This window comes from Amphiura filiformis, chromosome 12 (genome assembly GCF_039555335.1).
Source record: "Amphiura filiformis chromosome 12, Afil_fr2py, whole genome shotgun sequence".
In the NCBI taxonomy this organism is placed as follows: Eukaryota; Metazoa; Echinodermata; class Ophiuroidea; order Amphilepidida; family Amphiuridae; genus Amphiura; species Amphiura filiformis.
The window spans coordinates 1,393,108-1,837,387 of NC_092639.1; the positions used below are offsets into that span (position 1 = coordinate 1,393,108).

Below are 444,280 nucleotides of genomic sequence, written 5' to 3' on the forward strand. Positions count from 1 at the left end.
GTTGAATTGTATTGTGTTGTAAACTTTCATAATTCTTTTGTCTACGTGTAACACGGGTGATGGAATGCAGTTTAAAGCCATATTATAACATTTGCTGAGGAAGACGCCCTCACTGAATTTTTAAAATTCCTTTTTTACACGATTAAATTGTACTTTATTAAACCAAAATACCAAAAAAAAATCAAGACTCTAAGTGCTGTAGTTTTGTCAAAATCCGAGATTTTGAATAAAACGCTGGAACCGGTGCTTTATTATTACGATGGAATTATTACTCGAACGCATACACGATGTTCATAACACACAGTACGTCACGGCGTGCGCGACGGTGATATACAAAACAAAGGGTCGTACCACAACATGACCGAAGGAGTGGTACGTATTGGCGACATGTGCGCTGGTAGTAAATTCCAATTTTCTTTGCTTTGCCGTAGTTGTTAGGATAAAAAAAAAAAAGGGATATATCTGACAGTAAAAGCTAACATTTTATGGTAAAGAAATGCTAATCTATTTTGTTTGAAAATGTTATAATATTGCTTTAATAACCCCGCCAAGGCCACATCATTTCACATTTTAGGTGGGATAGACCGAAGGGGGACCCAGTTATGGCTGTCATTGAGGTGTAGAAATGCGTGAAATTGGATTCGTCTATAGGCTATTATCGTTACGAGAACCCCCCTTGGCATTTGGATTTTGACGTTTAGGAATAAGGAGAGTCAAAAACGTTTTTCATAATAGAGGCTGTAACATATGTATGTGGTATTTACTTTTACTTTTAATCTTTTTTTTACTTAACACAAATTATACTAAACTGGCCTCAAAAAGAAAATTGCACACAGGATTACTTCAATACTCGACTCTAAACACTGGTCAATAACCAAACAGTTGTCCAACTGACACAACAGTAAAATGCACTGACATGCAACACCTTCCTGGACCACATTCACAGCGCAACAGATTTCTTTCAATTATTCGCATGTGAATGTGATCCCGGAAGCTGTTCCGTGTCAGTGCATTTTACTGTTGTGTCAGTTGGACAACTGCTTGGTTGATGACATGTGTTTAGAGGAATAGCTCCCGGGATGTTCATGTACAGGCGAATAATTGGAACCCAGCCAAAGAAATCTGTTGCGCTGTGAATGTGGTCCGGGAAGGTGTTGCATGTTTCGAGTACTGTTAAATATCAAAATATCAATTTTAATGATTTGCCATAAAATGTGTATTACATTGCGAATTTCAAAAAATCAAAATTATTTGATATCAGAAGGCCATTCTTCGTATTCAGAATGTAATTCGATATGTCTGATGTGCTCTAATGTCCCACAATAAATACTGTCCAAACGTTCATACCCCTTCCCTTAATTGGAAGCGAAATATTAATTAAGTCATGATTATAATCGGCTGCTTTATTTTAATATCGCTTTTCAAGCGTGGGCCTAGCGACTGGTACTGAATTAACATTTTGCTAGATACATTAGCAACAAATGTTTCACATTTGTTATCGTTTTTATGATATTTTGTTCACTTTTTTTTCAAAAACAATTAAATATTTAATATGTCATGTGGTATGCATTTCTCGCGTATACACCAATCCGAGAAGCGTTTACTGTATTTGGCCCTCTATTGACGGCAACACAGATGTACCAGAGCGGGAGATTTAATTCGTAATTCAATACTCATGATTGTGTATTGAATATCACTGTTGTGTACAATTCCCGGGTACAATTCTGTATAGCACACAATAAATAATGGATGGAACCCCGACCTCAGGACACCGCAGTTTTACATCGGGGACACCGCAGTAATGGCGAAGTCGGATAGGTGTATAACGGTATAATATTTGCTTCATGACTTTGAACAATAATCAAGGCATTACGATTATAAAACAATTCACGCTAAGGAACTTGTCAAACGTAACCAGGGACATTTTGTGAATGTTTGTAGTCATAACGAGACAGGTATATACTGAGGTCCCGGGTTCAAGCCCCGGCGCGGCCCAAGGACTCATGTGCACTTGGTTTATCCAGATTCCATGCTCGCTCTCGCAGGTTTTCTCCGGGATCTCCGGTTTCCTCCTGTATCGCAAAAATCGGTGATTAGTTGTTTGGTTATCAAAAACTTCCTTCACCCAATGGAATTTGGGGAGCTGCACAGATAATTGGTGGATGTTACAATCTAAATGCGGATAGGTGTGCGCCGTTCGGCAGCAACCTAGTTGATGCGATCTGATTGTGATGATTCACCATTGCAGCGAAATTACAGCGCTTTGAGTCCTCTAAGATCTGGAGAAAGGCGCTTTATAAATCCAAATTTAATTTAATATAAGTTTATGCTTGTAGGCACTGGGACTGAATGATGAGGTAACAGAGACGGCCAATAAATTGTAATTTTAGTGATATTGTGGCGTTTGTTGGCACACTTTCATTTATGATTTTGGAAGGAATTCCATCCGGGACACTTGATTTGTGAAAAGCGCTCTATACACACCTCATGGATAAACACACGGGTGGGTTTCACACCAAAGCAAAACGATTGGAAGCTCGGAATGATCCAACTGATTAACAAACTTATTAAAATAGCCATTGCATTGTAATTATCCCTATCTACTCCTGGGATGCGCATGTAAAGATCAGAATTGCTGGAATTAAGCATACACTTGATTTATTGATACCATTTATGATTTGGAAGGAATTCCATCTCATGGATAAGCAAACGGGTTGGTTTCACACCAAGCAAAACGATTGGAAGCTCGGAATGATCCAACGGATTAACAAACTAATTGAGCCATTGCCTTGTTATTACCCCTATTCATTCCTGGGATGTGCATGTCAAGATCAGAATTGCTGGAATTAAGCATACACTTGATTTGTTGATACCATTTACGTGGTTCAGTCTTTCTCACTTTTTTAAACAATTAAAAATACCCAGGCGTATCAGGTCTGTGATCTGCTTGCTGGATTGTTTAATGAATGAATGAATGAATGAATGAATGAATGAATGAATGAATGAATGAATGAATTAATTAATTAATTAATTAATTAATTAATTAATTAATTAATTAATTAATTAATTAAATAAATAAATAAATAAATTAATTAATTAATTAATTAATTAATTAATTAATTAATTCATTCATTAATTCATTAATAAATTAATTAATTAATAAATTTATTAATTAATTAATTAATTTATTTATTTATTTATTTATTTATTTATTTATTTATTTATTTATTTATTTATTTATTTATTTATTTATTTATTTATTTATTTATTTATTTATTTATTTATTTATTTATTTATTTATTTATTTATTTATTTGATACCTTGGGTTCATTAAAGTAGCGTTCTCCGAAAAGTTTTTCGATAAATTCATTAATTTCTCAAAAAGTAAAAATCTCAGTTTAATAAATAACGGTTAAAATGAAAGCCATTATTGGGGGCCTAATTATCGTATCATTATAATAGGTCTGGCACCAATGCAAGCATTTGTTTCGGTGTCCCAAATTCATAGTAAAATATGCTGACGCTATTTTTGCAGCAGTGCTGCATTAATTCTGAATTGGCTGGGTGTTACTATACTGAAATTTTCGAATGTGAAAGGCATTTTGTACCACTGAAGTTTTTCGTACACATCGATAGCTTTATTAATATAAAGATTGACTTTTGTAGAATTTTGGTTGTGTATCCATTGATTTTATATGTGATTTCATTGAAAGAAGTGTTTTTTAATGCAATGATTTTCAACAACACACTCAACCTGGGCTCCTTGCATGAGGAATATTAGCTACAAGCATTAGCTGAGCATGCGTCCTGTCAATTTCTACTCTCACACCCCTGATTTAGCATAGGGATTGGGCTCGTTTGCATATGCATGAGTTCGTTGAGTTGGTCGTAGCGTCCTTGGAGATAGTACATTTCTAGTAAAATGGTATAGATGAGTTTATAGTCAAAATGCGTGATGTATTTTAGCAGTTAAACGTAGGCCTATGTTTTTGTAAATGTGCATAATTTCCAATCACGTCGCAGATGGCAACTATCACAGCACAAGTAATAATTTATCCTAGTGTATTGCCCCGTACCGGTAGAATACCTTGCATATGCCATAGACAAATTTTGATAACTTGGTTGGTAGACAGAGATGACGTCAGTGGTACTGATTTTGGTTTAGATCTGAAACCATATTATACCTCAGGTTTAGATTGAGAAAGTATAGGCCTACATATCAAGTAATTATCTGGTGGGAATTGTTTTATTGTTGTATTAATTGTGGTATACTGAACCCGACAACCACATTTGAAGAAAATAATTATAACTATGATTAATTTTATCATGGGCTATATTTTTGCCGGCGGAGGAATATGGATTTAGCCTGGGGAGTTAGCTTTCAAAAACTGTATCACGTGTCATTACATGTGGATGGGATGGGTGAAGTTTCGTGTTACCAAAGTATGGTGTGTTACCATTACAACAACAACTTACTTATTTACATAGTAATTCCAATCACAGCGTGCTGATCTGTCTAAAGTAATAAACAAAGGTTGTTCAGTCGCACAGTAACAGTGCATGCACGTCATTAGAGGCGCTGTAGTTTAATATGGATATGCAAACGAGATGGCCGGTGACCGTGACTCAACTGTAAATGATTATTCTTCGGGACACCTTGACGGATTTTCCCGCAATTGACACACCGTGCTGTAAGCATGGTAAAGTGAACCTGTAAAATGTACCAAATGCAGTTTTGATATTGCGGTACATGTCAGCTATTTTATGCAATTTTCGGCCGTTGTTTCGGCCTACAGTTTGTTTAGGACTTCTTTGTTGTGGACCATACTATTTTGTTTTTACGAAAGTGATAATTTCTCCATCATTTTGTTTCAAGTTGCTTTATTTATTACTAAATAGCCTATTCGGTCTGGGTATTAAATTGATAGGCCTAATGGCGCAGTGTAAAGGACCATGCGGTTATAAGTTGAGACTCCCAAAAGACTGACGGCGTGACATTTTTCTTGAACAAATGAAATGATAATGATATTTTCAAAATGAATACTTACACCCCTCATAGGGGTCTATGTAAAACAGTCAATTATCAGAATTGCAAGTGTAGTCTAAAAGTGACAAAGAGATATTGTATTCTCTGGTTTGGAATGAGTATTTATGACTGAAAGCAGTTTAAGCAGCTAATTAGCACTAATTAAACCTTTTGAATAAATAATTAGGTCTGTTAATGAAGTAAATTTTGATCACCCTGTATACATAGAAGCAAACATCGCACCCAAAATAAAGTATATTTCTGGTTGGCTTTTTCAATTCAAGCTCTGTTTGATTTTGTGGTCCTCAGATTGAGAAAATATTCCTGAAAAGAAAAATATACCACATATTCCTTAAAAGTTCATTTTTACACACTGTATATCGTCTAGTACACCCTGAATATTGATTTCGAATTTTGGTCAGTTTAATCTCTGTTCTTAATGCTTTCCAGAAATAGGCCTACCTGTAATTGGTTCATAAAATGATATAACTATTCATCGCAAAATTGAAAACAATGGCCATACCCGATGTCAGTCAATGGTATATCCAAACCACAATATGAACCTGAAGACTCGTCATCATCAGACTTAGACACTATCCATGCTATCAATGAGGAATTGCTATTACCCCATACCACAGTATTATGTTTATAATCATTCCTAGGCCTTATTAATAATAATAATAATAATAAAACACTTTTATAAAGCGCATTACATACAAGAACATATCCCAATGCGCTGAACAGTAAAATATCTTAAGTACACTACAACAATATATACAAAATGAATTAATGTTTAAAAGATATAAAAAGGTCTTACACTACAACATACTTAAATTACACATGGCGAAAAGACAATGGTTCAGGACGCCCGTGATAATCAGAACCGGCATGGCGTGATGACATTAAAGGCTCAAATGCATACAACTTTTTAACTCATTTATGTTAAGTACAAACTTGAGAATAATTATGTTCTTCATTTTAAGTAAATGTCATCATATGTTATTAAGTATACCAAGAAATGAACTAAGTACTCAGCATATAAATTAATTTGTGCCCTCATTGTGGGTTTTTAAGACAAAATAAAATAAAGGAAACAAACATCATTCTCCTTTTTACAGTGTTGTTTCTAAAAGCTCATTTTTAAGCCAAAGGTCCTCTCAGTGAATGTGAAATCCAACATTTTTTCTTCATTCACTGCGCCGTCTTTTTTAAAGACATTTCTTGTTTACAAATCGCCTGGAATTGCATATTTAGGTTTCAGCGATTGCTGAAAAAAAGTGGGGTATGCTTATGGAAAGCGTTTCCGCTTGGAATGTAGATAGTTATTGTTGCTATTACTGTTCGCGATTTTAATTTATGCACTCTTTAGCCGACAATTTTCAATGCATTTTACACACTCAAAATGTCGCTCGCGTAAATACTGATATTTTAAACAGTATCCGTTTTTAAACAAAACAGCTGTCCACATTAGTTCCCAAGACTTTGATGATAACATAGATACCAAATCAGACTGCATGTGACGAACAGATTTTAAACTAGAATTGACAGAACCAGCGTAGGCCCTATGAAAATGCTGTTTCGTAATAAATCGCGTTGTGATAAAAAGAGGGAATTTTGGACATCCTTTTGGCTGTTTTATATACCAAGGAAATGCGTGACCTACACCAAACTTCTCATGTAGCCTTGACTTAATGTCCGTGGCTGTTTGATATTATTGAATTTAGACGATTTTAACTATTTACTTACATTTAACCCGATGTTTGGCCAGAGAATGTTGTATTATATTCCAAAGATGGCGACAGCTACAGACTCACTTTAAACCAGTAAAAGGACACGTTTCTGCTCAGATGTTTCAGAGTTTGAGACCCTATATTCACGGTTTTCCTACTAGCATTCAAACCTATGACAAATTTGGCTGGTTTGCGATATGCGATTTTTCATCCTGATGTGGTAGTGATGTCAGTACAGTGAGCATTTAATTGGGCACAGCCAAATAATTACTAGCGTTCGGTCAAAGCGCTGCAGCGCGCTGGTGTACACATGCACACGCTTACGACGCCACATAGATGCGCGAGCGAAACAGCTGCTTCAACGCGCTGACGTTGACTGCCATAAGCATAGATATACCACTTGTTTGTCTGGGGCCATTAGGGTGAAAAATGGTAGGCCTACATGTATGACTATAAAACCTCAAACTCGCCCCTCGATAAAGGTTGGCAAATCAAGGAGGCGGCAGTTTAGCGAATATGCGAGTGCAAGCGCCGCCCTAACCGTGGAAGGTTTCCGCATACCGAATATAGGTTTATATCATGGCCTCTAGGCCTCATGGTTTATTTTTCGAAAAGAAAGCATAATCAATTGAGAAGGGAATGGATATTGCCATAATAATATCAAAGTTAATACTTGTCGTCCATAACAAGAAGGAATGCATCACGATTGTATAATATCCAGCTTTGGTATTTCATTTGATTACACTAAACATGAAGCTTTATCTTACTAGATTTATGAAATGAACGTTTGCAGACCAGGCCTTCTACATGTAGTGAGCATCACATTAGATTGTGTTTAAAAGAAATATTTATAAAATAAATAAATAACATTAATCCATATAAGATTTATATAGCGCACCAGAGGATACAAAGCGCTGTAATTTTGCTGCTACTAGTGAATTATCAGAATCAGATATCATCAACTATGCCGATTGTATATTAGATTGTAACATCCATGATGCAGTCATGTCTACAGTAGAATTCATCTCGACCTTTGCAGGACTTAACCCCATTAAAAGCTATTAAACCAAGATAACACTCATTGAAACAGCTCAACTGATTAAATCGGATCTTCTCTGGTTGTGCACAAGTGACTGTTTTCATGTGCGATATCGCAATAAAGATGGTATTCATAGCTTCAGTTGGGTAACCGATTATAAAGGAAACGAAAGGAAACAATGTTATGTGTGGCTTTGTTCACGAAATCAGACAATGTCGTGCTTTTTGTAAACCAGCATTCTTGAAAATGAGCAACATAATGATTTTTGACTTAACACGGTTTAGAAATAATTTCTTCATATTTTTGGTGTTATCTGTCGTTTACATATCCTTCCTAAAACACCAAAGTACGAGTATTTCCAAACATCTAAATTTGCTAAAAATTTAGGACATGTTACAAAACTATATTGTCTAGAATTTTAGAAGAGTACTTTTAATATTGGCCGGTTATTTTTCACACAGCGACGTTAACTAGGCAATGTACTATTACCTATAACATTAACTAAAACACCAAAGTACGAATATTTCCAAACATCTAAATTAGCTAAAAATTTAGGACATGTTAAAAAACTATATTTTCTAGAACTTTAGAAGAGTACTTTTAATATTGGCCGGTTATTTTTCACACAGCGACGTTAACTAGTCATATCCCCATACTGTTAACGTAGGGCTATTTGTAAAGGTCACGCGTCAATGGGAAAGAGCACTGTGTATTGTGTATAGGAAAACGGACAGTAACTGCAGTATGCCACTTATTATCTCAGCAGTTCTCCAAAGTCCATTGGATGAAGAAAGATGTGAGCGTTATGAATTAATAAGTGTCGCCTCCTAGAAATATCGTAGATAACCAGCTTGGATGATAAAATATTATCTAGAACCACGCATCTGTTTTTCAAGGTCTCCCTTTCATCTTTCTGACCTCAAAGAAATGATTAAAATTATTGAATAGAGTCCATGACCTGATGCAACGCATTATTAATGAGTAGCTATTAGGGACAGTCATGCTGTTATGGTTGAGCGAGCAACGTATGACCACTACACAGGTCAATGGCCTGATTGCGATCTGGCGGGTTTTTTAAAAGCACGGTCCCTGAACTACGGTGTACCATGAGGGACATGCAAACTTAAAATAATTATTCACAAACTCAAATATTTTTTTACAAACTGAAATGATTTTCTACAACTCAAATAGTTTTTTTACAAACTCTAATAATTTGTTTACAATCTCAAATAACTTTCTACAAACTCAAATAATTTTTTACAAACTTGAAATATATTTTGCAAACTTTCGACTTTCACGAGAGAGCAAGACTCCCAGCGAGACTCAGGCTATCGAGATTGAGTCTATGCGCGATGCGATAATATGATTTTTTTTTTTTAAAAGAAGGGTCTTAGACCGCTCGGCCACACGACTTGTTGGTATCCATCTTGAATTTTTTTGTTCATATAATCGCAACCTCAACATAGGCTTACCACGTGGCAAGCAAAGACAGAACACGTACCATATTTTGGAATTTTATTTGCTTAAAAACATTAATGTGTATTAATAGCGCTCAATTGTTGTTAAGAGGCGCACCATTTGATTTCCAGGGGCATGGGAGTTTTTGAAGAAAAAAACTTCGCCCACTAGTGAGACGAAAAAACAACTTCGCTCACTAGTGAGATGGAAAATAAATCCTCCCTTTGGAGGCGATAAAAAATACAAAATTCGCCGCCAAAAAAAAAAAAATTCTGCCTGACCCAAACTCCCATGCACCCCTGAGAATCTAATGGTGCGTCCCCTGCGTGATCTAAATACAGAAATCCGACAATAAATGGGCCTCTACATGCACAATACATTATATTAAAGGTTGCCAAAAAAATAGTTTGTAATATTTATTTGAGTTTGTAAAAAATCATTTGAGTTTGTAAAAAATTATCAAAGTTTGCAAAAATTATTTTAAGTTAGCATGTTCCTCATGGTACACCGTACTGAACATAACATATCCGTGGGCATATGACCGAAATTGCCTGGCAATTGACGTCTCATGTCAACACAGTCTATAGTGTGATTAGAACATTATTGTCTGGTGATCATTATAGTATGATCAGTACGAAAATCCAGATTTTCAAAAATTAAAAGAACCACTTTTTAGCGGGAATTTTCGTAAGTTACACAGCTGAAGTTATGAAAGGGTTGAAAGACTACAATATTATGGCATAAACAAGAATATGTTCGATTGGTCTTTATTCCTATAGTCTGTACCCTTAATTTGAAGCTATAGAACGGATGATTTTCAGGGCAAATCATGCCCATTCCGGACCACGAGCATCCAGCCATGGGCTATTCTGTACATTTAGTACATTAGGGACGCACCATTAGATATTATCGGGGGGCTAGGGAGTTTTTGAAAAAAAAGTTTTGCCTCACTGATGAGTAAAAAAAAAAATTTTGCCTCACTGATGAGTAAAAAAAAAATTTTTGCCTCATTGATGAGCAAAAAAAAAAATTTTCCCCTACCCAGCTCTGTATAAAGGTATACATTAAAATTGGAAAAATACAACTTCGCCGCCAAAGGCGGCGAAAAAAAAAATTTTGTCTCTAAAGCCAGCAGAAAAAAAAAAATTTGCCGCCTTTGGCGGCCAAAAAAAAAAATTTCTGCCTGACCCAAACTCCCTAGCCCCCCGATAATATCTAATGGTGCGTCCCTTACAAGCTGTATCAAAATAATTGGTGTCCATCAGTTTGGTATCCCTCAGTTCCATCAGTTATGACACTTGACATTCCACTGTAATTTCATTTAATTGTTTTTACCCAACAGATGGCCATCAAATACACGTTCTATTTCATCTTGATACTAGCATCCACTGCTATGTCTTATTCATATTTCGAATACGAGCACCTTCGGATAATCATGTACCACGGATGAGGGAGATACTTTCCGCAGGGATTCAGGTAAGCAAGAATATTCTGGCTTCGACGGTATGTAGATGATTCTTACATTCACATTCTCTTTTTTGGTGTAGTGTCTGTATCATTCATCTTGATTTTTGTCATGTTTGTATTCTTCTTCTAATTGTTTTACTCCCTGTTAACTGGTGTGGATGGGATGTGAGTGGGGTGTTTTAAAGGTGTGTGGGTGTGTATGTCAAGTTAGCTCAATCGATAAGGCGTTCGACTATGGTGTGAGAGGTTGCGGGTTCGAACCCGCGTGGTGCCTACGCTCTTGTGGGGAAATTGAGTTAGTTTGAAACTCCATTGGATAAGGAACTTACTGCTAATTGTCTCGTTGTAACCCGTACGAAACTCGGGGAGTTGATCCTGGTTACGAAGGTTATTTGTGGAATGCGTGCGCTATGAAGCAGCTCTTGAAGTCCCTGATTTGTTGCTAATGGTTTATGGAATGATGTGGGGCCGTAGTGGTCAGCGAAAACCTGTAAAGTGTGCTGAGGCTTGTGGATCAAAGTCTAGGCATTGTACCTGTACGTAGCGCATTATAAATCACTGCGCTTTATGTTGTCCGATTCAACTTTTGATACTTTAGATATTATTTTACAATCTTCACATTTGTCCTCTTTAGGAGCATGGGACTACATACCAATTCAATAATACTGACAGACATTGTAGAAAGGGATATTTTCAAGTCAATAATGATGGCGTTTGTCTACCTGTAAGGATATTCAATACAACGTCGCATCAATTATTTTTAAAAATCGGTTCGGGAAGCTTCAAGAAAGTAAGTTGATGCTTCTTATAATTATTTTTCAAGCATATTTTGAGGGAGTCAAAGTAAAATTGAGATTGTCTCATAATAATTTGTCTTTTATTGCCATATTGTTTGAGAAAAAAACCATAGTCTTGTGCAATCAAATAACCCACGGTTGTTTGAAGTGAACATTTATTATGTTTTCTAACAAAACATAAAATGTTCAATTCTAGACTTGCACAGTACCAACAACTATCACACTAATATACACATAATTTTTTTTAGCGATTTTAAACATAGATTTTCGTTTCGTTTCTAATTATTCACTCTTTTCGGCTTTTTTGTGGTAATTTTTTTTCAAAAAACTGTACATTTGTGCTCAAATTGAGGGCGCTATTTACATATGTTTAAATTTAAATAAATAAATAAATAAATAAATAAATGAATAAATAATAAATAAATAAATAGATAAATAAATAAATAAATAAATAAATAAATAAATAAATAAATAAATAAATAAATAAATAAATAAATAAATAAATAAATAAATAAATAAATTAATTAATTAATTAATTAATTAATTAATTAATTAATTAAAATTTAGTTATTTAAAGGATGGAATTAATTAATTAACATTAATTTGAAGGATGGAACGGATGGGTTTCTGACAATTCCCTTGCCATTTTGTTAGTCTCATTGTGATGTTTTAATACAATAAGCCCAATCGCCATTCTAACTTCCGGTTTTTGAGAGCAGTTTTGGGACACTTTGACCTCTGACATATCGGGAAAATTTACGTAATTATTAATAATTTTCTTATTATTGTCACAATTTTGATCATTAAAAATACCAAATAATTAATTTATAAAACATTAATATTTTTTTATTTGTTTTAAATATTGTAAAACATTTTTAATTATATTTTGAACGTACAAAAACCCAATATTTCTGAATTTTCTGAAAGGTCAAAGGACAAAGTGTCCTAAAACTGCAAAAACTGTCCTACAATGCATTGCAAACTTCCAATGCCGATTGGGCTTATTGTCTACCCCTTGTAAAGATGTAAACAAGATTTAAGATAAATAGTGTCATCATTGTTCAACTTATCTTGAAAATTCCAACAAACAACCGTGGACCTGGTGACTCAACATTTTAAAATTCTCGGTTGACGTATTTTTGTATTGATCGAGGGGTGAAACTTGATCAATCAAGGATTAAGAAACCAGGAATCGTGGAGGATAATCCAAGATTGAGTCAATAATCTCAACGGGATTTTCGATCAAGAAACCAGGTTTTCCGCTTTGGGAGACCGCGCATAGAGCGGCGGGCATCCAACTAGTAGTGGATAAGTTCACAAATCCACTTCTAATTTCCAGTGGCGGCGCCAGGGATTTTTTTCGGGGGAATTGGGGGGGCAAAGTGAATTTCAGGGGGGTGGCAAAATGGGAAATTTTGCGCAAAATTGCCACAAAAAGTGGAAATTTACGTGATTTGGGTTTTCCCCTCAAAAGTGGGGGGGGGGGGGGCAAGAAAAATATTTGGGATTTGCCCCCTGCTAAAACAAAGAACGAAGACTTTCACAAATGCAAAAAAACAGGCGTTCTTCGTTCTTCGTTAATTTTTGCAGCGTCCCACGTATGTATTTCATTATGTTTTAATTGAAAATAACATTGTTCTTCATTTTGTGACCAGGTTTATCTTGCCAGATGGAAGGAATACAACGTAAGCCTATTGCGTTTGCAGCATATGGATTGGAATTCATAGACTCTTTTCGTCGCTGGCAAACAATATGCAACAGTTTCAACCAAGTCCTTTTGTGACCCAATTTCTTGGGTTTTGTCCATTAATTCCGGCCTTAGACACTGAGTATCACAGATTTGGATCGTTAGACAAAATCAACAAAATCTTAACAAATCACTGCAAAAATTGTGTCTTACCTGAGGACACTATTTTAAAACGCGACTTTGAAGCCACTTTTTAGCCATGTCCTTATGCAAGTCATGTCTTGCATGTAGACATGGCTTATGGAAAGACAGGACTCTGTCGGAGCTATGTCCGTATCCAAGACATGACTAGCTACAAGACAAAGTATGTCTTAACTATAGGAGCAGAATGGGACATGTCTTCATGTCCTAATTAAAGGCACATTATTGAATAAGTGACTTCTAACAAGTCACCAATGCTTCGAGTCGTGTCTTATCGCAATTTCATATGTCTCTAAACTAGACATGACTCATATGCATAAAGTAATGACTAACCACAAGACATATGGTTATGATATGTGACTTGCACAAAGACACTAAATTAAGACATGTCTACTGAAGACATGTCTCCATGCTAGACACAATTTTTGCAGTGAAGATAAAGATAATGTGGTTACCAGATTCGGAATTTCTCTTGATTATGTTAAAATGATAAATTTTCTTCATTCCAGTCCAACTGGTACTCATGTCATGTGCGATAGTAACTTAAATAAAACACTTTCACAATTTTTGGTGACGTCTGATCTCCATATTATTGTTAACGATTTAGATTTCCTTCCAGTGGCCGACTCGTCAAAGAGAATGGTAACAAATTGTGGATCTTGGGGAATAAACGCTGGGGAAGTTGGACAATTTGCGGCTCCCAAACAATTATTGTGGTCTTCCCTAAAACATAAAGGAAATAGATTTAGGCCTATAGACATAGACTAATTTATTTTAGGTTTTGACGAGAAGTCAGATATCTGGAAGATTCCAGCTGTAGTGGAATATTTGATGGGAGAGACCTTCTATGCAAAACATGTTATGTTTATGTTGTCTAAACTTCACCAAAAATGTCGCAGTATAGAACCAAAACTACTGCGAGTGCAGCTGAAGTTTTAAAAGTATACTTATATGTACAGCAAAGATTGGAGCTTATATTGTCCAATAATGTCTAAAAGACCAGGTTTTGTGAACAAAACCGGAGTTTTCACTCACAAAATCCTTTACGTTACGAAACCCAGGGTTTTGATCTGAGACGTAACTCTCGGTTTCAGTTTAAAACTCTTGTAAACTTTTCTGTCCAAAATATTTCAAACCTGGAATCCATTTGTTGCTTGCACAAAACTCTTAGTTTTATCCAATAAATCACAAAACACATGATTTTGTAAAAAAAATAAAAACGCGCGCAAACTCAGGGATTTCGTACAAAACTGAAAACGGTGTTTTGTACACAAAAAGGTGCTATATAAATCCGAAATTTATTATTTATTTATTTAATAAAATATAGTGTTATTTTTCCCATGCAAATATTACTTTTTTAGGTCAAAAATGGCCAGAATAGCACAAAAATATGATTTTTGCCATTTTTTATATAGGCCTATATTTAAGGGTTGTGATGTGACATGTTTATTCACCAGTGTTGGAAATCCATGTGACATGTAACCAGGCCCGTACGCAGGGGGTGCAGGTGGTGCAGTCCCCCCCAAATGTGCAAAAGTATATAGGCCTACCAAAATATGACAATCAGGGTTTTTACAAAATCGCCTCCCCAGGTCCACTTTTTCTAAATCAGCACCCCCCCCAAAAAAAATTAAATCCTGCGTACGGGCCTGCATGTAACATCTACAATAAAAATGACATTTCTACTCAATTTATTTTTAAAGTTCGGGGTGTGAGAGTTCATATTAAAACCTGAATTCAGATTTTTTGATCTTGATTTTTATCTCTTTTTCTGCACTTCCTCTGTACAAAAGTATAGAAGCTTTCCAAATTTCAGACTTTTTCAGATTTTTTATCTGTGGCCACTCACACCCCTGAAAGTTACATCTATTTTAATATTTGACATTTTTGGGCAAAAATGGAAAAAAAATCACGAAAAACCTTAAATAACTCCTAAATGTGCAAAGTAAAACGTGGGAACTTTTTGGATATTAATTCAGACATATCTTTACTCTTGATTTGTTATGTTTTCATGTTCTGCCCAAGAGAGGGGACTACGGAAGTGAAAGATAAATGCGCATGTCTCATATAAGGCCGTATAAAATTAATGTTTTGGTTCTCGTCCAGAGGATTTTCATGAATTGATGAGGAGGGAGGTGTTTTTTTTTTTTTTTTTTTTCAATGTAAAATTAGCATTGTCAGTAGTTTTCGGTCTTCTCCAACAGTGCTCGAGGAAACGATGAGGCCTTTTTTTTTTTTTTTCAAATGTGAGATTCTGAGGGATAAACCCCCTAGAGTACCACAAAAAGACTTGGATGTGATGCTTGTTCTCTAATAAACTTATTTATATGTATGAAGATTTCATAAATCATTCCAAAGTCTAAAAAAATGGAAAAATCTAAAAAAAAAAAAAATCTGACAAATCCCAGAAATTGAGGAGGGAGGGACGAGAACCAAAATATTAATTTTACACGGCCTAATCTAAGATACATGCGTTTTACGTGTTTAATTTTTATGCGAAGTGAGGCATAATAAAAATCCCTTTAAAAGGGAATACCCAGGCCGTGGAGGTCACATGACTGCACAACCCCCCGGACTGCCCCACCTTAGCTCCACATAGCTGCAAAGAGGTAGGCAGTGTATGCAGTAAGCCTATATAAAACACAGGTCTTCTGATCAGTCAAGAAGGTGGTGATTCAACCAAAGAACTAACTAGTACTCCACAACTGAGCTATATAATTGCTGAATAGGCCTAAGTATATGAACTACCTGTATGCTACTAGCCATACTGGTACTACATGTTGCCCTCTGACTGCAGTCAGAGAACATCAGTCCCCATTATGCCAATATGTTTGTATATAAATGTATAGGCCTATATATGAATGCATGTAGTGTTACTATGCTATAGAACATTTGGCTCAGAGGTTACAGCTAGGATATCAATTTAAAGTAAATGATTTGGTACATGAAGATCAATCAAAACTAATTATGAACTTGTGACGGCCAGATTTAGTGACCTTCTCTGTCAAACATTGCACAGATTCTCATGTTGAGTATCTGTGATTTTTGTGAGTGAGAATGTTTCACTGGCAAATGCTTAATCAATACTTAATTATTTTGATAAAAGTAGGCCTATATCAAACAGTCTAAGTGGAATAACTTGCATGATGGGAGCAGGAGGATTTTTACAATTAATTTAGTGTCCGATTATAATAGGTTCCTTCTAATGGTTCCTTCTAATTCAGTCTGTGATGAGAACAACAATGCAATTCAAATCACAGATGTTTAAGAAGTGTGACCTCAGACCAGCCAGCCAGCTAGCCAAGTTCATGAATTAGTGGCCATGGCCATTCACCGGTCAACTTTCATATTGCAACATCATCCCTATAATGTCAAAAAATAACTTCATAGGCTACAGAACAGCTGTAGGAATAATTGTCATGGGGACTTGAATGAGGTTAATATTCCACCCATTCCCTGGGTAAAGTCAAGCTCTACTGAATATAGTTTTATGAATTTTGTCATGGGGAGTGAGGTTAGTTTTTTAGTAGCCTGCAGATCCATTAGATACTCTGCATTATCCTGTAAAATAATTTTAATGAGGACGAAGCAAATGCATTTGGCTACTTCGTTTCAAAATAGCCAATTTGGGTTCAAAGGACAAGGTCTAAACTGAATGTAATATCACCCAGGGCTGAAGCCTGGGTGAAAAAAGTTAAAACCGCTTTACATGTGGATTTGGTGGTATGCACCCTTAAAGTCCAGAGAATTAATTTATCGTATCCAAATAAGCTTACGCGTCAATCTTTGTGTTTCTAAAGCATTTTTGATAATTACATTTAAATTAAAAAATCTTTCATGTAAATTTATCCAGAAATGTCGTGATCGATCAGTAATTATGTTAGTTAGTTTTAAAGTGATTGATTCATGTAGTGTAATATTTTTATTATGTTTCTAATATACAAATTTGTCAAATAAAAATGTCAAATATTTTTAAAAAGCTAAGAACACCGGGGTCAATGAACTATTCGTGATTGTAAACAAAACGAATCTCGTGCAGCACCACCTCCGTCATTCCGTACACGGAATGATGTGAATCCGTTTCAAGAAATCGGTAAGCTTACATATAATACATACATTGTAATGATTGTATAATTTTGTCAGCCGGAGGGTCGTCATAACTTGATTATTCTGTGGTTATTCCTCAACCTCCCTGTGTGTGACACTGGAGCGAAAGATTGCTGTAAAAATCAGTTGCGTATTGCCCCAGTTCACTACGCAAACTGAAGTTGTATGGCTCAAATTCGTAAGTTTCTTGTACTACTGTCTGTTCAATTAGCTTAGATTCTTGAATTTTTAAGATATTTGAAAAAATAAAAACTTGTGGCCAAAGTCATCAAAGAAAAGTGTTAGCACAGCATTAGACCTAACGTGATTTATACTTTTCAAATTCCCAAGTTCAATTTAAAACCCCATTTCTTTTCAATTTTGCCTCATTTTGGGCAGTTATTTGGGTCCACCGAAAGGGTTCGCGACCTTTTTACAAATCGAGTGGGACGTTCCATTCTCAACTTAGGGCATAGACCCTATCCAATTTAGTAAAACAACATTATTATGAGCATTATTTTTCCTTGAACAAGGACATTAAAATTATGGATTTCATTCTCATTTCAACTGGTTTACAATGTAAATTGAGTTTTGTTTAATAGTAATACCACCATTCCTTCCCAAGAATATCAGCATTCGCTTGACATTTTCAGATACAGTAACTTTACAAGAAATGTTTTATGTAACCTGATTGTTTTAAATAATATTTTCTTGTATAAAAGTTCTTTTGTTTCACAGTTTTTTCAGTTTGTATTCAACAAACAAAACGAAATAACAAATTGAAAATAAATGTGTAGTTTTATAATAGGCCTACACCTTCTCAGACCCATTCTCAGACCCATTCGCACAATAAATAAATAAAACCAAAATTGAAAAGAAATGGGGTTTTAAATTGAACTTTAGAATTTGAAAAGTATAAATCACGTTAGGTCTAAGGCTGTGCTAACACTTTAATTTCTTTGATGACTTTGACCACAATTTTTATTTTTTCAAATATCTTAAAAATTCAAGAATCTAAGCTAATTGAACAGACAGTAGTATTGCCCGGCGTATTGGGGCGGAGCCGGCACCGACCTTGATCTGGGGGGGCAGTCGTAGTAAACTACAAATTCCGAACGTTTGAGGACTTAAGCATTAGGTATGCTAGGTGAATTCAAATTTGCCATCAAACTCAGTGGCGTACCGTGGCCGCCCCAACCCCGGGGCTGAAGAAGAAACAATTTTGGCGCCCCTTCCTTAACACTATAACAGCCCGAAAAGGTTGACCCAATTTTTTTCACGGTCGTTTGAAAAAGTGAAGAGCAAAAAAAAAAAAAAAAAAAAAAAAAAAAAAAAGGATTTTAGGTGCTAGCGCCTACATGGATCGAATCCATGGGTTCCTACAGTCACCATGGAAAACAGGGTACTGAAAACCAATACACAATGTTCATATGGGCCATGAGTTAGTTTGTTTACATTGCAGTAATTCCTTCAGAATATCCAATACAGATTCCAAACAGATAAAACTTACCTCACATCAGTTTTAGTTGCCCTTAATAACTCCAAATTGACATGACATTGAATTCTATTTGCTCAAGTTCATACCAAAATCAAGGAAAACATGGTTTTGTTATTGCAAAATAACATGGAAATCATGCAGGGTTATATCTGGTCACTCCACTAGGCCACTTGAAGTAATCAATATTGGCACTTGAATGGCTTGGCTCAGTAACTTTCTGTCCATTGTAAGACTGATGTGTTGTAAACTTGATTGCATAACATTAAGATTGCCAATTGATGTCCTTTGTATTTGAGTTTTCAATTATGGGAGTACTTCTGTCATTGATGTAAACATTGACAAAAATTTCAACAAAACATGCTACTGCACAACTCTATGCCTGTGTGTGTGTGTCTGAGGGCCGATCTGAGGGCTGATGACACACATTCGATGGGTGTAGCTAGCGCCCAAAAATCAACATTTTTTCAAAATTTGTGATGCTTTTTCAATTTTTTGCGCACTTTTTTCTTTGCTAATTCCTTTTGCCGCCCTCTTCGCTTTTTGCCGCCCCTGTTTTTGCCGCTTCTTCTTCTTCCGCCGCCTTCGCTTTTGCCGCCCCTCTACTTTGACCCTGGGGCTGGCGCCTCAAAGCCCCCCCAAAATACGTGCATGAAACTGCATCATTTTACATATCAAATTAAAGCCCTTGAGTAAAGAAAGCCAAAACTGAAAACAATTTTGTCTTCCCTAACAAAGTTACATCTTGTCGAAGATTGACTTTCATCAAAAAGATTCTGCTAGCAAAATTCCCCAAAACAGCATTACGGGGGTGTTTCTAGATCTTAATCTCATGGCGATAGCAGCTTTTTTTAATGGAACTGCTATCAAAATCCCTCTAAAATTCCATGTGCGACTAGATCATCACCATAAAAAATCATATATTTGGGTCAAGTGAAGTATAGAAAACATATTTATGTAGGTTTCCTTCACCGACCTGTTCTCGAAAAAAATTCAAAATTCTATGTAAATATCACAGAATTAGAGAAGGAGAACCGGGACTCCCTATACCGCCACGTACAATCGCGCCGTCAGCTATGGGGAGAAAATTGGGGTATTCGGTCCTTGCCGACGAAAAGCGCGGAGACGAACGAAAACAATTCTGCGCCTCATCTGAAGCGCCTTGGTACTCAAGTGCAGGTCGATCAAGGCGTCTCTCAAATGCGCCCATCATCCCATGTCGCTTGCACGACAACGAATGCCTCGAGCGCATTCCGAGGGAAACCGAATACCCCCAATTTTTGCTCCATGCCTGTATCAAGATGGCGGTCGAGTCCTGGTTCTCTGGTTTTAATTCTGTGGTAAATATGCATTGTGTTTGGGCCCCGGTCTAGGCGAATTTCGCTGACTAGCAAATGTGTTAACTAAGGTTTGCCTGGGATACCTAAAGCATTGTCAAGTTATAGCATTAGCTAGTTCGCAACGCAAACTTAGAAAAACGGGCAACAAATGACATTTTCGTTATTGGTGACGCCCTATCTAAATTTGCACTGAAGTGCCATCTCAGTTTTGGTGCGCCGACTTGGATCATGTGCTAATGAATTTTATTTATTCTGGATAAAATAATGGAGTATTTATTACAATTTCAAGCATAGAAGTTTAGGTAAAAAGTACAAGAAGCTGTGTAATTAATATTATGACAAACATGCAACTATTTACGCTACAGGAGCCTTGTATTTTTTAATGCAAACTCTAATTGAAACCATGCAATTGCGTTGCACTAGCTTTTTGTATACACTTCGTCCCATACCGTTGTGCAGAGCTACTACGGTATGGGTTCCTCGTACTAAGCATTAGCAGATGCCATAGGGTAGGTATGCCAGGTGAATTTAAATTTGCCATCAAACTGCATCATTTTATATATCAAATTAAAGCCCTTGAGTAAAGAAAGCCAAAACTGAAAACCTTTTTGTCATAGCACTTTCCGTGGCAAAGTTACATCTTTTCAAAGATCAACTTTCATCAAAAAGATGCTGCTAGCAAAATTCCCCAAAACAGCATTACGGGGGTGTTTCTAGATCTTAGTCTCATGATGATAGCAGCTTTTTTTAATGGAACTGCTATCAAAATCCCTCAAAAATTCCATGTGTGAGTGCAGTCTCATCACCATAAAAAATCATATATTTGATTCAAGTGAAGTATATAGAAAACATATTTATGTAGGTTTCCTTGACCGACCTAGCTGTTCTTGAAAAAAATTGAAATTTCTATTTAAATATGTATTGTGTTTGGTCCCTAGCTAGTTCACCACGTAAACTTGTATGGCTCAAAATTCAGACCGCTCGCCATTAAGTTTACTGCTGTCTGTGTTTTGAAATTTGTTGACGTTTTAATGATCCCCGATTTCCGGTCGATTATTTTAGCTGTGTCACATCACATGCATGACGCTAGTGGGTACCAGCCAAACTTCAGAAAAAAAAATCACGATCGCCGATAACGATGTGATATGGGACTTACATAGGATTACACAGAGATATTTCTTGCCAAAATTTGACCATTTCTAGGTAGCTTGGCCCTACTTTGTCTGCGTATATGAAAAAGGACAGTCTTAAAGTAAGTAAATGTGCAACGCTTTTGATGTTTTGGGAGACTGGGAGGGATCAGAAAAAAAAAATGATGGAGCCTATTCTTGACAGTGTATATTCCTTCACCACACTGCCGTACGGCAATAACCTTATACGATGGACAGATAGTATCAGTTTGTGAATGAGGACATCGTATTTAGTTCCTTGTACTATTTGGTCCCCGGTCTAGGCGAATTTCGCTGACAAGCAAAAATGTTTGCCTGGCATACCTACATAGGGTGTTAATTGTTTTCATTATAAATCCATGAATCTGAGGGCCGATGACACACATTCGATGGGTGTAATCTGAGTCTGATGACTCTTGTCAATAATTGTCATGCAAGGGGAGCTTAAATACGGCCAAGTATCAAAAGTCCAACAGGCTACAAATGTACATGGACATAAAAACAAAAAGCCCAACAGAAAATTTAATAGCCATGGTTATCGGACTATCACTTATTTTGATACATTCCAATGCAAAGTTTCACTCCAGATCCATTATAGAGAGGGAAAAGCCTGGATATCTGACCGACAGAATAGAAGACCTCAAGGTTGCAAATATTATTTACTTAATATTTTTTTTGTGAATTGTCTTTTTCTTGTTTTTTACCCATTAGATTTTAACCGTAGAGAAGCAATTAACACAGCACTTGTCATGTCATGGAGGAGACATTCATGGACAATTGTGTGGTGCATGTAAATAAGCCAACAAATACTAACTACAGCGCCAGTTCCAGACACACTACTAATGCTAAATCAACTGCCAACGAGCCAATAGACTTAAGTTGTAGCGGTGTCCTAATTCACCCCTCCAAAGGTCTTGTTCTAACAAGTGGCATTGTGTTCACAGAATTTGTGAAACACAGACCCAGAATCTACAGTCAATTTGCTACTAAGCCATATCGTCATCATTGGTTTGAACCTGGGGGAACCACTCCTAAGAATATTAGGTACTATTCACCAAAAGATCTTGATTTCTTCAAAGTAGAAATTGGTGTTGCAAAAAGAAATCATGCAAAGACAAGGAATAGCAGCAAGACTTTCACTGTATTTGATGCAGAGTTGATTGTACTATGGAAATGCGAGGATTTAGCGGAGGAGATTCAGAGGTTGTTTCCAGCAAATGATAACTGGCGTTTTGCAGAGGAAGTACCAGGGCATGATGGGAAGCCTTCTCAGCGAGGGAAGACTACAAAGACTTGGGATGATGATAAACACTTGGTTGAACCCGTCGGGATGAGTTCTTTGACCAAAGATGATACAGTAGAGAACTTTGTTAGCTGGATGGCTATGTTGAAGATTAAGAATATGGATGATTGGGTTACAAAAATCAGGTATGGTACATGTACTGTAACAATATGGTGTGTCAATATGGTGCTTTTTAGCTCATCATAGTCTGATTTAATTGTTTTGGATTTCTGATTTCTGATACATGTACTGCATTACATGATCAAGATCTACCTTAAACACAATTTCAGATGCACACTATTATATAATACAGGAAGTATTCCTGTTACAAAAATCTGAAATTAAAATGAATTGGTCTTATATGGGATTGAAATTTATTCCAAAGCAGGTAAAGTGTTATTATTCTCTCAAGCGGGTTAGGCACCACGTCAAATTTGGTTCTATATTGCGCTATCGGAGTATCGGTGCCCAGTTGGGTACCTTATGGCTCTTTCTATCGTACCCTGGTGATGTAATAAATTGTATCGAGCATATTAACATTTCATATAGTGTTAATATTTTTCATTTTTATGAAGCACTGTGCAATGTTGTGGGTACAATAAAAAGACCCATTAGTACATGTATCTATTGGGGCACCAGTAGTGCTACATATGACCAAATTAGGCATGGTGCCTTAGCTTCAATTATACATGCCCCTTCATCTCAAAATGTATATTCAAAAAGTAATTACAAACTCACTCTGAAAGAGACAACTCTAATAATTACCAACATGCAACATGTACTCAGAAGTACAAAGTAAATCTGTGGCATCAGGGGTCACACATATAGAGTGTGGTGTGCGCAGTAGTAGGCGCGCCAAAGAAGCACGTACACACGCATTGCACTGTAATATAAATTATTCTCATACCTCCAATTTCCGAGGTCTATTTACTTTGTACTTCTGAGTTGATGGACTATACCTTTTTCAGAGCAACCAAAAGCTCAGTGACTTGCTAATCAGATGACTCGCACCAGAGTCCACCTGATCTTTGCAATAAAATGTTGCCATCTCTTAAAATCACAAAATCATTCACATCATTGCTATCAAATCAAATCATTTTTTAACTTTTTACATCTAGGAAACCATTGCTTCACTCAAGCAGCAGCTTACACCAGGGTGATCCCCTGTATCTGTGTGGTACTCCATTTGGTTCCATGTGTCCATCGGTGTTCCTTAACAGTGTTAGTAAAGGCATCGTAACAAATACCTCAGGCCCTGGCAATGCAATGATCATCACAGATGCTCGCTGCATGCCTGGATCAGAGGGTGGAGGAGTCTATATCATCCCCAGGAATGAGTCGCCAAGAAAAAGGTACAGATAAGTTTGTCGAATTGCGTATTTTATATGTGACCCATCACATCAACAGATGACAGTTTATGTCTCCAATATGAACATCCAGTTTAGTTTAAAGAGCTGCGTTTATACCTTAATGTTACCCTTCACCCTTTGATGTCAGCTAAAAAATATGACCTGCTTGAAAGTCCTTAAATTTGCACAAGGTCCTTGAAAGTCCTTGAAAATTGGAATTTTACCTAAAGTATAATTTTGACAAAATTTGGGAAGTGGAGAGGAGCTGTTACTTTTGTTAATATGTGCGACATAATGAGCCGCATCGTGATTTTTGTGTTGGCAAGTCCTTGAAAATCATGATTTTTGTGTTGTGGCAAGTCCTTGAAAATCATGCTTTTGGACCTTGAAAGTCCTTGAAAATTCCTTGAATTTGAAAGCCTTCAAGGTGCAGGAACCCTGAATTGAAGAAAGTATTTTGTATTGCTGCATTTGTCATTATTAACAGGAGACTTGTAGGCATGATTGTCGCTCCTCTATGCTGGAAAGCCAATGAATGGATTGGTCTGTCACTGGCCTGTTCTATTCAGTCTGTATTGGACTCATTGAGGGCGCTTGTTCATTGGGATGGCAACAGTGAACCGATAGTGTATGAAGATACTATCGTGAGAGGTAAGGTGTGTCCATTGTAAACAGTGGCATAGCACAGAGTCACAGGACCCCAATCAAAGTGAAAGATTTTAAAAATCTCATTGAAATTGCCAAAAACTGGCTGTGACCCCTCAATCAAGCTTGGTACACACCAATAAAATGACTCTCACACTACGCCAGGTTCTGTGAACATATAACTTTACATGGGATATTTTAAGTAATTCAAAGCAATACTGCATGGTTTATGCAGTTCGAAAGAGTACAGAAATGTTGAAAAAATACAATAGAATATTGATTACAGCTGCTGATTTTATATTCTCAAGTGTAAGCAATTTAAAGCAAATACCCCTTAGGGGCTGTGCAATAATTATGGGCCCCCCCCCCCCTCTCGGCCCGCCAAAAAATATTTGCCCCCCCCCCTAACTAAACATGCCAATTTTTGGGATCCCAATTTGCAAACTTTAAATGGTTTAGATGTATGTTGCGAGCGCATCGAGCAGGAAAATTTGCATATTAAAGCGTTTCTGTACTGTTTTCTGAAGCCTTGTTAGAGCGTTTAATTAAAAACGCGCCCCATGAATGTGTGCCAAAAATCGCTTCCCCCCTCTTGGCTTGCCAAAAATTGCTTGTCCCCCCTTTGGCTCGCCAAAATTTCTTCCCCCATTTTACCCTCCCCAGGGCTCATAATTATTGCACAACCCCTTACAATTATCCTCAGAAATGTTGTAAAAAATGCATCAGAATATCAATATGTGACTTTGTTTTTTTAATTCTTGTTCACCATAATATTATTTTTCACAGGTTCCCACATGAGCAATATTGAACAGAGCATGCACGGTGTAGTCCTTGTGAGAGTGGGTGCAGTCTGGGGGTCAGGGGTTATTCTAGAGAGGTCAGAGGGCATCATTGTCACATGTTATCATGTCATCAAAAATGCCAAGAAAAATAAAGGTTTGTGTACAGAACATTTATTTGCCATTATTTGTGATCATAAAGCTAGAGTCACTTTGTAATTGCTGCTTTATTGATTTGCACTAGGATCCACAACAACAACATGCTCAACTATCAGGGTCACCGTTCTTTAACCCCAATACATTGATATATTCAGTGAATGACCTTTGAAAATTTGGGTACTAAAACTCATACTCTGCAACTTTGAGGTCAAATTTTGCACTATGATTGTTTAATTGAGGTTATTGAACTATGACATTGGGATGAGGCCGTTGTGGTCAATAGTGTTTGGTAATGGTAAGTAGTATCATCACTAAGCAGAAAAATTTGGGTATTAAAACTCATACTCTGCAACTTTGAGGTCAAATTTTGCACTATGATTGTTTAATTGAGGTTATTGAACTATGACATTGGGATGAGGCCGTTGTGGTCCATAGTGTTGGGTAATGGTAAGTAGTATCATCACTAAGCAGGAATCCTTATGTAAATTTTCACTGTTACTCATTTGGCAAAACAGAGAACAGTACAAAATGTCAAATTTGAAAGCATTTTCTTAAAATATCAAGAGCTATCTCAAGAACCACTGAACCAATACTAGGCTTGTTTGTACTCATTTTAATGCATTTTTCATGCTGATTCCAAATATGGTCATATAAAGTTACAATTTTGAAATTTTTGAATTTTTACAAAAGAAAATTAAAACTTGTCGTCTGCAGTCGCCACCCGCGTGGAGAGAGTTAACTAATAAAAAACAACATCTTTGAACAGTTAGACAGTTTTTGTGTCCCTTGCAAAATGATGATACCTTCAAATTTGACATTTTGTTCTGTTCCCTATTTTGCCAAATGAGTAACAGTGAAAATTTAGGAAGTTTTTCCTGCCCAGCAGCGGTATATAGTTTACCTTTTGTCATTGCGGGTCATCTGAGGTCTAAGGATAATTAATTGTTTTTATGAAACTCTCTGGAAATGAAAACATTATGACTGTAGTAACATTAAGGGATCCAAAATGAGCGTTTATTGCGTTTCGACAGTATTTTTTGTTCGACATGAGAGCACCTCAGACCTATCGAATTGCATTCTGAATACGAAGCATGTCTTTCTGATATCAAATAATTTTCATTTTTTTTAAATCACAATATAATACAAATTTTATGACAAATTATAAAAATTTGATATTTTTCAAATTTTTGATATATAACAGTCCTCGTAGTAAATTATATAAATCTTGTGATATATTTTAAAGTGTATGTAGCAGGGAGGAAAAGCCGTGACGGTCAATTGAAAATTTTGACCTTTCATATTGAAGATATGGATTTTTTCCCAAAAGACCTAATTTTTTTGGTGTTTTGGGGAAAAATCCATATCTTCAATACGAAAGGTCAAAATTTTCAATTGATCGTCGGTTTTTCATCCCACCTACATACACTTTAAGTATAAATCATCAGATTTATAAAGTTTACTTCAAGTACTGTTAAATATCAAAAATATCAATTTTAATGATTTGCCATAAAATGTGTATTAAATTGTAATTTCAAAAATCAAAATTATTTGATATCAGAATGACATTCTTCAGATTCAGAATGCAATTCGATATGTCTGATGTGCTCTAATGTCCCAAAATAAATACTGTCCAAACGTTCATACCCCAGCCCTTAACAAGGTCGTTTTAAGATTATAATATAATGGATCATGCTGGAATCAATTGGCCTCAGAGATTTTTCAGCTGAATTCAGCATGTTTAATTTTTTTAAATCTATTTTCAATCTAATTTTGGGTCGTTTATGCCATTTCACACCGTTTTGTCAAGTAAATCCAATCCCATGCCTTCTCAATGTGCTCTTTTCGTATTGGTGTATAAAACTTACCTAAGGCAATTGCCATTTCACACCGTTTTGTCAAGTAAATCCAATCCCACGCCTTCTCAATGTGCTCTTTTCGTATTGGTGTATAAAACTTACCTAAGGCAATTGCAAAAGCAGGGCAGAGTTGTGGTTTAAAACATCCTTTTTGTTCAAACAAACATGTAGATCTTATGTTAATGATAATGCTGAACTTTTTAAATGCAAAATAATGGACTAAAAACACAGTATTTTCTGGCATAGATTCACAGAAGTTTTTAACTGGCAAACCTAAAGCCATGATTTTTCCGTGTTACAAAATTTAAATTCTGTGTTACAAATTGGATGATTCTGTGATTTTCTGTTTTACATTATAAAGCACTGAAAAGTGAATACATTCATGTTTTTAAAAGTGTAATTTGTCTTATATAATTATATGTACCTTTTTACTGCAGTCTCCCCTCAACACATCCCCATTAGCATCATCAATTGTCTTGTGTGTACTTCCGATAGCTGTATCGGCCAGAATCTTGCATCGTAGGCCTAGAATAAATGCTAGAATGGATTGTTTAATGGTCATGTGGTTGATTACTGCTAAATTATCACTTTTCTTTGTTTTCCTTTGCAAATCAACACAAAAGTTAGACATTTTACACAGTTTTTTACTATTTCAAATTTCCGTGTGCAAACCCGAATTCGTGAATTTTTCTGTTTTCTCTTCACTTTTTCAAAATTGTAACTTTTTTATCACTTCTTACGCATGGGCTAATAATAAATATAACTAGCATTATTCCATTTTTATGTTGTTCCAGTTCAAGTCCGTGTTGATCACCCACATCAACAATGGCTGAGTGCGGAAGTAATATTTGCTGCAGGTCCACATTCAACCTATGACCTTGCCTTCCTGAAGCTGCAGAATTCCGAGAACAAAACAGTACTACATGGTTTACCCAGTGCTTGTATGCAACATTACCGGAAAGGTAAACTTAATTGATTGTTGGCCTGTATCTCAAATTTTAAAAAATTGAGATACTGCTTTTTGCATCGTAACTCTTCACTTCGATCTCGCTATACAGATAATAGAATTAAAAGAACATGTTTATCTCAATTGACATAGGGACTAACCACCATGAAGTAAATTACTCTTAATGAATATTGTAAGTAATACAATATAATATGGCATTTTCAAAATCATGTTGTTTTGACATAACATTTGAGGATCATCATGCTGCAGGCCTGTAATTTGTTAGTACGGTACTGAATTCACCCGGAAATACCTTTTCTGAGGTACCTGTCTACCATCTTCCCACCCCATGGTTAGACATAGATAATGAAATGAAGACCTGTTCTTGATCAGTCACATTGTATGTTATTTTGGCATATGAATTATGAACCCTTGAATCCCAAACCGGGATCCCAAACTACCTTGTAATACATGTAGTCATACATTGTTCTTTGTACTGTAGCATCACCATGCCCTCTTTTATGTACATGTAACTTTTAATTTTAATTTTAACCAATTGTACAGGAGCCCCAGTATATGTAGTAGGACATGCTTTGATTGGACCAAGCACTACCATGTTGCCATCGGTAACATCAGGAGTGATGTCAAAGGTCATTACTATAGGTCATCAGCCTGTTATGTTGCAAGTAAGTCCACTGATAATAATAATTGTTCAGCAAATTGAAAATACTCTGGGTGGGCGCTTATTGGGGCATGGGTGCTTATTGGAACGAATATGGTACATATCTTTTTACATTTTTACATTTTGTAAAATATTTTTTGACTTATTTTAAAATGTATTAGGGGGAACTTATAAGTTAGTGAAATCCCATTTTTGCCAAAGATTTAGCATAAAATGCCACTTTCAATGACAAATGCATCTCCATTGTGCTTTCTCAAATCTTTGATGAAAACCACAAGGAAGATATGACCATTATCTTCTGCATAGGGAGTGTGAATTTCAAATGGATTACCTACATATGTGACACCATTTAAAATCTACACCGGGAGTACACCCCCTGTAAGGGAGATCATGTGGGTGTGTATGGGAGATCCATAGGGGGTGTATGGATTTCAACTGGAATAGCCCAATGCCATTTCTAACAATACATCAAAAATGTTTTTACATCATTTTCAGTCCACCTGTGCCGTCCATTCCGGAGCTAGTGGAGGTGCATTAGTGTGTGCTAATACAGGGGCTTTACTAGGTATTATATCCAGCAACTCCAGGTAAGTGAATTGTGTTTGTATGAAGTTTAATTGTTTGTAATTACCTTTGAACAGGTACATTTGTATGATACTTTACTTTCTATCTTGGGATCACCCAGGAACGAGGGACCATTATTGTATTTTAAATGTGCTGCATGTGTAATGTGCTGCAAATAACCTTAACCCTAACCTAACCCATGGTTTTTTGCTATCAGAAGGGAAACAAAAAGCAAAAAAGGAGAAAAGATGTACAGGTCACCTTGGTACCCCCGGGATTCGAACCTCGGACCCTAGCATGCCACACAGAAGATCAAAGACCTGTAGCCACAGGAGTTACGCTGGCCCAGCCAGCGATTCCTGGGTATATATGACTTAGGCTGATTACGTCATCGCATTACATGGAATTCATGCACATGCAGTGGTTTTAATAGTGAGCTTTAGTGAGGGTCGGTTGGGTTAGGGTTAAAATGCATTTGAGAGGGTGTCCGCTATCAGTAATAAAAAAATCATTCCCCAGTTGATCCCCATTCAGAAGCGATTGTAAGTAGGTGTAGTGTGTATCTGTAAGCACCGTAATTGATGACATTTAAATGATACTTTATTCATAACCAGGGGCTTAATAGAGGGACTTCTGTATGAGTGTCTGCTTTGAAAGCAATGCTTGTTTTACCCTGAATAAAGAAATATCTCACAACATACATGTGTAAGTATGTGTGTTGAAATAAATTAAGCACAATGTCTTCACCTTTTTCACACAAAATGACAATGTATACACAAAGACACAAAACTTGATATAAAGGTTTATACAACAAATTTCTTTGTGGCGCTTGGAGTCAGTCGAAGTGGCGCACGAAGTGGCGCATGGTAATTTTAATAATTTTTTCACATAAATCTTGAACCAAAAAGGGGTGAAAAATACCCAATCTGGGCCTTTAAAAAACCTTAAAATCCATGAGCTTCCAGGGGCGCTGCCCCTGGATCCCCGCACAGCATACGCGCTACATGTACCTCGCAGAGTCCTCCCTTGACATGTTGGCACTTCATGATCACTAAAATTTTCCAGTTGGCACTTCGAATAAACTAGTTGAGAAGGCCTGTTATAGACTTTATTGATGACAATACTTAATAATAATTAACTACTCAACAATATATTGTTTTCATCTGCCATCTAATTCATACTCTTGTTTGTTCCTTCCTCCTCTTTCAGAGATACCGATACAGGAGCCTCCTTTCCACATGTTAATTTCAGCATTTCTATGACTGTTATACAGCCAGTTTTACAACAGTATCTCAGTAATAAAGGTAAGCTATTGTATATACACATTAAAGTTTCACTTGCATTGATATCATTTGACAAGACCACCAACTCTGGGGTAGCGCTAGACTGCATTTTGGGGTCCCGGACTCACCAAAATACAGTTCAGACCCCCTATTTTTAAATTTTCTGTATGTTCAGGGTCCCAGCAGACCCCAATCCAGCGCTACCGCAGACATACAATTTATGCTGCATTTGTGAACTCTGACTCACCAAACTCTACTGGGGACCCCCTACTTTTTAATTTTCTGCAAGTTCGGGGGTCCCTGCGGACTCTGGAATGTTTTCTTCTAGCGCTACCCCTGCACCAACTGTGAGAGAAGCTTACTAGCCTTGGCAAAACAAAAGGTTGCATTGCCCTCCAAAAGGTAAAATGGAGGAGGTCAGAGAGTCTGATTTTTCCCTGAACAATCGCACCATTCCGAAAACCTGCAGAAAAAATATTATTATTGGTATATTATATAACTGTTAATATTAGGGCTCATATTGAAATTCCCTTAGACAGGAAGGTGTGCGCCATCCTGCAGCTTTCCTGTGCTAGCCGCCTTTTGTTAAAATCCTGGGCAGGGTGTATCACTGATGCATATAATCCATCTGTTTTATGACCGAGCTTTCCTGAGGCGCGCGCTTAGTGAGGGGAATCCTGCCTTCTATCTGTGCGGAAACGTGGTTGGGTATTTCAATATGAGCCCTTACAGAAATTCCAATAGAGGCCGTCAGCGTGACGTCATATGCCGCCATCTTGTGGGTACACGCTGTGATGGTCGTTCGATCTCCATGCGTGAACAGCAAAATCAACGCGTTGATGCGTGATAACAGCTGCGTGGCAAGCTGCGCCCTGCGCGTAGTGTCCGACGCATGAACATGCAGATCATTTGTACCCACAAGATGGCGAAAGGCTGACGGCCTCTATACTTGTTTAGAATTTGCATGTTTGCATTTGACTTACATGACAAGTGAAAGAAAACTTTTCCCTGTTAATCCACAATATTAGATTCATTTTATTTATACAGTAAAAACTTTATATACATATTTTCAATATTTTGTAGTGGGCATTAACGGGCAACACAACATTTCTTCTTCCCTTATTTGATTCTATATACAGGGTATTTAAAAAAAACCAAGGCAAGCAATATATTCTCTGCCTTTGTTTGAACTGAGATTAAAAGTGATCCACTCTGTCCCTTGGAGAGGATGTTAACCCGGCGGTGATCCACAACTTTACACCTCTCGTCCCTGTGAACATGGTTAGAAATATTTGTGACTTTTCAAAATTTCTTTCTGTGTATGATAAAGGAATAAATTATTGTAATAATAAATGTATAAAAATGTTAAAAGTAACTTCACATTAACTTACAGATATTGACAGATGTGGATTTAAACTATTTCTAATATATATCTATATATATCTTTGCCTTTGGTGCATGAGGTTCCCGGGTTCAATTCCCGGCAGTGGAGACTTGCTGGGATATCGACTTGGGGGGAAAAAGTCTGAAATTAATTGGCAACATCTCAAAATTTAAATTCAGACTTGCCCTCCTGCCAATTGTTCATTTAGAATTGGGTAAATGAATCATAAAAGTACTCCGTCCTTTGGAGGGGATGTTAAGCTGACGGTCCCATGTACAGAGAGCCATACTTGAACATGTATCTGGCATTCAGTTTTGAGAAGAATATGGTGTAAATCCCTGACTGTTCCCAACCTACCTGTTCTAGTGTTCTAATGGACTCAAAATAAAAGAAATAAGCTTCATAAAAAGAGGCTTTCTTGGGTTATCCAGGGTTGTCAAATCCAATTAAATCAAATAAAAAATAAATCATTTTAAGACACCCTGTATATGGGAATAATTGAAATCCTAAAAAGAAATTGAAGACACAGAAAATAAGTTTAATCAAAAATAATCACAGTGCCAGCAACTCATTACCATCATTTTTGTATTTTTTACCATTCTGCAGATAGCAGCGTCTTCCATGAGTTGTCAAGACATGATTCAGAGGTGAAAGCACTTTGGAGACTGGAGGAGACCAGTAACACAAGGAGAGCAGAAGAGGATAAAAGCAAATTATAGAACAGGACTTTCACACCGGTGCCTTGGCATTTCACTTTTATGCTCAGACCGATCAAGACCTCAGGCATGGGTTAAGTGAATTTTGACTTTGTCTATAATCCATTTGGCTTTCCCGAGACAGTAGCGCCTGTGTGTGATTCATGCATGATCAAAGACATTGCATCTGTAGTGCACTATGCCGCATGTAGTGACTGCGTCTTACATGTACACTACCTGAGATTGCACCATGTATCACTAGCCCGAAACATCATGGCCTAGTTGTTCCTTCCTCACCATAGGGCCATGGAAGCTGTGCGTGTGTAGAAACGGGGCACCCTGAACTCACATCGCAGTGATGACGTCACACTGACGGCCTCTATTTATAGGAAGAATTCAAAACACAGCGACGATAACGGTCTTTTAAATAAATCTGGTCTTTTTATTTTTACATCCTCAAATGTGCACAAAATTTACAAATATGCACCAATTATGTTTTGTATAAGTCTCATCTTCGCGTGTGGAACGGTAGGAAGTGTGTGTATTTATGTGAAAAGGTAGTATTTTGTGTGTACCCTGGATAGGTCTAAGGTAGACATCTCAGACCTGCGTGCGGAGAATTCAGTGGAAATTGTGGTGATGGAGGTGTGAGTACCTCAGGCCAATGTATCACACACAGACACTACTATCAGGAGGGAGCCAAATGGACTATAGGAACTTACACCAAGTATTCCTACGACTACTATTCCTATCAAAGCCATAATATGCAATCTTTTTAAATGAACATAGTTAATTTTGTTCAAATCTGATTTTTTTTTTTGGCATATTGTAATACCTACACATGTCAAAGCTTACATCTTAATTTCAATCAGCTAAATTTGAAGAAATGTCTTTATAGAAAGACATTAAATACCCATACAGCTCCATAGTTAAGCAGCCAAGATAGTAAGTGGGTTTTCTTTCATGGTACCTCATTATTTCCACTTAAAATAACCAGAAAACCTTCCTGACAGTTGTTACTAATATTATTTCATAACTTTTGGCAACAAATAAAAAATAATTATACATTGTGGCTTAAATGTACATTTACATATATATTAATATATGGCCTTGGTGCAAGTCCTTAAGAGAGATAATTTATGCAATTGATTATCGATTTGTGTAACTCGGTGAAATTTTAGGCCTGAAATATGTTCCCTTGATGGCGTACTGCTCTAACTGTTCTTTGGGCCATATGTTATGCTTCTAATATCCCAGTCACTAGAGCAATTTAACTCAAAACTTGGAATCAGATTTCTTGGTAGATGTCTCATTTAAGACAGACCATCACGATATGTGACACGATCAAGGGGAATGAGTCGGATGTCGCTATATTGATTGTGAGATATTGGCAAAGAAAGTGCTAAAATTCTTTTGTTTTGCATTGTTTTCAGCAATTGATAAATTGACATAACTTTGCAAAGAAAAGTTGTATCAACATGGGATTTTCAGTTTCTGAAAGCTCTAAATGTCCCTTTTAGAAACATGTGTAAAACTCATTTTTGACCAGGGTCGACATGTGACTCCTTCCCCTTGATCATGTCACATATGTTAATTAATTTAAGACAGACCATCACAATATGTTAATTAGGGTTAGCGTTTAACCTCTCACCCTAATTAACATATTGTGATGGTCTGTCTTAAATGAGGCATCTACCGATTGCTTAGTGATATGGGTTGGGATCAAGTTGGGAACAGTCAGGGGTTAACACCATAATAATTTTGTAATGTGATCAAGCTGAATGAGTCGTCTATAATTGATTTTGAAATAAAGCAGATAATATTCAGCTTCTTTTGTATTTTATTGTTCTAAGCAACACTAAAATGGACATATCTCTGAAAGCATATGTCCAATTGTGATGAAGGTTTCATCAAAATAAAGTTCTGCAAATGACACATAAAATTAAATTGAAAACTGCATTTTGATTTTGCTCCCCTTCTGCCCGACAAATGACTTATATTGCTTGATCGTATCACATATGATAACATCAAACCACCCACCTTAAGGATGCACACAGGATCACTGAAGTGTTACATGGCCAAAATTGAGTTTTCATCATTAATGTCATCTTCAAACCGTATTTTATCTTGTCATTAATAGATTTTAAAGAAATCTTAAAATTTGAACCATAAGAAAAGCTATTTTAAAGACACCTTTTTCATTAAAAATTCGTCAAAATGCAAAAGCAAATAAATCATTGTTTTCCCGCAATATATCGCGTTCTCAAACGGCGTGCTGTGGCGTATAGCTAGCAAAGACACGCACACATGATAAACTGGATGGGCGAGGTGATTGCTGATTGAGGCGCTGGAGTCGCCAATCGCGATAACTACCGTATTTTATCGTATTGATCTCTTCCAAGGTAGGTAAAGCTTGCACCATTACATTGCGAAACTGCGGGCCGACAGACCACCACCGTCCCCATCCTAGAATCAGTAGGCCTACTCGATAAATTTCGCCAAAAAAGTGCTGATATAGTGGTATAAATTATAGGTTTTTTATATGAACATAATTTAGTGAATTTTTTGTTTGTTTTTATTTTGTTTTCAAGTTTCATTCTGAACTTGAAAAGATGAAATTTATCTGTAAGAAGTATAGTTACCCGTGAAGAAGCCCTGTAATGATGCGCTTAATCTGGCAGATACGATAGAAAACGTAGGCCCTAAATATTTTGCTAGTAGGCTAGACTTAGCCCGTACATCATTAGGCTTATTGTTTTATGTTTAAAAATGTGTCTTATTTCATTCATTCATTCATTCATTCATTCATTTCATTGTTATTATTTGATTTACCAAGTTGGTGTAGTTGGACAAGAATATAGGCCTATTATATTAGCTTATAATTATGCAGTCCCAGCCTTGGTTCGGGGGCCTCATGGTCGTTCAGTCTCGACTCTCGCCTTAATTTTGAAGACCATAACAATAGGCAAGCAGTTACTACCGGTAGGCCTATATTAGATACATATATAGATAAGGCCCTGAATAATATTGTTTCAAAGTGTTATTAAAACACGGATTTAAGATTCGCGTTTTCAAACGCTCTCTCCTGATTGATTATGATTGCGATAAAAGCTTTTGGTTTTACAACACTTTTTGCGAATGTTTTGGCCGAATGCCTTTTTATTTGCAATGTTTGCCTGGTTTTCAACTTTCACGTTTATAATGTTTTCTGCATACTTTAAAAGGTAAACTGCTTTAAAGCATTTTTCGTGAATGTTTTCATGCAGTGTTTTAAAACGCTCTTTACAGCATGATGCCTACTGCATAAACCACAATCTAATTTAAAGCCACAAGTGTTCCGTTTTCTACTTTTGAAATTCGGTTTTGTTAGGCTATGTCAATTTCCGTGTTTTTCAGTTTTCTTGTGACCTCTCCGTGTTTTGCCCGTTTAACATAATATATAGGCCTACTTTTTGTCCGTTTTACAAGAAGTTTATTCAAGACATATTACAACTTTTACCCCAATTTTTACACGTTTATTTGATTGAAAACAACAACAGACACACTTTTTTTATATTTTTGTTGTTGTATTTTATTCACTTTTTATGCGGTACAAAATATTTTACAACTTTATTGTAGCTTTAGGCCTATAATAGGCCTATGACCTTTGTATGTGTTTGATATTCCGTAAAAAGTTAAAAATAAAATATGATAACTACAAACAATTACAATAACAAAAACGGAATATTGAGTAATGCGACACATCAGAATCTTTTCAAATTTTACTTGGGATTCCTGTGGTGTAGGCCTAGCTATAACGGGCGTTAAAATCTCATTGGCGCGGACGGGCCGTGGTGGTGCCTCTCAAGCACTAACTAAAAGGAAAAAGCAACGAGTAGTAACAACATCATGTTTGCGGTTCAGAAAAGGACAATGAACATGAAATGCAATATTTGTCAACACCAAAAAAAAAAAGGAAAGAAAATAACCAAAACGATAAATTAAAAACATTGCATTTTTAAAGCAAAATTAAGAAAATTAGGACAAAACAGAAATCACAATTATAATATGTCTCAATTTATTCTTCATTTCATAAAACTTACTGATTATCTGCTAAAATAATTGCTTGTCAGTTATTCTATGCTACTTTTAATGTTCTGATGTCCGCAAATTTTAATACAGAGCATGATCTTTTTTTGTACGGAACAGGACAAAATTGTGCTTAAATAATCATGCTTTCGTCGCGGCAACACTACCATGCACTGTGCAACTTATTCGCGTAACCTGTCTGTCTGTCCGCCGCCTGTCGCTCCTCAAACGCTGATGACGCGATGCCGCTGATGGCGCTTGCCAAGCCTTGCTTGCCGGAAGCTCTGCTGCACCATGGAAACAAGACTGCAGTAAATAAAATGATTACACCATGTGGATAAATATCTGCCGAATGTGCACGGATAATTTAGTAAAATTGTATATTTTACCTTCTAAATCACCAAAAAATGCCAATCTGCTGCAGTTGGACGCCCTTCTCATTTTCTAACTTGACCAAACGTCACAAGTCACCGGATTATATATTTATGGAATAATCTTCAAAATGGACCTAAAATCCGCTGTATTTTTCTAAATCGCGATTTTCGCAAGTTCACTTTTTGACCACTTTTAACCATTTTGGTCCGCCATAGCGTCTAAATGAAGCATCACTGAGGTAAGTTTTTAAGTCAAACGTTTAGATATGACCAAAATCTAGATAGTGTTTTTCATTTTTTAAATTAGGGCCTAGAACTTTTTTATCACCCATGATTCAAAAATTTGAACACGGGTCGCACGGTTTTACTGATTTTTTTTTTTTTTTTTAAAAACTAAGCAAAATTTCGAAAAAATAAAAAAACACTTTCTAGATTTATTTGTCTAAATGAATAAAATTCACGTTTTACAGTTTTTGATTTTCAAATAATTTTTTATGGCGGACCAAAATGTTTGGTCAAAAAAGCCGTTTTTGGGATTTTCTCGAAAATTGTACTTTTTGACCCAAAACTGACATTTTAAATGGATTTATGAGCTCATTTCCGTTCAAAAAATGTATACTTTTATATACTTTACATGAATAGTTTTCGAGTTATGAGGTGAATAATAATGGATAATTAGTGATCCTGTGTGCCTCCTTAAAATGAATGCATGATCACATTTAAATGGAGTAATGGATAAAATTGGATTTCTTCAAATGCGGCTTGGTCATGCTTGCCAATAAAGATTAACTGACTTCCTTTTTTTTCAAAGTTTTTTCTTAGTAAAATTCCAATAAAAAACTCACATCTTCCAGACAGTTTCGGCAATTCAGTCTGATGCCTTTGACGCCCTCTGAATCAATTGGTCATAAATGTGCCTCAGTTGGTAGACCAATTGATTCAGAGGGCGTCCTCATCTTCCGATGACATCATACCATCCATGTGAGTTTTTTTATTGGAATTTTACTAAGAAAAAACTTTGAAATCCGAATATCGTATTCCTGATAAATCTCTTCAAACACTTACTTCCCTGTTTCACAGGAAGTATCAGGGACAAGAAATACGTAAATGTTTAGCTTTATTCATAGAATTGAATACCTGAGTGGAAGAAGGGCCCAACTCCAATTTTTTACAAAAATGAGTTAGACCCACCATTTTATTGCCAGCAGACTGTTCTTCCTTGTGTGTGAAAGATGAGCCAAAATCCACTCTCTAAATAGTCTTCCATGTACACTTAATCATGGTTTTCATGGAAGAAAGGCCCAACTCCACAAATATTGGGTTAAAGAGGAATTTTGTTCATCCATGAAATCTGTTTTTCACTACAATAAACTTTCTTGCTAACATATTACATGCTTCTACTTGTGCAATTAATGGATAATTACCAAATTTCTATAGCTATTTATAACACATCGGCTTACTGAACTAGCACTTGCAGTATATTAGTGGAAGAAGGGCCCAACTCCAGCTCATATTAAGACCTGTACCGTTGCCATGGAAACATCATATATAATTACGAATGTATGTAATATTGTATGTTCATGTATTAAAGGTCCCCTGAAGATGAAAATATTCTGTCTATAAAACTTTTCCAAATATTAAGTTTTTTCTTAATATCTCAAAAACAGTTTTGATGGAGTTGGTCAGTTGGGCCCTTCTTCCACTCAGGTATTCAATTTTGTTTCAAATATGCTCAACAATGCATGCAATGCCAGTCCATAATGTGAGCCCCGTGTTGGTAATTGTATTCTGATTTATGGGAACAAATGGGCTGTTCCAGTTAAAATCCACACTACCCCTGCAGGAGATTTTGGAAATATCTTCCACAGGGGAGTATGTTTTTCAAATGTAATTGGTCAGGGTTAGTCATTTTGAAACCCATACTCGCTCTGTATGATGATCTTACCTATATCTTCCACAACTGGAGTAAGTATTGCAAATAGAAGTTACCCAACTTTCTATTCTATTCAAAACTCATACTTCCTCTGTAGAAGACTAGCTAAATCTTCCACAGGTGTGGACTTTGAATGGAATAGCCCAATATGTGACAAAATTTGTCAGTTTAATAATAATGCTGTAAGATGATCTTTAAAGTCAATCCTGGCGGAAATGTTGCCAGACCAAAGCGTAAATTGGGCAGCATCATTTCCCGCTACCATAAGTCAATGTTGATATGGACAACATCATCACCATTTCTACATTATAGTCCCTCAATATTGAAAAGTGTGGAAGGGAGAGTGTAGCTGAATGTGCATTTTCAACTCTTGTACAAAGATTATGCGGAAGTATAACATATGTAGCTCTGGCAAGTTCAAGCTTTTAACAACAATGCTGGTGTGGCAACACGTTCTGCCAGAATTGTAATTTATCAGAGATATAATTTAGTTTCCTAAAATTTTAAGAGATTACTTGAAAAAACCAGAACCCAGGAAACACAGAAATGTTTTTAAAACATTCTAAATGATTATAAACATGTTTTGGTTTTGGTCTAAACATTTTAATTACATTTAAATGCCAAGTTATGTCATGTATACATTAATAAAAACGTTTTATATGAAAAAAACACTACAATAACACAATTTTGCAAAATATTTTGTCAACATTTAAGTAACATTATGTTAGAATGTTTGGCAGCAAGCTTTCAAAAATGATTTTGAATGTTATTCAAAAGTTTTTAACGTAAATAAAGATGTTTTATATGGAAAAAAACATTACAACATTCTTTTTAAATGTTGTCAAAATGTTTTTGTAAAAAATGTTTTGGGGCACACAGTTTCCCAAAATATTTTGTCAACACTTAAATATTATTATGTTAGAATATTTTGCAGCAAAACGTTTGATTCCCTTTATACCGGTTATATATCCCAATTCCCAATATTTAAACATTTTATGTAAAACGTTTCAAATATGTTTGCTAGGCTTGTAGTTCAATGTTTTAAATGCATTTTGCTATTTACGACAAACATAACAAACAATTTGACACATAGTTTTTTGATGCCAAACAAAAAAACACAATAAAGACAGCATCTGTTGCAACGGTATAAAAAAACACAGAGAAAAAATTGGATTATATATACTGGCATGTTGTATATAACAGGATGCAACACAATTAAGGTACGGTACCTGTTATTTTTTAATCCTGTAGGCCTATATCCTAAACAGACATATGTGACCCCTAGGCACAACTGAGCCCTGTAGTCGCCAATCATCATTTTGAGATATTCAACCAAAATATTCTGCTTGAAATTAGCTTTAAAATGATGTATATCATGTCTATAGTACTTGACATTTAAGTAGTGAAAAATCAATAAAACAGTCAATACCTCCTTTGTTTCCTATTGTTATTGTTAAGTTCGATGGAGCATATCTCAATAGTGGCACTGGCGACATCCGGGCTCAGTTGTGCCGAGGGGTCACATATGTCATAATTAGAACCAGCATCTTTCATATCGGATTTAAGACCTCGTTCGTTAAAATCTTTCAAGAAATAAAGACACAATGATCCAAAAACCCAACTTAAATGGTGCAGTTTGCTCCATTGCATGCCCTATTGATTTGTACACAAAGCATTCTCGAATAAGAGAACTAGCACCGTGCATTTCATTGATTAGCACATTAAAACTAGCACCGTGCTTTCCATTGATTAGAACATAAAAGTGCAGATTTTAAAATCGGTAGACATCCAGCGATTTGCCTGTAAAATCGCAAGCTTTGGTTTAATTTGAGGCAGTTGACGACTGCTTGGATTAGAGCTTTATCTGAGGAAGCCGACTGCCTGATTTAGATATTCATTTTAGGTAGTTGACTGCCTTAATTAGAACATCATTTAAGGCAGTCGACTGCCTAAATTAGAGCTTCATTTGCGGCAGTCGACTGCCTAAATTAGAGTTTCATTTTAAACAGTCGACTGCCTAAATTTATAGTGCTTCTTTGAGGTCGACAACTGCCTAAATTAGAGCTTCATTTGAGGTGGACTGCCTTAATTAGAACTTCATTTGAGGCAGTCGACTGCCTAAATTAGAGCTTCATTTTAAACAGTCGACTGCCTAAATTAGAGCTTCATTTTAAACAGTCGACTGCCTAAATTAGTGCTTCTTTGAGGTCGACAACTGCCTAAACTAGAGCTTCATTTGAGGTGGACTGCCTAAATTAGAGCTTCATTTGAGGCAGTCGACTGCCAAAATTAGAGCTTCATTTGAGGCAGTCGACTGCCTAAATTAGTGCTTCTTTGAGTTAAGTTCAATGACTGCCTAAATTAGAGTTTCAGGTGAAGGTCTACGAACTGCCTATAGTGTTTCATTTTCACCATTTTACGTGTCTAGAAACTGCCTATAGTGCTTCCAGGTCTGCCTGTCTTAACTGCCTAGAATGAAGGCTTTCATTTCGGTAGGGGTAGCTTTCCGGTTTTAAAATGGTTGTGAACTATCAATCTTTAATTCTGGTTCAGTTTCTTTGTGTTCAACGTATACAGCAGATTGTTCCATAATTATTCTAGTGCATTTCGTACAATTTGACTGTCTTTCTGTCAGCAACAGCAAGCAGTCCGTCATGTGTGATGGTCATTCCTAATAAAGGACCAAACAATCCGTGGGCAAGAACAGCCACTAATTTACCCGTCATGCTGCAGTATTGTTCTATCATTACACCATCTTTCTCTGTGGCTCTTCCTACCAGCATACAGTCAGACTCATCATCGTAACAAATACCAAATGGATTGGGGATGTCAAAGTTTAGAGTTTCCTTCCCTGACTGCAAGTCATACACACAAACTTTGTCTTGATTCCCACCACTCACAGCTACGTGCGTCCCGCGTATATCGGCAATGCGTCCTGGTAAGATACTTATGGGTATTGTCTTGAGGAGATTTCCTACTGTATCATGTTCTGTGATAAAGAATTTGTGAGGGTTTCCCCCTTCACCTTGAATTGCCGACCCTGCCAGAATCCTCCCATCTCTGGTATTGGTAATAGATAAAGTTACCTGTCCCTGCTTTGAGTTTTGTGTTACATTTACCGTCTTCTGAAGCTTTCCATCGGAGGAGTAAACATCGAACCCTGGGATAGGCCTAAAACCTGTTGCTGCAGCTGGTACTAGTAACTTTGCTATTAGGTATTGCTCATCACCAAATACTGCTATGTCTAGGATACTTTGGCCATCAGAGTTTTCAACCTGGAATTGGCATTGTTTCTTATACTCGTCATTTTCCTTTTGAAACACAGTCACCTGTTCAGGATCTGATTCAGAATCACACACAGCAATCATGCCATTTGGTTTTGACGCTATGCCAGTTGCCGTTTTGAATTCACCGAATTCGTGAACCAGCTCCAGTCTTTGTGGTTTTATTATTCTACCCAGCTGTACCTTGTGTGCTACAAATGTACCAAAACTGTGGTCGCTCTTTCCCTGGACTGAATCATTGATCTTAAGTTTTTCAATTTGATTGATAAGACCATCCGTTTGAGTGTAGAACTCATCATCATCCATTGCCTTTAATCTGGCCTGTGATTGTTCTATGTTCTTCAATTGTTGCTTGAGTTGTGTGATATTTTGTTCAGATTCAGACAGTTTTGGTTGTCCCAAATCCCTAATCTGACGGATTAGCTCTTGCGCTTGCGTCATCACAGATTCAACAGATTTCTCTACCTCTCTTGCTTCGTGTTCAATTGTTTCTTGAATTTGCCTTCTGGTTGCCTCCTCTTCTTTCAACTTTTCAGTTTTTTGTTTCTTTTGTTGATCAAAATCGAGTTGTATTTGTTCTTTGCGCTGCTTGATACCTTCTGGATGTTTTTCTGCCAAGTTTCTTACAGTCAAACTTGTTATCAACCCATCTACTCCTTCGTCTGGCAGGTTGGATACCTTATTGCACTGTGGACACTTGACAGTTTTCAATCCTCCTTCAGTCATCTTCTTCAAACAAAGAGAGCAGCACATATGTGAGCATTTTGGTAGATTCTTAGGTTCGTGTGGTTTGACGTAGAACTGAAAACATATCGGACAAGCAAGGTCGTCGACGGCAGCAGAAGTGAAAGAGGGGTATTTGGCAGCCATTTTATTCAGTGCCGTTTGTCCTGACTGTTATACTAAAATTAATATTACAGTTATGAAAAGACAGGTTTGATAATACTATAGTTCCAGCAGAAGCAAAAGAGGGGTATTTTGTTGCCATCTTTCACCAATCTTGTTGCTAAATAAACTGCTGCAATCGTAACAACTTCCTTGTGTGAAAGCAGGTTGGAGTTCTAATCAAAACCAAAGTTAGATCACTATAGCTGCGACATTATGCATTACATTTACGTGCCTATACATGTGAAGGCTTTACAATTTGACGTACAAGCCAAACTTTCTAAATTAATAAATTATTACTCATAATACCCCGTCACCTTTACGTAAAATCTTTTCCTATAAATGAAACTAAGTTACAGCATTACTTTAAGGACAGTTTCATATAGTTCTGGGTATTTCTAGAAACATATTGAGACAGTGGTGATCAGTAGTGATTTATAAAGGTAAAATACTTTTGTGTAATCATTTTTAGTCTGCAATGGAGGAAGTGAAAGAATGATGCGTCATCGGAAATCATTTCACTAGTCATGTTCAAATGTCGGAATATATATCTGGCAACAACGTTGAACATGTTTAAACGTTTATGGTTAATTGGCTCAATTTTGTTTAAAATGTCAAAACCTGATATATAATTTGTTTAACGGAATGTGTTGAGATGACACGGTCCTTTTTGAACATAAAAGTTTCATTTGGTCAATATAAAAGATGCGAGCGATTCCCGCTGTTGTCAGTCAGTCGTAGTAAATACACCCAGTCGGGGGGGGTAACGTTTGCATGGATTATAACCGTGCCGTATACTGGGAAACTGCCTAAGGGCCGCGCCGTGGTCATGGGAAGGATATTCCGAGGTCCAAAGCAAAATGTTTAGATTTTTTACAATGCCCGAAATATTACCGATGCAAAGTTATTAACCTCAATTAGTGGGTTTTAGCGGGTTCGCCGTCGGACAAGTTTAGAACTGTCAAGCTTTCGTCAGGAGTAGCTCTGACTTCTTCAGGACAAAGTACCTAATAATGAGACATGTAGACCGCCCCTTGTCTACTGATGACTCTGAAAAGAGTCGTTCACTGAAGACTGCCCCTTGTCAACAGAGAACAAGCAGATCTCGCCTATCTGCTAATATAAAGGTTTTGGTGGCTCTGAAAAGAGCCGTTTGCTGAAGACTGCCCCTTGTCTACAGAAACAAGCAGATCTCCCCTATCTGCTGAATTTGTAAGTTTTGGTGGCTCTGAAAAGAGCCGTTCACTGAAGACTGTCCCTTGTCAACAGAAAACAAGCAGACCTCGCCTATCTGCTAAATTAGTCATCAGTAGACAAGGGGCGGTCAACATGTCTCATTCTTAGGTACTTTGTCCTGAAGAAGTCAGAGCTACTCCTGACGAAAGCTTGACAGTTCTAAACTTGTCCGACGGCGAACCCGCTAAAAACCCACTAATTGTTATGAATTCCCGTCGTAAAAGCCTATCCGACAAGTTATTAACCTCATTTATAACCGTCACTTTGATCTCTTCACTTTACAAAATAACACAAAAATTTGCTCAAAAGTTTGTAAAAATTGATTTTTACATCTTCCCTTTCCAAAAATCGCCCGGGGTAAAACAGGACGACCAATAACAAAAGTGCGTATCACACTCTGTTCAAATATGGTAGCGCACAATCCAAATACAACAACCAGCGGAGGTTACAAATATTTACTTTCGAACAATTACGCATTTTGCGATCAATTGTGAGATATTTTGACCTCGATTTGCGTTCGCGTTAAATGTGATTGGATCGCACGCATCGCGTTTTTAATGAGGTTATGAATTATGATGATACCGCTGATTCATAACCTCATTAATATACGTGATACATGCGATCCAATCATTTTTATTTATTTGCCAAAACGCAAACGCTGAACGCGGTTACTAATATTCAACAGTGGACCTCCGCGCCATCGGCTTAAATATTAGTAACCTCCGCTGGATGGCGTATTTGGATTGGGCGCTACCATATTTGCACAGATTGTGATTCGCACTTCTGTTATTGGTCGTCCAGAGCTGTCCAGTTTTAGCCTGATCGATTTTTGGAAAGGTAAACCGTAAAAATTGTTTATTTTTGAGGAAAATTGTGTGTTATTTTGTAAAGTGAATAGATGAAAGTGACAGTATTATGTATGAGGCTAATAACTTTGCATCAGTAATATGTCGGGCATGATGCGCCCCTCGGGATATTCCTCGGTTCCAAAGGCAAAATGTTTAGATTTTTCACAATGCCCTCCAAATAACCGAAGCAAACTCTGAGTCTGAAGAGGTAACTTGTATTGTATATAAATCATATTAATTATACCTGGCGAAATTGTAGTTAGCCTACTCAAATATGCCAATTAATATGCCAACAAGCTGTCTCTAATAATCAATTTTATTTTGCTGCAGACAGCTTGTATCCTAAACTTTGCATAATTTTAATAAATTTGCATAATTAATTAACATAACATTTATGAAACAAATCGCAATGATAAAAAATATAATGTTAGAGCAAATTTCACCCTACATATGAAGCTAATAATGATAATGATTAATAATGGTAATAATAATATGGATATTTCATATGCGCCATTTTGAATTAAAACCACCAACATGTGCCCGATAAAGCTGGCTTTAAATTGATACCATACTTTAAAAATTATAGGTAAAAATATGATCAAAAAGTATCTCATTATTTTCTTCTTATTTTTTTTTTTATAAACCTTCATATCTTAACAGTAAATCAGATGACAATATCGATTACAACTGCGGTTTAAAAGATGTGTCCTGAAAGACAATGTTTTTATATCCTGCATCACAATTTGTACAACAGCAACAAATTTCTTGATGTTATTTGCTTTTCAATTTCATCCTATTTGAGCTTGAAAGCAGTTGGATATGGAGTTCAGCGACGTATTGTAGGTGCCCAACATTGTAGGACTTATCTTAACAATTGCACCAATACAATTGAATTGATTTCCATACTTGTATTAAGGGATCTGGAATGAGCGTTTCGATAATATTTTTTGTGGGACATGAGAGCACATCAGACATATCGAATTGCATTCTGAATATCAAAAATATAAATTTGTAATCATTTGCCATAAAATGTGTATTACATAGCGAATTTCAAAAATTTAAAATTATTTGATATCAGAAGGACATTCTTCGTATTCAGAATGCAATTCGATATGTCTGATGTGCTCTAATGCCCCACAATAAATACTGTCCAAATGTTCATACCCCATCCCTTAAGCATGTCGGACCTATTAAGTCTAGTGATATGAACAGATTTGTCTTTCATGATTTTTCAAAACATGATTGCATCATGTACATTTTCAAAATTAATAAACATTTAATGCGCAATAAAGCGTCAAATGTATAATAATTTTTGGCGCGTGAATTTCTGATGATGAAAGCATTTTACAGCGTAGAAGGTAACACACAGGTGATACTTCAAAGATTAAAGCATAATGAAATATACATAAACTAATTACTGTTAAACTTTACATAGCAAATAACACCAAGGCGAATTTACATGCAATAGATGAAAGAAAAACAAAGAAAACAATATTTTTCAGAACATATTAGGTAAATAAGTCCCGGAGATAGGTGTACAACTTTTAAAATGGTTGGGACTAACTATCAATCTTTGATTCTGGTTTGGTTTCTATTATGTTCAACATAATAGCAGTCCATATTCTTCTAGCCCATTTTGTACAGTTTGACTGTCTTTTTGTCAGCAACAGCAAGCATTCCGTCATGTGTGATGGTCATTCCTGTAGTACATTCCAATCCGTGTGCAAGAACAGCCACTAGTTTACCCGTCATGCTGCAGTATTGCTCTATGACAAAGGAACCATCTACTGGATTCCCATCATCTTTCTCTGTGACTCTTCCTATCAGCATACAGTCAGACTCATCATCATAACAAATGCCAAATGGATCGGGGATGTCAAAGTTTAGAGTTTCCTTCCCTGACTGCAAATCATACACACAAACTTTGTGTTCGTCAACACCAATCACAGCTACGTGCATCCAGCGTATATCGGCAATACGTCCTGGTAGGATACTTGTGGGTATTGTCTTGAGGATATTTCCTGCTGTATCATGTTCTGTGATAACGAATGTGACAGGGTTATCCCCTTCAGCTTCAATTCCCGACCCTGCTAGGATCCTGCCATCTCTAGTATTGGCAAGAGAACAAGTTGCCTGCCCTTGTTTTGAGTCTTGTGTTACATTTACTGTCTTCTGAAGCTTTCCATCGGAGGAGTAAACATCGAACCCTGGGATAGGTCTTAAGCCTGTTGCTGCAGCTGTTAATGGTAACTTTGCTATTAGGTATTGCTCATCACCAGAGACTGCTATATCTAGGAGACTTTGATCATCAGATTTTTCAACCTGGAATTGGCATTGCTTCTTATATTCGTCATTTTCCTTTTGAAACACGGTCACTTGTTTAGGATCTGAATTAGAATCACAGACAGCAATCATGCCATTTGGTTTTGACGCTATACCGGATGCAGCTTCAAATTCACCGAATTCATGAACCAGTTCCAGCCTTCGTGGTTTTATTATTCTACCCAGCTGTACCTCGTGTGCTACAAATGTACCAACACTGTAGTCGCTCTTTCCCTGGGCTGATTCATTTATTTCAAGTTTTTCAATTTGGTTGAGAAGAGAATCCGTTTGAGTGTAGAACTCATCATCAGCCATTTCCTTTAATTTGACCTGTGATTGTTTTATGTTCTTCAATTGTTGCTTGAGTTTTGTGATATTTTGTTCAGTTCGAGACAGTTGTGGTTGACCCAAATCCCTAATCTGGCGGATTAGCTCTTGCGCTTGCGTCATCACAGATTCAACAGATTTCTCAACCTCTCTTGCTTCATGTTCAATTCCTTCTTGAATTCGCCGTTTGATTTCCTCCTCTTCTTTCAACTTTTCAATTTTTTGTTTCTTCTGACCATCAAAGTCAATTTGTATTTGTTCTTTGCGCTGCTTGATACCATCTGGGTGTTTTTCTGCTAGATTTCTTACAGTCAAACTTGTTATCAACCCATCTACTCCTTCGTCTGGTAGGTTGGATACCTTAATACACAGTGGACACTTGATTGTTTTCAATCCTCCTTCAGTCATTTTCTTCAAACATAATGAACAACACATATGTGAGCATTTTGGTAGATTCTTGGGTTCGTGTGGTGCAACATAGAACTGTAAACATATCGGACAAGTAAGGTCCGACTCATCAATGGCAGCAGAAGAAGCAATAGAGGGGTATCTTGTTGTCATCTTTCACCAATCTTGCTGCTAATTAAACTGCTGTAATCGTAACAACGTCCTTGTGTAAACGCAGGTTGGAGTTCTAATCAATCAAAACCAAAGTTAGATCACTATAGCTGCAACATACGCATTACATTTACATGCCTATACATGTGAAGGCTTTCCAATTTGCCGTACAAGCCAAACTTTCTAAATTGACCAAAGTTAGATCACTATAGCTGCAACATACGCATTCCATTTACGTGCCTATACATGTGAAGGCTTTCCAATTTGCCGTACAAGCCAAACTTTCTAAATTGACCAAAGTTAGATCACTATAGCTGCAACATACGCATTCCATTTACGTGCCTATACATGTGAAGGCTTTCCAATTTGCCGTACAAGCCAAACTTTCTAAATTGACCAAAGTTAGATCACTATAGCTGCAACATACGCATTCCATTTACGTGCCTATACATGTGAAGGCTTTCCAATTTGACGTACAAGCCAAACTTTCTAAATTGACAAATTATTACTCATAATATTCCGTCACCTTTACGTAAAATCATTTTCTGATCAAACGAAACTAAGTTACAGCGTTACTTTAACTCTCTTCACGCGGGTGTCGACTGCAGACGACATGTTTCAATTTTTTTTTAATTCAAAATTTCAGTAAATCAGATGACAATATCGATTACAACTGCGGTTTAAAAGATGTGTCCTGAAAGACAATGTTTTTACATCCTGCATCACAATTTGTACAACAGCAACAAATTTCTTGATGTTATTTGCTTTTCAATTTCATCCTATTTGAGCTTGAAAGCAGTTGGATATGGAGTTCAGCGACGTATTGTAGGTGCCCAACATTGTAGGACTTATCTTAACAATTGCACCAATACAATTGAATTGATTTCCATACTTGTATTAAGGGATCTGGAATGAGCGTTTCGATAATATTTTTTGTGGGACATGAGAGCACATCAGACATATCGAATTGCATTCTGAATATCAAAATATAAATTTGTAATCATTTGCCATAAAATGTGTATTACATAGCGAATTTCAAACATTTAAAATTATTTGATATCAGAAGGACATTCTTCGTATTCAGAATGCAATTCGATATGTCTGATGTGCTCTAATGCCCCACAATAAATACTGTCCAAATGTTCATACCCCATCCCTTAAGCATGTCGGACCTATTAAGTCTAGTGATATGAACAGATTTGTCTTTCATGATTTTTCAAAACATGATTGCATCATGTACATTTTCAAAATTAATAAACATTTAATGCGCAATAAAGCGTCAAATGTATAATAATTTTTGGCGCGTGAATTTCTGATGATGAAAGCATTTTATAGCGTAGAATGTACACACAGGTGATACTTCAAAGATTAAAGCATAATGAAATATACATAAACTAATTACTGTTAAACTTTACATAGCAAATAACACCAAGTCGAATTTACATGCAATAGATGAAAGAAAAACAAAGAAAACAATATTTTTCAGAACATATTAGGTAAATAAGTCCCGGAGATAGGTGTACAACTTTTAAAATGGTTGGGACTAACTATCAATCTTTGATTCTGGTTTGGTTTCTATTATGTTCAACATAATAGCAGTCCATATTCTTCTAGCCCATTTTGTACAGTTTGACTGTCTTTTGTCAGCAACAGCAAGCATTCCGTCATGTGTGATGGTCATTCCTGTAGTACATTCCAATCCGTGTGCAAGAACAGCCACTAGTTTACCCGTCATGCTGCAGTATTGCTCTATGACAAAGGAACCATCTACTGGATTCCCATCATCTTTCTCTGTGACTCTTCCTATCAGCATACAGTCAGACTCATCATCATAACAAATGCCAAATGGATCGGGGATGTCAAAGTTTAGAGTTTCCTTCCCTGACTGCAAATCATACACACAAACTTTGTGTTCGTCAACACCAATCACAGCTACGTGCATCCAGCGTATATCGGCAATACGTCCTGGTGGGATACTTGTGGGTATTGTCTTGAGGATATTTCCTGCTGTATCATGTTCTGTGATAACGAATGTGACAGGGTTATCCCCTTCAGCTTCAATTCCCGACCCTGCTAGGATCCTGCCATCTCTAGTATTGGCAAGAGAACAAGTTGCCTGCCCTTGTTTTGAGTCTTGTGTTACATTTACTGTCTTCTGAAGCTTTCCATCGGAGGAGTAAACATCGAACCCTGGGATAGGTCTTAAGCCTGTTGCTGCAGCTGTTAATGGTAACTTTGCTATTAGGTATTGCTCATCACCAGAGACTGCTATATATCTAGGAGACTTTGATCATCAGATTTTTCAACCTGGAATTGGCATTGCTTCTTATATTCGTCATTTTCCTTTTGAAACACGGTCACTTGTTTAGGATCTGAATTAGAATCACAGACAGCAATCATGCCATTTGGTTTTGACGCTATACCGGATGCAGCTTCAAATTCACCGAATTCATGAACCAGTTCCAGCCTTCGTGGTTTTATTATTCTACCCAGCTGTACCTCGTGTGCTACAAATGTACCAACACTGTAGTCGCTCTTTCCCTGGGCTGATTCATTTATTTCAAGTTTTTCAATTTGGTTGAGAAGAGAATCCGTTTGAGTGTAGAACTCATCATCAGCCATTTCCTTTAATTTGACCTGTGATTGTTTTATGTTCTTCAATTGTTGCTTGAGTTTTGTGATATTTTGTTCAGTTCGAGACAGTTGTGGTTGACCCAAATCCCTAATCTGGCGGATTAGCTCTTGCGCTTGCGTCATCACAGATTCAACAGATTTCTCAACCTCTCTTGCTTCATGTTCAATTCCTTCTTGAATTCGCCGTTTGATTTCCTCCTCTTCTTTCAACTTTTCAATTTTTTGTTTCTTCTTACCATCAAAGTCAATTTGTATTTGTTCTTTGCGCTGCTTGATACCATCTGGGTGTTTTTCTGCTAGATTTCTTACAGTCAAACTTGTTATCAACCCATCTACTCCTTCGTCTGGTAGGTTGGATACCTTAATACACAGTGGACACTTGATTGTTTTCAATCCTCCTTCAGTCATTTTCTTCAAACATAATGAACAACACATATGTGAGCATTTTGGTAGATTCTTGGGTTCGTGTGGTGCAACATAGAACTGTAAACATATCGGACAAGTAAGGTCCGACTCATCAATGGCAGCAGAAGAAGCAATAGAGGGGTATCTTGTTGTCATCTTTCACCAATCTTGCTGCTAATTAAACTGCTGTAATCGTAACAACGTCCTTGTGTAAACGCAGGTTGGAGTTCTAATCAATCAAAACCAAAGTTAGATCACTATAGCTGCAACATACGCATTACATTTACATGCCTATACATGTGAAGGCTTTCCAATTTGCCGTACAAGCCAAACTTTCTAAATTGACCAAAGTTAGATCACTATAGCTGCAACATACGCATTCCATTTACGTGCCTATACATGTGAAGGCTTTCCAATTTGCCGTACAAGCCAAACTTTCTAAATTGACCAAAGTTAGATCACTATAGCTGCAACATACGCATTCCATTTACGTGCCTATACATGTGAAGGCTTTCCAATTTGCCGTACAAGCCAAACTTTCTAAATTGACCAAAGTTAGATCACTATAGCTGCAACATACGCATTCCATTTACGTGCCTATACATGTGAAGGCTTTCCAATTTGACGTACAAGCCAAACTTTCTAAATTGACAAATTATTACTCATAATATTCCGTCACCTTTACGTAAAATCATTTTCTGATCAAACGAAACTAAGTTACAGCGTTACTTTAACTCTCTTCACGCGGGTGTCGACTGCAGACGACATGTTTCAATTTTTTTTTTTAATTCAAAAATTTCAGTAAATCAGATGACAATATCGATTACAACTGCGGTTTAAAAGATGTGTCCTGAAAGACAATGTTTTTACATCCTGCATCACAATTTGTACAACAGCAACAAATTTCTTGATGTTATTTGCTTTTCAATTTCATCCTATTTGAGCTTGAAAGCAGTTGGATATGGAGTTCAGCGACGTATTGTAGGTGCCCAACATTGTAGGACTTATCTTAACAATTGCACCAATACAATTGAATTGATTTCCATACTTGTATTAAGGGATCTGGAATGAGCGTTTCGATAATATTTTTTGTGGGACATGAGAGCACATCAGACATATCGAATTGCATTCTGAATATCAAAAATATAAATTTGTAATCATTTGCCATAAAATGTGTATTACATAGCGAATTTCAAACATTTAAAATTATTTGATATCAGAAGGACATTCTTCGTATTCAGAATGCAATTCGATATGTCTGATGTGCTCTAATGCCCACAATAAATACTGTCCAAATGTTCATACCCCATCCCTTAAGCATGTCGGACCTATTAAGTCTAGTGATATGAACAGATTTGTCTTTCATGATTTTTCAAAACATGATTGCATCATGTACATTTTCAAAATTAATAAACATTTAATGCGCAATAAAGCGTCAAATGTATAATAATTTTTGGCGCGTGAATTTCTGATGATGAAAGCATTTTATAGCGTAGAATGTACAAACAGGTGATACTTCAAAGATTAAAGCATAATGAAATATACATAAACTAATTACTGTTAAACTTTACATAGCAAATAACACCAAGTCGAATTTACATGCAATAGATGAAAGAAAAACAAAGAAAACAATATTTTTCAGAACATATTAGGTAAATAAGTCCCGGAGATAGGTGTACAACTTTTAAAATGGTTGGGACTAACTATCAATCTTTGATTCTGGTTTGGTTTCTATTATGTTCAACATAATAGCAGTCCATATTCTTCAGGCTAGCGCATTTTGTACAGTTTAACTGTCTCTACGTCAGCAACAGCAAGCATTCCGTCATGAGTGATGGTCATTCCTGCAGGACATTCCAATCCGTGTGCAAGAACAGCCACTAGTTTACCCGTCATGCTGCAGTATTGCTCTATTACATAGGAACCATCTACTGGATTCCCATCATCATCTATCTCTGTGGCTCTTCCTATCAGCATACAGTCAGACTCATCATCGTAACAAATACCACATGGATTGGGGATGTCAATGTTAAGAGTTTCCTTCACTGACTGCAAATCATACACACAAACTTTGCCTTCTTTGTCTTTGTCATAACCACTCACAGCTACGTGCATCCCACGTATATCGGCAATGCGTGCTGGTAGGATACTTGTGGGTATTGTCTTGAGGATATTTCCTGCTGTATCATGTTCTGTGATAACGAATTTGTCAAGGTTATCCCCTTCAGCTTCAATTGCCGACCCTGCCAGAACCCTCCCATCTCTGGTATTGGCAAGAGAACAGGTTACCTGATCCTGCTTTGAGTCTTGTGTTATATTTACTGTCTTCTGAAACTTTCCATCGGAGGAGTAAACATCGAACCCTGGGATAGGTCTTAAGCCTGTTGCTGCAGCTGTTAATGGTAACTTTGCTATTACGTATTGCTCATCACCAGAGACTGCTATATCTAGGAAACTTCGACCATCAGGTTTTTTAACCTGGAATTGGCATTGTTTCTTATACGCGTCATTTTCTTTTTGAAACACAGTCACCTGTTTAGGTTTTGAATCAGAATCACAGACAGCAAGATTGCCATTCGGTTTTGACGCTATACCGGTTGCAGCTTCAAAAACGCCGAATTCATGTGCCAGCTCCAGACTTCGTGGTTTTATTATTTTACCCAGCTGCATGTTGTGTGCTACGAATGTACCAAAACTGTGATCGCTCTTTCCCTGGGCTGATTCATTTATTTTAAGTTTTTCAATTTGATTGACAAGAGAATCCGTTTGAGTGTAGAATTCATCATCAGCCATTTCCTTTAATTTCGCCTGTGATTGTTCTATGTCCTTCAATTGTTGCTTGAGTTGTGTGATATTTTGTTCAGTTTGAGACAGATTTGGTTGACCCAAATCCCTAATCTGACGGATTAGCTCTTGTGCTTGCGTCATCACAGATTCAACAGATTTCTCTACCTCTCTTGCTTCGTGTTCAATTGCTTCTTGAATTTGCCTTTTGGATTCCTCCTCTTCTTTCAACTTTTCAGTTTTTTGTTTCATTTGTTGATCAAAATCGAGTTGTATTTGTTCTTTACGCTGTTTGATACCGTCTGGATGTTTTTCTGCTAGATTTCTTACAGTCAAACTTGTTATCAATCCATCTACTCCTTCGTCTGGCAGCTTGGATACCTTATTGCACTGTGGACACTTGACAGTTTTCAATCCTCCTTCAGTCATCTTCTCTAAACAAAGAGAACAGCACATATGTGAGCATTTTGGTAGATTCTTAGGTTCGTGTGGTTTGACGTAGAACTGAAAACATATCGGACAAGCAAGGTCGTCAACGGCAGCAGAAGTGAAAGAAGGATATTTGGCAGCCATTTTATTCAGTGCCTTTTGTCCTGACTGTTATACTAAAATTAATATTACAGTTATGAAAGACAGGTTAGATAACACTATGCTTTATTTTTCTTAAGTAAACACTGAAACCCAATAAACAATTTGCGAAGCATCATATTCGTATGATTACAAATCACGTTATCTGGTTGTGTTAAGTTCAAACTTACACTGTCTGTATAAATGGTTCATAGATCAAAGTTTTCTAGTGATAAGCATGTATAGCATAAGGGATGAAATCAAAACTCCACCGGTGGTTGACCACCGGTTCCGTCTGGTTTCTATTGTTCAAAACAATGGGATCCTGGCGGAACCGGCGGTCAACCGCCGGTCGAGTTTTGATTTCATCCATCCCTAACAAAGTCTTGCCATTATGCAATTTAAACCAAATATGAAATATACCTACAAATAAGTTTGGTAGGAAGGGCACTTCAGTGCGTAAGATTTTTTTAACCTCTATGGGAACTATATACCGTAAAACCCCGTCTACAAGCATATAGTGTGCTTCTGATTAAAGCTACATTAATCCAGTCGCCATTATAGAGTTTGAGCAAATAAATTACGGAACCAAGCATATATAAACAAGTACTATTTTAAGACCGATCTATTGTATTGGTATATTAACGCTTGCTTCGAATTAATTAAGCTTTTATAAAAACCACTATATATGCTTGTAGACGGGGTTTTACGGTAATCTGACTATGATTATTTCACACATTTTCTTCGAGCCCCTCCTTAAAATGGCTATTTGTAACTTTGTTAGTATAATACATTTTAATGTTTTAAACCGGCGAAAAAACCCTGTTCTACGGGCGGGCGGATCGTTCAAGTAGGATCGGTCGGTTGGTATTTTGGGAGGTTTTTTTTTGGGGGGGGTTGTATTTGTTTCAGTTTTTGTTTTTGTTTTTGTTTTATATGGCAAATGACTCTAAAAATCACTAAAGTGTGTAAAGTAAATCCGCCCGTTTATTTTACCCAAAATAGCTGATATAACATGCATACAGCATTTGTGTCTTAAAGAACATGTTGTTTGTTTGTTTTTTTGCCTTTGCCTAATCGCCTTTAAAATCTACGAGTTTAAGTTCATGCAACTTAAAAGTAGTCAAGACAAAATATCTAATGACAGTATTTCCATGTTGGTGATGAATAAATTAATTTAGAAGAGACAGCCTAACCAATTCTCGCTATTCACAATAAGGGCGCCGCCAGCGGTTTGCGATGTAATCGTGATGTATCATGGGAAAAGGTCGACATCCAAGTCCGCGCAATGCGAATATTACCATGCTATTACATAGGAACACGTGACAATATTTTTTAGTTTGTCAAAATAAAGGTGTTACACGCGAATCGATACTCAATAATACTTAATAATGTGATTTGAAATGTGCACAATTAATTTTTCTCTATCGATTTGCGTGTAATACCGTTATATTGACAAACTAAAAATATTGTCACGTGTTCCTATGTAAGCATGGTAATATTCGTATTGTGCAGACTTGATCATGGATGTCGACCTTTTCCCATGATACATTACGATTACATCGCAAACCGCTGGCGGCGCCCTTATTGTGAATAGCGAGAATTAGGGACCAGCTTTATAGCGTGCTTAAAATGTAAATAAATTATCACAGTGTACACATCAACACCGGAACAATAATGGGTCTAATTTTGGTTAACAAACAAATTGGGCAATATTAATATTGGCATATAAATGATATCATTTATAATCAGCACTTTAATCTGTCATAACCTCACAGACAGGTAGGTCTCAGTGTTACTTAATTTGTAACCTTTGAACATTACCAAATACGATTGAAAAACATAAAAGTTTTAAGGATGGAATCAAAAATTTTAGAGGGTCCTGAGCAAGTTTAAGGGGTCTGAATTTTTGCTTGAACTATGGGGGAACTATGGTGTTAATTATAATTGGAAAAAGGTTGGGAAAAGGGGGGCATCCGAATATTGTGCACTCACCCTTGCGTAAGCATATTGAACTGTTAATTCACTCTCAAATCAATTTAAAAACATTATTGTAAGGTCGTTTGAAACTGCTGAAAAAGGTTTTGTTGTTGATGTTTTTGTTTGCTTGAACATGTTTGTTTGTTTTGTTTCTTTGATTGTTTTTATTACACTAAATTGCAACGGAACATCGCAACTCGTGACCTCAGAAATCAGAATTAATACGATGTTGTATGTGTCTGCGTCAGATGTTTGTACCAGTGCCAAACAAGATAAAACGATGGACTTTAGGCTGTAAACTATTTTATTTATAATCTATATAACAGTATAGCCTGCTTTAATGCCCTCATTGACCCCTCTCTTGATAAAGCCACTTACAACAATTAGTAAATCATGATTTGTCAAGTTTCGGAGGAACACCGAAATCGCTAGGGGAAAACATTTCGTGAGATTTGACTACAGACAAATATAGTAGGAGAGCAAATTCCCCTGAGCAAAGTGCAGAAGACATGTAGGGGTGTGTGTGGGTGTGGGGGTGGGTTCGCCGCAAAACGAGGGCATATTGTGGTAACGCACCTGACACCTCCAACTGTGGACACACACTTAAATGTGGACTGTCCATGATCTGCCGATAGGTGCAGGTTGACGGAAATGAAAACGCTATTAGAGCACGTCCTCGCTTGGCGGTAGTGGGTGTACCCCTTAGATAGGACCATTTCATAGTGTGTATAGCCTACAGTATGTCCAAGGTATGTCGATTCACTGCAGGAATGTATGTCCTCGGTTGGATATCGTTTCAAGTCTACAGGATAATTCAGTCAAATGTAGCGTACCCCTCCCCGACCTCGGAATGAGGAAACTTCAAATCCTGTTAAATTAATACGGTGGGGTGACACGTTACTTGGAATTTTAAGGCCCCCTTTTGTAGTATCACTATAAATCATCCAATTATCTAGTCATCTGTGAGCGTTTTGTGCCACCCAATTATGTTATCATCCAATGCCCTATAATCAGGTCCAAAAGTCCATCTCTCGCCCAAAGCCCATATGTTGGCATTTTTCTCTCACCGCATGGCCCTTACTTCATGTACTTTGAAAGTATTAACCTTAAATAAGTATCATTTTCATATTGAAGTACCCACAACCTCAAGAAATACACTCTCCACAATGCATGACCAAAAACACTCTAGGGTTGCTTCTTTCTTCAACATTTTTGTCAATCGGAATTAGAGAAGGATAGGCTTACATTTTCTGGCTAAAAAACCTGCTGCAGCAGTTATCTTTTGTGTGGATATGTTCAAAAGATTGCCCAAGGCTACTTTTACTTGCAGGGTAAAACTTGTTTAGGGGTGCTGTTTAAAAAAATTGGTCAGGTGTGTGTACGGTACATTATCAAACTTGAGTGATCCTCCCAGAACCAAATAGTAGAAACATTCACAATTCACTTGAGAAATGAACAATGCTCACAGACACATCACAGGAAAATGTGATAATTTTATTGCAACATTCAATTTTTTGTTCAAAGGGAAATAAACTTTTGCTTTATAGCAAATACAATTATCAAATAGGAAGTTGTTAGTGTAAAATCCTACGAAAATTAAACCAAATACACTTTTTTCCAAAAAGCTAGAGGGCCCCAATTCATCATAACTTCTCCATGGTATCTTCCACAGGTAAGTATTGCACTTTTATCGCTAACCTAGGGGATTAAACAGGCGCATAAATATTCATCAAGGGATGTTGAATTATTATTTTCTTTATAGTAATTATAGTTCTTAACCTAAAGCACGTCATATGTGCACGTAATCAATCAACCAAAGATGCGCACCAAATGTGAACCTCGATGTAAAACTTGAACTGTAAATGTCCTAAAAACGGAATCTGGAGTCAGTTTTTATTTTAGGTTACTTTTTAAAGTCATATGTTTTGGTTATCAACGTGACCTAATTATGAAATAGCTGACTACTTATATTGGTATTGATGAAGTAGCTACTGCTGATATGTGTATTGACGAAATATCTGTCTTCTGCTTATATGGGTGTTGCTGAAGTAACCATCTACTGCTGATATTCGTATTGATGAAGTAGCTACTGCTGATATGTATATTGACGAAATAACTATTGTTTATATGGGTGTTGATGAAGTAACCATCTACTGCTGATATTGGTTTTGATGGAGTAGCTACTGCTGATATGTATATTGACGAAATAACTGTTGTTTATATGGGTGTTGATGAAGTAACCATCTACTGCTGATATTGGTATTGATGAAGTAGCTACTGCTGATATGTGATGCGATCAAGCAAAATCAGTCGGAACTCGGCCATAATAAATTTTCAGTTTCATATAGGATAGTAAAAAGCATTTACAAAGCTGGCTTTTGCAGAAAACCCCATTGAAATTGAACAACCAGTTCCAAAGATATGAGCAATTTAAGAGTTTCCAAAACAAGAGGAAACAAAAGGAAAAACTTTCTTTGTTTGGCTATATCTCAAAATCAATATTTCCGAGTTCCGACTGATTTGGCTTGATCGCATCACATATGTGTATTGACGAAATATTTATCTTCTGCTTATATGGGTGTTGCTGAAGTAACCATCTACTGCTGATATTGGTATTGATGAAGTAGCTACTGCTGATATGTATATTGACGAAATAACTGCTGTTTATATGGGTGTTGATGAAGTAACCATCCCAGCAAACACAAAACGTTTTCGACATCATTCGCAAAAGGCTATAAAAGGTTGTCAGAAAACGTTTAAATGTCGGGTTATATAAAGGGTATATTAAGAGTATAAAACGTTTTCATAACATTAAAAAACATTTTTAAAAATCTACTGACCAGCAAACACAAAATGTTTTACAGAAAACGTTTAAATGTCGGGTTATATAAAGGGTATAAAAATGTATTAATAACATTCCAAAAACATTTTTGAAAACTTGATACAAAACATTCTAAACAGAATGTTATTTTGGGGTTGAAAAAATATTTTGCGAAAAATGTTTGCCCAAAATATTTGCAATAACGTTTTAAATACATTTTCATGACCTTTATATAACCCGACATTTAAATGTTATAAAAACGTTTTGAAAACAACATTTTAAGAACATTTCTGTGTTTGCTGGGTGCAAATATTTTAACATAATGTTATTTAAGTGTTGACAAAATATTTGGCAAAAATGTTTGCAAAAATAGTGTACAATTAGCATTTTGAAAACATTTTGAAAATATTGTTGTAGTGTGTTTTCATACAAAACGTTTTAACACGTTTTCATGACCTTTATATAACCCGACATTTTAATGTTATTAAAACGTTTTTACCTAAACCAAAAGCCAAAATATAACTTATTAAAAACGTTTTTAAAACGTTTTTGTGTTTGCTGGGGCATCTACTGCTGATATTCGTATTGATGAAGTAGCTACTGCTGATATGTGTATTGACGAAATAACTATTGTTTATATGGGTGTTGATGAAGTAACAATCTACTGCTGATATTGGTATTGATGAAGTAGCTACTGCTGATATGTGTATTGACGAAATAACTATTGTTTATATGGGTGTTGATGAAGTAACCATCTACTGCTGATATTGGTATTGATGAAGTAGCTACTGCTGATAATGTATATTGACGAAATAACTATTGTTTATATGGGTGTTGATGAAGTAACAATCTACTGCTGATATTGGTATTGATGAAGTAGCTACTGCTGATATGTGTATTGACGAAATATCTATCTTCTGCTTATATGGGTGTTGATGAAGTAACCATCTACTGCTGATATTGGTATTGATGAAGTAGCTACTGCTGATATGTGTATTGACGAAATATCTATCTCCTGCTTATATGGGTGTTGCTGAAGTAACCATCTACTGCTGATATTGGTTTTGATGAAGTAGCTACTGCTGATATGTATATTGACGAAATAACTGCTGTTGATATGGGTGTTGATGAAGTAATCATCTACTTTTGATATTGGTAATGATGAAGTAGCTACTGCTGATATGTATATTGACGAAATAACTGCTGTTGATATGGGTGTTGATGAAGTAATCATCTACTTTTGATATTGGTATTGATGAAGTAGCTACTGCTGATATTTATATTGACGAAATATCTATCTTCTGCTTATATGGGTGTTGATGAAGTAACCATCTACTGCTGATATTGGTATTGATGAAGTAGCTACTGCTGATATGTATATTGACGAAATAACTGCTGTTGATACGGGTGTTGATGAAGTAATCATCTACTTTTGATATTGGTATTGATGAAGTAGCTACTGCTGATATGTAAATTGACGAAATATCTATCTTCTGCTTATATGGGTGTTGATGAAGTAACCATTTACTACTGATATTGGTATTGATGGAGTAGCTACAGCTAATATGTATATTGATGAAATAACTGCTGTTGATGAAGTAACCATCAACTGATGGTATTGGTATTGGTGAAGTAGCTATCTATTGCTGATATTGGTGCTAATGAAGTAGCTATCTACTGCTGATATTGGTAATGTTGAAGTAGCTATCTACTGCTGATATTGATATTGATGAAGTAGCTATCTTCTGCTGATATTGGGATTAATGAAGTAGCTATATCTAATGCTGATATTGGTATTGATGAACTAGCTATCTACAGATGATATTGGGATTGATGAAGTAGCTATCTACTGCTGATATTGATGTTAATGAAGTAGCTATCTACTGCTGATATTGATGTTGATGAAGTAGCGATCTACTACTGATATTGGTATTGATGAAGTAGCTATCTACTGCTGATATTGGTATTGATGAAGTAGCTATCTACTGCTGATATTGATATTGATGAAGTAACTATCTGCTGCTGATATTGGTATTGGGGAAGTAGCTATCTACTGCTGATATTGGGATTGATGAAGTAGCTATCTACTGCTGATATTGGTATTGATGAAGTAACTATCTACTGTTGATATTGGTATTGATGAAGTATCTATCTACTGCTGATATTGGTATTGATGAAGTAACTATCTACTGCTGATATTGGTATTGATGGAGTATCTATCTACTGCTGATATTGGAGCTACTTAAGTAGCTATCAACTGCTGATATTGGTGTTGTTGAAGTAGCTATCTACTGTTGATATTGGTGTTGATTAAGTAGCGATCTACTACTGATATTGGTATTGATGAAGTAACTATCTACTGCTGATATTGGTATTGATAAAGTAGCTATCTACTGCTGATATTGATGTTAATGAAGTAGCTATCTACTGCTGATATTGATGTTGCTGAAGTAGCGATCTACTACTGATATTGGTATTGATGAAGTGGCTATCTACTGCTGATATTGGTGTTGTTGACGTAGCTATCTACTGCTCATACTGCAGTTACTGTCCGTTTTCCTATACACAATACACAGTGCTCTTTCCCATTGACGCGTGACCTCTACAAATAGCCCTACGTTAAAAGTATGGGGATATGACTAGTTAACGTCGCTGTGTGAAAAATAACCGGCCAATATTAAAAGTACTCTTCTAAAGTTCTAGAAAATATAGTTTTTAACATGTCCTAAATTTTAGCTAATTTAGATGTTTGGAAATATTCGTACTTTGGTGTTTTAGTTAATGTTATAGGTAATAGTACATTGCCTAGTTAACGTCGCTGTGTGAAAAATAACCGGCCAATATTAAAAGTACTCTTCTAAAATTCTAGACAATATAGTTTTGTAACATGTCCTAAATTTTAAGCTAATTTAGATGTTTGGAAATATTCGTACTTTGGTGTTTTAGGAAGGATATGTAAACGACAGATAACACCAAAAATATGAAGAAATTATTTCCAAACCGTGTTAAGGATCTAAAATGAGCGTTTATTGCGTTTCGACAGTATTTTTGTGGGACATGAGAGCACCTCAGACCTATCGAATTGCATTCTGAATACGAAGCATGTCTTTCTGATATCAAATAATTTTCATTTTTGAAAATCACAATATAATACAAATTTTATGACAAATTATAAAAATTTGATATTTTTCAAATTTTGATATATAACAGTCCTCGAAGTAAATTATATAAATCTAATGATATATTCTTAAAGTGTATGTAGCAGGGAGGAAAAGCCGACGGTCAATTGAAAATTTTGACCTTTCATATTGAAGATATGGATTTTTTCCAAAAAAGACCTAATTTTTTTTTTAATGTTTTGGGAAAAAAATCCATATCTTCAATACGAAAGGTCAAAATTTTCAATTGATCGTCGGCTTTTCATCCCACCTACATACATTTTAAGTATAAATCATCAGATTTATAAATTTTACTTCAAGTACTGTTAAATATCAAAAATATCAATTTTAATGATTTGCCATAAAATGTGTATTAAATTGCGAATTTCAAAAATCAAAATTATTTGATATCAGAATGACATTCTTCGTATTCAGAATGCAATTCGATACGTCTGATGTGCTCTAATGTCCCAAAATAAATACTGTCCAAACGTTCATACCCCAGCCCTTAAGTCAACAATCATTATGTTGCTCATTTTCAAGAATGCTGGTTTACAAAAAGCAGGCAATTGTCTCATTTCGTGAACAAAGCTACACATACCATTGTTTCCTTTCGTTTCCTTTATAATCGGTTACCCAACTGAAGCTATAATACCAGCTTTATTGCGATATCGCACATGAAAACAGACACTTGTGCACAACCAGAGAAGATCCGATTTAATCAGTTGAGCTGTTTCAATGAGTGTTATCTTGGTTTAATAGCTTTTAATGGGGTTAAGTCCTGCAAAGGTCGAGATGAATTCTACTGTAGACATGACTGCATCATGTGATATTGGTATTGATGAAATAGTTATCTACTGCTGATATTGGTGCTAATGAAGTAGCTATCTACTGCTGATATGTATCTACTGCTGATATTGGTACTGATGAAGTAGCTATCTACTGCTGATATTGGTATTGATGAAGTAGCTATCTACTGCTGATATTGGTATTGATGAAATAGTCAAGTACTGCTGACAATAGGTATCAATCATGTTGAATTGATGAAGTAGCTATTAATACCTATTGCTGATATGGTTATTGATGAAGTAGCAATCTACTGCTAATACATGTATTGATGAAATAGCTATTTATCTACTGCTGATATTGGTATCGATGAAATAGCTACCCAGCAAACCCAAAAACGTTTTAAAAACGTTTTAAATAAGTTATATTTTGGCTTTTGGTTTAGGTAAAAACGTTTTAATAACATTAAAATGTCGGGTTATATAAAGGTCATGATAACGTTTTAAAACGTTTTGTATGAAAAACACTACAACAATATATTTTAAATGTTTTCAAAAAATGTTATTGTAAACTATTTTTGCAAACATTTTTGCCAAATATTGTGTCAATACTTAAATAACATTGTGTTAAAATATTTGAACCCAGCAAACACAGAAATGTTCTTAAAATGTTTTTTTCAAAACCTTTTAATAACATTTAAATGTCGGGTTATATAATGGTCATGAAAACGTTTTTAAAACGTTATGGAAAATATTTTGGGCAAACATTTTTCGCAAAATATTTTTTCAACCCCAAAATAACATTCTGTTCAGAATGTTTGTATCAAGTTTTCAAGAATATTTTTGGAATGTTATTAAAACGTTTTTATACCCTTTATATAACCCAACATTTAAACGTTTTCTGTAAAACATTTTTGTTTGCTGAGCAGTAGATTATCAAAAATGTTTTTAAGGTTATGAAAACGTTTTATATTCTTAATATACCCTTTATATAACCCGACATTTAAACGTTTTCTGACAACCTTTTATAACCTTTTGCGAATGATGTCGAAAACGTTTTGTGTTTGCTGGGTAAGTACTGCTGATGAGGGGTGTCAATAATATTGACGAAGTAGCTATACCTATAATTGCTGATATGGTTGTTGATGAAGTAGCATGATCTGTTGTCTACAATTGAAATGCGAGCATATAGGTTTCATCGATGATTTCATCGGTACATTTGTTTTATTTGTTCAAAGAGAAAAATTAGATGAGAAAGAAGATGAACAAATGAGGTGGAAATTAGGACCAAAGAAACTAACCACCGGGTGGTTCATACCCCGTTAACTTGTATTAAAGATTACGAATGTTTCACATCCCTTAGGTCAAAACGGTAAAGTCAGTAAGTATTAACGCTCTCGTATGCTGGACATGACGGTCCAGTACAAATGAATTAGGAAGAGAAGATAGATTATACCGACAAATCGGCAGTTACTATCTCTACCACATAGCAACAACGGTAATACTGCCACCTAGCATTTAAACACAGTCAATATCCGCGATGTGTATAGAGGGTGATTGGTGTTGATGAAGTAGCCATCTACTGCTGATATTGGTGTTGATGAAGTAGCTATCTACTGCTGATATTGGTATTGATGAAGTAGCTATCTACTGCTGATATTGATGTTAATGAAGTAGCTATCTACTGCTGATATTGATGTTGATGAAGTAGCGATCTACTACTGATATTGGTATTGATGAAGTAGCTATCTACTGCTGATATTGGTATTGATGAAGTAACTATCTACTGCTGATATTGGTATTGATGAAGTAACTATCTACTGCTGATATTGGTATTAATAAAGTAACTATCTACTGCTGATATTGGTATTGATGAAGTAGCTATCTATTGCTGACATTGATGTTGATGAAGTTGCTATCTACTGCTCATATTGGGATTGATGAAGTTAATATCTTCTGCTGATATTGATGTTGATGAAGTAGCTTTCTACTGCTGATATTGGTATTGATGATGTAACTATCTACTGCTAATATTGGTATTGTTGTTGAAGTAGCTATCTATTGTTGATATTGATGTTGATGAAGTAGCTATCTACTGCTGATATTGGTGTTGATGAAGTAGCTATCTACTGCTGATATTGGTGTTGATGAAGTAGCTATCTATTGCTGATATTGATGTTGATGAAGTAGCTATCTACTGCTGATATTGGTGTTGATGAAGTAGCTATCTACTGCTGATATTGGTGTTGATGAAGTAGCCATCTACTGCTGATATTGGTGTTGATGAAGTAGCTATCTACTGCTGATATTGGTGTTGATGAAGTAGCTATCTATTGCTGATATTGATGTTGATGAAGTAACTATATACTGCTGATATAGGTATTGATGAAATAATCAAGTACTGCTGACAATAGGTATCATTTACTATCAATCATGTTGAAGAAGTAGCTATACCTATTGTTGATATGGTAGATAGCAATCTACTGCTGATACATGTATTGATGAAATAGCTATTTATCTACTGCTGATATAGGTATCGATGAGATAGCTAAGTACTGCTGATGTGGGGTATCAATAATATTGACGAAGTAGCTATACCTACTGCTGATATGGTTATTGATGATGTAGCATGATCTGTTGTCTACAATTGAAATGCGAGTATATAGGTTTCATCGATGATTTCATCGGTACATTTGTTTTATTTGTTCAAAGAGAATGATTAGACGAGAAAGAAGATGAACAAATGAGGTGGAAATTAGGACCAAAGAAACTAACCACCGGGTGGTTCATACCCCGTTAACTTGTATTAAAGATTACGAATTTGTCACATCCCTTAGGTCAAAATGGTAAAGTCAGTAAGTAAGTAACGCTCTTGTATGCTGGACATGACGCGACGGTCCATGCAGTACAAATGAATTAGGAAGAGAAGATAGATAATAACCGACAAATCGGCAGTTACTATCTCTACCACATAGCAACAACGGTAATGCTGCCACCATGCATTTAAAACGCGATGTGCATAGAGGGTGGTTTTTAATGAGCTGTACCCAGCTTAACAATATTTTTTCTGGCATCTTGAAACACCCTGAATAATACGTACCCCGTATTTAATGCAGTGGTTTTGGGGGTGTGTGGGGGTGTGTCGGGGTGTGTGGGTGTGTTTTTATCTTTAATTATAGACATTTTAAATTTTACCAATTGGTAATTTCAATCAGATGATATAAAATGTTAAATAAATAAATGTTGGTATTTATACAGCGCCTTTCACATGTGAACATGTACCAAAGCGCTTTACATTTATTCCGCCGTCGTTAGAATATGTCAGCTGCCATACAATGCCCAAGGCATGCTCATACCTTTGGGCGGCGCTCAATGGACAGTATTCATAACAGCTCCCCATTTTACACCTGGGTGGAGAGGAGTAATCGAGATAAAGTGCCTTACTCAAGGGCACAACACGATGGCGTCGCCGGGGCTCGAACCCGCAACCTTCCGATTATGAGTCCTAGCCCGTTCCGCTCGGCCACCGTGCTCCCTTATGGCAAATTTAAGATAACTACCCATTACATGGAATAATAATTGTTGTGTAATTCTCTATGTCTAGAAATACAAGAAGTGTCAAGCAGCTTCATTTGCAATAATCAAATAGATATATGATTGGTTGAGTTTATAATGATGTACATGCTGTCTAAAAACAGTTACATGTAGAAAATGAATCGCATTTTGCGATGGTACAACAAAATGGTGTCATTTTTTCAGATTCATTCACCATTTCTGTAAGTGTCTGCTAAGTTTTAACTCCGTATTATAACGCCAGACGTAGGGGTGCACGACTGGGTTATGGGTTGTTACATATTAGGGGCTATCATTTTCTTCGGAAGGGGTCCCAACTATACTGGGGTCATACATTTTGGAAAGAAAAATAAAGGGGTCATCAAATTTTTGATGACCAAAATGTAAGGAGTCACAAGATGACCACAGATAGTGTGTATATTTTGTTCAAAAAGACTGATTTCAATACAATTATAGTCTGTTTAGGGGGTAAGGTGTATCGGTGGTGGGGGTTATAAGATTCTTGTTGCCATACAAAAACACACGCAAGTATTTTCTGTTAGTTCGCCAATCTTCTTCTTTTAATAGGTAACTCGACACGCAGGCCTATTTTGGTACGTTCCTCTTATTTCATATTCTTATATCCAAACCTGAATATCACGAATCGGTACGACCACCTCTCGGTCGAATTAAGAAAGAGCTGTTATCTCTGTTGAGACCAACTGACTTCTTCTGAGTTTTGAAACCATTACATAATTTTGGTGGGTGCATGGCAGTCAGCAGAAATATTTGTTACGAAACTTGTCAGCAGAAATTATTGTTATGAAATTTGATGACGTGGAGCACATAAATTAATCACTTCCAAAACAACATTTTCACAATTAACAGTAATAGGCTATGTTTACCAAATCATGAATATTCGTCCATCAAAACAAGTTGTATAAATCACAATGCATACACCGATTCCTGGTATAGATTATAAATGAGTGTCACTGTTGTAAAAGTCAAGTTCCAAATAAATTATCATAATCTATCATACCATAATCCAGCCATTACTCTCCAATTGCCCATTTGGTTCAAGTGTTTATTCACCAATTATCGTCCCTATCTTCTCCTTGATTATTAAGGTATTATTGTGATACATCCTAATGGGAATAAATAAATATTAGTAGGCGCAATTTGGCCCTGGGACCAAGCCCTGATTGGTGGAAAGTCGATCAGGAGTGTCTTACTAGCAGTACCAAACTATGAGGGAAAATATTAAATCGCCCACCCAGTAAAATATCTTTTTTTACCTCTTGACAAACAGAGCCGGACTAGATTGACTAAATTTTGACATCGTCATTGGTCAACACGTAAACACGAAATTTGCACAAATGATTATAAATATGTTATGAAACAATATTTATTTCTCCATTCTAAAACCATGGCTAAGTGTTTTAGTATAAAAGCCGATGCTTACTAGTTTCCAATCTGCTTATCATAGGTTTAACACATGAAAGAAGTATTACCGGTATTTTATTTTCAAAAGGCACTATTAAATAAGGACAGATTTTTAACCAAATCGTTTGAATTCAGTCACAAAAGATGATCTTAATAAGTTTTTCGGTATGATCAATTTTAGTGCATTTCTTTATTATGCCAAAATACAAGTCTCTGAGATTACGAACATGATGTAAAATCTCTTTCGTGAACAGCTGTTCTAGTAAATCAGAAAAACGTTTGAAACATGCATTTTACGCAAAATATACTCCTTAAATTATGGTAGTTTTGTCACAGGGGCACACCTATAGGTTTCAAAGGTATTTGTTATGAACGAAAATTTCAAAAATGATAGCCTCGTCCACATGGTGGTCACCACATATACCGATCTATTGACCTATTGATCTATTGTGAAACACATTTTGCTTCAAAACTGTTAGTGTAATTTAACTCCAAATTTGAGAATCGGAATATTTTGGTACAGACCTAAATGTAAGGTACAAAACCATATAAGACTAAGTACAATATTACAAAATCTGACCATGCCCCTTTAAACCATGTTTAATGTCTATATCTTTATTATATCTACTTGTCATGATGAATTGCATTTCTTTTCACGAAGTTTGTCCTCTTTTACGTTATTTTTATGGCTATAGTCCTTAAGTAGTCTTTCAGCTCTCTCCAGTAGAAGCTAATTCTCCATTGAGCCTTGGTTCAAGAGCTCGTAATAGCTAGCCAGTGCTCCCCCGGGGAACCACTACAAAAAGGTGTGCAGAGATGCGACTTTCTCTTATTTTTATCTTTTCCTGGCTTTTTCTTAAATCACGTTGCGTGATAAATGAAGAAAGGCCTTGACTCGTGAATGTAATAGAACCTATGGTTTAAGCAAATTACTTAGTGAAACGGTATATGCTGATCTAATTGTACGCATAATACGAAAGCGCTCTCTATCTTTAGCAGGTACCCTAAGCATTATGTAAATGAAATTCAGGATTATTAAGTGTACGGAAAAATGATCAAGGGTATAACTAGAATAATCGATATGATGTCAGATTATCTTAAGAAAAACAAAACAAATAAAGGATAAATAAGTACAAAACTTGAAAATTACATCTCTTTCATGCAGAGCGTTTGAAACAAATAGTGTTATTTGATTGTTTGCGTTCCATGCACACTACTATTCATTTCTTCAGCATACTAGTATTTAGATGACCCGACTAGGTCATATATCGAGGTACCGTAAGGCAAAAGAAACTAAGCGAGTGAGCGCGGAGCCAGCGTATGCAGCGAGCGAGGGATGAGTGGAAAGAGGTTTTTTCACATCTCGTCTCCCTCACATCACTCACATCAGCGGCGTATGAAGCAGAGAGCAGTACAGTACGTACGGAAGGCACATAGATTAAATTGATGATCAAACACTATAGGCAGGATGGATTGAATGTCATCTAGCTGAAAATTGCTTGCAATGTTTGTTGTGCGAACATTTGTAAGATGTGTGAATGAGTTTGGTTTAAAAAATCCGTGAATTCACGCTTTATGTGTTTGACTCAATCCGAGGGTTGAATTTATTGCGAAAACGTCATGAGCGACTTCCATACACTGTGCATCTGAGCGTGTGTGAAAGAGAGAGAGAAAAAAAAGTGTTCCGTGATTATGAACAAAATTGCTCGACTCACACATTGCAATGCTTGTTAAAACCTGCAAATTTTTGAGCGTTAAAATTCCGCGTTCAACACGGTAATTTCTAACGCGTTAACAAAATTGGTACTACTTATCTACAACAGCAAGGTGTGTGTGAACACGTGATCTGTCCAGCAGTTTAGCGTGTACAGTTGGATGTTGTGTCCAGGAGAATCTTCGTCGCTGTTGTTACGAGATAAGTCAACTTGGCTTCATTTGTCTGCTTCGTGACATCACAAAGATCCAATGTGAAGACGGAAGCACCTATGACAACATGTTACGAACATCTTTAGATGACGACATGTATGTTATCTAAACTATTTAAATTCTTTGATGAGAGTGTAGTGAGTAAACACACACTCAACTGGAGAATCGACGGTCATCTTGCAAAGAGCAAAGATGGCGGTCACAGAGGGAACAGGGACAGAGTCGGTGACGTTGGCCATGGAGGTCGAGGAAGGAGAAGAGCCACCTGCAACTGAAACAACACAACTACGTACTGTAGTCGGCTATAGAGCCCCAACTGCATTTTACTTATCACCAAATACCAAACGAATGAGACTTTGGGAATCATTCGTTGTAATTACAGATTGTTTGTACTCTATGTTTGGAGATCTTCATGCCTGCGTTTGATTCCAGAATAGAAGTCCTCTGGGTACTGGCCTATTTCTTTGACATAGTCTTTCTCATAGACATCTGCCTTTGTTTCTTCCTGGGATACATGATCGATGGCATCTTGATCACGGACCTGGGAAAAATATGGAGGCATTATGTGAGAACAACATTTTTGTGGATTTTTTACTGTTTTACCCTGGATTTACTGGTATTTGCATCGCCAGGTATAGGTGGTCCTGGAATTATGAAGCGACTAGCACAGTACCGGTGTATCAATCGTATATTCAGAGGGCATCGCATATACTCTTATTTTGGTAAGTACCTTTTTTACTTTACTTTAAATAATAATGTATAATTTTAAGTATTTCCGTGAAAACAAACTTAAGAGCAAATCGTATTAAAGAAAGAATAAAAAGCAAAACAGCGAGGAAAAAAAGGAGAATGAAGCAAGAAACAAAGAAAGAAAGAAAGAAAGAAGGAAGGAAGGAAGGAAGGAAGGAAGGAAGGAAGGAAGGAAGGAAGGAAGGAAGGAAGGAAGGAAGGAAGGAAGGAAGGAAGGAAAGAAAGAAAGAAAGAAAGAAAGAAAGAAAGAAAGAAAGAAAGAAAGAAAGGAAGGAAGGAAAGGAGGAAAGGAGGAAAGGAGGAAAGAAGGAAAGAAGGAAAGAAAGAAGGAAAGAAAGAAGGAAAGAAAGAAGGAAAGAAAGAAGGAAAGAAAGAAGGAAAGAAAGAAGGAAAGAAAGAAGGAAAGAAAGAAGGAAGGAAAGAAGGAAGGAAAGAAGGAAGGAAAGAAGGAAGGAAAGAAGGAAGGAAAGAAGAAAGAAAGAAAACAAAAGAAAGACAGAGAAAAAGAAAAGGGACAAAAAATCGAAATCATGTAAACAACAAGAAGCAAATAAACATCAATCACACACCATAAGTTATACTATGGTTTTAATTTTAATTTAAAGAAATATACATTATTTCTATATTTCTATAATTATAATGAAAGTTCTTGCTATCATAGGAGAAATCATTACATTTCTCTTGGTATAGCTCTACAACGTCACACTGTGAAATCAAGCAAATAACAGAAACACTAGCTCCGATATAATGGTGACGTCACATGACTCATAACGATCATTTTGATAATTATTGTTACGATATTTTATTTTTAATTTTATTATTAGAACATACGCTTTTATATCAGCGGCACACGTCTACCCGACGGTGCGTTCACAAAATTACAAAGTAAAACAAGAAAACACAATAAATCAAAAGCATTAAAGATAGGTTGTCTGAGGCAATAAAAAAAATAATCATTATCTGATCGCCTGATCGATAAGTATGAATTTGAGAATTAATATTAATCAATAAGATGTAATGTAATCATGGGCTTCATCAGCTCATCGGGCGGGTCAGCAAATCAATAAGACGATAGCGCCATTTGCAATGGACATTTGACACTCATTGTATTGAACATGAATTTTTAATGTTTTATATGCACATGTTTCTTAAAGGAGTGTTTCGTGATCCTCGCATCCTCTTTTTATGACATTTTTCAGTACAAATCCACGAAAAAAGCCTATTCCCAAAATTTCAGTTGATTCGGCCGATTTTGCGTTTGCGAGTTATGCATGATTATGTGTATTACACTGCTCCATAGACAATGCGTTGTAATTTCGTTCTGGTGCACCAGAACGAAATTCAAATTTCACGATATCTTTGCTAAACGAATTAATCTGCAAGAAATATTTTGTACATAAACATTATGTAACCAGAGGTTTCCAGTGAAATAAAATCTCAACTTTTTTTTGAGAAAAGTGGGGGATGAGGCTGTGGATCACGAAATGCCCTTTAATATATTTGTAGCCAATAAAATTTGCAGATAAGATGTGAATTGTGATGAACTCATGTGCCTCACCCCACTGGGGTCATATTAAAACAACAATCAATAAGATTATATAACATTTGCTAAATAGACATTTGACACTCATTGTATAGTACATGCATTTTTAATATTTTATTTGCACGTGTTTCTTAATATATTTGTAGCCATTAAACGTTTCAGCCTCGGTGTAGCGTAATGGCGACCGTATCCTCTGTCCTACGGGCTCGACCAACCCAAATTTTGCGTTTGGGGGATTATGTAAATGCTGTTGTATCAGTCGTTTTGGGCAAAAATAGTTTGATTTTGACTGAAAATCTGCGAGTGAAGAATTTTTGCAAATTTTACAGGTTTTGGCAATTTTTGCGGTCAATTCAGGTTTTTGAAAAAAAAACCCGACCGACCCTACTTGAAAGGACTGTCTACCCGTAGAACCATGTTTTTCTTGGGGTGGGTTTTTTTTTTCTTGGTTGTTTTAATTTTGTTTTGTTGTTGTTGTTGTTTTTGTTTGTTGTTGTTGTTGTTGATGTTTTGTTTTTGGGGGTTTTTGTCGCCTCATTCGGCAATTTATATTTTATTTGCAGTTCTCTAGCAAAATACACAAACAAATCCAACATATATTATAAACAAATCTAACAGAATTGCTCAAAGCATTATTTTGCTGATTCATATTTCCAAAACACTATAGCTGCTAGAGGGTTCAGAACCAGAAAGCCTTAAGGGATCTGGAATGAGTGTTTTGCCCGGGTGTTTTGAGCGTTTCGACAGTATTTTTGTGGGACATGAGAGCACATCAAACATATCGAATTGCATTCCGAATACGAAGAATGTCTTTCTGATATCAAATAATTTTCATTTTTTAAAATTCACGATATAATACAAATTTTATGACAAATTGTTAAAATTGGATATTTTTCACATTTTTGGTATATATAACAGTCCTCGAAGTAAATTTTATAAATTTAATGACATATTCTTAAAGTGTATGTAGTTCTTTTTGGTGTTTTGGGGAAAAAAATCCATATCTTCAATACGAAAGGTCAAAATTTTCAATTTCAATCAATGATCTGCTCTCACAAAATTGAGCATCAAGTTGACAAAATAACTTTCTGAGATATTCCAAAGTTGAAATCCTTATTTTAAACCCTTAAAAATTTTTAAACCCTTTAAACCTTATTTTAAACCCTGTAAAATTGTATTAAATTATTAAGCATCTGATAGAAATGCTATTGACTTGATCATGTGATCACAGACCGATATTTTATAGTAATTATTTAATATTACAACATAATTCTCAGATGAAACAAACATATACGGTCGACTCGGCTATTTAATACTATCAACACGATACATGAAGTAAAGCTGGTTGCATGGATTGTGGTATATAAGAGTCAACCATAATTGATAATGCCCTGGTGACGTGCAGTGCCAAAGAGCTAATGATATTACAGTTGTATGAAATATAGCCAATATTGGTTGAAAATGATGAAGAATTAATGTAACGATATAAATGTGAATGCAATCATTGGTGCACCCGTTCTTTGTAATTTTGTATTGACATGATTGAGGAGTCCAATGCTTTAATAACGTCTTATAAATTATTGAAATCGTATTACCACAAACTATAGCGCAGTCATTTTTCTTCATACTGTTTTTAATTTCAAACATGTTTTCTTTCTATGCTTGTAAAAATATATAATGAACACAGTCATTAGTGGTTTGAATACGCCTGTCTCTGAAATTGATCGATTGTAATAATCGATTTTATGCACAGAACATTTTTCCACAAATGTTGACTTTATTAATGTTTTACTTTCTCAAAGGCAACTACTTTTTTAGTACATTTGTTTATTTCGTTAATTAATTTCGATTATAATACTAAGCCCCTACTGTTGAATTCTTTTGCTGTACATATTTTTACTTGAGAATATTGCATTTCTGAACTCGACAGACCAAATGACTGTATTAAAACCCACGGTCTACCTATACTTGTAATAAAAATACATTAAACATGGCCGCCATATATACCAACTAGGCTATTTATAATACGTTGATATTTTTAGCCCATGCACTTGTATTAGGAAAATGAAAATTTAAGCTAAAGTGTGATTTAAAAAAATCCTCTTTTTAAAAATATTTGTTAACTAAAATGTTCCGGGTTGTTAATTTGACGATTTAAAAAATGTAGAACAGAGGGAAGTAAACATATTATTTATGGTAATACTTATTCGTGCATAAAATATAAGGTGATTTTTAATATAGCTAAATCGCATGGCTGAACGTACGATAAATAAACGTTGGATGCTTTACTGTGCGAATTTGATGGCAACGCATAAAGCTATATATTTATAGCTTGGTATGTTGATGCGATGGAAGAGATGGAGGCCGATGGAGGTACATTAATATTAAACACAATACTGTTATACAAATGTACTCTGTATTTGTGGCAACATTTTAGTTTGCTTGATTTACTACGCTATTAATTTTAGGGAAAAATATATCAGAAGGTGTACTTTTCCCTTGTACTTAGACGTGGGTGGGGATGGTGTGCCATCTGCAACCAGGTGGTGTATGACGTGCAGTCCCTAAATTCAGTAAATTTTCATCGTCAACCGTGTAATTGAATGGGATTATTTTGAAATTTTAAAACGCTTGAAATATCACAAACAAATAGGCCTATGTTGATAAATAATATAAATACAAGCTAAAACCGTTGGGGTTCGATAATGAACCCCACAAAACTAACCGAGTATATGGAAAATGCCATACGGCCGGGCGGTTTCACGGGTTCCCGGCTCGATCATGTCATCCGCCGCCTGATCTGCCACTATACACGCAATGTAATTGTCATTAAATAAATTATATTCGTTAATGTTAAATTCTTGCATAACTGTTCCTTGACACTCATCTAAATAACTTCAAAGATCAGAAACTGTATCAGGATTTATGAACACAGTAGCTAAGCAGACTACTCCCAATTCAACGAAAATACAGCACTAGTCCTACTTCAAAAAGCGTGTTTAGAAATTAAACAATTAATAAAAATTTAATTAAAATAATTTAGCTATGTTTTATTTTCCACAACAGGGTAATATTTTTTAATCAAAAAATAAATGAATAAATAAATAAACTGTATTTTTATGAAATCGGAAAGTCACTCAAATGCATAAACAATTATTTCATGAACATAATCCGAAGTTACACATTGTTGCTGTTAAAGCAAAAATACTATAAATATGATCAAAAGATAACCAAGGATTTATGACCATGGTACCATGTCTTGTCAAGCAACGTAAAAATGCAATTGTAATCACATTGCGAACAGGAGGACTGCTATTACCATTACATGCACCTGAAACCATTTTCTCAATGCAAACTAAACAAAAGACTCTTCAAATACCTGCGTCTCGTTTCATTAAAATATGTGTAGCAGAAAATCTTTTGGATACACAAATTGCACACTCAAGTATAGGCCTACAGAGTAAATAATGTTAAAGTTAGCACATGGATGGTTATCATATGTAATTCAGAGAAAAATAAATTTGCCAAATAATATGCATAAAACTATGTTTAATCAACACATCATCCCCCGGCACATCACAAGAAGCCATAGCCTTAATCTCCCTGCATACAGGGGGTGTAGATTTCAAATTAAAGGGGCATTTCGTGATCCACAGCCTCATCCCCCTCTTTTCTCAAAAAAAGTTGAGATTTTTATATCACTGGAAACCTCCGGCTACATAATGTTTATGTACAAAATATTTCTTGCAGATTAATTCGTTTTGCAAAGATATCGTGAAATTTGAATTTCGTTCTGGTGCACCAGAACGAAATTACAAACGCATTGTCTATGGAGCAGTGTAATACACATAATCATGCATAACTCGCAAACACAAAATCGGAATCAACTGACATTTTAGGAATAGGCTTTTTTCGTGGATATGTACTGAAAAATGTCATAAAAAGAGGATGCTAGGATCACGAAACACTCCTTTAAGTCACCCGTTTATAGTAACCGTATTTAAATGAACCACGCACTTTCTGTCATGTCTTCCATAGGGGGGTGGATTTTAAATGGAATGGCTCAAGGGGGGCTGACGTTGCGAAAGTCTTATCTAACTTTTTATGATTATTTTGGATCTTTTTAGAGGTGATAAAATATACACGGTAAAATCCATGAAAACAGTGTCTGGAGATTGAACACTTTTTGTCCTTTGTAAACACGTATCTAAACACCATTGTTAAATTTCACAACACCATGTGTTTAATAATAATATTGTTATGGGAAGTTATAATCATAATACAAATTAGGCTAACAAAATTTAAGTTATTTCTCACGTAAATAGATGTTTACTCTGTACCCTTTCTGATCAAAAACACCTTACAATAGGTACATACTTCCACCGAACTTCCGTGTATTATAGGCCTTCTGATATTATTAGAGTATGACAAAGACTATTGTTAGGCCGTATAAAATTAATGTTTTGGTTCTCGTCCAGAGGATTTTCATGAATTGATGAGGGAGGGAGGTGTTTTTTTTTTTTTTTTTTTTTTTTTCAATGTAAAATTAGCATTGTCCGTAGTTTTCGGTCTTCTCCAACAGTGCTCGAGGAAACGATGAGGCCTTTTTTTTTTCAAATGTGAGATTCTGAGGATAAACCCCTAGAGTACCACAAAAGACTTGGAAGTGATGCTTGTTCTCTAATAAACTTATTTATATGTATGAAGATTTCATAAATCATTCTAAAGTTTTAAAAAATTGAAAAATCTAAAAAAAAAAAAAAAAAAATCTGACAAATCCCAGAAATTGAAGAGGGAGGGGACGAGAACCAAAATATTAATTTTACACGGCCTTATAGTAACCCGATTGAAATAATTCAAACGAGATAAGCCATGTTAGTTCGTGTTAAGATTACTAATTATGATTATGGTTTATACAGATTAATAAGATAATCCATGCAATATCAGGATTTGGTCTATTCGTAAATTTATTGTTGTGAAGGACGACTATTCACAATTTGGTAAATAAGTTGCCCTTGGCAGTAGATGACACGTTAATGTTAATTCTAAAAATGTATTCAATTGTTTTGAACGTACTTAAACTAAAAATACTTTTGTATTTTGGGTTGGTTATTGTATACCTTTGCAATTAATTTCTTCGTAACCCAGTTGTGAGCCCCCACGACCGGCGTTATAATATCTAAACACCGAGGCATCAAATTCCTAAGCATGTTTAGCATTTAAACATACTTACAAATCGAGAACAAGGTGCCGGTGGTGCCTTGAATAGTGTTTAATCTCTAGACACTGTTTTTGCTGTGTATAGTTATGTTTGTTAAGGTTATTAATTATTTTAAACTGTTGTGATTTGGTAGTTCACAGCATCTTACGAATGGTAGTGAGCCTTGGCAAAAACTGATTGCTCAATTCATAGCGAGTGTGTAGAAGAATTAAAATATCACAGATATACTTTTATAGGTGCTGCGGTTCTTGAGTTACGTTGTAAAGAGGGCTGAAACGACAACACTTTTGTAAAACGTACAAAACTCATTAACAACAACAAATTAAGCAAGTTTGCAAAGTATACGATTTGTAGAATGAACTTTTGCAAAACATCAAGGTGTTATTTTTCAATAATATATTGATCTAGATAATGAAAATCGATTTTTAGGTTGCTTCGACCAACAATACCTCGTCTACCCTTAATGTATTTATAGGGACCTGACGTTGCGGAAGTCTTATAGATCCAGCTTTTTGGTAGTTATTCTATATACTATTTAATGATAAATGTATTAAAAGCAGTTAAATTAAAGCTAGTTTTTTTTTCATTTTATATATATGGTGTCCTGGCGTTGTGAAGTCTTACAAATAGCAAAAATCTAGCTTTTTATTAGTTACTGGGTTAGCAGACAAGTAATCAATTAAATATAATGTGAATATATAAAAACATGTAAACACGATATAAAAACTGGTATTTATTTTTAAGGTTTCGATTTTTAAAAATGTGCCTCATTGGAGCCTAAGAAATATAAAAATAACAATCAGTGTTTTAATGATCGATTTGTTGCTTTAGATATGTTCTTATTCAAGGACAAATAAAATGGTAACATTAAAGTAGTCAATAAATATTGACATAATTTTGAATGTTTGTACGAGCAATCGAACAGGTTTTTTCCAGGAACATATACCCAAATTGTCTTAAGACCTTGAATGAGGCAAATGATTTGATAAATTGTTTTGGACTCAATGGGGGGTCTATATGACAATAAAATTAAATTTTCATATTTCACACTCAGGGACAGAAGAAGATAAATAAAAGTTATACCAATCATTGATTAACAATCAATAAAATAGAAATATATTATTTCAAAATGAACCGAGTTATTTTGGTATATTTGCACATGTGTGGGTTAATCTGGCAATACTCTAGCAATACATAGCGCCTTTGGTTTGGACCTCTAAAATGTCACCATTGGTCACCTGTAGTTTTAAGTGATCAGATATGCAATGGACCACTCTATTTGGAATCTACCTTACCCTTGTGGAAGATTTTAGAAATTTAAGTCTTCCACAGAGGGAGTATGTTTTTCAAATGGAATTATTATTATTATTATTTAGATTAAAATATTTAGATTAAAATATAATAATAATTAATTTTTAGGGCGTTTTCGTATGTTGTGACAATCAAGCACATTAAGACTAATTCAAAGATATTCATTCTAATTTTGTGGAAAACACATTTTCTAATCTTTTCATGACAAATTGGTAAAAAGAACAGAAAATATAAGTATGCGCTAACTCTTAGCCTGTACCATGTGTAGGCCTACTGAAGATTTTGAATGCTTAGACTTCTGCCAAGTCTTAGAACTTCGTGACTACAATACGAAAACATGCAAAAATTGCATGTTTTTGGCCCAATTGCAAAAATATTAAAATTTGACTTTCATTACCAGTTATAGAACTAACTCAAGGATTTAGGATTTAGCTCTTTCATTTCAAAACAAGATAATAAAAAAAATTGTATTCCAAAAAATTAGTGCAATATTTTTTTTAATCAAGTAGACTAACTATGATAACAATAAAGAATTTTTAACAGACGGGCTGTTTACTAAACACTATTTTGGACTGTCTGTGAGAAAGCGTTTTGAAACTCGCAAGGTGAATTTATTAACCTATATCATTCTCTTGTCATTGTTTATCATTGGCATCAATTGGCGGCACCACGGGGGAGGCAAGATGGAATTCCCTCCAATATTTTCTTGCCCCCTCCAGTTGCCCCCCCCCACACACACACCCCCACCCCCACTTTGAAGGCAAAAACCCCAAAATTTGTGCAAAATTTGTCGATTCCCCTGAAATTCACTTTTCCCTATGCCCCCCCCAAATATAATAAATCCTGGCGTCGCCACTCTCATCAACATCCCGTTGACCCCTCAATCGCTTATAAACTTCTCGCTTTAAGAATTAGAATAGGGCCTAATTATTTTTTGTACATTTATAAATATTTAAAACATTCACGAAATCAGATACAACAGTGCAAATGTATGAATCCGTCAAATTAACTATAGTTTGCAGCCGTCATCTTGCATTAGATTTTAATATCAGCTATACGATGCATACTTGCATGCATGTATACGTATTGAGCATACATGCATGTATAATTACATCTAGGCACAGAAGATACACTTAAAATTATAAGCAAGGACCACTATATATTATGTATAGTTGATTTAATGTGTTATTTTATGAAGATGTATATACTAGTATACTATTGTTTTTTACTGAAATCTGACATTTCTGGAAGAAAATATAACCAAATGTCATTGAATAAAATGATTTCCTGTCATGTATGTATTCTCAAGCATTGCAGATGGCGTGTATTTTACCAGGTGCGTCTAATGCAATCCTATTTTCATGTCAAATTCAGTAAGGATTATTTTCCAACAATTCCAGTACAGTATTAAACTACAAGATTCACTCAAATACATAGCAATCACAAAACTTTATATTATATATAGTTATGCCTATTTTATTATCTCATAATGCCACTGTATTTAACACAAGTGAACATACACACAGACAAACAAATAAACAAACACCCACACACCCCACACCCACATACGCACCCCCACACGCTTAGAAATATTTTTTTACATTATATGCGCATGCTGTACTTGTTTGTATGTTAATGCTTGGTCATCCGTCAACTGGAAAATGCACACTAATTTTGGACTGTGAGAAAGCGTTTTGAGATTCGCGTAGTGAATTTATTAAGCTATAAATAACAAAATATAGGAATGTATATACACACGCACCCCTACCCCTTCCCCACCACCACCACACACCAACCCCACTCCACGAACCCCACCCCCACACAAATCCCCACATCTACACCCGCAAACGCTTATTACGTGCACACCGTTTAGTCATACCTTGATATTTTGGATTTTGCGCAAGACTTTGAGATTGAAATAAATCTTTGTTAAACGAACAAATTAATATAAAACAAAATCATTCACAAATAAAAACAAAGAAACAACAATGAAAATTAAAAGAACCCGTAAATTTAACCTAAAAGAAACCTAATTTAATCCATTCCCGGAAACAATATTGAATAATTAAAAACAAATATTGTATAAGAAAATAATTACCTTTATTAAATTATCATTAACCTTGCATTAAATAAGAACACAATTCTTGCAAGATTAGCCACGTTACGTGATACTGTAGGTAATTGCGGCAATTACCATTACTATTAACTGAATACATACAGTGTGCACTAGTCGCCAACTGTCTCTATAAATATAGCAATCCCTCGCGAATTAACCGTTTCCATTTAAGACTACTAGTATACCGTACTAAATCACCGACAATTGCATATAATGTAGAGTTTTCTGGGAATTTAAGGGAAAATTGTAGACAATATTTCATTGCAATGCATATACATGTCGGTAAGAAGAAATATCAAAACATCACCTCATTCTCAGATGATATGGTTTTAACATTAGGTCTAGGTTAACCCAAACTTAACCCTAACCCTATAATATCAGTCCTGAGGCGATGTTCTGTATGAGTATTTCTACGTCTGCATATCTATATATACATCTATATATCTTTATATACCACATATCTACTCACAGTGTGTGTTAAATTTGGTTAATTCGCCGCTGATAGTATACGTGCTGAGAAGGAAATGCTTGGTTGTCTGGTATCCCTCCCAACCACAATCCTAAAGCTATAAAACTAGTTCTCATTTTACCACCGTTTCAGGGCAATGCTACTGCTAGTAGCAGAAAGTACATATTAATCACACTGGGCCATTCCATTAAAAATCCACACTCCCCCTGTGGAAGATTTTAGAAATATCTTCCACAGAGGGAGTATGAATTTCAAATGGAATGAACACAATAGCAGCTCCATTTGAAACTCACCCTCACTCTGTGGAAGATTCAGGTTGAATCTTTCTCAGGGGGTGTATGAAATTCAAATGGAGCTACCCAATGTGTTCATTCCATTTGAAATTCATACTCCCCCTGCGGCAGATATTTCCAAAATCTTCCACATGGGGAGAGTGGATTTTAAATGGAATGGCCCATTGTCTACAAATATCAAATGATCAAAATGGTTAGTACATTACCGATCCACTTTATTCATAACCCTTAAAGTTATACTAAATATTGTCACCAACTTGGGATCTTTATGTATCAATTTCATCAATGTCTCCTTTCTAATGATTTACGGGACAATAAATTTTGTGAACTCAAATAAAGATTTTCATAACTATAACATGCGTAAAAGGCTGCCATCATGCGTATTTATCATATTAACACCGACATGGCCTTTAAATAGAGGATCATCACAATTTCCATTGTTTTCTTTGCCTGACAGTGTGCGCGCGCATCATATTTTGTTCAGGGCTCGTGTTTTTAAAACTCCCGCCACATCACAATAAGGCTACTGAACAGTGTAGTGGTTGTATGCGGTTCACTCAAGCATATCGATATACCTGTCCCTTGCCTTTGTTGATAAACACTGAGGTCAACTCATCTATACCATCAGAGTTCAATGCGCATTTATTTGGAACAACTTACCATCTTCTTAAAAAACGCACCTAGCTTCGATCAATATATGAAGAGCTTATTTCCAACCCGGGTTAAGTCCACAAACACATTATTCTGATTTACCTGTGCGATATTACAATGGGTTGTGATGCTATAGGTATTATAATTTCATTTGAATGCACCATTACAAAGCAAACAGTGGATGGATGCACAGTACCAATACTGTGTGTAATTCCCAAATGAGAACAATAGTCTGCATATTGTTTTGCAGCATTGTTATGGTAAATAATGGCTTGTTGATGGTACAACTCATTATTGCTAATGTCAAACTTGTCAAAGTAATTGTGATTGTATCACACAAGTGAATGAGAAACATGTGGTTGTGGACTTAACACGGTTTGGAAATAAACTCTTCATATTGTAAAACCTCGTCTACATGAAAGCTTAATTTACATGAAACAATCGTGAATATGCCAATACAATAGATTGGTCTTACAATAATACTGTTTGTATATATTTGGATGTGTAATTTATTTGCTCAAACTCCATAGTGGCGCCTGGATTAATTTAGATTTCATCAGAAGCACTCTATATGCTTGTAGACGAGGTTTTACGGTATTCAAAAAGTTGAGAAAGATGATTCTTGTACCACCTAAATCTGTCCACCTTATTTAAAAATGCAAGGTGATAACCCAAGTTTGGTTATTCTATTCGAGGGTATAAATTTGTTTTAACGGACTTATTATCGGCACCCTTTATTGATGGCACCTGTATACCTATAATTGAAGACCGAATTAAAAAGACTAGTTTGCGGATGACGTCCTGTCAACCAGACCAAAAATGCTGTACTGTGCATGTCAGCAGCCAATCACGTCTCATGTATACTTTAAACCACGTATAAACTAGTACCTTACATACCGTAAAACCTCGTCTACAAGCATATAGTGTTTTTGATGAAAGCTAAATCAAATCGAAACAAGCGTAAATATGCCAATACAATAGATTGGTCTTACAATTTAGTACTTGTTTGCATATATACTTGTATCGGTAATTTATTTGCTCAAAATCCATGTTCAAATTGTGTCGATGGATGGCGCCTGGGTTCATTTAGCTCTCATCAAAAGCACTCTATATGCTTGTAGACGAGGTTTTACGGTATCTATTAATTATTACATATCAGTAGGTGTGTGTGTGTTTGTTTGTTTGTTTTGTTTTGTTTTGTGATGATTTTTATGATGATTGGATAAAATAAAGCTAAAATTGAACTGAGCTTAACTGATAATACTCCCAGGTACAACAATGGACTAATAATTATGAATACCCGTATATTTTCTCCACCTGACTTTTCATAATTTCATTACATTTAGAAAATCTTAGTTGTACGATTATACTATGTGGATTGTATAAGCTTACTGCATTGCAACAATAAAGAACATTTAAAAACATCAAAGATGCCAGTAAAAACAATTGGCTGGCTTAATAGTAATTAACGTTTTAATAGAAAAATAACAATAGTGATAATATTAAAATTTTGTAGAGATATTGTGTAAGTTGTGTTTTGTTTGTTTCATTTCTTCTTTAACCTTGGACTTCTCCGTATCATTTGGTCATTGTGCATAATCTGGTTATTGCATTTAAGCTTAAGGTGGTACTACACCCCTCGATAAATTTGTGTCTATTTTTGCATTTTTCTCAAAAACTAATAACACAGTGGTAACAAAGGTTATGTATATTGTAGGGGCAAGGAATCCAATTACTACATTGGAATTTCAGTGACCCAAGACAAGCGGTTTGTTATTTATGATCAGAAATAAGGTACTGCTAGTATGTACCTCGTTTCCTATCATATATACTGAATCGCTTGTCTTGAGTCACTGAAATTTCAGTGTAGTAATTGGATACCTTGCCCCAATAATATACATAACTTTTGTTACCAGTGTGTAATTATTTTTTGAGAAAAATGCAAAAATAGTCACAAATTTACTACATGGGTGTAGTACCCCCTTAAAACTCTGATTTCATTAATTTGTGCACAATTGATAGATTTTCACATCTGATCTTTTCAGTCACCGTACTTCCTCTGTTTGTTAGCTTCAACTCGGGCTTTTGCGATTAATAAACTGGTAGATTCTAAATGAATCAGAATTGTTCAGTATTGAAGTGCCATTATATGCCATCATGATATGTTGCATTACGTATACTTTACTTTACTTTACTGTCACTAATATAATTATATAAACTTTTTCATAACCATTTTATACTAGCATTTGATGTAATAAATATCAGCATAATTTCGAGTTCAACTGAATGCGTTCATCATGATTAATAACATGTTTTTATTTATCAAAAATCGACTATGGCATAGTCTGCTTTAACCTGGGACGCTAAATCAGTTGAAAATACAATTAATCATCTGTTCTTCCTTCATTATTCATTCCTTTCTGTCGAATATCGATGATGTATTTGATAGTGACGATGATGATGCTGATCAGGAGGAAAAAGAGGAGTATATGTTTTTATCGTTTCACAAGTCTGCTATACTATAATAGTCAATATGCTATTTTTTTATTTATGTTACAAAGGCTATAGTAGAGTACACTTTCCAGATGGCGGTGCCTCTCGAACAATATCATTGCCACTTCAAACCAGCAGTGTGACTACCATCATTTCATATATTCCAAGGCTCCATTTCATTTTATCAAAATTAAAGTATGTTATGATCTGGGTAAAAAAAATCCATGTACATGACGTATAGCGAGGAAGATTTACGGAATGCGCCTCAGCCGCCGCCACACCGCTGCTATATATGTTGTGACCTTTCCATCGAATATAACAAGATTAGGGCAGAATTCGTAAACATCTCAACGCTTTCTGTGGCCTTAAATTGCACTCCTTTTATATGTTACCGTCAAGAATTGCTCAAATAAAAGCCAGTAACAGATTTTCTTTTGTATTATTTTATTTCAAACCCATTTATTCCCATCCGTTACTTATTACTTAAAATTGACAGAGCCAATATATGAGATTCAACATCGAACATCACGCGCGTCGATTTGAAAAAGGGTTTTTTCTTCTCCTTTTTTTTTATAGTTTAATGTAAGTAATAATCTTTTTGACATTTCTGTTCTAATTTGAGCCCCGATTTCGCTCAAACTGCCCCAGGAAAATGTAAATAAATTAGGTCAAAGAAATTGTCGGGCGGGCAGTACTAGCAAAGACAGCCATGTTTAACTTGGTATATCGCTTATTGCATATGACGGCATACGAAGACGTGCCTTAATAATTAATGCTGGTACAGACCCTACATTTCTGTGCAGTATTTATATACAGACTCGTTATAAGCCATGATCATAAATATTATGCCTCTTTGAATAGAATTATGTCGCGAATGCCTCAAGAATGTTCTGGATGTATTTGTTTCCTTCAAAATGAGGCTGGTATTTTTGAAACAAAGTGCCTGTTTTTTATTTAATATTATGAATTAAAAAAAATATATTATAATTTTTAAAAAAACATACGTCACAGTTACAGGTGCAATTCATCTCCTAATTATATTTACATAACATAATAGCACACGGCATGGCTGATTACTTATTTGTATACGTTAAATTAATTTTTCGAACTCTAATTCAGGTTGTAAGAATCTCCCTACTGCAATGGGCTATTCCATTTAAAATCCACACTACCCCTGTGGAAGATTTTGGAAATATCTTCCACAGGGGGAGTATGAATTTCAGACGGAATGAACACTTTAGACGGCTCCATTTGAAACTGTCCCTCCCTCTGTGGAATTTCGATCAGATTCAGGTTGAATCTTTCTCAGAGGGTGTATGAAATTCAAATGGAGCTGCCTAATGTGTTCATTCCATCTGAAATTCATACTCCCCCTGTGGAAGATATTTCCAAAATCTTCCAATGGGGCTAGTGTGGATTTTAAATGAAATAGCCCTATAGGTTAAAGACCACTAATAGGCCTGGGCGATACATTGAAATACGACGAGGAACTATTTGTTTTCATGGCAAAAAGACTGCATTAAAATCGCTGAAATTGATCAAGTTATATAGCCAACAAAGTACTTTTTAGAGTTTGATGCTTCAAAATGGTACATTTTCTCTCATTATATGACATTTTTGTTGTAATAGTACCAAAATTCATACGCACGGCTTCGGTTTTTAGTAAACATTCGCCCTATCATATTGTAACTATCAGCTTCGAGGGCGCACTGTCATTTTAAGGTGTTTACGGTTCAGTGCGTTAAAACAAGAAAAGTCTCAGGTCAACCTATGTTGAATTTTTGATCATTTGGCATCTAAATCATATAGTTTCACCTGATATTAGTGGCATTGAACTGTGAGAGTTCTGAATATGAGAAAATTCCACCCGAAATTAGGCATTTTCCCATTGAAACCCGTGTAATACATAATTAGTGGTCTTTAACCTATAACTGCATACATCGAAATGTATACAATCAACGCAAGGAATTTAACAAAAGGAGCAAGTTGGTAAATATAGATTTGAAAATTTTCCTCGAATATGTTTTCTACCTGTGCATTACATTTGATTACAAAGGTATCCATTAGTCATTGCCGGAACATTGTTTTCAGAATTGTTTTTCACATGTAAGCACCACTTCCTAGAACAGTTTGGAAAGCTTTTTACCCTACCTAGTAATTTCTAGAACTGTTTTAAAATAGTACATTTAACCACCAAACTTCCTGCCTTTTCTTAGTAATTAATTTCTAGAATTGTATCAAAAGAACACTTTCTGTGAAACGTTGTGTGTTTGCTGGGACCCGGCTTCTTTGTACACGTGTCTTAACATCCCCTTCGAAGGACGGAACACTCAAATGACCCATTTATCCAATTCCAATTGAAGAGAGCAAGATTCCATTTAACATGTTTAAAGTACATCACTTTCTCCCACATAAAGGTTTACTCTAAATATCCTAATATATACCCGGTAAAATATTACAGCACGTTTAATGTTGCCTCCCTATCCTACACAATGGTTTGATTTAATTTAAGTAATTTAAGTAAATACGTTAAGGTTTATATTGTCTAGACGTACTATTACAACATGATGAATATAAATCCTATAGGGTTGTAGAAACAGGTATTTCCGCTGTGAGTGCATGTTTCCGATTGGGTCATAAAAAGAGTTAACCAATAAGAGCGATAAAAATTATACCAATTGGGTCAATCTCCGTCAGTTAGAAATGTGGGACAAATGTTTAGTTATATTCGTCTCAGTTAGAAATTGTACGACGTATGATCCTACATGAAATGATTTCCCGCCTTATTGATTACTTAGATCACTGAATGTCGTCTTACCAGTTTCCGGTTATCCTTATATTATTATGCTCTGCGCGCTAGCCAAAGGCTTCAACATATTAAGGTTCAAATTTTGAGATATTTTCTCAAAAGAGATATATTAAGAACCACTCAACCAATACTAGGCTTGTTTGTACTCAATTTAAACCATTTTTCATGCTGATTCCAAATATGGTTATGAAAATTTACAATTTTGAAATTGTTTGGAACTATCGTCTGCTCGTGTGCAATCGACATCCGCGTGGAGAGCGTTAAATATTAACATTATTGGAACCAAACATATGTCAACAGTAGCGCCAGTACTGCTTTTGTAAATTGTATAAAAATATGTTACTTCCTGTCTTTCAAACATTTATTGTGAATTATTAAATTATTGAATATAAAATCATGATTTATGGATTCCGTCTGACTATATTTAAACATATTGAACTATCTAATATATTTATACTTGTTTTTGGTAGTTTTGGTAGAGGCCTATATGCAGCATAATTCGTGGAAGGATTATTATTATTAACTCAATGTGTAATGTTGATTTACATGTGCATACAATATGACAATCGAATTTATAAAACAAGCCAATGTGTACTTCGCAGGTGATGGCTTTTTTTAAATACGTTGCATGTTAGTATAGATATGGGCGACACAAAGTCATAAATATTATGATAGATGTGGTTTAATTTGGTTTGGGTAACACGCTTTTTAAAAATACGTAACACCTTTATAAACACATAATGCACTTAAAAGTTAACGATTAACACTTTATTAACACTTTAAAACTATAATTTTAACATAAAAATGTTACATTATTACGCTCATATTGCACTTACACTATTTTAAAATTATTAAATGTTTAAATGTTAATAGAATTATGAGTTAAATAAAGGTCAAAAGGGTTGCTCAAATAATGTTAATATATTAACACTTGTTTATAGAGTGTATGGATAACGCAGATCTAAATGGATTTGAACCAATCTGGATTCAGAGTATTGCTTGCACTGACCAAGGAACCTAACGTTCATTCTAGTGGCACACTAAACTCTACTACGATATATGTCCATAATAATTTTTCTCAAAATGTACAAAGTGCAATTCTATTCTATTTTTATCCGGTTTGTTCAGAAATTAACAAAAGAAGAGGTTTTTAACTATTTCGCGAATGCTTGACCCATAATCTAACATATAGTATCAGTTTATGGACGCTATACTATCGTGTATATCTTAACGCATGTGCCTGTGTTCACGGGGGATGAGACACGTCGCTGGCTCGTACACAACAACAACAACAATGGCGTCAGTGAAGAGTTTCGCTCGACACGTTTTACCTGGCGAAAAAATATGGAATATAAAAGTTACATGCATTACAGATGACACAAACTGACACAAATCTACGCGGATCTGGACCAATCCAGATCAAAACTGTCCTCTGAATAGGACCTTGTTGTTAATTAGATGTGTATTTTAATCAAATATTTTGATAACCGTCAACACATGTTGTGTTGATATCTATTAATTTATGATGTTTTGTGAATAGTACAATTACTATCGTCTGTCGCTTCAATAATAAAATAATTTTATGAAGCATAACAATAATATTTTATATGAATCGTTGACGTATAGCAATGTCATATAGCATGACGATACTGATAATAAATCTGACCCCGAGATATTTTTAAAAACACGTTTCTTCTCGGATTTGTTTATAAATTTCACACAAATATTCAGGTGATTTAGATTTATATCATAACATTTGAGGTTTATTAGACATGAAACGTAAGAATAACTCCTTTCAAAAGCAAAACTGAAGGTCAAGTGGGAAAGATTTGTGTCTGCTCCACACGCGCAGAGTTTTAAAAATATCGTATTTTTTGTTTAATGTTTGCAAAATATTTCAAGTTATTTTTGTTTATTTGTCAGGAAAAATATATAGTTGTCCAAACAATACAATAGAAAGAAATGACACATTTAGTATTATACCCCTTTGTTGATCATGATTAAAAAAGGAGAAGAAACAAAATAACTAAGACAATTTTTGTTTATTTTTTTGGTTTAACCTGAATAATCCTGGTATTTATAAATGAAACAATAATGGGCTATTCCACTTAAAATCCACACTCCCCCATGGAAGATTTTGGAGATCTCTTCCACAGGGGGAGTATGAATTTTTAATTGAATGAACACATCAGGCAGCTCCATTTGATTTTCATACACCCGCTGAGAAAGATTCATCCTGCATCTTCCACAGAGGGAGGATGAGTTTCAAATAGAGTTGGTTAATGAGCTAATTACATTTGAAATTCATGTTCCCCCCCCCCCTCAGTGGAAGATATTTTCAAAAATCTAGTGTGGATTTTAAATGGAATGGCCCAATTTGGTTTGCGGTTTTAGCAATCGGCAAATTTTTTCACGCACATAAGTATAAAAATGTCTATAGATCCAAGCAGGTGTTTCTAAAATCATTTGAATACTAAACGAACAAGGATTCTTACACTGTTTTGCATGTTTCAATCACATTGTGAGAAAGATATTGGTTGGTTTGATAAATGGTTTGGCCATGATAAAGCGGCGTATTTAGTGCGCTATCTTTCCATCTCGTTTTGTGCAGCTGATGGCGATTTGTTTACAGTCTACAGTAGATAGCAATTGTCAATTTGCTTTTAACTCTTTCTGCAAGGAGCATCAAATCGTCTGTTCAAAAACTTGTCAATCAAATAATCCAGTGATTTGATTGGATTTAGTGAATAGCTTATAGATGGTTGAGAAAGCCTGTCTTGTGTTTCTTTGTTGTACATTCAGTCGAGACGTAAAACCAGGAAGATAACATGCTTGCAGGAAGCACTAACAGGTTGCCATGTGCATTTTTATAGTTTGATCAGCACGTAATCGGCTGGAATTGTTAGGCTTTTACCACGACGCCGAAAAGTAGACCCACGTTAAGAGTGATATAGTTGACATTTCTGATCCATATTGTGCGTGTTAAATAAAGTAGACATATTATAATGAATATAGGTCTTGAATTAATAATTCGTGATACTTCTGGCGAGATACCACAAGACAATTCTCGAAATAAAATATATTGATATTAATCCGCGATGTTATAAGTCCCGCCGATTACGAGCTGATCAAACTATATGCATCGTTATCCAATAGCTACTATAGAATAATCTTTGAATAAAACATTTGATAGTTTACAGATTGATGTAGCATAACATCGTTTATTTCTACCATTTTAAACCATTGAATATTTGTGAATTGTCTCGAGACATCAGGAAAACACAACACCAAAGCAATGATTCGACTCCGCATTGCCCTCCCGATCATGAGGACCATTTATTAAGCTATTTATGACCATTCAACAATTTTATATTCATATATACATAAATATAATTGAGATAAATAATGATAAATAATGATAGATTTCATAATATAATAATAATATAATAATCATAGCACTTTCATAGCAGTTAAGACATAATATAAATAGTTATTTATCTTCCAATAAATATTATTAATAACACAATACAAGAATTATTGGAAAAATGTGTACAACAAGCCAACCATATAGGCTGGACATGCAAGAATTGACTTCTGTATCACATTTAACCAAATTTCATCTTAAGCAAATACAGATACCTCTTTGGATCAAACAGAGGATTGAATTGGAAAACAATATTTATAACGCAATTATTAAATAAACAGAAATCTCCAAAAGAAGAAACAATGCCAACTCTATCAATGAATTAAATCTTTAAATCCCTATATAAGCTGGTAATTATTGAAAAGTGAGCCAAAATTTACTATAAAATAATATTAATAAATGAAATAATCCACTGACAAAAACAATCAAGCCAAAAAGATACTTCAAATAAGCATAAATTACTCTTACATAAAGCGTAGTAGAAAGTGGAGACAATCTACTGATGAGATTCTTCAGGATTTGAAGAAACTCCAGACAAAGCAGCATAGTAGAAAGTGGAGACAATCTACTGACGAGATTCCTCAGGATTTGAAGAAACTCCAGACAACGCAGCGTAGTAGAAAGTGGAGACAATCTACTGACGAGATTCCTCAGGATTTGAAGAAACTCCAGACAAAGCAGCATAGTAGAAAGTGGAGACAATCTACTGACGAGATTCTTCAGGATTTGAAGAAACTCCATACAAAGCATTTATTAAGCCAGCACAAAGCGTAGTAGAAAGTGGAAACAATCTACAGACGAGATTCTTCAGGATCTGAAGAACTCCATACAAAGCATTCATTAAGCCAGCACAAAGCGTAGTAGAAAGTGGAGACAATCTACAGACGAGATTCTTCAGGATTTGAAGAACTCCATACAAAGCATTCATTAAGCCAGCACAAAGCGTAGTAGAAAGTGGAGACAATCTACAGACGAGATTCTTCAGGATTTGAAGAACTCCATACAAAGCATTCATTAAGCCAGCACAAAGCGTAGTAGAAAGTGGAGACAATCTACAGACGAGATTCTTCAGGATTTGAAGAACTCCATACAAAGCATTCATTAAGCCAGCACAAAGCGTAGTAGAAAGTGGAGACAATCTACAGACGAGATTCTTCAGGATTTGAAGAACTCCATACAAAGCATTCATTAAGCCAGCACAAAGCGTAGTAGAAAGTGGAGACAATCTACAGACGAGATTCTTCAGGATTTGAAGAACTCCATACAAAGCATTCATTAAGCCAGCACAAAGCGTAGTAGAAAGTGGAGACAATCTACAGACGAGATTCCTCAGGATTTGAAGAAACTCCAGACAAAGCAGCGTAGTAGAAAGTGGAGACAATCTACTGACGAGATTCCTCAGGATTTGAAGAAACTCCAGACAAAGCAGCATAGTAGAAAGTGGAGACAATCTACTGACGAGATTCCTCAGGATTTGAAGAAACTCCCAACAACGCAGCGTAGTAGAAAGTGGAGACAATCTACTGACGAGATTCCTCAGGATTTGAAGAAACTCCAGACAAAGCAGCATAGTAGAAAGTGGAGACAATCTACTGACGAGATTCCTCAGGATTTGAAGAAACTCCAGACAACGCAGCGTAGTAGAAAGTGGAGACAATCTACTGACGAGATTCTTCAGGATTTGAAGAAACTCCAGACAAAGCGGAGAGTAGCATAATTTGACATACTTTTATTGAAGTATCTTTGACAAATGAGATAACTGATTTACCCTTCCAGCTACTGGGAGGGTGGGTGGGATTTTTTGGTCCAGCATGATCGGAGGAGCAAATGCAAGTGGCTTACTAAGAAAGGTGTGAACACAACAAAAGAAATGGAATTAAAGCAGAGACCTGATTGGCTGCACCCACTAAAGTGCCATCTGAATGGCCAAGAATCTGTGATTGTTGCTATAACAACACAACAACTCCTACATCATTCCAATACCATGACCCAAATCAATAGCATAAACTTTCAAGAGGACTTGATATGGCTCAAGTGGAACTGATAGGATAATTGTCCAGACTTGGCTGCACATGAATGCCCAAGTTTCCCTGATGCTGAGACAATCTGGTTTTTAAAAGATTTTCAACTTTGAAAAACGTCATTGTGTTGTATAAACAGCCAAGCAACGGTAAAACATACAAAAACCGTTTACTCGCGGCGATTCGGAGTAAAATGGCTATTTCTATTAAATTTTAAGTACACCTCCAGCGCAGCAAAATTAAGTTGATGAAAACAACTACGACAGCTATACAAAGTCGTCGACGAATGCCAATGATGATTTTTTAATGATAGAAAGAACATGACGAATGAGGAAGAAAAATAGATGCAGAGGAAGTGTAAGAGGACAAGAAGAAAAAGAAGAAGAACAAGAAGATGAAGAAGAAGAAGAAGAAGGAGGAGGAGGAGGAGGAGAAGAAGAAGAAGAAGAAGAAGTAGAAGAAGAAGAAGAAGAAGAAGAAAAAGAAGAAGAAGAGGAAGAAGAAGAAGAAGAAGAAGAAGAAGGAGAAGAAGAAGAAGAAGATGAAGAAGAAGAAGAAGAAGGAGAAGGAAAAGAAGAAGAAGAAGAGAAGTAAAGAAGATGATGGAGGAGGAAGAGGAGAAGAGAAAGTAGAAGATGATAGCATATATTACGATGATTATGATCATGTTTGTCAGCAAGTATATCGTAAGCTTTCCATGTTGTTTCACCGTACACTTGTATTTGATCACATTTGTGGTCAAATATGTACATTGTACAACACCGTGTAGTGAAATGTAATAAAATCTGTGTTTATATTTTTACATTGTACAACATATTGAAGAAGAAGGAGGAGGATGTGGCGAGGAGGAGGGGGGGGGGAAGAAATAGAGGATGAGGAGAAGGATGTGAAGGAGTAAGAGTAGGAAGAGTAGGGGAGGAGAAGTATGCTGATATTTATGACACTGGTGATGATTATATTTATGATAAACACAAGTAAAGCAGTAGCGTAGGCTTTCCATGTTCTGCTTCATCACTGCGCACTTGTATTAGACCAAACTTGCGGTAAAACTTCCCAGCAAACACAAAACGTTTTCGACATCATTCGCAAAAGGTTATAAAAGGTTGTCAGAAAACGTTTAAATGTCGGGTTATATAAAGAGTACATTAATGGTATAAAACGTTTTCATAACATTAAATAACATTTGTTGGTAATCTACTGCACAGCAAACACAAATGTTTGACAGAAAACATTTAAATGTCGGGTTATATAAATAGTATAAAAACGTTTTAATAACATTCCAAAAACATTTTTGAAAACTTGGTACAAATCATTCTAAACAGAATGCTATTTTGGGGTTGAAAAAATATTTTGCAAAAAATGTTGGCCCAAAATATTTACAATAACGTTTTTAAAATGTTTTCACGACCTTTATATAACCCGACATGTTATTAAAACGTTTTGTAAAAAACATTTTAAGAACATTTCTGTGTTTGCTGGGTGCAAATATTTTAACATAATGTTATTTAAGTGTTGACAAAATATTTGGCCAAAAATGTTTGCAAAAATAGTTTACAATGACATTTCGAAAACATTTAAAAAAAATTGTTGTAGTGTGTTTTCAAACAAAACGTTTTATATAACCCGACATTTTAATGTTATTAAAACGTTTTTACCTAAACCAAAACCCAAAATATAACTTATTTAAAACGTTGTACAACAAATTGACGATGCTAATTATTATGTTAGGGATAAACACAAGATAGGCAGTAACGTAGTATGTTCTGGTTCACTGCATTGGATTTGATCAAACTTACGGTAAAATAATTATGTACAGTTTGTGTAACAAATTGAAGACGTAGTAGAAGGAGGAGGAGGAGAAGAAGAGGATGAGGAGGAGGAGGAGGGAGAAGTAAAACAAATATAATATTTATGACGCTAATGCTGATTATCATGTTTGGGATAAACACAGGTCATGCAGTAGTGTAAGCTTTCCATGTTCTGGTTCACCACGCGCTTGTGGTAAAACTTGTACAACGTACAACAAATTGACGATGAAGAAGGGGAGGAGGAGGAGGAGGAGGAGGAGAAGAAAGAGCAAATAGAAGGAGGAGCTGATGATATTTATATTACGCTGATGGTAATATAAATATGTACACTGTACAACAAATAGAAGAAGGATGATTATGACGCTGATGATTATAATGTTTGGGATATACACAAGTCAGACAGTAGCGTAGGTTTTCCATATTCTGCTTTACCGAGCACTTGTATTTTGATCATGAAATTAACGTACAACGTGTATACTGTATATGTACAGTATATAAACCTGATTGATGTCATTGTCAATATACTTGACTTGATATTATTATAACATCTCTCATGATAAGTGAAATACAAAATGGCAATGCCATATCTAAGAATTATTGGCCTGATCTCGTTCTATTAGGATAATAGAGAAGCACAGCGTGCATGTGCTAATTTTGACTTTTGACGCTTTCATAAACGTGTCCTTCCGTTAGCATCTACCGTTAGGTAAACAAAACGTGGACATGGCCGGGGGACATGTATTTGAGACAACTGGCATCTCATAGTCAAATATCAAATATGTATCTCTCACTACGGTCTGATTAACACATAATGTTTTGATTACCCGAAAACATACCAATATTGATAAACATGAACATGCTCTAGCTACGTGATGAAATGTGTGTTATATTCTGATACTAGATGATAATTACCACTATTATGGGAGTATATATCTGATATGGTAATGGTAGCTTATCATCGTCTTGTTAGATAGGCAATGACGATTTAACGGGTCACTTAACCGAGTCACAGGCAAGATATGTAACATATAATTCAATTATTGACAGAACGGCCTCGTTTACTATTGCGTTATATATTACCGTGGTATAGAATTATACACTATAGAATGTATATAAGATCCATAGGTCCAAGTTACATGAGGACTATTGAATTAAAATTATAGGCCTATGTCATCAAAACAAATGCAATTGTGGCTTTTTGTTTGATTTCATACTGATCAAAAAGTGTTGTTCAATAAGGGTATTTTGGCCTCCATGAAATGAAATATTGTTACGCAAAAAAATCATATAATTTAATATGTGATATCATTATTGTCAAAATATTTTATTTTTTAAAATTATAATGTGATATTGCGATTTCCGTTTTGTGTCTGATAATTTTTCAATGAACTGAACGCGTAAATAAATAAATAAATAAATAAATAAATAAATAAATAAATAAATAAATAAATAAATAAATAAATAAATAAATAAATAAATGCGCATACAAAATGAGACAAAATACCTCTCGGTGTTATTAACATGAAATATTCTGAGTTAAACTAAAATAAATGACATTTTATTTTTCATAAGAATTTTGATTATAATAAGCTATTTCGTATCGACAGAGGCGAACAAATAAATGATCCTACATAAGGCGTGATGAAACTATAATATGTGATGTGAAATAACACTCTGTGTGTCGCTAATATGTTTCTGATTTGATATGTTGTTAAAAATGGTGAGAAATAGCAATCAAAAATGTCGTCACGAGGTGCTAAGATACCTCGGAGGAATTCACATTTAGTGTAAAATTATAGCGATATAGGCAAAACAAGCATTAGATATTTATGTTAGACTGAAACACAGGCAGATCTTCGCTGCGTATAAACTGTGATCTAATTTGGAAATCCAATATTTGTGCCGCTTTGCATAATTTTATATTGGCTTTTGAATTTGAGGCAAGCAGGGGATACGATGCACCTTTTTAAAAATCGTGACAAATTATAAAAACACGACCAACCGGAGGTATTTTGAAATATGTAATGTTATTATATTTCGTGCCAGGTGGGACTCTGATTTATTTAAAATTCTTCTATACCAAATCTTTAAAAGAATAAAACGAATTGTATGACAAATGATAAATATGTGAGACGAAAACGTAATTTTACATGAGAATTTAGTTCGGAAGGCATTTGATTTTGATATATGAATAAGTTTTAGCGAATAAGTACAAAGTTATAACATATTTATGCTTTAATAAGCAAAGTACAATGTTATAGCATATTTATGCTTTAACCCCATGAGAACTACCTGCCGATTGGCCAAAAAGCAGTCTTCATTATCAATTGGCCCAATCAGCAACATTGTTAGAATAATTTCACCCCGCAAAAAATTGGCGTGAATTATTTGCAAAGCTCCATTCTGATTGGTGATTAAAATGAAGATATCATGTAATTGACCAATCATAGGCAATGTTAGATCGGCAGGTAGTGCTCAGGGGGTTAATAAACAAAGTACAATGTTGCAACATATTTATGTATACTCTAATAAAACGGTATCCGATAGAACGCTGACATGGAATTTAAATTTTATGATTCTTTATAATGATATTGATACGTGTATGCGAAGAATAAAATTCACACAATGCAATTATTGGCTTTATACTTGAATGACTTTATATAATGTTCAATAATGCCGATTTTGCCACAAAAAACAACTACCTCTGAGAGGTTCCCTCTCATGTCATGACCCTTAGAAACGTAAGAAAATTCAAGAACTTTAAGTGTAAAACAAAAAGGTACCGGGATCTTTCAAACAAATAAATTTATATTTTGAGTGCAATTTTATTATTCTACGGTTACCAATATTTTGCTTCCAGGTGTGTTTGTTTGTTTATTTGTTTTTTCATTTCAATATCTTTGTGTTATTTGTTTGTTCCCATCTGTCATGTTTTTTATCCGCAAATTGTTTTAGCAGCTGGTATGTTCAGAGCAATTTCTTCCATATTAGCATTTTTCATTTATTATTTTAAACATTTTGATTTTGGATAATTTGATCAAAGATGTGAATTCGCCCCCATGTTAGCATACCTCATCCCTGATGTTAGCATTTATTTTCTGTCATTTTGATTTTGCAAACAGCTGGCGTTATTTGATGTTGTATATTAATTCAAATTGTAAAAATCATGTAATTCAGCCATTTGGCTGAAATTTGTTTTTGAATATACTATATATTTGTTTATCTTAATCCTATAAATAAAAAATAAGTAAAAATTGTAAAACAACACAATTATTTATGGAACCTATATAAATATAGCTCAGTATTGAACTAAAAGGTTTTTAATATTGAAATTAATCAGGCTTACGGAGAAAGAAAAAAAGCTATAGCATAAAATATTGTGGTATCCTATGGTGCTATCTCTATATTTTATACTGGTTGGAAAGCCATATCCACACGAGTCGTTATACGTATCGCCTTGGCCTTGTTAACATAATATATTGATAATGTATTTCATCTTAACGACAAGATAGTCTTGGTATATATTTTTCTTCACTAAACCCCAAAAATATATAAAAACCCAAAGAAGAAGGAATTATATAAATTCTAGTTCAGTGGTTATTTTTAATGTACATGTGCCTTAGTATGAGGATTAAACGCATGCATACACGCCAGCCAGCCTGCTGTATTATAATCGTGTCAAACCTCCATGTCCTTGCTATTATACGAGTAGTATGCATGCATCTACCTTCATGTGCGCGCTAAATGCCAAGGGTCACAACAGCCAATCCTAATGATACAAGCAGACTGGCACTACTGTACAGCAGATACGATGCTACATCCATGGGTTGAAGTAATTTTATTATTGCCTATTAGAAACTGTGATGAAAACTAACTATATATATTCAGAATATAAATATGACAGGAATTGAAGTTCATGCGGATGTCATGGATGATCAGGAATAAAATCGGGATGGTTGAAATAAAATCAGATGTATATATCCGATGTCTTAATATACGGTTACAATGGTTGATTGCTTCTATTGTTTTAGCCATCTAATTTTTTTTGTACCCTGTTCAATTCATCTTGCTTGAATGTAACATACGTCGTCTTTGCACCGGGCTTTGCACCCTTCATTTCCCTTATGTGATTGTCAACATCAACAGTTGACAATGTACTTTCACATAAATACTAGACTAGAAAAATACAAATCTTACTGTTTTAGATAAATTATAATTTAGTGCCGTGTAAAAAAACCAACAATCATAAGCCTAATGAATACAATGCGATATTTAATTCATGGAAATGGTTTTGCGCGGAGAACCAGTCACTGGAAAGTCTACGCTACCACGGACTTTGCTCATTGTGTGAATGAATGATACGCATTCTCCTAAACTAAACAATCATACTTCCTGTCACATTCCAAATTTAAATCACACACTCATTCATCTATCCACCAACCTACCCACCCTCTACACACCCTCTACACACACACTCGCCAATGGCATGTACACACACCCTACTTGCATAGGACTATAGTGATGAATGTGGTGAACTGGTAATTGGAAAGTATATGTTACCTTCGTTGTTGGTGAATAAATTATAAGCTATTTTCTTCCATTTCTTGCTTTGTTTATCAAAGCTATCTAGGCCAGCATGCATATATTAGCCTACACTGGCTATCCAGGCTTGTGCATTTGTATGAGCTTGGAACGGTCCATGGTTTTCCATGGATTAGCATGTGTTCCTCACGGACCAACCTGGGTAAACAAACAAACAAACAAACAAACAAAAGAAATAACTGTAACGGATATTTTATTCTATAAAACTGTCAGCAAATAATCTTAAGCTCCGATATGTATGTATATTATGGTCTCTGGCAACCCCAACAGTAGCCCCATAGCTGCAAACATCATGCGCACACACCTACAACACACCTACACTGCAAATAAGTAGCCTAGGCCTATTACTCAACTTTTGAGTAAAAAGGGATGAGTGAATTGAACTCAACGTTGACTAAACGTATACTCATATTGAGTAATCAATATTGAGTTATATTTGACTCATTTCGTTGCTCTGTTCCCTTTTTACTACACACTGACAACAGTGAGTAATTAGGCCTACTTGTGCAAAAAAATCTTAATGAATGGAGCGAATTGGTGACTGGAAAGTCTACATTACTGATACTGATAGGCTAAACTCTTCAGCATTATTACCAAGCATCGATATACAGTCTGCCGCCTGGACAACCAATTCTTTAGAAATGCTTAGTCGCGCTAAAAGTCGATCGATACATGTAAAAATCAGCACAATTCAGAGATACACCTTTTTGCTATGAAATTAATTTTCTCGGTCAAATATAAAGCAATATTTTTTTTTTTCTTCAGTAATGTCAGTTAAAAACTTGGTGCTTGGATATACATTTTTTTAAATCCTGGTGTTAAAATTAAGCATCAAATTGTGTCTTTTAGTGTGATATTTTTGATTTTTATAGGCCTTGAATTCGCCTGCGAGCTTTTTACGGAATTCATGTTTTAGTGTCTCAAACTAACATAGTTTGCTAAAGAAAGATATTTCCCACCTCTGTAAAGCACATCGTGTGGGTCTATATGTTATAGTTTTGTCAGAATTTCCGTTTTTGTTTTACCCTTTTTCCATTCAGTCTCCGAAAATGTCAAACTAAGTAAAAGTAGGCAATGAAGAGTACTTTTATCTCGAGAGCAACCAGCTGAAATAGTCGATATTTCCATTGTTGTTATCCAGGTCAATTTTTCATTGAAAGCCAATTGCCCGACCAGCGATTAAATCCCCAATTGGGTGTTCTGGTTAAACATGATCAGTAGGAGCGCTATAGGTCTGGGAATTTCTTTGCTATATTGAAGTTCTGGCAACACTATAGCCATGCCGGTATTCCTATTAAACCCAGGGATATCGATCCACAATGCTAGTACTAGCCTTTAGATTTCACGTGTTGATTTAGAAATTTTATCAGCCGACAGTGAAAGATGGTGAAATCAAAACGGAAATTCTGACAAAACTATGATATATAGCTCACGGTGATGTGCTTTAGAAAGTTGGGGAAAATCCTTCATTAGCGAACTATATTACTTTGAAAAGCTAAAAGGTTGATCCAAGAAAAAGCTCGCGGGCCGAGCTGAAGCCTATAAAAATCGAATATCTTACACTAAATGACTGAATTTCAGGCCTAAGTTTAACACCAGGATTGAAAAAAAAAATCAGTATCAAGCATTATAGTTTTTCCAGCCATTTACTGAAAAAATGAAAATTATTGCTTTTCATTTGGCTGAGAAAAAAAATTTTACACTGAAAAGGTGTAACTCAAAATTTTGCTCATTTCAACACCAATTTCGATCGTTTGTATTGCCTCATTAAATGACTGAGTGAGCCTTGCAGAACAAAAGAATCCGTTGTGCAGGTAGCTGACTGTATAAACACATCCAACTCACACCCCCATCCTCCACCCAAACGCGGATAGCATATGTGGTGTGATCAAGCAAATTCAGTCTGAAGTCGGACATAATCAATTTTCAGTTTCTTACAAGATTGTAAACAGTAATCACAAAGCTACATTTTGCCGAAACCCCCATTGAATTTGGACAACCAGTTCAAAAGATATGAGCAGTTGAAAAGTTTCCAAAGCAATAGGAAACAAAAGGAAATACTTCATTTGTTTGGCTATATCGCTAAATCAATATATTCGACTTCCGACTGATTTTGCTTGATCACATCACATATACCTATACACAGCACGCTTGTACCTCATTGCATTCAATAAAACCCAGAGAACTGTTTTCCTTTGAAATCCAGATTGGTAAGATAGGAGACGGGCGGACTATAAATACTCTGCTGAGTGAGCAGGTGTTCCTTGGTTGTACTATAGCTTTCTTGTCATGGCGGAAATGATTACATTATGCAGTGACTCTGTCAAATGACGGAAATATAGGAAAGCTACATTTATCAAAAGAAACTTGTATGACAGCAACAACATCGTCAACAACACAGTAATTATAATGAACTTCATCACTCAAATTATATGCAAATTTACATATCAAAGGCAAACAACAATCAGGAAATCTGATGACCTTGTAACTTTTATGCTTGTCAGATTAAGATGTGTAAAGGTGTTTTAGAAACTGACAATTAAGGCGGTTGTTACGTGGTTAAATTTTATAAGGTAGATTCAGGGAGGATAAATATTTTGATAGGGTGGGTGGGGGTGCTCCATACAATCACCCCCACCCCCATGTTGACGTCTGTACGTGGGTCTGACCAATTACACTCATCATATTTGGCCATTGTGTCTTTGAATAATAGTGTTATGATTTTTGTTTTTAAAAAGTGCCAATTTTTGCGCTCTTTGCGTTAATTTGTTTCACTTTTATACCATACTTCATTATTTTTTTAGCTTTAATATGGCGATTTTTTTCCGCGGTTCGCGCACATTTGTACTATAAGCTTATTCTGTCGCCATACGGTGATGGATTCACTATACTTAATTACAGAAAAATTAAAAAAGAAATCTACGCCACAACGTTAACAATTTTGGAGAAATACGATTTGTCGAATTTGTTGACAAGGCAAGTTTAATACATAAAACACGCATCAAATTTCCAAACACATTTCACGTCGATATTTTTTTACAAAATAGTATCTAGAAAGCTCCGCAACGCTTTACTCAGATGCAGTATGGTTAACTCTCATCAATATGCATCCCCATCTTATTTTGCGCAAGTAAAATTGTAATTTTAATTCCGTCCTTCTCTCTCTTCCTGCCTGTCATGTCGTGTTGATTTTAATTACCCTGCCTAATCGAAGGCTTGCTGATTTTACAGGTTGGCAAAGCTCTTATTCTTTCTGTAAACACTATTGTCGTTATCTGCCCACTTAATTAATGTCTAACAAGCCAGGGTTTTACTTACAGCTAGTTTAACCCCATGAGAACTACCTTCCGATTGGCCAAAAAGAAGTTTTCATTATCAATTGGACCAATCAGCAACATTGTTAGAATAATTTCACCACCCAAAAAAATTGGGGTGAATTATTTGTAAAGCTCCATTCTGATTGGTGATTAAAGTAAATACATCATGTAATTGACCAATCAGAGGCAATGATAGATCGGCAGGTAGTGCTCATCATCACTTTATACATGTCTGGAGGAACCTTTTGTTTACAACTGAATGACTGGGCATGTTTGTACAGGTACATCTTTCTTGTAGATGCAAAATTTGATTTAATTATACGAAATGATCATCTTCTGTCTTTTTCGGCTTCATCTGTTTAGATTAATAATGGCTTAAATACTACATGATTGTTACATGGCAGGCTTCACGCTCAGTTTTAATTGATATTTACAGTTGAAACCTGTCTTTCAACAATGAGTGTATCCCTTAGGCAAATGAAACGTTAATTTGCTGGTCATTTCCATGATATTAGCAGTTAGCTTCAAACTGGAGTGGCCATTTTGACAATCCTACTTGATGTTCTGGATATTACAATTTTATTAAGTTTTATGTACTCTACGTATAAACTATACATACACTGTCAGATTCCAATTGCTGCCGCCCGAGGTACCCTGCTGCCCAGCTACATTGGTACTGTAGAGTACCTGTGTGGGTACTCTATCGAGTACATGGCATCACACATACGAGTACACACATTGGTACTGGATTGGTACTGCTCTGGTAGCCACAAAGTAGCTGGGCACCAGTGTATATCTGGGGTCGGCAGAAATAGGAATCTGGTGGTGTATTTTTAGTACATGTTCCTGTTTCTAGTCAGTTTGCCAGTGAGGATTTCAAATTTCAAATTGTAGACAATAAAACAACACGCACACTTGCATTTTGCATCCAAATACAAATACGGCATGCCGTTGCGCTTGGTAGACTACAGTCATAATAAACGCCTTAGTTGTCGGAAATTGTGCAAATCAGTAGAAATTTTGTAATTGTAACACGAATGGTCTTCAAAAAGTAGTTCCATTTCTCACAGTCTAGTATATTTAAAGTGTAGCGAATGCCACATGGCGTAATGATTTAGTTATTTAGTCGGAGGAAAATGTTGTTAATGTTGGGAATCTCATCATTGCTATTTAGCAGAAATTTTGCCATTGTAGCACTAGACAAAAAGTAGTCCATAGCATATCAAAGTCTAACGAATTTGGTTATTTAGTCGGAGATAAATGTTTGACTGACCTTGTCATGACTGTTAGTATCTAAGTTGACTTCTGAGGTCAATGCCTGGCAGTATGCGCACGCATCATCACAATTTCCATTGTTTTATGCCTGACAGTATGCGCGCAAATCATATTTTGTTCAGGCCTCGTGTTTTTAAAACTACCGCCACACCACAATAAGGATATTGAACAGTGTAGTGGTTACACGGGGTTCACTCAAGCATATCGATATACCAGTTCTTTGCCTTTGTTGATAAACACTGAGGTCAACTCATCTATTCTAAACAGTGCTAAAACGGAAGTCATTATAACAATGGCAGTATACAGATGGAATGACGTATATTATTGTTTGTAGCAAAGAAGTACAATATGGTTTGAAATCTCAGTGGATGGCACCACCTGTAACAACCAGCCTCAAGTATCCAGTTGCTTGTAATCCATTCCAACGGTAGACTGGACTTGTTTGTTTGTTTGTTTGTTTTATTTCTTCTTTAACCTGGGACACTCAATCAGTTGAAAACACAATTAATCATCTGTTCTTCTTTGATGCCCAGGGATAGAACTTGTATAGTACGGGTGTCGTTGGATATTTGCAGCTTTTTTGAAGCGCCATCTTTGGCAATTAGACAATACTGTTGTGACACGATGCTTACATCAACGTCAAGGGATCAGTCATAGCTTTCAAATACCATTTGTTTCATTCATTTTAGTTTCGGCAATCCAGAGATCTGCTTCACTGAACGCAAATGTATGAAAACCCTTTTGTGCCACTTTTTAGAAGAATGTTATCATGGTTATATCCAAATACAGTCAATAAAAGAACATTCATTTGTAGCCTATAGAAATGATTATGTAACAAGATTGCTCAGTAAAATTATTATGTATATTAGTATTATGTTTTCATATTATCATCTTATTGGCAGAATGATGTTGCTACAAGGTTGCTTGGTAGTCATGGTAGTTGGTCATTAATTGGAATGCTGGCCTTTGTCTTCGGGCCTGAAGTAGGTGGCCTCTGATGCTTCAACATTCTTCATTCCAGTGACGCTATAGCGGGCTGCTCTAGCTCTATTTTAAATGTCTTCAAGTCGTTGATTGGCATGAGAAATAATAACTGAATAATGTGCTTCCATACTTTCCATGCATGTATAGATCACAACATTGTATTGGAATAAGCTGCAGAAGACTTCTGGTTGCGGACAACGAATAACATTTGGGCCTCAAGAAGCCGTATTAAACCATGGTAGGGATGTGTATGCCGGTGTGTATGCTTCTAAGCTGTCTGGCCATGTGGTCCATGTGGCATCTTAAAAGGTGGCTTGAACTTGATACTGTAACTCCGTAGCACTTTGCGTTGCGCAAGCATTGGATTTCAGTTAGCCGCAGACTGTGGTATAATTATTTAATAGGAAACCCTCTGGCATTCAATGGACATGACTGTGTCAGGTGTTTGAATGCTTTGAATATGAGAACAAACAGTTTCTGTAGTCTTTGATCATGTTGATTGCATTATCACAAGCCAGAAGTTGGGTCGAAGGTCATTTTTATAACGCAGCAACCACGCAACGTTAAATGCCTAGCAATAGAATTGTGAAATACCTTGATTGATCACATGGACTAGCCATGACATACATATCCTACACGAAGCGGTAGCCATAGAATAGTTGGAGAGAAAACATGGGCCACAATGGCCACATCCATAACTTCAATTAAACAATCATAGAGGAAAATTTGGCCTCAGGTTGCGGAGTATGAGTTTGTGTACCCAAATTTCCAAAGGTCGTTCAATAAGTTGTGCAACTGTTTTGGGGGTTAAAGAAATGTGCTTTGATAGATGAGCATGTTGTGGATCCTAAAAGTTTCCTTTACCATTATCTCAATATCCGACCTAAAAAGCCCCAATTGATTTAATATAATTCAGATTCAGATGAATGCAATTGATTCATTTTCCATCCCGAATCAAGTTAGCAGCTAAACTTAGCACCCCTATATCAGTTATGTTTCCATGTCAACCACTCCCTTTTGTTACTTCCAAACATCAACATATAGAATAATACTTACCAATATTATTGGCGGATACATGCCGCGAAAAATATGACGGACTATGCAGCCGACATATTTGTCACTTTGAGCAGACGACAGTAGCAGACGATCCAGTGGTTATGTAGCATTCATAGTGTTAATTTCGCGCCGGCGCAAATTAAATTACGCTCGTTACTTATTATAGGCACTTTTGTTAATTTACATTCAACACAATTGTCTTTTCGATCTGACGCTGTATTGGTTTGACCTTTAGCGACCATTTATCTCTGGTTGAACAGAACTTAGCTGATATTTTCGAGTATTTTAAAGTTCAATTGATTCCTTTTTCATCAAAATTGTAAGTAACAAGAACCCTTGTAATCTTAGCAAGATCTGAGATGTAGATTATAATTGGCATTGAAAAGTGACCGTCGCAATTAGAAATATATTTATATTATATTTTAAACTGTTACATGGTCCAGATATTAGTGATAATTAAGTATAAATTCTGCAGATCGAGACACATGCATTGCAGAGATAGCTCTTGTAATTAATAGAAAATATTAGTGTTCCTAAATAATGTTGGTACATTTATCTTTTAAAATGAGATAAAAAGTCTGATTTTCTGGTTTTCTCTCGCTTTAGTAGTAAAATAAAAGAGCAGTCACTAGGATCCACAACATGCTCATCTATCAGGGCACAGTCCTTTAACCCCAATACATTTGCACATTCATTGAATGACCTCTGAAAATCTGGGTACAAAAACTCATACTCTCCAACTTGAGGTCAAATTTTGCACCATGGTTGTTTAATTGAGGTTATTAAACTATGCCATTGGGTTGAGGCCATTGTGGTCCATAGTGAGTGATCTTTCTATTTGTTCTCTACAAGTTTATAGTCTTGGAAAGGAATGGCATTTAGCCAAAGGTCGATGTTAGGAAAGGTACGCTTTAGCATTTCACTCATTAACTCAAGAGGCAAAGCAGACCAAGAGAGTATGATATCTCCTTAAGCAGACATCAAGTCAGGGAAAAAACTCCCAAGGGTAACATGGAGTCTTCATACGTGCTCTTAATCATGGGATAAGTACATAATCGCACTTTTAATCCGGATTAACTCGAATTAATGTACTTGTCTCATTCATTTATACATTTGTATTGCCGTTGAGGGCGGATACGATTCTGAGTTAGCCACGGTGCGTATAGTATGTGCCAAACGCGTGGAGACAACAATTTACGCGTCAAATATAATATACTTTGTTTCATCTCGAGTTTGATAACAAGGTAGCTGCGTATTTCGCTTATGGTCGCCGCATTGAATCGAATGCGTTATCTTAATTAAACAAGGGTATAAGGGTGTTTTGTCGACACGCTTGCGGCGCAACCGCGCAAAGGCGCTCTTGTATTAACGTTACTGGCAAATTCGAGGTGAACAGAAGTATATTGATTTGGATCTCAACCAAATTAATCTGAATTAATCAAGAATCATGTAAGCACCCCTTTATAAAGCTTACCTAGTAGTACCATGTTGAAGAGGCTTGCTTCAAATCGGAGACTTGAAAACGTCTTTTGCAATCGAGGTTCGCGGAGTTTAAATCGAAAAGACTCATTTCAAGTGACCACTGAATAGAATGGAGACTGATTAAGTCACCAGGATTAAATATAACTGATTTAGAAGTGCTTTCATGTTACTTAAATCTGAATCATATGCACCAACGTTTCATAGGGTAGTATGCTCTGTTTAATATTGGACATCATGTCAGCCAGATTATGTGAAATAATCACCAGACCTATCACTATGGACCACAAGAGCCTCATCCCAATGGCATAGTCCAATAACCTCAATCACATAATCATAGTGCAAAATATGACCTCACGTTGCAGAGTATGAGTTTTTGTACCCAAATCTTCAAAGGTCATTCAATGAATGTACAAATGTATTGGGTTTATGAACGGTTCCCCTGATAGATGAGCATGTTGTGGACCCTAATTCTTTAATCTTATGCTCATATAAGCACATCACAAACTAAGAGGAGAGTTAAGCTTGCTTCGATTCGTATTCCCGTAACCTTTTATTCTGGAAATAAATCGAAGAGAATGTGAGTTTATTGACGACATGTTGATAAGATGTCGACATGTTGACAAGATGTCGATGTTGGGTTCCATTATCGTTGGCAAGGTTATCGCAGGGTCTTCGTCGTGCCTTCTCCAAGCGAACATCGAGTACGCACATGACAGGATAGAACGGGTTTTTTTTTCATAACTTGCAGAAATGGCACAACATTCAATTGTATTGATCATATTTTGCATTCAACATGAAATATGCTATACAATGAGTACAAACATGCCTAGTATATGGTATTGGGCTATTCCATTTAAATTGGAATTAACACATTAGACAGCTCCATTTGAATTTCATACAACTTCTGAGAAAGATTTGACCTGAATCCTCCTCAGAGGGAGGATGAGTTTCAAATGGAGCCGTTAATGTGATCATTCTATTTGAAATTCACAATCCCCCTGTGGAAGATATTTCCAAAATCTTCCACAGGGAGAGTGTGAATTTTAAATCGAATAGCCCATTGGTTGTTTTGATGAGTTGAGTTGGCAATTTTTGATTTGGTAAATCTATGCATAGTACATAGCATGCAAGCAATTATGTCGTTATCGGTGATTCCCCTTATAGGCTCGTTCAAGGTATCCTATCGGTTATTTTTATCATATTTATTACATGTAAAGACTATTCATTAGTAGGTTGACCTTGAACCTGACTCACACCGGAGATTAATATCCAAGACAAGACTAATTTTTAAAAAAACACACAATGATACAAAACAACTTTGAATATGTTTTATAGTGGCGACCCAACTCGTGCGACTACGATTCATTAAAGTCGTTTGGAGATATTAGCTATGGAGTTTAGCTGTTCAATTTGATGGTATAAAACAACATCAAGTTAAAAGTTGTTGTTGTTGTTGTTGTTGTTGTTTGTAGGGTCTGACACATCCTTTTACACATGTGAAATCATTGTGTAATTATATGAGCACACTAACTCTATAACACTGGCGTGCGTCATAGTGTAGTACAAATTTCAGTAGCTTCATGATGATGTGGTTCATTTTCTGTTAACAGAATCCTGCACAATGCCTTAGTCACATGCATTATTCTCTGTATTTCTAATTATTCTACTATATATATCTTTAGATAGCACGATATAATTATGGTTTACAAAACCATATTTTATTATGCAAAAAGGGCATTCATTAAATAACAAATGTGATTTAATTCTGCAAATGATTCCTTTTAAGTTTAGTCGATATTATATTCACCGATCCCATCAGAAAGAATAGCTGAATACTAAATATGCATAGCTTAATGCTCTGCGTGCTAGCCATGCGCTCAACGGAAAAAGTTGAAGTTTTGAAATATTTTCTCAAAATATCAAGAGCTATCTTCAGAACTACTGAACCAATACTAAGCTTGTTTGTACTCATTTTAATGCATTTTTCATGCTGATTCCAAATATGATCATGAAAATTTACATTTCTGAAATGTTTGAATCAAAAAAAAAATTAAACATGTCGTCTGCAGTCGACACCCGCGTGAAGAGAATTAAGCTTCATACAGTTCTAAGGCACGATTCGCTAGTGTTACAATCAAAACTACAGAAATCAAATGCGAGATTTTTATTTCCAAAATGCACATAATCAAGAAACTAGATATTATTACGTGAGTTTACACAGGAGATATAACGCGCGCAAAGCCGATGAAATGGCAAAAGTCAACATTTGTAAGTTAGAAGTAGCAAGCGGCAATATTTAGCCCTCTTCGCGCCAAAACTAATGCAAAAGACATGCTGATTTTTTGTTTAATTTTCCCAAAAAAATGTATAATTGCTTAAGCTACTTGTAAGAATCATCATGCACAATGTGTTTAGATAAGTACCAGCATACTAGTTTATTGGTCTAGCGGTTCTTGCTACTAATTTGAGAAAAAATACATGATCTTGGCGTGAATCGCGCGTGTGCATGCAGCTAACTTTTGCAAAAGCTAACTACTTGTTTTGCCCGATGATGAAAAAAAGCTCTATGCAAGAGATGATGTAAAATTCATTATGCGAGGTGCAAGTGGTTGGGGAAAAATGGAGATCAGTGATTTTGAAATAGTATATGTTATACGGTACTACAAAAATATATCATGGATTTGTATTCTAAATACACAGAGAATAGATTTTCTGAATACATTATGAAGCACAGAGCACCAGATTTACATGACATTATTCATGTAGGCTAGGCTCAGAGAAGACATGTTACTACATCCCAGAATCCTTTGCAACATGATACATCACTTCATTTCATCAAATGACACCCCCATTACTCTGTACGAGTTCCTTTTGCTTTAATTTTGAGAATAAACTGGTTAAACATAGGTCGCTAGTCAAGAAATAAAACATACTTTGTCAGATATGTATAGGATATGTTCATTGGGGTACTATCAACCCATGTTGCACTAGATAGACAGAAAATTGAAATGGAAGAAATGCATTATGGGAAGTGCAAGATATCTTCTTTGGGCTATACTTATAATATCTTAATTCTGATGTTATTTTGGGTGCACTGTAATTATGCACACCTGCACGCAAGCTTTGCGAATAGAATGTTAAAACAATCTAACTTACGAGCCCCTCTTTTAGAAAAAGAAAAAAAACATGCATGGTAGTTTTCTGAGGCTTAAACTGGCCTTTGTGGTTCGTAAAAGGACATGGTTTGTGTGTGGGTTTGAAACTTTGATGGTTGGTAGAAGATTACATGAAGTCCTTAAAAATAATAAAACCAATAATAATTAATAATAATTAATAATTAATAATAATTAATAATAATAATAATTAATGCCTTTAAACAATGTTGAGTGAGCGACTGAGTAAGTACGTGCTCTATATTGTTCTCTTTCAATTACCCAATACGCAAAGAATATTTAAAAAAAAGGGTTTTACCCTTTTTAAATAATTATTATTAAAATACGGTAATCATACGCACAGACTGCGAAAATATGCAAAATTTGATTTTCCCCAAACTCTGGCAACTTGGTTGAATGTTTATTTCTAAACCGTGTGTTTTATGAAGATGTAACTTGCAAATATTTCTGTTACTTACTTTCATTTTGAAATTATTTTGTGTTATTCTCGTAGTTTTTTTCTACAAAATTATGTTTTCTTGCTTGCCAGGACCCTTTTAAGACCCACTTTCTCTTAATTAAGAATAATTATCAGACTCTACTCTAAGGTATGATTATAATCAAAATAAGCACCAAACAACTGTACTGACGAGGACAATTTTTATTTAATTCCAAAATTAGATTAGGTGCTTTTTAGGTTTACAAATAAATATATTTTAGAGCTTTTAGTTCTCTAAAAGAAATATGCACTTATGCTATTATTTTTTCTCACCAAGGATTTGTTAAAGAAATCACGACCGTCTTTGTTGCCTCAGCTTGAATTCATTTTTTTGATTTCTAAAAGCATTATCTTATGTGTTCAAACAGTCAATAAATTGAATATTATATTTTAGGTCAAATATTATATATCAAATACGTTCGTTTTTAAGAGGTTAAATTTAATAGGGTTAACATTGTGCAAACGCGAGTCCCTGCATACATGTGCAATTTTAATAAAGTAGGTTTCTGGATTAATAGCAATAGATTAAAGTGTTGAATTTATATTTCTAAAAAACAATTGACATAATTGACCTTTTCGGTAAATCCCATAAGCCTTTGCAAGTAGACCTGCGATGTCGTCATTTGACGTCACGCCGATAGGCACATCATTACTGCACACTTTACGCCTTTGAAATACGCAGTGGCGATATTCACTAAACGATGTGCGGATAGATATGACGTCAAATGATGACATCTCAGGTCTACTTGCAAAGGCTTATGGGATTTACCAAAAAGGTCAATTCAAAGCTGGGAAAATATAACATGTGCCAAAACAGCAGTGTCTGGTTCTATCTTTTATCTTTGGATACAATTGTTTATGTTGATAATGTTGTTTATTGTTATAGTGTACTAGTACGTACATTTTATTTTATCAAGATATAACGTCAAACATCCTAGTGAAGTGTATCATATCATAATGCTATCTTCCGTAGATAGCATTATGATGTTGTACCGTTGATATTAATCACATTCTTTGAATACTGTCTTTTATAAGCTATGTCTTGCAACGACGCAGTGCCCTACGCCTATTTTTCATGTCATGCTCCTGTGATGGTCATATTCACTATACATGCATGAAATGAGCAGAAATGTCAAGTAGGCCTAAACAAAATAGTATTCTCTTTTATTTGCCTTGTTTGGTATACATCTTAAAAATGGTGTGATGCTATAATTGAAGACCGAAATAAAAAAAACTAGTTTGCGTATGACGTCCTGTCAACCAGACCAAAAATGTTGTTCTGCGCAGGTCAGCAACCAATCATGTCGCGCCTTTGCTCTGACGCCAGACGCAAACTAGTCTTTTTAATTCGGTGTTCAATTATTCGACTGAGTGAGTATTGTGGTCTTAGAATGATGGGTCAAAATTGAAGAAGTTATCTTGCCCTACAATTAAATAGCTACTAATTGCCTTATTGTGCGAAATATATCACAATTTACACTTTCAGAGCGGATTATTTGCATATTTATGTAATATTATGATCAAATCAGCCTACCGTATATATAACTGGTGATCACCTGATGGTCGAGTCAGACAAAATATTTTGTTCAAAAAAACCCCAAAAGTCTATCGATATGGGCAGCCACGTTGGTGCCTTATATGAAAACAATATGAATATATTTCTGAAATCTCATGTCAAATTGACCACAAAGCCTGGTAATGGAATATTAATATATGAATCAACTCCACTGAATTGTATAATATACTAAAATATCATATTGAATATATTATGTGATGACTGATTATTTTGTATTAAAGCATGTGAATAATATCACAAAAACGCAATATCGTTATAATAATCTCCATGACAGCAGTCCATATATATGTGCATAGCATGCATGCACAGACAAGTCATGTACGTGTATATGCATTATATTTATAAAGCTTGCCCGTCCATTGATCATTAATATTTGAGCATAGTTTTAATAAAAGCTTTGGTAGCGTTAATCTTGGGTTACAGAATCCGCTCTTTAGTTATATATCGTCTCTAGCAGTATTATCATGATGTCCGTGGGTTTACATAATTTGTTTACATAATAAAACATCAAGCATGTAGGCCCTACAGTGTGATAAAATTTAAATGTGATATCTCCATAGTCTCATCATAAAACACCCATGGTGAATATTGCTTACACGTCAATGTCGATGTTTAATGCATTACAATATTACCATTTAAAGCTTATCATTAAGCTTTTAAAAGTCCGCTTTATGTAAATGTTATATATGCGTGCCATCAATGCATGCACATATGTATATAATATTAATATCAAGATAGCATTGGAAATATTATAGAATTTTGTCAAAAATTTGAATTTATCAGGGCTCCAATTTGCCTTTGACAATAGAAAGATTTTGTAAGATTTTGTTTTCTATGATATTTTTGACTATTTCTAGGTGAACTATTTTAGTAATGCAAAAGGCACTATGGACCACAATGGCCTCATCCCAATGGCATAGTTCATTAACCTCAATTAAACTAACATAGTTCATAGTTTGACCTCAAGTTGCAGAGAATGAGTTTTAGTACCCAAATTTTCAAAGGTCATTTAATGAAAGTACAACATGTATTGGGGTTAAAGAACTTTGCCCCTGATAGATGTGCATGTTGTGGATCCTAGTGAGGAGACGCAGTCAATTGTCATTCAGGAGTCACTGCATTATATATATACAAAAGAGAGGAATTGTATCTTCAATTTCAGCAATTACTTCGTGTCAAAATAGCCCAAAAATTGGGACAAATTCCAAGAAACACCAAAAAACAGGTCATTATTGAGGCAACATCATTTTCTTTCTTCTCCCTCTTTTGTTACAATGCATAGAATTAGTTAGTGATTTAGTGATGACATGCAATGCAAGGCTTCTTCTGACCCAATTCGTTGGGTTGCTATCTGTGACGCACATACAAAACCTGCCGGAGATCTACAAACTTAATAGGATCGTGTATGCGTTTACTACCTGTACCCAATGGGACCCTATTGCGCATGTGCTATGGCGTCAAGATGGTTGCCCAGGATTTCAGACTATGGTAAAAACGATCTCAATTATGAGCTGGCTGGTAATTCTCGTGCTATTCGCTCAATAGGACAGACTTTAGGTATACTTGTGAAGGTCCGTTGTGAATCAAGAGTCATCTTTTACTTTTTAATTGATTTACAGAATTCGAGTAAGCATTATTGATTTGAAAGATTGTTACAACGATAATGCGAATAGCTATTAATGTAGGATGTTACAGCATTTGGGATATTCCAGTTGATATCCACACTACCACCGAGGAAGATTTTAGAAATATCTTCCACAGGGGGAGTATGTTTTTCAAATGTAATTGACCAGGGTTAATAATTTTGGAACCTCTGTATTATGGCTTTATCTATATCTTCCACAACTGGAGTGAGTATTACAAAATGGAAGTTACCCGATTTGTCTATTCTAATCAAAACTCATACTCCCTCTGTGGAAGACTTCAGATAAATCTTCCACAGGGGTAGAGGGAATATCCCATTTATATACGTCATTCTTATATGCTCATGATCTTATGTTCTGATGTAGCATTAGCGTTTGTGTATATGAAACTCCCGATGTTTTACAAAATAAATTTTACGTATTGGAATTTCTTTTTCAAAAATACTGCCCAGTTAATAATGAATCAATCAGTTTAAATGAAGCAAGTCGTTAAGCTATACTGAAAAACGTTTCACATAACCCACTGTTTTGTCAACAGATCGCTGAATGTAAGATTAACATGATAACATGCTGTGTTTTCTAGGAAATAAAACATGGAGAAGCTGTTCAATTATTTGATGTTATCTACTGAAGATGACACCAGTAAAAGCATCGTAATTAGTGGTAATATACATGTAATTATTGATGTCTACTCAAGATAAGCTCGGGCTTTGTGGATATTTAAAAGTTGCTATCTTCTGAAGATAGCACATATTATTGAATTATAAATCACATCATGTTATCTACCGAAGATATGAAACATATGTGTTATCTATACTTAAGACATCTCAAGAACCACAAATCTCCACGCTACACTACCCATGTACCCCAAAATTTCACATATTCTCCCACCCACACCCCACGCTTAAACTGAATTATTACCAGCCGTACTTTTATTTTGACCACAGCACTCTTCGACTTATTTGAAAACATATACCTATTTTAAAAATTCTTTCTAAAATAGTCATGGCACGTCTAAAAAAACATAGGTATACCACACTCTCGTGAATATAGTAAAATATGTTATGTATTTTCCATATTCTTTAACGCATCATTTATTCTTTTCGTCGAATTAATCGCTGCGGATACACACACGATGGTATACATACAATAATTTGTACATGCAATACCCGTATTTTTTCTAGTTTAGCCGGCAGTCTGTTTCGTGCTTTCTCTCTAAATAATTTAAACAAAATTAAATTGGTAATCTTACATGGCAACTGTAGCCGGTCGTTGGCCATGAAAGTATAATATGTTGGTCGGGTAGTATAAGCGAGTAAGCTAACCAGTCTCGCTAAACAACTATATATTAAAATGAATGACATGATATCGGTAGGTCTGTGGATTAGGTAACAGTAACACTATATATTAGTTTACTTTGGATACATGAAGTGATAAACTGTTGTCATGGTTATAATGTTGCTTTAGATCAACTGTTGGAAACACTATCTCTTTATTGCATTTTATGGCTACTCTTAGTTTGCAAACTGAAAATGTCCAATTGCATACATGTATTCGTCACCAGGATATAAGGCGACGTGGTTGAAAGCTAATTCATAGTTCAATGGCTAGTGGTGAGCGATAACTGCAATGATATGAATCTTGGACCGCAACAAATACGAAGGCTTCATTGTAAATAAAATATCGCACCTATTTAGTGACCAAACTGTACATTTTGTTGATAACGTAACACATGAGTACAAACCTTATGAATCGCTTTCAGAATAATTGAACTTTACTTCTTCAATTCTTCAAACATGCAAATAGGCATGGTCTACGTCTCGGATTGGTTAGAATGAGTCATGTGATTCCGAAAGGAGCTTGTGCTCCGGGCTTAACCAATTCGGCATTCAATTCGTTATGCAATGTGGACAGTTTTGGTAATACAGCTGAACTCTGACCTATCAGGGAAATTGTTTTAATTAGTTATCACTCATTTATTTATTATTGTAAAGTGTTATCATTCAAATGTCTGAAATAATTAATTGGTGAGATAATGACATTCTCTAGTAAAACAAACATTTTACAATATTTTGTAACCACTATAGGTCAATTAAGTTCTACTGTATCATTATTTGGCAAAACCGTCCCACAATGCAATATTAAGTTGCATTTCCAATATGGCTTATTCTCGCACCTGTTGAATGGCTGCAAAGGTTAAAGTATTATTTTAGATTGTGAAGGTCGAAAACGCCATAGTTGTTGAGATCACAACAATATTATTTTGCTGTTGATATAAAAACGCTCCTTCCACCTTGTAGATTTCAGCAGACTTAATGCTATCTCTAATGACAATATAGGGGCCTAGGGTATACATATGTCAAATCAGATCGACGTCAGTCTTGTCTGTCTGGTTTATAACCGACAATGTCTCAGAGTTTAATGATTATATTCTAAAACAGGAAGCGATTTGATAAATAGCTTTCATGTAGGATGTTCCGAATACATTAGCCTTTACCTAATACGATTGTCTCACTGTAATAGAATCACTGAATAGATTCATCAGGTTTGTAGATATACAGATTAAATAAATTTCGTTTGCACGAAACCAGAAATTTACTCACGATTGACGGTTTCGTCTATCATGGGCGATAGACATCTTCAGAATGATGATGGTAGATGTGTGACCCCAACTCAAGACACATAAAAGAATCCATCTGGATCAGAAAAAGGGGAGCCAGCGTCATGAATAGGGACGAGGGCGCCCACTTCTTAAGTCACGTCTATGATCCTCTCCTGGCTGATACACCATCTACGGTCGGGATCCGGCAAACCGGAAGTGGTGAGGATCTACCATCATCATTCTGAAGATGTCTATCGCCCATGATAGACGAAACCGTCAATCGTGAGTAAATTTCTGGTTTTGTGCAAACGAAATTTATTTAATCGGTAATAGAATCCTATATGAAGACTATTCCAGAGATTGATGGTTCCTAAAATGTTCAAATCTATAGAGTGTCACTCACAAGTTGACGGGTCTGTCGGGGTTAAGGAACCACGCCTTAAGGTGGCGATTGTAGTAATTAAAAATCTAGGTTAACCAATGTGAACGTGACGATTTCTTTGGTGACCTTGAAAACTAATATGCAACCTGCGAGGTACCTTAACAAATCCAATAAGAATATCTTCGTTATCCCACTTGTGTTCAGGAGGGGAGGATGTTCTTTACTTACACATAGTTTGTATCATTGGGCTATTCCATTTAAAATCCACACTAACCCTGTGGAAGATTTAGGAAATATCTGCCACAGGGGGAGTATGTTTTTCAAATGTAATTGGTCAGGGTAAATTATTTTAAAACTTACACTCCCGCTGTATTATTGCTTTATACCTATAATATCTTCCACAACTGGAATGAGTATATGAAAAGGTCGTTACCCAATTGTCTATTGTATTAAAAACTCATACTCCCTCTGTGGAAGACTATCGCTAAATCTTCCACAGGGGTAGTGCGGATGTTAGATGGAATAGACCATTGAATGTTTGGTTCAAGTCATATTTAACTATTTTGCCATTTTGAGCTATTTTGTCATTACATGTAGGCCCTATGTTGCAGATTAGTGCCTATATCCTATCAACCGAAGGTGGATTTTTGAGAGAGATGGGGAGAGAGAGAGAGAGAGAGAGAGCTATAGAGCATTTGTAGAGAGAGAAAGAAATTTCGTAGAAATTACAGATGTCGTGAGAAAGGTGTCACTAAATTCCATATTTAGTATGCAAAACATAACCGCGAGAATTAGCAAGGACCTCACAATTCCCAGATCATATTTTGTGAATGTACCTGCATTCCAGTGCGCACGTACATTCGAGCAAGCGACAGTTATAGGGATAGCGCTTTCCATGCTGAAATGAGACTATGCATAGTGAGTTTGTGTGCAAAAAAACAAGACCATGAATAGTCTAAAAATAGTCTAAAATTGGCTTTTCATGATGGATAGGACCTAGTTTACACTTTTGAATCAAAACGAATAATATAATCGTGAACCGGAGGAAATTCGATTTCGAAGTCGGTAATCAAAATTTGTAAGATGTGTAGGTGTTTCTAATGGTTGCACTCTGTTTGTAAGTAAAGGTCATTATCATTACACAAGTAGAAAACACTTCAAAATGGCGGGTTATCAATCAGGAAAAAACTATCAGTCATCGCTAGATGCGTTCATTACCTCATTAGATCTCAAATTAACGCAGACGACACCTAATTTAGGTCAAGTTTCTTGTAAAATTATTGTGTTTAAATCACCTGCGAAATATCATGTTTCTAATTCAGGAAATGTAAAATAAGTAGAAACATAAGTTACAGTAGCAGTTAATTTATACTAGAGATAGAGACTGAGTTGGATATCGAGTGAGCTGTTTTTAAAACAATGTATGGTGATAGGGGCAGACAATCAGTCAGTGGTGCGCTCATTAAGTACATCAACTGCTCGTTCATTTGATCGAATTCGACCGGTTATCAATCACTAACAATCATTCACGTCGATGTGAGAGATATCCGTCTTCTACAGTATGTCTCAGGAAAAAAAATCAAACATCTACAGCGGCGTGTCTATGTGAGATACGATGTCCTCTACAGTGTGTCTCAGAGAAAACTATATAGCGTGTCATAGGGGAGGACGATCTAATAAAAACAAATAATTGATATATGGCTTCATCTGGAGTGTTACAGAAAATGCATTCTTTATTTAAGATAAGTCAACAATTTTCGACTTTGAAAAATAATTCGATAGATATTTCTGCACATCTACAACAACACTAACTAATCGTTATGTTGTCCAATCTTAACATTATTCTCTTGGTCGGGCTGACGTCACAAAGGGGAAATAGCCATGTAAAACCAGCGTGCGCATGTGCAGTTCCCCTTTCTCGAGGTGGTTGCTATGCGAGCGTTTGTGCAAAGGGGACGAAGGGGACAATGTTCCCGGATATCTGACCGAGTGAATCTTCTTCTTTTAAGAAGCAATTGACCTTTTCGGTAAATCCCATAACCCTTTGCGAGTACACCTGAGAATTCGTCATTTTACGTCACGCCGACTTGCAATGCGCAGTAACGATGTTCGATAAACGATGTGCGCATCGACGCAGAACGGCGTGACGTAAAATGACGAGTTCTCAGGTGTACTCGCAAAGGGTTATGGGATTTACCGAAAAGGTGAATTGACATATGAACGTAGAGTAACATTGACATGTGTTTACGACTTTCTCAACAAAGCACATACTAATGATGAGGATGATGATAGATTTGGTGGCGTGTATACATAACCGGACACCTCATCGATGGCTCACTATTATTATGTTCTTACGAGGTACCTATGATGTACCTCTTGGGTAACAATTGACTCGTGTACTGCAACCTCGTAACAAAATGTCTCACGGTTGTTTGATGTGATCATTTGTTAAAGGTGGGTAACCTGATTGATAATCTCATCCCCCACTTTACCTCATCAAAATGCTGATTTTGGTATCAGATGAAAGCTCATATTTTTCTCATAAACATATTGAAATTTGGCGTTCCAAATCGGTATACCGTATTTCCGAAGAAATCATCAAAAAACTGCCGAATTAGTCACAAATATGGTATACCATATTAATTGTTTGATACTTCAGCTGTTTTTTGATGATATCTTCGGTAATACACCGACTTGGAACTCCAAATTTCAGTATGTTTATGAGAAAAATAGGCCCTTTCACTTGAAATCTATTACATGATCATCATGATTATCATTAATAAAAACACTGTAGACTACCAATATCACGCTGTATAAATGTCGGTAATTCCATTAGGAATTAGTCACATTTACAAAAAACATTTACATGTTCTTTTTGCATGAGTGCTTGAAAGGGATGACGTTTTATATTATACGTAAGTTTTAAAGAATTTGATTTTCCAAATATATCAGGTCACCTTCCTTTAATGTTTACACAACGTGACATAATTTACAATTCTAGAACTGATGATACAAACAGTTACCACACCAATATACACATATTATTTTAGCTATTTTTAACTTATATTTTATTTTCTTTATCAATTTATTTATCGTTTTTGCCTTTTTGTGGTAATTTGTTTATAAACTGTATTGAGGGCGCTATTTAAATACATTTTTAATTTAATTTAGCCCAATAATAAGAGTTATTCCTTTCATTTCATGATAAAAAGTAGTTCGAAAATTTCCTTGCTATATTTTACACATTTTATTGTGTTTTAATGCCATTATTATATGTTTCTACCGGTTGTAAAGATGCAAACAAGATTTAAGATAAATAGCGCCATCCGTGTTCAACTTTGTTTAAAAATAAATACAGTTCTGCATGCCATCTAACAACCGTGAATTAATTCTAACAATCATTCCAAAATCCAATTTCTCTTTTTCTTTTCCAAAATAGTTTGATAACGTTATCATCACATGTGAGTGTGTTATGTTTTGATGTTTTGTCATGACGGTAACGAGGAAAACATATGAACTGTCACAGTATCTTTACCTTAAAGCGAATCACCATATTGCCAGTCTGGCCAATTAGATGAAACTAACTCTTTCCTTGTAAAACTCTACGGAATAAACAGCCCGGGTAATGTTTCAAAACATGGAATAGATTGGAATTCTGTTGTTCGTTGTACTTATAACAACTTAAAAGCAAGAGAAATGAAACTGATGCCTTCAAGTGATTCCTGTCGTGTTGAGTAAATAAGTAGTTGGGATATCCATTTATTTGTAGAAGAAGATACCAGAAATTGTATTCAAGTGTATGCACCGCGGGCAAAACATAGAATGGTCACGTGATTAAATTCCCCGTCTGCCTCCATGGCTCTCTAATCAATTACATAACTACGGAATGACTCCATAAACTGATTTATTATAAACATGTTGGTGGATCGTACGTGCATGGTACCGTTCATTATGTGGGTCATACGGTAAGAAATCAATTCCATAGGTACGGCAAAAATATGACTGTTATTGACATTATACCAGGCAAAACATGACAACCATAGGCCAAGTGTGAACATGCATATTACGTTAAAAATGACTGCAAATTTTGACGTGCGGAAAGGGATATAGCAAAAAGGGGGAGAGAAGAAGAGGCCCGGGAGGAGAGATGGGGAGAGAATAGCCAGAGAGGGTCAGAGGGGAGATGTAGAGAGAAGAGAGAAACGAAGAGGCCGGAGGTGGAGAGAGAGAAATGGAGAGAGGGAGACAGATGATAGGAGAGAAGGATACAGAAGGGAGAGACAAACGTAGAACGAGGGCGGAAAGACAGACATAGTTAGAGATGTACCAAGTAAATTGATAGATAATCATACTAGAGTCGTATAAGCAATGGGATAGTCAGTCAGAAGACGAGCTGTCTTTAGTAGATAACATCTACGTCTTAGTATATGGTATCATATTTTCATCAACCCATGCATATCTAAACTTAGAAATGAATTGGATTGAATTGAACGTAACCATGTATATTCATTTTGAGGAAGACCTCATTTAGAAAATTGATGGACTACTTGGCCAGCCAGCAGACTGTAAAATAAGGTGTTATAAATGCAATCGTCTTAGTCAGTACAGGTCAACCTCTGCTTATTGCCTGTAGATCCGCGTACTTGCTGCATGGGGTATTTTTACCGACCAACCACTTCTCGATCCACTCATACATATTTCATCAATGCTAACTTGTTTATTGCATGCAGTCCTTTGGATAACTACCAAGTCCAATTTTTGTACATAACGGACAGAATTTTATCAAGAACCACTGAACCAAGACTATGCATATTTGCACTTATTTAACATTTGTTATCAAAATGAAACAGTTATTGCGAAAATATGGTACTGGAAAGTTGTAAAAATGCCAAATTCTTTGCATATCTTTTAGTTCGCGGTTTGTGTATGGTGACAGTAATCCGACAGTTTTGAAAGAGTCTAACATTAGAAAACGTATGGGGGCAAAGGAAGGCGATGTACCCCGGTATATGTCTGGAATAGAGACTAATGTACAGGTTTTAAATGCCAGTGCAAATTTGATAATAATTTCTACCTTGACATAAGCCTATAACATGTGCTGAAAATTGAATAAGAAAGCAAAGTGGTGTGGTTTTTATTTGGGAAAGATTGTGAAAGGACTGTTTGAGCGGCTGATATAAACAAGCTGGTCATGTGGATAACATTAATTGGACTGGTATAAAATTATCACGATTCGAGTTTTATTCAATGCAAGTAAATCGATTACTGATTTCAGTAAAACATATAAATAATAACTTGTTGTTTTAAATTCAAATTTTAGGTTATTTGTATTGGGTTTAAAAAAGCAAAGAAGAAAATCAACCAAAACTCCATTACCATGTTTACAGCTAAAGAGACCATGATTGACATCCCCTGTTTTTCATTATCAAAATTGAGATTTTTTTTTTATAGCAGAAGAAAGTTCAAATTTTTCTTATTATCCCAGTAACATTTAATGTACGAGATAAGCTTTGTTTTGATTGCTTACTTGCTTATGTCGACTGTCTAGTCGGACTCCGCTGATGGCTCTCCACACAACTCTGTTCTGCATGCAGTTCCTAATGTCTTGTTTCTCTAGTCCAGTATCCTCGATTAGTTAGTCCTTCCGTGGTTGTCCTCTTGATCTTTTACCATGCGTAGGCTGCCACAGCAAAACTCTGGAAGCTGCCTCTGTTTCACTTCTGGCACAGTGTCCATCAAATCTCAGCCTTTTTGTTTTCAGCCTTTCGGAGATTGGGGAGCGATTGCTGTACAGCTCCTTATTGGTGGTGTGCGACTGCCAGGTAACATTAAGTGCTTTTCTCAGTAGTCTTGTGTAACAACCATCAAGCGCCTTCCTAAACTTTGATGTAATTGTCCAGGTTTCTGCACCATACATCAGAACTGATTCGACTGTGGTGGTGAAAAGCTTGGTTTTAAGATTTCTAGGCAGGCTGCTCTTCCATATCTTGTTCATGCTGTTGCAGGCCCTCCATGCCTGGGCTTTCCTGATGTTAAAATCCTTTTCACTGCTGCCAATCCAAGCCCCAAGGTATTTGAAATCTTCAACTACTTCAAGCTGGCTTCCATCAAGTGTTCGGATTGGGTATGCAGCCATATTGCAAACCATTGCCTTGATGGTTTTGATGGTATGAACTAAAACCGTGCGGCCCTAATTTGGTAAAACGACCTAACTCGATATAGACTTTTATGCCTAATTAGGACTGTACTGAAAAAAGTTTAAAAGCCTTCATGCCATTTCTTTTTTTCAAGTGTCCAACTTATTATTGTGTTCCTAAAATTCAGGGTTTTCACCAAACCAGGTCTTAATATTTTTCAGCAGAGCCTTAATTAGGTAAAACTTCTATCTTCGAGTTAGGTTGTTTTACCAAATTAGGGCCGCGTGGTAAAATGGTAACCGAAGTATACATGTACTATCCTTATGGGGCATTGTTATACACGTTTTTGCTCCTCATATCAAAATCGCTGGAGCAATATAACTCAAAATTTGGAAAGAGATTGTATTAAAAGTAGGCCTCAATGTGTAATAGAAAACAGAATATGAGAAAATCTGCCCGCACACCTTTAACAATCCAATTATCTTTTGTTGTTTTAAAATACTTTCATATCACTAAATGTCAAATTCGGTGCGCATAAGCGTACACATACACTATAAATATTCATCTGTCTTTCCAGGAATGATTTATACTCGTGAAATGAATTGATGCCACTTATTTAAATTTAGTGACCCCAACTTTGTCCTGGAGTCAAACGTTCTAATCTTCATACAGCTTGTGTGAGGAGAAGTATTAAAATAGGAAGAACGAATGCAATAATATACGCGATCGAGTCCAAGTGGCGTGTACGGAAGTCGGTAGGTGACAGGACATCTTATGATCCCTGATTTTCCCTTAAGACTCGCAGGTTCTATACAAGCAGTCATATCGTATGAATATAGGCAAATCATTGAAAAACTACAAGCCTTGTTATATGATACTGATTTAAGCAGCCAGGTAGGCAAAGCACTAAGGCTGCTGAGTACGGTCGGCTAGCTGAGCGATTTACATGTCTAGATGCTAAGGCAAAATAAGTACGAGTTGTTGACGTAAAAACATATGTGACTCCTCGCCACAACTGAGCCCGGATGTCGCCAGTGCCACTATTGAGATATGCTCCATCGAACTTAACAATAAACAATAGGAAAGAAAGGATTTATTGACTGTTTAATTGATTTTTCACTACTTAAATGTCAAGTACTATAGACATGATATACATCATTTTAAAGCTAATTTCAAGCAGAATATTTTGGTTGAATATCTCAAAAATGATGATTGGCGACATCCGGGCTCAGTTGTGGCGAGGAGTCACATATGTAGATGATGGTGATGCCCTTAACGATGGTGATGATGTTAATGATGACGATGATGATAATGATGATGATGATGATGATGATGATGTTGATGATGATGATAATGATGATGTTGATGATGATGGCGATTATGATGATGACTTTGATGATGACGATGGTGATGATATGCTGATATATACTGTAGCTACTGCTCATGATGATGGTTATGACGATGACAATACTGCTGATTCTGTTGCTGCAGTTGCTACTGCTGCTGCTGCTGTTGATGATGGTGATGATGATGATGATGATGCTTTTGATGATGACGATGGTGATGTTATGCTGATATATATACTGTAGCTGCTGATGATTATGACGATGACACTACTGCTTAATCTGCTGCTGCTGCTGATGATGATGATGATTATGACGATGACAATACTGCTGCTGCTGCTGCTGATGATGATGATGATGATGATGATGATGATGATGATGATGATGATGATGATGATGATGATGATGAAAGTACGTTTACACAGATTTACCACGAACGGAAGTGAGCGGATATCCGTTATCCGGAAAGTCTACATTACTAACAACATTGCTGTTAACACTCGTCATGTTTATGATCAGAGTGTTACATGTCTACCCAACCAAATAAGACCTTTTGCAAAACAAATCGTCAAAATCTCATCATCAATTGCTTGGAACTAAACCTTTTCTGAGTGGTTTTTTTTTTACTTTACTTTTCATATTCACTAAATCACCGATTTCATATCTGTCAATGACATGACAAGCAGCAGCCCCCATTGCCGTCAATAGTCTGTAAGTTGAATTCATACTCAGTCGCAAGTAGGGCGATAATTTGTGGCTTATGAGCTAATTCGTTTCTTTCCACAATAAAAAAACAACACAAAAAACCCAATAGATATCCATCTTATTGCGGGTCTATTGGTCAGATCTCAGTTGTTCGTCATCATTGTCTGAAGTATGAAAAGTGAATACATTGTAGGATGTTTAAAATATAGCTAGCGATTCGCACATTTTCTCTTATACTTCACCTGAATGTGCTTGTATGTAAATTGGCTGTATTGCCTTAATATGAATAAACATTGAAAATCTTGTAATAATAAGACTTCATGTACTTCAAGTGACCGATTTAAATCTATAAACTTTATATAAACATACGGCCCTAATCACGCAATCGAATAAGTGATTTGTATGATAATAACCTTTCCAACATCGCCTTAATCGTTAACAGGTGTTTTAAATTATGCAAAAATATTCTGTAAATTTCATTTCATTAATTCTTTCATTGCATAAATCAGTTATATGGTAAGAAAAGTACTGTTGCATAAATTGTTGTAGTTTTGTTAGATTTTTATGGGGAAATCGTGGTCACAAATATAGATTTACTAACGTTTTATGTCAGCAAATGACAGCTGTCGTAAACATAAGCACCGGTTGCGTCGCAGTTAAAATTGCAGGATAATAATTGTACAATTACTAAAAGTTTCAGCACAAAAATCCAACCTTAAATTTTTTTATCTATGCTACACATCTTCATTAGAAGAAGTCCTATGATATTGTGATTCAATTAAGGTTAGTTGAATTTATGTGCTGAAAGTCAGTTTAAACTTTTAGAAATTGTTTATCACTAGCACGTATGAACTTACATTCGAATAATTGTGCAGTTATTTATATCATGATTATCAGGTATCAGGAAGTTAAAAGACTTGAGAAGGCCTATAATTATATTTAATTGTTAAATATGCGCACTGCAATGTATTTCTCTATTCCATTTCATGTACAGGTAACGCAATGTACTCGACATAGTTATACCTTATATATCTTTCATAAAAGACTTGACAAAGTCTACCATGTAACACGTGTGATTGTTTAATATTTCAAACTAACCCGCCGGATGTAGGTCAGTGATATCATCATCTTTGATGGATATTCCAAGGCTCCCACAGATTCAATTAAATAGAGATATTATGCCTCATGTATTTGTAGCCACGAAATGATCGCAGTGAAAGGTTTTAAGTATCCATTAGGAAACGAATTTGGAGAAAACCTTCTGTTAATAAAATACTATGCTGAGCCACCAACCTGGGTGGCTCACGCTCCAGTAATTTTATATGATTGAGCTCAGTAATACATCAAAGAATGTCTTCCAATTCATGAAAACAAATAGATAATCAGCTTATCGGATTAAAAGCTTAGAGGGGAGGTCTTGCTGGTCACGAGTGTTTGTAATTATCAGAAGGTTTTCTCCAAATTCATTCTCTAATGCATTCAGGCGTCCATGAAGTTACCTGATTTTGTTTTTCAACCACCGTCTGTGGTAATTGGTAATATGAATAGTATTTAGATATTTGAGTGGCTTTTGAAATGTTTGGAAATATAGAAATACATAAACAGACGAACATGTAAGTTATTGTACTTTGTTCTGTTGATGGTTCTTGGTGAGTGTCAACACTTTTTTCTTCATAATTTGACATTATACTTACAGGACCACAAAACCCGTCAGTTAAGATACTGGTGCTTTATTAAATCTTGTAGTCTCAACAATAGATCCTTATAATTATCCGTTTCATGGCTTTTCATAACATTAGGCTGCTCTGCATCAAAGTTATAAAGAATCACATTAAAACGGGTGGCTCATAAAAGTCTACCTAAATAGCTTGTCCCCTCCTTTGAACTTGCTAAAACCTACCTGCCCATAGTATACACCTGCCCCCTGTAATATTATACCTTACTGACCCCGGGAACACACACATAATTATTACACCAAACTAAACACCCATCACATTTATACACACATTGTTTTTGCAATACACTGATTTGACCTTGTAAACAATTTACACGCTTGTCATTAGACTTTAATTCACATTCCGTTATCTATCAAAAAAAACTTTATCACTATTCTTCTTAAAATGATATTTGTATCAACTATTGCACGCAGACGATCGACAATCGTCTGCTTACATTTCTGTACCTGTCAAATACACCCACACGCACGACGGCCGCCATCTTGGATGCCTGCCTGCCTGCCATCGTCAGCTTAGTGGATCGTTACGTTCGCCAGCCACCTTCTGGTTCTTGTTATTTTTTGACGATACCTTTCCCCCCTCATGTCACACTGTAGTGTGAGCTGATCAAATTGCATTTTAGTATCCCGCCTATCAAGTTTCCTGCTATTATGTTCTGCTTGTTCTACTTGGTAGCGTTATTGGATACCGCTCTCTATCTCTCCCTCCCCTTCATATTACATTGTTATACCTGTTTGCTATTTCGTGTCTAATGTCTATCATAATGCATTGGTGCCTATAAAATGACACCTGGGTATACATTCTAGTCGCCTCCATTACACAACATATTAGGTACGTTGTGGTTGTTTTGTATGAGTGTTTGATATTATAAACATTTGTATATAGGATGTGTATATTATAGCGAATTCATATATAAATAAGTATAGCACATGCAACTAACACACAAATACACGGGCACAAATACCCCCGGGCAAACACCCCGCATATCCACCCCCACCCCCATCTTTCCATCCCCATCAGTCTGTCTTATTGTACAGCTTTTATATAATTACGAAATTGCTTGCAATCTAAGTCACTATGAAACAACGTGATATCATTTTCGTAGCTCAATATTCCCATCCCCATTTAAAAACATTATCTCAAAATTTGAGCACAAGTATGAGAAGAAACGAGTATTTGTACCGTATTTAAAGGGCATTTTATGAATGTGATATCAGAACCATGTCATGACAGATGAAAGTTTTTGACATTTTAGCGTCAATAAAGACCCGCAATCAGGAAAGTGCACATTACATTTGTTGTTGCTGTTTCAAGGACAAACCAATAAATGCTGCTTTGGCTATCCACAAAGCGTGAAAACATCCCACCTACATATTTATTTCTTGTAATCATAGTTATCCACTGATTGCCAAAATAAATAAACGAGATAAATAACCAACACCAAAAAAACCAAAAAACTTAATTTATATTCCATTTGCGAGATATTTAAATTTGACCAATAAGGTGAGTTAGGTTAATTGGTCAGATTAATTGATCATTGTTGTATGGGTGATTCAGAGCGATCCACAATATTGATCAAAATCAATAATTCGTCGCTCTTAAAACGACTACAGTATGAATTGAGCGTGAGTGATGCTTTCAAATAAATCGTTGTAGTTGACTATGTGCATTCATCACACAGCTCCTGCCTGACATCGATAGAATCATTTATCATATTTCTAGTTAGTAAAATATTCATATGAGAATGCAATGCGTTACCTGTGCATGTTTTCTAACGAGGGGCCACTATAGTTCCACATGTCACCTGTCTGCTGACGGGGATAAGACGAGAAAGAAAGAATAATTCATAGGCACAAGCTAATTTGAAATCAGATTGAAGTATTCCAGTTAAAATCCATACACCCCCTTATGGGAAAACATACCTGAATGGGTGACTCCATTCGAAATATACACCCCTCTGTGGGAGATTAAGGTCATGCCTTCCATAGGGGGTGTATGCATTTCAACTGGAATAACCCATTTTGAAGCAGACGACACTGAATGGGTGACTCCATTTGAAATTCACGCCCCCTCTGTGGGAGATTAAGGTCATGTCTTCCATAGGGGTGTATGAATTTCAACTGGAATAGCCCATTTTGAAGCAGACGACACTGAATGGGTGACTCTATTTGAAATTCACACCCCTTGTGTGGGAGAGATTAAGGTCATGTCTTCCATAGGGGTGTATGGATTTCAACTGGAATAACCTATTTTGGAGCAGACGACACTGAATGGGTGACTCCATTTGAAATTCACACCCCTTGTGTGGGAGATTAAGGTCATGTCTTCCATAGGGGTGTATGAATTTCAACTGGAATAACCCATTTTGGAGCAGACGACACTGAATGGGTGACTCCATTTGAAATTAACACCCCTCTGTGGGAGATTAATGTCATGTCTTTCATAGGGGTGTATGAATTTCAACTGGAATAGCCCATTTTGGAGCAGACGACACTGAATGGGTGACTTCATTTGAAATTCACACCCCTTTGAGATTAAGGTCATGTCTTGCACAGAGGGTGTAATAATTTCAACTGGAATAGCATATTAGAATTGATAACGATGAACGGTTTACTAGCAGGATGCGTGGTAAATGCATTTACTGATGTGTCTCCTAATAGTTTTCTTTATTTCTATTACATGTTTGAATACTATATAGGGTGACGCAAACAGAATGCGTCTGCTGTGAACAAGCTTTACCGTTTCAATCTTTTTACTTCTTCATGTTAGAGATCCTCTGATGCTTGGATTTTTGGAAAACATGTTTGGGTGTAAATGTTTAAAACTATGATTGAAACCCGAATTAAAAAGACTAGTTTGCGTCTGACGTCAGGGCAAAGGCGCGGCGTGATTGGTTGCTGACCTGCGCAGTATATACGGTATTTTTGGTCTGATTGACTGATTTAATTCGGTCTTCAATTATATGAGAGGCGGTGAATACCACTAAATTTCCTTTCTTTCCGCCATTTTGATCGTCACGATATGAGCCCAATTTCAGTGGAGTCATAATTCCATGTAGAGTTATAACTATACAAGCGAATCAATTTGGAAGATTAGACCTGGATATATGTTTTTGTTTTGTTTATATAGAAAGAGTTTTTAAAAGGAGAATAAATGCATTTTTAAATAAGTAAGCAATACCGTAGTTACCTGCATGTCAAATAAAAAGCAATACCCAGAAAACATAAGAAAATCTCACCAAGAACAAAACAACATTTGGTATCATGGCAGGGTTGCTATTTTTGGTGTCTCCGTGCCAAATACGTGTTAATAATTATATTACGACTTTGGCTAACATCTGTGTCGATTTCGAGATGACTTAATTGAGTTCTGCATATGGGAAGTATATTTGGTAACGTGTGTGAATGTGGTGGTAGCGAATTTTAACCCCCTGAGCACTAACTGCCGATCTAACATTGCCTCTGATTGGTCAATTACATGATATTTTCACTTTAATCACCAATCAGAATGGAGCTTTGCAAATAATTCACCCCAATTTTTTTGCGTGGTGAAATTATTCTAACAATGTTGCTGATTGGGCCAATTGATAATGAAAACTTCTTTTTGGCCAATCGGCAGGTAGTTCTCATGGGGTTAAATGCTTTATCACGGTTGTTTGATGAGATCATTTTTTTAATTTTTCTAACAGAAATGGTAATTTGTATTCTAGAAACTGTACATTTGTGGCTAACTGAGGGCGCTATTTACATATATTTTAAATTCAAATTAGCCAAATAATTATTCCTTACATTTCATGATAAAAAAATTCATTGCCTTTTGTTGGTCTTTTTCTGACCAAGGGGGATGAATGTATTAATTAAGTAAGTTTCTACCCTTATACTGGGAAATATTGCTAACAATATAAATCATTTTTGTTACCTGTGCAATACCAAAAATACAACGATTTGAGTATCATTGTGTTGTTTCATTTGTTAAAAACCACACCCCCATTGTGGATGATTTTTGAATTCCAACCAATTTAAACAGTGCAATTTATTCTATAGCCATTCTCATCCATGCAAAGTGGAAGTGGAAGATTTTGGAATTCCAAACTAAATAGTTTAATTTGAGGCCAAACTGTGCCAAATTCAACTGGATTTGACAAATTTCCACAATTTTCAGCTGAAATTTCACATAAAACTTGTCAATATTTCCAGTTGGACTGAACATAAGGTGCAACTGGGATTGAGATGACAGTAACATCTTCCACAGGGATTATAAGTGGAATTGCTAACTTACGTATGTCTTATATTAATTTCAAATTTCCTTACAATTGTGGGAATATTTTTCTGTGTATAATATAATCTAATATAATCTAATATAATCTAATATATTAAATCTAATCTAATATAATATAATATAATATATAATTCAATATTAAATAATATAATATTAAATAATATATATATAATATAATATAATATAATATATATATAATATAATATAATATAATATAATATAATATAATATAATATAATATAATATAATATAATATAATATAATATAATAAGAATCTGGGTCTTATATCGCCTATTGACAAACACAAATTTGATTGAAATGAAGTATGATATGGCCGTCTCAAGGTGGTCCTAGAGACGTAACATAACGCCTATTGCATAGTGTTGGGTTTCTTCCCGTCGGCATAATTTTCCTTCATGGATTTCAGACCTGCCCAAACCCGTGGTTTCTGATGTTGCCACCATCACACAAACACCGACTTCGGCACAATATCTATGTGGCCATCTTATTTATATTGTACTCTTATTTTATCCGGCAATATCCTTAATGCAAATTAATTCAAATGTTAGAAAGATTTGTAAATAGTAATTTTATTTAGGTGTAAACGAAAACGAACATTACGCGTAATTTAACAATGCTTAGATTTCTAATCCTATGGTGAATTATTTTGCTCAAATTTATAATTTCATGTGAATCTGTTCTGGCAATATATGATATATTATCGTTATCACAAATCAGTGAAATCACATCTACTGGCTCTGGGAGAATGCATCGGCATCATATTGATTACACGGATCCAACACCCTCATAACATAAGCACCTCACACGCCCACACCGCCTCCGCACACCCATCAGATTTTATTATTGTCTGTACCATAGGTACGTAACATTACACCGAGACAGTCCAGCTTCGCTTTTTATTCTAAGCACTTGCTTTGAAGGGGAATATAATTTTTAAATATACCAACCCACCACACAAAAACGCATTAAACATAATAAAATATACCCCTGTTTATGAACGATAGATACCCTATATGGAAACGTTGTTTGTTCATCATAAAATGTTTTCACCATATCAATCTCGATTCAAAATAAAAGCAGCAAAATGTGTTAATAACATTAAACTACAAGTCAAATTTGAATGTAAAGGTTATTCACCTCTCCGTTTCACTAAATAACGTGGCAAAGCGAGAGGCCTTTTGGTGATGGAAACCTCTTTCACAGCACTGCAAACATAGTAACCCATGTTCACACGTGTACTATAACTAGGAGATTTCCCAAAGTTGGTGTGATGGCGACCGAGAATGTGCCATGTGAGATCAAATGTGTGGACATTAGCGTGGAACAGAGATTGAAGTCATTACCTCATGTGCAAGAGGTTCCGTGATGAACCCTTGTGAAAAATCGATATGCGCTCTCTCTCTATACCATTCTGTGGTTAAGATGTTGTGGGCCCAGCCTGTGCGTTATAACTTACTGACTTAGCAGTCACATCGACCAGGAGCTACCTGGGTTACACTTGGCTGTTCTTTAATTATCATAGGAGAACAGTGCCATGAGCACAGGAAGTCTAACAACACAGCTTAAATAAGATAGAATAAACAGTTGGCAAAAACGGGGGAAAATGATAAAGAGATGAATAGCGAGGCTACATTACCATTTATATTTGGAGTGATTCAAGTGTTTCTTTACGATCTCAAATCGATCTCCCGGTGTTGAGCAACCTCTGAACACGCCTTCGAGGTACCTCTGTTGGAATATGTGGTGTAATCTCAGTATCTTACCATTCCAAGTGCATCCTAACGCTTCGTGTATCAAGGAGATAATCTTAAGATACTTTCCATCGTGTGGCCACACGTAGTAGTGTAGTGATAACCAACACACGGCATAAAAGTAACATAAGATAGGGAGCACTATGCAAAAGTATACAAAAACCTGCCGCAAAAAACTCCGGAAGCTTGCATTGATCCTGTGTTACTACTATTTTTCTTGTTGCATTACATTACTTTGATGCATATTCACGTATGCCCTAGGGGCTTGCGAAGTTAGTCGATCGTCATAATTATGAATTAGGTCCTACCGAAGGTTGGCTAATGTAGTTATTGAACAATAGTGAAACGAAATCAGAGACCTGCCATTTCTCAATGCAGCATGTATTGCAAGGACCGTTCCTTGTACAATAAGTAGCAAATGTGTTCCAATTTCATTCTGAAGATGTTGTCAATTTGAGACTTTGGAGAGTTTATGAGACAGATGCATCTAGTAGTACAAGATTCTAGCTTTTGTATTGTAAAAATTACAGATGACAAGTTTGGATGATGTAGACACGCTATTTACAATTCCGCGCCATATTGGATGATCGCTCCCTGCGTAATCGGTATTCAGTACTTTTTCACAATTTTGTCCCGATTCCAGAAAAAAAAATTTGTTTTTAATGATACAAACATGCTATTATACTGATAAAACATTAAACCAGTCCTTCGTGTAAACCCAAAACGCAATATCTAATCACTTTTTAGAGAATATGATCTTTTACAAAATATAATGCTGTACAAGAAGTATTGAATTATCACGGTTTGATTGGTGTACATTAATAATTATTATTATTTCAATAGTTTTGATTACAATTCAAGGATCAAACCAAAGAGAAAAACCTACTTGTTGCTAACCACAATATGTGTGCTAATGCGTTACCATGGTTAGTAACGCAACCAATCAAAACCAAATGACTTGGTGTATTCATGGTGTAATAGTAGTACCATCCTGCGTTCACTGTAGCCAAACCCCGGAGCTAAACCCAATGAATGTACCGATATACTCTGGTACCAAATATTGATTTAGATTAGTTTATTTATTCTTTATTCTGCAAAGTTACATGCATACGTACTGTTCTCCCAAGAGGTCTAGACCAGGCCAGTCTGGATCAGATAACATTTAACATTATTCCAAAAGTGCAAAGTATTTACATGAGTGAACAAGCAGACAACGATACAAAATGAGGATAGAAATATAATAATAATGCGACGACTAACAGAAATGTTAGAATCGCCACATATTTTGCAAAAATATGTCAGCACAACTGGGGTTAATCCTCCAGGACCCTGGACCCTACCCTGGAACCTTGAGAGTTACGGAAAAATATTTTATCTTGAAATACAAAGACTAACATGTTGACGACATTGTCCATACATATCAGTACCTGATATAATATTCTAATTCAAAACAAGATGCAGGCTTAATACCTGCACAATTCATCATGACAACAAAACAGCAAACCGTTTTGATACTCATCATTCATTATGTCTAACCAAACGCAATATGCATGGCCGCTACCAACTTATATAAACGATCCAAACTTGATTCAATGTCGTCCCGTCATGCTTTGCGGGAAAATCGTATTCAATGCAAAATACAGAGAACATAACATTTACCAGGCTGTTTGAGTTTAGAGTTAGGGGACTCATCTTCCTTGTGGTTACACTAGAGGTTTCCTGTCCTTTATCTACTTGCCCTAGAAGTACATTATGTAAGGAGACAAGCAGAACAGAGTGTACGATTTGACCATACGGGTTACGTTTTATGTTACATGACTGTGTTTTACGGCTCAGGCTTGTGCCTAATTTCTCTATTGAAATCAAAATCAGATATTACGATGTATAATGTGTATTGGCACATCGCTATGCCTAAAAGTGTTTGGCACGTCTTTGGCCTGTTATTGTCTGTTGCCAATACGTCAGGTCGCCCGTCACCTGTGTGTGTGTTTGTTTGTTCATCTGTGCCCTTTCATGTCCTTTTGCGGGATACTTTTGTTGCCATTTTGTGTGTAAGTGAATTTCAACCTGAACGTCTGATTTATCGGAAAACACCAATTGCAAAAACAAAACAAAACATTGAAACATGTTAGAATCAGTTTTATAAAATTTTGTCAAAATTTGACAATAATTTTAGTGTTGAATTTCGTAAAATATATAATATGTAAAGGTACACGAGATCAATACGGAATATCAACTAAATTACTTTTCTTCTGGTTAATCACTTATCAATGTGTTTTCTTCTCCCAAATATTATGATGCATTGTGGGATTAGACCGGATGCTCTCTGATAGGCACCACTTAGGGTTATTCATCTTGTATAGAAGCAATATTTAGTGGTGATGGTGTAGAGTTATGTCATATTTCACACCTGGTCTATTAATTGACCTGTCTTATCTACTTATTTCATTGCATTAATATGCTGGTTTATACAAGGTGTTCCAGAAACAATTGACCTGTCTTACTTACTTATTTCCAGAAATAAAACGTGATTTATGACGGAATTAAAATATAACTTTGAAGGCGTTATTTGCGATTAAATCAATTTGATCCATCACACATGCCAGCTCATATGCGCACACATACCCCACCCGGTCCATAACCACACCAGTCTACCCTATCACACACCCCACCCCTAAGACCCACATAAACACAAAAAACACTCAAAATGTCTTTTTATCAAGAAATTTCTTCGATTTTTCTTTTTCTGAAAAACCATACATGCATAACCCTGATCCAAGTTATATCTGACGTAAAATATTTGTTTGAGTCAATTTTGTTTTATCTGATTATTCATAATTATTTACAATTAACATTGGTAAAGTGGATATATTAATTCAACAAATGTGTTGATATTCAATTATATTTAAAATAATTTTGACGAATGTCTTCTCACATATGTCAGCCTGATATGGCAATGTCCACTTTGTTTTTAATTTCATCTCCCGATGAAACATGTTTCCATATCTGGCAATGAAGGACACGTCTACGAACTATCTCCTAATACCAGCTGAGAATACACACGTTTTAAAAATTGCCAATTTGCAAAATAAAGTCATATTAAATTACCCATATCTGTCCAGCTATTCAAGGTTGAATATAAAACAACTGACTGTGCACAAATGTAGTGAATGTTATTTGCCACGACCAAGTCAATAGTGAAAAGCACGTTTTCAAGGTTGTTCTATTCAAGTAATAATGTTCTATTCTCTTCCTGATTTGCTGCTTTTGAACTCAGTACAGGAGCAATCAAGTAACGCAGTCTATAACACACGGTGATTATCTAACTGCTTGCCTTTACCGTGGGTGGTGTCTTCGTTCCGGAACTGCAACGGTGTTCTTATGGGTGTAATCATTAGATAGCTGGTCACGATAACAAAAACATAGTGAGGAATAGGGCCCTCGATACACCCATGGGATCTTCTTGAAGCCTTACCAAGTGGCCATGCTTCTTAAACCTCTTATCACGAAATCCCCCTAGCAAAGATAAATTCCTTATTTCACACCAGTTATAATGTAGATTTTCCGGAATACATGTTCCCCATTTTGGGGTTATTACATAACTATCAAAATGATAAACAAAATGGTTGTTGTAAAAAGGATCAAGCGATTAAAATAATCCGGCATTTACAGTGAGATGTGTTTATGAAATTACAACTAAGTAATGCCGATTATTGGCAATATTATTATTATGATGAACAAGATTATCAGCTGAAATAGAGATTCATAGTATTATAGCATTAAAAAATACAGAAGCTGAAAATGTTTAACTTGGCACCCTTTAAGGCTACAAGACGTATTATTGGTTAAGCAGCCAAAAAAATAAATCGATTTTCATTATTTAAATCAATGTATTATTGAAAAATAATACTTTGATGTTTTGCAAAAGTTCATTCTACAAATCATATACTTTGAAAACGTGCTTGATTTATTGTTGTTAATGAGTTATGTACGTTTTACAAAAGAGTTGTTGTTTCAGCCTTCTTTACAACATAACTCAAGAACCACCAATATTTGAATTTTTCTTTACGCTCGCTATGAAATGATCAATACAATTTTGGCAAAGCTCACTACCTTTCGCAAGATACTGTGAACTACCAAATCAAAACAGTTTAAAATAGTTGCTAATCTTAAAGATAGTATTGACATTGTAATAAACGTGAGATGACGGTTATTCTGTCCACGTGAGTACAGCAACACATGTTAACAAGGTTGTGTATTTTGAATACAGGAGTAATCACATGTTTCTAAAGATGGAATACTGTACAAAATGTGCATGTACCGTACTACATGTACTTCAAACTATAATGCCGTCTTGTCAGTTTCATTGCAACTACATGTTGATCTTACTGAGAAGTCACATTCAGTTTCAAATTGCGTAAGAAACCAATGTATGCTGGATAGAGTTCACAACTTTGTCCTAGATCTGTAGCGATATCTTGTAAGTCTGTACATAACATGAGACACCAAAACAACAAATGACATCAATGAAAGTAAATTTTATCTTTCATGAAATGTTGACAGACATGACATGTCTCAACAGTTTAGAAAGCAGTATTTTTCTACGAATGAAAAGTTTGTTTTTTAGATCAAAATCATACTCATTAGCTTAAATATCAGATTATGTTCTGATATTTAATTTAATCATATCAGTCCTGATGAACTTATTCAAAGAGCATACTCATTAGCTTTGTTAATTAACCATTGGGTTTTGTAAATCAGAGCACTAAATTATATTCATCTTTTTGTGACGAAAAGTTTTTATTTTCTTTTAATGATGTGAAATCCTAAATGTTGTCAAATAACAGCTATTGTTTTTTTCAATATTATCTACTGAAAAATGTCATAAAAAGAGGAGGCTAGGATCACGAAATACTTCTTTAATATAAAGTTTGGGACTCGGGATGTATAGATTTCGTCAGGTTGCACAAACACCGATACAATTCACACAAAATACCGAAGCAGATACATTTTATATAACTCATGGTTTGAGTTGAAGGTATCCCTAATAATTAACGTGTCTGACAGTAACAATGGCTGCAGGAGACATTCGCGACAGGTTGGCGATGGCCTCACCTGTACATATCTTGGCCTACTAAATTGCGATTCATTGCGCGACATTTTAGGTTAATATGTGCTGCGAGTATGCAACTGTTTTAGAAGGTTAGCCATTGCGGGCATTCCGTGGCCTATCGCACCAATAACAGATAGTTGAAGTGTTTAAACTCATTCTAAGTGCCCTCTTACTCACACTGAATACTGATTGCATGCTTGGTCTAATTTAAAACTTAAACATACAGTGGATTGATATTGGATGACCAGCAACAGACACTTGTATTAGATGCAACAATTCATTGTACAAAAAGGCTCATATAGTGGACCTTAATAGTTAGGGGCTTATGGGATGTAGCAGTTGAAAATCTATTTTATTTGTTTTTATTTTACCAACATTAAACTTCATTATTTCAGTGCATACTTTTGGTTGTTTAGAATCATTTTGACACCCATATTATTTTATGTGTTTTCGGAAACACCAACCACAAAGCAATTGAAAACAAAATTAAGATTTACAATATTATTTGTGAAGGATAAAAGAAAGAAATATTGTATGATAAATAGGTGCTGAAGATGTGAGTAAGGAAATTTATTTCACATTGTTATTAATCGATTAAAATAACGCACGTGATATATATAGACGCAATGGAAATATGATATTATAAGGAAAGAAGTTTCGAAGGAAAAACACTCGTTCTGACTGTGTTGTGTCTCATTACATTGCTACCCTGATGGCCCCTCGTCAAAGCCAGTCTTCATTATTCACGTAACAGGAGCTTCAAACACAGTGATACATGTATGCTGCACTCTTAAAATCACTCGACTACAATGATATTTTACCAACAATGCGACAAGACTCACAGTGCCAATTCTAGGCATGTTTGTACACATACACATTCAAATGAATTCACTGTCTGAATATCAAATTTGGTCATGCAAATGTAAAATACAGATATTTGTGAAGGTTTGACGACAGATTTTGGACATTTGCTATACAAATGTATAGGATTGCAGGAGGCTCTGTGTACGGTGTAAAATGCCTGGTTAAAGCATGTAACTGCTAGGGTAAAAACCCTACTGGCGTATTGACAACATTTATACATCAACTGTACATGTACATGGCGTATTATATGGTATTATATATTATAGCAAGAACTATTATCATTTGATTTAAGCATGTGATCTTTGTAGTAATGTGATTTCTGTAGTGGAGATAGAGCTACTCAATTAAGATATCCTCCAATACGAGATGTGCTATCTACAGCTATTGTACATGGCGGATGTGTCATACTGTATAATTATGTGCGTACTCTCCGTACCAAAGTGATTTATATGATAGACAAAGAAGGTTACCTTTGATTAATTTTCCCTCAGAAAATGTAACTATTCGATGCTATGTAGCAAACAAAACCCTGGAAATCAATGCAACACGATCTTAATTAAGGTATGAATTTACAAGTTGATGTTAGTGTCACACTGATTTATGGCCACGGATGTGAAAATATGGAATACATTAGAGTTGATTTCTAAAGAGGAAGAGTGGAAACATCGTAGATGTATTAGAGTTATTTATTTTTCATTTTGTTTCACCTGGATACATATAACGAACTTTTTCAAATTGAACTCGTTGTTTTCCCGTAGGGTGTAAATATGATCAAGGCAAAGAAATCAATATTTAATCCAATTTGCTAGAATTCACCCGAATCTTTTTTTTTCATTCTATCACCATTGATAAACTTTAAGTTCAATCTCTAGTCACCTTATAGCTAAATTTATACTTTATTCGCCAGCGACTAACAATTTACATTGGTCCTGTTTTTAACACTTTTAAAGAAAACGCTTGCGCTGTCGACTGGACTATAAAGTTTAACTTAAGCAGGTAAAATTCCTGCGTTAAGGAGTACATTGAAAGAACCTTATCCGTCCTCATATCGCCTTGGGGTGAGCATCTAACTCATTGTGAAGTCAACCAGCAAATATGTCCATAACATGGTGATTTCTGTATGTACTTGGGTCTAATTTACACGCATGCATGGAGTCTATCGTATGACGCCATCGGCTCACATGTTCAGACCTACCATCTATCTCTCCTCCGCTGTTTTTTTGCACGATTCGGCTTCCTTTTGGTTTATTTCCGTTATTTCGACATTATTACACAATTTCTTTGCTCGGTATTTAATTTCTAATTTGGGTTATTATGGATTTTCCTACAAGAAATCCAACGAAGCATAGATTGTTCTTGACATTTGACATTTTGTAAATAGATCTCGCCGAAGAAGCAAGCAATAAGCCACTACACTGCTGGCTAAGCGTGTATATGAGGCTATGACTGGTTTACGGACACGTCACTTTGGTTGAGAATATTGTAGAGTACCTCAGGCTTACGTCTGCTCACATCGTGTGGCTAGTAAAATAATCTAAATCAAAAAGAAATATCCCACAATACATCATACATCCGGTGTTACATGATGAGGTTATGTACCAGTAAAGCTATAAGATTTTACGTAGATTATCTCTCGTCTAATTCGTAATTCAACATTTTCAAACTAATGTGGTACTTAGTGGTTGAATTCCTCAGCAGAACAGGAACAAGGAACAAATTATTATAACAAGATTCAGTCGGTGTATTTTATCAAACATAGCCCAACATACAGACGGTCCGCAATATTCATAAGCTCCTTTGGTTTTATTATTCTATATCTGGATACAACGTTCGCCAATTATAGACAAAGTTATCACTAGCGTGCGTTTTCCCGGTTACGGTTTTCCTCGAACAAATATATTAAAGCTATATCTTTCGGCTTATGACAAGATTGATTGATTGATTGATTGATTGATTGATTGATTGATTGATTGATTGATTGATTGATTGATTGATTGATTGATTGATATGTTGATTGATTGATATGTTGATTGATTGAAAGCATCACAAAAATAAAGCTCACTTATTAGTTCAGTAGTTAAATACCTTAGTAGTTTAGTGTTTGACTAAGATGAATCAATGTAAATTTAGAATAAAGTTCCAGGTGCCTCTTCTCAGCGCTATACATTGCCTCTCTCGTAACTCAGAGTAATGTTGACATGATTCAGGATACATCTCCATAATATTATCAACGCTATTTGACTCCCAAACTTCTAATATAAGGCATGCTGCATGCTGGGATACATAACTCATATCATCGACTAATAGCGGTCGCAACTTTAAGATTCCAAAGTGACGCGAAGGTTGTCACCGAGACGAGCAAATATGTCTTGTGACTATTTACAGCTCGTGTTATGCTATGTACGCGTCATTTGGCACTGGATATGTCAAATATTACGCTAGGCATATTTCTTGTCACATTGCATTGCATGTCACACTGGTTATATCTTCAAGCAGGTTAATTAAAGGATGGTTGAAGGCTATTAATAATTTAATTACTTTAACACATTAGTAATTAAAATAATAAACTAAGCCATATGAACAGAGCACATTGTTTATATATTAAATTGTGGTACAGTGGAAAAAGTAATGTTTTAAAACGTGAAATATTTGCATGAATCGAATAAGAGGCAATATATGTATTGATTCTCAATCAATTTTGTTAAATTTTGCGTTCATAATATAGACATGAGATCAAATTTGCCTATATGTCATTATTGATCCCTTGGTGGTACAAGTAAACAAAATATTTTAAACAGAAAATCTCATAAATTCCTTTAAATAAGGGTGATGATGAGGGCGAGGATTGAAAACAGAGTTCAAAATAAATGTGAGATATCTGGAGAACGCACAAATGATTCACAGTGTCCTATCATATCCAAGGTTCAATTTCACGACAGACTGTAATACGGTATGTGATTTCACTCACTTGAAGATGGACATAAACATACCGCCAATCATATTATGTACACGACCTTTCATAAAGTTCATATCACATAAAGACATTAAACAAGGTTGACTTGTCATATCATCATGTACTCGAGGCATGTAGTGATGGACATAAAAATCTGCTATTAATTATTGAGTTTTAGTACGTTATATTGAACATACATATGCTAAGTATGCGCATGTTTATGGTTCAACATAATTTTTACTTACATACCAATAAACGTATGGATACAAATTACTTCTAGATGTAAAATGGAGGTCTATATATATATGCAACGTGGAATACTTCCAGCTTATATACAAATATGTGTATCTCATACAACACAATTTTAAAGAAACAGAAACAGACACACAATCAAATGATTGTACTCTTGATTCTATGTAAACCTGTAGCTTAATCTTAATATAAAAGCTGTGACAAACTTTTTAGTTCTAAGCATCCCATTATTTCGGGGCAATTCTTCATTATTTAAAAAAAATGTATATTACATGTGAATTATATACTTATGACATTCTCCAGACTGGGTCCGATGATTATTAATTGATCCACATGTAATTTAACATATTGTTCTATGTTAGTCTTAACCCTTACCGCCCTACGTACTATAAAATACTTCCTCCCTCCACCTTTGCCAAAAATCAGAAAAGAGCTAAGTATATGAACACATTAACATGTAATTGCACAGTGTTTACATTATGAACGTAACGAACTAAACCGCATATTCTTTCTCTTTTTATTTTCATGTGCATCACTTCATCGTGGCCTTTCATTTTGCGTTTGGTTTCGTCAACAGGTAAGTTAAGATAAATTATATGATCATTATGATGATATCCTTTATGCCACCCAAGGAAAACGGGTAGCACTCAAATCACTAAAATAAACAAAAGCAGCACCAACAACAATTCATAAAAACACACAAATTCTGAACATTTTTGTTAGTGTAAAAAGTGAAAAACGTATCTCAAAATTAATCTGTCTTTCACTTACTTCCACTAGACTAAGGGAAATCTCAAAATGTAATATTCAATCACTTTTTCAGAATATCTATTTTTGAATTTGTTTATCCTGCTACCTTCTTTCATTTTATAAGTATAAAAACTTGATGCTGTATATGCATCACCATGTTGAGATTGGTTTTATATTTAGCAAAATATTTTGTGACAATACCATACTTTACAAACCTTTAGCCAACAATCAATTAGCAGCATATGTGTCATGTACCTGTTTAGATTTTCGCATATAATATAAACGGAACAGTAACACCATTTTATGGGAGTGGGTTTTTTTGGGTGGGGGGTATATAGATAGCTATTGTAATATCAGTTGATAGGAGACACCCATATAGCTATATCCTGGTACCAAATATCTATTTAGATTAGTTTATTTATTCTTTATTCTGCAAAGTTACATGCATACGTACTGTTCTCCCAAGAGGTCTAGATCAGGTCAGACCAGGTCAGTCTGGACCATCCTGCGTTCACTGTAGCTAAGCCCCGGAGCTAAACCCAAATGAATGTACCTATCACTTAGTACCGATATACTCTGGTACCAAATATTTATTTAGATTAGTTTATTTATTCTTTATTCTGCAAAGTTACATGCATACGTACTGTTCTCCCAAGAGGTCTAGACCAGGCCAGTCTGGATCAGATAACATTTAACATGATTCCAAAAGTGCAAAGTATTTACATGAGTGAACAAGCAGACAACGATACAAAATGAGGATAGAAATATAATAATAATGCGACGACTAACAGAAATGCAGTACACCTAGATATAAACAAGAATATGATAGAATCGCCAAATATTTTGCAACAATATGTCAGCACAACTGGGGTTAATCCTCCAGGACCCTGGACCCTGGAACCTTGAGGGTTACGGAAAAATATTTTATCTTGAAATACAAAGACTAACATGTTGACGATATTGTCCATACATATCAGTACCTGATATAATATTCTAATTCAAAACAAGATGCAGGCTTAATACCTGCACAATTCATCATGACAACAAAACAGCAAACCGTTTTGATACTCATCATTCATTATGTCTAACCAAACGCAATATGCATGGCCGCTACCAAGTTATATAAACGATCCAAACTTATTCAATGTCGTCCCGTCATGCTTTGCGGGAAAACCGTATTCAAAGCAAAATACAGAGAACATAAGATTTTACCAGGCTGTTTGAGTTTAGAGTTAGGAGACTCATCTTCCTTGTGGTTACACTCGAGGTTTCCTGTCCTTTATCTACTTGCCCTAGAAGTAAATATGTAAGGAGAGAAGCAGAACAGAGTGTACGATTTGCCCATACGGGTTACGTTAATACATTACTGTGTTTTACGGCTCAGGCTTGCGCCTAGTTTCTCTTTTGAAATCAAAATCAGATATTACGATACATAATGTGTATTGGCACATCGCTATGCCTACAAGTGTTTGACATGTCTTTGGCCTGTTATTGTCTGTTGCCAATACGTCAGGTCACCTGTCACCTCTGTGTGTGTTTGTGTGTTTATTCATCTGTGCCCTTTTCATGTCCTTTTGCGGGATACTTTTGTTGCCATTTTGTGTGTAAGTGAATTTCAACCTGAACGTCTGATTTATCGGAAAACACCAATTGCAAAAACAAAACAAAAACAAAACAAAACATTGAAACATGTTAGATTCAGTTTTATAAAATTGTGTCAAAATTTGACAATAATTTTAGTGTTGAATTTCGTAAAATATATAATATGTAAAGGTACACGAGATCAATACGGAATATCAACTAAATTACTTTTATTCTGGTTAATCACTTATCAATGTGTTTCTTCTCCCAAATATTATGATGCATTGTGGGATTAGACCGGATGCTCTCTGATAGGCACCGCTTAGGGTAATTCATCTTGTATAGAAGCAATATTTAGTGGTGATGGTGTAGAGTTATGTCATATTTCACACCTGGTCTATTAATTGACCTGTCTTATCTACTTATTTCATTTCATTAATATGCTGGTTTATACAAGGTGTTCCAGAAACAATAGACCTGTCTTATCTACTTATTTCATTGCATTAATATGCTGGCTTATACAAGGTGTTCCAGAAACAATTGATTTGTCTTATCTACTTATTTCATTGCATTAATATGCTGGCTTATACAAGGTGTTCCAGAAACAATTGACCTGTCTTATCTACTTATTTCATTGCATTAATATGCTGCCTTATACAAGGTGTTCCAGAAACAATTGATTTGTCTTATCTACTTATTTCATTGCATTAATATGCTGCCTTATACAAGGTGTTCCAGAAACAATAGACCTGTCTTATCTACTTATTTCATTGCATTAATATGCTGCCTTATACAAGGTGTTCCAGAAACAATTGATTTGTCTTATCTACTTATTTCATTGCATTAATATGCTGGCTTATACAAGGTGTTCCAGAAACAATTGACCTGTCTTATCTACTTATTTCATTGCATTAATATGCTGCCTTATACAAGGTGTTCCAGAAACAATTGATTTGTCTTATCTACTTATTTCATTGCATTAATATGCTGCCTTATACAAGGTGTTCCAGAAACAATTGATCTGTCTTATCTACTTATTTCATTGCATTAATATGCTGGCTTATACAAGGTGTTCCAGAAACAATTGACCTGTCTTATCTACTTATTTCATTGCATTAATATGCTGGCTTATACAAGGTGTTCCAGAAACAATTGATCTGTCTTATCTACTTATTTCATTGCATTAATATGCTGCCTTATACAAGGTGTTCCAGAAACAATTGACCTGTCTTATCTACTTATTTCATTGCATTAATATGCTGGCTTATACAAGGTGTTCCAGAAACAATTGATCTGTCTTATCTACTTATTTCATTGCATTAATATGCTGGCTTATACAAGGTGTTCCAGAAACAATTGACCTGTCTTATCTACTTATTTCATTGCATTAATATGATGCCTTATACAAGGTGTTCCAGAAACAATTGATTTGTCTTATCTACTTATTTCATTGCATTAATATGCTGCCTTATACAAGGTGTTCCAGAAACAATTGATTTGTCTTATCTACTTATTTCATTGCATTAATATGCTGGCTTATACAAGGTGTTCCAGAAACAATTGATCTGTCTTATCTACTTATTTCATTGCATTAATATGCTGCCTTATACAAGGTGTTCCAGAAACAATTGACCTGTCTTATCTACTTATTTCATTGCATTAATATGCTGGCTTATACAAGGTGTTCCAGAAACAATTGATCTGTCTTATCTACTTATTTCATTGCATTAATATGCTGGCTTATACAAGGTGTTCCAGAAACAATTGACCTGTCTTATCTACTTATTTCATTGCATTAATATGATGCCTTATACAAGGTGTTCCAGAAACAATTGATTTGTCTTATCTACTTATTTCATTGCATTAATATGCTGGCTTATACAAGGTGTTCCAGAAACAATTGATTTGTCTTATCTACTTATTTCATTGCATTAATATGCTGCCTTATACAAGGTGTTCCAGAAACAATAGACCTGTCTTATCTACTTATTTCATTGCATTAATATGCTGGCTTATACAAGGTGTTCCAGAAACAATTGATTTGTCTTATCTACTTATTTCATTGCATTAATATGCTGGCTTATACAAGGTGTTCCAGAAACAATAGACCTGTCTTATCTACTTATTTCATTGCATTAATATGCTGCCTTATACAAGGTGTTCCAGAAACAAAACGTGATTTTGATTTATGGCGGAATTAAAATATAACTTTGAAGGCGTTATTTGCGATTAAATCAATTTGATCCATCGCACATGCAAGCTCATATGCGCACACACACCACACCCAGTCCATAACCACACCACTCTAGCCTATCACACACCCCACCCCTAAGACCCACATACACACAAAAAACACTTAAAATGTCTTTTTATCATGGAATTTCTTTGAATTTTGTTTTTCTGAAAAACCATAACCCTGAATGATCCAAGTAATATCTGACGTAAAATGTTTGTTTGAGTCAATTTTGTTTTATCTGATTATTCATAATTATTTACAATTAGCATTGGTAAAGTGGATATATTAATTCATCAAATTGTGTTGATATTCAATTATATTCAAAGTAATTCTGACGAATGTTTTCTTACATATATATGTCAGCCTGATATCTCCCGATGAATGTTTCCATGTCTGATTATGAAGGACAAGTCTCCCTATTATTACCAGCTGAGAATACACACGTTTTAAAAATTGCCAATTTGCAAAATAAAGTCATAATAAATTACCCATATCTGTCCAGCTATTCAAGGTTGAATATAAAACAACTGACTGTGCACAAATGTAGTGAATGTTATTTGCCACGACCAAGTCAATAGTGAAAAGCACGTTTTCAAGGTTGTTCTATTCAAGTAATAATGTTATATTCTCTTCCTGATTTGCTGCTTTTGAACTCAGTACAGGAGCAATCAAGTAAGGCACTCTATAACACACGGTGATTATCTAACTACTTGCCCGGGCTGCTTGCCTTTTTCGTGGGCGGTGTCTTCGTTCCGGAACTGCAACGGTGTTCTTATGGGAGTAATCCGTAGATAGCTGGTCACAACAACAAAAACATAGTGAGAAATGGGGCCCTCGATACACCCTTGGGATCCTCTCGAAGCCTTACCAAGTGGCAATGCTTCTTACACATATAAACCTCTTATCACGAAATCCCTCTAGCAAAGATAAATTCCTTATTTCACACCGGGTTATAATGTAGATTTTCCGGAATATATGTTACCTATTTTGGGGTTATTACATTACTATCAAAATGATAAACAAAATGGTTGTTGTAAAAAGGATCAAGTGATTTAAGTAATCCGGCATTTACATTAGTGAGATGTGTTTATGAAATGACAACTAAGTTAATGCCGATTATTGGCAATATTATTATTATCATGAACAAGATTATAGAGATTCATAGTATTAAAGTATAAAAAATACAGAAGTTAAACAGATTGAACTTGGCACCTTTAAAGGTAGTATTGACATTGTAATAAACGTGAGATGACGGTTAATCTGTCCACGTGAGTACAGCAACACATGTTAACAAGGTTGTGTATTCTGAATTCAGGAGTAATCACATATTTCTAAAGATGGAATACTGTACAAAATGCATGCACCGTACTACTTCAAAACTAGAATGGTGCCTCGTCAGTTTGATTGTAACTACATGTTGATCTTACTGAGAAGTCACATTCAGTTTCAAATTGCGTAAGAAACCAATTTATGCTGGATAGAGTTCACAACTTTGTCCTAAATCTGTAGCGATATCTTGTAAGTCTGTACATAACATCAGACACCAAAATACACATGACATCAATCAAAGTAAATTTTATCTTTCATTAAATATTGACAGCAGATGATTTCAAAAGCATACATGTCTTAACAGTTTAGAAAGCAGTATTTATCTACGAATGAAAAGTTTGTTTTTTTAGATCAAAATCATACTCATTAGCTTTGTTAATTAAACATTGGATTGGTACACCGAAGAACTAAATTTTATTCATCTTTTCGTGACGAAAAGTTTTTACTTTATTTTATTTTAATGATGTGAAATCCTAAATGTTGTCAAATAACAGCTATTGACCACCACCTTTATTATATTTAAGTTATTAAGTTAATATAAAGTTTTGGACTCGGGATGTATAGATTTCTTCAGGTAGCACCGATACAAATGTAGATTCACACAAAATACCGAAGCAGATACATTTTATATAACTTAAGTTTTGAGTTGAAGGTGTCCCTAACAATTAACGTGTCTGACAGTAACAATTGCTGCAGGACACATTCGCGACAGGTTGGCAATGGCCTCACCTGTACATATCTTGGCCTACTAAATTGCGATTCATTGCGCGACATTTTAGGTTAATATGTGCTACGAGTATGCAACTGTTTTAGAAGGTTAGCCATTGCGGGCATTCCGTGGCCTATCGCACCAATAACAGATAGTTGAAGTGTTTAAACTCATTCTAAGTGCCCTCTTACTCACACTGAATACTGATTACATGCTTGGTCTAATTTAAAACTTAAAACATACAGTGGATTGATATTGGATGACCAGCAACAGACACTTGTATTAGATGCAACAATTCATTGTACAAAAAGACTAATATAGTGGACCTTAAAATTTAGAGGCTTATGGGATGTAGCAGTTGAAAATCGAATTAATTTTTATTTTATTTTACCAAAATTAAGCTTCACTATTTCAGTACATACTTTTGGATGTATATAATCAATTTGACACCCATATTTATGTGTTTTTGGAAAAACCGACCACAAAGCAATTGAAAACAAAATTAAGATTTACAATATTATTTGAAAACATGGTGAAGGATATAAAAGATATAAATATTGTATGATAAACAGGTGCTAAAGATGTGAGTAAGGAAATTTATTTCACATTGTTATTAATCGATTAAAATAACGCACGTGATATAGAAGCAATGGAAATATGATATTATAAGGAAAGAAGTTTCGGAGGAAAAACACTCGTTCTGACTGTGTTGTGTCTCATTACATTGCTACCCTGATGGCCCCTCGTCAAAGCCAGTCTTCATTATTCACGTAACAGGAGCTTCAAACACAGTGATATGCTGTACTCTTAAAATCACTCGACTACAATGATATTTTACCCAAACCACAATTCGACAAGACTCACAGTGCCAATGCTAGGCATGTTTGTTCTCATTCAAATCAATTAACTGTCTGAATATCAAATATGGTCATGCAAATGTAAAATGCCGATATTTGTGAAGGTTTGATGACAGATTTTGGACATTTGCTATAAATGTATACGGTTGCAGGAGGCTCTGTGTACGGTGTATTATGCCTGGTTAAAGCATGTAACTGCTAGGGTAAAAACCTACTGACGTATTGACAACATTTATACATCAACTGTACATGTACATGGCGTATTTTATATTATAGCAAGAACTATTATCATTTGATTTAAGCATGTGATCTTTGTAGTAATGTGATTTCTGTAGTGAAGATAGAGCTACTCAATTAAGATATCCTCCAATACGAGGTGTGTTATCTAAAATTATTGTGCATGGCGGATGTGCCATACTGTATAATTATGTGCGTACTCTCCGTACCAAAGTAATTCCCATGAAAGACAAAGAAGGTTACCTTTGATTAATTTTCCCTCAGAAACTGTAACTATTCGATGCTATGTAGGAAACAAAACCCTGCAAATCAATGCAACACGATCTTAATTAAGGTATGAATTTACAAGTTGATGTTAGTGTCACACTGATTTATGGCCACGGATGTGAAAATATAGAATACACTTGAGTTGATTTCTAAAGAGGAAGAGTGGAAACATAGTAGATGTGTTAGAGTTATTTATTTTTCATTTTGTTTCACCTGGATTCATATAACGAACTTTTTCAAATTGAACTCGTTGTTTTCCCGTAGGGTGTAAATATGATCAAGGCAAAGAAATCAATATTTAATCCAATTTGCTAGAATTCACCCGAATCTTTTTTTTTTTTTCATTCTATCACCATGATAAACTTTAAGTTCAATCTCTAGTCACCTTATAGCTAAATTTATACTTTATTCGCCAGCGACTAACAATTTACATTCGTCCTGTTTTTAACACTTTTGATGAAAACGCTTGCGCTGTCGACTGGACTATAAAGTTTAACTTAAGCAGGTAAAATTCCTGCGTTAAAGGAGTACATTGAAAGAATCTTATCCGTCCTCATATCGCCTTGGGGTGAACATCTAACTCATTGTGAAGTCAACCAGCAAATATGTCCATAACATGGTGATTTCTGTATGTACTTGAGTCTAATTTACACGCATGCATGGAGTCTATCGTATGACGCCATCGGCTCACATGTTCAGACTCACCATCTATATCTCTCCTCCGCTGTTTTTTGCACGACTCGGCTTCCTTTTGGTGGTTTTTGTTCGTTATTTCGACATTATTACACAATTTCTTTGCTCGGTATTTAATTTCTAATTTGGGGTATTATGGTTTTTCCTACAAGAAATCCAACGAAGCATAGATTGCTCTTGACATTTGACATTTTGTAAATAGAACTCGCCGAAGAAGCAAGCAATAAGCCACTACACTGCTGGCTAAGCGTGTATATGAGGCTATGACTAGTTTACGGACACACGTCACTTTGGTTGAGAATATTGTAGAGTACCTGAGGCTTACGTCTGCACACATCGTGTGACTAGTAAAATAATCTATAAAAAAAAAAAGAAATACCCCACAATACCTCATACATCCGGTGTTACATGATGAGGTTACGTACCAATAAAGCTATAGTATTTTACGTAGATTATCTCTCGTCTCATTCGTAATTCAACATTTTCAAACTAATGTGGTACTAAGTGGTTGAATTCCATAGCAGAAAAGGAACAAGGAACAAATTATTATAACACGATTCATTCGTTGTATTTTCTCAAACATAGCCCATACAGACGGTCCGCAATTTTTACAAACTGCTAGGATTGCTTTGGCTTTATCATTCTATATCTAGATGCAACGTTCGCCAATTATAGACAAATTTATCACCAGCGTGCGTTTTCCAGGTTACGGTTTTCCTCGAGCAAATATAAGCTATATTGTTCAACTTATGATAAAATTGATTGATTGATTGGTTGATTGGTTGATTGATTGATTGATTGATTGTTAATTGAGAACATCACATCAAAAATAAAGTTTACTTTACAGCTCAGTAATAGATTTGTAGTTTAGAGTGTTTGACTAAGATGAATCAATGTAGACTTTCCAGGTGCCTCTTCTCAGCGCTATACATTGCCTCTCTCGTAACTCAGAGTAATGTTGACATGATTCAGGATACATCTCCATAATATTATCAACGCTATTTGACTCCCAAACTTCTAATATAAGGCATGCTGCATGCTGGGATACATAACTCATATCATCAACTAATAGAGGTCGCAACTTTAAGATTCCAAAGTGACGCGAAGGTTGTCACTGAGACGAGCAAATATGTCTTGTGACTATTTACAGCTCGTGTTATGCTATGTACGCGTCATTTGGCACTGGATATGTCAAATATTACGCTAGGCATATTTCTTGTCACATTGCATTGCATGTCACACTGGTTTACATCTTCAAGCAGGTTAATTAAAAGATGGTTGAAGGCTATTAATAATTTAATTACTTTAACACATTAGTAATTAAAATAATAAACTAAGCCATATTAACAGAGCACATTGTTTATATATTAAATTGTGGTACAGTGGAAAAGGTATTTGCATGAATCGAATAAGAGGCAATATATGCATTGATTCTCAATCAATTTTGTTCAATTTTAGGTTCTTAATATAGACATGAGATCAAATTTGCCTATATGTAATTATTGATCCCTTGGTAGTACATTTAAACAAAATATTTTTACAGAAAATCTCATAAATTCCTTTAAATAAGGGTGATGATGAGGTGAGGAGTGAACAGAGTTCAAAATAAATGTGAGATATCTGGAGAACGCACCAATGATTCACAGTGTCCCTTCATATCCAAGGTTCAATTTCACGACAGACTGTAATACGGTATGTGATTTCACTCACTTGCAGATGGACATAAACATACCGCCAATCATATTATGTACACGACCTTTCATAAAGTTCATATCACATAAAGACATTAAACAAGGTTGACTTGTCATATCATCATGTACTCGAGGCATGTAGTGATGGACATAAAAATCTGCTATTAATTATTTAGTTTTAGTACATTATATTGAACATACATATGCTAAGTATGCGCATGTTTGTGGTTCAACATAATTTTTACTTACATATCAATAAACGTATGGATACAAATTACTTCTGGATGTAAAATGGAGGTCTATATGCAACGTGGATGGGCGATTACTGATACATTAGTGACGCGCGGTATATGATATCCTGGATATTACAATATGCAACGTGGAATACTTCCAGCTTGTAGACAAATACATGTACATGTATCTCATGTACAACACGTTTTTATTTAAGAAACAGAAACAGATACACAATCCAATGCTTGTACTCTTGATTCTATATAAACCTGTAGCTTAATCTTAATATAAAAGCTGTGACAAACTTGTCAGTTCTGTTCATCCCATTATTTCGGGGCAATTCTTCATTATTTAAAAAAAATGTATATTACATGTGAATTATATACTTATGACATTCTCCAGACTGGGTCCGATGATACGGGTTATTAATTGATCCACATGTAATTTAACATATTGTTCTATGTTAGTCTTAACCCTTACCGCCCTACGTACTACATAATACTTCCTCCCTCCACCTTTGCCAAAAATTAGAAAAAGAGCCAGAGTATATAAACGCATCATGTAATTGCACAATGTTTACATAATGAACGTAACAAACTAAACCGCATCTTATTTCTCTTTTTATTTTCATGTGCATCACTTCATCGTGGCCTTTCATTTTGCGTTTGGTTTCGTCAACAGGTAAGTTAAGATAAATTATATGATTATTATGATGATATCCTTTATGCCACCCAAGGAAAACGGGTAGCACTCAAAGCACTAAAATAAACAAAAGCAGCACCAACAACAATTCATAAAAACACACAAATTCTGAACATTTTTGTTAGTGTAAAAAGTAAAAACGTATCTCAAAATTAATCTATCTTTCAGCCGCTCTGTCTTTCACTTACTTCCACTAGACTAAGGGAAATCCCAAAATGTAATATTCAATCACTTTTTCAGAATATCTATTTTTGAATTTGTTTATCCTGCTACCTTCTTTCATTTTATAAGTATAAAAACTTGATGCTGTATATGCATCACCATGTTGAGATTGGTTTTATATTTAGCAAAATATTTTGTGACAATACCATACTTTACAAACCTTTAGCCAACAATCAATTAGCAGCATATGTGTCATGTACCTGTTTAGATTTTCGCATATAATATAAACGGAACAGGAACACCATTTTATGGGAGTGGTTTTTTTTTGGGGGGGGGGGGTATATAGATAGTTATTGTAATGTCAGTTGATAGGAGACACCCATATAGCTATATCTTGGTACAAAATATTTATTTGGATTAGTTTATTTATTCTTTATTTTGCAAAGTTACATGCATACGTACTGTTATCCCAAGAGGTCTAGACCAGGCCAGTCTGGATCAGATAACATTTAACATTATTCCAAAAGTGCAATGTATTTACAAGAGAGAACAAGCAGACAACGATACAAAACGAGGATAGAAATATAATAATAATGCGACGACTAACAGAAATGTTGCAAACCTAGCTATAAACAAGAAGAATATGATAGAATCGCCACATATTTTGCAACAATATGTCAGCACAACTGGGGTTAATCCTCCAGGACACTGGACCCTGGAACCTTGAGAGTTACGGAAAAATATTTTATCTTGAAATACAAAGACTAACATGTTGACGACATTGTCCATACATATCAGTACCTGATACAATATTCTAATTCAAAACAAGATGCAGGCTTAATACCTGCACAATTCATCATGACAACAAAACAGCAAACCGTTTTGATACTCATCATTCAATATGTCTAACCAAACGCAATATGCATGGCCGCTACCAAGTTATATAAACGATCCAATCTTGATTCAATGTCGTCCCGTCATGCTTTGCGGGAAAATCGTTTTCAATGCAAAATACAGAGAACATAAGATTTTACCAGGCTGTTTGAGTTTAGAGTTAGGAGACTCATCTTCCTTGTGGTTACACTCGAGGTTTCCTGTCCTTTATGTACTTGCCCTAGAAGTTCATTATGTAAGGAGACAAGCAGAACAGAGTGTACGATTTGACCATACGGGTTACGTTTTATGTTACATTACTGTGTTTTACGGCTCAGGCTTGCACCTAGTTTCTCTATTGAAATCAAAATCAGATATTACGATGCATAATGTGTATTGGCACATCGCTATGCCTAAAAGTGTTTGACACGTCTTTGGCCTGTTATTGTCTGTTGCCAATACGTCAGGTCGCCCGTCACCTGTGTGTGTGTTTGTTTGTTCATCTGTGCCCTTTTCACGTCCTTTTGCGGGATACCTTTGTTGCCATTTTGTGGTTATACTCGAGGTTTCGTGTCCTTTATCTACTTTCCCTAGAAGTAAATATGTAGGCACGCAAACAGAACAGAGTGTACGATTTGCCCATACGGATATTTTGAAGCATAATGTGTATTGGCACATCATTGCGCCTAAAAGTGTTTGAGACGTGTTTGGACTGTCATTGTCTGTTGCCAGGTCGCCCGTCACCTGTGTGTGTGTGTGTGTGGGGGGGGGGGCTGTATGGGGGTTGTGAGGGTATGTGTGTGTGTGTTTGATTGTTCATCTGTGCCCTTTTCATGTCCTTTTGCGGGATAATTTTGTTACCATTTTGTGTGTCTAAGAATTTCAACCTGAAAATTATCTAAATACACCAATTGCAAATAAAAATCCAACATTACATTCAAACATGTTGGATTCAATCTTATAAAATTGTGTCAAAATTGCGAATAAGGTTTTAAATTTGACAATAAAATATATGTGTAAAAGGATACGGAAATTGCCATCATTCTGGTTTATCACTTTGGTTTTCTTAAATACAAAAGGTGTGTTTATTATGATGCATTGTGGGATTAGACCGGATGCTCTCTGATAGGCACCACTTAGGGTAATTCATCTTGTATAGAAGCAATATTTAGTGGTGATGGTGTAGAGTTATGTCATATTTCACACCTGGTCTATTAATTGACCTGTCTTATCTACTTATTTCATTGCATTAATATGCTGGCTTATACAAGGTGTTCCAAAAATAAAACGTGACTTTGATTTATGGCGGAATTAAAATATAACTTTGAAGGCGTTATTTGCGATTAAACCAATTTGATCCATCACACATGCTAGCTCATATGCGCACACACACTCCACATCCAGTCCATAACCATACCTCTCCACCCTATCACACACCCCACCACTAAGACCCACATACACACAAAAAACACTTAAAATGTCTTTTTATCATGGAATTTCTTCGAATTTCCTTTTTCTGAAAAACCATAACCCTGATCCAAGTTATATCTAACGTAAAATATTTGTTTGAGTCAATTTTGTTTTATCTGATTATTCATAATTATTTACAATTTATAGCACTGGTAAAGTGGATATATTTATTCAATTATATTCAAAATAATTATGGCAACGTCCACTTCGTCTTTGATTTCATCTCCCGAGCATGTTTCCATATCTGGTCATGAAGGACAAGTCTACGAACTATCTCTTAATACCAGCTCAGAATACACACGTTTTAAAAATTGCCAATTTGCAAAATAAAGTGATAATAAATTACCCATATCTGTTAAGATATTCAAGGTTGAATATAAATGTGCACAAATGTAGTGAATGTTATTTGCCACGACCAAGTCAATAGTGAAAAGCACGTTTTCAAGGTTATTCTCTTCCTGATTTGCTGCTTTTGAACTCAGTACAGGAGCAATCAAGTAACGCACTCTATAACACACGGTGATTATCTAACTGCTTGCCTTTACCGTGGGCGGTGTCTTCGTTCCGGAACTGCAACGGTGTTCTTATGGGAGTAATCATTAGATAACTGGTCATGACAACAAAAACATAGTGAGGAATAGGGTCCTCGATATACCCATGGGATCTTCTTGAAGCCTCACCAAGTGGCCATGCTTCTTACACATATAAACCTCTTATCACGACATCCCTCTAGCAAAGATAAATTCCATATCTCACACCGGGTTATAATGTAGATTTTCCGGAATACATGTTACCTATTTTAGGGTTATTACATAACTATCAAAATGATAAACAAAATGGTTGTTGTAAAAAGGATCAAATGATTAAAGTAATCCGGTATTTACAGTGAGATGTGTTTATGAAATGACAACTAAGTAATGCCGATTATTGGCAATATTATTATTATCATGAACAAGATTATTAGCTGAAAATAGAGATTCATAGTATTATAGTACTAAAAAATACCGAAGTTAAACAGATTGAACTTGGCACCTTTAAAGGTAGTATTGACATTGTAATAAACGTAAGATGACGGTTATTCTGTCCGCGTGAGTACAGCAACACATGTTAACAAGGTTGTGTATTCCGAATACAGAAGTAATCACATGTTTCTAAAGATGGAATACTGTACAAAATGTGCATGTACCGTACTACGTGTACTTCAAACTATAATGCCGTCTTGTCAGTTTGATTGCAACTACATGTTGATCTTACTGAGAAGTCACATTCAGTTTCAAATTGCGTAAGAAACCAATGTATGCTGGATAGAGTTCACAACTTTGTCCTAGATCTGTAGCGATATCTTGTAAGTCTGTACATAAAATGAGACACCAAAACAACAAATGACATCAATGAAGGTAAATACAGACTTTACATTTAATATGGAATACTTTTTCACAAAATTCCAAGAATGGTCTGGTAGAGGTCTGCATAAACGGCACGGGCTAAATATTGTTTGGGGTGTGTTAGAAGATGGTGTAAAATAATTGTTTGACAGAAAATGTGCTTTCCATTAGTTTACATTATGGCGTTCATAACGTAGTGAATTAGCTTAAAATGGCGGATCTAAGTACACTGAATTTGATATTTGTGGGGGTAAAATTTCTGAATTTGAGCAACATTATTCTGATATTATCAAATTTATTGAGGTTTGAGGCGATTTTATTGAACCTAAATACCAATAAGTGTTCGTCAGAACTGAAATGCACCTGTGATCTACCAGTTTTGAAAGTGGGAGGAGCTTTAAAAATATGGCTCTTAAAAGTGGTACGCACTCAGAAATTTTGAATGGTCCCCTGGAGCCAAATGTTTTAAACTTACTGTGAACAAAGAAACAGTGTGAGTTCATTGGTCAACCAGGAATCCGTAAAGTTGTTTTTGTACCGTAAGTTTATAACATTTGGCCCCAGGGGCCATTCAAACTTTCTGAGTACGTACAGCTTTTAAGAGCCCTATTTTTAAGCTCCTCCCCTGTTCAAAAACTTGGTACATTGTATGTGTATTTCAGCTGTGATGAATGCCAGTTGCTGACGAAGTTTAAGAAATATCACCTCAAACCCCTATAAATTTCACAATAACAGAATCGTGTTGCATAAAGTTCCAAATTGTGTCCACCACAGCCTTTCTAAATCCGCCATTTTAGACAAATTCGCTACATTATTAGCACCATAATGTAAACATATGGAAAGCAAATTTTCTATCAAACAATTATTTTACACCATCTCCCGACATACCCCAATTAATATTTAGCCCGTGCGGTCTATGCAGGCTCCGTCCAGACCAGTCTTGGAATATTGCGAAAAATATTCCATATTAAATGTCAAGTCTGTATTACCTTTCATTAAATGTTGACAGCAGATGATTTCAAAACCATACATGTCTCAAAAGTTTAGAAAGCAGTGTTTTTCTACGAATGAAAAGTTTTGTTTTTTTAGATTAAAATCATACTCATCATGCTCATTAGCTTTGTTAATTAAACATTGGATTGGTATACCGAAGCACTAAATTGTATTTATCTTTTGTGACGAAAAGTTTTTATTTTCTTTTAAATGATGTAAAATCATAATGTTAAATAATACCTATTGACCCACCTTTATTACGGAATATTATATTTAAGTTATTAAGTTAATATAAAGTTTGGGACTCGGGATGTATAGATTTCTTCAGGTAGCACCGATACAAATGTAGATTCACACAAAATAACGAAGCAGATAAATTTTATATAACTCATGGTTTGAGTTGAAGGTGTCCCTAACAATTAACGTGTCTGACAGTAACAATGGCTGTAAGAGACATTCGCGACAGGTTGGTGATGGCCTCACCTGTATATATCTTAGCCTACTAAATTGCGATTCATTGCGCGACATTTTAGGTTAATATGTGCTGCGAGTATGCAACTGTTTTAGAAGGTTAGTTATTGTGGGCATTCCGTGGCCTATCGCACCAATAACAGATAGTTGAAGTGTTTAAACTCATTCTAAGTGCCCTCTCACTCACACTGAATACTGATTATTTGCTTGGTCTTAAAACATACAGTGGATTGATATTGGGTGACCAGCAATAGACACTTGTATTAGATGCAACAATTCATTGTACAAAAAGACTCATATAGTGGACCTTAATAGTTAGGGGCTTATGGGATGTAGCAGTTGAAAATCGATTTAATTTTTTTTTATTTTATCAAAATTAAGCTTCATTATTTCAGTACATACTTTTGGTTGTTCAGAATCAATTTGACACCCATATTATTTTATGTGTTTTCGGAAACACCGACCACAAAAGCAATTGAAAACAAAATTAAGATTTACAATATTATTTACAATATTTACAATATTACGATATAAAAGAAATAAATATTGTATGATAAACAGGTGCTGAAGATGTGAGTAAGGACATTTATTTCACATTGTTATTAATCGATTAAAATAACGCACGTGATATAGAAGCGATGGAAATATGATATTGAATGGAAAGAAGTTTCGGAGGAAAAACACTCGTTCTGACTGTGTTGTGTCTCATTACATTGCTACCCTGATGGCCCCTCGTCAAAGCCAGTCTTCATTATTCACGTAACAGGAGCTTCAAACACAGTGATACATGTATGCTGCACTCTTAAAATCACTCGACTACAATGATATTTTACCAACAATTCTACAAGACTCACAGTGCCAATTCTAGGCATGTTTGTACACATACACATTCAAATGAATTCACTGTCTGAATATCAAATTTGGTCATACAAATGTAAAATACAGATATTTGTGAAGGTTTGACGACAGATTTTGGACATTTGCTATACAAATGTATAGGATTGCAGGAGGCTCTGTGTACGGTGTATTATGCCTGGTTAAAGCATGTAACTGCTAGGGTAAAAACCCTACTGGCGTATTGACAACATTTATACATCAACTGTACATGTACATGGCGTATTTTATATTATAGCAAGAACTATTATCATTTGATTTAAGCATGTGATCTTTGTAGCAATGTGATTTCTGTAGTGGAGATTGAGCCACTCGATTAAGATATCCTCCAATACGAGGTGTGTTATCTACAGCTATTGTACATGGCGGATGTGTCATTCTGTATAATTATGTGCGTACTCTCCGTACTAAAGTAATTTCTATGAAAGACAAAGAAGGTTACCTTTGATTAATTTTCCCTCAGAAACTGTAACTATTCGATGCTATGTAGGAAACAAAACCCTGGAAATCAATGCAACACGATCTTAATTAAGGTATGAATTTACAAGTTGATGTTAGTATTATACTGATTTATGGCCACGGATGTGAAAATATGGAATACATTAGAGTTGATTTCTAAAGAGGAAGCGTGGAAACATCGTAGATGTATTAGAGTTATTTATTTTTCATTTTGTTTCACCTGGATTCATATAACGAACTTTTTCAAATTGAACTCGTTGTTTTCCCGTAGGGTGTAAATATGATCAAGGCAAAGAAATCAATATTTAATCCAATTTGCTAGAATTCACCAGAATCTTTTTATTTTTCATTCAATCACCATGATAAGCTTTAAGTTCAATCTCTAGTCGCCTTATAGCTAAATTTATACTTTATTCGCCAGCGACTAACAAAACCACAAGTCGAAACAAAACCACAAGTCGACAAGACTCCGAGTGCCAATTCTGGGCATGTTTGTACACATAAAAATGAATTAACTGTCTGAATATAAAATATGGTCATGCAAATGTAAAATACAGATATTTGTGAAGGTTTGATGACAGATTTTGGACATTTGCTATACAAATGTATAGGATTGCAGGAGGCTCTGTGTACGGTGTATTATGCCTGGATAAAGCATGTAACTACTAGGGTAAAAAACCTACTGGCGTATTGACAACATTTATACATCAACTGTACATGTACATGGCGTATTATATATTATAGCAAGAACTATTATCATTTGATTTAAGCATGTGATCTTTGTAGTAATGTGATTTCTGTAGTGGAGATTGAGCCACTCGATTAAGATATCCTCCAATACGAGGTGTGTTATCTACAGCTATGGTACATGGCGGATGTGTCATTCTGTATAATTATGTGCGTACTCTCCGTACCAAAGTAATTTATATGATAGAGAAAGAAGGTTACCTTTGATTAATTTTCCCTCAGAAACTGTAACTATTCGATGCTATGTAGGAACCAAAACCCCTACAAATCAATGCAACACGATCTTAATTAAGGTATGAATTTACAAGTTGATGTTAGTGTCACACTGATTTATGGCCACGGATGTGAAAATATAGAATACATTAGAGTTGATTTCTAAAGAGGAAGCGTGAAAACATCGTAGATGTATTAGAGTTATTTATTTTTCATTTTGTTTCACCTGGATTCATATAACGAACTTTTTCAAATTGAACTCGTTGTTTTCCCGTGGGGTGTAAATATGATCAAGGCAAAGAAATCAATATTTAATCCAATTTGCTAGAATTCACCAGAATCTTTTTATTTTCATTCTATCACCATGATAAACTTAAAGTTCAATCTCTAGTCACCTTATAGCTAAATTTATACTTTATTCGCTAGCGACTAACAATTTTAACACTTTTGATGAAAACGCTTGCGCTGTCGACTGGACTATAAACTTAAGCAGGTAAAATTCCTGCGTTAAGGAGTACATTGAAAGAACCTTATCCGTCCTCATATCGCCTTGGGGTGAACATCTAACTCATTGTGAAGTCAACCAGGAAATATGTCCATAACATGGTGATTTCTGTATGTACTTGAGTCTAATTTACACGCATGCATGGAGTCTATCGTATGACGCCATCGGCTCACATGTTCAGACTCACCATCTATATCTCTCCTCCGCTGTTTTTTTGCACGACTCGGCTTCCTTTTGGTGTTTTTTTTCGTTATTTCGACATTATTACACAATTTCTTTGCTCGGTATTTAATTTCTAATTTGGGTTATTATGGTTTTTCCTACAAGAAATCCAACGAAGCATAGATTGCTCTTGACATTTGACATTTTGTAAATAGAACTCGCCGAAGAAGCAAGCAATAAGCCACTACACTGCTGGCTAAGCGTGTATATGAGGCTATGACTAGTTTACGGACACACGTCACTTTGGTTGAGAATATTGTAGAGTACCTGAGGCTTACGTCTGCACACATCGTGTGACTAGTAAAATAATCTATAAAAAAAAATACCCCACAATACCTCATACATCCGGTGTTACATGATGAGGTTACGTACCAATAAAGCTATAGTATTTTACGTAGTTTATCTCTCGTCTAATTCCCCGGGTCTAATTCGTAATTCAACATTTTCAAACTAATGTGGTACTAAGTGGTTGAATTCCATAGCAGAACAGGAACAAGGAACAAATTATTATAACACGATTCAGTCGGTGTATTTTCTCAAACATAGCCCAACATACAGACGGTCCGCAATATTCATAAGCTCCTTTGGTTTTATTATTCTATATCTAGATACAACGTTCACCAATTATAGACAAAGTTATCACTAGCGTGCGTTTTCCCGGTTACGGTTTTCCTCGAACAAATATATTAAAGCTATATCTTTCGGCTTATGACAAGATTGATTGATTGATTGATAGGTTGATTGATTGATATGTTGATTGATTGAAAGCATCACAAAAATAAAGCTCACTTATTAGTTCAGTAGTTAAATACCTTAGTAGTTTAGTGTTTGACTAAGATGAATCAATGTAGAATAAAGTTCCAGGTGCCTCTTCTCAGCGCTATACATTGCCTCTCTCGTAACTCAGAGTAATGTTGACATGATTCAGGATACATCTCCATAATATTATCAACGCTATTTGACTCCCAAACTTCTAATATAAGGCATGCTGCATGCTGGGATACATAACTCATATCATCAACTAATATAGAGGTCGCAACTTTAAGATTCCAAAGTGACGCGAAGGTTGTCACCGAGACGAGCAAATATGTCTTGTGACTATTTACAGCTCGTGTTATGCTATGTACGCGTCATTTAACACTGGATATGTCAAATATTACGGTAGGCATATTTCTTGTCACATTGCATTGCATGTCACACTGGTTATATCTTCAAGCAGGTTAATTAAAGGATGGTTGAAGGCTATTAATAATTTAATTACTTTAACACATTAGTAATTAAAATAATAAACTAAGCCATATGAACAGAGCACACTGTTTATATATTAAATTGTGGTACAGTGGAAAAAGTAATGTTTTTAAACGTGAAATATTTGCATGAATCGAATAAGAGGCAATATATGCATTGATTCTCAATCAATTTTCTTCAATTTTGGGTTCATAATATAGACATGAGATCAAATATGCCTATATGTCATTATTGATCTCTTGGTGGTACAATTAAACAAAATATTTTTAACAGAAAATCTCATAAATTCCTTTAAATAAGGGTGATGATGAGGTGAGGAGTGAACAGAGTTCGAAATAAATGTGAGATATCTGGAGAACGCACCAATGATTCACAATATCCAAGGTTCAATTTCACGACAGACTGTAATACGGTATGTGATTTCACTCACTTGAAGATGGACATAAACATACCGCCAATCACATCATGCACATTGACCTTTCATAAAGTTCATATCACATGTCAATAAAGACATTCAACAATGTTGACTTGGCATATCATCATGTACTCAAGGCATGTAGTGATGGACATAAAAATCTGCTATTAATTATTGAGTTTTAGTACGTTATATTGAACATACATATGCTAAGTATGCGCATGTTTATGGTTCAACATCATTTTTACTTACATACCAATGAACGTATGGATACAAATGACTTCTGGATGCATATAGCATGGATGCTGCGTGGAGTACTTCCAGCTTGTAGACGATGTGTATCTACATATTCATGTATTAAATACATTGTTATGTACAAATGGAAATATGTGACGTGTCATGTCAAAAGGAGACACTTTTGGGCAGGTTATCAATATTGAGGTTTTTACATATCTTAAATATAGAGATATTTTGCTCCACAACGCCGTTTTCCCCAATGAAATCAGACATTCCTAAGCACAGATATTGAGTTTGTAAGTTATGGTATTATAAAATTGGAAATTGAGATATCGGGCCTTAAAAAATCATTATCATTGACAATGTGGAGAATAGGAATTACCTTGAAAAATGTCTCAAAAAATACAAGATGCCAGTTATATTCCGGTCTGAAACTATCAGACAATATTTGAAACATTAATAACATCACAAATTCGCAACAAACCGAAATTGTGAAAAAATCATCCCCGGGCAGATTTTTGGCTATTTCTCCATTTGCGATCCTGCCCAAAAGTGTCTCCTTTTGACATGACACGTCACATATAAGCTAACATACACAAGCAACAAGCAAACTGGAACGCCTTTGGAGAAGCCCGTCCCTGCCAATCGAAACAAAAATCAAGCTGTTTCAGACAACGTGTGTTACTGTCTTTCTGTACGGGTGCGAGTCATGGGTAATTACCAAGGACATGGAAAACAAGATCAATGCATTTGCAACATCTTGCTACAGAGTCATGTTTAACATCAAGATTTTATTTTAATGATGGATCGGATTCCAAATGAAACTATCTTCAACCTGACCAACATCACTCCACTGGTTGCCAGAGTCAAGATTCATCAACTCAAATTTCTCGGCCATATACTGCGTCTTGAAGATGGCGAGCCTGTGAAAGAATATGCGCTTTATATTCCACCACATGGGAAGAGGAAACCGGGACGGCCGCGCACACTGTACTTACAGTATGTCCAGCACCTCCTGGGAGATACTGAAGGGATGCTGCAGCCAAACAAAATTGTTTCGCTTGCCCAAGATCGCATCAGTTGGAGAGAGCTTGTAGTCGCCTGCTCCGCAGCCGACTGATAATGATGACACAAGCAAATGCTTGAGTTACTCTGGTTAAGACTATAACACAAGTGTTGGTCTGAAAATATTACCCCATTTCAACCAAACACAACTCAACTATAGCTCAATCCTAAAAAGTTATGACAAACTTGTAACGTGTGTACTATGCAGCCCATTGTTTGGGGGAGATTTTGATAAAGTAAATTCTTCGTTATTTTGGAAAATAGATGGAACAGAAAACATGTTGCGTGGTAGTTATCCACTACTAATAATATCTAATAATATCTGTAACAAAGATATTTGTAAATTAAAAGAAAAGTAAAAGGTTAACAAACTACTGTAAAAATTCGATAATAGGCACATATGCTTATTAACGAATTTTTACGGTATGTAGATAGGATCTCGATGAGACGGGCTATTACTTGACCACATGTGACTTAACCTACTTGTCTATGTTAGTTCTGAAGAACATTGCACAGTATTTAAATGAATTAAGCGAATCATTTTGTGGGCGTAATACTAATTCGATGTTTCTTTCTCTTCTATTTTCATGTGCATCATTTCATCGTGGCCAACCATTTATTCCATTGAACATCAACAGGTAAGTTCAGTTGTTATTAAGATACATTAGGTGTGACGTTATCCTTCATACGAAAGAACAGATAGCACTCAAATCACGAAAATAACAGCAACAACAAAGACATAAAAAACATTAACTCTTAACATCTTAGACAGAGGGTGTTCAAAATAGAAATATTCGTGACAGTGTCTAAACAATAAATCTATCTTTATTCAACACCGTCTTTCGCTTGCTTACTTCCACTTTAAACTAAGAGAAAAGAACCCTGTTGTTAATAAGATTATTAAATATTAAGAAAATATTTTCCTTTATATGTTTATCGATCATGTCCTGAAGAAGCCTAAAAAACATTTCGTGACTCAATTTTTGACTCAGTTTGACTCAGGGCCGTTTGACATTAAGATAAGCAAATGTATCATGTGATTCAGGCAGTGGCCTTAAACGTTAATTGCTAAAAGTCGCCTAAAATGTAATCAAATTAGACTTTCATAGGCAAACTTATGAGAGTTACGCATCACAAACAAGGAGCATCAGCATACACGTCTGATTTGGTTACGGGTAACCACACTGATCTTCTTGTGCACCGTATATATTTGAAGTACTTCCTGACTTGCTTTTTTAAATGATATTGCCTTTATACTTATACGTAGACAGTGAATATGTCCATCGTTTGCCCCATTGTCCACATACCACGATTAGCATATTATCATATATGATCGCAGAAAATACTGGTAAAACAGCGCTGCGTTGGGTGTTGGGTCATTATAGTCGTGTTCACACGGTCGGACTTAAGTCACTTAATACCGGTAATAAGTCACTATTACCGGTTATAAGTCGCTTATCACCGGTAATAACTCGCTTATAATTATCCGACCGTGTGAACACGACTTATGTACAGAATCACACCAGCGTCAAACACACTTGTGACTGAGCGACTCAGTAAAGTCTTGCACCAGTGGTTTCAGAGCCACCAGTGCTCCATAACAATTTGTATTTTGTATGTACGTGACTGTGAGTTTGAGCTACCTGCAGGATTACACCTGGCAATGCATCAGTGGTGAAGATAACTCATAACACCTCCTGTAGGTATTTGCCTACTGAAGGGTTTACAAGATCTAAGTTCTCCCTAAGACTTTAAAATAAATCGAAAGGTTTTCGCTTGCAAAGCATACAGACTATTCTAAATTGTATACATTCTGTATGCTATATAGTTGAATGGACCAAAGTGCAACATTAAAAATGACATCGTTTCTTACGTAATGAACCATTGTGACCTAAGGCAACGACGTCTGACCTGGGCGTCTGACAATAAGAATTGGACCAGTTTGTGTACCCGGTTGTGTAAAACAAAATAAGCTACCAATATATTTAACAATTTTTAGTACAAGCTTTCGATGTATTGTACTGAACTGAACTGAACTGAACTGAACTATGGCCGACAAGGAATTTGTGAAGAAAATCATCATAAAATTTATCACGCAGTTATAGGGTACACAACATCACAGTCTAATAACACTGGTTGATCACACCAATTTTAATTATAGCGTTATACCTACAAAATTGTTGACATAACTCAGACGCTAATTTATCTTCATCGGGTTAGGATCAACACATGAGCTACATATTAATTGCCATCAATGCACGCCATGTATATTGCAGCTTGACTGCAGCGACCAATCTTTAACATATGCAACAGATAAGATATGTAGTCATAACATGAGATGTTTTCTTAAGTTAACTCATGAATCGTGACTGCATAGGTTGAGAGATGAAGAGACTGGGAGAGAGTGGAGAAAGGGAGAGAAAGAGAAAGAAAGTGAGACGTGGAGAGAGAGGGGGGAGACAGAGGGAGATAGGTAGAGAGAGTGGGGAGTAATGTAGAGAGACAAATAAGGGACCGTTCACAAACACTTGTAAGGGGGGCCTGGTGCAAAAAGGGGGGCCCTGAAATTTTTTTGACCCTCCTAAGGGGGGGCCTGAAAAAATGACAACAAATTTTCCTGGAAAAATTGAGTTTATATGCTTTTCTATGGGGTTGACCCATAATTTTCATGTCAAAAAGGGGGGGCCTGAAATTTTTGGGGTCTATAAAGGGGGGGCCCCGAAAAATTTTGGCGATGAAATTTTTTTGCATCAGGCCCCCCCCCCCTTACAAGTGTTTGTGAACGGTCCCTAAAGGCAGATGCAAAGAAGCAGCGAAAGTTATGTTTAATCTACCCTTTGTTTGTTTACGCCATATTTATACACATTATATGTTTATAGGTCCATGAGAATGAATTGTTAAAATAGTCTTGAAAAAGTGTTGATAAATATTGAACTCGTGACGGAAAACATATAATTATTTGATATTTATATAGTATAGCAATAACTACATAATGTTATTACACTTGTCATTGCCTTAAACTGAAAGCTAAGCTGAAATCATTATTACCATCAACAACAACAGCCAACAGCAACAACAACAATGACACCGCAATACAAAACAAAATAATAGAATACAATAAAATAAAATAACAATACAATGCAATTTATATATAATAAACAGACCACATCCATCAACAACAGCAGCAATAAAAACATCAAAATAACCACAACAACAGCGATATTAATAATAGTAAGTAAGTAAGAAAGATAGCTACAATAATATCAACAACAGTAACAAAATGTAGTAACAACAAAAACATTAAACAGCAGCAACAATTGTATGTAAATCAGAGAATATGACTAAACACGAGTTTTGTATAATTGTTTTAAAAATCACATGTATCGTTCTAATACGGTATTGGGTTGCCCTAACATGAGCATTTTCAGAATGATGAAGAACTAACGTAAAATAGGAAATAATATATTTAACTTTCATTTTTGCATACCATATATTGAACCACTTCATAGATATGACTTGTTATACACGCATTAAAACTAGCTAGAGTAGTTTATCACACAACTCATCATATGGCTCTGTATAACATCATGTCCGCAGGCATTTCACAATGTTTATAATGTTATCTGTATTATGAGAGTCGTGTATTAATATAAGTCATGTAAGTCTAGGATTTAACAGCAATGTTAGCAACAAAAATACAAAGTCTAAATCAAAGTGAAGCGAGATCCGATTACTCAACCATCAAGAACATTTCTAGAATCCTGATACCGTTCACACTTGTGTATACTCTTCAGGTTTCATATTTATTCATATAAATTTGATAAATTTATTTCTTAACATGTAGTTGAATGTCAAAAAGCACCATACAATTAACCTTCCAAATGCGAATAGCAAACCAAGTCGGCGCATCTAAGAATTACGGTTTTTTTTATTGTCAATAAATGGTAAATGTTAAACGTCTTGACCATATTTGGACTACGATAACCCCCCCCAAGTATTGGTTAAGAGGCTCTTAATTAATATCAGTTTGGCAAAATATGGAGATTGCAGTTACCATAATTATGCAGGTACTAATCTATGGTAATCCTATACAGCCACATTTAGTCAAAAAATGAACCGATGTGAGAAAACCTAGGTAACTCATACACAAAGCAGTCACAAGTGTAGGTCTTATGAGCCTAGTCATAACCCCGCAGGACACAACATTGAGATGAAGTTGCTGTTCGAAAGCAACCCACACTACGTATTTAATCCACATTAATTTGAATTAATCCAGATTATCAACAAAATGATACTAGTAATGCGTAAACATATATGAAATACTAAAACGGATCTGGGCCCTATATGGTGTTGGCACACTACGCAGCGAGTGATAATGAGCAAAATAAAAAGCGCGCCTTACGCATAGCGAATGAATGTCTTGGATTCGGATCACAAAAGTCCACATTAAACTGGGACGAATGTGTTGTGTTTTGTAGCTCAAGTGTGTCTGTCGATAATATTTGACAAAATCTAGAGATAACAGGTCGACGAGTACGGGAAAAGACTAGAGGCAAATGTCGTGTTATAACTGTAATCATTTTAATGTCATAGAAATGATTTACATATATAATTTTGTATGATATTGTCAATATAGAGATGATATTACAAATTTTGACTTTACATTGGCAAGTGGATTATATGATCATGTTGCAATGTTATGACCTTTAGGCAAGGCACTGAACTGTTTCTTACACAAATAAGAAATGCCAAAACTAGTTCGTACATTCCATTCATGTGTACTGGTGATTAAGCAAGGTCATTACTTTTAACTTATCGAAAGAATGCTGACAAAGTAAAAATAATACTTTGCTACAGTTAGTAAATTGGTGACCATTATCTAAAGAGTGTTTTTATTTTATATTTGTAGTACCCAAAATGTCCACAAACAATTCCACTGTGTGCTGTAAAACATACTGGTTGGATATACTGAAAGAGATACAGCTCAACTGATCATACTTTTCCTACATTCGACCTTGCATGATTTTTTGAGTTGACGCAGTCATGAAAATAACTATAGATACTTGACAGACCATTAGTAGCCCAGTTCTGAACCTTTTCATTGATCATTTATAACAATAGGTATCTGATGGATCAGTGAAGATAAGAAGGATTATAATATATCCGTAACCTTGATATTATAGTACATCTCGAGGAAAAAGTGCAATGGACATGTTTTCATTTTATGTTTCAAATATCCCGCGCATGAAAATTGAGTATTTAACCCAAAATGGAAAATGGAACAATTTATTGGAAATCTGTTTTAACAGATTTTTTGACATCTTTTCTGCACTGTATTATACCTAAATTAAGAAATTTGATAAATATTCAAAGAAAATATAGGTCATCCAAAAATTTTGATTTTTACACATTTTGGGGCAAAAAAGGAAAAATAAGCAAAAATATCAAAATCTGTTTTAACAGCTTCATTCATCAAGTCATAACAAACGGCCTACATGCTTAATTTCTAATAAAATATTGAAATTGTGAAAAATATAGGTATTTATTGATTTTCATGTTTTTTCTTGCAAATATGCTAATAATATGCAAATTATGAAATTGCAAAATAAAGTTTCTACATAGCATACATCTTTCAAGTGTGATGTTCAAAATGACAGACATCAAAAAGAGATTCGATGAAATGTAAAAGTGTAGTAACAATTTTGGCATGGACTGTCTGGTTAGGCAAAGTACGGTAAGTTGAGCTGTACGGTGAATACTTATATAAACAGTTATTTTATATGTGTGCAATCATAGGCCTTTATTGCCTAAAAAGAAACTTTTTTCTAAAACAAATATAACAAAAGGACGCTATATTATATTATATTACCCCCCACGACCCATTATTCAAAATCGCGCACTGTGATTTGTTGAAACGCGTCACGTGGCAGACCATTAATTAGCGATAAAGTGTCAAGGGCAACGAACTTTATGTTCTTCTATCATCACAGCGCACAGCAAAGCGCACAGCACACCTGCTTATGTAGGGGAGAATGGAATGCCAGGGGTGTGTTATTGTATGTGCATACCTGCTTATAGGGGAGAATGGAATGTTAGGTTGTGTTATTGGAATGTGCATACGCTTTGGCTACGTGTAGGCGCTACACCTTGAGGTAAACAACTTGAAATATTTGGGCAAAAAATGTGATATTTTCTCTTTAAATCGCACTATTTTGTGGTAATAGAATAGAAATAAAGGGTGCAGCATTATCCTTTACACGCAAATAATGTGTCCTCGGCAGTAAAATCGTTTAAATAATGGGTTCGGCTGCGCCTCACCCATTATTTACGTTTTTATTGCCTCGGACACATTATTTGGGTGTAAAGGATAATGCAGTACCCTTTATTTCTTAAATATAGTATTGGACTTTTTGGAGTTGGTAAACCCATTTCACGTGGTTTGCAATGTTGACTCAATGAAGGACTTCATCATGTTCATACAAGCGTGCGTTTTCCTGTACGCGAGGCTTCTCTCTTTCTTATCTTGTAATACAATAGCAACACTAATGTAGACTTTCCTGTTTCCGGTTTTCCACATTTTTATTATTGTCATTTTTTTTAATGCGTGTTTAGGGTGGGTTGGGTGGATGTGGGGTGCACATGTATGGGGATGTAGCGACGCGTGTGTGGGGTGTGCTTGTGTGACTATGGGTGGGTTAAATTTGTATTTCAGAAAAGAACATTTCGTCCCAAAGCAAAATTGTGATATCAATCAAATCAAATGAATAATGACATATGTCAGGATTTGAGTTTTAAAAGAAATTATTAATGACTTAAAATGTGACGAACTGTATTGTAATTAATTCCAATATTCTGGTTTTATCATTTAGGGAGACATTGAATCGCTACATGTCTGTGAAATCAATTAATTATATCTAGCGATCGCCAGACATGTCATCATAGTACCATATACTGTGACCCCAGTCTTTGCTGGTTGAGTGAAGAGCTTTCACGTTTATCGATAATTTGTTTGAAATTTGTCATTTGTGACTCAAATATAATCACCTAGGCTTATTACTTTCCATTTTATTGTGTGTGTCGTATTTTGTTTATGTTAGTATTATGTTATTCTTTATTTTGTACTTACTTTTGTTGATCTACTTATGGCTAGTATCGTCATCCTCCCCTCCTCCTTATCCTTCTTCTTCTTTTCCTCCTCCTCCTGTTTCTTCTTCTCCTCCTCTTGTGTGGCTGTTATCGTCATTTATTGTTATTATTATTATTATTATTATTATTATTATTATTTTTATTATTATTATTATTATTATTATTATTATTATTATTATTATTATTATTCGTGTTCTCTTGTTGATGTTATTCTGAAGATAAAGATCATAATCTTGAGGCTCGATCGTAATTTCATACTTCCGGTTAACCGGGACCAGGAAAGTCTACACTAACACTGAACTTGTAGGAGACAGATAACGATTGTGTATTTTTGAAAACTGCCACTTCCATCCTTTGAGGGCTGTGCGTATGCCCGGTCAGTTGTCTATACTAAATGGTGTAATGTCTGAAGAATTATATGCTCATAGTTTAATCTAAATAATATCAAAATAATTATATATAATTTTCTATTAACTATAACAAAGACGAAATCACAGAAAAGGACACTCAAGCAAATTCAATCCTTTTATGTACATCTTACAGCCAATAAATCCCAACACATGGGATAAAAGTTTCATAATAATTCTAAAATGTGTATTGTAATGTTGTAATCTACTGTGATTCTCAGCGTGAAAATGCAATTACAGCACCAGCAAAGCTGTGTGAAGTCATTGCGTCCCTTGATAGTACCCATGACGTCATAATCGTGATTGTATTGGACAAAATTAAATGAATCAATTTTGTTACCTCAAAACACAGGCAACGTTTTACTCAAAACCATGAATTAAGTAATATCCTTGATTATAAAAATGGTGCTTTCTGAGCAAACTGAACAGAATTGTAGGATTTTTGATTCACTAAGTGGTTGCATTTTATTGTTGATTGAGATTATTGAGGTCAGTGATCAAACATATGAGAGAGATATGGTGTTGAGCTTGTTCCTGGTGGAGTGTTGCCAATTGGGACATAACGTGTATGTTTAAATGCATTGCTCTTAATGGATCCGTTGAATATGCCATACACTGCACAGATCTTCGATTTTGAATGTGTAAAATGAAAAATGCTTAGCTTATATTATTTTATGGAAGCCAAATTTGCATTCTGAAATTGATATAACTTTGCTATCCGTTTAAAATCCACACTACCACTGTGGAGGAATTTGGAAATATCTGCCACAGGGGGAGTATGAATTTCAAATGGAATTGGCACATTAGGCAGCACCATTTGAATTTCATACACCCTCTGAGAAATATTCAACCTGAATTTTCCCCTGAGGGAGAATGTGTTTCAAATGGAGCTGTTAAAGTGTTAATTCCATTTGAAATTCATACTCCCTCTGTGGAAGATAATTACAAAAATTTTCACAGGGGGAGTGTGGATTTGAAACGGAATAGTCCAGTTCCTCATCTAATTGCTTAGAAATGGTAAGAAATCGTGACAATGGCTGCTTGAATTGCTAACATTATGAAAATGTCATAATCTCATTATGTTAATCCATCTGTATAAGAGAAAAATCTACCCATTACTGCCGGGGCGTACAATCAAGAATTATTATTATTTCAATACATTTCAAAATCTGGATTCTAGAATGGTATGACACTTCCATCATATTAATCGCAGATGTTCTTTATTTGCCATTTTTCAAAATTGATGTTAATATTATTGGGATCTTACCCATGTATTAATTTGTTTAGAGTCGTTATTATAGCACCGTACAGGTGCGTATGCATGTAGTATTATACCGTACCTACGTTGCTTGATCTCATATATTCTACATCTCGTGTTTCAGATATACCTCAACTCTTATGCTAAACATGCATGCCCTTACTGCTGCACTCAATGAGCGGCGCCATATTGGAAATTTGCAAATGGTCGGAATAAGCATAGTAAAAAGTTAAAAGTAACACAAATACAATGGTATTCTTTAACGATATAAACGTGATATGTTGCGATTGGGATTCTTCTTAGTGATACAATAGTTGATTAATATCTAATGGGGAAAATCACAAGTATTATGTTTGTACGTGTTGTATTTTGAAAGTATACAATTTGCAAATGCCAAATGCTATATGACAGAACTACTAACATATAGCTTTCAACATTCCTATTACCTGCAGTGTAACAAAATAAAATTCGATAAATAAAGGACCTAGGCAATACATTCCATTTCAAGATGACTTCAAACCAGCGCTTAAATGCCAAATAAAATTAGACGAATCTTCAATTTTGGTAAATTTACCTCTGCCAATTGATATTTTTGCATTTTGTTATTTTAAATAAATTTTATTCTAATGAATATATTAACTGCCCATAAGAATGGAGTTGCACCATAAAAATGCAAACCATGAAAATATGAAGATAAAATAAAATGTGGTTACATGATGAACGTTATTTTGAGTGAATATATTGACGATTATTTTACTCATGGCTGCAACATTGAAATTGAGATGCTACTAAGCAGCATGCAATTAACGTAACCTTGGTTTGGCGGTGCTCAACATTTTGTCATCTATCGTTTTCATTTAAATTAAAAGTTAATTGTATTTAATGACAAATTTTAATTCATTTCAATTCGAATGTTGATTAACGACTTGCGTTGTGTTAGCAATCTTACTGGATCGAGCCTTACTTATCCTTTGTAAAATTGTATGACTATAAGTATCTTTTACATGATAACTCATTATTCTAGAGAAATTTGTCTCTTTTTAATAAGGTCCAAGATACTGTATATCCCTCTTTGACTGGCAACACGCAGAATTCCACTCTCCCCATTGATAAATGAAGCATGAAAGTGTTCCATCCTTTGGAGGAGATCTTATGTCGTCAGTGCCATGTTTAAAGCGTCACAGTCAGTTTCGAAAAGAGTATGGTGAAAACCCGACTGTTCCAATCCGGGTATACATCCCAAAAGTGCATGCCCATATATGGAAAGCAATGCTTCAACACTGATTAATGCCTACTATATAAAAATGCCATAAATAATAATACAAAATAAGCTAGCACGACCCAATATTCTATCTTGTTGTATGTTGCTACATGAAACTGTATGCTACATGTAGTTGCTATATGTACTGAAAGTTGCTACATGAACTGAAAATTCTATCTTATATTATATTGCTACATAAAACTGTATGCTACATGTAGTTGCTCTATGCACTGAAAGTTGCTACATGAACTGAAAATTCTATCTTGTATTATGTTGCTACATGAAACTGTATGCTACATGTAGTTGCTATATGCACTGAAAGTTGCTACATGAACTGAAAATTCTATCTTGTATTATGTTGCTACATAGAACTGTATGCTACATGTAGTTGCTATATGCACTGTTGAAAGTTGCTACATGAACTGAAAATTCTATCTTGTATTATGTTGCTACATAAAACTGTATAGTATGCTCACAACATTAAAACATACAGGCTGCATATTAGCGCGCGGTGTATGATATCTCTTGCTCCCAAGCGTTGCTTCATATGTGTAAAATAGAATACAAGACTCCGATAAGCTACCCTCTAGTTGATACGTTACTTTATTTATGTTGTTTTTACCCGCCATCTATCATTTCATGTAACAAAGGCTTCGTACAACAAGCATAAGTTTGTATTCTTGGTAACGTCGTTATGTTCTCTTCAGTTGTAGCATAGAGTGTACGATTTCATTCTCGTATATGTGATGCGATCAAGCAAAATCAGTCGGAACTAGGAAATATTAAATTTTCAGTTTCTTATAGGATAGTAAAAAGAATTTACAAAGCTAGATTTTGCAGAAAACCCCATTAAATTTGAACAACTAGTTCCAAAGATATGAGCATTTAAAGAGTTTCCAAAACAAGAGGAAACAAAAGAAAACTTTTCCTTTGTTTGGCTATATCTCAAAATCAATATTTCCGAGTTCCGACTGATTTTGCTTGATCGCATCACATATGTTGATTTCAACTTAGTATGCGTAGCGTTGTATGCATCAGGTGCATATAGTTTTGTTATTCACTGCCATTTTCTCCTACTACTCCAGTTTGTTTGCATTCTGCTTACTCTACACCCGTAAGCTATGCTATATATGAGGTTGAAATCTTTTTAATCGGAGGGTAAGGTTTGGATTTGGGTAACACGAACACCTTCACGCCTTTTGAAAGCTTTATGTCGGTTGCATTTTTCTCTAAAAAGGAAAGATGCTTTTGTATAACGAATATATAGTTGCAAAAACCTATGTGTATTTTACTTCTGGCAAATGCATGTTTTTGCAACATAGAAAGTTAAACGAGGAAAGTTCATTTATAATAATACTGTTATTTTGAAAATACACATTCCTTATACAAGTTGGATAATAGCCTACTATCACTTTCTCTGTACAAAACCGATGACATTTAAATGTTACATAAATGTTACCAAATTATTTAAGTGTTGGTTTATCAATTAAAAGTCTTGTCACCGTGAACACGAATCAGCATTTTTTTACTTATAAGACCGGTGATTGTATATTGCAGCAAACCAATCGGCCCATCAGAACAGGGTCGAAAAAAAAGACGAAAAAAAATCCCGGTTACATCGATTATAATCGCCCAACACAGTTTTTGGTGACTTTGGTTTGAGAGTTGTTTTTAGGTAATTTTGGGTCGCTGATTTCAAATATAGCATTAGTTTTTGCATATCACATCAAATTTTCACTCTATGGTATACCCCCGCTTATATGAGAGGGTGTATTGCCCGGGTCCATAAAGTTACTAAATCACATGAACCCAATTCAAAGTCAAAAGGTAAATGCATAAATATTGACATAATAATATCAACTATATAAAGGTACACTAATTTTTCTAATTGATGTTTTGAAATCTGATTGTATAACAATTAAATGCATGACTATAAATCATGTAGAAATATACAAGATTCCATGTGTTTCAGAGCTCCATTATGTGGTGCAAAGCATCATGGGAAGGTATGATTGTCTGCTATTAAGCTGTATTTATCAGTCCAATTCCACTTAATGTACAATATTTTTAAGACAAAGGCAAAAAGTATAACTCATCCTGTCCTTGCTTATTAAACATATGTGTTCTAAATAGTAATTCCTGAAATTTCACCATTTGTCATAGAAAATAAAACTTGACCTGATAGGGAAAAACTGATGCCATATTTGAAATCAGCGACCCGAAATTAGATAATAACAACTCTTAAATCCAAGTCACCAGAAAAAAAAGTTAAATTTTGTTGGCCAGTGATGCATCATTTTGACCCGGTATTATTGGTGGGATATATAAACCGGGTTTTTAGATTCCCTGTACATGCTAAGTCTTCGAGCTTCCAAACAGGGCTTTGTTTTGCAATATTTTAGCCACGATCGAGGTGGATTTTGGTGGGAAACGGTCATCACAGAAGATGCACCGAGCACCTTCCCTTCTTTTGCTTCTTTTCTTATCCTTTTTCTCCTTTCTCTTTTTGTCGAGGGACACTCTGTCACATATCCCGCTGACTACGCCAATGCATCAGCATTTATTTGATCTAAAACGCCACATTTCATATTAGTCAACAATATAATGCGTATCAAACTGATTCACAAAAAAAATAATCATAATAAATAATAAAACGTCAATTTTCCGAAATGTCTTTTTGAAATTCTAGCACTGTTTAAGCCCCGACAGAGCAGCTCTTCTGGGGTGAACCAAACCTGCCTGGTTATCAAATTAATCAGTGACAATGGTACCTCTGAATTTCACAGGTGCTAATTGCAGTTTTAATGTTATTGCATCAATTAGCACCTGTCAAAATCACAGTAAACCTTGTCACTGATTAATTTGATAACAAGACAGGTTCGATTCACCCCAGAAGAACTGCTCTGACGGGGCTTCCTCTTTAAGCGTTAAATTCGCAGCGCTTGTCAGAGTTCATTTGAATATTATCCCGTTTGGTTTTGTATCTAGGACAACTGCTTATCGTAATGTCAATCAATTTATCCCTCTCCTTGTGGAAGACTATTTTTGCAGACGAAAAGTGATTACCCAAATAAAATTGTAATAAAAATACCGAGTTAAAATATTCGTATGAACGATTTTAAATCTACATTCAAATTGGTACACCCATCCTTAGAATTGGCATACGAGTAGTTCTTGAAATGACAGATGCCATTTTGAAAGCGACATTCGAAAGGGTTTTATTGAATGTTGAGACCTGTAGCTAGCATGCCAGGCTTTATACTATTCTCTATGGCTATAGTTTGTTGTTGATAACGGCACAGCGAATGGTGTTTCACCTGCACCAAACTAGAAGCGACAGCCTAAGGTCATCCAGTTCCTATCACTATGTTCAAGGGACCTACCTATCAGTACTAAAAGGGACTTATTCTTCTTACATAACCATTCCCAGGTGTGGGGATGTGGCATTCAAAATCCGCTAGTTTGTCCATTTGTGCATAATATTTACAAATACAAGTATAGGTACATTACACTTGTTCATGTTAAATTGTGCAGGGTAATAATATCATAGCAATTGAAATGGACAAATATTTTTCTTCAAGTGTTGATATTATATTGGGATACTTTGATATCTTGACAAAAATTATTATACAATGAGAAATTATTATTGAAATAAGTTTAAAATTAGAATTAATTAGATAATGGTTTACCAAGTATGTCCATTTCCTTTTATATCGTAGAATTCCATGTACAAGCATATGCATATACCTCTAAATACGTTTTTTTTAACGCAAGAGACGATAGGCAGACAACCTCCACAAAAACATTACAATAGATTGTTCTTACAATAATACATGTTTGTACAGCCGCCTGTATCAGTATAGTTGCTCAATCTCCAAATTCACAACAGCTAACTACGCTAACTGGTCTTAATATCCATAGGTTCCCTTTGTTTTAGGCACATAGATAGCAGTAGCAAGCCTTTCAAAAGGTTATGGATTATATACAACTCTTCAGGTGTACCATGATGTTATCTGTCGTATCACCCATTGGGCTATTCCATCTGAAATCCACACTACCCCTGTGGAAGATTATTAAAATATGTGACGTGTCATGTCAAAAGGAGACACTTTTGGGCAGGTTATAAATTTGGAGGTTTTTACATATCTTAAGTATAGAGATATTTTGCTCCACAATGCCGTTTTCCCCAATGAAATCGGACATTCCTAAGCGAAGATATTGAGTTCGTAAGTTATGGTATCATAAAATTGGAAATTGGGATATCGGCCTTTAAAAATATTATTGACAATGTTGAGAGTAGGAATTACCTAGAAAAATATCTCAAAAAATACAAGATGCCAGTTATATTCCGGTCTGAAACTATCAGACAATATTTTAAACATTAATAACATCACAAATTCACAACAAACCCAAATTGTGAAAAAATCTCCCCGGGAGGATTTTGGGCTATTTCTCCATTTACGATCCTGCCCAAAAGTGTCTCCTTTTGATATGACACGTCACATATCGTTATGAATTCGGCAGAAGGCCGAATCCGGATTCGGCTTTTGGTAAATTCATTTTTGACATGCATTACTTTTGAATTGGAGAACAAGGGATCAATGCTTTACCTATAGAGGGCGGCATATCGATTTTTTAACGGCTATCGTCTTTGACCGTACTGCGAGTCACCGTTAGCTAACCTTAACTAGTAACAAACGCACGGCGCATGCGCGAGCCAGGAAATTCAGTTTTGGTTTTGAAACGTAAACAAAGCCGAATATCGAAACAACTCCATGCAGAAAATCACTTCTTTTTATAAAACTAAGCAAAATTACAACAATTACTTCAGGGAATATAAACACCAAAGTCATATCTACCACATATGTCAAAAAGAAGTTGAAAATTCATCAGATAAGCGAGAAAGGGTCGAATTTTCGGTCAAAAATTTTTTCGAAAAAAATCATATTTTTTTGGCCTAAAACTTGGCCATAACAAAATTCCCGTACACCACCAATTTCATGATTTTTGTCCTCAAAAATTAACTGAGTAATCCTCATAGTGTTTTCAAGTCAATTCCCCGGGAGACGGAAAAACGGACATATAGAAGAAAAGATATTTAATTTTATCCACAAATTGACACCTGAGTTAGGGCGTTGCAAACGTGCCATATATGTGTAGGGACCGAGTCTACAGCAAGCTTGAACTTCCCGGCTCGCGCATGCGCCGTGCGTTTGTTACTAGTTAAAGCTAACCCTGTATGCCGCCCTCTTTTGAATACTTATCATCTGATCTCCGTTAAAAAATTGACATGCTGCCCTCTATCATGTACAGCATTGATCCCTTGTTCTCAAATTCAAAAGTAATGCATGCGTAAAATGAATTTACCAAAAGACGAATCCGGATTCGGCCGTCTGCCGAATTCATAACGATATGTTCCACTGATGGAGTATGAATTTTAAATGGAATCAGCACATTAGGTAGCTCCATTTGAATTTCATACACCCTCTGAGAAAGATTTAACTTGAATCTTCCACAGAGGGAGGGTGAGTTTTAAACCGTTATAAAATAAACAAATTGACTTGTTGAAATTACATCGTTTCTTAAGGTAATTCCTCATGGATTGTAACTTTTTCTAACGTTATTACAGAGAACCATTTCTTCCATCTCCGCAACAAGTCGTTTTAATGCTTTGCATGCATAGTCTTCAACTTAAATAAATCCAACAGTTTGTTTGTAGTCATTTTAATGTATTTTTTAATGCCGATTCCAAATATGGTCGTGACAATGTACAATTATGAAAGTTTTGAATTAAAATAAAGAAAGAAACTTGTCATCTGCAGTCGGCACCCGCGTGGAGAGAGTTAACGTATCAAAAATGTATTTTTTCTACGTTTTCTTTACTGCGCATGTGCTGCCGATGTTAATGCTACTATTGGGCATATATCTCAGAATATTACTAGTGAAATAAGACGCAATAGGTCGTTGGCATATAATGCGATACGGTATGTGTCGAATTGATCGCATTTCCAATGAGTCCCTAACTCGCGCTGTGACGTATACTTGGAAATTAAGGATCTTAAATTAAATCAAAATAAAACTGAGACTGTCCCAACTATCCTATGAAGATAATTTACTAACAACAGGCGAATCAGATACGTCTAAGAAAAAACGATGGCTATTTTGTTAATTCGCTGTCGTTGCGGTCAACTTGTGGACAACCATTTTATTATTTGTCTTTTATGTGTATCTTTTCTGCCTTGAAATTGAAACATAATTTTGAAGACATTAAACAGAAAATAACAAAGATAGTATTTTGTTTTGATTGATATAGAAATTCACATTATAATTTTTGGTGACATGCCTTGTTAAAGTTTCATGCTGCTACGCAGAACTTCCCCGGGAGAACTTCTTCAGACTGACAATGGCTTTAAATGGGGCTACCTGAATGGATGACTCCGATTGAAATCTACACACCCTGTTTGGGAGATTTATAAGATCTTGTCTTTCACAGGGGGGTATAATATGGATTTCAACTGGAATGGCTTCTTACAGCAACAAATACACCCTTTCATATGCGTACTTACTAAGCAACAAGCCAAGCCAAGTCGTCTAAAATTGTACAAATTACTGTAACGTAAGAAGCCCACTCAGTTTCTTAGTTTTACCTAAGCAGAAGGACATGTCAACCTCAAGCTGTACTGCCCAGTCTCACAAAACTGTTTTGCTAACGTCAGAGTAGACATATAATTGACATTTCTTACACTTATTAATAGCAGACGACCGCTGAAAATGACTATTTTGAAATGTCTTAGTTTCGTGAGTACACAGATGTACGTGAAGTGTTATTATTTCATCACGTTAATATAAAGAAGAACGGGCTGCGTCAAAAGAAGTGACCATTATTTAATCTTGAATTTTAATATATAACATCTACACACCCACTCTCATACACCCATCACCATGTTATATGTGGGTTTACTCCGGCCGGTTTCATAAAAGCGAACACATTATCTTCAAAAATCCCGTCGATTTTAATGATATCCTCACCCGGTTATTCTGTAACACCAAATGCAATGGCGCCACTAATGTGCTTTTTCCTGCATTTATATTCATTTGATGCCAGGTGGGTAATACCTTTTGTGTTTTGTCTCACGTGGCTCCGATGTACTAAACTCAACCCAGAAAGTATCGAAACGATTATAGATGGTCAGATATATCGGGAACTGAAATATATAGCAAAAACGTATTTAATATATATAAAGCGCAGCTTTCTCCTGCGCATTTTGATACCTCTTTTGTTGCTCTTCAAAATCCGACTTGAAGCCACTCAAGCGCCCATAACTCGACCAAATGATATCGTAGAGCAACAAAAGAGGTATCAAAATGCGGAGGAGAAAGCTGCGCTTTATATACATTAAATAAGTTTTTGCTATATATTTCAGTTCTCGATATATCTGACCATCTATAATCGTTTCGATACTTTCTGGGTTGAGTTTATAATTGGAATTGAAAATACACTCACCTTTTCAAACTTATATTGTGCAAGGATGAATTATATATACTTATAATTTATGATTTGCTGGCTTCCATTTTATTTTTGAGCGGCATTTATCCTTTGATGTACTAAATAACTTTAGATACCAGTAGAGGACAGTTAAGTACATTGAAGTAGCCTACTAGATATGACAATCCACTGGGATTTTAGGTCAGTGAAATCTTGTTTTAATTATAAGCAGGTCAGGTTATCCATAAGCCGATATCTTTAGTCATTTCATCGGCGAATTGTTGAATCGAGCTTATCGCTGGATACAGCTATCGCCACTGATTTATATTGAAATATACTCAAGTACACGAAATAAGCTCAATAAAAATGTGATCTGGTTAGATGTCGGGTGTTTCAATAATCGTATAAATCCTGCGTATTGATGGGTACCGTAATGTAATTGAAATTAGGAATTACAGTTCTCTTCGTACCATTATTTACTGATCATAATGTTCTGGTCATTTAATATGCAAATGGAAACGGTGTGATAATAGTTAATAGATAATAGATGATAGTTTCCCCCTAAATACTTTTTAGAATAAATCGAAAAATATTTGACGAAATACAAACGTGTAAATAGATATGGGTAGCCTTATTTGCTTTACACATATGGGCCAAATTATAGCGTCGCAAGTCATTGCGTTCAGTCACAATGCCTTTTCATTATGTAAAAAAGACTGGTTTAAACAGTCTTAAAAGTTGCATCTGAGTCCATCGGAGTCAGCTCTCAAACAATACAGTTGGCCAGGCATATTCATATGATTGTTAAAAAAACCTGATTGCTACGGACTCATGTGCAACTTTTAAAACGGCCTCTTTTCTTACACAATTAACCATTGTGTCTGAATGCAATGACGTGTGACGCTATAAATTTGTCCACATGTGTAAAACAAATAGGGCTATTCATACCTTATTACATTTTTACATTTTGTGAAATATTTTTCGATTTATTTTAAAAAGTATTAGGGGAACTTATAAGTTGTGGACCCTATACCTCTATTGCTGAATTACAGTAGGCGATGAAAAAAATCCTGCTTTATGGGCGGATGGACCTTTCAAGTAGGGTCGGTCGGTCGGCAAACCACCAAAATCTGTAAAAATTGCTTTTTTTCTCCGGTTATTTTCCGTCAACATTCAATTTGTTCAAAACAGATGATTTTACTCGCATACAGCAATTTCAATGAAATTCAATCCCCTTTTCGCCAAAAACTGCTGATTTCACATGAATACTGCAATTTTTTTAAAATCCCAAAACGGAAAAATCTGGGTCGGTCGGGCTTGTAGAATTGGGTTTTTTGTCACCTAACAGACCTAGTATAATCTCTCATATGCAGTACAATTCGCAGATCTAGTTTAATCCTAACATTAAAGGATGTCTCCGGCAATCACAACATTATGCCTTATGTTCTCAACACGCGATATTCGAAATCCCCGCGACGAAATTGTCTAGTGCAATGACGTCATGGTTACTTGTGCTCAATTGTTGTGAGCCATCATTGTATTACTGTGACGTCATTGCACTGGACAATTTCGGCGCCCGGGAATTTTGAATATCGCGTGGTGAGAGACGGCTGTATTAATTCGTTTTTATGGTCAATATGAGTTTGTTTCAAATAAAACCACGTGATTCGTGCTTGATAATTAATTTAGGGCATAATGTTGTGATTGCCGGAGACTTCTTTAAAGGGGCATTTCGTGATCCACAGCCTCATCCCCCACTTTTCCCCAAAAAGTTGAGATTTTTACACCACTGGATACCTCTGGCTACATAATGTTTATGTACCAAATATTTCTTGCAGATTAATTCGTTTAGCAAAAATATCGCCAAATTTGAATTTCGTTCTGGTGCACCAGAACGAAATTACAACACATTGTCTATGGAGCTGTGTAATACACATAATCATGCATAACTCGCAAACGCAAAATCGGAAACAACTGAAATTTTGGAAATAAGCTTTTTTCGTGGATATCTACTGAAAAATGTCATAAAAAGAGGATGCTAGGATCACGAAATACTCCTTTAATAACTATTTAAACACACTAGAGATCAAAGTCACTATTGTTTTGAAAGCTAGGTGTTGATAAATGAGCAACCGATCACTTAGTCCTATCTGAGCTTTAATCTGCCATCTTTACTGACTTCCCAAGATAACGTTATTTGCATTCGATCATGCGAATAGTGAAGTTAACTCTCTTCACGCGGGTGTCGACTGCAGACGACATGTTTAAAAAAAAAATTTAAAATTCAAAAATTTCATAAATTTAAATTTTCATGACCATATTTGGAATCAGCATGAAAAATGCATTAAAATGAGTACAAACAAGCCTAGTATTGGTTCAGTAGTTCTTAAGATAGCTCTTGATATTTTGAGAAAATATTTCAAAACTTGAACTTTTTCCGTTGAAGCGCATGGCTAGCAGGCAGAGCATTAAAGCGGTTTGCATAGCATTAGATGATTATCTAGAAATGGATAACCCAATTGGCATAAAACAACTAGGTGGCCGAGAGGAGAGATAGAGGCAGAGAGCTAGGTATTAAAACAACACTTTTAACCTGCTTCGTTCGTTTGCTTCACTGCTTCATTACGAGTCACACAGAGTTGTAGATTTTTAACTCCCTGGGTACTACCTGCCGATCTAACATTGCCTCTGATTGGTCAATTACGTGATATCTTCACTTTAATCACCAATCAGAATGGAGCTTTGCAAATAATTCATCCCAATTGTTTTGTGTGGTGAAATTATTCTAACAATGTTGCTGATTGGGCCGATTGATAATGAAAACTTCTTTTTGACCAATAGGCAGGTAGTTCTCATAGAGTTAAATTAATGGTGGTTAGTGTGATGATGTGATGGGTAAAGAGATGACGTCAGATGGGTTAAATATGTCAACAATGCGCAAGCCAGACTATGGATGTAAGAAATCCCAATGATTTTTTCTACGATGGCAATTTAGACAACTACTCACTCAACATATAAACATGTTTTATGTTTTTCATATCTTTCAATTGCCTAAGAATGTTTTTTTTTCTTAATTAAGTAAAACCATCTCAAACCATCTAATTCACGATTAAATAAATATTCAGATCTAATGCAACTTTACCAAAATAATATATTACATTTAATTTGAACTATTTATCAAAACTTTTTGTATAAAGCTTCTTCCGATTTTCGAATAACAATGCCATATCAAACGCACTACCTATTAATGACTCTAGTAGTTAGCCCATTGACAAAAAGAGAAATAAAACTTTAATACATTAGATCGTAGCACGTTAACAAGAGTAAGTACTTGTAGTTAAGTTAAGAATGACCCAGAGTCCCTAACGGCCAATTCAGACTAAGCGACAGCCACTCACACGGCTACTTGTACTGCCTTCTCTAACAACACGAGTGCTCTAGAATACAACGATTGGCTCTCGCCTGCTTCTCGATCTTAATACAGAGTCTCTGGGATATATCTCTACATGGCCACCTGGCGAGGGCCGGACTCTGTATAGATATCATGGGAGTGGTTCAACTAGGCTTTAAATTCCTTGTTTACATTCAAGCATATGGGTACATAAGTGATATCGTGTAATTGTGGCATAACATCAAAAAGGACAGTTGTCGTTCAAAGAACTATTTTATAGTTTAATGCTCACAGAGATAATGTCACCTGCTGTGTTTAAAATGGGTGTTAATTTCCACTAGGTTAATATCATACAATGCAAATTCCTATCACAATATTACATTATATTTAATTTTCTTAAGTTTCAAAACTGTTCGCATATAGTTTCTTACAATTTGTTGATTGACAATGCCAGCATATCAAACGAACTACCTATTAATGACTCTAGTAGTTAGGCCATTGATGAAAAGAGAAGTAAAACTTGGCTATACATTAGATCGTAGCACGTTAACAAGAGTAAGTACTTGTAGTTAAGTTAAGAATGACCCAGAGTCCCTAACGGCCAATTCAGACTAAGCGACAGCCACTCACACGGCTACTTGTACTGCCTTCTCTAACAACACGAGTGCTCTAGAATACAACGATTGGCTCTCGCCTGCTTCTCGATCTTAATACAGAGTCTCTGGGATATATCTTTACATGGCCACCTGGCGAGGGCCGGACTCTATATAGATGTCATGGGAGTGGTTCAACTAGGCTTTAAATTCCTTGTTTACATTCAAGCATATGGGTACATAAGTGATATCGTGTAATTGTGGCCATTAACATTAAAAAGGGCAGTTGTCGTTCAATGAACTATTTTAATGCTTACAGAGAGAATGCCACCTGCTGTGTTTAAAAAAGATGTTAGAGTTGTATTTGGAGGTTATAGATCCTTTAAATCAATTCATTTGTTGAGCATGAAATAGAAAATAGAAAACCTCTTTTCAAGCAAGACTTAAACATTATAGTCGTCTACCTTTTATATCAATTCCCAAAGATGACAACACATATTGCTGTAGTTTTTCTTAATTAGGGAAAACCATTTCAAACCATCTGATCCTAGATTAAATATTAAAATACATGCATAATACAAATTCCTATCAGAATACGGTATTACATTATATTTACTTTACCTATGTTCCACACTTTTCGTAGCTTTTTACAATTTGTTGAATGGCAATGCCATATCAAACGCACTACCTATTAATGACTCTAGTAGTTAGCCCATTGACAAAAAGAAAAGTAAAAATTGGCTATACATTAGATCGTAGCACGTTAACAAGAGTAAGTACTTGTAGTTAAGTTAAGAATGACCCAGAGTCCCTAACGGCCATTTCAGACTAAGCGACAGCCACTCACACGGCTACTTGTACTGCCTTCTCTAACAACACGAGTGCTCTAGAATACAACGATTGGCTCTCGCCTGCTTCTCGATCTTAATACGGGGTCTATGGGATATATCTCTACATGGCCACCTGGCGAAGGACGGACTCTATATAGATGTCATGGGAATGCTTCAACTAGGCTTTAAATTCCTTGTTTACATTCAAGCATATGGGTACATAAGTGATATCGTGTAATTGTGGCCATTAACATCGAATAAGATAGTCGTTCAAAATGAAATTCAGATGTTAGAGTTATGCTCAATAATCCTTCCGCCATTTATCATTGGGATAACTTCAAAGAATTAAGTGACACTGTGTCAAGAACATTTTGTTTTATAACATAATTCTACCAATGTTAACTTCTTCAATACATTGCCTCTGTCATGTCTGTGTAAGGTATGGTGATTATTTGTGTGCAGAGTGTACATACTCGCTTTGAATAAGCCCAATCGCCATTCTAACTTCCGGTTTTTTGAGAGCAGTTTTGGGACACTTTGACCTCTGACATATCGGGAAAATTTACGTAAATATTATTAATTTTCTTATATTGTCACAATTTTGATCATTAAAAATACCAAATAATTAATTTATAAAACACTTATATTTTTTATATTTGTTTCAAATATTGTAAAACTTTTTAGATTATATTTTGTACGTACAAAAACCCAATATTTCTGAATTTTCTGAAAGGTCAAAGGACAAAGTGTCCTAAAATTGCAAAAACTGTCCTACAATGCATTGCAAACTTCCAATGCCGATTGGGCTTATATAGTCATGTATCTTCTTCCATAGCCTACATCACTCCATTGTATCAGGATGGCCTCTTCACAAACTTTCCGATCCAATCTTATCATGTAACAATATAAATTTTATAATGTGCACATTTGAACATTTCATAAGTTATTCTTTATTTTCTATATCAAAGGAACCCATTACGATTTGATGTACAAGAAAATTATTCTGTCACTATAGATGAGGTGACATGTGTTTACATTTGATACGCCCTCTGTTGGTCTGTGATCAAAACTGTCAGGTAAAAAACACTATAGTTTACATGGAAGAAGTTGATTTTTATTCATTAACTTTGGTTTCAAAGCAAATAATACAAAAAATGGTATCAATCTTGTTTATAAATGCATCAAGCTATATACATTATATCACACAAAACTTCAAAGGTTTTAAAAGTTGAGTTTTAAAGAGATTTATGTGGTCTGTCATAGACACTTCTGTGTTATTTTGCCTGCTTTGAAACAACAGAGGGCGGTCTGAATGTAAACATGTGACATCATAGGTCACCTCATCTATACGGTATACTAGTAATACAATGTTTCATTTTTCACTACTTGACAGCAAATGTCACTACTTCATCATCTACATGATCTAGTGGATTGTATTTTTTGAATTGTATAAATAAAATTTTGACGTTTAGTGATGGCATTACATAGTTAATCGTTTGTACAGCAGATATGGACAAAGTCAACTTGAAGCTATTCCTGTTGAAATCCTTACACCCCCTATGGAAGACATTACCTTAATCTTGCTAAGAGGGAGTGTGAATTTCAAATGGGGTTATCTGAATGGGTGACTCCATTAGAAATTTACACCCCCTGTTTGGGAGATTAAGATCATGTCTCCCATCGGGGGTGTATGGATTTCAACAGGAATAGCCAAATATGCTACCACCTGCTTTTGAAATATCAGTTCATCAGGGTGACAATCAAAGAGAGATAACATTAGCAATGTGTATTGCTGTACAGAGTACAATATATCTAATTAAAACATGACTTAGAATGTCGGAGGAATTTTCATGCCTTAGCACGCATAGCGGCAAGATAGAGCTAACGAAAAACCTTGGTGTCCTCCCGAGCCTCATGGTCTGCCTTTGATTCGTTTATAAGATAAAGAACTCAGCACTTCATCGCCAACCAGGCGAAAATGATAGGTAAAGGGAATACTAGCTGCTAATACCCTTAACTATATTCAAAGATCGTAACAGGGCCAGGGCCCAGTTCTTGTTAGCTCTTAGACCATGTATATAGACAGATACATATGCATCGCAATAGCACGGTAAAGGTCGAAGGTTTAATGAACGGCAGCTATAAATAGCCTGTAATAAGTAACACGAAACGATAAGCTATTGTTAAAATGCCATTATGAGAAGAAGCTTAAAATGTTCAACTTGTTCCAGTCTCAAAGGGAACATGTGGCTGTGGAGGTTTGCAATTGCTTCTAATTTTAAAACTAATGTGGTATGCATATAGGAGAGGTATGTGAAAGAGGTATTTTAAGCGTCATTTTGTCTAAACTCATTTGTAGGGAATAAGAAAGGTCTTTATTTCCCTCAAGGTCTGTATTTTCTACATGGTAAATTGTATTTAGAACAAGTGGCCTTATGACTGCTACAAATGGGGAAAGACGTCGCTGATCAAAAAAAAAAAAAAAAATTTGTTAGTCTCAATTGTTTTCATTATCAAGATACCCAAAAATTAAATGATGTTAGCGTATACATACATGTGATCCAAACTTGATTTATTCAAAGATGATTAATTAATACTAAGAAGAAATAAGTCACATTATTTTAGATGAAATGTTGTCATTTTTACTCTCGCCATAATGATGGCGCTGTTATGCCTCTATTTTAATAACTCTTCTATTCTTTAGGGATGAAACAAAACTCGACCGCCGGTTCCGTCCTGTTTCAAACAACCGGACGGAACCGGCGGTCAACCGCAGGTCGATTTTTGATTTCAGCCCTAAATAGACCACAGTAAGGTCTAAAAATAATTATAACTGTAGATTGCTCTAATAAAAATATGACCATGAATGAGAAGAAAACTTTCACATATCTACCGAAGTCTATGCCTTCGATAAACATGCAAAACTCCATTCTTACCTCATGGTATTTTCAATGATAATAGACGCATATTTCTAACCATTTATCATGTTTATGACGCTTTATCAGTTGTATATATAATATAAGTACGGTCTTCAAATGTAGTATTCTGCTTCGTCATACATATATTCATACATAGGTCTATCGCTTTCAGAATATACCTCTAAATCACATACGGTATGCGTCAGTCTCCCATATTAAGCACATGTTACATGTACACGTAGTGCTGCGATATGGATAATATCATGTCACCCACTAAAAGGAATATTCACACTTTCGCGTAAACAGCGACCATGATCGATCCTATTTCCATTTAGCCACAAATATTGAGCCCATCCTCCATAATGTTTTCAGCTTAATGGCATGGCTCTCCCACAAGGGGGATATAAGTAGATCACGTGATCTAGCTATGAGAGTAGAGAGAAGGGGACAAATTATTTCTTCCTCGAGTATTCTGAATTGTAATTGATTGGTTGATGTTCAAGGTATTACCACGGTATTGCTTGTATTCATTATAGGACTAGGGGGGAGACCGTTTTATCACCATTCCCAGCAAACACAAAAACGTTTTAAAAACGTTTTAAATAAGTTATATTTTGGCTTTTGGTTTAGGTAAAAACGTTTTAATAACATTAAAATGTCGGGTTATATAAAGGTCATGATAACGTTTTAAAACGTTTTGTATGAAAACACACTACAACAATATTTTTTAAATGTTTTCAAAAAATGTTATTTTAAACTATTTTTGCAAACATTTTTGCCAAATATTTTGTCAATACTTAAATAACATTATGTTAAAATATTTGAACTCAGCAAACACAGAAACGTTCTTAAAATGTTCTTTTCAAAACCTTTTAATAACATTTAAATGTCGGGTTATATAAAGGTCATGAAAACGTTTTAAAACGTTATTGCAAATATTTTGGGCAAACATTTTTCGCAAAATATTTTTCAATCCCCAAAATAACATTCTGTTTAGAATGTTTTGTATCAAGTTTTCAAGAATGTTTTTGGAATGTTATTAAAACGTTTTTATACCCTTTATATATAACCCGACATTTAAACGTTTTCTGTAAAACATTTTTGTTTGCTGAGCAGTAGATTATCAAAGGATGTTTTTTAAGGTAAAGAAAACGTTTTATACTCTTAATATACCCTTTATATACCCTTTATACCCGACATTTAAACGTTTTCTGACAACCTTTAATAACCTTTTGCGAATGATGTCGAAAACGTTTTGTGTTTGCTGGGTTCTTATGTCACATTTATCCCATTCATTCCATGTTTCAACATGGTGATTATTAACTGCTTGATTGACGGTGAGTTGATTACCTGAATAAACTTGTCAAATTAGCAGCTTTGATATGGTGTGGCATTACCGGGAGGATCAGAGTTCATAAGGGCAATGTCGGGTGACCCGGGTCACAGTGCTGGGTCATTTATCCATTCTAACGTTTCTAGTACATTTTGATTCATAGGGAAATAGACCGAATTATTTCCCTAGCGGAAACGTAAGCTACTTTTAATAGGAATTAATAGGAATTAGCCAATGAATTGGCACGATTAGTTCATGAATATTTATGAGGTGTAATAAAGAGAGTTACATGTACATATATAATCACGTAGGCTATAATGTAGGAGGGGTGACTTCAACTAAATAATATTTACATTATCTAGCAGTCATGAATGGATGAGAATCATGTTGTGAGCAATTTTCCCCTATCATTTTTCAGTTATTAGAATTTTACAATGCAAACTCCAAGGTCACACCCGCGCAACAACTACAAACATCAAATAGATTTTGCCATACAAACGGAGATATTCAATATCAATTGCTTAGTGTTGATGATGTCACTGTACTAAATAGACACCGACTGTAAGCCTCGGGCATTTGTTTGCTTCCGAAAACAACGGTGAAAGGAGTGGAATTAAGTTATAGTTGAAAATGGGTGAATGGTGGCTCAAAGTTAAGGGGGATCTGTTACTTCATCAGCTATAATTGAAGACCAAATTAAAAGACTAGTTTGCGTCTGACGTCAGGGCAAAGGTGCGGCGTGATTCGTGACTGACCTGCGCAGTATACGGCATTGTTGGTCTGGTTGACAGGATGTCATACGCATAGTCTTTTTTAATTATAGCATGATTTAAATATTTACATGGCGGTGACATAAATCACGAGTTTGATATAATGAAAGACAGATATAAAAAGACTAGTTCGCGTCTGAAATTCTGACACCTAGATAGAAAATGCCGTACTGCGCAGATCGGCAACCAATCACGGCGCGCCTTTGCCCTGACGTCAGACGCGAAATAGTGTTTTTATCTCACGGTCTTTCATTATATTAGTTTGTATTTTTGCATCCAAATATCAGATGCTAACAAAATAATGACAATGACCAAAATAAGAGATAATAATAAGAAAAATAAGAGATTTCACGACTAGAAAACCAATGTCGAATTTTGCACCTGTATTTGATCAGGATCTATGCTACTGGGTAAACAATTTTATATGCAGGTGGTCTTGACGCTTATTTTTAAGGGTTATGATTGTAGATTAATGCATGGCAGGACTGGGATTATGTAGGGTAGGGTTAGTAGCCTTTAATATCGGCAGTAGGGTTCATATTTGGTTTCGAAGTGGTGTTGATCCCAAAGATTGGAATTTCAATATAGTGCCTGTTATTTTCGATGGAATTCATTAGTAATATTGAGTTCCGAGCGATATAGGTTCGAAACAAATCCCAATCAATTGCCTTAAGTGCTTGAATATAGATGCTATTTGTCCTGACTGTTTTACTTGCCCAATAAAAAAAGGCGCTGAAAATAGCTGCAGGTAAAACACTCGTTAAACGGTCATATCATGTGGTGAATGAAGACGAAACAAACATACTGATTGTGGTGCAATGCTATAAGAAAGATTTAAATTTGGACCGTCCCTAAGGAGCTATCATTTAAGTTGGCCAGTTGTCGAATAAAGAATCAATTTTACATCGATTTCTACAGAGAGAATTGGAGCCTAGAGCGATATTCATATGCGTTATTTCATCTCGCGTGAATTTCGTGATTTTCCAGACAAATGCTTCATATTTTTCTCCCGTCGGAAATATGATGTGGTTATCTAATCTGTCTCATAGAACGGTTTACTGGCATTGTCCTTCCATTTGGATTTACTTTTGCTTGCAGTTATGTTTATAAAGCTTAGATTGGATTGGCAAAGCAGACCAGCTCCTCATGTCCCATAGCGTTAGCTAAATAAAGCCTACCACTAGTAATATTTGCTTTTATATAGATAAATAATTATTACGATTAGAAAAATAACATTTTTTTCTAAAATTGTCACTGATAATAGTAACGACATTGATAAAAGTATCAATAATATGACGAAAATGTATATGAAAATTTCACAAAACTCTTTCAAACATGGAATATGAAATCTGAATTATCCAAAATATCCAAAATATCCAAAGTATCAATGAATTCAACATGGATACCGCATACCGGCCCCATGACGAAAATTTATATGAAAGTTTTACAAAACTCTTTCAAACATGGAATATGGAGTCTCCTATTACGAATAAATCCAAAATATCCAAAGTATCAATGAATCCCAAAATGGATACCGGCCCCATGACGAAACTTTATATTCAAGCTTCACAAAACCATCACAAACATGGAATATGGAATCTCCTATTACCAACGAATCCAAAATATTCAACGTATCCAACATGGATACCGGCCCCATGATGAAAATTTTTATGAAAGTTTTACAAAACTCTCTCAAACATGGAATATAGAGTCTCCTATTACCAGACACTATTACTATTACGTCAGAGAAAGAGATATAGAGAGTGAGGGAGATGGGTGTAGGTGTGGGGAGAGGAGAGAGGAAGAGAGAGTAAGATAGAGATTTGAGGTCAAGTTTCCCCAATAGCACCTTGTTTCATCATGTGTAAACGCAATTTCATTTCTGCTTCACATCTGATGCCGGTATTAAATATTGAAGCAAAAGAGACCCAACCAAGATAAGAATGAGGTTTTTTTTATGCTGCTGCTTATTGATAGATGACATGTGCATTAATTATTTGATATACATGATTGAATAGACCGTTTGCTTGAATGGGAATCCCCATCAAATTATCTTTATTGCCGGCATTTGACTGCGTAATTAAAGAAGTGCAAATCTGCTCCAAATAGGCATGTTAATTTTTAGGGTGCACATCAGAATTCAGATCATGTATGTTAATAACAAATTGACGAGGAATTAATTTATAAAATAATAACTTAAAACAGCCTTAGGTCAATAAATAATTTTCATTGGATATTTGAAGCTTTTATCGGAAGAAAGAAAGAAATAACAAAAGTAAACACTAATACCTAGAACAGACTAACCAATAATTATATTCATTTGAAGCACTGAAATAACCCTTAATAAATTTAGCTTTGTAGGTATGTAGGTACATGTAGCTTTATAGGTACATGTAGGACCTACATGTACCTACATGTAGGTAGATGATACAGTGCGCAAAAGAATTAATGTACCAGTTATGTTCACTCCCTGTACAACAAGCTCCTGTATATCCTAAACAAAGACAGATACGTCATAACACGCTGGCGAAGTAATATAATAATCGGATTAACTACCATAAAGCAATAGGTGAAAACAATTTTTGAATATACCGTGGCCAAAAACGGCCAATCAAATGCATGTTTTGGCCCTTATTTCCAAAAATTGCTAGCTAATTCGCTATGTGTCATTTGCCAAAACAGGATAATATTCTTTTAATCCAAAACAAAATGGATTTTTCTGGATTTTTTAGTAGGTATGAATTTATGTAGGTAGGTTGATAGGCAAGAAGCTAGTAGTTTGCTTCACATCGGGCTGGTATCTGGGTATAGGTTTAGCCAGTGAAAGGCAATGAAATAATATTGAATTGATCATCACACCCTTGCATGACGTAATACCTACCGGCAAATTAAATATTCAAATAAATCACATTTCATCAATGCAAAATATCCGCTTTCTAAAGGTGTTTTTATGCTTCGCGTTGAAAAGTCGATAAATCCCGCCAAATATAATACACTCGCTCTATGGTGACCTACATTATGTGTTGGCGTAATTGGCTATAAGATGTACGGTCTGCCCTAGCTTCGCGTGTAAATGTGTGCCGAAGACCAACTTTGAGCTACAACCAATGTGAAATGGCAAAGAGAATTAATTGTTACATGTTTTCTCTGTGCAATGTCATTTATTTTTACACGTTTTATGCCCAATCCTTGCATATACAATTATACAGGGTGTGTCAAAATAAAAGTATTCAAATATCAGAGTGGAAATTATGCTCTATGCTTTGCACACGCAAAAAAAATGTGCATGTACAGTACGTATACTCTACAAGGAGAAACCAGACTGTTCTGCTTTGAAAATCTAATTTCACTACGTTTTACCAACTCAATAATCTTCATGTCCGATTGCAGTGTCTATGCAGTGTTTCCTCTTTTCCATTTTAGAAATGTTAAAATCAGAAAACAATATCTGGGCATTGTGTGTAACAGCATGATTCTCGAGTGACAGAAAATCGAAAGAAAACAATTATCATGTTCACTTGACGACGGACATTTCATGTTAAAATATAAATCATTTGATTTATTTACAAAGGTTTGTTACACCCTGTATGTAGCTCTGTATTTGTCTAGGGATATTACACAAACCACGATATATAAAATGTCATCTCAATCTTAACAATAAACATGGCGCACCTACATTATAGTTGTGTATTCAAGAACTACGCATACGCCATTTAAAATAACCGGCTACTCGGAAAAATGGTCCTGGGAGGAGTCTATTACTATAAATAGTATATATATTATAAATAATATTGATAGAATCAGCGCTTTCTACAAGCAGTAATATGTTGCTTTTCATCGAAGTGACCTGGTCAAGTTCAACGCTTTTTATGAATCAAACAAGCCGGTGTTTTTAACTAATAATTAATCATATTATATAAATTTGTGAAACACAAGATAGGATGTTTGACAACGCCATCAGCCATTCAAATCCTGTGAGTAAACGGGGTACATACATACATACATACATACATATATTAAATTCTTATAAGGCGCAATATCCAGTATGATCAAGGCGCCATACAAAATACAACAAATAATACCACATGAAATATAATACAAAGCAAAAATACAAATTCAGATTAAAACAAATGAGTTTTCAAGAGTTTTTTGAAAACTGCAATTGAGCCGGCATTTCTTACATGCTGCGGAAGTGAATTCCAAAGTGATGGGCCTGCAACAGAGAAGGCTTGTTCACATTTCTTACTAAATGGTATTGCAAGAAGAGTCTTGTGGTGTAACGGAAAATATTGGCTTGTGCTGTATATTTCTTACTTACTGTATACAAGAACACTCTGGTGATGATTGTGCAATCTATGGTTTACTCAGCTAATTGAATTTTGCGTAATATAGTTACTTATTCAACTTAAAATTCTGAAACACTTGAGAATCTTTCTGCAATTTCTCCCTATGAGCCGAGTTGCACGATGACAACAGGACTGATCGATCCAAACATGTCAAAGTTCAGGTACTTCCATGGGTAAATGAACCCCATGAGAACTACCTGCCTATTGGTCAAAAAGAAGTTTTCATTATCAATTGGACCAATCAGCAACATTGTTAGAATTATTTTGTCACGCAAAAAAATTGGGGTGAATTATTTAGCAAATCTCCATTCTGATTGGTGATTAAAGTGAAGATACCACGTAATTGACCAATCAGAGGCAATGTTAGATCGGCAGGTAGTGCTCAGGGGGTTAATCTATCTATATCTATCAGTACGATCACCTTATTTGAATAATAGTGTTAAAGAATGAGAAAAAAAATGTTTTTCGGATAGAGTAGGGATAGAGTAAGGGTTAGGGTTAGGTTTAAGGTGAGGGATATAAAAATTTCGTGATTTAAAACCTTTAAAGTACTTACAGTCCCTATACGTAACCGCCCAATATACTCTCTTCACTAGAGTGCCAATATTAAGCACTTTACAACAGTCTTTAAGTGCTAATATTGAGCACCTAAGTGCATAGTACTTTAGTGCAGTGATAGCGCCCTCCGTCAAAATTTACTTAAGTACGTATTTTCAAGGTCATTACATTAAGGTTGCTCAAGGTTTTAACATTAAGGTTAATTAAGGTGTTTTTTATTAGAGACAGCCCTTCACCATTAAGGTTACTCATTGCTTTATATTAGCACTGTTGTGAAGAGACTGGGTTGAACCGCCACACGATTATCAGACTCCACAAGTCACAATTATCTGCCATATAGCAGAATGGCAGTACTAGAACCCATATGAATAACATTATCTGACATAGTAGAAGGACAGTACTAGAACCCATACGAACTCAGAATAACATTATCTGACATAGTAGAACGACAGTATAGCAGAACCCGTACGAACTCAGAATAACATTATCTGACATAGAAGAACGACAGTACTAGAACCCATACCAACTCAGAATAACATTATCTGACATAGTAGAAGGACAGTAGTAGAACCCATATGAACTCAGAATAACATACTCTGATATAGAAGGACGACAGTACTAGAACCCATACGAACTCAGAATAACATTATCTGACATAGTAGAAGGACAGTAGTAGAACCCATACCAGCTCAGAATAACATTATCTGACAGTATAGCAGAACCCATACGAACTCAGAATTGCTATTCTCATCTCATGTAACAATGTTAAGATGACGGTTCGCACCTTGTAATGTAATTATATTATGCACTTCAGTTACACTTTGGAGATAACACGTCTTATTGAATGTATCATGTCTGGGCACCTGTCGTTATTCATCAACATATAAAGCATTGGTTTACAAAGTGATATGCCGAAATTCAGATAAAACGCCTCCAATTCAATGCTTCAATACATTTGAAAATATGCTTAAGTCATTGTCCGTTAAAAGCGAAAGTAGCCTGAAAATGGGAATGTTTTACCCCGGGTTTTACTATAAGCTATTATATGAGCCCAGCATCGTATCCAGAGGCATGGTCCAATACACTGCGTTATTTTTAGCGAAAGGTCATATGATGGGTATGTTATTGTAATTGGGTGCAAAGAATATTGTACAGTCTGGACGAGATTGTCCTATGTAGTTCCTGGTGTGTCTAAGGCTACCAGGATTAGTGGTCCATAGCGTTAGACCTTTATGAGATTCATACACTATGGACCACAATGGCCTCATCCCAATGACATAGTTCGGTAACCTCAATTAAACAATCATAGTGCACAATTTGACCTCAAGTTGCAGAGTATGAGGTTTTGTACACTAATTTCCAAAGGTCATTCAATAAATGTACAAATGTATTTGGGGTTAAAGAACTGCACCCTGATAGATGAGCATGTTGTGGATCTTAGTGATACAAGCTCTAGGATACGAATAAGCCGTGACAATCTTAAACTTAAGCTTTTGAAAAAAAGTTGAATCCTTTCATGTAGATCTACTTAGAGATAAGACACTACAGCACGTTGACCTTTTTTGTTTTATGGAAAGCATATACTATTTTGATCAACATGCAGCTGAGTATGGTGGTTATAGAGCCTAGTTGTAAAAAGTGGAGTCTTCAGTCTTCTTTGACCTGGATTTCTGATTCAGTAAAAAATAAGTAACTCCCTGTTCTTCAACTATGTCTACGAGCCATGTAAACAATTGTATTATTGTAATCTTATTATATTCTATCATACACTGAGAAAACAGTTTACACAACCTGTGTAAAATATTACACAATATCGATGTAAAAATAGAACACCATAACTATTAGGTAAAAGTTTACATAACACTTGTTATGTAAAATTATACCAATTATTTATGTAAAATTTTACATAATTAATAAGTATTCAATTTACATAGCTTTTGTGTAAATTATTTACACAAATCCGATGTAAAAATAGAACACCATAACTATTATGTAAAAGTTTACATAACACTTGTTATGTAAAATTTTACCAATTATTTATGTAAATTTTACATAATGAATAAGTATTCAATTTACATAGCTTTTGTGTAAATTATTTACACAATTCCGATGTAAAAATAGAATATCATAATTATTATGTAAAAGTTTACATAACACTTATTATGTAAAATTTTACCAATTATTTATGTAAATTTTACATAATGAATAAGTATTCAATTTACATAGCTTTTAAGTAAATTATTTACACAATTCCGATGTAAAAATAGAACACCATAACTATTATGTAAAATTATTTACAAAGAAATTATGTAAAATAATTTTAATTAAATTCTTTGTAAATGAGGCTTTAAAAAGAAGAACATTGACACAACATAAACACACTTGCCAGAACCAATGTGTAAACAAGAACTCATTGAAGGTTTTATTGAAAGATAACACTTAAACATAGCCCAAGAGCATATACTACAAAATATACTTTTAAAAGCACACTAAAGTATGTGTTTTATCACTTAAAATACCTTGAAAGCTGATCAATGATCTATATTACACTTGACATTTAATCACTTTTCCAATACATGGTGAGTCACAAAAATGTAAGTTTTAAATAATTTGTTTCGAGTAAGAACCATAATATGAAATTATTTTATATTGAAACTATTGAACATGATTTCAGCTGTGTGAAGAATTCTACCATTTGGAGCTTTTGTTTAAAAGTTATAGTATAGATTACTAAGACGTGTCAAATTTCAATTGGTCCACTCTCAGCGTATTGAGCTGCAAGCAATTTCATCAATCCGTAGAAAAGCATACAAAATTTGGACCACAGAGGAATTCACACTTTTTAATGCAAATGGTCATAACTTTGGATGCAGATGCTAAAATGAGCTTGGGTATATGTTATTTTATAGATTAATTACTTAGCATTGCAGTGATATTCAATTTAGGCTCATAAAACAAGACCTAATATTTTTCTTCTGACTGTTACATTTTTTGAGACTCACACGGTAGATTATCATTATGCTGTAAAGGGCAAGATTTTTGCATGATTTGTAAAAGTTGCTTATACGTTAACGTAGCAAATTTGGTATGTGATTGAAAGTGAGCAATACAACAAACTATAGAAAAAGGTCCAAAAATGTCTTTTACACTATATATACACACCATTAAGTTATAATTTGAGCAGTACTGTTATCATTTTGGCTCATTATGTTATAGATTACTGATTTACTGTTCATATATAGTATGATCTTGTATGAATAATTAAGAACTTATGGCATTATCAATTCTATAGATGCTGAATTTCTGAGACTTAAGTTTCACACCCTTTAACCAGGGTAAAAAAAACAAACTACTTATTTTAGAATATTGTGTGACTATATTCTGCATGCTTGTTTTGAGTAAGCTGCAAGTGAATTTTGATATTACAAATAAATCAGATTATTGATGTATGAATCGTTCTCCATAAATAAATCATTAGACATTCTACAATGGTTCTCAAAAGAAACACAAACTATAAAATCACATGCAGGGTCCATTGAATCCCCAAGAAAACCACTTTCCCATGGCACTGTTGTGGTGATTCAAGTGGGGTCATGGATTTTACTTAAAAATAATATTAGTATTTTAGACCTTTGTGATATTAACCATGCGCCAACATGATCCCAAATACTTTTTCAACTGAGTGCTTGAGCCTGTCTATAATTATTTCTGGCTGGCGCATGCTTCAACAACTTAAAAACTTAAAAAAGTGCATACTGTGCTGATTTTACCAAGTGTGTGCATACTTTTCAATAGTCATTAAAAATACTGTTCACAGAGATGCCATGTGGCTTGATTTATTATTTTGATAATAACTGTCTGCACAATCTAAGCTATTTTTTATCAGTTGTTCAATGTTCAAGACCATTCTATTTGATCATGCTTGCTTTGAGTAAGCTCCAAGTGAATTTTGATAAAAATTACAAATGAATCATATCAGTGATGTATAAATCTTTCTCCATCAATAAATTAATACACATTCTACAATGGCTGTCAAAATGAACACAAACAATAAAATCACATGGGTCCATTGAACCCCCAAGAAAACCACTTTCCCATGGCATTTTTAACTGCAACTGCATGCCTGCAACAGTGGTCCATGTGGTGATTCAAGTGAGGTCATGGATTTTACTTCAAAATTAAGAGTATTTCAGGCCCGGGGGGGGGGGGGGGTAACTCCCATTGTGGCCTGTACACCATCCGCGATAATGAAAACGTGTAAAACGGGTATTTTTTCTTGGGTAAGCACGATACGCACGTAACGCGTTTAGGGTGTCAAAAACATGAAATATTGGAAAAAAGGGTAGCAAAATTGCAATTGCTAATACGCGGAAATGAAATTTAGGGTATGAAATTTGATGCAAGGAATAAAATACCTGTTTAAAGGGTGTAAAATAGGGTATTGTTTTAGCCAAGGGTTAAATCCTTGTTTAGTGTGCTTTTCAAAAGTTGATTATCGCGGATGGTGTACAGGCCACAATGGGAGTGTCCCCCCCCCCGGATTTCAGGCCTTTGCATGCACCAACATGATCCCAACTATATTTGTGCTTGAGACCATCTATATGAACCATTATGAGGTAAATTTGTTGACATCTTGCTGGTGCGGCGTATGCTTTAACAACAACTTAAAAAGTGCATTCAGTTCTGCAATAAGTGTGTGAATTAACAGAATTGTCTAAAATCATTAAAAAACTGTTCACAGAGATCCCATGTGTATAGATTAGTATTAATAACTGTCTTTACAATCTTGGCTAATTTTATCAGTTGTTCAATGTTGGTGCACAATGAATCAAAGGTCAGATAGTGCCATGCATGGCATATGTAACTTAGCACATTGCTGACTCTTCAAATGCCATGTAGGCTCTGAAGTCACAAAGCAAATGGCTTCTCACTTCTCACTACTCTTTTGAACTCGTAGACAGCATTCTCCAGGAATTGCCAGGCACCAGAGCGTTCATTAAAAAATAATGTTCACAGAGATCCTGTGTGTTTTGATTTAGTAGATAATAACTGTCTTTACAATCTTGGCTAATTTTATCAGTTGTTCAATGTTGGTGCACATTGAATCAAAAGTCAGATAGTCCCATGCATGGCATATGTTAACTTAACACATTGCAGAATCTTTAAATGCCATGTAGGCTCTGAAGTCACGAAGCAAATTGCTTCTCACTACTCCTTTGAACTCATAGACAACATTCTCCAAGAATTGCCAGGCACCAGAGCATTTAGGCTGGTACTGTAGGTCAAAGATATACACTAGTTTCAGGCATATGTCAACAGCCTTTAGGAGTGAATTTTGAGGTATGATTGTGTTTTCCACAATTGTGAACACCTGTTGGGGGTTGGCTATGGAACCACCGAGAATCAGAACGTATGGTTGCGATCCCCCCTGATTGTTGGTGACACAATGCTCCAAATCCGTGCTTTCCTGTAAAATGAAAAAAAAGAAAAGAAAAATAAGTTATTGTTTTTGTGGAAGCAATATGTGATGCGATCAAGCAAAATCAGTCGGAACTCTGCAATAAAAATTTTTCACTTTCTTATATGATAGTAAAAAGCATTTACAAAGCTGGATTTCCAGAAAACCCCACTGAAATTGAACAACCAGTTCCAAAGATATCAGCAATTAAAGAGCTTCCAAAACAAGCGGAAACAAAAGGAAATATTTTCTTTGTTTGGCTATATCTCAAAATCAATATTTCCGAGTTCCGACTGATTTTGCTTGATCGCATCACATATTTATAACCATTGTCATTATTAGCATAGTGATTCAATATTGGAGCAATGGAAATTGGATGCCTCACACTACAGCCCATATAGCTTCAAGGAACTGCCAGTTAGGATGTTGAATTTTGTCAGATATAAACAATATTTTACGAGCCTCACATAAACCACATTTTAAAGGAACTTTTTACAAACAAGTTTGTAGCCTTTCTAATTAGAATAATTTAAACAGTCCATATAGTTCCTGTATACAAGTTCAGCTCACAAGAGCTAGGTTTTTAATATTTGTATATCTTAATGTGGCAACTTTTTCATTATTAAGCCTAAGACAGATGAATGAAATCCCAGGCAGCATTTTTACTCACCCCTTGGACATTTATGAACGAATCCAAGGCTTCTTGTGATGATATTTTTCCTCCTTTCTTTTTTCTGACTCCTGCAAAGAGCAGGGGTAGAACAGCAAGTCCAATGTTCAACCTTTGATCTGACAAATAAAATGGAAGTAGAGTTAAGGATAATAAAAATTTGCACAAGAAATTGAGCCTTAGAGTGGTGCAATTATTAAAGCTTTAATCTGTAATTTTGGTTAAGTTTCAATTTTATTAGTTATGGTAGTATTGGTAATAACTGCCAGGAATGTTTTAAAGCCAAAATAACAAGGTCAACTGTGGAGCTCTATGTGACACTTATTATCTGAATTTATATAATTATGTCCAAATAATCAATAGAAATCTTGATTTTGATATCTTGGATTATACATAATACTTGCACCACTTTTTCTGATGCCATTCTCTATTGATTGCATAGAGCCTTAATGAAGCAACTATCTGATACTAATTTTTCAAGTTTCCAAAATATCTATAATTATTAAGAATTCATGGCAACAACATTTTATTCATGGTAGCAACAATTTGCAGCATTTTCTTTAACAAACTGATATTCCTGATTCATGAAGCAATCATGAAATGTTATGATTTATATTAATTTCTAAGTATGTATGCCTGCATATTACTATATATGATCACAGCAATATTTTTCACAAGCTACAAACTTCTGTGCTTTTCCATCAAAGGTACTTATTACTTTCAATAGAGGAATAGTCATAGTAGGGTAACATACCAGGATTTAATTCTTCCACAAGACTGACATCTTCATTTTCCATAAGATATGGTAATGTAAATGGTGCTACCTTTGGACACCACTCAAGCAGAATTTCTGATATCTTTCCCCATCTTGCATACAGCTTGTTTGCATGATCTGGATACAGAACCTCAAAGTCCTGTTCAATCTATAAATCACAAAAAGATATTAAAGATTAAAATTACACAAGAACTGTTATGTTTCAAAAACATCATGGGGACGAATATCATCATTTTGTCAGACAAACATGTGTTATGTTTTGCCAAACATTGATAAGATTATATATCTTCAGCAGCTTCACTGTGATGTGGTGTATAATACCTACAGACCAAGTCCAAATCATATGATCACCTCAAAACAAACAGGAAGAGCATAGTTTACATTAAACATACGAGGGCATGATGGCTCAGTGGTTACAGCCTTGGACTCATAATCTGAGAGCTTGCTCAGCGTGCGTGGGTTCGATTCTCCGTCCCACCACCGTGTTGCGCCCTTGGGCAAGGCGCTTTGCCTCGCTTGTCTCACCCCACCCAGGTGCAATGGGAAGCTGTTAGCGATAGTCACAGTCGTTGTACTGATGGACCCGGCGCCACTTGTAGGCTGCAAACGTGGTTCCGACATATTCTAATGACGGCGGAATAAATGTAAAGCGCTTTGAGGCTGTTTACAGCATAAAGCGCTATATAAATATCTACATTTATTTTATTTATACCTGCTGCATCTCCCAATCAATTTCAATGTGCCAAAACTATAAGGTTGATATGCATACCTGGCAATCAGATCAATAAGAGAGTGGTGAAATCAAGGCCCAGCCCCTGTACTCTCCAAAATGTCGGGTACCAGACTAGTGGACATATTCACAAATAAAAGAGTTGTTCCGAGATCAAATTTGCAACAAATTTTCTTCGCAAAATCAACAAAAAGGGTGTTTTTTAAATTGAAATGTTCGTTTTCAAAAAGTTTTGAAAAGGGTACTTTGACCCAATCTACCCATTAAAAAGTACCTCTATAAAGCATCACAATTTGGTCACCATGGACAGGCCTACCCATTGAAAAGAAACGATAATGGGTATGTAAGAATTAATTTCCAACACTGCATGCTTTCATGTTTTGCTAAACACACAATACCGCAATTTTGAATTTTGTGTAAAAATGGGTTTCTTTTCATTGAAAAATGTGAAAAGGGGTATTTTTAATTCTTATCCAAGAGCCTGGGGATTGCAGGGGCTGGGAATGCAGGCTGCAATAAAACTAAATTCTATTTTTTAGAATGACACTTACCAAAGCACTGTCCATCATGTGTGGAAACTCCATCAAAATCTCAGATATTGGTTTGGCATTTCCCTTTATCCAGTTGTGGCGAAATTTTGCTGTCTGCTTCATATACTGTTTGACCTTCTCTGGGTCCTCTGCATTTGACTTTAACCACTGAAGCTGCAGAGTCGGTTCCTGCATTTCTGATAGGTCACCTTGTAAATGTAAATACAGAAAAAATTATTAGTTCATAATAATTATAGTGGATATGAAATAATATTAAGCTGTAAATCTAAAAAATGCTTAAGTAATTGAGAGTCTATACATCCAGTTTCAGCTGGCTGAAGGGGGAGAGCAGATTTAGATGCAACTGGATCTGACTTGATACAAACTAAACCAATGTGGTGTCATTTGGATTTGTAGCTGTTCATCTGAAACCTACTCATTTTAACCATAATTTGATGATGGATAGATGGATGGCCTGGAAACTGACAGACTGATTGATTGACATATTGACACACTATGCATGATTCCATAAGTCTTTGCTAATATTTATTCACATTCTGTATGTGCAGAGGATCATGGCTTCTGAAGCAAACATCCCTGTGAATTCTAATTTAAACCAATAGAATTCAACTTCTCTCAACAACTGCAAACATATACCAATAGTGGCATTCAAAACCTTTTGACAACATGGCCTACACTGAAAAAATAAGTTTGAAGGTGAAAACTTAAATTGATCATAAACAGATCATTAGAACTTAAGCAAACTTAACATCAGTGTTGTAACTAGTTTCGTAAGTGACAATTCTAAATTAAAAAACAATATACTTACTTTCAGCTTTTCCAGATTCTGAAACTGTCTCTTTTGAACTTGAAGTCTCTTTTGAAGTCTTTAATTTCTTTGGTGGGTTTGGAGTTGCTTGCTCTTTCATATACTGTCGTCGGAGGTAGCATATGCGATCCTCCAACACTCCACGGGCTGGTGACTTAGCAGATCCTTTACAATAAAAGCCTTCCTGTAACATATAATATCAAACATTATGAATTACAAGATGATCCGAATATTAGTGATAATGCAAACTGCCAAACAGAATGAGATTTTTCTGCAACTTAATTATATTTCCTGCAATTATTTAATGGCTCTTATCAAGGTGAACACAACAAAGTATTATTGAGTTATTTGGTGAAATATCTGTATCAAGTTTAAGCATGTACTAAAACAAATGTTTGGAATGTTCCAGCATGTTGAATGTTACACATTTTACGCTGTTTTTTCTGATGTTTCTGTCAGTGAAAGGACTTTTGACCATGTAACTATAACCTAACTGACACTATGCTACAATTGCAGTCAATATTCAGGTTATTGCGATGACTGGTGCTTGGTTACATTAGCCAAGCAGATATAAGAGAATAAAAGATTACATTTTCACCAGGATTTTCACTCAGCTTGGCTCATTGTCCCTGCCAATAAATGGAGTGTTTATACATATACAAATGATTATGGTGGAGGTGCAAGTTTTAATTCCATGACAACGCATCTGACCATGCTTATATCTCAGTTATAAAAAAATGCAGAGCTACATGTTAGCTCATGTTACTGGTTCCAATAAATCGGTACTCACAAATCCAGTCTCCCCACGAGGATCTTTCAGAACAGGGAATGCTTCTATAATACCTCTGGCCATATCAGATTTGATGTATGAAGGTGGTCTACCAGTGAAATAAAAAGAAAAGAACAAATTGAGAGTGAGACAGCATTAGGGAGCTATTTCACTTCAATGATAAAACACAAAAGTGGTATACTTGTGGGCATAACAGCTAGGGGAATACAATATACTACTAACTCATGTCAAGGTTATGGAACCTTGAGCGAACAGGATTTTATACTTTTCATATCTTTACTTTATCAAAACAGATATAATATTGAAGTTCATAAGAAGCAAGTTATTTTGTTCCCTCTCCTAAAATTGGTCTAAATACCAAGGAAAAGGCAGTGGAATCCCTATCAAACACAATGAATCTCAGTGTCACCATTTAGTGCTCAAAATACTGTAATACAAGCTTAGCTTGCCAGCCTAAATAAACAGCTAGTAAGGGTAAATAAACAAATCAGCCACATTGAAGTGTGTAAACTGCATTTAGTCACACTACCCATTTTTTAACTGTTGCTCCCTGGCCAAAACTGATCTTCGATTGACTTCCCTATAATAGTTCACAGTGACAATAGCGGAGTATTTGCTGATCGATCATTTGTATTCTAAAGCATTTTTCACGGACGTCCTTTCTACATTTAATATAAAATAGGCCTACCGACCATTATTCAATTGACACCCCGGACAAATGTCAACTCAAATGTCAAGGTCACTGAGGAGCTCTGAGGTATGCAGGCTGAACTTATTAGATACACCATGTTCACTTGCAACACTTCAATTAGTATGTCTTAAACAACATTACATATTGAAAAACAGTATGATACATGTGCATGCAACATATGACTTACTTGTATCCAAATGTGTCAACAATATGCTCACATAAGATATGTGTCATTCTCTTTTTGTCCATTTTACTCAACATGTTGTATCGGTCAAGATGGTCTATTATATTTCTCCCTGTCTTGTCTTTACTTAGGATTTGTTTAACATCCTGCATGTAGAGTTGAAACAAACAGAAATATAAAATAATGTTAAAAACAAGAAACACTGACATTCAGTTCAAAAAGATTGTGAGTTTCATTAGTACCTGAACCACATCAGCTTAAACCAATTCTATCATTGAAAAAGGTGCAAAATCAATTAACCTATTTCTTAATTAATGCCCATAAGCTGCAACTGATGTTATTTTTGGGTAGTAACTTTCTGGCAATTGTAACTGTTTGAAGTAAATTAGTATTACCATGTATAATGGACTTAATAATTATCTGTATGTTTTCTGTATGCTTGAAGTTATCAGCATGTAGTCAGCGCACATTCATCACTTCAGACTTGTATGCACACCAGGATTACTTAGGGCCATTTCAAGTTGTGCATAAACATGGTGTTCCAGGTATGAATTCAAAATTGCAGTATGATCCCAACTCTGAAGAATTGTAATGTTTGCATATCACCGAATGTGCACATGTTTGAAGACAGGAGCAAACTGGACCTTAAACTTATTTCAAAGAAGACACGTCTTACAAACTTACAAATAAAGACGATGTGTTTTCACTGAAGGCATCCTCTCGCTTCAGGGACGGCTTGGGAGTAGATGTGTTCTCATGGCTTTTCTCTTCTGACTGTTTAGGGCTTGGTGTTTCACATATCACTGTTACGTCTGTATCACTACATATTGATTTCTCGAAATCAGATTCAGATATCAAACTCTCTGTAGAAATAAAATGTACACACAAATGGTATGAACATAATGCCTCTAACTAGATTTTTGTTTATTAGATTTTTCAAAAAAAGTAAGGCTTCAGAATGCTTTAGGAAAACTGTATATAAAATAAAATGTTGTACTCTAGGGGTTTATCCTCAGAATCTCACATTTGAAAAAAAAAAAAAAGAAAAGAAAAAGGGCCTCCTCCTTTCCTCGAGCACCATGTTGGATAAGACCGAAAACTATACTAACAATGCTTATTTTACATTGGGAAAAAACTCCAAAAAAATCCTCTGGACGAGAATCAAAACAATAATTTTATGTCCTTAAGTGTGACAAAACTGTAAAGGGATACTGATCTTATCTCAAAATTCTTGCTTGTGCTGTACACAATTTCAACATCTGTCATAACAATTTGTCAATCTCCACAAGCCATACATTTCTTCATTATTAAACATTTGACAAAATAATACAAAATACAGTTGACAAAATGTATCCAAATTATTTAATATGTGTAGTCAATATATACCTGGTACATCTGAATACAGTGGTCCCGACAGTTGTTTGACATCTGCTAGTGCTAAACCAGCGCCATCTTCAAATATCATTGAGGTTAATGAGCAGGGGATGGTACTTGACCCCATTCCAAACTGTAAATTCAATGCAGTGAGAAAAGAGAGTGAGTGTTTATATCGTTTTGAGTCAATAATGCATGGTGGATTTTGGTATTTTGATAAAAATTGGTATTAATAGACTCAATCTAGGATTCACAAACTGAAAACAAGGTGGTTTTTCAATTTCAATGAAAATGCAAGACCGATATTAAAACAAATAATTTGGATGTTGGTCCCGGATAGGTCAAAATTTGAATTTCAACTCATGATTTGAACTGTTCATGTTGGACCATATATTTAGCAAAAAGTCTGACATAATTGTTGACACAAACACAACCATACACCGACACAACCACACACCAACCATACAGCTTTATAAATTCACTACCAAAGTTGAGGTGAGAAGTACAGAGTTATGTAATAATAATTGTTAAAAACAATTATAGAAGACGTAAGAAATTGTTCACTTTCAAGTATATAGACCACTTGACATCAATGTTTATCAACAAAGGCGAGGGATTGGTCTTTCGATATGCTCGAACGAACCGCTTCACTGTTCAATGGCTTTCTTGTTCAATATGAAATGTGGTGGGAGATTTAAAATACACATGCCCTGGGCAAACTACGATGCGCACGCACACTGCAGGGCAAAGAACAATGGAAAGTGCCATAATGCGTGGGCATACTGCCGGGCAATGACGTCACATGTCAAGTGGTCTATAGCATTGTATTAACTTATGCATTATGGGATTTGCAACATTTGAAACCTTATTTTGTTTTGGTTAATTTTAATACCTCAAATTTCATAATTGCCAACATGAGCCAGAGTGGACTGAATAATAAGGTCGCATGCACCTCTTTTGCACTCCAACACCCCCCCACACACACACACCAACAGAGATACCACTCACTCTTCTAAAAATCAGAAAAACTTAAAAGCCCAGTGACAATGCCCACAGAGCAGGCGGAGCTGTCTAGGCCGGGTGAGAGGGGTCACCCCCCATTTTTTTTTTTTTTTGTTTTTTTGAAAATTTTTATGGCCAAAAATCCAGAATTCCGGGATAATCCGGAAAAGTGGCATCTCTGCGTGACCAAGCACACAAATCCATACCATTTAACTAAAGCACAATGTAACTTGCAATATACTGTCTTGAACAGGCCAATGAACATCAATTTTTGTGGCAGCCCAAAGATAATGTAAATAGGCAGATAACCCTTACATATGTGTGCTCACCTTTACAATGCCACCACCAAAACAGCAAAATGTAAAACATCTGACTATATACTTCCATGTACATAGCTATGCCAAGTTGAAGCGTGTGACAATATACCAGGTCTTATTTCTTAAATCAGAACATTTAGTAGCATGAAGGGGTTTGTGGTCATACAAACTGTCATAAACCTTCACTTGAATCTGATCATGTCCATCATAGCTTTTGACAGCATATGCAGCATAGTGATTGTCAAAGTATAGTGTCTCCCACTTCTTAACAATGAGTAGTACATTTCCATCTCTGATCAGTACTTTCTTTATGGTGCCAAATTCTGGTTCCTCATTCCAGGAAAGAAGCACGACAACACTTTCTCTTAGAACATATCCATTTACTGTGACAGTAGCTGCAACTGTGATGCTTTCATTTGGCAGACAGTTAAGGTAAGCACACACTTGTGCACAGTACTGACCAAGTGATGATACCAACACTCGGCTCTGATTTCCTATGTCTATACTTCGGCTATCAATTGGTTGTTGCAGAAGGCGTTCAAATCCTAGGGCTAACTGATGCCTATTTGCCAAAGTTTTGGATACATTAATATAGTTCTTTGAACTATTTGCCCAATCCTTGAACTGCTTATGTTTTCCTTCCATTCTCATAACATAATATTGGATCAGTGGTCCAAGGAATCTAATTGCACCAGGATAGTGTATACAATTGTGTAGTTTTGGGGTCAAATGGTTATCTGGAAAGATTTCCAGAAATAGGGCATGATGATCATCAATCATACACTTCAATAGGAAAGTTCCTAATTTGCTGATTCTTGGAGAAGTCACAATTTTGAAAATATCCAAAATTAGTAACATCAGCTCCCATTCACAGCAATCTTCATTAACTTTGTCACCAATAATGAGTGGAAAATAGAGGGAAAGGCACCACATTTGTGCTGCTTTCTGCCCACTTGAACCATTTGGGTGATTGAGTTGGTACATAGTTATTTGACTTGGTAGGTTCTTTCTGTCCGTGTGACCATAATTAAATGATTGAATTCGGCTGTTCAATTCATCCAATGTTATTTTCCCATCATCAATTAGTTTTTTGATGACAAGTTTAAATTCTAATGGAAGAATTCCTTCCAGGAAATCATGCATTATATCCATCGCTAAGTTCAGAGTCACATGAAAGTAAGAGAGTGAATTTAGTTTGCTTTCTCTTACTAGTCCTGTTGCAGAATAATTATTTAGTTGTAAATCTGCAGTGTGCGTTTCTAGTGTTCTAAGAACAGCTTCATCTTCCACAGTTACTCTGTGTGTTACATCTCGATGCATTTTGCATATTCTACAAAAGTAGTTACTCACAAAACTACAGACATACCCCAACATTAAATTTAAAGCTAAGTTGTCACCAGTAACCTGAAAGAGTTTAGGTTTTACCATGCCAACAAAGACATCCGGTACATTAACCATTATACCCGTTCTTTCTATTTCATTCAAGTCCCGCACTATTTCAAGAAATACACTGTTCATTCCATACTTCTTGGTAATTGATGAAGGGGCTAATGCAACTAATAAAATGTTGCGAAGACTGCTTCGATATTTAGGAGGAAGGGCTATGAAAGTCATGTATACAGCAGTAAGTTTATTGACCCCTTTCTTTGAACCTAAAGGATTGCCTGTTTCAAAGTCATCTGAATAGAGTATAAAAGGCAAAACTGGTACATCATCTTGATTGTCAGCATTGAAAGTGTCTTTGAAGAAAATTCCATCACGATATGATTCTAGGATGTTATCATCATCTGATGGGTGCTGTAGTAAAATGCTTGACATTACTCCAGGTTGGTGAAGGAATTGTTTCACATTCTCCTTAATAGGAACATACTGGATAGCTTCTTCGTGTGGTTTTTTGTAATTTCTCCCTGTTTGTTTTGCAGTTCTAGTTTTGTAAACTTTTCCATGTGTCTTCCCTGGCACAGGTTCAACAAGCACATTTGCCTCCAATAAATACTTTCTTTGTTTGTATTCAGTATCTAGTTCACTGAATGGATTCTTGCTAACTTCTAATGCCTCTGTGGCTTCAGTCACCATTTCCTCTGTTGGCAATATGCCATTTTGTATACTGGCAAGAATTGGCGAGAATTGATTCTCTACTCGCTTGACAGCAGTTTCAACTAGGTTCTTTGATTCATTTATAAAATCTTGAATAACCGAAGAAGGAATAGATTTGTGTTTCATACGAGCTAAAAAAGCGGCAACAAAATCTGTGAGAGTTTCTTCATCGTCTTCAATTTCTTCAGCTAATAATTCCCCTTCTTGGTCTTGACCTATACCACCACCATTTCCAGCTGCATTAACATCATCAGCATTCACTTCCATTTCTCCAGCCAATTCTCCCACTTGGTCTTCACCTTGATTTATACCAACACCATTTCCAGCTGCAATAGCATTCCCTCCAATTTCTCCAGCTACAAGTAATTCCTCTGCTGGACCAACATGTGCACCTCCAGCCCCTATGGCATTGTTGTGAATGGTTGTCAAATGTCTCTTGTATGATGAACCCCTCCAAAAAATTGCTCTACAGTTATGTTCTCCACACACAATTTTTGTGCATGTTGATGAAAGAATCTTGTGAACAAATTTTAAGTGAAGGAATAGGCCATTAATTCCTCCATTTACTTTCCTAAGACACCTACAGCATGTAAAGGACTTCATGATATATGATACACCACGTCTTCATTCAAAAATCTGGAAAGCAATGTTTAAAATAGACAGATTTTGCTTCTTACACCTTGAAAAAGAAAACTGCATGTTCACTGATTTCCTAATAATGTTATCTAAGGTTTATCTATAGCAGGATAAAAATATGTTACTTTATTTAAAAATTACATTTACATGTGAAACTCGCTCACAGATGTGCACCCCTTCACACACAAAATGCATGTTGAAATCTCACAAAGTACAGGAAGCCCCATGTCACCTGATCGATAACGCAAAGTAACCTTTACTAAGTTATTTTAGAATATTTCCTAAAATTCGCTGTTATCTTAGAATATTTTCCATTATTTTATAGAATGTTGTGAATTTTTGTGATATTTTACTGTTTTTACAATATTCTTGTGTTTTTTAGGATATTCCGTTATTTTGCGTTATCGATCAGGTGATATGGGGCCTTACAGGGGCAAGGGGGTGACTTGCTAATACTAGGAAGATTTCCTGGATATTTTGTATGCACACTGAAAAAAGGGGAAATGAGAGAAATGTGGAAAAGGACGAAAAAGAATCAGGGATGATTGAGTTTTTGAATGAAAATGCAATTTCTCACTTTATTGATTGCCATAGCTCAGGGTTCCCAACATTTCTCGAAAACAAAATTCCCTGAGTTTTCTCTGATATTTCCTTGAGGGATTTCCATAATACCATAAATATTTCCATTTTGACAATGTTGTTGGCAAGTGAAAGGTGTAACTTTGACGCACAATGTATGTGTGCCAAAATGGCAAAGCAAAACAATTTCCTCCTGGGTCAACAAGTTCCCCTGAGTTTTCAATTTCTTGCAATGGCCAAAGTGGCAAAAAATTCCTCTTGTGCCAACAAAATTCCCTGCGTTTTCTGTTATTTTCACCTTTTTGTTTAATTCCCTTAGTTTTCCCTGTATAAAAAAAAGGAAACTAGTTTTCCTTGATTTCTCTGACTGGCTGGGAGCCCTGGTAGCTACTCTACATTAGAAGAGCTGATATGCAAATGGGCTTACATCTATTTTTGACTTTTTGAGAAAAACATGATGTTTTACCTGTGCAATAATTATTTGCTTGATTTGATTCATGCTGGTTTTGAATAAAGTGTTGATGAATTGAAAGTAAAATAATAGATTTGATACAAATTTTTAGCCTTCATATTTTTCTTATTTCTTTTATATCATGCCTTTTGTGGTCATTGTGGATGAAAGCCCTTTTACAGCACAACTAATTTACCCCATTTCTAAAAACCACCTTAGCAAGTCGAGCCTTTTGGTATTGCATTATGCACCTTGATTAATGCTTTCAAAATAAAAAAAAATAAATTAAATATCAAATTTATTTCTTTAATTAGATGAATTATATTAAATTCACCAGAGTGCCTTTTTTAGTACCGGTATTTCTGAAGCTACAACTTTTATTACTTGTAAATCTTTTTTTATCAAACATAATGACTCAAAAACAGTTTATTTTGGTTTTAAAAGTTTTAAAAGACCATTGAAGGCTACCTACCATAAAACATCAACGAAGGAAAACTAAAATATTTTTCGGAGATTATATACGGTATCCAAGTTTCTGGAAATTCCTGAAGATTTCCAAAAGGGAAAATGTACGATATCTCAGGAAAGGAAGGTGGTATGAAAGTCAAACAAGCAGCAAAATGTGTATTTTAATCGGCACTATAACGTAATGCCAATAACTCGATTTCAGCCATATGTGGTCCAGCTTTTGCATATCAGCTCTAAAAATAACTAGTCTGGGAAATAAAGGAATTTTTTGGATTGACAGATATCTCTGAATGTCCCTTTAAATAATTTAAACTGATTGTTTAACGAAACCAAATAATTACATTTTTCCCATAATTTCAAACATTGATCATGATATTGCAAAACTTCCAACTTACTTCTGACTGATGATGCTTCATGAATTTACATCGTGGCCCAAGTTTTGGAAACAACTGATTAATGGTAGTTTCATCCAGCTGTCGAAATGTCTCCATGTCAATTTCCTCATCTGCAAAATAATGACATCAAAGTTAGTCTGATCAGTTCCAAATATTAAACGGAAATACAAATTTGTTAAAATAAGAGAATTTGAGAGTTTTCATATTATTTTATGGCATTTTGTCGATAAAATTATAGTAAAAAGGGGGTCATTGGTTAGCCGAACCTAAAAAAACTGGCGGTCATTGGGTATAACTGTTAAAAAACTGGGGGGTCATTGCTTGGTCTATTACTAAAGTGAGCAAAATTCACCTTCATTTGAGCTAAAATAGTCTGAAATGGAATTTTTTCGAACACTTCGCACGCCGCCCAGTAACATCATGAACAAAGTATGCAGTGTAGCCAGGATTTTTTTTTGAGGGGGGGCAAAAGTGGACCTCTTTCATTCAAAAAAGGGCAATTTCAACAGGTTTTTTTTTTTTCAAAAAAGTGGACCTTTTGTGCATTTTTCATTCAAAAAAACTTCTAATTTTCAATGTTTTTATCAAAAAAGTGGATTGGCAGCCCACCCTCCCCGATTATGCCTCTGCTCATCGTACCCATCCTCCTTCCCCCTTCTTGCTCTCTCAGCCACTGATGATGTGCCGTCACTCGTGACTTTTCATCTTTGTCCTCCATATGAGGCCCCAAGTCATGTGATTTAAAGGCCCATTCAGTGATTTGCTCATCCGGACGATCGTAAAAATCATCAAAATTCAGATTTTGGTACCTTTGTAATTGGCATAGATGTGCTAACATAGCCTGCTAGTGGTTCGGTCGAAAGCCGTGTATTTTAGACACAGCATTTGCATGATTCTGGACTTTTGATACTGACAGTACAAAAGTCCGACTCGAGATCGAAGAAGCTCACTCTCCACCGTACCATCTTGCGCGTTATGTATTGTTTATACTACTTATTACATCAGTAGCTACTATTTTAAACAAAATACACAATTTTAACTGTTTTTCATATTTGAATTGACCGTTAGTTTGCCTCGGTGACCTTTAATTGCTTATTTTGTTTTCTACTACAAAAATTAAGCGTCTGTTTTAAATCAATTTAGACTCTACTTCCCCGTGTTAGAAACACTGGACTAGGAAGTTTTCCAGTCGATTGGTGGCGCACTGTACTGAAAATCTCGATTTTCTCGAGTCGATCTGAGTTGAAGTAGAAAACCTTTCTAAAGCTTCTGTTTTTTGACTAATTTGTCGATGCATTCAGGGGAAAAGTGGTTTAATGAAATTCTGTAGACTTATTCTTTATTTCTAAGCAACTCTGACAAATTTCCATTTTTTTAATGTTCCTGTGAAATCACTGAAAGGGCCTTTAATGCATATATTTATGTATAATTATGTGGAATCATTATGAACTGTGGAATCGATCAAATTTGGAACTAGCCAAATTATGGGCCAAATCATAATCCTGTCTGGTTTTCTTAATCTTATTGCATACGCGGTGATAAAAAAAGCCGAGGTACTTTTATAAGGCCGTGTAAAATTAATATTTTGGTTCTCGCCCCTCCTCCTCAATTTCTGGGATTTGTCAGATTTTTTTTTTTTTTTTTTTTTTAGATTTTTCAATTTTTTAGACTTTGGAATGATTTATGAAATCTTCATACATATAAATAAGTTTATTAGAGAACAAGCATCACTTCCAAGTCTTTTTTTGGTACTCTAGAAGGAATAACCCTCAAAATCTCACATTTGAAAAAAAAAAAAAAAAGGGCCTCATCGTTTCCTCGAGCACTGTTGGAGGAGACCGAAAACTACTGACAATGCTAATTTTACATTGGAAAAAAAAAAAAAAAAAAAAAAAAACACTTCCCTCCCTCATCAATTCATGAAAATCCTCTGGACGAGAACCAAAACATTAATTTTATACGGCCTAACATGACTAAATCAAAACTTGTAAAACGGTCCTGTGATACACCTTCCCCAATCAAACACATTTGCATTGGATCATCTTCTACTCTTCCCTAGAAAAAAATCATTATAATATCAAATCTAAACACCATGCCATGGAATTCACCATATCACGCCCAAGCTCACATTGGGCGCCCCATTCCTTTTTTAAAGGAATTTTTATCTTCGTATAGTTCGTGTGTCATGTGTGTGATGCATCGATAAGCTTACGTACATGTGTACATCACGTGCGTGTGCAGATATACAACGGCAACACATACACCCGGCACCAAAAGTTGAAATATCGCTCTGCATTTAAAAAGAACATGACAAAACACTAGATACAAACAAAAATGCTGCTATACTCACCTTCAAACTTCTCGATATATTGGGACAGGCCCCATCGCTCGAGAATGTCTTCCACCGTGTCATCCGCCATCGTTTCGTTTTGCGCTGTTGCCACGAAAAACTACACAGTAACTATGCAAAGCACATGTACCGAATTTACATAACTTTTCGGTATTTTTATTTTTACTTAAAACATTGTAATTTTGAACATAACAATGTGTAAAAAACGCTGAACGTTTGCAAAATGTGAGGATTACATAACAAACGTGTAGTTTAAAATTTACACAGAAGTTATGTTCACTTTTTTTACCTAATATTATGTTATTTTTACCAAACAAGAGAATACATATTTTTTTTTTACATATTGTTTTTTCTGTGTAGGCCTTCACTTGTTTTCACGCAACCAGAATATTGCACAAGAAGTATCATATCAGATGATATGCATGGGCAGGGGTGCAAATTGTGATTTCTTTCTCAGGAGCAAGGTTTTTAGGCTCAAGAGTTCCTCAATCATACCATGCATAAAATAGCTTTATTCTGCACTTCAAAAGATGAGAATGTTAACATACCGTGAATTTTTAGAGCGACTGTACATATGTTAGGTCTTAGAGCTTCCAAAAAAGGCTTTATGATGACAATGTGTGCGCGTACCGCGCAAAAATTTGGTATTTTACACTAGTTTGGGGTCAATTTTGGTCGGACAGAGGCTCCTTTCCCCTTTTATTTTCCTTTACCCCCTTTCCTCTTTCATTTTTTGTCAGATGAGCACAACTTGTTTAGTGCTTTATATGGTTCTTCTTTTTAAATTTCCTCAATATTTTCCAGTCAGTTTTGTCGTCTTCTCAGTGGCATTAGTATTGATACTAAGTACACTGAATTCTTTCATGACTTTTGTTCCCAGAAAATTCTCATTGCTGCCTCTCTATAAATTTCCTCAGGTATGATTGTCGCCTCTCTAAATTTCCTCAGATATGAGCCCTGTTTCCACCTGTCTTCATCCTACTTCTTTTTTTCCTGTTAAATAACATGGAATACCTCCTATGGTGATGAATTGTAAATTTTCATATTCTAACACCAACACCTTCCTCTTTTTTGCTCTTATTTCTTGAACAATAATGTGAATTCTTCCAAATTTTGCACAACCAGTGTTTCCTCTCTTCCATTCAGTAGCTTCACTTCCTCACAGCCATCCCCTATTATCTTGTACCTCACTCTTCTTCTTTTCTTTCCTCTTTCCCCTCTTCCTCTTATCTTATCTTTTCTTTTATTCTCTCTCCCTCCTTTTTCCTCTCTTTCTTTTGGCCCATTCCATGTCAACTCTTTTTCTGTGTGGTGGTAGATATTGATGAGAAAGTAAAATCCTGAAAATTTGAGCTTCATACTCCATTTCGTTTTCCCGTGGCATCAATTTGAAATTTAGGGGGTCAGCGTAAAAATGTGTCGCAACGCGAAAGACGACGTTTGGAGGTCCATAAATGTATAAAGGAACCCTTTAAAACTTTGAAAAGTATGTATCCTGGGGTACTTTTTGGTGTAGAATTCAAATCTGCTATCAGAAAACTTGTAACTCCTTTACTTTAAAAGATATAGGGCCCTCAAAATGCAACTTCGTTCAACCAGGACCAACTTTGGGGGGGGGGGGGGGGGTGAGAACTCCAAAAGTAAAAATAATTTTAGCGTCAATTTTTTTGCCAGTCAGAGCCCTTTGGTAGGACATTACTCTTATCCAATATTGAGCATATTAGAATACATTTAGCTGAGATATTACCCATGGAAAACCACTTTTTTACATTTTGACCCCCTGAAAACCAATGTCAGACAATTTGCCCCACCATCAACTTCAGGTATGTTGAAGATATGTTCTTGGACAACATTTCTGAGAGATATTGGCTTGGGGTCGTGATGGCTTCAACACATCAGTTACATATCTTCAACATACCTGAAATTGATGGTGGGGCAAATGGTCTGACATTGGTTTTCAGGGGGGTCAAAATGTAAAAAAAGTGGTTTTGCATGGGTAATATCTCAGCTAAATGTATTCTAATATGCTCAATATTGGATAAGAGTAATGTCCTACCAAAGGGCTCTGAAAAAAAAAAAAATGGACAATAAAATTATTTTTACTTTTGGAGTTCTGACCCCCAAAGTTGGTCCTGGTTGGACGAAGTTGCATTTTGAGGGCCCTATATCTTTTAAAGTAAAGGGGTTACAAGTTTCCTGATACCAGATTTGATTTCTACACCAAAAAGTACCCCAGGATACATACTTTTCAAAGTTTTAAAGGGTTCCCTTTATACATTTATGGACCTCCAAACATCGTCTTTCGCGTTGCGACACATTTTTTACGCTGACCCCCTAAATTTCAAATTGATGCCACGGGAAAACGAAATGGAGTATGAAGCTCAATTTTTCAGGATTTTACTTTCTCATTAATATCAACCACCACACAGAAAAAGAAAAAAAATTGAAGAGGTGCTGCGGTGCACATCCCTGGAGTTGACATGGAATGGGCCTTTTTTCTTCTCATGGCATTATTTCCTCAAATTTGACTCTCGTTTCCTAGGAGCGGTGCTCCCCGCTCCCGCACAATTTGCATCCCTGTATAATGGGTAAGGGTCTCTAATGAGTAAAGATCACAAGTAATCACAGAATTTCTAGACGAACATACCAACTCCTGAATCAGCAACCAAAAGCTGCATGTTTGATCACTAAACAACGGCAAGTATTAGAAAAACAATTAAAAGAACACAATACTTTATTTTTAAATTATCTTCGTTGCAAAATACGTTATAATCATTGCGCAAATTCAAATCATGCAATGTAGCCTCTCCACATGAGCAGCAAGAGCAAGTAACCATTACATGTAGTACGGTCTATTCCTGGGTATATTAATGAGACAAACGAGATGTAAAAAACACATGTGTTATTGTATTTTTATACTACAAAATAGTCGGGCTTTGCACCAATGGCTTGGAACGTGCATCTTAATCTCATACCTGTCATGTTAGCTAAACGATAATAATAATAATTTCTTAATGCAACGATACAATACATTTATTTTGGAAAGTAAATCAAATGTTTCTAAACAAAAGAAATAAGTTGAGTTAATTCTTTTTGAACTTTGAGTTCGTTCTATCCATACGTACATCACAATGACTCAAGTCGTAAGGAGATGAGAGGCAGAAAGAACTTACAATACAAAGAAAGGCACAAAAAATACGAAAACACAAACTGAGCAAACAACCAAAAGCAAAACAAAACAAAACAAGCAAACGAAAAAGCATCTGAGACATCTATACATTTTGCATTTCAAGGTCATTTGCTTTGTTAAGACAATTATTTTGTTCAAAAAAGATTAATCACGCGAATTGAAGTTCAGCAACCTTCGTTTTTTCACAGAATCTCAGCACAGCATTGACTGAGTAACCACATAGAGTTTGGACAAGGATAATAGAGAGTACCACCGTTTAAGAAAGGAAGTCAACCAAATACAGAAAGAATCTGCAACTATATAAATGTGTTAAGAAGATCTTTTTGGACACCCTGATCTTTTTGGACTTCGTTCTCTATCTTATGAGGAAATGTCGATGAAAAAAAAGCCTATGAAAAAACAAACCGCGATAGTCGAAGACAATTATTTGTAATCTTATGCCTATTTTACTCACCCTTGCGCAGCCCACACATATATGGCAACCCTGACCCGACACCCACTCATACGTTTACTATGACATTCACTATTTCATTCGATATGGCAGCGGTTTGATGTTTTCTTAGAAGAGGTACCCAGAAGAGGTACCTTGTCTACAATAACACAAAGCAATGCGTAGTTTACCTACTATATAAAATGGGCAAAACGGAACAAAAATAACAAAGTTTTATCAAATTAAGGGTCATAATTTACAACACGACATCGTGAATTATAGGCAAGTTACGATATTGGATTTGGTGCTTACGATATTCCCGATTCTACGGCAATATCGGACTGGTAGTTGCAGCAGAACAGCACATAAGATCAATGTTAATCCAGTGGAAATAACATGTCCTGGGGTCGGGCTAACATGAGGTCAACAACAAGTCGAGGGTTGACAAACAGAAGCCCTTAACTCAAAAAGTGCCTTTTTGAGAAACATGAGTAAAATAATATTTTGCATTGAAATGTGACCCAAGTATTATTGTGCTATAGATGCAATAGGAAGTTGATTGAGTTAAGGCTTTATGATTTTAAGAATCTGTGGGTATTACAGATTATTTTGGTACCAAAATCTCAAAATGGCCAAAAGTGAGTTAAGGCCTTCTGTTTGTCAACCCTCGAAGTATTCGTTCGACTAAAGGAAAGGAAAACATAATAAGCTTGCTTTGCTGAGATTATGGATTGGGAAAGCCCACAAGGGGGTAATTTTGCAGTGACCTTGAAATAAGCCACGGCGGTGCAATTTTTCAGACTTCGAAGCAGTCGCCGTATAATGTCTCTATATACCATTGAATGAATACAGTATGATATATAAGGTTACTAGGCAGCATGGATAAGATTTGGTATACAAATTACGCGCGAAAGTCATTCTGGAAGCAGACGACGTTACTGTTACGCCACATCAAGGATTCTACACCAATGTATTCAATGCATAAAACTTGCACGTCCGACAAATCGTATCAAAATAGCCTCTTTTTACCATAACAGATCCTGCCAACACGGATGACAAAACATCGTGAGTCTCTACACGCACGAATGGAGTCTTGTTTTATTTACTGTGTGGAATTCGGCTATTAAGCCAAAGGATAAGACTCAGTACACCACTAATGACAAATTATTCTGAGCTATACTGATTGCAGATATGATTGGTTGAACACAAGTAACCATGGGCAAACTATAAAAGCAATGCCCGAAATAAGTTTGAAATATTATGTTAATCACGTGATCATAATTCCTGTAAAAATGGCTTCAGAAAGTCATAGAATTTATTATGATTGCATCGGTGATGTGCTTGGTGGCTATTTATATCTAACAAAAAATAGATTGCTATCAGCAGTATAGTCATTTATGATATTACGTACCCATTAGAAGTAACAAAAATATTTATTGTGACAGGAGGTCATTTGACATCAACATTTTCGATGCAATAACAAAACGCATTATATCATTGGTTTTAATGGTCGCTAGCATTGGTTTACTTTACTTCCGTATATGACATTTATGTAGTATATAAACCTTTATAGCAAATATCATTAGTTTTTATGTCACATTGATTGCAATAATGCTAGTTGGCAATATTTATGATAAACCAAAGTCAGCTGATATCATCCGTATAAGACTTAATATTACTCAATATTACATATATTTTGCTATCAGCAGTAGATAATACCCGTGTTATGCTCAAAAGCAGCATGTAAAATATATTTGACTATCATGTTAACCAAGGTAAAAACAATTACCAACACACCAGAATCACATACCAATTTTCATTCTTACATTTAAACGAATAATACCCATAAGATTTTTTTTTTCAGATTTGTATTATTTAGGCAAAGCATGACACATGGACGGCCATCGCAAATTTGAAGTACCATAAATGCCTGTTGTCTATCTGTTGAACAAGTTACATGACAGTTTTCTTGAAAATTCAATATTGCTTATCATAATACAGATTGAACATGTGCACTTCTTGTTACCCTCACAATCATACTGCAGTTACTGTCCGTTTTCCTATACACAATACACAGAGCTCTCACCATTGACGCGTGACCTCTACATAGTGTATGTTATAGATATATGGGCATTGCCTAGTTAACATCACTGTGTGAAAAATAACCAGCCAATATTTAAACTATTCTAGCAAAACTTCTAGCAAATATATTTCTCTAACATGACCTAAAATTACAGCTAGGTTAGATGTTCAGAAGGGGTCGCACTTTCGTAGAATATGAGTGAGGGCAAAGCATAGCTAGCTCATAGCTAGGCAACTCCCCCGTGTTAATTGAATGGAGATTTGACCGAAAATATTGAGCTATATTGGTAACGGACCGCTCCGTTCTGAAGGATGCCACAAAAAAACGGTACAAGCTACATTTAAACTATTCTATGAAATTCTAGAAAATATAGTTTTGTAACATGTCCTAAATTTTTAGCTAATTTAGGTGTTTGGAGAGAGTCGCACTTTTGTGTTTTAGGAAGGATATGTAAACGACAGATAACACCAAAAATATGAAGAAATTATTTCCAAACCGTGTTAAGTCAACAATCATTATGTTGCTCATTTTCAAGAATGCTGGTTTACAAAAAGCAGGCCATTGTCTCATTTCGTGAACAAAGGTACACATACCATTGTTTCCTTTCGTTTCCTTTATAATCGGTTACCCAACTGAAGCTATAATACCAGCTTTATTGCGATATCGCACATGAAAACAGACACATGTGCACAACCAGAGAAGATCCGATTTAATCAGTTGAGCTGTTTCAATGAGTGTTATCTTGGTTTAATAGCTTTTAATGGGGTTTAAGTCCTGCAAAGGTCGAGATGAATTCTACTGTAGACATGACTGCATCATGTACATGTATAATATACTATATAACGTATCCAAATGCTAGTAACCTCTCCTCCGTTTAGAGCGGTTGATGAATTTTATTATTAAAAAAATTCAAGCAGATGTAGAGATACCGTTAGTAATATGATATAGCTGCCAGCGATATTTAGCACTTTAATTTTTGCTAGGTACATAAATGTAGTTACAGGCAATTGTAGTGATACAACATTACAATCAGCGGAAGGTGTGAGTAGTTTAAGGGTACGTTGGGTGCATTGGATCATGATCGTACATGATTTGCTCAAAAAGCGCCTTAAATTGAAGATAACCCAAAGAAAAAAGCTCTTCAAATCTGCCGTTTCCATATGTATAACTAAACAGATTCTTTGACGTAAGTAACGATCTATCGGAGAATAAGATGATAATGTGTACAGTCGAAAGTCCTAAATATTAAGGATTGGATATATCAAAAATACATTTTTAAGTAATGGGGTATAAGCGTTTGTACAGTATTTTTTGTGGGACATGTGAGCACATCAGACATATCGAATTGCATTCTGAATACGAAGAATGTCCTTCTGATATCAAATCATTTTGATTTTTTGAAATTCGCAATGTAATGTCTGATTTTATCTCATGTCCCACAAAAAATACTGTCCAAACGCTCATTCCAGAGCCCTTAATGACTGTAAAAATCTGCTTTTCTATGCAAGTTAAAGTTAGAAATGAAACTAGACTTCAAGACAAAATCTCAGTGTATTTTTTTGGAAATCAAAATATACGTTGTTGCTCGTTGATGTTTGTACACACTGTGTATACGCAAGGATATGTGATAAGCCGCAGGTGAACTGTCCCACGCGAATAATTATGTGTATATAGGGGATAACATAGGATAAAACAAGAACACCAACATAAATCTTGACAAAAAAATCACTTTTCTACAGAACCAATTGCTAATTTTAGTAGGAAGGAAACAATAGATAACATAATAATTGACATTTTGTTGAGCACTAACCGACCGGTCAATGGTCAAGATGGTGTTGCCATATTTGTACCACTTTCAAGGAAAATCTGGTAAATTTGGGCCAACCGTTGTCGTCTGCTTTATGCATATATTGGCGCGTTTGAAGGGTTTATAACATCTCATGCAAACTATATACAGAAAAATATCCTTAGGTAATTCAATAGCAATATTGCATAGTCCCATATTCATGCTAAGAAAAATTGGGCTATTCTATTTAAAATCCATATTCCCCCAGTGGAAGATTTTGGAAATATGTTATTATGTAGCTCCATTTGACTCACCCTCCCTAGAAGATTCAAGTTGAATCATTCTCAGAGGGTGTATGAAAATCAAATGGAGCTGCCTATGTGCTAATTCAATTTGAAATTCATACTCCCTCTGTGGAACATATTTCCAAAATCTTCCACAGGGGGAGTGTTTTTTTTAAATGTAGTAGCCAATTGTAGATGGGTTCGTAATATGGGGTTGGTTATCCCGCCATCTTGAAATGGATTGAAATTGGTGTGAAATTTTGCATTTCGGGCCCGCGGATAATAATATTTGATGTCACAAAGTAAACCACAGTAGACCTACTTCTAATTGGGTCAACTTTGATATTTGAAGCTAAATTGACCAAAAGTTTAATTTTGGAAGTCATATTAAGTTACAAAGTAGAGCGATATTAACGAGTGCTACGTGCACTAAACACTCTGCGTAGTAGTCAACGGCTGAGAACATTTTTGGTCCTATTGTAACCAGGTTCAAATATTGTTGTCGTATCGTAACCAGGTTTAAATATTTTTGTCGTGTCTTAACCCGGTTTAAATGTTTAGCTTCATTAAATAACCAAGCCTTCCGTAATTGATTGTGAGTGCACAATGATAATAAGTATGTCAATCATATTTATGCTCATCAATAGGACCAGCCGATTATGTTCTAGAACTTAACAATAGGGGGGATAATAATACTAAGGGTTTAGACATTAAACAAATGAGATGTGTTTATTGTTATTTAATGAAACCATATAACAGAACAAACTTGGTTTGAAAATGTTTGCATACGTGAATATAAGCATAATGCAATGATCACTTCAAATGTCTGATGTACTACAACTGTTTATGTACGACTTGTTATAACAAAATTCGGAGATCGCGGGTAAGCTTGTTGATTCTTGATTTGCGCATAATTATCATGCGTGTCTATGCGGTAATTCGTAAGATTTCTTTTAATCGAGATTGAGTGAGATTTATCATAGGAATTAGGCTACACAGGGTAATCCACACAATAGGTTGATTCAAGTGTTCGATTTTCGTTTTGATTTTGTAATTGAATGTGCTTTGCAGCTTATGCAAGAAATGATAAACCTTTTTGTGTGTCCTTCAGAATTGCAAAACATTTGGGCAACGGATTTTAAGCAATGGATGTAAGATGAACAGTGAATACAAAGACTTTGCATAAGACTTATTTTATCTTAACTTATGAACCAATTAATGATGAACTGAGTTTATCCAATATAATTTTTGTGCCTCCCTAGCCTAAAATGTTCAGCTCACTAAACTCTACCCCTGTGCCAAATTTGGTGCAATTTAGTCATTGTACATTCGCTTTATATTGAATAACGTGTAAACTCAGTTCATCAAACTATAGAGGGCGTTGTGCACCGATAGGGGACGTATTGTTTATGCCTCCCTAGCCTAAAATGTTCAGCTCACTAAATTAAATATACCACTGTGCCAAGTTTGGCGATTTTAAGGAAAATTGCACAATTCCACCCCTATATATGACTCAAATCTGCTTTGCTATGAATCTGACTGATTCGGATTCCATTAGAGCATTTATGCACCATGTCACATCACGTAATATGGTGTACACCGGTCCGTATAGCATCCCATATACTACTCAAAACGTGGCTAAATAGCCACCTAAACACCCACGTTGATTTTAAGTTTCAATTTGAATTTTAAATCTCTATACAATTCTATGAATGATAAAAAAGCAAGTAATGGAAACAGTAGTGAATTACAGACAAATACACCAGATAAATTCTACACCCATAGAAATTGTTCGTTGGCATTACTCAGTAAGTTGATGTAAGTCGTTGCGACAACTTGCCGAGTAATGCCAACGCGTGCAATTTTGAGTAACGCTGACTCGATATCATTATGTTGGTCGCACTCATTTGCACTTACTTTATTGAGTGATTACAACTCAGAAAATAAAACTAGGTTAGCATAATTTTCTAGAGGTGTGCTATAGTATACAACATTTTGCACTGATTACAAAAATAAATATTTGAATACTGCTAATTGTGCAGAAAATGATCCAATTACGTGAATTAAGTAACAAAGTACTAAATTGGAATAACTCAAAACAATAAGTACCAGTAACTTAATATGAACGAGTTACATCAACTTACATGTTGAGTTACAATAACTCAACTAATTGGTTCTTTGAACCTTGTTTATTTTCTAAGTTCCCTGAACTTGAATTCAGAAGTTGGCATTACTTAAAAAGTTGACGCAACGACTTACATCAACTTTTTAAGTAATGCCAACAAAGTTGATTAGTTGACGGAACTTTTTGAGCTTTTTCAGCATTTTTAAGTTCGGATATTCTAAAATGAATTTTGTTTTGGCAACTTTTACACTATTTTTGAGTTGTCCAAACTTACTCCTTTTGAATTGCGCCAACAAAGCGAACAAGTCATTTCTATGAGTGTAGAACTTATTTAAGCATTTTTATAGATTTGTGGAATAAGTGGGAAAAGCGTTGGTGGAATCAATTAAGACTACCGTGAGTACAACATGCAACTGTACCAAGCCTATGGGAATGGGTTATTCACGGAATCAACTTGTTCGCAGCTTTCATGATGTGTGTGCCAGGTCCATCGTGTTACCATACCCAGATAACACAATGTCTCCGGGCTAACAACTACCGGAAAAGTATCATGAGTTTGGTCAACTTTTTATAATGTTTTTTATATCCTCAAGATTCACTCTGGTGAAATGGGCTGTTCAATTTGAAATACGCACATTCTCTGCGGAAGATTTTAATAGCTAAAGTCTTCCACAGAGGGAGTATTGGTTTTCAAATTGAATAGACAACTGTGTAAATTCCATTTGAATATACTCACTCCAGTTGTGGCAGATATATAAATCATGGGATTAAAATTAACCCTAGCCAATCCTTTTTTTAAACATACTCCTTCTAGGGGGGTGACGATTTCAAATGGAATAGCCCATAAAGCATTTCATTGCAAACATTCCCAAAACTCAGATTCTAGGATATGGCGCAAAATAAGCGTGTGTTAAACGTTTGTTTTGGCACCGTTTATTTGTTTAAAAATTCGGAAAAGCTTTCAACAAAATTTATTAAGCTTTGACTGCACACACCGACATCGCCTGGCTAATAATTACTTGGTACAGCAGAGATACTAAAATCAATACCCGGGATCGATACACGTGAATGTGCTATGCACGATTTTGATATTCAGACGAAAATCTTTGGATACCGGGCTAGAAAATGATGAATATCTCCCGTAATTGAGAAACCAGATTTCGTTCCTTGCACTTGAATATATATGTTCAACGGATATGATAGTCGTTAGCTAGCGTCTTGAGAAAGAAGCTTGCGTCTTGAACTCAAAAACTGACAATAATTCTGATTTTATATGTGCCGAACTATATAGCGCAGTGTATAGGCCAATCGTGGAGGTAGTCTAAAAGCAGATGCCATATGGCGTACCATGCTCACTCACACACAGCGAGGTTAGTCACCGGGCAATTGTCAGTAGCCTTAGTCAGATGTCCTTCGGCCCATTATGCGTCTCAAAACTATTAAACAGGTCGGAACAAAATGGCCATGCGTGGCGGTGGATTCAACCTACCTTGGCGATTTCTGCCATGAAGATATCGGGGCGATGACACTGTGCTGCAGCCTCTTGATATAACCCTTACCTTTTCAATTAATATCAATTATCAATTAATCGCAAGGATAACCCTGACTTTAACAAGTTTTGAAATGTCAGCCGGTTATAACCAAATGACACGGGCCACATATTCTTTTCAAATCGTCCACTTTAATACTGACGCGATACCAAAATAACGAACCAGTAAAAGCTTTACACTAATTTCCCATCATGCATTTCGTATCGAAGAGACCTGGGTAATATTTGCTCTGTCCAATCTGAAGTAAGAAGTGAAATCATGTCATATAAATACAAAATGTCTCGAATTTTAGTAAATGAAAAGTTCGAAAGGAATAAATGGCTCATGACCTGCTGGCATTACCAAACAATACGGTCTTGGTTTTGAGGCAGCCTATACTTTGGTCAGCTCGTAATCGGCGGGCCTTATAACAACGCGGATTAATATCAAAATATTTTATTTTGAGAATTTTTTTGTGATATCTCGCCAGAAGCATCACGAATTATAAAATCAAATCCTATACTTGTCTACTTTCCTTAACGCACAAATAAAGACCAGACAGGTCAACTAATAGCACTCTTAACGTGGGTCTACTTTTCGTCGTAGTGGTAAAAGCCTAACATTTCCCGCCTATTACTAGCTGGTCAAACTATATTTCCCGACATCCTCGACTCCATTCTAGGAAACGATGTGGGGGAAAAAGGATATCACCGAAGGCCCGTCGACAAATCTGACGAAATGTGTTGCAGAATTGGCCGAAATTGATTTTTGCACAGAAATTGTTGATTATACCCCTGTGTTATACGATGAACATGATATCAAAATAATGACTGGGAGCTTGTATGAAAACAAATTTGCGTGCCTGCAATTTTAAACCGTCTGTCAGACAATTGACAAAAATGGACACATTTGCAATCCAGTAGAATACCAAATATGGAACATGAATATTGCATATTTTAATATTAAAATACCCTCTAGGACATTGGCTGCACTGAATTAATACCCCATGTACTCACACGGTCAGCCAAGGTCTGTACATGTACCCAGTACATTACCATGATTACGCCCTATCCTTTACTGTGGGATTAACGTTCTAGTTGGATACTGTGTATATTCTAAAGCTTTATCCAAATTCAAGAGAGTCACCCATTGTAGTCATTTGTGTTGATCCAAATGTGGATTGGACGTTGTCTTTATGATAGAATGTGATTTATTGACGTGTCAAGGTCAAAGGTCTCAAAGTTACTTTCTATATTTTGATGTTGTTTTGGGGGTTTCTGGGACATATTACATTATTACTAACAGGCTCTTGTAACACACACACATATATTACATGTGTTAAACACGCGCAATGTTAACTAATTTACATAAAAATGCCAACCACCAATGAGAGATGAATGGCACGTCATATATAGTAAATACTTGGATCAAAACAACAAGGTATAGTCGGAGTGAAATTATGTCATACTTACGCCGGACAGAGTATAAGCATCTGTCACATCAACAACTCTTAATCCCCAAATGTGCATTTTGACAATTTGTAAACATAATAAACCAGAAGTGTAACGACAAATCTTCTTGTACCGTCATGCACTTCGTCAATGTATTGAAAACCAATGGCCCCAGTGGCCATAACCATCAATTAGAGCGTTCATTGCACTGTACATTATACACCTCAAACTTAATCCGGTCGCTGTGCCGTCCTATAGCTTCTTGTCTTCCCTACCTTATAATTTCATTATGACGTCATAAAGTGCGACATTTGCCTCTGGATATACCAGAAATTTGAGGAAACATGAATTAAACCAGTCCCTAAACAGCTGGACGAGCTTGGGTGACCTTTTACCGGAGAATGCTTATTGAATTTCAATTCAATTTTTGCAAGAAAAATAGGGTTTGCCATTTGGGCAATCATTGTTATGACAGTTTTAATTTGGCATAAGAAGTCGCTCTTAACGTGATTACGTGGCAGGGTATACATACGGGGTAGTGTTACACGTAGCAAGCAAGCCTAACATGTGGCGCAGGTGATATGAGGTTGAACTATATAAACAACCTTCGACAGAAAGTGAGCTGCATACAATTTAGTATTTAGTACAGGTAGTGCGAAAATATTAAGTTGGTAGTACCAAACATTTTATAACGAAACACAATTGAGCAATCAGTAAAATGAAATAAACGTATGACATGTAAATAAACATGGGATGCTGGCTATTCTGTCATGTGGAGTACAACAACACATATCCACAATATAGATGACATGTGTTTACATTTGGTACGCCCTCTGTTGGTCTGAGCTAAAAATCGCAGGGCAAAAAACCTTACCTTTGGCAAATAAACCCAAGTTGGGACAGGTTTGATTTTTCCAAAGACACTGCGTGTTTGTTTAGGGTGCGTCCTAAATCAGAGTATATAAGCAAGTGGCATTATAGATCAACTAATCAATAGATTTGACCAAAATTGTGCGTGCAATAAGACGAGGTTTATTCTGTCCTTGCGGAGTACAGCTTCCCATGTGAATAGTATTGTTTATCCTGTTATTCAGTAGCGACCATTAATGTTTCTAAACACGGAATGCTGTACAGAATCCCATGTCTATTTTGAATTTTCCATGTTCTACTACATTGTTTAGCCGAATATAAAGATAATATCATTCTATGTTTTCCGAAAGCGCTGAGTTTTTAAGGGCTGGGGTATGAACGTTTGGACAGTATTTATTGTGGGACATTAGAGCACATCAGGCATATCGAATTGCATTCTGAATACGAAGAATGTCCTTCTGATATCAAATAATTTTGATTTTTTGAAATTCGCAATGTAATACACATTTTATGGTAAATCATTAAAATTGATATTTTTGATATTTAACAGTACTTGAAGTAAACTTTATAAATCTGATGATTTATACTTAAAGTGTATGTAGGTGGGATGAAAAGCCGACGATCAATTGAAAATTTTGACCTTTCGTATTGAAGATTTGGATTTTTTTTCCCAAAACACCCAAAAAAAATAGGTCTTTTTGGGAAAATAATCCATATCTTCAATATAAAAGGTCACAATTTTCAATTGATCGTCGGCTTTTCCTCCCTGCTACATACACTTTAAGAATATATCATTAGATTTATAAAATTTATTTCGAGGACTGTTATATATCAAAATTTGAAAAATATCAAATTTTAATAATTTGTCATAAAATTTGTATTATATCGTGAATTTCAAAAATGAAAATTATTTGATATCAGAATGACATTCTTCGTATTCAGAATGCAATTCGATATGTCTGATGTGCTCTCATGTCCCACAATAAATACTGTCCAAACGTTCATACCCCAGCCCTTAATGTTATTAGATTTGTTACACAACCGTATGTCTCAATTGCAGCTTTTTATTAAAATCATATTTTCATGTTCAATGTTTGTTATGAACACTAACAGGATGCTAAGTAAATAGCCGCATTAGACTTTGCCCGGATGATTGGAGTGGTTGGATAGGCTAATCAAATCATTGAATAATGCTCATGTAAATGGTATACAAAGCTGTTAAAAGTTGAGACGGTTTTGATCAAGAACCATTTGTGAACGATACATTCATAGCACCAATGAAACAAACAAACAAACAAACAAACAAGAGAAGATTCAGAAAATCAGAAAAACACGTAGAATTAATCGAACATTGCTATCAATATATTAATGAAAAAACTGTAGAAAAGAAGTAGATAACATCAGAAAAACATTTACATTATTGTGTAGAAGAACATCATATTGCAACACACAGAAAGTAGATAAGAAATTTTACAAATGGTCATCAAAAAATACATCGTAAGAACTTACAAGCAGATTTCAACTTACCGCCATTTCAATATTTGTAATAATCTTCATGAAAAAATATATACATCAACGACATGCTTTTAACACCTGCAAGTGTTAAAGAGTCAAATGATATTTTCAAGATAACAAAAATCTCTGTAACGGTAGGATATATTTTAGTTTTAACCAATGAAATGATTTGGTCCTTCTTAAGCAAATTAAACGATCAATCTGATTGGGCAAATAGCTATCGCCTATTGCTGTTGACTATACAATGTGTGATTTTCATTATTTCAGCCCTTAAAAGATGTTTAAAATTCTTATCCTTTGATCTTCAAAAGTGTGTCGTATACAAGCTGCTAGGCTACATACACACGCAGGATAACATAAAGAATAGTCTGCAAATTCATTGAAAAACAAAATTTTATCTCAAAGGGATTATGTGTAAGATAATTTCTCGCAGTCAGTGTTGTTATAAGGAAGCTACGCCAGGGTATAAAGGGCCGATGTGTATTGGCTTAAAAATAGCGCGTCTTTGCCTACCGACAACAATGAATCCTGCAAAATATGCAATTGCATGTCTACCCTCCGGTAACTGGCACTGCCTTTTACTAATCACACCCTGAACTGAAAGCTTTTCGTGCGGCTATATCGTGTAAATATCTACCCAATTTCGAGATTGTCACTATACTTCTAGGGTTTGTTTTAAGATCGCTAAGTTGAGGGCATGTTTGTACTTGTTCAATGTATTGTTATGTAGGTTGGAAATATAATAATATAACAGTTGCAATTTAGTGTAGTGACTTTTTCCGCGTGGAGAAATTCGAGTAGGTTTTTTTTATATTTAGTTGGGAAAGGGGAAATACGTAATGTTTTCCGCACAGTATAATATACATAATATATATTTTACCGTAATTTTATGATCCGGGAAAACTACATATCTCCCTTACGAGTCACAGGTCTAACTAAGAGCTGCTATAAGTAGTTAAACTTTCCATCAGTTTAAAATCATTATAGTGATATGAAATATGGTACTAAGAAAAGGCGCAGTCGATATTTGTGAACAGATGGTTAAAGCTTAAGTTTTTTGTTCTACAACAAAAGAATGTAATATACTTAATGGCATTGAGTTAGCACGCCAATTCTAGGAACATACCGCTATATTTGAGCCCTAGTCAAAATCGCGGGGTTGTATGTCCCTCCGGACGTGACATTTACCAATTCTTCATTCAGCGAATCGACAACATCGCTCTAAAGAACGACCAGCTACAAACGAGGTTTGAAAATTGTTTGAATATGTTTCCCTATTTAGCAACACAGAAATGACAGCATTGCATTGTAAAGTTAACTAACAGCCTGTAGTTGTCATTTATTGTAAGCCCAGTTAATGCATGGATGGATCTAATAATGACGTCTTGAAGAGAAAAGTGCATGACTACGACCTACATTCATGGGGATATCGACCTTACACTCCAAAAATCGAGCATCGGGCTAAAAAGAGTACATGTAATTTAAAATATCGACAAAGTCTTAATAAGAAAGAAATAGTATACATGATAGAAAATCACGATCGACACTAGCTTAAGGCAGATATATGCACACAGCCTACAGGACCTGCACATCACTTTGTCGCACTGTGTTATAATAAATGGGAGATTTGACAGCATTGTTAACGTTAAGCATATAGCAATAACATACACATACCATTTTTTGTTCTGAATACATATGCATTTTCGGTAATAGTGATAATTTACCAGTATTTTCGCTGGTACTGTACTAGCTCATAACCAGGTTAGCGTCATCCAAGCATACTCGGCTCTGACATGCCTCACCAGTGGACCGTGAAATAAGATCAACACCCTTATCGCATAATATAGGTATATTATAATTTGGTGCAAGATTTAAACTGTGTGTGGCATGGAATAGAGGAGCCTTCAGCAATTTCAAAATAGCTCAGCTTGAGTTTTTAAATAGATTCTGTTGTGTTGATATTCCCACACATGCATATATTTGAAGTTCTGATAGCTTTTGCTTCCAATGTAAATTGCGCGTGTAAATATATTGTTTAAAGTGTGTGGTGGGTGTTATGTTGGGGTTGGTGTGTGGGGTCTTCTCCGATCCGTGGCATAATTATTCATATTAGGATCGCATTTATTACCTTGCATTTTTCAATGCTAATATCAGCAGTAGTTAGCTACTTCATCAATACCAATATCAGCAGTAGATAGCTACTTAATCAATACTAACATCAGCAGTAGATAGCTACTTCATCAATACCAATATCAGCAGTAGTTAGCTACTTCATCAGTACTAATATCAGCAGTAGATAGCTACTCCATCAATACTAATATCAGCAGTAGATAGCTACTTCATCAATACTAATATCAGCAGTAGATAGCTACTTCATCAATACCAATATCAGCAGTAGATAGCTACTTCATCAATACTAATATCAGCAGTAGATAGCTACTTCATCAATACCAATTTCAACAGTAGATAGCTACGAGACCGAGAAGGGCAGTCAGTATATCACATTGGGTTCGCGTTCAGCATTGTATAACATATAATGGGACCATTCATGCATATAAGTAGTACGCATAACGCTCATGTGGTTTTCGTTATTCTCGCAAATGCGCGTCAGGTCAACGTGAAGTGTACGCATGACATCAAATACGCAAAGCGATCTAAATTCATATCAAGGTCACCAGTATTTCGTAGAAATAAAACACACCAAGATATTCCACAAAATGCAACCTTTTGCACTTCTTGTAGGCAGCACCCAACAAAATATCTATCTTATCATAGATAGATCGGGTCGATTTTCAAGTAGCTCGTGTATTGCACGATGCAAGGGACTACCTAAATAACACTAGTCCTCTGAGGAGAACAGATCCTCAGGTTTAACAAGCACGGCGTTGAAGCAAAACACTTAAGTGTTTCCCTCGAGTATTGTTAATCGAAATTCGAAATGCAAAGCCAATGAGAGCAATTGCGACCAATTGCAGGATGTTAAATCAAAGACCTTTTACGAGTTCAATCAACGTCTCTTAGTTTCTTCTTTTGAGTCCGTTATGTAAAAGGAAAGGAAATCCTAATGGATAATATAACTTGGTTTTATTGTGTAACTTCCTATTTGATGCTTTTTTATATTTGATTAAGGTATACTAAACAGAGATATGTTAATAAGCCAAATCGGCATTGGAAGTTTGCAATGCATTGTGGGGCAGTTTTTGCAGTTTTGGGACACTTTGCCCTCTGACCTATTGGGAAAATTCAGAAAAATTGGTTTTTGTGCGTACAAAATGTACTCTAAAATGTTTTACAAGAATGAAATCAAAATCAAAAAGCATTATTATTGGATATATTAATTATTTAAATATTTTTAATGATAACATTATGACAAAAATAAATAAATTACAGCAATTTTCCCGATATGTCAGAGGTCAAAGTGTCCCAAAACTACTCTCAAAAACCGGAAGTTGCAATGGCGATTGGGCTTAGTTATTTCCCTTCTGGCAACCATCCGATGTGTCTTTTACATAATTGTATCGGCACACACTACTCCTACAAAGATGCACATTATTAAGACAACTTCAAGCTTACCTTTTTTCCAGGCATGCGATGTGAACCCAATTTTCAAGAATCCATTTTCATATACGATATTTTCCATTGAGGTATATTAATAGTCCGCACATTATGACGTCAACACAGCGAGGGGTGTTAGCGAATTCATCGTCTGTTAGTCAGTATTTGTGTGTATCCCATAATTCAATAGCAGTAGGGTGCAAACTACGTCATTATTTCTGATTTGCTTTAAGGGTAGACGAGGTATTGTTGGTCGAAGCAACCTAAAAATCAATATATTATTGAAAATTAACACTTTGATGTTTTGCAAAAGTTCATTCTACAAATCGTATACTTTGCAAACTTCCTTAATTTATTGTTGTTAATTACTTATGTACGTTTTACAAAAGTGTTGTTGTTTCAGCCCTCTTTACAACGTAACTCAAGAACCGCAGCACCTATAAAAGTATATCTGTGATATTTTAATTCTTCTACACGCTCGCTATGAATTGAGCAATGCAATTTTTGCCAAAGCTCACTACCATTCGTAAGATGCTGTGAACTACCAAATCACAACAGTTTAAAATAATTAATAACCTTAAGGATTGAAAATCAGATACGAGTTTGAAGTCGACGTAGTTTGAACACATGCGATATGGATCATGGGATGTGGATGTGAATCGTGTGGCTGAAGCCCTTCGTCTTGTGCACTGATAGAACACAGTTGATTTAGGCTTTTTCATAGTATTACGCTTTAATTGAAGGTATAACAACATCAAAAGGCATGTACCGAGGCTGGGTTGACGAACATCGTGAGGTAGAACTAAGAAGTTCAGTGACCGAATCTTGAGTAAAGCACGTCATACTTATTTTCTTAGTTTATCCTAAGTGGAAATACCTCTTGACGAGACAAATCGACTGACCGATTGGAGGGCTGGCCAACTGGGTGATGCAAATTGTCGCTCTGGTTGTTCACATTCAGTGCAATGGCTTGCTGTACCTGTTCGGCCGAAATTTCTTTATCTTTCCAATTTTCTTTATTATATTATATCAAAGTCCATCTATTTTAAAGAAAGAAAAACTTTCAATATTATTAAAAATATGTAACATGTATTTTTTTTTACATACGAAACATGCCCCGACCGTTGTTGCAGTAAAGGCTACTTTACAGACGACAGAGACTAATACTTCACTCTCAATCAACACTATAGTTTGATCAGCTCATTATAGACCGGAAATGTTCGGTTTTTATCACTACGCCGAAAAGTAGACCCACGTTAGGAGTGCTACTAGTTGATCTGTCTGGTCTATATCAGAGGAAGCTACAGTGTATCTTCAATTCTGGATATCCTAAATGAATAACAAAGATGACAATATACTCATCAATGTGGGGTTTACTCTATTCATCTAATCAGTTGTTCAAGGTCATTGAATCAAGGTATGACGCTGAATTAGCATCAGATTCCCTGTTACCTGCCTCTCACGGTTGTTTGATGTGGTGATCATTTATTAATTTTTCTAACAAAACATTGTATAATATTCAATTCTAGGCCTGGACAATACCAACCGCTCTCAATCTAATACATACTTATATTTTGTAGCTATTTTTACTATAGATTTTCGTTTCTATATCAAATTGTTCATCTTTTTCTAATTCTTGTTCTAAACTGTACATTTGTGTGCAAACTGGGGGCGCTATTTACATATACTTTAAAATATAAAGTATCTAAATAATATGAGTTAATTCCGTTTTAGCCTTTTCCCCAATGTTCTAAATACCATTATACACGTGTCGACCTCTTGTACTGATGCAAACAAGATTTAAAGGTAAATAGCGCCATCAATGTTCAACTTTACTTAAAAATGACTGCAAACACCTGCTTTCAACGTAGCCTGTGTCTCATTATCGGCCCTCTATTATTTTTCATAACATAGCATTGTGATTCATTATAATGTTCTTCTGGTTGAAACAAACCCAAACACATAGTAGGCCTACTCTAAAAACATTTGATATAATCTGTGTTTAGAGTAAAACATTTGAATTTTTTTTATATTTCGTCTTATGTTGCTCCTTTTCTGCAATGCAACGCCAGAGATAACCAAAAAGGTAAAACCCTTCTCCTTTGATAATATGTATCATATATAAAAATTCTTATATTTTTTTCTTCAAATCGAGGCACTTAAAATACATTAACTCGCATACCTGTTACATGGATTGATCTTTAAAATGTGTTGCGCGTGGGTGGATTTAAGCTAAATCTGAGAGGATTCGGATTTAGAAAGATATGGACACAGAAAGATTGTATGTTTTGTCAGTGATGATATCAGTTCGTTATGTAGTTATCTTGTTGAACAGCTTTGTAGAAATCCTGTGAAAAATATTGATTTAAATTACTGAATTTGACGACAAATATTTGTTGAGCTGCTCTACAGCAAGCTTAATAATTGTCTTCCTAACCTAGTTATTCAATTTTATGATTATAGTAATTATACATTTTGAAAAAATATATTACATGTCAGACGAGCTGATTGACATAATGACAAGCGTTAATAATTTTATCGATCCTTATATTTACCAAAATAATAGCAATCCACGCCGCCATACCCCATTCATAAACTCGGCTATCCCGATTTTCTGAAAATGAAAATTGATGTACACCAGATCATAATTGTGCATCGGGTATTATGAATCGTTAAATAACATGTACAATTAATGTTCATATATTCCTTTATAAATCGGACGTGTCAGTTGTTACACAAAAGAATATTTATTTAAAAATCTCCCACGCGGCTCTTAAAAGGAAATCGGGCTTCCATATTCTGTGCATTAATTAAGTATATTATTATTTTTATTCTAGCAATAGTTCTATAAATTATATAGAAACTCGATATTGCTTGTCAATATAGTGGTGTTACAGCAATCCCAGTTTATTGATTAATCCTTTTTTGCAGAGGTCGAATATCGCAAAAAACAAAGGGCAACATTTTGAAATGTTAAATAATCCTGAATTTGACAATTATGTGTTTTATATCTGAAATCGACATTCAAAACCTTGACATTGCTTTTGACAGTCGTTGAATATTGGTGCTGATTTTAATATTTTAATAATCTTAACATTAGTCAATTTAGAAGTATCATGAAACCCCGCTCAAATGGGAAGAAGACGCGGGTGTACAGTCATGACTTTTTATGTATTCAAATTACAGAATAACATTGTGTCTACGTAAATAATTACACAAGCGTCGTATTTATACATTTTTACTACAAATAATAAAAAACAGTAATGTTTTATATACAAAAATACAACAAATAAATTCAACAAATACAGATATCTCGTGTAAGCATTGCTAAGATAAGATTTGACATTTCCAGAATAGAATTGAATAAAGTAAAGATAATGTGTTATTATAATTCCGTGAATGCTTGTGTAATAGTAAGTGGTAATGCATAATGATATATGCGTACGTCGCTTACCTGGGAAATAAACACACGATTTCTTGCACATCAATATGACTTATTATCGTGTGATACTCCACTCGGTTATGTTACGAGCGATTCATTATTGACCAATGAAATTGATTGTTCTTACCAGCGAATGAATAAAACGATCTGGCTCATAAGTCAAATCATATATCGCGCGGTGTTAGCGACTGGGGTATAGCACGATGATTATTCATGGCAGTATTAACAGAGACATCGGCAACAAATTTTGATTTGATAAAATTACAACTACAACTTACTATTACAGGATTCGATGATATGTGGTCGGCCATAGAAATATTAGGAACAGTCGTAAGCTGGCAATACGACTCATTAATGTGATGATTGGGAATTGTCCTTTGTAATTTTCCGTTAATCTTTCCTCTGTTCCGCCTTCTTGATTACATAATTCACGCTTTCCTCTTGAACGTGAGAGTTGCTTGATTATGTCCCATCAGGGTTTGAGCCCGTTTCCACATCGAATGACCGCTAAGTGTAAAACGTGTAAAATGTAACAAATAAGGAGTCATTTGAGCAGTTGCTACATTTTGTTCAGTACAGCCTGTCTCAAAAAAAAATCGTGCAAGTGAAAAGCGCTCTCTATGGCAATTAGAAAACACCGTTGTGACATGATGCTTATATCAACGTCAAGGGCGTAGTCTTAGCTCTCAAATACCGTTTGTTCTGTTCAATTTGCTTGTTTTAATCTCGAGATACGTTTAGTTAACAACGAAAGGGTAAAATCACAATTGTGCCACTTTTACTAGGGAAGATCAAGGGGACTGTACAATTAAATCAATGATAGCATCAAGAATATCCAGAGTTCCTTCGTGAAATCAAAAGTACGCATCAATTATACAACAATAAAAATAGGTTTTACTGTTTTATCATGAAACAGATATTAAATTATATGATTCTCTTTTCCCACTTAAATCAAATCAAAAGAGAAATATATATTTCACATTCTGCTGGATGCTGTAAAATTAAATACATGGGCATGTCAATGATTTTATCATGGTAAATACTGTTTTCATTGTCACTCAAGACATGTTAAAAGACAAACAAAAACTTATAGGTTAATGAGCGCGTATTACTTGTTGGAAGAGAAATTAGACACAATAATGCATGTGCGCTGATGTTGATGCGTCTTATGCACGATCCCCGAAGGGGGAGTGCAATAGACGCATCAACATCAGCTATCATTGATTTACATGTGCAGCCCTCTTCCCTAGTAAAAGTGGCACAATTGTGATTTTACCCTTTCGTTGTTAATTAAACATATCTCGAGATTAAAACAAGCAAATTGAACAAAACAAACGGTATTTCTTAAAAGAGCTAAGAGTGTGCCCTTGACGTTGATGTAAGCATCATGTCACAGCGGTATTTTCTAATTGCCATAGAGGGCGCTTTTCACTTGCACAACTTTTTTTGAGACAGGCTGTATATTGTGTGTACTGCCATTAGAACAGCGTAACTATTGCTGATGATGGAGCTGGTATTGCTCTGAAATTCCGTGGTCCTTAATAAGGTTATACATGGTAGTACCAAATAACTCAAAGTAAACGTCAGGGACTGTTGCGCATAACACAATAAAGAACAGGTCATTATCATGATTATTACCCTAACTGAATGTGAAACGTTTGCATGCACGGGTGGCACCGCACTTGTCATATACCTCCTGAGAGCAGCTTGTGACCGTTTGTCTACCTGTGATCGAGCTCAGACCATCTACAACACTAGAATCTATGACGAATAAACACTAATTATTATACTTTCTTTTTGTATTTTGCAGAAAAAACGGAATCCAAACTCGGTACAAATACAGCACTAGTAAGGACTATTAAATATACGACAATAGCCGGCCTGGTAATCCACGCCATGGCGTGTGGTTGGTATGCTATTGGTTGTTCAGGTTGGCATCATGATCAAGATAGAGTCACATGTGAAAGTGACAGTTGGCCGCTTAATTTTGAACTGGGTAAGTTGATGCATGACTTGATATACTGTCCCGGGGAATAGAAAAGGTTGAATAATCCCTCTCAATAAATCTATAATACTAAATTGCATTCATTCTACCTTAACATTAGTTTAGAATTATAATGTACAAAGTAAAAACTCTGCGTCTTCAAATCTAAATGTAAGTAATCCTCTATTCAAGTTCAAAAACAGCAAGGGCTAGCACATGCAGACACAAAATCGATATCCAACCCGCTTTCATTTCCATTTTGTTTTTACCACCGATATATTAGATTACACTTCAGGGTTCGGTTTTAGCCGGCAAAAACCTGTTTTTTGCCGGCAAAGTGGCAAAAACCTGGCAAAACTGTTTTTGGCAAATACTGGCAAAAACTCACACATAGTCACTCAAATATTAAAAAGTGACACAGAAAGCTCATAAACAGTAACGCACATCATTCAACGAATCATTCAACATATTTTTTGTCTCATCAAGTCCTTAAAATGAAAAAGTTTTGAATTTGATACATGCCACATTTCGATTAAATGCACTTGAGCAATAAAAACACATGCCTTTAATTTCTTAATATTTTGCTTATAATTACAAAATCTGGCCTTGTTACATTCGGGAACTTATTTTTGTAACTTAATAATTTGTTTTGAGATGAAAAATTGAACTATAAATCACTTTTTTAGTTTTTGCCATTTTTGCCGGCAAAAACTGTTTTTGCCAAGTGGTTAAAACCGTGGTTAAAACCGCGGCTTTTTCCACCTGCGGCAAAAACCTGCGAACCCTGTTACACTTTGGTATCAGAATTGTTTGAGATAAACTTGAATGTACAAAACCATATCAAAGCAGTCTTTCTATTCGTGATTGATAATAATGCGATCAGTAGCTTCATCCTCACTTTTTCTCCATATAAATGGAGACTTTGCCAAGCCTGTATTTTTTAGATTGACTCCGTGAAAATATTAGGGCTGAAAGATGTCTTATTTGGAAATTGGTAAGCTAAAATGTGTCTCAAATTCACACATTATTCTATTTAATATTTAAAGGCACATTTTGGATTCATTCAAAATGGAGTAAAAATACTGTAAAATACATTCAAAATGTAGCGAAATACTGATATGAAACCTCGCAGGTGGTGGTTAAGGTCATAGACATCACATAAATACCTAGATCAATCATGGACAAGGTATTAGGACGAGCTAGTTGGAGGAATGGCGGCTATATTCAAATTATGAAATTGATGTTCACGTCCGTGACGTCAATTTGTGTCAGAATTATTTGTACCGAAATAAAATACGAACATTTGCACTTTTCTGTCCTATCACTATTATATTGTGAAGTACCATATAGCTGTGGTGTTAGTCCAATATGTTAGGAATATATTTTAATTGGTGACCCCATGGAGATGAGACTGTGGATCACGAAATGCCCCTTAAACCTTGGAGTAAGAAAAGGATTTAGATAATACTATAATACTCGTTGCAATCAGGATTATTTGGGATAAAATCTGTATTCATACTACCTCGTACAATAAACTCTCACCATTCCCGGGTAATCATTGTGGATGGACTGAATGACGTCATACGCCTCAGTATAAGCTCGTCTATCCAGGATATGCTTCTATGCTTTATATATTCCATGCACACGTATAACAGGTGAATTGTCTATATTGTATAACCCTGCTCAACGAGATCGCTTGATAGACATTTTGTATGAAATGTATTGATGCACATGCATGCATTCAATCAACCCAATGTTTGGATAGGGTTTTACGGTACCTTGGTTTTTAAATGCTCGATTCTCTTGTGTAATGCAGGGCTATGCATATCCATAATGGGATGGGGGTATACTGATAAAAGAAAACCCTTTGGGTAGGTAGGTCGACATGATGTTGTAAGATAATGTATGATACGCTTCAATTGTATGCTAGGGTATGCTTAATGCTCTGCGTGCTAGCCATAGCCTTCAACATAAAAAATCCAAGTTTTGAGATATTTTCTCAAAATATTAAGAGCTATCTAAAGAACCACTGAACCAATACTAGGCTTGTTTGTACTCATTTACTTGCATTTTTCATGCTGATTCCAAATATGGTAATGAAAAAATACAATTCTGAAATTTTTTTTTTTTTTTTTAATTTGTCGTCTGCAGTCGACACCCGCGTGGAGAGAGTTAAGAAATTTATAGTATAAAATAATCATGATGGTCACATTATGTTAATCACAATGTATGGTAAATGGTTAATATTTCAGGTGAAATGCATTTATATTTTCAACGTGAAACTAAATTGATTAAAGATATAAGTACAGTATATGGTCCCGGTTCCACCAACTAGGTGCGTAACCTCCCCAAACCCGCCGGCAGCAAAATAAGTAGCCCTACCCGGTTTCGGCCCGGTCTCCACGAATAGAAGTGTTGTTTTTCTGTTCTCCACGGATAGCCCTTGATGGTTCATGCATCTACCTACTAATAAATGAAGCACAAAAGTATTATGCAATCTTGATCCGATTCCCCTTTTTCTTTATATGCGCTATTGATCATGAAAAGCACATGAAAATGATAATTTACAAAGGTTCTTGTAGACAAATCCAAAATTATTTCGGAATAAAATGTTAAACATACCTCACTGACGTTTTGTGCTACAAATTGACTAACCTGGGTTGACTGATCAACTCTCACATCCCTCGCCTGTTTCCTGTTGGAACTTGGCGTTGGTTGCGTTTTTGGAGCGGAATAATTGGTCATAAATGTGGGGTAGGAAGTGGTTGCCCTCGTCTCGGTTGAATGTGTTGCCCCGCCCTTGCCGAATCAAGATGGCTTCGTTAATGTGTCTTCGCTTTCTGTAGACTATTGTGGCTCAATTATGTATGAGACTTCAAAAGCACTTGCTGAAATACTAGGTCCTCTAGTAGGACAATCCGACCACCATGCCATGAACTCGAAAGATCTCGCTGAGGACTTGATAGAGGCCATCAGCCTTTCGCCATCTTGTGGGTACAAATAATGATACGCGTGTTCAACTGTTCATGGGTTGGACACTACGCGCAGGTCGCAGCTTGCCACGCAGCTGTTATCACGCATCGACACAGTGATTTTGCTGTTCACGCATGGAGATCGAACGACCATCGCACAGTGTCATCGACCCTGTATCTTCATGGCAGAAATCGCCATGGTAGGTTGAATCCACAGCCACGATTGGCCATTTGGTTCAGACCTTTGAAGCTCTTTGAGACGAATAATTAGTCGAGGGACATGACTAAGGCTACTCACAATAGCCGGGTAATTGATCTTGGTTGTGCGTGAATAAGTTTGTATACCCCATTGAGGTCAATGGGCATCGACTTTTATACTGCCTAGTAGTGAGTGCAGCTGTACTACACGATGTAGTCCATACAGGACCAACGCAATATAAAATTAGAGTTTTGGTCCGATTTTGAGTTCAAAGCGCACGGCCAATTTTCAAAGCGCATTCTAGCGACCATCATATCTGTTCAACACGTATTTTCAAGTGTATGAGACCACATCTGGTTTCTTGAGAAAAATTCATTTACGGGAGATATTCATCATTTTCTAACCCGGTATCCGAAGATTTTCGTCTGATGTCAAAATCGTGCATAGCAATTCACGTGTATCGATCCCGTGTATTCATTTTAGTGTCTCCAAATAATTATTAGCCAGGTGGTGTCGGTGTGCATCGCAGCGTGTATCCACAAGATGGCGGCATATGACGTCACGCTGACGGCCTCTATAGGGATTTTGATCGACGATGGTGACGAGTTCATCTCCCACGATGCTGCGTCCCTGTTCACAAACAAACACCCTCATTAGTGAAGCCTTAGAGATCATTAAACGGCGGCTAACGGAAGATCGCATTCCATGTGATAGAACCAACCTAACTGTTGATGATATCATGGAGCTCACCACCACATATTTCTCGTTCCGTGGTCAGATTTACCAACAAAAGTTCGGCACCACGATGGACTCCACGGTAGCCCAGAATATGTAGATGATGTATCAGAGATAGTTAGCAAAGGTTCAGCAGAACAGCTCACATCGCGCCAGGTTGACAAAACAGGCAACATCAAATTTACGTATGAAAACGAAAAAAACAGACAAATTGCTTTCCTTGATACTCTGTTAAAAAGCAGGACGGTTCAGTCAAACTTTCAGTCTACCGAAAAAACACATACAGATCAATACTTTCATTTCCAATCCCACCACCCACTTCAACACAAACTCAGTGTCATTCGTATGCTAATGGACAGAAAGGAAAAGGTTATCACGGAAGAGGCAGACAAGCTTGTTGAAGAGAACAAAATCAAAGAAGCTCTGAAATTGTGCGGTTACCCTGAATGGGCATTTAAAAGATACCTCTGAAAAAAGATCAGACGCAGACAACCACCAGAGGCATGGTTGTCCTCCCTTACAAAGAGAGACTTTCTCAGCGAGCGAAACGTGTGTTTAGAAAACATCAGTCATCTGATTCAAGCCACATCAGACTCTCAGGAACATACTGGTACACCCCACGACATATAACAAACAGCGGAATGTGTCTATGAAATTCCATGCCTTAACTGTGACAAATCTTACATAGGGGAAACCACGAGAGTATTCGGATCACGCCTCAAAAAACATAAGACCGAAGCTGACAAAGCCTCAAATAAGGCATTCACAAGATCACAGAGAAAAGCCTCGGTAACATGAGAGGTAAACTTATTCAGCCATAACGGACCACGTAGCGGAGGAAAGCCATGTCATAGGTTGGGAAGATGCAAACACCAGGGACAAAGAGCAAAACAGAAAGTGAAGACACATTAAGGAAGCTATCTTGATCCGACAAAAGGGGGCCAACACATTCAACCGAGACGAGGCACACCATCATCATCCCTATATCTTCGTCTTAAAAATTGCCGTGGTAGTACGATAAATCCTCACGTTTTTCAACAACTACGCATGGTGATTTTGAGCTATTTTGTTCGAGATAGGCCGTGCGACTCAGGCTATGCATACAATTTGAGATTTTGAGAGCCGGCCACACTGTTTCTATTCTATGTTTTACGATTTTCGCATGATCAGTATATGGCTGGCCGTAACCGCCACAACGTGGAGCTGCTACGCGTAGCTTACTTTTCGCTTCGCGGAGCTAAATTGACCAATCATGTTAGATCTTTTCATTACGCGGAGCCAGTTGATGCATCATCGTTCCAGAGAGAAAACTCTTGCCAAAATTAATGTTTACTATGTGGATTTTAAATGAATCGAATGTAAATAAACCACAAACAGTTGTACAGGATCAATACCATTGTTTGATTAGTGTATAGTCAATGTTATCTTGCATGCATGTGCCATGTGTGTGGCGTGTTTGTTTGTTTGTCTACTGTGTCAGGCCAGGATCACTGACACCCACGGTAGGCCTACTGATACTGTCATACTATCACGGTGATCATATTGTTGAATGTTGTTGACTTTAAAATAATCATGATGCAGTCATGTCTACAGTAGAATTCACCACGACCTTTGAAGGACTTAAACCACATTAAAAGCTATTAAACCAAGATAACACTCAATGAAAACAGCTCAACTATATTACATCAGATCTTCTCTGGTTAAATACACACTGCACTTGTGTCTGTTTTACCTGTGCAATGAACAATGAGCTGGTATTATAGTTTCAGTTGGGTGAATGATTATAAAGCGAACGCAAGGTAACAATACTGTCTGGGCTTTTGTTTACGAAATGAGACAATAGTCTGCTTATTGTTAACCAGCGTTCTTGAAAATGAGAAGCATAATGGTTTGCAGACTTAACACAGTTTAGAAATAATTTGTTCATATTTTTTGGTGTTATCTGTCGTTTACATATCCTTCCTAAAACACAAAAGTACCAATATTTCCAAACACCTAAATTAGCTAAAAATTTAGGAAATGTTACAAAACTATATTTTCTAGAATTTCAGAGAATACTTTAAATATTGACTGGTTATTTTTTACACAGTGACGTCATATAGGCAATGGCATAAAACCTTCTAACATACACTAGGTCACGCGTCAATGGTGAGCGCACTGAGTATTGTGTATAGGAAAACGGGCAGTACCGTAACTACAGTATGTATGGCCTACTAATAGTATATAAAGTAAATCCGAACTGGTTTGCTGAAGGTCGAATTCCGTAGGCCACGCCGCGCAAGATGTACAAATCAGCTCCCGGCGATACACTGCAGATCGCAGAATTGTGTGCATGGTTTACCACCACTCTGCCTAGCTATATAGTTGTGTACAATACTGTATGAGTTTCTTGTGAGTGCATGTCCATCTTAATAATAAGTCGGTTCGTACTTTTCATAAATTACTTTTTGAATCATAACTATCGTGACCGAGGATATCTTGCAACTACGTGAAGCTCGTCTGGCAAATTCTTAATGACTAAATTCGCTTCACGTAATGAGTAAGTCGTACTTGATTGGTCAGTTTTACCTCCGAGTAATGAAAAACTCTAACATGATTGGTCAATTTGGCTCCACGGAACAAAAAGTCAGCTACGCGTAGCAGCTCCACGTTGTGGCGGTTGCGGCCTACCATATCAGTATCCCATATGATATTTCTATTGTAAGAAAATTTTATTTGTTGTCACGTAAATCACAGGTTTCGTTTAAATGTACTAACTGGATATTAAATGTACTAATTGGTGAGGACCGGTATTTTGCTGTGGATATGTTTAACTGCAATTTTGATGTAAAACATTTGAAATCCGCTGTAAAAATTTGGATAATATTCAACTCTTTGAGAAAATTATTTTATAAAGGAATGCTGGTAAAACCAGGTGCAATACAATGTACATTATTGACACACTATCACGCTCTTTATCTTCGTCAATAATAGAATAATCGATTTCAATCGAATTGAATGCATGAGTTTGTAGTTGACTACTGAGCGACCTAAGCGATCGATTGCTAGCCAATCAGATAGAACTCCTTTTCTTGCGTTCAGTGAAATACCACTCGCCTGTCGCTCACTACCACTCGCCCGTCGCTCACCAACGGAGTATTAAATTTATATTTATCGTATAGGACGTCGACCGTGTGCGAGGGCGATCACTTCCTACCCCACATTTATGACCAATTACTCCACTCCAAAACGTCACCAACTTCAAGTTCCAACAGGAAACAGACGCGTAGTGTGAGAGTTGATCAGTCAATTTGAGAAAGTAGGCCTACTACGGTGTAGTACAAAACGTCATGTTTGACATCTTTATACCGAAATACTTTTGGATTTGTATGCAAGAAATTTGGTAAAACTTGTGTAGTCATCGATACAGTTGGTTGCACAAGCTTCGAAAAAGTGACAAACGAAAGTAACCTCTACACGACCCGTACCGGAAGGCTTCGGTGGCAACCTATTCAAAGATATTTTGTGGTGAAGTAGTATAATCATGATAATCATAATCATCACTTCGGTATTTTTGTATTGAATAAAACCAGCGAAACCCAAAATCGAACCATTTTGTCAAACATATGGCGATTTGTCCAAAGTCCCGTCATTTGGGAGTACACAAAAATTGTTATTTCTATCTTGCCAAAAACGAATGGTGGGTTAAAGATACATACTTGTTTTTGTTAAAGATACATACATGTTTCTGTATTGAACTAAAACTTGGAAACTCCTTTGGTTCATGTTGGTGCGACCTGTCTACTGACGTCTTATAGAATTCGCCTGTGATGTTGTTTGTTTGTTTGTTTGTTTGTTTGTTTGTTTACCCAGGTTGGTCCGTGAGGGACACATGCTAATCCATGGACCGTTCCAAGCTAATACTAAAATAAACAAAAGCACAAGCCTGGAATAAAAAAGTACAAGCCTGGATAGCCAGTGTAGGCTAATAAAATGCATGCTGGCCTAGATAGCTTTGATAAACAAAGCAAGAAATGGAAGAAAATAGCAAGGAAAAGGAGAAAGGAGACAAGGCCACTTCCAAACACAATTGTACAATTTTACTCTTAGCCCTTACTTCGTAAGAAAGGAAACTGGAATTCCAATCTCAAGCTCCGATGCAAAGGCTTTCCTAACCCTTCTAATATGTATTGTTATGTGATCATGTCGCCTTTGCTATTCATATTCCCGGGGGGGGCACTCAAGTTTTTTTTTGGTAGGGTGTGCCACCGCCAGTTTCGAACTTGAGGTCTAAGGAACTGATCGGCAGGTCAAAAGGGGGTCTAGGGAACTGATCGGCCGGTCAAAAGGGGGGTCTTGGGAACTGTTTGACCGGCCAAAAGGGGGTCTTGGGAACTGATCAGCTGCCAAAATCTGAAAAATCTCGGCAACTAAACCATGCAGGCCAAACCAGGGTTCAATTTTGTTGCGTTTTTGCCACAGATTTTTGAAGGAATCGATTTCACTTTGAATTGTGCATTAAATTATTAAATCAGGAGCCACTATGGTTTCTGAGAGTGTGTGGTTCCCAGTAGTTTCTCTCCCTATGGATAATATAGGTACACGGTCTGTAACACAGACTACTGTGGAACGGCTAGAAAAATTTCGGGGCTTCAGAGCGGGCAATCAATGAATTCAGAGGGTCTAAGGAACGGCTAGCGGCTCTGAAAAAGGGGGTCGTCGCCGCGGCACATACCCGTATAGCTGGGAAATGTGAGTGCCCCCCCCGGGTTCATATTGAATAGACAATTCGTGTCTACACGGTACACACATTATGTCAACACTTATTGAACTCACCAATCCTGCTTAACCCCATTAATAACCATAAATATAAACATACCAGTCTTCTAATTATGCCATATACCTCGATAAATGTCAATTTATCAGGCGGGAGCAGCAAATTGTCTGTAGAATTTGCACCATCTAACCAATCTTGGTTTGAGAGGCATTCTCAAACACAACGCACTGTTTGCTCATTGTATTTTTACTGGTGACTTTAGATAACAGTTTGACGTAGATTATTCAGATATAATAAACTAGTGTTTGTTTTGGGCAAATGTCATAGGGGATGGGGATAAAGCATTTCTATACGATTTCTACAGACATTGCTCGATATCATCATCATGTCACAAATGGGGGGGGTAGCAGCTCATTTAATAGTTCCGTCGTTATTACTTAGAGATTGATTTTTGACCAATTAAATGAAAGGAAAAAGTACGATCCGTCCTATTAGTGAATAATTAATTATGTAACTCAAAATACTATAAATATAATTGGAGCTAGGCCAAAAATAATAAGGAAACCAAAGTGACCCTAATTAAATATGCTAATGTGTGGAACGATATGCATCATTTTGCTTCCGCATAACATTTAGAATATCATACCATATGTTTCGATGGTCTATGATCATACTAAACTAGATAGCGTTTCGCATACTGCTCGCATAATTCAGACTAATTTGAATTAACGACCATTTCCACTGTTAATAAAGCGTCAACACTGGCAACGTCGAGAGCCGTTCTATATCTGACGAGGTCGAATGGTATATGATACGCATACGTTTAAGCAGAAATGCGTGTTATGCGTCAAGCGCCAAGACGTATCTACATTTCTAAATAGATTTGGATCCCCACATAAACCACTTCAAATCAGTTCATATGCGGCTGTAGATCTCACATCAACTGACTACATCTTCATAATCATATTCAAGTATTCCCTTATATTATTATAATTATGAACCAAATTGAGAAAGGACTTGCCGCCTTTAGAAACCAGACACAATGCCGGAGGCTATCGCCCGGCTAAATTATTATCTCAAGTAATCAATAATAATATTGAAATAATCTGGACAGTAAAAGAAACATGACATATAGTGACAATAAACTGGTGTTATTTTTGCATCGGTGTGTAAGTGTCATACAAAATCAATTATATCAGTACTTCCATGATTACATGAAGCTAATTAAGTGAGCTGAAATCGTTTAATTATTTTGGTTGGCGATCGATTTATCCGTTTCTCTTTCTGCATGCTCAGTGGAGATTTAGAGACGCACTCCATCATGTATTATGGTTGCAAAAAAGAAACTGATAATTTTTCACAAGGTCATATCTTAATATTCTGTGCATCAAAATGAACTAAAATTACACACAGGATTACTTCAATACTCTTCTCTAAACACAAGTCAGTAGCCAATCAGTTGTCCAACTGACGCAACAGCAAAATGCACTGACATTGCACAGCTTCCTGGACAACATTCACAGCCCAATCATTGGCACCCAGCACAAGAAATCTGAGAGAATGCACTTACATAGATGACAATTTCCAAAGAGTAAGTGGAATAGTGTGGAACGGGCCTGATTTCTGCTTTTCTCGCACTTTCTTCAAGAAACAGATCTTGTTCTACACTATTCCACTTACTCATCATTTCGTAGTTTGTAGACATTTAATTTTCGGTGACTATTAAATGTCGAGTTCAGTTGACATCATGAAAATACATACTAGTTAGACCTTTTCAAAATTTGCATGACCTCACAAAATCTACCTGATAAAACGCGTATAATAATGGAGCACAAGTAAACCCCATTTATGGTTCGATGGTTATTGAAACTGAACAAGTGTTCCTGTAAAATTAGGATAGAGTCTTATATGAAGCGGATAACGCAGATGGATAATAAAACTACTTTGTGATATAGTCAAGTTGTTTATTAACTTCACATAATGTTTAGGTAACTTTTATAAATCGATTTTAAAACGGGTTACTTATGGTAAAATAAGCTAAAACAGGCACTGCATTGGTGGTTTCTTTTGGCGGTAGACTGACCAATTAAACATGTTTAACATAAATAGCTACTGAAGATTATATATGAATTTGAGGTTTCACCGTGAAAGATTACGATTTAGCCTTGCTTATCAATTAGCCTACAGTGAAAGGGGAATTCAGTGAAGCAACAGCAGGCTCGTGGCACTGGGCATTGCTTGAAAAAAGGAGCGGGGCTATTTCCTTACATGGCATAAGGAGAGGGACTATTTTCTTGCATGGCATCTGAAAAAGGTGCTTAAAATCACTGAAAAATACCAAGCTATGTAGCCAAAAATGTGTAAATTTCAGAGTACCATGCAGAAATGATATGCTTTCTACAATTATTTCACAGTTTTGATGAAAAGTTCCCCGAATTCATCCGCTGCATTTTCCCACCCAGCCGGTGTGCTCCTATCTCGTCCCAAAAAGAGGGCGCATTGTAAAATTGTGATCATCATAACGCTTTTGGTCATTTGTAGATAATGTCTTTTCGCTGTGAGAGTTCCATGTAGGAGAAAATCGTGCTCGAAATTATCCATTTTCAATTGAAAACTGTGTTATAGGGAATTAGTGGTATTGAACCTATACTTTGGGCTCGAGCCATTACAGCTTATAGACAGGAAGTCTGGAAAAGTGACCTTTAGCACACCGAGTACATTGTCTTCTCGTGTATTTCAATTGGAAATGCGGAAGCGTGACCAGATTTTCTGGCAAATTTGTTGCTTTTTTGCAACTTTATAGTATTATTGCAGGAGTTTACCATGTTTACGTCGATAACTTCTTTTTCCCCTCGGTAAATACTTTCAAAATTTAGTTCTTGAAAACATACAAAAAATTCAGAATCTCCCATCATTTCGTCTTAAAAGTTCCTATCTGTTAGCATTGTAGCACATCTACTGATCTTGGTGGTCTTGATATGGCGGCGCCAATGGGTCACGTGGGCATTAAATTAAGTGTCTATTCACCTTTTCGGTAAATCCCATAACCCTTTGCGAGTACACCTGAGAACTCGTCATTTGACGTCACGCCACCTTGCAATGCGCACTAACGATGTTCCATAAGCGATGTGCGCATCGGCGCAGATCGGTGTGACGTCAAATGACGAGTTCTCAGGTGTACTCGCAAAGCGTTATGGGATTTACCGAAAAGGTGAATTATTAAATAGCCTAAGATGGCTGCTGATGACGATACTTATTTGACTGATGATAGGTGACGAGTAGGAGAGATGGAAACCTAGGACCACTTGTCTAAAGGACATCATACGAATACTTATACAGCATCACCGATTACAGAACAGGTCGGGAGTAACCAGGAGCTTATAGCGCCCTATTTATGCTATTTAAGCACTATGGCACAACTATATATAACTTTTCCCCATTTCCGTTTAATCTATTTTGGAGGTGCCATAGATACTTTGTTTTTTGTATTTTTGCTAAATACGCTTCCATCTACATTGCAATGAGAAACAGGAGCTTGCATAAGGTACTCCGAAGTGTTCATTTTACCATTACTGACCATATTAATACTATGCCGGGGAATTTATGTTAATCATGAGCTATCATGGACTCGTATTGATATCGACTATGTCTGTTGAGTAAAACAAATACTCACTTTATATGTGTAGCAGGTGTATTAGGCGTGTACAGTACCATTTAGGATTGCACATGATCGTGATTTCACATTTCCGGTAGCTATAGTTGCGATATACATTAAAATTTGTGCAATCTACTGGAAACGAAAAGTTGGTCAATAAGCCCAATCGCCATTCTAACTTCCGGTTTTTGAGAGCAGTTTTGGGACACTTTGACCTCTGACATATCGGGAAAATTGACGTAATTATTATTAATTTTCTTATTATTGTCACAATTTTGATCATTAAAAATACCAAATAATTAATTTATAAAATAATAATATTTTTTTATATTTGTTTTAAATATTGTAAAACATGTTTGATTATATTTTGTACGTACAAAAACCCAATATTTCTGAATTTTCTGAAAGGTCAAAGGACAAAGTGTCCCAAAACTGCAAAAACTTTCCTACAATGCATTGCAAACTTCCAATGCCGATTGGGCTTATTGGGACTACTTCGATGAACTACACAATTTGTAATATGAACCATTAAGAGATGAGCAATAGATTGCAGTTTGAGTTTACAATGTGTGCCGATCTGGCAAAACCGAAGGTCGAAATCACCTTTCTCTCCGTGTTGACTCATAGATACACAATTGACAAGCTGTTCTGAATGATTCAAAACAAGCTAACTATTTATTTTGAAGTGCAGTATTACTGGACAATGCTTTTGCATATAAATCACAAAATACAGACAATCAATGATTTTAAATGTGATACCCGGTAATCACTTGATCAGTTTTGCTCACTATTAAGTTCCAGAAGTAATAACCAGTTGTTCCAAATGTATGTCCAGTGATGAAGTCCAATGTAGTGATTAAGTCAACTGACAGAACATATTATATTGACCACTAAGCAAAGAGGACTATCAGAAAATAGTGTTGCTTTTCCATTCACTCCTTTCTTTAGGAAACAGTAATAGTAATCCAATCTGCTCCACTTGATATTCTGTCGGTCCGTGTCACGTCACTTCCGGTTGATGATGTTCGAGTGAAAACAAGTCCCTAATTCGATTTTTGTTGATGATTTCTGTCATTGGTGTTATGTAAATTTCGATCGCAAATAGTCAGTGGAATCAAACAACCGTTTTTAAGTCTTCAGAGTGAAAGAAACTTACTTGATTTACCGTTTATATACTGACAAACTTAAAATTAAATTCCATGGTCGAGTGTCGTTTTTTCCGAAATTGAATGCCACTCCAGCAACATCGCTATGTAGCCTCCTTCACAGCCGGTTTCTGTTGTTCACAACAAACCGTGCACCACATGCAGTTTGGGCCCGAGACTAGAGATAGCCCGGATGTTCGACCGACATAATACCAATAGAATTTCACAAACCAGACTTCATCATATCAAAGAAGACCAATATCGTCGTAAGGAAAACCTCCTATGCTTTTGGCCCCTGAGTATGTTTAAAACAAAACTGCCAACAGATTACATAGGTGGTTTTGATTTCAGGGGCCAATGATACATAAGAGGTTTTTCCTGCCCAACAAATATATAAATCCCTTTTTGGACAAATGCGAGCACTTTGGCGTAATCGACGATCTCCTTCAATCAGTGACCGAACTGGCCGCGCTCCAATTATTTGGTTTACAGCTGCTCTTCTTTGTCCTAGGAGAGTACTTAGCTATAATTTCAATGGGATTCCCAAGAAATTATAATCCATGAAAGGGGGTTTCCCATCTATCTAACATGAAATAACTTTCAATGTCACAACATGTGTGATACAATTATATAATTCTGCACATCACAATTGCTACTACCAGTGGTTGATATCGTACGGTATTATACATTTCTTTCAGTAGTGAATTGCTAAGACAAGGAAAGCCTACTATTATTGATATCAAACATTGACACGGTCGCAATACAACTATAGTTCAACAGTTAACGTTATAGGAACTTTGACATTTCTATCCTTCCCTTAATCATATTCATCAAGTCATCTCCAAGACTGTTGAATTCATATAACCTCAATTGTTTTTGATTTAAATCATCATTCTAATCCATCCAGCAATTCATTCATTAATTCATCCAACACAGCATGTTAAGTTCAATTTACCGCTATTAGTATGGCATAAGTTTCTAGCTCTGATGATGGGCTCTCCTCGAATCTCAAGAGAGCTTCAATTCAGGCGTGCAATTCCGTGTACTAAGCGGAAAGCTAGTGTGTGTGTCGTAGAAGCAATTGTTGGTTTTCATCATGCTATACATGTGTACAGAACAAGAGCTCAGGGACTTCTTATAAAGTTTTAAGAAAGACAACCTTAGCATGCGCGCATTCAGTCTCGCTAAGAAATGTTGACGCCATTTTTATGTCTTTTTGCCCGAAAATCGATCCATGAGATATAGAGCTCCACACATACAAAAACATTATGGTGTTGGTTGCATGCATAATTGCTAAGAACAACACGTATAGATTTCCGTCGGTGTGATTTCGTTAACATTTGATCAAAACATAATGACTTATATTTGAATAAATTAAGTTACCTGAACTTGTAATGTACTCCAGAGCTGTATTTGTAAGTGGCTTGGCTTTATATTGAAAATTATTCAGCGATTTTGAATTATGCACTGGCTGCATGGTTTCAAATATAAGATCATAAATATTCAGTCGTGTGGTGTTGAATAATGTATTCGAACAAATAGTTAAGTTAGTGATCGTCTAATTCTATGATTTTCTTTCTCATTTCAGGGGTAGATATTACAAACGCGACTACCGGTGATTCTTACGTTATCGCATTGTACTGGGCGGTTGCTACGGCAACCTCAACAGGGTAAATATTATCATATTTTGTAATGGCTATATTTGAGAACTACCTGTCGATTGGCCAAAAAGATATTTTTTTTTATCAATTGGACCAATCAGCAACGTCGTTAGAATAATTTCACCACGCCAAAAAATTGGTGTGAATTATTTGCAAAGCTCCATTCTAATTGGTGATTAAAATGAAGATATCATGTAATTGACCAATCAGAGGCAATGTTAGATCGGCAGGTAGTGCACAGGGGGTTACGTTTATTTCACGTTGTAAATCAGGAGAGTGAATGATTTGAGAATAAATATTGCCAAAATAATATCTTAGTCGATTCAGTTTAGTATTATCTTTTTACTAATCATGCTAATATTTTAATACTATCAAGACTTTTAAAAAAATATTGCAGATTATTACATTGTATAATTGCTCAGTGTTAAAACTCAAGTATTCTAGTACTGTGGTTCCCCTTATATAAGTAACTATACCTCCAGGTATACATTCATCATGGGTGCTTGCCAATTTCATAACGACAGTGATTCATAATACCCAGTTTAATTCCCCTGTGCTAAAAAGGAAATAACGGTTTAAGCACCCAAGATTATTTAAGATGTATTTAGTATAGATTGCCTAATCTACCAGGTTGTTGCGTAAACGTAAAAAATACTGGTGGAGGAACGATCACGTGTCCTAATGCGCCGAGTTTAGGCATATTATATATTCAAGATTTGATTAAAACCATTTGCACTCTTTATATCTCAAGTTACAATCATATATTTTTGTTTATTCTACAGTTATGGTGACATCAGTGCCGTTAATGTAAGAGAAAAGTGGTTTTCAGTGGCAGCCATGATGGTCGGTATTGCCGTATTTTTTGGCATGATTCTCGGCGGCATGGCTTCAATGTTAACCAACTTTGACGCACAAAGGGCGCGTTATACCCACCGACTAAACGTCATTAAGCAAACTCTGGTAATTATCTATTATCTATATATTTATCTGAATAATTACTCTATAGCGGAAATGGTTTTATTCACCTTGAAGACAATGGACTCAGGTAAACATCTGCCCCATTGAAAAAAATAGCATTCTTAAAGTTGTCCAATAATTATGGTATTCATTTATGGGTTTGGGTATCCAGCGCCTGGAAAGACGACATTTCTTAAAATTAGTCAATAATTAGGGTATTCATCTATGTGTATGGGTATCCAGCGCCTGGAAAAACGACATTCTTAAACTTAGCCAACAATTAGGGTATTCATCTATGGATATGGGTATCCAACGCCTGGAAAAACCACATTCTTAAACTAAGCCAATAATTAGGGTATTCATCTATGGATATGAGTATCCAGCGCCTGGAAAACGACATTCTTAAACTTGGCCAATAATTAGGGTATTCATCTATGGGTATGGGTATTCAGCGCCTGGAAAACGACATTCTTAAACCAATAATTAAGATATTCATCCATGGGTATCCAGCGTCTGGGAAAACGACATTTTGACTCTTAGTCAATAATTAGGGAACTCACCCATATGCCTACCCAGCGCCTGCAAAACAACATTCTTAGACTTAGCCAATAATTTTGGCCGTCATATATGGCACCCAGTGCCTGGAAAAAACAAACATTCTGAAAGTTAGCCAACAGTTATTATGTTGTGGTAATAATAACTATTCACAATTTATTCTTTTTAAACGAACACTTAAAGGAGGATTTCGTGATCCTAGCATCCTCTTTTTATGACATTTTCAGTAGATATCCACGAAAAAGCTTATTTCCAAAATTTCAGTTGATTCCGATTTTGCGTTTGCGAGTTATGCATGATTATGTGTATTACACGGCTCCATAGACAATGTGTTGTAATTTCGTTCTGGTGCACCAGAACGAAATTCAAATTTAACGATATTTTTGCTAAACGAATTAATCTGCAAGAAATATTTGGTACATAAACATTATGTAGCCAGAGGTATCCAGTGGTGTAAAAATCTCAACATTTTTTGGCAAAAGTGGGGGGATGAGGCTGTGGATCACGAAATGCTCTTTAACACCCAGATCAGATTTAATTTAGAGCGCAATCAAATAAAATAACAAGGCTAAATAAACAGCCAACAAAATACACTAGGATCCACAACATGCTCATCCATCAGGGCACAGTTATTTAACCCCAATACATTTGTACATTCATTGAATGACCTTTGAAAATTTGAGTACAAAAACTCATACTCTGCAACTTGAGGCCAAATTATGCATTATGATTGTTTAATTGAGGTTATTGGACTATGCCATTGGGTTGAGGCCATTGTGGTCCATAGTAAGATGATTAACAAGTGGTTGGAGCAGATGCTATCTCATATTAGACAGTTCTCCTTCCTCTCACAGGATACATGTCACTCAGAAAAATGGACAACTTACCGATAAGGTTGTTCGATAGCTGGCGGCCATATTACATTGGCCCGCCATTTTGAGACGATCCGAACACAGAGAATTGAATATGCGATGTGAAGTTGTGTCTTGAGATAGACAGAATCTAATTATGGAATCTGATGTCCGTCTGTGTTACACTTTCTGTTATTAATATTACTAATAATGACACAGGAGGCGCGTTATAACGGATTGTGTTCAATTGTGGTGACATTTTGTATTCTAAGTTTGTGGTTACCTTTACCAAAGATACAAAGCTAGGTGATTGTTGCTCGTTACGTACAACTATAAAATATGAAAGTTGTAGTAGTCTTCTTGTGCAGCTGTATAAGAGTAATGCCTGTAGTGAAACAGGTGCACGGGATATTTGTAGAACAAAATATGGCGCCTAAGGATAAACAGGGCAGTGTGTGGTGACTTTGGATAGAGGTATCATCGTGTTTTTTTTGTTTTACGGAAATGATCAATAGATCATTACATTTGTATGCCATTTGATTTGCCTCTGGCATTGTATGTAATAGAGCAGGATCCATTAATCAATTTCAGTTTGTCACATTGTTCTATGTTTCAACATAAAAAGTTCACGTTTTCAGATATTTTCTCAGAATATATAGAGCTATCTCAAGAACCGCTGAACCAATACTAGACTTGTTTGTACTCATTTTAATGCATCTTTCATACTAATTCCAAATATAGTCATGAAAATTAACAATTCTGAAATTTTTTAATTAAAAATAATTGAAACTTGTCAGCTGCACGTGGAGAGAGTTACGAGTATTTAAGGGTATAAAACGTTTGAGTAACATTTAAAAACACATTTTTGAAAATTGTTGTAAAACATTTTAACATAATGTTTTAAGTGTTGACAAGATATGTTGCAAAAATATTTGCCAAAAAAATAGCACTCGTTATGTATCTGTCCATCTTTCTTTGTATTTTACAGAGAGACCAAAATGTCCACGAAACATTAGAACAGCAAGTGGTAGGTTATTACGAATATCTATGGGTGCGAAAGAAAGGAGTCACAGATGAGAGCTTGATCAATGCTCTGCCATTGACCTTCCATGCAGAAGTGACACTGAGCGGAAATAAATACATATTTGATAAGGTAAGAAAATCTTGAACAACATCGACAAACAAATAAACAAACAAACAAACAAGATCCAACCGAAAAAGCCGCAACGATGTTTTCATTTATTTTTAGAACCCCAAATAGCACATGTATATACTTTGATCAGCTCGAGTAATCGGCGGGCCTTATAACATCGCGGATTAATATCAAACTTTTATTTTGATAATTGTCTTGTGACATCTCGCCAGAAGCATCACAAATTATTAATTGAAGTCCTGTACTTTGTCTACTTTCTTTAACACACAAAATATAAGCCAGACAGGTCATCTAATAGCACTCTTAACGTGGGTCTACTTTTCGGCGTAGTGGTAAAATAAAGCCTAACATTTCCGGCCTATTAAGACCCGATCAAATTATACAGTAGTTAATGTTTCAGATTTTTATCCCATCAGTTAACCAGCTTTAACAATGACAATACGGTTGTTTGGCGTGTTCATTTATTAATGTTTCTAACAAAACATTACATAATTTTAAATTTTAGACCTTTACAATACCAAAGCTACACATTATACACATATATATCTTTTTAGCTATTTTTAACTTTTCTTTATCAAATCTTTCATCTTTTCTGCCTTTTTGTGGTATTTTTCTATAAATTGTATATTTGTGTGAAAACTGAGGGCGCTATTTACATATATTTTGCCCAATAATATTAATTGGGCCTATTCCTTTCATTTCATGATAAAGTATATTTGTGTAAAAGGATGACCTTGTACTACCTCCATGTTACACTAACATATTGGGAAGCATGTGTAATCATGTCTTCTATTAATTAAATGTAATGTTTTAATGGCATCTCAATTAAATTGAAATAAAATAAAAGCTGAAAAACAAAAGTATAGAGCAGTTGAAATAAACTAACACATTTTTTGTTAGCATAACGTATACTACCAGCGTCAACTCTCACAGTCCCTTTTAACCTTACATTGCCGATGGTAATTCCAAATGTAGCCTAGATTTGCCATCTCTATTATAATTGTTGATTTCACATTCTTTATTCAAATAAAGCGTTTAAGCACTGTTAGATAACCCGCGCGTCTTCGGTTCAGAGTGCCAAATCTGGGGCATTAACTTCTGTTGAATATAGTTACATATTCAGAGCCGAGTGATATATGCAGCTAAATTGGGCCATTCCAGTTGAAATCCACACTACCCCTGTGGAAGATTTTGGAAATATCTTCCACAAGGGGAGTATGTTTTTCAAATGTAATTGGTCAGGGTTAATCATTTTAAAACCCATACTCCACATGTATTATGGCTTTACCTATATCTTCCACAACTGGAGTGAGTATTTCAAATGGAAGTTACCCAAATGTCTATTCTATTTAAAACTCATACTCCCTCTGTGGAAGACTTTAGGTTAATCTTCCACATGGGTACATGTAGTGTGGATTTTAAATGGAATAGCCCATTTTCCGTTAGAAAGTAGGTGAAGTCGAACCATGCGCATAATCTCCCTGTTGGTGTAGTTATTATAGTCTCCGATAACTCGTAACCTAAAACCAATGCTTAACATAGTTACATAGATTTGATTTTTTTCTCAGTATTACTCGAAACCCAATTGTAGCTTTGGTATGTTGTTTATATGCACATCACGTATTGAGCTGGGAAAGTAATAGGCTGCCAAAGTGCAGCAGATTGTAGATCAATAGTATATGGCACTTTACGTTCCATATAAGGTACTTTGATGTACGTATATGGAAGGAAAGAGATTATGTAGTGCCACTAATTGAGATCCATTATAATCATCATCAATGCGTAGGTTTTTGTGGATATAAGAGAAGATTTCGCGCTAAATTTGATGTGCTTTTTACGGGTCAAGTCATTCGATTCGTTATTTCGTATTGCATTATCAGTCCCAGAACAACGCCAAATATGGATTAAAAGACCTTTGCCCTTGGATGTACAACAGCATGTTATGATCTAATGGGAAACTGTGCACATCAACAAACACCATTTCTATCAAAAAGGCAACGGCCGATATAATTTGAAACCACATAAATTACTAGAGTTGGTTCTTCTCTTGGATTTGGACCAAGCTTTAGAATATCGACTGTTGCATTTTGAAATAAAACAAACCAGAAATTTATCACCCATTGTAAAAGATATGGCACATGTACCGAATACATGTACATACATTGGCTGACCTTGTGGATTTCCTGGCCCAGCCATGCTAACCACATAAGGAGATTATACGATTAACCTAGTGCAGCTATTGTCATAGCAGGGTATTATTATGTAATACTCCTGATCCATATTTGGCGCTCTCTTGGACTGATTATCCAAAATCGCCAATGCAGTATTGCATCATTGTTTTGTTGTCCGGATCTGGTTTGCTTAAACTTTTATTATTTTAAATAAACGTTTTGAATGGTATACAATGCTAATCTGTACATGCATCAATTGTGGAAAATCAAAATGTGGAATGTGGAATGTGGAAAGCTTTTGATAATGATGATAATGATATTGATGATGATGATGATGATGAATGATGATGATGATGATGATGATGATGATGATGATGATGATGATGATGATGATGATGAATTTATATATTCATAACGATCTTCATATTCAAATGTTTTATTGGTACTTAGCATTATAAAACTTCTGTGTCATTGTGCCGTACGGTAGACGTTCTGTATATATAAAAAGTTACTTTATTGACAACATTTTGTTATTTTTGTCTTTTACAGGCACCAATGTTCAAAGGACTTAGTGATGGTTTTCTACGTATGCTTTCTCTAGAGATTAAACCCTCCCTCTATCTTCCCCGTCAAGTTATCGCCGATAGAAACGAAATTTGTCATAATATGTACTACATCCAACGAGGAGAAGTAGAGGTCAGTGCAACTTCTTTCTTCATTATTCATATTATTTTTAAAAGTTATTATCATATTATCATATTCACTTGTATACATACTCTTATTATTATCTAATTCTTAGGCATTACGTTTCTATTTTTTGTTTATTAAAGGAGGATTTCGTGATCCTAGCATCCTCTTTTTATGACATTTTCAGTAGATATCCCCGAAAAAGCTTATTTCCAAAATTTCAGTTGATTCCGATTTTGCGTTTGCGAGTTATGCATGATTATGTGTATTACACTGCTCCATAGACAATGTTTTGTAATTCAAATTCAAATTTGGCGATATTTTTGCTAAACGAATTAATCTGCAAGAAATATTTGGTACATAAACATTATGTACCCAGAGGTATCCAGTGGTGTAAAAATCTCAACTTTTTTTGGGAAAAGTGGGGGGATGAGGCTGTGGATCACGAAATGCCCCTTTAAGTGTTAAATTCTTATTCATAGTCTTATTCTTATTTCTTATTCTTATTAGCTCCTATTTTTATTTTTATTTGTATTCTTATTCTTACTCTTATTTATCGTCTTGTTTACTTCTTATTTTCATTCTATTTATTATTTTATTTCTTATTCTATTTATATTTATATGTCTATTCTAATTTCTTTCTTGTTCTTCTCATTCTTATTCTGATATTATTATTATTATTATTCTATTTCTTATTCTTATTCTATTTCTTATTCTATTTCTTTACATTATATTCTTTTTTATTCTTCTCATTCTTTTTCTACATGTATTTCTTATTCCAATCTTATATTCTTATTCTATTTTTTTTTTTTTTATATTTATATTTATATTTCTATTTCAATTTAATTTCAATTTCTATTCTATTTCTTATTCTATTTCTTATTGTTATAATTATTCTTACATTCTTATTCGTATTCTTATTCTATTTCTATTTCTTGTTCTATTTCTTATTGTTTTATTCTTTTTTATTCTTCTCATTCTTATTCTATTTCTATTTTTTATTTCTTATTCTATTTATTATTGTTATAATTATAGGCCTATTCTTATTCGTATTCTTATTCTATTTCTTATTCTTCTCATTCTTAATCTTTTTCTGTTCTTACTCTTTCATATTCTTATTTTTATTCTAATAAATCATCGGGATGACTTCTTTAACATAAAATTAACCATATCTATTCTAATTCTTATTCTTGTTCTATTTCTGGTTCTTATATTATTTCTTATTCTTCTCATTCTTCTATTTCTATTTCTTATTCTATTTTTTATTGTATTCTTATATTCGTATTCTTATTCTATTTCTTTTCCTATTTCTATTTCTATATTTATTTCTATTTATTTTTCTATTCCTATTTCTTATTCTATTTCTTATTCTATTTATTCTTATTCGTATTCTTATTCTTATTTCATATTCTATTTCTTATTCTATTTCTTATTCTTATTCTTCTCATTCTTAAGCCTCCAGCATACTTTCCTGCCGCTTGCCGCTGCGGCAAGCGGCAGGGCGTTTCAACCAATGACAAGCCTTTATTGTGTCCGTTCGTCTGTAATGCGAGTGCGCCACGCCGCTCAGCGGCAAGCGGCAGGGTAGTATGAAACCAGCATTAATCTTTTTCTGTTCTTATTTTTTCTTATTCTTTAATATTTTTTTATTCTAATGAGTTATAAATCATCGGGATGACTTCTTTATCATATTAAAAATTAACCATAAATGAAACGAAGTTATCATAAAATTAACCATAAATGAAACGAAGAGGTCGCTAACTATTTGGGATACGGGCTAAAACTACGGGCAGACGAGCTGCGAATTACGCATTTGTATTCGGCCCGCAAAATTGTTTATGGGGGCACACCACTAAATCAATGCGCCATTTGTGTAACCCTAATGAGTTCCGGTAAAAAACAGAAACTTTTTGAGGTATTTTGGGCTGGTCTGTAGACTTATTAATCAGAAAGAGTGGCGAATTATAGCTTAAATAAAAGTGTAAAGCCTATACATAAATTTGAGTCGCCAAAAGAGTCGCATTTTTATAATTATTGAGAAAATAGGTCCGCGAATTAAAAAATGGCAGAATCGGGTTTGCATTTTTGAGAGCATGTCAAAAACAGTGAGGGCGCTGTTTGCGTCCTCCTAGCGGGAAAACGAGACGGAGAACCCCCATTCATTGAAACATACGTTAAACTTTCACCGATTTGCAATCGACTGGTCATCATAAAATATTTTAAAACGAGCCCAAAAGGCCTCAAAATGAGCAAAGAAAACCGGTGTTTTTACACGTGTTTCAATGGGAAGATTATTTAGTGGTGTGCGCCCTTCGAAGGGCCTAGGCGTAAAATCGGGCTCTTGAGAGATTCAGCCAAAATTGAAGTTGGCTTTCGATTAAATTGCGGTTTTTTGTTTTATATAGATAGTTTTAATGTTAGTGAATATATTTAATGCGTTTTAGATGCAAGTCGCGCTAAGTTTATTCTCTCAGAGGCCTTCAAAGTTAAAGAAACTGTCAAAATTGTGAGAAAACTAATATTTCTCAGATTTGAAGCAAAATTGTCTTAAGGTGACAAATCGGCACAAGTCTTTAAACCTCTCAAATCTTAATTATTTTGTAGGGGGGTGATTGTTGTAAAATCATTAATATATAGACCTTTGCCATTATGAAACCTAATTTCTTTTCATTTTAAAGCGGTTTTAGCAGATAAACGGTCTAAAACTATATGTTGAGAATTGGTATTTAATGCAAATCTAGGAAATAAGCACAGATGGTCAAAATGTTGAAAATGTGTACATTTTTGGAATGCACCATGTATCTTTGATAGGACATTTCTCTTGATGTGGATGTCACAGAGCACTCAAACCTTGAGTGTTTTACTCAAAACATTTTATATTTTAAGAAAATATAAAAAATTCGATTTTATGAACATCATTATTCCTTGAAGGGGCACACCACTAAATCAATGCGCCATTTGTGTAACCCTAATGAGTTCCGGTAAAGAGCAGAAACTTTTGGAGGTATTTTGGGCTGGTCTGTAGACTTATTAATCAGAAAGAGTGGCGAATTATAGCTTAAATAAAAGTGTAAAGCCTATACATAAATTTGAGTCGCCAAAAGAGTCGCATTTTTATAATTATTGAGAAAATAGGTCCGCGAATTAAAAAATGGCAGAATCGGGTTTGCAGTCTTGAGAGCATGTCAAAAACAGTGAGGGCGCTGTTCGCGGCCTCCTAGCGGGAAAACGAGATGGAAGAACCCCCGTACATTGAAACATATGTTAAACTTTCATCGATTTGCAATCGACTGGTCATCATAAAATATTTTAAAACGAGCCCAAAAGGCCTCAAAATGAGCAAAGAAAACCGGTGTTTTTACACGTGTTTCAATGGGAAGATTATTTAGTGGTGTGCGCCCTTCGAAGGGCCTAGGCGTAAAATCGGGCTCTTGAGAGATTCAGCCAAAATTGAAGTTGGCTTTCGATTAAATTGCGGTTTTTGATTTATATAGATAGTTTTAATGTTAGTGAATATATTTAATGCGTTTTAGATGCAAGTCGCGCTAAGTTTATTCTCTCAGAGGCCTTCAAAGTTAAAGAAACTGTCAAAATTGTGAGAAAACTAATATTTCTCAGATTTGAAGCAAAATTGTCTTAAGGTGACAAATCGGCACAAGTCTTTAAACCTCTCAAATCTTAATTATTTTGTAGGGGGGTGATTGTTGTAAAATCATTAATATATAGACCTTTGCCATTATGAAACCTAATTTCTTTTCATTTTAAAGCGGTTTTTTTTTTTTATTCGGTCTAAAACTATATGTTGAGAATTGGTATTTAATGCAAATCTAGGGAAATAAGCACAGATGGTCAAAATGTTGAAAATGTGTACATTTTTGGAATGCACCATGTATCTTTGATAGGACATTTCTCTTGATGTGGATGTCACAGAGCACTCAAACCTTGAGTGTTTTACTCAAAACATTTTATATTTTAAGAAAAATATAAAAAATTCGATTTTATGAACATCATTATTCCTTGAAGGGGCACACCACTAAATCAATGCGCCATTTGTGTAACCCTAATGAGTTCCGGTAAAAAACAGAAACTTTTTGAGGTATTTTGGGCTGGTCTGTAGACTTATTAATCAGAAAGAGTGGCGAATTATAGCTTAAATAAAAGTGTAAAGCCTATACATAAATTTGAGTCGCCAAAAGAGTCGCATTTTTATAATTATTGAGAAAATAGGTCCGCGAATTAAAAAATGGCAGAATCGGGTTTGCAGTCTTGAGAGCATGTCAAAAACAGTGAGGGCGCTGTTCGCGGCCTCCTAGCGGGAAAACGAGATGGAAGAACCCCATACATTGAAACATATGTTAAACTTTCATCGATTTGCAATCGACTGGTCATCATAAAATATTTTAAAACGAGCCCAAAAGGCCTCAAAATGAGCAAAGAAAACCGGTGTTTTTACACGTGTTTCAATGGGAAGATTATTTAGTGGTGTGCGCCCTTCGAAGGGCCTAGGCGTAAATCGGGCTCTTGAGAGATTCAGCCAAAATTGAAGTTGGCTTTCGATTAAATTGCGGTTTTTGATTTATATAGATAGTTTTAATGTTAGTGAATATATTTAATGCGTTTTAGATGCAAGTCGCGCTAAGTTTATTCTCTCAGAGGCCTTCAAAGTTAAAGAAACTGTCAAAATTGTGAGAAAACTAATATTTCTCAGATTTGAAGCAAAATTGTCTTAAGGTGACAAATCGGCACAAGTCTTTAAACCTCTCAAATCTTAATTATTTTGTAGGGGGGTGATTGTTGTAAAATCATTAATATATAGACCTTTGCCATTATGAAACCTAATTTCTTTTCATTTTAAAGCGGTTTTTAGCAGATAAACGGTCTAAAACTATATGTTGAGAATTGGTATTTAATGCAAATCTAGGGAAATAAGCACAGATGGTCAAAATGTTGAAAATGTGTACATTTTTGGAATGCACCATGTATCTTTGATAGGACATTTCTCTTGATGTGGATGTCACAGAGCACTCAAACCTTGAGTGTTTTACTCAAAACATTTTATATTTTAAGAAAAATATAAAAAATTCGATTTTATGAACATCATTATTCCTTGAAGGGGGCACACCACTAAATCAATGCGCCATTTGTGTAACCCTAATGAGTTCCGGTAAAAAACAGAAACTTTTTGAGGTATTTTGGGCTGGTCTGTAGACTTATTAATCAGAAAGAGTGGCGAATTATAGCTTAAATAAAAGTGTAAAGCCTATACATAAATTTGAGTCGCCAAAAAAGTCGCATTTTTATCATTAATGAGAAAATAGGTCCGCGAATTAAAAAATGGCAGAATCGGGTTTGCAGTCTTGAGAGCATGTCAAAAACAGTGAGGGCGCTGTTCGCGGCCTCCTAGCGGGAAAACGAGATGGAAGAACCCCATACATTGAAACATATGTTAAACTTTCATCGATTTGCAATCGACTGGTCATCATAAAATATTTTAAAACGAGCCCAAAAGGCCTCAAAATGAGCAAAGAAAACCGGTGTTTTTACACGTGTTTCAATGGGAAGATTATTTAGTGGTGTGCGCCCTTCGAAGGGCCTAGGCGTAAAATCGGGCTCTTGAGAGATTCAGCCAAAATTGAAGTTGGCTTTCGATTAAATTGCGGTTTTTGATTTATATAGATAGTTTTAATGTTAGTGAATATATTTAATGCGTTTTAGATGCAAGTCGCGCTAAGTTTATTCTCTCAGAGGCCTTCAAAGTTAAAGAAACTGTCAAAAATTGTGAGAAAACTAATATTTCTCAGATTTGAAGCAAAATTGTCTTAAGGTGACAAATCGGCACAAGTCTTTAAACCTCTCAAATCTTAATTATTTTGTAGGGGGGTGATTGTTGTAAAATCATTAATATATAGACCTTTGCCATTATGAAACCTAATTTCTTTTCATTTTAAAGCGGTTTTTAGCAGATAAACGGTCTAAAACTATATGTTGAGAATTGGTATTTAATGCAAATCTAGGGAAATAAGCACAGATGGTCAAAATGTTGAAAATGTGTACATTTTTGGAATGCACCATGTATCTTTGATAGGACATTTCTCTTGTTGTGGATGTCACAGAGCACTCAATCGTTGAGTGTTTTACTCAAAACATTTTATATTTTAAGAAAAATATAAAAAATTCGATTTTATGAACATCATTATTCCTTGAGGGGGCACACCACTAAATCAATGCGCCATTTGTGTAACCCTAATGAGTTCCGGTAAAAAACAGAAACTTTTTGAGGTATTTTGGGCTGGTCTGTAGACTTATTAATCAGAAAGAGTGGCGAATTATAGCTTAAATAAAAGTGTAAAGCCTATACATAAATTTGAGTCGCCAAAAGAGTCGCATTTTATAATTATTGAGAAAATAGGTCCGCGAATTAAAAAATGGCAGAATCGGGTTTGCAGTCTTGAGAGCATGTCAAAACAGTGAGGGCGCTGTTCGCGGCCTCCTAGCGGGAAAACGAGATGGAAGAACCCCATACATTGAAACATATGTTAAACTTTCATCGATTTGCAATCGACTGGTCATCATAAAATATTTTAAAACGAGCCCAAAAGGCCTCAAAATGAGCAAAGAAAACCGGTGTTTTTACACGTGTTTCAATGGGAAGATTATTTAGTGGTGTGCGCCCTTCGAAGGGCCTAGGCGTAAAATCGGGCTCTTGAGAGATTCAGCCAAAATTGAAGTTGGCTTTCGATTAAATTGCGGTTTTTTGATTTATATAGATAGTTTTAATGTTAGTGAATATATTTAATGCGTTTTAGATGCAAGTCGCGCTAAGTTTATTCTCTCAGAGGCCTTCAAAGTTAAAGAAATTGTCAAAAATTGTGAGAAAACTAATATTTCTCAGATTTGAAGCAAAATTGTCTTAAGGTGACAAATCGGCACAAGTCTTTAAACCTCTCAAATCTTAATTATTTTGTAGGGGGGTGATTGTTGTAAAATCATTAATATATAGACCTTTGCCATTATGAAACCTAATTTCTTTTCATTTTAAAGCGGTTTTAGCAGATAAACGGTCTAAAACTATATGTTGAGAATTGGTATTTAATGCAAATCTAGGGAAATAAGCACAGATGGTCAAAATGTTGAAAATGTGTACATTTTTGGAATGCACCATGTATCTTTGATAGGACATTTCTCTTGATGTGGATGTCACAGAGCACTCAAACCTTGAGTGTTTTACTCAAAACATTTTATATTTTAAGAAAAATATAAAAAAATTCGATTTTATGAACATCATTATTCCTTGAAGGGGCACACCACTAAATCAATGCGCCATTTGTGTAACCCTAATGAGTTCCGGTAAAAAACAGAAACTTTTTGAGGTATTTTGGGCTGGTCTGTAGACTTATTAATCAGAAAGAGTGGCGAATTATAGCTTAAATAAAAGTGTAAAGCCTATACATAAATTTGAGTCGCCAAAAGAGTCGCATTTTTATAATTATTGAGAAAATAGGACCGAAAAATAAAAAATGGCAGAATCGGGTTTGCAGTCTTGAGAGCATGTCAAAAACAGTGAGGGCGCTGTTCGCGGCCTCCTAGCGGGAAAACGAGATGGAAGAACCCCATACATTGAAACATATGTTAAACTTTCATCGATTTGCAATCGACTGGTCATCATAAAATATTTTAAAACGAGCCCAAAAGGCCTCAAAATGAGCAAAGAAAACCGGTGTTTTTACACGTGTTTCAATGGGAAGATTATTTAGTGGTGTGCGCCCTTCGAAGGGCCTAGGCGTAAAATCGGGCTCTTGAGAGATTCAGCCAAAATTGAAGTTGGCTTTCGATTAAATTGCGGTTTTTGATTTATATAGATAGTTTTAATGTTAGTGAATATATTTAATGCGTTTTAGATGCAAGTCGCGCTAAGTTTATTCTCTCAGAGGCCTTCAAAGTTAAAGAAACTGTCAAAAATTGTGAGAAAACTAATATTTCTCAGATTTGAAGCAAAATTGTCTTAAGGTGACAAATCGGCACAAGTCTTTAAACCTCTCAAATCTTAATTATTTTGTAGGGGGGTGATTGTTGTAAAATCATTAATATATAGACCTTTGCCATTATGAAACCTAATTTCTTTTCATTTTAAAGCGGTTTTTAGCAGATAAACGGTCTAAAACTATATGTTGAGAATTGGTATTTAATGCAAATCTAGGGAAATAAGCACAGATGGTCAAAATGTTGAAAATGTGTACAATTTTGGAATGCACCATGTATCTTTGATAGGACATTTCTCTTGATGTGGATGTCACAGAGCACTCAAACCTTGAGTGTTTTACTCAAAACATTTTATATTTTAAGAAAAATATAAAAAATTCGATTTTATGAACATCATTATTCCTTGAATGGGGCACACCACTAAATCAATGCGCCATTTGTGTAACCCTAATGAGTTCCGGTAAAAAACAGAAACTTTTTGAGGTATTTTGGGCTGGTCTGTAGACTTATTAATCAGAAAGAGTGGCGAATTATAGCTTAAATAAAAGTGTAAAGCCTATACATAAATTTGAGTCGCCAAAAGAGTCGCATTTTTATAATTATTGAGAAAATAGGTCCGCGAATTAAAAAATGGCAGAATCGGGTTTGCAGTCTTGAGAGCATGTCAAAAACAGTGAGGGCGCTGTTCGCGGCCTCCTAGCGGGAAAAACGAGATGGAAGAACCCCATACATTGAAACATATGTTAAACTTTCATCGATTTGCAATCGACTGGTCATCATAAAATATTTTAAAACGAGCCCAAAAGGCCTCAAAATGAGCAAAGAAAACCGGTGTTTTTACACGTGTTTCAATGGGAAGATTATTTAGTGGTGTGCGCCCTTCGAAGGGCCTAGGCGTAAAATCGGGCTCTTGAGAGATTCAGCCAAAATTGAAGTTGGCTTTCGATTAAATTGCGGTTTTTTGATTTATATAGATAGTTTTAATGTTAGTGAATATATTTAATGCGTTTTAGATGCAAGTCGCGCTAAGTTTATTCTCTCAGAGGCCTTCAAAGTTAAAGAAACTGTCAAAATTGTGAGAAAACTAATATTTCTCAGATTTGAAGCAAAATTGTCTTAAGGTGACAAGTCGGTGCAGGGCTGTAAACGTCTCGAGTGTGAATTATTTTATGGGGGGGGGGGGATTGTTGTAAAATCATTAATATATAGACCTTTGCCATTATGAAACCTAATTTCTTTTCATTTTAAAGCGGTTTTTAGCAGATAAACGGTCTAAAACTATATGTTGAGAATTGGTATTTAATGCAAATCTAGGGAAATAAGCACAGATGGTCAAAATGTTGAAAATGTGTACATTTTTGGAATGCACCATGTATCTTTGATAGGACATTTCTCTTGATGTGGATGTCACAGAGCACTCAAACCTTGAGTGTTTTACTCAAAACATTTTATATTTTAAGAAAAATATAAAAAATTCGATTTTATGAACATCATTATTCCTTGAAGGGGGCACAGCACTAAATCGATGCGCCATTTGTGTAACCCTAATGAGTTCCGGTAAAAAACAGAAACTTTTTGAGGTATTTTGGGCTGGTCTGTAGACTTATTAATCAGAAAGAGTGGCGAATTATAGCTTAAATAAAAGTGTAAAGCCTATACATAAATTTGAGTCGCCAAAAGAGTCGCATTTTATAATTATTGAGAAAATAGGTCCGCGAATTAAAAATGGCAGAATCGGGTTTGCAGTCTTGAGAGCATGTCAAAAACAGTGAGGGCGCTGTTCGCGGCCTCCTAGCGGGAAAACGAGATGGAAGAACCCCATACATTGAAACATATGTTAAACTTTCATCGATTTGCAATCGACTGGTCATCATAAAATATTTTAAAACGAGCCCAAAAGGCCTCAAAATGAGCAAAGAAAACCGGTGTTTTTACACGTGTTTCAATGGGAAGATTATTTAGTGGTGTGCGCCCTTCGAAGGGCCTAGGCGTAAAATCGGGCTCTTGAGAGATTCAGCCAAAATTGAAGTTGGCTTTCGATTAAATTGCGGTTTTTGATTTATATAGATAGTTTTAATGTTAGTGAATATATTTAATGCGTTTTAGATGCAAGTCGCGCTAAGTTTATTCTCTCAGAGGCCTTCAAAGTTAAAGAAACTGTCAAAATTGTGAGAAAACTAATATTTCTCAGATTTGAAGCAAAATTGTCTTAAGGTGACAAATCGGCACAAGTCTTTAAACCTCTCAAATCTTAATTATTTTGTAGGGGGGTGATTGTTGTAAAATCATTAATATATAGACCTTTGCCATTATGAAACCTAATTTCTTTTCATTTTAAAGCGGTTTTTAGCAGATAAACGGTCTAAAACTATATGTTGAGAATTGGTATTTAATGCAAATCTAGGGAAATAAGCACAGATGGTCAAAATGTTGAAAATGTGTACATTTTTGGAATGCACCATGTATCTTTGATAGGACATTTCTCTTGATGTGGATGTCACAGAGCACTCAAACCTTGAGTGTTTTACTCAAAACATTTTATATTTTAAGAAAAATATAAAAAAATTCGATTTTATGAACATCATTATTCCTTGAAGGGGCACACCACTAAATCAATGCGCCATTTGTGTAACCCTAATGAGTTCCGGTAAAAAACAGAAACTTTTTGAGGTATTTTGGGCTGGTCTGTAGACTTATTAATCAGAAAGAGTGGCGAATTATAGCTTAAATAAAAGTGTAAAGCCTATACATAAATTTGAGTCGCCAAAAGAGTCGCATTTTATAATTATTGAGAAAATAGGTCCGCGAATTAAAAAATGGCAGAATCGGGTTTGCAGTCTTGAGAGCATGTCAAAAACAGTGAGGGCGCTGTTCGCGGCCTCCTAGCGGGAAAACGAGATGGAAGAACCCCCATACATTGAAACATATGTTAAACTTTCATCGATTTGCAATCGACTGGTCATCATAAAATATTTTAAAACGAGCCCAAAAGGCCTCAAAATGAGCAAAGAAAACCGGTGTTTTTACACGTGTTTCAATGGGAAGATTATTTAGTGGTGTGCGCCCTTCGAAGGGCCTAGGCGTAAAATCGGGCTCTTGAGAGATTCAGCCAAAATTGAAGTTGGCTTTCGATTAAATTGCGGTTTTTTGATTTATATAGATAGTTTTAATGTTAGTGAATATATTTAATGCGTTTTAGATGCAAGTCGCGCTAAGTTTATTCTCTCAGAGGCCTTCAAAGTTAAAGAAACTGTCAAAAATTGTGAGAAAACTAATATTTCTCAGATTTGAAGCAAAATTGTCTTAAGGTGACAAATCGGCACAAGTCTTTAAACCTCTCAAATCTTAATTATTTTGTAGGGTGGGGGGGGGTGATTGTTGTAAAATCATTAATATATAGACCTTTGCCATTATGAAACCTAATTTCTTTTCATTTTAAAGCGGTTTTAGCAGATAAACGGTCTAAAACTATATGTTGAGAATTGGTATTTAATGCAAATCTAGGGAAATAAGCACAGATGGTCAAAATGTTGAAAATGTGAACATTTTTGGAATGCACCATGTATCTTTGATAGGACATTTCTCTTGATGTGGATGTCACAGAGCACTCAAACCTTGAGTGTTTTACTCAAAACATTTTATATTTTAAGAAAAATATAAAAAATTCGATTTTATGAACATCATTATTCCTTGAAGGGGCACACCACTAAATCAATGCGCCATTTGTGTAACCCTAATGAGTTCCGGTAAAAAACAGAAACTTTTTGAGGTATTTTGGGCTGGTCTGTAGACTTATTAATCAGAAAGAGTGGCGAATTATAGCTTAAATAAAAGTGTAAAGCCTATACATAAATTTGAGTCGCCAAAAGAGTCGCATTTTAATAATTATTGAGAAAATAGGTCCGCGAATTAAAAAATAGCAGAATCGGGTTTGCAGTCTTGAGAGCATGTCAAAAACAGTGAGGGCGCTGTTCGCGGCCTCCTAGCGGGAAAAAACGAGATGGAAGAACCCCATACATTGAAACATATGTTAAACTTTCATCGATTTGCAATCGACTGGTCATCATAAAATATTTTAAAACGAGCCCAAAAGGCCTCAAAATGAGCAAAGAAAACCGGTGTTTTTACACGTGTTTCAATGGGAAGATTATTTAGTGGTGTGCGCCCTTCGAAGGGCCTAGGCGTAAAATCGGGCTCTTGAGAGATTCAGCCAAAATTGAAGTTGGCTTTCGATTAAATTGCGGTTTTTGATTTATATAGATAGTTTTAATGTTAGTGAATATATTTAATGCGTTTTAGATGCAAGTCGCGCTAAGTTTATTCTCTCAGAGGCCTTCAAAGTTAAAGAAACTGTCAAAATTGTGAGAAAACTAATATTTCTCAGATTTGAAGCAAAATTGTCTTAAGGTGACAAATCGGCACAAGTCTTTAAACCTCTCAAATCTTAATTATTCTATGGGGGGGTGATTGTTGTAAAATCATTAATATATAGACCTTTGCCATTATGAAACCTAATTTCTTTTCATTTTAAAGCGGTTTTTAGCAGATAAACGGTCTAAAACTATATGTTGAGAATTGGTATTTAATGCAAATCTAGGGAAATAAGCACAGATGGTCAAAATGTTGAAAATGTGTACATTTTTGGAATGCACCATGTATCTTTGATAGGACATTTCTCTTGATGTGGATGTCACAGAGCACTCAAACCTTGAGTGTTTTACTCAAAACATTTTATATTTTAAGAAAAATATAAAAAAATTCGATTTTATGAACATCATTATTCCTTGAAGGGGCACACCACTAAATCAATGCGCCATGTGTGTAACCCTAATGAGTTCCGGTAAAAACAGAAACTTTTTGAGGTATTTTGGGCTGGTCTGTAGACTTATTAATCAGAAAGAGTGGCGAATTATAGCTTAAATAAAAGTGTAAAGCCTATACATAAATTTGAGTCGCCAAAAGAGTCGCATTTTTATAATTATTGAGAAAATAGGTCCGCGAATTAAAAAATGGCAGAATCGGGTTTGCAGTCTTGAGAGCATGTCAAAAACAGTGAGGGCGCTGTTCGCGGCCTCCTAGCGGGAAAACGAGATGGAAGAACCCCATACATTGAAACATATGTTAAACTTTCATCGATTTGCAATCGACTGGTCATCATAAAATATTTTAAAACGAGCCCAAAAGGCCTCAAAATGAGCAAAGAAAACCGGTGTTTTTACACGTGTTTCAATGGGAAGATTATTTAGTGGTGTGCGCCCTTCGAAGGGCCTAGGCGTAAAATCGGGCTCTTGAGAGATTCAGCCAAAATTGAAGTTGGCTTTCGATTAAATTGCGGTTTTTGATTTATATAGATAGTTTTAATGTTAGTGAATATATTTAATGCGTTTTAGATGCAAGTCGCGCTAAGTTTATTCTCTCAGAGGCCTTCAAAGTTAAAGAAACTGTCAAAAATTGTGAGAAAACTAATATTTCTCAGATTTGAAGCAAAATTGTCTTAAGGTGACAAATCGGCACAAGTCTTTAAACCTCTCAAATCTTAATTATTTTGTAGGGGGGGTGATTGTTGTAAAATCATTAATATATAGACCTTTGCCATTATGAAACCTAATTTCTTTTCATTTTAAAGCGGTTTTTAGCAGATAAACGGTCTAAAACTATATGTTGAGAATTGGTATTTAATGCAAATCTAGGGAAATAAGCACAGATGGTCAAAATGTTGAAAATGTGTACATTTTTGGAATGCACCATGTATCTTTGATAGGACATTTCTCTTGATGTGGATGTCACAGAGCACTCAAACCTTGAGTGTTTTACTCAAAACATTTTATATTTTAAAAAAAAAAAAAAAAATTCGATTTTATGAACATCATTATTCCTTGAAGGGGGCACACCACTAAATCAATGCGCCATTTGTGTAACCCTAATGAGTTCCGGTAAAAACAGAAACTTTTTGAGGTATTTTGGGCTGGTCTGTAGACTTATTAATCAGAAAGAGTGGCGAATTATAGCTTAAATAAAAGTGTAAAGCCTATACATAAATTTGAGTCGCCAAAAGAGTCGCATTTTATAATTATTGAGAAAATAGGTCCGCGAATTAAAAAATGGCAGAATCGGGTTTGCAGTCTTGAGAGCATGTCAAAAACAGTGAGGGCGCTGTTCGCGGCCTCCTAGCGGGAAAACGAGATGGAAGAACCCCATACATTGAAACATATGTTAAACTTTCATCGATTTGCAATCGACTGGTCATCATAAAATATTTTAAAACGAGCCCAAAAGGCCTCAAAATGAGCAAAGAAAACCGGTGTTTTTACACGTGTTTCAATGGGAAGATTATTTAGTGGTGTGCGCCCTTCGAAGGGCCTAGGCGTAAAATCGGGCTCTTGAGAGATTCAGCCAAAATTGAAGTTGGCTTTCGATTAAATTGCGGTTTTTGATTTATATAGATAGTTTTAATGTTAGTGAATATATTTAATGCGTTTTAGATGCAAGTCGCGCTAAGTTTATTCTCTCAGAGGCCTTCAAAGTTAAAGAAACTGTCAAAATTGTGAGAAAACTAATATTTCTCAGATTTGAAGCAAAATTGTCTTAAGGTGACAAATCGGCACAAGTCTTTAAACCTCTCAAATCTTAATTATTTTGTAGGGGGGTGATTGTTGTAAAATCATTAATATATAGACCTTTGCCATTATGAAACCTAATTTCTTTTCATTTTAAAGCGGTTTTAGCAGATAAACGGTCTAAAACTATATGTTGAGAATTGGTATTTAATGCAAATCTAGGGAAATAAGCACAGATGGTCAAAATGTTGAAAATGTGTACATTTTTGGAATGCACCATGTATCTTTGATAGGACATTTCTCTTGATGTGGATGTCACAGAGCACTCAAACCTTGAGTGTTTTACTCAAAACATTTTATATTTTAAGAAAAATATAAAAAATTCGATTTTATGAACATCATTATTCCTTGAAGGGGGCACACCACTAAATCAATGCGCCATTTGTGTAACCCTAATGAGTTCCGGTAAAAAACAGAAACTTTTTGAGGTATTTTGGGCTGGTCTGTAGACTTATTAATCAGAAAGAGTGGCGAATTATAGCTTAAATAAAAGTGTAAAGCCTATACATAAATTTGAGTCGCCAAAAGAGTCGCATTTTTATAATTATTGAGAAAATAGGTCCGCGAATTAAAAAATGGCAGAATCGGGTTTGCAGTCTTGAGAGCATGTCAAAAACAGTGAGGGCGCTGTTCGCGGCCTCCTAGCGGGAAAACGAGATGGAAGAACCCCATACATTGAAACATATGTTAAACTTTCATCGATTTGCAATCGACTGGTCATCATAAAATATTTTAAAACGAGCCCAAAAGGCCTCAAAATGAGCAAAGAAAACCGGTGTTTTTACACGTGTTTCAATGGGAAGATTATTTAGTGGTGTGCGCCCTTCGAAGGGCCTAGGCGTAAAATCGGGCTCTTGAGAGATTCAGCCAAAATTGAAGTTGGCTTTCGATTAAATTGCGGTTTTTGATTTATATAGATAGTTTTAATGTTAGTGAATATATTTAATGCGTTTTAGATGCAAGTCGCGCTAAGTTTATTCTCTCAGAGGCCTTCAAAGTTAAAGAAACTGTCAAAATTGTGAGAAAACTAATATTTCTCAGATTTGAAGCAAAATTGTCTTAAGGTGACAAATCGGCACAAGTCTTTAAACCTCTCAAATCTTAATTATTTTGTAGGGGGGGTGATTGTTGTAAAATCATTAATATATAGACCTTTGCCATTATGAAACCTAATTTCTTTTCATTTTAAAGCGGTTTTAGCAGATAAACGGTCTAAAACTATATGTTGAGAATTGGTATTTAATGCAAATCTAGGGAAATAAGCACAGATGGTCAAAATGTTGAAAATGTGTACATTTTTGGAATGCACCATGTATCTTTGATAGGACATTTCTCTTGATGTGGATGTCACAGAGCACTCAAACCTTGAGTGTTTTACTCAAAACATTTTATATTTTAAGAAAAATATAAAAAATTCGATTTTATGAACATCATTATTCCTTGAAGGGGCACACCACTAAATCAATGCGCCATTTGTGTAACCCTAATGAGTTCCGGTAAAAAACAGAAACTTTTTGAGGTATTTTGGGCTGGTCTGTAGACTTATTAATCAGAAAGAGTGGCGAATTATAGCTTAAATAAAAGTGTAAAGCCTATACATAAATTTGAGTCGCCAAAAGAGTCGCATTTTATAATTATTGAGAAAATAGGTCCGCGAATTAAAAAATGGCAGAATCGGGTTTGCAGTCTTGAGAGCATGTCAAAAACAGTGAGGGCGCTGTTCGCGGCCTCCTAGCGGGAAAAACGAGATGGAAGAACCCCATACATTGAAACATATGTTAAACTTTCATCGATTTGCAATCGACTGGTCATCATAAAATATTTTAAAACGAGCCCAAAAGGCCTCAAAATGAGCAAAGAAAACCGGTGTTTTTACACGTGTTTCAATGGGAAGATTATTTAGTGGTGTGCGCCCTTCGAAGGGCCTAGGCGTAAAATCGGGCTCTTGAGAGATTCAGCCAAAATTGAAGTTGGCTTTCGATTAAATTGCGGGTTTTTGTTTTATATAGATAGTTTTAATGTTAGTGAATATATTTAATGCGTTTTAGATGCAAGTCGCGCTAAGTTTATTCTCTCAGAGGCCTTCAAAGTTAAAGAAACTGTCAAAAATTGTGAGAAAACTAATATTTCTCAGATTTGAAGCAAAATTGTCTTAAGGTGACAAATCGGCACAAGTCTTTAAACCTCTCAAATCTTAATTATTTTGTAGGGGGGTGATTGTTGTAAAATCATTAATATATAGACCTTTGCCATTATGAAACCTAATTTCTTTTCATTTTAAAGCGGTTTTTAGCAGATAAACGGTCTAAAACTATATGTTGAGAATTGGTATTTAATGCAAATCTAGGGAAAAGCACAGATGGTCAAAATGTTGAAAATGTGTACATTTTTGGAATGCACCATGTATCTTTGATAGGACATTTCTCTTGATGTGGATGTCACAGAGCACTCAAACCTTGAGTGTTTTACTCAAAACATTTTATATTTTAAGAAAAATATAAAAAATTCGATTTTATGAACATCATTATTCCTTGAAGGGGGCACACCACTAAATCAATGCGCCATTTGTGTAACCCTAATGAGTTCCGGTAAAAAACAGAAACTTTTTGAGGTATTTTGGGCTGGTCTGTAGACTTATTAATCAGAAAGAGTGGCGAATTATAGCTTAAATAAAAGTGTAAAGCCTATACATAAATTTGAGTCGCCAAAAGAGTCGCATTTTTATAATTATTGAGAAAATAGGTCCGCGAATTAAAAAATGGCAGAATCGGGTTTGCAGTCTTGAGAGCATGTCAAAACAGTGAGGGCGCTGTTCGCGGCCTCCTAGCGGGAAAACGAGATGGAAGAACCCCATACATTGAAACATATGTTAAACTTTCATCGATTTGCAATCGACTGGTCATCATAAAATATTTTAAAACGAGCCCAAAAGGCCTCAAAATGAGCAAAGAAAACCGGTGTTTTTACACGTGTTTCAATGGGAAGATTATTTAGTGGTGTGCGCCCTTCGAAGGGCCTAGGCGTAAAATCGGGCTCTTGAGAGATTCAGCCAAAATTGAAGTTGGCTTTCGATTAAATTGCGGTTTTTGATTTATATAGATAGTTTTAATGTTAGTGAATATATTTAATGCGTTTTAGATGCAAGTCGCGCTAAGTTTATTCTCTCAGAGGCCTTCAAAGTTAAAGAAACTGTCAAAATTGTGAGAAAACTAATATTTCTCAGATTTGAAGCAAAATTGTCTTAAGGTGACAAATCGGCACAAGTCTTTAAACCTCTCAAATCTTAATTATTTTGTAGGGGGGGGTGATTGTTGTAAAATCATTAATATATAGACCTTTGCCATTATGAAACCTAATTTCTTTTCATTTTAAAGCGGTTTTTAGCAGATAAACGGTCTAAAACTATATGTTGAGAATTGGTATTTAATGCAAATCTAGGGAAATAAGCACAGATGGTCAAAATGTTGAAAATGTGTACATTTTTGGAATGCACCATGTATCTTTGATAGGACATTTCTCTTGATGTGGATGTCACAGAGCACTCAAACCTTGAGTGTTTTACTCAAAACATTTTATATTTTAAGAAAAATATAAAAAATTCGATTTTATGAACATCATTATTCCTTGAAGGGGCACACCACTAAATCAATGCGCCATTTGTGTAACCCTAATGAGTTCCGGTAAAAAACAGAAACTTTTTGAGGTATTTTGGGCTGGTCTGTAGACTTATTAATCAGAAAGAGTGGCGAATTATAGCTTAAATAAAAGTGTAAAGCCTATACATAAATTTGAGTCGCCAAAAGAGTCGCATTTTTATAATTATTGAGAAAATAGGTCCGCGAATTAAAAAATGGCAGAATCGGGTTTGCAGTCTTGAGAGCATGTCAAAAACAGTGAGGGCGCTGTTCGCGGCCTCCTAGCGGGAAAACGAGATGGAAGAACCCCATACATTGAAACATATGTTAAACTTTCATCGATTTGCAATCGACTGGTCATCATAAAATATTTTAAAACGAGCCCAAAAGGCCTCAAAATGAGCAAAGAAAACCGGTGTTTTTACACGTGTTTCAATGGGAAGATTATTTAGTGGTGTGCGCCCTTCGAAGGGCCTAGGCGTAAAATCGGGCTCTTGAGAGATTCAGCCAAAATTGAAGTTGGCTTTCGATTAAATTGCGGTTTTTGATTTATATAGATAGTTTTAATGTTAGTGAATATATTTAATGCGTTTTAGATGCAAGTCGCGCTAAGTTTATTCTCTCAGAGGCCTTCAAAGTTAAAGAAACTGTCAAAAATTGTGAGAAAACTAATATTTCTCAGATTTGAAGCAAAATTGTCTTAAGGTGACAAATCGGCACAAGTCTTTAAACCTCTCAAATCTTAATTATTTTGTAGGGGGGTGATTGTTGTAAAATCATTAATATATAGACCTTTGCCATTATGAAACCTAATTTCTTTTCATTTTAAAGCGGTTTTTAGCAGATAAACGGTCTAAAACTATATGTTGAGAATTGGTATTTAATGCAAATCTAGGGAAATAAGCACAGATGGTCAAAATGTTGAAAATGTGTACATTTTTGGAATGCACCATGTATCTTTGATAGGACATTTCTCTTGATGTGGATGTCACAGAGCACTCAAACCTTGAGTGTTTTACTCAAAACATTTTATATTTTAAGAAAAATATAAAAAAATTCGATTTTATGAACATCATTATTCCTTGAAGGGGCACACCACTAAATCAATGCGCCATTTGTGTAACCCTAATGAGTTCCGGTAAAAACAGAAACTTTTTGAGGTATTTTGGGCTGGTCTGTAGACTTATTAATCAGAAAGAGTGGCGAATTATAGCTTAAATAAAAGTGTAAAGCCTATACATAAATTTGAGTCGCCAAAAGAGTCGCATTTTTATAATTATTGAGAAAATAGGTCCGCGAATTAAAAAATGGCAGAATCGGGTTTGCAGTCTTGAGAGCATGTCAAAAACAGTGAGGGCGCTGTTCGCGGCCTCCTAGCGGGAAAAACGAGATGGAAGAACCCCATACATTGAAACATATGTTAAACTTTCATCGATTTGCAATCGACTGGTCATCATAAAATATTTTAAAACGAGCCCAAAAGGCCTCAAAATGAGCAAAGAAAACCGGTGTTTTTACACGTGTTTCAATGGAAGGAAGATTATTTAGTGGTGTGCGCCCTTCGAAGGGCCTAGGCGTAAAATCGGGCTCTTGAGAGATTCAGCCAAAATTGAAGTTGGCTTTCGATTAAATTGCGGTTTTTTGGTTTATATAGATAGTTTTAATGTTAGTGAATATATTTAATGCGTTTTAGATGCAAGTCGCGCTAAGTTTATTCTCTCAGAGGCCTTCAAAGTTAAAGAAACTGTCAAAATTGTGAGAAAACTAATATTTCTCAGATTTGAAGCAAAATTGTCTTAAGGTGACAAATCGGCACAAGTCTTTAAACCTCTCAAATCTTAATTATTTTGTAGGGGGGTGATTGTTGTAAAATCATTAATATATAGACCTTTGCCATTATGAAACCTAATTTCTTTTCATTTTAAAGCGGTTTTAACGGGTAAAGGGTCTAAAACTATATGTTGAGAATTGGTATTTAATGCAAATCTAGGGAAATAAGCACAGATGGTCAAAATGTTGAAAATGTGTACATTTTGGAATGCACCATGTATCTTTGATAGGACATTTCTCTTGATGTGGATGTCACAGAGCACTCAAACCTTGAGTGTTTTACTCAAAACATTTTATATTTTAAGAAAAATATAAAAAATTCGATTTTATGAACATCATTATTCCTTGAAGGGGCACACCACTAAATCAATGCGCCATTTGTGTAACCCTAATGAGTTCCGGTAAAAAACAGAAACTTTTTGAGGTATTTTGGGCTGGTCTGTAGACTTATTAATCAGAAAGAGTGGCGAATTATAGCTTAAATAAAAGTGTAAAGCCTATACATAAATTTGAGTCGCCAAAAGAGTCGCATTTTTATAATTATTGAGAAAATAGGTCCGCGAATTAAAAAATGGCAGAATCGGGTTTGCAGTCTTGAGAGCATGTCAAAAACAGTGAGGGCGCTGTTCGCGGCCTCCTAGCGGGAAAACGAGATGGAAGAACCCCCATACATTGAAACATATGTTAAACTTTCATCGATTTGCAATCGACTGGTCATCATAAAATATTTTAAAACGAGCCCAAAAGGCCTCAAAATGAGCAAAGAAAACCGGTGTTTTTACACGTGTTTCAATGGGAAGATTATTTAGTGGTGTGCGCCCTTCGAAGGGCCTAGGCGTAAAATCGGGCTCTTGAGAGATTCAGCCAAAATTGAAGTTGGCTTTCGATTAAATTGCGGTTTTTGATTTATATAGATAGTTTTAATGTTAGTGAATATATTTAATGCGTTTTAGATGCAAGTCGCGCTAAGTTTATTCTCTCAGAGGCCTTCAAAGTTAAAGAAACTGTCAAAATTGTGAGAAAACTAATATTTCTCAGATTTGAAGCAAAATTGTCTTAAGGTGACAAATCGGCACAAGTCTTTAAACCTCTCAAATCTTAATTATTTTGTAGGGGGTGATTGTTGTAAAATCATTAATATATAGACCTTTGCCATTATGAAACCTAATTTCTTTTCATTTTAAAGCGGTTTTAGCAGATAAACGGTCTAAAACTATATGTTGAGAATTGGTATTTAATGCAAATCTAGGGAAATAAGCACAGATGGTCAAAATGTTGAAAATGTGTACATTTTTGGAATGCACCATGTATCTTTGATAGGACATTTCTCTTGATGTGGATGTCACAGAGCACTCAAACCTTGAGTGTTTTACTCAAAACATTTTATATTTTAAGAAAAATATAAAAAATTCGATTTTATGAACATCATTATTCCTTGAAGGGGCCACACCACTAAATCAATGCGCCATTTGTGTAACCCTAATGAGTTCCGGTAAAAAACAGAAACTTTTTGAGGTATTTTGGGCTGGTCTGTAGACTTATTAATCAGAAAGAGTGGCGAATTATAGCTTAAATAAAAGTGTAAAGCCTATACATAAATTTGAGTCGCCAAAAGAGTCGCATTTTTATAATTATTGAGAAAATAGGTCCGCGAATTAAAAAATGGCAGAATCGGGTTTGCAGTCTTGAGAGCATGTCAAAACAGCGAGGGCGCTGTTCGCGGCCTCCTAGCGGGAAAACGAGATGGAAGAACCCCCATACATTGAAACATATGTTAAACTTTCATCGATTTGCAATCGACTGGTCATCATAAAATATTTTAAAACGAGCCCAAAAGGCCTCAAAATGAGCAAAGAAAACCGGTGTTTTTACACGTGTTTCAATGGGAAGATTATTTAGTGGTGTGCGCCCTTCGAAGGGCCTAGGCGTAAAATCGGGCTCTTGAGAGATTCAGCCAAAATTGAAGTTGGCTTTCGATTAAATTGCGGTTTTTGATTTATATAGATAGTTTTAATGTTAGTGAATATATTTAATGCGTTTTAGATGCAAGTCGCGCTAAGTTTATTCTCTCAGAGGCCTTCAAAGTTAAAGAAACTGTCAAAAATTGTGAGAAAACTAATATTTCTCAGATTTGAAGCAAAATTGTCTTAAGGTGACAAATCGGCACAAGTCTTTAAACCTCTCAAATCTTAATTATTTTGTAGGGGGGTGATTGTTGTAAAATCATTAATATATAGACCTTTGCCATTATGAAACCTAATTTCTTTTCATTTTAAAGCGGTTTTAGCAGATAAACGGTCTAAAACTATATGTTGAGAATTGGTATTTAATGCAAATCTAGGGAAATAAGCACAGATGGTCAAAATGTTGAAAATGTGTACATTTTTGGAATGCACCATGTATCTTTGATAGGACATTTCTCTTGATGTGGATGTCACAGAGCACTCAAACCTTGAGTGTTTTACTCAAAACATTTTATATTTTAAGAAAAATATAAAAAATTCGATTTTATGAACATCATTATTCTTGAAGGGGCACACCACTAAATCAATGCGCCATTTGTGTAACCCTAATGAGTTCCGGTAAAAACAGAAACTTTTTGAGGTATTTTGGGCTGGTCTGTAGACTTATTAATCAGAAAGAGTGGCGAATTATAGCTTAAATAAAAGTGTAAAGCCTATACATAAATTTGAGTCGCCAAAAGAGTCGCATTTTTATAATTATTGAGAAAATAGGTCCGCGAATTAAAAAATGGCAGAATCGGGTTTGCAGTCTTGAGAGCATGTCAAAACAGTGAGGGCGCTGTTCGCGGCCTCCTAGCGGGAAAACGAGATGGAAGAACCCCCATACATTGAAACATATGTTAAACTTTCATCGATTTGCAATCGACTGGTCATCATAAAATATTTTAAAACGAGCCCAAAAGGCCTCAAAATGAGCAAAGAAAACCGGTGTTTTTACACGTGTTTCAATGGGAAGATTATTTAGTGGTGTGCGCCCTTCGAAGGGCCTAGGCGTAAAATCGGGCTCTTGAGAGATTCAGCCAAAATTGAAGTTGGCTTTCGATTAAATTGCGGTTTTTTGATTTATATAGATAGTTTTAATGTTAGTGAATATATTTAATGCGTTTTAGATGCAAGTCGCGCTAAGTTTATTCTCTCAGAGGCCTTCAAAGTTAAAGAAACTGTCAAAATTGTGAGAAAACTAATATTTCTCAGATTTGAAGCAAAATTGTCTTAAGGTGACAAATCGGCACAAGTCTTTAAACCTCTCAAATCTTAATTATTTTGTAGGGGGGTGATTGTTGTAAAATCATTAATATATAGACCTTTGCCATTATGAAACCTAATTTCTTTTCATTTTAAAGCGGTTTTAGCAGATAAACGGTCTAAAACTATATGTTGAGAATTGGTATTTAATGCAAATCTAGGGAAATAAGCACAGATGGTCAAAATGTTGAAAATGTGTACATTTTTGGAATGCACCATGTATCTTTGATAGGACATTTCTCTTGATGTGGATGTCACAGAGCACTCAAACCTTTAGTGTTTTACTCATTACATTTTATATTTTAAGAAAAATATAAAAAATTCGATTTTATGAACATCATTATTCCTTGAAGGGGCACACCACTAAATCAATGCGCCATTTGTGTAACCCTAATGAGTTCCGGTAAAAACAGAAACTTTTTGAGGTATTTTGGGCTGGTCTGTAGACTTATTAATCAGAAAGAGTGGCGAATTATAGCTTAAATAAAAGTGTAAAGCCTATACATAAATTTGAGTCGCCAAAAGAGTCGCATTTTATAATTATTGAGAAAATAGGTCCGCGAATTAAAAAATGGCAGAATCGGGTTTGCAGTCTTGAGAGCATGTCAAAACAGTGAGGGCGCTGTTCGCGGCCTCCTAGCGGGAAAAACGAGATGGAAGAACCCCATACATTGAAACATATGTTAAACTTTCATCGATTTGCAATCGACTGGTCATCATAAAATATTTTAAAACGAGCCCAAAAGGCCTCAAAATGAGCAAAGAAAACCGGTGTTTTTACACGTGTTTCAATGGGAAGATTATTTAGTGGTGTGCGCCCTTCGAAGGGCCTAGGCGTAAAATCGGGCTCTTGAGAGATTCAGCCAAAATTGAAGTTGGCTTTCGATTAAATTGCGGTTTTTGATTTATATAGATAGTTTTAATGTTAGTGAATATATTTAATGCGTTTTAGATGCAAGTCGCGCTAAGTTTATTCTCTCAGAGGCCTTCAAAGTTAAAGAAACTGTCAAAAATTGTGAGAAAACTAATATTTCTCAGATTTGAAGCAAAATTGTCTTAAGGTGACAAATCGGCACAAGTCTTTAAACCTCTCAAATCTTAATTATTTTGTAGGGGGGTGATTGTTGTAAAATCATTAATATATAGACCTTTGCCATTATGAAACCTAATTTCTTTTCATTTTAAAGCGGTTTTTAGCAGATAAACGGTCTAAAACTATATGTTGAGAATTGGTATTTAATGCAAATCTAGGGAAATAAGCACAGATGGTCAAAATGTTGAAAATGTGTACATTTTTGGAATGCACCATGTATCTTTGATAGGACATTTCTCTTGATGTGGATGTCACAGAGCACTCAAACCTTGAGTGTTTTACTCAAAACATTTTATATTTTAAGAAAAATATAAAAAATTCGATTTTATGAACATCATTATTCCTTGAAGGGGGCACAACACTAAATCAATGCGCCATTTGTGTAACCCTAATGAGTTCCGGTAAAAAACAGAAACTTTTTGAGGTATTTTGGGCTGGTCTGTAGACTTATTAATCAGAAAGAGTGGCGAATTATAGCTTAAATAAAAGTGTAAAGCCTATACATAAATTTGAGTCGCCAAAAGAGTCGCATTTTTATAATTATTGAGAAAATAGGTCCGCGAATTAAAAAATGGCAGAATCGGGTTTGCAGTCTTGAGAGCATGTCAAAACAGTGAGGGCGCTGTTCGCGGCCTCCTAGCGGGAAAACGAGATGGAAGAACCCCCATACATTGAAACATATGTTAAACTTTCATCGATTTGCAATCGACTGGTCATCATAAAATATTTTAAAACGAGCCCAAAAGGCCTCAAAATGAGCAAAGAAAACCGGTGTTTTTACACGTGTTTCAATGGGAAGATTATTTAGTGGTGTGCGCCCTTCGAAGGGCCTAGGCGTAAAATCGGGCTCTTGAGAGATTCAGCCAAAATTGAAGTTGGCTTTCGATTAAATTGCGGTTTTTTGATTTATATAGATAGTTTTAATGTTAGTGAATATATTTAATGCGTTTTAGATGCAAGTCGCGCTAAGTTTATTCTCTCAGAGGCCTTCAAAGTTAAAGAAACTGTCAAAAATTGTGAGAAAACTAATATTTCTCAGATTTGAAGCAAAATTGTCTTAAGGTGACAAATCGGCACAAGTCTTTAAACCTCTCAAATCTTAATTATTTTGTAGGGGGGTGATTGTTGTAAAATCATTAATATATAGACCTTTGCCATTATGAAACCTAATTTCTTTTCATTTTAAAGCGGTTTTTAGCAGATAAACGGTCTAAAACTATATGTTGAGAATTGGTATTTAATGCAAATCTAGGGAAATAAGCACAGATGGTCAAAATGTTGAAAATGTGTACATTTTTGGAATGCACCATGTATCTTTGATAGGACATTTCTCTTGATGTGGATGTCACAGAGCACTCAAACCTTGAGTGTTTTACTCAAAACATTTTATATTTTAAGAAAAATATAAAAAAATTCGATTTTATGAACATCATTATTCCTTGAAGGGGGCACACCACTAAATCAATGCGCCATTTGTGTAACCCTAATGAGTTCCGGTAAAAAACAGAAACTTTTTGAGGTATTTTGGGCTGGTCTGTAGACTTATTAATCAGAAAGAGTGGCGAATTATAGCTTAAATAAAAGTGTAAAGCCTATACATAAATTTGAGTCGCCAAAAGAGTCGCATTTTTATAATTATTGAGAAAATAGGTCCGCGAATTAAAAAATGGCAGAATCGGGTTTGCAGTCTTGAGAGCATGTCAAAAACAGTGAGGGCGCTGTTCGCGGCCTCCTAGCGGGAAAAACGAGATGGAAGAACCCCATACATTGAAACATATGTTAAACTTTCATCGATTTGCAATCGACTGGTCATCATAAAATATTTTAAAACGAGCCCAAAAGGCCTCAAAATGAGCAAAGAAAACCGGTGTTTTTACACGTGTTTCAATGGGAAGATTATTTAGTGGTGTGCGCCCTTCGAAGGGCCTAGGCGTAAAATCGGGCTCTTGAGAGATTCAGCCAAAATTGAAGTTGGCTTTCGATTAAATTGCGGTTTTTGATTTATATAGATAGTTTTAATGTTAGTGAATATATTTAATGCGTTTTAGATGCAAGTCGCGCTAAGTTTATTCTCTCAGAGGCCTTCAAAGTTAAAGAAACTGTCAAAATTGTGAGAAAACTAATATTTCTCAGATTTGAAGCAAAATTGTCTTAAGGTGACAAATCGGCACAAGTCTTTAAACCTCTCAAATCTTAATTATTTTGTAGGGGGGTGATTGTTGTAAAATCATTAATATATAGACCTTTGCCATTATGAAACCTAATTTCTTTTCATTTTAAAGCGGTTTTAGCAGATAAACGGTCTAAAACTATATGTTGAGAATTGGTATTTAATGCAAATCTAGGGAAATAAGCACAGATGGTCAAAATGTTGAAAATGTGTACATTTTTGGAATGCACCATGTATCTTTGATAGGACATTTCTCTTGATGTGGATGTCACAGAGCACTCAAACCTTGAGTGTTTTACTCAAAACATTTTATATTTTAAGAAAATATAAAAAATTCGATTTTATGAACATCATTATTCCTTGAAGGGGCACACCACTAAATCAATGCGCCATTTGTGTAACCCTAATGAGTTCCGGTAAAAAACAGAAACTTTTTGAGGTATTTTGGGCTGGTCTGTAGACTTATTAATCAGAAAGAGTGGCGAATTATAGCTTAAATAAAAGTGTAAAGCCTATACATAAATTTGAGTCGCCAAAAGAGTCGCATTTTTATAATTATTGAGAAAATAGGTCCGCGAATTAAAAATGGCAGAATCGGGTTTGCAGTCTTGAGAGCATGTCAAAACAGTGAGGGCGCTGTTCGCGGCCTCCTAGCGGGAAAAACGAGATGGAAGAACCCCATACATTGAAACATATGTTAAACTTTCATCGATTTGCAATCGACTGGTCATCATAAAATATTTTAAAACGAGCCCAAAAGGCCTCAAAATGAGCAAAGAAAACCGGTGTTTTTACACGTGTTTCAATGGGAAGATTATTTAGTGGTGTGCGCCCTTCGAAGGGCCTAGGCGTAAAATCGGGCTCTTGAGAGATTCAGCCAAAATTGAAGTTGGCTTTCGATTAAATTGCGGTTTTTGATTTATATAGATAGTTTTAATGTTAGTGAATATATTTAATGCGTTTTAGATGCAAGTCGCGCTAAGTTTATTCTCTCAGAGGCCTTCAAAGTTAAAGAAACTGTCAAAAATTGTGAGAAAACTAATATTTCTCAGATTTGAAGCAAAATTGTCTTAAGGTGACAAATCGGCACAAGTCTTTAAACCTCTCAAATCTTAATTATTTTGTAGGGGGGTGGGTGATTGTTGTAAAATCATTAATATATAGACCTTTGCCATTATGAAACCTAATTTCTTTTCATTTTAAAGCGGTTTTTAGCAGATAAACGGTCTAAAACTATATGTTGAGAATTGGTATTTAATGCAAATCTAGGGAAATAAGCACAGATGGTCAAAATGTTGAAAATGTGTACATTTTTGGAATGCACCATGTATCTTTGATAGGACATTTCTCTTGATGTGGATGTCACAGAGCACTCAAACCTTGAGTGTTTTACTCAAAACATTTTATATTTTAAGAAAAATATAAAAAATTCGATTTTATGAACATCATTATTCCTTGAAGGGGCACACCACTAAATCAATGCGCCATTTGTGTAACCCTAATGAGTTCCGGTAAAAACAGAAACTTTTTGAGGTATTTTGGGCTGGTCTGTAGACTTATTAATCAGAAAGAGTGGCGAATTATAGCTTAAATAAAAGTGTAAAGCCTATACATAAATTTGAGTCGCCAAAAGAGTCGCATTTTATAATTATTGAGAAAATAGGTCCGCGAATTAAAAATGGCATGGCAGAATCGGGTTTGCAGTCTTGAGAGCATGTCAAAAACAGTGAGGGCGCTGTTCGCGGCATCCTAGCGGGAAAACGAGATGGAAGTCCCCCCATACATTGAAGCATATGTTAAACTTTCATCGATTTGCAATCGACTGGTCATCATAAAATATTTTAAAACGAGCCCAAAAGGCCTCAAAATGAGCAAAGAAAACCGGTGTTTTTACACGTGTTTCAATGGGAAGATTATTTAGTGGTGTGCGCCCTTCGAAGGGCCTAGGCGTAAAATCGGGCTCTTGAGAGATTCAGCCAAAATTGAAGTTGGCTTTCGATTAAATTGCGGTTTTTGATTTATATAGATAGTTTTAATGTTAGTGAATATATTTAATGCGTTTTAGATGCAAGTCGCGCTAAGTTTATTCTCTCAGAGGCCTTCAAAGTTAAAGAAACTGTCAAAATTGTGAGAAAACTAATATTTCTCAGATTTGAAGCAAAATTGTCTTAAGGTGACAAATCGGCACAAGTCTTTAAACCTCTCAAATCTTAATTATTTTGTAGGGGGGTGATTGTTGTAAAATCATTAATATATAGACCTTTGCCATTATGAAACCTAATTTCTTTTCATTTTAAAGCGGTTTTTAGCAGATAAACGGTCTAAAACTATATGTTGAGAATTGGTATTTAATGCAAATCTAGGGAAATAAGCACAGATGGTCAAAATGTTGAAAATGTGTACATTTTTGGAATGCACCATGTATCTTTGATAGGACATTTCTCTTGATGTGGATGTCACAGAGCACTCAAACCTTGAGTGTTTTACTCAAAACATTTTATATTTTAAGAAAAAATATAAAAAAATTCGATTTTATGAACATCATTATTCCTTGAAGGGGCACACCACTAAATCAATGCGCCATTTGTGTAACCCTAATGAGTTCCGGTAAAAAACAGAAACTTTTTGAGGTATTTTGGGCTGGTCTGTAGACTTATTAATCAGAAAGAGTGGCGAATTATAGCTTAAATAAAAGTGTAAAGCCTATACATAAATTTGAGTCGCCAAAAGAGTCGCATTTTTATAATTATTGAGAAAATAGGTCCGCGAATTAAAAAATGGCAGAATCGGGTTTGCAGTCTTGAGAGCATGTCAAAAACAGTGAGGGCGCTGTTCGCGGCCTCCTAGCGGGAAAACGAGATGGAAGAACCCCCATACATTGAAACATATGTTAAACTTTCATCGATTTGCAATCGACTGGTCATCATAAAATATTTTAAAACGAGCCCAAAAGGCCTCAAAATGAGCAAAGAAAACCGGTGTTTTTACACGTGTTTCAATGGGAAGATTATTTAGTGGTGTGCGCCCTTCGAAGGGCCTAGGCGTAAAATCGGGCTCTTGAGAGATTCAGCCAAAATTGAAGTTGGCTTTCGATTAAATTGCGGTTTTTGATTTATATAGATAGTTTTAATGTTAGTGAATATATTTAATGCGTTTTAGATGCAAGTCGCGCTAAGTTTATTCTCTCAGAGGCCTTCAAAGTTAAAGAAACTGTCAAAAATTGTGAGAAAACTAATATTTCTCAGATTTGAAGCAAAATTGTCTTAAGGTGACAAATCGGCACAAGTCTTTAAACCTCTCAAATCTTAATTATTTTGTAGGGGGGTGATTGTTGTAAAATCATTAATATATAGACCTTTGCCATTATGAAACCTAATTTCTTTTCATTTTAAAGCGGTTTTAGCAGATAAACGGTCTAAAACTATATGTTGAGAATTGGTATTTAATGCAAATCTAGGGAAATAAGCACAGATGGTCAAAATGTTGAAAATGTGTACATTTTTGGAATGCACCATGTATCTTTGATAGGACATTTCTCTTGATGTGGATGTCACAGAGCACTCAAACCTTGAGTGTTTTACTCAAAACATTTTATATTTTAAGAAAAATATAAAAAATTCGATTTTATGAACATCATTATTCCTTGAAGAGGGCACACCACTAAATCAATGCGCCATTTGTGTAACCCTAATGAGTTCCGGTAAAAAACAGAAACTTTTTGAGGTATTTTGGGCTGGTCTGTAGACTTATTAATCAGAAAGAGTGGCGAATTATAGCTTAAATAAAAGTGTAAAGCCTATACATAAATTTGAGTCGCCAAAAGAGTCGCATTTTTATAATTATTGAGAAAATAGGTCCGCGAATTAAAAAATGGCAGAATCGGGTTTGCAGTCTTGAGAGCATGTCAAAACAGTGAGGGCGCTGTTCGCGGCCTCCTAGCGGGAAAAACGAGATGGAAGAACCCCATACATTGAAACATATGTTAAACTTTCATCGATTTGCAATCGACTGGTCATCATAAAATATTTTAAAACGAGCCCAAAAGGCCTCAAAATGAGCAAAGAAAACCGGTGTTTTTACACGTGTTTCAATGGGAAGATTATTTAGTGGTGTGCGCCCTTCGAAGGGCCTAGGCGTAAAATCGGGCTTTGAGAGATTCAGCCAAAATTGAAGTTGGCTTTCGATTAAATTGCGGTTTTTTGTTTTATATAGATAGTTTTAATGTTAGTGAATATATTTAATGCGTTTTAGATGCAAGTCGCGCTAAGTTTATTCTCTCAGAGGCCTCCAAAGTTAAAGAAACGGTCAAAAATTGTGAGAAAACTAATATTTCTCAGATTTGAAGCAAAATTGTCTTAAGGCCACAAATCGGCACAAGTCTTTAAACCTCTCAAATCTTAATTATTTTGTACGGGGGGGGTGATTGTTGTAAAATCATTAATATATAGACCTTTGCCATTATGAAACCTAATTTCTTTTCATTTTAAAGCGGTTTTTAGCAGATAAACGGTCTAAAACTATATGTTGAGAATTGGTATTTAATGCAAATCTAGGGAAATAAGCACAGATGGTCAAAATGTTGAAAATGTGTACATTTTTTTTTTTTTCCATGTATCTTTGATAGGACATTCTATTGATGTGTATGTCACAGAGCACTCAAACCTTGCGTGTTTTACTCAAAACATTTTATATTTTAAGAAAAATATAAAAACATTCGATTTTATGAACATCATTATTCCTTGAAGGGGCACACCACTAAATCAATGCGCCATTTGTGTAACCCTAATGAGTTCCGGTAAAAACAGAAACTTTTTGAGGTATTTTGGGCTGGTCTGTAGACTTATTAATCAGAAAGAGTGGCGAATTATAGCTTAAATAAAAGTGTAAAGCCTATACATAAATTTGAGTCGCCAAAAAGAGTCGCATTTTTATAATTATTGAGAAAATAGGTCCGCGAATTAAAAATGGCAGAATCGGGTTTGCAGTCTTGAGAGCATGTCAAAACAGTGAGGGCGCTGTTCGCGGCCTCCTAGCGGGAAAACGAGATGGAAGAACCCCCCTACATTGAAACATATGTTAAACTTTCATCGATTTGCAATCGACTGGTCATCATAAAATATTTTAAAACGAGCCCAAAAGGCCTCAAAATGAGCAAAGAAAACCGGTGTTTTTACACGTGTTTCAATGGGAAGATTATTTAGTGGTGTGCGCCCTTCGAAGGGCCTAGGCGTAAAATCGGGCTCTTGAGAGATTCAGCCAAAATTGAAGTTGGCTTTCGATTAAATTGCGGTTTTTGATTTATATAGATAGTTTTAATGTTAGTGAATATATTTAATGCGTTTTAGATGCAAGTCGCGCTAAGTTTATTCTCTCAGAGGCCTTCAAAGTTAAAGAAACTGTCAAAATTGTGAGAAAACTAATATTTCTCAGATTTGAAGCAAAATTGTCTTAAGGTGACAAATCGGCACAAGTCTTTAAACCTCTCAAATCTTAATTATTTTGTAGGGGGGTGATTGTTGTAAAATCATTAATATATAGACCTTTGCCATTATGAAACCTAATTTCTTTTCATTTTAAAGCGGTTTTTAGCAGATAAACGGTCTAAAACTATATGTTGAGAATTGGTATTTAATGCAAATCTAGGGAAATAAGCACAGATGGTCAAAATGTTGAAAATGTGTACATTTTTGGAATGCACCATGTATCTTTGATAGGACATTTCTCTTGATGTGGATGTCACAGAGCACTCAAACCTTGAGTGTTTTACTCAAAACATTTTATATTTTAAGAAAAATATAAAAAATTCGATTTTATGAACATCATTATTCCTTGAAGGGGCACACCACTAAATCAATGCGCCATTTGTGTAACCCTAATGAGTTCCGGTAAAAACAGAAACTTTTTGAGGTATTTTGGGCTGGTCTGTAGACTTATTAATCAGAAAGAGTGGCGAATTATAGCTTAAATAAAAGTGTAAAGCCTATACATAAATTTGAGTCGCCAAAAGAGTCGCATTTTTATAATTATTGAGAAAATAGGTCCGCGAATTAAAAAATGGCAGAATCGGGTTTGCAGTCTTGAGAGCATGTCAAAAACAGTGAGGGCGCTGTTCGCGGCCTCCTAGCGGGAAAAACGAGATGGAAGAACCCCATACATTGAAACATATGTTAAACTTTCATCGATTTGCAATCGACTGGTCATCATAAAATATTTTAAAACGAGCCCAAAAGGCCTCAAAATGAGCAAAGAAAACCGGTGTTTTTACACGTGTTTCAATGGGAAGATTATTTAGTGGTGTGCGCCCTTCGAAGGGCCTAGGCGTAAAATCGGGCTCTTGAGAGATTCAGCCAAAATTGAAGTTGGCTTTCGATTAAATTGCGGTTTTTGATTTATATAGATAGTTTTAATGTTAGTGAATATATTTAATGCGTTTTAGATGCAAGTCGCGCTAAGTTTATTCTCTCAGAGGCCTTCAAAGTTAAAGAAACTGTCAAAATTGTGAGAAAACTAATATTTCTCAGATTTGAAGCAAAATTGTCTTAAGGTGACAAATCGGCACAAGTCTTTAAACCTCTCAAATCTTAATTATTTTGTAGGGGGGTGATTGTTGTAAAATCATTAATATATAGACCTTTGCCATTATGAAACCTAATTTCTTTTCATTTTAAAGCGGTTTTAGCAGATAAACGGTCTAAAACTATATGTTGAGAATTGGTATTTAATGCAAATCTAGGGAAATAAGCACAGATGGTCAAAATGTTGAAAATGTGTACATTTTTTGAATGCACCATGTATCTTTGATAGGACATTTCTCTTGATGTGGATGTCACAGAGCACTCAAACCTTGAGTGTTTTACTCAAAACATTTTATATTTTAAGAAAAATATAAAAAATTCGATTTTATGAACATCATTATTCCTTGAAGGGGCACACCACTAAATCAATGCGCCATTTGTGTAACCCTAATGAGTTCCGGTAAAAAACAGAAACTTTTTGAGGTATTTTGGGCTGGTCTGTAGACTTATTAATCAGAAAGAGTGGCGAATTATAGCTTAAATAAAAGTGTAAAGCCTATACATAAATTTGAGTCGCCAAAAGAGTCGCATTTTTATAATTATTGAGAAAATAGGTCCGCGAATTAAAAAATGGCAGAATCGGGTTTGCAGTCTTGAGAGCATGTCAAAACAGTGAGGGCGCTGTTCGCGGCCTCCTAGCGGGAAAACGAGATGGAAGAACCCCCATACATTGAAACATATGTTAAACTTTCATCGATTTGCAATCGACTGGTCATCATAAAATATTTTAAAACGAGCCCAAAAGGCCTCAAAATGAGCAAAGAAAACCGGTGTTTTTACACGTGTTTCAATGGGAAGATTATTTAGTGGTGTGCGCCCTTCGAAGGGCCTAGGCGTAAAATCGGGCTCTTGAGAGATTCAGCCAAAATTGAAGTTGGCTTTCGATTAAATTGCGGTTTTTGATTTATATAGATAGTTTTAATGTTAGTGAATATATTTAATGCGTTATAGATGCAACTAGCGCTAAGTTTATTCTCTCAGAGGCCTTCAAAGTTAAAGAAACTGTCAAAATTGTGAGAAAACTAATATTTCTCAGATTTGAAGCAAAATTGTCTTAAGGTGACAAATCGGCACAAGTCTTTAAACCTCTCAAATCTTAATTATTTTGTAGGGGGGGTGATTGTTGTAAAATCATTAATATATAGACCTTTGCCATTATGAAACCTAATTTCTTTTCATTTTAAAGCGGTTTTTAGCAGATAAACGGTCTAAAACTATATGTTGAGAATTGGTATTTAATGCAAATCTAGGGAAATAAGCACAGATGGTCAAAATGTTGAAAATGTGTACATTTTTGGAATGCACCATGTATCTTTGATAGGACATTTCTCTTGATGTGGATGTCACAGAGCACTCAAACCTTGAGTGTTTTACTCAAAACATTTTATATTTTAAGAAAAATATAAAAAATTCGATTTTATGAACATCATTATTCCTTGAAGGGGGCACACCACTAAATCAATGCGCCATTTGTGTAACCCTAATGAGTTCCGGTAAAAAACAGAAACTTTTTGAGGTATTTTGGGCTGGTCTGTAGACTTATTAATCAGAAAGAGTGGCGAATTATAGCTTAAATAAAAGTGTAAAGCCTATACATAAATTTGAGTCGCCAAAAGAGTCGCATTTTATAATTATTGAGAAAATAGGTCCGCGAATTAAAAAATGGCAGAATCGGGTTCGCAGTCCTGAGAGCATGTCAAAAACAGTGAGGGCGCTGTTCGCGGCCTCCTAGCGGGAAAAACGAGATGGAAGAACCCCATACATTGAAACATATGTTAAACTTTCATCGATTTGCAATCGACTGGTCATCATAAAATATTTTAAAACGAGCCCAAAAGGCCTCAAAATGAGCAAAGAAAACCGGTGTTTTTACACGTGTTTCAATGGGAAGATTATTTAGTGGTGTGCGCCCTTCGAAGGGCCTAGGCGTAAAATCGGGCTCTTGAGAGATTCAGCCAAAATTGAAGTTGGCTTTCGATTAAATTGCGGTTTTTGATTTATATAGATAGTTTTAATGTTAGTGAATATATTTAATGCGTTTTAGATGCAAGTCGCGCTAAGTTTATTCTCTCAGAGGCCTTCAAAGTTAAAGAAACTGTCAAAAATTGTGAGAAAACTAATATTTCTCAGATTTGAAGCAAAATTGTCTTAAGGTGACAAATCGGCACAAGTCTTTAAACCTCTCAAATCTTAATTATTTTGTAGGGGGGTGATTGTTGTAAAATCATTAATATATAGACCTTTGCCATTATGAAACCTAATTTCTTTTCATTTTAAAGCGGTTTTAGCAGATAAACGGTCTAAAACTATATGTTGAGAATTGGTATTTAATGCAAATCTAGGGAAATAAGCACAGATGGTCAAAATGTTGAAAATGTGTACATTTTTGGAATGCACCATGTATCTTTGATAGGACATTTCTCTTGATGTGGATGTCACAGAGCACTCAAACCTTGAGTGTTTTACTCAAAACATTTTATATTTTAAGAAAAATATAAAAAAATTCGATTTTATGAACATCATTATTCCTTGAAGGGGCACACCACTAAATCAATGCGCCATTTGTGTAACCCTAATGAGTTCCGGTAAAAAACAGAAACTTTTTGAGGTATTTTGGGCTGGTCTGTAGACTTATTAATCAGAAAGAGTGGCGAATTATAGCTTAAATAAAAGTGTAAAGCCTATACATAAATTTGAGTCGCCAAAAGAGTCGCATTTTTATAATTATTGAGAAAATAGGTCCGCGAATTAAAAAATGGCAGAATCGGGTTTGCAGTCTTGAGAGCATGTCAAAACAGTGAGGGCGCTGTTCGCGGCCTCCTAGCGGGAAAACGAGATGGAAGAACCCCATACATTGAAACATATGTTAAACTTTCATCGATTTGCAATCGACTGGTCATCATAAAATATTTTAAAACGAGCCCAAAAGGCCTCAAAATGAGCAAAGAAAACCGGTGTTTTTACACGTGTTTCAATGGGAAGATTATTTAGTGGTGTGCGCCCTTCGAAGGGCCTAGGCGTAAAATCGGGCTCTTGAGAGATTCAGCCAAAATTGAAGTTGGCTTTCGATTAAATTGCGGTTTTTGATTTATATAGATAGTTTTAATGTTAGTGAATATATTTAATGCGTTTTAGATGCAAGTCGCGCTAAGTTTATTCTCTCAGAGGCCTTCAAAGTTAAAGAAACTGTCAAAAATTGTGAGAAAACTAATATTTCTCAGATTTGAAGCAAAATTGTCTTAAGGTGACAAATCGGCACAAGTCTTTAAACCTCTCAAATCTTAATTATTTTGTAGGGGGGTGATTGTTGTAAAATCATTAATATATAGACCTTTGCCATTATGAAACCTAATTTCTTTTCATTTTAAAGCGGTTTTTTGTAGATAAACGGTCTAAAACTATATGTTGAGAATTGGTATTTAATGCAAATCTAGGGAAATAAGCACAGATGGTCAAAATGTTGAAAATGTGTACATTTTTGGAATGCACCATGTATCTTTGATAGGACATTTCTCTTGATGTGGATGTCACAAAGCACTCAAACCATAAATATTTTACTCAAAACATTTTATATTTTAAGAAAAATATAAAAAATTCGATTTTATGAACATCATTATTCCTTGAAGGGGCACACCACTAAATCAATGCGCCATTTGTGTAACCCTAATGAGTTCCGGTAAAAAACAGAAACTTTTTGAGGTATTTTGGGCTGGTCTGTAGACTTATTAATCAGAAAGAGTGGCGAATTATAGCTTAAATAAAAGTGTAAAGCCTATACATAAATTTGAGTCGCCAAAAGAGTCGCATTTTATAATTATTGAGAAAATAGGTCCGCGAATTAAAAAATGGCAGAATCGGGTTTGCAGTCTTGAGAGAATGTCAAAAACAGTGAGAGCGCTGTTCGCGGCCGCCTAGCGGGAAAACGAGATGGAAGAACCCCATACATTGAAACATATGTTAAACTTTCATCGATTTGCAATCGACTGGTCATCATAAAATATTTTAAAACGAGCCCAAAAGGCCTCAAAATGAGCAAAGAAAACCGGTGTTTTTACACGTGTTTCAATGGGAAGATTATTTAGTGGTGTGCGCCCTTCGAAGGGCCTAGGCGTAACAATCGGGCTCTTGAGAGATTCAGCCAAAATTGAAGTTGGCTTTCGATTAAATTGCGGTTTTTGATTTATATAGATAGTTTTAATGTTAGTGAATATATTTAATGCGTTGTAGATGCAAGTCGCGCTAAGTTTATTCTCTCAGAGGCCTTCAAAGTTAAAGAAACTGTCAAGAATTGTGAGAAAGCTAATATTTCTCAGATTTGAAGCAAAATTGTCTTAAGGTGACAAATCGGCACAAGTCTTTAAACCTCTCAAATCTTAATTATTTTGTAGGGGGGTGATTGTTGTAAAATCATTAATATATAGACCTTTGCCATTATGAAACCTAATTTCTTTTCATTTTCACGCGGTTTTTAGCAGATAAACGGTCTAAAACTATATGTTGAGAATTGGTATTTAATGCAAATCTAGGGAAATAAGCACAGATGGTCAAAATGTTGAAAATGTGTACATTTTTGGAATGCACCATGTATCTTTGATAGGACATTTCTCTTGATGTGGATGTCACAGAGCACTCAAACCTTGAGTGTTTTACTCAAAACATTTTATATTTTAAGAAAAATATAAAAAATTCGATTTTATGAACATCATTATTCCTTGAAGGGGCACACCACTAAATCAATGCGCCATTTGTGTAACCCTAATGAGTTCCGGTAAAAAACAGAAACTTTTTGAGGTATTTTGGGCTGGTCTGTAGACTTATTAATCAGAAAGAGTGGCGAATTATAGCTTAAATAAAAGTGTAAAGCCTATACATAAATTTGAGTCGCCAAAAGAGTCGCATTTTTATAATTATTGAGAAAATAGGTCCGCGAATTAAAAAATGGCAGAATCGGGTTTGCAGTCTTGAGAGCATGTCAAAAACAGTGAGGGCGCTGTTCGCGGCCTCCTAGCGGGAAAACGAGATGGAAGAACCCCCATACATTGAAACATATGTTAAACTTTCATCGATTTGCAATCGACTGGTCATCATAAAATATTTTAAAACGAGCCCAAAAGGCCTCAAAATGAGCAAAGAAAACCGGTGTTTTTACACGTGTTTCAATGGGAAGATTATTTAGTGGTGTGCGCCCTTCGAAGGGCCTAGGCGTAAAATCGGGCTCTTGAGAGATTCAGCCAAAATTGAAGTTGGCTTTCGATTAAATTGCGGTTTTTGATTTATATAGATAGTTTTAATGTTAGTGAATATATTTAATGCGTTTTAGATGCAAGTCGCGCTAAGTTTATTCTCTCAGAGGCCTTCAAAGTTAAAGAAACTGTCAAAAATTGTGAGAAAACTAATATTTCTCAGATTTGAAGCAAAATTGTCTTAAGGTGACAAATCGGCACAAGTCTTTAAACCTCTCAAATCTTAATTATTTTGTAGGGGGGTGATTGTTGTAAAATCATTAATATATAGACCTTTGCCATTATGAAACCTAATTTCTTTTCATTTTAAAGCGGTTTTTAGCAGATAAACGGTCTAAAACTATATGTTGAGAATTGGTATTTAATGCAAATCTAGGGAAATAAGCACAGATGGTCAAAATGTTGAAAATGTGTACATTTTTGGAATGCACCATGTATCTTTGATAGGACATTTCTCTTGATGTGGATGTCACAGAGCACTCAAACCTTGAGTGTTTTACTCAAAACATTTTATATTTTAAGAAAAATATAAAAAATTCGATTTTATGAACATCATTATTCCTTGAAGGGGGCACACCACTAAAGCAATGCGCCATTTGTGTAACCCTAATGAGTTCCGGTAAAAACAGAAACTTTTTGAGGTATTTTGGGCTGGTCTGTAGACTTATTAATCAGAAAGAGTGGCGAATTATAGCTTAAATAAAAGTGTAAAGCCTATACATAAATTTGAGTCGCCAAAAGAGTCGCATTTTTATAATTATTGAGAAAATAGGTCCGCGAATTAAAAAATGGCAGAATCGGGTTTGCAGTCTTGAGAGCATGTCAAAACAGTGAGGGCGCTGTTCGCGGCCTCCTAGCGGGAAAACGAGATGGAAGAACCCCATACATTGAAACATATGTTAAACTTTCATCGATTTGCAATCGACTGGTCATCATAAAATATTTTAAAACGAGCCCAAAAGGCCTCAAAATGAGCAAAGAAAACCGGTGTTTTTACACGTGTTTCAATGGGAAGATTATTTAGTGGTGTGCGCCCTTCGAAGGGCCTAGGCGTAAAATCGGGCTCTTGAGAGATTCAGCCAAAATTGAAGTTGGCTTTCGATTAAATTGCGGTTTTTGATTTATATAGATAGTTTTAATGTTAGTGAATATATTTAATGCGTTTTAGATGCAAGTCGCGCTAAGTTTATTCTCTCAGAGGCCTTCAAAGTTAAAGAAACTGTCAAAATTGTGAGAAAACTAATATTTCTCAGATTTGAAGCAAAATTGTCTTAAGGTGACAAATCGGCACAAGTCTTTAAACCTCTCAAATCTTAATTATTTTGTAGGGGGTGATTGTTGTAAAATCATTAATATATAGACCTTTGCCATTATGAAACCTAATTTCTTTTCATTTTAAAGCGGTTTTTAGCAGATAAACGGTCTAAAACTATATGTTGAGAATTGGTATTTAATGCAAATCTAGGGAAATAAGCACAGATGGTCAAAATGTTGAAAATGTGCACATTTTTGGAATGCACCATGTATCTTTGATAGGACATTTCTCTTGATGTGGATGTCACAGAGCACTCAAACCTTGAGTGTTTTACTCAAAACATTTTATATTTTAAGAAAAATATAAAAAAATTCGATTTTATGAACATCATTATTCCTTGAAGGGCCGTAAAATCGGGCTCTTGAGAGATTCATCCAAAATTGAAGTTGGCTTTCGATTAAATTGCGGTTTTTGATTTATATAGATAGTTTTAATGTTAGTGAATATATTTAATGCGTTTTAGATGCAAGTCGCGCTAAGTTTATTCTCTCAGAGGCCTTCAAAGTTAAAGAAACTGTCAAAAATTGTGAGAAAACTAATATTTCTCAGATTTGAAGCAAAATTGTCTTAAGGTGACAAATCGGCACAAGTCTTTAAACCTCTCAAATCTTAATTATTTTGGGGGGGTGATTGTTGTAAAATCATTAATATATAGACCTTTGCCATTATGAAACCTAATTTCTTTTCATTTTAAAGCGGTTTTAGCAGATAAACGGTCTAAAACTATATGTTGAGAATTGGTATTTAATGCAAATCTAGGGAAATAAGCACAGATGGTCAAAATGTTGAAAATGTGTACATTTTGGAATGCACCATGTATCTTTGATAGGACATTTCTCTTGATGTGGATGTCACAGAGCACTCAAACCTTGAGTGTTTTACTCAAAACATTTTATATTTTAAGAAAAATATAAAAAATTCGATTTTATGAACATCATTATTCCTTGAAGGGGCACACCACTAAATCAATGCGCCATTTGTGTAACCCTAATGAGTTCCGGTAAAAACAGAAACTTTTTGAGGTATTTTGGGCTGGTCTGTAGACTTATTAATCAGAAAGAGTGGCGAATTATAGCTTAAATAAAAGTGTAAAGCCTATACATAAATTTGAGTCGCCAAAAGAGTCGCATTTTATAATTATTGAGAAAATAGGTCCGCGAATTAAAAAATGGCAGAATCGGGTTTGCAGTCTTGAGAGCATGTCAAAACAGTGAGGGCGCTGTTCGCGGCCTCCTAGCGGGGAAAACGAGATGGAAGAACCCCCATACATTGAAACATATGTTAAACTTTCATCGATTTGCAATCGACTGGTCATCATAAAATATTTTAAAACGAGCCCAAAAGGCCTCAAAATGAGCAAAGAAAACCGGTGTTTTTACACGTGTTTCAATGGGAAGATTATTTAGTGGTGTGCGCCCTTCGAAGGGCCTAGGCGTAAAATCGGGCTCTTGAGAGATTCAGCCAAAATTGAAGTTGGCTTTCGATTAAATTGCGGTTTTTGATTTATATAGATAGTTTTAATGTTAGTGAATATATTTAATTCGTTTTAGATGCAAGTCGCGCTAAGTTTATTCTCTCAGAGGCCTTCAAAGTTAAAGAAACTGTCAAAAATTGTGAGAAAACTAATATTTCTCAGATTTGAAGCAAAATTGTCTTAAGGTGACAAATCGGCACAAGTCTTTAAACCTCTCAAATCTTAATTATTTTGTAGGGGGGTGATTGTTGTAAAATCATTAATATATAGACCTTTGCCATTATGAAACCTAATTTCTTTTCATTTTAAAGCGGTTTTAGCAGATAAACGGTCTAAAACTATATGTTGAGAATTGGTATTTAATGCAAATCTAGGGAAATAAGCACAGATGGTCAAAATGTTGAAAATGTGTACATTTTTGGAATGCACCATGTATCTTTGATAGGACATTTCTCTTGATGTGGATGTCACAGAGCACTCAAACCTTGAGTGTTTTACTCAAAACATTTTATATTTTAAGAAAAATATAAAAAATTCGATTTTATGAACATCATTATTCCTTGAAGGGGGCACACCACTAAATCAATGCGCCATTTGTGTAACCCTAATGAGTTCCGGTAAAAAACAGAAACTTTTTGAGGTATTTTGGGCTGGTCTGTAGACTTATTAATCAGAAAGAGTGGCGAATTATAGCTTAAATAAAAGTGTAAAGCCTATACATAAATTTGAGTCGCCAAAAGAGTCGCATTTTTATAATTATTGAGAAAATAGGTCCGCGAATTAAAAAATGGCAGAATCGGGTTTGCAGTCTTGAGAGCATGTCAAAACAGTGAGGGCGCTGTTCGCGGCCTCCTAGCGGGAAAACGAGATGGAAGAACCCCATACATTGAAACATATGTTAAACTTTCATCGATTTGCAATCGACTGGTCATCATAAAATATTTTAAAACGAGCCCAAAAGGCCTCAAAATGAGCAAAGAAAACCGGTGTTTTTACACGTGTTTCAATGGGAAGATTATTTAGTGGTGTGCGCCCTTCGAAGGGCCTAGGCGTAAAATCGGGCTCTTGAGAGATTCAGCCAAAATTGAAGTTGGCTTTCGATTAAATTGCGGTTTTTGATTTATATAGATAGTTTTAATGTTAGTGAATATATTTAATGCGTTTTAGATGCAAGTCGCGCTAAGTTTATTCTCTCAGAGGCCTTCAAAGTTAAAGAAACTGTCAAAAATTGTGAGAAAACTAATATTTCTCAGATTTGAAGCAAAATTGTCTTAAGGTGACAAATCGGCACAAGTCTTTAAACCTCTCAAATCTTAATTATTTTGTAGGGGGGGTGATTGTTGTAAAATCATTAATATATAGACCTTTGCCATTATGAAACCTAATTTCTTTTCATTTTAAAGCGGTTTTTAGCAGATAAACGGTCTAAAACTATATGTTGAGAATTGGTATTTAATGCAAATCTAGGGAAATAAGCACAGATGGTCAAAATGTTGAAAATGTGTACATCTTTGGAATGGACCATGTGTCTGTTGATAGGAAATTTCGTTTGATGGGGATGTCTCAGTGCACTCAAACCTTGAGTGTTTTACTCAAAACATTTTATATTTTAAGAAAAATATAAAAAATTCGATTTTATGAACATCATTATTCCTTGAAGGGGCACACCACTAAATCAATGCGCCATTTGTGTAACCCTAATGAGTTCCGGTAAAAACAGAAACTTTTTGAGGTATTTTGGGCTGGTCTGTAGACTTATTAATCAGAAAGAGTGGCGAATTATAGCTTAAATAAAAGTGTAAAGCCTATACATAAATTTGAGTCGCCAAAAGAGTCGCATTTTTATAATTATTGAGAAAATAGGTCCGCGAATTAAAAATGGCAGAATCGGGTTTGCAGTCTTGAGAGCATGTCAAAAACAGTGAGGGCGCTGTTCGCGGCCTCCTAGCGGGAAAACGAGATGGAAGAACCCCATACATTGAAACATATGTTAAACTTTCATCGATTTGCAATCGACTGGTCATCATAAAATATTTTAAAACGAGCCCAAAAGGCCTCAAAATGAGCAAAGAAAACCGGTGTTTTTACACGTGTTTCAATGGGAAGATTATTTAGTGGTGTGCGCCCTTCGAAGGGCCTAGGCGTAAAATCGGGCTCTTGAGAGATTCAGCCAAAATTGAAGTTGGCTTTCGATTAAATTGCGGTTTTTGATTTATATAGATAGTTTTAATGTTAGTGAATATATTTAATGCGTTTTAGATGCAAGTCGCGCTAAGTTTATTCTCTCAGAGGCCTTCAAAGTTAAAGAAACTGTCAAAAATTGTGAGAAAACTAATATTTCTCAGATTTGAAGCAAAATTGTCTTAAGGTGACAAATCGGCACAAGTCTTTAAACCTCTCAAATCTTAATTATTTTGTAGGGGGGTGATTGTTGTAAAATCATTAATATATAGACCTTTGCCATTATGAAACCTAATTTCTTTTCATTTTAAAGCGGTTTTAGCAGATAAACGGTCTAAAACTATATGTTGAGAATTGGTATTTAATGCAAATCTAGGGAAATAAGCACAGATGGTCAAAATGTTGAAAATGTGTACATTTTTGGAATGCACCATGTATCTTTGATAGGACATTTCTCTTGATGTGGATGTCACAGAGCACTCAAACCTTGAGTGTTTTACTCAAAACATTTTATATTTTAAGAAAAATATAAAAAATTCGATTTTATGAACATCATTATTCCTTGAAGGGGCACACCACTAAATCAATGCGCCATTTGTGTAACCCTAATGAGTTCCGGTAAAAAACAGAAACTTTTTGAGGTATTTTGGGCTGGTCTGTAGACTTATTAATCAGAAAGAGTGGCGAATTATAGCTTAAATAAAAGTGTAAAGCCTATACATAAATTTGAGTCGCCAAAAGAGTCGCATTTTTATAATTATTGAGAAAATAGGTCCGCGAATTAAAAAATGGCAGAATCGGGTTTGCAGTCTTGAGAGCATGTCAAAAACAGTGAGGGCGCTGTTCGCGGCCTCCTAGCGGGAAAACGAGATGGAAGAACCCCCATACATTGAAACATATGTTAAACTTTCATCGATTTGCAATCGACTGGTCATCATAAAATATTTTAAAACGAGCCCAAAAGGCCTCAAAATGAGCAAAGAAAACCGGTGTTTTTACACGTGTTTCAATGGGAAGATTATTTAGTGGTGTGCGCCCTTCGAAGGGCCTAGGCGTAAAATCGGGCTCTTGAGAGATTCAGCCAAAATTGAAGTTGGCTTTCGATTAAATTGCGGTTTTTGATTTATATAGATAGTTTTAATGTTAGTGAATATATTTAATGCGTTTTAGATGCAAGTCGCGCTAAGTTTATTCTCTCAGAGGCCTTCAAAGTTAAAGAAACTGTCAAAATTGTGAGAAAACTAATATTTCTCAGATTTGAAGCAAAATTGTCTTAAGGTGACAAATCGGCACAAGTCTTTAAACCTCTCAAATCTTAATTATTTTGTAGGGGGGGTGATTGTTGTAAAATCATTAATATATAGACCTTTGCCATTATGAAACCTAATTTCTTTTCATTTTAAAGCGGTTTTTAGCAGATAAACGGTCTAAAACTATATGTTGAGAATTGGTATTTAATGCAAATCTAGGGAAATAAGCACAGATGGTCAAAATGTTGAAAATGTGTACATTTTTGGAATGCACCATGTATCTTTGATAGGACATTTCTCTTGATGTGGATGTCACAGAGCACTCAAACCTTGAGTGTTTTACTCAAAACATTTTATATTTTAAGAAAAATAGAAAAAAATTCGATTTTATGAACATCATTATTCCTTGAAGGGGGCACACCACTAAATCAATGCGCCATTTGTGTAACCCTAATGAAAAAAAAAAAAAACAGAAACTTTTTGAGGTATTTTGGGCTGGTCTGTAGACTTATTAATCAGAAAGAGTGGCGAATTATAGCTTAAATAAAAGTGTAAAGCCTATACATAAATTTGAGTCGCCAAAAGAGTCGCATTTTTATAATTATTGAGAAAATAGGTCCGCGAATTAAAAAATGGCAGAATCGGGTTTGCAGTCTTGAGAGCATGTCAAAAACAGTGAGGGCGCTGTTCGCGGCCTCCTAGCGGGAAAACGAGATGGAAGAACCCCATACATTGAAACATATGTTAAACTTTCATCGATTTGCAATCGACTGGTCATCATAAAATATTTTAAAACGAGCCCAAAAGGCCTCAAAATGAGCAAAGAAAACCGGTGTTTTTACACGTGTTTCAATGGGAAGATTATTTAGTGGTGTGCGCCCTTCGAAGGGCCTAGGCGTAAAATCGGGCTCTTGAGAGATTCAGCCAAAATTGAAGTTGGCTTTCGATTAAATTGCGGTTTTTTGATTTATATAGATAGTTTTAATGTTAGTGAATATATTTAATGCGTTTTAGATGCAAGTCGCGCTAAGTTTATTCTCTCAGAGGCCTTCAAAGTTAAAGAAACTGTCAAAATTGTGAGAAAACTAATATTTCTCAGATTTGAAGCAAAATTGTCTTAAGGTGACAAATCGGCACAAGTCTTTAAACCTCTCAAATCTTAATTATTTTGTAGGGGGGTGATTGTTGTAAAATCATTAATATATAGACCTTTGCCATTATGAAACCTAATTTCTTTTCATTTTAAAGCGGTTTTTAGCAGATAAACGGTCTAAAACTATATGTTGAGAATTGGTATTTAATGCAAATCTAGGGAAATAAGCACAGATGGTCAAAATGTTGAAAATGTGTACATTTTTGGAATGCACCATGTATCTTTGATAGGACATTTCTCTTGATGTGGATGTCACAGAGCACTCAAACCTTGAGTGTTTTACTCAAAACATTTTATATTTTAAGAAAAATATAAAAAATTCGATTTTATGAACATCATTATTCCTTGAAGGGGCACACCACTAAATCAATGCGCCATTTGTGTAACCCTAATGAGTTCCGGTAAAAACAGAAACTTTTTGAGGTATTTTGGGCTGGTCTGTAGACTTATTAATCAGAAAGAGTGGCGAATTATAGCTTAAATAAAAGTGTAAAGCCTATACATAAATTTGAGTCGCCAAAAGAGTCGCATTTTATAATTATTGAGAAAATAGGTCCGCGAATTAAAAAATGGCAGAATCGGGTTTGCAGTCTTGAGAGCATGTCAAAACAGTGAGGGCGCTGTTCGCGGCCTCCTAGCGGGAAAACGAGATGGAAGAACCCCATACATTGAAACATATGTTAAACTTTCATCGATTTGCAATCGACTGGTCATCATAAAATATTTTAAAACGAGCCCAAAAGGCCTCAAAATGAGCAAAGAAAACCGGTGTTTTTACACGTGTTTCAATGGGAAGATTATTTAGTGGTGTGCGCCCTTCGAAGGGCCTAGGCGTAAAATCGGGCTCTTGAGAGATTCAGCCAAAATTGAAGTTGGCTTTCGATTAAATTGCGGTTTTTGATTTATATAGATAGTTTTAATGTTAGTGAATATATTTAATGCGTTTTAGATGCAAGTCGCGCTAAGTTTATTCTCTCAGAGGCCTTCAAAGTTAAAGAAAATGTAAAAAATTGTGAGAAAACTAATATTTCTCAGATTTGAAGCAAAATTGTCTTAAGGTGACAAATCGGCACAAGTCTTTAAACCTCTCAAATCTTAATTATTTTGTAGGGGGGTGATTGTTGTAAAATCATTAATATATAGACCTTTGCCATTATGAAACCTAATTTCTTTTCATTTTAAAGCGGTTTTTAGCAGATAAACGGTCTAAAACTATATGTTGAGAATTGGTATTTAATGCAAATCTAGGGAAATAAGCACAGATGGTCAAAATGTTGAAAATGTGTACATTTTTGGAATGCACCATGTATCTTTGATAGGACATTTCTCTTGATGTGGATGTCGCTGAGCCCTCAAACCTTGAGTGTTTTACTCAAAACATTTTATATTTTAAGAAAAATATAAAAAATTCGATTTATGAACATCATTATTCCTTGAAGGGGCACACCACTAAATCAATGCGCCATTTGTGTAACCCTAATGAGTTCCGGTAAAAACAGAAACTTTTTGAGGTATTTTGGGCTGGTCTGTAGACTTATTAATCAGAAAGAGTGGCGAATTATAGCTTAAATAAAAGTGTAAAGCCTATACATAAATTTGAGTCGCCAAAAGAGTCGCATTTTTATAATTATTGAGAAAATAGGTCCGCGAATTAAAAAATGGCAGAATCGGGTTTGCAGTCTTGAGAGCATGTCAAAAACAGTGAGGGCGCTGTTCGCGGCCTCCTAGCGGGAAAACGAGATGGAAGAACCCCATACATTGAAACATATGTTAAACTTTCATCGATTTGCAATCGACTGGTCATCATAAAATATTTTAAAACGAGCCCAAAAGGCCTCAAAATGAGCAAAGAAAACCGGTGTTTTTACACGTGTTTCAATGGGAAGATTATTTAGTGGTGTGCGCCCTTCGAAGGGCCTAGGCGTAAAATCGGGCTCTTGAGAGATTCAGCCAAAATTGAAGTTGGCTTTCGATTAAATTGCGGTTTTTAGGTTTATATAGATAGTTTTAATGTTAGTGAATATATTTAATGCGTTTTAGATGCAAGTCGCGCTAAGTTTATTCTCTCAGAGGCCTTCAAAGTTAAAGAAACTGTCAAAAATTGTGAGAAAACTAATATTTCTCAGATTTGAAGCAAAATTGTCTTAAGGTGACAAATCGGCACAAGTCTTTAAACCTCTCAAATCTTAATTATTTTGTAGGGGGGTGATTGTTGTAAAATCATTAATATATAGACCTTTGCCATTATGAAACCTAATTTCTTTTCATTTTAAAGCGGTTTTAGCAGATAAACGGTCTAAAACTATATGTTGAGAATTGGTATTTAATGCAAATCTAGGGAAATAAGCACAGATGGTCAAAATGTTGAAAATGTGTACATTTTTGGAATGCACCATGTATCTTTGATAGGACATTTCTCTTGATGTGGATGTCACAGAGCACTCAAACCTTGAGTGTTTTACTCAAAACATTTTATATTTTAAGAAAAAATATAAAAAATTCGATTTATGAACATCATTATTCCTTGAAGGGGCACACCACTAAATCAATGCGCCATTTGTGTAACCCTAATGAGTTCCGGTAAAAAACAGAAACTTTTTGAGGTATTTTGGGCTGGTCTGTAGACTTATTAATCAGAAAGAGTGGCGAATTATAGCTTAAATAAAAGTGTAAAGCCTATACATAAATTTGAGTCGCCAAAAGAGTCGCATTTTTATAATTATTGAGAAAATAGGTCCGCGAATTAAAAAATGGCAGAATCGGGTTTGCAGTCTTGAGAGCATGTCAAAAACAGTGAGGGCGCTGTTCGCGGCCTCCTAGCGGGAAAACGAGATGGAAGAACCCCATACATTGAAACATATGTTAAACTTTCATCGATTTGCAATCGACTGGTCATCATAAAATATTTTAAAACGAGCCCAAAAGGCCTCAAAATGAGCAAAGAAAACCGGTGTTTTTACACGTGTTTCAATGGGAAGATTATTTAGTGGTGTGCGCCCTTCGAAGGGCCTAGGCGTAAAATCGGGCTCTTGAGAGATTCAGCCAAAATTGAAGTTGGCTTTCGATTAAATTGCGGTTTTTGATTTATATAGATAGTTTTAATGTTAGTGAATATATTTAATGCGTTTTAGATGCAAGTCGCGCTAAGTTTATTCTCTCAGAGGCCTTCAAAGTTAAAGAAACTGTCAAAATTGTGAGAAAACTAATATTTCTCAGATTTGAAGCAAAATTGTCTTAAGGTGACAAATCGGCACAAGTCTTTAAACCTCTCAAATCTTAATTATTTTGTAGGGGGGTGATTGTTGTAAAATCATTAATATATAGACCTTTGCCATTATGAAACCTAATTTCTTTTCATTTTAAAGCGGTTTTTAGCAGATAAACGGTCTAAAACTATATGTTGAGAATTGGTATTTAATGCAAATCTAGGGAAATAAGCACAGATGGTCAAAATGTTGAAAATGTGTACATTTTTGGAATGCACCATGTATCTTTGATAGGACATTTCTCTTGATGTGGATGTCACAGAGCACTCAAACCTTGAGTGTTTTACTCAAAACATTTTATATTTTAAGAAAAATATAAAAAATTCGATTTATGAACATCATTATTCCTTGAAGGGGCACACCACTAAATCAATGCGCCATTTGTGTAACCCTAATGAGTTCCGGTAAAAAACAGAAACTTTTTGAGGTATTTTGGGCTGGTCTGTAGACTTATTAATCAGAAAGAGTGGCGAATTATAGCTTAAATAAAAGTGTAAAGCCTATACATAAATTTGAGTCGCCAAAAGAGTCGCATTTTTATAATTATTGAGAAAATAGGTCCGCGAATTAAAAAATGGCAGAATCGGGTTTGCAGTCTTGAGAGCATGTCAAAAACAGTGAGGGCGCTGTTCGCGGCCTCCTAGCGGGAAAACGAGATGGAAGAACCCCATACATTGAAACATATGTTAAACTTTCATCGATTTGCAATCGACTGGTCATCATAAAATATTTTAAAACGAGCCCAAAAGGCCTCAAAATGAGCAAAGAAAACCGGTGTTTTTACACGTGTTTCAATGGGAAGATTATTTAGTGGTGTGCGCCCTTCGAAGGGCCTAGGCGTAAAATCGGGCTCTTGAGAGATTCAGCCAAAATTGAAGTTGGCTTTCGATTAAATTGCGGTTTTTGATTTATATAGATAGTTTTAATGTTAGTGAATATATTTAATGCGTTTTAGATGCAAGTCGCGCTAAGTTTATTCTCTCAGAGGCCTTCAAAGTTAAAGAAACTGTCAAAATTGTGAGAAAACTAATATTTCTCAGATTTGAAGCAAAATTGTCTTAAGGTGACAAATCGGCACAAGTCTTTAAACCTCTCAAATCTTAATTATTTTGTAGGGGGGGTGATTGTTGTAAAATCATTAATATATAGACCTTTGCCATTATGAAACCTAATTTCTTTTCATTTTAAAGCGGTTTTTAGCAGATAAACGGTCTAAAACTATATGTTGAGAATTGGTATTTAATGCAAATCTAGGGAAATAAGCACAGATGGTCAAAATGTTGAGAATGTGTACATGTTTGGAATGCACCATGTATCTTTGATAGGACATTTCTCTGGATGTGCATGTCACAGAGCACTCAAACCTTGAGTGTTTTACTCAAAACATTTTATATTTTAAGAAAAATATAAAAAATTCGATTTTATGAACATCATTATTCCTTGAAGGGGCACACCACTAAATCAATGCGCCATTTGTGTAACCCTAATGAGTTCCGGTAAAAACAGAAACTTTTGAGGTATTTTGGGCTGGTCTGTAGACTTATTAATCAGAAAGAGTGGCGAATTATAGCTTAAATAAAAGTGTAAAGCCTATACATAAATTTGAGTCGCCAAAAGAGTCGCATTTTTATAATTATTGAGAAAATAGGTCCGCGAATTGAAAAATGGCAGAATCGGGTTTGCAGTCTTGAGAGCATGTCAAAAACAGTGAGGGCGCTGTTCGCGGCCTCCTAGCGGGAAAACGAGATGGAAGAACCCCCATACATTGAAACATATGTTAAACTTTCATCGATTTGCAATCGACTGGTCATCATAAAATATTTTAAAACGAGCCCAAAAGGCCTCAAAATGAGCAAAGAAAACCGGTGTTTTACACGTGTTTCAATGGGAAGATTATTTAGTGGTGTGCGCCCTTCGAAGGGCCTAGGCGTAAAATCGGGCTCTTGAGAGATTCAGCCAAAATTGAAGTTGGCTTTCGATTAAATTGCGGTTTTTGATTTATATAGATAGTTTTAATGTTAGTGAATATATTTAATGCGTTTTAGATGCAAGTCGCGCTAAGTTTATTCTCTCAGAGGCCTTCAAAGTTAAAGAAACTGTCAAAATTGTGAGAAAACTAATATTTCTCAGATTTGAAGCAAAATTGTCTTAAGGTGACAAATCGGCACAAGTCTTTAAACCTCTCAAATCTTAATTATTTTGTAGGGGGGGTGATTGTTGTAAAATCATTAATATATAGACCTTTGCCATTATGAAACCTAATTTCTTTTCATTTTAAAGCGGTTTTAGCAGATAAACGGTCTAAAACTATATGTTGAGAATTGGTATTTAATGCAAATCTAGGAAATAAGCACAGATGGTCAAAATGTTGAAAATGTGTACATTTTTGGAATGCACCATGTATCTTTGATAGGACATTTCTCTTGATGTGGATGTCACAGAGCACTCAAACCTTGAGTGTTTTACTCAAAACATTTTATATTTTAAGAAAAATATAAAAAAATTCGATTTTATGAACATCATTATTCCTTGAAGGGGCACACCACTAAATCAATGCGCCATTTGTGTAACCCTAATGAGTTCCGGTAAAAAACAGAAACTTTTTTGAGGTATTTTGGGCTGGTCTGTAGACTTATTAATCAGAAAGAGTGGCGAATTATAGCTTAAATAAAAGTGTAAAGCCTATACATAAATTTGAGTCGCCAAAAGAGTCGCATTTTTATAATTATTGAGAAAATAGGTCCGCGAATTAAAAATGGCAGAATCGGGTTTGCAGTCTTGAGAGCATGTCAAAAACAGTGAGGGCGCTGTTCGCGGCCTCCTAGCGGGAAAAACGAGATGGAAGAACCCCATACATTGAAACATATGTTAAACTTTCATCGATTTGCAATCGACTGGTCATCATAAAATATTTTAAAACGAGCCCAAAAGGCCTCAAAATGAGCAAAGAAAACCGGTGTTTTTACACGTGTTTCAATGGGAAGATTATTTAGTGGTGTGCGCCCTTCGAAGGGCCTAGGCGTAAAATCGGGCTCTTGAGAGATTCAGCCAAAATTGAAGTTGGCTTTCGATTAAATTGCGGTTTTTTGTTTTATATAGATAGTTTTAATGTTAGTGAATATATTTAATGCGTTTTAGATGCAAGTCGCGCTAAGTTTATTCTCTCAGAGGCCTTCAAAGTTAAAGAAACTGTCAAAAATTGTGAGAAAACTAATATTTCTCAGATTTGAAGCAAAATTGTCTTAAGGTGACAAATCGGCACAAGTCTTTAAACCTCTCAAATCTTAATTATTTTGTAGGGGGGTGATTGTTGTAAAATCATTAATATATAGACCTTTGCCATTATGAAACCTAATTTCTTTTCATTTTAAAGCGGTTTTTAGCAGATAAACGGTCTAAAACTATATGTTGAGAATTGGTATTTAATGCAAATCTAGGGAAATAAGCACAGATGGTCAAAATGTTGAAAATGTGTACATTTTTGGAATGCACCATGTATCTTTGATAGGACATTTCTCTTGATGTGGATGTCACAGAGCACTCAAACCTTGAGTGTTTTACTCAAAACATTTTATATTTTAAGAAAAATATAAAAAATTCGATTTTATGAACATCATTATTCCTTGAAGGGGCACACCACTAAATCAATGCGCCATTTGTGTAACCCTAATGAGTTCCGGTAAGAAACAGAAACTTTTGGGGGTATTTTGGGCTGGTCTGTAGACTTATTAATCAGAAAGAGTGGCGAATTATAGCTTAAATAAAAGTGTAAAGCCTATACATAAATTTGAGTCGCCAAAAGAGTCGCATTTTATAATTATTGAGAAAATAGGTCCGCGAATTAAAAATGGCAGAATCGGGTTTGCAGTCTTGAGAGCATGTCAAAAACAGTGAGGGCGCTGTTCGCGGCCTCCTAGCGGGAAAACGAGATGGAAGAACCCCCATACATTGAAACATATGTTAAACTTTCATCGATTTGCAATCGACTGGTCATCATAAAATATTTTAAAACGAGCCCAAAAGGCCTCAAAATGAGCAAAGAAAACCGGTGTTTTTACACGTGTTTCAATGGGAAGATTATTTAGTGGTGTGCGCCCTTCGAAGGGCCTAGGCGTAAAATCGGGCTCTTGAGAGATTCAGCCAAAATTGAAGTTGGCTTTCGATTAAATTGCGGTTTTTTGATTTATATAGATAGTTTTAATGTTAGTGAATATATTTAATGCGTTTTAGATGCAAGTCGCGCTAAGTTTATTCTCTCAGAGGCCTTCAAAGTTAAAGAAACTGTCAAATATTGTGTGAAAACTAATATTTCTCAGATTTGAAGCAAAATTGTCTTAAGGTGACAAATCGGCACAAGTCTTTAAACCTCTCAAATCTTAATTATTTTGTAGGGGGGTGATTGTTGTAAAATCATTAATATATAGACCTTTGCCATTATGAAACCTAATTTCTTTTCATTTTAAAGCGGTTTTAGCAGATAAACGGTCTAAAACTATATGTTGAGAATTGGTATTTAATGCAAATCTAGGGAAATAAGCACAGATGGTCAAAATGTTGAAAATGTGTACATTTTTGGAATGCACCATGTATCTTTGATAGGACATTTCTCTTGATGTGGATGTCACAGAGCACTCAAACCTTGAGTGTTTTACTCAAAACATTTTATATTTTAAGAAAAATATAAAAAAATTCGATTTTATGAACATCATTATTCCTTGAAGGGCACACCACTAAATCAATGCGCCATTTGTGTAACCCTAATGAGTTCCGGTAAAAACAGAAACTTTTTGAGGTATTTTGGGCTGGTCTGTAGACTTATTAATCAGAAAGAGTGGCGAATTATAGCTTAAATAAAAGTGTAAAGCCTATACATAAATTTGAGTCGCCAAAAGAGTCGCATTTTATAATTATTGAGAAAATAGGTCCGCGAATTAAAAATGGCAGAATCGGGTTTGCAGTCTTGAGAGCATGTCAAAACAGTGAGGGCGCTGTTCGCGGCCTCCTAGCGGGAAAAAACGAGATGGAAGAACCCCATACATTGAAACATATGTTAAACTTTCATCGATTTGCAATCGACTGGTCATCATAAAATATTTTAAAACGAGCCCAAAAGGCCTCAAAATGAGCAAAGAAAACCGGTGTTTTTACACGTGTTTCAATGGGAAGATTATTTAGTGGTGTGCGCCCTTATGATTTTATAGTTTTCACGCCCTATTCATAATAGCAGCAACAAGTGACACTTGACCGTTAATTTTAAGTCTTCATTCTATTATGTAAGTAAAACTATAATGTGTAAACTTGATCTTTTGGTCGAAATATGCTTGCACCAGTAAGCTTACAATTACAATTAGTAGCAGTAGGTACCATATGCCAGGTGAATTTAAATTTGCCATCAAACTGCATCATTTTTATATCAAATTTAAGCCCTTGAGTAAAGAAAGCCAAAACTTAAAATCTTTTTGTCATAGCACTTTCCGTGGCAAAGTTACATCTTTTCAAAGATCGACTTTCATCAAAAAGATTCTGCTAGCAAAATTCCCAAAAACAGCATTACGGGGGTGTTTCTAGATCTCGTAGTCTCATGATGATAGCAGCTTTTTTTAATGGATTAAAATCCCTCTAAAATTCCATGTGTGAGTGTCTCATCTCATCTGTCATCACCATAAAAAATCATATATTTGGGTCAAGTGAAGTATAGAAAACATATTTCAGGTTATTTCCTTGACCGACCTGTTCTTGAAAAAAAAATTGAAATTTCTATGTAAATATGTATTGTGTTTGGTCCCCGGTCTAGGCGAATTTCGCTGACTAGCAAATGTGTTAACTAAGGTTTGCCTGGCATACCTACAATTAGTTCATTTATGAGTCATATGACTAGAATTTTAATATGTTTATACCATGAAATTTCAATTTATGAATGAACACAGCCTGACATCAGGGTGGCGATTTTCCGCATTCACTGCACGATGTACACTGGTCAACATGTGTGTCTGTGCTTGTGTAACATAGAAGTGAATGAATAAAATCATGCCAACGCACTGCACTTGTGATTGGTTTATATATTAATTATCATATCCGGCAAGGACAAGGTCATGCGTTCGTGTTGTAGTTTGAAATATGTGATACAAACGCGGTTGGATCACATACAGCTGTTCAAAGCTGTGTTCAGTCAGTTAAAATTTCTAGTATACTATTAAATTACTATTTTGCAAAAAAGTCCTCATCACTGTCACTCACTGCTATGCTGGCCAATTGCTTTTCCTGATCATCGTGTAAAAAGAACTAGGCCTAGACCATACCTTACGAATAAATTGAGGTTATGTGTTGGGCACAGCGTTGGCTTCCATTTTTCAGAGTACTCCTTTTCAATTAAGAATACAAAATAACATAATTGTGAAAAAATGACGTGCTAAATGAGAGACTAATATTTTGTCTATTTGACCATTACTGTAAGTCGGTACAAGTAAAATAAACCTCTGGTATTTTAGCTTGGAATATATACATAATTATACTTAATGAGATTGATCGCTACTGGGGCTCAAAACACGATGCATGGTTAGAAAATCAAAAGATATCCTTTCAGACAATGCTGTTTTACTTGGAATACATACTATATTAAATGAGATTAATTGATACTAATATTCAGAATATAATACTTTTCGTGTTGGCGGTGTTTAAAGGGTACCGTACCAACTTATGACATGAGCATTTTTAGCCCTAAATCAGTGAATGTGCCTTGTGGTTATATTTAATATGATCATGAATAAAGGTGATAATCCAAATATTTCCAAGCTGTAACAGGTTCAAAATATGCTATTTTCTAACCAGAATAGTGAAAAATCATGGTTCACTATGTACATGTACATAATATACACAATGTATGTAACAATTATAGGGGACACCAAAATGCAGGTGTGCAGTATGGACCCCAGGGACTAGACTAATTCCAATCAGCCGTCTACACTTCGCATGTACTGTGTATGCTTCGTAGTGACGACTGATTATCTTACAGCCAATATCATGACGGACTTTTGAAAACTATTCAATGCGATTTCAGTGTTGCGCCGAAGGCGCGACTGACTAGCGGCGCCGTATACCGCTGTCAGCTGTACCGCGCCGCTGTGACAAGATCGCGCTCTGAACTTCTAAAAACAACAAACTCGGTCAAAAGGTCAATTTGGACACAACTGCGCATGCTCTATGCCTCAGGAATCCTGTTGCAAAATCCGTCACTTTTTTTCCACGTAGTTTTCTCAGTCGTCAATCCAGACGGTTGACGACTGAGGGCAGCAGTCTACCCAGGGACCCCGTTGACTATTTGTGTTTGTATTTTTTTTTTGTGGCTTTTTTCTGCTATTGTATGTATGTTTGCCTGGAATATTAATAAATCAAATCAAATCAAAGTCTAGAAACACTTACCTATTTTTCGGTAAGTAAAATAAAATTGGGTAAATTACCAGGTAATTATAGTACCGTAATTACTAATATAAAATACCGGTAATTTACCAATTTAGAACACTGATGACCGACTCTAATTTACTTTTCTGTTTATTTTAATTGTCACTTTCAGGTCCTGTCAGCTGAAGATGATGAGACCTCTCTTGCAACTCTGCGATGTGGCAGACTATTTGGAGAGGTAAGCATTGCATTAATTTCTCGTTCCTAAAATAAATGTTATGCGATTGAGTCATTTGTCGGGCAAATCCAATACTAAGTTTTCAGGTTCATCATGTGCTATTTACAGAGCTTTATTTTGATGAAAAATACTACACCAATGGACTTAATGTTCCAGACTACATGGTTATTTTAATTTTACTCAGAACAATAAAATACATTGAAAGTTGTGCACTTTTTAATATTGGGTATAATATCTCAAAGTCAATATTAAATGTCTTTTTCAGTCGAGAAAAGTCTTAAACTTTTGTTGACACTTGTGAAAAATTGTGACAAAAACTGCAGTCATCCAGACTACTGTTTAATTTTCTATTACTGTGGTAGGAAATCTGGTAGTCTAGTAGACAACTGGACTACTACTTTTTTCACGCACTGACAATGTCAGTTAACTCTCTCCACGCTGATGTCGACTGCAGGCGACAAGTTTTAAAAAATCAAAATTTAAAAAATCAGAATTGTCAAGTTTCATGACCATATTTGGAATCAGCATGAAAAATGTATCAAAATGAGTACAAACAAGCCTAGTATTGGTTCAGGGGTTCTTAAGATAGCTCTTGATATTTCGACAAAATATCTCAAAACTTGGATTTTTTATGTTGAAGCTTATGGCTAGCGCACTTTCAGAGCATTAATATTTATTGTTGTTGATTTTGTTGTGTATAGGTCAGCCTCATTTTTAGTATGCCCAGGACCAATAGTATACGAGCTGCAGTACATTGTGATCTTCTACAGTTGGATAAGAGTGACTTACAAAATGTACTACGCCATTACCCTGCAGGTAAGCTGAAAAAACCTCATTTTGGCTATTCCATTAAAAATACACACTACCCCTGTGTAAGATTTTGGAAATATCTGCCACAGGGGGAGTATGAATTTCAGATGGAATGAGCACATTAGGCAGCTCCATTTGAATTTCATATGTATACCCTCTGAGAACGATTCAACCTGAATCTTCTACTGAGGGAGGGTGAGTTTCAAATGGAGCTGCTAATGTGTTAATTCCATTTAAAGTTCATACTCCCCCTGTTGAAGATATTTCCAAAATCTTCCACAGGGGTAGTGTGGATTTCTAATGGAATAGCCCAATGCCTCCAAACCGCTTGTGGTCTCGTGGTCTCTGTCCAAGACCTTGACTTGGTCTAAATCCAGAACATCCCAGCAAACACAAAACCTTTTTACAGAAAACATTTTATTGTTGGGTTATATAAAAAATAATTTAAAAAAGCGCAGTGATTTATAGTGCGCTACGCACAGGCACAACGCCTAGATGTTGATCCACAAGCCTCAGCACACTTTACAGGTTGTCGCTGACCACTACGGCCCACATCATTCCACAAACCATTAAACAACAAATCAGGGACTTTGCTGCTTCAAGAGCGCACACCCTAGACATTCCACAGATAACCATCACAACCAGGATCAGCTCCCCGAGTTTCGTACGGGTTACAACGAGACAAATTAGCAGTGAGTTCCTTGTCCAGGGGAATTTCAAGCTAACTCAATTTTCTTTCCACGTGAGCGTACTAGGCACCGCCAGGGTTTGAACCCACAACCTCTCGCACCACAGTCGAACGCCTTATCGATTGAGCTAACTTGACTATAATAATAATATAGAAGGTATAAAACATTGTGATAACGTTTGAAAACCATTTTGAAAACTTGATGCAAACATTCTAATTAAGAGTTGTCAAAATATTTTGCAAAAATATTTGCCAAAAATGTTTTACAATAACATTTTGACAACATTTTCAAAATGTTGTCGTAGTGCTTTTTCTCATACAACATTTTAAAAATATTTTCATGACCTTTATATAACCTGGCATTTAAATATGTTATTAAAACATTTTGAATAGAACTGAAACTTTAACACATGTGTTTATAATACGTATGTAATGTTTTTTGCCATATTTTCCAAGCTTTTGCTGATAATTAAATTTGGGTCATTTTAGCCTCCAGATAAAAAATCCTGACTGACCGTTCCTACTTGGAAAGTCTGTCCACCTGATGGGTTTGGATTTTTGTTCTTTGTGAACATATTGCAAAGTAACAAGTTAAAATCCCATCATCATCATCATCATCATCATCATCAATCATCATCATCATCATCATCATTTTTCTCCACAGTTGCCAAGAAACTTCAGCAGATTGCAGAGGATCGATGTGATGCCGCTGGTCGGCTTGAAGAGAGAGTTAGAGCAGGTGAAGGTATCATTCCAGCAAGTAAAAGTCTACGAAGAAATATGCCAGGTGGTATTGGAACAGCGTCACCAAGTAAGTGCTGGTCAAAGTTGATGCTATAGGCAATGCATAATACAGAGAATAAGAAATGGGCTACAACTGATTTTTATTCGGGTTGGGTGCGCCGATGGATGTCACATTACCGGTACAGCCGGTCAATGTGTGAAAACGACAGTACTGGTGCAGCCAGTCACTGTGTGAAATTGGTCAAGCTTTCGTCAGATGTGGCTCTGACTTCATCAGGACATAGTTCATGATGAAGTCAGAGCCACATCTGACGAAAGCTTGACCAATTTCACACATTGACCGGCTGCACCGGTAATGTGATATCCGGCAGCGCACCCGAATAAAAATCAGTTGTTATGGAATCCCGTCGTGAAACCCTATCTATTTACTTAAGAAATGGGCTATTTCAATTGAAATCCATACACTACCATGACATGATCTTAACGACATGACACAGGGAGTGTGAATATCAAATGGGGTTACCTGGAAGTGTGACTCCATTTGAAATCTACATTCCCTGGGAGATTAAGGACATGTCTTACATTGGAGGTATATGGATTTCAACTGGAATATCCCAATATCAAGTAAATATGAACTAATAAGAGAGGAGATTTGAAAGATACCAAAAAAAACACCCAAAAAACATTTATTATGTTGTTACATTTGTATGACTTGATTAATTATAATCAAACACAAGCAAGAGAAACAATGATTACATGTTGTAAACCGGCAAATTATAAAATGTTATTTATAAAGAACCTATGTTTCCAAATTTACAAGATATTTTTAATATTCTTAGTGATATAATAATATTGCTGAAACCTTTTGCTGCCTACAGAGCACCCAGGAGCCAATCAGAAACGAGAACAATTTGCACAAAATAGATCCATAGAGGCCTTTGATATAGAAGAAGTTAGCAGTGAATGGGTCACTGTACACAGAGGATCATGTGTTACGGTAAGGCAACACCCGGTGGGGTCACTCCCTGGCAGGGGGGACGCATAGGACTGTTACCACAAGTGCAAATTACCCCCTTTCGCAGTCGATTTCAAGGACAAATCATGAAATTTACCCCCTTTTTTACTCCAAAACAAGGACAAAATGGTACTCTGAAACACCCCTATTTTTTAGATTCCGAGGACACATTAGCAATTTTGACCCTATTTCAACATTTCAAGGAAGGGATTTTTAGGCCTATGAATGTTTTTTCCCAGTAATTAACAAGGGCATCACAGATCAGAACCGAGAACAATATTGATCACGGGATGAGTACAAAGTAGGAAACCAAATTTATTCCTGTGATTTTTTTTATCTGGCCACGGGATCAGGAGAAAATAATAAGAACCCCTTTTTTCAATTTCGCAGACATTTGTGCAATAAAACACCCCTATTTTTCCAATTTCACAGACAATTTTGTCCGCGGACATGCCCTAAAAATGAGCCCTTTTTCCTTGATTTTGGTAACGATCGTGCGGTCAGTATTGCAAGTTGAGTGACCCCACCGGGAGGCAACACGGCCAAACTTGTGCCATCTTGGATCAACCGTAGATGCTCTTAGAACTAAGGATCGACTAAGCAAATTTAACGATTAGGTGCTGTGCAATAATTATGAGCCCGGGGGGTAAAATTTCCAAACGGCTCGCCAAAAATCGCTTGCCCCCCCTGTCTTGGCCTGCCAAAAATCGCTTGCCCCCCTGGCATGTCTAAAATTCTTTACCCCCTCCCCCACTTGCGCATGCCAAATTTTTGGGATTCCAATTTACAAACCTGAAATGGTCTAGATACATGTTGCGAGCGCAGCTTGTTGGAAAATTTGCATATTTAAGCGTTTCTGTACTGTTTTCCTGAGCCATTTTTGAGCGTTTTATTTAAAAGGCGCCCCATGAATGTGTGCCAAAATCACTTGCTCCCAAACATTGCTTGCCCCCCCTTTTGGCTCGCCAAACATTTCTTTCCCCTCCCCCCAAGGGTCATAATTATTGCACAGCTCCTTATGTATTACTCTAGTACCTCTAATTCAAATACTCCCTCAATCTTGGATTACATCGGTCTTAACCAATTGTTGCGCTTCACAGGCAGCTTTTTTTTAATATGTTATCTTGACCCTGCAACCAAGGGTTTGGGTGCATTTGGGGGCATGTCAGTGATCCCCAAGGGTCGGGAAATGTACTTAACCCCCTGAGCACTACCTGCTGATATAACATTGCCTCTGATTGGTCAATTACATGATATTTTCACTTTAATCACCAATCAGAATGGAGCTTTGCAAATATTATAATTCACCTCAATTTTTTTGTTTGGTGAAATTATTCTAACAATGTTGCTGATTGGTCCAATTGATCGACAGGTAGTTCTCATGGGGTTTAAATGTAATAACTTGAAAATTGCAAGCCGTAACATTTTCCCACATGCCCCATGATAAGGGGATGGGGAAAATATAGAATAGTGCATTACAGTAATTTAGATGGTAAATATTGAATGTGGAAGTTGTGAAATATTAGCTTCCTGATTATATGTTGTGTTACAAAATCACCGCCAATCTGACATCAATTTATCCTAACAAATCATTAACATCATAACGTATCTGACATGAAAATTGTGCACTTACATGTACTTTTAAATGAAATTTTACTTAAATTTCTAAGCCATTCGCCTTCCATAGATTTTTGGTACAAAGACGAACAAAAGCAGCCCATGGAATGTTGTGAATTGACAAGTTTTCTTTGATGAAATGCTTTTAGATGAAAAAAAAAGCAATAGAGAGAAAGAAAGAAGATAAGAAGTAAAAGAATAGGGATGTATACATTAGCATTGTATGCAGTGAGTGACATGATGGGATGCTGTCTATTATCGTATGTCATAAGTGGTATGATAGCTAGTGTATCACTATGGACCACAATGGCCTCATCCCAATGCCATAGTTCAATAACCTCAATTAAGCAATCATGGAGCAAAATTTGACCTCAAGTTGCGGAGTGTAAGTTTGTGTACCCACATTTTCAAAGGTCATTCAATGAATGTGCAACTATATTGGGGTTCAAGAAATGTGCCCTGATAGATGAGCATGTTGTGGATCCTAGTGTATGGCATGCATGTATTGCTGTGCTTCTATTGTAACATTAATGTGCCTTGTGGAAATACGATCCCCAGGGAAAATGAAGCAATTTTAAGGGCAATTTATTTTCACATCATTTAAACCTGGATATGCTTTATTAATAGCTGGGTATAATTTGGAATATTTTTAGGGCAACTTATTTTCACATGGTTCAGATTCAGGTATGCTTCATTTATAGCTTGGTTTAATATACAATATTTTCAGGGCAATTTATTTTCACATTCAGGCCTACATTATAGGTTTGCTTCATTTGTAGATGGGTTTAATTTGCAATATTTTCAGGGCAATTTATTTTCACATTGTTCAGGCTGATTCATGTATAGCTTGGTTTAATTTGCAATATAAGAAAACTTAAATAAATAAACAAACAAATAAACAAATAAATAAATAAAATTGTTTACACTTGAATTTACATGAATGTTGATAATAGCACAAATCTTTTGGTCCCCATGGGTGACACTCCAGTATGGTGGGTTTACTAGAGCATTATGCACAGACTTTCATTTAGTCCAGACCCTCCTCTTTGATAAAGCCCTGGAGCGATTGCCGAATAGGGTGCAACTCTACTAGTCTTATTACAAGACTGCCCTACCCCAACCCTAAACCCTAACCCTAAACTCCGTAAACGAGGACTGGACTCAAGTATAGGAAGTTGCACCCTATTCGGTAATTGTACCAAAGCCCTAATCCTGACTGCCCTGGTGGAACTTGATACAATTGGTGAAAAATTAGTCTGCTGCATAACAATCTTACAGGTTCCTATTTTTTGGGGTTTTTTTTGTTGTTGATATTTTATAAAACATAATTGATTTCTTCTTTTTCCAAAATTGAAAATGTAAATCAATATTGCTTCCAATAATCAGATGTTTCTTTTACCAGTAATATTTTAATTATGTGGTATAATTATATGTAGAATAGAATTTTCTGGAAACAATTGATGTATGATATTATTATGTCAAAATGTCCACAAACAGTACCTGATTTCAATAATGCAAAATTTTTATTTTTGTTCAGTTACTAATTCCAAAACTGCAAATTTAAAAGCTTACAACATTTTTTGACTGATAGGCTTTAATGTGTAACTGTTTAAAATTGTATAATAAACAAAACCATAAACTCTTAACCCCATGAGAACTACCTGCCAATTGGCCAAATAGAAGTTTTCATTATCAATTGGCCCAATCAGCAACATTGTTAGAATAATTTCACCACGCCAAAAAAATTGGGGTGAATTATTTGCAAAGATCCATTCTGATTGGTAATTAAAGTGAAAATATCATGTAATTGACCAATCAGAGGCAATGTTAGATCGGCAGGTAGTGCTCAAAAATCCACAAAAAATGAATGCCGCAAAAATATCCAGCTTTGTATCCAGCTATACAGTATAAAAGGTTAGCCCTGGAGGTAATTTAATTAGAATTGTGAGCAAATGAGGAAAGGGGAACCCACAATGGCAGAAGAACTAGTCTCCTCTTACTACTCTAAACACACAGGATACATCTGGAATACGCAAATCTGGATTCCTTTTTGGCAGCTACTTTTTGACAACTTTCGTGAAATTATTACTTGTTATTATTTTTTGGTTTGTTTGATATAGTTTTGCTATTGAGGTGGGTGTTTGAATGAACAATTTGGTACAATATTCTCTAATTATATCACATTTACTTGAGGGCCAGGGCAGGGTCTTAGCTAGAAATTAAGGTTTGCCCATCATTTGAATAAAAATGCCTGTCCTAATTTGACCTTTAAAACATTTACCAGACCTCTACAGCCCATTGGGGTTCAATTAAAGAATTCAAATATGTCTTGCTATGGCCTTGTTTTGCAAAGCTGGTCTACTAAAAAGGTCAATAGCCTTTGTCAATACCTACAATTATAATGCAGCATCTGTCAAAGGCATTAATTTTGCCCATCCCAGGAGCAAACTCTCTATCTTTAGACAACCAGACAGGTGGCTAGCTAAGACACTGGGCAGGGGGGGGGGGGGGTAAATTTTAAATGGCGTCACCCATTCAGGTAACTCCATTTGAAATTCACAATCCCTTTGTGGAAGATTTGCAGTCATGTATTCCATAGGGTGTGTGGATGTGTGGAATAGCCCAATTTACAAGAGCTATTTTTAACAGATACTACAAAATAGCCATCATGTATATTTGCATATGTTATGATATTTAATTTTGAAAAGCCATACCATATCTCTACAATGGAAAACATCACCCATTTCATGTAAATTAGTTGGAACATTTAACTTTAACGATCAGTAGCGTAGCGTAGCGTGAGTCATTTTTCAGCAATTTTTCCTTTGGAATTTTTAAATCGATTGGGGGCATGTACCCCCCCCCCCCCATGCCCATATGATGCCACACCACTGTTAACAATTTTCAAATAATTGGGGTAGGCCTATTTGTTGAGGCTACAATTTATATACATTAAGTGTTGGGATGTGTATGTGGTGTATGTGTGCTTTTGCATACCTGTTTTTGAATGTTCTCCCATTTAGGTAACCCCATTTGAAATTCACACTCCCTATGTTAAAGGGGAGATTAAGGTCATACTGATCTTCCATAAGGGGAGTGTGGATTTGAACTGAAATAGTCCATTGTTGACATTTGTAGTAAATCATAAAACGTTGATTACTTTAGATCAGAGCTCAGTGTACGTTTCATAACCAGGTAGCATATCATCAATATTCTCATACAGCTTAGGGGTTGCAGCTGTTGTTTTTTCACCAGGGTACTTTTATTTAAGACCACATGAAATACCTTCTGATTTCTTACATTTTTTCATAGTTCAGATATTTTGTAGTGTCATTTCAGAATAAGGATTTATATTTAATCTCTTTATATATTCTAAAAAGGGTACTGTAGGTACTCTATATATCGACTGCTAAGTGCCTGAAGTGAGTAAGTGCAATAGCTGCCGTCTATGTGTAGATGAGTACAATACCATAAAACCTTGTCTACAAGCATATAGTGCTTCTGATGAAAGCTAAATTAATCCAGGTACCATTATGGAATTTGAGCAAATAAATTACAGATCCAAACATATACAAACAAGTATTATTGTAAGACCTATTGTATTGGCATATTTACGCATGTACCGTATTAATTTAGCTTTTATCAAAAACGTTATATACTTGTAGACGAGGTTTTACGGTAATTGCCAAATGTTCACAGGGCAGCTATTGCACTTACCCACTATACTGGCACTGAGCAGTCGATATGTGTAACTTATACCAAATCCTACTCTTAATACCCAGATGTTTTTATATAACATAGTTTTTTAGCCGTAAGAAATAATGCTTATAATATCAGCTTAAGGCTATGACTAATTAATGAGGTAGCGATGTATCCAATTGTTGTGTTGTTATGTTGTACTAACAATGTTTTCTCCTTATGCGATTGATTTTCTTACACGCTTTACCGCTCAACAGCAGAATGGCAACACGCAATCCTCACAGGTTAGAATAACATTACCTAATATTCATAATCTATACATGTAAAAATGTTGTATAACAGAAATTTGAATTCTATGAAGATGAATTCATGTTGAGATTGCTTGTGCAAAAGTGATTTTTATGTGTGCTTCACTGCTTTTTCCAGTGTACTTTTGTACTGTTTTCCTGACACTTATGTGGGCTCTAGAATTGGCAATTTTTGGCCAACTAACTTTACCTGTTTTTGTGCCTACATTGGTTGTTTGATTTATCGTATCTGTTTATGTGCACAGTGATTTTCATCACTTGTTCTAGTGCATTGTATATTCCCATTGTTGTTTCTACAAATTTAGCAGTTCTGTGGTCCTTGGAACTGGTTATTTTTGGCTATTCGAACTGTACCTACTTCTAATGCCTACATTTGCTGTTTTTGTCCCCCCGCTGCGTGCTTTTCTGTATTTTACTTGTTTCCCCATGTCAAGTTGGTGTACCTTGCTCTTTTTCTTTCTAATAAGTTCCCCAACACTTTTTTGATAATGCAAAATGTAAAAATTTGTAGAGGTATGTGTAGCCTTATTTGTTTTACACATATGGACCAATTTAAAGCATCACACATCATTGCGTAAAAAAGAAGCCATTTTAAAAGTTCCACCTGAGTTCATAGGAGTCAACTTTGCTTGAGAGTTGATGCAATGTTAAAACAGCCTCTTTTTTGCATAATGAACCATTGTGATGGAACGCAATGATATGCGATGCTGTCAATTGGTCCAGATGTGTAAAACAAATAAGGCTATACATACCATTTTACATTTTTACATGTCGTAAAATATTTTGTCCATTTATTTCAAAAAGCGTCAGGGGAACTTCCAATTTATGGATCCTATATATACGCATCATAGAAATCAGTTTCATGTTCTATTCACATCCTGTTAGGCCAAAAAAAAAAAAGTTTGTCTCAAAGCTTGCGCGCGCGTTTGTAAAATCCCACGATTTGACAAAAAACAAATGCAGAAATTTTTTTATTTCAAAAAAAAATAATTTTTATAGTTTTTCCAGAAAAATCGGCGAAAATCAGACTTTTTTCTCAAAATACCATGAAAAAAGTCTGAATAAAAAAAATTAAAAAAATCGCATTTCGCATTTGTTTTAAATTTCTCGTGAGCTTTGAGACAAAACATTATAAACTGCACATGCACTATAAATTGTCAAACGCATCACATAAAAGCATAATATTCTGCAATAATGTGCAAAGTGTAACACATTCTACGCATAGCATTACGCTTGGTTACGCATAAAAAAATTCCGCGATATGCAGTGTCACTTATGATGTGGATACGCGTACGCACTCCACCTTGAAGTAAACAACTGAAAATATTTGGGCAAAAAAGTGATATTTCTCTTCAAACCGCACAATTTGCATCAAAGTAAAGTGTGTATCATTACACCCAAATAATGTATCCTCGGAAGTAAAAAAAATGGCTTTGGTACGTTTTTACTGTCTCGGACACATTATTTGATGAAAAGGACACTGCATACCCCATATATTTCATAATTGATTGTGTGCATCTATAAAAGGGATCATATAGTTTGTAACATTATATAGATGTGTGTGCAGCCATTTTTGTAAAAACAGGATTGGTCTTTTCAACATGCTTCAGTAGAGCTTCGACCATTTCATGCTGTATTGTCTATATAAAGGATCATTAATTTCAGAATGGCACGATATATGTGCAGCCATTGTTTGTTCAAATAGGAATGATATTTATAATTTAATTGTTATACATTTGATCCATTTAAATTACTGTATATTGACTTCATACGAGGGTCATTCAAAAAGTTCTACCTGTTGGGTCATAACTTTTGTTTTGTTAAAGGTAGCTACTTGAAAATGTGCATACATATAGTTTGTAATATCACCTACAGGTGGTGAAAAAATCATGTCAAGACCATTTTCAGATTTTTGTTGGTGACCTGAAAAACACAGTAAGATATGGTACACCAGGAGGGATATCTTGTAACATCTCAGGTATTGAGAATCAGCATAGTGTACATCCCTACAGCATGACTTTTCTAGCTGCACTTTTAGATAAAATATAAAAGTTAAAGCTACTATAACACATTTTTCAGTCAAAAAAGTAAATTTAGTTCCCTTTGTGATCTATTGTGGTATTTTATTCCAAAGAAAGCGACATAATGCCACCATTTTACACCATGTTTTATTAAAGTCAATATCTTCATAAACTGTGTTTGTGGTCATTTATACTACACTGGCTATTTGTTCTATTAGTTTTGTGCATATTAATGTCCATCATTTTCAGTTTGTGGCAACCGTTTAACCAGTTCTATTAGTTTTGTGCATATTAATGTCCATCATTTTCAGTTTGTGGCAACCGTTTAACCAGTACATATAATTTTATGATTATTCTTGTGTTTTATACAGTTCCTACTGTATAACATGACCAAATGGAATAATTATGGGATCTTCAACACACTGTACTTGAGACGCCTTTGTAAATATTGTACATATTTTGACCGTTTCCGGTGAACCATATCTTACTGTGGTTTTCAGGTCACCAACAAAAATCTGAAAATGGTCTTGACATGAATTTTTCACCACCTGTAGGTGACATTACGAACTATATGTATGCAAATTTTCAAGTAGCTACCTTTAACAAAACAAAATTTATGAACCAACAGGTAGAACTTTTTGAATGACCCTTGTATTATTTCTGTGCAGCTGCATTTTGTTTCATTGTTTACTCATTGTATAGTGAAATAATGATTAGAATTTAGTAAAATACAAAATCTCACAAACCAGTTTGTACTGGATAGAGCCACTCTTATCACTGTCTACCAGTGCTCTAATTTGCCAAATTTAATGAAAAAGAGACCCAAAAATATACTTTCTGTTCAAAATTTCTGTAGATTTTCCTGATTCTGGACACATTTTTACAAATTTTGCTAAAAAACAATGAAGAATTTTCACTTTTGAGAAAATGGATGTAAAATTTTACCTAAGGGCACTCATTGTAAAGCATGAATGATCTTGTATGCCCACATGTAGCAAAGATATTTTAAAATATAGAGACTGAAATCCTGTCAAGCTGGTTCAATCATGGTGTTATAATATGTGATAATAGCGATACCGCCCATCAATAGTATCGCCAGGTTATGTGTATCAATAAACGCCCAAGACTAATCGGGTACCAAGATGTCGGACTACAGTATAAACCACGTTTGCCAGAGCTCCTGATTAAATACTGATAAATTATACCGAAGAGGCTATCCTTACATGGTGTCATGAAGTGGTTTCTGACACTGTAGGTACCCCCGTCCGCAATGATTTGCATGGGTGTAGAAGAAAGCAAGAAATGTCAAACCAATAATTTAATCTGCTATCAAATCCCCCCAAAACATTTTGGTGCTCTTCTAACAAACTTCTACTTTCCTTAAAATCAGTACTGCCATTATGTGCCAATTTTAGAGAAATTAATCTATTTATTCACTTTTTGACATTGCACGTTGCATGTACAACCCCAGACATTTTATATATTAATATGCATGCTAACATAATAGTAGATTATTCTTATTCTAGTCCAGAAAACAGTACTCACTGTGGGCGTTTCGGAGTCTTACAGACGCCTTTTTCTATGTTATTGTTGTTGTGACGATCTTCTGTTTACCACTGATGCTGGTTGCTCAGCAACGCGGTTGCTGATTCTTTTTCCAAGAAGATTGTCAAACGAGGGGCAATATATTCTCAGTCACATGTTTCTTCTTGGAAAAAGAACTGGCAATTGTGTTGCTGTGCAACCAGCATCAGTGGTAAACAGAAGATGGTCACAACAACAATAGTGTAGAAAACGGCGTCTGTAAGACTCCGAAACGCCCACAGTGAGTGACTGAGTGCTGTTTTCTGGACTGGAATAAGAATAATTGACTATTATATTTCAGTACTGATAAACATTTTCAGCAATGCATGCTAACAGTTTTAATACTAATGCGGGCAGTACTCTAACAAACATTAAAAAATATATAATCCATATTTATTGTGAACAGTGTGATTTTGGTCATACATTTGTTGGTCCATGCAATTTGAATCCAGGAGAACCATGTATATGGTGTATATGATTATAGTTGGCAGTAGGGGCTATAACATTTAAAATCGACACCCCCCCCCATGGAAGATTTTGAAATGTCTGATACCCTTTTGTTACACATGCTCATATAGTCCAGTGTATAAGTGACTAATTTGACAAAGCACTTCTCTTTGTGCTCCAAACAGTTGATATGCCTTTTAAATTTATCGTCTGCATCACATGCTGCCGCCGTATCTCAAAAATCTGCCTTGTGTGATTTTTATTATCATTGTTGTATTTCATATTTCAGCATGCTTCTTTCTTTATGAATAGATGTAAGATTGTAATATTGTGATAATACATCAAAATTAATATATTAAGTTCATTTTACAGTGTATCTCATCACAATTTTACAGTGTACCTCATCACAATTCTATGACAATAATATTGATACTAAAAAATCTCACAAGGCAGTCTTTTGAGATACAATAGTATGTGATGCAGATGACAAACTGTATAGAGGTTATCCGTGTTCTATAAGCTGCATATCCTATCAACGACTGCTATACCTTGTTTAGGACTTTCAAAAGAAGCCCCTGCATGTGCAACCATCACTGTTTCAAAATAGCCGCCAAAGTCATGCACTCCGAGGTTGTGCATTGAATTGGTTTGAATGAGGAATACTACGGGAACCAGCGCCTTTTGTTAAAAGTCACACATGAGTGAAGTGGATAACCTCTATTATTATCAATATACTGAGTATGCTTCTTTCATGATGGTGAAAAATCCAAATTAAATACAATACTGTGAACATAATTTATTGTTACTTATATAATGAATAAATTTTTTCTGAATCTGTATCCATCTCTGCATCTATCTACAGAGAATTCAGCGACGAATGGCTGAATGGTGGCTGGAAGTATACGAATTTGTGACAGAGACAGTCATCATGCCCGACTCTAAATTTGCCAAAATGTGGGAGCGTCTTGTGCTACTGGTCACTCTCATTATATCTTTCTTCTATCCCTACTGTGCTAGTTTTATTGGTAAGTAAGGCTGTTTTAGTGAGATTAGAGTTCATTATCTTCGATTTCAGAAGTCGTAAGGCTGTAGCAACTTGTTGATTTTATAAACAAACTAAACACACAAATGGAACCAATTTAGTCAAATATTCCTCATGTAAATTTTATTTCCTACAGAAAGTTTTTTCCATTTTCTGATTTTTGAACTTAATTTTTGTCATTGATTTCATAATTTAAAAATCTTTTGAAATTAATAAATTTCATGAAATGTTCTCAACCATTATATTTTGGCATATTTGTAATTTTACAAATGTTCCAATTTACACCTAACTGTAATCAGCCTTGTTGTCATGGTTGTGTTTGTCCAAAAACAGAACAATTCTGTATCTCCCATATATAATAGAGCTCCACATCTAAATGGCCACTTGACATGTGACGTCATTGCCCGGCAGAAAGCACACAAATTATGCCAATTTCCATTGTTCTTTCCCCTGCAGTGTGCATCATAGTTTGCTCAGAGCACATGCATTTAAATCGCCCACCACATTTCATATAGTACAAGAAAGCCATTGAACAGTGTAGCTCCAGGAGTTAGCGGTTCGTTCAAGCATATCGATAGACCAGTCCCTTGCCTTTGTTGATAAACAATGTTTTTTTTATGTTTCTGTGTTTTTTATTTTTACAAGATATCACACAAAAAAGAATTACAAAGCAATCAAAACAAATCACAAAGATCACAAAAAAAAGCACAAATTTAACACCAATGATACAATCCAGCAACAAATGTTGAAAAATCATAGCATACCTCATAGCATACAATGTAGATCATGCAGCCTTCAAAACTTTATAAAATAGATACAGCTAAAATTAAACAATGTTGTCAAGTGGTCTATAGTTTCATGAATCATAAGAAACAAATATCTAATGTAACTTTGGTTTATATTACATGATATTATGTTGGTGTTGTTGGATTTATTTTCATACAGCCAATAGATCTGATGACAAACGTGACAATGAGACCTTGGTGCGGTTAACACTCATGTACATCATGGATTTTGTCCTATTATTTGATATTATTGTAAGACTAAGAATGGCTGTGGTTACTCCTAATGGTAAGTAACTTTACTGTCAAGTACATACAATTTATAGATTTATGTTAACCCCCTGGACACTACTGGTCATCTAACAGCATTTCTGATTGGTTGATAACTTGAAATGCTCATTTCAATTGCCAATTATGACTAGGCTTTAAACTATTTACAGTCAAACTTGCATTTACAGATGCTCTTATTAATACCCTCCTTGATTGGTTCAAAATTGGACACAATATTCATTTTGGCCAATCGGCAGGTAGTTCTCATGGGGTTAAGCAGAAGAGTGGACAGTAAAATAGTGTCTGCATGCATAAAGATTGACCACATCAAGCAATGGCGCAATGCCCTTAAGGTATACAGTGAGACGGATATGTAGACCAGAGCCCTCAAAAACGTTGCCAAAGGATGTTTTTGACATTTGAAGTGAAATCAAAACAAGACAATGGACTACTCATTCCTCTCATGAGTTGCAAAATAGGGGAATTTTAGATCAAGCCTGCAAAACATTTTGATGGAATATTGAAATAATGGGCCTGCTCACACATTGGCTAATTATTCACATTTATTATTCCAGCTGAAATCCATATGCCCCTGTGGAAGACATGACCTTAATGTCCTACAGAGGGGGTGTAGATTTCAAACAGAGTCACCCATTCAGGTAACCTCATTTGAAATTCACACTCCCTGTGTGGAAAATTAAGGACATGTATACCACATAGGGTGTAGGCATTTCATCTGGAATAGCGCATTTATTTACAGCTGCACTTACATGGTGCCCATAAAGTCATTTCTCCTCATTAACAACAATAAATCAAGCAAGTTTTCAAAGTATATGATTTGTAGAATGAACTTTTGCAAAACATCAAAGTGTTATTTTTCAATAATATATTGATTTTGATAATTAAAATAGATTTTTTTGGCTGCTTCTACCAAAAATAGATTGTGTAGCCTTAAGATATTGTCACGGAGGTATAAGTGTGTTAGTGTTATAGACCTGACGGGAAGTCCTCTTTGGTCTATACACTAGCGCCGCCTCTTAATCCCAGGGTTGTGGGTTCGAGTCCCGGCAGGACGGAAGTGGCTCGAGGAAGCGCAGGAAACTTCCTTGAGCGGTTTGTGACAAAAATGGTGACAGCGGTGGTCCTTGGTGTTTCTTAACACCAGGCGGATCCACCTATCGGAAAGGGTTAGGCGTTCATACAGTGGCTGGCAGTGAGTCCAGGAAGTAAGGCACAGGGACGTGCCTTACGAGGAGGGGGAGCATTGTCACGGAGGTATAAGTGCGTTAGTGTTATAGACCTGACGGGGAAGTCCTCTTTTGGTCTATACACTAGCGCGCTCGCCTCTTAATCCCAGGGTCATGGGTTCGAGTCCCAGCAGGACCGGAAGTGGCTCGAGGAGGCGCAGGATACTTCCGTGAGCAGTTTGTGACAATATCTCTTGATATTTTGAGAAAATAACTTTTTATGTTGAAGCCTCTATCATGGAGAGCATTAATATAGTTGAGCAGTCATTACTGGGGATAGGTGTATTAAAATTACCTAACAATTATATTTGCAACATTTTTTAAAATAAGCATGTACTAATGCATTCAAATTAGACCTATTATGCTTGCAGATCATTGCTTACTACAAAGCAGTTATATTGCCCTACACAAAATTGCAGCCCTTAGCAAGAACAAACAGAAAAAAGAACAAACAATATAATTAAAGCAATAAATGGACCTAATGGACTTAATTAGTGGCCTGGAAAGTGGTAGTAGAACACAGTCAAGCAAAATAATTTGTACACAAAGTCTCTTGACTTTTCTTTCAAATAAGTCTGCTCATATTGATATCGTAAATCATGAATACATCACCTCTCTCTTTTCAGGTACACACAAAGATTTTAAAAGTATACGAGTTTACTACGTGCAGAGTTGGGGTTTTGTCTTAGACGTCATCGCTATTCTACCACTAGACCTATTTTGCTTGTTTTTCCAAAAAGGATCCGTGCGGACAAATAGATTGTATCTCCTTGCTCTCAACAGACTAATTAAGTACTGGCGGGTAAGTTTTCTACAGAGGGAGTATGTTTTATAAATGAAAGTGGCTATGATTGTAGCTCCTCTGTAAATGACTTTACCTTTATCTTCCATCTAGAGTGAGTATTTCAAATGGACGTTACCCTATGGCCAGAAACAAAAATTGGTTTGATTGTCCATAGATCTCTTCTAAGGGTTAGGTTCGGTTGGCCAGATTTTTTAATTTACTAAAGGTCATACCCAAATACAGTCAACCTCTTTTATCCGTCCATGATGGGACAAAGCACTGTCCGGATAAGTGAAAATTTGAATAAGTGAATTCTATGTAATTCTGCATTGAGTGTCTGAAGTGCTAACATTGAGACAGCAAAATGTTACTCAAATTGGGGTAACCCTGAAATATGGTATTTGAGTGATGTATGCAACATAGTTATGTCCTTCTAAATGCTTCAAGGCATGAAATCACGCTCTCAAAGCATTAAAAACATGTTTTTCTATGAAGATCACATGTCCGGATAACAGAGAGATCCATATTAAGGAGGTCCGGATAAAAGATGTTGGACTGTAGGTGTGAATTGGGATATTAGGCATTCCAAATACCTGGGAGAGTATGTGAGAAATAATCTTCTATTGTCAACATTTTCTGTTCTCAGGTTCCTCATTTCTTTGAGAAGATGCAGAAGGATCTAGACGTCAACATAGGCACAATCCGATTCTTCAAGTTCCTCATCTACATTGCTTTGCTATCTCATTGGAGCTCTTGTCTGTGGTATCTATTTGCATGTGAAAAGGGCAAGTGAGTATCGCCAAAAGATCAATAATCAATATATTGATTATATTGATTAATATTGATTAGGGTAGGGTTTTTGAGAATCAATTAAATAGTTATATGATTAGATTGTTTTATTGAACCAATTAAATAATTATATTATCTAAACAGATTCTATTGATAGAAATGAAGTATTGCATATGATCAAAATTTAGGTGTGTCCTTGGTGGAAGAGATTCATGAGTTAGACTAGTTTAAAGATTCCATTGAGGAATTAAGCAGCTTGCAGAACAAAGCTGTATAATCCTTCAATAGATGGTTTGTGTACTAGGCTAATCCCGTGCTCTTTCACATGAAGGATAAACCAAAATTGACACGAGATTAAGAATGAAATTTAGTAAAACAAAATAAAATTAATGTCAAATATTAACATTTTAGTTTGGAGAATGAGGATTAGATTTTATATAATAGTAAATAAACAGAAGAGAGATATGTCATTGTTTAAATCATTTACCAATATTGCTCAATTTTGAAGAAAATCAATTTTATAATTTGATTTAATCATAATGAAATATGCAAAATGACCTCTTAAAACCAAATAGGACTTTAATCACTTAACTATTTTAGGTTCCATGAAGAACATTTTTATGTATTCAATATAATGAATTCGGCTGAATATCAAAAATTACCAAATACCGAACAGAGGAACAAGATTATACAATGTATTGAACAATCTCTGGCTCATTCTTTAGTTTATTTGTGCAATTGATTAGTTTGCTTAAAGGGTGCATGCAGTCTATAACTGAGCATGGTATGGAGGTCTGTTACAGAGATTGACCTCTCTTCTTGGAATGTGTTTTTATGCCTTTTGGATTTTAGCAGGCCTGTAATAGGCCAGGTTTATAATTTTGCCGATCAAATACGTTGTCTCTCTCTCTCTCTTTCAAGTTATTATTATTTTCATCGTGACAGTGTATCAGAACCGTTATATTCATTCATACCATGTCAATTTTACAATTTGAATAATTTTTCAAGTCATATGTATATATATTGTATTTTTAAACAATGTGATACGCTTTTGTCTCGTTTAATAACATGATGATTAAGTTTTGCCTCTTTATATATAGCGTCAAACCCGTAATATTATTGTTAACAATGTTGTCATATATATATAATTCCTTGGCGTACTGTAAAAGATTTGTAAATTAAAGTTACATTGTCATATCTATGTTTGTATTTGTGAATGTACCCATTTGTCTTCCACATAAGGCAAGATTTTTGTTTTTTTTAAATATGATTAAACTAATTTCAAATTATATAATTTTTTTTCTAACTTTGATGTATCAAATTGTTTAAATCCAACAATCCAAATTCTAGCAAGCAAGATATACTCTTTGAAAATTTAAAATGTTACAGTGAAGAAACCAAATTGAATTAATTGAAAAATATGTTTGGTTAACATTGATGAATTGACAGGATTTGGCATTTTTTCAGTTACTAATATAATCCTAATAGTGCACATATAATACTCTATACATTCCCCCTATACCATACTGTAACTGTAGTGGTATGTTATTACATAATATGTAGTGCAATAGCCACAAATCCCAGAATACTTTGCCATACACAAAAAAAAAAAAAAGACAACAAGATCAAATTCATTGAACTAACGCGATTGATTCTTTTATATTTTGCAAATCAAACGTAATCCTGTGTTTGCGCCATAAATTATTTTATATTTTCATTTATTTTTATAAACATCATCTACTCCGGAATGATATGAAGATTCCTTTCCCGTTCATTTTCTTTGTGTTTTTTTTCCACAAATAATTTAGCTTTAATTAGTCATGACTGACCTATTGCTACTGAAATGCTGACCCTGAAATTATGCATTTTTATGTTTGAAATGTTTTCTATTTTATCAAGAAACATTTTAGATGAATGAAGTTTATCATCATGATATATACTATCAGTTTGTTGTTGTCATAATTTATTATTTTTTTTTTTTTTTTGACGTGCTTACTTGTCAGTTTTTTTTATTGAAAGTTTCCTTTTGCAGATTGATTTGATTGACCTTTGACCCTGCTTGGGTGTCTTGCTGTAATACTCGTCCATGCCAGCCCTGAATTAAATTTATGACCTTCTTTGTTTGTTCCTCTCCGTTGTTCTCGTTTGTTTCCCTATTGTTTTAACCTATTTTACCCATTACATTTACCGTATTGTATATTTTCAATTTCCTTTTTACCTTCCTCTATATTTAACCTTCTTTTGACTTCTTGACCCGTACCACCCACCCAACCTTTTATCCCACCCACCACTCCCATGTTTTCTTCCGTGTACGTGTGTGTCCCCTATGAAGATGCTACAAGGATATGATGGCGGAAAGGGCGGATTTTGTGTTTAACGTAAAGAATTCCAGGTCAGCCACCTAGTCTGAATATGTGTTTGCTTGTTGCATTATGTCGCATGCCTGATGCACTCTTACGCACAATGCACATTCCATGCATGTTTGCATGTCTTCATTGCATGTATTGGACGAACAACGCTATAATACTGAGCATGTGCATAGGGATGGATGGTGTCCATCCAATCATGGCACTATGAAACCTTGGTACGCATTTTGCATGTAAGATGCGTGGCATGGTTGCAGCATGCTTCATAATATCTTATGCATGTTACTATGGTAATGGTAGATTAATACTGATTTTGATGTAAGTTAGATTGCATGATTTGGAAATGTTCTAGTTTAAGTTGAAAGTAGTCACTCTCTAGAGAGTGCATAGTGCATGAATGAATTAGAATGTACGTGATTGGTCAACTGATGTCATGTGACAAAATGTGCTACATTGAATGTAGCTAGACATAGTCTAATAACAAGTTCATTATTGTTGACACCTCAGAGAATAAACTGCTCAAAAAGCGGCTGAGCGAACTTCTGTACATGTTGTCTAACAATGTGGTGCATGCAGTCGGTGTAAAAAATCTTGTTTTATTTTCATCATTCTGTTTATTTCACCATTATCTTCATTTATTCCACACCGTCATTCACGTTTCATACGCCACCGCTATCAGCAGGCCACATTTCAGAAGCATTAATATTTCTATTCCAACAGCACCATTTTGCATGGACTATTCAATACTTAATTAAAACATTCACCACTAGCGTACATATGTGAGTGTCTCCATTTACCCCTCAATATGGCAACACTGGATGACTTGTAAAATGTTGCTATTTTTAAACAATATAAATGCAGCCCAATTGGGCCTCAGAATTGTGGTTACGGTAACACTGTAAATTGTTTGCATAAATTTGATCATAATACATAAAAGATGATTCTCTTGAATATAGACAAAATTTATTCATCGAAACACTGTAAATTGTTTGCATAAGTTTGGTTGTAATACATAAAAGATGAATTTCTATTGAATATTGTTGAGATTAAAAGAGGAAAGAAATAGAGGTACAAGTTGGGACTTTTAGCCAAACTAACAAATGTTGATGATTTTTGGATTTGATTAAAACTATGTATTGTTTAAAATGATTAAAAAAACTTGAAAAAAAGTAAAACAAAAGCGTTAATTTTTTCAACAGCATAAGTTTTTGGAAAAAAATCAATGCTAATTAGAACCCTGCAATCCTGAGGCTAAATGTTATATATTTTACAGATTTTACTGATATGAACATTTTTAACTACATTTTGTAACAACTTACTTGCATCATATTTTGACATAAAATTCCAAAATATTTCAGGAAAAAATATAATTTTTAAGAATCCCTAATCTGGATGGAGCCACTCACAATATGTAATAACCACACTGTAGTATTCATTAATAACAGCAAACTGTAATTATGTCTTAAATATAGTATTGGGCAAGTCCAGTTGAAATCCATACCCCCTGTGGAAGACACAACCTTAATCTCCCACACAGGGGGTGTAAATTCCAAATAGAGCCATCGATTTTGGGTAACCCCATTTGAAATTCACACTCCCTGTTCAGAAGATTATGGTTATGTATTCCATCAGGGGTGTATGGATAACAACTGGAATAGCCTGTTCAACTGTAAACTTGGAACACTAATTGCATGACATTGTAGTAGTACCGTACATTCTATGGGATAGCTAGGTCATCTAATTTGAATACAGTGGTGTATAACTTATTAATGTCAGTGGATTGATGTTAAAAGTAAGAGTTAAATGTATTTTAGGACAAATTGATTAGTACTGTGTTTGATATGTTGTAAATTTTGAAGTTAAGTATTCTTAACAGGGAATATACATCAGGTATATTGTATACCCCTGATAATGGTTGATTAAATAATAGTAAATAGTGCTACTAGATATAATAATTAATGATAATTAATGATAACGATATGCATGAAATATGAAATAATTTTGCCGGTTTCATAGTGCACAGCGTACATACTACATGTACGATGGATCATGCTAAAATTTAAAAATATTTAAAATGATAAAGGTCATGCTGGAGCAAGGATTTACTTTTCTTTTGGCATTTGAGCCAGATTGCTTGATACAACTTACAACAGACACTCGCATTGGACAATTCCAGTTGAAATCCATACACCCCGTATGGAAGACATGATCTTCATCTCTCACACTGAGAGTGTGAATTTTAAATGGGGTTACCTGAATGGTTGGCTCCATGTGAATTCTACACCCCCTGTGTGGGAGATTAAGGTCTGTCTTCAATAGGGGTGTATGGATTTCAACTGGAATAGTCCAATGGACTATGAAGAACCTTTGCCTGTATGATGATGACACTGCCTAGGTTCGCACCCACAACCATTTGATCATGACTAAAAGTATGTACTACTGGACCAGCATGTCTTACGTAAATATTGGTACCTCACTAAGATAAGATTTATTGCAAGCTTTGTGAAACTGGCCCATTTGTGAACGTATAAATTTGAGAAAGAATCTTTCATCTATTGATTTACTGGCCTACTAATATTATCATATTAGTACTGGTTGTGTCAGCTAATACATAGTTTCTCTTAAATGTGCAACCACATGTCATGAGGAAACCTATATTAAATTATCTTCATAGTTTACTGGAAAAATTCAGGATACTTTTGTGGATGATGCACAAATCAGTTAATAGTGTACGGCATTCAAAGTAAAAAAGATGCACAGTTTTGCACATCATTATGGCAAATATTAAACATAAGCAGTATGTATGTAAACATTAATGTCCTCTATTATTAAGAATGGCTTGAATAATGTACATACATGTAGTCATGTACAGAAACATAGCAGTGATGTTCAGGTACACTGTACATTAAGATCAATATTCATGTCCGATATATATTTAAGGTGTCACAAATTTTCTTGTTATATTATATCAATGAATCTGGTTAATTTTAGATCTACAACTTTATAGAAGAGAGCATTTAGTAATTAATATGCTTCAAAATGATGAAACGCTGTGATTGAAGACTAAGGTGTAATTGTGCTAAAAATTCTATTATTTCTTTGAAAATATACTCTTAATGCATTCTTGTCTGGTCACAATTGATCCATTTGTCTGGAGTTGCCATGGCAACTTTTCTTTGCGCTTCTTTACAACACTTTACGTCAGCTGACACTTGGCCAAAATGATACTATTTTATGTGGGTGGTTGGGTAATTGATTTTGTTGCTTTTTGTTTTCCTTATATGATTTGGTATGGCATTTTCTGTGCTGAATGTTTCTTTAAAATATTATTAAGTCTGGTTTATTTGAAGCAAAGCGCTTTCTGCTTGGTTTTCTTGCTCAGAATTGGGATATACAAGTGACTTTGACTTTTATTGATAAATTATCAGCTACATATTGCAACAAGATGAACAATTGTTTAGTTGGCACCTAGTTTCAAAACATACACCAATTACAACATTTTTGATAAAACCCAGAGTAGTTTAATTGACCAGTAGTCAATTGTACTAGCATTGAATTTAGATCAAAATTTAGTCATATGAATTTATAAACAAACATGAAAGATAGCTTCTATTTTAGACCATGGGACAAGGCTTGCTAAGTGCTTCAGAAAGTAGTTTTCGTTCTCCCTTTCTGGGTAGAGGATGGTTTATACATGAAAATATAGCTATTATATCACTGATCAATAATATAACATTTCCCACTTTCAAAAGTTGCACGTTACTGTGTAATTTAGGAGTTATTTGGGGTTTAAAATGTGTTTTTCGTGATTTTTTTCCATTTTTGTCCAAAAATGTCAAATATTAAAATAGCTGAAACTTTCAAAATAAATTGAGTAGAAATTTCATTTCTATTGTAGATGTTACATATTACATGGATGTCTAACACTGGTGAATAAAAATGTCACAGCACAACTCTAAAATATAAAAAAAATGGCAAAAACCATATTTTTTTGCTAAAATTGAAAAAAATCACGAAAAACACATTTTTAACCCCAAATAACTCCTAAATGAGTAAAGTAAAACGTGGGAACTTTTTGGATATTAATTCAGACATATAGTTACTCTTGATTTGTTATGTTTTTATGTTCTGCCCAAGAGTGGACTACGGAAGTGAAAGATAAATGCCCATGTCCCATAGTCTATTTGCCTTTAAAGCTCATGTGAATTTTGTAATTTTTTTCAAACCTGATTTTGTAGCATTTTTGTAATGTTTACGCACGTCTCAACTTACACTTAATTGATTGGAATCACCCAAATTTGTGTGTTTGTAGGAAAACAGACCAATTTTGAATTAATGTCATAATTATCCCACATAGATCTCCACAGTGGTACAGCCAGTGGGAAAGGGGTAGCTCCCCCTTGTAAGAAGTCTTGTCCCCCCTGGGATGCTGGCTTCCCTGATATATATGATTTTTTATTCCTTTTTGTGCTTTTTAGCCCATTTTTGACAATTTTCATCAAATTTTTCTCCTTGAAAGTTGCCTTTCCCTCTTTACCCCGTCCCCCCTCTGTAAAAGTCCTGGCACCGTCACTTGATCTCCAGAGTGAAAGCAGCCAAGATAAATAAGTGGGTTTTCTTTCATTTTATCACAGTATTTCAACTTAACCCATGAGAACTACCTGCCGATTGGCCAAAAAGAAGTTTTCATTATCAATTGGACCAATCAGCAACATTGTTGGAATAATTTCACCACACAAAAAAATTGGGGTGAATTATTTGCAAAGCTCCATTCTGATTGGTGATTAATTAGAGTGAAGATATCATGTAATTAACCAATCAGATGCAATGTTAGATCGGCATAATAATTCATAACTTTTGGCAAAGAATATATTAGGGCCTTAATATAATAATAAAATTAACAACATTTTGTTTTCATCAGTACTCTTAACATTGTCATTTAACCTTGAAATACATCATTCTGACTCAGAATAGATATCGTACCCTTCCCAGAATCCTTTGCAACAAGATACACCACCTCATTACATCAAATGACACTCCCATTACAATAATATACAGGTTTCCTTTGTTTTCATTTTGAGAATAGACTGGGTAAACATTGGTTGACTTTTAACATATTTTGCCAGATCTGGATGTGCTCGGTGCTCTGTTCACCATTTCGTCACCATCGACCCATATTGAACTAGATACACAGAATTAGAGAAGGAGAACCGGGACTCCCTATACCGCCACGTACAATCGCGACGTCAGCTATGGGGAGAAAATTGGGGGTATTCGGGTCCTTGCCGACGGTGCGCTTGGAGACGAACGAAAACAATTCTGCGCCTCATCTGAAGCGTTTTGGTATCAAGTGCAGGTCGCATCAAGTGCGTCTCTCAAATGCGCCCATCATCCATGTCGCGCTTGCACGGAAAACGAATGCCTCGAGCGCATTCCGAGGGAAACCGAATACCCCCAATTTTTGCTCCATGCCTGTATCAAGATGGCGGTCGAGTCCTGGTTCTCTGGTTTTAATTCTGTGACTAGATAGTACATCAGTACTGAAAATTGAAATGGGAGAAATGCATTATGGGAAGCATCAGATGTTTTCTCTTATTCTGACTAACCATTTCATTTTGCTATTCTTGTAAATGTCAAGAGTCATGAGGAATATTGAATCTGAGAATATGTGCAAGTTCTTGTTGGCAATGCGAAAATCAGGACCTGTTTTATTAATTGCTTTCCAAAATTGACCCCTATGATTTCACATTCAGTTTTTGTATCCTAGACTAATATGAACTTTACAGATAGGCAACAAAAAAACCCAGTTCTACAGGCCAGAGCGACCCAGAATTTACATTTAGGAGAATTTTTAAATTTGATTAATGTTGGCTGAACATTTTTAGAAAATATGTTTGCAAAAAAAAATTTGTTTGGATTTTGGTGATATTTTAGGGTAATTTTAACCTCCAGAGAGAAGAAGGAAAAAAAAGCCCGACCAACCGACGCTACTTGATAGGTCCGTCCACCCGTAGAACAGGGTTTTTTTTTCATCGCCTTATAGTTTGATTAGTATATAATATAGGTAGAAATTCTGTACTGTACCTGCAGACCTTGGGCTGTTTCATTTAAAATTTACATTCCCCCTGTGGTCAATTTTGGAAATATCCTCCACAGAGGGAGTATGAATTTCAAATGGAATGGAAACATTAGGTAGCTCTGTTTGAAACTCACCCTCCCTCTGTGGAAGATTCAGATTGAATCTTTCTCAGAGGGTGTATAAAATTCAAATGGAGCTACCTAATTTGTTCATTCCATTGGAAATACATACTCCCCCAGACTCCCTTGTGGAAAATATTTCCCAAATCTTCCGCAGGGGGAGTGCAGATTTTAAATGCAGTAGCCTAATATGAGATCATGTTCATCGGGCTGTTCCATTTAAAATCCACACTACCCCTGTGAAATATTTTGAAAATATCTTTCACAGAGGGAGTATGAATTTCAAATGGAATAAACACATTAGGCAGCTCTGTTTGAATTTCATACACCCTTTGAGAAAGAGTCAACCTGATTCTTCCACTGAGGGAGGGTGAGTTACAAATTGAGCTGCTAATGTGTTCATTCCATTTGAAATTTGTACTCCTGCGGAAGATATTTCCCAAATCTTCCACAAGGGGAGTGTGGATTTTAAGTGGAAAAGTCCAATTTGAGATCATGTTCATTACAATACATAGCATACATTTTGCAATATGAACACACAGCTTAGGATACATTTGAGAACTGCAACAAAGCGTTAAGTTATATCAATTCATAATATGTTGTGAGGCCCGACTTTTACATACTAATGAGAGTATAGCAGTCTAAAATTATTATCAGTTACCCAGAATACATCATTAACATAATAACAAGCCTAGGAATGAAATACAAATTTATGTCTGAATGGAATTAACACTGAAAATATTTCCTTAATTATGACATAAAATTTGACAGTTTTTCCTTTTTTTGCAATTTGATTTTGTTTAGTCTTGTTAGGCTGAAATCCAGAGCGGGAGTATATGGCAGGTGATAGATAGTACTAATATATAATCACAATTGTAAAAATAACTAGATGGAGTAACCCTTAAATTATTACCCAATATTTAATCTAACATCTAAAAATATACATATTTGTTTTATGATGATTAATAAAAATTTGACTTTGGTGACTTAATGTTTACAAACAAATATTTTTTTAATCCATAACACTCTTTAATAACCATTATATTTTATAGTCTAATTCGCTGTCGTAGTCCGACGTCACAACTACTTCTGTAGTGATGCATCAAGCGGTTGCATGACGACGCTATCTACGCGGTACACGTCGATGTTTTGCTGTTTGAAAATCAAGTTTTAGCCATTTCTTATGGGTTTCACTGCCTAGTAAACTTTTGCAAGATGTTTTCCTTCTGAAATCATGAGGTTTCTGGTCTTAAATATGACTGGTAATTTAAAAATTTGATATATAAATTCCATACATTGATATCACCATTGCGGTTCTCACGAAAATGTGATCCAGTCACTATGGTAACGCCCCGGGGTCACCAATATGACGTCATGTCTATGATAGCAAATTGATGTTCATTCCATACAAGAGAGAAAGGTATTGGTATGAATTAGGTCTTATTGATAGGGTTACAACCTGATGGCCTGATTGGTTTTACAGTTAGATGTCACCCACAAGGTGCGCGTTATTCTGAGCTGAGACGAATATACCTAGTCATCTCAGATTCTGAGAGTATGCAAATAATCAGTGGCATACATGTAAAAATAAATGTTGGTATTTATACAGCGCCTTCCACATGTGTACATGTACCAAAGCGCTTTACATTTATTCCGCTGTCGTTAGAATATGTCAGCTGCCATACAATGCCCAAGGCATGCTCATACCTTTGGGCGGCGCTCAATGGACAATATTCATAACAGCTCCCCATTTCACCCCTGGGTAGAGAGAGGCAAGTAAGGTAAAACGCCTTGCCCAAGAGCACAACACGATGGCACCGCCAGGGCTCGAACTCACAATCCACCGATTACAAGGCAGTAACAGATGTACCAGATTATAATGCTGCCCCCCCCCCTTTATGATTAGGGATATATGTTAGGATTAGCAGAAATACCAGTGAGAGGGTTAGGTTAGGGTTTAAGGTACAATTGTGCTATCCATTGCATTTCTTCAGAACTTCCAATTTATTGGCTTAGTTTGTACTCTATTTCAATGATGTGAAGATCGTGGGATAGCAATCAAAGGCATCAACCATTAACCCTAACACTGGACCCTGCTTTTTGGGATCGGAAGTCAAAGAAGATCCGAAAAAGTCAAGGAGAAGAAGAATTTTTGACTTGGCACCCCCGGGATTCGAACCTTTGACCCCAAGCACACGATCACGGACCGGTAGCTACACGGGTTATTGCTGCCCGGCCAGCAATTCCATCCGCATATAACACTTCGGGTGATTGCGTCATCGCAGACCCTGGGATTCATGCATGCGCAGATTTTTTCATCGTAAGATTTTGTAAGATTTTTGGGTGTTAGGGTTAGAGCACAGTTAGGAATAGGATACAGCCATTGGTTGCTCATAGGGTACTTTGTGATGTTGCACATGCAGGTCCTTATGTTAGACATATGGCTATTCTATTTGAAATTCACTCCCCCGTGTGGAAGAATATCTTCAACAGAGGGAGTATGAATTTCAAATGGAACTAATGCATTAACCTACTCCTATTTGGAAATCTTTGGAAGATTCAGGTTGAATCTTTTCCAGGGAATGTGTTCATTCCATTTGAATTCATACTCCCCATGTGAAAGATATTTTAACATCTTCCACAGGGGAGTGTGATATTAAATAGAATAAGCCATTGCATAGATGATGGATAGGATTTGTTGCAAGTTTGTACAACTGATATACAAGTACATTACAGGTGTGGTATGAGCAAAATCTAAATTAATGTCATCAAAAGGTACGCTATCATGCATTCTATAACTTTTCCTGTGCACTCTAAACAAAATAACTATTATTTAAAGAGGAAGCTCTTTGGAGTGAACCAAACCTGCCTGGTTATCAAATTAATCAGTTACAAGGTTTATCTCTGGATTTGACAGGTGCTAATTGATGCAATAACATTAAAACATCAACTAGCACCTGTCCAATTCAGAGATAATCTTATCACTGATTAATTTGATAACCAGGCAGGTTTAGTTCACCCCAAAAGAATGCTCTGGCGAGGCTTCCTCTTTAAGGAAAACTCAAGCTTTGTGATGTCCATTATGTTGTTTATTTCAATGTTCGCTTCTTGGACAGGCTTTATTGGTTGAAATTGAAAAGAATAAAATATGTGAGAAAATGAAACAAAATATCAATTATGACAAAGGCAAGATGCAGAATATCAAGTATCTTGCATCACAATGGCTGAAGCAAGATTTATTTAATCAAAATATATCTGGCAAATATTTGAGCTTGAGTACTTCTTTCACTTCATCACTTCTATGATCACCCTGTTCTAATTCCTGCAATGGAATATTCCAGTAAAAATCCACACTCCCTATTGAAGACCTGACCTTAATCTTCCACACATGGAGTGTACATTTCAAATGGGTTACCTGAATGGGTAGTTCCATTTGAAATTTAGACCCCTTGTGTGGAAGATTAAGGTCATGTCTTTTGTAGGTGTATGGATTTCATCTGGAATAGTCCAATTCTAAATAATTTCAGTCAAGCTCCAACATTTTTCTCATGTTGTGATCAGCTGTGGATTACAAATGTCAGACAGCAAATTTGAGTCACTTTTGTGCTTCCCTTATTTCTCGCAGTCCTATGAAAATGCTCAAGAAATATTGTGAAATCCATCCCTCTGTGGAAGACATGACTCTAATCTTCCACACAGGGAGTGTGAATTGCAAATGGAGCCACCCATTCAGTGTCGTCTGCTCCAAAATGGGCTCTTCCAGTTGAAATCCATACACATTATTACACCCTCTATGGAAGACATGACTTTTATCTTCCACACATGGAGTGTGGATTTCAAATGGGGTTACCTGAATGGGTGACTCCGCCGTTTAAAATGTTCACCCCTGTGTAGGAGATTAAAGGCATGCCTTCCATAGCCTGGTGTAGCTTAATTGAATACAGAAAGAATGAGAAAGCTTGACTGGCAGATTATATAGTACCTTTTGAGGCATTTTGTCATCTCTATAAAGCATTTGCTCAACAGTTATAAAGATATGATTTTGTCAAGATTTGACTCCAAATTGATTGTTGCAAAGGAAGTGCATTTAACAGAATCAGGGGCGGATCCAAGAATTTTCAATAGAGGGGGCGCCCACACAAAGTCAGGCACCGCTCTGCAAAAATACATAAAGTCAGGCGCCGCTCTACAAAAAATAGAGGGGGCGCGTGCCGGATGCACCCCCGCTAAATCCGCCCCTGAGAATGGGCTATTCCATTTAAAATCCACACTACCCCTGTGAAAGATTTTGGAAATATCTTCCACAGGGGGAGTATGAATATCTAATGGAATGAACACATTAAAGCAGCTTGAATTTCATACACCCTCTGCGAAAGATTCAACCTGAATCTTCAACAGAGGGAGGGTGAGTTTCAAATGGAGCTGCTAATGTGTTCATTCTATTTGAAATTCATACTCCCCCTGTGGAAGATATTTCCAAAATCTTCCACAGCTAGGGGTAGTGTGGATTTTAAATGGTATAGTCCAATTAGCCAACACCCTGTTAAGCCCCAAAGTACCATCATGTATAATGACAGACTTTGGTCACTTCTGTCACCTTCAATGATTAATGTGATGAGAATTTGTCAAATTTGTAAAAATCTACACAGTTCATTGACTGAAAGACTTTGTCATTGTTTTAAAATCTCTCTTTAGGTTATACTTTAAAGGTGTCTTTTTTGTTGTTGTTTGTTTGCTCAAGTTCAGTTGGTTGATATTTGAATTTGTTAAACTTGCAACTAAGAAATTCTGATTTCAGAAAAGTTATATGGGTAATCCAAAGTTTGCTAATGTGTTTAACAGCACTGAAAAATTGTCCTAAACATTTGAAATATTGGTGAACCAAGTTTTCTATTCATGTGTGTCTGATAGTTCTGATTAATGATTGGTGCACTTTGTACATGTGATTACTTGTTGTCATGGTAGAACTGAAACATAGCAGATGATTGGTCAACTTTGTTCATGTGACTTGTGATGTACAAACCTGATATAAGATTATTGTAAATTTGAAATGAACTTTGAACTCAATAGTGATTAACTTTTATGGTAATTCATGTACAATTAACATAATTTTAGGACAATTCATACCATTTTGTTTAATTTTAGTATTTTTGTAAGCTTAAAATCAGTTTTTTGTTTGTGTTCAAATAATTAATATAACAGTAATGTAGGCTAACTATGCATCACAATCTCTACTGAGATATCGTAGTCTAAGTTTGTTGAATATATTTACATAAATTAACATACATTATACCATATTTGTCATCAAACCCTTCTAGACATACCAACTACATGAATCATATACTTAAAACTGCAGGGTAGGTAAAAATGTCGTCATCGTCACATACACGTGACATAGTAGCATATCATTTTAAACTCATTTGAATTCAAAACGAGTGAAGAGTGCAAGCACCTGTATGTGGAACTTGGTGAGCACAGTTTTTCTTTTTGACAACAAAGTAGAAATAAAATTGTTCAGAAATGAGCTTATATGTAATATGCTACTTGTGGATGGAATCTGTTGTCATGCAGTCACACAGTGAAACACCTATTTGACAATATCCCATAATGCATTTTGCATTATGTGACAATTATAAGAAGTTCAACTTTTGAATGCAATGTCACATAATTCCTACCAGATTGCATTGTGGGATATGTCTATGGAGGGTGAGTAAAATGTTAGTTTTCATAAATTGAAGGAAAAAATTGAAAACAATGAGTCGAGTTTACTCTGTTGAAAATGCATTATGGGAAAACTATGCAGACATTTGTATTTCATATTGCATTGCATTTTGGGTAACTTGATGTTCTCTGGACAACTAAATTTAGGCATTTCGGTTTCCTTTTACTCGCCCCAAAGCAGCTTGCTTTCACAAGTTTACACCCTATTAACTTGTTTTTGCACAATATTATTATAGAATGGCGGATACTTTAAGCCCGGCTTTAAAGCTGCTTTGATCTAGTTTTTGAAAGTGTAAAGACTGAATAGCTTCATTTATGCTTCAGGAATCATTTACCATAGGGCTGACATATAACACATCAAACAATATACAAAGTCATGTGAAGTGATGTCAGCCTTCTGGGAAATAGCCTGCTGGATAAATGAGCTATCATTGTGAAAACAAGCTGCCACCCAAAACATGCACACTACGTACGTACTGCACACTACATGGCAAATGCACTCACATACTCTGTAACAATATAGACTTCCAGAATAAAGCACTCGTTTCCACGGTGATCTGTCGGTCAATTCAAATGTGAGTTTTGTTAACCTGCATGTCGATTCTTTCCACACACATACGCGCGTACACATACACACATACATAGACATACAACAGTGTCCTACTCTGTCTACGATTTGATGTTGTGGTCCATTTTAGTAGATTGTCAAGTGGCTTGAACAAAAGTGTTTTGGAATCGTATCCATTTGTTCACCGGTTAAACAAATTCCTTCTTGTGGTTTTTGGGCAAGTATTTTTAATTTTTAATTTTAAATTTTGCCCATTGGTTTTGTTATTAAATTAGCCACATAAGAAGGTCTGAGATGTGAAATGGTTTTGTGCTGCACAAGTCTAGTGGACTATTCCACTTGAAATCCATACACCCCCTATGGAAGACATGACCTTAATCTTACACACAGGGAGTGTGAATTTCAAATGGGGTTACCTGAATGGGTGACTCCATTTGAAATCTATGCCCCCTGTGTGGGAGATTAAGGTCATGTCTTCCATAGGGGGTGTATGGATTTCAAGTGGAATAGGCTAATGTATAGAAGTCACACATCAATGAGCACATTTGTTCTGTCTTCATTCTTCTCACTGCTGCGCATATACAAACACCTTTGCAGTGCGCATACAAACACCTTTGCTGCGCATATACAAACACCTCTACTGCACACATACAAACACCTCTGCTGTGCATATACAAACACCTCTGCTGCATATATACACACACCTCTGCTGCAAGATATACAAACACCTCTGCTGCATATACAAACCTCTGCTGCACATATACAAACACCTCTGCTGCGCATATACAAACACCTCTGCTGCGCATATACAAACACATCTGCTGCACATATACAAACACCTCTGCTGCGCATATACAAACACATCTGCGCATATACAAACACCTCTGCTGCGTATATACAAACACCTCTGCTGCGCATATACAAACACCTCTGCTGCACATATACAAACACCTCTGCTGTGCATATATAAACACCTCTGCTGCACATATACAAACACCTCTGCTGCGCATATACAAACACATCTGCTGCACATATACAAACATTACTGCTATGCACATACAAACACCGCTAAGCAAGCATATACAAACACCGCTGCAAGATATACAAACATACATGCATTATGTATAGGAATACAAACGCCTCAAATGTACATGCAAATATGCAGAAACATATGCGAGTCCTAAAAGAAACAAACTGAAAAATAGACAGCCACCCACACTCAAAGACACCCCTACTTGTAAGCGCTGTAAAATGAGGACATCTCATTTGATCTCATAGTGCATTATCCAACAGTGGACATGATTATCCAACAGTGGACATGATTATCCCAACAGTGGACATGCAATCATAAAGTCAATCACCATACTGAGGATATACACTTTACACACATGAAATCTACCCTCCCCACATCGAGTTCAACTCTAAAAGTAGCATTTTTAGGCACCTCATAGCGGTGAACTGAGGATATCCTTGGTTAAATGAGTGGCCACGGTTATGATTATAATTTCATATAAATGCCCTCCTTTGGAGGTGCTTACAACATACACACACCAACAAACACGCACACAGACTGACAGATTGTATCTCAAAGATAAAATATTGTCTATGAATCAGACCTGAAACCTTTTCAGCTTTTTAGCAGATTTCAGCTTTTTTAGCTCAAATTTACACATTTTCAGCCTAATTTAAGCCAATTTACATGTACTTCCAATTTTACTCTGTTTTCAGCTTTCTTTAAGCATTTTCAGGGTTTTTTTTTCACTTTTCTTTCAATATCTATAACTATCACCAATCATTCATACTATGATGCAAAAATTGCCTAGATTGTTGACAAGCACAACACATCCACAAATAGGTTTTTGTTTCCTTTTTTGTACACATCAAAATACCGCTACAACTATGTTACTATTATTACTGTCTACTTCTTGACAAATATTTGTTTTTCTTTGTTCATTGATTAGTTTCAGAAGTAAATGTAAACACAAACATAGTGATTAAAGGGACGAAATGAAAGATATTCAGACCTGAAACTTTTCCTCTTTTTAGCGGATTTTGCATTTTCTTTTCTTTTCTGCCCAATTTGAACCATTTTACCCAAATTTTACGCTGTTTTTGCAGCTTTTTTTGAGCATTTCAGTGTTTTTCACTAAAGGTTAGTTTCAGGTCTGGATATAATTACTGAAAGTATAATAGTCATCAAAAATGGGGATTTAAATTTTTTTGTGACTTAACCAAATAAAATGGAATTTTTGAGATTTTACCATTACGGGAAAAAATGTGTCATTAATTTAATTCCAAGAAAGTGTGACCTACAATGCATGAATGACATTACAAAATGATGGTTGCAAACACAATGAAAAATATACTAAAAGTAAGAATTTGTAAATCAGCCTTTATGACCGATGAACAAGTGTTTTCAATCATATTCCGAGGCAAGGCTCTTGCCAACACTGCCTCTGTTCAAACATATTCTGATTAAAGATCATTTTGGCCCTTAGATGTGAAAATCTAGGACCCTCATCATTTTTACGTAGCAAAACTTAAAGAATAAGCATATCTTAGATAGTTATTTAATTTGTAGGTAGTGTTTGATATAAACCAATTCTACTCGGGCAGGGTCCGAAAATTTACGAGCCATTGTCAATTTTTGCAGGCGTTTGGCTTCATGGTTGTTTTATATTTCCAACACTGGCTCAGATAATCCATATATGAAGAGCTTTGTTTCAAAACCCCTTACATCCACTTGCCAAATTTTGAGAACCCATCAAAAAATCATCAAAATAATCACTGATATAAGGTGTTTTTCAACAAAAGCAGTTTTTGGCAGGATGCTCATCTTACCCAAGCATCCCACCAAAACTGCTTTTATTGTAAAGCCCCATATATCAGTGATTTTTTTAATGATTTTTTGATGTGTTCTCAAAAATGGGCAAGTGGATATAAGGGGTTTTGAAACAAAGCTCTTCATATAATAGTATATGCCATTAGCTGCCATTAACTATGATTATAGCATTGGTGGGAGGGGGAAAGGGGGTACTTGAATTTTGTTTTGATGGGGGGTAGTTCCCAAACTTCAAAACCCTACCCCATATGTTGCTCTGTTAGGGCAATTTTTGGATTTTCGTAAACCCTATACTACCCCATTGTCATTTTGGGGCGATGAATTTGGGTGTCCCCGTACACTTCAACATGGAAGTACCATCTGTTCCGGTTTATTAAGTTATTTTTTGGTATCAAACTGAGAAAAGAGCTAAAGAAATGGATAGTTAAACTGTTTGTCAAATATGTACCTGAGCTTTAATAACATTTCTCATCATGCTTTTAGCCTTTATCAAAAGTAATGAAGATAAAGTAAAGATGAATATTGTAGATTTGACAAAATATTGCATGAGTAGTAACAAGCCATTAGATCAAGATTTCACAGTCAGTATCAATGGGCTATTCCATTTAAAATCCACACTACCCCTGTAGAAGATTTTGGAAATATCTTCCACAGAGGGAGTATGAATTTCAAATAGATTTAGCACAAAATGCAGCTCCATTTGAAACTCATCCTCCCTCTGTGGAAGATTCAAGTTGAATCTTTGTCAAAGGGTGTATGAAATTGAAATGGAGCTGCCTAATGTGTTCATTCCATTTGAAATTCATGCTCCCTCTGTGGAACATATTTAAAAAATCTTCCACAGGGGTAGTGTGGATTTTAAATAGAAAAGACCATTACTGTTAAGACACATCTCATATGTCAACAATAACTCGTGATTGTATTTCAAAAATGTGAATGATATATGCATTTTATAGCTTTTTGCCAAATGTAATCTAATATTCTAATTCTACCAATAGCACAAAAACATGGGTAGTCTAGTTTATTATAGTAAGATAAAGTTGATAGATTTTTTCTGAATTTTATGTTTTAAAGATGTACCACCAGACTGATAGCCTCCTCCCTTATTTTTCCACATCAACATGGGACATTTTGGTATTGGGAGAAAGCTAATATGCTTCTCATTACCGGAGTAAAATGTAACTCCCAAGATAAGTTTAGTTATTTTGTGTGAACGAAAACATATTAAAATGTGGTAGCGTACCCTGGAAGTATAATACTATATCCTATGGGGCTTCTCAGCTAAACAAACTGCTGGAGCAATACAAGACATTATTTGGACATGGGTGGTTTTTATCAGGTGGTGGATGACATGATCGAGCCGGCAACTTGTGAAACCGCCCGGCCGTATGGCATTTTCAATATACTTGGTTAGTTTGTGGGTTTCATTATCGAACCCCAGCGGTTTTAGCTTGTATTTATATTACTTATTAACATAGGCCCATTTGTTTGTGATATTTCAAGCGTTTTAAAATTTCAAAATAATCCCATTCAATTACACGGTTTACGATGAAAATTTACTGAATTTAGAGAATGCAATGCGGCCACCACCTGGTTTTTATAGTATGCCTCATTGTAAGATAGAACACAGAATATGAAAACTTAATGCTCTGCGTGCTAGCCATAGTTTCAACATAAAAAAATCCCAAGTTTTGAGGTATTTTCTAGAAATATCAAGCGCTATCTAAAGAACCACTGAACCAATGCTAGGCTTGTTTGTACTCATTTTGATGCATTTTTCATAATGATTCCAAATATGATCATGAAAATGTACAATTCTGACATTTGTGAATTAAAAATAAAATTGAAACTTGTCGTTTGCAGTTGATTCCCACATTAAGATAGTTAGGGCATTCTGCTCTAGTTGTAATCATCATGAAATTATGCATCTATGGAAGGTTCAGTATAATATATAAGTTCTAATTTCGTACTATGCAATATTTTGGTATGTGAATTGATCGTTTATCATTTTAAAAACTTAATTTTAAGGTAAATGTAGAGTAATATAAGATAGCCAACCATTGGTAGAGTATAAGGTTCCACTTTTATCCCCATACAGTTGCATCAATACATATTTTCATCTGCACTTAAAACTTCATTGCATTACAGTATTCAAACAATGTTCTTTGGACTTGCAAGTCTGAGGAACTTCAGTTTCATCATGGTATGACCAGAGCACTCCATTTGCACACCGCACTGTTAAATTAGCAGATGAATATTCATGAGATTTGACATGATAGATGTATGAAGATGTATTTCTAGATATTGTTAAAGTAATGTTTCTAGTTCTAGTAGATTAGGTTATTGTTTTAGTGTTTTCAGAGTGTTATACATATCTGAATCAATTAGGAGTCAAATTTGGATGCATAATTGTATGTTGCGCAGAAAAATAAGTGCTTCCATCATAAAAACCTGACACTCATCTTCCGTGTCATGCCATATACAGAGGATTTGCTTCTGAATAGATGTGAATTAGTGATTTGCAAATTATTCTGTTGATAAAAATCTATCGACATTATTTTGAAGCTTTTAAAACTTTGCACTGGCTAGTCACAAGTAAGAAAATATTTGTTACTTCTTTTTTCTGAATTTCTGACAAATCCAAAAATTATCATCATCAATCTTTGAAGTTTAGAAACTTGCCCAGCAATTTCTTGCATCAGTAAGTATTTGTTCATAAATTGTCCAAAATCATACTTGACTTACTTTTCTTCATGGAAGCTTATTTTTCTGCAGTGTTCAACAAAATTTTACATAATTTTACAAATTAGAAAGTAAACATATATTTATGACATAGTCCTTGTGTAACATCAAAGAAATTTATTTCAAGATTGGTAAAAAATGTCCATTTTTATATGAATCAAGAATTAATTTTCATGTTTAATACAATATACTAATTTGAAATGTATTTCAAAATATTTCGAGGAGTCATTGAGGTCAAAAAATGCAGACTGACATGTCTCATCACAGTTCCACTAGGCTATCCCATTTAAAATCCACATTCCCCCTGTGGAATATTTTGGAAATATCTTCCACAGGGGGAGTATGAATTTTAAATGTAATGAATATACTACTGCTCCATTTGAATTTCATACACCCTCTGAGAAAGATTCAACCTGAATCTTCCATGGAGGGAAGGTGAGTTTCAAATGGAGCTGCTAATGTGCTTATTCCATTTGAAATTAGTACTCCCCCTGTGGAAGATGTTTCCAAAATCTTCCACAGGAGGAATGTCGATTTTAAATGGAATAGCCCACTTGCACTTACTGTCCAATGCCCCCTGATTGTTATATCACACGATACATGTTTGCTTGATGAGCAATATGATGTCCATGATTTTTATTATGCAATTTAATTTGGCAATAAGGACCCCTTTCCATATTTGAACAGACTACAAAGGGGTCATTCCAGTTGAAATCCATACATGTATACCCTATTAAAGACATGGCATTAATCTTTAACACAGGTAGTGTGAATTTCAAATTGGGTTACTTTGAATGGGTGACTCCATTTGAAATCTAAACCCCCTGTGTGGGAGATTAAGGTCATGTCTTCTACAGAGGGTGTATGGATTTCAACTGGCATAACCCAATATGAATGGACTGTGCTAAGAACTGTTGTAGAGAACTCATCTTTGATAATTTGAGAGACAAAAAGTTGGGTTTTTTTTTCATTTTTTCTCATTATTTTGTTGCCGGCTAACAGATTGCAACTAATGTGTTTATGTGACTTATATATTGGCCCTTTGCAGGAATGGTGAGTCCACAACTCTGACCATGGAAAGCCAGAGCAACAGGAACACTTCTGCTTTCGAGGAGTATGTGATCTCGTTGTACTGGGCCGCCGCGACAATGACCAGTACAGGTTATGGCGACATCAGCGCTCATTCTACTGTGGGACGAACCATCGCTCTGGCATTCATGCTGATTGGTCTTCTGCTGTATGGGTACTGTCTGTCATCCATCGCTGCAACTTTAGCCAATGCTGATGCACCAAGGTATTGTGTTATAATCTACTGCCCTCTGGGGGTTGTATGGCGCCCTCTAGAGTCTGAAATTATAATGCTGTTTCATAGTGAGTCCCAAGTGATTCACATATCTAGAGGCTATGCTATTAGAAATGGTGTATCGGGATATTCCATTTAAAATTCACACACCCACCTAGGTTTCATTATCATTGAGGTATAGGACTTTTTATTTTTGCGGAGGAGAGCAGGTAGCGCAACTACTTGATTATATGTCTACATGTTCATACTACATACTCTGAAAATTTTAGAAAATTCGCACAAGTCCGGTTTTTTTAAATCACATTTTTGTTCCTAAAATGGGGGTTATAGTGCCCTCAACGAGCACTCTCTCCATAGGGCTACATGTAAAGACTAGTTATAGACAAATGGCCCTAAAATAAAACGGACTCGTGCGAATTTCCTCAAATTTTGCATATAATGTAGATTTAACATCTGGAATGTAATGCAAATGATGTCGTTGCTGCTCTTCTAAATTCATTTTTAAAATGTCCGCCCCAGACCAAGATGCACCCCCTGTGGAAGATTTCACTGTTATCTTAATTTCAGTTGTACCTTATGTTCAGTCCAACTGGAAATGTTGACTAGTTTTGTGTGAAATTCCAGCTGAAAATTGTGGAAATTTGTCAAATCCAGTTGAATTTGGCACAATTTGGCATAAAATTTAACAAATTCCAAATAATTCCAAAATCGTACACTTTGTATGGATGAAAATGGCTGGATATAGAATTAATTACACTGTTCAATTTGGTTTGAATTCCAAAATCTTCCACAGTGGGGGTGTTGTTTTCAAATGGAACATCCCATTTCCATAATGAATGATCGGCTAAACAAACAAAGTGACAAACTAACAGACAGGGCAACTACTGATCATCTTAACAACTACCAATGGGCAATTCCAGTTAAAATCCACACTACCCCTGTGGAAGATTTTGGAAATATCTTCCACAGGGGGAGTATGAATTTTGAATGGAATTAACACATTAGCAGCTCCATTTGAAACTCACCCTCCCTCAGTGAAAGATTCAGGTTGAATCTTTCTCAGAGGGTGTATGAAATTCAAATGAAGCTGCTTAATGTGTTCATTCCATCAGAAAATCATACTCCCCTGTGGAAGATATTTCCAAAATCTTCCACAGGGGAGTGTGGATTTTAACTGGAATAGACCAATGTCACTCTGCTGCAGACTTCTCCTCTTGACCAACATTTCTTTTTTTATTTGTCCAAATTTATTTAGAGTTGGCTTCCAAGAAAAGTTGTTTGCCGTACAAGGCTTCATGAAGGATCATAATCTGGGTACCAACATCCAGCAACGTGTCATCAACTATCTCAGCTTGGTCTTCCGCAGACACAGGTAATAAGGGTCATGCAGTGAGCATAATCTTGGTCAAAAATCCAGTCACTCCCTCACGGAATAGAGCAATTGCTATCGGGGTAACTGGATAAGCTGTCCAAGATTCTTCTTTCTGCAAGGATCATAATCTGGGTAGCAACATGTAGTCAACTATCTCAGCTTGCATGGTTTTATCACCCCGGAGGGGGTACTCGCATGTAAAGGTGGTATGGGTATGTGCGGCGGTCAAGGGTCCCTTTTTCAGGCTCTCCAGCAGTTCCTAAAGACCCACATTTGGATCATGCTCCAGTTCTTTGAGCCTCACACTCTGACAATTGTAGCTCTTTAGCTCAAATTTTTGAAATTTTTGAGCTCCAAAGCCTACAATTTGTCCCAATTTTAGTTCACAAAACTCATCAAAAATGTTGAAATTCCAGTTCATCAAGCCCCTATTTTGCTCCAAATCAGTTCTTAGTTCCCAAAGTTTGGCGCTCCGCACACCCCTACCAAAATTTCAGTTGAGTGCCCCGGGCTTATCACTGACAGACCTTGCTTTTGTAATAATGGGCTATTCTATTTAAAATCCAGACTACCCCTGTGGAACATGTTGGAAATATCCGCCACAGGTTGAGTATGTTTTATTCTGTCGGTCCAACATCCGGGCTATCTCTAGTCTTGGGCCCAAGCTTCACGTGGCTCACGGTTTGTAATGAACGACATAAACCGGCTGTGAAGGAGACTAGTCACTCCAGACTGGAGTGGCAACATCGTCAATTTCGGGGAAAAAAAACACTCGACCATGGACTTTAATTGTCGGTCATTATATAAAACGATAAATCAAGTAAGTAACTTCCACTCTGAAAACTTAGAAACTTGTTTGATTCCACTGACTATTTGCGATCGAAATATACACAACACCAATGACAGAATTCATCAAGAAAAAAATCGAACCAAGGACTTGTTTTCACACAAATTTGAGTCGCATCATCAACCGGAAGTGAAGTGGCACGGACCGACAGAATGCTAATTGTAATTGGTCAGGGTTAATCATTTTGAAACCCATACTCCCCCTGTATTATGGCTTTACCTATATCTTCCTGGAGTGAGTATTTCAAATGGAAGTAGCCCAATTGTCTATTCTATTCAAAACTTATACTCCCTCTGTGAATGATTTTAGCTAAATCTTCCGCAGCGGTAGTGTGGATTTTAAATAGAATAGCCCAATGTTTGATTGTTGATGTAGAAGCTTGATTTTCCAGGCTGACATAAAATCAGTTTTATTTGTGAAGGGCCGTATATTACTTGTAAAACCTCTTACCCATCTCTTCTCATCACTTTCTTATATCTCATTCCATGTAGAGGTGAACAGATACCAGGCGGGCAGAGACTGATGCATGACACCCCTATCTGTTTGCAGCAGGAAATAGCTTTTGAAGATGCACAGGAGACACTGGGAAAGGTCAGATCACTGTACTCCATTCACTATAAGATGGCACATGACCTTTGGAAAAGTACAAGGGTCCCCAGGGGAGACAAAGGTCAAATTGTATATAAAACTTTTTGAAAATGTATGTTAGCTTTAGTGGCACAACTTGAACACATCCTTTCCTGAAATAAAATTATCAATATTTAAGTAAAAAAAGAACAGGGTCATGTGTCATCTTATACTGAATAGACTATAGGCAGTTATGAAATGACTAAATGAAATAGATCATTTATTAGGTTCATTAATGAACCATCTTTGAATATCATCTACAAATTTAATGAAGTAGTTACGTTTTCTGCTTGTTTTCACAGTTGATTGAGTTGAGTTCACTTCCGAAAAATTAAATATAAGGTCATATGATATCGTAATGCATGGCACAATAGGTTAAAGCTGTGATTTCTCAGTGTTTTATTAAATTTAAAGTCCATCTTACAAATTGGATGATTTCCGTGATTTTCCATTTTCCACAATAAAGCGCTGAAAAGTTAAAACATTGTTTGAAAGGTGTTTTAAAGGTGTATTTTGTCTTACCTTTTACTGTAGTATGGCCAGAATTTTTGTTTTATTTTGCAAAAGTTAGACATTTTACACAGTTGTCACTATTTTTTGGCTTTTCAAATTTCCGTGAGCAGACCCCAAATTCCGTGAATTTTTCCGTTTTTCCGTACCACAGAGAAATCATGGCTTTAGGTTAATAGTCTTCTTTGGGATATACCTGTGTATCCATATCTCATGCGTATCATTATAATGATTTTTACACTGGAACTCTTTAATCCTTAGATCTAATTCAGTACCATGCTGAACCTCAAGCTTGGAGTATAAAGTGCACATCCGCAAGTTTGCTGGTGCTTCAAATGTGTTATTATTGAAACTAAATTGAGTAAACTCATGATATCTTACCATAACCATGTTATTTTGGAACCAGGAATTTTGTTTTTACCCCATGCATGTTTCCCAGGTTCCCCTGTTCAAGGATTGTGACATAGCGTTCCTAAAGATGCTGGCCCTTCATACGCATACGTATATCTTCACCCCCGGTGACGTGATCGTCTACGAAGGAGACCAAGGCCGCGAGATGTACTTCATCCGACGGGGCACATGTGAGGTACTTGAGGTAGATGTAAGGAGCTCCGTACAACGACTATTCAGTCGGCAAAATAACTGGAATTTGTTCATGAGCAAAATTTGCGGATCAAAATCAAAGAAACCAAAATGATGTGAACAATTTGAATTAGTTTTATGGAACAAGTTATATACGGAGCAGAACAATTGCACCTGTTTATAGTGTCAACTTCCATTGGTAGAATTCCTTTAAATAAATCATAGATGATGATATGAATCTTGTCGGTAGAACATGCCGGAGTCCTCCTGTAAAGGCAACATCACTGACTGATTCAAGTAAATTACTAGTAATGAACAAGGACGAGGGGGCATACAGACTTGATCGGATCTACGTTCAGATCATCAATCGGCAAGCAACCCATGTGACGTCATCAAAACCCGTCACAATGTTTGCCGATAACATCTAGAAACACTACCACTCACCAAACCAGAGTGAACAAGATTCCTGATAGGAATAGAAATATCTGTTTTGAGAACATTTGCTTACCAAATTACTAGTGTTTGATAAAGCTCTCAGACTATTGTGAGTCTTAGCTTATTTCATGATGTAGGCCTAAATGTTCCACCATGGAAGTTCATGCTATGAATACCGGTCTTAGTTGACAAGAATTGTGTGATTTTTTTTAGTTCTCCATCTATATAGACTGTAATCAGAGAATACTGGTTGATTAATTCCCTGCCCTAGAGTGATTTAGTATAGCATGAAGGACCATATCACTTTTCAGAAATGTGTGTAACAAATTTCTATATAACACACTCCTTTATGTGTCAAGGTGTGTCATGGTCTGATATCGTCTCATTCGTTGTTTATAACCAAAACTAGTGAAATGTCCATGTTATTACCAAAAACTAGATACTATGTTACTGTTTGTACCATTCGAAAATCCAACTGTTACCAAAAACCAACTGTTACCAACCAAATGTTACATTGCATCAGAATATGTATAGAAAGTAATGAATGATCCAAGTTCTGTGTGTTCTCTGGTTCAATTCTATTAGAGCATAATGAAAGGGGATTATATAGCTGTAGCGACAAGAGGTATTGGGTTCTATAGTTGCATGCATTTGAGAGATTTAGAGTGAAAGGTATACATACCACAGAGTTCCCTGGTCATGGAAAATGTGGAAAATCAACGGAAATTTCCATGGAAATTTCCATCAGGTCAATTTCCAGGCACGGAGATATGATGGAAAGAAAATATAAGAATTCCCAAAGTCTTAACAAAATGTATCTTGTCAATAATAAAATCGACAGATCATTAACTTTGAATATTAATACTGAAGTTATGATAGACCAGAAACAAAGAAAAAGCTGTCATGGAATTTTGTAATTTGGTCATTGAAATGTCATGGGAAAGTCATGGTACTTAAATTTTCTGAAGATATAATAATTTTGAAACACATGCCCAGGCTAACAATTCTGCACACACACACCCACATAGATGTACAGACAGCATGACACCCCGACTGACAGCATGACAGACAGTCAGTTAGGCAGACAGACATCAAGACTGACAGACAGACATGCATTGCCCCTTTCCACGCGCAACAACTGCAGACCTTTATGTAACTGCCAAATGCTCTTCTGGTATGCATTTCTGTACTATTGAATGTGAAAAGATAAAATGGACAATTTGGTTGTATGTGGGAGAACATGCTCTTGTCCATGTTTAACTGGAATGACCCACACATATAGACTGACTGACTGACACATAAAAGAAGATAAACATTGAAAACTGACCAGCAAGATAAGATGGACCAATTGGATGTATGTGGGAGAACACGCTCTTGTCCATGTTTAACTGAAATGACCCACGCACATACACTGACTGACACATTGAAAAATGACCAGCAAAATACCTGTTTGCTCTCGATGCAACTTGTTTTGACAACATTTTCAATTGTGAACATTTGGGAGTAATAATTTTAACCAAAAAAGAAAGTTAAAAAATTGCAAACAATCTTCATCTATTCAATGCATACTATAGAACTCAATATTCACTTGTTGTTAAAGACTCACCCCTTTTTTCAAAGTATTTTAAATAGCTAATACTACTAACTCCGATACTAACTAAAAATCAAGATATATATATATATATATCTATATATCTGCTTATACCTACCCATAGTCCACACATATATGTTAATGGTCATTGACCAGTGGACCTTATAGGTACCATAAATGACCATGGGATTCTATTTTTGTTAGTTATGATTTATTTTCTCAAGATCAAGCTAATTAATGCTGAATTAACACACTTTTGTGAGCAAGAGCCTTATTAATTTATGACACTTGGCAAGGCGCAGCCATGCAGATCAACGCTTCACCACTTATTTATTTGCTTTATATATCAGTATATGCCTGGATACAAAATGCACAGTCATTCTGTCAAATATAGCTTTCATTTATTCATTATAAAAAAAGTTACTAATTTTGTGTGATTTTGCAAATTAAAATTTTTCAACTTTAAACCTATTCTGTCTTATTAAAATGTTTTAATGCTATAATTTGAAAGTGCATGGTTTACCTTTAAGAAGAGATAAGCTTGTCAGTATTTAATACCAATTCAGAAATGTGAACAATTTTGGATAACTTAACCCCTGAGCACTACCTGCCGATCTAACATTGCCTCTGATTGGCCAATTACGTGATATCTTCACTCTAATCACCAATCAGAATGGAGCTTTGCAAATAATTCACCCCAATTGTTTTGTATGGTGAAATTATTCTAACAATGTTACTGATTGGTCCAATTGACAATGAAAACTTCTTTTTGGCCAATCGGCAGGTAGTTCTCATGAGGGGTAAATGACTACAGGAGTGACTGCTTGTATCCAGACAATGCTACTAACACACTACTGAATACTACTACTAACCACTCACCTGCTGTCTGGCTAGTGAAAACTTTCATCGGCTCACTACAAGTTTGCCTCTTTTAAGCTTTCTTCAAATAAAGTGTAGTTTATTTGTGATCTTTGACATGATACAAAAGTTGGGAGAGAATGCAATTTTAGTGTTACTTTTGTGCCTTTGAGTTTTGAGAAGTTGATTTAGACAAATGCCAAATATTGTTAGAATATCTAGAATGGGCTCCTCATATTGCATCCAATGCTTATTAATTTAAGGATGGAAATTTACAAGGGTTCAAAGGTTAGTTAGGGTGAGGGATCATGTATATTATGAGCACCATGTCATTATTTAAAACACTTTCCTGTATTATTTTTGTCACAACAGCTAGTCATTTTTTAAATAATTTTAACAGAATTCAAAAAGTAACACAATAATCCATAAACTAAACAAATTTAACAATCATATTAATTCTGAAGTTATATTGAGCAGTAGAGTACATGTACTTTCCAGGGAGCAAATTGACAGACCATGTAGATGTGACTTTGATGGCAACTTATTCTTTAGATCGTTGAGGTTTGGTGGCCATAAATAAAGAATCTGCCGCCAAAGAAATATCTCATAGTTGATGGTTTGATTCCTGATTTAGTATGTTTGTTAAACCTGCTCAAAGGCAAAAACTACACCCCTCCTGTACCCCCCACAATACCACTATATTTATACACTTCTTATATAACACCAAATGACACTTCTAACATCTTGCACAAGGCACGGATACCCGCATGGTTTTTGCAAAGGGCACAGACCCTAGCCCATGAATAATGCAGTGCGTGTTGCATTTGATACACTTCATGTACACATATGCATGCTATACCCTGCACATTTCAATGTCATTTATGTGACTAAAGCATTGGTTCCATGCTATGTTTTGTTTTTGTGTAAAATTGTTTTTTAACAAAAATCCTCCACAAAATTCTCACATTTTAGCATCCCCCCATTTGACACCACCCTATCTGCATTTTCTTCTAGTTGCCTTTCACACTTTGAAATTTCACCCACTAAAAATATGAAGTCACTTTTTCAAGCGTGCATGAATTTGGGGAGTTTGGCATGGTGAATTTGTTAAAGCAGGTTTGTCTGTAGGACATAGCAAGCAGGAATTACAGATAAATTGAAAAATAAATAGAATAATTTATGGAATTTTCAAGTGAAGAAGGTTAGAATGCAGTATACAATTTACTTGGAGACCTATATAAGCTTAACTGAGAACTGGCATACTTAACACACTCAAATCTAGAAATGTGTCTGTTAAGGTTTCAATACACCGTAGCCAGTAACCGGGGCTATGCACTAGTGAGCGGTCGATGTAAAGAAAAAGTGACTTCAAAGAAAGAACATTGCACTGAATGTACAGTAGATGCATATTCCAGCTTTGTGTTTGACCTTGGAGCTGGAAGTAGGAGAGAAAACAATGAATTTTTGATCGTCTTGACGTGCTTTAGCTTGCTTGACGATGTGATGCCAGCCTGATTGATTGATTTGATTGATTGATAGAATGATTGAATGAAAGTGTGTGAATGTCCGAAGGTTATGTGCATTGGAGCATTTCTTATGCTGTTTTTGATTTGCAAGTTGCAATGCAAACCAGTTATTTTGTCAACTGGCAGGACTGTTGAAACTCGTTTTTACTACCAAATGTTTTATAATAGATAAATAACTCTGCTGACTTGTGCCGACCGTTTAAAAAAATGCGTAGATATTTTTTGAGGGACTCCCATAATGCACTTGTGCAAAATGGATCAATAACCCGGCTTTTATTTTCCTATCTTCATAACAACAAAATATGTACACATATCCATGCATTTGAGCACTATCACACGACACTGTTATGTTTTGTTAAATATCATGGGTGGCGGGATGCTTGGCACGTTACTACTCATCCATATTCATCATATGCAAATCATATGCAAATTGTGCACCATGTACGCAGAATGCACACATCATTGACCGTGATTGTATTACCCATCATGCAGCAGCTAATTCAAAGTGTACACTTATGATATGCACTATGCCTGCTCTCAACCGCTGTGCATTGAGCATTGTAAACCATATAAGCCAGCCAATTCCTATGTGCACATTCAAGATCAACACATTTTTTAAACCCATAAATCCACACCACAAAAACATTAATAGTGCACCCTGCAAACTGAATGAATGTATTTAGGGAAGTTTAAATCAAATAATGGAATTAAATTTCAAACTCACAAAATAAATGAATGTATTATAGGTTAGGGGCTAACAAAATATATGATCTGTATTGTTCTCAAAATTGATATTATTTCCAGACTTTTGGAAATATTACTTAAACTGACAATACAGACTATCGATAACACATAGGCAAGTTTCAAAGATAAAATGAAGCTAGTATTTTTCATTCAAAATTAATTTTGAAATCTGGGCAAAACCTTTAACAATAACTCTTGCTGTACAACAGAAGTATACCAAATATACTCCGGGTACACCCCGTCGGTCCGAAACGCCGTCAGTCCAAACTACCGTTAGTCCAAATTTTAAGCTTACCAAACGCTAACCCTAACCTAAACCTAAACCTAACCCTATCCCTAACCCTAAACCTAACCCTATCCCTAACCCTAAACCTAACCCTAACTCTAAAAATTTGGACTAGCAGTGGTTCGGACTGACTGTGTTTCGGACTGATGGGGAGACCCATCTACTCCAATCTTCAGTCAATTACTTGAGCCTTTCTGGCCCCCCTTGACACTTTGTTGTCAACAGTTACTTACCTTTTAATATCCCTGACCCCAATTATTACCTTAAATTAATTCTTACCATGACTGTAACCCTAACCCTAACCTTAAGCTTATACTTCAACATCTTCTCTAACTTAGCCCAACATCTTAAATCCAACTCTAAACCTTTCCATAATCTTAGTCATAACTTCCTTATTAACCCGAACCTGAACCCTTACATTAACTGTAATATTAACCCTAACCCTAATCTGTACTCTAATCTAACCCTAATCTTAACTCTGACCCTAATCCTAACTATCACCCTAATCTGAACCTTAACCTGAACTGAACCCTAACCCTAATCTTAACCCTGGCCCTAATCCTAATTGTCACCCTAATCTGAACCTTAACCTGAACTGAACCCTAACGCTAATCTTAACCCTGGCCCTAATCCTAACTGTCACCCTAATCTGAACCTTAACCTAAACTTAACTGTAACACTAATCTTAACCCTGGCCCTAATCCTACTTATGACCTTTTATCTTAACCTTAACCTAACCCTGACCCTAACATAACCTTAACCTTTTCAACACTTGACTGAGAGTACCCATCAGGCTATTCCAGTTGAAATCCATACACCCCCTATGAAAGATAAAACCTTAATCTTCCACACAGGGAGTGTAAATTTCAAATGGTGTTACCTAAATGGGTGACTCCATTTAAAATTTACACCCCTCTGTGGGAGATTAAGGTCATGTCTTCCATAGGGGGTTTATGGATTTCAACTCGAATAGCCCCATTTTGTAATCCCCTGTGTACCATTTTGATACTTCTATCTTGAAAACAGAGAGTTGGCTCAAATAAAATACAAAAATATGGGGGTGATAGGACAAATGTTTTGGATATGACAGCAAGTTTTGTTCAAGTCAGTAATAATATATAAAATGGAAGCATGGGTTGTTTTACAAACAATGAGTGCTATTACTACTAATCTGTTGTTATTGGTTTTTGTTGGTATACTTATAACGGCATTTATTAGATGTGAAATGGTAATCTTGTTCATCTTAGCACAAAAACTTATTGACTAATGCTATATAATAAAATTCTACTCCTTTTCTACCATGCACTAGCGATGTGATATCTTCAAGTATTACTAATCTCTGTCTTGGTGATGGAATAAATGAACTTGTAACCGCACTGGAACAAGATAAGAAATAGTATCTTAACCGTAGGCCTAACACTTATATCTCAACATTAACATCTCTTGAACACACTGCTAATCATAACCCTAACCCCTATCTCTTACCCTAATACCTTACTCTTATTCTTAACTCTTATAGAGTGGTGTCGTTTCATGCTAATGCATTGCCGGATATTTTCATTACATTTAGCCAACACTAACACCCATGTTTACAAAATGCTTCAAAATTAAGGTGCTTTTTCGAAAATTTATACAAAAATTGAAGAGAAAAAGACACATGGTTACCTCATCGCCCTCATCTGTGTACAGTTCTATATGCGCGCATACACGTATGTAATATACATGCACACACCCACCTACACATATTCACATAGGGGTGCTCACACATACTTAAACTCACCAACATGCATACACCTCCATATGCCTACATGTACATACCTATGTGTAAGCACCGGCAAAACATGGATTTGAAAAACACAATAAGAGTTTTTGCTATCCAACCATGGACAAATGTTTGATTTTTAAAAGAATTTTGGAAGATATCAGAAATTTCTGGAATAAGCCATAACTTAAATTGATCATAAGTCCATTATATTTTATCGGATCATCTTTAGAACTGCACTCAATTAAAGATATTTACTTATTTTATGAAATGAATTATGTTACAACCTCATCCCATTTTTCCCAAAAAAGGTAATTGTGACATCATGGCAATATTATGAATGCCGCCATCTAGCGCCACAATCATGCATATGTATACTGGTTGAGACTGGTCATTATCAATCGGTCTGGTAGTCGTCAATAAGAGTGCACAGTGCCTACTTAGACCGGCCCTCGTGGGCGTTTTACATCTAGAAGCGTTGTCTAGGAACCATGGACATCCACGGTTTCTATGCATCCATTGTTACCAAGATGTATGTCCTCCTTCCTCATTTGCCGATGTTTACAAACACCTTATATACACACACATACATGCAACTACATGCTCATATATCCACATACACATACACCCCCTATGCAAACACACTACCCCCACATACACACACCCACCCCCATACACATAAATACACAAACACACAACATGTTCATTAAAACAATCATCCCATATGATAGTCCGTAGGTATGATTCAGGAAGGGGAGGGTTTAGAAGTCGGATAGAGACCATAACTGATTGATTCTCATTCATCGGTCCCCTATAACATTATGGTGGACAGGTTGGGCCTATAATTGATTATTCATCAGGTCCGTATAACATTATGGTGGATATATGTGGTCCCATATAACATTATGGTGGGTCCCATGTAACAATATAGTGGGTATATGTGGGTCCCATATAACATTATGGTGGGTATAGGTGGGTAGGTTGGGCCCTTTAATTGCCAAATGTTTCATCCTCTACGTATCTCTATCAAGGTTTTGTCAAGAGATATGCAGCGTGTTACGTAGAAGATTGGACCGGTCAGTATTTTGGTGAAGTAGGCCTGATATTTGGAGATTACCGAACTGCGACTGTGAGGGCAGCCTCCTACTGTGAGTTGCTGATGCTGAGACGTCCTGATCTGGATTTAGTCTTGGACCAGTTTCCTTTGATAGCAAAGTGAGTGGATCCCGAGTATAATATCGGTTTACATTATACTTCTGTATGTTGCCTTTAAATCATTTATTTAATCAAGGAAGTGAGTAATGAAGAAATTGAATTTACCGTATTTCGTCAAATAGTCGCCCCCCTCAAATAAACCCCCCCCCCCCACCACTTTTTTCAACCAAGATGTTTCAAAAATGCCGATATTTCCATGCTATCTTGTGTAGTATAAGCTTACCAAGTTGCGCACATGGTCGATAATAGTGTCAATAATTGGCTAAAATCTGGATCAGAAACCCGAAGTGAGCCAGAAGTCAGTGTTTCTAGTTCATAGTTCGTCATTTTAGCGTGTGTTTTTACTTTACCTAATGATTTTAACGGGAATTATCGTTCTAAAATTGACCTTGAATAAACGCCCCTTGGGAAAATAACGCCTCGGGCGTTTATTTGACTAAATACAGTATTTCATTCTATTCTCACTTCCCCGATTGTAGTTATATGGTAATGATTATTTTCAAGCATAAATCACAAGAAAAGATGGTGGTAGAAGTTCTCAAGTGTTTGTGAGACAAAAACATTCCGGTTTTCAAACAGCTATTAACAACTCACTTTCCTTAAGTTAAGAAAAGTGAGTGTTAACACCACAACTATCAGTCAAAAGAGGGAAGTTTCTGATCCACAATATTTTTTTATTTAGTTTTTTTTTTAATTTGGCTGTAATTTTAGTAGAATTAAAATTGTACACTTTGGGACTTCTTCAACCCCCAAACTCTAATTATTGAGTACCTTAGTGAATGTTTACAAATGTGGAATTACTAGACAATACCCGTTGTATGCTATCAATGATACTAACACAATCCCTTGCCCTAAATTATAATCCTATGCTTAAATTCTAATCCTAACCCCTAACCAGTGGCGGCACAAGGAATTTTTTCGGGGGGCATTGGAGGGATGGCAAAGTGAATTTCAGGAGGGGGGGGGGCAAAATCAACAAATTTTGCACAAAATTGCAGCAAAAAGCGAAAAATTTCCTAATTTGGGTTTTTTACGGGGAAACAGGGGGGAAAGACTTCTGACTGGGAGTTATTTTCCCCCCATGTCCCCTGTGATGCCGCCACTGCCCCTAACCCAGGTTGAGAAGGGTATTTGGAAATTTAAAAGGTTGATTCATGAACATTGTACATTGCACATCTGTGTATGTGTCTTCAGATGCCTCTGTTTCTCGTTACGATTATTCAATGTTTATTCCATTTTCAAGGCAATTCAAAGAAGCCGCTGAAAACAAACACCATCTGACTGTGCTCCAGGAAGCATCGCGTCTACAACAAGAGAAGAAACCCAAGAAATCTAGTAGGTTATTGGGTAAGTGGGACGTTGAGATCAAGAACCGCTGTACCACCAGTCAGCAGGCAAAGGATGCACAACATCAAACTATTTTTTTCTTATTATCAAATTTCATCCTGTCTCCATTTCATCACTATCATCTATCATTATCTATACTTCCATTTTAACTATTCAAGACAACTTCTATCAATTTCTTTCTTAATTGGCACCTTTTTTCCGCAAATTTCTCACTTTTTCTCACATTAATATCTAGTTTGGTGTGTCCAAATATACATAAGTTTGTATGTTTATATTAGTCGTTGTGTGGCTGTGGGCTAAAACAGTTGTCTCAGAATGCAGTAGTATAAGCATTGATGCATATTTTGATATCCGCCATTTTGAATTTTCTTGAGGTCATTTTTGGGGGGAGAAAAATTGGTCAGAACATGGAACAAAGAATGAAAACAAAACATTGCATTGTTTTATGTAGTATGTCTGAGACAGTCTGCTTTTAGTCTAATGTGGAAGAATTAATATTGAGCATGTTTGAAAATCTCACTTCATGTTTTCATTGATTGTAGCTTATTTGTATATTTGTACATTCAGTAAACATTTTATATCTGTAAATCGCATAGAATTTATGTAATATATTACTGGTTTTTGAAAGCACTTTTTGTTGTGTTTGTTATATTTATGGAAAGCACAACTTGTTTATATCAGGGTCACATGCACAGCAAGCCCAGTTGAGGGATTTAAAAAAATACCCCTTTGATTGGGGGGGGGGGGGTAATTGGATAGGGCAAATGCCCTTGCCACTGCTGCAAGATCATACAACTTGTCATGTGTACTCAAATGTGATGTTTAACTGAGTTAGAGAAAAATCATTCAGGCCACCTACTTGATAAAGAAATGGGCTGATTCATTTAAAGGCCACACACTCCCCCTGTGGAAGATTTTGGAATTATTTTCCACAGAGGGCATACAAATTATAAATGGAGCAGCACATTAAGCAACTCTATTTGATACTCACCCTCCCTGTGAGGAAGATTCAGGTCGAATCTTTGTCAGAGAGTGCATGAAATTCAAATGGAACTGCCTAAAGTGTTTGAAATTGAATACCTGAGGGGAAGAAGGGCCCAACTCCATCAAAACTGTTTTTGAGATATTAAGAAAAAACTTAATATTTGGAAAAATTTAATAGGCAGAGTGTTTTCATCTTCAGAGGACCTTTAATACATGAGCATACAATATTACATACAATCAAAATTATATATGATGTTTCCATGGCAACGGTACAGGTCTTAATATGACCTGGAGTTGGGCCCTTCTTCCACTAATATACTGCAAGTGCCAGTTCCGTAAGCAGATGTGTTAAAAATAACTACAGAAATTTGGTAATTATCCAATGATTGCACATGTAGAAGCGTGTAATATGTTAGCAAGAAAGTTTATTGTAGTGAAAAGCAGATTTCAGGGAAGAAAAAAATTCCTCTTTAACCCAATATTTGTGGAAGAAGGGCCCAACTCCATGGAGTTTGGCCTTTCTTCCATGAAAACCATGATTAAGTGAACTTGAAAAACTATTTAGAGAGTGGATTTTGGCTCATCTTTCACACACAAGGAAGAACAGTCTGCTGGCAATAAAATGCTGGGTCTAACTCATTTTTGTAAAAAAATGGAGTTGGGCCCTTTTTTCACTCAGGTATTCAATTAGTAATCCCAATGTGGAAGATATATTTCTAAAATCTTCCACAGAGGTAGTGTGGATTTTAAATGAAACATCCCAGTATGTGTACATGTGTGAAATTAATCATTCCAAATTATTATAGCTACCAAAATTTACCAACAGAAAATAGTAGATCTATTTGAATCACATCTTGCACACTACTCATTTATTTCTTGTTGACAAGGGGCGGTCTTCAGTGAACTACTATTTTCAGGGCCACGGCCACCAAAATCTTTTACATTAGCAGATAGGTGAAGTCTGCTTGTTCTCTGTTGACATGGGGCAGTCTCCAGTGAACGGCTCTTTTCAGAGCCATCAGTAGGCAAGGGGCAGCCTATATATCTCATTCTTAGGTACTTGATCCTGAAGAAGTCAGCGCTACTCCTGACGAAAGCTTGACAGCTCCCAACTTGTCCGATGGTGAACCTTGCAGAGCTCAATTTTTCTGATAAAATTAAACTTTTTGATATTGGTATAGATTAGTTTACGTAGCTTGTAAAAATATCAGTATTATTCAGCGATGATGTAAGTGAGTAATTGAATGGGTAAACAATGTTTCAATCATTTGAAATTGTTGTTATTCATGCAAATTTATGTATGTTTGGACGGACCTACATCTTAGCAAGTAAATATTTGCCACCTTTAGAACTGTGTGATTTCCTAGACTAACAAAATTCTAAAACAATCTGAATCTTCATTTTTAAAATGTCAGTGATTTACTATGTTATATCCACATGGCTGTGTAACACTTTATTCACAGGCACAGTACCTTAGTCAGCCTAACATTGAGATGAACCATTGTACCATGGAGTTGATGGACAAGTCAAGATGTCTTTAAAAAGCTGCCAGTTTTAATTTTTTTCAAGTGAAGAAGTCAATGATGCTGATAATGACTATGTAAATGACGCAATTTACAAAATTTGCAAAGTTTACAGAAACAGAGAGATTTATGATCCCATTGTTGTATCAAAATGTTGATGTTGTGCGGCCGTTGCTGCTTTTTGGAAAACAAGGCTCTCTCAAAGCTCGTCCCAGTTGCCTTTTACAATAATATTTTATTTCTATACTTTGATAGGTATAAACATTCATATAAGCTAAATATAGGATTGTTCAAAATTCGAAAAAGAAAACAATAATGACCAAAGTGTGTGTGTTTCTTGTAAAATTTTACTGGAGATGAAACTGATGCAAACATTAAATACTAAATATCACATTAATTTTCATGAGGCTGCATAGAAATATTGGAACAGAAATATTTTTGCATTTGAATTTTTTTATTACCTCATTCATTATGCTTGCCTGCAAAATGTTGGGCTAAAATATTTTTTACTTCAATAAAGGAAGGATTCAAACAAATATTATATGAGGAAACCATTTGATAAAATTGTAATTGCCGATAAATCATCACGATATAAAGCTTTGAAAGGGGTACTACACCCCTCAATAAATTTAGACTATTTTTGCATTTTTCTCAAAAACTAATAACACCCTGGTAACAAAAGTTATGTATATTATAGGGGCAAGGAATCCGATTACTACACTGGAATTTCAGTGACCCAAGACAAGTGGTTCGACACTTGTGATAGAAAATGAGGTACCGCTAGGATGTACCTCATTTCCTATCATATTTACTGAACCGCTTGTCTTGATTCACTGAAATTTCAGTGTAGTAATTGGATTCCTTGCCCCAATAATATACATAACTTTTGTTACCAGTGTGGTATTAGTTTTTGGGAAAAATGCAAAAATAGTCACAAATTTACCACAGGGGTGTAGTACCCCCCTTAATATATCAGAACCGTAGCAGACAACATGAAGAAAATTTTGCAGTTGGAATAGCAGGTGACCAAATAGAGAACAAATACAGATACAATTGGGCTATTCCAGTTGAAATCCATACACCCCTTATGGAAGACATGACTTTAATCTCCCACACAGGGAGTGTGAGTTTCAAATGGAGTTACCTGAATGGATGACTCCATTTGAAATCTACACCCCCTGTGTGGGAGATTAAGGGCATGTCTTCTATAGGGGGTGTATGGATTTCAACTGGAATTGCCCATTGGAGCATCAGCTGTTACTAAGTAGTATTTTGATTTTAATGATCACTGACATTTTTTGCTTCCTACTAACAACTTCATAGCTAGATCTTTTAGATGCCTGTTATATTGATAACACCCTATAGCACAAACATCAAATTTGATATCACAAATTATTACTGGACTATTCCAGTTAAAATCCATACACCGTCTGTGGACGACACAACCTTAATCTTCCACCCAGTATGAATTTCAAATGAGGTTACCTGAATGGGTGACTCCATTTGTAATCTACACCCCCTGTGTGGAAGATTAAGGTTATGTCTTCCATACGGGGTGTATGGATTTTAACTATAATAGCCAATTCTGGTAGTCGGTCACAAAGCATGTTCTGTAACCTTGGTCAACATCACTTCAGTCACTCTTTTCTCTTTTTTCTTCTTTCAACCATTTATTGTGCGATTCAAATCTTTTGATCAAGTATCTCTAATCATCACCTGTTGTAGATACTACCACTATTCTTGCCATCCAAATGGGTGGTCACTAGCTATAACATTGATATTTCACTTAATACTTACTGCAAGCATGTAACTATAATATCAAGCTTTTTCTTCATCATAATTCATACCACATTTTTACTCTTTTTTTGCAGCACAAACCTTATAAGGTCAAAGGTCATTTTTCACCTCAAGGGGACTAGTATCTCATAAGTTTTGTGTAGCAAAATGCATCTTTTTACATATCGATATTAATTGTGCATTTTGATGTTTCGCTTTTTTCATTCAATTTTGCGTGAGGATCAGGCAGCTCCATAGTAGCGGTACTCCACACCAAAACGGACGATTCCATCAAGAAGTTTGATTCGTAAGTTAAATGGATTATTTATAAAAATGTTTGCAGTGACAGTGTGACCTGTGAGCTGTTTACACAGCATAAAAAGCAGTAGCCAGGGAGTGTGGCAGTATGACGCGCTCCCCGATAATGCCAATTAAAAAAAAGTCCACTTTTGGAATATTATACAATGGAATTGCATACAAAGATGCCAGAGTGGCAACTAAATGACGGATTTCAATCTCTTTTTTAAAAGCACTGGTCTGGAAATTACGTTGCTCCAATGGTGTAGCCACCTTTTTGACGACAAAGGTACAAACAATTCTGGTGATGCAAAAATACCAGAGATGTTGCTTCAAAATAAAATTCAATCAGTTTCAAGAAATTGGCAAGCGAAAAGAAAGAAAAAGAACCAAAAGAAACAAACCAAAACAAACCACCCAGATACAGCAATTAGAATTAAGGGTGGTAAAGGGTTAGGTTTTTGGGATATGATGGATGCAATATATTGTGAATGCTTAACCTTATCCTTAATATTTTGTGTTGTATTTGCGTGGGTGGTGTGCTTGCTGGGGTGAAGGGATGTGTGCATTTGTAAATGCAGACAAAACAAGGACACACACATAAGCAATTTCTGTGTCACAAGGACTACTGTCCAGATATCTGTGATTCCTGAACAGTGTTTCTAGATACAATAAGGTATTGGATAGTGAAAACTGAATAATGTCTAGTGTAAACATGTGCAACTGATAGTGAAAACAAAATCAGGTGGGTTAATGACCTCGGCTGTCTGTGTGGATGTGTATTAGTGTTTGCCAGCAAATAAGGACACATATATGAGTTTTTACATTTAAACTGTGGACATACCTGCAAACAAGCACTGTCCACAGTTTGAGGAGGTCTGAAGTAGGTCACCAATGCATACCAAATGTATATGCCCTTTATTTGGCATTAGAAATACTGACCCCAGTGGCTAAGAATATTTCACATTGTATTCACACCCCTACACACACCCCTACGTACGCGGGCATTCAAAGAGAGGACGTGTGTGTATAGGTATAAAAGTGTGTCTGTCCCAGCATTCAAAGCGAGGACAAGAGTGAGTTTCACACATTCAAAGTGAGGACATTTTTCACAGCGAGGACATCTCCGAATAGCACATACAAAGAGAGGAATTCACCCATACCCCCCTATACCCCCTACAGAAAGAGTGTCATCCTGTGCACCTGTTCACAAAGTGAGGACTGGGATTTTGTCCTCGCTATGCCAAAATGTCCTCACTTTGAATGTGGGAAACTATATCTTGTCCTCGCTTTGAATGACTTGATGAACACACCCCAAATCTGCCATCCATTTTGTCCTCGGTATGCTGAGTAAAAATGGATTTAGGTGTCCTCATTTAAATAGCAGTACACAAGATCTGTCTGTGGCTTCTCACACCCTTGTCAAGATTTATTAAGTGTTCCTTACTCTTGCTGCATACAGCCAGCGAAAATTAATTTTGCGATACTGTTAAAGTGGAATTTTGCCAATTTTGTTCTATGTTTCCTTACATTGGCCTATAATAATAATAATAAAACGGCATTTATCCACGCTTTTTGAATACTCGGATTCCTCAAAGCGCGCCACAGGTCGATATGCTGCCAAGCCCCAAAGGGCAGCTGAGTGTGACAGACAACAGGCCTGGGCTGATCCCCTGCTCTTTACGAAAAGGCCTGCAACTTTTACATGTCCAAATATTGCTCTTCTGGTACATGGGACCACCATTTTACATGACTCTCCGAACTATGGCATGCTATGCACCCACTGTGGTGTCTGCATGTTTAGAGCCACAATGAGTGGGATAGAGGATAAATGAGAAAGCTCATGATCTTACAACCTTCCGACCGATAGCCTAGCATACCAAACTACATGACCACCCTCTACCTCTAGGCTAATACTGTAGCCTTCTACAGAGTGGCATAAGGATGACCACCATTTCCCTTCTCCTCTGTTCATCCGCCAGTGGACTGCCGTTGACTTTGGAGGTCGTAACTCATCCGCCTTCACTACCGATGCTAACTGCTGGTGCTAGCTCGCTAGATCCGCCGTTGGTCTTCGCCATGACCCTGGCCAGGGAGGCTAAGGGGGTACCCAGTGCTTGCCCAGGGCACTGCCCCCAAGTCTATGGAAAGGGGAGGGGTGACTCACTGTACCTCCATGGGCTGCCTTAAAAAGGGTCCCACGCCGTACCCCACACAAAAGGAATAGATTTGTGTGTGTTGTTTTCGCGGTAGCAGCTTGATAAATGTAGCGTGAAAATGTTCACTTTTACAGTACTTACATGCCATAATTTGCTTCTCATTTTCTTTTCCTGTCATTTTTAGGGAAAATGAGGACTATGCAGAACCATTCGGGGAGTTGAGTCTATTCAGCAGAATATTCGCCAAATGCCTCCTTGGGTAAGTAAATACTTCTCTTATGCAAATTTTTCAGAGGGACATTTCGTCGTCTGCTTCACATACTGTCGTATCTCAAAAGGATGCCATGTTGGATTCTTTTATTATAGAGGTTATCCTTGCTCTTTAAGTTGCATGTCCTATCAGCGACTGCTATACAGAGTACCTGCATGTGCAACCATGACTGTTTCAAAATAGTCCGCCCCGGTAGCCTGCCAAAGTCATGCAGGCAACTCCAAGGTCATGCATTGAATTGGTTTGAATGAGGAATACTGCGGGAATCAGCGCCTTTTGTTAGAAGTCACACATGAGTAAAGTGGATAACCTCTATTGTGATCTAATATTGTGGAGATACATTGTAAATTTACTATTAATTTTTGTGAGGTATTATCACAAGGTTATTGGTGCACCGATAGCGCTCTAGACCAAATGTTATTTATTTATTTTATTTTTATGTTCGGCCGAAACCAGGCAAAGCCCTATAGTGCTCAGAGGCTACTTAATTTAGGGATGCCAACCGGACTTTACGGCACAGGGATATGGGAAGAGGTCCAATTTTAGATACAGGAGGAAACCGGACACCCGCAGGAAAACCTGCGATTAGATTAGATGTTATGCATACGTTCTCTTGATATGTCTTCTTGGTTTATGCATATAACCTCAAATATAATTCAAGTTGATTCAGATGTCTTTAATTTGTACAGTTTACTACATGTGATATTTTGTTTTTTTGTTCCATTGACAAAGCAGAAGGGCTTTCCTACCCAGTGGATCCAGGTTTCAAATTTGGGAGGCAGTGCGCGTTACTATAGCAGTCATCACAGCTTTCACTGTTACGCTCCAAGCTGCCTTCCTACACATGGACATTCCTCTATGGGTTATCAACTATGTCCTAGACTTTGTATGTTATCTTGATATGTAAGTATACATACACTATCGACCACAGTAGCCTCATCCCAATAGCATAGTTCAATAACCTCAATTAAACAATCATAGTGCAAAATTTGACCTCATGTTGCAAAGTATGAGTTTTTGTACTCAAACTTTCAAAGGTTATTCAATGAATGTACAAATGTATTGGGGTTGAAGAACTGTGCACTGATAGATGAGCATGTTGTGGATCCTAGTGATACACCTGTATTTCACCCAGTGGGATATTCCAGTTGAAGTGCATACACCCCCTGTGGAAGACATGACCTTAATTTCTCACATAGGGGGTGTAGATTGCAAATGGAGTCACCTGTTCCGGTAACCCCATTTGAAACACACCCCTACATGTATGTGGAAGATTATTTAAAGTCATGTCTTCCATAAGGGGTGTATGGATTACAACTGGAATAGCCAATGAGCTATTCCATTTGAAATTAACACTCCCCCTGTGGAAGATTTAGCTAAAGAATCCAGAGAGGGAGTATTTGTTTCAAAAAGAAAATACAATATACCTTCCTCAAGTCAGTAATTTACATATTGTTTTTTATTGTATCTCTAAATATAATGATGAGAAGTATATAAAAGTATACATTTTCAAAAAGGAAATGATGCAAGGAATCCAACTAGCATAACAGATTTCTGCTAAAATTAACAGTTTTTGAGAAAATCTCAAAATTTGATTTTACTTTACTGACTCAAGGAAGGTATACAGAGTATAGGTACCTTCCATTTGAAATGCTCACTCCAGTTGTGGATATAGATAAAGCGATATACAGGAGGAGTATCATGGGTTTCAATTAACCCTAGCTAATTCCAGTTTAAAATCCGCTTCAGATCCAGATCTAGATTTCAAATGCAATAGCCAAACGATATTGCTACTCATTATCTTTCTGATGACATTTTTTTATACTAGCCACCCATATTGAGGTGAACTAGCTAGACCATGTGCTTACTTTTTCCCAGCGGCTTGGGATTGAGGAAAAACAGTAGGTTCGTTGTCTCTGGTTCACCAAGGTGCATTCTTAATCACTTGAGAAAGTTCCTGCAATCTTATTGGTTCTTAGCAGTGTTATATGACACGATATAACATGGTTCAGTGTGATACACATTCGCACTACTTGTATTATAAACAATGGTAAGCATTTAAAACAGAGATAAAGGTAAAAATATGGAGTAATAGAAGTAGTTAAAGAGTTTTATTCTTGACAACTCTCTTGTCCAAAGGTTCTCTAGTCCAAAGGCTCCTTACTCCGAAGGTTCGCTAGTCCGAACACATAATTTACCATTCACTAGTCCAAATTCTGAAAAAGGTTCGCTAGTCCGAATATCGGGTTCCCTAGTCCAAATAATAAATACGGTTTTCTAGTCTGAACATAGAATATGGCTCGCTAACCCTAATCCTAACACTTACCCTAACCCTAACCTTAACCTTAACACTAACCCTAACCCTAACACTAACCTAATCCTAACCCTTATTCTATGTTTTAATTTGGTTTTTGGACTAGAGAACCTTCGGACTAGAGAGAACTCGCACATTTTGGTATCATTGTTGATGCAATGTTGTTTTTTTTTAGGTATATGAAGTTCCATACTGCCTTTTATAATGAAAACAACGTACTAGTCACACATCCGCTATCAACTGCAAAGCACTACTTTAGGTAAGCTTAACATTTATTATTGGCATTGTCATGCTGAAAGTTGTAGAGAATGAACAGTTTGAGGCATAAGTGTATGAAGGGACCCTCTAAAATAGCTGACAGGTGTCAGGATGTGTACAATATAGAATCAGGGTTGCCAAACCCATGATTTGTAGCCCAATTGGGCTGAAATCTTTTGGCAACCCTGTTTAGAATGTGGAAACTGTCAAGTTACTATATGGCCCGTAGGGTACTTGGTACAAATGCCCATATGGGACGTGCCGCAAACATGGGTAGCATTTTCAGCCTTTTGGTATATCAATGACACCTTTTTGTAATCCAATTTTGAGTTATAGATGAGTCATTTTTCAGCCTAATATAATCATACAAACAAGGGAAGAGGCTTACGCATCATACACTGAAACATAGAAACATTACAAACAAAGGCCTCTTCCCTTGTGTGAAATATCAAGTGCCACCAGCTTAAGTCTACTCATTTCCAGTGATCCAATAGTGCGTTTAGAAGAGGTACACTTTTCCAAAATGCCAGAAACGGGTTACCATTATTTTAATACAGCCTGTATATACTTGCTGTTCATATCCAGTATGTTAATATTGCTTGTTTCTATTTCTCATTTCAGAACCAACTTTTTGATTGACCTTTTATCCTGCTTTCCATCTGAATTAATTGCCTACTGTGTTTTGCAGAGCTTTTCACGTAAGTTGTAATCATGGACAAATGATTTAAGGTTCATCAATAGTGGTAATCGATGTGTCCACCATCTTGTGGGTACAGGCCTTTTTTGGGTGCCTTCAGCATTTGAGCTTTTATGCACAAATGTAAAACTCTTTGCCAACGCATAATAACATTTGCGCAATGGGATGGGCGTAGTGTCCAATGCATACACACAAATCAAATTGTACCCACAAGATGGTGAATGGCTGATGATCTCTATAGACAATAAACAATGATCATTCATTAATTCTATTCAAATAAAAATTCAAAAGTTATGATTGGTTCATAACTAATGATGTGTTTGGGTGTTTGTCATAATTCTGGTTTACCCATTGCACCCTGTGTGTTAGATGAAAGTCAGGGTCAAGGTTAGGGTTATAGTTAGGGTAGTACTTCGGGCATTTCAGAGTTAACATGAATCATCTTTCCATGTGCTTACAAATATTTGAACACCACAAATCTTCCATAATCATGCAGGGATGTAAGTCTTCCTTTTTTTATTATTATTTTTTATTTTTTGCATTTCTGGAATTGGATGATGACAACTCATCATAAAAAGAGCCAAAAAACTTTTTTATGAGGGGGTGATACCCTGCAGCTTATTTACCGGACAAACCCCCTAAATGTTCAATACCGCATGCAAGCCCTCAGCCACCTGATGGACCAGATGGATTTTCAGGAAATTGATATGTTGCCCATTTACATCCCTGATCATGTCTTGTTTCCATGGTAACATGTCATGCTGTTGTTGTTGTTATTACAGAGGATGCAGTCCATGTATATGCTGTAGTTAGACTAAACCGCCTCTTCCAAATGTACAGATGGGTAAGTAATGGGGGTTGATTAATGACAATGGGTAGAGGGACTCCCCTGGGCCTTGAGGGTAAATTAATGACGATGTGTAGCATTCCTCATTCCTATATCAGAGTGACTCCCCTGGGCCTTTTGGCCACTTTTTATATGATAAATTTAAAAGGAAAATAGACTGTTACAATATTTTATGAGTGGCTATGCCAGCAAGATATTTATTTCCAAAAGGGTTGGTAGATATCAATCATAAAATTAAAATTTGAACCATGTTTTGCATAGCACACAAAAATCAACTTGATAATATAATTTAATTTTCCTAGATTTTAAGATTTGGAACCAAAAACATGAGGCAGCATTATTGATTTTTCTAAAGATGGCAAAAGTGCATGAAACTGGATCATTTTTGACCAGGTAGGGAAAAAGGGACTCAAAAGGAGAGAGAACAGGAGGGAAGGAAGGTGTGAAAGGAAGGAGAGAGAAAATGAGAGAAAAGTTTCACAATATATAAGCTATGTTTTCTTGTTATTTTGCAGCCCTTAGCTTTCAATTATCTGGAGTCTAGTGTAGAATATGACACGGGAAATATTAGGTAAGAAATGTAAAATTGGTGATCTCAGTGTGAATTTTCATTAGGCATAGTATTTTAAACATATTTTTGATTTTTGTCAAAATGTTTAAATAACATAAATGTTGGGTTATATAAAGGTCATGAAAATGTTTTAAAACATTTGGATGGAAAAACACTAACCACATTTTTAAAAAGTCAAAATATTATTGTGAAATATCTTTTTGCAAACATTTTTCAAAATATCTTTTCAAGAGCTAAATAACATTGTTAGAATGTTTTGCTTTTAAGTTTAAAAAAATGTTTTTAAATGTTTTATACTTTTATCAATCAATCAATCAATCAATCAATCAATACCTTTATAAGCTGACAATGAATTGTTTTCTGGCAAATGTTTAAAAAAATGTTTTGTGTTTGCTTGGAAGCTTCCAAGTCAAGTGTAGGGTATATGGCTGTGCTTATTTATGGACGTGTATGCAAAACAACTCCCTTGATAAACATTGTAGTGTCTTAAGGATCTAAAATGAGCGTTTATATGCTTTGACAGTATTTTTTGTAGGACATGAGAGCACCTCAGACCTATCGAATTGCATTCTGAATACGAAGCATGTCTTTCTGATATCAAATAATTTTAATTTTTTGAAAATCACAATGAATATAATACAAATTTTATGACAAATTATTAAAATTTGATATTTTTCAAATTTTTGATATATAACAGTCCTCGAAGTAAATTATATAAATCTAATGATATATTCTTAAAGTGTATGTAGCAGGGAGGAAAAGCCGACGGTCAATTGAAAATTTTGACCTTTCATATTGAAGATATGGATTTTTTTCCCAAAAAGACCTATTTTATTTTTTTGGTGTTTTGGGAAAAAAATCCATATCTTCAATACTGAAAAGGTCAAAATTTTCAATTGATCGTCGGTTTTTCATCCCACATACATACACTTTTAAGTATAAATCATCAGATTTATAAAGTTTACTTCAAGTACTGTTAAATATCAAAAATATCAATTTTAATGATTTGCCATAAAATGTGTATTAAATTGCTAATTTCAAAAACCAAAATTATTTGATATCAGAATGACATTCTTCGTATTCAGAATGCAATTCGACGATATGTCTGATGTGCTCTAATGTCCCACAATAAATACTGTCCAAACGTTCATACCCCAGCCCTTAATGACCCATCTCCTTAATTCCAAGAAGAGAGTGTGTGTCAGGGCTGCATGCACTCCCTCTACTCCCTTGATGCATTGATGGCACTGGCGGCACTAGGCCAAAAGTGCTACATTATTTTAAGTGCTTGAAAATGAAAAATATAAGTAAATTAACTTTTGGCAAAACTTTAGATTAAGTTACATCACCCATGAGCTACACTTTATTACATTATGATGCACCGTTCTCAAAAAATCAGGTGTATGACACCCAGGGGGGTACTCAAATCTGGTTTGGGTAGGGTTGTGCTGCTACGAATTTTAAAGGGGACCCATCAATATACCAATTTTTCAAGAAATTTGGACTTATCTATATCCAAAATTCAAACTTTTCGGCCAAATTTAACACAAATATTTTTACAAATTTTGTGGAAATTTCAAAAATGTTGGCTACTATGAGGCAAAATAGGGCTATTTGCCGAAAAAAAACTGAGAACATTTTGAAAAAATTTTCTCCAAATTTCTGGGAAATTTAAAAAATATGAGCTACAGTGAGGCAAAATTGGGCTATTTTCCAAAAAAATTGAGAAAATTTTGAAAAAAGGACCCATCCGTAATCCACAATTGGCCTGGAAAAAGGTGTCATCGATATACCAAAAGGCTGAATGCTACCCATGTTTGGGCACATCCCCATATGGTCATTTGTACTGAGGAATGACAAGTAGCGGCTTGTAGATTCTAAAGTTATTGCCAACATTTTTCATTATTCATTGTTGATTTCTTAACTCCCTGGACACTACTGGTCATCTAACAGCATTTCTAATTGGTTGATAACTTGAAATGCTTATTTCAATTGCCAATTATGACCAGGCTTAAAACTATTTATGGTCATACTTGTATTTTTTGCAGATGATTTTATTAATATCCTCCTTGATTGGTTCAAAATTGGACACAATATTCATTTTGGCCAATCGGCAGGTAGTTCTCATAGGGTTAATGTGTTCCGTTGTTTGTTTCAGGAAAGTGAAGTTTTTCTTTTACTTGGTGCTGTTTATACACATCCTGTCCTGTCTGTGGTACATCAATGCTTGTCCTCCGCTATTCAAGGCTGAACCTACAGAATTAGATCTTCACAATATGGTGGAAACAAATTATCACTATTGTAAGAATGGATCATGGACGAGTAACACAGACACATATTTTTGTAAGTAATCTAATAAAACACTAAAAATTTGAATAGATTAAAGTCATATTGTAACAGTTACTGAGTATGATGCCCTCAATGTGTTGTCATACACTCCTAGATAGTGAGAAGTGAGAACCAATCGGAGCAAACGTTAGTAAATGAATAGCCGTGCATAAATATTGTATAATTGCACAGGCGCGCAGTACTTTCGGACGCGTTCATTTTTCTTGTGGGTGGATGCATTTATACTTGATTACATTTTCCAACATTTTTAGTGACAATTTTGTTATAAAAATAGCGAAAATCACAAGATTTTTTAGTTGTGTATGAAATAGGTTAATAAATGCGTATCACTTGTTGCTCAAGAAATTGTACAAACTAATGCACTTGTACTGAAATGTTGACGCGTCTAATGCACTCCCCCCTTCTGGGATTGTGCATTAGATGCATCAACATATCAGTACGCGTGTGTTATTTTGTTCAATTTCACTCCCAAGTAGTGATACGCATTTATTAATGTATAATTCAAAATTTTAATTTTTACACAATTGTAATGTACTTTGGTGACTAACATACCCTGCAAAAATGAAGACATTAGGTGCTGTAGTCGTGACAATATCTGAGATTTTGAATGTAACGATGGAGTCTGTCGTTTAATTATCACAATTAAAATATTAGTCAACTGTGTACGCAATGTTCATAACACTGTAAGTCGGGAAGGTCATAACACAAGAAAAGGACCGACTCAGTTACGATCGACAGGCACAAGTGACACACATTGGCGACATATGCGCTGGTATTACATAGCAATTTTTTTTGTTTTGCCACATCTGTGTGGTTCAAAATTGAAAGGGGAATATCTGATATAGCTTAGTTGTGTAAACCTGGTAATATAGTTTTGACTCTTTGTAAGAGGAGCCAAAGGGGACATGACCAAGAGTATCAGTAGACTTGGATTCTAATCTTAAACTGTTTCATTTTTTTTCTAGATACACAATCACTATTCAGTCAGTATATAACCAGTCTTTATTGGGCATCAGCTACGGGTGCTTCAGTTGGCTATGGTGACATCCATGCCACATCTGACAATGTCGCAGAGGTAAGACAAGCGATCACTGGAGATGAATTGCCATATCTACAGGGGCGGATTTATCTTAAATTAACTTAAACAAAGGCAACAATGTTATGGAAAAACATATGTCTTCAGCTTAGTTTTGAATGTTTCAAGATTAGCAACATTTCTGATATGAACCTCTGCTGGCCCCTGGGCAATGCTTGTTCCACCTGGTCTTTGGATGGTTGTGTGCACATTTTTTTGCCATTGATATAAAATTAGATTGATTGAGCCCATATTTATTGGTTGAGCTATAAGTTTAAAATATTGGAGTCCAATATTCTAAAACTTGTAACTAGACCACTAAATATTGGGTGTAAAGCATCCAATTTTATCATTATGTTTTGGGTCCAATATTTTCAAACACTTGGATTCATCAAAACATGATAATGAAGCTAAAATGGTCAAATATGGTTGAAATTGGAACAAATTCACATGAAGTGTGCATATATTTAACTTTTTAAGAATTTTATTAATTTGGTCAATATCACACACACACGGCATCAAGTTTGGTCACCCTCCAGATTGTGGCCCCTGGGCCCAGGCCCAGCTTACCTGTCAACATGGGTGTCAATCCTGTGGGGACATGTCGGGGACATGGGTGTCGATCCTGTGGGGACATGTCGGGGACATGGGTGTCAATCCTGTGGGGACATGTCAGGGACATGGGTGTCAATCCTGTGGGGACATGTCGGGGACATGGGTGTCGATCCTGTGGGGACATGTCAGGGACATGGGTGTCAATCCTGTGGGGACATGTCGGGGACATGGGTGTCGATCCTGTGGGGACATGGGTGTCAATCCTGTGGGGACAAGGGGAATGACCCTTTTTTTTTCAGCCACTTTTTGACAATTCAAATTTTGTCTGGCATAAGCTTCAGAAAATGCAAATAGGTTGTGTATCCTCAGAAATGAAATCTGAAACTGCTCATCACATAGCTGTATGTAACAAGATTGTGTGAAAACCGTAGACTGTCTGGTTTCACATACTGACAGGGGTTTAGCTAGAGGGAAAGGTGGAGCATGCCCCAGGGGCGCTGTGTTGAAGGGGGTGCCAAATCAACTGATATTTGTATGGCCATATATAAGTTGACATTTTTGCATTCCTCTTGCTCATGTCAACAAATATAGTAATTATGAGAGACTGTTTAAGGCCCAAATTCACCTTGATTATGACCAAATAAGATATTTTGCACGCCGACATGCAATTTTTGTAAAAAAATAAGATTGGAAGACCCAGGATTGGAGGTAGAAGATTTCAAGACAGCGATGCAGGACAGAAACCTATATAGAGACCCGTTGTGATTTTTTGGAAATCCACCCGCCTTAACCCCAACACTGGACCCTGCTTTTTGGGATCGTAAATTTCAAAGAAGATCCGAAAAAGCCAAGGAGAAGAAGAATTTTGACTTGGCACCCCCGGATTCGAACCTTTGACCCTCGTGATGCCAAGCACACGATCACGGACCGGTAGCTACACGGGTTATTGCTGCCCGGCCAGCAATTCCGTGCGCATATAACGCTTGGGGTGATTGCGTCATCGCAGACCCTGGGATTCATGCATGCGCAGATATTTTTATCGTAAGATTTTGTAAGATTTTTGGGTGTTAGGGTTAGGGTAGGCTCTAATCTGGAAAAATACGTCGTGTAGTTAAAGACCCTAACACTGGACCCTGCTTTTTGGGATCGGAAGTCAAAGAAGATCCGAAAAAGTCAAGGAGAAGAAGAATTTTTGACTTGGCACCCCCGGGATTCGAACCTTTGATCCCCCGCATGCCAAGCACACGATCGCGGACGGTAGCTACATCGGGTTATTGCTGCCCGCCAGCAATTCGCGTCTTGATATAACACTTGGGATGATTATGCTATCGCAGACCCTGGGATTCATGCATGCGCAGATTTTTTCATCGTAAGAGTTTGTAAGATTTTTGGGTGTTAGGGTTAATGAAAATGATGAATAAGGTCTACTAGGAAATAGGTGAATTTTACCTTCTCATTTGCACACTTTTTACTTCCCCCCCAACTTCACTAGGATAGATCAAATATGTTGACATGCTATTATAATTGCGAACCACTAAATTTCGAATGTTGAATATTTCTCTTCTTTTTCTTAGATGATATTGGCTTTGGGGTCCATGATATTTGGCATTGTGTTTTTGGCTATGTAATAGCCAGTGTCGCTGCCAGCTTGGCTAATGCTGATGCTCAGAGAGCAAGATACCAAGAAAAACTCACAGCTATCACAAGATATCTCAAGGTACAGTACTGATAATTAAGGGTAGAGGCGGTATTGCTGGTCGAAGCAGCCAAAAAATTTATTTTCATTATCTTAATCAATATATTATTGAAAAATAACACTTTAATGTTTTTCTACAAAGTTCATTCTACAAATCATATACTTTGAAAACTTGCTTGATTTATTGTTGATAATTCGTTATGTACGTTTTACAAAAGTGTTGTTGTTTTAGCCCTCTTTACAACATAACTCAAGAACCACAGGACCTATAAAAGTATATCTGTGATATTTGAATTCTTCTACACACTCGCTATGAAATGATCAATGCAATTTTTTGCCAAAGCTCACTACCATTCACAAGATGCTGTGAACTACCATATTGCAACAGTTTAAAATAGTTGCTATGCATGCTAGCCATAGGCTTCAACATAAACAGGATGAATAAAAAGTTTTGAGATATTTTCTTCATATATCAAGATTGAGCAATCTTAAGAACCACTGAACCAATGCTAGGCTTGTTTATATTCATTTTGATGCATTTTTCATGCTGATTTCAAATATGGTCATGAAAATCTGGAGTATTTGCATTTTAAAAACAAAATTTGAATCTTGTCGTCCACGTGGAGAAAGTTAACGATTGGTTGGCCATGATGGTATAGATGAGGTGATCATTGTGTTTAAATAGAGGTTAAATAATAAATAATTAAAATATGCGAGAATCAGAAATAAATGTTGCAAGCCCAAGAAATTTTTATTTGAATGACGTCATGAAGCTCAAACTCAAGAAGATGATTCTGTGTGCAGGGGTTATTCTACCTGTAGACTGATTAGGATACTGCAACTCTTCACAGACCTGTACCCTGAAAATGCAAGACTCTTTTCTCTGGTGCTTCATCTTGAAGCAGAATGATGTGTCAAATGTTAACCCCATGGACACTGCTGTCTTTCTTACAGTGCCCCTAATTGGTCAATTCCATGATATAATCATCTGAGTAACCATTAAAATAGAGCCTTTCAATCTTTCAGCAATTGTAAGCTTTATCCCCTTCAACCCTATTGACTATTCTTAACCATATTTCTGATTGGCTAATTACATGATATAGCCCTCTTTGTAACCAATCAAAACAGTTCTTAGAGCCCATTGGGTTAATTGTAATATTCATATTATTTTCTCTGCTCTAATTACAGGATCAGAAAGTAGATAAGAACTTAGCCCTGCGAGTGACCGAATACTTTAACTATTCATGGCTAAGAACCAAAGGTATTGATCCAGACTCACTGTTTGATGGACTGCCACTTTCATTGAAAGCTGATGTGTCCGTCAGTCTCTATGCAGGCATGATTAACAAGGTAGGTTCCATTAGAAATCCACACTCCCCTGTAGAAGATTTAGCTAAAGTGTTCCACAGAGGGAGTATGGGTTTAAAATAGAATTGGATAACTTCCACGGAAAATAGTGGCATGATCGACGGGAATTATATAAATAAACATTATTTTTTACCAGGGAATCGAGCCCAGGACCTCAGGTTTACGAGACCTGTGCATTAAACACTCGGCCACAGGAGCTTTATGATTAGGCTGGTTGAAATTAGAACCTATAAGCGGTCACTTAAACTTATCTCTGTATGGGTAACTTCCATTTGATATACTCACTCCAGTTGTGGAAGATAGGGGTAAAGCCATACAAAGGTTGAGTATGGGTTTCAAAATAATTAACCCTAACCAATTCCATTTGCAAAAACCAAAAAAATATTATACTCTATTTGTGGAAGACTTTGCAGGGATACGGGAGTTCTACACAAAGTAGCCTACAAATAGTTATTCTCTCTTTTGTCACATTGTTTTGGGTCAGTGGGTTAACTTGCTGCCCTCCAAGTCTGCACAGTGAGAGGGTGATATCACAGCAAACTAAAAAAAACCATCACAAATAAGCTAACACAGATTATTATTTAACCAAAACAACATTGAACTGTCCATAATTAATCAAATTAAAAATAATAATGATTGAAATCATTGATTAAAAAAAAGAAAAGATTTAAGCAACCGTGCCTGGGCAGTTTTAAGTGTATAAAGCTCTTCAATTGAATAAGGGCCTATTTACGTTGTTACATTTGTGACGTGTCATGTCAAAAGGAGACACTTTTGGGCAGGTTGTCAATTCTGAGGTTTTCACATCTCTGAAATATAGTTTTCCCCAATGAAATCGGACATTCCTAAGCGAAGATATTGAGTACGTAAGTTATGGTATTATAAAATTGGAAATTGAGATATCGGCCTTTAAAAATATTATTGACAATGTTGAGAATAGGAATTACCTTGAAAAATGTCTCAAAAAATACAAGATGCCAGTAATATTCCGGTCTGAAACTATCAGACAATATTTTTAACATTAATAACATCACAAATTTGCAACAAACCCAAATTGTGAACAAAACACCCCGGGCAGATTTTTGTCTATTTCTCCATTTACGATCCTGCCCAAAAGTGTCTCCTTTTGACATGACACGTCACATTTTGTCTATTATTACAGGTACCACTGTTTCAGAATACAGAGTTAGGCTTCCAGAAAATGTTGGCCATGTGTATCAAGCCAGTCTATTACCTCGCCAAAGAATACATCGTGAGAAAATATGACTTCGGAAAAGAAGTAAGTGGATAATTCGTAGTCAGTGGGTGTGGCTTAGTCAGTGGGTGTGTAGGTGTGGGTTGCATATATCTAGTGTGTAAATACTCGCCTGCGCAATTGAAGTGGAAACAAGTTCTGTTAATTTCAAAAATGGGGAGTTTTCATGACGGTAACTTAATTTTTGTGAATTAGCCATTCAAATAATATTTAACTGACTAAGAATGAGAATAAATGATTTTTGTTGTGACTATCCTCTATTATGTCATATCCAATATTTTATCATAATACCGGCTGCGTTGGCATCTGCTACTGAAGTGTATTTGCTTTGGGATGAAAGTGTCACATAAAATTGGACCAAGATAACGTTAATGAAACTGGTTATGAATATCTGCCAAATAATGGGCTATTCAGTTGCAATCCATACCCGCCCTATGGAAAGACATGATCTTAATCTCCCACACAAGGAATTCAAATGTGGCTCCATTTGACTCCTTTTCCTAGGGGGTGTATGGATTTCAACTGGAATAGCCCATTTTGGAGCAGACGACACTGAATGGCAACTCCATTTGAAATTTGTCTTCCATAGGGGGTGTATGGATTTCGACTGGAATACTCCACTGGGCAGATCCTGATACATGTATGTTGATGTATGCACCATTTTCAGATATTCATAACCAGTTATTTGTTTTTCTCGTCAGATGTTCTTCATCCATCGAGGAGGTGTTGATGTCGTCTCTGAAGACGGATCTATTGTGTTTGACACCATGCAAGCAGGCAGATTCTTTGGTGAAATCAGTCTGGTTTTCAGTTGTCCCAGAACTGCCTCAATCAGGTGTGTGGAGAAACAAATTTCAAAGCAGTTTTCTATAACAGAGTTATAATGTACAACTTACCATCCACAAAGTAGATCACAAGGTGCTGTCGTAGAAGACAAAAAATTCAAATAACAAAACACTTTCTAACAATTTTTTTGAAAATTTAAGGGATCAGATAGCAACGTTTGCACAGTATTTTTGTGGGACATGTGAGCACATCAGACACGTCAAATTGCATTCTGCATATGATGAATGTCATAATGACATAATTTTGATTATTATTTTTAATTCGAGATATAATACAAATTTGTGATGTGATCAAGCAAAATTCCTCAATTTTAGAAGTTATGGATATGTCGCGACCTGGCGTCAGGAAATAAAGGCCTATCGCTAACAAATGTTTAAAAAAAGAGGTAAATATCTCATTTATAGACTATGGGACATGGGCATTTATCTTTCACTTCCGTAGTCCACTCTTGGGCAGAACATAAAAACATAACAAATCAAGAGTAAATATATGTCTGAATTAATATCCAAAAAGTTCCCACGCTTTTACTTTACTCATTTAGGAGTTATTTGGGGTTAAAAATGTGTTTTTAAGTGATTTTTTCCATTTTGCCCAAAAATGTCAAATATTATTATAGCTGTAACTTTAAAATAAATTGAGTAGAAATTTCATTTCTATTGTAGATGTTACATGTCATATGGATTTCCAACACTGGTGAATAAAAATGTTATAGCACAACTCTAAAATATAAAAAAATGGCAAAAACCATATTTTTGTGCTATTTTGGCCATTTTTGACCTAAAATGTAATTTTTTGCATGGGAAAAAAAATATATATATATTTTCTTGATTTAAAAAATATGTCATTATATCAACCTAGTTATTCTGAACAAAAAAGTTAATGATGGTGAATGTCTGTGACCTATAGTTTTTGATCTATGGCCCTTTCAAATTCACATATGGACTAAAATAGCATGTTTTTGTCAATTTTTCCAATATTAGGCTGAAAATGGTACTTTTTGTAATTTTAACAAAATATTCAGTGTTTGGAAAGTGGGAACTTCACATATATTATGGATATATTATAGTACTTTCATTTTAAGCTAGTTGTAGATCCACTGGTAGCAGTGGCGTAACTCCTATGGGCTCTGGGGGGGCGTGCCCCCGGGCACCCGGGCTAAGGGGCACCCAAGCCTGGATAGCCTTTGACACGATAGTAGGCCTACTTTGTTATAGGAAAGAAGTGGAAACCTTTACCCACCATGCATTGAATTACTCTTCATTTGGGTGCCCTTCAACACAAAATTTTTTCGCAAGGCTTCATGCCAAGCATTGCAAATATATAAATTGTCATTTTAAAGACCTAAATTCAACTTGATTAAATACCAAATTAGTGGTATTTATGCACATTTTTGCGCGCTCGCACGCAATTGTTTTAGGAAGAGGGGGGTATTTTGTATTCTTGCCCCTGGGCGCCATATGCTACGTCACTGCAGCTAGTGACGAGTCTCCAAAGTAAAGACATTAGAGAATGTGAAAACATTTTGTTTTATTAACATGAACTGCATTGAAACATGATATAAATTTAATCTGAAACACTTCGTAAGTTATTCGGTAGGTCTATGGCTTTCAATACTAAAATTGATTAGCTCTGCACCATGTTGGTCAGGGGCACCCGAACTACTTTCGCCCCCGGGCACCCTGACCCAAAGTTACGCCACTGACTGGTAGCTCGGTTTCCATGGCAGAAGCAATTATATCGTCAATTTTACTACTTTCAATGCAGCAAAATCATTTTAGTCATCATTTTACTGCATTGAAAGTAGATAAAATTGCTGCTACCACGGTAGTGGGCATACTAGTGGATCTTGAAATAGCTTAACATTAAAGTACAATTACATGTTCATATTATTAAGTGAAGTTCCCACTTTCCAAAAACTAAAAGTTGGTTAAAATGGCCATAAAGGACCATTTTTGGCGTAATATTGGAAATCTTGAACAAAAAACATGCTATTTTAGTCCATATATGAATTTGAAACGGCCATAGATCAAAAACTATAGGTCACAGACATTCACCATCTTAACTTTTTTGTTCAGAATAACTAGGTTGATATAATGACATATTTTTTAAATCAAGAAAATATATATTTATTTTTTTCCCATGCAAAATTACATTTTAGGTCAAAATGGCCAAAATAGCACAAAAATATGGTTTTTGCCATTTTTTTATATTTTAGAGTTGTGCTATGACATTTTTATTCACCAGTGTTGGAAATCCATATGACATGTAACATCTACAATAGAAATGAAATTTCTACTCAATTTATTTTTAAAGTTACAGCTATTTTAATATTTCACATTTTTGGGCAAAAATGGAAAAAATCACGAAAAACACGAAAAACACATTTTTAACCCCAAATAACTCCTAAATTACACAGTAACGTGCAACTTTTGAAGTGGGAAATGTTATATTATTGATCAGTGATATAATAGCTATATTTTCATGTATAAACCATCCTCTACCCAGAAAGGGAGAACGAAAACTACTTTCTGAAGCACTTAGCAAGCCTTGTCCCATGGTCTATTAAGAACATCACAATATGTTAATTAGGGTCAGGGGTTAATAACCCTAACAATAACCCTAACCCTAATAGCCGTAAGCCCTGACCCTAATTAACATAACGTGATGGTCTGTGTAAAATGAGACATCTACCACAAAAGGAAGGTCAATGGGTATTAAAAAATTAAACAAGGGGTCATTGGGTAGTAATTTCTTTATAAAGAGGTCATCGAGAAGAAAATTGCGAACTATATAAACTTTTTACTTTTTACTATTTGACTTGACCTGCAGAGCCCAAGGTAACTGTGACATGTTTGTGTTGACCAAAGAGGATTTAGATGAAGTACTGACTCACTATCCATCCATCAAAGAACAGATTAACAAAGTAGCAGAGGAAAGAATCAATGCTGTCCGCAAACGTAGCAAGGCTAAAGTCGTCAATGTTGGGGTAAGTGGGATTTGGAAGTCACTTTTTAGTGAAGAAATTTGCAGTTATAATGGATTATTTCTGTTGAAATTCATACACTCGCTATGGAAGATTTGAAATTAATCTCCCACATGTGGAGTGTGAATTTCAAATGGGGTTACCTAAATGGGTGACTCTATTTGAAATCTATGCAGTCTGTGTGGGAGATTAAGGTCATGTCTTCCTTAGGGGGTGTATGGATTTCAACTGGAATAGCCCAATATAGCAGGTGTGAAAGGATTTTTTGCTGTGTATAGAGCTTATACTATATAAGTGGACATTTTTGCGAGGGTTTTATTTTCACAAATTTCACGTGTAGAGGTTATACCGCAAATTTAACAACACACGAATATGAAATTGTATCATGTGATAACATTGGTAAGGCATAAATTTCATGAAAATATCAACACTCAAAAAAGCCTTCTGTTGGAAGTCGTGAAAATATCTCTATGCAAAAATAACCACTTATACATGAATGTTGTAACCATGTGATTCATTACTGATTATAGAGACAGCTAAAAGGCATGAAGAGTGGATGAAAAGTGGGGGTGTGTGTGTGAGAGTGACAGATGACCAACCAAATCAGTTAACAAGTTTTGTATTCAAATCGGATAAAATCAACAAATATTAGACCATTGACATACTTTTTTGGTGTGCTGAATGTGTCTAGAAAATATTTAAAATGTATGATATTATTTTAGGGTTGGCTTAAGGGGTACTACACCCCTCGATAAATTTGTGTCTTTTTTTGCATTTTTCTCAAAAACTAATAACACAGTGGTAACAAAAGTTACGTATGTTATAGGGGCAAGGAATCCAATTATTACATACAAATTTCATTGACCCAAGCTAAGCGGCTCATTATTTATGATAAGAAATAAGGTACCGCTAAGATGTACCTCATTTCCGACCATATATACTGAACCGCTTGTCTTGAGTCACTGAAATTTCGGTGTAGTAATTTGGTTCCTTGCCCCAATAATATACATAACTTTTGTTACCAGTGTGTTATTATTTTTTGAGAAAAATGCAAAAATAGTCACAAATTTACCACAGGGGTGTAGTACCCCCTTAACCTGAACCTATACTTTGTTTGGTTTATAATTGGTGAAGACTCATAACAATGGGCTGTTCCATTTAAAATCTACACTGCCCCTGTGGAAGATTTAGGCAATATCTTCCATAGAGGGAGTATCAATTTCAAATGGAATGAACACATTATGCAGCTCCATTTGAATTTCATACACCCTCTGCAAAAGATTCAATCTTCTACAGAGGGAGAATTAGTTTCAAATGGAGCTGCCTAATGTGTTCATTCCATTTGAAATTCATACTCCTCCTGTGGAAGATAGTGTTGATTTTAAATGGAATAACACATTGTGGGTTAATATAGAATTATTAGAATGGTGTGCATGCAGTTGGGTGCTGAGACTAGTATACCTGAACTAGTCTCAGGTTGGGTGTAGCACCTACGCTAGTTGCACTTTGCGTAATGTACGACTGGTGCGTGCTTACGTGAATTTACGCAGACATACTTGACAGTTCATCGACACACACAGTAACAAAAACGAATAAGTTTTGCCAATTATAAGCTGAACAAAATGATAATAACCTTGACTCTCTCCACACGGATATTGACTGCAGACGACAAGTTTCAATTTTGTGTTAATTTTAAAATTTCAGAATTATGCATTTGCATGACCGTATTTGGAGTCAGCATCAAAAATACAATAAAATGATTACAAGCAAGCCTAGTATTGGTTCAGAGGCTCTTGAGATAGCTCTTGACAGTGTCCGAAATAAGGAAAATATGGAGGTTGTCCTGAGGACAACTAAAGCATAAATTCTGCTTGTCCTCAAAAATATTTAAGAGATAAAATATAGTGGTTATCCAGAGGATAAGTACATATCTCAATATGGTTGTCCCCAGTGATATTTGGACAAGAGGACAAGAGGATAAGTGCTTATTTCGAACACTGGCTCTTGATATTTTGAGAAAATATCTCAAAACTTTATGTTGAAGCATATGAAGCATGCAGAACATTAAACCCATTTATCATTGAACTACATGGTTGTATGCTTCAACTCTAACCTTATTATGGCAAACTTAGCATGACAATAAAAATGATTATGGCATTGTGTCTTGTAAACTATTGCCAATCAGTGTGATTGTATCCCATGCATTTTGTCTATGCATGTACTTTTATCCCTATGCATTTTACAATACCTCACCATAAATCTGACTGAACTCACTTCTCTATTTCCTTTAACTGCTCCTCGCATCCAAATACATCTACCTTGCTTGCATGTCCAATGCATGTTTATGTTTACAGAGTAAGAAAAGGAAAGACACTTTGGCTCAGCTTGGGAATGCGGTTTATAAATCGGTAAGACTTACACTGCATTGCTTATTTGGCACAGTATGTTGGTTTATTGTATGATCACATCAACTATAGATTATGGAGGGGGGAAATTGGGGGAGGGGAATTGGGCTGACATCAAAGAGGTAAAACTAATAGAGTCCAGATTCAATGATATTCATATTGGATTGTCCTGGGTGTGAGCCAAAAGTATGATTACATCACCTATAGACAGGGGGCAATTGGGTTCACATCAAAGAGGCAAAACTGATAGAGTACAGACTCCATACATCCCTATGTGTAATGATACCATATTAGATTGTCTTGGATGTGAGCCAAAAGTATGATCACATCAACTATAGATTGGGGAGGGGGCAATGGGAGGGGGGAGATTGGGCTGACATCAAAGAGGTCAAATTAACAGAGTCCAGACTCTGTACAGCCCTATGTGATGATACCATATTGGATTGTCTTGTATGTGAGCCAAAAGTATGATCACATCAACTATAGACAGGGGGCAGTTTGGCTGACATCAAAGAGGTAAAATTAATAGAGTCCAGACTCCATACATCCCTATGCGTAATGATAACATATTGGATTGTCTTGGATGTGAGCCAAAAGTATGATCACATCAACTATAGACAGGGGGAAATTGGGCTCACATCAAAGAGGTAAAATTAACAGATTCTGGACTTTGTACAGCCCTATGTGATGATACCATATTGGAATGTCTTGGGTGTGGGCCAAAAGTATGATTACATCACCTATAGACAGGGGGCAATTGGGTTCACATCAAAGAGGCAAAACTGATAGAGTACAGACTCCATACATCCCTATGTGTAATGATACCATATTGGATTGTCTTGGATGTGAGCCAAAAGTATGATCACATCAACTATAGATTGGGGAGGGGGGCAATGGGGGGAGATTGGGCTGACATCAAAGAGGTAAAATTAACAGAGTCCAGACTCTGTACAGCCCTATGTGATGATACCATATTGGATTGTCTTGGATGTGGGCCAAAAGTATGATCACATCAACTATAGACAGGGGGCAATTGGGTTCACATCAAAGAGGTAAAATTAATAGAGTCCAGACTCCATACATCCCTATGCGTAATGATACCATATTGGATTGTCTTGGATGTGAGCCAAAAGTATGATCACATCAACTATAGACAGGGGGAAATTGGGCCCACATCAAAGAGGTAAAATTAACAGATTCTGGACTTTGTACAGCCCTATGTGATGATACCATATTGGATTGTCTTGGGTGTGGGCCAAAAGTATGATCACCTCAACTATAGGCAGGGGGCAATTGGGTTCACATCAAAGAGGTAAAATTAACAGATTCTGGACTTTGTACAGCCCTATGTGATGATACCATATTGGATTGTCTTGGGTGTGGGCCAAAAGTATGATCACATCAACTATAGACAAGGGGCAATTTGGCTGACATCAAAGAGGTAAAATTAATAGAGTCCAGACTCCATACATCCCTATATATGCGTAATGATAACATATTGGATTGTCTTGTATGTGAGCCAAAAGTATGATCACATCAACTATAGACAAGGGGCAATTTGGCTGACATCAAAGAGGTAAAATTAATAGAGTCCAGACTCCATACATCCCTATATATGCGTAATGATAACATATTGGATTGTCTTGTATGTGAGCCAAAAGTATGATCACATCAACTATAGACAGGGGGAAATTTGGCTGACATCAAAGAGGTAAAATTAAAAGAGTCCAGACTCCATACATCCCTATGCGTAATGATAACATATTGGATTGTCATGGATGTGAGCCAAAAGTATGATCACATCAACTATAGACAGGGGGCAATTTGGCTGACATCAAAGAGGTAAAATTAAAAGAGTCCAGACTCCATACATCCCTATGCGTAATGATAACATATTGGATTGTCATGGATGTGAGCCAAAAGTATGATCACATCAACTATAGACAGGGGGCAATTTGGCTGACATCAAAGAGGTTCAATTAATAGAGTCCAGACTCCATACAGAGTAAAGATACCGTATTGGATTGTCTCGAGACATCAGGAAAACACAACACCAAAGCAATGATTAGACTCCGCATTGCCCTCCCGATCATAAGGACCATTTATTAAGTTATTTATGACCATTCAACAATTTTATATTCATATACATAAATATAATTGAGATAAATAATCATAGATTTCATAGCACTTTCATAGCAATTAAGACATAATATAAATAGAGATAACCGTACTGAATTATTTATCTTCCAATAAATATTATTAATAACACAATACAAGAATTATTGGAAAAATGTGTACAACAAGCCAACCATATAGGCTGGACATGCGAGAATTGACTTCTGTATCACATTTAACCAAATTTCATCTTAAGCAAATACAGATACCTCTTTGGATCAAACAGAGGATTGAATTGGAAAACAATATTTATAACGCAATTATTAAATAAACAGAAATCTCCAAAAGAAGAAACAATGCAAACTCTATCAATGAATTAAATCTTTAAATCCCTATATAAGCTGGTAATTATTGAAAAGTCAGCCAAAATTTACTATAAAATAATATTAATAAATGAAATAATCCACTGACAAAAACAATCAAGCCAAAAAGATACTTCAAATATGCATAAATTACTCTACATAAAGCGTAGTAGAAAGTAGAGACAATCTACTGACAAGATTCCTCAGGATTTGAAGAAACTCCAGACAAAGCAGCTTAGTAGAAAGTGGAGACAATCTACTGACAAGATTCCTCAGGATTTGAAGAAACTCCAGACAAAGCAGCTTAGTAGAAAGTGGAGACAATCTACTGACAAGATTCCTCAGGATTTGAAGAAACTCCAGACAAAGCAGTGTAGTAGAAAGTGGAGACAATCTACTGAAGAGATTCCTCAGGATTTGAAGAAACTCCAGACAAAGCAGCGTAGTAGAAAGTGGAGACAATCTACTGACGAGATTCTTCAGGATTTGAAGAAACTCCATACAAAGCATTCATTAACCCATCACAAAGCGTAGTAGAAAGTGGAGACAATCTACAGACGAGATTCTTCAGGATTTGAAGAAACTCCAGACAAAGCAGCATAGTAGAAAGTGCAGACAATCTACTGACGAGATTCTTCAGGATTTGAAGAAACTCCATACAAAGCATTTATTAAGCCAGCACAAAGCGCAGTAGAAAGTGGAGACAATCTACAGACGAGATTCTTCAGGATTTGAAGAACTCCATACAAAGCATTCATTAAGCCTGATCCTGAATGGCATCATGGACATTGACCACACCAAATACATCGCCCCAAAGACAAAACGGACCAGAAGAGGACACAACAACCAATACCAAATTTACCAGACCAACACCAACGCTTTCATCAACTCATTTTTCCCACAAACAACCAGAGAGTGGAACAACTTGCCTGCATCCACCATTACTCATCAAACAAATTCAGCTTTCAAGTCTGTCCTAGCTGAATGTAGCGACGTATGACCCCGACTCCAAAAATAAGACCTCTCAATCACACCTCCAGTTAAAACTTCTGTAGGGAGTATTTGAAGGTATAGCATCCAAGATCCAAGAAGGTGTGAACACAACAAAAGAAATGGAATTAAAGCAGAGACCTGATTGGCTGCACCCCACTAAAGTGCCATCTGAATGGCCAGGAATCTGGGATTGTTGCTATAACAACACAACAACTCCTACATCATTCCAATAACATGACCCAAATCAATAGCATAAACTTTCATGAGGACTTGATATGGCTCAAGTGGAACTGATAGAATAATTGTCCAGACTTGGCTGCACATGAAAGCCCAAGTTTCCCTGATGCTGAGACAATCTGGTTTTTAAAAGATTTTCAACTTTGAAAAACGTCATTGTCCAGGATGTGGGCTATAATAGTGTGCCTCAGCATGTTGTTTCAAAGGCCTGACATTGAATGATTTTTAGTATCATGGTATGAATATTGACGTTTCATGTTGATTCAATGTTGAAATGTTAACCTGTTATTTAAATTTTTAGTAAAGACCAAAGGAAAAACTTGCATTTTTCTGCTGACAGTTTTGCCAGACACCTTCTGCTGGCTTTCTCAAAGCATTGATGATGTTATTGATCCATCAGCTTGGAGCGGGAATCTTGACCGTATGTTATTGTTTTACCGGAAATACTCTTGTCTCCAACATTGGTCTTGAGCAGCGGATCAAAGATGTGACTTGAAAAGAACGTTCCCTCGTCTCTGTTCATGGTGTTCATCCTCTCTTGTGAATCCATACAGATTTGTAAAATAGAATACAAAGCCAGTAGGTTTCTGTCAAAACTGTTGCCAGAAATTTTCAGCAGAAAAACATACATTTTTCCTCTGGTCTTGACAAAGAACTTTAAATAGCTGATTAATCATAATCAACAGGCTTGAGGAACCTCTCCAGTAATGTCAACATGTGCCTGCTGAACTAAGATCAGCATACATAATCAGCTAAACCCAGATAGCAATATGCACACACTTTATCAAAGTTTGCCACTGGGTGCATTGCAAATTATCTGGAGGGACACTTTCCTTTCCATGAAAGATGCAAGCATGATGGAATCCATATAGTTTAACCTTTTGACTCGCACACACTTGTTTTCCACATTTAGTTGAGTTTGTAGATACCTAATTGTCAATCTTGTGTATACTATGTGTTCAAGTTCATGCGTGTGAAGCTCAAAATGCAAATCATTTTAAACTGTGGGTTCATTATTATTATTGAGTTTTCAGAGTCTTTTTTTCTCATGACCCGAAGGCACTCTAAAAGTTGAATTCCTTGCGGAACATTAAAGTTCCAACTCAGATACTGCGAAAATAAAAACATTTGAATATGTTCTGTAATGTTTATTTCAATGTAAGAAAACTCGCGAATGACAAATTAAAAAACAAATGAAATAGTTTAAAAATCAGCAAAATAGAAAAAAAAATACACCCACAAAAGTGACCACTTTTACTGTGTATACTGTTTTGTCACAATTGGAGCACATTTCAGGAATTGAGTCTAAAATTCGAATCTCAACCATTTTGCTCATAATGATTGTTGGGTAGCAACATTTTGTGGACTACATTATAGGTCAAAGCTCACATGCCAATGGCCAAATAAGGCCAATACTATTGTAACTTTACATTAAGGTTTTATTTAAAAATGACCTCACATGAACAATTCAAATCCAGTCACAACTAAACCTAAGTCATTCAGGGTTACATATTGGGGTCAAAAGTCATTCCAGGGCATCTGGTAACAGGCTGTACATTTTTATAAGGCCTCACATGAACAGATAAAATATAGGGATAGGGGAATCCCAGTTAGAACCCCTTATTAATTCTGTAGTTTACATTCATATAATGTGGCTGTTTGGTTTGCACAGGTGTTCACATTAGTTGCTACTGCTACACTAATTAATGTTTGCATGCATGTCCTCAACAGTTAATACACATCTCAAAAAAGTAACTAACCCCCCTTAAATAATAGCCATTATTCAAAAAACGGGCTATTGTATTACAAATCTGTAAAATGCGTTAGAAGCAGAATTTATTTCTGCGCATTTTGACACGTCATTTGATACGATAACCCAGAAAACAATAAAACGCCGGTCAATTTAATGTAGTGAAGTCCCGATTTGAAAGTTGCACTTACCTACAATACAAAAACACTCAGATATCATTACACAGATTTACTTCAATTGTACTGAATACGAAGTCATACAACTTTCTGCAACTTTCAAATCTTGGGTTACATTGATTTAAATGTACGCTGTGACATTAGTATTTAGTCAATTGCTACAAATGAGGTGTTAAAATGTTCAGAAATAAATTCTGCTTCCAACGCATTTTACAAATTTGTAATACAATCGCCCGTTTTTGAATAATGGTCATTATTTAAGAGGGGTTAGTTACTTTTTTTGAGATGTTTATAATGATTGCACGTTAGATAGTACTTTGCAATTGCATGGCTTATTAATGCACCATTTTTTATTTGGTTTATGCTGCTTGGGTTGTTAGTATGTTAATACAAGGTGCACTGCTTTTTGCTTGCAATATTATCGTAGTCTGCATCTACTAGTCTCAGGTCTGCACCCTGAGTTTTGAACAGGATAGCAAGTATGTGCTATTCCAGTTAAATTTCATACACCCCCTATGGAAGACCATAACCTTAACCTCCCACACAGGGGGTGTAGATTTCAAAAGGAGTCACCCATTCAGGTAATCCTATTTGAAATGGTACACCCTCATAGGCTTCGGAACCGGGAGGCTTGGGGGGGGGGGTTCAGCCCCTCAATAATTTTGGTGCAGGGACTCAAATACCCTTCAGCCCCCCAATCATTCCAGTTGAAGTGAAAAAAATGTATCTCAAACCAAGAAAAATTAGTGTTTTTGACATATTTTTTGCAAAATTTTCTAATATCGGGGGGGGGACCCCCCCCCTCGGGCACCAGACTGGGTCATCAACAAATTTTCATTTTCTCAGTCCCCCCCCCCCCATGTTGAAAATCTTCCTAAGCCACTGAGTCTGTGTTTGGAAGATTAAGGTTGTGTATGGATTTCAACTGGAATAGCCCTTTACGATTTCCATATTTAGGTAATAGTGAAATGTCCCAAAAAGATTAAGTCCAATATGGTTACCATCATAAATCAACAGTTGACTGTGGGTCCCAAAATGTGAGGGTATAGTATTATGATGCTGTTCAGCCATGTGACTTAGGATCTATAGTTGTTAGCAATTGCTGGAAAAAAAATCTTGCTCAATTTCTATAAAATGTTAAAATTCATGTTAATATTTGATATTTTACAGTCAAGCCCACCGAGTAACTCCCCAGGACCAAAAAAATCTGATGACAAGGAGGGTGATGACAAAGCCGAGGAGAAAAATGGTGAAAAGGCTGGAGAGAAATCAGATGAAAAACAAGATGAAAAAGCAGAAGAAAAAACGGAAGAAAAAACGGAAGAAAAAACGGAAGAAAAAACAGAAGAGAAATCAGAGGAAAAATCTGAGAAATCTGAGGAATCTGAAAAATCCGAGGGCTCTGAGAAATCTGGGGAAGAAAAATCAGATGTAAAAAGTGAATCCAAATCTGATGAAGAAAACTCTGCTGCAGGACAGCAAGAAGAAGGAGAAGAAGAGGAAAAGAAGGAAGAAGAGGATAAGAAGGAAGAAGATGAAAAGAAGGAAGAAGATGAGAAGAAAGTTGAAGAAGATGATGAAAATGTTCCCTCTGGTAGCAACAGTGGGAATGTGTCTGGAAATAGCGCTAATGACGACAACAGCTCAGGAAGTGCAACGGCAAGTGCCGGTGCCAGTCGCGACAATAGCAACTTAAGCGCGACATCCAGTAGTGCCAATAAAGACGATAGCAAAGAGGACAAAGAGGAAGAAAACAAGGACAAACAAGACGAAGTTACAAAGGTGGAGGAGGAAGAGAAGACAGAAGATAAGAAGGAGGAGGAAGTAAAGAAAGCAGACGGTAAAGATGAAAACGAGAATAAGAATAAGATTGAATCTGAAGGTGGTGGAAAGGATAAGGATGATGGGAAAGATAAGAAATCACAGAATGGACAGGCACCACTGAAGAGCGCCTTAAAAGGTAAGACTATAATCGCAGCCAGAGATAAAAAATACTAGTTTGCGTCTGACGCCACCTGTCAATCAAACTCAGAAACAATTTGTTTACGAGTTATCCTGATGATTGACATGTCCTGTGGTTATTTTTTCACTTTTAAAAATGCAAACTGTCTCAAAAGTTTGATAATTAATAATAGGAAACTTCTTTCTTGAAGACACCATGTCAACAATGCCTAGAAAAGTTGATTTTTCCTTGGTAAAAGTACAGTCATTTTTCGCCATTTTCTGCGATTCTTTTTTTCCAAAAAGGCACCAGTTGAGTCAACCTTCCTAACCAATCACAGTCTATTGAGAGTTGATCTCCAGATGCAAACTAGTATTTTTATATCTGACACCAATTATAGCAATGATTATGTTCAGGGTTAATGAAGGTATAGATAGTTCACAAATGTGATGGGATAAGGCAAAAAAAAATTGTTTGTTTGTCCATAGAGGCTTATGAAACAGTTGGGTCGGTAGGTCGGATTTTTTTAATATTTTTTTTTTTACAGATATTGCACTTGAAACTGACCATTTGAAGACTGGTAAATAAGTCAAAACACACAGCACTTCACTGGTTTAACTCTTGAGATGGTTCTGCATGTTATACTGTTCATTTTCTTTACATTATCTTTCTTTGAATTTGTACTAACCACTGTTTTATACGATATCCCATCGATGCAAAAAAAAAAAAAAAAAAAAATCAAAAAAAAAAAAAAAAAAGACACAGTCGGGACCAGGGTACACGGTCGGTCGGACGTGGACAAACAAACAATTTTTTTTGGGGGGGGGGGGGGGCCTAAAGCTAAAAAGTCTGAAGTTGACCAAAATCCAAATCTTGTTTTCAATTTCATTACATGAAGCATTCTCAGAGCTTTATTTATTATTTCATAATTAGATTTATGGCTAGAGATTCATTAATCATGGGATCCAATTATTACAATGTTATTATTTGTGATGCTCAAAATAACATGTTGATACTCACTCTATTGTGATTTTAGTCTTTGTTTAGATTTGTAATTTGCATAAACACGTAAAAAAGGAAATCCCCTGTTTTGAGTGGTCATCACTTTGAACACTATTAATGAAAACCAATAAGATTGACAGCAACATTTGGGAAATTTCTTAGCTGCAGTAGGATACCACACTTGGGTAAATACAAATTGGAATGATCAATAGGCCGGGACGGAGCTACATCATGTCGGTGAAAACAACCAAGTGCCGGTGAAAACAACTGCGCAGATCAATCAAATTAGGTCACTGGACTGTGTGCCCGTTGCACATCGCAAGCGTTTCACCTAGCGCCGAGTGTGTACTTGGAATGTTTTGTTTTTGAGATGCAAGTTGCCAGGGAAATTTGCTAAGAATAACACAAGTCCGCTCTCTCCTATAAATTGATCAATAAATGTAATTTGATGCAAACATTTGATTCAGACAGATTATGTGGTGTGAAATTTTGATGACCATATTTTTGTGTGTATATTTCTGTAGCTCCAAGTACCAACATCACAGCGCCTGATTCCACCACAGTAGTTGAGATGGAGAACAGCGCCAATGAAGCCCAGACAAGATTCTCGCTATTTTGCTGCTTACGCAACAAGAATTATCTGGAATCATTGCGCCGTGTTAACCGCTTTGTGCTGAGTCCCGACAGCAAAGTGGTGCGCCATCTCTCGCAAGTAACATGTGCACTGACATTTTTGACAACATGGACCATAATTTATCAGGTATGTATTATATACACCTAGTAGTACATGTATTATTTATCAGTAGTAGGGTGATATAATAATATGTGCAGACTGCACCTAACCCCCACCCCACCTCAAAAATACACACACCCTCATCACACATTGAAGAGACATCCCAAACAAAGCTTAATATATTATTGGTTATGTGACGCTTTTAAAATTTCAGACTTAATAATTCGGATTTTTAACTTATTTTGCTGATTTGATATTCATTTTTGTTACTAAAGCAAAGTGATTCAATTGTTAAAACAAAAATGTACAAAAGTGGGAGAAAATATTGAGTTACCAAAAATATTTCTTCATCAACTGAAAGAACACATACCTTAAAGATTCGCCTAATGGTACACATGGGCTCCTTTTCTTTTACCTTACAGTACAATAATTTTACATAAAGGTAGATAGTTCCCTCCTCAGAAAATCACAACAAGAATTAATGGTCCATGCACTATATGATGGTGGGATTTTTACGGGAGGGCACTTTTAGTTTTTGCCCAAGGGAACCTATATGCCTTTAGGTGAATCTTAACAGTATTTTAGGTTCTAATTGTGAACAAAATCCAATTTCTCCTTAGGCCTAAAAAAAAAATTGTTTGATTGGCGTAACCCGACCTACCCTAAAATTAGGCCCGACCCTAACTTTTTTATTTATTTTTTCAAAAAAATAAATAAAATTTGAAAAAATAAATAAAACAAATAAAATTTTTTTTTAAAAGAAAAAAGTTCCAAAGCTTTTATGAAACAAAATTTACAGCTTAAAAAGTAAGTAAAAAAAAAATCCCGACCTACCTACCCTAAAAAAAATTTTATGTTACACCAATCAAACAATTTTTTTTAGGCCTTATATAAAAAGGGCATGCCAATATCAGTCTTAACTTGTATTGATCATCATTTTAAGTTGTTCTGTATTGAGATAATTTTTGTTTTCTTGTTTCCAACTTTGTAGGCCTTTTTCCAAGTGAAAAGTACTGAAATCTTAGTTTTTAGTTACATTTGTGAGGCTGTGTTTATATTTGAGGTAAGTTTTTCTTCTGTATTATAGAATATTACTGTTAAGTGTTGTTGATTGGATGTGCCGGAAAATGAACTGTTTTTGTAAACTTAGGCTAGAAAATCAAACTTACGCTTATTCATGGTTGAACAAATTCATCAGGATCGGTAGAGTATATTCATTAACCAAAGTTCTTGATAACTGATCCAGAAATTGCACTTACTTTGTGTACGTTTCAGCAACACTGTGGCCTTTGTCAACACTTGATGATGAGTGATTCCTACTGGCAACCGACGCTACTAGGAATCACTCCTCATCAAGTGTTGACAAAGGCAACAGTGTTGCTGAAACGTACACAAAGTAAGTGCAATTTCTGGATCAGATATCAAGAACTTTGATTAATGAGTTAAGCTTATTCAGTTGTAATGGTTGTTAAATTTTGCAAACATGCGGCACAGAAATAGATTTTTGTGGTAGAAATCTTTTAAAGGCGAGAAAAGCACTAAAAAGCGAAATTCACAGCAAAAATTGTGAGGTTGCATTTCTCTCTTATCCTAGAGATAGGTCATATTTGTAACCTTAAATGATCACAAAAGAGTGTTCCATGATTAGTTCAAGCCATTTTGCACTTTGATATTTTTATCAAGGTAAAAAAACAACCTGTAGAGCGGTGTGATCACCCTACACAAGATGAGAATGGTAGTGATTTTATCAAATATTTTGTTTCCAACTTGTGTGCTTGAACAGCTTTACCTTTGACCTGAAATATTGATGACGTGGGTTTGTCAGCACATGGTTATGTGTTTCTAGTCCTTTTTTTAGAATGACAATCGTATTTATATTTTTTATACTATGAATATGCATTAATTTTATTGTAACTTTAGGCTACTATTTAGCTTATTGGTTAACATTCTTTGTTTGTTTGTTTGTTTGTTTTGATCACACTGTATGTGCAGTATTTCGTCACTGGCCGGGAAAAACCTCATATACTTTTGGCCCTTGAACATGAATAAAGCCTTGTAGGTGTAGACTTTATATTGAAGAGTTTGCTTCATCCATGTTCAAGGGCCAAAGTACATGCAGGAAAAAACTCATATTTACTTTTGGCCCTTGAACATGGATAAAGCCTTGTAGGTGTAGATTTTATATTGTAGGGTTTGCTTCATCCATATTCAAGGGCCAAATGTACATATGAGGTTTTTCCCGCCCAGTGACGATTTGTCAAATAAAATTGATTTATTTATTGATTGATTGATTGATTGATTGATTGATTGATTGATTGCAGATTTACATCAAATTCCACGTAAGCTGTGCAGACGAGTATGGAGAACTTGAAACAGATTTTAATAAAGTGTCTAGACAATATCTCAAAACTATTTCTAGTTTTCCACTTGATATGGTGGCTACTTTACCCCTGGATATCTTTGCTTTGTGCTTCCCGGATGACACCATGAGATTCACTGCATTCACATTTCTCAGGACAATACATCTACTGCGCCTTGTGCGCGTGAACCAGTTCTTTGATAGCTGGGAGCAAGAACTAAATATTAAGTAAGTTGGATTTACAGTGTGTCCACTCTGAAGTACAAAGTGACAACTCACGCGTATACAGTGTGTAAACAGTGCACAGTGCTGCGTCTCTGCTGAGTCAGTACTTTGGACTTCAGAGTTGACTGACTGTAGTGATTGTTATGGTTTACATTAGTCCAGAGCTTACCAAACTTTTTTTTCCTGTGATCCAAAGTTCATGAGAAAAATATGGTGCACCCTCGAAGCACATTATGATATTTCATGACATGGTTCAATTATAGCCAATCAGGATACAACTTTTGTATTTTGCAGAGCATATGTTGCATTAGTAAAAAAGTAAAGGACTCTGACAAAGAGTGTGTGATTAGGCATTCAATCAGAGATATAATGCTGACAAAACCCCATTAGAACTACCTGCCGATTGGCCAAAAAGAAGTTTTCATTATCAATTGGACCAATCAGCAACATTGTTAGAATGATTTCACCACACACAAAAATTGGGGTGAATTATTTGTAAAGCTCCATTCTTATTGGTGATTAAAATGAATATATCATGTAATTGACCAATCAGAGGCAATGTTAGATCGGCAGGTAGTGCTCAGGGGGTTAACCAAGCCAAGTGACATGGTTTAAAGGAGATTGTTGGAGATAGCAGGTCGTGGAATTTTTGCAAGTGTAGCCAACAATTGGGCATCACTCTGATGGGAACTGACTGACTGACTGACTTTTCCAGATGAACCACAGGGAGAGTGGATTTGAACTGGGGCCCTCTTGCATCAAAGACAGCCCCCTTAACCAGTGTGCCATGCTGCTCCATGTACTTAAAATAAGTGCTTTTGGATTGTCAGTACACTTAATTTTACATTATTTTTTTAATGATTGTGAAATGACCACTGAAACTCATGTGAATTATTTATTATTTTGTGTGATTGCATTGCAGCATGTTACATGTACGTCTGACCAAGTTCTTTGTGATGCTGGTGATTATTATCCATTTATTTGCCAGTATCTGGTACATGATTGCTTGTCCTCTTGGTAGATGTTATAATGGTACATGGGCTGAAAATATAGGTAAGTTATGCACCCAAGCCTAATTGGTTTCATCATGATTGACTGTCAATTTCTGGAAATAGAATATAGAGTAAACATGAATTAGACGAAATGGTATTAGACCAACAATAGACTTATCTATCCATCAGGCTTTTTATCCAATGCAATGAATTCCAAAAGGGAGTAGGAATTTCATATAGCAGATATCATTAGTTACCCCATGTTTATTCACAAAATATAGGAAAATATCTACGGTCTAGTGTTGCATTCCATGAAGCCAATGGCTGAATGGAATACAGCACCAGACCATAGATATTTTCCTGTATTTTATGAGAACAAACAGGGTGTAACGATTTTATCCTTTAATGAACATGAATTCTATTATCTTCCAACTCGTTTGCAAACTTTGTTGAAGGAATTTAGTTTGATAATCTTACTGAAAAGAAGGCCAGTTTTTTCTTTGCTTGAACAGTGCAGTCATGTTACGCAGACGCGGGCCTGTTAGGACTAGGCAGGTAATACAGGAAAGGTGAACTGCCTGTATATTAATGAGGAGTACCCAGGTAATACAGATTTTTATCCTTGTGGTGTTTGACCAATGAGACTGCAGAATTCTTATCAACTAAAGGATAAAACCCTGTATCTATTGGATTGTTACAATGGGAACAACACTTGTGTACTTCTGTCATATTTCAGCAAAGGATTATATAATATTGGATGGCATTGAGGGTTGTACATGTATGAGAATATAGTGCACGTGCCATGAATGATATTCAATGAGCCGGTACGGCGAATTGAATATCATTCATGGCAAGTGCAGTTTATTCTCATACAACCCGAAATAAAGCCATCCAATATTATTATTATTATTATATAATATGAAGCTTTTCAAGTACCAAACTAAACATACTGGTGCCATTTGGAATCCAGTCGTTTAGTGTAATCATTTTCATCATGTTTGCCAGCTGTATAAAACAACAAACTGCATAACTCAATCAATTACGCCTGCTTTGGTCTCTCCGCGCACGAGTTATGCCGCGTAACGTGCTACGAGTTGCGAGCGGCAACACAAAATGTGCGAGCCCGTTCAGTATCAAGATATCTTGCCCGGTGTTACCGTGCAGTATTAAAAATTTGCGGTATAGCTAAAAGCGTCGTATTACAATGTATATAATAATGGTAGATAATGAACTGCAATAAATATTTGATTGAATGTTTTGTTGACTAGGTTACTTGGATCCAGGAGCAGACGTGGGGATATTTGACAGATATTGTGACTGTCTATACTGGTGTGTTGCTACACTAACGTCCACAGGTTATGGTGATATACATGCACATTCACTTACTGAAATGAGTAAGTCATAGTCCTCAATTCAAGGGTGTGAAAGTTCAGCTTTTAAGCTTATTTCAGCTCTTTTTATTGCCAAAATTGATGTGTTTTCTTTTATTTTCAGCCCATATATTTGGCATTTTTACCCTGATTTTATGCTGTTTTTCAGCTTTTTAAAGTAATTTTCCTCTTTTTTGTCTGAGGCCTCTCACACACCCTAATGCATACATGGATGGTACTTCCATGTTGAAGTATATGGTCCGATTTCTCAAAGCTTGGCTAATGGTCAGGCTTCCTAAGCTAACAGGCTAACCCTACCATCGTGGAACAATTTTATTTATTTATCTTTTCTGGTGATGTAGGCCTACGATGTGGAATTATGAGTAGGCCTACTGGTATATAGGATTAATTGGGCTGAAGCCTGATGGCTTAGGAAGCCTGACCACTAGCCATGCTTCAAGAAACCAGCCCTATGAGACTTGTCACTCAAATGGGTTTGTTTTTCACAACAAATCCTTAGACATTGGGGTGCAGTTTTCACAGTTTGAAGAATCATCTAAAACAGCAAATTTGGGGATATTTTTACAAAAAATCCTTAGACATGGGACCATGTTTAAAAATAACACCCTAAAAGAGCACACCTTTGCTGTGCTTTGAGTCAAAATTGTAAACAATGGGTTTGAGTTTTGAAACTTGAGCTCTATACTCTATAATTCAAGGTCATTTTATAATAAAGTCAGAAAAAAAACCACACCTAATTCGTGTCTGACAATCTTTTAAAGCCATTATGTACGATTTTATAATATGAAATTGGTTAATTTTTTCAAACCTGATTTTTGGCACATTTGTAATGTTTACCAATATCAACTTGCACCTAAATGGAATCAGCCAAATATGTTGTGTTTGTAGGTCAACAGAACAATTTTGAGCAAGTCATATTATGTCCACCATAGAACTCCATTTCAAACAGCCAAAATAACCAGTGGGGTTTCTTTCACTTTACCTTGTTATTTCAGCTTAAAATGGTCAGAAACCCTTCCCGGCAGTTATTACTAATGTTATTTTAGCATTTTGGGTAAAGAATAACAAAATTAAAATTTGACGGAAATCGTATAATAGCTCATTGCAGTGGAAGAACTACTTGGTGTGACATCACATCGGGCTATTCCATTTAAAATCCACACTACCTTTGTGGAAGATTTTTAAAATATCTGCCAGAGGGGGAGTATGAATTCCAAATGGAGTGAGGGCATTAGGCAGCTCCATTTGAATTTTATACCCCCTCTGAAAAAGATTCAACCTGAATCTTTCCTTGAGGGAGTGCAAGTTTCAAATGGAGCTGCTAATGTGTTAATTCCATTTGAAATTTATACACCCAAAATCTTGCACAGGGGTAGTGTGGATTTTAAATGGAATAGCCCATCACACCAACATTACAAACAGTCTTAAGGGATCTAGAATGAGCGTTTATTGCGTTTCGACAGTATTTTTTGTGGGACATGAGAGCACCTCAGACCTATCGAATTGCATTCTGAATCTGAAGCATGTCTTTCTGATATCAAATAATTTTCATTTTTGAAAATCACAATATAATACAAATTTTATGACAAATTACAAAAATTTGATATTTTTCAAATTTTTGATATATAACAGTACTGAAGTAAATTTTATAAATCTGATGATTTATACTTAAAGTGTATGTAGATGGGATGAAAAGTCGACGATCAATTGAAAATTTTGATCTTTCATATTGAAGATATGGATTAAAAAAAAAAAAAGACCTATTTTTTTTGGGTGTTTTGGGAAAAAAATCCATATCTTCAATAATGAAAGGTCAAAATTTTCAATTGATCGTCGGGCTTTTCATCCCATCTACATACACTTTAAGAATATGTCATTAGATTTATATAATTTACTTCGAGTACTGTTATATATCAAAAATTTGAAAAATATCAAATTTTTAATGATTTGCCATAAAATGTATATTAAATTGCGAATTTCAAAAAATCAAAATTATTTGATATCAGAATGACATTCTTCGTATTCAGAATGCAATTCGATATGTCTGATGTGTTCTAATGTCCCACAATAAATACTGTCCAAACGTTCATACCCCAGCCCTTAACATCCAGTCATTACATAAATGTATTATGCTAGTATGCAAGAACTCCCTTGGCGCTAGCTTATTATTGCTTATGCTTTGTTTACAGTATTTGCCAGTCTTGTAATGGTGCTTGGTCAGTTACTCTTTGGTTCCGTTTTGGGTAACATTGCCTCCACATTAGCCAACGAGGAGGCCGGAAGGGTCAGCTATGAGGAAAGACTACTTGCTGTCAAGGTAATCATGTAGTGTATTGTCTAAATAATTACCTCATCTCATCTTATCATAGAGTAACAGTATTTGTGATGCTGATCATCCTGATATTAAAGATTTTTTAGGCCCTTTTTGTACTTTTACCCCATTTTTGATGCATTTCCCTCCCCTTGAAAGTTGACCTTTTCCCTTTGCCCTCTCCCCTCTGAAAAAGTCCTGGTTACGCCACTGTATTTACCAATAAGTAAGCCAAATAAAGTCAGTGATGCACAGGCCCGTACCCAGGATTTTTTGTGGGGTGCAAATTTAGAAAAAGTGGACCTTTTTAGCGCGAACACATAAGGGTGGGGTGCAGGGGCCCACCTTAGGGCCCCTGCTGGGGTCCAGGTGGCAAAGCCCCTAGTGGGGGTCGATGCAAAAAACCAATAGTGAGTTACCCTTGTTTAAACATTTATAGTTTTTATTTTGTCTTCTTTTCAGAACCAAATGAAAGACATGAGACTAGACAGTAAAATGAAGAATAATGTTGTCAAATATTTTGATTATCTGTGGATGCGTAACAAGTAAGTACATGTAATTAATCGCTGATTATAAACCAACAAGTTTGTGTTAACTTGAGTGAAATAAACCAACAAGTTTGTGTTAACTTGAGTGAAATGTGTTTGATAAATACTGATGCTAAGTTTGCAGCATAAACAGACAGTGGCGTGCACAAAGGGGGGCATTGCCCCCCCCCCCAATATTACTGGTAAGTCGAGTGAAGATTCGGGATTTACCTATTTGTGGCAAGTGCCCCCCCCCTCCTTTTGAAAACCTGTGGACACCACTGTAAACAGGCGTATTTGAAATGTGTGTGTGTGTGTGTCGGGGGGTGTATTTGAGAGTGTGTCTTGGTGGAGTGTGTTTGTGTGCTGCATGGGAAAATGATGCTTTCTGGGACTTTTTCAAAAGAATGTTGCACTTATAATATTTAGGCTTAATGGATTCAGTCAAATAAAGATGGTCTTGAAGAACTATAGGTTGATTCAGTCGTAATTTATTTCTTTACTTCTCTCCTCACTGATAAAGAATGTTGCACTTATAATATTTAGGCTTAATGGATTCAGTCAAATAAAGATGGTCTTGAAGAACTAGGTTGATTCAATCGTAATTTATTTCTTTACTTCTCTCCTCACTGATAAAGGATGTCTGATGATCAAGACTAATCTGAATCTCATGCCACTCAATCTGGAGCTCTGATTGGCTGAAATTGTGTACTCTCTCTCTACTGTACGATTACCGTAAAAACTCGATAGTTAGCATATGTGCTTACTATCGAGAGCTTTGAAAACATGAAACTCTGCCAAATTCTTGTGCTTTACCAACTGAGCTTATGGGGTTGAGACACACATTTGCAGAATTATTTGTTCGTATATAACAACAATGATTTGCTTAAAACCCTTTACACTTTTGTGGATGGGGCTCTTCATGTTTGCATGTTTTAAAGCGCTCGATAGTAAGCACATATGCTAACTATCAAGTTTTTACGGTATACGCTATGTGGGAACTGTACTATTTTGGAAGAAGAACCAGTCTTGGCCAGATATAAACGGATCGAAAGAAATCAGAAATTACCACGTTCTGAATTTGGGACAAGAATTGCTTAACAAGAATTGCCTTTGAAAAGAACCTCATCCAACCAACATCCTGCACTGTTACATACTAATAATTGAATACCTGAGTGGAAGAAGGGCCCAACTCCATCAAAACTGTTTTCAAGATATTAACAAAAAACATAATATTTGGAAAAGTTTTATAGACAGAATGTTTTTATCTTCAGGGGACCTTTAATACATGGACATGCAGTATTACATACATTCGAAATCATATATGATGTTTCCATTGTGATGTCCACTGGTATATCATAGGATTGATTGAGGCATTGAGCATCCAGCATCAGACACCCCCTGCCAGCTACTAGTAATTGGGAGACAGGCTTAATTGCCTACAGACTGAAAATAGTGGAGATCAAAATGGCTGCCTACCTGAGCAACACGGATGGCACATGGGCTGAGATAGTTGCAGATTTTTATATCTAACATTTGCAATGTAAATACAAGGGATTCACCAGAAAGACTTAGCAGTTATTCAAGAACCTAGTGGAGGTAAAGTTATACGTTGGTATGAAACCATTCCAAGGAGCTGTTAAGCTTAAGCTAGCTGTGCTGTGTTATTTGATTCTGTCATGACATGACTTTGAGTAGTGTACACGAAAACGCGAACTGCGAGCATGCATTAACTGGCTACAGAGTACAGACTAGTCTTCATGGAAACTCCCAACTACAGATCAAGACATGATATGGATAACAAATGACTCTAGATCATCTCATGCCACAATGATGGCACTGCCAATGATAACATATTAATATGCTTACTCTATGCTAGTATGCTATACATTATATGATTGTGTATGTGTATTATAACTTGTGAAGCAGGTTAACATGGTTAAAGCCCCACCTGATGATGTACTTAACCCCAAAATAAATGTTACTAGTGTTTTATTGTTCTGAAATAGTAACTACAGTGTACTGTGTTTACTTTGTGTGAACCTGGTAGTAAAGGGTATTCTGTCCCTAGGCCATCAGTAAGGTTGGTGTATACGTTGGTCATAACAGAATTGGGGGCTCACGTCCGGGAATGAATTAAGTAATTTGGAGCCCTACCAGAAACAGGGGCTCGTGTTCTGAGATATTGAATTAAAATTACAGTACACTGTAACGTAAAGAAATAAATACACTGTAAAAATTGGGTTTAATCAGAATCATCATCATGGAGTTTAAACCAGAAGAATTCATTAAGGATGTAACATGGGAAAAGTTTGACCAGTTACGTAGACCTAAGTTAGTGTCATTAGTCCAATATTATGAATTGGATATTAAACAGCCAATGAGAAAGCAAGTAATTAAAAATGATCTCATAGATGTATTGGTTGGTAAGAATATTCTTGATGAAAAATATTTGGATAAGAAAATGGAAGTCCAAATTCATGTAGAGGTGGATGTTGTAAAACTGAAACAACATGAAATTGAAATGCAGAAATTGAAAACTGCAGCACAAGAAAACATGGTAAAGTTAAAAATGGAGGAAGAATTCAGGATGAAACAACATGAAATTGAAATGCAGAAATTGAAAACTGCCGCACAAGAAAACATGGCAAAGTTAAAAATGGAGGAAGAATTCAGGATGAAACAATTAGAAATGAAATGGTCACTTGAGCATGAGAAATTGAAACAAGAATTAGTATTCAAAGAGAGTACATTTGATGTCACTGAACATATCGAGTTGGTACCAAAATTCAATGAATGCGAAGTAGACAAATATTTCATACATTTCGAGGAAATTGCCAACAGTTTCTCCTGGCCAAAAGACCAATGGTGCTTATTACTTCAGAGTGTTTTGGTGGGTAAAGCTTATGAGGTATTTTACTGTTTACCTGATGCAGATTACCTTACGGTAAAGCAGGCCATCCTGAATAAGTATGCGCTCATTTCACAGTACAAAACAAGAGTGGCAAAGCCATTTTCACACTCAAATTCCTATGAGGAATTAAGAAGCAGCACACAACATGGAGAAAAAGTTTGGTCATCTGAGGTTCATGATACAAAAAGTACAAAAGTTCCCAGTGACCCTAGTAAACAAAAAGTTATCTATGAAAGTAAGCCTAAATCAGGGCCTTCTTGCTATCACTGCCATAAGAAAGGGCACCTGATGTCCCAATGTTGGAAACTTCATGAGAAACAAAATTGTTCATCTCCTGTAATGTGTGTAGACCCTGTGCATATTAATGAGAATCTCCCCAATGAAAACCAAAAAGTCCTACAAAAGGAATCTGACTCAATAGAAGTTAGTGAAATGTTTGAACCTTTGGTGAGTGAGGGAATTAGTGTGTCGTTATCAAATGACAAATCAGATCCAAAGCCCATAGAAATAATTAAGGATACAGCTTGTGGCAAGAGTGCAAATTTGGAAAGCACCTTGTCATTTTCAGAGAAATCTTCCACTGGAGAGGATGTGCTGGTCCCTGATATTGGGATGGATATTGTTAGTAATCCCCCTCACATAATTGAGGTACAGACTGACTTGGTGTCAAAAACATATAAAGTGGGAGTGCAAAAGGAACTGCCCATAGATGCTGCAAACATACTCTTGGATAATGATTTTACTGAGGAAAAAGTACTACCTGATAAAGTGCCTGATCACATACATGTAGTTACTAAATCAGTGATTAAAACTGATAGGGATGAAGAAAATTATGTTTTCCCATCAGGTTTTGTTCCCAGATCCATGAGTTGTCAAGCAAACAAAGAAATTATGGAGCCCTTACAGAGTGCTCAAGAAAAACATGAAAGTCAGAAAAGGGAAAATGACTTAGTCCCAGACCTAGAGGACACTTTTCTTTCTGAAATACATGTATATGATCAGGATGCACAATCAAGTCCTATTGTTATGGGGAAATCAGATCCCAATGTATTCAATGTAATTACAAAATCTGAGAAACATAGGGACTGTGAACAGTACCCCAGTAACCATGAAAAACTGGTTAGTGAACAAGAGAAGGACCCAAAACTAGTAAACATAGGTCAAAGATCAATGACAGAGGAAACAAATGAGGTCCCTGTATGTTTGTACAAAGTAAATGAGGTTCTTGTGAGGAGATACAGACCTCCAGATACAAAAGTTGACCAAGAATGGAGAGTCTATAATCAAGTAGTGGTGGATAGTACATGTAATGTAGTCATAAGTCTGACACATGAAAATCTCAAACAGAGTCAAGACAAAATGAGAACATGGTATGACAAGGAAGCTGAGAACAGAGTATTTAAACCAGGTGAAAAGGTCCTGACAACTACAACTGACTTGACATACCATGATCTTGATGTACATGCAGGTGGTTTTGCACCCATAAAACAGTATCCCTACATGGTAAATCCACTCAAACAAGAGTATACCCTGGATGCCAAGCATGTTAAATGGAGAGACAATGAGGTAACAGATGCCCTATCAAGAGCACACAATTAAATTAACATTGCCAAATGCCATAAACAGTGTGTGAAACAAGAATTCCTTTTAAAAAGGAAAGCAGTGTACTTTTCAAGTAGATCACATGTATGGAACATGTTCAAAGTTAAGTTTTCATGGCATTCAAATTTTTCTATTAATTGTGCTGTATAAAACTTTGAGTTTTGTTATCAAACAAAAATTGCTTTTAAAAAGAAAAGCAGTGACATGGTCATGAACCAATGTCAACATTTTATAGTTTATGTAGTGTTATACAGTCAAGGTGTTTGTTGACAAAAAGTTCAGGTATAACAACTACAGGATAATATACTAAGTAATCAGTTATGAAGTAAAACACTAAAGAAAGTGTGAAGTTTTCATTACATGTAAACTTCTCTTTTAAGGGGGAGGTGTGATGTCCACTGGTATATCATAGGATTGATTGAGGCATTGAGCATCCAGCATCAGACACCCCCTGCCAGCTACTAGTAATTGGGAGACAGGCTTAATTGCCTACAGACTGAAAATAGTGGAGATCAAAATGGCTGCCTACCTGAGCAACACGGATGGCACATGGGCTGAGATAGTTGCAGATTTTTATATCTAACATTTGCAATGTAAATACAGGGGATTCACCAGAAAGACTTAGCAGTTATTCAAGAACCTAGTGGAGGTAAAGTTATACGTTGGTATGAAACCATTCCAAGGAGCTGTTAAGCTTAAGCTAGCTGTGCTGTGTTATTTGATTCTGTCATGACATGACTTTGAGTAGTGTACACGAAAACGCGAACTGCGAGCATGCATTAACTGGCTACAGAGTACAGACTAGTCTTCATGGAAACTCCCAACTACAGATCAAGACATGATATGGATAACAAATGACTCTAGATCATCTCATGCCACAATGATGGCACTGCCAATGATAACATATTAATATGCTTACTCTATGCTAGTATGCTATACATTATATGATTGTGTATGTGTATTATAACTTGTGAAGCAGGTTAACATGGTTAAAGCCCCACCTGATGATGTACTTAACCCCAAAATAAATGTTACTAGTGTTTTATTGTTCTGAAATAGTAACTACAGTGTACTGTGTTTACTTTGTGTGAACCTGGTAGTAAAGGGTATTCTGTCCCTAGGCCATCAGTAAGGTTGGTGTATACGTTGGTCATAACACCATGGCAACGGTACAGATCTTAATACGAGCTGGAGTTGGGCCCTTCTTCCACTCATATACTGCAAGTGCCAGTTCCATAAGCAGATTTGTTATAAATAGCTACAGAAATTTGAAAATTGTCCATTTATTGCACAAGTATAAGCATGTAATATGTTAGCAAGAAAGTTTATTGCTGTGGAAAGCAGATTTCATGGATGAACAAAATTCTTCTTTAACCCAATATTTGTGGAAGAAGGGCCCAACTCCATGGAGTTGGGCCTTTCTTCCATGAAAGCCATGATTAAGTGTACGTGGAAGACTATTTAGAAAGTGGATTTTGGCTCATCTTTCACACACAAGGAAGAACAGTCTGCTGGCAATAAAATGGTGGGTCTAACTCATTTTTGTAAAAAATGGAGTTGGGCCCTTCTTCCACTCAGGTATTCAATTGTATGACTTCATTGTTCACAATTTGTCAGTTACAGACTACAATTCTTTCATCACAAATGTTTTATTTCTCATTTTTGCGTAGGGGTATCGACCAGCATAATCTATTTAAGGATGCACCATTTTGTATGCAGACAGAGCTTTCCCTTAATGTTAATGGTGAAAATTTAAGAAAGGTAAGAAATAAATAAGAATTTAACTTTTTAAGAATTTATTTTTTGTAACAATATCACCTAACACTTCTTGAAATGTTATGTCTGTTATTGTGTGAAAACATATTAGGTTATTTTTTTAAATCTTGTTTTGCAAATATCTATTATCTATGTGACATGATCTGCTCCATGGGGGCCAAAAGAGACATTTTTGAGAATTGAGTTACTAAATAGTTACTATTACCTTAAACAAACATAATTAGGCTATCATAAATAAAATGAAAATACCAAAGGTCTAGCATACTTGGTTCAGAAGTTTTGTGATGTCTATATTGTTATGTATGTTATTGTTTTTTTGACTGTATCCTTCTCATTGTAGGTGCCATTATTCCAAGAAGCAGATGAGAGTTTTTTCCGTTCGATATCTCTGATGCTTAGACAAGTTCTATTCATGCCCAACGACTATATAGTAAGGCAGGGAGATGTTGCTAATGAAATGTACTTCATCCACCGAGGAATTGTAAGTCATGTGTTGGTTGTTTCAATAAGGCCAAGTAAAATAGATAACATGTATATCATCCCTGCCAATTTTTTGAGATTTACAAATATGTTTGTTATTTTTCTTATTTGCTCCCTTACTAAAATTGTTGCGATGAAAAGACATGTTAAGAAGTTGTTGCTTATCATTTATGAAATAAAGTTTGTTTGGCTTATATAAGGTGCAAAAATATAAGACTAATATAATAACACCGTGTATGGCGCACAGTGTCATCGCCCCGATATCTTCATGGTAGAAATCGCCATGGTAGGTTGAATCCACAGCCATGCACGGCCATTTTATTCCACCTTTAATATGAATCGCAGTAGCCAAGTGACCTGACTAAGGCTACTGACAATAGCCGGGGTAATTGATTTCTCGCTGTGTGAGTAAGCTTGTATACGACATTGCGGTCAGTGGTCATACAGCCTCCACTGGAGTAGTGAGTGCAGCTATAGCCTGCACGGTGTAGTCCATACAGGACCAACGCAATATAAAATTTGATCAGATTTTGAGTTCAAGACTCACAGCCTTTTCTCAAAGCGCAAACTAACGACTATCATATCTGTTCAACACATATTTTCAAGTGTATAAGACCAGATCTGGTTTCTTGAGACGAAATCATTTACGGGAGATATTCATCATTTTCCACCCCGGTATCCGAAGATTTTCGTCTGATATCAAAACCGTGCATAGCAATTCACGTGTATCAATCCCGTGTATTTATTTTAGTATCTCTGCTGCACCAAATAATTATTAGCCAGGCGATGTCGGTGTATGACATGCACACAATTAATAAGTATGCCAAGGATATAAGCAATAAAACAAAATTAGTTTGATTGACCATTGATGCTTGGTCTATCCTTTTTATTAATGAAATCAACTAATTGACTATTATTAATTGTGATTACATATGAATCTCTGCATGTAATATTCTTGGCCAATACAAATTTACCATTAATAGTGATGAATTAGTTTATAGTTCATTAATAACAAGCATCAAAGCAGCATCGATGGCCATATAGGCCGCCCCTTGCCTACTGATGGCTCTGAAAAGAGCCGTTCACTGAAGACTGCCCCTTGTAAATAGAGAACAAGCAGACCTTGCCTATCTGGTAATGAAAAAGTCTTAATGACCCTGAAAAGAGCTGTTCACTGAAGACCGCCCCTTGTCAACAGAAAAAACTAAATAAGTGGTGGCTCTGAAAAGAGCTGTTTAAAATCAGTAAGCTTAGGTGTTGAGTAAGTAATGGCAATATCTCAATTCTCTTATAAAGTTCTACAATTTGTTTTTCTCATAGGTTGAAGTATTAGAAGAACATGACCAGTCAGAAGTTTCCGAAGTCCTAAAAGAAGGCGACTTCTTTGACGATATCCACATGGTATACGACATGCCCCGTAGAACCTCAGTGCGTGCTTGTAAGCACGTGGATGTGCTCTCCCTCTCTGTGGCCGATCTGAAGATAGTGCTTACGCAGTTTCCGCAGGTCGAATCGCAAATCAAACGAGTCGGTCAAGAGCTCTTTGGCGAGTATGCTGCCAACAAGAATGCACCCGAGCACTTCCCGCCGATCTCGACAACCGTGTAAAAGAAAAATCACATTTTTAGGATTAGGGCTTTCTCCAAAGAATTTAAAAATATAAAAAAAGAAACATTTTTTATATATATATATTATGATGTGATGAACTTTTTGATATACCGTGCAAGCTTTTTTCACTATCTTTTTCTTTGTGAAACAGGGTATGCATGTATTAGTGAGGGGTGTGGTTAATTTAATACAACCCCTCTCTATTATGAGATACATGTATTAGTGAGGGGTGTGGTTAATTTAATACAACCCCTCTCTATTATGAGATGCTTATGAAAATAATGCATCCAATATACTGCTGAGGGTGCTGACGAAATCATGCAGACTGTAACCCCCTGAGCACTACCTGTTGATCTAACATTGCTTCTGATTGGTCAATTACGTGATATCTTCATTTCAATCACCAATCAGAATGGAGCTTTGCAAATAATTCACCCCATTTTTTTTGGGTGGTGAAATTATTCGAACAATGTTGCTGATTGGTCCATTTGATAATGAAAACTTCTTTTTTGGCCAATCGGCAGGTAGTTCTCATGGGGTTATAAAAAGTTTGTTTGGTTTTAGTTATAATAGTATAAGAAAACTGCAAACTTTGAGGAAAGCTACATGTATGGCGCAGCATGAATGATGTATGCCGTAAGTGGCTCGGATGGAGCCTCTTAATATATGATACGGTTTGCAATGCAGGTTTTTTGAAAAAATTGTGTAAAAATTGCTACTTTTACAAAAACAGCATGTGAATGTTTGGTCTGCCAAATGATGCCACATAATATATGATTGCAGGTCAAGTCTATGAACAGGGTTGAAAATAATGGACGCTTTGGCCAGTTACTGTCAAAAAATGGTCTGGCAAATTTGGCTATTCCAGTTGAAATACACACTACCCCTGTGGAAGATTTTTGAAATATGTTCCACAGAGGGAGTATGAATTTTAAATGGAATTAGCATATTAGGCAGCTCTATTTGCATTTCATACACCCTCTGACAAAGATTCAACTTGAATCTTCCACAGAGGGAGGGTGAGTTTCAAATATAGCTGGTTAATGTGCTAATTCTATTTGAAATTCATACTCCCTCTGTGGAACATATTTCCAAAATCTTGCACAGGGGGAGTATGGATTTCAAATGGAATTGCCCAATATGACTTGATCTGATGCAGTCGGACCAAAGTTGGCAATGATGACATTGAGATAAAGACAAAAATAAGAAACAAAAATACACTATAAATCAAGTTAAACATATAAAAATTTGATAATTTTGCAACATGCAGGGATGATGGGGATTTCAATGTCAGTAAGCTTAAGTACTAAGCAGTTAGTAATGGTTATAATTTTCAAAATGGCCGACTTTGGTCTGAGTGGATCAGACCATGTCACTTAATGAAAGATGGCAAGTAAAAATCCCTTTAAAAAGGGATGTGCTGGGACATAGTTGTTCACAATTAAAAAATTGACTTGGTAAAATTAATTGAATGTCACCTATATTAGATTTTGATCCTGCAAATAATATTGGTGTAGTTTTGAAACCAAAGTTTATTTTGAATCCTGCTCATGGACATTGTTTTGCTTCATATATGAGACCTATGCACTTGCAAGCTTAACTTTCTTCAGCAAAACTAAACAAAACCAAGAAAAAAATAGTAAAATGAAAATGAAAAAATAATCAAATGACATTGTGTACAAAATTGATTCTTTTATATTGATTTCTTTAAATGATATATGTAAACACTTATTAGTTTGATCATTTTGAATTTTGAGATGTGAAAATTCTGTATTATGATCTTTTCTACTCCTTCATTATAACATTAAAGTAGTTGCTGTAATCTGTGTGATTCAATGTGGAATGCAAAGTTGGTATTCAATGTGGAATACAAAGTTGGTATTCAATATGGAATACAAATTTAGTATTCAATGTGGAATACAAAGTTAGTATTCAATGTGGAATACAAAGTTAGTGTTCAATGTGGAATGAAAAGTTGGTATTCAATGTGGAATACAAAGTTAGTATTCAGTGTGGAATACAAAGTTGGTATTCAATATGGAATACAAATTTAGTATTCAATGTGGAATACAAAGTTAGTGTTCAATGTGGAATGAAAAGTTGGTATTCAATGTGGAATACAAAGTTAGTATTCAGTGTGGAATACAAAGTTGGTATTCAATATGGAATACAAATTTAGTATTCAATGTGGAATACAAAGTTAGTGTTCAATGTGGAATGAAAAGTTGGTATTCAATGTGGAATACAAAGTTGGTATTCAATGTGGAATCCAAAGTTGGTATTCAATGTAGAATACAAATTTAGTATTCAATGTGGAATACAAATTTAGTATTCAATGTGGAATACAAAGTTAGTGTTCAATGTGGAATGAAAAGTTGGTATTCAATGTGGAATACAAAGTTGGTATTCAATGTGGAATCCAAAGTTGGTATTCAATGTGGAATACAAATTTAGTATTCAATGTGGAATACAAATTTAGTATTCAATGTGGAATACAAAGTTGGTATTTACAGACATTGACACTGTCTACTGGCTGTTCCAGGACTATTATGACTGATTAATAGTTATCAAGGGCTTATTACACAAACCTAATGTAAATCATTTGATGCATGTGCTAAGTTATGTGGGATTTGGGGAGTTGCAAGGTGATTTAGCACATAAAGCAACTCTGGTGTGATATAAGGCTCACCTACAATCGTGGAAAAAAATTCTTGGAACACTGGGCACACTTACCAAAATTCTGTGCAGAGTTTTGCATGTTTACAGAAAATGTCCTAAACATGACATTTACATCAATGAGTTGCCCTTCCCTTTTCCACATCAATCAATGTTGGAATACTGATGAAAACATGGGCATTTCTCAACATTGCATGGGGGAGAGGGGTGGTAGTTTGCAGTTCTTGATGTGTAAGTGTGTCAAAACTTTGTTCCATGATCGCATCTTTGTCTAAGTTTCTATTTATGCAATTGTGTTGTACAAGCCTTAGTTTTGTGGATAATATTATTGAGAAATAGTATTCTTCATGCAGAAAACAAGAACGGTTTTCATTTTATGTGCAATATTGGGACACACTGTCAGTTTTAGTTGCTCAAGTAATTAAATACTATTGGTATATTAGGTAATTCTTGAAAAAGTTAGAATACTCTGCTTGATTGTAGCTTTGTGATAAACAAATGTGTACATCCATATCAAAACGATGCACTTGTTGGCTGCTACATGTGTCTCATTTCAGATAATAGCTAGGAATAAATACCAGGCTCATCTCAATTGGAGGTCACTTCCAATAATCACCAAGTCACATGGTTAAAGAATGTTCTCTGTATTCCTAAACCATGTGACTTGGGGATGATTTGAAGTGACATCCACTTGAGATGAGCCTGGTATTTATTCCTAGTTATTATGTGAAATGAGACACATGTAGCAGCCGACAAGTGCATCGTTTTGATATGGATGTACACAAATGTGGTCCAGAAGACTGCATGCATGCGCCTTACACTGGGCCATGTTTAATACTCTCCATGGATGAATACATTCAAGCTTGGCTAAGAATTACCTTATTTATCTATTGGGGGTACAGTTTAGTATCACATGTGTGTATTTGTGAGCTTGTACATATTTCATCAAGTTACTTATGGTCAATTTATGTCATGCCTACACGTACAAGCCCCCTTTACACACAAGTAATCTAATCAACACAATTCAACTTTTATTTCTATGTTGTAGTGATCTATATTTGGCAAAGAATTATATAGTCTGTATACCTTACTCAAGTCAGTAATTAAGATATTGTTTTTTATTGCATTCAAAATGTAATGATGCTAAGTATATAAAAGTATACATTTTCATAAGGAAATGATGCAAGTCATCCAACTAGCATTGTAACAGATTCCTGCAAAAATTAAGTTTTTGAGAAAAATTTTATTTTACTTTACTGACTCGAGGAAGGTACACAGACTATAGTGCATGGGAAGAGTTCAGATACATAATATAATATATTCATAGTCTGCCTTTTTTTGGTTTTAATGATTTAAAAAAAAATTATTTTATGTTTATTTTTTATTGGTTTTGGGTATTTTTTTTTCTTCAAAATTTTGCTCACTAGTACTGACTGTCCCTTGCTAATAAGGGATTACAGAAGTATCTTATTACATTATAAAACATTATTAACTGCCATACGAACGACCTGCTGATTGGCTACAAGAGGGCTATGTATGATTTATTTAACCAATCAGCAACATGGTAAGAATGGTGGGTTAACCATATGAATACTACCTGCTGATTGGCTACAAGTAGATTATATATGATTTATTGAACCAATCAGCAACACAGTAAGAAACAGTTGTACAGCAGAAGAGTATGGAGGTGAAATATTTAGAAGCAGTATTTTAATTGGTCACTCAAATGAATAGACTGTGTAATCAACCAATCAGAAATGCTGTAAGAGAGGATGCAACAATTACACAAGGCAGCCTTTGGATGTAATGTAATTTGCATCTGAAGTCTTCATGTAAAAGGTGTAAAAGCTATAGGGTAAGCTTATTGCTGCCTTATAAGCAGTAGATGTAAAGAGGTACTGAACATATGTATAGTGTATAATAGAAAAGGTTTATTTATTTTGTGCAATGAAACAAACCAAATATCGATAACATTATTAACAATTTCCAAACATTAAGGTTAGCGTATATGATGCTAATCGTATAGAAATGTTAACATTTTGTGTCACATTGTTTGCTTTCATTGGGCTAAATACCGAAGGGAATTTGTAGTTGTAGACAACTGATATTTGATGTATGAGTTGGACCTACCATGACATGTCTGCTGAATCAGGTTCTGAGAAGATATGTGACCCCTCGGCACAACTGAGCCCTGAAGTCGCCAATCATCATTTTTGAGATATTCAACCAAAATATTCTGCTTGAAATTAGCTTTAAAATGATGTATATCATGTCTATAGTACTTGATATTTAAGTACCGGGGTAGTGAAAAATCAATAAACAGTCAATAAATCCTTTGTTTCCTATTGTTTATTGTTAAGTTCGATGGATCATATCTCAATAGTGGCACGGGCGACATCCGGGCTCAGTTGTGCCGAGGGGTCACATATCTTACACTTCCCATAATGCATTTCTCCCATTTTAATTTCCTGTACTGATTGCTACCTATAGTAAGAATTCCAATTAAATGAACGCAGCTTTTAACAGCTGCACTCGATCCAACCGCGATCGGATATTGCTTCTGTCAAACGACAACGCGAACGCACGACCTTGGATACAATGCTATCCAATCACGAAAGTGCGTTGGCATGGTTGATTCACTTCCACGCGTTACTCACGCACAGTCGCACACGCTGGCGCACATCAGCGCAGTGTAAGCAAAAATTGCCACGCTATTGAAAGCTGCGCTCATTCAATTGGAATTCCACTATAGTGCAACATGTACTCGGTGAATAGCGCACATCCAAATATGTTTATTTCTTGACTATCGACCCATGATGCTTAGCCAGTCTACTCTCAACATGAAAACAATGGGAACCCGTACCAAGTAATAGGAGTGTCATTTGATGTAATGAGGTGATGCATCATGTTGTAAAGGATTCTGGGAAGGGTAAAATATCTTCTCTGAATCAGCATCAACATTTTTCAGGACATGCACAGTCTTGATGGTGTTAGGATTATGAAGCCCAGGTTATAATACACCCTGTTGTCAGTTCTTTCAGTATACTGCAACTGCCCCTGACATCGGACAGGTGGTGGTGGGTTGAGTGCTCACTGCTTTGGTCTCGGAAACCCTCCCTCTTCAGCGGCAGATATTGTCATGACATCAAAAGGATTTTCTACTTCTCCATCTAAGGATTATCCATCATACATGCAAATATCTTTTGTCTTCATATTGGGCTATTCCATTCCACAGAGGGAGTATGAATTTTAAATGGAATTACCACATTAGGCAGCTCCATTTGAATTTCATACACCCTCTGAGAAAGATTCAATCTGAATCTTCCACAGAGGGAGGGTGAGTTTCAAATGGAGCTGCCTTATGTGCTAATTCTATTTGAAATTCATCCTCCCTCTGTGGAACATATTTCCAAAATCTTCCACAGGGGTAGTGTGGATTTTAAATGGAATAGCCCATTGCATTGTATTTGTACAGAAAGAACGTATAAACCAAGAGCTTTGTTTTAATTAGTTCTTATAAATCCATCATTCTTTATTTTCTACTCTAGTTAACATTAACTAAATTATAATTTGATGTTATATTTATATAGATAAAAAGAAGTCTGTTTTTGGTGGACATATATTAACATTCAAAGTACAAAATCTATAAATATAAATATTATATATATACTCTTTACAGATATACATGGAACAGATGTCTATGCAGTGACTTTTGAATATAGCAATGTAAATTTATTATGACTTCTAGTTATTATTTGTGCTTGTTCCGTTCTTTCTTTTTCATTTATTTCTCTCTCCTCGAAAAAAAAAATCATTTTTGTTGAATGTTCCATAAAATAAACCAAAGGTGGCATAGCCATTTGTACTCACCTATATATCCCCGTTGTACAAATTGTATTATTATTCAAAATGAAAATTTCACCACCCTCCCTTTATTACCTTTACAATCGTTTCTACTACCAGTCATTGTAAATATTTCAAAAGAATGATTCAATTCACAAAATAGGGTGAACAAAGTTCACGACCTAGTGTTATATAAATATATAAATATATATATATATTATGTATCATATTTTAAATGAAGATAAATGAATTGCTAGAATACTGGGTGTTTTATCTCTGCTCTGTAGTTCATGGGTACGCAGCTGGAGTTCATGTTATTGTATCGGGTGAGGACCAAAAAGTGACAAACTAGCTTATCGTCGTTGGACAGGAATAACCTCTTACGTGCTTGTGGCCCCTGAACATGTTTAAAATAAAACTGCTAACATGTAACATAGGAGTTTTTGCTTTAAACATGTTCAGGGGGTAATGACACAGGTTTTTCCTGCCCAACGATGTTATTATCTGTGCAATATTTCCATTGACTATGACATGATGTTCATACATGTGATTGTCATGAAGTGTCCATGTGATGTGAAGTGTATATACCAGTTAGACATGCATCATGCTCATGTGATGTTCATGTGATAGTCACATGAATACCACTAACTGTTCATATGTCTTATTCCATAATATATATCATGCTTGTGTGGCTGCGATGTGAATTGCATATGCAGTACTACTGTAGCAGTCAAAATGATCACCAAAGAAAAGTCCTATAATAAAAACTTTTAATGTCCAACTCTCTTTATATTATTATTTTCTTCAATGTTTTGACTTTTGAGATGCGTTAATAACTTCCAATATTTGAAACAAGCTTACATTCTTAATTGCTCTTAACCCCCTGAGCACTACCTGCCGATCTAACATTGCCTCTGATTGGTCAATTACATGATATTTTCACTTTAATCACCAATCAGAATGGAACTTGCAAATAATTCACCCCAATTTTTTTGTGTGGTGAAATTATTCTAACAATGTTGCTGATTGGGCCAATTGATAATGAAAACTTCTTTTTGGCCAATCGGCAGGTAGTTCTCATGGGATTAATGTAAATTTATAGCACCATAGAATGGAAATATAACACAGATAATGCACCATGGTCACATGCTTTATGGTTGACATCTGATCATTTGTGTGTTTCATAAAAACAAAAAAAGTTTTCATTTCTTATATTAATATTCCGAAAAATTTGAAAAAAAAGTAATGTGGCAGCCAGCCAGTGAGCTCCTTGTCTTATCTGTTACGCTACCTTCATCTCTTTACTATACTGATGTGTTAAGTATACTATATCTAGCTAGTGTAGTGAAATATTCATCATCTGGCACTATTGATTACTATGGAGGGCTTGTATCATAATCCCTGCTTTTTGATAACCGTTGCCATGGAAACTGATTATTGCCATGGTGACAAGTTGCTTGTTTTACATGCAGGTATTTGTGCTTGTATGCTGATATTGTGAAAAAAAATAAATGCAAGTGTTTTGAAATATTTTTTATGTGTATGATCGGAAGTAGTAGTATGGGATATGAAATTAGGGACAAAACCAGATTATGAATGATAGATAGGAGTGATTGTGTTAGATAATTATGGATCAGAATGTGAGTGTATAAAATAAATGCACAATAAACTAATGAAACAGTTTGATATGATAACTAAAATATCTAAACCAGTTATGCTTAATTCTTGTGGTTGTTTAAAATTACACATAAGTAATGTCAAATAATGTCAATTATGCAGCATATTGAAATCGACAATTTGCATTATTTCTGAGTTTCATTTTTTAACCATTTAAGGCTATTGAAACAAAGAGCATTAAATGATATTAAAATTGGTGTAACGGAACGTGTAAATAATGAAAGAACTCGCAGATATTTGTGATAATATGCATGGTTGCCATGGCGATGCTCAAAAAGAAAAAGTGACACACAGACAGTATATTGTTTTTCATTTGTATATGTTGGAGTTTAACTTAACATGGTTTATGACCAAATTTCTTTTTAAAATAAAATTACTGTATATTTGTTTAAGAGAAATATTGTGTACCAATGAAATGTTTTAACAAAACCACAAAGATGAAATTGTAATGATTTATACCAAACATGAAGCCTTCGTAATGATTAATTTACCTTTTGCTCCCTGATGTTGATACAATATGATTGAATCTGGGCTATTCCACTTGAAATCCATACCCCCTGTGGTAGATTGCATTGATATGTTAACTCTCTCCACGCGGGTGTCGACTGCAGATGACAAGTTTCAAAAAAAATTTAGAAATTCAAAAATTTCAGAAATGTAAATTTTCATGACCATATTTGGAATCAGCATGAAAAATGCACTAAATTGAGTACAAACAAGCCTAGTATTGATTCAGTAGTTCTTAAGATAGCTTTGATATTTTGAAAAAATATTTCAAAACTTGAACTTTTTCCATTAAAGCGCATGGCTAGCACGCAGAGCATTAATATAAGAATTGTACAATCAGATTGGATTTGATGCAACTTGTTTGAAATTCATAATACTTAGAAACACTTTTCACAGCTTCTGGATGACGCTAGTTGGAGTCGGAATTCCAAATTCTTCTTGAGGGCATGGATTTCAAATAAACAGCCCATTTATCATGTTAGCACTATGTATATGCAAAGAATTGTCTCGCGTTGATACATCACAACAAAGGTCAAGTGTTGCTCAAAGAACTATTTCTGAAGTAAAATACCAGATTCCTTTTTTTCTTAAATGGGCATATTTTAAGCATCTAGCACATAGTGATGTCAGCCCTGTGCGGATGGCAATTTCTTGATGGCGTTAGCATACTACGTCTAAAAGGGATCCTGTATTTAATTTAACAAGGACCTGCAAGATATTTGATATCATCATAAGGAAAACGAACATAAGGAAAAACAGCAAGTTTTCATTGTGCAGCATCACTTATCTATATCTCATTATGTCTGAAAGTTCTTGTTGAACATTCTATGATATGGAGATAAAATAGGCTATTCCAGGTGAAATCCACATTCCCCCTGTGGACAATTTTGGAAATATCTTCCACAGGGGGAGTATGAATTTCAAATGGAATTGGTCATTGTTAATCATTTTGAAACTCATACTCCCCCAGTATTATGACTTTACCTATATCCACCACAACTGGAGTGAGTATTTCAAATGGAAGTTTAATTTAATACCCAATTGCCTATTCTATTCAAAACTCATACTCCCTCTGTGGAAGACTTTAGCTAAATCTTCCACAGGGGTAGTGTGGATTTTAAATGGAATAGCCCCCAGTACACCTGAAATCCAAACCAAGCAATCTGCACACTCATGTATCTAATTTGCACACTCACAGAAACTGAAATGATTTATACCAATTATATTTGCCAAAATTGATTAGAAAGGCTGACTTATGTATCCAGTATAGAGAAGCACTCTGCATTTTAAAATGTTTTATACTTTTGAACCAAAAAAAAAGCACCCTTGTTATTATTTTGTTACTTTGCTTTAAGCACTGCTGCACCCATTTGTTAAACATGAGCCGTATTTCACACATCACATGCAGATTTAGATGATTGGATCCAGAGAATTGATTGAAATGTTTTATGTCAGGTTTATTTTGGTTATAACTGTAGTATAGACCACTTGACATGTGACGTCATTGCCCGGCAGTATGTGCGCAAATTGTGGCACTTTCCAAGAAAGCCATTGAATAGTGTAGTGGTTCGTTCAAGCATATCGATAGACCAGTCCTCACCTTTGTTGATAAAAATGTCAAGTGGTCTATATGTTATGAAAAGTGAACTGTGCATCTTATGGGAGATTTGTTACCAAACTAAAACTACTTTAATATCTCTTTAAAGTTACATTTGACAGAGGTGTTTAAAAGATAACAGGCATAATGTAAATAACATAGTGGCAAATGATACAGCTACTTCAGTGAAGGACCATTAAAAAACAAATTTTTATTTTCATTCTTTGAGTTTGTTACTACACTTTATATAATTTGAATGGTGAACTGGCATCAACTATTTATTAAATCCGAACTTCAAAACTCACATAAACTGTACAAGGGATTATTTTGAGGAGTGAGTGACACAAAGACGTAACTCCATTTTGGTAATTCTGAGAAAAATGAGTTTAAAGATATTGGTCCACATTGACTTATGTAGTTAAGTCTGTTTCACTGACCATTGATTTCAATGGGGTGCTAAATGGATTACTTCTATGTGTTTATATAAGTGCTCATGTTTCTGGAAATTTTGATGTCAAAATATTATTTTCACAAAAAATGGAGTTACGTCTTTGTGTCACTGACCCCTCGATTTGTTAAAAAATTTGGCAGTTACCTTTATTGCAGCATGCCTGTGAAGATGGCATGGTAAAAAGTGGTTACTTAAGTTACATGCTCAGAATGAAAAAAAAATGAATTGTTTAATAAAGACTTTATTCATAAATCAGTGCTTTTCAGGCTTTTCATCTCTATACATAATGTATTTGACTATCGTATGTTAATATTGTATGATAATGTGTGTAGAAAACTTACGACCAGTAGACCTGGTGGTTGAGTGTAAGATATATGCTACATAATTATCTATGAAAATGACAAATGTTATGCTTCGAAACTTAATTGTACATTTCTATAATAGCTTCAGCCTAAACAAAATATGAGTCCACGGTGATAATGAAATTTGGAATTGTATATAAACTGACTTCTCAATTACAGTATTTCCTGGACAGCCATTTTTATGCATCTTTTTTGGTAGCCTGGGTTTTGGGTCGGATTTTCCTATGCCATATAGCTGGCCTATGTGTTTTGTGGTCCATAATGTATTATGTAGTGAGTAACTCAGTCTGCTTTTAATTCCTATATAAACACAATTATATATAGACAAATAGCAAAATGTCCAGTTTTTGTAGCATCAGATTTCAAGGTAGGCTAATTAAATCTTTTAAGTAGCTTTCTCCAGCACATTATTAGTATAGCTTAGACTTTTTATCTCATACTGTTTGAGGAATTATTTCTTTTTAATGACAATGGCCAGAATTCAACACTTTAGATTAAAACAAAAATAGAAAAACCAAAACAAGTATAATTACATAAATCCTATGTAAGTGAAATTCTAAGAGTGACAATCTGTAAGCAGAGGCAAAACTGTTTGAAAGGTGTGAGAAGTTAATTTTGGTGAAAAATGACAAAATTAAGTAAAAAAAAGCAAGAAAAATGTGAGTGAAAATTCAAATTGTACATCAGTATTATATTATATATATTCAAATTCTATTATTGGCAGATGTGATTGGGTCAGAAATCAAAAGGGGAATTGTGGAATTGTTCTAGAAGTTAACAATCTGAGCATGCTCAGTAGAGTTAACTTGGTGAATATTCATGTGCCTGTTTAATCCCCTAGGTTAGCGGAAAAAAGTGCAATACTTACCTGTGGTAGATACCATGGAGAAGTTATGATGAATTGGGGCCCTCTAGCTTTTTGGAAAACAAGTGTATTTGGTTTAATCTTCGTAGAATTAAACACTTTCTATCAGATGCATTTATTTGCAAAGCAGGAGTTTACTTCCCTTTGAACAAAAAAAACTAATTGACTGTTGCAATAAAATTTTCATGTTTTCCTATGATTCTGTGTGTCTATGTGCCGCCATTATTTCTGAATTCGCTGTCGTAGTGCACGTTAGTAACCATTGCATGGTTACTGTTCCAAGCCTGGGCCGAATTTTGATATGCCATAGGCTTTGTGTTGTGATCATTTGGATCAGTGGTTCGTAACAAAGAAAGGGTGATCCAGTTGACCTAGCAACGGTCATATTCTAACGTGCACTACGATAGCGAATTGTGTATATTTCTTATTGAGATTGGTGGGGGAGGATGTATTAGTCAAGATTTCCAAGGGGGGAGGCAAAATTGATTGTCAGTTGATTTTCTCTCAGCTGCACTTCCTGAATGGTGATTACTTTAATCCACCCAACACCATGAACAGGGACGAGGGGCAATACAACTTCATATATTTGACGTTCTGATAACTGAGAGAAAAAATCAATTGGCAACTCGGTTGCTAAGCAGCACTCAACACCAGCTGTATAGACCACTTGACATTGTTTATCAACAAAGGTGAGGGACTGGTCTATCGATATGCTTGAACGTAACGCTACACTGTTCAATGGCTTTCTTGTACTATATGAAATGTGGTGGGTGATTTAAAATGCATGTGCCCTGAGCAAACTATAATGTGTATGCACACTGCAGGGCAAAGAACAATCGAAATTGTCATAATTCACGCGCATACTGCCGGGCAATGATGTCACATGACAAGTGGTCTATACAGATCATCATTACAATAATAGCAACAACAACAAAAACTTGTCTGTTTTCAAAACATCTGAATCTAAGTGGAATTTTATTGGACTAGTCAGTCATATGAACTTATCAATGTAAAAGGAACATTAGGAGATCTGAATCCCAAACTACACTATTCCACACACATATTTGTGTGCACTCCCGGAAAATTGATGGTCAAATAATTCATTATTTCCAAATATGAAGAGCTTATTTCCAAACCATATTAAGTCTTCTCATTTACTTGACAAGTTTGACATTAGCAACAATGAGTTGTACCCTCTACAAGCTATTATTTACCATAACAAAGCTGCATAACAATATGCAGACTATTGTTCTCAGTTGGGAAACAAAGACTCACACAGTATTGTTACTGTGCGTTTGCTTTGTAATGGTGCATTCAACTGAAACTATAATACCTATAGCATCGCAATATCGCACAGAGAAATCAGAACAGCAATTTTGTGTATTCAGCACTCTGCCGTGTTCATAACGATATAAGGCATAATGTTGTGATTGCCGGAGACTCCCTTTAAGTGACTTCATAACATTTCACATATTTTTTGGTCCTCAACAGATCTCCCTTCAGCATGAGTCCTATCAGATACAAGTTTTGTTTCAAATTTAATATAAAGTATGTAAAACATTAATAACAATAAAAACAGTAACAAGTTTCTTATCAGAAATCAGAAATTCTGACATTTAATTTTATTGTTAATATCAAGCTGCAAAATATTTTAGTGATCAATATATCAGTTATTGATCAGCACATAGACAAGAAAAAACTGGTTGTAATTTCAAGTACATTATGGTAATGTATTGGTTAAACAGAATGTGCGTTCAGAATAAATCAAAATTATGCAATAATATACAACTTTATACTCTAATATATACAAAATAATAAAACATGTAAAATATCAAGGTGATAAGCTTGGTCCCATAAAAGTACTACTGTTTGCATGCCTCCATACAGTGACATCAGCCTAGGTGAGGTTCTCCATTTTAGATTGGGTGGTGAAGTGTGGCTGGTATTCCAAAAACACCCTAAAATCAGGATTTATTTGGGGCTGATTTTGAAAAAGTGGATTTTTTTTTCAAAATTTGGACCTTTTCGGACTAGGGGGCGGATTTTGAAAAAGTGAACTTTTTTCCAAAATATGGACTTAAATGCACTTAAATTTGGACCAAAAATGCACAAAAAAAACCAAATTTTTTCGCTTGCTACGCTCGCAAATGGGACTTTTGGGGCATTTTGGGATGGGGGTGGCTTCCCCTAGTCCCCCTGGTTACGGGCCTGCCTAAAATGAATCAATTTGATGAAAAAGATGACCCATCAATATTCAAGAAATTTTGACCCAACATTTTTGGCCAAATCTAACACAAATTGTCATAGTTTTTACAACTTTTTCAATTTTGGCTAACTGGACTTTGTTTTGCCATTTTCAGTTTGAGACAATGTTATAGCTGCAGTAACGTCACTGCATGGAGATAAGTAAATAAAGTTATAAAGAACATCAATTTGAGGAATACAAAAAACCCTTAATTTACGTAATACAATGAAATGTGTATGTTGATTACTTTAACCCAACCAGGTACATACCTTTTCAATTCATTAGGCTAATTTAAGTTGATTGTGAGTTTCCCGTCATATATATTTTTGCAGATTGATAAGGGGGCTCTTTCATTATTTATTATTTTTGGACATCAATTATACAAATCAGACTTTGAATGGTAACAAAACATCAAAGGCAAGAACATGACAGGTCATAAACTACAGCTTATGTAGTTTATTGCAACCTCTGTTCACAGGAGGAATTTGTTTACACAAAAGACTAACAAAAGTAGAAAAAATACTGAAATATTCAAAGTTTTCAATAAATTGGCAAACTAAAGAATTCTTTCTGCAAAATAAAAAAGGCGATTTGCACAGGTGACAGGACACTCACAATCAACTTCCATTAGCCTTACATGAAGGATTTGAATTTATAAGTTTACATTAGTGGCTTTTGTTTCAGAAATTCCCACAATTTCCATGTTGCCCCCTTCAACATGCAGAATACTTCATTATTCACATTTTGATTCCCTTGTATTGTTAAATTAACTTTTTTGAGCTTCCTACACAAAACACATCCACCAGAGTTGTCAAAATACACATACAAACACTGATCAGTATTCACATAAAAGCACTTTTCTTAGTGGGCTAAAATAGGTGTTGGCAAAATTCATTCATAACTCATTAATATACGTGATGTGTTTAATCCAATCACAGATAATAACTTTAAAATATGCGGATGCAAATGCAGGTTATTGAAAAAGTATAATGACCGCTAAAAGTATACTTAACAATGACCGCGTTACGTGACGTGTTATGCATTCGAACAATTTATGCGGGCGCTGGCCGCCGTATTTGGACATCGCCTGATTGCATGATAGTGTGATTGGTGGCTAGCGGTATTTCCCTAATGGGCTATTTGATTTTTACAGGGAAATCGAAAGATACAGTTAAAATTATATTTTGTTTTCAAATTTAAAAGAAAATTTGACGTAAATTGAATTTAAAAAGTGAAAGGGGACGGTTATCAATGAGGTGCGCCCCTCGGGATATTCCTCGGTTCCAAAGCACAATGTTTAGATATTTCACAATACCCTCAAAACAACTGATGCGCAGTTATTAACCTCTAATCAAAATACCCACAGAACACCTATGTATGCTATTCTACATGTACATAATCCTTGATGTTATGAGTCTAGCAAAGTATACATTAGGGACAGATCCAAAATTTAAAAATTGGTACTGGGAGGCTGAGAAGCTAATAGGCTGATTTGCCAGGAGTTTGGCATCTGATCCACCTCTTTGTAGGAGCACTGGTCTTGACATCTCCAAGTCATGGGTTCAAATCCAGTCAAGAAAATTGTATTTTTTTTTACATTCCTTCTCTGACATAAGGAAAAACTACCAGTTGGACTAGCACTATTTAGCTCACAAATTAAAAAGCTTTTGTGAATACTGACCACTATACATAATACACCTGTACTATTACTGCAGTACAAAGCACGCCAATCAAAAACAACATGGTAACACTTGTAAAAGTTATTAAACAAAATGGAAGAATCAAAGGTAAAATCCTGTACTTGTGTCAAGCACCTGTATTACTTTATATAAATCAATTTTTTATGTGTGCATATTTTACAGTGTATTAGAACTGAATTAAAAGGCAAATATGGTATACAAACACACCCCACACATATAAACACCTAAAGATGTGTCAACTGTGGATCACCCCCAAAAAAAAAACCCAACAACAACTACAATCCAGCAACAGGGCATTTCGTGATCCACAGCATCATCCCCTCACTTTTTTCAAAAAAAGGTGAGATTTTTGTACCACTGGAAACCTCTGGCTACATAATGTTTATGTACTAATAAACATTTTTCAGAGATAAATTCGTTTAGCAAAAATATTGTCAAATTTGCATTTTGTTCTGGTATACCAGAACGAAATTACAACAGTGGCCTATGGAGCAGTACAATATACATAATCATGCATAACTCGCAAACGCAAAATCGGAATCAACTCAAATTTTGGGAATATGCTTTTTTCGTGAATATCTACTGAAAAATGTCATAAAAAGAGGATGCTACGATCACGAAATGCTCCTTTAAAACATGAATTAGATGCTACATGGATAACTCACAGTTGAACACATTTATAGACTTTTTGCAATCTTCTAAGGTAGGTGGCAGATCGTGGATGTCCACAGTTGGTTTATCACAATATAACAAGAGAAAGTCCATATTCGAGGGGGTCTTACCCACTCACCCCCACACACTAAGAGCAAATATGAGTTGAATACAAAGCAAGGCACATCACGGTACAATCAGTTATACATTATTCACAAATGTATTATACAGAAAAGATGCTAGAACATTTGTGACATGATCTGGTCCATGGAGGCCAAGGAGGCATTTTTGAAAATTGAGTTACTATAATTATTACCTTATACAAACATTAGGCTATCATATAAACTGAAAACACCAAAGGTGTAGCATACTCGGTTCTAAAGTTATGAAGTTTTGTGATGTTTATTTTCTTATGCACCGTATTTTATTGTTTTTTACCTCCATATTTTTACCTTTATCTCAATTTCAAATTTGCCTCCTTTGGCCTCCATGGACCAGATTGTGTCACATTTGCAGTTTTTGGTCAAGTTTTTCTTACAATTCACTTTTGTGTGATAAAAAAGAACATTGAAAATTAAATAAAAAGAAGGAATCAAAATGCTAGAATACTTGAATACTTTTTGTGAAAATGAAACCTGTACACCTGATAATGACAGACAGAAGTGTTGAATATTGTGACCAGGGTATAACTATAGATCAATGTTAATCATCATCATCAGTCGGCTGCGGAGCAGGCGACTACAAGCTTTCTCCAACTATTGCGATCTTGGGCAAGGGAAACAATTTTGTTTGGCTGCAGCATCCCTTCAGTATCTCCCAGTATCAATGTTAAACGTGTCCAAAATTGTCCATTGGGCTATAGAGTACCGAAGTGTGACGTCATAAAATTTTCTTTTTTGCATTTCAGCATTTTCATGACCATATTTCAGTAGAACATGATGAAAAACATCCACAGTCCAAATTTGGTGGGAATCGGATCATGAGGGCCTGAGATATGGCCGCATGAATACTTAATTAGCCCCATTGAAATCAGTGTAAATTGGCCTGGTTCATAGCTGTTTGGAATGGGGACTGATTTCAATGGGGCTAATTAGGTATTCATGCGGCCATATCTCTGGCCCTCATGATCCATTTCCCACCAAATTTGGACTGTGGATGTTGTTCATCATGTTCCACCGATACATGGTATTCAAAACGCTGAAATGCAAAAAAAACGTTTTCTGTGACGTCATCACTTCGGTACTTTATTCCTGTACACCAGAAAACAGAAGTCTCGGATATCTTAAAAAGGGTTTGGCTCCAGATTAATGTTAAACATGTCCATCGGCTATTCCATTCGAAATCCATTCACCCCTATGA

At 35.7% G+C, this 444,280-nt stretch overlaps 4 protein-coding genes across 6 annotated transcripts; 2 read left to right on the top strand and 2 right to left on the bottom strand.

The window, feature by feature from the left end:
• Positions 1–17,437: 17,437 nt before the first annotated feature.
• Positions 17,438–35,158, top strand: LOC140165629 (peroxisomal leader peptide-processing protease-like). Its single transcript, XM_072188917.1, has 10 exons — positions 17,438–17,498; positions 22,207–22,923; positions 23,896–24,129; positions 24,614–24,777; positions 25,558–25,707; positions 28,360–28,527; positions 29,076–29,197; positions 29,689–29,780; positions 30,967–31,061; positions 33,031–35,158. The coding sequence occupies exons 2-10, from the start codon at positions 22,250–22,252 to the stop codon at positions 33,141–33,143; spliced, it is 1,812 nt and encodes a 603-aa protein (XP_072045018.1). The 5' UTR covers positions 17,438–17,498; positions 22,207–22,249; the 3' UTR covers positions 33,144–35,158.
• A 35,241-nt stretch (positions 35,159–70,399) lies between these two features.
• Positions 70,400–431,457, top strand: LOC140165632 (uncharacterized). Its single transcript, XM_072188920.1, is given in 51 exon segments — positions 70,400–71,390; positions 71,392–71,731; positions 242,977–243,162; positions 258,201–258,282; positions 259,056–259,233; positions 261,625–261,789; positions 264,510–264,656; positions 321,269–321,334; positions 322,036–322,150; positions 323,497–323,643; positions 324,455–324,573; positions 330,165–330,191; positions 335,130–335,292; positions 336,255–336,380; positions 338,235–338,410; positions 339,039–339,181; positions 341,514–341,573; positions 360,667–360,912; positions 362,177–362,293; positions 363,632–363,731; positions 364,717–364,863; positions 373,093–373,135; positions 373,138–373,276; positions 374,520–374,623; positions 379,153–379,213; positions 381,547–381,621; positions 382,369–382,536; positions 384,123–384,206; positions 384,827–384,903; positions 385,685–385,746; positions 386,265–386,320; positions 388,479–388,663; positions 389,635–389,744; positions 391,874–391,910; positions 391,913–392,016; positions 393,184–393,345; positions 394,526–394,642; positions 395,320–395,453; positions 398,294–398,450; positions 400,802–400,855; positions 407,656–408,445; positions 409,954–410,189; positions 411,154–411,225; positions 412,484–412,749; positions 413,669–413,799; positions 415,007–415,132; positions 417,319–417,446; positions 417,903–417,985; positions 424,154–424,244; positions 424,600–424,740; positions 426,060–431,457. Coding segments are annotated over 51 exon segments (7,320 nt in total). The 5' UTR covers positions 70,400–71,201; the 3' UTR covers positions 426,348–431,457.
• On the bottom strand, positions 203,119–219,259 carry LOC140165630 (uncharacterized). Of its 3 annotated transcripts, XM_072188918.1 has the most exons (11): positions 218,907–219,259; positions 216,557–216,666; positions 210,624–210,744; positions 209,922–210,100; positions 209,241–209,383; positions 208,363–208,450; positions 207,573–207,756; positions 206,765–206,952; positions 205,463–205,631; positions 204,709–204,827; positions 203,119–204,047 (listed from the first exon to the last, which is right to left on the bottom strand). In XM_072188918.1, the coding sequence occupies exons 1-11, from the start codon at positions 218,974–218,976 to the stop codon at positions 203,724–203,726; spliced, it is 1,695 nt and encodes a 564-aa protein (XP_072045019.1). In that variant the 5' UTR covers positions 218,977–219,259; the 3' UTR covers positions 203,119–203,723. The 3 variants fall into 3 exon arrangements, 2 of the variants coding, with proteins under 2 accessions (XP_072045019.1, XP_072045020.1); XM_072188919.1 differs by lacking the exons at positions 216,557–216,666; positions 218,907–219,259 and adding an exon at positions 211,943–212,110; XR_011860745.1 differs by lacking the exons at positions 203,119–204,047; positions 204,709–204,827; positions 205,463–205,631; ... (5 more) ...; positions 216,557–216,666; positions 218,907–219,259 and adding an exon at positions 211,943–213,558 and having other exon boundaries at positions 210,635–210,744.
• Positions 213,551–214,650, bottom strand: LOC140165481 (uncharacterized; the record flags this gene model as incomplete). Its single annotated transcript, XM_072188771.1, has 1 exon — positions 213,551–214,650. A coding segment is annotated over exon 1 (1,080 nt), but the record flags the coding sequence as incomplete, so codon positions are not given.
• Positions 431,458–444,280: the final 12,823 nt, after the last annotated feature.

Excerpts from the sequence above, each read along its gene's own strand:
- LOC140165629 (XM_072188917.1), top strand. The coding sequence starts at position 22,250 with ATGGAGGAGACATTCATGGACAATTGTGTGGTGCATGTAAATAAGCCA. Across the intron at positions 22,924-23,895 it reads GATTGGGTTACAAAAATCAG|GAAACCATTGCTTCACTCAA; the intron begins GTATGGTACATG and ends TTTTACATCTAG. Across the intron at positions 24,130-24,613 it reads AATGAGTCGCCAAGAAAAAG|GAGACTTGTAGGCATGATTG; the intron begins GTACAGATAAGT and ends CATTATTAACAG.
- LOC140165630 (XM_072188918.1), bottom strand. The coding sequence starts at position 218,976 with ATGGCGGATGACACGGTGGAAGACATTCTCGAGCGATGGGGCCTGTCC. Across the intron at positions 206,953-207,572 it reads AGAATCTGGAAAAGCTGAAA|GTGACCTATCAGAAATGCAG; the intron begins GTAAGTATATTG and ends TACATTTACAAG. Across the intron at positions 205,632-206,764 it reads ACATGATGGACAGTGCTTTG|ATTGAACAGGACTTTGAGGT; the intron begins GTAAGTGTCATT and ends TGTGATTTATAG.